Source organism: Bufo gargarizans, chromosome 3, assembly GCF_014858855.1.
Source record: "Bufo gargarizans isolate SCDJY-AF-19 chromosome 3, ASM1485885v1, whole genome shotgun sequence".
Classification (NCBI taxonomy): domain Eukaryota; kingdom Metazoa; phylum Chordata; class Amphibia; order Anura; family Bufonidae; genus Bufo; species Bufo gargarizans.
The window spans coordinates 33,585,296-34,162,011 of record NC_058082.1 but is presented as its reverse complement, the minus strand read 5'-3'; the positions used below and the strand labels follow the sequence as shown (position 1 = coordinate 34,162,011).

General features: G+C 44.4%; 1 protein-coding gene across 2 annotated transcripts; it reads right to left on the bottom strand.

Annotated features, from left to right (window-relative positions):
- Positions 1 to 187,284: 187,284 nt before the first annotated feature.
- Positions 187,285 to 538,661, bottom strand: GRM5 (glutamate metabotropic receptor 5). Of its 2 annotated transcripts, XM_044286024.1 has the most exons (9): positions 537,983 to 538,661; positions 425,447 to 425,696; positions 260,144 to 260,379; positions 228,173 to 228,419; positions 225,664 to 225,832; positions 223,478 to 223,604; positions 212,991 to 213,930; positions 207,895 to 207,948; positions 187,285 to 188,104 (listed from the first exon to the last, which is right to left on the bottom strand). In XM_044286024.1, the coding sequence occupies exons 1-9, from the start codon at positions 538,659 to 538,661 to the stop codon at positions 187,285 to 187,287; spliced, it is 3,522 nt and encodes a 1,173-aa protein (XP_044141959.1). The 2 variants fall into 2 exon arrangements, with proteins under 2 accessions (XP_044141959.1, XP_044141960.1); XM_044286025.1 differs by lacking the exon at positions 207,895 to 207,948.
- Between the last annotated feature and the right edge of the window lie 38,055 nt (positions 538,662 to 576,716).

Sequence of the window (576,716 nt, the reverse complement as noted above, 5' to 3'; positions counted from 1 at the left end):
TTTGTGTTTTAAGTTTTTTTCATGACACATTCTGACCCCCATAAGTTTTTTTATAGTTATGTCTACTGAGCTGTGTGGGGGCTCTTATTTTTTTGCGGGATGATCTGTAGTTTTTATTGATATCATTTTGGAGTGTGTGTGACTTTGTGATCACATTTTATTAAATTTTTTGGGTTGAGAAGCGATGAAAAAATGGTGAATCGGACATTTTGATATTTTTTTTCTGTTACACCATTCACCGTATATATGATAAATATTTTAATAATATGGGTGTTTTTGGTGTGGGCAATGCTCATTATGTTTATACTTTTTTTGTTTTTGTTTGTTTATGTATTTAATTTTTTATTCTAGGGATTGATTTTAAATGTTTATATTTCTTTTTAATATTTTTTAACATTTCTTCAAACTATTTTTTTATAGCCCCTATAAAAGGCTACAAGATTTCTTACAGCATGTACTGTACTTCCATAGAACTACAGTATAAGCTGAATTTGCGAATATCCTATGTTGGCCTGCCACTTGCAGGCCAACATAAGATCTGCAGCTCTAATAAACATTGGTCTGTTTAGATAGACTTAGCGTGTTAGAACGAAGGACCGATTGCTGCACGGGGGAGCCGGTTTTATAGTCATTCGCTATTTAGATGCTGTGGTCGTACATAATGTCGCAGACATGAGCCCTGGGCCTCTGCTGTTTGAAACAGCAGTGACCCACCGGCTATGGCGCCTGCTGCCTGTGTGAGCAGGTGCCATGTATAAAGACCCTCCCAGCGCCCTACATGTATGGGTTAAATATTTAAGTAAATGGGAGCAGTGCTGCAGTACCATTAATGGCCACTACTCAGTGTATGGAGCTGTGCTATTCTGAGGCCAGTTCAAACTGCTGATCAGAGGACCCCCACCAATCTAATATTTATGACCTATCATAAGCATCGTAAGTAACAAAGTCGGCCGGCACTCGCTCGTTGCGCACACTGCCAAGGGAAGGAGTGGACTACACACACGCAATATGAAAAATCCCAGCAGCTGTGTCTTCTTATGAAAATATCATCTTTAGGCCTTATGCACACGACCGTTGTTTGGGTCCGCATCCGAGCCACCGTTTTGGCGGCTTGGATGCGGACCCATTCACTTCAATGGGGCCGCAAAAGATGCGGACAGCACTCCGTGTGCTGTCCACATCCGTGGCTCCATTCCGCGGGCCCGCTAAAAAAATATAACATGTCCTATTCTTGTCCGCGCTTTGCCGGCGCCCGTTCCGTTCCGCAAATTGCGGAAGGCAACATGGGCGGCTTCCGTTTTTTGCGGGACTGCGGACCACAAAAAACGGCACGGCCGTGCGCATAAGGCCTTATTCCATCAACATAGTATGTCCCAAAACCAGGACGCATTTTGGCTAAATACCTTCATTAACGGCTGCTGGGATCTATCATAATTATCATCATTATTACAGTGCCGGAAAACCCCTTTAATACTTTTGCCACTCTGAGGGCTTGGCTTTATGTCCTCGCTCAGCACAGAAGTGGATAGAAACTACATAAAGGAACTATAGCCGCTATTTCTGGTTTATTTGCTGATATTGCAGGTCCAGTAACTCACACAGGATGTGGCACTGTTTCCTCTGAACACTCAGGGGAAGTAGTGGGACCACATGTTTTGGGACCAAAGGCAAAGGTAGTAAGACTTTCCTCTGCTGTATGGTCGTGGCTGAAACAGTACAAAAAAGACAGAAGTGTTGGACTTTTACAGTAGTACAGCATGTTAAAAAACATAAATGTGAGGTCAAGTGGTGCTCATGTTAAGTATTGGACTGCCTAGCCTCAAGCCCGGCCTGGTGGTGTGCGATAATGGGCGAAATCTCGTAGCAGCTCTGGGACTAGCTGGTTTGACGCACATCCCTTGCCTGGCGCATGTGCTGAATTTGGTGGTGCAGAGATCCCTTGAAAATTACCCCGACATGTCAAAGCTGCTGCATAAAGTGCGGGCCGTCTGTGCGCGGTTTCGGCGTTCTCACCCTGCTGCTGCTCGCCTGTCAGCGCTGCAGCGTAACTTCGGCCGTCCCGCTCACCGCCTTATATGCAACGTGCCCACAAGGTGGAACTCCACCTTGTACATGCTGGACAGACAATGCGAGCAGCAGCAGGCGATAGTGGAGTTTCAGCTGCAGCACGCACGGGTGAGTCGCTCGGCGGAACAGCACCACTTCACCACCAATGACTGGGCCTCCATGCGAGACCTGTGTTCCTTGTTGCGCTGTTTCGAGTACTCCACCAACATGGCCAGTGCCGATAACGCCGTTCTCAGCGTTACTATCCCACTTCTATGTCTCCTTGAAAAAACGCTCCTGGCGATGATGTAAGAGGATGTCGCACAGGAGGAGGAGGAGGAAGAGGGATCATTTCGTAGGGTTTCTGGCCAGTCATTCCCAAGTGGCTCCGAGGGTGGGTTCCTGCACCCACAAACCCAATGTACACAATTGTCCAGCCAGGGCACAGTTCTGGAGGATGAGGAGGTGGAGGATGAGGAGGAGGAACCATGTTCACAGCAGGGTGGCACCCAGACCAGCTCATGGCCATCACTGGTGCGTGGAAGCGGGGATACAGAGGACACAGACGATACACCTCCCACAGAGGACAGCTTTTCGTTGCCTCTGGGCAGCCTGGCACACATAAGCGATTACATGCTGCAGTGTCTCCGCAACGACCGCCGAGTTGCCCACTGTAACTGATCTCCTGGCAACCCGACTGGGTACCTATGTCGATAGATGCTCCTAGTGCTTTCCGAGGACTCCAAGCACTCCACTTGACACCGTACGCACTGCAGACCCCACGAACCGCCGAAGCTTGGTTGAGGTCTCGCCGTCTCCTACCCACCCTAGACCTACGACCAGGCTCCATTGGGTGAACCTCTCCTCAATCCAGAGAGCAGGAACAGCTCTTACAAGAGCTAGTAGTTATGCCAGGGGAGTATAGCAAATCTTCAGCGTATAGCAATCCCCCAGTGTCGATCAGTTACCCAAACACCAGCCTCAACTTGGTAAAGGGTAAAACAGGAACTCTTTATTTGAACACACAAGCATTGATTTATACACATATTCCAACAAGGTTACTACCCACAGGGTTTTGTAAAAACAGCCAATCACATGCATTTACAGTATTGAAACCTTCCCAGCAATTGTACACAAAATCCCCTTCCCTCTGTCTGTAACGCAATCAACAAAATACAATGAGCATTGTCTGTGACGCAATTAAAAGACAGAAACATGCAATGCGACAATAAACTGCAATATAGAGTACAAAATTGCATAATAATAACAAGTGCTACACTATAAGTGAGAGATACTTGGCAAATAGTTTTGTACAAAATTATTTGAGCCCGTCTGCCGAGCGTCAAGGCGATCTCTGTTAGACGGGTTCCTACGCTAAATTCTACCTGTTAGGTGCCATGACGGCTACCATACACTTCAGTGAGTGTAGGTTCCACGTTCCTGCATTGAATACTACCTGTTAGGTGCCCTGACGGCTACCATACACTTCAGGGAGTGCAGGTTACACAGCAGGCCCACTCCACAACACCACCGGCACCAAACGGCTACCAAGGATTGCAGTGAGAGTCCACAAACTATCTCACTCCTGGTGCCATGGCTTCAGTGAGTGAGGGGGAGCAGGCCTGACTATGTACGTGACGCAATTAACTAACACACTGGCATTGTCTGAGATGCAATCAACAAAATACAATTACCAAACGTAATGGGCTAACGTAATCACTCACAGACAGAAAACACACATTTTTCCCAAAACACAGACAACACCTCAAAACCCCACATATCTCCATAATGTATACATCCATGGATAGCTCTGATCTGGGTGAACAACATATCCAAAAATCACCCAGATCCAAGCAGGGGTTCCCGAATTCCATGGATGTCACATTTGGCCGGCCGCAAGCATGGCTTTCCTGCCCAAAACAGTTCCACAGATTTAAGCTGTGCGGCTGGTCTGTCTTCTCCTTCAAAGTTAGTATATGGGCCATAATCCTGAGGCAAGAGGCTGGCAAACAGGCCCCTCCAAAACCCAGTGGTGAGGTTGGTTTCGTCACACCCACATTCTAACTTGTGCTGATTACTGGGTGGCCACGCTGCTGGATCCCCGTTACAAGGACAAGGTACCGTCCTTAATTCCATCACTGGAGCGTGATCGTAAGATGCGCAAGTACAAGCGCACGCTGGTAGACGCGCTGCTGGTGGCATTTCCACCTTAGAGCAGGGGCACAGTGTAAGCACAAGGCGAAGGCAGAGGACGAGGAAAAGGTCGCCAACGCAGCTGGGGCACTGCCAGCATCTCAGAAGGCAGGGTTAGCATGGCCGAAATGTGGAAAAGCTTTGTCAGCACGCCACAACAACCAGCACCACCAGCTGATATGGAACGTCTTAGCAGGAGGCAGCATTTCACCAACATGGTGGAGCAGTATGTGTGCACACGCCTACAAGTACTGAATGACGGGTCTGCCCCCTTCAACTTCTGGGTCTCCAAATTGGGCACATGGCCTGAGCTTGCCCTTTACGCCTTGGAGGTGCTGGCCTGCCCTGCAGCCAGTGTATTATCTGAACGTGTCGGCAGGGGGGCGTGATCACAGACAAGCGCAGCCAATGTGGACAAGCTCACGTTCATTAAAATGAACCAGGCATGGATCCCTCAGGACTTGTCCGTACCTTGTGCAGAATAGACATGTATACCGGCACTAAGCAGCCATTGTTATACTGCAGCGCAATTGCTCATGTTTGTATTTTGGATATTTCACACTCTTTTGGAGTGTACCTTAATCTTACTAAATTAAATTAAAACCAAATACCTGTGTTGGCTATCTCGTCCTCCTCCACCGCCGCTTCCACCTACTCCGCTGCATCCACTGCCTCCTCAAACTCCTACTCCATATGGAACTTCACCTCATAAATTAATTAATTTATTTTTGCACGTGTTTTATTTTATATCATTTCACTACTTTGTCATTTACATTTTCGGGTGAAATTTATAAATTTTTGGGTGTATAATAAAAAAAACTAATAAAAAATTGTCAGTTACATTTTATGGCAAAATTAACAAATTTTTGGGTGTATAGTACCACTGCCATACCTAGTAGACAGGTTAAACAAAAAAAATATAAAAAATTGTCATTTACTTATTTGAGTTAAATTAACCAATTTTTGGGTGTATAGTACCACTGCTATACCTAGTAGACAGGTAAAAAATAAAATAAAAAAATGTAATTTACATTTTAGGGTGAAATTCACCAATTTTGGTGTGTATAGTACCACTGCTATACCTAGTAGAACGGTAAAAAAAATTGTCAGTTAAATTTTCTGGCGAAATAAACAAATTTTTGGGTGTATAGTACCACTGCTATACCTAGTAGACAGGTTAAAAAAATAAAAAATTGTCAGTTATATATTCTGGTGAAATTCACCAATTTTTGGGTGTGATGTACCACTCCTATACCTAGTAAACCGAAAAAATAAAAATAAATTGCCAGTTACATTTTTTGGTGAAATTCACCAATTTTGGGTGTAATATACCCCTCCTCTACCTAGTTGACAGCTTAATAAATTTCAATAATTTTTCTGTTGACATTATACAATTTTAGATGTGAATAAACACCTGCTATCCATAGGTGACGGGGAATAAAATTTAATAAATTATTCAGTAATTAATGCGTGCCACATCCTTACATTCAATGCTTAAACTTTGAAAAGTTGTCACACTTTTATGCTTTAATAATTTCTCCCATATTTCAACTCTAATTTTAAATTTGAAAAAATGGATCCTCCCTTAAATTTGGTCTCTTTTTCTAACGCTTCCTCTCCGGCCTGGAACCCTGATTCCCCTCCACCCGTAATCACCATGGTAGGCGCATAAAAGAACATCGAAAGTTGATAGAGCAGATATAAAATTGGATCGTGAACATCACGGGGACGTGCGACATGGTGGGGCCGCAAGTGTGCACACGCCTACACGAACTGATTGACAGGGGTCTGCCCCTGCAACTTCTGGGTCTCCAAATTGGGCACATGGCCTGAGCTTGCCCTTTACGCCTTGGAGGTGCTGGCCTGCCCTGCAGCCAGTGTATTGTCTGAACGTGTGTTTAGCATGACTGGAGGGGGTTATCACAGGTTATATTTCCCAATGTTTTGGGGTGTACCCTAATTTTAAAAATAAAATTTATAAACCAAAAACCAGTGTTGGCTACCTCCTCCTCCACCGCTGCTTCCACCGCCACCGCCACATCCACCGCCTCCTCAACCTCCTACTCTATATGGACCTGGTCCTCCTAGATCAAGATTATTATTTTTACCTATTTTATGTTATTTAAAGTAATTTCCCTATCCAGCACTTGCCATGCTCTTAACCACATTTTGACACCATTTGCAGCCCTCTAGCCCTTTCCATGACATTTTTACAGCCATTTTAGTGCTCAGAAGTTTGGGTCCACATTGACTTCAATGGGGTTTGGGGTCAAGTTCGGGTCCCGAACTCAAACTTTTTTCCGAAGTTTGGCCGAACCTGTCGAACCCGAACATCCAGGTGTCCGCTCAACTCTAGTCTTAATCGCAAACATGATCTTATATTACATTACTGATTCTTATTCTGTCTCTGTATATTTTTCAAAAGCACAAAAGTGTTTTTCTTTTGTATTTGCATGCTATGTCATTCAGAAGCAGTCTTTGAGGTGGAGTGTATGTTAATTGTTCACACCTGTCTTTGCTAATATCTTTCTCTATTTATGTCAGGTGAATACTTCTGTTTTTTGTCATGAGTAAGGATCCACATTTTTGTGATCCGAAATGCATAGACATGTATGTATTGTATGTTGGCTTTTAAGGCACGTATGTATTAAAGATTATCTTTGGGAAGCTGGATTTTTCTCCTGTTTGATCATTTTAACTGAGTACGACAATTCCTTCTATATGGTCATAAACTGCTGTTTCGGCACACTGCAGGGTTCAGAAGAGAAAGAGCACTATGTGCATTTGAGTCCTAGTTTGGTGATTTATACAGCACTGACCGACTATAGAGAATCTGCATTGAATAAAAAAAAAGAAAAACATGGAAATGTAACCCCATTTTAAAAACCAAACTAATCACAGAATTTACAAGGGGGTGTAGTGAGCATTTTGACCCCACAGATGTTTTACCAAAATGAATGCACAGCAGATGGTGAAAAGTAGTGTTGAGCGATGCAAGCTTAGAATGCTTCATCCGAAGTCGCTTCGTTCAAAAATTTGGAATAATACTGTACAGAGATTCGTCTCCGTACAGTATTAGAATGGATGGGCTCCGATGGGCTCCGATGAGCCAAAGCATTACTTTGTTGAATAACTTTGATAATTGATTTTTAAAGTGGAAAGCCACTTTAAAACTTGAAACCGAACTCTGCTTCGGTTCCGTCAATCAAACGAAAGGGGGAGTCTATTTAAGAGTAGGGACAACCCCTGATTTTGAACAGTTTGATTTTTCATAATTGATTTGCTCATCTGAAGCTATAACGCAGGGGGGGGGGGCACTCCAGCTGTCTTGAAACTACAACTCCCAGCATGCTCCATTCACTTCTATGGGAGTTCTGAAAACAGCCAAACAAATATGCATGCTGGGAGTCAGTTTCACCACACCTGATATTGAATAATGTATATTGTAAAGTGCCACAAGCCGATTCACATTTGTCAATTTGTCTAATTTGTAATTTTTTTTGATGCTTTTGACATTTTTGGATTCACTTACCCCCAAAAAAATGTAATATGCTTATTCAATTCAAGCTGCTTAATCACAGAACCACTATATGAGAATAAATCCCCCCCCACCCCCGTGTATTTCACAATATTGTATTGCTTCTTTAATAAGAGAGAGCCACACTAAGAACAAAAATTGCAATCAACAGGGAGGAAGTTTCAATTACAGAATAATTAGAAGTCTCTGTCATTATTATTTATGATAACAAAAACAATTGCAGCTTTTCCGTAACAATTAAAGAAGTTTATCACAGAGGCTCCATCCATGTGGAATTCTAAATCTTCCACAAACACAGACTTCACAACATTAATTTACTTCCTCGTAGCTGAAATTAATTCTGAGATTAACTTTCAACTTTTTAATTATATTTAAATTTCAAAACAATAGCTAAAATATGCTGTCTGTAATAGACACTGTTCCAAAACTTATCCTAAAATCAGGTCCAGATTTACCTTTAGTGCCTATAGGCAGCTCTTGGAAAAGGGCATCTACTAAAGGTATACATGAAAATGCTGCAGCCCAGGAGAGAGCAGGAGGGGAGGATGGGAGTGGTAGTAGCTCTTCCTGCAATAGTTATTCACAATGTCAATCCTTACACCGATGCTCCCTAGGGCCAGGGCAGTGGTAGGAGGGCTCACCCTTTCTTCCCTCAGGGCACACCCTGATGTTGGGGCTCTTACCTGGTTGTAGCTTGGGCTCTGTTGGTGTTAAAAGTGTTGTATAGGTACAAAGCAGGAAATGTAGGTGCTGTGGTTGGCATGTGTTAGAGTCAGTAAGCAGGCCTAGAAAGAAACTAAACAAATCTCTCTTTACTAAAGTGCTGGACTATGCGTCGAACGTGTGGAATGCAGGGGGCGCACTAACACAACCGGTCGTATAAGCAATTTTTCTGTTTATTCAAGGACAACTCGTTTCGGGGTACTGAAGACCCATTTATCAAGTCTGAGGCAGGACAGCAGAGCGGATGCCTACTGTTACCCGAGTGGTGGGGTGGCTCCTGCCCAAGGTGATCGGACGAATTTAGGCTGCACCAACCGTTGATTTCCTTTACTTGGCCTTCATTATGATTGCGCCCTACTGGTGCAACCACAATAGGGGAGCAAACCATTTCTTACAGTAGAAATTTGATTTGCTGAACATACTTACCCTATGAGTGCCTTTCTCTATCCATTTGCTTTACTAAAGTGTAGAATGGGAGTTGTAGCACATTCAACAATATCAAGGCACAGTTCCAAGGCAAGTCACAGTGCAGTCTCTTCCCAATAGCTGTATATAGGCAAATTACAACAATGATGATAATAGAAGTAGTAGTCCCTGATTTCCTTCTAAACATTAATGTCTCACTTAGTGTTGAGCGTGAATATTCAAATCACGAATTTTAATTGCATATACCGCTACTTCGAGAATTCGTGAATATTTAGAATAAAGTGCTATATATTCGTATTCGCGAATAGTGTTAAATATTCTAATTGTGAATTTATCGCGAATATATTACATTGTCGATTTTTTAAATCACGTAAACAATGACTGGAGATCACGAATTCTCGAATTTGCGAATTTATGGCAAACCTTCGGACAAAAATTCACGAAATATCGGGAATTTCGAATATTGCCTATGCCGCTCATCACTAGTCTTACTTCAGCAAATTACATTTATCAGGTAGAGAAAGTTAATACAAGGCACTTACTAATGTATTGTGATTGGCCATATAGCCTCCTTTGCTGACTTGATTTATATTTCAATGGCATCATACACTTCCTGTTTCCATGTTTATGACCACCCTGCAATCTAGCAGCAGTGGTCATGGTTGCACACTGTAGGAAAAGCTACTGGCTTCTCTGGTGGCCAGGGCCATGCTTCTCTGGTGGCCAGGACCATGTAAGTGCTGATAGGATGGCGTTTTTTCCTTTAGTGTGCAAGCACGGCCACCGCTGCTGGATTACAGGGTGGCCATAACATGGAAACAGGAAGTGTATAATGCGATGGAAAAATTAACCTAGCGAGCAAACAAGGCAATATGGACAATCACAATACATTAGTAAGTGCCTTGTATTAATTTTGTCTACATGATAAATGTAATTAGCTAAAGTGAGACAACTCCATTAACAGTTAAATCTTCCATAAGCAGCAAAATCTCTATATCAGCCATCAACAGTGAATACCTTGCTAGCACGCGCAGCCTTGTGATCCTGGCAGTCTATGAATGTCTTCTTCAGCTTTCCCTCAGGGATTGTTCTCTCACCAGGAATTATGTTTTTCTCCTGGAGCTGTGCTAGCATCTGCTCTGAATGGCAAGCAGAGCTAAAACTCAAGTGGCTAATGCAATACTCACTAGAAAGCTCCTCCTTCGCAGGGGAAAGCTAATTCCCTCTGCTGAGTAAGGGAATAAGTAACTAAATAGTGCCAGCTACAGACAGCTCTTGGGAATACATACTAAGCATAATACAAGGCATGAACAGATTAAATAACATCAAATCAAGAACAATTGGCAAATACCCTGTTCTTGATTACTGCAAATATCCTAACTTCATATGTAAATTATGTGCATTCCTATTTTAATCAATAGATTATGGAGCTGGGGGAACCACAGTGCTTAAGATGTGGCCTATTTTTGATGGAGTCTAAGTGGGGGATTCGCTCTTGTAGTTAGGACTAGCGGATGCAGTATAGAGGCAAAGTACACAGTTCTTGAATCAAACAGCAGTGTTTATTCACACATTGGTGTATAGCAAAATGCAGATAAGGTGTATCACAAAACGCAGGTGGCTTGGTGTGTGTTTACACACAAGGAAAGTCCATAAACAAAAGAAGTCACCTTTTCTCCTGAGTGTTAATTCACACCCTGTTAGCTGTTCATCCTCATCAAGTCCATAGGCAGCCTGTTCGCCTTAAGAGGGGCCTGAGTCCTCCAGCATGGCTCAAACCTCAAATCCCAGCACAGCCCTCAGTTCACAGCACACAGACTCCTGAGCTCCACTGTCAGAGGGAGGTAAATCCACCCACCTGGCAGTGCTGGCTGGTTTTATGCCTGGGAAAACCTGGCCTGGAACATGGGGAGTAGTCACCCACCCAGCACTTTGACTACTCCCAGTAAAATCCGTCCCAGATCAGCTATAACAGCCATGCTAAATCTTTAGGTGTCAATTAGCAATAGCTGCTGCTGACACATAAAATACCACCTCTTACTTCACCGAGGCCAGGAACCTCGGTGACACATACCTTCCATCCACGATGATTCCAGGTACCTTCTTACAAACCCCCCCCCACCCTCTTTGTTTAACCCTGAGGGGTTGAACACCTGCCTCACAGTATACCCGGGACAGGGCATCCGTGTTTCCCTGCAACCGGCCTGCCCTGTGTTCCACGGAGAACTTAAAGTTCTGTAAGGACAGGAACCACCTGACGACTCTGGCATTTCTCTCTTTGGCCTGGCTCATCCACTTAAGAGGGGAGTGGTTAGTCACCAGGCGGAACTTTCTCCCCAACAAATAGTAGTGGAGAGACTTAAGTGCCCACTTGATAGCCAGGCACTCTCTCTCCACTATGCTATACCTGGTTTCGGCTGGGGTAAATTTGCGGCTTAAAAAGACAACAGGATGCTCCTCCCCGTTGACTTCCTGAGAGAGTACAGCACCTACTTCGGAGGCATCTGTCTGTACCACAAACTCCCTATTGAAGTCTGGCGTCACCAAAACTGGTGACCCGCACAGGGCCGACTTCAGAGTGGAAAAAGCCTCTTCCGCCCGCTCATCCCAGCGAACCATCACTGATTTTCATCCCTTCAAGAGCTCTGTCAAGGGCGAGGCTATAGTGGCAAAGTGGGGAACAAATCTTATGTAATAACCTATCATTCCTAGGAAAGACTTTACTTGTTTAGTGGTTACAGGTCGGGCCAATTTTTTATCGCCTCTATTTTGTTTACTTGGGGTTTGATCTCTTCGCGCCCAATGACATACCCCAGGTATTTTGTCTCCTCTAACCCTATCACACATTTTTTTGGGTTAGCGGTTAGTACAGCTTTTCGAAGGGAGTCTACTACAGCCTGCACTTTGGGCAGTGACTTTCCCAGTCAGTACTGTGGATGACAATATCGTCCAGGTAAGCCGAAGCGTACCGACGATGTGGTCGCAGCACAATGTCCATTAGCCTTTGGAAAGTGGCGGGGGTGCCATGCAGACCAAAAGGTAACACCTTATAGTGGTACAGCCCCTTCTGTGTGATGAAGGCCGTTTTCTCTTTGGCAGCCTCCGTTAAGGGTACCTGCTTGTACCCTTCGGTGAGGTCCAAAACAGAAAAATACCGCCCATCCGTCCCATCCAGTTTGGGTATCAGTACTATAGGGCTGGCCCACTCACTTTTAGACTCCCCGGTATGGTTTCAACTGGATTTCGGCCTGAGGCTTAGTGACAATGTCATGCTGGATTATAGAAAGGCGTCCAGGGAGGTCTGAGAACACATCTGTTTTCCTGCTGACAAACTCCCAGGCCTCCTGGGTCTGCTTAGAGGAGAGGCTGTCAGCAATCTTCACTGTGGCAACCGCTTCCCTTACATCAGACTTAGGGGCCGGAACCGCTCCTTCTAGAAAACTCGGCCGCGGGCGATCATTAGTACTGTTCTTACTATCCTTCCACGGTTTGAGTAAATTCACATGGTACACCTGCTTTGGCTTCTGCCGCCCTGGCTGGTGTACCTTGTAGTTTACTTCTCCAACCTTTTCGAGTAAACTTACTGTCCACTGTCGGAACCAGAACCAAAACCCGATCTCCCAGGTTAAAGATCCGGACCCTAGCCTACCGATTATACACCTGACTTTGAGCTCGCTGAGCTGCCTCCATATGTTCCTTTACCAGCGGCAACACAGTTTTCATACGTTCCTGCATATCTGAGTGACGTATTCAACAACACTTTTATATGGTGTGGGTTGTGGGTTATTGCTCCCACTTCTCTTTGGCTATATCCAACAGACCACGTGGATGTCTGAAATATAGTAGTTCGAAGGGCAAGAACCCAGTAGAGGCCTGGGGCACTTCTCACACTGCGAACATAAGATAGAGCAGAAGGAGGTCCCAGTCCTTTGCATCCTTAGCTACTACTCGTTTTAACAGTTTTTAACATTTGATTAAACCTTTCTACTAGGCTGTCAGTTTGCGGGTGATAGACGGATATCCGTATCTCTTTTATATTCTGCAACTTACAGAGCTCCCGCATTACCTTGGACATTAAAGAAGTTCCCTGGTCAGTCATAACCTATTTGGGTATCCCCACTCGGGTAAACATCTCCATTAACTCTTTTGCTATGAGTTTGGCTGATGTATGTCGCAGTGGCACCGCCTCCGGGTACCGAATGGCGTAGTCCAGGACGACCAAAATGTGTTGGTCCCCCCTAGTGGACTTCGGTACTGGGCCTACGAGATCCAAAGCAATTCTCTCAAATGGTACCTCGATAATCGGGAGGGGCACTAAGGGACTGCGGAACAGGTGCTGGGGACTAGTGGTTTGGCAGGTCGGGCAAGACTTACAAAGTCATCCACCACTCTAAAGACACTGGGCCATTAAAACCGTTGTAGTATCCGGTCCGGTGTCTTCTGCAGTCCCAGATGACCCCCGAGAACATGTTGGTGGGCTAACTCTAACACGAGTTTTCGATAGGCCCTAGGCACCACCAACTGTTCAACAGGTTTACCCGCAGCTAGTTAACCCGATATAGCATATTCTGGTGGACCACAAAACGGGGAAACATCGACTCTCTCTCCCCTGCCCCGCCGCAACACAGCCATCTGTATCTCTGTCCTGAGTCACCTTTTCTTCTGAGTGTTAATTCACACCCTGTTAGCCGTTCAGCTTTATCAAGTCCATAGGAGGCCTGTTCACCTTTAGAGGGGTCTGAGTCCTCCAGCCCGGCTCAAACCTCAAATCCCAGCACAGCCCTCAGTTCACAGCACACAGACTCCTGGGCCCCACTGTCAGAGGGAGGTAAATCCACCCACCTGGCAGTGCTGGCTGGCTGCCTGGCAAAACCCTGCCTGGAACATGGGGAGTCACATAGTAAGAGCCGTCCCAGATCAGCTATAACAGCCATGCTAAATGTTTAGGTGTCAATTAGCAATAGCTGCTGCTGACACATAAAATACCACCTCTTACTTCACCGAGGCCAGGAACCTCGGTGACACATACCTTCCATCCATGATGATTCCAGGTACCTTCTTACAGATGTCAGACAGTCTGTACCTAAAGGCTCCTTTTAAAGGGTACCTGTGAGCAGTTTTTACTCCCCCGCTGAAGCCCTGTTATCACCTAGGGAAAGTTTCTGAACATATCCATGTGTGAAATCAGTAATACAGTGTAAAGGGTGGAAAGTGTCCTCCACTTTTAAAATGTAGACATTGTGCACAGTTGCATGTTTGTCTTATGTTTCAAGAACCAAGATGGCGGAATAGCACTTCATATAATATTATGTGACGTGGGTGAGTACAGTGTGAACCTTGCTGTGCTATGGATGCTCAGATATATGCAAACTTATAGTAAAGTTATGTGTGCCATGCTACTTCAAATGCCTTATTCACAGCAATTACCACCCCTTTAAGGGGAACTCTGTTATGTTTTCTTGCAGGAACAAGAAGAATATGATGTCCTGACATTGATAAATATGCCTTCTAGCGGGGAGAAATGACCCCTGACATCCTATTGGTGGAGGTTGAGCACAGGGCTGTGACGTATTAATGCATCCAGATGCCTGTGGTCTGAGGAGCAGACTGGACTTGAGGGACCCTGGACATGAGAGCCTCATTACAGTTTGAGATAAAGAGGTTATCCAGCCTTTTTGAATTGATGGGCTACCCTTAGGATTGGCCATCAATATTAGATTGGTGGATGTCTGGATACGAAAAGTAGGGCATTTGCATTTATAAGCCATCTTGAAGCTGTATATATATCACGATAAATGCCCATTTAGAAGAAAAAAACACTTGGGGCCACAAAGAGACAATATACTGTATGGAACAGCCACAAGGAGACGTTATACTGTATGGGGACAACCACAAGGAGACGTTATACAGTATGGGGACAGCCAGGCAGTCACAAGGAGACGTTAATTGTTATACTTTTATATGTCATTTTTCACCATTTCGGGTGTCTGTAACTAGTCAATTGACTTCTAGTAACAACAAAAACATTACAGGGTTAATTCTGTACCAGAACGAGTGGTTTAAACTTTATAGTAGGGATGTCCCGATACCATTTTTTTTAGACCGAGTACGAGTACCGATACTTTTATTTAAAGGGGTTCTGCACTTTCATTTAACTGATGATCTATCCTCTGGATAGATCATCAGCTTCTGATCGGCGGGGGTCCGACACCCGGGACCCCCGCCGATCAGCTGTTTGAGAAGGCAGCGGCGCTCCAGCGGATCACAGCGTCCTCTCAGAGGTAGGGTGCCGGGAATGCGAGTCACAGAATTCCTTCCCCCACGCTGAACTGCTGAGAGCGCCGCCGCAAGCCTCGCCTGTCATCTGATTCCGACTGTCAGTAGCATTATAGGAGCCTGCATGGAGGAGCCAGGGTAGCCTCTGCGGGCAGCAATTGGTATAGAATCATGCTGGGGCAGGCGGCCGCGGACGCAGATTTTGAAGCGGTCAACGCACATGACCGCTTCTATGACGTCACAAAATACAGCGGTAATTAGGAAACAGCGATATCGCCATATACTGAAGTTTTTCCTACAAAACGGTATACTGCTCTATAACATGCTGTCTACAGATTGGATTGCATGTTGCCACGATTGATTCGCTTTAAAACAACTCTTACCATAGATTTAAACTTTAAGGCTATCATTGTAGTGATATGTGATTGCAGCAGTAGATGTCATTTGTTGTCAGGCAGCGGTTCATACTTTCCCCTTGTTTTTTATGGTGTTTGTGATTTGTGTCTGGCCATTGTTGGGCATGCAAACTTCTGAACAGTCAAAAATAATGAGGACCAAAGGGAGTGCTATGGGAAGGTGATATGATGTTCCATTTCGGCTAGTAGACCATTGCAGATACCAATTCTATTTATCATTACTGCATCACCAAGAGTCCCCTAATGCTCACCTGACCTGCATTGTTAAACCCACATTCATTACTTCTTCTTTGTTCTTTCGAGACTCTTGTCGAAAATGAATCACATTATTATTTTCCCTGAAGTCCTGATCTGCTATTTTTGGCCAGAACACATTTCTTTCATTCGAAATAGCAGTTGCTGTAATATATACAGGGTCCAGGGGCTCGCATTTTCTTTTCTTGAGCCTATTATGTGCATGAAAGTTTAATAGCTTTATTTTGGTTTTCATAGGGATTATGTTATCTACATGTTAATTACAAAAACCTTTCACCTATTCATAAAGTTCAATTTTATATACTGTGTATACAGTTCATTTAACAAAATCCTGAAATATTCAAGTTTTTACATTGGAGCAGACACAAATAGCTGACATTTGCTGTGTGCTTCAGCATACCTTACAACTTTTTTGTGTAGACTTGGACAGGGTCAACAGAGTCATTTTATAGTTTTTAGATAGCGCAGGATAGTAATACAATACACTAAACATGCAGGTAAGATGTACCGTATGAAGATCTTTTTTCCCTCCTTGGGGTGGAGCTTTGCTCTATTTCTTCTGTAACCGGCAGTGGGTGTGGGGCTACTGTCCCAAATAACCAGTTTGATTTAACCCTTTTAATCCCTATTCAGAGATCTGGACTTCTGGACTTCAGCACAGGGAACCAGCCATGCTGCTACCTCCTGGAGTAGTCCTGGTATAGTTGGCTGCCAACCCATAGGGTATAGAGACACTGGTGTGAAGCACCAAGGACTTAGACTAAAATTGTTGTCTGAACACAGTCCAAGGTCAGGGCAGGCTGAGTACTTGCATATTCCAAAAAGCAATTCCAGGTCACAGTTCCAAGTTTGAGACAGGCGGCAAGGAGCAGAATCGGTAGACAGGCAGGGTTCGGTATAGGGATCGACCGATATTGATTTTTTAGGGCCGATACCGATAATTTGTGAACTTTCAGGCCGATAGCCGATAATTTATACCGATATTCTGGGAATTTTCATTTTTGAAAAAAAATAAAAAATTCCCACAAATCTGCTGAAAATTAATGTTTATTGTTAATGTGTATTTTTATTTTTTTGTAAATCTTTCTTTTTCATTTATATTTAATATTTTGGTGTTTTTATTTTTATTACTTTTTTTTTTTTTTTAACTAACTTTTAGCCCCCTTAGGGACTAGAACCCTTGTCCTATTCACCCTGATAGAGATCTGTCAGGGTGAATAGGAGCTCACACTGTCCCTGCTGCTCTGTGCTTTGTGCACACAGCAGCATGGAGCTTATCATGGCAGCCAGGGCTTCAATAGCGTCCTGGCTGCCATGGCAACCGATCGGAGCCCCAGCATTACACTGCTGGGGCTCCGATCGGAGGAGCAGGGGAGAGGGAATCCTGTGGGGGGCGCACTGCGACTGGGGGGAGGGGGGGGGCGCGCACCACTGCTTAATACTGGGGGGGAGGGGGGGGGCGCACTGCGCCACCAATGCTTAATACTGGGGGGGCTTGGGGGGGAGGCGCACTGCGCCACCAATGCCTAATATTGGGGGGGAGGGGGGGCGCACTGCGCCACCAATGTCTGATACTGGGGGGCTTGGGGGGGCGCACTGCGCCACCAATGAAGCTTAATCTCTAATTCATTCATATACAGGAGGCGGGAGCTGCAGGATCGCATAGTCGGCTCCCGACCTCTATGAGCTGTAGCTGCGATCCGCGGCACCTGAGGAGTTAACTATCGCAGATCGCAGCTACAGCTCATAGAGGTCGGGAGCCGGCTATGTCATTCTGCAGCTCCCGCCTCCTGTATATGAATAAATTATAGATTAAGCTTCATTGGTGGTGCAGTGGCCATAGCTCCTCCCCTCCTCCTGTCCCCTGTCCTCTCATTGGCGGCAGCGGCAGCACAGGGGGGGGAGACACTGCTCCTTCTCCCCTGTGCTGCTAAGGGGAACACGGAGAGCGCTGTCAGCAGCGCGATCTGTGTTCCCCATACACTATCGGAATATCGGCAAAATAAATGCCGATACCGATAACGTTCAAAATCCTGAATATCGGCCGATAATATCGGTAAATCCGATAATCGGTCGATCCCTAGTTCGGTACATAGGTAGTCAGACAAGAGATCACACCTCTACTGGTTACTAGCGACTAGACAGCTCCAAAGCTCAGGCACGAGGTGGATTCACAGACCAGCTCAATAGGAAGGTTGATCAGCTCCTTAATCAACAGCTGAGTTGAGAGCACAGGGAAAGGATTACCTGTTGCAGTGCTGAAGGACAGTCCACTGAGCACTAGTCCCAGTTCACATAGGGAAAGTAGAGAGACGTCTGCGCTTGTTTGGGGCAGCAAGACAGTGGCAAGCATGGATTACCAACGTGACTTCTTAGTCTACTTTCACACTCGCATTTGGTGCGGATCCGTCATGGATCTGCACAAACGCATCCGTTCAGATACAACCGCATGCATCCGTTCAGAACGGATCCGTTTGTATTATCTTTAACATAGCCAAAACGGATCCATCTTGAACACCATTGAATGGGGGACGGATCCGTTTTCTATTGTGCCATATTGTGTCACTGAAAACTGATCCGTCCCCATTGACCAACATTGTGTGTCAGGACGGATCCGTTTGGCTCAGTTTCGTCAGACGGACGCAAGCAGCGTTTTGGTGTCCTCCTCCACAGCCGAATTGAGGCTGAACGGAGCCAAACTGATGCATTCTGAGCAGATCCTTTTCCATTCAGAATGTATTAAGGGCAAAACTGATCAGTTTTGGACCACTTGTGAGAGCCCTGAACGGATCTCACAAACGGAAATCAAAACACCAGTGTGAAAGTAGCCTTACTGAAGATTGTATTAGTATTTAGACTGGTTCCTGACCAGTAACTCTCAATCACTGTGCTGTACCCCAGACCTGGCAGTATTTGCAAAGTTTGATTTGCTATCTAATGTTTATAATGTTATGTCATGTTTGCACTGTACACTACTAGGTAAGGTATGGTGGCATCAGGAATGGGGCTAAACACCCCATTCATCCCCTCATGCTAAAAGTGGGCTGGTCCTACTTCCTCTCAAGAGAGGGAAGTGTTAGCTTGGACAGTGATGAAGCAGATCATATTGCTCCTGCTCCTAGGGCCTTAAAGACCAGAGACCCAGCTTATCTGTGAGTCCAATACTCCAGAGAGACTGCAACAAAAAGAAGTACAGATATCTTCAAATCTACAGTATTTAAAGACAGCAGAGTGACCAGTAACCACAGTTACACAAACCCTGCTGCAGGTGAGGGACTACCGCTCAGACACTCATCACTTAGATCATATCCAGACCAGGCCAGCTCAAAAGCCTGCATTTCACAGTGGACACCTACAACCACAAGTGCCAGCTTACAGCTTTCAGCCAGAAGTTTAGGGGAGAGACATTAACAAGATACTATTATCATTTACTCTGTCAGCCACCATACCTAATCATTGGGGGAGAGAAATTGACCTGTATACAACGAATGTTGAATCTACCATAGCTTCTATTTAGCATTTAGTAAAGAGAGACTTTTATTCTCCTACTTCTGACCTGATTCCATATGCCACCTTTTCACTGCACCGATCCCAATGGAGCAATGGGCTGAAGAAGTACACCATGAAGCATAATCTCATCAGGGCCACTATCACTCCCATCTTCTTCACTGGCTCCTCAGGGGCTCGCAATTGCACTTTTAAACACACGCTCTTCTGCACTGTCTGTTCAGACAATTCTAAAATTAATATTGCTTCTCCAGGAAAAAAATGTAAAACCAAAATTGAAAACAAGATTATGAGAAAAGTCTTTTTTTTTTTTTTTTCATCCAGAGAAAAGTGAAGCCTTTTTTTTCCCATATCCTGTGTGATATTGACGCTCAGAATCGTGCTTTAACATTTCTTCAGGAAAATTTTAGAAAACTAAAAGTGTCCATGTTTGCTTAAAGTTGTGAGTTGTTAAAGCATAAATGTTAAAATTCCTATTGTGAACAAATTGCCTCTCAGCAATAGGTACAGACTGAGGGAACCTTCCAATATTGGGACAATGACCTACATGCAACTCAGTGGATGCCAATGGTGAAGCACTTCCAAGGTTTCTAGTTGTTTCTCTGTCCATGCAACGGTTGATGGAGCATTGACCTGTATAGTTTGCACTCTGAAGCTTTGGAAGTTTTCCCGCCAGAGAAAGATCATCATATGGCAGGCGAAACACCTTCAAGATTTCTAAACATATTCAGCTGATTTTGACTTGCAGTATCACTACAGGATAGACTGGATGAAAGGGATTCTTCATCCACATATTTTACCTGGCTGTAATTCATCTGTTCCTTGGCAATTCTTCTGTTTGACTTTTTCTGGCATGACATGTTTGACGATGTTAATGAATGGTTTGTAAAACACACCGCGCCGTGGCATGTCTCATGCTTTTCCATATTATAAAGCTTCCAAAAATTTCCGTATTGGGGACAGATGGTGATTAAACACACAGTGTTATGGAGCAAAAAAAAACAGTGGCTTGTTGTTGGGACCAAGCATCCAAAAATGATGCTTTAAAAGGGTAGAATGCCTGCCCATATGACACACAAGTGTTACTTGTCAGAAGAAACAGTGGCTTGTTAGGACCCTGCCTCATAAAATGACATGTTAATGGGGGCAGAATGCTTGCCCATATTTATACACACAAGTGATAATTGGAACACCCAATATTAACAGAACACAAATAGTTCAATATGTGTGACACTGTACATAAGCTCACCAAACATTTGAAGACACATATAATGTAAAGTCATAGTTTATTAACAGAATTTCATACAGCACATAATAAACATCATAATTAAAATAGCAGCAGTGCATGAAATGCTGTGACATAACTACTCCCCCACAGGTACACAAGATCGGTTATTTCTAAGTCTTCAAAGGATGTGCAATATACTATACTAGCTGATGACCTGGCTTTGCTCGGGTATTTATTTATTGCAATTTTATATTAAATAACAGTGACTTTTACAATGGCTGCCCCTTTAATGGTGATTGCCTCTTTACCAGTGACTTTCACAGTGACCGCCCCTTTAACAGTGACTTTCACAGTGACCACCCATTTAACAGTGACTTTCACAGTGACCGCCCCTTTAACAGTGACTTTCACAGTGACCGCCCCTTTAACAGTGACTGCCCTTTTAACAGTGACTTTCACAGTGACTGCCCCTTTAACAGTGATTTTCACCGTGAGCCCCCCTTCCTGACCAGGCCTAATTTAGCAAAACTGACATGTCTCACTTTATGTGGTAATAACTTTGGAACGCCTTTATTTATCCAAGTCATTCAGAGATTGTTTTCTCGTGACACATTGTACTTCATGATAGTCATAAATTTGAGTCAAAATATTTCACCTTTATTTATGAAAAAATCCCAAATTTACCCAAAAATTTGAAAAATTCGCAATTTTCTAAATTTCAATTTCTCTGCTTTTAAAACAGAAAGTGATACCTCTTAAAATATTTATTACTTAACATTCCCCATATGTCTACTTTATGTTGGCATCATTTTGGAAATGTCATTTTATTTTTTTTAGGACGTTAGAAGGCTTAGAAGTTTAGAAGAAATTCTTCCAATTTTTAAGAAAATTGCCAAAACCCACTTTATAAGGACCAGTTCAGGTCTGAAGTCACTTTGTGGGGCCTACATAGTGGATACCCCCATAAATGACCCCATTGTAGAAACTACACCCCTGAAGGTATTCAAAACCGATTTTACAAACTTTGTTAACCCTTTATGCGTTCCACAAGAATTAAAGGAAAATGGAGATCAAATTTTTAAATTTCACTTTTTTGGCAGATTTTCCATTTTAATCCAATTTTTTTCTTTAACACATCGATGGTTAACAGCCAAACACAACTCAATATTTATTACCCAGATTCTGCGGTTTACAGAAACACCCCACATGTGGTCATAAACTGCTGTATGGGCACACGGCAGGGCGCAGAAGAAAAGGAACTCCACATGGTTTTTAGATGCCATGTTCCATTTGAAGCCCCCTGATGCACCCTTACAGTAGAAACTCCCAAGAAGTGACCCCATTTTGGAAACTAGGGGATAAGGTGGCAGTTTTATTAGTACTATTTTTGGGTACATATGATTTTTTGATCATTCATTATAACACTTTATGGGGCAAGGTGACCAAAAAATTGGTTGTTTTAGCACAGTTTCTATTTATTTATTTTTACAGCGTTCACCTGAGGGGTTCAGTCAAGTGACATTTTTATAGAGCAGATTGTTACGGACGTGGCGATACCTAATATGTATACTTTTTCTCATTTATTAAAGTTTTACACAATAATAGCATTTTTGAAACAAAAAAATTATGTTTTAATGTGTCCATGTTCTGAGAGCTCTAGTTTTTTTTTTTTTGAGAGATTTTCTTATGTAGGGGCTCATTTTTTCCGGGATGAGGTGACGGTTTTATTGGTACCATTTTGTGGGACATACGCGTTTTTGATCACTTGGTGTTGCACCTTTTGTGATGCAAGGTGACAAAAATTGCTTGTTTTGACAGTTTTTTTTTTTTTTTTTACGGTGTTCATCTGAGGGGTTAGCTCATGTGATATTTTTATAGAGCTGTTTTTTACGGACGCGGCAATACCTAATATGTATACTTTTTTTTATTTGTTTCACTTTAACACAATAATAGCATTTTTGAAACAAAAAAATGATGTTTTAGTGTCTCCATGTTCTAAGAGCTATAATTTTTTTATTTTTTGAGAGATTTTCTTATGTAGGGGCTTATTTTTTGTGGGATGAGGTGACGGTTTTATTGGTACCATTTTGTGGGACATACGCGTTTTTGATCACTTGGTGTTGCACCTTTTGTGATGCAAGGTGACAAAAATTGCTTGTTTTGACACAGTTTTTTTTTTTTTTTACGGTGTTCATCTGAGGGGTTAGCTCATGTGATATTTTTATAGAGCTGGTTTTTACGGACGCGGCAATACCAAATATGTCTATTTTATTTTATTTTTTCTATTTTATTTTTTTATTCCTTACTTGGGGACCTTTTTTTTTTACATGTGAAACCTTTTTTTATTTTATTTTTTCAACCCTTTATTTTTTTTATTTTATTTTTTTACACTTTTCGTCCCCCATAAGGTCATACAAGACCTCTGGGGGACATTTGCTTCACTTTTTCTTTTCTTTTTCACTGTTGATTTCTCCTGTAACTGGGGCTGACATAGTAGCCCCAGTTACAGAAGAAATGCACCCCCCAGAGAGGCTGTACAGCGCAATACTGAGCTGTATAGCCTCAGAGCAGGGCTGATCGAGGTCTGTGAGAGACCTCACACAGCTCCTGCACGCTCCGGTCCCGGCGGTCACATGACCGCCGGGCCGGAACAGGAAGCGCATAGCGCTGTGTCTGCAGCGATCTAGAAGGCAGGGACACCTGGGAACTGTCCCTGCCTTATCTCTGGGTTGCCCTGCTGTCACTGACAGCGGGCAACCCGATCAGCAGCTGCACGATTAGCGTGCAGCTTCTATTTCTGAAAGGACGTTTTAAAACGTGCTTTCAGAAATAGAGGCCCACCCATAGGACGTTTATATCCTATGGGCGGACGTAAAGTGGTTAACAGGGACCGCCTGTTTAACAGTGACTTTCACAGTGACCAGCCCTTTAACAGTGACTTTCACAGTGACCTCCACAGCGCCCATCTGTTTAATAGTGGCCCCTGCCTCCCATGCATGTAGCAGTGTAGTTGTGCCGTCATATGAATATTTGAGGACCTGCGAACTGCTAAAACCTGTAATCAGTTGTTATGGCAACCTGGAGTAGGACCTGTGAGCTTCTATTGGCTGATAAGGGACATGTGACCGTGTGTATGGCAGTTCGGATTTAAGTGAGAGGCTGGCAGGCTTGTATTAGGAATATCTTGGGAACGGTGCATCCTAGAGAGCTCAGACCCCCACAAGAGTTATTTCCAGGTAGCAAGGGATGTGTACACCAAGTTTAGTTGAAATGGTTGGTTGTGTTTTTGAGTTGAGTTGAGTATGTTTACGGAACACATATATACTGTATATATATAAACACACATACACAAACATACATATGTCCTTTTTTAATATATATATAGATATAGAGTTTGACAAACATTGTCCGTAGTTTAGTTAAAGTTGCAATTAGTCATCCAAACCCTGCTAATAGCATTACATACCTCAGTAAAGGCAAACGTCATAACAATCAGAGAAGTTCCAACTGGAAATATCCCTGAGTAAACCCTAACAACTGAGACATATAATATAGAGTTCTGCAAAAATTGTTGACAGTTGTGCAAAATAGCAGGGAGAACAAATACAGACAAAAGACCTGGAGGGAACACCAACACCGACACGCGTTTCGCCTCACTTCCTCTTGGGGGCGTACCCTACCATCTAAACCACCTACTCTTTATATCCTATGTCATTGGTAAATGCCTCCTATCTTAAACCAAAGAAGGAGTCCTGATTTAAGCTGCTGCGCCACCTATACTGTCAGACATAGCCGCCAGACACCTCGCGATATTTCGCGATCACGTGATCAATCTGATCACATGACACGCCATAGCATCATGACCGGCAGTTGTAAATTATTTCTAATGCTCAAAGATGGCAGTCAAATCATGCGATTCGCGATGTTAGCATTGCAATCACATGACTTGCTATGTCAACAGGGTCAGACAGTCACATGGTATTATAGGCGCCGTTTTAGTAAAGGGCAACTTCCCAATATCACTTCCTAAGAGGATATAAATATTATATTAGCATCACATACTTGAATGGAGGATGTTTAGGGAATGGTCTTGGCAGTAATTGTACCATTTTTTTAACCATCATACCAACTATAAAGATACAAAATACATAAACTACTATTAATACCAGGGCAAATTGCCCTATCGATAAGCCTATTGGAAAAGTGATATTATTGTAATCAAAAACTAATGAGTGCTTGGATAAAATAATTCATGATATACTATAAAAATTATATATTAATTTCATATAATATGCACATAACAATCCTATCATTTGTGAATTGTAGTAATTACAATGATAAAAGTATAATAGTAAAATCAGTGATCGGATAAAAAACCCACACATGATTAAATAGATGAAAAACAAGGGAATAACACACAAAATTCATGAAGGACAAACATAAAAAACAATACATTCTGTGCTAAAGTGCAAGTGCTCAGTGCCAAAGTGACATGCAGTGAGGTGCAAAGCAGACAAATCCATGTCCCAAGTTGGGCAGTATGATCCTATATCATATATCGCTGCGTCGTTTCTGAGAGCATAAACCCCAATATTCCCCAAAGTCCCAAATCAGTATTAAATATTTGAAAATCATCCTTCTTTAGAGCGTTCTTCATTATCAAGGTAGTGTACTCCTAACTTGTCACCGATGATCCAAGGTCAATATTGCGAAAATACAGGAATACAACCAGAGGGTAAATTTCTGAAATATACCAAAATAGTTAGACGGAAGGATCCAAAATTTCTAACTGTTAAAAAAGTAATAACATAATTAAAACTACATGTTAAGAACATATATACGTCAGGTTCGAACCCTGGTCAGAGGATCACCTCAGAGTACAACTGAGGCACAAGTTAGTTTCAAGGCCATTATGCCTAGAGGAATGGGACAGAACTATTGCCCTCATTTAAGCCAGACGGTGTGACCGTATTTAAGGCAAAGATCCACTCTCTCTTTTTGGCTCAATATTTTTCACCAATTTCCTCCTCTAGGAAAGATCAGAACCCGATCTATGCCCCTAAACCACAGGAGAGATCCCTTGGAATTTTGTTTTCTCTTGAAATGTCTTGCCAAGGTCTGTAAATGTGTCAGATCCTCCTCATCTTTGGCTGATTCAATAGATAGTACATGCTCCCTAATCCGCCTCCTTAGTTGTCTCGATGTAATTCTAACATAAATTAGATTACATGGACACTTGCCCCAATAAATTACACCTACTGTAGTGCATGTTATTGGATGTTTGATTTTGTACTATCTGTCATGTGTGGCGTTCCAAAAACGTTTTGTCCTGTCCATGTTGGCACAAGCCACACATTTACCACATTCTTTTCTGCCCCAAGGGACTCCCTTCATTCCAAAGAGCCTGAGTTCTTTCTGGACATAGTTACTTTGGACCAAATGGTCCCGAAGATTTCTAGCGCTCCGGTAAATTATCGATGGATGTGGAGACACTATATGTTGTAATTGGGGATCAGTCCTCCATATCTCCCAATATTGAATTCTGTGATAATTCTTATTTCTTCAGAGTCCTCTCTCTTTGTTTCCTTGTGAAGGAGGTCACGTCTCTTTGACAACCATGCTCTCCGATATGCCCTTTTCTATACACCGTGTTCCATACCCCCTTTGTTGGAATCTAAAGCGAAGATCCTCAGCCTGTAATTCAAAAGATTCATCAGTCGAGCAGATCCTTCGAGCACGCAGGAACTGGCTGACCGGTGTGTTTCTAATCAAATTACCTGGATGGGAGGACTCCGTATGCAGTAATGCATTAACATTGTCTTTTCTATATAGGTTTGTTCCAATTCGTCCTTGTGAATCCACCTGGAAAACCACATCCAGAAATTCCATATCAGTTCAGCCCACCTTGAAGGTGAGTTTTATGTTTTTATCATTCCTGTTCAGTTCCTGGATAAACTGTCCAAACTCATCCTCCATCCACTGCCAGATGATCAGAATGTTATCAATATAACGTCCCCAATATTAGACCTTACTTGCCATTGGCAGGGGATCCGTCGGAGGTTCTCCCTCTCCCACAGCCCCAGGAACAAATTAGCATATGAGGGCGCACAAGACGATCCCATTGCAGTACCCTGGAGCTGTAGGAAGAAGGACCCCCCAAACAAAAAGAAGTTATGAGTGAGGACATATTCCAGGAGAGACAAGATAAAATCACATATCTTCTTACCCAAGTTTGTGGTGTGTAAGAAAAATTCTGTCGCCTTTAATCCATCCTGATGTCTGATGAAGGTGTAAAGTGATTTCACATCACACATAGCTAACATCAGGGAAGACCCTCTACCAATGGATGCAAGAAAAATTTCACATATTTGCAGATGGCATTGTTCAGGCCATTCACTCCTAGACTATTGGTCTTCCGGGTGGGTTCAACAAAGCCCTTGTGCACCTTTGGGAGAAAATAGAGGGTTGGGATTACTGGAAATTCAGACAAGAGATGGGAACACTGTTTAGAAGAAATAATGCCTTCCTCAACTCCATATTGGAGAATCTCCTCTAATTCTTGTTTGAATTTAGTCAGAGGATTAAAGGTCAATTTTCTATAACAATCACTCCTATTTAGCTGTCTCCGTGCCTCCTTTTCATACTTAATTATCGGCCAAATAGCAATGTTCCCACCCTTGTCTGCAGGTTTAATCACTACATCCCTCCATCTCTTTAAGTGCTCGTCTCTCCCCTTTCGTGCAATTGTCCCTTCCACCTTGGCTGGAGATCTTTGATAGTTCACCAGCTACCAGTTGGACAAAAAGTTCAACATTAGGGTAGAGGGACAATGCTGGCAATGTTGTCGACTTTGGGATCAAATTCTTGGGGAACTTACCTAGCTGTTCAGATTCATCCTGTTCCTCCAATAATGCGGTAAGTGTAGCCAGGGTTTCTTGTTCAGAGCGAGTAGTAAAATTAGGGTCCGTTCTATGACTAAAGAGTTTCTTAAAAATAAGTTGACTGTCAAAAAGATGTAAATTAGTGTTGGTCGAGCACCAAAGTGCTCGGGTGCTCGAGTAGAACACCTCGGGATACAATAGAAGTCAATGGGGGAACCTGGGCATTAAACCAGGCACCCCCTGCTCTGAAGAAGGAAGGGTGTCTGGTTCATAGTAAAAGGTCAAAAATTGATGGAAACACCACTGAAATGGTTCGTGAACAGCATTGGGAGGATGTCTGGATGCATCTTTGACTCCCAGGTCGCTGCTGGGAACGATGTTGTCCGAGTAGTACGCCACTTTTACAGACTGACAATAATACGCACCAAACCGAAGGTAAAATCGATTTTAGAGGAAAAATTGTTAGGAAACATTCTTTACTGTATATTGACTTGTATATAAAGTGCAAGTGCTGCAAAAAATTACAAGAAAGAGGCACTCCGATACACCCTTTATCAAATAAAGGAGGGTGCTTTGATGCCATGTGGCGGATCATGCTGGTGGTGATGAGGTTGCTAGTGTTCACGCCCCTGCTCATTTTGGTACAGCACAGGTTGCAAATGACAATTCTTTTATCATCCGCACTTTACTCAAAAAAGCGCCAGACTGCGGAACACCTACCTCTTGGCAAGGGAGATTGCCGGAAGGGTGTGCTCCGGAGAACAGTTGCAGGCCTGTTTGGTGTGGCCTGCCTTCTCCCTGTTGCCACCCCACTGCCTCTTCCAGCCTGTTGCGATACTGCGGATCCCTCCCCCCTTGTACTGCTGTCCTGGCTCAGCTTGGGTCAGTGACTTCATCGTCCAGCACCTCCTCTTACACTTCCTCACTCTGGTCATCCTCCTGACTTGTTGACCTAACAACAACCTCAGTTATTGACAACTGTGTCTCATCCTCATCATCTCTTGAGACACCTCTTGAGACACTAATTGCGGTTGACTTATTGGCAACTGTGTCTCATTATCATCATCTCTTGAGACACCTCTTGAGACATTAATTGCGGTTGACTTATTGGCAACTGTGTCTCATTATCATCATCCACCTTGTGTAACACTAATTTCCATTCCCCACCGTCTTCTTCTGACTGTGGATGCTCCAGAGTTTGGAAATCAGGGCACAAGATCTCCTCATGTCCCTCTTCAAGCGTGGCTTGGCGAGAGGCCCAAATTAAGGAATGGCGATGAAAACAGTTTCTCGGAATATTAGAGTGTGGGATCACTTGTTTGCCAAGACTTTCCATGGTGGGTGGAAGGAGTATCAGGGTGAGGATTCTGTTGACCAGACTTTTGGCTACTGAGACTGGACTTTGTGGAAGACAGGGTGGTGTTAAACCGAGTGGAAGCATTATCTGCTGCAATCCAACCGACCACCTGGTCGCACTGGTGTGACTTCGAGAGTGGTGTCCTGCGCCGCCCTGCAAACTGGGACATGAAGCTAGGTATCGTGGATGAGTGTGTTTCTTGTGCTCTGGCAGAAGGCACAGTTTCACCGCGCCCCGGGCCACGGACTCTGCGTGCACCATCAGTAGAAAAAAAACAAGAGAACTGAAGCTCAGACGTCCAATAATGAAAAATTTTATACTTTATTAGTTATAAAATCAATTAATAATAAATACTATAAAAAAAGGAGGGATAAGGAGCAAGAACACCATCCCAGCAATACAGAATCTGAATATATAAACGTCACAATGACATACACAATGATTTAATAGAAAGCGAGTCCTAGTACAAAAGCATCACAGCAAAATTGCTGAACAATGTAGCTACTCGATAGCAGGTAGTATCCCCAGAAGGTATTATACAATATGGCGCAGCAAAGAGCTGCTGTATACACCCACTGAAGCCGTATCCTGACTATATATGCCCTGAGTATAGATGGAGATAGCACGGACTCACCAAAAGTAACAGAGACCTGAATGCCTGGGTTGACGTTACCCCGACGCACGTTTCGGCGTACCTTCGTCAGGAGCACGGCCACTTCCCTGTCCCTTACTGCTCGCCTTGCTCATATTAAATGGTATATATGCTTGCACGTATGTCACACGTACAGTAGCGCAGGTTTTGTAAGTGTATGCGCAAATAAAGTACACAGGATGTCAGATATTTTTAGGATGCCCACACGTTAAACAGGAGGTATAGCGCAAGTAATGTCACTGTCACCACCGCCTAATAAAAAATTACACTGAATTAATGTCACTGATATTTAGGATGGGCAAATGTTATACAGGAGATGTAGCGCTGGTAATGTAACTGTCCACAGCAAACACGGTGTACAGAAAAAGTACTCTGGATGTCACAGATATTTTTAGGCTGCGCACATGTTACACAGGAGAGGTAGTGCAGATAATGTCGCTGTCTGCAGCGGCCAAACAATTGCAAGCTATTAAGCGCAGGTTGCACTAAAAATATATATTGCTGCCAGATACAACTATAGTCCTTAAAAGGACTTTTGGGTCTATAACAAGTATAAAAACTAAAATATTCCTATTTTACTCCCTACACTATCTCTTCCTTCTGCCGTCCAGCTTTCCATGACTAAGACTGAGCCGAGCACGTGTCATCGGGTGCTATATAGCACCCGATGACGCGTTCCGGCCAGCCAATCACTGTCATGCCAGCAGCCAACATGGCTACGGCATTACAGTGGATGGCAGTACTTACCTGCATGTCTATTGGCTGCATAGCAGCCAACAAACATGCGAGGAAGAAACTAGAGCATCTCGCTCGAGAACGTGCGGTATTCGGCCGAGCATCGCGATGCTCGAGCCGAACGAGTGTTTGGTCGAGCATGCTAGCCCAGCACCAATGTAAATCTTTCACTGTGGAAAAGTAATTAAAGTTACATGTTGGTGAGAAGGACAAACCCTTCCCCAATATTGACATTTGATCATATGATTAGAGAGGTTAATTATCTGTAACTGAAAGTCTGATTTATGATTATTATTCTGTCCCATTACTTTTGGTCCCTTAACAAGTGGGAGGCACATATGCAAACTGTTGTAATTCCTACACCACTACAAAAAACAAAATGGCTGCACACCGTTATATATACAAACAATAGAGCTAAGAAATGGGGGTCATTCTAGATAAAAGTGGTACAATACCGACTATAAATGAATAATGGAAGCTCTTAGCGAACATACGTGTCAGGCCCATCTACCAGGCGTCAAGGTGGCTTCCGCAGATGGGTCCCTATCACTAGATTTACTGCCTCACTTTGGACTTAATTAAGCCTACAATATTCAGGGCAGTGTAGGAACCAGCTACAAACGTACTCTGCTCAGAAGTCCCAGGTAGATGGGCATGTTCAGTCTAAAAGAGGTGCTACCCGCAATATATTGCAAGAAAATTTAGACTAGAACCTTCAGAATCACAGGTGCATATCCATGAAGCAAACATAATTACAAAAAACAAAATAGCTTCCATTATTCATTTATAGTCGGTACCACTTTTATCTAGAATGACCCCCATTTCGTAGCTCTATTGTTTGTATATATAACGGTGTGCAGCCATTTTGTTTTTTGTAATTATGTTTGCTTCATGGATATGCTTCTGTGATTCTGAGTGTTTTAGTCAAAATTTTCATATTCCTACTTCGTTCACCTGATTTGGATGTAAATACCCTCAAATTAAAGCTGACAGTCTGCAGGTAAAGAACATCTTGTTCGTTTCATTTCAAATCCATTGTGGTGGTGTATAGAGCCAAATATGTTAGAATTGTGTCGCTGTCCCAATATTTATGGACCTGACTGTACTACCTTCCTCACTGATTGACGTCATTGAGGAAATGTATGTAGAACGCATTCTTACTCCGTGCGTATTATTCCTCCAACGATAGACCTTGTTGTTCTCCATATCCTGCAGGTCATGTTGGAATTTTTTTTATCTTTACGGTTTTTATTTGTCTTTCCCAGACCAGGAAGGCATCATCCATCTCCTTCTTAAAGGGTTTCTACCATCAGATTTTGCCATATGTAGCTGACTGACACTAGCGATGTGCTAGTGTCAGCAGTACTTAACAGTCTTCTTTGTTCACTTCTGTCTGCGGCCGTTCACCTAAAAAACATACTTTTATCCATATGGTAATGAGCCTCTAGGTGCTGTGTGGGGGTCGATTTAGCACCTAGAGGCTCCGTCTACTGACCATTTTCGCCGCCCATGTAGCTCCTCTTGATTGCCATCCGATTTGCCTGCATCTGTCTAAATCCCGCACCTGCGCCGTGCGCTTCTGTATTCGGCGCAGTGAGTGAATGCCGCGCTCCTGGTGCCGGCTTCCTCACTGTAACGTAGTCGGCGCAGAGTAAACCAGAGGGTAAATTTCTGAAATATACCAAAATAATTAGACAGAAGGATCAAAAATGTATAACTGTTAAAAAGGTTATATGATATAGGATCACATTGCGCAGCTTGGGACATGGATTTGTCTGCTTTGCACCTCACTGCATGTCACTTTGGCACTGAGCACTTTACTCAAAAAAGCGCCAGACTGCGGAACACCTACCTCTTGGCAAGGGAGATTGCCGGAAGGGTGTGCTCCGGAGAACAGTTGCAGGCCTGTTTGGTGTGGCCTGCCTTCTCCCTGTTGCCACCCCACTGCCTCTTCCAGCCTGTTGCGATACTGCGGATCCCTCCCCCCTTGTACTGCTGTCCTGGCTCAGCTTGGGTCAGTGACTTCATCGTCCAGCACCTCCTCTTACACTTCCTCACTCTGGTCATCCTCCTGACTTGTTGACCTAACAACAACCTCAGTTATTGACAACTGTGTCTCATCCTCATCATCTCTTGAGACACCTCTTGAGACACTAATTGCGGTTGACTTATTGGCAACTGTGTCTCATTATCATCATCTCTTGAGACACCTCTTGAGACATTAATTGCGGTTGACTTATTGGCAACTGTGTCTCATTATCATCATCCACCTTGTGTAACACTAATTTCCATTCCCCACCGTCTTCTTCTGACTGTGGATGCTCCAGAGTTTGGAAATCAGGGCACAAGATCTCCTCATGTCCCTCTTCAAGCGTGGCTTGGCGAGAGGCCCAAATTAAGGAATGGCGATGAAAACAGTTTCTCGGAATATTAGAGTGTGGGATCACTTGTTTGCCAAGACTTTCCATGGTGGGTGGAAGGAGTATCAGGGTGAGGATTCTGTTGACCAGACTTTTGGCTACTGAGACTGGACTTTGTGGAAGACAGGGTGGTGTTAAACCGAGTGGAAGCATTATCTGCTGCAATCCAACCGACCACCTGGTCGCACTGGTGTGACTTCGAGAGTGGTGTCCTGCGCCGCCCTGCAAACTGGGACATGAAGCTAGGTATCGTGGATGAGTGTGTTTCTTGTGCTCTGGCAGAAGGCACAGTTTCACCGCGCCCCGGGCCACGGACTCTGCGTGCACCATCAGTAGAAAAAAAACAAGAGAACTGAAGCTCAGACGTCCAATAATGAAAAATTTTATACTTTATTAGTTATAAAATCAATTAATAATAAATACTATAAAAAAAGGAGGGATAAGGAGCAAGAACACCATCCCAGCAATACAGAATCTGAATATATAAACGTCACAATGACATACACAATGATTTAATAGAAAGCGAGTCCTAGTACAAAAGCATCACAGCAAAATTGCTGAACAATGTAGCTACTCGATAGCAGGTAGTATCCCCAGAAGGTATTATACAATATGGCGCAGCAAAGAGCTGCTGTATACACCCACTGAAGCCGTATCCTGACTATATATGCCCTGAGTATAGATGGAGATAGCACGGACTCACCAAAAGTAACAGAGACCTGAATGCCTGGGTTGACGTTACCCCGACGCACGTTTCGGCGTACCTTCGTCAGGAGCACGGCCACTTCCCTGTCCCTTACTGCTCGCCTTGCTCATATTAAATGGTATATATGCTTGCACGTATGTCACACGTACAGTAGCGCAGGTTTTGTAAGTGTATGCGCAAATAAAGTACACAGGATGTCAGATATTTTTAGGATGCCCACACGTTAAACAGGAGGTATAGCGCAAGTAATGTCACTGTCACCACCGCCTAATAAAAAATTACACTGAATTAATGTCACTGATATTTAGGATGGGCAAATGTTATACAGGAGATGTAGCGCTGGTAATGTAACTGTCCACAGCAAACACGGTGTACAGAAAAAGTACTCTGGATGTCACAGATATTTTTAGGCTGCGCACATGTTACACAGGAGAGGTAGTGCAGATAATGTCGCTGTCTGCAGCGGCCAAACAATTGCAAGCTATTAAGCGCAGGTTGCACTAAAAATATATATTGCTGCCAGATACAACTATAGTCCTTAAAAGGACTTTTGGGTCTATAACAAGTATAAAAACTAAAATATTCCTATTTTACTCCCTACACTATCTCTTCCTTCTGCCGTCCAGCTTTCCATGACTAAGACTGAGCCGAGCACGTGTCATCGGGTGCTATATAGCACCCGATGACGCGTTCCGGCCAGCCAATCACTGTCATGCCAGCAGCCAACATGGCTACGGCATTACAGTGGATGGCAGTACTTACCTGCATGTCTATTGGCTGCATAGCAGCCAACAAACATGCGAGGAAGAAACTAGAGCATCTCGCTCGAGAACGTGCGGTATTCGGCCGAGCATCGCGATGCTCGAGCCGAACGAGTGTTTGGTCGAGCATGCTAGCCCAGCACCAATGTAAATCTTTCACTGTGGAAAAGTAATTAAAGTTACATGTTGGTGAGAAGGACAAACCCTTCCCCAATATTGACATTTGATCATATGATTAGAGAGGTTAATTATCTGTAACTGAAAGTCTGATTTATGATTATTATTCTGTCCCATTACTTTTGGTCCCTTAACAAGTGGGAGGCACATATGCAAACTGTTGTAATTCCTACACCACTACAAAAAACAAAATGGCTGCACACCGTTATATATACAAACAATAGAGCTAAGAAATGGGGGTCATTCTAGATAAAAGTGGTACAATACCGACTATAAATGAATAATGGAAGCTCTTAGCGAACATACGTGTCAGGCCCATCTACCAGGCGTCAAGGTGGCTTCCGCAGATGGGTCCCTATCACTAGATTTACTGCCTCACTTTGGACTTAATTAAGCCTACAATATTCAGGGCAGTGTAGGAACCAGCTACAAACGTACTCTGCTCAGAAGTCCCAGGTAGATGGGCATGTTCAGTCTAAAAGAGGTGCTACCCGCAATATATTGCAAGAAAATTTAGACTAGAACCTTCAGAATCACAGGTGCATATCCATGAAGCAAACATAATTACAAAAAACAAAATAGCTTCCATTATTCATTTATAGTCGGTACCACTTTTATCTAGAATGACCCCCATTTCGTAGCTCTATTGTTTGTATATATAACGGTGTGCAGCCATTTTGTTTTTTGTAATTATGTTTGCTTCATGGATATGCTTCTGTGATTCTGAGTGTTTTAGTCAAAATTTTCATATTCCTACTTCGTTCACCTGATTTGGATGTAAATACCCTCAAATTAAAGCTGACAGTCTGCAGGTAAAGAACATCTTGTTCGTTTCATTTCAAATCCATTGTGGTGGTGTATAGAGCCAAATATGTTAGAATTGTGTCGCTGTCCCAATATTTATGGACCTGACTGTACTACCTTCCTCACTGATTGACGTCATTGAGGAAATGTATGTAGAACGCATTCTTACTCCGTGCGTATTATTCCTCCAACGATAGACCTTGTTGTTCTCCATATCCTGCAGGTCATGTTGGAATTTTTTTTATCTTTACGGTTTTTATTTGTCTTTCCCAGACCAGGAAGGCATCATCCATCTCCTTCTTAAAGGGTTTCTACCATCAGATTTTGCCATATGTAGCTGACTGACACTAGCGATGTGCTAGTGTCAGCAGTACTTAACAGTCTTCTTTGTTCACTTCTGTCTGCGGCCGTTCACCTAAAAAACATACTTTTATCCATATGGTAATGAGCCTCTAGGTGCTGTGTGGGGGTCGATTTAGCACCTAGAGGCTCCGTCTACTGACCATTTTCGCCGCCCATGTAGTTCTTCTAGCCCGCCCCGCTCCTCTTGATTGCCATCCGATTTGCCTGCATCTGTCTAAATCCCGCACCTGCGCCGTGCGCTTCTGTATTCGGCGCAGTGAGTGAATGCCGCGCTCCTGGTGCCGGCTTCCTCACTGTAACGTAGTCGGCGCAGGGTAAACCAGATGGTAAATTTCTGAAATATACCAAAATAATTAGACAGAAGGATCAAAAATGTATAACTGTTAAAAAGGTTATATGATATAGGATCACATTGCGCAGCTTGGGACATGGATTTGTCTGCTTTGCACCTCACTGCATGTCACTTTGGCACTGAGCACTTGCACTTTTGCACAGCATGTATTGTTTTTTATGTTTGTCCTTCATGAATTTTGTGCGTGTTATTCTCTTGTTTTTCATCTATTTAAACATGTTTTTTTTATCTGATCACTGATTTTACGATTATACTTTTATCATACTTTTATCATTTTAATTACTACAATTCACAAATGATAGGATTGTTATGTGCATATTATATGAAATTAATATATAATTTATATAGTATATCATGAATTATTTTATCCAAGCACTCATTAGTTTTTTATTACAATAATATCACTGTTCCAATAGGCTTATCGATAGGGCAATTTGCCCTGGTATTAATAGTAGTTTATGTATTTTGTATCTTTATAGTTGGTATGATGGTTAATAAATTGATAAAATTACTGCCAAGACCGTTCCCTAAACATCCCCCATTCAAGTATGTGATGCTAATATAATATTTATATCCTCTTAGTAAGTGATATTGGGAAGTTGCCCTTTCCTAAAATGGCGCCTATGTTACCGAGTCATGTGATCGTGATGCTAACATCGCAAATCGCGAGATTTGACGGCCATCTTTGAGCATTAGAAATACTTTACAACTGCCAGTCATGATGCTATGGCGTGTCACGTGATCAGATTGATCACGTGATTGCGAGATATCGCGAGGTGTCTGGTGGCTATATCTGATAGTATAGTTGGCGAAGCAGCTTAAATCAGGACTCCTCCTTCGGCTTTCCGGTGTGTGATATCATAATAAGGGATAGGAGGCATTTACCAATGAGATAGGGTATTGTCACGGAGCGCCGACGGCATCCCGCCTCTGTGCAGGAGCGAGGACGCGTGCAGCATCCTCGTCTCCTAGGTGATAGGTGGCGTCTCCTCAGCAAGTCACTTCCCTCCCTGTGTGTGTGTATACGCGACCGTTACAAAATAACAGGCCCTACCAAACCACCGGAAGAAGTTTCATTCTTTTAGGAGAATTGTAAACTTTATTTCATATTGCGCCCCTTCGCGTGGGCATTGTCATTTCCCGATTACAGGGTGATCCCCAGGAGTGGGCGTTCTCTTTACTGGCTGACGCCAGTTGTTTAACATCTGTAGAGGTTTTTTTCAGGCCCTGGGTACCCTGTATGATGAACCGGACAGGGCCCTGGTAGCTGAGACCGCTCCTAATGCACTGGTTCAGGGCGATCAACCCGCGGAGGAGTATTGCACCCAATTTAGAAGGTAGTGTGTTCCCTCGGGTTGGAATGAACCAGCCCTTAAGAGTCAGTTCAGGTCAGGTCTGTCCGTTAACCTGAAAGACCTTCTAGTGAGTTATCAGCTTCCAGAGACTCTAGAGGAGACGATGACCCTAGCTGTTCGACTCGACCGACAGGTTTGAGAGAGACGACAGGAACGACTCATGCTTGTCTGTGGTACAGGTTGGGGTCTTAGTAGAATCTGATATTACCCGCAGTCATTAAGGAATATATAGACTGTTTCTCATCATCGATCCCGGAGGCTCTACCACCCCATAGACCTTATGATTGCGCCATAGTATTAGTAGAGGGTTCGAGGTTTCCTAAGGGGAGCATTTATAATCTTTCTAAGCCCGAACGCAAGGCCATGGAGGATTATATTAGAGAGAGTCTCATTAAGGGGCACATTAGACCCTCTGTCTCTCCGATGGGGGCAGGGTTTTTCTTTGTTAAGAAGAAGGATGGTGGTCTCAGACCTTGTATTAATTACCGGAAATTAAATAAGATTACTATCCGGAATAGATACTCCCTCCCATTGATTCCTAACTTGTTTAACCAGGTACTAGGGGCGGCTTGGTTTTCTAAGATTGATCTGAAAGGGGCATATAACTTAATCCGAATCAAGGAGGGAAACGAATGGAAGACAGCGTTCAATACTCCGGCTGGACACTTTAAATATCTGGTTATGCCTTTTGGACTCAGCAATGCCCCAGCTGTGTTCCAAAACTTCATGAACGATATTCTCAGGGATTTCTTGGGTAAATTTGTCATTGTCTACCTTGACAAAAAAAATTTCCCCTGATTTCAGATCTCATGTGTTTCATGTTAGACAAGTGTTGGAGGTTTTGAGGAAGAATCAGTTATCTGCTAAACAAGAGAAATGTGTCTTTGGGGTACAGGAGATACTATTTTTCGGTCATGTTCTGACTCCTTACGCCTTCAAAATAGATCCTAGCAAAGTACTAGCGATTAAGGAATGGGTAAGACCATCATCCTTAAAGGCCTTACAACGTTTCCTAGGGTTTGCTAATTACTGGCGTAAATTCATAAAGAATTTTTCAGTAATTGCTAGACCATTGACCGACCTCACTAAAAGAGGGGTGGATTTGGAAGATTGGTCTACTGAGGCCTTAACTTCTTTTGAAACCCTAAAGAAGGCATTCAGTAGTGCTCCCATTCTGATCCAGCCAGATCAGGAGAGACCTTTTATTGTGAAGGTGGATGCGTCCGAGGACGGGGCAGGGGCAGTCCCTCTAGTCTTAATAACCTGAGGCCCTGCTCTTTCTTTTCCAGAAAATTTTCCCCCACGGAGAGAAACTATGACATAGGGAATCGTGAATTGCTGGCCATTAAATGGGTGTTTAGGAGTGGAGGCATTTTCTTGAAGGGGCAAAACATTGTGTCATTGTTGTCACTGATCATAAGAACCTAATGTTTCTCAAGTCTGCTAAGAGGTTAAATCCCCGTCAAGCCAGATGGGCATTGTTTTTTACACGTTTTAATTTCTCCATCACTTTCAGGCCAGGAAGTAGAAACGTGAAGGCTGACACATTGTCTCGGAGCTTCTGTGTGTTCTGTGGACAACACCCACTCCAACAGATAAATTCTTTGTCCCCGTACAGTTTCATCTCCGACTGTTGGGTGAGTGTCATGATTCTGTTTTGTGTGGACATCCTGGTATTGAGGGCACTAAGGAGCTGGTTTCTAGATCATATTGGTGGCCCACTCTAACTAGGAATGTCAAGTCCTATGTGTCGGCCTGCAAGGTTTATGCTAGGTCTAAGACCCCTAGGACTCGCCCTGCTAGTAACCGGTGACCCCTACCCATTCCCAGTAGACCCTGGTCCCATATATCAATGGACTTTATTACTGACCTGCCGCCTGCAGAGGGGAAGACTGTGGTTTGGGTAGTGGTCGATAGGTTTATCAAAATGGTTCATTTTATTCCCCTGTCTAAACTCCCGAATGCTAAGACCCTGGCGTCTATATTTGTGAAGCAGATTGTACGTTTACATGGTATTCCGGAGAATATTGAATCTGACAGGGGTGTGCAGATTGTGTCCAAGTTTTGGAGGGCTTTCTGTCAGAAATGCCAGATTTCATTGTCTTTTTCATCCGCCTATCACCCTGAGAGTAATGGGCAGACTGAACGCCTCAATCAGCCTATGGAACAATTTCTCAGGTCATATGTTGCTGATGACCAGCAATTATGGGTTAAATACCTTCCGTTGGCTGAATGTTTTCCGAATAACCGTGGTAATTGTTCTGCTGGTGTCTCCCCATTCTTTTGTAACTATGGTTTCAATCCTTGTTTTCATTCTGGGTCATCCTTCTCCTCGTCTAACCTCGAGGCGGATAAAGTCTCCTCTGAACTGTGCACAGTTTGGGCTCGGGTTCAATCGAACCTAGAAAAGGCTCAGAATACTCAGAAAATTATAGGAGACATTCTAAGGGGGTGAACTTTCAGGTTGGGGATAAGGTGTGGTTGTCCTCCAAGAATCTGTCGCTCAAAGTAGCTTCTAGAAAATTTGCTCCTCGTTTTAGATTACGGAGGTGATTAACCCGGTATCGTTTAGGTTGGAACTGCCCGAGTCATTCAACATTTATGATGTGTTTCACAAATCTCCATTTAAAAAATATATTAACCCTGTTGTACCATTGCAAGCCGCGCCTCCGCCGGTTCTTGTTAATGATTCTGTGTAGTATGTGGTGTCTAAGATTGTGGATGTCAGGAGAGTGCATAATTCTTTACAGTACCTGGTGCACTGGAAGGGCTATGGACCCGAGGAAAGGTCTTGGGTACCAGCTAGGGAGGTTCATGCCCCTAGACTGGTTAGAAAATTTCATGTAGAACATCCTGAGAAGCTGTCGCCTGAAGGGGGAGGGGTACTGTCACGGAGCGCTGACGGCATCCTGCCTCTGTGCAGGAGGTGGTAGGGGGCGGGACGGACCCGGCCGCACACGTCTCCTCAGCGCGGCCGGCGTCCTCGGTTCCCCCAGCAACCAGTGTAAGTCTGAGCACCGAGCTGGGCATTCGGTGCTCAGCTGTATGCAGCAGGGTGAGTCATGTGACGCTGGCCACGTCACATGACCCCTGCTAGTCAGTATTTAACAGGCAGCCTACTGGCCATAGGTTGCCTGTTATTTAGGTTCCACCTACAATTGTGTCTGACCTGGCGTACTTACCTCCTGCTGATATCCGATGATCCTCTGCCTGCTTCTTGTGTACTTTTGCTGCTCTCCTGGTCTTCTGACCCCGGCTTCCTCCTGACGATCCTCTGCTGACTCCTTTTGGTACTTTGCGACTCTCCTGGTATTTCAGGCCCCCGTTTCTCCTGGTTATTCTCTGCTTGCTCCATTTGTACTTCGTTGCTCTCCTGGTATTTGACTCAGTCCGTTCACGTTCTGTTGTATGTCTGGTCTGTCCTCCCTGCACTTATTCCAAGTTAGGGACTGCTGTTCAGTTGTCCCCTGTCATTAGGACTTGCGAGGCAAGTAGGCAGGGCCAGGGGTGAGGGTAGAGTACGCCCCCAAGAGGAAGCGAGGCGAAACGCACAGCAGGGTTTGTGTTCTCTCCAGGTCTTTGGTCTGTATTTGTTCTCCCTGCTATTTTGCACAACTGTCTACAATTTTTGCAGTGCTCTATATTATATGTCTCAGTTGTAAGGGTTTACTCAGGGATATTTCATTTTGGTACTTCTGATTGTTATGGCGTATGGGTACTGCCTTTACTGAGGTATGTAATACTATTAGCAGGGTTTGTATAACTAATTGCAACTTTAACTAAACTACGGACAATGTTTGTCAAATTCTATATATAGTATATTGCACATCCTTTGAAGACTTAAAAATAACTGATCTTGTGTCTGAGATTCAGGCCCAGTGGGATTATATAAAAGAGAATCTCGATAAGGTTTTCATTCGACCGTCTACTTCTCCCACAGGCGCAGGATTCTTCTTCGTGGGGAAGAAAGACGGCGGATTGAGACCCTGTATCGATTTTCGTGGCCTCAATCGAATTAGGGTAAAGAATCGGTACCCTCTTGCACTTATTGGGGACTTGTTCTCTCAGGTGGCGGGGGCTCGAGTCTTCACCAAACTCAGTTTGCGGGGTTCATATAATTTGGTACCCATTCGTAAGGGTGACGAATGGAAGACCGCATTTAACACCAGGGACGGGCATTACGAGTACCTCGTAATGCCTTTCGGTCTCTGTAATGCCCCCGTGGTCTTCCAGGAGTTCATTAATGATGTCCTCCAGGATTTCTTGGGTAGATTCATGGTCGTCTATTTAGACGGTATACTAATCTGCTCATCGAACCCGCAGACTCACCGGGATCATGTGTGTCAGGTTTTCCAGAATCGCCTATACGCCAAACTCGATAGGTGCCTGTTTGAGGTGAGAGCATTGCCCTTCCTAGGGTATATTGTCTCTGAACGAGGTTTGGCGATGGATCCACCCAAGCTCTCAGCTGTTCTGGATTGGCCTCTGCCTAACGACCTGAAGGGGTCTACAGCGTTTCTTAGGTTTCGCCAACTTCTACCACAAATTTATTAAGAACTTTTCTGCGGTGGTAGTGGCCCTCACGAACCTCACTAAGAAGGGGGCAAACACATCTAAGTGGACGAGAGAGGCTAGCGAAGCCTTTGAGATGCTGAAGCAGGCCTCCTGCTCCACTCCAATACTCATTCATTCAGACACTTCTCTACCTTTATTCCTCGAGGTTGACGCCCTTGAGGTTGGTGTGGGGGGCGGTTCTCTCCCAGTATTCTGGAAATCCTGAGAGGCTTCATCCTTGTGCCTTTTTCTCTCTGAAACTCTCACCAGCCGAATACAATTATGACATCAGCAATAGAGAGCTTCTGGGAGTTAAGTTGGCCTTTCAAGAGTGGAGACATTGGCTAGAGGGTGCAGAACATCCCATTACGGTTTACACCGACCACAAAAAGCTTGAATACATTGAAGGTGCCAAGAGGTTAAATTCTTGTCAAGCTCGTTGGGCATTATTTTACACTCGTTTTAATTTCCGGTTAACTTACAAACCGGGACCCAAAAGTGTCAAAGCAGATGCCCTCTCCCATTGTTTGCCAGAGGTCATTTCAGTACGTGACTCTGAGCCTGAACCCATTTTTCCTGCGAGGTGCTTCGTAGCTGCTTTGAACACCCCAGATATAATGGAGGATTTGTCTTCTCTTCTTCTGCCTTTGCAGGCAGAGAGCCCTCCTAACAAGCCTGAAGGTTAGTGTCACGGTGGGGGAAACCCGCACCGTATAATGGGAACTCATACTAGGCCACAAAACAGGGATAGGGAGCAGGTCACCTCCTATAGTTGCCCTAATCCTGACCCTGATCTCCTGACCGTATGAGCGCCCCCTGAAGGTCGGAGGGCTTATACACTCGAACCTGGATCCTACTGACCCTAACGGTCCCTTGCATAGGGATAGGAGACAACTGGTTCCTCAAGGAAACAGACATACCAGAGTCTCCAGCGGCCTAGTAACAGAAGGGAAAAGACCATATGCAGCAACTGGACGGCAGGTAAGTACACAGTGCAACAGAACACTAGCAACAACCAACACTTACCTGCTGCAGCTGAGATAGAAAGACGGCGCCAAACATCTACCCAGAGCTCCGTGCGAACACCAGATGCATGGAAGCTCCAGGCAGCGCTGCATACAGGCTTATGGTTTAATTACAGCAGACAGGGGGAAATATCAAACATCCATGCAGATCACAACACCAAACCGACCTGACATAAACAACTAAACCCCAACATGAACCACACCAAACAACATAACAGGTGAGGAAGGGAAAGGAGACAAGGGAGACAAATGATGTCCAACCAGGATGCCCTCACACAGGTAAGATAGACATCCAAAAAGGAGCAAAGCTCCTACAGATATGCAGGCAAACAACAAACTGACCTTCAGGCTCACAACACTGAATATGAAAAGTCAGAGGCCACACCCAGCACCACCAAGCACACATCTTAACCCTGAACACACCAGGATGGGAAGGGACACACAACTTAAAAGGGAAGTGTCAAAACATGCAAACCAACAACATGTTGCCACCAGCAACAAGCATGCACGGCAAAAGTGTCATGGTCCACTACACCAGACCATAACACAGCCGTGACAGTCGGCTCTTTGTGCCTGTAAACTTCAGGCTTAGAGTCATACAACAGTTGCATGATTCTAAGTCGGCCGGGCATCTGGGGATAAAAAAGACCATGTCCCTTTTGTAAACGTCATATCTGGTGGCCTAAGATGTTTTTTTATATCAAAGCCTACATTCAGGTATGTAGTATTTGTGCTTGATACTACAGTCGGTCCGCTCCCTCTGGTACTTTGCTTCCGCTGCCTATTCCTCCGGCCCCATGGACCCACGTGTCGATGGACTTCATAACAGTCCTGCCTAGGTCTTCCAGTTGTACGGTAATTTGGGTAGTGGTGGACCTTTTTAGTAAGATGGCCCATTTTATACCTTTTCCCAGATTGCAATTGGCTGGAGAGCTGGCAGATCTGTATGTCAAACATGTCTTCCGATATTACATGGGGCGCCAGAGGATATTGTTTCAGATAGAGGAGTCCGGTTTATCTCCCGGTTTTGGTGTTCTTTCTGCTCTCGGGTGGGGGTTAGGCTGTCATTTTCGTCTGGTTTTCACCCAGAGACCAACGGGCAGACAGAGAGAACGAACCAGACTCTGGAACAATATCTCCGGTGTTTCGTGTCAGACTGCCAGGAGGAATAGGCAGCTCACATCCCCTTTGCGGAGGTGGCTTATAACAACTCTAAACATGCTTTTACCAAGATATCTCCGTTCAGGTGCGTTGGGGGCAGGAATCCAAGAGTCTTCTCTCTGGTAGGGGCCTCCACTGACTCACTGGTGGCGGACCAATGGTTCCAGGATAGGCAAGCCATTTGGTTGTTGGCGTGACTGAATCTTTGTAGTGCGGTGGCGCAACAGAAAAGATTTGCTGATCGTCATTGCACTGCGGAGCAAGAGTTTAAGGTAGGAGAACCAGTGTGGGTCTCCACCCAGAACATTCCCTTGCGCCAACCGTCTGCCAAACTGGGGCCTAGATTCATTGGTCCATATCCCGTGACACAGAAGATCAATCGGGTGACTTACAAGGTTGCTCCTCCTCCATCGATTCGAGGAGTGAACACCTTTCATGTTTCACTGCTCAAATCAGCAGCTGAGTCAGCTCCCTTCATTCAAACTCCATCTCCGTTGGAGGTTCAAGAGGAGCCTGAATTCTAGGTTAATAAGATTTTGGACTCCCATTTTGTCCAGAGGCCCCTCCAGTTTTTAGTGGACTGGAAAGGACTTGGTCCAGAGGAGAGATGTTGGGTACCTGCCCGCCAGGTTCATGCGGATGAATTAGTGGCAGCTTTTAACCGCGAGAATTCAGGGAAAGCCCGTTTGGAGTCTTCTGAGCCGCCTCCTCGAGGGGGGTAATGTAAGACACTCTCCTGTTTCGCAGTCCACTCGTGGGACTCGGCCTGTGGAATCTTTGGTTGCGACTCCTTTGTAGGCGGATGCCGCTCTGGCGTCCATGCCGACGTGATCGCGTATCCATGCTGGGCCGCTTAAGCGTCTGCGTGCACGCTTGAGAGGAGGTTCGCAAAGGATTAAGCGGCCAAATGTACGCGCATCTTATTCGCTACGCTGGCCGCTGACGGGGAATATACCTGTACATAAACTCTAGTAGATTAGAGGGCAGGCATGAGTTAAGTGATCATGACCAGCCAAGGCCGCACAAGTGTCCGGGATTAGGATAATCATATGGCCTATGAGGAATAGACACATGGCACTTTGTGATTGGCTAGCAGGTGTTTAAGAGGTGATCTCCCTGGCTGATCAGTTCCCACTGTTGTTTTGACAACCTGGGTGTATGTTGCTGTTCACATTCTTCCAGACTACCTGTGCATGACCTCTGACTTCCTCAATCCATCTCTAGAGACTGTCTGTGGGAAACTTCTATGCGGAACAGTTTGTCTCGTGTTGGACCTCGCATCGGACCCTGGAAATGTCTTGTTCCTAGGTACTATGTTACAAGGACTATTTCTGTGCATATGAACTTTGGCCTGGTCTGGCTGTCCCTTGTGAGTTTTTCTGAACAAGTTATTATTTGAATTGATTACCTTCATATGATTACTGGTCTGGACTGTACTGCCGTCATTTAATAAATCCACCATTGTTTAAACTCTGTCTTGGTTGTTTGGGGTTCTGCACGATTGCAATGGCTTTTGTCATGAGATACCCAAGATAACACTGTGCCATGTGTTATCAGAGTAAATTTTAGCTTGGCTAAATCTGTATTTTTGGAGGAGGCTGATGTTGTAACACAGAACTGCTAGAATGAGGTTCTGCAGCAGAGCTGTATTATTAAGCACTGTGCCCCAGCCCCTCACTCCCGGATAGTTTTCCCTGATCAAAGTCCCTCAATTATTTCCTTCTATTTTTATCCCTATACTGTCCCTGTTACACTAGAATAGATGATTTCTTGTGCCTCTGTATACTGTGTAAAATCGTTTTCTGTCAGACATTACATCCACCCTTATTAACAGCTCAACACAGAATGACGCTTGCATGTTCTACACAGGCATCTCCCTGCCTACTGCCCCCCTGATTAGCTGATGATGTTTATTAGCCCCTCAGCCAGTCAGGGCAAGCCCCCCCACTTCCTCCCAGAGTCATGTGATTATTATACCCCCTTGTGGTTTGGCCTGCCAACGTATGTAGTAAAATAGAAATGTGCGCTGGATTTGTCTGAAGTGAACCAGAAAAGCTTTGAGTTCTTTTGGTGGACCAATTTTGGTGAAATTCGTAACGAAACTGATTCTTTATGAATTGATTTTCTCATCCTTACCTGTGTATCCCAGTGTATAGACATACAGTGGGACACATTTCCCACAGGATTCCATTGTATAAAAAATTAAAATAAATCTATATATATACTGCGTGCTATACTTTTTTTTTTTTTAAATACATGCAGTTTTATAGTAATCTACTACTCTATGCCATACTGTTTTTTGCCATATACTGCCAGTTATTCGAGGCTTAAATATTGATGACTTAGGCCTCTGAGTGAATCATGAATGTGTGCTGTCCGAGGTCTTCATGGACTTTAATGAACAAAAACGGACACACGAAACAAACACGGATTCTTGATGGACATATTCACCACTCACCATCTTGTCACAGATGTTACCTCGGACACAAATGTGTGTAGGAGGCCTTCTCTTCAGGATAGGTCATCAATGTCTGATCCGTGGGGATCCAACTTCTGGCACCCCGGGCTTTGGATCAGCTGTTTAATCTTGGATAACCCCATTAACGTAACTATGGGCTCACTTAGCGCATACTTTAGGACCCTTTAACGACATAAGAGCTGAGCAGAGGCCACTAACATGTTCTGAACGGTGCCTTTCAACCAGGCTCGGATTAGCAATCTGTAGAATCTATCATTTTCCCGCTCTGCTAAAACTGTAGACTGGGGTTAGAATGTTCCTATGTCTGCAGGACAAACATATGTGCTACCACGGTTGTCAGGCACTGATACAGCAGCCTACAGATAATTATTTTACCTTAGCAATTTGAAGGGGTTGTCCAGAATTAAAAAAACATGGCTGCTTTCTTCCAAAAACAGCACAGTACCTGCCCATGGGTTGCGTGTGGTATTGCAGCTCGATTCCATTGGAGTCAAAGGACAGAACTGCCATACCGTACTCAACCTGTGGACAGGGCTGATGCTATTTTTCCAAGAAAATAGCTATGTTTTTCTAATCCTGAACAACCTTATTCATAAAATATTTCTCCTGGGAAAGTGGCTACCTTGTAGTCCTAGTCCAGCCTTGTTCACAACCACTTGTGACAGCTATGACAATAAGCGTTAACAACACAGTCCCTGAATGCTATATTGCTCAGCATTGTTATGCAGAGTTAGGGATTGTACAGGTTTAGAAAAACATGTCTGCTTTCATACAATAACAGCGCCACACCGGTCTACAGGTTGTATGCGGTATTGCATCACAGCCCCATTCACTTTAGTGAAAATCATCATCAAGTATGGAGCTGTTTTTGCAAGAACGTCCCTTTTAAAGGTACAGCCACCCAGTGCGACCGTGCTGTGATCGAGTACAGCACAGCCATGCACAGGGGTGGACTGGCCATAAATACTACAGGAAAATTTCCTGGTGGACCGATGTCTTGGGGGGGGCACCCGGGCCCTCCTCACGGCCTGCCAGTCAGGTACATAAAGATCTGATGTTCTCAGCATTAATAAATACTAGGAGTAACAAGTACTTATGTTCCCGTCCAGCGGCCGCAGGTGCCCTCCTGAAATCAAATGAGTCACCGTCCTCAGGACGGCGATACAGTTGAATATTGCAGTGGCAGTACTTTGTGCTGCTGTGTGGTATTTGGTTCTGCTGGGGCAGTATTTTGTGCTGCACTACGGTATTGCAGTCCTCACCTACTTCTGAGTTCCCTGCCTACTTATGTTGCCCCCGCCTTCTGTCAATTTTGACCCGCCTACAACATAGGGCTATTCTCAATTGTTTTCCAGTGACACTAAGTTCCCAGTCCGCTCCTGGCTGTACGGGCTGCAACTAGCCCTTTTTAACCAATGAATACCGCACCGTTTGGTTGTTCTGTATTGATGGCTGCATGGCGCTGTTCTGTCATGGTTGCATCACGGCTGTGCAGTTATCGACCTCAGCATGGCCGAGTCATAGCCTTGACACAAGTACATTGTGTAGTCGTGCCTTTAGTTGATCTGTATTGTTAATGGCCGCATGGCACCTTCAATACCGCGTGGCCATTATCAATGCAGACTGACTAAACAATGCCGTCGTTAGGAGCCAGTTGCAGTGCTTAAGCCCGCACTGTACACGACCTCGGCACGACTACATAGGACCCCAACCCTCCTTCTCCTTTTCTGTAGTTGCTCAGACTATGGTCTCTTGATCACTGGAGTGCTACTGGCATCTGCACCATGAGCAGGAACAGAGTCCTTACACATAAGGGTCACACAGGGACACTGTCTGAGAAGTGTAACAGCCCTACCATCAGGATTGCTTGAACCACGCGTTTTGATCCACTCTTGTATGATATTTTTGTTAGAGATGTACTAGATTGTAAAAAATAGTCGATAGTTTCGAAACTTTTTTTCATGGCAATAAAATTGGATGCCAGTTCTATTTAAAGGGGAAACAAATGTATTAGGTAAATCAGAGTTAACCACTTAAAAGGGTGGCCAGGGTTAGAAGAACATGGTCTTTCTTGCAGACACAGAGCCACATCTCTGTCCATGAGTCTGTCTGGTATTGCAGATCATTTTGCACATTTTTGCTGAGTGCCACATAGCACCATTTTTTTTATACGGTATTGGATATGAGGCTTTGGAACTGTGGTCCCAACCTGTGGCTCTCCAACTATTGCAAAACTATAACTACACCCAGCATGCTCTGTAGATTAGCGATCTCTGACACTCCAGCTGTTTCGAAACTGCCTCATTCACTTCTATGGGAGTTATAAGAACAGCTGAGCAAGTGTGCATGCTGGGAGTTGTAGTTTTTCAGCAGCTAGAGTGCCGAAAGTTGCAAATCACTGCTGTAGACATTGGGGCATTGCTGTAGACTGTCAACCATAGTCTGGAGACCAGTTTACTTTGTAACTTCATTGTATAACAAACTAAAAAAAAAATTCTACCAAAAATGGCCAGGAAATGGAATTTGTTCAGTTTTCTACATTTGTTCCAAATGACATTTAACATTTTCAGAGATAAGACCAGTGTTTATTGGCAGATAACGGAAAAGATTTACATCTCCGCTGCTGCTGATAACTAGCTGTGGAGAGCATGGCGAGATCTTTATAGCACACTGGGTGATACATGAAATAAGTTACCAGTGAAATTGCAGTTAAATGTAGGACGCCCTGTCCTATCAGTCCCATGGATTAGAGATCTCCTAAAGTGGAGGAATATAATATAGGACTGCATGGTGTGGGTATGTCTGCAGCTCTGTGTGCAGAATCAGAATACAGATAGCAATAGGTGCCAGGATAGAGAGTGTGGCTTGGCATGTCTCCCGGATATCCTGGAAATTCCCTTTAAAGGCTAATTTCCATCTCAAAATGTGGCATAGTGCTAGGATATACAATCGCTTTATGATTGTGGGGGTCCGACCTCTGCGACCTCCGATCCTGAGAATCAATGGGCTGCACTTCTGCTTTAGTGCTACATTTGCTTCCCTGTTTTTCCCTCCACATCGTTGCCTCTGTCCACCGGATTGTTCAAGGAACTGACTAACCGATTCAAGGGTTTGGGCCCCGGCTACAGTTCTGTGCAAGTGGACAGGAGGGCAGCATGTTGGGGAAAAAGTAGATGAAGATGCAGCACTAAACCTGCACTAAAGTGCCTTCATTCTGAGGACCAGTGCGGGTCCCAGAGGTCAGACCCCTACCAAACATGAAGTGAAGGCATAAATGAGAATACTCCTTTAAATGGGTCCTCCAAGTTTTATTAAAAATAGCCAAGGAGCAGGGACTGTGTGATGGAAAAGAAAGCCTTACTCAACTTTAACCCTTTGGCAATCCCTGATATAATAGTACAGGTATGCACGTAATTTGTACTTGAAGAAAGGGTTTTCTATCTCCGAAACTGGTTGTACCACTTGCCTAATAAAACTCTGGATCTCAACCAAACCATTGGGTGGTTTTTGCTCCGTGGGACATTCTCCTTTTGCTGATAATAGTACATCAGCATGGTGTGACAGGTGTGTGGAGTGCTACATACATGGCTGCTGTGTATATAGTCGGCAGCCAGCCACAATGACAGGGATCAGAGATAACACTGATCCTTTTCACTTCACCACAATCAATAGCGACTGAGGCATCTGAGCAGTTGGACAGAGCGAGTGGGCTCCTTTTGACTTCAATCAGAGCGCCCACAGTGGAATTGCGGGGCTCCAATTAGTTGCTGTGATAGCCTGGGGCCTTGTGGAGGCTCCCACACCTTTCATAATAACCTGCCTGCTAAGCCGTGTTGACAGGCAGCCTGTAAAGATCCCATAGACTGCAATAGTATTCTATTGGAGTCTATGGTACAGGTGATCAGATGATCTCATATTCAAGTCCTCTTAACCACCTCCCGACCGCCTAACGCGCCGATGCGTCCGGGAGGTGGTTGATTTATTCCTCCTGGACGCATCGGCGCGTCATCTCGCGAGACGCGAGATTTCCTGTGAACGCGCGCACACAGGCGCGCGCGCTCACAGGAACGGAAGGTAAGCGAGTTGATCTCCAGCCTGCCAGCGGCGATCGTTCGCTGGCAGGCTGGAGATGTGATTTTTTTAACCCCTAACAGGTATATTAGACGCTGTTTTGATAACAGCGTCTAATGTACCTGCTACCTGGTCCTCTGGTGGTCCCTTTTGTTTGGATCGACCACCAGATGACACAGGCAGCTCAGTAAAGTCGCACCAAACACCACACTACACTACACCCCCCCCCGTCACTTATTAACCCCTTATGAACCCCTGATCACCCATGATCACCCCATATAAACTCCCTGATCACCCCCCTGTCATTGATCACCCCCCTGTCAGGCTCCGTTCAGACGTCCGTATGATTTTTACGGATCCACGGATACATGGATCGGATCCGCAAAACACATGCGGATGTCTGAATGGAGCCTTACAGGGGGGTTGATCAATGACAGGCGGGTGATCACCCATATAGATTCCCTGATCACCCCCTGTCATTGATCACCCCCCTGTCATTGATCACCCCCCTGTAAGGCTCCATTCAGACGTCCGTATGATTTTTACGGATCCATGGATGCATGGATCGGATCCGCAAAACACATGCGGACGTCTGAATGGAGCCTTACAGGGGGTAGATCAATGACAGACGGGTGATCACCCATATACACTCCCTGATCACCCCCTGTCATTGATCACCCCCCTGTCATTGATCACCCCCCTGTAGGGCTCCATTCAGACGTCCGCATGTGTTTTGGTATCCATGGATCCGTAAAAATCATGCGGACGTCTGAATGGAGCCTTACAGGGGGGTGATCAATGACAGAGGGGTGATCACTCATATACACTCCCTGATCACCCCCTGTCATTGATCACCCCCCTGTAAGGCTCCATTCAGACATCCGCATGTGTTTTGCGGATCCGATCCATGTATCCATGGATCCGTAAAAATCATGCAGACGTCTGAATGGAGCCTTACAGGGGGGTGATCAATGACAGAGGGGTGATCACCCATATACACTCCCTGATCACCCCCTGTCATTGATCACCCCCCTGTAAGGCTCCATTCAGACGTCCGCATGTGTTTTGCGGATCCGATCCATGTATCCATGGATCCGTAAAAATCATACGGACGTCTGAATGGAGCCTTACAGGGGGGGTGATCAGTGACAGGGGGGGTGATCACCCTGATCACCCCCTGTCATTGATCACCCCCCTGTAAGGCTCCATTCAGACGTCCGCATGTGTTTTGCGAATCCGATCCATGTATCCATGGATCCGTAAAAATCATGCGGACGTCTGAATGGAGCCTTACAGGGGGTGATCAATGACAGAGGGGTGATCACCCATATACACTCCCTGATCACCCCCTGTCATTGATCACCCCCCTGTAAGGCTCCATTCAGACGTCCGCATGTGTTTTGCGGATCCGATCCATGTATCCATGGATCCGTAAAAATCATACGGATGTCTGAATGGAGCCTTACCAGGGGGGTGATCAATGACAGGGGGGTGATCAGGGAGTCTATATGGGTGATCACCCCCCTGTCATTGATCACCCCCCTGTCATTGATCACCCCCCTGTCATTGATCACCCCCCTGTCATTGATCACCCCCTGTAAGGCTCCATTCAGACATTTTTTTGGCCCAAGTTAGCGGAAATTTTTAGTGTTTTTGTTTTTGTTTTTTCTTACTAAGTCTCATATTCCACTAACTTGTGTCAAAAAATAAAATCTCACATGAACTCACCATACCCCTCACGGAATCCAAATGCGTAAACATTTTTAGACATTTATATTCCAGACTTCTTCTCACGCTTTAGGGCCCCTAAAAAGCCAGGGCAGTATAAATACCCCACATGTGACCCCATTTCGGAAAGAAGACACCCCAAGGTATTCCGTGAGGGGCATATTGAGTCCATGAAAGATTGAAATTTTTGTCCTAAGTTAGCGGAAAGTGAGACTTTGTGAGAAAAAAACAAAAAATATCAATTTCCGCTAACTTATGCAAAAAAAAAATAATTTCTATGAACTCGCCAGGCCCCTCATTGAATACCTTGGGGTGTCTTCTTTCCAAAGTGGGGTCACATGTGGGGTATTTATACTGCCCTGGCTTTTTAGGGGCCCGAAAGTGTGAGAAGAAGTCTGGGATCCAAATGTCAAAAAATGCCCTCCTAAAAGGAATTTGGGCACCTTTGCGCATCTAGGCTGCAAAATAGTGTCACACATCTGGTATCGCCGTACTCAGGAGAAGTTGGGCAATGTGTTTTGGGGGGTCATTTTACATAAACCCATGCTGGGTGAGAGAAATATCTTGGTCAAATGCCAACTTTGTATAAAAAAATGGGAAAAGTTGTCTTTTGCCAAGATATTTCTCTCACCCAGCATGGGTATATGTAAAATGACACCCCAAAACACATTCCCCAACTTCTCCTGAGTACGGCGATACCAGATGTGTGACACTTTTTTGCAGCCAAGGTGGGCAAAGGGGCACATATTCCAAAGAGAACCTTTCGGATTTCGCAGGCCATTTTTTACAGATTTTGATTGCAAGGTACTTCTCACGCATTTGGGCCCCTAAATTGCCAGGGCAGTATAACTACGCCACAAGTGACCCCATTTTGGAAAGAAGACACCCCAAGGTGTTCCGTGAGGGGCACGGCGAGTTCCTAGAATTTTTTATTTTTTGTCACAAGTTAGCGGAAAATGATGATTTTTCATTTTTTTTCTTTTTTCCTTACAAAGTCTCATATTCCACTAACTTGCGACAAAAAAAAAAAATTCGAGGAACTCGCCGTGCCCCTCACAGAATACCTTGGGGTGTCTTCTTTCCAAAATGGGGTCACTTGTGGCGTAGTTATACTGCCCTGGCAATTTAGGGGCCCAAATGTGTGAGAAGAACTTTGCAATCAAAATGTGTAAAAAATGACCGGTGAAATCCGAAAGGTGCACTTTGGAATATGTGCCCCTTTGCCCACCTTGGCTGCAAAAAAGTGTCACACATCTGGTATCTCCGTACTCAGGAGAAGTTGGGGAATGTGTTTTGGGGTGTCATTTTACATATACCCATGCTGGGTGAGAAAAATATCTTGGTCAAATGCCAACTTTGTATAAAAAAATTAGAAAGATATTTCTCTCACCCAGCATGGGTATATGTAAAATGACACCCCAAAACACATTCCCCAACTTCTCCTGAGTACGGCGATACCAGATGTGTGACACTTTTTTGCAGCCAAGGTGGGCAAAGGGGCACATATTCCAAAGTGCACCTTTCAGATTTCACCGGTCATTTTTTACACATTTTGATTGCAAAGTTCTTCTCACACATTTGGGCCCCTAAATTGCCAGGGCAGTATAACTACCCCACAAGTGACCCCATTTTGGAAAGAAGACACCCCAAGGTATTCCGTGAGGGGCATGGCGAGTTCCTAGAATTTTATTTTTTTTGTCGCAAGTTAGTGGAATATGAGACTTTGTAAGAAAAAAATAAAAATAAAAAATCATCATCATTTTCCGCTAACTTGTGACAAAAAATAAAAAGTTCTATGAACTCACTATGCCCATCAGCGAATACCTTAGGGTGTCTACTTTCCGAAATGGGGTCATTTGTGGGGTTTTTCTACTGTTTGGGCATTGTAAAACCTCAGGAATCATGACAGGTGCTCAGAAAGTCAGAGCTGCTTCAAAAAGCGGAAATTCACATTTTTGTACCATAGTTTGTAAACGCTATAACTTTTACCTAAACCATTTTTTTTTGCCCAAACATTTTTTTTTTTATCAAAGACATGTAGAACTATAAATTTATATATGGATGTCGTTTTTTTTTGCAAAATTTTACAGCTGAAAGTGAAAAATGTCATTTTTTTGCAAAAAAATCGTTACATTTCGATTAATAACAAAAAAAGTAAAAATGTCAGCAGCAATAAAATACCACCAAATGAAAGCTCTATTAGTGAGAAGAAAAGGAGGTAAAATTCATTTGGGTGGTAAGTTGCATGACCGAGCGATAAACGGTGAAAGGAGTGTAGTGCCGAAGTGTAAAAAGTGCTCTGGTCATGAAGGGGGTTTCAGCTAGCGGGGCTGAAGTGGTTAAGGGACAAAAAATTGCAGTGAAATCATTTTTTTTTTTAAGTTAAAAAAACTAAAATAATAAAAATTCAAACGTCCCAATGTTACGTATAAAAGTAAATAAACAATTTAAAAAAAAACATAAAAGCCTTTGCCGTGTCTAAAAATGTCTGAACTATTGAAATATTAAAATATAAAAAATATTTTTATTTAAAGGTGAATGCTTTAATGGGAAAAAAATATAGAAATGCGTGATTTGACATTTTTTGGTCACTTTGTTCCTCCCCAAAAAATAAAGCATTGCAAGACTGTCCCAACATGACCTCTGATGGAGGGTCTGGTGTGACTAGCCACATCTATCAGCAGACTCCATTGAGAAACACTGAGCATGGTACTGCGCATGTGCTGGTTACCCATGCTCTGCACAGTGTTACTCAATGGAGGTCGCTGATGAACGTGTCTAGTCAGAGTCCCCTCCATCATATTGGAACAGGATCGCTATCCTTGGCGCTTTCTGTACTACACAATTGGCCGGCGTTGCACAGCAGGGGACAATGATGGAAATGCCCAGATAACAATATATTAATGCTGTGGTTACAATGCTGTTTCCAGTTTTAGTGGCCTCCCCTATAGCTACAGGGGATGTAGAGGAAGAAGTCACAGCCGAGCCCTATTCCGAAAAGCCCCTCTGCCACTAAAGACGTCACTATTATAAATGGCACATGATAGTTGGAAAACCTTTTGCAGATTTGACAATGAGGCCCAGAATCATTAAAGGGGTTGTCCCACAATATCAACTTTTTACCTACCCACGGGATTGGTGACATGTACCTGATTTAGAGAGGGACTGACCACTGGGACCCCCACTGATCATGAGTACATGGATCCCTAAGTCCCCTGAGTCAATGGGGTGAAAGTTGCGGATGCGCACTGCCCCTCTATTCAACTCCATTCAGCGCTCGTCTATCTCTGGCCGGCCCATAGAGATGAATGAAGCAGAAGTGCATGTGTGACTATCACTCCATTCACTTGGGGGGGGCTCGGAGACCTCATTCTCATGATGTTCCTTCAATAATTTGAGGACAACTCAAGGATTTGTATTTGCCAGTGGCTGATTTATTTCCTCTGAGGAGTTGATTAAATCTTCATGCTCATTCTCCCAGGCAGAGAGACAAGAGTAGTAAAAAATAAATAAATTGTAAAATATATGTGATTTTTCTATATATGCGGGAATAAGAATGTAAATAGGACACTTGCTCCATTTCCAGGATGGAGTCATTGCTGAAGAAGGCCATGAACTCATCCCGCACTGCAATAAGTACACATTTACTAAAAAGAGCTGTCACTTTAAAACTGATTTGTGTGGAAGCCAGTGAATTTCAGACACTTACGTTATGAGTCAATTTTTATCTCTTTGAGCAGTTAACGAAATAAGAACATTTTTGTCAGTCAGTAGAGGTCACATCCCAACCACAACCGTAGCAGAGACACTGCGAAAAGGTCGTATTAATCTTCTTCAGGGTTTAAAGGGGTTCTCCGCAATGGTCAATTCCTACTTATTAGAAAGCTCCCCTGACAATAAGCTGATCACAAAGTGACCCCCAGATATGACCCTCAGCAATCAGCTGTAATTTGTGGGAAAAAGTGGCAGTAAACGGTTCAGTTTACTGAAGGTGATGTGATTAAAACTCAACTTGGCCAGCAGGACAGAACCTGGATATTTATTGTTACCTGCATCTCGGTAACACTGATGTGCCAGCTTTGCTGTTCTGGTCCTCCAGCTCTGCTGCATCAGCCCTCTAGCTCTGTTACATGGGTCCTTCAGCTCTGCAAACGTCAGCATTCCTGCTACACTGGACCTTGAGCCTTGCTACATCAATCATCCAGCTCTGCTCCATCAGGCAAACAACTCTGCGACTTTGGACCTACTGTACAGCTCTGCTCGACCATATCTCCAGCTGTTACATTTGTCCTTCAGCTCATCTACAATAGTTCTGTTATTCCTTTAATTGGGTATATAAATACAAATTGTATACACTGGGCAAACTCTTTTAAAGTGAATTTGTCCTCCAGTTGGTTATATAAATTTTTTATTTTTTTTGACAGGCACATTTTTAATGCTCCTCTATTATGTTGTATGGACAGTGCTTGAATGAGTCAAACGTATTAGACTTGGTCATTTATTTATTGAGGAAAATGATATGTGAAAAAATATGTGAACCTTTAGGTGAGATTAAAGTCAGGTATTTTCAATCAATTGGATGACAGTGAGAGGGCAACCTGTTTTATTCACAGAACAGGGATCTATCAAAGTCTGATCTTCATAACACGTTTGTGGAAGTGTCTCATGGCATGAACAAAGGAGATTTCTGAGGACCTCAGAAGAAGGGTTATTGATGCTCATTGGCCTGGAAAAGGTTATAAAACCATCTCTAAGGAGTCTGGACTCCACCAATCCGCAGCAAGACAGTGTATAAATGGAGGAAATTAAAAACTATTATTACCCCCCCCCCCCCTAGGAGTGGTCGACCAACAAAGATAACTTAAAAAGCAAGTCTTGTAATTGCGCGGTCACAAAGGAACCCAATGTAACCTCTAAGCAACTAAAGGCCTTTCTCACATTAGCTAACGTTAATAAGTCCAGCATCAGTAGAACACTGAGCAACAATGGTGTGTGAGGCAAGACTGCAAGGAGAAAGCAGTTGCTCTCCAAAAAGAACATTGCTGTCCACCTTCAGTTTGCTAAAGATCACCTAGAAAAGCAAATCGAGGAAGGAAAACACTGCATTCCAGCTTAATAACATCTTCCCATCTGTGAATCATGGTGGTAGTATTATGGTTTGGGCCTGTTATGCTGTATCTGGGCCAGAATGGCTTGACATCATTGATGGATCATTGAATTCGGAATTATACCAGCAAATTCTGAAGGAAAATGTCAAGATATCTGTCAGTGAGATTGATCTGAAGAGAACATGGGTCATTGCAGCAAGACAACCCTAAGCACACATGTTCTACCAAAGAATGGTTAAAGAAGAGTTAAGTTAAAGTTTTAGAATGGCCAAGTGAAAGTACTGACCTTAATCCAACAGAAATATTGTGGAAGGACCTGAATCAAGCAGTCCATGGTGGAAACCACAAAACATAGCAGAGCTGAAGCTGTTAGGACAGAGGTATGGGCTAAAATTGCTCCAAGCTGACTTGCAGGAGTCAAGACTAATCAACAATTACCGGAAATGTTTAGTTGCAGTTGTTGCTGCAGAAGGCCGTCACACCAGATACTGAAAGAAAAGGTTCACATACTTTTGTCACTCATAGACATGTGATGATGACCAAGTCTAATATCTTTGACTTATTTGTTTGATTTGGTCATAGGTACAAAACTGCTGACAGATGCCTTTAAATTATAACACAGCATGTAGCGAGGTAGCTCCCCCTAGTGGTAGATGAGGCCAGACAGAATAATTTTTTTAACTCTTTGGGACACATTTATTAAGACCGGCATTTTAGACTCTGGTCATAATAAGCCTCTGCACTGGCGGTCGATCGTCGAAGTCATGTAGAGGCGCCGGCCTCTGCACAACTTCGGCCTATCCATTGCCTATCCTAAACCAGGCGTAGAAAGTGATGAAAGGTCCTACTGGCCCATACCCTTCCCCTCCCACCTCACACCCGCTTTTTTAGACCTGGCGTGAGCAGGGAAGAATTTGCAGATTCTGCCGCAACATGGCGTGCGACAGAATCTGCACCAGTGCCGTATATCTGTTTGTAAATTACCCCCTTTGTCTATGAAAGGGATTTGGAGCTATGTATCAGAAAAACTTACTACTGTAAATATATTTAAAGAAATTAATCCACACGGAACGTTGGACATATAAATGACCCAATGTTAAAAGTTGGAGAGTCCCTTTAAGTCCATATTAAAAGCAATCATGAAAGAATAAAATGGCAGAAGACAATTGCATTGTATAGAATGAAATGTGCATTTTTGCACAGATTTTGCATAGGAGGTGCTTCTTCTTCCATCTTTTTTATTGTCAGCAGTGCAGGGAGAAGAATATGTTAGTAACACTATGCCACGTTATTCCCTGGGTTAGCAAATTACAATGTGAACTCCTCCTCCTATTTTGTGCTTTAGACTAATGCATGGCGAAAGACAGCTGGCACATTAAGCGTTTCCCATTAGTATGTCCCAGAGGGTGCGTTTTTATGTGTACATCTGGATCATCTGCACGCTTATATTTTCACAGTTTAATGACATTATAAACACAAGCAGCGTGATTTTCAGAACATACTTTCTAACATTGGAACATCAAAGCATCTAGCGGTGCAAATGTTAGGGTGTTCATTTCATTCTATGCCCCTGTAGTGTGTCAGTTCCTCCCAAGGGGGCAGTAATGCGTTAGGCAGGGTTCACATCACCATTTTATTTTCCGTTCTTGTGATCCGTCAGAAGAACAGAAAAAGAAAACGGATTCTATAAAAAATGGATCCTGTGAACCTAGAATTACTATCCATATTGATGGTTGTACAGTCCCTGACAAAAGTCTTGTCGCTTGTGTACAAATTGACCTGAAGTGCCGCTAAAATATATTTCTAATCAAGATTTTGTTACAAGAAATGGGTCATTTTAATCCCAACAGCTTTTGTAATATTGTTTCAGTGCAAAACAAAACTGACAAAAAGTATTCTAATATTCACAGCTTGGTTAAGCCCATTGCTATTCCACTAATTAGGGCAAATAAGTAGAAGGTCACAGAAGTAAATTACCTTTAAAATATAACTTTTATTAAATACGATAATAAAATAGATATTCCCTCAAAACAAATAGTGCATATATGTGTGCAGATATAAAGAGAAATCCACCTAGATAGGCGTGATTTAGTAATCAATCAAAGGTATCTCTGACAATGATAGCTAGATACATAAAGATACATTGAGTCAATTTTGCCAAGACATAAGTGTTGTCGCCTTGTCATATGAGCTTCACCTGTGACTAATAATGGATCAATTAGGTCTCAGGTGTGTATAAAAAGAACCCCAGTACACTAGACCTTCACATCAACTTCAACTAGACCTCTGCAAACATGCCTAAGATTCACCCGGAGACTAAAGTGTTGATTATCAAGAGGCTGAAGACCAGATCCACTGCTGATGTGGCAGACACCTTCAATGTGTCTCAGCGTCAAGTTCAGAGGATAAAAAAAGATTTGAAGAGACTGGAGACGTTTTGGACAAGGCCAGCTCAGGCCGACCCCGCAAGACAACTGCTCAAGAAGACTGTTTGTTGGCTCGAAAATCCAAGGCCAGCCCATTTTCCACTGCAGCAGAGCTCCACGAGACCTGGTCACCTGAAGTCCCTGTGTCAACCAGAACAGTTTGTCGGATTCTGTCTCGAAATGGCCTCCATTGTCGAATCAGTGCCCATAAGCCAGCACTAAACAAAAGACTATCGAAAAACTGTGTGGCATTTGCCAAGGGCCACAGCCTGCTAAAAAGATGAAAGCTGGAAAAGTGGCAGAAGGTGGATTTTTCAGATGAATCTTCTGTTGAATTACACCACAGTCGCTGCAAATATTGCTAGAGACCTACTGGAACCCGCATGGAGCCGAGATTTACCCAGAAAACAGTGAAGTTTGGTGGAGGCAAAATCATGGTCTGGGGTTACATCCAGTGTGGGGGTGTGCGAGGGATCTGCAGGGTGGAAGGCAACATCAATAGTCTAAAATACCATGAAATCTTAGCTACCTCTTATATTTCCAACCATAAAAAAGGCCAAATTCTGCAGCAGGATGGTGCTTCATCGCATACTTCCATCTCCACATCAAAGTTCCTTAAGGCGAAGAAGATCAAGATGCTCCAGGATTGGCCAGCCCAGTCACCAGACATGAACATCATTGAGCATATGTGGTGTAGGGTGAAAGAGGAAGCATGGAAGACGAAACCAAAGAATATTGATGAACTCTGGGAGGCATGCAAGGCTGTTTTCTTTGCTATTCATGAATTGTATGAATCCTTGCCAAACCGCATGGATGCTGTCCTTCAAGCTCATGGAAGTCATACAAGTTATTAAATTTGGATCTCACAGCACCACTACTTAATTTGCTGACATATTTTTGGATTTGCAGTAAAGTTGTTCAATATCTGTATAGGCGACAAAACTTTTGTCTGCCAAAATTTGACCTTTCTGTCTTGATTAAATGATAAATCTTTTTTCAGTGAAACTAATTTATTTCAGTACATTAAACATCATTTGGGAGGGCTTTAGCTTTTCATATGAGCTATTTCTAACACCAATTGATTAATTAAAATTCAGGTTAATAGCAGGAGTTTCTACAAAATAGAGAAGCGACAAGACTTTTGTCAGGGACTGTATATTATAATTATACAGAGGGGCCATTAATAATGGCCCCTCTTTTATAATACATAATGGCCTCTCTGTAATTTTAGTATATATAATGGCCCCCTATGTATTATTATAGTATACAGTATAATGGCTGCTCTGTATTATAGTATATAATGGCCCCTCTGTATTATAGTATACAGTATAATGGCTGCTCTGTATTATTAGTATATAATGGCCGCTCTGTATTATAGTATATAATGGCCCCTCTGTAATATTAGGATATATAATGGCCCCTCTGTATTATTAGTATATATAATGGTCTATCTGTATTATTTGTATACAGTGGGGGAAATAATTATTTGACCCCTCACTGATTTTGTAAGTTTGTCCAATGACAAAGAAATGAAAAGTCTCAGAACAGTATCATTTCAATGGTAGGTTTATTGTAACAGTGGCAGATAGCACATCAAAAGGAAAATCGAAAAAATAACTTTAAATAAAAGATAGCAACTGATTTGCATTTCATTGAGTGAAATAAGTATTTGAACCCTCTAACAAAAAAAGACTTAATACTTGGTGGAAAAACCCTTGTTTGCAAGCACAGAGGTCAAACGTTTCTTGTAATTGATGACCAAGTTTGCGCACATTTTAGGAGGAATGTTGGTCCACTCCTCTTTGCAGATCATCTCTAAATCCCTAAGGTTTCGAGGCTGTCTCTGTGCAACTCTGAGCTTGAGCTCCCTCCATAGGTTTTCGATTGGATTAAGGTCCGGAGACTGACTAGGCCACTCCATGACCTTAATGTGCTTCTTCTTGAGCCACTCCTTTGTTGCCTTTGCTGTATGTTTTGGGTCATTGTCGTGCTGGAACACCCATCCACGACCCATTTTCAGTTTCCTGGCAGAGGGAAGGAGGTTGTCGCTCAGGATTTCACGATACATGGCTCCGTCCATTTTCCCGTTTATGCGAATAAGTTGTCCTGTGCCCTTAGCAGAAAAACACCCCCAAAGCAAAATGTTTCCACCCCCATGCTTGACGGTGGGGACGGTGTTTTGGGGGTCATAGGCAGCATTTTTCTTCCTCCAAACACAGCGAGTTGAGTTAATGCCAAAGAGCTCTATTTTGGTCTCATCAGACCACAGCACCTTCTCCCAGTCACTCTCTGAATCATTCAGGTGTTCATTGGCAAACTTCAGACGGGCCTGCACATGTGCCTTCCTGAGCAGGGGGACCTTGCGAGCCCTGCAGGATTTTAATCCATTGCGGTGTAATGTGTTTCCAATGGTTTTCTTGGTGACTGTGGTCCCTGCTAATTTGAGGTCATTAACTAACTCCTCCCGTGTAGTTCTAGGATGCTTTTTCACCTTTCTCACAACCATTGACACCCCACGAGGTGAGATCTTGCGTGGAGCCCCAGAGCGAGGTCGATTGATGGTCATTTTGTGCTCCTTCCATTTTCGAACAATCGCACCAACAGTTGTCACCTTCTCTCCCAGCTTCTTGCTAATGGTTTTGTAGCCCATTCCAGCCTTGTGCAGGTCTACAATTTTGTCTCTGACATCCTTGGACAGCTCTTTGGTCTTTCCCATGTTGGAGAGTTTGGAGTCTGCTTGATTGATTGATTCTGTGGACAGGTGTCTTTTATACAGGTGACTAGTTAAGACAGGTGTCCTTAATGAGGGTGACTAATTGAGTAGAAGTGTCTAACCACTCTGTGGGAGCCAGAACTCTTAATGGTTGGTAGGGGTTCAAATACTTATTTCACTCAATGAAATGCAAATCAGTTGCTATCTTTTATTTAAAGTTATTTTTTCGATTTTCCTTTTGATGTGCTATCTGCCACTGTTACAATAAACCTACCATTGAAATGATACTGTTCTGAGACTTTTCATTTCTTTGTCATTGGACAAACTTACAAAATCAGTGAGGGGTCAAATAATTATTTCCCCCACTGTATATAATGGCCCCTCTGTATTATTAGTATATATAATGGTCTATCTGTATTATTTGTATATATAATGGCCCCTCTGTATTATTAGGATATATAATGGCCCCTCTTTATTATTAGTATATATAATGGCCCCTCTGTATTATTATAGTATACAGAATAATGACCGCTCTGTATTATAGTATATAATGCCCCTCTGTACTATTAGGATATATAATGACCACCTCTGTATTATAGTATATAATGGCCCCTCTGTATTATTATAGTATACAGAATAATGGCCGCTCTGTATTATAGTATATAATGGCCCCTCTGTACTATTAGAATATATAATGGCCACCTCTGTATTATAATATATAATGGCTCCCTCTGTATTCTTAGGATGTATAATGGCCCCTCTGTATTATTAGTATATATAATGGCCCCTCTGTATTATTAGTATATATAATGGCCCCTCTGTATTATTAGTATATATAATGGCTCCCTCTGTATTATTAGTATATATAATGGCTCCCTCTGTATTATTATAATATAATATAATATGGCTCCCTCTGTATTCTTAGTATATACAGTGGGATGCGAACGTTTGGGCAACCTTGTTAATCGTCATGATTTTCCTGTATAAATCGTTGGTTGTTAAGATAAAAAATGTCAGTTAAATATATCATATAGGAGACACACACACAGTGATATTTGAGAAGTGAAATGAAGTTTATTGGATTTACAGAAAGTGTGCTATAATTGTTTAAACAAAATTAGGCAGGTGCATAAGTTTGGGCACCACAAAAAAGTGAAATCAATATTTAGTAGATCCTCCTTCTGCAGAAATTACAGCCTCTAAACGCTTCCTGTAGGTTCCAATGAGAGTCTGGATTCTGGTTGAAGGTATTTTGGACCATTCCTCTTTACAAAACATCTTTAGTTCATTCAGGTTTGATGGCTTCCGAGCATGGACAGCTCTCTTTAAGTCAAACCACAGATTTTCAATTATATTCAGGTCTGGGGACCGAGATGGCCATTCCAGAACGTTGTACTTGTTCCTCTGCATAAATGCCTTAGTGGATTTTGAGCAGTTTTTAGGGTCGTTGTCTTGTTGTAGATCCAGCCCCGGCACAGCTTCAGCCTTATCACTGATTCCTGGACATTGGTCTCCAGAATCTGCTGATACTGCGTGGAATCCATGCGTCCCTCAACTTTGACAAGATTCCCAGTCCCTGCACTGGCCACACAGCCCCACAGCATGATGGAACCACCACCATATTTTACTGTAGGTAGCAGGTGTTTTTCTTGGAATGCTGTGTTCTTTTTCCTCCATGCATAACGCCCCTTGTTATGGCCAAATAACTCAATTTTAGTTTCATCAGTTCACAGCACCTTATTCCAAAATGAAGCTGGCTTGTCCAAATGTGCTTTAGCCCACCTCAAGTGGCACTTTTTGTGCTGTGGGCGGAGAAAAGGCTTCCTCTGCATCACTCTTGCATACAGCATCTCCTTGTGTAAAGTGCGCCGAATGGTTGGACGATGCACAGTGACTCCATCTGCAGCAAGATGATGTTGTAGGTCTTTGGTGCTGGTCTGTGGGGTGACTCTGACTGTTCTCACCATTCGTCACTTCTGTCTATCCGAGACCCCCATGTTGCTACTCTTCAGAGAAAATTAAAAGGAGGGAAACTTACAATTGACCCCCTTAAATACTCTTTCTCATAATTGGATTCACCTGTGTATGTAGGTCAGGGGTCACTGAGCTTACCAAGCCAATTTGAGTTCCAATAATTAGTTCTAAAGGTTTTGGAATCAATAAAATGACAACAACAGTGCCCAAATGTATGCACCTGCCTAATTTTGTTTAAACAATTATAGCACACTTTCTGTAAGTCCAATAAACTTCATTTCACTTCTCAAATATCACTGTGTGTGTCTCCTATATGATATATTTTACTGACATTTTTTATCGTAACAACCAACGATTTATACAGGAAAATCATGACCATTAACAAGGTTGCCCAAACTTTCGCATCCCACTGTATAATGGTCCATGTGTATTATTAGTATATATAATGGCCCCTCTGTATTATTAGTATATATAATAGCCCCCTGTGTATAATGATAGTACAGGATTTTATTAAAGTGAGAAATCTAAAAATGTTTTCTGTGAAAAGAGACGAGAAGTGACAAGAAGGTATCTTTCAGCCAAATGAAGACGTTGAGGAAAGTCTACATCACAGGAGATGTCACTGGATGGATGAGGTATGTGCTGCTGTATTCTCCTGTATATAATAATATCCATCCACATATCTGTTTCACAGTAGTGTTGGGGGGTGGATTGAGAATATGGCCCACCCCGCGGCATCCTACCCCCAGACCAGTTCACACTGTGCATGTTCTGAATTCTGGGGCCTCACACCCATCTACTACATTACTTCTACTCAGAGAGTTATCACTGTGTTATCTGTAATGTTACATAGGACTACATTATTTGTAAAAAGGGGCGTGTCTACAAGTTGGGGGGCGCAATAAATGGCTTGTCCCGGGTGCTGGCAACCCACGCTACGCCACTGCTAGGCCGTGTGATTCAAATTAACTGAAGAGGCCCAAGCGGTCACAGAGCACCACGGCCTCTTCGTACAGCTGATCAGTGGGAATGCCAGGAGTCTGTGGATAGTCCATCAATATCAATATCCTGGAGAACCCCTTTATTCTAATGGTTTGAGGTAAATACCATAATTCCAGAGTATAGGTGCAGCACAGGAGATGACCTGGAGATGAGAACGTGTTAAGATGAAGCGTGGTGGAGAGTTTTTGTATTTATTTTTACCTATTCGTAGCTTTATCTAAAAAAGGTTAAAAAAAACAAAACTAACTTCTCACCAATATTGCCCATATAGCATGCACCTGATGAGTGTTTCAGAAACTCTCTGGAGTGTCCACAAGGACAATCTTTTCCATTCCGTTTCTGAAAGCCTATTTTTTTATAGTATAATTACAGCCCATTGTTCGGATGTGTGTTTATAGCCTCGTTGTTATCATTGGCGCTATAGTTTTTTTTTATTTCAGACATATTTCTATTTTAGCTGCTTAAATTGTTTACCCAACGGCTTTTTAAAAATTGTTCCAGCATCCGCTGAAATATGAGGCCGTGTGATCCACTAACGGAGCTGAAGGCAGCTTTTATGACACCAATATCTTGTGGCTTCAAGTGTCAAAATCAAACTATATATAAAAACATTTATGAAGCTCTTTCTCCACGGGCTTGACGGCTCTCTGTGTCACCTCTAGCTGACAGCTGATTTGTTATGTCCAAAAGTCCCTTATTTATCCTCCTGCAGTGCGGAAATGTCATGGAAAGTTACATCTGTCATCTCCAGAAAATATGTATTTTCACCAGTATAATAATAAAAGAAATAATAAAAAAATTATAATAATAAAATAGGATAAAAAATTTACAAAAGATTATTATTATAATAACAATTATTATTGTTTCTATGATCTAAGAGGATCATTTATTAAGATCTGCATTTTAGACGCCGTTTTTAATAAAACCCTATACCTGGTGTTGGATCCACCGGAGTTATGAAGAGGCGCACGACTCCTCATAACTTTGGCGAATCCAACACCGTTTCTAAATTTAAGACAGCTTCCCAGGTGTCTTACATTTAGACCATTTTCTAAGCCTGAAACAGGCATAAAAAATGATAAATGAGACGGGCCTACCACCCTGTCCCCTTCCTCGCCCACTTTTTTAGAACTGGCGTGAACGGGGAAAAGTTGCAGATTGCGAAAAATCTAATATAGACGTATTTCAGGTACATAAATGACCCCCATAGCCTTTTCCTTTTGGCTGATCGGTGGGATTTCAGGAGTCAGACCCTCACTGATATGACAGTGATGATCTACAGTAGCCTCAAAATCAGTGGTGGACTTTACAACCACACAAACCATGCTAATGCTTGGGGCCCCTTAGATCACAAGGCCTCCCTGCTGACCACATGCAGTTGGCTGGAAAAAAAAATACTGTAATCCATTTGTGCGGCCAGTTTAGCTGCACAGGAACCCAAGGAGAGGAAGACCTGACCAAGTGTAGAGCAGCTACAGAAGTGCCCAGGTTGTACTGCTGAGAGTGGAGCTTATGGGACCCATGTAGCTGATGCTCAGTGGGCTGGAGCGGAGCTTAGAAGTGTGACAGTGACAGTTGTGGAGTGCGATGGGGATAACTTTTCTTGAGAACTAATGAATACCAAATCACCCAAATCAATATAGAAGTCTGGAACGAGAGCTGTAAGAGTATAGACACATTATACATCGGTGCTTCAGTGATGGCAATTTGCAGTAATAACGCATATGGGTGCCGTTTTGGGACGCACTACAGCCATGCTTCAGTTCTGTCGCTGGTTTATTATAATTACGTTAAACCTTTCATGACCAGGGCCTTCATAACCACGGCAAAGCTTCACCTTTTGAAATTCTGCGTTCCAAATTGTATTCGTTATTTTTTTTATTGCTTCTCAGTCTGCTGCAAAATGTTTTGTCTCTTATTTTGCAGGACACATGGGGTTCTCTTATTATTTGAAATTGAGATATATTAATTTTGTAGGTCTTATTCTGGAAAAAAAAGGGTCTGAAACAGGAAGAAAATAGTTTTTCCCATTTCCTTATGCTATGTTTTAAAGGGATTATCCCATGAATTTAAAACTATTTCACTCATTAATTTGAAGGACTTTCTTCCCTTTCTGTTAGGGGACAAAAGCTCATCCAGCACCTGCATCTCCCAGGATGCATTGCAATTAGCTCTGCACATGCCCCATCCATTTCCTCCCCTGCATACAAAATAGTTCATCACACATAGCCCCAGTGATACATAGGGTATCAATGAACCCAAAAAACTCATTAATATCAAAGCTGAATATTTTTGGAAGTAGTTTTTAGTTTGTTTTTAGTTTTAGCTATTTTAGGGGGATATCTGTGTGTGCAGGTGACTATTACTGTACATAATTATTAGACAACTTAACAAAAAACAAATATATACCCATTTCAATTATTTATTTTTACCAGTGAAACCAATATAACATCTCAACATTCACAAATATACATTTCTGACATTCAAAAACAAAACAAAAACAAATCAGTGACCAATATAGCCACCTTTCTTTGCAAGGACACTCAAAAGCCTGCCATCCATGGATTCTGTCAGTCTTTTGATCTGTTCACCATCAACATTGCGTGCAGCAGCAACCACAGCCTCCCAGACACTGTTCAGAGAGGTGTACTGTTTTCCCTCCATGTAAATCTCACATTTGATGATGGACCACAGGTTCTCAATGGGGTTCAGATCAGGTGAACAAGGAGGCCATGTCATTAGATTTTCTTCTTTTATACCCTTTCTTGCCAGCCACGCTGTGGAGTACTTGGACGCGTGTGATGGAGCATTGTCCTGCATGAAAATCATGTTTTTCTTACCTTGCAGACTTCTTCCTGTACCACTGCTTGAAGAAGGTGTCTTCCAGAAACTGGCAGTAGGACTGGGAGTTGAGCTTGACTCCATCCTCAACCCGAAAAGGCCCCACAAGCTCATCTTTGATGATACCAGCCCAAACCAGTACTCCACCTCCACCTTGCTGGCGTCTGAGTCGGACTGGAGCTCTCTGCCCTTTACCAATCCAGCCACGGGCCCATCCATCTGGCCCATCAAGACTCACTCTCATTTCATCAGTCCATAAAACCTTAGAAAAATCAGTCTTGAGATATTTCTTGGCCCAGTCTTGACGTTTCAGCTTGTGTGTCTTGTTCAGTGGTGGTCGTCTTTCAGCCTTTCTTACCTTGGCCATGTCTCTGAGTATTGCACACCTTGTGCTTTTGGGCACTCCAGTGATGTTGCAGCTCTGAAATATGGCCAAACTGGTGGCAAGTGGCATCTTGGCAGCTGCACGCTTGACTTTTCTCAGTTCATGGGCAGTTATTTTGCGCCTTGGTTTTTCCACACGCTTCTTGCGACCCTGTTGACTATTTTGAATGAAACGCTTGACTGTTCGATGATCACGCTTCAGAAGCTTTGCAATTTTAAGAGTGCTGCATCCCTCTGCAAGATATCTCACTATTTTTGACTTTTCTGAGCCTGTCAAGTCCTTCTTTTGACCCATTTTGCCAAAGGAAAGGAAGTTGCCTAATAATTATGCACACCTGATATAGGGTGTTGATGTCATTAGACCACACCCCTTCTCATTACAGAGATGCACATCACCTAATATGCTTAATTGGTTGTAGGCTTTCGAGCATATACAGCTTGGAGTAAGACAACATGCATAAAGAGGATGATGTGGTCAAAATACTCATTTGCCTAATAATTCTGCACGTAGTGTATACAAGAAGACAAAGATTGTTCCATCACCAGGAGCAAAACAGTAACAATGCAGTTACATGGCAAGAATCTGCATAAATAATTATATGCTATGAGGTAGCCAAGATGATTGTCTATAAAATAATTGTAGTCTCACGTTCGAAGCTGTGGTGGATGGTGAGATATGGAGCCTGAAAGTCTCATCAGTGTAACTTTATATTTTTATAAATTTAGAAGTTGGGATGAATGAATGAAAGGTGCAGCTTCACCTGCTTCTCTATGACATCACTACTCCAGTTCCAGTACCTAGTCCTGTCGTTGCAATTGCATGGCAGTGCCATCAGACTCACCACCTAAATCAATGGGCCGCAGTTGTTGTTTTCTGTTAATGATATACAGCTCAATGTTTGCTCTATTTCAATACAATTTGGGTATATTTCACTGCTGATGTACTGAGCAGCGAGATATCTACATGGAAGCAGCAAACAGCAATATAATTCTAATTTCAAGGTTTTGAAATTGATTACAATTCCGATGCTCTCCGGCTAACGATGGCAAAAGCTAAATTGTCCTATAATTACTTATTTAAGTTCTAATTCACTCACAACAGGACAAGTACCAGGCTGTTAACAGTCTAACAAAATTAGTAGAAACTTGAAAGCATTTAACACAGTTATGACACTAATTAAGATCCAATGGCTCCATTAGCTGATTTTCTCTTATATTTTCTCTTATTACAAGCTATTTAGATATTATTTTTTGTGTAGGCATGATATGCTTCTAGCGTAGTGCTAATGCGGTCTACAGTAGAGATAAGCCAACTTCTTGAAATTAGTTTTGGGTCAGTTTCACTCGAATCAATCATCAGATTTCATTTGGGTCCAAATAACTTTGAGCCAAATTGAAAGTGTTCCAAATGCTCTAAAAAGTTGCGTAGGACAGCCTGGGCTCTCCTAGGACTGTATCCAATTCCTGTCAAGCTCTTTAACGCCATGACAGCATTAGTAATGTCAAAGTGACAGCAACATACAGTATATGCCTAGAAAAGTGTAAAAAAATTGTCCAAAAGTTATGCCTAATTGGTGGCTGATGCTAATATGAATACAGAAGTAAAAAATAAATACATTGTCAATATCCAGGACCACTGCCAGCAAACTCTTAATCTGAAACCTATTTTCCTTTGTAGTTCTAAGGCTACCCCCAAGGTGTCTACCAGAGCCTGCCACAAGACCAGTGGACTTGGCTGGTATGGTCTGAGTTTACATCTATGGAATAAGTCAGCAGAAAATAGGTGAGAATTCACAGATAGTAAACCTAATAGAGGCCAAGGAGTAACAGGAGACTAGAACAAACACAGTCAAAGCCAAGGTAGCCAATAGAACCCCAAACAGTAGACAAGGGGTTATTCCAGAAACAAGCTGAGGAGTCAAACCCTGGTGAATCAGTAGAAGCCTAATCTGTAGAGAGGGTGGCTGGCCAATAAAATGTATGCCTTATTCCCTAAACCAGAACACAAGGTCTGTCTAAACAAAACCAGGGGAGCAGAACTTTACTCAGAAAATATATTACGCAGTAGAGCAGTAGGGGGTCATGTATCAAAAACCATACAGATGAAGATACATCAAAGAAATACTGGACCTAATTTACAGTATAACCTGGCTATATGCTGCTCAGGATTGAAACTAGGGCATCCACCGGCATCACCTGTGTGAACGTCACCTGACGATGAGCGAATTTTCAAAAATTTTATTTGGCCGGTTTGCCAAATTTTTCAAAGAAATTTGGTTCGATACGAATTTATTTGTGGTGAGTCATGTTAAAAAATGGCTATTTCCTGGATGCCAAGACTGTAGAACACTGTGCCTTGCAGTAACATGCATAGGGAGTCTGCTGTGGCAGTGAAATAATACTGTGAGTCAGTATGACATGCAGATGACAGGCGTCGCTCTTAGGCTAGGTCTACACGACGACATTTGTCGCAAGACATTAAGTCACGCGACAGATAGGGCACAACAACACTTCAACATTTGTAGCGCAACATTTTGCTGCACCAATGTTGCGCGACAATTTATATAATGGCAGTCTATGGTGTCGCACTACAACATGCAACATGCTGCGACTGCGACACAACAGTCGTAGAAAAATCCATCTCGACTGTTGCGTCGCAGTCGCTGAATGTTGCATGTTGCAGTGCGACACCATAGACTGCTATTATAAAAATTGTTGCGCGACATTAGTGCAACAAAATGTCGCGCGACAAATGTCGTCGTGTAGAGCTAGCCTTAGAATCACTGCACACTTCACTTATTTGGGCAGTCATGGGGCCAAAACTGACCAAAAAACTCAAGTATGAACTCAGCCTTACAGGTCGATGTTATAACCAAGAAGAAGTGCACTCCTTTTACACCATCGTCAGCTGATTCCACATAGATGTCTACAGAACCTGTTCTTTTAAACGCTTATACAAGTAGAGCCCCCTGACCATAGTGGAGAGGGTGTCAGCAGTAAGTTTGTGTTGATGTCACTGATAATTTTGCCCTTCCTCTGATCCGTCAGAACAATAACCCCCAAAAACATCCTGTCTGTTGAGCATCCGCCTTCACTCGGTCAGCATTTGGTCAATAATCAGTATTGCAAATGCCAAAAAACTGGAGTGGATTCAAAACAGAGATGAAACATGAATGGAATATTTGCATGTCTTCTGTGTTTTGTACCCACTCCTGCTTTTGGCTTCCAAATCACAAGCCAATTCTGATGGGACCATACAGGCCTTACAACTGCTACACAGACAGGATCCGTTGTGTGTCTAATTTTTCCTTCCTTCTGACAGATCACAAGAAGGGTCAAATAAATGATGATGTCAGCCAGGCCGAAAGGCAAAATAGTGGCCCAGTCATGAAGTAGGGAGGGTGGGAACAGCATGAGAAGTCCACAGAGTGGTCCTATGACATAGTGGTGAGGTGGAAGCAGCATGAGGAGACCACAGAGTTGCCCAATGACAGAATCTGGAGGTGGCGGCAGTATCAGAAGAGGAGGCCACAGAGTGGCATATTGACAGTGTGGAGGTGGCGGCAGCATCAAGAGACCACAGAGCAGCACAATGTCAGTGTGGAGGCGGTGGCAGCAGCAGCAGCATCATGAGGAGGCCACAGAGTGGCAGAATGACAGTGTCGAGGTGGCAGCATCAGGAGACCACAGAGTGGCAAGGTGACATAGTGTGGAGGTGGCATCAGCATTAGGAGACCACAGAGTGGCAAGATGACATAGTGTGGAGGTGGCAGCAGCATCAGGAGACCACAGAGTGGCAAGATGACATAGTGTGGAGGTGGCAGCAGCATCAGGAGACCACAGAGTGGCAAGGTGACATAGTGTAGAAGTGACAGCAGCATCAGGAGACCACAGAGTGGCAAGGTGACATAGTGTGGAGGTGGCAGCAGCATCAGGAGACCACAGAGTGACCCAGTGACAGAGTGAGGAGGTGGCAGTGTAACATCCCAGTTACAAAAACTCTTTTACCCCGCTACAACCTGTCAAGTGTATTTGCATTGTCATACTGTGTAATTTAACATCACATCCTTAATAATGTGCATTTTCTAAGCCTGTTACATGTATTTTCTGTAATTTCCATGTACACCAGCAGGTGGCAGCAATGTGTCAGCAGGACCTTAGACAGTTTGGTGTTTCTAGACTGGAATAGTTTATTCCAGTTTAGCTCCACCCCTATGAGCAGAAGTGGGCTGGCCCATGTCCTGTCTCATGGGGAGGAAAGGAAGTTAGTGTTAGTGTGCCAGCCACCCCTGCAAGGAGAATGCTGTGCTGGTAGGAGCTTCCAGTTCTAGGGATCCCAACCCAGGATCTTGTCTCAGTTGAGACCAAAGACCATTCCCAGTCTCAGCCTTCAGCCTCAACTGGTGACAAGCAAGCAGCTACCTCCAGAATGCCAGGAAGAACCATTCCCTGTGAGCTAACTGTGAGTAACTATCCAGAGACCAGGAGAAGCCAAATTCCTCCTCAGCTAGTCAGTCCCATACACAGCAGAAGATAGACAAAGCAGAAGACAGATTCCTGCCATATTCTCCAGGCACATGATAGGAGCAGAAGAGATATTGATCCCTACCATACATTGCAAATACCTGCTGGGACCCAAGACTATTGCTGTATCTCGTATGGATTAATGCTGCCTCAAGTAAAGACAAGTTGAATTATAGCCCAAGTCTGGATCTCATTTACTGCTACCAAATCCCTTAATTACTCCTACTAGCAACACACTCATTTATTGCAAGTGAGCCAGGATCCAGGAGTCCAGCCGTACCAAGGTAGGAGACACCGTTGACACTATTACTACTGCTACACATAGACATTACCCCACTTTGGCTTTCCTCACCTGGTACGTGAGTTGCAACACCTTGAAGGGCCCTGAGACTGTACCCTGCTCACGCTGCAATTGGTGTCACAAACAAAAACTATAGACTTATATACCCATATCCAGACCACTGCATAATTTGGCGTCTGCCTAACCATACCACGGTCCTGCTCATTGCAGCAGCATCAGGATACCACAGACTGGCAAGCTGACATAGTGAGGAGTTGGCAGCGGCATCAGACCACAGAGTGACCCAGTGACAGAGTGGATAGGTGAGTGGCAATACAAGTACCAGCTGAAGATGATGGGTGAAAGAAGGAGCTCTTGGCATTAGATGTGTGTCATCAGGCTGATGGCAGCATCAGAATAGTAGGCAGGTAGCCAGAAGAAACCGGTCTCTTTTGTCAAAGTGTTGGTGTGGCACCATGGATCATCTAGTCTGATGCTTTAGGCATTGGTGGGTGGAAATCCTCGCTGATCCACGCCTGATTCATTTTGACAAAGGTCAGTATCTCCACATTTTGGGTGGACAGGCGAGTTCTTCTTGGGATAATTATGGCCCCCGCCGCACTAAACACTCGCTCTGATGCCACACTACTGGCCAGGCAGGACAGCTTTTCCAGGGCAAACTCTGCTAGTTGCGGCCACAAATCCAGTTGAGATGCCCAGTAGTCCAGCGGATCTTCAATGTGGGATGGCAGGGTGCTGTCCAAGTATGCCACCACCTGCTGGTTCAGGTCATGCTCCAGGTCTAGCTTCTGCTGCTGGTGAGTTGTTTCTTCACTAGGCAGGTGAAGAAAGCTTCTCATCAGCGACTCTAGACTCAAGTTGCTGCTGATGGAGCTGGAATTACTCCTACCCCCCCCCCCCCACTTTGCCACTGCAGCAATGGCAGAGGAACGTGAGCGCAGAGGGCCGCCCTGGTCAGGGGGGAGAGGATGGACGATGGGGCAAATAGCGGCCAACTCACTACATAGGATGTCTCTATAGTAGTTCAGTTTGTCCTCCCTCTCAGCGGGTGTAAAAAAGGCCCCCATTTTGTACCAGTAGCCAGGGTCCAACAAGGTGGAGAGCCAGAAGTCATCCCTCTGCCGAATGGTAACAATTCGTCTGTCACTACGCAAGCAAGTGAGCATGCATCGGGCTATTTGTGCAAGTGACTTGGAGGGACTCCCTGCCTCCATCTCCACTGCTTACTGCCACGGTGTGTCCGGGTTCCCTGCTTCGTCTTCCTCATCGCCCTGTAGCTCCTCTGGCTGCTCCTGCTCCTTCTCTCCTGTCACTTTTGTGTAAAAACCCATTTTGCTACACATCGCTTGTGCTCCAATGTCCTCCTCCTCCTCAAGTTCATCCCGCAGGGCTCATGTGGCCGTGAGATCTAGGTGCCACGTCTCCAGTTCCCTTACCAGCCAGATTTACCAGCATCTGTTCCAGGACATGAAGCAGTGGAATGACGTTGTTCATCCCGTAGTCCTGGCGACTAACAAATAACATGGCCTCCTCAAAGGGACTGAGCAAACGGCAGGTGTCACGCATGAGCTACCACTGGCTGACAAGTTACACAGAGGAGTACTCCTGTCCGCTTGGATCATCAAGAAATCGTTTATGACCTTTCTCTGTTCGTATAGTCGGTCCAACATATGGAGGGTGGAATTCCAATGGGTGGAAACGTCGCATATCAGCCTATGTTGGGGGATGCCGTTCTGCCGCTGCAGCTCAAGCAGGGTGTGCTTTGCAGTGTATGAGTGGCTGAAGTGCATGCAAAGTTTCCTGGCCATTTTTAGGATCTCTTGCAGATGGGTAGAAGACTTCAGAAATCGCTTGACAACCAGATTGAACATGTGTGCCATGCAGGACGCATGGCTCAGCCCTCTTTACGCAGTGCCGACACCATGTTTTCTTTCCGTTGTCGGTCACCATGGTTCCGATTTTGAGTTGTCGCGGAGAAAGCCAGGATTCGATATCTTGATGAAGGACATGGAGCAGTTCGTCCCCTGTGTGACTCCGTTCGCCCAGGCAAACGAGGTGCAGATCAGAGTGACACCGCTGTGCCCTGCACATGTGGTATGCTGGAGGGGCACTGTGAATTGTCCCTGCAGTGGAGGCTGAGGATACGGTGGAGGATGAGGAGGCAGAGGCGGACATTGTCGCAGGACCAACGGCCTGAGAACGTAGAGGCGGAATCGGCGTCACCTGGCCAAGTTGCTGGTGTGGCTGTGCAGGAACCACATTCACCCAGTGGGCTGTAAAGGACATGTATGGTCCCTGACTGCAGTTATAGCTTCACACGTCGGCACTGCCGTGCACTTTGGCAGACACCGACAGGCTCAAGAACTGGCCCACCTTTTGTTCTATATGTGTGTGCAGGGCTGGTACTGCGTTTTTGGCAAAGAAATTACGGTTTGGGACTCTCCACCTCGGCTCGTTACAAGCCATCAGTTGTCTGAAAGGTGCAGAGTCCACCACTTGGAGAGGGAGGGACTGCAGCACCAGCAACTTGGACAGGAGCACATTGAGCTTCTGCACTGTTGGATGAGTGCTCGCATACTGTTGTCTCTTGGCAATGGATTTGGTGATCGATTGCTGATAGAATGACTGACGAGGAGTAGGAGGATGAGCAGGAGCATCAGGACCAACAGATGATGGGAAAGACAGACCTTCAGATGAGGTGGTGGAGCCTTTACTGCCTAAAACCGTGTGCGTGCCACTGGGTGATGCAGCGGCTGCTGCAGCAGGCTGGACCACCACATCAGAGACACGGTTCTCCCAGGCACTTTATGGTGACGCTGCATATGTTGACCCACATTGGAACCCTGGCCACGCTTCACCCTCTGCCCACAGATTCTACATATGGCCATGTTCACCTTCTCCGGCTTATCAAAAAACTGCCACACCGGCGAGCAACTGATTTTACCCCCAACACTACGCACTGACTGACTGCTACCGCCGCTGCTTCCGTGAACCCGTATACCACTACTTTTCGGACAGGTAGGCTCCTGGGAAGCGTGTGGTCTACCCCGGGCACGTTTGGCTACCAACCTCCCACTGCTGCTACCCTGCTGACTCCCGACCACGCTAGCGACTTGCTTGCTCTGCCGCTGCCTCACGGGTAAGCTGCCACACTATTCTTCCGATGATGATTAAGCCCCTAATTCACCAGGCTCCCAAGTGCTAACAGCTACATCATCATTATCATCATCGAGTACTGTCCTCCTCAACGGTCTCTGGGTCAGGAGCCTCACCATTTGAAACACCAGCTCCTACGCCACTCTCCTCATCACTACTTGCCCGCCTACCAGAGCAAGCTCCACATCTTGGCTGGCCAGTAGCTGCTGACTGTCCTCTAGTAGCTTGTCCTTGCTGTATAGTGGGGCTGAGCCCACAGCATATAATACTTCTCCTGCTGAGGGAACAGAAAAGGACAGAGGCAGGTTGAGGACAGGTGAGGGCACAGAGCCTGCTCCCGGGCCATGCCAACTAAGGGTTGTGTCTGACGAACCCACCTACTCTTGGCGGGGGGTGTCTGATGTCACTTGGGACGAAGTGGATGACCGAGTCAACCATTCAAGAACCGCTAGGTTGCTGGTCAAGACACGACTGCTAGATGACACCGGGAGCTCAGGCCTCTCGCTGTGACTCCTGCTGCCATGCCCCTTTACTCTGCTGCGACCTGTGCCTGCGCCAGAAACATTTAGGCCTCTGCCACTCCCCTATGCAGGGCCTGGCACTTTTCTGTCTGACATATTGTTAGATCAAATAAATAAATAAATAGGAAATTAAAACACCCTAAAAAAGTCTGTAATTTTCTCACTTCACCAAACAACAGCAAATACTTTTTTTGTGCCACTTTAATACACGCAAAAAAGGGCTTTAGAAAATATAACTTCACTGCTGAACGGCAAATATATTTTTCTTTTTTCCATTTATACACTCCACAAAAGGCTTTAGAACATATAACTGCACCACTGAAAGGCAAATATATTTTTCTTTTGCACTAATACACGACAGAAAGGTCTTTAGAACATATAACTGCACCGCTGAACGGCAGGTAGGCCCTTATTTTTTTCCACTTACGTATACGCGACACAAAAGGCTTTACAATATATACCTGCATCGCTGAACGGCAAATATATTTTTCTTTTTTCAACTTATACACTCCACAAAAGGCTCTAGAACATATAACTGCACTGCTGAACGGCAAATAATTTTTTTTTTTGTGCCACTAATACACGCCAAAAAGGTCTGTAATTTTCGCACTTCATCACACAACGACTAAGAAGCCCTTTTTTCCCACTAATACAAGCCAAAAAATGCTTTAGAACATATAACTGCACCGCACAAGGGCAAATAAGATGTAGAAATATTTATTTGTAATAAACCCTGTTAATGGCTGTATCAAACAGCACTTGCACCTCGATAATAAGAACGGTTTGCGGGAATTACAGAGCTGTATAATGGCAATCTGGATCCCCAGTCGGTGCAGCAAGGTGTAATAGGATTGTTCCCATTACCCAGACTATAACCTGCCCTACTGAACCCTGTTCTACATAAATGCTGTGGAATGATTCCTCCCTATGCTTTCCCTACACTTTTTTTTTTTTATATTTCTTTATTTTGTTTTCTTTTCCATAATACAATTAATTCTACCAATCTTTTAATTTCATAACATTGTAATTGTAATTTAAAAAAACATTTTTTATTACCCCCCCTCCCTCCACCCCGCCTCTTTTCCCGCATGGTAGAAAAAAAAAAACGGTACCTCCTCTCTCTCTCTCCAGCTCCCCCGCAGCACCAGCGCACCTCATGCCGTCTTCACATATGGAGATCACTTTATTAACCATTTCTGCCATATTCTAGTAAATTTCAGTTTTTTCTTAGTATTTGCCAGGTGAAATTCTTCTATGACAAGTGAGGTTATGGTAATCCTCTCCCATTCCCTGACTGTGGGTACAGCACTATCTCCCCAATGTCGGAGAATGCACTTCCTTGCTTGAAACATAAGTTTGGATATTATTTCTCGATGTTGGGGGGGGGGGGGGTCGTTTTTTTCGATCACCCCCAATATACATATCTCAATTTTCTTGGGGATTTTAATCCTATGAAATTGTTCTATTCTATCGTTTACCTTTGCCCAAATCTCTTGGATTTTTATACATAACCAAAGTATATGGACGTCGTCCACCCCAACTTCCCCACATTTTGGACAACTAAAGATTTTAGGTTTGTAGCACTTCATTAGTATCCTTGGGGAATAATATAAACAATATAGTATATTGAATTGGGTAATCCTATATGAAAGGTTCTTTGAAATCCGATTTTTCTTCTTGTATAGCCGTATCCCAAAACTTTTCTCGCTGAGGGCTTATAGCATCTTTCCATTTATACATTAAGCTCTCTTCCTAGTCTTTTGCTGTAATAAGCATTGATATATTTTAGATACTAATCTTCCCCCTGGTGTCAATTTAGAGATATTTACTAACGGCTTTGGGAAAGTGTCAATTTGTATATCTTTTCCTAGCAATGCTCGTAGTGCATTATTTTATTGTAGGTAATAGAACCTCAGGTCTATATTACAGAATCCATGCTCCTTTTTAAGATTTTCATATAGTCTTGCATCCCTCTGTCTCCATACTTGCCCTAATTTATAGACTCCATGTTTCCACCATATTTTCTGTTCAATTAGCTTGAGTTCTAAGAGTTGGATATTCTCCCACAACAAAGTGTCGGCATGGAATCCGGACTGATTCCATAATGCTCTTGCCTGCCTCCAAACTCTGTCCATCAGCTGAAATAGCGGTATCTACTACCCTGTTGAGTCAGAATACCCGCTTTTATTATTTGGAAGATAGTACAGTTCTTTTAACCTAGGATTTATCCCTTCAATCATAACCTTATATCTTTGCGTATTGCTCCACGTTATCATGTTTTTTAGATGTCCAGATATAAAGTAGAGCTCCAGGTCTGGCACTGATAATCCACCCTTCTTCTCATGAAAACACAATATTTCTGCTTTTATCCTTGTTTTTTCCCCTCGCCATAACAGGTCCATTAAGAGACTGGCTAGTATTTTAAATATTTTTTGGAGAATTATTACAGGTGCGTTCCATAGAATATAATTCAGGGAGGGTAGTAGGCACATTTTTACCAAAGATATACGACCTGCCATCAAGACATATAATCTTTTTCCATACCTCAATTTTTTTCCTAATCTCTTGTATTTCAGGAATCACATTCAATTTAACATATCCATTGGGGTTTGGAGTTATTTGAATACCCAGATATTTAATGGGTTCCTCAGTGCTCTTAATTTCCAGTGGTCCTGGTGAAAATTGTTCAGAGGATCAATGGGGACGCAGGTCGATTTAGACCAGTTTATATTTAAACCCGCATGTTTGCCGTATTGATCAAATACCTGGAAAATTTTCATAAGTGATCCATGTGAGCCTACAAATAACATGATGTCATCTGCATATAGAGCAATCTTTTCTTCATATTCACCGTATCTAAACCCTACAATTTCTTTATCTTGCCTAATCATATCAGCTAACGGCTCCATGGCTATAGCAAAAAGTAGCGGGGAAAGTGGGCATCTCTGTCTCACCCCCCTACCTATGTGTATTTTATCAGAATATTCCCCATTTATTATCACTTTTGCTGTTATTTCCGTGTATAACAATCTTACCCATGAAATAAAATTGTCCCGAAGCCCATCTTCTTCAATGTTATAATTAGAAAAGGCTACTCTATCGTATCAAATGCCTTTGAGGCATCTATAGTGACAATCAGCCTTTCACCACAGTTTGTAGGTTCAAATAGCGCATAATATTATCAGTTGTAGTTTTACCTGACATAAATCCCCTCTGATCCTCATGAACAAGCCCAGGAACCACACTTTTAAGTCTAGCTGCCGGGATCCCAGCCAGTATTTTATTATCCGTGTTAATCAATGAAATATGTCGGTAGGAATCCGGCAGAGTTGGATCTTTACCTGATTTTAGAATTAATGTGATTAAGGCTTCTCTCAGTGAGTCTGGCAATTTTCCCCTCTTCATCTAGTCGTTCCACATAATCAATAATTTTGGTATTAGTATCTCTTTATATTGGGCGTAAACCTCGAACGGGATGCAATCTATTTCTGGGGTCTTATTTTTTGCAATCCTGGATAATATGTTTTCCACTTCCAAGGCCTTTAAATGGGCTTCCAAATTCCCTTGTTGGTCTATTGTTAACCTAGTAATATTTATTTCCTCCAGAAACTGTTGTATTTGCCCCACATTCTTTTTTATCCTGCTACTGTACATATCTTCAAAGTATTCTCTAATCAATTCAATTTTAGCAGCTTGTTCCGTAATTTTGTGTCCTGTTTTATCTAATAGGCTATGGATATATAAAAAAAAAATCTGCGTCGCCACCAGTGCCGCTAGTTTTTTTCCGGGTATATGGGCGTATATGTAGTTATCCCTCACATAATTTTCTTTTTGTTGTTCCGCCAATAGGAGCCACTCATCTTCCAATTTACCAACCTTCTCTATCCACTCTTAATAACAACTGTCTGTGGGGTTTTCGATAAAAATGTTTTCATATTTTTCTGCTTCTTGTTCCAAGTCCGTTATTTTTTTCTTTATTCCTTTCTTATAACTTATTGTGTATTTTATAAAAAAAATCCCTCTAATATAGGCCTTTCCGGCATCCAATACTATATTAGTTGCTGCTGCTTTCCCTACACCTTGATTAATCTTTCCCTGAACTTGTAAATCGTTTTTTTTTTAAGAAAATGAATTCTTTCCTAGCACTGTCCCTAGCGCCTGCTGACGTCTCTCTGTCCAATAAGTACACTTGTAAAATGGCAGAATCCAAGATGGCTGAGGCTATTTATAGGGCTGTGACATCACAGGGCTGGCTGGCTGCTGATTGGCTGCATGCATGGCATTGTGGGTGATCCAGCGTTCCCAGAGTTCCTTGCTCCATGTCCTCACATGTGCAGCAGCGATTTTAGGAAAAAATGTGATTCGTTGCCACTAGTGTTGATCGAGCACCAAAGTGCTCGGGTGCTGTGGCCGAACACATCGGTATGCTTGTGTGTTCTACCAAGCACCCGAGCACAATGGAAGTCAAGGTGAGAACCACAGGCACCCCCTGCTCGGAAGAGAAGAGGGTGTCTGGTTCACAAAAAAAAGGTTAGAAATTGATAGAAACCCTATCAAAATGGTTTGGAAACAGCATTGAGAGGATATCTGGATGCGTCTTGGACTCCTATTATCTATGACATACAATAAACAACCACATAAAGGCTATATGCCAAAAGCCAGGTATATGCAAGCCATCAATCTATCCATTAAACAAATGACAGGCTTATATTATGTCCAATAGGTTCACACTGCAGGTAGGTTTTCGTGGTGCTCGCGTCCTAGGATTGGCATCCCATGAAATATCAGCAAAGAAGGGCCGGCACTCACTAGCAGTTATCTTCTGTTTATTGTCACATAGTCCTGTGACGCGTTTCGACACTCGCAGGTGTCTTTGTCAAACAGTAATGAACACATTACAAACCACCTTTAAATAATCAAAACCCTCATCAAGGTGTGCATATCACATGATCATATCACATATAGACACACAATTCAAACTATTGTTGCAAACAGTTCTCATCATGGACAAGATCTTCTCCTGTTTCATTCTTAGTATACAGCGTAATTTCGCATCATTTCACCTATAGAGAAACATATATGAATATATCTCAAAAACCTGTCCATACTACCTACACAAAAATGTAATTGAAATCTGAAAAAAATCTTTAAATTAAATCGAAATCGAAAAAAATATGATTGAGAACTAATGTTTGCAATAATTGTTTGCATTATGTGTCTATATGTTTGGGGGTGTGTGTCTTATGACATCACGATCGTGTGATATGCACACCTTGATGAGGGATTTGGTTATTTAAGGGTGGTTTGTAATGTGTTCATTACTGTTTGACAAAGACACCTGCGAGTGTCGAAACGCGTCACAGCACTTTGTGACAATAAACAGAATTATTGAAGATAACTGCTAGTGAGTGCCGGCCCTTCTTTGCTGATATTTTATGGGATGCTAATTCTATGACGGGAGGACCAAGAAAACTTACCTGCCGTGCTGACCTATTAGACATAATATTTGCATTGGATTCAGGTGCGAGCACGCTTAACACATCAACGATTTTATCTACTAGACCGGCGGCTGGTCTACTATACTGTTACCCCCAACCATAAGGGTTCCATGTGTTTGGGATTACTATATCCCCCAGACCGTCTTGCACAGGACTACCCCTCCTGCGCCACACTGCATCCCATCCTGGGTTAAGCAGAATACAGGCCTTTACAGCTTGTTCCTTTTCCCCAGTGTCCAATTAGCCTAAGGTCAGAAACCTGCGGCTACACTGTTACCTCCTGCAGTCGTTCCCCTGAAGAAGTCACAGACAGAAACATGCCACGTCGGGAGACCACTGGAAGTATCATCATCCATCTATCACTGGTATATTCTTTGTAGCTCTAAAATACAGGTCCACTATAGGGACAGGCTACCGGACGGGGTCGCCTTTTCCAAGGCGAGTGCTCTGTGTAGACAGGTAGTAGCATAATAGCCCCTTCACCTTGATAGGGTTATATAGGACCATTCCTACTGTCTGATCTACCCGACTACACAGCAGAAGCACCTCTTTCCCGCCTGGCATACACCCAGTGTTTCCTGCCTCCTGTCATCAAGGAACCTCACCCATCATCTACCAAGGGTCTGGTAAGACTGTTCGCGTCTTCATTGACGGAGCAGAATTTTTTATCTAAACCAGCAGGGTACCATTAAGTTGGTCCTTTCCGTGTATGTATGTCTTTACTGTTTAGTGAGTCTTTTTAATCTGTTACTTCTAGAATACATTAAAAGTTATATTTTAAATAAGTATACTCCCCCCTTCCTCTGGATAGGGGCCCATTGCCTGCTCATCACTTTGGAGTGTTTTTCAAAGCCTGCATTGATTCAGTGCTCTGATCAATCTTTGCTTGGGAGGTCTTATGACATCAAATGTGATATGCACACTTTGATGAGGGATTTGGTTATTTAAGGGTGGTTTGTAATGTGTTCATTACTGTTTGACAAAGACACCTGCGAGTGTCGAAACGCGTCACAGGACTAGTGAGTGCCGGCCCTTCTTTGCTGAGATGTCAGACTTAGTCAGCATACCTTACAATGGCAGCCTTGGGCACTATGAGACATTCCAAACCAGCTCTCATCTGACTGAGAACCAGTAAGCCTCAAAGTTACTTCAGATCTGTTGGATGGCTTGGGTGGACCTGCGCCCCTAGATCAATATCAACAGGGAGAAAACGTTTTCTGATTGTCCAAACATAATATTCAATAACCTTTCTATACAGTTTTGTAATGTAAAAACTCATTTGCATAAACATGGGCATATGGAAAGACATGCAAATGAGCAGAATCTGCCTTGTTTTTCAGCTGAAAAACCATTTGCATGGAAAATTTGCGATCTGCACTACTCATGACCAGCACCATCTATTGGTTTTATAGTCTTATGACAAGAGTAATAGTATTATCATAAGACTATGAAACCAATAGATGGTGCTGTTCATTATGACGGGGTGGATGAAAGTGGTATGACATCGCTATGATACCCACAGTAAAATGTATCTTAGGACAGATTCTAAACCAAGCGCTGATCTCAGAAAACTTGGTCATAAAAGGCCATCAGCATACTTACTAGCCTCAGTCCTGACACCACAGGCAGGGGGACTACAGACCTTTTTATGCTTTGTGTCACTGTAGCAAGTTGTCATTTCTTTGGGGGACAACTCGTTTGATGAACTGGACGACTTTCCTGCTACCTCCAGGCAACCGAACTTCTACTGTCTTGTAAGGTATTAAGTTTTGTTTCTTTTATCCCTTTTATTTATTTAAGGGTCCATTCACACGTCCGTTTTTTCTTTCCTGATCTGTTCCGTTTTTTCAGGAACAGATCTGGACCAGATCTGGACCCATTCATTTTCAATGGGTCCTGAAAAAAATCTGACATTGTGCTGTCCGTTTTTTTTCAGGACCCATTGAAAATAAATGGGTCCAGATCTGGTCCAGATCTGTTCCTGAAAAAACGGAACAGATCAGGAAAGAAAAAACGGACGTGTGAATGGACCCTAACTGTTATTTGTGCACTGTATTTTTTTTTTTACCTTGTGATAACTATATTTTTTGTACGCACTGTCCTTTTGTTATTAAAACTTTACTTTAATAAGAACCTTCTTGTGTTTTAAATGATTTCACGACCTCAGAAGAAGTGTTACATATATTGGCATAGTAACCATGTGAATGCTAGAGAGAGTAGTGGGTTGGAGTGGGTAATTGTGAGTTACCTAGTTTAAGGCGTCTTGTCCGTTTAATATGACAAGTTGTGGCAGCTAGTATTACTTACATATAGATGTCAGATAGCTAAAGGGGGAAGATTTAAAGTAGTCCTGTGGCTCAAAGTAGCAGAGTGGGAGGTTGATGTTAAAATTTAGGTGACCCTTTAAGTTCACATCCTGAGTCTAAGTTGTGATCCTGACAGGGAGTTAATCTTGAAACAAGTCAAGGTCAATACACAGGAAAGTCTAACAGAAATGCAGCACTGTTCTGACCACAGAGAACAGGCAGTGACAAGCAGTAGGTGCCTGCCTTAAACCCCCTCCTAGCTCCGGGATTTGATGCTAAGCCAGGACCTGACTGGCCCGGCTCTCAAACTCACTGATAGAGCAATCAGCTGGAGCTTGGCTGGTCTGCTTAGCGAACCTCCTGGAATAGCCATAAGCGTGACACATGAATCATTTCAGATCTCCCCCAGAACTGATCAGAGTGGCAACTGCCAGACGGAGAGCTGCCAGTGCTGGAATGTGGCTCGGTAAGTTCCTGACAGATGCCTTCCTCTATGACTTCTTGTAAAATGGTAGCTGTCATTTTGAGCGATTCCTCCGACACTAGAATCCAAATTCTTTGGAAATCCACAATTAATTTGATCCGTTTAGAGTTGATTTGCTTTAGTCTGCAGAAATTAGACTTAGTAAAAAAAACTAAAAACTTTTCATGACTGGGGGAGAAGTTATACTATAGTCATCCATTTTGGAATCTATTTTTTGTCACCCATTTACATATGAAGCATGATCTTCTTTCTCACCTTCTATCTCTATGGCCTCCTACACACGACCGTGATGTGTTTTGTGTTTCTCAAATTGCTGTCCATGTGCAATTTTGCGGAACGGAATGGGCCGCCAATAATAGAAATGCCTATCCTTGTCTGCAAAAAGGGAAAAGAATAGGACATTGTTTTTTTGTTAGGGGAGCCACGGAACAGAGTGCTGTCCGCTTCTTTTGCAGCCCCATTGAAGTTAACGGGTCCGCATCCGAGCCGCATTTTTCAACCAAACAATGTTCGTGTGCATGAGGCCTATATCATATCTGTTAGTCCTTTGTATATTACTCGTATAGTCATTCCACTCTGTTTTCTGTTCATGTTTGGGAAGACACTTTTATGGTAGCATAAGAACCAGTGCTCGTTCATTGGGTAATCATCAGCACTTTTACGAACATTTGTTAGCGATGGTCTGGCCAACCCTCGTCCAGTGTAATACAGCAATAAGTTTTGGAGAGAAAATGACAAAATGATTTGATAAAGGAAAGATCTGCATAAAAGGCATCTTACCCAGAGAGCCAGTACCCCTCCAACTCATGATGTACAAGAATTCCGAAAGATGGAGGTTTCTGGTTATCCTGATATAGTCATATTTCAAGACTCTTTATATATTCAGACATGAACTTACAGTATCGCTACTTATAGATGGTACTAGAGAGTCACTAAGGAACCTTAGGCTGGGACTCTGTTGTTTTACAGCAGCCCAGCCTCCCGTGCAGTGGAGAGCGAGGGATCAGCTCTCATCTGAGAACCACTGTCCTGCTCCAACGGCCTGAACTTGCAGAACCATCAATCTGGGCCATTTAAGTCCTTAAATGCACCAGGCAATAGCGCCTGCAGCATGTAAGTGGTTACATAGGGAGCGAACTTCCTCTGTCTCCCATTGGCCCTCCATGAATGAGATTGCATGGCTGTTGGTAATCATACTTTCCTGGTCCCTGTTGCTGGGTGACCCAGAGGTGACCTGTCACCCATGAGTTACTTCACTAAGTCATGTGCCACATGGGTGAAAGGTCACCTCTATAACCAGTGATTGGCTGCAGCAGATATGTGAAAACTGTGTACACAGGTTGTTGATTCCCAGACACCTGGGACCTGCAGAGGCGACCGTGGAGCAATGAACCTGGAACCCAGTGGCAGTATGGCCACCACCATGCATCTGGGCACTTGGTGAGGTTTGTTAAAAAAAAAAGTTTAAAGTTGTACAACCGCCACAAGCATTGACAACCATGAGCTATTTAAAAAAGGTCTAAATTTTGTAATCTGTACCTGGCATTTGCCCAACTTGACAAGTACTTCTTCCATAATGGAGTATAATTTGTAATTTTAATGACTGTTCCACTCTCTTCCATCTATCTGCATGTTGCAGCCAGATTTAGCCTGTAAGTTATCGGCTTCATTCTTCATGTTCTCCTGTTTTTGGTTAAACTTAATTTGAAAATTAATTTAATTATTAGTGATGGATTAATGATCCAATGTAATAAGCTCCGAGAATGTCTCGAAGTCTCATATTCATCAATGAGCAGAATACTTTGAATATAATTTGACATCCAGCTGGCATATTTGGAATATATTGATCAAACTCTCAGGGTCTTAACCTTGTGCACACAATAGAGGACAGGAATAAAAAGAGTGTGCAGTGCAAGGGGATTCAAATTGCTATATGAAGGCTTTCACAGGAGTCAAATTTCTTAGACTCAAAAATGACAAATATGCCTAGTTATGTAACAATATATCCCTGAAATCTCCAAAAACGAATTGACATACCCTGTAGGATAACAGCGAGATTTGTTTCAGACTACATTGGTCTTTAAATAAAGTAATATCTGACCACATTTGAGGCAGGATATCAATAATCCTAATTTATTCACATACAACTAATATGTTGGCATAAAACTCATAAAATCTACATACATATAATATAAAACATAAATGTGTACATATGTCCAGGTAATAATATTCAGTCAGCCCTTTGACCATGTATCATCGCCAGGTCGGTGTCAATCGTAAATGTCCACGCTGAATATAATCGCCTGGTGGCGCTTGAGTCACTTATGATTGTCCGCACTAGATCACCCGTTCAGGCGTCTGCATGCAATAGGAATCACTAGTATAATATTTTCAAATAAGCCCCATAGGGCAGAGTACTTTACCCCTCTTCTGTTCCTGTGGGCTCATCCAGCAGCAGCTGCTTAAACTCAGCGGTTCGCAGGTCTCAAATGTGGCGTCCCACGTGACCCAGCTATGTCTCACGTATTACACACTGCTCTGTGAAAGGCTGGTGATGCGCTGGGTCCTAGAGTCCGGACCGTATGTTGATCTTTATATCAGATGTCGTTTCACAGGGGGTCCGAGGGGTAGGATGCCCGATGCTGTTGGCACCTCAACATTCCATAGTGGAGTCCTGTGCTGTCATAAACCGTACGCGTTTCGGGGATCAAGCCCCTTCCTCAGCGGCCCGATTTTCTCCTAGCCGGCGGAGATCTCGGCCGCTGGTGCATGTAGTCTCTTTGGCAGGCTGCGGCCTGCATTCATTGCCTCTTTCTGGGATCTCTTGGTGCCCTATGCTCTCCAGGCCTCTTAAGGGCCACTCTGCACACATCCAAATCTTTTCCCAGCCTATGGCTGGCCATCCCGGGGTATCTAAGGCACCTTCCCCATTGCAAGGTTGTCTGAGCTTTAGGTTTCTAGTGCCTAGTATACCAGCGAAGTTGTCTGATTAACCATGTGCTGAACTGCCTGATAACCAACTCTGACTCCACGCCACCTTCTCTGACCTTTGCCTGTTCTTTGTGTTGCTCCTTAGCTGCCTGACCCAGGACCTTTGGCTTGTCTTCAGGTGTCACGGACGGTGTACAGGAAACAAGACAAAGCAACATGCATATATGACTCACTGGATCCAAAGCTAAGGAACCAAAAGGGAGACCCCTGCACAAGACCTAGCACTTTCCCTGGCTCAGCCTATGCAAAGATCCCAAAGGTGGATGGTTGCATATCCACGTACCTTGACTATATAACCCCTGAACACCCTACAATAGTGAGGGGACACGACCACCGGCTCCCTACACCAGACACGGAGGGAGTCAGGGTCACCTGGGATCCAGCAAACTAAAAATAACAGATAAATGTACAGCACTTAACTTTGTAGCAGACTGGGAAACAGGATCAGCATGCACACACACTCCAGGAAGAAGTATAAGCCGCCCAGTAATGCATTATGGGGCGGAATTTAAAGGGATGCAATCAGTCCAACTACATGACAGCTGAGAGAGGCTAACGAGATGAGGAACTGAATACCACAACAAAGAAAACTCAAGGAGGAGGTTCTGAAAGGCTTCTGTCAGAGCTTCTCAGCTGTCTGGTTGTGACAGTACTCCTCCCTCTACGAGTGGACTCCGGACACTCAGAGCCCACCTTCTCAGGATGGGACCTATGGAAAGCCCTGATGAGACGAGAGGCCTTAATGTCCGTCACTGGGACCCACAGCCTCTCCTCAGGACCATAACCCTCCCAATGAACAAGGTACTGGAGAGAACCGCGGACAAGACGAGAATCCACAATCCTAGAGACCTGAAATTCAAGATTCCCATCAACCATAATCGGAGGAGGAGGCAAAGGCGAGGGTACAATGGGTTGAACATAAGGTTTCAATAAGGACTTATGAAAAACATTATGGATCTTCCAAGTCTGAGGAAGATCAAGACGGTAGGCAACAGGATTGATGAGAGACGGGATTTTGTAAGGCCCAATAAACCTAGGACCCAACTTCCAGGAGGGAACCTTCAATTTGATATTCTTGGTAGACAACCACACCAGATCACCAACATTCAGGTCCGGACCAAGCACACGTCTCTTATCTGCCACACGCTTATATCTCTCACTCATGCTCTTTAGATTATCCTGAATCTTTTGCCAAATAGATGACAAAGACGAGGAGAATCTGTCCTCATCAGGTAAACCAGAAGACCCCTCTCCCGAGAAAGTCCCAAACTGCGGATGAAACCCATATGCACCAAAAAATGGTGACTTATCAGAGGACTCCTGACGACGGTTATTTAAAGCAAACTCAGCAAGGGACAAAAAAGAACACCAATCCTCCTGATTCTCCGCCACAAAACAGCGCAGATATGTCTCCAGATTCTGATTGACGCGCTCCGTCTGGCCATTCGACTGCGGGTGGAAAGCAGAAGAGAATGACAACCGAACCCCCAAGCGAGAACAGAAAGTCTTCCAGAATCTGGAAACAAACTGCGTGCCCCTATCAGAGACTATGTCTGAAGGAATACCGTGCAATTTGACAATGTGATCAATAAATGCCTGCGCCAGCGTCTTAGCATTGGGCAAACCAGGAAAAGGGATGAAATGCACCATTTTGCTAAAACGGTCCACCACCACCAGAATCACAGTCTTCCCCGAGGAACGAGGCAGGTCCGTTATGAAGTCCATGGACAGATGTGTCCAAGGACGGGAAGGAATGGGTAAGGGGAGGAGAGGACGTGATGGCCGTGAATGAGGGACTTTGGCACGAGCGCAAGTCTCGCAGGCTGCCACAAAACCCTCAACCGACTTACGAAGCGCAGGCCACCAGAATCTCCGAGCGATGAGATCCAGTGTGGCTCTTGCCCCCGGGTGCCCAGCAAGGACCGTATCGTGGTGTTACTTAAAAATCTTGTGTCTTAAAGCGAGAGGCACAAACAACCTCCTAGGAGGACAAAGATCAGGAGCATCTGACTGGGCTGCCTGCACCTCTGCCTCCAATTCAGAAAAAAAGGAGAAGCCACCACACCTTCGGCCAAAATGGGACCCGGGTCTTCAAAATTCCTGCCTCCTGGAAAACAACGTGACAGGGCATCTGCCTTCACATTATTAACCCCAGGGCGGAACGTGACAACAAAATTCAATCTTGAAAAGAACAAAGACCATCTGGCCTGTCTCGGGTTCAGACGCTTGGCTGACTCCAAGTAGGCCAGTTTTTTATGGTCAGTAAACACGGTAATAGGGTGTCTGGCTCCCTCTAGCCAATGGCACCATTCCTCAAAAGCCAACTTGATGGCCAACAATTCCTTATCTCCCACATCGTAATTTCTCTCTGCGGAGGAGAGTTTTTTCAAGAAAAAGGCACACGGTCGCCATTTGGCAGGAGAGGAACCCTGAGACAAGACCGCACCCACACCCACCTCAGAAGCATCAACCTCAACTATGAAGGGTAAAGAAATATCAGGTTGCACCAAGATGGGAGCGGAAGCAAAACTCTCCTTGATATTAGAAAAAGCCTTACGCGCCTCTACCGACCAAGAAGAAAAATCTACCCCCTTTCTGGTCATATCAGTGAGTGGCTTAACAATAGAGGAATAATTCAAAATAAACTTCCTGTAATAATTGGCAAAGCCCAAAAAACGCATCAGCGCCTTCTGATTCTCAGGAAGCTCCCACTCAAGCACAGCGCGGACCTTCTCGGGGTCCATGCGAAAACCAGAAGCGGAGAGAAGAAACCCCAGAAATTGAATTTCTGGAACCGCAAACACACATTTTTCCAGTTTCGCATTTAATTTATTCTCCCGCAGGATGAACAAGACCTGACGTAAATGTTCCTCATGAGTTTTGAAATCAGGAGAAAAAATCAAAATGTCATCCAAATACACTAATACAAATTTTCCCATCAAATGATAAAAAATGCTGTTCACGAAATGCTGAAAAACGGCTGGGGCATTCATCAAACCAAAAGGCATAACCAAATTTTCAAAATGGGCCTCAGGGGTATTGAAGGCCGTCTTCCATTCGTCTCCTTCTCTGACCCTGACCAGGTTGTATGCCCCTCTTAGATCTAATTTGGAAAATACTTTAGCCCCAACAACCTGGTTAAACAGGTCCGGGATCGGAGGAAGCGGATAAGGGTCACGAATAGTGATACTGTTCAGCTCCCTGAAATCCAGACAAGGTCTTAAAGAACCATCTTTTTTCTTAACAAAGAAAAAACTAGCGGCAACAGGTGACTTCGAGGGTCGTATGTGTCCTTTTCTCAGACTCTCAGAGATATAAGCACGCATAGCGATCCTTTCAGGTTGGGAAAGATTGTATAAACGAGATTTAGGCAGCTTGGCGCCTGGGATGATATTAATAGGGCAATCGTACTCCCTGTGCGGAGGCAAATCCTGAACTCCACTCTCAGAGAAGACATCCGAAAATTCAGAGAGAAAAGATGGTACAGTCTTAGTAGCAACCTCAGAAACAGATGTCGTGAGGCAATTCTCTCTGCAAAAGTCACTCCAACCATTTATTTGCCTCGCTTGCCAATCAATGGTGGGGTTATGTTTAGTGAGCCAGGGTAGCCCCAACACTAGAGGAGTAGGCAAACCGCTAAGGACGAAACATGACACATCCTCAACATGAGCATCACTCACAATTAAACGGATATTGTGAACTATGCCCTTTAATAATTTCGGAGAAAGTGGAGCGGAATCAATAGCAAAAACAGGAATATCCTTTCCCAAAGTGCACACCTGGAAACCATGAGTTATTGCAAATTGATTATCAATGAGATTGACAGCTGCTCCACTATCCACAAAAATCTCACAAAAAATGCTCTTGCTCTCTAGCGCCACCCTAGCAGGCAGGACAAAACGGGAACTACAAGCAAACGGAAAACCTTCAATTTCCGCCTCAACCCTGCCAATAGTAACAGACGGAACATTTTTAAAAGATTTTTTTCTCTTTTTGTTTCTTTATTACTCCCAGAGAACTGCCTGAATCTCCTAGAGGGACAAACATTTGCCAAATGATTTATACCTCCACAACAAAAACAAACCCTCCCATGCGGGCTGAATCTTCTATTGTCAGAAGCAATCAACCCCAGCTGCATGGGCTCCTGCTCAGAAGGGGCTGACAGCAACTGAGACCCCTGCGCACAGAATGGGACCGCTGCACTGTCCTGGGACTGAGTATGACAGGAAGGAGAGATCTCTCCTCTCTCTCTAAGACGCCTGTCAATACGAACGGCCTGAGACATAGCAGAGTCCAAGGAAATAGGCCTTTCATGAAAGGCAAATGCATCTTTCAATCCCTCTGAAAGACCATGGCAAAATTGACTTCGGAGTGCAGCATCATTCCAACCAGTATCAGCTGCCCATCTCCGAAATTCTGAGCAGTATAGCTCTGCGGATTGTTTACCCTGGCATAATAGACGTAGTCTAGACTCAGCCAGAGCAATACGATCCGGATCATCATATATCTGACCCAGGGCTAAAAAGAATTCATCCACTGAACGAAGGGGCCGTGCCCCCTCCGGCAGCGAAAAGGCCCAGGACTGAGCGTTACCCCTGAGCAGCGATATAATGATCCCCACCCTCCGTTCCTCATCACAAGAGGAATGGGGAAGAATGCGAAAATGGAGTTTGGAAGCCTCTCTAAAACGCACAAAATTCTCACTACCCCTGGAAAACGTATCCGGGAGCGAGATCTTAGGCTCAGAACAAACTCCATGAACGCCAGCTGAACCGGTCACTTGAAGCTGAGAAAAAGTCCTGCGGAGATCAGCTACCTCCAATGAAAGACCCTGAAGGCGTTCAGCCAAAAGTGAAACCGGATCCATACTTGAGACGGTTTTGGCGGCTTATAATGTCACGGACTGTGTACAGGAAACAAGACAAAGCAACATGCATATATGACTCACTGGATCCAAAGCTAAGGAACCAAAAGGGAGACCCCTGCACAAGACCTAGCACTTTCCCTGGCTGCTCAGCCTATGCAAAGATCCCAAAGGTGGATGGTTGCATATCCACGTACCTTGACTATATAACCCCTGAACACCCTACAATAGTGAGGGGACACGACCACCGGCTCCCTACACCAGACACGGAGGGAGTCAGGGTCACCTGGGATCCAGCAAACAGAAAATAACAGATAAATGTACAGCACTTAACTTTGTAGCAGACTGGGAAACAGGATCAGTATGCACACACACTCCAGGAAGAAGTATAAGCCGCCCAGTAATGCATTATGGGGCGGAATTTAAAGGGATGCAATCAGTCCAATTACATGACAGCTGAGAGAGGCTAACGAGATGAGGAACTGAATACCACAACAAAGAAAACTCAAGGAGGAGGTTCTGAAAGGCTTCTGTCAGAGCTTCTCAGCTGTCTGGTTGTGACATCAGGTTACACTAGTACTCTGCCTGCTCTGACCTCGGCTATTATTCAGACTACCCTTATCGCCTGACCCCTCAGTACTGAACACTGGTGTCTTTGACCCCCTTTTTTCAGTCGTCAACAACACAGGGATTATCACAGGAGGTAGCAGCCTGGTGGCTCCCCCACAGCAAAGTCCAGAACCCTGTACAGGCGTTAAAGGGTAAATACCAGGGGACTGCCAGGTTAACGCCCTGAGAGTTAGCACACATTAAAACTGGTTGGTGATACAGTGGGTCCACACACTGCTGTACCAATATAAGTACTGTCAAAAGGAAGATTAGAGTATCAACAATTTAGACGAGCTGAAGGTCGCTATCAAAGCAACCTGGGTTTCCATAACACCTCAACAGTGCCACAGGTTAATTGCCTCTTTAAAACCCTGCATTGATCTAGCAATTCATGCAAAAGGAGCCCCGACCAAGTATTGAGGTCATATACTGGACAGACTTTTCAGGAGGTCAACATTTCTGTATTGCAAAAAAAATAAAAATAAATTAAAATTGGTCTTATATAATATTATAATTTTCTGAGATACTGACTTTTGGGATTTCATTAGCTGTAAGCCACAATCATCAACATTAAAAGAAATTAAGGCTTGAAATAGATCACTCTTGTGTGTAATAGAGCTATAGAATATATGAAAGAGCTCTGTGTATAATGGATCTATTTGATATATGAGTTTCACTTTTTGAATTGAATTACTGAAATAAATTAACTTATGCTAATTTATTGAGATGCACCTGTAGCTGTATGTGCAATATCAAATATTCCAGGGTCCTATTTGTAACTATTTTTACTCTTGGAATAAATAAAACAAACACCAGCGGCTCAACCTCTCACCTTAAATGGATAAGGTGCTCACCTAAAAAGGCCCACCCTCAGGCCAAAAGGGAAGTGAACAATATACAAAGATATAGGGGCACAATCAATTGGGAGTACTAAATCCACTAAGTGGATGTAATTTATTAAAACCCACACAATTATTAAAATCCTAAAAATGGCAACAATATATATACCATAAATGCTACAACAAACAAAACCACTGCGAATCCTATACTGGCTATATACTGGCTATACACTCCCTCTCTTTGTCCAGTATGGAGCTGCTTCTAAAGTCGTGCAGCATAAGCAGATATCAGCCAGATGGTAAATTTAACCTGCCAATATGTTATATGCAGGTCGCTGTTACACTGTAGAGGACCATTGCACTGTAGAAGACCGTATCATCAATAAGTTCAGACTCCAGGTATAATCCAATATGTGTTTCTATTATATCAATAAGCAGTCACTAATCACTTCAGAATAGCCGCAACCGCTGCGCCTTAGAGATGCACAATGAACAGATACACTCCAAACAGGAGCTGGGTCCTATCCTTCTTCACTGCGTTATAGCAGCGCTGGTTCCAGGCGGCCGCACACCAGCGGCATCCCACGTGGTGTGCTAAACCTCTACGTGGCGTCCCACGTGACCTGGTTACTCTGGAGACCGAATGGAGCTGGAGTGACGTCACTGGTAAGGGACGGCTTTTCCTGGATTCGAACGTCTCCGATTCTTTCTTTATATGGTAATATTGTCTCTACTGGATAAATGAGACATACGCTCACTCCTTACGCCAGACGCGTTTCGAGGTGCTGTACCTCTTCCTCAGTGGCCAACTGAGTGAGCGCTTCCACACTCTTTTAAAGGGGCTAATATTCCCATAATGCTCCACTTTATTCTGCATTGATGAAAATCCAGAATGGAGTAAAGTCTCTACATTGGTGTATATTCTCAAACCTTGAAGCATAATAGATCCACATAACTAAAAACTTGTGTCTTTCATAAAACGAAATAAAATGGGTAAAATGATAAAATTATAAATATATTAGAAATAGAAGAAAATAGAGCCAATTACGCAACAATATGTACTATAAGTACTGCCGCAAAGGAAACACATGCGGTACCGTTATCGATTAATTGCAACCCAACATAGCATACGCAGCATATAGGGTAGAGGGAAATATCCCACAATTTTCTCATATAGTACCCTCAATCTATAACAATCGTACACTTTCATTCCTCAAAAGACTCATGCAAGTGAATATCGAGGAACTATCGAGGGAATATCGATGAAATATCAATAAAATATCGAGGAAAAATCAAGGCTATTGATCGATGAATTATATCGAAGAATTATATTGAAGGAAAATTGTATATACTAAGGGAGCTGTCTGATAGGGAGGGGAGATCAGAATGTTGATAAACGACCAGACTCCGATGTCTCGGAACCACCAGACAACTCCCCCAAAATCATAGAAATCCAAAGACTTCCATTTCGGCATTTAAGCCCCTTGGGATAATTGTGTCAAACTCGAAGATCCTTCGAGATTCTTGTCTTGACATATGTACTATATGATTCCCACCTCTCCAAGATTCCCTGACTTTCTCAATCGCCATAAATCTTAGACCGGTGGGATCACAATTGTGCATCAATTTGAAATGTCTTGACAACGAGTGTGTATCCAAACTCTTCTTAATGTTTGACATATGCTCAGCTACCCTCTTCTTGAGAGTTCTTTTAGTTCTCCCTATATACTGCTTACTGCATTTGCATTCAAGCATGTATAAAATATAAGTAAAGTCACATGTCAAACATTACTGTATATCCCACCTGAAGGAGTTGGATGCAGACACCCCTTGAGTGGTCTTTTTAGGGAAGGCAGTAATCCTACAATTGGCGCATCTGCCACACCTAAAAAAGCCTTTTGTTGCCAACCAATTGTTTTTACTCTGAACCTCATTTTTTCTTCTTTTCACTGTAGGGGTTACTTTGCCCGCCAAATTTCCAGCTCTAGTATAGGTGATCTTTGGGGCTTTGCTTAAAACAGGACCTATCCATTTGTCATTTAATAAATGTGCACTTGGTGCACTCGTGGTGTCCACAACCAGAGGTGGTATCTCTCTATAAATTGTGCCCATCAGTCTTTTAGGGTTAGAGTAGCGTGAGTATAATGATTGCTTATTGGTGATTATTTTGGTTTTTATTTTATATTTTAATGAGGCCTCCACGCTTAGATGATATAAATTCTGTACGTCTCAGATACATTGATGGCATTTACTAAGGTTAAATGGACACGTTTTATCTCCTAATCCAGTATACCATATGTCCACAGGTCTGTAGACATTTCAGCAGATTATGTTAATCACATGTTTCCTCTCTGCAATTTAAAAAACATTTTATAGTATTATTAAAGGGGTTTTCCCATGATTAATGTACAAAATGAAAGACATCATATGGTGCATGACAATATCTTTCTAACAAAGCTAGAACCAGCCCTGTACCTCACATGGATCCAGAGATCCTCATTCATTGCTATAATTGCTCTGCTAGATTTATTTCAGTTCAGGGGGCGTATCCTTTCTCAGGAGCTTGCTACAGCTCTCTCCCTATGACAGCTCAGGGGCATGTCCTTTCTGCTTCAGCTATCTCCCTATCAAAGCTCAGAGAGTGTGTCCTTTCTGCAGCAGTTCTCTCCCCGTAACTGTCATAGCCTCTAATAGTAGATATACAGTTGGTGACATTTGAAAGATGGAATTGAGCATGTGCGACTACCTCAGCAATGTTACAGGAAAAAAAGGAAAAGAACAAAGAGCAGGCGGTGCTACAAGTACATTTTATGGATAACTAAGTGGCTATACTAAATGCTTAAATACATCTAATTACACAAGTATTCAGATCCAGGTGCTGGTTTTAAAAATATAGAATATTTTAAGTGGGAAAACCCCTTTAATAGCAAATTTCAATTCTGCCTTTTGGTATAACACACGACCCCGTACTGGTCTAGGAGGAAACAAAGAGGACTGGCCTGCAATGTCTGTAGGATTGGATGTGGTACCTACAGTAAGTTAGTAAGAGCTTTTATTGTACAAAACCATTTATAAGGCTTTGGTTAAACTAGCTGTGTGACGTCAATTTATGTTATAGATCGATGGAGCACAATTAATGCCATCAAACATGATGCAGTCTCCAACAGAGCGGTAATGTGAACAAAGCTTAAGATGCATCTGTCAGCAGTTTTGTCCCTATGACACTGGCTGACCTGTTACATGTGCACTTGGCAGCTGAAGGCATCTGTGTTGGTCCCATGCCCATATGTGCCCGCATTGCTGAGAAAGATTATGTTTTACTATATGCAAATGAGGCTCTAGGAGCAACAGGGGCGTTGTCATTACACCAAGAGGCTCTGCTCTCTCTGCAACTGCTGCACCCTCTCCACTTTGATTGACAGGGCCAGGCAGTGAAAGTTCACACCTGGTCCTGTCAATCAAAGTGCAGAGGGTGCAGCAGTTGCAGAGAGAGCAGAGCCTCTAGGTGTAATGGCAACACCCCCGTTGCTCCTAGAGACTAATTTGCATATATTAATACATCATGTTTCTCAGCAATGCAGACACATAGAGACATGGGACCAACACAGATGTCTTCAGCTGCCAAGGGCACATGTAACAGGTCAGCCGGTGTCATAGGTACAAATCTGCTGACTATGCTTCCGTCTTATTCTCTGGTCTGTTCCATCCTGATATCTGCCATCTACTGCTGCCAGTCTGTGACTATTCTCAGGACCACAGTCCACACCTCTTTGTGGAGCTTAAAGTTGAAAACCAGGGGATGCCTTAGAAACTGTTCCCCATTGGAGCGCACTGTGGAACGCACAGTTGATTACCTAACTTCCTATACATGCCGGTCACGTGGTCACTACCCGATCACGTGAGATGCCACCGGGTCACGTGGGACGCCGCATTATGACCGCAAGACCACACGGGACGCCATGGAAGGTCCGGGCGGCAGATCAATAAGCCGAACAAACGCCTACTAGTTGAGTGGTAATGTACCAACTATCATATATTGCCATACCATACATCTATTTTATATGGAATGTATCACTTGAAGATTTGATATTGACATTGTTGTTAGTGATACCAACGGAACTCTACCCCATAGGGCCACCTGGTAGTGTACCCTACATCCTATTGGGACAGTTACACAGATATCTTTTACCATTATTGGTTTTTATCTATTTTATATGCACTATATACTGTATTGCATGGTGTTTATTTTATGATACTTTTAGGGGGGAGATCTGTGGATGGCACTGTTTAGGGGGGGATCTGTGGATGGCACTGTTTAGGGGGGAGATCTGTGGATGGCACTGTTTAGGGGAGGGGGATCTCTGGATGGCACTGTTTAGGGGAGGGGGGATCTGTGGATGGCACTGTTTAGGGGAGGAGGGATCTGTGGATGGCACTGTTTAGGGGGGGGATCTGTGGATGGCACTGTTTAGGGGGGAGATCTGTGGATGGCACTGTTTAGGGGAGGGGGATCTGTGGATGACACTGTTTAGGGGGGGGATCTGTGGATGGCACTGTTTAGGGGAGGGGGATCTCTGGATGGCACTGTTTAGGGGAAGGGGGATCTGTGGATGGCACTGTTTAGGGAGGGGGATCTGTGGATGACACTGTTTAGGGGGGGATCTGTGGATGGCACTGTTTAGGGGGGATCTGCGGATGGCACTGTTTAGGGGAGGGGGGGATCTGTGGATGGCACTGTTTAGGGGGGGATCTGTGGATGGCACTGTTTAGGGGGGGTGTCTGTGGATGGCACTGTTTAAGGGGGATCTGTGGATGGCACTGTTTAGGGGGAGATCTGTGGATGGCACTGTTTAGGGGGGGATCTGTGGATGGCACTGTTTAGGGGAGGGGGATCACTGGATGGCACTGTTTAGGGGAGGGGGGATCTGTGGATGGCACTGTTTAGGGGAGGAGGGATCTGTGGATTGCACTGTTTAGGGGGGATCTGTGGATGGCACTGTTTAGGGGAGGGGGGATCTGTTGATGGAACTGTTTAGGGGAGGGGGGATCTGTGGATGGCACTGGTTAGGGGAGGAGGGATCTGTGGATGGCACTGTTTAGGGGGGATCTGTGGATGGCACTGTTTAGGGGGGATCTGTGGATGGCACTGTTTAAGGGGGATCTGTGGATGGCACTGTTTTGGGGGGAGATCTGTGGATGGCACTGTTTAGGGGGGGATCTGTGGATGGCACTGTTTAGGGGGAGATCTGTGGATGGCACTGTTTAGGGGAGGGGGGATCTGTGGATGGCACTGTTTAGGTGGGATCTGTGGATGGCACTGTTTAGGGGGGAGATCTGTGGATGGCACTGTTTAGGGGGGATCTGTGGATGGCACTGTTTAGGGGGGAGATCTGTGGATGGCACTGTTTAGGGGAGGGGGGATCTGTGGATGGCACTGTTTAGGGGGATCTGTGGATGGCACTGTTTAGGGGGGGATCTGTGGATGGCACTGTTTAGGGGGGAGATCTGTGGATGGCACTGTTTAGGGGATGGGGATCTGTGGATGGCACTGTTTAGGGGGGGATCTGTGGATGGCACTGTTTAGAGGGGGGTCTGTGGATGGCACTGTTTAGGGGGGGGATCTGTGGATGGCACTGTTTAGGGGGGAGATCTGTGGATGGCAATGTTTAGGGGAGGGGGGATCTGTGGATGGCACTGTTTAGGGGGGATCTATGGATGGCACTGTTTAGGGGGAGATCTGTGGATGGCACTGTTTAGGGGAGGGGGGTCTGTGGATGGCACTGTTCAAATTTCATGCACATTAAATGCAACAGCAGTATTTGCACTGTAAACCTCCTTTTTTATTTATATAAAGTGTGGGTGAACTTAAACTGTATGGCTATACTGTGGTTCCTGTAGACTTTGCGTGCGTAAGGTGTGGAGGGGGGGGGGCCTCCATGTCTATTTTGCTTGGGGCCCCCAAATTCCTTCAAACGGCCCTGTGCCTGACCACCATTCCATTCACTTTGGGAACTCTGGCAACTCATTCCAGCGATCGGAGGGGGTTGAACCGATACCAATCTTATAGTTATGCCCTGTCCTAAGGTTAATTTAACTTGGTGTTCCCCAGATGATAAGCTTATCACAGGGTGTCTGGCTGTTGACACCTTCAGCATTCAATTGTAATGTACATAGTTACATAGTTAATATGGTTGAAAAAATACATGTCCATCAAGTTCAACCATGGGATAGGTGGGGAAGCGAATCCCAGAAGGAATTGAGACTCAAATTTCTACACGTTTTCATAAGCATTAATGTCATTTACTTTTAAGAATTCATCTAAATCCTTTTTAAAACTGTCCACTGTTCCTGCTGTGACCACGTCCTGAGGAAGTCTATTCCACAGATTCACAGTTCTTAAAGTAAAGAAGCTTTGACGCTTCTGGAGACTGAACTTTTTCTTCTCTAGTCGGAGGCAGTGCCCCCTTGTCTTTTGAGCGCATTTTACATGGAACAGTTTTTCACTGTATGTTTTGTACGGCCCATTCATATATTTGTATAGGTTAATCATGTCCTCCCTGGGATATCTCTTCTCAAGACTAAATAAGTTCAATTAGTTTAATCTTTCTTAATAACCGAGACCCTCCATACCCCTTATCAGTTTAGTCGCTCTGCAGAGCGTCTTTTCTATGGACTGGTGCCCAGAAATGAACTGCATATTCCAGATGAGGCCGCACCAACGCTTTGTAAAGTGGTAATATTGCATCCCTGCCCCGCGAGTCCATGCCTCGTTTAATACATGACAATATCCTGGTGGCCTTAGAAGCAGCTGATTGACATTGTATGCTGTAATTTAATCTACCATCTACAAAATCCTTCTCTATAAGTGACTCTCCCAGTACTGCATCACCTAGTACATATGAAGCACAGAGATTATTACTACCAAGATGCAGAACTTTACATTTATCCACATTGAACCTCATTGGCCAAGTTGATGCCCAATCACTCAGAGTGGTCAAGTCACCTTGTAGTATATGGACATCTTCCATAGACTGTACAGTACTACATAGCTTAGTATCATCTGCAAAAATACATATGGTGCTATTAATCCCGTCCTCGATATCATTAATAAATAAATGTAATAATAGAGGGCCCAGCACTGAACCTTGGGGTCACCACTTATAACCTGGGACTATTCTGAATAGGAATCATTGACCACAACTCTCTGGACACAGTCCTTCAGACAGTTTTCAATCCAATTACAAACTATACTTTCCAAGCCTATAGACCTTACTTTACCTATTAAAGGGAACCTGTCACCAAAACACATTTTAAACTGACATCATTACCTTACAGTAGCCCCCAGTGTGTTCCTAATCCTGTTTTTCATTCCTCCACTGGTTGTTGTATACTTTATAAAAACACTCTTTTAATCTGTGTTTTTCGCCATCCTCACAGTCAGCTTGAAGTCAAGGGGACAGCGGCCTCCTTGCTTCAAGTCAAGCTAAGCCTGCCCCTTAACCGTCCTCCCTTCACTGGGATTGACATCCTGCTGTGAGGCTGGGATCGTGCAAGTCTTGCGCATGCGCGATCGCTCCTTGTCACTGCGCGATCCCGTCTCCATTTCTTGCACTCACCCAGCCGATTTCCTCTCGCTGCGAAGCGAAACCACAGATTAAAACAGCGTTTTTATAAACCATTCAACAACCAGTGGAGGAAAGAAAAACATGATTAGGAACACACTGGGGGCTACTGTAAGGTAATGATGTCAGTTTAAAATGTGTTTTGGAGGTGACAGGTTCCCTTTAAACGTGTATGAGGGACAGTATCAAAAGCCTTTGCAAAATCCAGAAACACTACATCCACGGCCACTCCTCTGTCCAGGCTACCACTCCCCTCCTCACAAAAACAGATCAGGTTAGTCTGACAACTTCTGTCCTTGGTAAACCCATGTTGGTTATCACTTATAATATTATTTATAGTCACATACTCCTGTATATAGTCCCTTAAGATTCCTTCAAACATTTTTCCCACAACAGAAGTTAAACTAACTGGTCTATAATTACCTGTGAAGGACCTAGATCCTTTTTTTTTATATGGGCACCATGTTTGCCTTGCGCCAATCACTTGGCACTGTACCAGTCCCTAGAGAATCTTTAAAAATTATAAACAGGGGCACAGCAATGACTGAACTGAGCTCTTTAAGTACTCTTGGGTGTAATCCATCTGGACCCGGAGCCTTGTTCACATTTACCTTATTTCACTTCTCTTGGACCATATCTACAGTTAGCCAATTGAGTATATCACTGGATGTACTAACAACCCAAGCACCACAGATATCAGCTCCTTTCTCTTCTTTTGTATATACAGAGTGTGGGGATTCGCTTTGGTAGGCAGGGTAAGCGGACGCAGTACAGAGGCAAAAAACAAGGTTTAAATCAAAGTTCAGTGTTTATTCACACATAGCCAGAAAACAAGCCAAAAGAAAGTGTTCAGTCTTGGTGCCTGTTCACACCACACAAAGTTCACAGTGCAAAAAGACGTCACCTGGTCAGCAGATGATTTTCACCCAGAGTCCGCAGCAGTCTTTAGTGGCCTGTTTCCCCAGCCTATGGCTCACACAAACAGATCCCTCAGTGTCTCAGACCACAGACTCCTCAGCTCCTCTGTCATGGAGGATAATCCACACCACCTGAACATGCTGGCTGGGTTTTTATATTTCAGCCAAAACCCGGCCTGGAACCGTGGGGAACAGCCACCCACCCTGCTCTTTGGCTGCTCCCAATAAGAACCGGCCCGGATTGGCTTTACAGCCATTCTGACAGCTGAAGTGTCAGACTGCACTACAGAACTGACATTTCAGGAAGAAAATCCGGTTCTTACCTCAACGAGGCCAGGAACCTCGGTGACACGTATCTTCCGTCAATGACGGCTCCTTGTTCCTTCTTACATACCTCCCCCCTTTGTTCAACCCTGAGGGGGTGAACACTTGCCAGACAGTGTACGCGGGACAGGGCATCCGCGTTTCCTTGTAACCTGCCTGCCCTGTGTTCCACGGAAAACTTAAAATTTTGCAAAGATAAGAACCACCTGGTGACTCGAGCATTCCTCTCCTTGGCCTGGCTCATCCATTTCAGGGGGGAGTGGTCGGTCACCAGACGGAACCTTCTCCCCAAAAGGTAGTAGCGGAGAGACTCGAGTGCCCACTTGATGGCCAGGCACTCTCTCTCCACTATACTGTACCTAGTCTCAGCTGGGGTGAGCTTCCGGCTGAGGAAGACAACGGGATGCTCCTCCCCGTCAATATCTTGAGATAGTACAGCACCGAGACCTACCTCTGAGGCATCGGTCTGCACTATAAACTCCCTTTTGAAGTCGGGTGTCACCAAAACCGGGGACCCACACAGGGCCGACTTCAAAGCGGAGAAAGCCTTTTCCGCCTGCTCATTCCAGTGGACCGTCACTGACTTGCGTCCCTTCAAAAGGCCTGTCAATGGTGCAGCGACTGTAGCAAAATTGGGGACAAACCTCATATAGTACCCCACCATACCCAGAAACGACTTTACTTGCCGAGTAGTGACAGGTCTGGGGCCAATTCCTAATTGCCTCAATTTTGTTCACCTGAGGTTTGATCATTCCGCGCCCAATGACATACCCCAGGTACTTGGTCTCTTCTAACCCTATTGAGCACTTTTTCGGGTTAGCGGTTAAGCCAGCTTTCCTAAGGGAGTCCACTACAGCCTGTACTTTAGGTAAGTGACTTTCCCAGTCGGTGCTATGGACAACGATATCGTCCAGGTACGCCGAAGCGTACCGACGATGTGGACGGAGTACAATGTCCATTAACCTTTGAAACGTGGCGGGAGCGCCATGTAGACCAAAGGGTAATACCTTGTACTGATACAGCCCCTCTGGCGTGACGAAAGCCGTTTTTTCTTTGGCAGCCTCCGTCAAGGGTACCTGCCAGTACCCTTTGGTGAGGTCCAACACAGAAAAATACCGGGCTTGGCCCAACTTTTCAATAAGCTCATCCACTCGGGGCATGGGATACGCGTCAAACTTGGACACCTCATTAAGTTTGCGGAAGTCATTACAGAACCGCAACGTCCCGTCTGGCTTGGGTATTAATACTATCGGACTGGCCCACTCACTTTTTGACTCCTCGATGACACCCAGCTGGAGCATTAGCTGAACTTCCTCCGTGATGGCTTGTCGCCGAGCCTCGGGTACCCGGTACGGTTTTAACCGGACTTTCGCCTGAGGCTCAGTGACAATGTCATGCCGGACTACGGACGTGCGTCCAGGGAGGTCTGAGAACACATCCGTATTCCGACTAATGAACTCCCTGGCTTCCTGAGCCTGTTTAGAGGAGAGGCTGTCAGCAATTTTCACTGTGCCGCTTCCCCTGCTTCAGACTGAGGGGCCGAAAGCGCTTCCCCTAGGAACCCTGGTCGTGGGCTGTCTTCCGTACAGGTTTCCCTTTCCTTCCACGGCTTGAGCAGATTCACATGGTACACCTGCTGCGGCTTTCGCCTCCCTGGCTGGTGTACTTTGTAATCTACCGGTCCAATTTTTTCTAGTACCTCGTAGGGCCCCTGCCACCTAGCTAGGAACTTACTATCAACAGTCGGTACCAGAACCAACACCCGATCACCCGGGTTAAAGTTTCGGACCCGAGCCTGCCGATTATAGACCCTACTCTGGGCTCGCTGCGCTGCCTCCATATGCTCCCTAACCAGAGGTAACACTGTTTCCATCCGTCCCTGCATCTGGGTGACATACTCAACTACACTTTTGTGCGGTGTGGTTTGTTGTTCCCACGCCTCTTTGGCGACGTCCAATAAACCACGAGGGTGTCTGCCGTATACCAGTTCGAAGGGCGAGAACCCGGTAGAGGCCTGGGGCACTTCTCGCACTGCGAACATGAGATAGGGCAGAAGAAGGTCCCAGTCCTTCCCATCCTTAGACACCGCTCTTTTCAACATATTTTTTAGCGTCTGGTTAAACCTCTCTACCAGGCCATCCGTTTGCGGATGATACACGGATGTCCGTAACTGTTTTATTTGGAGCAACTTACAGAGTTCCCTCATGACCTTGGACATAAACGGGGTCCCTTGGTCAGTTAGAACCTCCTTAGGCAGACCCACTCTAGAAAACATTTCCATTAACTCCTTAGCTATGAGTTTGGCTGACGTATGACGCAGGGGCACCGCCTCCGGGTACCGCGTGGCATAGTCGAGGATGACCAGGATGTGCTGGTGCCCTCTAGCTGACTTCGGTACTGGGCCTATGAGATCCATAGCGATCCGCTCGAAGGGAACCTCAATAATCGGGAGAGGGACCAGAGGACTACGGAAATGTGGCTGGGGGCTGGTTATCTGGCAGGTTGGGCAAGACTTGCAAAACTCTTCTACCTCTCTGAACACACTGGGCCAGTAAAACCGCTGTAAAATCCGGTCCTGCGTTTTCTGCTGGCCCAGGTGTCCCCCAAGAACATGTTGGTGGGCTAATTTCAACACGAGCTTGCGATATGCCTGGGGCACCACCAGCTGTTCAATATGTTCACCCCGTAGTTTATTTAACCGGTACAGCATCTCCTGTTGAACCACAAAACGGGGGAACATAGATTCGGCCCCCGGTTGTTGCGGCTCACCCTCAACTACTACCACATTTTCCCAGGCTCGAGATAGAGTCGGATCCTGGTGTTGTGCTGTACCGAAATTATCCCTAGAGACATTGAGGTCTGCCAGCTCAGGACCCGGCGGCAAATCCTCTACGTCTCCCACCATCACACTTAACGGGGTTGTCTCCCCCTCTTCCACCGAAGTGGCGGTCACCCCTACAGCTGGTCCTTCTGACTCCGGTTCCCAAGGTTCTGGCCTCCCCCCTGAGTCCGGCCACTCTGCTAGGGGTACATCTGTCTCCCGGGTAACTTTCGTATCCGGCCAGAGTGCCGGGAACCCGGGGAAGTCTCTCCCAATGATCAATTCATATGGTAGCTTTGTGGCGACGGCCACCTCATGCATCCACCTGCCGGCCACCATTGACAGAGAGACCAGGGCGGTGGGATACTCCTTTAAGTCCCCATGTATGCAGACTATGCCGACTCTTCGGCCAGTATACTCAGCCGGCCGCACCAGGGCAGCTCTTACCAGGGACACCAGGCTCCCTGAATCCAGCAGAGCCACCGCCAGAGTGCCCCCCACTTCCACCTGGCACAGGTGGCTATTGTCCATAGTCTCTGAAGTTCCTGTGGCACACAACATTCTGGCATATAATGAGTGGCGGAAGCCATAGTTGGTGTCCATGGGTTCCCCCCGATGGGGACAGTCCGCCCTTATGTGTCCAGGCTCCTGACAACGCCAGCAGACCACCGGGTTTAGGTCGGCAGGGGGTACATCCCGGGCGGGTCCAGCTGGCACCGGCCGCCGGGTCTGGGGCGGAGTTTTCCGGGGTTTGACTGGCCCCCTCCCAAAAGAACCCCCCTGTAGATTTCTGGTGGCCTCATAGCGCTCCACCAGGTCGACCATCTCCAGGGCATTATTCGGAGACACCTGGCCGATCCAGTGCTGGAGAGGGTACGGCAAAGCCCTCCAAAACACATCCGCCAACAGCCGATCCAACATAGCAGTGGGAGTCAACATGTCCGGCTGCAGCCATTTTTGCAAACGGTGCAGCAGATCATAATATTGTGGTCTAGCGGGTTCAGCCGGGTTAAATTCCCACCGATGCACCCTCTGGGCCCGGACCAATACATTCACCCCGAGTCTCGCCAGGATCTCACCTTTTACTGTCGGGTAGTCGGCCGCCTGATCATCGGGGAGATCAAACAATACTTGCTGGGGACCGGACGCTAGGAACGGAGCAACGACCTCAGCCCACTGGTCTCGGGGTAACTTTTCCCTCACGGCCACTTTTTCGAAGACCGCCAGATAGGTCTCGACGTCATCCGAGGGGGTCATCTTCGGAATCGCCGCGCGGACAGCTTTCCGGGCATCGTGGACATTCTGGGACGCTCCTGACGCCTGCAACGCCATCACATGTTGCAATAGCAGCTGGTTCGTTTCTTGTTGCTGTTTGTTAGCCTCCCGCTGCTGCAAGTTAGCCTCCACAAGGGCCTTCACGACCGCCTCCATTTTGTCAGGGGATACGGGTCGTAACCTTGCCGGCTTAATGTAGGACATGCACTTGTGCCCGGATAACAAAAAAACTTTTCGGCCTTCAGGCCTGCCTCACTGCGTTTGCCCGCATCCGACACCAAATGTGGGGATTCGCTTTGGTAGGCAGGGTAAGCGGACGCAGTACAGAGGCAAAAAACAAGGTTTAAATCAAAGTTCAGTGTTTATTCACACATAGCCAGAAAACAAGCCAAAAGAAAGTGTTCAGTCTTGGTGCCTGTTCACACCACACAAAGTTCACAGTGCAAAAAGACGTCACCTGGTCAGCAGATGATTTTCACCCAGAGTCCGCAGCAGTCTTTAGTGGCCTGTTTCCCCAGCCTATGGCTCACACAAACAGATCCCTCAGTGTCTCAGACCACAGACTCCTCAGCTCCTCTGTCATGGAGGATAATCCACACCACCTGAACATGCTGGCTGGGTTTTTATATTCCAGCCAAAACCCGGCCTGGAACCGTGGGGAACAGCCACCCACCCTGCTCTTTGGCTGCTCCCAATAAGAACCGGCCCGGATTGGCTTTACAGCCATTCTGACAGCTGAAGTGTCAGACTGCACTACAGAACTGACATTTCAGGAAGAAAATCCGGTTCTTACCTCAACGAGGCCAGGAACCTCGGTGACACGTATCTTCCGTCAATGACGGCTCCTTGTTCCTTCTTACAAGAGCTAAAAAAAACATTTAGTAACTCTGCCTTTTCCTTATCTTCAGTGACTACCCCCCCCCTTACCCCCCTTTACCATTATTTAGGGGGCCTACCTGCTCAGACCTAGGTTTTTTAGCATTTATATATTTAAAGAATTTTTGGGGATTTGTTTTGCTTTCTTTTACTACCTGCTGTTCGTTTTGTATTTTTGCAAATTTTATCTCCTTTTTACAGATTTTTATTAAAGTATAACTGTCGTATTTTTTTTTTTTTGGGGGGAGTATTGGATTGTGGTGATTAATATCTCCTTGGTGGCCCTATTCAAACTTTTCACTGTGTATTCAATTACCCCTTAATTCCACAGTTTAGTTCCCTGTACTGCCTATTTTTACCTCTGCTTAAAATCTGGTTGCTAGGCAGGTCCGTCTATGTGTTGAAGGACGGAGGACGCAGAAGCACGCAGCGTGCAAGGTCAGATTACTGACAGGCAGGGACTGTAAGTAAATGATTAAAGCCAGGTCCTCCCCAGCAGCTGATAACAGTGCCTGGGCTGTGTGCACTTCTCCCTGTCCCTGCGCTTGGCAGACGCTCCCTCACTCAGCAGAGCTGGAGAATGCAGAGTTGGAGCAGCGCAGAGCAGGGAAGGGAGATCTGCCATCTGCTCAGTGTATAAATGAAAGCAACATGTGGTAAGAGGACCCCTTTGTGCTGCAGGAGATTAACCCTTTAGGGGGGAGGGCTGTGGTTACTGACACTTTTGGGGGGGCTATTGTTACTGGCTAGTGAGGGCAGGCGGGATTAGCCTCAGGGTGAGGGCAGTGGCGGCCATCTTAAGTGAATTGTGAGATTGCAGTTTTATGCAGACTGGTTGCTAAGGGCTGAATCTTATTAAATATGAGGTAAGTCAGTCTAATAGTAACTGATTCTGGAATATCATATCATTAGTAACTAGATATATGAAAGCTGAAATTAGGGTCTAAGTGTGACAGTTATCCTTTAAGCCCTTTGTCATCGTCAAACGCTCCAGCTGACCCCACAGATTTGTATTTTTTTAAATGCTCTTTTTTTTTGTCTTTTATTGCCCTTTTTACAGTAGCTATAAGCCATTGGGGGGTTTACCGTTAGCCGTTTATACTTGTTACCTAAAGGAATACACTTTTTAGTGCAATTACTCAATGTGGATTTGAAGCTCTCCCATATATCCTCAGTATTATTTTGTGACAGTAGCTGCTCCCAGTCTATGCCCTGAAATGTATTATGTAGAGAGAATCTGAATCGCACATCCTCATTCCTATACTTCTAATATGACAACTGTGTACAATTTGCAGCATTTCTTTTGATAAAACAAGGCTATACAGCACTAGTATCAATCATTTGCTGTGCTATGCCCTGAAATGCTGCCCTCAACCCAGGGAAATTAGCCTTTTTGAAATTCAGTGTCTTTGCTCAGCTTGACAGAGTTTGCTTCTTATAGTTTAGGGGGAATATAATTATATTGTGGTCACTATTACCTAATGTTTCTCAAACAGTAACATTTCCAACAAGCTCTGCATCATTAGAGATTCCCAGATCCAACAGAGAATCACCCCTAGTGGGAGCTTCTACAAATTGGCCCATAAAGTGGTCCTGCAGCAAGTTGAGGAATCTTCTCCCCTGTGCAGTTGAGGCAGAATCATGTCCCCAGTCAATGTCTGGGAAGTTAAATCTCCCATTATGACCACTGTACCAGCCTGTGCAGCCCGCTCTATTTGGTTATACAGTTGTGTTTCTATCTCCTCTATGATGTTAGGGGTCTATAGATTACTCCAAGTAATATTTTTTCTGTGTTTATATACCTTTGAACTTCCACCCATAAGGTTTCCACATCCTCACCATTCACACCCACAATTGCCTCTTTCACACTTGTCTTCAGATCACCCCTCACATACAGGCACACACCACCACCTTCTCTATTGACCCTGTCTTTCCTAAATAGTGTAAAACCCTCAATATTAACAGCCCAGTCATGTGAAGAGTCCAACCATGTCTCAGCCACACCAACTACATCTATGTGTTCTTCTAGTACCATAGCCTCCAGTTCCCCCATTTTGCTAGCTAGACTTCTGGCATTTGTGAAAATGCATTTTAAATTACTATTACCTGTAACATGAATATCTGGGATTTTTGGGTTACCTTGGTTGATCTTTGTATGCAACATGTTCTTGTTACCAGCAGTTCCATTTTTCATAAGTATATTGTTATGCTCAGTCTTCTCCCTAGTTTCTCCGCTAACTCCAGCCCCCATTAAATCCCCACTGTCCCCTCCTATATCCCAATCTCTATCTACACTATCTACCCCCTTATTAGTATGACCTCCCACTCTCCCCCCAGATCCTAGTTTAAAAGCTCCTCCAGCCGTCTAACCATTTTCCCCCCCAGAGTAGTTGCACCCTCCCCATTATTTAGTATGTCTGAAAACACTACCTTGGAGGTCCTGGACTTGAGCTTCTCTCCTAGTTCCTTAAAATAATTTCTAAGGACCTTCCATCTTCCCCTGACTTTGTCATTGGTGGCAATGTGTACCATGACCGCCGGGTCTTCCCCAGCCCCAACCAGCATTCTGCCAATCCGATCCGCAATATGCCGAACCCGATCACCCGGAAGACAACACACTTTTCGGAAGACATTTATGGTCTCGGCGACAGATGACCCTGTCTGTCCTTCTCATAATAGAGTCCCCTACCACCAGCATCTGTCTGACCTTTGCTGCATTCCTTTTCCCATCCTTCCTGCAGTGGTCATCCTTCCGGTTGCTTGGATAAAAGCCCTGGGGCAGTGTTGCTGGCCCTTGGCTTTTATCCCTAATATAAACCAAACAGGCATATTTACTAGGGCGTTCCAGCTCAGGATTAGCCTCCCTGGAACTTTTGCCTCTACCCCTTCTTCCTACATTAACCCAACTGCTGATCTGATAGTCCTGATCTTGCCCTCCTCCTCCCACCTCCATTTCACTTACCCCATTCAATGCCTGCACAGTGAGGTCTAAGCCTCTCTCTCTTTTGCAATGCCGCTAAGTATTTCATCTGCTTATTTCGATCCAAGATCTGGGCTTTCAAATATGCAACATGATTGCATCTAGTGCAAATGTATTGACCCTGGAAAGGCTCTTCAAGGCATGCATACATTGCACAGGACACACACTTAGTAGCATTGTCCATGGAGTACATGTTTAAATGGGGATGAACAGTAAGAAAGAAAAGTAAATATAAATTAAGATTTAGACCCTGTCTGCTGTAGTTTGAGGACTAGCTAGAATTAAGCCAAAAACACACAAGAAACATCTTTCAAACCTTAGTTTCTTGCTCCTTGTCTTAAATTCTGGTTCTTTAACTCCACTTATTCAGCAGCCACTTAGAACCGCAAGCCTCAGGTAGAGCAAGCTCTGGAGAGTTCAGTGGTGCAATTAATAGCACCTGTAAGCACAAGTCACTCCCCTTAACTGAGCAGAGAAAAAAAAAAGGGCAGTACCAAATTGCAAGTACTTGAATTTCAGGGACCTCTGCTTCAAACCTCACTTAGCCACCTGCAATCACTTCCATTTATTTGGGCAGTTATGGGGCCAAAACTGACCAAATAACTCAAGTGTGAATTCAGCCTTACAGGTCAATGTTAGCGTCAAGAAGAAGCACACTCCTTTTACACCGTCGTCAGCTGATTCCACATAGATGTCTACAGAACCTGTTCTATTAAACGCTTATACAAGTAGAGCGCCCCCAACAGAGTGGAAAGGGTGTCAGCAGTAAGTTTGTGTTGATGTCACTGATTATTTTGCCCTTCCTCTGATCCGTCAGAACAATAACCCCCAAAAAACGGATCCTGTCTGTTGAGCATCCGCCTTTACACGGTCAGCATTTGGTCAGTAATCCGTCAATATTGCTAAAGCCCAAAAAAACATGGAGTGGATCCAAAACGGAGATGACACCTGAATGGAATATTTTCATGTCTTCTGTGTTTTTTACCGACTCCTGCTTTTGGCTTCCAAATCATAAGCCAATTCTGATGCAACCATCTCGTGCAGGCCTTACAGCTGTTACATAGACAGTCTCATTTTTCCTTCCTTCTGACAGATCAGAAGAAGGGTCAAATAAATGATGATGTCAGCCAGGCCGAAAGGCAAAAAAGTGGCCAGTCATAAAGTGGGGAGGGTGGGAACAGCATCAGAAGTCCACAGAGTGGCCCTATGACATAGTGGTGACATAGTGGTGAGATGGAAGCAGCATGAGTAGACCACAAAGTGGCCCAATGACATGGTGTGGAGGTGGCAGCAGCATCAGGAGGAGGCCACAGAGTGGCACAATGACAGTGTGGAGGTGGAAGCAGCATCAGGAAGCCACAGAGTGGCACTATGATAGAGTGTGGAGGTGGCGGCAGCAGCAGTATCAAAAGAGGAGGCCACAGAGTGGCACAATGACAGTTTGGAGATGGTAGCAGCAGCATCAGGATGTTACAGAGTGGCACAATGAAATAGTGTGGAGGTGGCAGTAGCATCAGGAGACCACAGAGTGGCAAGATGACATAGTGTGGAGGTGGCAGCAGCATCAGGAGACCACAGAGTGGCACAATGACTTAGTGTGGAGGTGGCAGCAGCATCAGGAGGAGGCCACAGAGTGGCACAATGACGAAGTGTGGAGGTGGCAGCAGCATTAGGAGACCACAGAGTGGCAAGGTGACATAGTGTTGAGGTAGCAGCAGTATCAGGAGACCAGAGTGGTAAGGTGACATAGTGTGGAGGTGGCATCAGCATCAGGAGACCACAGAGTGACCCGGCGACAGAGGGGGGAGGTGGGTGGCAATACCAGTACCAGCTGAAGATGGTGGGTGAAAGAAGGAGCACTTGGCATCAGATGTGTGGCATCAGGCGGGTGGCAGCATAAGAATAGTAGCTGTGGCAGGTAGCCAGAAAAAAACAGTCTCCTTTGTCAAAGTGTTGGTGTGGCTCCATGGAGGATTTAGTCTGATGCATCAGGCATTGGTGGGTGGAAATTCGGGCTGATCCACGCCTGATTCATCTTGACAAAGGTCAGTGTCTCCACATTTTAGGTGGACAGGCGAGTTCTTCTTGGGGTAACTATGGCCCCTGCCACACTAAACACTCTCTCTGATGCCACACTACTGGCCAGGCAGGACAGCTTTTCCAGGGCAAACTCTGACAGTTGCGGCCACAAATCCAGTTTAGCTGCCCAGTAGTCCAGTGGATCTTCAATGTGGGGTGGCAGGGTGCTGTCCAAGTATTCCACCACCTGCTGGTTCAGGTCCTGCTCCAAGTCTAGCTGCTGCTGCTGGTGAGTAGTTTCTTCACTAGGCGGGTGAAGAAAGCTACTCATCAGCAACTCTAGACTCAAGTTGCTGCTGATGTTGCTGGAACTGCTCCTTCCCCCCCATCCTGCCACAACAGCCATGGCAGAGTAACGTGAGCACAGATGGCCCCCCCGGTCAGGGGGGAGAGGATGGCCAATGGTGCAGATAGGCAGCGGCCAACTGACTACATAGGATGTCTCTATAGTAGTTCAGTTTGTCCTCCCTCTCAGCTGGTGTAAAAAAGGCCCCCATTTTGGACCGGTAGCGATGGTCCAACAAGGTGGAGACCCAGAAGTCATCCCTCTGCTGAATGGTGACAATTCGGCTGTCACAACCCAAGCAAGTGAGCATGCAGCGGGCCATTTATGCAAGTGACTCGGAGGGACTCCCTGCCTCCATATCCACTGCATGCTGCCAAGGTGTGTCTGGGTCCTCTGCCTCGTCTTCCTCATTTCCCTGTAGCTCCTCTGGCTGCTCCTGCTCCTCCTCTCCTGTCACCTGTGTAGAAAAACCACCCATTTTACTGCACATTGCTTGTGCTCCAATGTCCTCCTCCTCCTCCAGTTCAGCCCCCACAAGTCTCATGTGGCAGTGAGATCTAAGCGCCACGTTTCCAGTCCCTTGACGAGCCAGATTTACCAGCATCTGTTCCAGGACATGAATTTAATGTTGATAAGTGCAATATAATGCACTTGGGGCATAAAAACCCAAGAGCAGAATATAAAATCTGTGATACAGTCCTAACCTCAGTATCTGAGGAAAGGGATTTAGGGGTCATTATTTCTGAAGACTTAAAGGTAGGCAGACAATGTCATAGAGCAGCAGGAAATGCTAGCAGAATGCTTGGGTGTATAGGGAGAGGCATTACCAGTAGACAGAGGGAGGTGCTCATGCCGCTCTACAGAGCACTAGTGAGACCTCATTTGGAGTATTGTGCTCACTCCAGAAGAATATCGATACTTTGGAGAGAGTTCAGAGAAGAGCTACTAAACTGGTACATGGATTGCAGGATAAAACTTACCAGGAAAGATTAAAGGACCTTAACATGTATAGCTTGGAAGAAAGACGAGACAGAGGGGATATGATAGAAACTTTTAAATACATAAAGGGAATCAACAAGGTAAAAAGAGGAGAGAATATTTAAAAGAAGAAAAACTGCTACAAGAGGACATAGTTTTAAATTAGAGGAGCAAAGGTTTAAAAGTGACATCAGGAAGTATTACTTTACTGAGAGAGTAGTGGATGCATGGAATAGCCTTCCTGCAGAAGTGGTAGCTGCAATGACAGTGAAGCAGTTTAAGCATGCATGGGATAGGCATAAGGCCATCCTTCATATAAGATAGGGCCAGGGGCTATCCATAGTATTCAGTATATTGGGCAGACTAGATGGGCCAAATGGTTCTTATCTGCCGACACATTCTATGTTTCTATGTGTGCCATGCAGTGCGCATTGGCTCACCCCTCCTTGATGCAGCGCCGACACCATGTTCTTTCCGTTGTCGGTCACCATGGTTCCGATTTTGAGTTGTCGTGGAGAAAGTCAGGATTCGATTTCTTAATGAAGGACATTGAGCAGTTCCTGTTCTGTGTGACTCTGTTCGCCCAGGCAAACTAAGTGCAGAATAGCGTGACACCGCTGTGCCCTGCATATGTGGTATGCTGGAGGGGCACTGTGAATTGTCCCTGCAGTGGAGGCTGAGGACACGGTTTAGGATGAGGAGACAGAGGCAGCCTGCTCTTGGGCCATGCCAACTAAGGGTTGTGTCTGACAAACCCACCGACTCTTGGCTGGGGGTAATACAGTATATCAATTGGCACTGCGGTGAAGTGGAGTTGCGGTGCACGTGTCTCAGGGCCGGCGTCCCGTGTAGATAAGAAAAGAGACCAGCACTCGCTTGATTAGATAATCTTGCTGTGATTTATTGTCACATTCCGGTGACGCGTTTCGGCATACAAGCTGCCTTTGTCAAACTGTAACCAAACAGTGAAACAGCACCTATTTAAATAACCCGCCAAACCTCAGACCATGCATGGGGTAGTCATGGCAACCAATTAAACAAACAGTAAACAGAAGGAGAAGCAAAAGGGGAGGGGTAAAGGAGGGGGGGAGTTTGTTGAATAACAAAAGTCAGTGGCATAGTGAGAATCATTATAGTTCATAGAGGACTTCCATCTTACCGGTATGTAGTCATTAATTCATTTCACGTCATTAATTCAAAAGCATTTATAAAAAGCTATTTGATGCAGAGTCCCGGTTTAGTCCTCTGGGTTCCAGTGTCTGGAGACGATGAGTCCAATAAGCCTCTCTTTTAAGCAGAAGTTTGTGCCTGTCGCCGCCACGTCGCGGTTGGGGGACACTATCAATGATCTGGAAGAGTAATGGAGGAACTGTATGTCTATGAGGATGAAGGACAGGTTTTCAAAACACAAGTCCAACATACGGAAAGGAAACCTGATGTTTCCCATTCCTCACCATTTTCACTTACATAGACATACAGTTGCTCAATTACGCTTACTGATCACTGATAGTGTCCCCCAACCGCGACGTGGCGGCAACAGGCACAAACTTCTGCTGGTTGCCATGACTACCTCATGCAAGGTCTGAGGTTTGGCGGTTTATTTAAATAGGTGCAGTTTGACAAAGGCAGCTTGTATGCCGAAACGCGTCACTGGAATGTGACAATAAATCACAGCAAGATTATCTAAACAAGCGAGTGCTGGTCTCTTTTCTTCTTATCTTGGCTGGGGGTGTCTGATGTCACTTGGGACGAAGTGGATGACTGATTCAAACATTCAAGAACCGCTGGGTTGCTGGTCAAGACACGACCGCTAGATGACACCGGGAGCTCAGGCCTCTCAAAGTGACCCCTGCTGCCACGGCCCCTTACTCTGCTGCGACCTGTGCCTGCGTCAGAAACATTTAGGCATCTGCCACTCCCTTGTGCAGGGCCTGGCACCTCTTTGTCTGACATACTGTTAGATCAAATAAATAAATAAAAAGGAAATGAATACACCCCAAAACAGTCTGTAATTTTCACACTTCACCACACAACGGCTAATAAGCCCTTTTTTTCCCCACTAATACACGCCAAAAAAGGCTTTAGAACATATAACTGCACTGCTGAACGGCTAATAATATATATTTTTTGCCACTGACGCCAAAAAGGGCTTTAGAACATAACTGCACTGCTGAACGTCAAATAATATATATATTTTTGCCATTAATACACGCCAAAAAGGGCTGTAATTTTCTCACTTCACCATTACAACGGCTAATAAGTAGGGATGAGCGAACTCGAACTGTATAGTTCGGGTTCGTACCGAATTTTGGGGTGTCCGTGACACGGACCCGAACCCGGACATTTTCGTAAAAGTCCGGGTTCGGGTTCGGTGTTCGTCGCTTTCTTGGCGCTTTTGTGACGCTTTCTTGGCGCTTTTTGAAAGGCTGCAAAGCAGCCAATCAACAAGCGTCATACTACTTGCCCCAAGAGGCCATCACAGCCATGCCTACTATTGGCATGGCTGTGATTGGCCAGAGCACCATGTGACCCAGCCTCTATTTAAGCTGGAGTCACATAGCGCCGCCCGTCACTCTGCTCTGATTAGCGTAGGGAGAGGTTGCGGCTGCGACAGTAGGGCGAGATTAGGCAGATTAACTCCTCAATTGCTCACTGTTTTTAGGCTGCACAGACCGTTTGTCAGTCTCATTTTTCTGGGGTGATCGGCGGCCATTTTGTGTCTTGTGGTGCGCCAGCACAAGCTGCGACCAAGTGCATTTAACCCTCAATGGTGTGGTTGTTTTTTGGCTAAAGCCTACATCAGGGTGAAGCTGTCACACCAAGTGCATTTAACCAGCAATAGTCTGTTCATTTTTTGGCCATATACAAAATCAGGGGCAAGCTGCGCCTGTCACCAAGTGCATTTAACCCTCAATGGTGTGGTTGTTTTTTGGCTAAAGCCTACATCAGGGTGAAGCTGTCACACCAAGTGCATTTAACCAGCAATAGTCTGTTCATTTTTTGGCCATATACAAAATCAGGGGCAAGCTGCGCCTGTCACCAAGTGCATTTAACCCTCAATGGTGTGGTTGTTTTTTGGCTAAAGCCTACATCAGGGTGAAGCTGTCACACCAAGTGCATTTAACCAGCAATAGTCTGTTCATTTTTTGGCCATATACAAAATCAGGGGCAAGCTGCGCCTGTCACCAAGTGCATTTAACCCTCAATGGTGTGGTTGTTTTTTGGCTAAAGCCTACATCAGGGTGAAGCTGTCACACCAAGTGCATTTAACCAGCAATAGTCTGTTTATTTTTTGGCCATATCCCAGTCTAATTCTGTCACTAAATCCATACCGGTCACCCAGCGCCTAAATACTAGGCCTCAAATTTATATCCAGCTAAATCTGTCCCTAGTGCTGTAGCTGGGCGAGTTATTTAGTGTCCGTTCAAGCACATTTCTTGTTCTGGGTTGAAATACAATTCCCAATTTAGCAATTTCATAATTTAGTGGTTCCTGCTATATCAGAGCTATTTGAAATCTATCCCAAAAAGGGTATATAATATTGAAGGTGCACATTGGGTCATTCAGAATAACTTCACACACACCCGCTACTGTGTATTTCCAAGTCTAATTCTGTCACTAAACCCATACCTGTCACCCAGCGCCTAAATACTAGGCCTCAAATTTAAATCCCTCTAAATCTCTCGTTACCCACCGCTGTACTGTTGTTGCTGGGCAAGATATTTAGTGTCCGTCAAAGCACATTTTTTGTTCTGGGTTGAAGTACAATTCCCAATTTAGCAATTTCATAATTTAGTGGTTTCTGCTATATCAGAGCTATTTGAAATCTATCCCTAAAAGGGTATATAATATTGAAGGTGCACATATGGTCATTCAGAATAACTTCACACACACGCTTCTGTGCATTTCCAAGTCTAATTCTGTCACTAAATCCATACCGGTGACCCAGCGCCTAAATACTAGGCCTCAAATTTAAATCCCTCTAAATCTCTCGTTACCCACCGCTGTACTGTTGTTGCTGGGCAAGATATTTAGTGTCCGTCAAAGCACATTTTTTGTTCTGGGTTGAAGTACAATTCCCAATTTAGCAATTTCATAATTTAGTGGTTTCTGCTATATCAGAGCTATTTGAAATCTATCCCTAAAAGGGTATATAATATTGAAGGTGCACATAGGGTCATTCAGAATAACTTCACACACACGCTTCTGTGCATTTCCAAGTCTAATTCTGTCACTAAATCCATACCGGTGACCCAGCGCCTAAATACTAGGCCTCAAATTTAAATCCCTCTAAATCTCTCGTTACCCACCGCTGTACTGTTGTTGCTGGGCAAGATATTTAGTGTCCGTCAAAGCACATTTTTTGTTCTGGGTTGAAGTACAATTCCCAATTTAGCAATTTCATAATTTAGTGGTTTCTGCTATATCAGAGCTATTTGAAATCTATCCCTAAAAGGGTATATAATATTGAAGGTGCACATAGGGTCATTCAGAATAACTTCACACACACGCTTCTGTGCATTTCCAAGTCTAATTCTGTCACTAAATCCATACCGGTGACCCAGCGCCTAAATACTAGGCCTCAAATTTAAATCCCTCTAAATCTCTCGTTACCCACCGCTGTACTGTTGTTGCTGGGCAAGATATTTAGTGTCCGTCAAAGCACATTTTTTGTTCTGGGTTGAAGTACAATTCCCAATTTAGCAATTTCATAATTTAGTGGTTTCTGCTATATCAGAGCTATTTGAAATCTATCCCTAAAAGGGTATATAATATTGAAGGTGCACATAGGGTCATTCAGAATAACTTCACACACACGCTTCTGTGCATTTCCAAGTCTAATTCTGTCACTAAATCCATACCGGTGACCCAGCGCCTAAATACTAGGCCTCAAATTTAAATCCCTCTAAATCTCTCGTTACCGCTGTACTGTTGTTGCTGGGCAAGATATTTAGTGTCCGTCAAAGCACATTTTTTGTTCTGGGTTGAAGTACAATTCCCAATTTAGCAATTTCATAATTTAGTGGTTTCTGCTATATCAGAGCTATTTGAAATCTATCCCTAAAAGGGTATATAATATTGAAGGTGCACATAGGGTCATTCAGAATAACTTCACACACACGCTTCTGTGCATTTCCAAGTCTAATTCTGTCACTAAATCCATACCGGTGACCCAGCGCCTAAATACTAGGCCTCAAATTTAAATCCCTCTAAATCTCTCGTTACCCACCGCTGTACTGTTGTTGCTGGGCAAGATATTTAGTGTCCGTCAAAGCACATTTTTTGTTCTGGGTTGAAGTACAATTCCCAATTTAGCAATTTCATAATTTAGTGGTTTCTGCTATATCAGAGCTATTTGAAATCTATCCCTAAAAGGGTATATAATATTGAAGGTGCACATAGGGTCATTCAGAATAACTTCACACACACGCTTCTGTGCATTTCCAAGTCTAATTCTGTCACTAAATCCATACCGGTGACCCAGCGCTAGGGATGAGCGAACTCGAACTGTATAGTTCGGGTTCGTACCGAATTTTGGGGTGTCCGTGACACGGACCCGAACCCGGACATTTTCGTAAAAGTCCGGGTTCGGGTTCGGTGTTCGTCGCTTTCTTCGCGCTTTTGTGACGCTTTCTTGGCGCTTTTTGAAAGGCTGCAAAGCAGCCAATCAACAAGCGTCATACTACTTGCCCCAAGAGGCCATCACAGCCATGCCTACTATTGGCATGGCTGTGATTGGCCAGAGCACCATGTGACCCAGCCTCTATTTAAGCTGGAGTCACATAGCGCCGCCCGTCACTCTGCTCTGATTAGCGTAGGGAGAGGTTGCGGCTGCGACAGTAGGGCGAGATTAGGCAGATTAACTCCTCCAAAGGACTTGATTAACTGATCGATCTGCAGCTGTGGATCATTGAGCTGCTGATCCTCAATTGCTCACTGTTTTTAGGCTGCACAGACCGTTTGTCAGTCTCATTTTTCTGGGGTGATCGGCGGCCATTTTGTGTCTTGTGGTGCGCCAGCACAAGCTGCGACCAAGTGCATTTAACCCTCAATGGTGTGGTTGTTTTTTGGCTAAAGCCTACATCAGGGTGAAGCTGTCACACCAAGTGCATTTAACCAGCAATAGTCTGTTCATTTTTTGGCCATATACAAAATCAGGGGCAAGCTGCGCCTGTCACCAAGTGCATTTAACCCTCAATGGTGTGGTTGTTTTTTGGCTAAAGCCTACATCAGGGTGAAGCTGTCACACCAAGTGCATTTAACCAGCAATAGTCTGTTCATTTTTTGGCCATATACAAAATCAGGGGCAAGCTGCGCCTGTCACCAAGTGCATTTAACCCTCAATGGTGTGGTTGTTTTTTGGCTAAAGCCTACATCAGGGTGAAGCTGTCACACCAAGTGCATTTAACCAGCAATAGTCTGTTCATTTTTTGGCCATATACAAAATCAGGGGCAAGCTGCGCCTGTCACCAAGTGCATTTAACCCTCAATGGTGTGGTTGTTTTTTGGCTAAAGCCTACATCAGGGTGAAGCTGTCACACCAAGTGCATTTAACCAGCAATAGTCTGTTCATTTTTTGGCCATATCCCAGTCTAATTCTGTCACTAAATCCATACCGGTCACCCAGCGCCTAAATACTAGGCCTCAAATTTATATCCAGCTAAATCTGTCCCTAGTGCTGTAGCTGGGCGAGTTATTTAGTGTCCGTTCAAGCACATTTCTTGTTCTGGGTTGAAATACAATTCTCAATTTAGCAATTTCATAATTTAGTGGTTCCTGCTATATCAGAGCTCTTTGAAATCTATCCCAAAAAGGGTATATAATATTGAAGGTGCACATAGGGTCATTCAGAGTAACTTCACACACACCCGCTACTGTGTATTTCCAAGTCTAATTCTGTCACTAAATCCATACCGGTGACCCAGCGCCTAAATACTAGGCCTCAAATTTAATTCCCTCTAAATCTCTCGTTACCCACCGCTGTACTGTTGTTGCTGGGCAAGATATTTAGTGTCCGTCAAAGCACATTTTTTGTTCTGGGTTGAAGTACAATTCCCAATTTAGCAATTTCATAATTTAGTGGTTTCTGCTATATCAGAGCTATTTGAAATCTATCCCTAAAAGGGTATATAATATTGAAGGTGCACATAGGGTCATTCAGAATAACTTCACACACACGCTTCTGTGCATTTCCAAGTCTAATTCTGTCACTAAATCCATACCGGTGACCCAGCGCCTAAATACTAGGCCTCAAATTTAAATCCCTCTAAATCTCTCGTTACCCACCGGTGTACTGTTGTTGCTGGGCAAGATATTTAGTGTCCGTCAAAGCACATTTTTTGTTCTGGGTTGAAGTACAATTCCCAATTTAGCAATTTCATAATTTAGTGGTTTCTGCTATATCAGAGCTATTTGAAATCTATCCCTAAAAGGGTATATAATATTGAAGGTGCACATAGGGTCATTCAGAATAACTTCACACACACGCTTCTGTGCATTTCCAAGTCTAATTCTGTCACTAAATCCATACCGGTGACCCAGCGCCTAAATACTAGGCCTCAAATTTAAATCCCTCTAAATCTCTCGTTACCCACCACTGTACTGTTGTTGCTGGGCAAGATATTTAGTGTCCGTCAAAGCACATTTTTTGTTCTGGGTTGAAGTACAATTCCCAATTTAGCAATTTCATAATTTAGTGGTTTCTGCTATATCAGAGCTATTTGAAATCTATCCCTAAAAGGGTATATAATATTGAAGGTGCACATAGGGTCATTCAGAATAACTTCACACACACCCGCTACTGTGTATTTCCAAGTCTAATTCTGTCACTAAATCCATACCGGTGACCCAGCGCCTAAATACTAGGCCTCAAATTTAATTCCCTCTAAATCTCTCGTTACCCACCGGTGTACTGTTGTTGCTGGGCAAGATATTTAGTGTCCGTCAAAGCACATTTTTTGTTCTGGGTTGAAGTACAATTCCCAATTTAGCAATTTCATAATTTAGTGGTTTCTGCTATATCAGAGCTATTTGAAATCTATCCCTAAAAGGGTATATAATATTGAAGGTGCACATAGGGTCATTCAGAATAACTTCACACACACGCTTCTGTGCATTTCCAAGTCTAATTCTGTCACTAAATCCATACCGGTGACCCAGCGCCTAAATACTAGGCCTCAAATTTAAATCCCTCTAAATCTCTCGTTACCCACCGGTGTACTGTTGTTGCTGGGCAAGATATTTAGTGTCCGTCAAAGCACATTTTTTGTTCTGGGTTGAAGTACAATTCCCAATTTAGCAATTTCATAATTTAGTGGTTTCTGCTATATCAGAGCTATTTGAAATCTATCCCTAAAAGGGTATATAATATTGAAGGTGCACATAGGGTCATTCAGAATAACTTCACACACACGCTTCTGTGCATTTCCAAGTCTAATTCTGTCACTAAATCCATACCGGTGACCCAGCGCCTAAATACTAGGCCTCAAATTTAAATCCCTCTAAATCTCTCGTTACCCACCGGTGTACTGTTGTTGCTGGGCAAGATATTTAGTGTCCGTCAAAGCACATTTTTTGTTCTGGGTTGAAGTACAATTCCCAATTTAGCAATTTCATAATTTAGTGGTTTCTGCTATATCAGAGCTATTTGAAATCTATCCCTAAAAGGGTATATAATATTGAAGGTGCACATAGGGTCATTCAGAATAACTTCACACACACGCTTCTGTGCATTTCCAAGTCTAATTCTGTCACTAAATCCATACCGGTCACCCAGCGCCTAAATACTAGGCCTCAAATTTATATCCCGCTGAATTTGAATACAATACATTGGGCCAAATAATATATTTGTTGTTGTGGTGAACCATAACAATGAGAAAAACATCTAGTAAGGGACGCGGACGTGGACATGGTCGTGGTGGTGTTAGTGGACCCTCTGGTGCTGGGAGAGGACGTGGCCGTTCTGCCACATCCACACGTCCTAGTGTACCAACTACCTCAGGTCCCAGTAGCCGCCAGAATTTACAGCGATATATGGTGGGGCCCAATGCCGTTCTAAGGATGGTAAGGCCTGAGCAGGTACAGGCATTAGTCAATTGGGTGGCCGACAGTGGATCCAGCACGTTCACATTATCTCCCACCCAGTCTTCTGCAGAAAGCGCACAGATGGCGCCTGAAAACCAACCCCATCAGTCTGTCACATCACCCCCATGCATACCAGGGAAACTGTCTCAGCCTCAAGTTATGCAGCAGTCTCTTATGCTGTTTGAAGACTCCGCTGGCAGGGTTTCCCAAGGGCATCCACCTAGCCCTTCCCCAGCGGTGAAAGACATAGAATGCACTGACGCACAACCACTTATGTTTCCTGATGATGAGGACATGGGAATACCACCTCAGCATGTCTCTGATGATGACGAAACACAGGTGCCAACTGCTGCGTCTTTCTGCAGTGTGCAGACTGAACAGGAGGTCAGGGATCAAGACTGGGTGGAAGACGATGCAGGGGACGATGAGGTCCTAGACCCCACATGGAATGAAGGTCGTGCCACTGACTTTCACAGTTCGGAGGAAGAGGCAGTGGTGAGACCGAGCCAACAGCGTAGCAAAAGAGGGAGCAGTGGGCAAAAGCAGAACACCCGCCGCCAAGAGACTCCGCCTGCTACTGACCGCCGCCATCTGGGACCGAGCACCCCAAAGGCAGCTTCAAGGAGTTCCCTGGCATGGCACTTCTTCAAACAATGTGCTGACGACAAGACCCGAGTGGTTTGCACGCTGTGCCATCAGAGCCTGAAGCGAGGCATTAACGTTCTGAACCTGAGCACAACCTGCATGACCAGGCACCTGCATGCAAAGCATGAACTGCAGTGGAGTAAACACCTTAAAACCAAGGAAGTCACTCAGGCTCCCCCTGCTACCTCTTCTGCTGCTGCCGCCTCGGCCTATTCTGCTGCTGCCGCCTCGGCCTCTTCCTCCGCCTCTGGAGGAACGTTGGCACCTGCCGCCCAGCAAACAGGGGATGTACCACCAACACCACCACCACCACCTCCGTCACCAAGCGTCTCAACCATGTCACACGCCAGCGTTCAGCTCTCCATCTCACAAACATTTGATAGAAAGCGTAAATTCCCACCTAGCCACCCTCGATCCCTGGCCCTGAATGCCAGCATTTCTAAACTACTGGCCTATGAAATGCTGTCATTTAGGCTGGTGGACACAGACAGCTTCAAACAGCTCATGTCGCTTGCTGTCCCACAGTATGTTGTTCCCAGCCGGCACTACTTCTCCAAGAGAGCCGTGCCTTCCCTGCACAACCAAGTATCCGATAAAATCAAGTGTGCACTGCGCAACGCCATCTGTAGCAAGGTCCACCTAACCACAGATACGTGGACCAGTAAGCACGGCCAGGGACGCTATATCTCCCTAACTGCACACTGGGTAAATGTAGTGGCAGCTGGGCCCCAGGCGGAGAGCTGTTTGGCGCACGTCCTGCCGCCGCCAAGGATCGCAGGGCAACATTCTTTGCCTCCTGTTGCCACCTCCTCCTTCTCGGCTTCCTCCTCCTCTTCTTCCACCTGCTCATCCAGTCAGCCACACACCTTCACCACCAACTTCAGCACAGCCCGGGGTAAACGTCAGCAGGCCATTCTGAAACTCATATGTTTGGGGGACAGGCCCCACACCGCACAGGAGTTGTGGCGGGGTATTGAACAACAGACCGACGAGTGGTTGCTGCCGGTGAGCCTCAAGCCCGGCCTGGTGGTGTGTGATAATGGGCGAAATCTCGTTGCAGCTCTGGGACTAGCCAATTTGACGCACATCCCTTGCTTGGCGCATGTGCTGAATTTGGTGGTGCAGAAGTTCATTCACAACTACCCCGACATGTCAGAGCTGCTGCATAAAGTGCGGGCCGTCTGTTCGCGCTTCCGGCGTTCACATCCTGCCGCTGCTCGCCTGTCTGCGCTACAGCGTAACTTCGGCCTTCCCGCTCACCGCCTCATATGCGACGTGCCCACCAGGTGGAACTCCACCTTGCACATGCTGGACAGACTGTGCGAGCAGCAGCAGGCCATAGTGGAGTTTCAGCTGCAGCACGCACGGGTCAGTCGCACTACAGAACAGCACCACTTCACCACCAATGACTGGGCCTCCATGCGAGACCTGTGTGCCCTGTTGCGCTGTTTCGAGTACTCCACCAACATGGCCAGTGGCGATGACACCGTTATCAGCGTTACAATACCACTTCTATGTCTCCTTGAGAAAACACTTAGGGCGATGATGGAACAGGAGGTGGCCCAGGAGGAGGAGGAGGAGGATGAGGAAGAGGGGTCATTTTTAGCACTTTCAGGCCAGTCTCTTCGAAGTGACTCAGAGGGAGGTTTTTTGCAACAGCAGAGGCCAGGTACAAATGTGGCCAGCCAGGGCCCACTACTGGAGGACGAGGAGGACGAGGATGAGGAGGAGGTGGAGGAGGATGAGGATGAAGCATGGTCACAGCGGGGTGGCACCCAACGCAGCTCGGGTCCATCACTGGTGCGTGGCTGGGGGGAAAGGCAGGACGATGACGATACGCCTCCCACAGAGGACAGCTTGTCCTTACCCTGGGCAGCCTGGCACACATGAGCGACTACATGCTGCAGTGCCTGCGCAACGACAGCAGAGTTGCCCACATTTTAACCTGTGCGGACTACTGGGTTGCCACCCTGCTGGATCCACGCTACAAAGACAATGTGCCCACCTTACTTCCTGCACTGGAGCGTGATAGGAAGATGCGCGAGTACAAGCGCACGTTGGTAGACGCGCTACTGAGAGCATTCCCAAATGTCACAGGGGAACAAGTGGAAGCCCAAGGCCAAGGCAGAGGAGGAGCAAGAGGTCGCCAAGGCAGCTGTGTCACGGCCAGCTCCTCTGAGGGCAGGGTTAGCATGGCAGAGATGTGGAAAACTTTTGTCAACACGCCACAGCTAACTGCACCACCACCTGATACGCAACGTGTTAGCAGGAGGCAACATTTCACTAACATGGTGGAACAGTACGTGTGCACACCCCTCCACGTACTGACTGATGGTTCGGCCCCATTCAACTTCTGGGTCTCTAAATTGTCCACGTGGCCAGAGCTAGCCTTTTATGCCTTGGAGGTGCTGGCCTGCCCGGCAGCCAGCGTTTTGTCTGAACGTGTATTCAGCACGGCAGGGGGCGTCATTACAGACAAACGCAGCCGCCTGTCTACAGCCAATGTGGACAAGCTGACGTTCATAAAAATGAACCAGGCATGGATCCCACAGGACCTGTCCGTCCCTTGTCCAGATTAGACATTAACTACCTCCCCATAACCATATATTATTGCACTCCAGGGCACTTCCTCATTCAATCCTATTTTTATTTTCATTTTACCATTATATTGCGATGCTACCCAAAGTTGAATGAACCTCTCCTCTGCCTGTGTGCTAGGCCTAAATATATGCCAATGGACTGTTGCAGTGGTGGCTGACATGAAGCCTGATTCTCTGCTATGACATGCAGACTAATTCTCTGCTGACATGAAGCCAGATTGTCTGTTACGGGACCTCTCTCCTCTGCCTGGGTGCTGGGCCTAAATTTATGACCATGGACTGTTGCAGTGGTGGCTGACGTGAAGCCTGATTCTCTGCTATGACATGCAGACTGATTCTCTGCTGACATGAAGCCAGATCGTCTGTTACGGGACCTCTCTGCTCTGCCTGTGTGCTAGGCCTAAATATATGCCAATGGACTGTTGCAGTGGTGGGTGACGTGAAGCCTCATTCTCTGCTATGACATGCAGACTGATTCTCTGCTGACATGAAGCCAGATTGTCTGTTACGGGACCTCTCTGCTCTGCCTGTGTGCTAGGCCTAAATATATGCCAATGGACTGTTGCAGTGGTGGGTGACGTGAAGCCTCATTCTCTGCTATGACATGCAGACTGATTCTCTGCTGACATGAAGCCAGATCCTCTGTTACGGGAGCTCTCTCCTCTGCCTGGGTGCTGGGCCTAAATATATGCCAATGGACTGTTGCAGTGGTGGCTGACGTGAAGCCTGATTCTCTGCTATGATATGAAGACTGATTCTCTGCTGACATGAAGCCAGATTGTCTGTTACGGGACCTTTCTCCTCTGCCTGGGTTCTGGGCCTAAATTTATGAAAATTGACTCTTACAGTGGTGGGTGACGTGAAGCCTGATTCTAGGCTATGATATGAAGACTGATTCTCTGCTGACATGAAGCCAGATTGTCTGTTACGGGACCTTTCTCCTCTGCCTGGGTTCTGGGCCTAAATTTATGAAATTGACTCTTACAGTGGTGGGTGACGTGAAGCCTGATTCTCTGCTATGATATGAAGACTGATTCTCTGCTGACATGAAGCCAGATTCTCTGTTACGGGACCTCTCTCCTCTGCCTGGGTGCTGGGCCTAAATTTATGACAATGGACTGTTGCAGTGGTGGCTGACGTGAAGCCTGATTCTCTGCTATGACATGCAGACTGATTCTCTGCTGTCATGAAGCCAGATTGTCTGTTACGGGACCTCTCTGCTCTGCCTGTGTGCTAGGCCTAAATATATGCCAATGGACTGTTGCAGTGGTGGCTGACGTGAAGCCTCATTCTCTGCTATGACATGCAGACTAATTCTCTGCTGACATGAAGCCAGATTGTCTGTTACGGGACCTCTCTCCTCTGCCTGGGTGCTGGGCCTAAATTTATGACAATGGACTGTTGCAGTGGTGGCTGACGTGAAGCCTGATTCTCTGCTATGACATGCAGACTAATTCTCTGCTGACATGAAGCCAGATTGTCTGTTACGGGACCTCTCTCCTCTGCCTGGGTGCTGGGCCTAAATATATGCCAATGGACTGTTGCAGTGGTGGCTGACGTGAAGCCTCATTCTCTGCTATGACATGCAGACTAATTCTCTGCTGTCATGAAGCCAGATTGTCTGTTACGGGACCTCTCTGCTCTGCCTGTGTGCTAGGCCTAAATATATGCCAATGGACTGTTGCAGTGGTGGGTGACGTGAAGCCTCATTCTCTGCTATGACATGCAGACTGATTCTCTGCTGACATGAAGCCAGATTGTCTGTTACGGGACCTCTCTGCTCTGCCTGTGTGCTAGGCCTAAATATATGCCAATGGACTGTTGCAGTGGTGGGTGACGTGAAGCCTCATTCTCTGCTATGACATGCAGACTGATTCTCTGCTGACATGAAGCCAGATTCTCTGTTACGGGACCTCTCTCCTCTGCCTGTGTGTGTGCTGGGCCTAAATATATGCCAATGGACTGTTGCAGTGGTGGCTGACGTGAAGCCTCATTCTCTGCTATGACATGCAGACTAATTCTCTGCTGACATGAAGACAGATTCTCTGTTACGGGACCTCCCTCCTCTGCCTGGGTGCTGGGCCTAAATATATGCCAATGGACTGTTGCAGTGGTGGCTGACGTGAAGCCTCATTCTCTGCTATGACATGCAGACTGATTCTCTGCTGACATGAAGCCAGATTGTCTGTTACGGGACCTCTCTCCTCTGCCTGGGTGCTGGGTAGTGTTGAGCGCGAATATTCGAAAAGCAAATTTTTTTCGCGAATATCGCAACTTCGCGATTTCGCGAATATTTCGAATATAGTGCTATATATTCGTAAAAACGAATATTCGTTTTTTGTTTTTTTCCCCCCCCCCACAAAATTACAGTACACATATAATTGATTGTTTCCCAAAGGTCCAACAGCTCAGATCTTACTCACATTGCCTAGAAAGTGATTGAGGCGCGAATCTTCGTAAGGCGATTTTATTAGCGCACATGCGAATATCGGCACGTCCCAGAACAGAGGCAAAGGGCTTTGCATTCATACATTAGTGAATTGAGTTGCGAATCTTCGTAAGGCGATTTTATTAGCGCACATGCGAATATCTACACTTGTCCCAGAACAGAGGCAAAGGGCTTTGCATTCATACATTAGTGATTGAATTGAGCTGCGAATCTTCGTAAGGCGATTTTATTAACGCAAATGCAAATATCTACACTTGTCCCCAGAACAGAGAGGCAAAGGCCTGTGCATTCATATAGTATAGCACCATATTCGCGAATACGTAGAACTTCGTAAAATTAACGAAAATTCGTATTTTTTATTTTACTTTCCACCTTACAGATTACATTGATCTGTACTCTGTCAACTACTGTCATCACCCCCCACTGTATCTCGATTGATTCCCAAAAGTCTCACATTCCCTAGAAAGTGATTGAGGTGCGAATCTTCGTAAGGCGATTTTATTAGCGCACATGCGAATATCTACACTTGTCCCAGAACAGAGGCAAAGGGCATTGCATTCATACATTAGTGATTGAATTGAGTTGCGAATCTTCGTAAGGCGATTTCATTAGCGCACATGTGAATTTTGCATAAAATATATGTATTATGCGATGCGAAAATTCGAATTATCGCATATGCGAAATAATAACGAATTTGAATAATCGCGAATATTTTACGAATATTCTTTCGAATATTCACAAAATTTCGCGAATTCGAATATGGGACATGCCGCTCAACACTAGTGCTGGGCCTAAATTTATGACAATGGACTGTTGCAGTGGTGGGTGACGTGAAGCCTGATTCTCTGCTATGACATGCAGACTGATTCTCTGCTGACATGAAGCCAGATTGTCTGTTACGGGACCTCTCTCCTCTGCCTGGGTGCTGGGCCTAAATATATGCCAATGGACTGTTGCAGTGGTGGCTGACGTGAAGCCTCATTCTCTGCTATGACATGCAGACTAATTCTCTGCTGACATGAAGACAGATTCTCTGTTACGGGACCTCTCTCCTCTGCCTGGGTGCCGGGGCCTAAATATCTGAGAATGGACTGTTCCAGTGGTGGGTGACGGGAAGCCAGATTCTCTGCTATGGAACCTCTCTCCAATTGATTTTGGTTAATTTTTATTTATTTAATTTTTATTTTAATTAATTTCCCTATCCACATTTGTTTGCAGGGGATTTACCTACATGTTGCTGCCTTTTGCAGCCCTCTAGCTCTTTCCTGGGCTGTTTTACAGCCTTTTTAGTGCCGAAAAGTTCGGGTCCCCATTGACTTCAATGGGGTTCGGGTTCGGGACGAAGTTCGGATCGGGTTCGGATCCCGAACCCGAACATTTCCGGGATGTTCGGCCGAACTTCTCGAACCCGAACATCCAGGTGTTCGCTCAACTCTACCCAGCGCCTAAATACTAGGCCTCAAATTTAAATCCCTCTAAATCTCTCGTTACCCACCGCTGTACTGTTGTTGCTGGGCAAGATATTTAGTGTCCGTCAAAGCACATTTTTTGTTCTGGGTTGAAGTACAATTCCCAATTTAGCAATTTCATAATTTAGTGGTTTCTGCTATATCAGAGCTATTTGAAATCTATCCCTAAAAGGGTATATAATATTGAAGGTGCACATAGGGTCATTCAGAATAACTTCACACACACGCTTCTGTGCATTTCCAAGTCTAATTCTGTCACTAAATCCATACCGGTGACCCAGCGCCTAAATACTAGGCCTCAAATTTATATCCCGCTAAATCTCTCGTTACCGCTGTACTGTTGTTGCTGGGCAAGATATTTAGTGTCCGTCAAAGCACATTTTTTGTTCTGGGTTGAAGTACAATTCCCAATTTAGCAATTTCATAATTTAGTGGTTCCTGCTATATCAGAGCTATTTGAAATCTATCCCAAAAAGGGTATATAATATTGAAGGTGCACATTGGGTCATTCAGAATAACTTCACACACACCCGCTACTGTGTATTTCCAAGTCTAATTCTGTCACTAAACCCATACCTGTCACCCAGCGCCTAAATACTAGGCCTCAAATTTAAATCCCTCTAAATCTCTCGTTACCGCTGTCCTGTTGTAGCTGGGAAAGTTATTTAGTGCCCGTCAAAGCACATTTTTTGTTCTGGGTTGAAGTACAATTCCCAATTTAGCAATTTCATAATTTAGTGGTTCCTGCTATATCAGAGCTATTTGAAATCTATCCCAAAAAGGGTATATAATATTCAAGGTGCACATTGGGTCATTCAGAATAACTTCACACACACGCTTCTGTGCATTTCCAAGTCTAATTCTGTCACTAAATCCATACCGGTCACCCAGCGCCTAAATACTAGGCCTCAAATTTATATCCCGCTGAATTTGAATACAATACATTGGGCCAAATAATATATTTGTTGTTGTGGTGAACCATAACAATGAGAAAAACATCTAGTAAGGGACGCGGACGTGGACATGGTCGTGGTGGTGTTAGTGGACCCTCTGGTGCTGGGAGAGGACGTGGCCGTTCTGCCACATCCACACGTCCTAGTGTACCAACTACCTCAGGTCCCAGTAGCCGCCAGAATTTACAGCGATATATGGTGGGGCCCAATGCCGTTCTAAGGATGGTAAGGCCTGAGCAGGTACAGGCATTAGTCAATTGGGTGGCCGACAGTGGATCCAGCACGTTCACATTATCTCCCACCCAGTCTTCTGCAGAAAGCGCACAGATGGCGCCTGAAAACCAACCCCATCAGTCTGTCACATCACCCCCATGCATACCAGGGAAACTGTCTCAGCCTCAAGTTATGCAGCAGTCTCTTATGCTGTTTGAAGACTCCGCTGGCAGGGTTTCCCAAGGGCATCCACCTAGCCCTTCCCCAGCGGTGAAAGACATAGAATGCACTGACGCACAACCACTTATGTTTCCTGATGATGAGGACATGGGAATACCACCTCAGCATGTCTCTGATGATGACGAAACACAGGTGCCAACTGCTGCGTCTTTCTGCAGTGTGCAGACTGAACAGGAGGTCAGGGATCAAGACTGGGTGGAAGACGATGCAGGGGACGATGAGGTCCTAGACCCCACATGGAATGAAGGTCGTGCCACTGACTTTCACAGTTCGGAGGAAGAGGCAGTGGTGAGACCGAGCCAACAGCGTAGCAAAAGAGGGAGCAGTGGGCAAAAGCAGAACACCCGCCGCCAAGAGACTCCGCCTGCTACTGACCGCCGCCATCTGGGACCGAGCACCCCAAAGGCAGCTTCAAGGAGTTCCCTGGCATGGCACTTCTTCAAACAATGTGCTGACGACAAGACCCGAGTGGTTTGCACGCTGTGCCATCAGAGCCTGAAGCGAGGCATTAACGTTCTGAACCTGAGCACAACCTGCATGACCAGGCACCTGCATGCAAAGCATGAACTGCAGTGGAGTAAACACCTTAAAACCAAGGAAGTCACTCAGGCTCCCCCTGCTACCTCTTCTGCTGCTGCCGCCTCGGCCTATTCTGCTGCTGCCGCCTCGGCCTCTTCCTCCGCCTCTGGAGGAACGTTGGCACCTGCCGCCCAGCAAACAGGGGATGTACCACCAACACCACCACCACCACCTCCGTCACCAAGCGTCTCAACCATGTCACACGCCAGCGTTCAGCTCTCCATCTCACAAACATTTGAGAGAAAGCGTAAATTCCCACCTAGCCACCCTCGATCCCTGGCCCTGAATGCCAGCATTTCTAAACTACTGGCCTATGAAATGCTGTCATTCAGGCTGGTGGACACAGACAGCTTCAAACAGCTCATGTCGCTTGCTGTCCCACAGTATGTTGTTCCCAGCCGGCACTACTTCTCCAAGAGAGCCGTGCCTTCCCTGCACAACCAAGTATCCGATAAAATCAAGTGTGCACTGCGCAACGCCATCTGTGGCAAGGTCCACCTAACCACAGATACGTGGACCAGTAAGCACGGCCAGGGACGCTATATCTCCCTAACTGCACACTGGGTAAATGTAGTGGCAGCTGGGCCCCAGGCGGAGAGCTGTTTGGCGCACGTCCTTCCGCCGCCAAGGATCGCAGGGCAACATTCTTTGCCTCCTGTTGCCACCTCCTCCTTCTCGGCTTCCTCCTCCTCTTCTTCCACCTGCTCATCCAGTCAGCCACACACCTTCACCACCAACTTCAGCACAGCCCGGGGTAAACGTCAGCAGGCCATTCTGAAACTCATATGTTTGGGGGACAGGCCCCACACCGCACAGGAGTTGTGGCGGGGTATAGAACAACAGACCGACGAGTGGTTGCTGCCGGTGAGCCTCAAGCCCGGCCTGGTGGTGTGTGATAATGGGCGAAATCTCGTTGCAGCTCTGGGACTAGCCAATTTGACGCACATCCCTTGCTTGGCGCATGTGCTGAATTTGGTGGTGCAGAAGTTCATTCACAACTACCCCGACATGTCAGAGCTGCTGCATAAAGTGCGGGCCGTCTGTTCGCGCTTCCGGCGTTCACATCCTGCTGCTGCTCGCCTGTCTGCGCTACAGCGTAACTTCGGCCTTCCCGCTCACCGCCTCATATGCGACGTGCCCACCAGGTGGAACTCCACCTTGCACATGCTGGACAGACTGTGCGAGCAGCAGCAGGCCATAGTGGAGTTTCAGCTGCAGCACGCACGGGTCAGTCGCACTACAGAACAGCACCACTTCACCACCAATGACTGGGCCTCCATGCGAGACCTGTGTGCCCTGTTGCGCTGTTTCGAGTACTCCACCAACATGGCCAGTGGCGATGACACCGTTATCAGCGTTACAATACCACTTCTATGTCTCCTTGAGAAAACACTTAGGGCGATGATGGAAGAGGAGGTGGCCCAGGAGGAGGAGGAGGAGGAGGAGGAGGAAGAGGGGTCATTTTTAGCACTTTCAGGCCAGTCTCTTCGAAGTGACTCAGAGGGAGGTTTTTGGCAACAGCAGAGGCCAGGTACAAATGTGGCCAGCCAGGGCCCACTACTGGAGGACGAGGAGGACGAGGATGAGGAGGAGGTGGAGGAGGATGAGGATGAAGCATGGTCACAGCGGGGTGGCACCCAACGCAGCTCGGGTCCATCACTGGTGCGTGGCTGGGGGGAAAGGCAGGACGATGACGATACGCCTCCCACAGAGGACAGCTTGTCCTTATCCCTGGGCAGCCTGGCACACATGAGCGACTACATGCTGCAGTGCCTGCGCAACGACAGCAGAGTTGCCCACATTTTAACCTGTGCGGACTACTGGGTTGCCACCCTGCTGGATCCACGCTACAAAGACAATGTGCCCACCTTACTTCCTGCACTGGAGCGTGATAGGAAGATGCGCGAGTACAAGCGCACGTTGGTAGACGCGCTACTGAGAGCATTCCCAAATGTCACAGGGGAACAAGTGGAAGCCCAAGGCCAAGGCAGAGGAGGAGCAAGAGGTCGCCAAGGCAGCTGTGTCACGGCCAGCTCCTCTGAGGGCAGGGTTAGCATGGCAGAGATGTGGAAAACTTTTGTCAACACGCCACAGCTAACTGCACCACCACCTGATACGCAACGTGTTAGCAGGAGGCAACATTTCACTAACATGGTGGAACAGTACGTGTGCACACCCCTCCACGTACTGACTGATGGTTCGGCCCCATTCAACTTCTGGGTCTCTAAATTGTCCACGTGGCCAGAGCTAGCCTTTTATGCCTTGGAGGTGCTGGCCTGCCCGGCAGCCAGCGTTTTGTCTGAACGTGTATTCAGCACGGCAGGGGGCGTCATTACAGACAAACGCAGCCGCCTGTCTACAGCCAATGTGGACAAGCTGACGTTCATAAAAATGAACCAGGCATGGATCCCACAGGACCTGTCCGTCCCTTGTCCAGATTAGACATTAACTACCTCCCCATAACCATATATTATTGGACTCCAGGGCACTTCCTCATTCAATCCTATTTTTATTTTCATTTTACCATTATATTGCGAGGCTACCCAAAGTTGAATGAACCTCTCCTCTGCCTGTGTGCTAGGCCTAAATATATGCCAATGGACTGTTGCAGTGGTGGCTGACGTGAAGCCTCATTCTCTGCTATGACATGCAGACTGATTCTCTGCTGTCATGAAGCCAGATTGTCTGTTACGGGACCTCTCTGCTCTGCCTGTGTGCTAGGCCTAAATATATGCCAATGGACTGTTGCAGTGGTGGGTGACGTGAAGCCTCATTCTCTGCTATGACATGCAGACTGATTCTCTGCTGACATGAAGCCAGATTGTCTGTTACGGGACCTCTCTGCTCTGCCTGTGTGCTAGGCCTAAATATATGCCAATGGACTGTTGCAGTGGTGGGTGACGTGAAGCCTCATTCTCTGCTATGACATGCAGACTGATTCTCTGCTGACATGAAGCCAGATCCTCTTTTACGGGACCTCTCTCCTCTGCCTGGGTGCTGGGCCTAAATTTATGACAATGGACTGTTGCAGTGGTGGCTGACGTGAAGCCTGATTCTCTGCTATGACATGCAGACTGATTCTCTGCTGTCATGAAGCCAGATTGTCTGTTACGGGACCTCTCTGCTCTGCCTGTGTGCTAGGCCTAAATATATGCCAATGGACTGTTGCAGTGGTGGGTGACGTGAAGCCTGATTCTCTGCTATGATATGAAGACTGATTCTCTGCTGACATGAAGCCAGATTGTCTGTTACGGGACCTTTCTCCTCTGCCTGGGTTCTGGGCCTAAATTTATGAAAATTGACTGTTGCAGTGGTGGGTGACGTGAAGCCTGATTCTCTGCTATGATATGAAGACTGATTCTCTGCTGACATGAAGCCAGATTGTCTGTTACGGGACCTTTCTCCTCTGCCTGGGTTCTGGGCCTAAATTTATGAAAATTGACTCTTACAGTGGTGGGTGACGTGAAGCCTGATTCTCTGCTATGATATGAAGACTGATTCTCTGCTGACATGAAGCCAGATTCTCTGTTACGGGACCTCTCTCCTCTGCCTGGGTGCTGGGCCTAAATTTATGACAATGGACTGTTGCAGTGGTGGCTGACGTGAAGCCTGATTCTCTGCTATGACATGCAGACTGATTCTCTGCTGTCATGAAGCCAGATTGTCTGTTACGGGACCTCTCTGCTCTGCCTGTGTGCTAGGCCTAAATATATGCCAATGGACTGTTGCAGTGGTGGGTGACGTGAAGCCTGATTCTCTGCTATGATATGAAGACTGATTCTCTGCTGACATGAAGCCAGATTGTCTGTTACGGGACCTTTCTCCTCTGCCTGGGTTCTGGGCCTAAATTTATGAAAATTGACTCTTACAGTGGTGGGTGACGTGAAGCCTGATTCTCTGCTATGATATGAAGACTGATTCTCTGCTGACATGAAGCCAGATTCTCTGTTACGGGACCTCTCTCCTCTGCCTGGGTGCTGGGCCTAAATTTATGCCAATGGACTGTTGCAGTGGTGGCTGACGTGAAGCCTCATTCTCTGCTATGACATGCAGACTAATTCTCTGCTGACATGAAGACAGATTCTCTGTTACGGGACCTCCCTCCTCTGCCTGGGTGCTGGGCCTAAATATATGCCAATGGACTGTTGCAGTGGTGGCTGACGTGAAGCCTCATTCTCTGCTATGACATGCAGACTGATTCTCTGCTGACATGAAGCCAGATTGTCTGTTACGGGACCTCTCTCCTCTGCCTGTGTGTGTGCTGGGCCTAAATATATGCCAATGGACTGTTGCAGTGGTGGCTGACGTGAAGCCTCATTCTCTGCTATGACATGCAGACTAATTCTCTGCTGACATGAAGCCAGATTGTCTGTTACGGGACCTCTCTCCTCTGCCTGGGTGCCGGGGCCTAAATATCTGAGAATGGACTGTTCCAGTGGTGGGTGACGGGAAGCCAGATTCTCTGCTATGGGACCTCTCTCCAATTGATTTTGGTTAATTTTTATTTATTTAATTTTTATTTTAATTCATTTCCCTATCCACATTTGTTTGCAGGGGATTTACCTACATGTTGCTGCCTTTTGCAGCCCTCTAGCTCTTTCCTGGGCTGTTTTACAGCCTTTTTAGTGCCGAAAAGTTCGGGTCCCCATTGACTTCAATGGGGTTCGGGTTCGGGACGAAGTTCGGATCGGGTTCGGATCCCGAACCCGAACATTTCCGGGATGTTCGGCCGAACTTCTCGAACCCGAACATCCAGGTGTTCGCTCAACTCTACTAATAAGTCCTTTTTTCCCACTAATATAAGCCAAAAATGCTTTAGAACATATGACTGCACCGCACAAGGGCAAATAAGACATAGAAATATTTACTTGTAATAAACCTGGTTAATGGCTGAATCAAATATCACTTGCTCCCCAATAACAAGAAAGGTTTGCTGGAATTACAGAGCTGTATAATGGCAATTTGGACCCTACTGAACCCTGTTCTGCTTCAATACTGTGTAATGATTCCTCCCTATCTTTTCCCTACACTTCTAATGCTCTTTCCCTGAACTTCTATTGAGCAAAATATACATTTTCAAGTCTTTCCTAGCACTGTCCCTAGCGCCTGCTGACGTCTCTCCCTGCACTAAGTATACTGGAAAATGGCAGAATCCAAGATGGCTGAGGCTATTTATAGGGCTGTGACATCACAGGGCTGGCTGGCTGCTGATGCATGGCATTGTGGGTGATCCCTCGTTCCCAGAGTTCCTTGCTCCATGTCCTAACACCTACAGCAGCCATTTTAGGAGAAAATGCGATTCGCTACCACGAAGCGTGAGGAAATTCGGATTCGGTGCAAATCGAATTTTTCCTGAAATTCGGATTGAATTCCACTTTTGAGCCAAAATACAAATACCACACATATATTACAAAAACATTTTTATTGTGTCACATTTAAGACATACATCTAATAAATAACAATAGTAAAAGGTCAATGCAGAGAGATGCTGAGAGAGTGATACCCCCCAATCACTGGGTCCCCATGTATGTCCCACAGATATTCCATCCCTAATACATATATGTAAATAATCGCCCACCATTAACAGTGCCCAGTCTATCAATGCATGGTGTTACAGTGTATAGCCAAGTATGGGGGGGGGGGGCAGAACAACGCCGACGTACGTTTCGCCGCATTTCCTCACACCCCCCAGAGGAAGCTCGGCGAATTGTACGTTCGGGTTGTACTCCTATATGGACTGTTACTAATGACGTGCAAGACATCAAATGGATGAGGTGAGTTTTTTTTTTTTTGCACAGAGAAGAGAAGGGGCCATTACTATTACTTTGGGGCAGTACTGAGGGCATTACTATTACTGGGGGCACTTCTTGGGGCATTACAATTACAGGGGGGCACTAATGGGGGCATTACTATTACTGAGGGGAACCAATGGGGGCATTACTATTACTGGGGGGCTCTAATTGAGGCACTTTTAATTCTGGTGGGAGCTAATGGGGGCATTATTAATTCTGGGAGGCACTAATGGGGGCATTACTACTAATGGGGGAACTATTAATTCTGGGGGTCACTAATAGGGGCATTATTAAGTCTGTGGGGTGCTAATGGGGGCATTATTAATTTGGGCGGGCACTAATCGAGGCACTATTAATTCTGGGGGGCAGTAATGGAGGCATTACTATTACCAGGGCACTAATGGGGGCATTATACATTCTTTGGGGGCTAAGGGGTGCATTAATAATTCTAGGGGCACTAATGGAGGCATTAATATTATTTGGTGGCATTAATAGGGACACTATTAATACTGGGTGCCACGCTCTGTTAAGTCACACCTCCGCAAACACCCCCCCTTTGGTTAAACTAGGCCGGTGTGTTTTGCTGGGAAAGGTGGCAACCCTGAGTACTGTATATACATATAGAACCGTATAGGTTAAAATCGTGCCAGAAGGAATCTAATATATATATATATAAATACAAATATGCCAGCACCAACCAAAAAAAGAAGAGGTGGGTGCTAGCTCAAAGGGAAAAGCTTGCCCAAATATATAATGAAAAAATAGAGCAGCACTCCAAAATTGCGGTAAAAATGTGATATTTTTATTCACCCATTGGTGACGCGACGTTTTGGCTCCAACATGAAGCCTTTCTCAAGCAATGTGAACATATATATAGTGAGAGTAAGTGACAGCATCACATCAAAAGTGTTTTAACCCATGCTGGCGTGTGCAGCAATATAAATACATCAAAATATTATAATTTATCAAGAAAGCATGTGTAATAAATTCCTAGTACAATATAAAAAAAAACTATATTGTAAATATCAATACATGATTAGTATACAATCAATGTGTACATAAAGTGTTATAAAATTGCTCCCAACATTAAATGGTTAAAAACAGTTATTCCAATTCATCTGTGCGTTGGAAAAGGCAGGAACACATGATGGTGCGCGTAAGTGAAAACACATGCCAAGGCAACTTACACAACCCTATTACAGATCGACCGCTATGCACGGCGTCCCCGATCCTCCACTGCGCATGCTCCAGGCGGCGCATCATATTAGTATCACAACAACCATGCGAATGCGCAGTATTCAATATTCCTCAACAATCGCCATCTTGGAAAAGGTAAAGCACAGGCGAAGTACAACTGCAACACAGCGTCCCCACCTGTGCAAAATACCAATCAAACCATGGCGAATCTACACTGTTCACACATAAAGCACACTGTTGCTTATAGGATCATCTGTGCCCAACCAAGGCTACCGTCAGGCACCAACTGTTGAATCACATACAGGGAACCATGTGCGGGAGGAGCCGAGCCACCAGCAATTCCACACATTGTTAACCCTGTTTATCCCGCAACATTATGAGGGATCTCCTCGTCTCTTCACACTCATACTTGAAGGGGTTCTGCACTTTCATTTAACTGATGATCTATCCTCTGGATAGATCATCAGCTTCTGATCGGCGGGGGTCCGACACCCGGGACCCCCGCCGATCAGCTATTTGATAAGGCAGCGGCGCCGCAGCAGTGCCGCGGCCTTCTCACTGTTTAGCGCCGGCCCACTGACATCACGACTAGTATCAACTAGCATGGGCACGGCTAAGCTCCATTCAAGTGAACACAGCTTAGCCCCACCCACGCTAGTTGATGCTAGTCGTGGTGTCAGCGGGCTGGCGGTAAACCGTGAGAAGGCTGCGGCGCTGCTGGAGCGCCGCTGCCTTCTCAAACAGGCAGTGTCTACTTTGACACGGCCTAGATTCGGATGTTTTCCCTGTCTGGGCTGTGTCAATTGTAGGTACAGTATATGTGCAAATCTATTACATTTACTCATCAATCTACAGGTGTGAATTATTCGATTCGTTTCCACCTGACATGCATTTCGGATCATGTGATATATGTATTATCTTGTCCGTGTAATATCTTATATGTCGGGGAAACCTCTATGGATTTTAAATCTAGAATGAATAACCATTGATTAAGTATTCTACAAAAAGATTGGATTTGCCTGTTTCCAAACATTTTGCTGATCTCAATCACAAAGAAAGGGATCTCAAATGCTGGCTTATAGATTCTATAACAATGCCCAGGAGGGGGGGGGGGGGGTAATAGAGTTTTATTATTAAAGAAAAAAGAAATATGGTGGATATTTACCGCATGGTCTCAATGCAGACTTCAATTTAGGATAAGTATTTGGAAATTGGAAGTTAGCTTGCCCGGTCCAACTACATGTTCGTTTATGTCTTTATCCTGCGGTTAGGTTGTAATGTAACTACTATATTATAATATATGGAGGATATATTTATAGTAATCATTTCCTTTTTTTTTCTCTCTTCTTTTTTTCATCTCTATATAGATTGTGGTGGTGAGGGACTACATGATTGATGGATGATGTGATGCACAATCAACGCAACTTCAACCGCAGATTTATTTATTACATGCATTTTTTACTCGAGGATACGGCTGTTCAGATTCCTTAAGTATGAGTGTGATGAGATGAGGAGATCCCTCATAATGTTGCGGGATCAACAGGGTTAACAATGTGTGGAATTGCTGGTGGCTCGGCTCCTCCCGCACATGGTTCCCTGTATGTGATTCAACCGTTGGTGCCTGACGGTAGCCTTGGTTGGGCACAGATGATCCTATAAGCAACAGTGTGCTTTATGTGTGAACAGTATGGATTCGCTATGGTTTGAATGGTATTTTGCACAGGTGGGGACGCTGTGTTGCAGTTGTACTTCGCCTGTGCTTTACCTTTTCCAAGATGGGGATTGTTGAGGAATATTGAATACTGTGCATGCACATGGTTGCTATGACGCTGTTATATGACACTATTATGATGCGCCGCCTGGAGCATGCGCAGTGGAGGATCGGGGATGCCGTGCATAGCGGTCGATCTCTCTATTAGTCAGGGATTATGATCCTGAATACAGATGATAAGATGAATCGATGAGGAATTTAGTTCATGAGGAGACATGAAGTACAGAGAAGACAGACAGGACAGACTGTGGTAATGGAGACTGTAAACAATTGCTGCTGCTCATTAGCCACACCTCACCCTCCTCTCATGTCTCCTCATCATCTCCATTCCCACAGAGATTAACCTGTATTCAGGATCATGATTCCTGACAAGCAGAGCAGAGAGGAGGATTAGGCAGCTCTATGGCTCATTGTCGTGAAGGAACTTGTCCTCCTGTGTGATTAGGACAGGTTTTGTGTGTACTGATAGGACAGCGTCCATTTTATTTCTCCTAATGATTGCTCCCTAGACAAAACAAGACATTCTAAGTAATGAAAGGTACGGTATTTGTGGATATAATTATTATAAAATAATATTTAAGTATTTTAATTTTTTTAATTGCTGGAGAACCCCTTTAATAATCCGGCAGAGCACTCATACAGCCTTCTGTATCTCTTCTCTGTGTCTGACACTGATTTGTATGATCATTCAGGAAAGAGGGAGGAACACCGCCATGATGAAAGGTCCTAATGTACAGTGAAAAGAGATGAAAACTCTGATCACTGGAAGCTAAATGATATTTGATTATGTCCCCAGTGGGAGGGCCCAGAACTAGTAAGAGAATACTGTGATGAAAGTGTAGAGAAATGTAATCTTCTAACCCCTTAAAGGGGTTCTCTGGGCTTTTACTATTGATGATCTACCCTGAACATCAGATCGGCGGGGGTCTGACACCGATCAGCGGTATGAAGTGAACGGGCGAGCAGTGTACGTGTGTCGGGGTGGCAGGCGCAGCACTATGAAGTGCCTTTTGCGCTTGGCATTAGAAGAATTTTGGTATCTCTGACTTTTAGTCTAACCAGACTGTCTACTACTCTGTAATTCCTCTAGCGCCGTTCTATGGAAACAATAGGTTTAAAGAGCACACCAAATGCTTGGAATAACTTCTTTATTAACTTAAACTTTTCTTCATATATAACACTGCTGCCTCTGCAGCAGATAGTCCATGTACATAACACATGTTGAAAAGATATCACAAAATGACGGTATGATTAAGATGGTGGTTTAACTGTTCAATCTTGTCATTCAACCTAAAATGGTGGATATATTTTTATCTTCAGTATATATACTGTCACTTTAAGTTATTTAAGCACTTTATGATCTCTCTGAGAGGTATAGCTGAGATTTAACAGTTCTACTGGCTAAACTGGGTTTTCAGTTTGCAGTAACTATTTGCAGATTAGTTGAGTATGATCTGATATGGTTGTATGCAATTTGGATTGCAATATGGAATTTTAATTTGGATTGTGAAATTTTTAGTTTGCAATTTAATTTGTATGCTTGCAATTTGTAGCTTGCAATTTATATTTGCAATTGGTGGAACTCTAAGTAAACACATATATAACTGGTTCAGTATACAGTTCTAAACACAATACTAACAATAGGAAAATTATATAACAGTTTTAAATACCTATTTTGGCCTCTTGTTATCATAAAACTGGACTCTGACTGGGATTGTATGTCTGTTTAGCTCCTCTCTCTGGTGAGTAATGATTCCAGCAGCTCCTGCTAGGGGAATTCCCAGACAGGTTGTCTATGAGGCTGGCTATGAATGGTGAAAATGTATGTAGTTTAAAAAAATAAATACCTTTTAAAAAAATCTCAATTTTCTTTGCCATAACTTTTTTATATTTCCATCCATATAGCTGTATGAGGCTTGTTTTTTGCGGGACGAACTGTAGTTTTTATTGGTACCATTTCTATGGTACTTACGACTTTTTTATCACTGTTATTCAATTTTTTTTTGGGGGGGGGGGGCTGGTGACTAAAAAAATTTTGATTTGTGTGTTTTTTATTTTTTTCGGTTACGGCATTCACCGCACAGGAATTTTTGAAAATATTGAAATAGTTTCGACTTTTTCGGATGCGGCAATACCTGATATGGTATTTTTTTATAGTTTTTTATTGTTAATATACTTTTGTTTATTGTTAATATACTTTTATCTGTAAAATAGGGAAAGGTGTGGTTTAAACTTTTAATATTTTGTTGCTTTTATATATATATATTTTTTTAAAACTTTTTATTTAATAACTATTAACCCCCTTAAGAAGCTAAAACCTGTGATCTTTTGATCCCTTGTCCGATTCACCTTAATATAGATCTATTAGGGTGTATAGGACTTTACACTGTCCCTGCTGCCCTGTGCATAGTGCACACTGCAGCAGGGAGGTTACCATGGCATTCCTGGATGGCTTCACAAATGCCCGGTACCCGGTGATTTCACTGCGGGGGCTCAAATCGGAAGGCAGAGGGAACCGCAATCCTGTGCCTTGGCTCACAGGTGGCGTGATCAGCGTAGATCATGGTACCTGAGGGGTTAAATGACGGGGTTCAGCGGGATCGCCATTCCCCGTCATTGCGGCCGGGTTCTTGCTGCGCGATACAGCCAGCACCCGCCGCATATGGAGCAGGCTCACTGCAGCAGGCCGCTCTATACATTACCTCAACCACCGGGACATACTGGTACGTCATGGTGGGTGAAGGGGTTAATAAGAATAATAGTTTGTGCTTGTATGTGTAGGTGTGTATAGCAGTGCTGTGTGTGTATATGTCAGCTGAGTAGAATAGTTGTGTTTTTCAGGTGTGTATGCAGCAGTGCCGTGGGTAAGTTACTTACCTTGACCCCTCCACTTCATTAAACCACCAGGAAAGGTTTAATAAGTAGAAAATATTGTTGTCTAAACCTTGGGTTGTTATAGTCTGGAAAATATAGTATATATGTGTGCCGATAGAGGGAGACTTGACACCTAATTTTTTATATTTTGTAGAGGACACTGTGGCCCGCACTCACCAGATGGGTGGTGGGGGTTGAGGGAGCACGATGCCGCGCCACCCACCACTCACCAGTGTAACCGACAGCGGCTCCTGCTACACTCACAGTCAACACCCACATTGAAGCGCTGTACAGGAATATACAGCATGATATGGGGGGTACCAAGTGGGGGGGGGCCGAGAAGAAGCCATTTCATCCAAACTCACTCCACTGTGCCGTGCACTCAGCAGTGTAGTGGAGAGCGGCTTCCGCTATACTAACCTGAGTGTTTGGCTCAGCTCCTCCTGCTTCACTCACTAACCTGTGGCCGACCTCTCCTGCTGCATTCAGTGCCCACATGGAAGCGCTGTTCAGGGATGTACAGTGTGAGGTGGTACAAAGTCAGGGGAGGGCGGCTACTGCTCCATATAGCGCCCACATCACACCGCCGTACAGGAATGTAAAGTGTGATGTGGGTGCTAGCAAGCACAAGGGTGGCCATACTTAATGGCTTCTGTGCCAAGCGGTTCCTGCTGCGGGAAGCTATGAAAGTAGGCCAGCTGTGAATCAGGCAAAGAGACCTCCACGTTGGTTTGTCCTGGGTATTTTGCATATTGGAAATATCATTTCTAATTCCACTAAGTAATTTTCGTGGATAATTCTATATTCTAGAGATTGCAGTCATTGTTCTGGAACAAGAACTCTGCCCTTAAGTGGATTTTCCATTACAGTCACCGTCCTCAGATGGCTATCTACTAGTGTCTACTAGGCTATCTACTAGTATTACATATTTCTCATATTGATCGACACGTACCGAATTAGATGACAAATAAAAAGGGAAAGATCTGTAACTCCGCTCAGCCTACAGAAACTGGGGACTGTAATTAAGTCCTATAGAAACAAAAATGTCATCTGGTTGAGAAGCTTTTTGACATATGGTGGTCACAGATGGATGGTGCTAGCCACGGCTCCCATCCCTTGCAGGTCTGCGCCAGATATATGTCAAAATGGCCTAAGAGAATTGAATAAAACATTATTGTGAGATTCTGTTATACCATGTAGCTGTCAGCAAGAAAGCAGCAGCGTATCATTATAGACTGCCCTTTAGCCAAAGAATTTTTATTGAAAAATCATCCGTGACAGCGCAATCAGGAGTTAAAGGAATGTTCCACTCCAGAATAAAAATCAGCAGATGGATGTGACACCTGTCCTAAACCCAATAATTTTTCTAATCTTTTATTTCGACTGACTGCTTAGGGGGAAATTAAACCCCAGGAAATTAGGGGAATTCATTCTTAAAAGTTAAAAAAAAAAGAAAGAAAACACAATGAAAGAAAATCTCAATCAAATTTTCAATCTTGATGGATGCCAATCTCGTCTTTTTTTGTTAGACATGATGCGCCTGGTGTAACTGGCCAGCTAAGACCTGTCCTAGGTTGCTAATATAGCTTATATGTTTATACAGCTAAACCTGCCAATAACCTTAATACAAATCCTATGTTTGTGTGTTAAAGACAAGGGCAGAGTTATTTACAATGACTTCATGTTTGGATGTCATATAACTGTTATATATTGTGTTCACAGAAGCAGAAAAGATAATATGCCTTTAAGATTAATTATATAATGTAAGGTAAGCTCAATGACACAGCAGAAACAACAGAAAGCATAGAGTTAAACTGTTGTTGCTGGGCAGGAGTCTAGACCAATCACAGCCAGCCTCGCACATAGCAGGAGTTTTGACCAATCACAGCCAGCCTAACACACAGCCTGTGTGGGAAATTCCCCTAGTAGGAGCTGCTAGAATCCTTACACCAGAGGAGAGAAGCTGAATAGACATTCACTCCACTAAGAGATGTGTTTTATGGAAGCAGAGAGGCCAAAATAGGTATTTAAAACAGTTATATAATGTTCCTACTGTTAATATAGTGATTAGAACTGTATACTAAACCAGTTATATGTGTTTACTTACAGTTCCACCAATTGCAAACTACAAATACCATACAAACAATTGCAAACATTTAAATGCCATATTGCAATCCAAATTGCATACAACCATACCAGATCATACTCAACCAATCTGCAAATAGTTACTGCTAACTGCATATTGCAAATTGCGACCAAATTCAGCAAGTGAACTATTAGTTAGACCTCAGATATACCTCTCAGAGAGATCATAAAGTGCTTAAATAACTTGAAGTGAGAGTACAGATACTCAAGAGAGAAATATATCCACTATTTTATATTGAATGACAAGATTGAACAGTTGAACCACCATCTTATGCATACCGCCATTTTGTGATATCTTTTCAACACGTGTTATGTACATGGACTATCTGCTGCGGAGACGGCAGTGTTATATATGAAGAAAAGTTTAAGTTAATAAAGAAGTTATTTCAAGCATTTGATGTGCTCTTTAAACTGCCACACCTGGGGTCCTGTGCATGCACCGTCTTCTATCATTTTCGCTGCCTGCACAGTGAGCCCAGCTGCAATGTACTTTCCTTTATAAGCTCATGTCACAGGCACCAACTCCTGGGTGCGGATGCGCCAGGGAACACTCTCGCACATAGATGTCACTCACAGGACTAGGAGTCGGCTCCTGTGCAGTAAGCTTCTGAAACCACTGAAGCTGGGCACCAAAAACTAGAGGACGGCAAATGCGTGGGATCTCGCCTGATGACAAAAGGCAGAGGCCTCCATCAAGAGTGAAGAGGCAGGAAGGGGGAGAGGCAAGCTTGACTTGGAGCATCAAAACCAATGCTTCCTTAAAGGGGTTTTCCCACAAAAAATATTCTACAGTTTTCAAACCAGCACCTGGGTCTGAATACTTTTTTAATTGCATGTAATTAAAAATTTAGCATAGCTGCTGAGTTATTTAATAACATTTATCTGTATAGCTCTACCTGCTGTTTATTTCTTCTTATTTCTTTGACCCGCTCACTGAGAAGGCGCACATGCTCAGTTTTATCCTTCAACTGCCTCCTGAGCTGTGATAGGGATAGCATGGACACGCCCCCTGAGCTGTGATAGGGAGAGCATGGACATGCCCCCCTAGCTATAGCAGAAAAGACACTCCCCCGAGCTGCCAGCTTGATATAAATCTAGCAGAGCAATGAATGGGGAGATCTCTGGATCCATGTGAGGTACAGGGCTGGTTCTAGCTTTGATAGAAAGAGATTGTCATGTACTATATGATGTCTGATTTTAATTTTTTACATTAGTCTTTGGATAACCCCTTTAACTGCAAGCAGCACATTTACATAGGTTGAGTGGGGGGAATAAAGTTGTTTTGCAGAAAATGTATCCATCAGATGAAATAGCCGAATAAATAATTTAGGACAGGGGGAATACAGCTATGAGGTACTGCAGGTGGTTGAGGGGTCCGTATGGTGTTGACAGGTTCCAGTGGATACATGGATGGGCTGCTGAAACGTCACATAATTCAGTGCCTTCTATTTCTCTGTTATATGGATTGCTAAGTACAAGGGCATACATACCATAGAAGCAGAAGATGTACATTTTATGTGGCCCTTGGAAAGAGAGGGTGAAAACACAGGTGGTCCCATTCCTTTTGCTACTGGTTGACTAGAACTTTTGCAAGAATTCGCCTTTCTAGAAGAACTGCATTGTTAACATTAAAGAAGGGAAAAGAATTGTCCCAAGGGTCATTGAAATGATGTAGTGAGGGACAAAACCAAAATATGAACAATTTTTTATCTTTACTCAGGAGCCCTGTCTCCTGTGTATGCCAGTTGGCATGGTCATTTTTAGATGTTCAATTGTTCATGGATCGCTGAAGAAAGAAATTGTCTTTCAACATCTTCCCTCGATGTGGTCCACTTCACACCCTTTATGTATAACGTATTATTACAGTACTTTCATTTTCAATTTTTTATTTTTTTTGCATAGTTCTACTTTGCTTCACTTACTTATAGTTATTGAATTTTGATATCTTAGATAGCAGGAGCTCACCTGTTGAGCTCTTTTTCTTTGCAGTATCCCTGAATGAAGAACAACGTTTAAAGGGAGTTTGTCAGACGTTTTGACTATGTTAAATTGTTGACAGCACTAGGTAGGGGCTGGGGAGAGCAGTACAAACATATCTTTTGTGGATTTTTTTCTCATCAGGAGTAGTTAGAACATGATGGTTTTTTTCTGCTAGATTCTGCTCCTGCAAGTGCCCAGGAGGCAGAGCTTCACTGTGATGTGTTCTGCAAATTGAGCTGCTTCAGAGGCCCTCCCATCTAAGCGATAGATGTACCAGCCAACCAGGAGACCCCCACAGCTGTCATTAAAAGTAGAGGGGAGGGAATGTGAAGCAGCGCAATATAGGAAGCAAGTCAAAGTGAAACTTTGCCTCTTGGTCACTAGCAGGAGCAGAATCTTTCAGAATAAAACGTCATATTCACACTACTGGTGAGAAAAGCTCCACAAAATGTTTATTTGTACCTCTCCTCCCAGCGCCTACATAGTGCTGTCAGCAGTTTAGCATGGTCAAAACTTCTGACAGACAACCTTTAAACTTTGTTATTAGTTCATCAGGTGAATTCCCTTTAAAAGTCTGTCATGTAGCAAATCTGTAGAACCCTGTTACTTATAGAGTTATTTCAACATATGTTAGCGGTTGCTTTTCAGGCAACTTGGTACGGTATGCAGTTAGCAAACTTTTCCTGATTTCAGATTTGGCTCTAATGGGTGTTCCCCTCCATACTGCAAACTTCACTAGGTCTTTTGACTACCACATCTTTGTTCCTTTATTGCTTTGTCCTGCTTTTCCCTTCTGCAGCCACAGCCCGCATGTGACTTCCTCTTACCTCTGTACACACTGATGCTACAGATATATGTGATCTTCCTACCTTCCAATCTTTGTACATGTCATCTCCTCTGTCTCCTACTTGGAAGACTCTACTATGTCTTTGAGACCATCTATTCTCTCCCTGCGTGGTCTTACCCTTTCCTTCTTCTACACTTCTCTGGTATGTTCAACCTCCTCCTTAACCATTCCCATGTAGGCAGGGGCAGACATACCATACGTATAACTGTTGCACCTGGGCCCACCACGTAAGTGGGTGCACTGTTTCTTTAAAAGTAGATTTCTAATGCCTTTTAAAGGGCATTTAAAGGACTAAGCCAATGAGTTCCACAGCTCGTGATTATAGGTGAATTGTTAATGAAAACTTAAAAGGGTTGTCCGATGTATTTGAGAAGAAGCCTAAAGCCACTAAAAGTGATAAGTTGAATAATAATAAAAATAAGCTAAACAGCTCACTCTTCATTAATGCAGCAGTAGAGGAGGTCAGTTCACAAATCTTCAATCACTGCACGAAGAGCCCTGGGACTCGGGTCACTTGAGTAAGATCCATAAAAGTAAAATCAAACTCCAAAAATATAACAATTGTAACTTTTATTTCTTCATATTTAAAATGGCAAATGCAGGACATAAATTATCACAGTTCTGGTAGATATAGACATCAGATGTCAGGTAGTCACTAGTGTAACTTAATTATAATGTAATCACAGAGTACCTTTGACAGTGTAAAACGTAACCTTTACTGATGATCATTAAAACTCACCCAATGTGTGCTCATAAAAAGCAATTAACAATGAGGCTGGGCAGGACAAGGAAATGAAAAATATCTAACCCTCACACCTGCCCTATAAAACGACAAGCCCTGTCTAGCAAAAATGGAATGGCCACCCCGATAGAGGCGAACCCGTGTCAGGAACCTCCTAATAGGCCCTATATGTCCCTGACCAGGAATAGATACCGCCACCCGAGAAGAGACCTAGTGTGACTACAGTCGAACAGTAATGTCATTGGTCAATGCATGTATCAGAAAATAATAAAATTACAACATAGATAAATAATCGCACATAATACATATATGCTCTCAAATAAACCAGTGGCGTCCAAATATGATCACCAGTGGGAAAAAAGAAGCACATGCCATATGTTCCAGGAATGCAAACTTTGTCCCGACGCGTTTCTCTGAACCGTTCTCTGGTGTCAGTTCATCAGGGGACCACATATAACAAAAACACTCCACAAATCAAACAGTACAGAAATGGAGGCAATAATATGTGTGTGAATCAAATTAAACTATTGTGATAATGCCCATATGATAATGGTAATTCTGATGCCCAAAAAGAGTAACAATTCCCACACATTTCGGACCAAATATATTGCATCTGCATCACACACCCAATGTCCACAATGCAGATACTAATAAGACCCTTTTAAAGTATAGCGCAGACCAGTTAGATACTGATAGTGTGAATATGGCTTTATAAGTAAAATTGGAATAACAGGAAAGGCTAATCAAAGTAACTATTGATGTACCATAGGAGAGAGGGTGAAATTATGGTATTATACTTCCCTTAATCCCAACTGAAATGCCAGGCCTAGAGAGGGTATGATAATTAGGTCATTCTGAGTCAGCACAGGAACATTGGTGATGCAGTGATGGTTATCTAGATGGAAAGGCCGGTCTCTGTCCATACCTACATGCAGTCAGTGTCGCTCTAAATACCCACATGCCGAAAACCGGAAGTCACGTGACCGGAAGTCAGCGGTTAAATCATAGATTTACTGATAACACAGGAGGAAGGACAAAGAAACATTGGGCATAGAATTTATGGTACAGATAGCAAAGCCACTATACCATACAAGAGGATTTTTTGACTATTAAAAAGTTATATTTTACCATAAACAAGTGTCACTTCATACCAGCTAATAAGACGGGGGATAGGAGGTAAAATAGGGGGAAGGTTACTATCCCACATATTATAAGGGTGCACCATTTGAATATAAGTAGCACCCTACCTCACCCATGGATAAAAAATAACAACAGACGGACTAGTCCAAAAAAGTCATTATTTAACCCCTTCCCCACACATGACGTAATAGTACATCATAGCGGCAGGTGCGTTCCCGCATTTTGACGTACTATTACGTCATGGTGAACGAGCATGGAGACACTAAAACATCATTTTTTTGGTTTCAAAAATGCAGTTATTGTGTTTAAGTGAAATAAATAAAAAAAAGTATACAAGTATACATATTAGGTATTTCCGCGTCCGTAACAACCAGCTCTATAAAAATATCACATGACTTAACCCCTCAGGTGAACACAGCAAAACAAAAAACTGTGCCAAAAAAAGCTATTTTGTCACCTTACACCACAAAAATTGTAACACCAAGCGATCAAAAAGGTGTATGCCCCTCAAAATAGTACCAATATAAACGTCACCTCATCCTGCAAAAAATGAGAACCTACCTAAGACTCTCAGACAATGGAGACACTAAAATATGACTTTTTTTGCTTAAAAAATGCTATTATTGTGTTAAAGTGAAATAAATAAAAAAGTTGATATGTTAGATATCGCCGTGTTCATAACAACCTGCTCTATAAAAATATCACATGATCTAACTCCTCAAGTTAACACCGTATTTAAAAAAAAACAAAAACTGTGCCAATAAAGCTATTTTTTGTCACCCAACATCATTTAAAGTGCAACACCAAGCGATCAAAAAGGCGTATGCCCGCCAAAATAGAACCAATTAAACCGTAATCTCATCCTGAAAAAATTGAGCCCCTAGCTAAGACAATCAGTCAAGAAATAAAAAAATCTATGGCTCTCAGACTATGGAGACACTAAAACATGTTTCAAAAATGCTATTATTGTGTAAAACTTAAATAAATAAGAAAAAGTATGCATATTAGGTATTGCCACGTCTGTAACGACCTGCTCTATAAAAATATCACCCCTCAGGTGAACGCTCTAAAAATAAATAAATAAAAACTGTGCAAAACAACCAATTTTTCACTTTGCCTCATAACGTGTAATAATGATTGATCCAAAAATCATATGTAAGCAAAAATGGTACCAATAAAAACGTGAACTCTTCCTGCAAAAAATGAGCCCCTGCACAAGACAATAGGCAGAAAATAAATAAATAAATGGTGTTCAGAAAATGGAGACACAAAACCCTTTTTTTTTTTTTTATGCTTTAATATGTAAAACTGAAACAAACAAATAAAGTAGAAATATTTGATATCACCGCGTCCGTAAAAACCTGCTCTATAAAAATAGCACATGATCTACCCTGTCAGATGAACATTGTAAAAAATTAAAAATAAAAACAGTGCCAAAACAGCCATACTTAATATAGAGCGATTAAAAATCATATTTACCCCAAAATAGTACCAATAAAACTGTCACCTTATCCCCTAGTTTCCAAAATGGGTTCACTTTTGGGAGTTTCTACTGTAGGAGTGCATCAGGGGGGCTTCAAATGGGACATGATGTCTAAAAACGAGTCCAGCAAAATCTGCCTTCCAAAAACCATGCGGCAGTCCTTTCATTCTGCGCCCTGCTGTGTGCCCTTGCATCAGTTTATGACCATATGTGGGGTGTTTCTGTAAACCTCAGAATCAGGGTAATAAATGTTGATTTTTGCTTGGCTGTTAGCCCACGATGTGTTAAAGAAAAAAATGGATAACCTGCCAAAAAAGTGAAATTTTGAAATTTCATCTACATTTTCCTTTAATTCTTGTGGAACACCTAAAGGGTTAACAAAGTTTGTAAAATAAGTTTTGAGTAACCTGAGGGGTGTAGTTTCTACAATTGGTTAAATCATGGGGGGTTTCTATTATGTAAGCCCCACAAAGTGACTTCAGATCTGAACTGGTCCTTTAAAAGTGGGTTTTGGAAATTTTCTTAAAATTCTAAGCCTTCTAACATCCCCAAAAAATAAAATGACATTTGCAAAATGATGCAAACATAAAGTAGACACGTGGGGAATGTTAAGTAATAAATATTTTATGAGGTATCACTTTCTGTTTTAAAAGCAGAGAAATTGAAATTTAGAAAATTGCAAAGTTTTCAAAATTTTTGGTAAATTTGTGATTTCTATATACCTGTTTCCACAAAATACTGATTGAGGGGTGCGATATACCTGCTTTCACAAAATACTGATTGAGGGGTGCGATATACCTGCTTCCACAAAATACTGATTAAGGGGTTTGATATTCCTGCTTCCACAAAATACTGATGGAGGGGTGCGATACACCTGCTTACACCAAATATTGATTCAGGTGTTCTAGATACCTGTTTCCACAAAATACTGATTGAGGGGTGGGATATACCTTCTTCCACAAAATACTGATTAAGGGGTTCTATATGCCTGCTTCCACAAAATACTGATTGAGGGGTGCGATATACTTGCTTCCACAAAATACTGATTGAGGGGTGCGATATACCTGCTTCCACAAAATACTGATTAAGGTGTTTGATATACCTGCTTCCACAAAATACCGATTGAGGGGTGATCCACCTTCTTCCGCCAAATATTGATTCAGGTGTTCTATATACCTGTTTCCACAAAATACTGATTGAAAGGTGCGATATACCTGCTTCCGCAAAATACTGATTGAGAGGTGCAATATATGTGCTTCCACCAAATATTGATTAAGGGGTTTGATATATCTGCTTCCACAAAATACAGATTGAGGTGTGCAATATACATGCTTCCATAAAATACTGATTAAGGAGTTTGATATACCCGCTTCCACAAAATACAGATTATGGGGTGCGATATACCTGCTTCCACAAAATACTGATTAAGGGGTTTTAATATATCTGCTTCCACAAAATACTGATTGAGGGGTGCGATATACCTGCTTTCACCAAATATTGATTCAGGTGTTCTATATACCTGTTTCCACAAAATACTTATTGAGGGGTGGGATATACCTGCTTCTACAAAATACTGATTAAGGGGTTCTATATACTGTACCTGCCTCCACCAAATACTGATTGAGGGGTGGGATATACCCGCTTCCACCAAATATCGACTGAGGCCTGCGATATACCTGCTTCCACAAAATACTGATTGAGGGGTTTGATATACCTGCTTCCACAAAATACAGATTGAAGTGTGCATTATACCTGCTTCAACCAAATATTGATTCAGGTGTTCTATATGCCTGTTTCCACAAAATGCTTATTGAGGGGTGGGATATACCTGTTTCTACAAAATACTGATTAAGGGGTTCTATATACCTGCTTCCACAAAATACTGATTTAGTGGTTTGATATACCTGCTTCCACAAAATACTGATTGAGGGGTGCCATATACCTGCTTCCACCAAATATTGATTCAGGTGTTCTATATACCTGTTTCCACAAAATACTGATTGAGGGGTGCGATATACCTGCTTCAAAAAAATACTGATTAAGGAGTTCTATATACCTGCTTCCATAAAATACTGATTGAGTGTGCGATATACCAGCTTCCACCAAGTACTGATTGAGGCCTGTGATATACCTGCTTCCACAAATACTGCTCTTCTTTAAGGACTTTGGCAGAAAATGACATGCAGAGGAAGAGGCAGGCCATTCCGCAGGGTTGGTAGGGGTTGGGCAGGTGCAATAGGCAAAAGCCTAAGTGGGAAGTTGGAGAAGGTGCGAGCGATTACATCAAAGAACGCACCAGAGTTGGTTGAGTGGCTCACTCAGCCTTCCGCTTCTGCACCCTGCTCATCCTCTTTATCTGCACCCTCCTCACTCTCTGCTGTGTGCACCCCCAAAGACACCATCACCACCACCACCATAGCCCCTCCACTCGAGTAAGAGGAATTATTTTCCAATCCATTCCCAGACCTTACGATGCACAGCCATTCTTGGCATCGGATGAGGAAGAGGAGGTAGCAACGGCCGCCACCCAACGGTCTGACGATCAGCCCAAGGAGGGTGGTCCCCGCTGTTGCTGCCTATTCCGAGATCTCTAGTCAGTGGTGGTGAAGGTGACGATGATGACGTGTCGATGGACGTCACGTGGGTGCCCACAAGGAAGGAAGAGGTGGGAAGTTCAGAGGGAGAGACGGAGCAGCAGATAGGGAAGAGAAGGAGGAGAAGCAGGCAGAACTCTCAGTGCACAGGAGGCAAAAAACAGGCAAATTTATCTGGAACGAGCCATCCACCATGCACGGTCACATCTTGCGCTCCCAGGATGCCGTCACATGGCTCCGCGGTGTGGGCTTTTTTTAACGTGTCATCTGCTGACAATACTGTTGCCATCTGCAGCCTGTGCTGTCAACGCATAAGTTGCGGTAAGCCCAACACTCACCTAGGGACGACCGCCTTAAGAAGGCACCTCGCCTCTCATCCCCGAGCGCAGTGAGAGCAACGCTGTCAGAACCCACAAAGCCACACTCCCAGCGCTCCACGTCCTGCCTCTTTTTCTCTCTCTTCCCATTTGTCCTCCACTCCACCTTCCACCGTGCCGTCATCGTGTCCTTCTGGCATAAGGCAGGTTTCCGTGGCCACATTCAGCGGCAATAGAATAAATCTCTGGCACAGCGTTGGTGCCAAGATACATCTGACCACAGACACGTGGTCTAGCAAACACGGGCAGAAAAGGTACATAACTTTTACTGCCCACTGGGTGAACCTTATGACGGCCGTAAAGCATGTAACCCGTGGCACCTGTGTGGAATTGGTGTTACCGCCATGGATTGCATGCAGGCCTGCCTCTTCTTCTCCTCGTCCTACTCCATCCTCCGTCTCCTCCTCGGCTGACTTCTCCTTTTCCACTGCTACCGCCTCTTCCGCTGCACCCCCCAAGTTCCCCAGAACCTATTAGATGTGCCAGGTGAGACGTTGCCATGCTGCGGCTGTTGTGTCTGGAAGCCAAGAGCCACACCTGTCCTGCACTGCTTTCAGCTCTGTGGTCACAGGTTGATCAGTGGCTAACCCCGCTCAATTTGACAGTTGGTAAAGTGGTAAGGGACAATGGGGCCAATCTGCTGAGCACCCTGAAACAGGGAAAATTGACACACGTGCCATGCATGGCACACATCCTGAACTTAGTCGTGCAGCGATTCATTGCCAAATACCCCGGGGTCCTGGATGTCTTGCGCAGGCCAGGCAAATCTCTGGCCATTTTAGAAGATCTTACACGGCCATGGCTCGCCTTGCTGACGTTCAGCGGCAACACCACCTGCCCGTCAGACGTCTGATTTGTGACAGCCCGACGCGCTGGAATTCCACCTTGTATATGCTTGATAGGCTTCTCCAGTAGCAACATGCCGTTGACGACTACCTGTACGAACTCTGCAGCAGGACAGGTTCTGGTGAGCTTGGTTTCTTTTCACCACGCCAGTGGCTGCTCATGCGCGATGTATGCAGACTTCTGCGGCCATTTGATAAGATCACCAAACTGGTCAGTCGCACGGTCGCAGCCAGGACCACCATCAGTGACATCGTACCTTACACCTTCTTTATGAAGTGTGCATTGCATCATGTCATTGATCAAGCTGTCGAGGAGCAGGAGCTGGAAGATGAGGAAGTCGCAATGCTAAATGAATTGCCAGGGGGCTACTCCATCTGAGACAAGTCAGCAGGAGTCTGAAGAGGAGTCAGAGAAGGATGGTGACTGGGGGGAGGAGGAGGAGCAAGAAGAGCAGGCTTTGAGGGGGACTTTAAACTTTTCGGGGATCCCTGGTGTTGTCCGTGGCTGGGGGGATGAGACCGAGGACGACATTCTCCTGGCCGATTAGCAGGAGCCAGGGCGCTCCGCCGCTTCCGATTTAGTGTAAAAGGGGGCCTACATGCTCCAGTGTTTGAAGAGGGAACCTCGTATAAAGGGCAAGGACCCGTACTGGGTGGCAACGTACTTAAACCCCCGGTACAAACACAAAATGGCGGATATGTTACCAGCATCACAGAGAGCTGTCAGAATACAGCATTTCCAGGCCTTGCTGCGAGAGATGCTGCATTCTGCTGTTGCAGGCACTGGCAGAGGAATTTCCACCCACAGCGAAACAGGTGCGGGTTATAATCCTACCGTGCCTGCAAGAAGAGGGCAGTTTGAAGATGTGTTGGTCACTTCGGATATGAGATCATTCTTGCAGCCAACCCATCGAGAGCCGCCCTCCGGATCCAGCCTCAGGGAACACCTAGACTGACAGGTGTCCAACTACATCGGGTTAACGGCCGATGTGGATGCTCTAAGAAGCGAGGAACCCGTGGACTACTGGGTGTGTAGGCTTGACCTGTGGCCAGACCTGGCACAATTTGCCATGGAACTCTTGGCTTGCCTCTCGTCGAGTGTCCTGTCCGAAAGTAAGTTCAGTGCTGCAGGGGGGATCGTGACCGATAAGCGCACTCGCCTAGCTCATGTCAGTATGGACTACCTCACATTTCAAAAAATTTATGAGACATGGATCTCGGAGGAATTCAACACCTGTGACGACCACGTGTAATTGAATTTCCTCATGTTAGCCCACAAATGTCCGCCACCACCCAAAACAAAGAATGGTCCTTGTCTTATGTACGGATGGAGTAGAGTTAACACTCCTGTTTTCTGAGATTTCTGAGTTGTGTTATCTAATCTAAGCAACCACCTTCAATTGCTTTTCAATTGCTTTTCTCTCAAGATAACGCGATGAGTTAAGAAATTTGAGTTAAGAGCTGGAGTGCTAACCCTGCTACATCTGTATATACAGCGGCATAAAAGGCCTTTTCTGTCTGGTGAATGCCTAATTTTTGGGGCCTCTACTCCAGTGGCCTACAGTAACATTTTTATCCAGTGACCGCCTAATGTACCTCCAGACACATAATCACTAGTTCTTTTCTGTCAGGTGAGTGCCTAATTTTGGGGCCTGTACTGGCCTACAGTAAAATTTTTAGCCGGTGACCGCCTATTGTACCTCCAGCCACATCATCACAAGTTCTTTTCTGTCAGGTAAATGCCTAATTTTTGGGGATTATACTGGCCTGCAGTAAAATTGTTATCCACTGACTATCTAATATACCTCCAGCCACATAATCATTTGTTCTTTTCTGTCAGGTGAATGCATAATTTTGGGGGCCTGTACCTCACATTTCTAAACATGAATGAGGCATGGATCTCAGAGGAATTCAACACCTGTGACGACCACGTTTAATTGAATTTCCTCATGCCAGCCCACACATATTCGCCACCACCCAGAACAAAGAATGGTCCCTGTCTTATGTAAATACAGCGGCATAAAAGGCCTTTTCTGTCCGGTGAATGCCTAATGTTTGGGGCCTGTACTCCACTGGCCTGCAGTAAAATTGTTATCCAATGACCGTCTAATATACCTCCAGCCACATAATCTTCAATTGATCTTTTCTGTACGGTGAATGCCTAATTGTTGGGGCTTCTGAGGAATTCAACACCTATGACGACCAAGTGTTATCGAATTTCACCTATTATCATTTGGGGTTTATTCAAGAGGGGGGATTTTTAGTTCTTTTAAAAATATGTATTTGACATGTATTTGTACTGGCCTACAGTAAAATTGTTATCCAATGACCGTCTAATATACCTCCAGCCACACAATCACTTGATCTTTTCTGTACGGTGAATGCATAATTTTTGGGGCCTGTAATCTAACTGGCCTACAGTAAAATTGTTATACGTTGATCGCCTAATCTACCTCCAGCCACATAATCACTTGTTTTTTTCTGTCCAGTGAATGCATAATTTTGGGTGCCTGTACTCCACTGGCCTACAGTACAATTGTTATCCACTGACTGCCTAATTCAACTCCAGCCACATAATCACTTGTTCTTTTCTGTCTGGTGAATGCCTAATGTTTCTGACCTGTACTTACTGCCCTGCAGTAAAATTGTTATCCACTGACCGCCTAATATACCTCCAGCCACATAATCACTTGTTCTTTTCTGTCCAGTGAATGCATAATTTTGGGGGCCTGTACGCCACTGGCCTACAGTACAATTGTTATCCACTGACCGTCTAATATACCTGCAGCCACATAATCACCTGTTCTTTTCTGTCTGGTGAATGCCTAATGTTTCTGACCTGTACTTACTGCCCTGCAGTAAAATTGTTATCCACTGACCGCCTAATATACCTCCAGCCACATAATGTCATGGCTGTTTAAGGGTAACCAGAGCATACACAGTAAGAAGAGCTACTGACCGGACCCAAACTAGGGAAGAGAAAGGGTGACCCCTGTCAGACCCTCAACACTCTCCCTATGCTGCTAAAGCACATGCCCGGATCCAAATGGTGGAACGAGGCATGCCCGCGTACCTTAGACTGATGAGCCCTGTAACCCCTACAATAGTGGAAGGGGCACGGCCACCGATGCCCTGCTCAGAATATGGAGGGAACCGTGGCCACCTCAGATCCAGTCAGGAAATCACCAGGTACACAACAAAGTCTGCACACTTAGCTGATGTAGCTGCAGCCGCAGAGAAGACGGATCCAAGGGCCGCTGGCAGTATCCGGAGTGCTTGCAGCAGCAGAACACAGGTCCAGAGAACTAGTAGCTTAAGAAGTGGAGATACTCAAGGCAGAGCTACAACTGAAAAGAGAAATATAATCCACGCCCTGCAATAGGAGGAGGGGTGATTTAAAGGCAGGGAAATCAAACGCAGGAGAGACAGCTGGGAGTAAAGACCTCATCACAGGGGCGGAGAAACAGAACAGTGAGAACACCTCCAAACTCTAAGTGACATCATCACAGGGGTGGAGACACAGAGCTGTGAGAACGTCTCAAAGCTCTGGTAGTGACACATAATCACTTGTTCTTTTCTGTCCAGTGAATGCATAATTTTGGGGGCCTGTACGCCACTGGCCTACAGTACAATTGTTATCCACTGACTGCCTAATATACCTGCAGCCACATAATCACCTGTTCTTTTCTGTCCGGTGAATGCCTAATGTTTGGGGCCTGTACTCCACTGGCCTACAGTAAAATTGTTATCCACTGACCGTCTAATATACCTCCAGACACATAATCCCTTGTTCTTTTTTGTCCAGTAAATGCCAAATTTTTGGGGCCTGTACTCCACTGGCCTGCAGTAAAATTGTTATCCACTGACTGCCTAATATACCTCCAGCCACATAATCACTTGTTATTTTCTGTCAGGTGAATGCATAATTTTTGGGGCCCGTACTCCCATGGCCTAAAATAAAATTTCTCTAGGGTCCAGCAGGGCACATTTTTGAGAGTTTCCCTTTAAGACGCATAAAAATGGCCCCTGATTAAAATTCATATTTTTTGTGGGAATTTTTGCCATTGATCCCCCTCTGGTATGTCACTGTCCATGTTGTGGGACTATTGGTGCACTTATAGTAAGTATTGGTGGCTAGAAATATGACCTGCAGGTTTTTCGGGTTCGCCTGCCATTAAAGTGAATGGGGCCCGCAGCAAACATTTGATCGCGAACACGCATTCGCGTAACGTCCCGGCCGATGTTCATCCATCACTTATGACCATTATGCTTAAAAGTCACATGTCTGGAGATTGGTTTATCACGTTTGTTTCTCACATCTCCCACATGTTCCAAAATCCGTCTCTTAGATGCGTGGCATGTTTTGCCTACATACATCAAATTGCACGTACATTTGCAGAGATATATCACACCCTCGGTGTTGCAGTTACCAAAAGAGCGGGTATGGTATACCCTATGTCCACCAGAATCTGAAAACTGAGACCCTCTATCAATAAATTGCCAAGTTTTACAATGGCCGCAATTAAAGGTACTAGTCTGTCTATTGGTCAGCGATGTCTCTTTTTTGTGAGTCTCAAAGTGGCTGTGAATCAAGGTATCTCTTAAGTTGTGCCCACGTCTATACGTAATTGCTGGAAAATCTGGAATGAATCCTGAGATGTCTAGATCAGTTTTCAGAAGTGACCAATATTTACCAAGTACATTTCTCACTTCACTTCAAAAGTTCCAATAATACATATAGTTTTATCATCTTGTTTTCTGCTTTTGGGGGTTAAAGGCTTGGTTCTGTTGCATTTCTGTGCAAATTCCCATGCCTGATTTAGTACTTTTCTCGTGTTCTTTCCTCAAAATCTCTGATATAGAATGGTACCCTCTTTCTCAAAATCCTCATCCCTCGTGTACTTCCTCCGTATTCTGAGGAACTGTCCCTTTGGGATTCCCTTCTTTAATGTGGTCGGGGTCTGGACCTGACTGCAGTTCGTTGTCGTAACCGACTTGAGTAGGAAAATGCTCCCATTCTATGGCGTCTGGCACATTGGAGAGGCGTTCTGTTCACGGATGAGTCACGGTTTTCACTGTTCAGGGCAGATGGCAGACAGAGTGTGTGGCGTCGTGTGGGTGAGCGGTTTGCTGACGTCAACGTTGTGGATCGAGTAGCCCATGGTAGCGGTGGGGTTATGGTATGGGCAGGCGTATGTTATGGACAACGAACACAGGTGCATTTTATTGATGGCATTTAGAATGCACAGATATACCGTGACGAGATCCTGAGGCCTATTGTTGTGCTGTTCATCCACGACCATCACCTCATGTTGCAGCATGATAATGCACGGCCCCATATTGCAAGGATCTGTACATTATTCCTGGAAGCTGAAAACATCCCAGTTCTTGCATGGCCAGCATACTCACCGGACATTTCACCCATTGAGCATGTTTGGGATGCTCTGGATCGGCGTATACGACAACGTGTTCCAGTTCCTGCCAATATTCTGCAACTTCGCACAGCTATTGAAGAGGAGCGGACCAACATTCCACAGGCCACAATCAACAACCTGATCAACTCTATGCCACGGAGATGTGCTGCACTGCGTGAGGCAAATGGTGGTCACACCAGATACTGACTGGTTTTCTGACCCCCCCTTCGGCTCATCAGAGCCAATACATTCTAATACTGTACGGAGCGCTCGCTCCGTACAGTATTGGAAAGAAATTTTATGCAAATCAACTTCGGATGTTTCATCCAAAGTCGATTCTCTCATCTGTAGCTATAACCTGTAATATTATATCACTCCAGAAAAGGTTATCTGTCAGCAGTTTTTTACCTATGACACTAACTGACCTGTTACATGTGCTCTTGGCAGCTGAAGGCATCTGTGTTGATCTCATGTTCATCTGTGCCTGCATTGTTGAGAAAAATAAGTTTTAATATATGCAAATGTGCCTCTAGGAGCAACGGGGGCGTTGTCATTACACCGAGAAGCTCTACTCTCTCTGCTACCTTTGTGTCCTCTGCATGTTGATTGACAGGGTCAGGCAGTGAAAACATTATCACTTCTGTCTGGACCTGTCAGTCAAAGTGGAGAAGTTGTAGAGCGCAGAGTCTCTAGGTGTAATGGCAACGCCCCCATTGCTCCTAGAGGCTCATTTGCAGTTATGAATTTACTTTGTGGGGCTTACATAGTAGAAACCAACCATAAATGACCCCATTTTAGAAACGACACCCCTCAAGTTATTCATGGCTGTTTTGGCACGGTTTTTATTTTTAGTTTTTTGCAATGTTCATCTGGCAGGTTAGATCATGTGCTAATTTTATAGAGAATGTCAAATATGTCAACTTTTTTGTTTGTTTCAGTTTTACATAATAAAGCATTTTTTGTGGGATGAGATGTAAGGTTACAAAAAATAGCTTTTTTGGCACAGTTTTATTTATTTATTTATTTATTTTTACGGTGTTTATCTGACAGGGTAGATTATGTCATATATTTATGGAGCCGGTCGTTACGGACCCGGCAATACCTAAATATGTGTGTGTTTTCTTTTTTGTTTCTATTTTTTTATTATAAAATCAGGGGAAAGGAGCGTTTTTTTTTATTTTTTTTTACTTGAAACTCAATTTTTTATTATTAACACTTTATTTATTTAGTTTTTTACTTTTTTTTTACTTTTTTACTTTATTTCTATCCCACTCTGGGACTTCAGCTTTTGGGGGTCTGGTACCCTCTGCAATTCATTACAATACCTCTGTATTGTAATGCATTGCCTGTTAGTGTATTACACTGAGTAATACACTGACAGGTTGCCTAAGAGACCCAGCCTGGTGCTGTATCTCTTTGGCTTCCATAGAAGGCAGGTCCCGAAGCCTCTGCAAGGCATCGGTCCGCCTTCTCACCTATCGGGTCCCCGTGACAGCAGTGCAGGGCCCTGATGGAAATCATCACCCGCCACAAACACTTTCTATGCTGCGGTCAGCCGCGACATAGAAAGAGTTAATCCACCAGAATTTGCTTTTACAGGATACAGCAGGGGCCCGGTTATCAGTGACTGACAGTCCCCTGCACTGATTGTAATAATATGTCAAATTGCGAGAAGCCACCTCCCGCTATGATGTACGATTATGACATATATCAGAAAGGGGTTACCTCTAGTTTGCCAACGGAAAATAATCAAGACGTGATTGCAACATGCAATATATAGATGATACTGGACTTTATATTTATGGATCTTACCAGAGTAATAAGATAAAAAAAATCTGTCCCATATCTTCATGGCATGCTTCATGTGCATTACCTCATTGCTGTAATTGCACTGTTAGCTGATTTAAAGGGTTTGTGTCATAAACCACTTTTCACTCTATAGTTTATTTTCATCAAGTACTCTAGCTCCCATTCATCCTTGGTAAAGATGAGTGAACCACTCGAGATTCAGTTCAGTTCAGGTTCAACCAATTTTTTTAAGTTCGTTTTAGACTCGAATCGCTTCGGATTCAGACCAAGTCAAAGTTGCTCCAACTTTTTACGGAAAACACATTTTTTTGTTTATTCTTTAAGAATTTTAATTTTATTTTTCCCTGCATGTGGAAAGGGTACGGTACAGATATAAAGGCATGTGGGCGCAATAGTGGCAGAAGCAGCATAGCATGCGACATACAAGGCAGTCGGCTTTCTAGTATGGGTAGTAGTAGTAATAGTGGTAGTAGTGGCAGATGCTTTGCATTAATAGCGGTGGCAGTAGGGGATTAGCAGGGAGAGGCAGGCAGGCAGCAGCACAGTGGAGGCAGCAGCAGCTGCACGGAAGATGATGTTCGGCAGCCCGCTGGAGTGGCATGATGGCGGCTGTGGCATGATAGAGGCAGCAGCAGCTGTACAGAACATGATAGTCAACAATCCACAGCAGTGGCATGATGGCGGCGGTGGCATGATGATGGCAGAAGCATCAGTACATAACATGATGGTCAGCAGGCTGAAGCAGTGGCATGATGGCAGTGGCAGCAAGATAGAGGCAGCACCAGCCGTACAGAACATGATGGCAGCTGTGGCATGATGGAGGTAGGAAGGCAGCAACAGTGGCAAGATGGGGCACTGCCGGCAAAGCCAGATCTATTAGTCGGAATCAGCTGGAGGAGTGTGAAAACCCTCCCGAATCCAGGCTTGGTTAATTTTGACAAACGTGATGCTGAAAACCCTCTCTGAGATGACACTCGAGGCTGGGCAAGAAAGAAGATAGCGTACTGTACCAGTTCCAGAAATCCATGGGGTCAGGGAACAGGCTATGTGCCATAGATTAGGTAGGTCTGAACCTGGGCATTGAGTTGGGAGCTGTCAGCTTGCTGACTGGCCTCAACATGACGTGGTACGTATAAAAACTGCTCCATCATGTTGAGGAGACTGAAATGGCTGCTACTGCTGCTTGTGGCAGCGGGTGGGGGGTGACTGCGGGGAGCAGATATGGGCCTCCCTTTCAGCAAGACAGCAAGTGTTTCCTGGTAATAATGTAATTTGGCTTCACAGGGGGTTACCCTTGGCTCCACAGCACAGTGTCAGACTCTGAAGTCGCCTCCACTGCATCCTGCTGAGAGGAGGAGTGAGCCATCCAATCCACAATTTCTTCCTCTTTCTCCTCAACGATGATACGCTTTCTGAAGTAGTATACTACTAATACTGCTACTTCTGGTGCTGCTACTACACACATTCTGGAATGTGTGGAGACAGAAATAAATGGAAACGTATTTAGACCTAAGTTTATTATCACTCACAGATAAAGTAGTGTGCTACCATTTGTATTGGTGTAGTAATCACATATATGCTGGTTTCAATAAATCTAACAACCTCAAAAAATAAATTGGAACTGTGTGGAAACAGAAATACAGGTGAAACTTGAAAAATGTTAATATCATGTAAAAGTTAATTTATTTCAGTAATACAACTTAAAATTAGAATATTGTGAAAAGGTTCAATATTCTAGGCTCAAAGTGTCACGCTCTAGTCAGCTAATTAATCCATACCCCCTAAACAAAGGGTACCTGAGATTTTTCATAAGCGGTAAGCCATAATCATCCAAATTATAACAAATAAAGGCTTGAAATATCTCGCTTTGCATGTAATGAGTCTCATATATTAGTTTCACCTTTTAAGTTGCATTACTGAAATAAATGAACTTTGCACAATATTAAAATTTTTCAAGTTTCACCTGTCAATGGGAACAGATTTAGGCCTAAATTCGTTATCACCCACAGATAATATTGTGCACTACTCTGTGTATTGGTGTAGTAATCACATACTGTATATGCTAGTTTGAATATATTCAACAACCTCTCCAAAAAAACAGTCACCATGTGGAGATAGAAATGAACGGAAACGGATTTAGACCTAAGATCGTTATCGCTCACTGATAACTTGATGTGCTACCCTGTGTATTGATGCATTGATCACCTATAATTAAATGAAACAACCCCCCCCCAAAAAAATTATTCCAACATGTGAAAACCTGACGCTTAATATGACTCTATCACTCACTCACAGATTATTTGGTGCACTTCCATGTGTATTGGTGTACTGATCACCTAAATGCTGGTTTAATTAAATTGAACAACCCCCCAGAAAAATTAAATTCCAACCATGTGGTGAAAGAAATAAACGGAAATGGATGACTGAGGCTTGACGCTTAATATGACGTTACCACTCACAATTTATTTGGTGCACTACCTTGTGTATTGGTGTACTGATAACCTATATGCTAGTTTAATTAACTTTAACAACTCCCAAAAATAAAATAAAATTGCAACCATGTGGAGAAATAAATGGAAATGGAAATGGATGATTGAGGCCTGATGCTTAATATCATGTTATCACTTACCGATAATTTGGTGCACTGCCCTGTGTATTAGTGTACTGATCACCTATATGCTGGGTTAATTAAATTGAACCACCCCCAAAACATACAACTCCAACTGTGTGGAGAAATAAATAAACGGAAATGGATGACTTGAGGCTTGATGCTTAATATGACATTATCACTCACAGGTGATTTGGTGCACTACCCTGTGTATTGGTGTACTGATCACCTACTGTATATGCTGGTTTGAATACATTCAATAACCCTCCAAAAAATTGGAACCATGTAGAGATAGAAATAAAAGGAAATGTATGATTGAGGTTTGATGCTTAATATGACTGACACCAGTCCCCTGTTGTGCCTGGGGTGAGAAGGTCGCAGCAGGTGTCTACTCGCTCGGTTTCAAGAGATCACTCCATGACCTAGTGGTGGTAATGGATTCAGGTCCAGGTTTCCCTGCTTAGGTTTGAGATCCTTTTTGTCTCATTTAGGAATCTGTAGCTTTTCTTTTCAGCTGTTCTCTGTCAGCTCTCGGCTACTATATATTCTTCCTTTCCGCTTCCCTTGATGCCAGTTATAGACCTTCTTTCCAGATCTTCTATTCTGACCCCTGGTGGAGTTGGAGTTGCTGTGGAGGTGTTGGGACTGGAGCTGTTGGATCTCTGGTTCACTCCTCTTGTTGTCTCCTGTTTGTTGTCTCCCTTTGGGGATTGTGTTTGTGTTGTTTGTCCTTTCCCTGTTGTTACCCTAGGTATCAGTGGTGAGGACTAGTGCTCCCACCGCCCTATTCACTACCTAGGGCTTATTTCAGGGTAAGCCAGGGACGAGATAGTGATTGGCGTACGGTTTAGCAGCCCGTCTAGGGACTTCAGGGCAGCCAGGTGCCAGTGCTACGTTAGTTAGGGGTCACCACTCCTCCCTCTCCCTAGTAAAAGGGTACTCCCCTTCCCTTTCCTCTGCACCGCAGGTCTGTTACCCGCCATATTAGACGTAATAATGACGTTATCACTCACAGGTAATTTGATGTTATCATATTAAAAATGCTCCATGTAACTGGGTTTATAACAGACGCAACTTGTGCTAATGTCCATCAATTGTTAGAGAAAAATCCATCATTATGTCCTATCTATCTATCCAGCCATCCATAACCAGCCTTTAACTAACACTGCAGATACAGAATAGGAGTTGTTATTGAAGGGAAGGAAAAGCGCTGTGAGCATGTGCGTCCTGTATTACAAGTCTCCACTACAGGGCGTAACCAACAGCAATTGAAAATCGAAACTGATTTGCCAGAAGGTGCAATGGTAAGCTAATAACTTTAGAATAAGGCAATTTTGATAAATAGTATTTGGAGAAAGTGATATAACAGCAATATCTTTTGGGCAGATACACTAATATAAATATATTAGTGGCACAACCCCCTTAATATTGCAGGCACTGGCGGATTCCACCGTGAGAATATAGTGAGAGAGTGGGCGCCGCTCCGTTCGTCCGCTGGGTCCCCGTTACCTTATCCCGCACTGTATGGTAATTGCTACTATCAGAACACCAGGGAGGAGAAAAAAAACTCCCAGGCTGTGAGCTCTGCACAGCGTTTGGACAGCACTACAGCCAGGGAGAAGGAACGCCCAGGGAGAAACAGGACAGACTCCTCCCTGGTGTTCCGATTGTAGCAATTACCATATAGCGTGGGAAAAGGTAACGGGGCCACAGCAGGTGAACGGAGCGGCACCCAGGGATAATAGTAAGTGCAGTGAGATCCCTGGGCGCCGCGCTACATATAAAGAGTTATCTTACAATGTTCGGACCCATGAAAGGTCCTCTTTAATACATTTTTCAGGGCCCCTTCACATACACTGGTGCGGCGGTGCTGGCGATATTGGTGGCCCACCTTGTTCCTTCCCCGTGCCTCTTACTGCCAGCCAGCCAGAATCAAGCTGGTACAAGCCAGCGCCATTCTAATTAGGCCCGTCCACCAAGTTCCTGGCCAGGAAATTGGAAGTCCGGAACAGAGGAGCGCCGCGCGTTAGTCGGGACAGGGACGGGACCTCACGGGTTGCGGACAACGGTGGCAGTGCCAGTGACAGTCTGACAGACTGTGCCCCTCCCGAGACCAGGCTCTGGATCCGCCATTGATTGCAGGCTCCCTGTAGGCGGGCTCTGATGTCATCAGCTCCTCCCCTGTGTATGGAGGCAGCCATTTTCTTGTAAGCCACTTGTTCTGTTCAACCCTGGCAAAAAAATTATATTTTCACCTACTGTTTTGTACATGACTTAAATATTTCACCTTGGAATAAACTTCTTTTAGATCCATCAGAATAACTACTGGCATGACTCCAATGGAAACAGTAGGAGATTAAATAGTGAATATAGTATATTTTCTATTGTATCATTTTCATGGCTTTTGGCTCCTTTTTCAGACAATCCCTTTTATAAGGTACTTTATGATGAAATACTGGAAACCAAGGGGCCCCTGCTGTGTGGTATCTCTTGCAGACTAAACATTAAGTAAAGCAGATAGATGACATGAGCTGCTGGTAGCAGTGTGCTGTTGCCAATTGTATCAGAAGCCTCAGCACAGCCATCTATGTGAAGGAGTGGCAGAGAGTCTGCAGCAAATAAGTGGTGGGAATTTTTTAATGAATGAAAAATTCATATTTACCTGCTCCCTGCCACTCTGTTTCGGTTTCCATGGTACCTGGCAAGTTTATGTGATCTTGTGGTCCCGGTCTTGAAAACATACGACCAATGACGGTGACATGTCCCCAAGCACCATGAGACAGAAACGTCATCAAGGAGGCCAGTCATTGGTATGCAGAAGTTTACAGGATAATGGCCGGAAGACCGCAGAAGACAGCCAGCAACCCAGGGAGACGGAATAGTGGTAGGGAGCAGGAGGGTATGGTTTTTAACAGGTACAGGTTTGAAATGTAAAAAAATGACAAGCAGAAAACCCCTTTAAAGGGGTTGTCTGAGTTGTATAAACATTTGGACAACCCCTGTAAATGGCCTAAATAATGAATAAATAAATACCTGTTTTCTTCTCTTCTTCTTTCAGCGGACCTCCCACTGTTGATGTCATCTTCTTGACTGCAGCAGTGATGTTCAGTGCAACAGGTCACTGCTTCAGCCAATCGTTTGCTTCTGTCCACTGGACCCTTTTGTTGAAGCCAGGGATTGGCTGCAGCAGTGACCTGTGTGCACAGAATGTCACCACTGCAGGCAGAAAAACAAAGAGCAGTGGTGAGGATCGGAGCGCATTGCAGAAAGTGGGTAAGTATACATTCAAATGTTATTTTAGGTACTTTACAGGGGTTGCCTGACTTTTTATATAACTAGGAATATAAGCTGCTTATAAGTAATAAGATAGATGTGGGCAAAACAACCTTTCAACCAACAGCTGGACTTCCCCCCATAAACATGCATGTTTTCTGCTGGTGTCACTTATATATTGTATTAGGGAAAAGAAGGGTTCCTTGTGCTATTAAAGGGGTTGTTAAAGAATGGGGGGCAGTGTTGGCAACCCCCCCCCCTTATTTTGTCGGACCTGTAATGAAAGGATTACTTACCAGCTTCTCTGTGACTGCTCCTCGCTCCTTCTCCTCCAGGGCTGCAATGCTCTGTTGGGCTCCTTTTATGTTAACATCTGATTTGCCAAACAAATTAAAGGTATAAGGGTATACGTCCCTATTCCAATGCCCCCCCCCCCCTCATTCTTGCACAACTACTTTAAGATGTCTGGGTTCAGTTCGACTGGATGCATACCGTATACTGTATAAAAGATTACTGTCCTTTGAAAATAATTAAGAAAAGCTCAAATTTTATCACATATTTTTAATAATGTTCAAAAAAGTACCTGACACCATAAACACCAGTATAACATAAAATGAACTGGGGAAAAAAAACAAGCATTGTATTGAAGTTTTATCTTTTTCTTTCAAAATAAATTACATTTTTGACAGATACAAAGCTAAAGAAATCGATCGATTTGTACATCTTATAAAAAAAATAGTCATCATCATCAATTAACATCAGAATAAAACGGTACATTCTCTAGGTTGTCAAAAGCAGCAGCAAAATGAAAAAAATAACTAATATTCACAAATTTTTATTAGCATTTTTTAATACAGTGGTTATATGCAAAGAAATGACAAGCACTTTCAGCCCACATAAATGTTATAGATTTGGCACCATGGATCTAGACATCGATATGGGACAGGAGGATTAATTTTCCTATGGCGATTTACATGGTACAGGATATATTGTTCATGTTTGGTAGGTGGGTCATTCACGTGTACAGTATATGATAGTATTATTACTTCTTACGGACGACACAGACACCTTAAATACACACTCCATTACTTCAAAAATACTCTTTTTTTTTCTTGACTAATGAGCATCATTTCCAACCATGAAAAGTTTTGGACAATTGATAGGTCAAGCTCATTGATAGACAGACATTGAATATTCATAATATTAGGTAAGCGACATTTACCAGGCAGGCAAAAATAACTGCTTCAATCGGTACACTGAACTATTTTATAAAGATAAAAATCACAGCAGTTTTTTTTTTTTGTTGTTGTTAAAATGTGCATTTGTAGTTCATGGCATGCCCTTCTTTGTAGTCCCATTTTACGGTTATTTTGGCATTAAAATTGAGCAGCGAGGAGAGGTTTGAACAGCTTCTTATGTTGAAGTATTACAGAAGTATTGGTCATTTTAGTTTAGGCCTCAGGAGGAAGACATTTAAAGAGAACCTGGAGCAGGACAAGACTCCAAAACATAATGGCTCCCGGAAGTGACCATTGGATGGCTTGAGTGAAGCTCTTGGGCAATATCTGTAGGAGTACCCCTACTAACCCAGGTAACATTTAAAATATTAATGTCTTCTAATTTAGAGTTGGGGCCTGAGTGTGGCTGCTACATTTGCACCTTCTATAACTACACTCCTGATCACAAGCGCCACATTTGACAAGCTTATTAACATATCTATTTCATTGCTCCACCGCTTAGTTTAGAAGGCATTGTTTTGGGTTGTAAAACACACCCAACTCATAGTCCCACAAAATTTTAAATCAACTAGGTTATTTTCACCTGTACCCTAGAGAGGAACTTCTTGCTGACTTTTAATAGCCATACTAATATAAATACAATGAAACATCTTGAATAGATTAACTGAATAAAACATCTTGAATAGATTAATCAGAGATGACAACCCTTGACCTAGAGCAGAATTTTCTAATGTATGCCATCGTATGGTAGAGAGGACCTTCTTGGGGACCTCTTATAGATACTACTTTATACAAAACGGCTCGAAAAGATCAATTGTTGGAAAAGATTACCCTTGATCTACGGCAGAATTTTCCAACATGTATGGTAGAGAAGAACTTCTTGGTGACTTCTAATAATCATAGTAATATACATACAATGAAACGTCTTAAAAAGATGAATAGTTGGAGAAGACTACCCTCGATCTAGAGCTGGATTTTCCAATGTGTCATTGTATGGTGGAGGAGAACTTCTTGGCGACTTTTAATACTCATAGTATATAGATACAAGAAACATGTAGAAAAGATCAATTGTTGGAGAAGACTTCCCTTGATCTAAAGCAGAATTTTCTATCATGTGTCATTGTATGGTAGAGAAGGACTTTCTGGTGACTTTTAATAGCCATGGTAATATACAGTAGATACAATGAAACGTCTAGAAAAGATCAACTGTTGGAGAAGACTACCCTTGATCTAGAGCATCATTTTTCATCATGTGTCATTTTATGGTAGAGATGAATTTCTTGATGACTTCTAATAGCCATAATAATATAGATACAATTAAACATCACAAAAACTCTACCGTAGCTCTAGAGCAGAATTTCCTATAATGGACTTTCAATGTAAATTCGACTTCTGCTTTTACAATTTTGGTGGATGTCTCAAAATGTTTTCACTCTGCTCTGTAGATGTTACCTACCAGGGGAATCATATTGGAGGAATATGGAGGTAATATTAGTTGCCATGGACATCAATGGTGAGTGTTCACCCTTACCGTGAATTTACATGAACCTTGATATAACTTGGATTACACAACGGATGTATATTTTAAAAACGAATGTAAGGATTTAAATTTTTTTGCTCTTTTTAGGAACATGTAGGAAATATATCTACAATTATCAAAAATCTTTTTTTTTTTACAATTTTCGACCAATTGTATGTAAGAAAATAGTGTGGTAATATGACTGATAATGCACTGGTTCAGTCTGACTGTGCTACAGTATCTGTCGTGCCAAGTGTCTGTTTTATGATTCTAACTCTGGTGCCAAGTGCCATATCATGGTTATCATAATCCTGGTGTCAAGTATCAGCAATGCTGCTTCTCTGGTAATTGGAGCTGCCAACTGCTGAGAAGCCATGGGCTTTTGGCCCTGGCGATTGCATCTGGTTTTGTGTAATTCACACATAAATATTGTACTTACACTGGATGTATGTATTTGGTGCCCTTTGTATGACAGTTAAACGATAATCTATCATGATGACAAACATGATGTATTAGCCTTACGGGGTATAATTATGTCACATGATGACAATGGGAGGCAACATCATGTCATCTTGTATCTGTTATAATCAGAACATTTTTTTTTTTGCAATTTGGGAACCTTGGGCCCAATTCTAATCCTAAAGCTCCTTAAAGGGGTTGTCCGCTTTTTACTATTGATAACCTATCCTCGGAAAGGTCATCAATATCAGATCGTGGGGGTCTGACTCCCGGTAACCCCGCCGATCATCTATTTGAAGAGAAGGCAGCGCTCATACGAGCACTGCCTCCTCTGCACTGTTTACCGGCTTGCCTCCACAATTGCAGTGGTGAGCAGGTGTAAAACAAGTATGGTGTGCCGATTCACTTCTATAGGACGGCTCTGTAGTATTCACTACATAGCTGTCCCATAGAAGTGAATGGGGACACCATACTTGTAATTACACTGCTCACCACTGCAATTGCTGCGGCCAGCAGGTAAACAGAACAGAGAAGGCAGTGCTCATATAAGCGCTGCCTTCTCTTCAAACAGCTGGTCAGCGAGGGTGCCGATCAATAGTAAAAAGTGAGCAACCCCCTTTAAAACCCAATGATCTGCTAGCTATAGATACATCACAATTTCAGCTTTTTGTTTGAAAGAATAACCTGTGCGTCTAATGTTTTGTTTCATAGTACCAAATTTTTGGGCAAAATGTAGATTCTACTGAGAATTTGTAATAATATGTGTCACGTTGCAACTGATATGATGATGTAATAACAAAAACTCTATAACTACTACTAATAATATTGCAAAACATACAAAAACATTTTGGAAAACATTAAGAAACATTTGCAAAATTTTTCAATTTAGATTTTACCATGTGTTTCATTTTGCAAACAAAATGATGATGTAATAATAAAAATACTGTAACTACCACTAATAATATTTTTTAAAAATCAGAAAATTTTTTGAAAAAATTGCTAAGTTTTGATTACAGCTAACATGTTCTTGTGCAACTTTAAAGAAAAGCTCACCTGTTCCACTTTTAACATCAATATTTATTTGTAATTAAAAAAATATTTATTTTTACTTTTTTTTTTTTTTTTTTTTATCCAGTTAATCATGGTCTCCAATCTGTCTTCAATCCTCTCCCACAGACATGGATGGGGGGGATGTATCAAAGAATGGGGGACAGTTTTCTTGCCTACACTTAAAATGGATTTTTTTATTTTTAAAAGTGGAGCTCCACGGCTGAACAATTTTACTATAATTTACACTGGTGGCATAGCTGGCGTTGATTTAATTCTCTGCTACTTCAACTGCCGGAAGATGTGCCAAATGTATGAAATCTTTCTTAATAAATTTGGTGCTTCCAGAGCACTTCTTGATAAGACTGAAGCATGAAACATCATGTTTAAAAATTGACCAATACCAAGCAACTGTACTACTGGTATATGCTGCATATAGCAATGGAATTAGATATAAAAAATGGAACAAAAGGGAACAGATGTTACAGGGATATCCAGCTAATATGTCCTATGAGTAAAAAACTGCATAAAAAGAACTGTTAACCCTCACATACACAGTATATGGAAATGTGTGCTTTACACAAATAGTTCTATGAACACCACTATTCCAAATTCAGAAGAATAGCACCAAGCCAATAACATGAAATAGATATACATCAGACAGCAATCAAACACTGGCTGTAGCAGGAATTTGAATTCATCATCAATTAAAAGAATGTAAAAAAATAACCATTTTAGAAATGTCTGATAATCTTTTTCTCTGAAGTATGGTCATTATTTCGCTCTTATATAGTTATTGCTCATCTGTCTTCCAAAGATACATGAACATTTGATATTGGTTAACTTCTAAAATAGATCTATAATTTATATTTTTAATTAAAGGGGTTGTCTGAGATTTTGCTATTGATGGTCTATCCTACTGACTGACAGTCTCAGCAATCATCAGGGGAAACAAAATAGTCGCTGTCCCATTAGTTCACACAAAACCTGTCCTGATATCACACGAGGACAAGTTACTTTACAAAACTGAGGTAAAGAGCTGCCTCTTCCTCCTCATCTCTACTTGTCAGGCTCTATGATCCTGAATATAGATGATAAGAACTTTAGCTGCATCTCTTGGGAATTTAGTTCATGAGGAGACATGAAGTACAGAGCGGACGGACAGGACAATTACTCTGTGGTAATGGAGACTGTAAACATTAGACACACCTTGCCCTCCTCTATTGTCTCCTCATCATCTCCATTCCCACAGAGATTCACCTGTATTCAGGATCATGGTTCCTGACAAGCAGAGCAGAGAGGAGGATTAGGCAGCTCTATGGCTCATTGTGGTGAAGGAACTTGTCCTCCTGTGTGATTAGGACAGGTTTTGTGTGTACTGATAGGACGGCGGCCATTTTATTTCTCCTAATGATTCCTCCCTATACAAAGCAAGCCATTCTAAGTAATGAAAGGTATTTGTGAATATATTTATTATAAAATAATATTTAAGTATTTTCTTTTTTTTTATTCCCGAAAGAAACACCTTTAATATCAATCTTTTACCCAATGTTTTGTTTTATACCAATATAGTCGTAATTAATATAAACATAACTGTTTCGTCATTATAACAATTTACAAAGCAGCCATATAGGAAATAAGGGGAAATTACAGTGTCCAGAGGGAAATAAACAAGGGTAGGAAGGAAGGAGTGACAGGAGGGTGGAAAGGTAAAAATGAAGGATAGGAAAGAAGGGAAACAGTGAGAAAGGAATGAAGGGAGAGAGTGTAGGAAAGGAGAGAAAGAAGAATGGGGAAGTTAAGAAATAATGGAATGAAGGGTGGGTAGGAAAAATAATAGATGAAGGAGAAGAAAGAAAGGACAATAGGAAGGATGGAGGCAAGCGCACACGTATAAGACTTCATAGTCAAGGTTAAACTACCTTTTACAAAAAGGTAATGGAAAGATGGTAGAAAAGAAGAAGGGAAGACAAGAGGGTGTGAAAGGAGAAATGAAGGATAGGAAATAAGGAATGGTGCGAAAGGGTGAAAAAATTATTAAAGGAAGGGAGAGATGGAGGAAGGGAGGTAATGGAAGAATTGAGAGATGGAGGGTGGGAAAATGGCTAGATAAGAGTAAACTATTTTTTATAAAGAAGTAAAGAAAAAAATGGTAGGATGGAACAAAGGATGGAAGGAGGGCAGGAAGGAAAGACTGGAGAGTTGGTGGTTAAGAAAAAAATGATGGAGTGGGGGTGGAATGGAAGGGAGAGATGAAGGATGGATGTTAAAGGGGTTGGCTGCTTTCTACTTCTGATTATCTAGATCATCAATAATAAAATCGGCGGGGGTCTGACTTCCGGCATCCCCGCCGATCAGCTTTTTTAGCGCTGCCTTCTCTGCTCTGTTTACCTGCTCGCCGCAGCAATTGCAGTAATAGGCAGGTGTAATTACAAGTATGGCGTCCCCATTCACTTCTATGGGACGGTTCCATCTGTTCAAGTGAATACTACAAAGCCGTCCCACAGATGTGAATGGGGACGCCATACTTGTTATTACACTGCTCACCACTGCAATTGCTGCAGTGAGCAGGTAATCAGAGGAGAGAAAGCAGCACTTATATGAGCACTGCCTTCTCTTCAAACAGCTGATCGGCGGGGATGTCAGGAGTCAGCCCCCCACAGATCTGATATCGATGACCTATCCTAAGTATAGGTCATCAATTGTAAAAAGCGGACAACCCCTTTAAGGGAAGAACCAGTGTAGCTTTCATCAATCTGTCACTTTCTAGCAAGTATTTGTGAAAGAGACAACATTTGAGATAAAATAATAAAATGTATAAATGACATGAAATATAAAACTGAGATGGAGAATACAGAAACAGAAGAGATTGTTTTTTCTATATTTTGAAACTTTAATGCGGCTTGGGAGCTAAAAAAAAAAAGTCTACAGGCCTCCAGCATTAGTATTCACTCTCATCAGATTGTCCCGAAGGGTGCTCAGTCTACAAAATCCAAAATCGCAATACATTTATATATTCTTATAAGGCCCACAACCAATTTTTACATTTTTTATACTGCTTTATTACAACATACCAGTATTTCCCTATATAACCATTATTGCTTAAATTCTGTGTTTCTTCACTTTACAACTCACTGCCATATAACTGCTCCCCGATTTCAAAATTATTTTGTCATTATGTGATATATTCAATGTGTCCGTCCCGTTGGGATTTAAGCGATTGTACAGCATTTGAACAATATGGCATCTCTCTTCCAGAATCAGCTGTCTATGGATTGTGTCTGGCATTGCAGCTCAGCTCCAGTGCAGTGAATGAGGCTGAGCTGCCATACCACACTTATCAATTCCCCTACCTTGATGGGCATAGAACCTCCTGCTAAAATGTACCCTTTTTTTCTTTTCATACAAATAATGACACTGACAAACGGAACTACATCTTACAATATAATGTGAAATGTATTCACTATAATACAATATATTTTTTTTATCTTCCTTTCATTATTTTATATGCTTCTGGAATGTATGATAAAATATAAATTCACAGTATTTCAGTGTACTTCTTGCCCCCGTATGAAAATAAAGGTAGCCTTTTGTGTGAAGAAACCATATTCTTAAGAATGTACAATTAGCATAGGACTCGGTTTCCTTGGGCCAACCAGATGAGACAATTCTGAGGGCCCACCAACGATCTATATAGAACATGTACATGTCCAATTTTTATTAAATATTTTTCTTGAAAAACAACGTAATACAAGCAATCAGGCCCCTAGCCCAACTGCCCCCCTTAGCAGCCTCCCCCCCTGACCCCCCGCCCCCCCACTGCAGGTCTGCCCTATGGAGATTGTCCATAGTAACGTTTCTGTTACGGGCTCTCTATTAAAGTTCGGATTCATTTCCTGTCTCTTGACTCCATGTGGTTCTTCGATCGTGTCTTCTGCTGTTCACCGGTGTCACACACAATTAGACTCTCATCACATTCCCATGCACTCATCGTGTACTATTTCCGGCTAGCAGACCATCTCCTATCTCTCATCAAATCCTGCCTAGCTGCCACCTTTGCTCGTCATTTCTACTACAAGCCCTATCATCTCTACAGGCCCTGTCAGAGTCTCACGCCTTAACCTCCTCACCCTGCAGACATGTCTCCTGTTACTGATTGCCCTATTAAACCGAAAGGGCGTTAAGTAATATTGTAATGTGTCATCCCTGAGTTCCATATCTCCTCAAATTTTTAATGGGGCCTCTCTTCTGGTATATGAATCTCTCCAACTGTATCAAATTATGGACCTTATCTACAAGTACCTGCACCTTTGGGGGGTTTGAAGCCATCCAATAGTATGCAATAAGTTTCCTTGCCGGCTACTTTCCTCCCTGGTGTCACGGGCAGTGTCTTCACACAACCCATAATACATATCAGTGCTGACGGATCTAATTTTATGAGGAACACTGTGGTCAATACTCCCACAACGTCTGCCCAGAAGAGTCTTAGCTGTGGACAGTTCCATATGAGGTGTATTAAATCAGCATTTGGCACCCCACATATTAGACACAAGTCATCTTCTCGATATCCTATTTCCTTCATCACTATCGGGGTTCTATATACTTTAAGGAGCAAATATAATTGAGAGACCCTGTGAGCCTCACTTACTGGCACTTTAGGGAAATCCTGTAACACTTCCTCCCACATCTGCTCGGTCAAGTCTGCAACGTCTAGCTTCCATTTCTCATATAGCTGCATGGGATGTTTCTTATATTGCATTTCCATAAGACTTCTATAATGGAGTGAGATGAGTGTCTCCATGCGTGGCAGCAAGGTCTATGATGGTGTGGTTTTTCGCTGCAGGTGTTATAGCAGCCGGTTTCTCTTAGGACTGTCTTACTTGCAGGTATAAATAAAAGAATGTCTTAGGTAGGCTAAATTCCTGTTGTAGTTGAGTAAATGCCTTGAGAGTACCATTAGCAAATAGTTGGGTGATACATCTGAGCCCGTTTACCTCCTATGCCTGCACATTTGACACTTTATCTAGTTCCCGATAAATACAGTTAGGCCATATTGGGGTATGTTCTGTATACCCTGTAAATCAAGCCAGTTCTCTAGCCTTCCACCATACTCCATGTATGGTACGCAATAGCTGATATTGACTACCCCGTGTATAGAAAGTTCCATCCTCCAGGGCTGACATTAGGCGTTTGCCATTGAGGAGATGCCGTACAATCCGTCCAGTCGTGTTGACCTTATCCCCATCTCCCCATCCCCTAAGATGTTGTAGTTGGGCCGCCAAAATAATATATCCATGGATCTGGTACCGAGAGTCCAACCTGCTTTTTCAGCCTATGCAGCGTTGTGAGTTTTATACGCAGGATTCCCCTCTTCCAGCTGATATCCCTGAAGATCGCATTTATTTTATAGAAAAATTAGAGTGGTATCGAAATCGGGGCATTATACAATACATAGAGAAGCGGGGGCATGGGAATAATTTTTAATAGATTTGTGCGGCCGACTAGACTGAGGGGCAATCGGGTCCAGGCCTATACCTTGCGTCTGAATTTATCCAGCAAAGGGACAAGATTAAACTCCCCAAAGTCCTGGGCCCTGGCCGACACCTGAATTCCCAGGTATTTAAAAGATGTGACTACCTGTAGCCCTGCGGTGGGGTTAACATCACTGTTTGTACTATTAGACAATGGCACCAATCGCTAACCACTGATGAAGGGGTCATTCTTCTAAACCCCGAAACGCGTATGGGACCATCCCCCTGCATTGAAACACCAATATCTACCTGAGGAGGAGTGGAAGTTGACGTTTTACAAACATCTATTCACGCGAACAACGCATGCTGCACGGAGAATAACCACTATCCATTGCGGGTCCACGTGCACTACTATCGTTGGCGCAATATTACCTGGCAAGAAACAGCCCTTGAGACCGGAGCTCCCAATTACACAAGAAGCACACTGCGTCGAGGGCAAGGAAATCCACTGAAGTCCTCCCGGTAAGATCGTGTCAGTTTTATGTGGAATATTTTAAGAGAGTCAGCGATCGCATTATCTAAATGATACAGCGGGACGCCGCTGTCTCAGATAAGTGAGCGGGATGCCGCTCTGAATATTGTCAGCGCTTGATTGTGCTATTGACCGGAGAGTACCTGGTACATTGACTTAGAGTTTTAGAGGACATCTGGCTGTATTTTAATCACATTAATATATCTTTTAACATTGTGGACGATTTAACATGACGAGCATCCCATCAAAGTTATTAGGAATTATTGGAGGTTATTTATTGATGGCCTATTGATGAAGACTCTTTTTAGGAACACTACGTTTTGAGATCTATTGTACGTCTAATCATTCTGCATATTATTGCTGTTTCTGATTTTGCTACATCATTGTACTATAGATCAATTGGATATTTATAAATTTTATATATGCATTTTATTAATAAACCCTACGTTTCTCAATACTTTAGAGAGTGCCCCACTATTACTTATTTACAATGGCATCAATACCGACTTTGTCCAGTTAATGACCAAGCCAGGCAGCTTACCAAAGTGGTTTATTATCGACATGGCCTCTGGAAGAGAAGAAGCCTGTTCATCCGAAAACAGTAGTAGATCATCTGTGTATAAGGCAACCTTTTTGGATAAGGACCCATATTGGAAGCCTCATACTGTGCAAAGGAAAGGAGTCTGAGAGTCTTCCATTCACCCGTATTCGGACCGTAGGACAGGCATAGAGCAGTATCCATTTAATAAACTCAGGTCCAAAACCCATCTTTCCCATCACTGTCCACAGGTATCGCCATTCCACGCTGTCAAATGCTTTGGCCGTATCAAGGGATGCAACCACCGCATTTAAGGTGTGGACCTGGCTAGTCTGAATATTTAAATATAATCGCTGGATATTTTCTGCTGTGGACATGTTCGGCATAAAGCCAGCCTGATCAGTGTGAATAAGTGACGTTACTACCGAGTTTAAGCGATTTTGCTAATATTTTAACATCTACCTGGAGTAGGGATATGGGTCTATAGGACTCCGCTGCTAGGACGTCTTTACCTGGTTTGGGGAGCACCACCACTATGCCTTCATTCATGGATGTTGGTAATCTACCCTGCTTTTTGGCCTCATTATAAACCTCTAGTAAATGGGGTAAAAGGATTGAGGAATAGGTTTTATATATCTCTGTTGGCAATCCATCTTCCCCGGGGCCTTATTATTAGACATACTACCCACCGCCTCCTCCATTTCTTTTAGAGTAATGGGGGCATCTAGCATATTTCTCAGTTCCGTAGTAAGGGTATGAAGTCTCAGTAGGTCGAGAAACGCCTGGGTCTCCACTTCAGATGCAGAAGTTTTAGATTTATACAGGGAGGAATAAAACAAGTGCATAATCTCAAGTACCTTTTCAGGAGCTGTACAGAGTTCTCCTTCAGGGTTGCGGAGAGTAGCTATATAGGCTTATTGTTGCTGAGCCTTAGAAACCGTAGCCAGTAATCTACCAGCCTTTCTCCTCCCTCATAATAGGTCTGTTTCTGAAAGAAATGTTTATTTCTTGCGTTCAGTAGCAAGCGTTCATTCAGCCTCTGTTGTGCTCCTCGCCATTCTTCCTTTTGTTCAATAGATGGGTTTACAATATACCTGGCTCCAGCCCCCTCTACATCTAGTAGGAGACCTTTTACTTTGGCCTTAGTGTTGTTTCTTTTTTTGTTTACCTCTGCAATTAGTACCCCCCGTAGGAAAGAATTTATAGTGTCCCAAACTACGAGCTGGGGTGCCGAGGGGACATTATGCATAAAGAACTCCTTCAGTTTGTCTCCTATACCCGCCACATCCGCCAACACATTAAGCCAGTATGGGTTACATTTTCACACCATTCATCTCTGCAATACAGGATGAAGGAAGTTTGCCGTGACAAGCACGGGGGAATGGTCTGATATTCTACGGAGAAGATATTGTATGTCCTGAATTAGTTGTCCCACCGCGGTGTTGCCCAGTATTAAGTCTATCCTGGATAGTAACCCAAAACTAAGTACTAGAGTAGCAGGAGTATTGTTTTATCTGCAGGTTCCTCAACCTCCAATAATCCAGCAGGAGGGCTTCCTGCAATAATCTCCCAAATGGGGTAATTTCCCCAGATGCTGGTTGGATATTAGGACAGAATCTATCTAAAGCCAGGTGAATTACATTGTTAAAGTCCCCAAGTAACCAGTGGTGAATATGGCGGCAGGATATTGATGCCTACTTTAATACAGGGGATCGTAAATATTTTGCCTTGCAGACATATATATTACCCCAACTCATCTATCTTTTTAGATATACATTCAAATGCTATGTTCCTATGGATAAGGACACTTACTCCTCTTGCATAGGCAGAGTAGGTGGCATGATAGCAGTGCCTGCCCACTGGGGAGCGAGTAAGTGGATCTGGTCCTCCATTAAATGTGTTTCTTGAAGGCAACATATCAGAGGTTGGTATTGTTTCATACAATCCATAATAGCCCTCCTTTTATTGGCTTCCTTTAACCTCCCGACATTCCAGCTCAAAAGCCTCAGCGAACTAGCCATATACATCCCATAGTAACAGAAATGAACCCCTCATGTAACGCCACAGAGTCAGTGGCAGGTATACATCGTGCTCTCGGGTTATAGCACGAACCCTTATTCTACTTCTCAAAACCTCATATCTAATAGTTGCAGTCCCCCAGGTTGTAAACCAATAATGTCCCTAAACTGTGCCTCTAGAAAGGCAATTTAAAGTGCTGATCTTCCCAGCAGGCACCTAGTTGTAGGTCTGTGGGACCAAATAGTATCTGCTGGAAGAGTCAGCTAAGACTGTTTAGCTAGCCCACCAGTAAAAGGGTGGCATTACTTATACAGATGTCAGCAAAACAATATTAAAAACAGAACGATGCTTATATATAGCCACGATTAATGAAGCCGTCTACTCCTTGGCTACCTGCATGTCTCTCGGCAAGCCTTTGAACAAGCCATCCATTCCCTATAAACTCCCTACTGCAGTCTGTTATATCCATACTCTCCCTTTACATAACCCTGCCAGCATACCATGTTAACCCTACAGAACAACCCTCCCACGCAATCATGCCCACATACACTCAGTCTCATTGTGTGTGATCATGATACTTGCACTTGGATTTGAGTCTGTTTATTTAATCCTCCCCGTTCCTGTCTTCTCATAACTGGCGCTCATGCCGATCCAGCTATCTCATTGCCTCTTTTGATTCTTCAAACAAGCTGGTGGAACCTAGGGCAACCACCCTAAGTTTTGCTAGGTACAGCATGGAATATGGGATGTTGAGCGCCACCAAGCGTTGCTTTACATCCAGAAATCTCTTCTGTACCTCTAGGGAATAATCGGGAAAGAGCAACACCTTGTGACCATTGATGGAGAGTTCAGGCAAGTCTCTAGCTTTTCTAAAAATAATGTCTCGATCTCTATAGTGTAATATCTTCATTAGCACAAGCGGTGGTGGCATGCCCGGGGTTAATGGGAGAGTTGGGACTCTGTGGGCTCTTTCAACAGCAAACAGTGGGTTCAAAGTCTCCACTCCAAACTTTTCCTTCAGCCATGCTTCAAAGAATTCCGTGGGGTTCGCCCACTCTACCTTCTCTGGCACCCCTACAATCCGCACATTGTTCTGGCGTAGCCGGTTTTCTAAGTCATCTTGCTTGGCTGCCACTGAGTCCAACCTTCGTGCATGTTCCAAAACATCTCTTTTGAGTGGTTGCATGGCGTCCTCCACATCCCCCATACTTCCAGGGCTGTTGTGCGTTCAGTGAGTTTCTTTAAGTCGTGTCTAACAATGGTAATGTCCTCTTTTATTGCTCCCACCTGTACTGTAAGAGTGTTCAACGATTTGCAACATTTGGCGATAGCATGCATTACATATTTAAGGGTTGGCTCCTCTGAGCCCGATTCCTGGGCCCCCGAATCCACTTCTGCGCCACGTGTCTGCAAGACGCTGTATCTATTGGGGCTACATATGGCCTCTGCTCTGGCAACTACTGCCTCATTATCTGAGTCCAGGCCTGACTCATCTTGTGGAGGCATCTGCTTCTTGTGAGCTCCTTTTGCAGCTAGTGTTGAAGTCGAGTGGGCATATTTTTGCAACTTTGCCGCAACCTCTCGTTGCACCACCACTGCGCGGCCGATGCGCCCAGGAGATGCCGCTCCGGCGCCATCTTGGATGTCTTTATCAGCACCTTTTGTCTCCTTTTTCTTAGTCATGGCGAGGAGGTAGGAGGTATTGTTCCTGCCAGGTACCAGAGGGATCCTTAAGAGGTCAGGAGCAGAGTAAGTACTTTTGCAGCTAGGGGATTTAGAAATTTTAGGATAAATAGCCGAGAGTGCACAGGAGCTCAGCAGACAAGCGGCCGCTCACATCCCTGGCTAGCCACACCCCATACATGTCCAATTTTAATTGGATTGTAATCCTTGTTGCTATCATTTCACACATAGGACATATCATTAATATGATCTAATAGGTTATTTGTAAATCGATCCAAAAGTAATTGACCCTAATGGCAAGTGGTTGGCACCATACGGAGTTGTTGGAACTTTTGAGGCCCATCACTATTTGAGAACCTGGGCCCTCCGGAGGAGCCCATGATGTGCCAGCCTGACCCCATCTATAATATCAGTTTAGGATCAAGTGATATCACTTAGGAATGAGTCATATCATGCCTCAGCCATAGGGCCAGGCGCTAAAAACATTTTTTTTTAAATAAAATTTCGCCCATTTTGATTCAGACCACAAAATGGCTACCTTGATTTTGATATATATATATAATTTAAAGGGGTTGTCCGGGATTTTAAGAAACCCGTCAAAGTACATTAAATGGTATAACATAAAAAATAACCAATCCTTACCCGTTAAATCCCTTGCCACTTCAGCACCACTGCTCCAGTGATCCTTGCCGATCCTGCAACAATGAAGTCATATTTCATTCAGATGACCACTGCAGGAAGTCACTGGCATACATGCATCACTGCTAAGGTGAGTGATTGGTTGAAGAGGTCACATGACTGATGTATATGACATAATTTCTACACGACCAGAGGGGACCACCAGAGAGGTGGGAAATGTAAAGGGGTTGTGCCAGGTTTGCAAGTTACCCCGTATCCACAGGATAGGTGATAACTAACTGATCGCCAAGGGTCTGTCCACTGGGACCTCCATCAATTCTGAAAACAGAAGTCCCATTCCCCCAATCTTATGGAGTGGTAGGTCGAGCCTGCGCCCTGCTGCTTCATTCATTCTTTATGGGACCGAGCTCTGTACTCAACTATCTCTGGCAGTCCCATAGAGAATGAATGAAGTGGCAGAGTGCATGTCCGACCTGTCTCTCAATCTGATTGGCGGAAACAGGACTCCTGTACTCGGGATGAGTGGTGGTTGAACAAATAGTAATCAGCTATCCTTATGCAAGTTTCTTAAAACCCTGGACAACCCTACAGAATTACTATGCTTAGAAACTTCCATTTTCTTTATATAATTCTCTAAATTCTTTCTTTCATAGACACCATTCCTGGCACAATCTTCTGGATATCTGCTCTGTAAGTTTACATTCCACTTTAAGGCTATTTTCATTGTCATCACCCGCAATTAAACAATAAAACACTATCCTTAACATTATTGTATTTGGCACCTGAGGATAGTTGTCTGAAAATGGATATTTCTTTAGGATATATGTGAGTATATATATTTTTTACATATGCATTTTTTTAAATTGCTCTGAAATGATAACAAAGTTCTCTTTAAATATACAATAAAAAATAATATCCTATTAATGTATGATACCAAATGTGTTTGTTATGTTTTTCATATCTTGGGGACCAAAAATCCCAGGTTTAAGGAAATGTAATCCTTACTTTGTATTGCTTTGAAATCCAAATTCGGTCACAGTTCAAGGTTAAAATAATATACAAATAGCCATGCCACATAAAACCATGGCTTATTACAGTAAATGTATTCAAGGCTTTGACACAATTTATTAAAAGATATGCCAATGACATATCATGTTCGTTTTATGTTTATTTGAATAGCACTGAATTTGTTTTTGCTTTTTTTTTTCATCAATTTTTTTACATGCAAAAAAGCAATGAAACACAAAAAATTTTCATCAATAAAAAAATGATTAGAAAAAAAAGCATTCGACACATAGGGATGCAAGAACACAATAATTATTCGGCTATAAAGATTATATTCACCAAAACAACTCACCCTTAGGAGGAAAATTACAAAACAGTACTCCAAAAAAATATTTTTTTTGCTACTTTAGTATTGTCGGCAACACGGTGAAAAAAGACAATAGAATTCATCATTAATAAACTCCAGTCCTATGGTTTCAGAACCAATTAAAGATTAATGAATCAAGAATATTTACAAAAACAAAAAAGAAAACGTTATTGACAAGTTGCGTGTTGTGCCCTACGTAGTACATAGTCATTGCTACTGCAGAGAGTCAGCTTTTCATGATGGGTATCAAATATTTGATACGGATCGAGATGCTCTGAGAGTTTATTGGATGCAATTTTTTTGTGTTATAGTTTCTTCATACAAAATTGCCTGCCATTTTGGTCCCAGATTTTGAGTCTTTTAGAAAATGTACATTCATGTTTGGTCTTCTAATCTTGATAAAAGATCAAGGTTCACCTCTGGGAAGAGAATCAAAAGCAAAACAAGACAATATATTTTACAGTTGCTTACAATCCACTCTGTTCAAAAAAGTTTTTGTTTTTCAACTTTAACATTAAATCAAAGCACTTATAATAATCTCCTACCCTCTATTTTCAACTCCTGACCAGCCCTCAACGGTCCTCAAATGTTTCTTAAAGACCATGTTTTAAGGCCACTCTATTAACAACTGCTCTGCATGGGAAGATGGGACCTTTGATCTTATACTGCCTTTAAGAAGCAACAGCTGCCTGCGCAAACAAGGTCTGTGAAACTCTCCCTCTATCCTGTATGATATTCGACTAGTATAATTTACATTCACAACGAGGAAGAACTTTGAGAGTAGTCTCTCAAGATCATGTTGTCATACTTAGGTGATGATGGGGTACAAAGAGCTGATTCTGAAACTGGGGAACTAGGGGAAGTGCTTTCTGAGTCAATGGAGTCTCTAAAAGGAGAAGGAGGTGTTAATGCCACCAACTCCTCAACATCTTGCTTTACTACTGGTGCTTCTGAAGTGCTATCTTTGACGCTGTCAGAAGAGGACTTTCTGGCAGTAAGTGACCCACCGTTAAATTCAATTGCTGGGGCTGGCTGGATCTCTGCAAAGGTGGTCATAGCTGTGGGAAGTTGGATCTCCCTTGGAATCAGGTAGGAAGAACATAAAGGGGTGGGCACCAATGTTCCTTGGGCGTTAGAAGAAAGCATCATGGAGTTCAGCTCACTGATATTAGCGGTGAATCGGGTCACAACATTACTGATTTGGTCCATTAAGGAACCTTGAGAAGAACCGCTTCGTTGGGCAGTATCTGAATGAAAAGACGGGATGTCATCATCGGTCCGGGTTACAGAAGTTGCTCTCTGGCTTACAGTGCTGATTGGAGAAGGTGTCTGTGGTCTGTACTGTACTGGATAATGCTCCTCAACTTCAGAAACATCATACAGCATTTTGGCACTGGAATCAGGAAAGGAAGTGCTAATATATCTGTTCTCTGTGCTGCTTTTAGAGAAGGGCTTAATGACAGCTGTCTGGTTTGTACTATCCTTTTTCTTGACATGGACAGAAAGCCTCTGCCATAGATGGTGACCCCGACTGCTCTTCTCGTTTTGTGCCCAAGTAACGGATTTTCCATTAGAGCTGAAATAAATTAAAAAATTACATAAGAATGGAGAAATCACATGTTGCATTACATTTTGTCTTTTTGTTGACAACAAGCTCTCTTGGAAAATTACTATTGTATGTATTTTGCTATAAACTTTTGGTAAAACTGCATATTAGACCAACAACTAAATTCCTCATAATTAGCAAAACTGTAAAGGGCTAACTGTACAGTTTGTACTGAGTTAAGTAGAATCTATGTACTGTACATTGCTCCTAGGTGTCCATAATTGGTAAAATGACCACCTTCGATTTTTTGCTATTTGTAATACTGTTGTTTATATGGGTTGGTTGGGCCATTGGATCCATTAGGAACCAGGGCCCAGATGCAACAACTATATCTGCACCCCCTCTAGCTATGTCCCTATACATGTGTTACTATGATGTAATACAGTCTTAGCAATCACCAAACTGACAATTAAAGGGGCTCTGCACTTAGTTTAAACTGATGATCTATCCTCTGGATAGATCATCAGCATCTGATCGGCGGGGGTCCGACACCCGGGACCCCTGCCGATCAGTTGTTTGAGAAGGCAGCAGCGATCCAGCAGCGCCGCGGCCTTCTCACTGTTTAACGCTGGCCCAGTGACGTCACGACTAGTATCACTGGCCTGGGTGCGGCTAAGCTCCGTTCCCTTGAATGGAGCTTAGCCCCGCCCAGGCCAGTTGACACAAGTCGTGACGTCACTCGGCCAGCGGGAAACAGTGAGAAGGTCGCGGCGATGCTGGAGCGCTGCTGCCTTCTTAAACAGATTATCGGCGGGGGTCCCGGGTGTCGAACCCCCGCCGATCAGATGCTGATGATCTATCCAGAGGATAGATCATCAGTTTAAACAAAGTGCAGAACCCCTTTAAGGCTTTAGATATAAAACCTTCAGTACAGGGGTTCTGAACTTGCAAGCTAGCCAGAATGTGGGACAATGGAAGTCATACTGACGATGTATCGTATCTTGAATTGTCACCAGGAAAGAGGAGTCAATTAGTGTACAATGAAATGAGTAGACAATGGAAAAGTCAGGATTTGCATACAATTGTTGCCAGAAGAAGGAACAATGTTAGGGCCAAGGGACATTCCCTGTGACCAGGAATCATAACCAGAAAAGATCAGAAGGCAGACAAAAGAACCGTACGAATTGCCTGGACCAGAATATGAAACATAGGTCAGGAATTTCAGGACAGTTGTCCCAATACCAGAAGAGCAAAGGATAATGTATTAGATAGTAAGGAGTGTCATGCCGCCTGTCACCAAGTAGCACTAGTTGCCAAGGATGTATCTGTGAAGACCAGCATGTGTCTGCACTAGTGTTGGGCGAGCATGCTCGTCAAAACACAAATTTTACTCGAGCATAGCGATGCTCGACACATCCCTGTGTTAGGCCGAATATCGCGTGTGCTCGAGTGCGATGCTCAAGTCTCTTCCCCACACGTTTGTTGGCTGCTATACAGCCAATAAATGTGCAGGAAAGTACTGCCATTTACTGTAATGCCGTAGCCATGTTGGCTACTGGCATTACAGTGATTGGCTGGCCGGAACGCGTCATGACACGTGTTCGGCTCAGTCTTAGTAAGGGAAAGCTGGAGAGCAGAAGGGAGAGCTAGTGTAGGGAGTGAAATAGGAATATTTAAGTTTTTATACTTGTTATAGACCCAAAAGTCATTTTAAGGACTATTGTTGTGTGTGGCAGCAATATATAATTTTAGCGCAGCCTGCGCTAAATAGCTTGCAATTGTTTGGCTGCTGCAGAAAGCAACATTATCTGCGCTACATCTCCTGTCTATCGTGTGCGCAGCCTAAAAATATATGTGACATCTAGTGTACTTTTAACGTAGACGGTGTCCGCTACGGATAGTTACATTACCTGCGCTACATCTCCTGTATAACGTTTGCGTAGCCGAAATATCAGTGACATTCAGTGTAATTTTTTTTGCCGCTGGTGACAGCGACATTATCTGTGCTACATCTCTTGTGTGACGTGTGCGCAGCCTAAGCATATCTGTGACATCCAGTGTACTTTTTATGTAGACGGTGTCCGCTACGGACAGTTACATTACCTGCGCTACAGCTCCTGCATAACGTTTGTGCAACCTAAATATCAGTGACATTCATTCAGTGTAATTTTTTATTAGGCGGTGGTGACAGCGACATTACTTGCACTATACCTCCTGTTTAACGTGTGCGCATCCCAAAAATGTCTGACATTCTGTGTACGTCTCGCATACTTGCAAGCATATATACCATTTAATATGCGCAAGGCGAGCAGTAAGGGACGGGGAAGTGGCCGTGCTGCTGATGGTGCACGCAGAGGCCGTGGCCCTGGGCCCGGTGAAACTGTGCCTGCTGCCAGAGCACAAGAAACACACTTATCCACGATACCTAGCTTCATGTCCCAGTTTGCAGGGCGGCGCAGGACACCACTCTCGAAGTCACACCAGTTTGACCAGGTGGTCGGTTGGATTGCAGCAGATAATGCTTCCAGTCAGTTAAGCACCATCCTGTCTTCCACAAAGTCCAGTCTCAGTAGCCAAGAGTCTGATACTCCTTCCTCCCACCATGGAGAGTCTTGGCAAACAAGTGATCCCACACTTGGATATTCCGAGGAGCTCTTTTTATCGCCATTCCTTGATTTGGGCCTCTAGACAAGCCTGCTTGACCAAGGACATGAGGAGATCGTGTGCACTGATTCCTAAACTCTTGAGCATACACAGTCACAAGAAGATGACAGTGGGGAACGGAAATTAGTGTTTCACGAGGTGGATGATGATGATGAGACACAGTTGCCAATAAGTCAACCTGAATTAGTGTCTCAAGAGGTTCATCATGAGGATGAGACACAGTTGTCAATAACTGAGGTTGTTGTTAGGTCAACAAGTCAGGAGGATAACCAGAGTGAGGAAGTGGAAGAGGAGGTGGTGGACGCTAAAGTCACTGACCCAACCTGGGAAGGTGGCAAGCCGAGCGAGGACAGCGGTACAGAAGGGGAGGGATCCGCAGTACCGCAACAGGCTGGAAGAGGCAGTGCGGTGGCAAAAGGAAGAAGGCAGGCCACACCAAACTGGCCCGCAACTGTTCCCCGAAGTCTGGTGCTTTTTTTGAGCAAAGTACAGACAAATGAATTGTCATTTGCAACCTGCCATGCTGAGTGACCGTGACGTGGTGCATGATGGGCTCTGATATTTTCCTGACAGGAATATATTGGCAAAAGTCTCAGCTATTAATATCTGCATTTATGACTAGCCAGTATAGTGGCATATCCGTTTGGTGCATTTTTTCTGTGATTTACATTTGCAACCTGTGCTGTACCAACATGAGCAGGGGCGTGAACACTAGCAACCTCACCACCACCAGCATGATCCGCCACATGGCATCAAAGCACCCTAATAGGTGGACCGAATGCCTGGATCCACAACCAGTGTCTGCGGGTCACACCACTGCATCCTCTCCCCCTGTGTTACGTGCTGGCCAATCTCATGTTCAAGACGCAATCCCAGATGCCTCCCGCTATGCACCTGGACCTTTGCAAGCACCATTAGCTAGCACATCCACTTCTGTGTCCCAGCACAGCGTACAGATGTCTATACCCCAGGCCTTTGAACAAAAGCACAAATACCCAGCCACCTACCCACAGACCATAGCACCTTTCCAAATTGCTGGCCCTGGAAATGTTGCCATTTAGCCTTGTGGACACTGAGGCTTTCCGCAGCCTGATGGCGGTGGCTTTCCCGTGGTACTCTGTCCCCAGCTACCAATATTTTTAAACTAGCATGTGTCCCGTAACATCATCTGTGCCCTGACCAACGCAGTTATTGGAAAGGTCCACTTAACGACTGACACATGGACAAGTGCTTTTGGCCAGGGACGCTATATTTCCCTAACGGCACACTGGGTGAACGTTGTGGAGGCCGGGAGCGAGTCGTACCCTGGGATGGCACAGGTGCTACCGACGCCAAGGATTGCGGGCCCTACTTTCATCAGGGTTTCCGCCGCCACCTACCTTAGTGTCTGAAATCCCCCTACTCCTCCTCCACCTCCTCCTTCACTTCCACCTCTGAATTATCATATTGCAGCACCAGTCAGCCATCAATCAGTAGCTGGAAGCAGTGTAGCACTGCAGTGGGGAAGTGGCAACAGGCCGTGCTTAAACTGATCTGCTTAGGTGACAAACAGCACACCGCCGCAGAGCTGTGGCAGGGGATAAGGCACCAGACTGAGCTGTGGCTCTCACCACTCAACCTACAATCAGGTATGGTTGTGTCTGATAATGGCTGTAACTTGGTGGCAGCTTTGGAGCTCGGCAAGCTCACACACATACCATGCCTAGCCCATGTGTTCAACCTAGTGGTTCAGCGGTTTCTCAAAACCTACCCCAATTTGCCTGAGCTATTTTTGAAGGTGCGCCACATGTGTGCCCATTTCCACAAGTCATCAACAACTTCTGCCGGTCTGGCAACGCTGCAGCAGCGCTTGCAATTGTCAGCTCACCGACTGTTGTGCAACGTAAGCACATGCTGGAACTCGACGTTCCATATGTTGGCCAGGCTTTGTGAGCAGCAGAGGGCAGTAGTGGAATACCCGCTGCAACATGGTCACTTGCCTTTCCAGTCAGCATCCACTCTTCACAAGCGACGAGTGGGCATTGATGTCTGACCTCTGTGAGGTTTTACGCAACTTGAGGAATCAACACAGATGGTGAGCGGCGATAACGCTATTAGTAACGAAACCATCCCACTTCTGTGTCTACTCAAACACTCGCTGCTCACAATTAAGGCGGACACTTTGCATGTGGAAGAGGTGGAAATGGGGGAAGAAAGAACATAGGGTGATAGCCAGACCACCCTCAGTTCGTCTTCTCAGCACGAATTGGATGATGATGATGATAATGAGGAGGAGGAGCAGGAGACGGTTGCCTCCGCTACAGAGGGTAGTACCTATGGAAGTTTTATTACATTTGTTAAGCGTGGATGGGTAGAAGAGGAGGAAGAGGATGAAGAGATTGAGAGTCATCCTCCTGATGAGGACAGCAAAGTCTTGTCTGTTGGGACTCTGGCACACATGGCTGACTTTATGTTAGGCTGCCTTTCCCGTGACACTTGCGTTGTACACATTTTGGCCAACACCGATTACTGGTTGTTCACCCTTCTCGACCCCCGCTACAACGAGAACTTCTTATCTCTCATTCCTGTGGTGGAGAGGACGAACAAAATGGTGCAATAACAGAAGGTTCTTGTGGAAAAATTGCTCCAAAAATTTCCAGCAGACAATGCTGGCTGCAGAATACTTAGTTCCTTGGCCAACCGAGAAGGGGAGATGAGGGGAACACACAGCAGTTCCAATAGAGGCAGGGCAACACTCTCCAAGGCCTAGGACAGTTTTATGACACCCCGCCAGCACCCTCAACCTGATGTGCGGCCTAGTGTCACAAGGAGGGAAATATTTTGGAAGATGGTGAAGGAGTACGTAGCAGACCGTGTCAGCGTCCTCAGTGATCCCTGTGTGTCGTACAACTATTGGGTGTCCAAGCTGGACACGTGGCATGAACTGGCGCTCTACGCCTTGGAGGTGCTGGCATGCCCCGCTGCCAGAATTTTGTCAGAGAGTATATTTAGTGCTGCTGGGGGCATAATAACCGATAAGCGCATCCACCTGTCAACTGAAAATGCTGACCGGTTGACTCATAAAAATGAACAAGGGCCTGGATTGCCCCTGACTTCTTTACTCCACCAGAGGAAAGCAGCTAAACATAAAGGCACTCTAAATGTGGCTTTTATGGTGTATTGAATACACTGTATTCCTATGCACTCCTTCCACCACTAAAAAGGGCATATAGTTCAATCTCCCTTTTCTCGTCCTCCTCCTCCTCCATCATATCAACATGCTGCCCTCGCTCCAAATGTTTTAGAGGGTCATATTAGAAGCAGGCCCCCACCCATAAAGTTTTTGAGGGTCACCAGTAGGTCCTCACTCATAATGTTTTTGAGGGTCACCAGCAGGCCCTCAACCATAATGTTTTAGAGGATCACCCTCACCCCTACATTTTTAGATGGTCAGCTTGGCAGCAGGCCCTCGCCCACAAAAGTTTTTAGATGGTCAGCTCGGCAGCAGGTCCTCGCCCATAATGTTTTAGATGGTCTGCTCAGCAGCAGGCCCTCACTAGTGATAAGCGACAGGGGCTATATTCGAATTTGCAATATTTCACGAATATTTTGTAGAATATTTGTCATATATTTGGGAGTTTCGAGAATTAGAGATTATTTTATTGAATGCAAAAAATCGGCAATGTAAAAATCGCTGTAATGCGAATTCGTAATGCGAAATTCAGGCGTAGGTCACTTTGGCTACATTTTTCAAGCTGGTATAAGTTTCCTGAGACTGGAGAAAATGGTTGGCACGGCAGAACATTAGAATAGCTTTATATGCAGATAGAGTCAAGTGCTCCAATATATTAGAGATTGCGCTACTCGGCAGTGATTAGAATATTTTTTCGCACTTACATGCAACTTCACATTTTAGCAGGTCTGACTACAGATTACTGATTGGTGCACTAAGTATTGTTGTGAACTTGACATTGCTTCCTTCTCATTGGTCCACAAGCAAGATGCAGAGTGGAATTATGTGTTCAGATGGAAAAAAATGCTGAATATTCGATATAACACATACAATGCTGTCTTGACACCTTTTTCTGGGAGGTTATTATCACCTACTGACTCCAATTAGGATAATGGAATCAACACTTTTGACCCCATGCTGGGTATAATGACCTCTGACCCCATGCTGGGTATAATTACCAGATGTTGATTCAGTTACATATTTATTCCCAGAGAATTCTTGTACAGTCACTCAGAATTGAGAAAGCTTGTTGAAAGAACGAGTGAAACGTTTTCAAGAAATATACAGTACATCCAGTTGCCTTGAGTTATTCTTTACAGATATACCATGACCTGGCTAAGTGAGAACCTTCACAGACAACGAATATATAGCACTATATTCAAAATATTAGCAAATTCTCAAAGTGGCGATATTCGCGCCAAAAATTTGCTATTTGAATATTCATGCTCAACACTAGCCCTCGCCCACAATTTTTTTTTAGATGGTCAGCTCTGCAGCAGGTCCTCGCCCACAAAATTTTTTAGATGGTCAGCTCAGCAGCAGGCCCTCACCACTAATGTTTTAGAGGGTCACCTGCAGGCCATCAATCCTAATTTTTCGAGGGTGTATATGATGCCCTCCTTTATGTGTAATAAAGGGTGTAATGGAGTGCCAGTTCCTTGTAATTTTTGGCAGCCCTTTCCCTTAGTGCATAGGCTTTATGAGTGTAGGGGTCCCACTACCTGAACAATTGTACCACTATGTGAATGAGGCCCAACTTTATGTAATATACAGGTTGTATCGGAGTGCCTCTTCCTTGTAATTTTTGGCAACACTTGCACTTTATATACAAGTAAATATACAGGAAAGAATGTTTCCTAACAACTTTTGCTCTAAAATCGATTTTATTTAGGTTTCGTGCGTATTATTGTCAGTCTGTAAAAGTGGCATACTACTCGGACAACATTGTTCCCAGCAATGACCTTGGAGTCCAAGATGCATCCAGACATCCTCCCCATGCTGTTCCCGAACCATTTCAGTGGTGTTTTCATCAATTTCTGACCTTTTCCTATGAACCAGACACCCTCCCCTCTTCAGAGCAGAGGGTGCCTGGTTTAATGCTCGGGTTCTCCCATTGACTTCCATTGTGCTCGGGTGCTCGGCACCAATGTTTGAGCAAGGAGCAATAAGTAGGGAGTAAGGGTACTACTCCTTGTGGCCCTTGTCTTGACAGGTTTATCAGAGAACCTAGCATGTACCTTTTGGATAACATGCAGAGCAAAGACATCTCCTTGGAAATCCAGGTCTTAGAAGAGCATTCATTAAGATATATATGAGTTCAGAATCTAATTCACCAAATTCTGCTCGAGAATGTAAGACTGGAGATGAACTTGATACTGGTATACATGTTGACATTTAAAAAAGCCCATCAAACAATGGGGTCAACGTAAACAAGAGAACTTTTCTTTGTGGATGACCATACTTCATACCCTCATTATAGAGCAGTTCCAGGTAATTATTTGCCAATTGCATTTGTGTCCTTACGAGATCATTCAGCCTCTTTTGAGTGCTCCAGAAAAGCATAATCACAACTTGGAAAGAAGTTTCGAGGAAGGCCAAAGTTTCTTAAGTAATCAATAACAAAAAGCCTTTCTGCTGACACCCCAATGACCATTATGGCAGCAAATCTCTTATAAAGTTCATGGTTAAATTTGACACATGGGCAACACATAATTGGGATAGGATGGATGAGGCTGGCTTCTGCTTGACTTGTAGATATGGTGGACATTAAGCATCTAACAATCATGCCTCCAACCTGACCACTATAAAATAGGAAAAAATCAGCTTTTATACTTGGATGACCTGTCAGCAATGAGATACCTAGAACATTTCATGAAGGTTATAAAACACCAATGAATTCCCAACCAAGACCCGGGGAATTGAAGTCAAGTTTGGCATGAAAGCAGATATAGGCGAGTCAATTTACTGTGTCTTCCGTAGAATGAATTGTGAAGAGATTAGATAGTGTATCTGGCAAATGTTTCTTCAGATCCCTGAAGAGCAATGGTCAGGTTTCAAAACTGATTATCTGCCCTTAGACAGAATAAATATCATGGAAGATTTCATTAACATTCTAAAAATAAAAATGGAAAATTAGCTTGAATGTTTAAAGCTATAATGACTTATCTAGAGCATTTTGCTCATCTTACTGTGATGGAAGGTGTACAGGAAACAAGACAATGCAAAATGAATATATGACTCACTGGATCCAAAACTAAGGAACAAAAGGGAGACCCATGCATAAGACCTGGCACTCTCCCTGACTGCTCAGCCTATGCGAAAATTCCAATGGTGGATGATCGCATATCCACGTACCTCAACTATATACCACCTGAACACCCTACAATAGTGAGGGGACACGACCACCGGCTCCCTACACTAGACACGGAGGAAGTCAGGGTCACCTGGGATCCAGCAAACAGAAAATCACAAATAAATGTACAGCACTTATCTTGTAGAAGACTGAAAAATAGGATCAGCATGCACACACACTCCAGGAAGTTGTATAAGCCGCACACTAATGCATTATGGGGAGGAATTCAAAGGGATGCAATCAGTCCAACTACATGACAGCTGAGAGAGGCTAACGAGATGAGGAACTGAAATTCAAAACAAAGAAAACTCAAGGAGGAGGTTCTGAAAGGCTTCTGTCAGAGCTTCTCAGCTGTCTGGTTGTGACAGTACCCCTCCCTCTACGAGTGGACTCTGGACACTCAGAGCCCACCTTCTCAGGATGGGACCTATGGAAAGCCCTGATGAGACGAGTGGCCTTAATGTCCGTCACTGGGACCCACATCCTCTCCTCAGGACCATAACCCTCCCAATGAACGAGGTACTGGAGAGAACCGCAGACAAGACAAGAATCCACAATCCTAGAGACCTGAAATTCAAGATTCCCATCAACCATAATCGGAGGAGGAGGCAAAGGCGAGGGTACAATGGGTTGAACATAAGGTTTCAATAAGGACTTATGAAAAACATTATGGATCTTCCAAGTCTGAGGAAGAACAAGACGGTAGGCAACAGGATTGATGACAGACAGGATTTTGTAAGGCCCAATAAACCTAGGACCCAACTTCCAGGAGGGAACCTTCAATTTGATATTCTTGGTAGACAACCACACCAGATCACCAACATTCAGGTCCGGACCAGGCACACGTCTCTTATCTGCCACACGCTTATATCTCTCACTCATGCTCTTTAGATTATCCTGAATCTTTTGCAAAATAGAAGACAAAGACGAGGAGAATCTGTCCTCATCAGGTAAACCAGAAGACCCCTCTCCCGAGAAAGTCCCAAACTGCGGATGAAACCCATATGCACCAAAAAATGGTGACTTATCAGAGGACTCCTGACGACGGTTATTTAAAGCAAACTCAGCAAGGGACAAAAAAGAACACCAATCCTCCTGATTCTCCGCCACAAAACAGCGCAGATATGTCTCCAGATTCTGATTGATGCGCTCTGTCTGGCCATTCGACTGCGGGTGGAAAGCAGAAGAGAATGACAACCGAACCCCCAAGCGAGAACAGAAAGCCTTCCAGAATCTAGAAACAAACTGCGTGCCCCTATCAGAGACTATGTCTGAAGGAATACCGTGCAATTTGACAATGTGATCAACAAATGCCTGCGCCAGCGTCTTAGCATTGGGCAAACCAGGAAAAGGGATGAAATGCACCATTTTGCTAAAACGGTCCACCACCACCAGAATCACAGTCTTCCCCGAGGAACGAGGCAGGTCCGTGATAAAGTCCATGGACAGATGTGTCCAAGGACGGGAAGGAATGGGTAAGGGAAGGAGAGGACCTGATGGCCGTGAATGAGGGACTTTGGCACGAGCGCAAGTCTCGCAGGCTGCCACAAAACCCTCAACCGACTTACGAAGCGCAGGCCACCAGAATCTCCGAGCGATGAGATCCAGTGTGGCTCTTACCCCCGGGTGCCCAGCAAGGACCGTATCGTGGTGTTCCTTAAAAATCTTGTGTCTTAAAGCGAGAGGCACAAACAACCTCCCAGGAGGACAAAGATCAGGAGCCTCTGACTGGGCTGCCTGCACCTCTGCCTCCAATTCAGGAAAAAGAGCAGAGACCACCACACCTTCAGCCAAAATGGGACCCGGGTCTTCAAAATTCCCGCCTCCCGGAAAACAACGTGACAGGGCATCTGCCTTCACATTCTTAACTCCAGGGCGGAACGTGACAACAAAATTAAACCTAGAAAAGAACAACGACCATCTGGCCTGTCTCGGGTTCAGACGCTTGGCTGACTCCAAGTAGGCCAGATTTTTATGGTCAGTAAATACGGTAATAGGGTGTCTGGCTCCCTCTAGCCAATGGCGCCATTCCTCAAAAGCCAACTTGATGGCCAACAATTCCCTATCTCCCACATCGTAATTTCTCTCTGCGGAGGAGAGTTTTCTTGAGAAAAAGGCACACGGTCGCCAATTGGCAGGAGAGGAACCCTGAGACAAGACCGCCCCCACACCCACCTCAGAAGCATCAACCTCAACTATGAAGGGTAACGAAACATCAGGTTGCACCAAGATGGGAGCGGAAGCAAAACTCTCCTTGATATCAGAAAAATCCTTACGCGCCTCTACTGACCAAGAAGAAAAATCTACCCCCTTTCTGGTCATATCAGTGAGTGGTTTAACAATAGAGAATAATTCAAAATGAACTTCCTGTAATAATTGGCAAAGCCCAAAAAACGCATCAGCGCCTTTTGATTCTCAGGAAGCTCCCACTCAAGCACAGCGCGGACCTTCTCTGGGTCCATGCGAAAACCAGACGCGGAGAGAAGAAACCCCAGAAATTGAATTTCTGGAACCGCAAACACACATTTTTCCAGTTTCGCATATAATTTATTCTCCCGCAGGATGAGCAAGACCTGACGTAAATGTTCCTTATGAGTTTTGAAATCGGGAGAAAAAATCAAAATGTCATCCAAATACACCTAATACAAATTTTCCACATCAAATGATAAAAAATGCTGTTCACGAAATGCTGGAAAACGGCTGGGGCATTCATCAAACCAAAAGGCATAACCAAGTTCTCAAAATGGCCCTCAGGGGTATTGAAGGCCGTCTTCCATTCGTCCCCTTCTCTGACCCTGACCAGGTTGTATGCCCCTCTTAAATCTAATTTAGGAAAAGACTTTAGCCCCAACAATCTGGTTAAACAGGTCCGGGATCAGAGGAAGCGGATAAGGGTCACGAATTAGTGATACTGTTCAGCTCCCTGAAATCCAGACAAGGTCTTAAAGAACCATCTTTTTTCTTAACAAAGAAAAAACCAGCGGCAACAGGTGACTTCGAGGGTCGTATGTGTCCCTTTCTCAGACTCTCAGAGATATAAGCACGCATAGCGATCCTCTTCAGGTTGGGAAAGATTGTATAAACGAGATTTAGGCAGCTTGGCGTCTGGGATGAGATTAATAGGGCAATCGTACTCCCTGTGCGGGGGCAAATCCTGAACTCCACTCTCAGAGAAGACATCTGAAAATTCAGAGAGAAAAGATGGTATAGTCTTAGTAGCAACCTCAGAAACAGATGTCGTGAGGCAATTCTCTCTGCAAAAGTCACTCCAACCATTTATTTGCTTCGCTTGCCAATCAATGGTGGGGTTATGCTTAGTGAGCCAGGGCAGCCCCAACACCAGCGGGGTGGGCAAACCGCTAAGGACGAAACATGACACATCCTCAACATGAGCATCACTCACAATTAAACGGATATTGTGAACTATGCCCTTTAATGATTTCTGAGAAAGTGGAGCGGAATCGATAGCAAATACAGGAATATCCTTTCTCAAAGCGCACACCTGGAAACCATGAGTTATCGCAAAGTGATTATCAATGAGATTGACCGCTGCTCCACTATCCACAAAAATCTCACAAAAAATGTTCTTGCTCTCTAGCGCCACCCTAGCCGGCAGGACAAAACGGGAACTACAAGCAAACGGAAAATCTTCAATCTCCGCCTCAATCCTGCCAATAGTAACAGACGGAACATTTTTCAAAGATTTTTTCCTCTTTGTTTCTTTATTATACCCAGAGAACTGCCTGAATCTCCTAGAGGGACAAATATTTGCCAAATGATTAATACCTCCACAACAAAAACAAACCCTCCCATGCGAGCTGAATCTTCTATTGTCAGAAGCAATCAACCCCAGCTGCATGGGCTCCTGCTCAGAAGGGGCTGACAGCGACTGAGACCCCTGCGCAGAGAATGGGACCGCTGCACAGTCCTGAGACCGAGTATGACAGGAAGGAGAGATCTCTCCTCTCTCTCTAAGACGCCTGTCAATACGAACGGCCTGAGACATAGCAGAGTCCAAAGAAATAGGCCTTTCATGAAAGGCAAATGCATCTTTCAATCCCTCTGAAAGACCATGGCAAAATTGACTTCGGAGTGCAGCATCATTCCAACCAGTATCAGCTGCCCAACTCCGAAATTCTGAGCAGTATATTTCTGCGGATTGTTTACCCTGGCATAGGAGACGTAGTCTAGACTCCGCCAGAGCAATACGATCCGGATCATCATATATCTGACCCAGGGCTAAAAAGAATTCATCCACTGAACGGAGGGACCGTGCCCCCTCCGGCAGCGAAAAGGCCCAGGACTGAGCGTTACCCCTGAGCAGCGATATAATGATCCCCACCCTCCGTTCCTCATCACCAGAAGAATGGGGAAGAAGGCGAAAATGGAGTTTGCAAGCCTCTCTAAAACGCACAAAATTCTCACTACCCCCGGAGAACGTATCCGGGAGCGAGATCTTAGGCTCAGAACAAGCTCCATGAACGCAAGCTGAACCGGTCACTTGAAGCTGAGAAAAAGTCTTACGGAGGTCAGCTACCTCCAATGAAAGACCCTGGAAGCGTTCAGCCAAAAGTGAAACCGGATCCATGCTTAAGACGGTTTTGGCGGCTTATAATGTCACGGAATGTGTACAGGTAACAAGGCAAAACAACATGCATAAATGTCTCGCTGGATCCAAAAGCTAAGGAACAAAAGGGAGACCCCTGTAGAAGACCTGGCACTTTCCCTGGCTGCTCAGCCTATGCATAGATCCGAATGGTGGAGGTATGCATATCCACGAACCTTGACTATAAAGCCCTGAGCACCCTACAATAGTGAGGGGACACGACCACCGGCTCCCTACACCAGACACGGAGGGAGTCAGGGTCACCTGGGATCCAGCAAACAGAAAATAACAGATAACAGTGTAACACTTAACTTTGTGGAGGAGAGGAGAACCAGATGGGCAAGCACACATACTCCAGGAAGAAATATAAGCCGCCCAGAAAAGCATTCTGGGGAAGAATTTAAAGGGAAACAATTAGTCCAACACATAACAGCTGAGAGACGCTAATGAGAGGAGGAGCTGAATACCACAACACAGAACTCAAGGAGGAGGTTCTGAAAGGCCTCTGTCAGAGCTTCTCAGCTGTCTGGTTGTGACAGATGTTTTCTAATGACTTTGCGTGTGTCTGGTCCTCATTTCTACACTTCAGCTTGTGAGTATGAGTTGATGAGAGCTCTGAAGCACATGGACACACTTATCTCAGCTGTCATCTGCACATAATATAGAGCTTTGCAGTGCTGATGTAGGCAGAGACCGGAGTTTACATTCTCTCACAGGCCATCCTGCAGTGTTATTAGGAGGGCGGATTCCATGTCCAGGAATCTGTCAGTGGCCATTTTAAATCTTTCCCCTAGAAAAAATGAGCCATTAATAAATAAATGTAATTAGGAGTTTATTTATAACAGCATGTTTTTTCAGTATTTTCATTTTTATCTTTCCTGGAGAACCCCTTTAATCACTTGGCATAGCAATACCAAGGCTGTGTCCACCATATGGTGTTGTTCAGCTGTTGTGTCTTTATCATTTTTAATAAAATTACTAAGCAGCAACCTGGAAAAAAGGTAACAGACTTCGGCTAGATAAAAAGTATAATGTTCAAGATTCCATCCAGAAATGGGATAGAAAAGTTCATGAAACTTTGAAGCATGGCAGATCCAATCACAGAGATACCATGCAGTGTTTTAGTAGAGATACAGACAAAGCAGTAAGTCAAAATTTTTTGCCAAAGCACCAAAATGTATTTCAATCCTTATTTTTTAAGTGGAGAGTGGAAGACATTCATGTGATGATGTCTGAATCATTGATGTCTGAACAGGTTAGTCTTTTATCCATAGTAAAGACCCAGATTAAGGAATTGTAAGCGGGTGAAATCCCATATTACCTTAGTTTACCTCTACCTTATGTAAAAAATTGTATACACTATATGTATGCATATGCAAATAAAAAAAATATAAGTTTGCATGCAATGTTAATCGCTTCTACGGGATACCCCTGCGCTGTTTAAAAAGAGCTGCAGGGCAGGAAATGAGTTAATGTGTGGCTGAGGCCATGTGTAGTGCCTGGAGAGTCTGCATAGCTTAAACAGCAGACTGTAGGACCAAAGAGAAGGCTCAAGCATGTTAAAGCAGATGATGCTGCCAGACCTGCTGTAAGACTAAGAGGAGGTAACCACTAAAGCACACCAATGGTTGCAAAAGAGAATGAGAACCAGGAACACGTATAGTGGAGGTGAGATCTATAGTCCTCAAGACTAAAAACTCTGTTTTGCTGGAATTAAAGGGGTAATTCCTATTTGGACATTTATGGCATATTCAAGGGATATGTCAGTCCCACCTCTGAGACTCGCTATTCACCGCAATGGAACTTCCGAAAATAGACTTTATATTCAGATACCTGATTTTATAGCAAAATTACATTAATTTTTTTAAGTCTTTGTTTTAATGCAGAAAATGGTTGAAGCTGCAGAGGCAGAACAATCTGGTTCTTCAAAGCCCTCTAGAACTGAGCTTCTCATTCTTTTTGTACCAGGGCCTCACCAGCAAGAACATAGCGAACCTAGACCTGAACACTGATCCTAGCCCATGCCAAAATCTTTAACAATTACTTCAATGTACTTTGAAATTGGCTTCATGAATCAAGTCGGTCATCAAAATAAGCACGCAAAGTCATTTATATTGTCAAACCAGAGATTGGTGCAAGTTCAGAAAGATCTCTGAAGAATGTAGTAACTTCTGTCAAAATTGTATCTCAACCATGCAGCTAAAGGCTCATGGGCCCTGGTGCAAGAGTTAGGCTTGGGCCCCCCTTCCCTCAGTGTCTTCCTTTACAGCACAAGGGTCTTTGGGCCCCCTCAGACTCCTGGGCCCGGTAGCGACTGCTATCTCTGCACCCCCTGTAGCTACGCCCCTGCAACCATTAATTAGACTGTGACTCAATTTAAGAAGCTCTAGAAAGTGGCTTAGAGGTGAAGATGACTACAGATAGCTTTAACTCCCATTGTAATATAGTTCTTTCCAAAAGAGAACCAGGTAACCTTGTAAGTACCTTAAATTGTATCTATCTCTAACAGGCCTAACGGGCTACTGTCAGGCCAAGGTGAAGAAGACAGGTGCAGACATGGCAGTGAAGGCACTGGTGGAGCTTAGGAATCAGAGCGACTGGCAGAAGTATAGGCGGCTTCTGGAGAACATCTCAATGAACATCACAAGTCTGGAAAAACTGGTAATTCTGCTTATATTCAAACACTAGCTGGAATTGTGGTTGTCCAAATCTTGCACATCCAGCAGTATTGGAACTACAGAAAGATTCACAGGCTGGTAAAGACCTAGGTATTGAATCGATTCTGCTACACAGGCTAGATGGAGGAGCGGAATCTAAGGAAATTCCAGTTTGGCTTTGCTGCATCAGGACATTTGAACAGAGCAACTAGAGTTAGGTCATGGGAAGGAACACGTAAGCTCATCCAATGAATGCCTGAATGAGGCAGGTTTATATATCCTTCTGGTTTCCAAAGATGTAGCCATGAAGAATAGAGGGCAACAGACACTGGTTTCAGAACAAGGAAAGTTGAGCAATAGCTTAATATAGGTAGTATGTATGTAGCTTGTAGTGCAATAGCCCAAGTCTCCCCCTATTGGTTGAAATATTACCAATGGAAATAATACTTTTTGCTACACAGTGTTAGGTAGTTTGATGCCTGCTACTGTACAAAATAATAGTTAAAAGGGATTTTTTTGTGATTTTCAATTAGAATAGGCCATCATTATATGATCGTGGAGGTCTGAACCCTACCAATCAGCGAAATGAAGAGGCATACCCTTTCATTGTATATCCATGCACAGTGAGACACAAACAAGTGCCTAGGACTGCGTTTCAGCCTTGTCCACTTGAATGGGCTGAGCTATAGTATCAAGCAAAGACACACTACAATGTATGAAGCTGATACACCCCCATGATCATACACTGGCTGTCTATTCTAAGGAAAGGCCATCAGCTGAAAAGCCTAGCAACCCTTCCAAGGCTCATCAGTACAGTTTAGAGGAACAGTCTTCTTAAAGCAGAAGGCATGGACATATATCTATGATAACAGAAAATGGATTCACTTATGGAGCTGTAAATCAGTCCTTGTTATCCATTTCCGAGTATAAATCAAGTTCTTCTTATATTACCAATAAGGACACCACCACTAGTACTATGGAACTAATAGGATCTAACTATTTACTACAATTGCACTGGAAGGGAAAAATCGGTTGTGGGGATAGGAACAAGATTACATGACATACAATTCTAGAATCCTACTGCTTCATACAATTTACTTACCATAAGAAACCCATACTTGAAAGGAAAGGACAAAAACACAATTTAACATATAATTTCAGATAAATAACAGATAAAAATAAAATAAAATCCTATGTAAAGAGGAAATGTGACGGCCATTGTTTTGCAGACAGACAATGCACGAGAGAGACGTTTTATGTATCATTTTCAAGTGTTTGAGCGTCATATGATATTTTATTACTTCTATTGAATAATTTTTCCCCTAGAGAACCCATTAAAAAGAACCAGTCACCTCTCCTGACATGTCTGTTCTATTAGATACTTGAGGTGACGGAGGTGACAAGTTCTCTTTAAAGGATATCTGTCACTTACATGGAGCGATGGCTGTCATTGAAATTTTGAGGCAAGAGTAAATGTCATCTTTAAATGAATCATTAGTAATAAAACATAAGGTATTTTTCTTCTTAGGTGTCACGAGTAGTAGTGAATACAGCAGCACTGTTGGAACAAAAACTATACTTACTTATATTTATAGGGGTTATCCACTTTATGCAATACATTTTCATTCCAAAAAAATAAACTTATTGTAGGGTTTCCTGCTGCTTGGAGGTCTAACAATCAGTTATGTAATGTATGGACAGTTTATGTAATGCATGGAAGTGCAGAGGTCCACTGAAGGTAGAGAAAGAAGCTCTTTGTGGCTGCTGCCTTTTTCAGATAATCGATGAAGGTGCTGAATAAGAGCAGTCTAGAAAACCCATTTTGGTACACCCTAATAGGGAGTTATTAGAAGGTAGTTTTGTCTTCAAGTCAAGATCCTCATCTTTTGTCCGTAGTGTAGAGTGGTTATAAAGAGTGTCTCTCACCATGAAGGACCTGTTCTGTCCTGCATCACGAAGATGGCTCATATCTGTGATTGGCAACTGTGTAAAGTGTCATTTCGCATAAGGTGGCACTGCATGGAAGCTGAATACTTACTAATACTGTGAGTTTTCTAAAGCGGAGAACCAAAGACTGCTAGTCCACCTCCCTTTCATGTCCGCACATCTACCGTATGACCCATAATTGGTGGGATGTGCAAAATGGTGTGAGGTTTCCATAATTGGTACTTTCACTGGTGACATATGTTGTCTCAAATTTGTTCACAAGAATCATACAAACTGTTTTTGAAGATGGTCAGGGTTAAAAGGGGGATCTTATTGCTGCTACCATACATCAGATATCTCCACGGCCGCATCTGCCATGAGGCAAGATGCTCGTCTTGCCTCATGGCAGATGCAGCCCTGGAGACATCCAATGGCAAACTGCCTCTAAGGGGGCATCCGTTCACGGGAGAGAATGGGAGCTTATGGCTTCCATCCCTACTGTTCCGTCTCATAGGCCAGAGGCGGGGTTTGAAAATCTGAGTCCTTGTCCCGGGTGCAGGAAAGCCTAGATACACCTCTGTGCTAGGGTGTGTGATAAAAATCGCCCTAATAACCTAATATTGTAAATGAGGGAAGCAAGCAATATAAGTTTTTCAGATGAGAGAACAATTTTTATAATATTTAATTGACTACATCAATTTTCCCTTGAAGAACAATTCCATTGAGAGAGAAAACAAATCCTTCTACTTTTTCTGATGTTTTATAGTCTGATATTTTTTTGTCCATGGGGGCAATATTATGGTACAATTAACAATGATGTTGATGTCTTAAGTCAAAATGTACATTTTGTATATTTCTCAGCAGAGGGCGATCATGAGCACAGGAGATGCTCCTCCCATGGTAAAAACTATTGGAAATTCGGAGGCATAATAGATGGACCAATAAGATTTAGCGAAACCAAGATTTTCATATTGGTGACCTATCCTCAGGCCATCAGGCCAGGTCATCAATATCTAATTGATGGCGGTTTGACTCCTGGTACCCCAAAAAGATCAGCTGTGGCGTTCGAATGGGCCTCTTCCTAGGCTAGTGACACCACGTTCATCGGTCACAAGGCCTATGTGCTGGTCAGTCCTATTAAAGTAAATGGGCTTGAACTGCAATACCAAGCACAGCCACTATACAAGGGACGACACTGTGCTTGGTATGCTGTGAGGAGGCTGCAGACTTTTCCGGAGCACCATGGCCTCTTCAAACAGTTGATTGTGGGGGTGCCAAGAGTCAGACCCGACCGATCAGATATTGATGACCTATCCTGAGTATAGACTATCAATATCAAAATCCCAGATACCCCTATAATATTTCTCCAAAAAGTTTACTAAGATAGCTCTGCCCTCCTGCTCACCACAGATCTTTTACATTCCAGTAAATTTCTGCAGCCAAATAGTTTGGTCCAGCAGGAAAATGCTGCTTTTATACACAAAGTTATCACGTCTGAGACAACATAGAAAATACAGACGTACACAACAGATAAAGCAGAAGCATATAGGCAGAGATGTTTTTGTTGTTTGACCCTGTCCAGCGCTACGCAACAGAGATTAGAGTGTTAAAATAAATTCTTACATTCCGATTGGTTGCTGACAATAGGTGTGAGTAGGCCCAGGAGTAAATGAAATGCTAGAATAAAGAAAGTTTGATGGGTTAATAAGTAAAATAAAAAAATAATGTATATAAAAAGCTACAAAGTTCTCAACCATGGAGAAATTACATTATCTTATTAGTTCTTAAAGTGGGTTTCTGGGAAATAACGTTGGTGGCCTATTCTTGATTGCCCATCAGTATGTAATCAGTGGGCTTCACCTTTTGAGACCGCTACCTATTCAGTGTAGTACAGTAAGAGACAAAACTTTGCTCTTGGCCATAAGGGCATGTCTGGTACTGCTGCAAAGCCCTAAGGTTTAGGTCCAGGACACTGGACATTTTGTCCAGTTATTTTGTTGACTAGTGGGTGTCTAAATCCCAGGACCTCCACCGATCACACTTTGATGGCCTATCATCAGGTTAAGTCATCGATGTTGTTTCCCGGAAAGCCCCTTTAAATCATATTAATCAATTCACTAAACATGTCACAGTGCCATAATTGTATTGAACAACTGGTTTCATCAGTCAAGGTGATTGCTAGAAAAAGTATGCAAAAGTTTACACTTTGTAAATAGATAAACCCTCTTTTGTCTGAAGTGATCGAAGCTCGATAGAGGATAAAAGGTATATTAGCCCATTCCTCAGCTTACTACAAATACTACTATTTTGGGGGGATATTTAGCTCATGCAACATTTGCTCATGCAACATTCTTCAGATCACATTTCAAAAATACATCTTTTCTTTTTGAATATGAACTTTTGCTTATATGAGCCAACAATGGTTAGGATTTACTCTTGTTTCTTACATCAGAGGTTATATCATTAACCCCAAATTACAGATAAGTTTCTTATTAAAAAAAGAAGATGACTCAACATTCAACTTCAGGGCTTCTTTGAAGATTGCAAACTGGCTAGGCGCCAACTTGGCAAATCATGCTTCTGAATTTTGATCTCCATATATAATTCGGTCTTACTTTACCAGAACATGAGTTTTCATGTTCGAGAAAGATGGTTTCATCCATTGTACCCTTCTATGACCTATATTTGACTACTTCCTTATACAGTACCAGTACAATACTTTCAAAAAGTTGGGGTGCTACTTCTTCTACCTACAGCTATACCACTGTTCTATTATTTTTTTTGCTTGTCTGAAGGCCTATAGATTCTGTTGTTTCACTGATCTTTGTTTCTACCCAAGAGGGAGGTGATCCAGTGTTGAATATCTATCATTTATAAACTGACTGTGGCTCATTTCAAATTTTTTGCAATTAAAAAAAGTCTTCTTAGAATTTGTATAAATGGTTTTAATAAACCATATTCTAATTAGTAAAGACAATTTAGAAAAAAGATAGTTTGATTTATTTTTTGTTAGAGCAGACACAAGCCAACACTTGTCAAGAGGTCATTATTTTAGAGGTTCACATACTTTTTTTTTGCATTCACAGGGATCATTAACTGATTAAACCAATTGTGCAAGAGATATTGTAGCACGGTTTGTTAAAACTGTCATGATAGTAATGAAAATGAGACAACCTTCTGGGAGCTCTGCATGCAAAAATGGATAACACCAAGGTGTTTGTACACTCTTCTCATGCTGTCCTTTCCTATTCTGACACCTGGCTTATTACAGTCTAGTTAATTAACTATTAAGATGACTCTAAGGTCTATGAAGGTTGCCTGCAAACATTTATTACCTTCATAGGTACCACTGGGATCTCCCTCAATCACGAGAACAGGGGTCCAGAAGTCCCCTGTGGGAATTTAGCAATGGTCACACCTGCACTCTACCGTTCTTTCTACGCAGGGGACTCGGGGGGGTTCGTGGACCAATCCCTTTAAGTCTAGCACTCATTCTCAACCCCAAAAAATGTATCTGCCTATTTAAAATTTAATTTAATGAACCTATATATTTTATATTTTAATAGTTACTTTTTAACTATTCGAGAACTAGAGTATACATTTTACAATATTTTCGCAGAGCTAACCCATTGAGGCCAATAAATGGTTAAGGTTCTGCCCTATACATCTGCATCTCTTTTCAGGGACAGTTGCTATTTGACTTTTACCAGCCACTAGCACAATACTAGACTTGGGTTCTTTAACAAATCATTATAAAGGATAATGCATTACTGGATAATGGAAAGTGGGGCGGCTCACCAACAGCCTGCCTTTTCTTTCTAGCTGGGTTTTGCATGGCAGAGAGAGACACTAGGACTTCCACTACCACTTCCTTAGTGATGCCATACAAGTTTAGAGCTGGAATACACCTATAAAGATTGCTGTGTATTCACACTGGTCCTGGGCCCCTGGGCACTGACTTAATGCCCAAATGGTGACACTAGATCTGCATCTATTTTCCTAAAATTGGTTCAATGTATTGTACTTATATTGTTCATTTAGGCAGAACTTGTCACTATGACAGACCTATGCAGACATCAGTATAATATCCTAATACAGTTAAAGGGTTAAAATAAAAAAGTAAAAATCAGACATGACTATCTGTTTTTTTAACAAAACTAGAACCAGTCCTGTACCTCACATAGATCCAGAGATCTCCCCATTCATTGTTCCTGTTACTCTACTAGATTCAATTCAAACTGACAGATCATGGTGTATGTTCTTTCTCAGGGGGCATGTACTTTCTGCTGCAGCTCTCTTCCTATCACTGCTTTTAACAGTCAATATGACTGGTGACAGTTGAAGGATGGAACTGAGCATGTGCATCCACCTCAGTGAGGTGGACATAGAAATAAGGAGCAGAACAAACAGCAGGTGGGGCTATACAGATAGATTTTATTAAATAACTCAGTGGCTATACTACATTACAATTTCATGTAATTGTAATGTAATTCTTCAGATCAAGGTGCTGCTTTGAAAAATAAAGAGTATGTTTTCGGGTATAATAATGGCAATAAACTTCCCCCCAAAGGGCACTACCTTTTGAGAGCTGCTAACTAGCTTAGAGGGATCATGTGATACATAATGTGACACTGACTAGAATACATGTCAACCACCCAGGACAGTCCCACAAACTGGGTGTCACGGACGTTCCTGTGACAGGTGCCAGGAGATCAGCGAGACTGGCAACACATGGTTTGATCTGAAAGATTCCTTGTGGATCAATTGGTGTCTGATGTTTCTGGTGATGGCCACACCCCTTGCCTCAGGTGTTGCTTATGTGGTCATTTATCCTTCCCTATTTATTGTGGCTTCTCGAACCATGCTGTGCTGTTTATAGCTTCAGTCTTGTTTTGGATTGCTGGTGTTTGGATCTTGGTGGAGTTCCTGTGCTTCCATTGCTATTTGAAGTTAAGTGTCTTCTTTCCCTTTTGTTTATTGTTTGGGTTATCTTGTGTTGCTCTTTTCCCTGTCATTTGTGTTTAGGCCTGAGGGAGACTCCTGTTCATCCTACCGTTTGGAGGAACAGGTTGTCTCTTGTCCTGACATTAATACCAGGGTCCTACAGGGTGAATTAGGACTTTAGGTTCCTGTGTATGAACTCCCCTACCTCTGGGGTCAGTTCGTATTGGCAGTCAGTCAAAACTTTGATTAGGGTTTCTCTAGGAGGTGACCTCCTCCTTTCCCTAGTGTCCAGGCCTTTTCCCCTCACCCCTTTCCCTCCTACTTTCGGTGTGGGTTTCCCTCCCACACCGAAACGTGACAATGGGATGATATGGGGCGAGGTTTGTGCTCATGGACCTCCAAATAGGCTGTTTAGGGGGCCTTCCTGTGGGATGGAGCTAAAATGTCCTAATTATTGATATTTTATGCTGGCGAGTATTCACTACTATTACTTTATAATGGTGTCTCACTGCATAGTTGTCCATCATACTGAGAGGTTCTCCTTAAATATCCAAATCTCTTTTTACAGATTAGCGCAACCGAAAATGTTATACATATGTAAAACTTTTTTAATAATTATGGCAGATCATGGCAGAACATAAAATGGATAGGAGGTTATGGCTTATTGGAAGAAGACTTACATCGGGTACGGGTGGTCTGATGATGGAGATGCGAAGACTGAAAAAAACAAAGAACAAACTACTGTAAAGACGTGAGATGAGGGTGTAAAGAGGGAAGACAAGAACAATGGTACAAATAATAGGAGGTAAAAAAACATGGAGATTACGACAATATCTTATGTCATTACTTCTGGGCCAGACTGATTCTTTACGATTTTCACACTATTCTGTAGGATGGTTTCCTCGAAAAGAACCATGTGGTAGAAAAATTCCATTGTGCTGAATTGCAACCAACAATTTTCCAATTTCCAGATTAAATTTAATGATGGCCACAGATGCCCAATGCGCCTCCACTATTGTGAATGGCAGAGGTGTAACTTGAAGATCTTGAGCCCGATGCAAAGTCTATAACAAGACCCACCACCTACCATGTGCCATTTAAAATACTTGTGGCTTCTTATATAGTAGAAGAGCCTCTAGGACCACACAGGCACCAAGACCACAGTGCCACTATTACCTCTGCACCCCTATAGCTACGCCCCTGGTGAATGGAAGAAAAGGAAGCAGCTGAGTGTGTCTGCTACTATAGACTATAAGTCTGATACTGAGAGTGAACAGGCATGAGCAGCCACCTCTCCACTGCACATAGGGAACATGGGATGTTGAGTGGAATATGAGGCATTCAGGTGGAGTCAGGTCACATAGGAGTGCCTACAATGCCCGTAATGCACAGTGCCCCCATTTTCAAAGCTTTCATGAAAGTAGCATTGGAGTGGTATAATAAGTATTATTATTATGTTATAGCATTGTAAGACATGCATGGGGTTGTGTGAGATTCAAAAACAGGGTCTTTAAAAAATAAATATAGCAGCACTCTTGTTTGCTGGTCAAGTCTGTTAGAGCAGCTACAAACCAAGACACAGCCTATGGGCAAAAATTATAGACCTGTTTGTCTAATCTTAGACAACCCCTTTAAGTCTTGCAACAACTATAATATTACTAAAAAAACATAAGTGTTGACAGCAGTGATAATATAAAAAATGCACCATCTCAGAATTGAGAAAAATTTTCCTCCGTACCACAACTGCAAAGAAAGTTTTGATTTTGAAACTTTACCTTAATGTTTCTCCAGAAGACCCTCTCCGTTTCCATAAATTGACCAAACTGCTGGACCGACTGGCAGCTGAAGAAGACTTTCCATCCCCAACATGCATTCGGACCACCGTGGAGGTAGTGAATGCGCTGCGGACATTTCTTTCCGGTTTAGCAAGGATGATATACACCTTAGGCACAAACATACAACCGAGCGCTACTGTGGCACTTAAGCTCACTGAGAAGCACATGGTGATAATTTTGTAGTTGCTACCAAAATATATTGGCACAAAGGCTAACCATATGATGCAGGTGGTATACATGGTAAAAGCGATGTACTTTGCCTCGTTAAAGTTGGCCGGCACATTTCTGGTCTTGAATGCATAAAAGGTACAGCTCAAGATTAACAGTCCATTGTAGCCAAGTGGCGTCACCACACCAATATTGTTGGTGTTGCAAATCAAGTAGACTTCTCGAATGCTTGGGTAATCAAACATGATATCCGGAGGCTGCATGATAAACAGAGCAATGATGATTCCTAACTGGATGCAGATTAGGAGGAAAGCAATGACCAGTTGTGCGCAGGCACTCATGAATCGAGGCTTTTTGGTACAGATCTTCTTCTTGCTACCAGCCAAGATCCGGGCAATGCGGTTGGTTTTGGTCACAAGAGCCGAATAGCTCATAGCTGGGGAAAGGCCAATACCAATTCTTTGCAGGTAACAGTAAATCCGTTGAGGTTTCGCAATGAGGCAGAACGTGCACAGGTAGCCTAAGCAGATGCCGGCCAGAATGATGTAGCACAGTTCTCTGCTCGATGACTTCACTACAGGAGTATCTCGATACAAGATGAATATTGCTGTGACGAACATGGTGGCAAGAAGACCAAGACATGCGAAGACTACAGCTGCTATTGGCTCAGGGTCACTCCACCGGAGGTATTCTACAGGGATATGGATACATCCTATAAGGCAAAGGTTCAAAAATTTGTTAGAAGCACATCACTAACATCTCATGTAGTTTCAATGCTAAAAGCAAAAAATTTTACTCAAACTGTCATCGAAACCCAGTTCTTGCCTGCTATATGACATCTCATTATCTTTGTAGGAGAAAGCCATAGCCAGTCACATTACCACAGGAGAACATGCTGGAGAGTATATGTAGTATTACATGTAGTAATACTATCTATAGGGTATTAAATGTAATACATAACCAGCTTATGTCACCATGTCCGGGAGTCCATGTGCTCTTTAAAGGGTATGCACTCTACAGTAACCGATTCTATATTTCTGGAAGAAACTTTGCAAATAGTCGAATGAAAAATATTCTAAAATTTTAAAAACCAGCACCTGGATCTAAAAAAATAAATAAATGTGTAATTGGATGTAATTAATTATTTAGCAGAGCCACGAGTTATTCAATAAAATGTATCTGTATAGCGCCACCTGTTGTTTGCTCTTTTCCTTATTTCTCTGTCCACCTTGCTGAGGTGGTCGCACATGCTCAGTTCCATTCTTCTCATACTGTTAGTGTGACAGTTACAGGAAGAGAGATGCAGTGGAAAGGACACACCCTCTGATACCGGACATACCCTCTGAGCTGCCAGCCTGAAATAAATCTGGCAGAACGATTGGAGCAAGAAATTAGGAGATCTCTGGATCCATGTTAGGTACAGGGCTGGTTCTAGTTTTGTTAGAAAGAAGTTGTCATGTTCTGTATGATGTCTGATTTTTATTTATTACATTAGTCATGGGATAACCCCTTGAACTAAAGACATTCTATCATTTTGTGGCTTTGTGTAGTCCGATCCCTTAGTCATGTGTTACTCCTTTCCATCTACCCCTTTTCAGGGGTTAGGACTACACGGCCACAGTATTTGATTGTTGCATCTCAACATAATGACACATTAAGTCAGCATCAGAGCTGTATACACAAAACGGTGAGAGATTTCTAACCAAGACTCAATGCAAAGTTGCTTCATTTGCTTATTTTAGATGCATCTGAGCAGTATAAAGTACACACCACCGTAATTCTTGTTTGGATAGAAGCACTAGGGATGGGTTCACATCACGTTTTATGCCTCCATTTGACGTATACGTTCGGAAAAAAAAAAGGATACAAAATTCAAGCAAACCACGTTCTTGTATCCTGCAGAGTCCAGTAAAAAAAAAAGTATACTTTTTTTTACAATGGAACTCTACGGTGAACAGATGCCACTGTATGGCATCAGTCTTAGGCATCCGTTTTTTGTATACATTAAACAGATGGGAAAAATGTTGGGAAGACATGCTGTATAAGAAAGGAAATACTGTTTTGTGGCTGTTATGTCTGCTGGTTTATGAGACTGCAGGGGACTAGGAAGGGTTAATGGTTTATATCGGTGCGGTAGCGAAACATTGTCTCCTAGCAACAGTGGGATATTATATGGAGATAAGTCGCCTTTCATCACGCTGCATTCCTGCTGATTAGAAATGATTTCCTGGAGAAAACCCTATCACCTAGAGAAGAAAATGAGGGCAGAAAACAAATTCCTTAATACGGTGGGCTAATATACTGCATGGCGGAGGGGGAGGACGTCTGCTGGCTCGCGCTCGCATCGGTGCGTTGCTCTCCCTGATCTGTCAGATTATTGTAATCAGCTTTGTAGTAAAATGATTTTTGTAATGAGAAAGTTTTTGGATATAACTGATAAAAACATACAGGCATTCTTGTTATCCCCTGCTAGAGATATAAAGGTAGCGCACATTTCGGGATCCTGGTATCTGCTGAGCGCTGTTTTCCATTATGTAGGTCAGAGATAAGTTTACCTGATATACAGCTCCAAATCCTCTGCACAGACACAGAGTTAAAGGAATTTTCCAGGCTCTTGCTATTAGTGACCTATGCTCAGGATAGTCATTAATACCCAATTGGCGAGCTCTTCTCTGCAGCCTTTAGCGCTGGAACAGGAAGAACAGCGCCGTTCAAAGTGTAGTGGCCGCGCTGGGTTACTACAAATTAGCTCCCATTCACTTCAATGGGATATGAGCTGCAGAGACGCAGCGCGGCCACAACACTTTGAGCGGCGCTGTTCTTTCTGTTCTATTCAGAGTTCTAGTTTCAGCGTTGGAGGCGGCAGGGAACAGCTGATCAGTGGGGATACAGGGCTTGGACCCTGATTGATTGGATATTAATGACCTATCCTTAGGATAGGCCATTAATATTAGGAGCCTGGAAAACCTTTTTAAAAAGAATCTGTCAGCAGTTTTGACCATGCTAAACTCCTGGTAGCACTAGGTAGGGGCTGGGGAGAGCAGGACAAACATAACTTTATTGAGCTTTTATCATCTAAAGTAGTGAATGTATGAACTTTCCTTCTGCCAGATGCTGCTTCTTAAAGGGATTGCCCACTCCATTAACTCCAATGGGGTCCGTTGCTGTTCCGGCCACAACCTGGCAAATATGCCAAGTATCTAATGGACAGAAACTGGTGCACACAGCGGTTTTTGTCTGGCCAATTTACGGCATTCTACGTCGGAACAGCCTGCCGGGTGGCTGTACCGCACATGTGAATATAGCCTAAGAAGAAGAACAGTTCATATTCTCACTACTCCTGATAATAAAAACTTCACAAAACATTGAGTTTATCCTGGTCTACCCAGCTCCTACCTAGTGCTGTCAGCAGTTTAGACGTTGGCGTTGCCATTACACCTAGAGGCTCTCTCCGCACCATCTCCACTTTGATTGACATCATCACACCTGGCCCTATCAATACAAGGGGGAGAGGGCCTGACAGTTGCAGAGAGAGCAGGGCCTCTAGGTGTAATGACGACATCCCCGTTGCTCCTAGATTTGCATATATTAAAACATACATTTTTTTCAGTAATGTGAACACATATGAACATGGGACCAACACTTCAGCTGCCAAGTACACATGTAACAGGTCAGCCAGTGTCATAGGTACAGAACTGCTGACAGTAATTTTACTGAGTGGTCACATTTTCTGTCGGGAGGAACCAGGAAGTGGAGACGGGTGGCGGAAACAGGAGGATCGGTAGGGTTAGTATTATTATTTTTTATTATATATTTTGTAATTCTGCCTCTTTTTTTATAGTTTTTTTTCTTGGCCAGAAGACTGCTTTTAAAGGGGTGAGTCAGGGAATTTGCCGTCTCTGTCATGGACACCAATGTACTTGGAAACCCCATGTTAAAAATCAGCATTTATGAAAAGCTATCCTTGGAGCCCCTCCAACTAATGGGAGACATGAAAATGGGGTCAACTAAGGTAGACAGTCCCTTTAAGTGAGTACTACACGACCTTCACATATATTAATTTGAGAGAGACTCATCGTGTCAGGCATCCATCATTGGCTCGGAACAATTTCACACTTTTCGGTATATATTACCGCAATGGATGCCTGACACGATGAGTCTGTCTGAAATTAATATGACCACCCTACATCTCAAAGAGAAGACAGATGTTTGGGGATTTAATTGAGAATAATAACTTGTAACCCATTGTGAATATCTAAAAAAAAAATAGAAAAAAAAATGCAGCATTGATTTGTCCTTTGTGAAGAATAATTTAAGGTGCCTTTTATAATCCGGGAAGCTGCGTTGAGAAGCCGCACATAACCGCGCAGCATGGAACGAGCCAGCTAAAATTAATACTGAATCAATATCCAGCCGGGGGTTGAGGAATAAATCAAATGTGGCTTGTAGAGCTTGTAATAAAATATACACGCTGGACGCGCCGAGCCCGTGCTGAAATTTTATTAAGGAATGTAAAAGCAATCCGGAAGATCGGTGCCGAACGGAAGCACGGAACCCCACGGAAGCACCACGGAGCTTTCATATCATATATATCAACAGGTCACTGCTATTCAAATGGAATATCCCAGGACAAGGAGCAGTTTCGGACTGAGGCTCCTCGCGTCCACCAGAGAGATACTGAAGATCAGTCTTTATCACATCATCATCCTTTTTGCCATCATTTTTCTCACGGGTCATATTGTATCATCATTAAGGGGGTTTTCCCAAGAAAAATATTCTACATTTTTCAAACCAGCGCCTGGATCTGAATTCTTTTGTAATTGAATGTAATTAAAAATTTTGCATAGCCACTGAGCTATTGATCTGTACAGCGCCACCTGCTGTTTGATCTTTTTCTAAATTCTCTGTCCAGCTTACTGAGATTGACACACATGCTCAGTTCTGTCCTTCAATTGCCCCCTGAGGATAGGTCATCAATATTAAAAGCCCAGGGAACCACTTTAACATGTTTGCTTATAATTTTTTTTTTTTTATTGTTGTAATGTTGTTTTAATATCATGTTTTTAATATATATATAGTTATCATATGAGAAAACCATATGCAGCAAATATGAGAAAAATGATTCCTGTTGTTGCCCCTGGTGGCCTAAACTACAAAGCATATCAAATTTACAGTAAGTGATGGGGCAGGGAGCTGAAGTTCTGCAACTTTGAAACATTTATTTTTCAGCTCCTCAGCACTGCAAAAATCTCTGCTTGCTCACATTGAATGGAAAAATTCTGTATTATATACAAGAAATAGTGAGACCTAATGGGAATAATGGGAGTAATCTGAGTGATATACAGACTGAAAGCACATCAAACTCAAAGCCTCAATAGGTGCACATTAGATAACCATAGTGCCACCAGGGATGTCATAAAATACCTGCGCCTCTTGGATTATCACCAGTTTTAAACTAATCTAACCTGTCGAAGTGGAATTAGATCCGAATTTCAGGGAAAATTCACTTAGCCGTGAAGCCGAATTTCCACTTGCTTCGATGTAGCAAATCCATTTTACCTGAATGGCGGTAAAAAAATAAATAAAAGAATCATACTTACCTCATCCATTTGAGCGTGAAGAGCCGGCCGCCACCATCTTAATTGAAGATCCCGTGCCGAATCCCATGCGCGGTGACGTATGATCTTCAAGCAAGATGGTGGTGGACAGATCTTCACGATGGGCAAGTATGATTTAACTATTTTTATTTTTTATTTTCACTGTAATATTGCTGTCAGATGCTGCGATCAACTATGAACGCGGCATCTGAGGGGTACAATGATGGGGGGGCGGCGCAATCACCACTCCCTGTCATTGCACCCACTACTTACAAAGAAATGCGCTTAGTGATGAAGTAATTCGTCACAAAGCGATTTTTTTTTTTATTCGACGAAGCAGCTGAATCAAATTTTCCAGTACTTCGCTCATCACTAATTATCACACTTTCCTCTGATTTACATGCATATTCTCTCTCTCTTCATGCTTGCTGAATGGTCGGGGTCTTCCCTACTGCTCCCCCGCCCTTCTCCCACTGATGATGTTGCACTAAAAGCCAGGGGCGGACTGAGAATGTAAAGTGGCCTTGGAAAAACGCCTAAAAGTGTCCCCACATTGTAGGCGGGTCATAACTGAGAGAAGGAGGTGCAACACAAGTAGGCAAGGCCAACAGATGTAGACAGGACAGCAATTCCATAGTGCAGCACAAAAACCTGCCACCCTCGCCAATGTATTCCACTGTATCACCATCCTGAGGAGTTCAGGAGGGCACCTACGGCTCCTGGCCAGGTACATAAGTAAGGTACCTGATGCTCCTAGCATTAATTAGTGCTAAGAACATCAGATTGTTACGTTCCTGGAACTGACCGAACACTGACTGTGTGAATAAGGTCTTATACCAGTTTTCTCCACTGCAGGCTCCATCTCTAATTGCCGGTAATTGTCATTTTTTTCCTCAGCTAGGGGCACAGACCAGCTGCCATCATGTCATCCCATATGCAGCACACAGAGGAGATCCTGCTCCTCTATCTGTAAATCTATCTGTCAGTATGGAGCACAATATGCAACAGTACTGAGCAGTGTAGCTGCAAATCCAGCTTTGGGGCGAGCTAGAAAAGTTACTAAAGCCAGCAGCAGCATCTCTCTGTGTCTGCGCCTCTGTCTCCCACCAGCAGCTCACTCCTCCTTACCCTGCCCCTCTTTATAGATATCTATGTGCAAAATGTAACCTCATCCGTCAGTGAGCTGATAATCTACGCATCTCATCCCTCAAAACAGATTTAGCTGTGAATTGAGGATGGAGGATCAGTTCAGGAGGCAGGGAAAAGAGATGAGAAGTAAAGACAGAGGCATTTTCTTATTTTTTATTATTATTATTATAAAATATATATTTCAAAGTGTGTTATATTCACTTGAACTATTGACTCATGCAAAGTTTTTGAACATTGAGTGAGAAGTGTCAGCTTCATCTCCACCCACCCCCTCGTTTCTCCTGTAAATCTTTTATAGTCTAATTTTACACTAGATGGATTTTTTTGGTGACTGAGACGGTTTCTGATCCCAAAAGCAGAGAAAGGGAAACTACAGACTGCTGAACGGAAAGGTGAGGAAGATGGCCCTTTTATGTTACCAAGTATTCACATGTACTAGTGATTTTTACAAAGAAAGTTATAATTATAGCGCGACGTTAAGGAAAAGAAATTGAGCAGAATTCATTTAATGTATGAATATTCAATGCTGTATCCATATGAATGTACTCTACATGAGAGTAAATGGTAATTACAGCAGTGACAGCTTACGTGTCTAACGTTTTGTAGTAAGACTGTTCATTGTTATCTAAGATGATGATGTCAAACCCCGGACGGTGGTTCTCCTGTCTCATCTCACCTTCTCCGTTCATTCAGCAGGTCAGTCGTGTCAGTGTTATCTCATTAACAATCCACATTACAATGTAAATGGAGCTGCGGTACTAGTATGTGACATGTGCTTTCATCTTCTCCTATTGTGCTTATTTCACAAACTATATAACCTTTCTCTGTCTTTTCAAATGCAAAATGAAGGCAGAGGCAGCGCGTAAATCTCACAAAGTGAATATCTGCTCTTCTGATACAGAGCTCCAAATCCCTTGCTTGCATAAAGCATTGAAGGAATTGTGCAGTGGTTGGATATTGATCACCTATCCTCAGGGTAGGTCATCAGATTGGCAGGGGTCCGACACCCAGCACACCCGCTGATCAGCTGTTAACCAGTTCACCATCCAGGCCGCATCGGCGTGCAGTGTAATTACACCTTGCTCTCCCATTAACTTAAATGAAAGAGGTCAGTGTAATTACACAATGTCACCACTATGGTCTAGAACACGAGCAGGTTAAATAGGTAATCGGTGGAGGTGAAGGGCATTGGACCCACTAATATTAATGACCTACAGGGGCGTAGCTGTAGGGGGTGCAGAGGTAGCAGTCGCTACCGGGCCCAGGAGCCTGAGGGGCCCAAAGACCCTTGTGTCGCATAAGAAGACACTGGTATTATTGCATGCTGGTCAAGTTACACCTCTGGCTGGAGAGAAGGGGTGTGTCACGGACGTTCCCGCGACAGGTGGCAGGAGATCGTTGAGACTGGACACACGTGGTTAGATCTGACAGGTTTTCCTTGTGGCTCAATAGGCATCTGTGTCATTTCTGGTAATGGCCACACCCCTTGTGTCCAGGTGTTGCTTATGTGGTCATTTAACCTTCCTTAATTATAGTTCCTTCTCCCACTATGCTGTGCGGTTTATAGCTTTAGTTTAGTTTCAGTTGTGGATTGCTGGTGTGTGGATCTCGGCGGAGTTCCTGGTGCTTCCATAGCCCCTTTGAAGTTAAGTCTTTCCTTTCCCTTATTGTATTTTGTTTGGGTTCTGTGTGTTGCATTTCCCTATTGTTTGTATTTGGCCTGAAGGAGACTCCTGTTCGTCCTTCCTTTTGGAGGAACAGGTAGTCTCGTCCCTGCCATTAGTACCAGGGTCCTATATGGCTAGATAGGACTCTAGGTATTCCTGCATATGAACACACCTATTCATACTGGTAGTCAGTCAGGATTTTGGTTAGGATATTACTAGGAGGTGTCCATCTTCCTTCCCTAGTTTTCAGGCCTGATTCCCTGTTCCCCCCTTCCCTCGTATGCTCGGTGTGGTGTTTCCCTCCCACACCGAAGCGTGACAGGGTGAGGTCAAGAATTTGGCATGGGGGGGGGCCATTTCAATTTTTGCCTCAAGCAACACAAAGGCAATGTGTTTTCCTGCCTCTGGCCAAAAAGCACGGAGGGAAGTGGGGTCCAAGCTGAACTCTTGCACCAGGGCCCATGAGCCTTTAGCTATGCCCCGGATGACCTATCAATATCTAAACACTGCAGAATCTCTTTAAAGAAGCACTCCAGCAATAAAATTCCTATGCAATGCAGCATATACTGTTATCAAAGACTAATGTAGAAGCTCTTGTGTATACCCGTTTTAGTTGATGTATCATTTTTTGGTTGTCTGCCATCTTGATTTCTTTTTCCCCTCAGATATGATTCCCCTAATAAAGCCTACTTTTTAGAGACCAAGGGTTTGGAGGTTAATCAGACTAAGGGCACTAGTGATAGATCAATGATATAATTGCCACCCCCTAACTTACACTGCAGAGTCTCAGCATATTCCGCTCCATATATTCAGCTTCACCCTGCCTCCCCTGCCCACCTATTTATGATAGGTTTCTCCCTCTCCAACAACTATTTAGTTGTCCCCCAAATTTGTGGTGCTTTTGTTTGGAGGAGCTCAAGCATTCTTGCTGTCAGGCAGGACTATCACTAAGGACCATAGTGGTTATTATCAGTTCAGCTGTGTCCTTCCTTACCCTTCCCTTTGGCACAACATAACCTGAGATTTGTTGGGGGCGAGATCAACAGCTTTTTTTTATTTATTTTTTATGGTTTTGCGATACTCTGACATGAGGTGTTTATGCTATATGGTCCAACAAGACCAAAGGACTGAGTGTAGAAAAATACATAGTCTGGCTAATACCATACAAGGAGTACTTTAAAGTGTATATATTTACCACCAAGTCCTACATTATGTGCATGTTAATGATATATATATATATCTTTATAGCAGCCACAGCTGTATATTCTAATGCAGACCACCAAATCTGCCAAGTAGCCAGCCGAGTTCAATTATTGCAGTCTGACTGCCTGAAGCAACCACTAGGGGGAGCTGACAAGCTCACTGCATACTGTTTATATTTATTTATTTATTTTATTCCACAGCACTTTACAGACATTAGCATCAAGCTGTCCCCAATTGGGGTCACAATCTAAGCTCCCTATCAGTATGTCTTTGGAGTGCGGGAGGAAACCGTAGAAAACCCACGCAAACACGGGGAGAACATACAAACTCTATGCAGATGTTGTCCTTTCTCAGATTGCATACAGTATGCATAAAAAGGGTTGCCCACAATTTATTATTTTTTAAACTTCCACCCCACCCCATAGGACCTGTGAAGGAGACTATAAGTTCTGGCTCCACAGGTTCTACCCTGTCTTCATCATAGGACCTTGATGGTGGGCATGTTAAGTGGACTGGGAGCAATTCTTATTCAGAACCAGTGTTTCCATCAATTTTGATGTGCCCTGAAACACTTTACTTTCCACTTACAATGATATCTGATCCAAAGTGGACATTCCCTTAATCATGATGATATGAGACTTACCTGTGAGATCATCAGTAGGCCAGGAGCCCAGCTCACAAGCTTTGCAGGTGTATTCATCAAAAACAATCTCATTTTCTTTACAGGGGGTGCAGGTCCAGCAGCAGCTCACCTCTCCTTTCCGAATTACCTGAAAGCGAGATTGGCACGAGACAGGGAATCAGCATTTGAGGCTGGGCTCCAAAAATTATATCAAGACATTTTGATATGAATTTAAAGCGTAAAAAAGCTGAAATACTTTATGAATCACGGTCTGAATGTGGTAGACATGAGATGATAGATAGATATAAGAGAGATATGAGATAGATAAATAGATATGAGATAGATAGATAGATACAGTGGGATGCGAAAGTTTGGGCAACCTTGTTAATCGTCATGATTTTCCTGTATAAATCGTTGGTTGTTACGATAAAAAATGTCAGTTAAATATATCATATAGGAGACACACAGTGATATTTCAGAAGTCAAATGAAGTTTATTGGATTTACGGAAAGTGTGCTATAATTGTTTAAACAAAATTAGGCAGGTGCATAAATTTGGGCGCTGTTGTTGTCATTTTATTGATTCCAAAACCTTTAGAACTAATTATTGGAACGCAAATTGGCTTGGTAAGCTCAGTGACCCCTGACCTACTTACACAGGTGAATCCAATTATGAGAAAGAGTATTTAAGGGGGTCAATTGTAAGTTTTCCTCCTCTTTTACTTTTCTCTGAAGAGTATCAACATGGGGGTCTCAAAACAACTCTCAAATGACCTGAAGACAAAGATTGTCCACCATCATGGTTTAGGGGAAGGATACAGAAAGCTGTCTCAGAGATTTCCGCTGTCTGTTTCCACAGTTAGGAACATATTGAGGAAATGGAAGACCACAGGCTCAGTTCAAGTTAAGGCTCGAAGTGGCAGACCAAGAAAAATCTCGGATAGACAGAAGCGACGAATGGTGAGAACAGTCAGAGTCAACCCACAGACCAGCACCAAATACCTACAACATCATCTTGCTGCAGATGGAGTCACTGTGCATCGTTCAACCATTCGGCGCACTTTACACAAGGAGATGCTGTATGCGAGAGTGATGCAGAGGAAGCCTTTTCTCCACCCACAGCACAAAAAGTGCCGCTTGAGGTGGACTAAAGCACATTTGGACAAGCCAGCTTCTGAATGACCTAAAGATGTTTTGCAAAGAGGAATGGTCCAAAATGCCTTCAACCAGAATCCAGACTCTCATTGGAACCTACAGGAAGCGTTTAGAGGCTGCAATTTCTGCAAAAGGAGGATCTACTAAATATGATTTCATTTCTTTTTTGTGGTGGCCAAATTTATGCACCTACCTAATTTTGTTTAAACAATTATAGCACACTTTCTGTAAATCCAATAAACTTCATTTCACTTCTCAAATATCACTGTGTGTGTCTCCTATATGATATATTTAACTGACATGTTTTATTGTAACAACCAACGATTTAAACAGGAAAATCATGATGATTAACAAGGTTGCCCAAACTTTCGCATCCCACTGTAGATAGATATAAGATAGATAGATAGATATGAGATAGATAAATAGATATGAGATAGATAGATAGATAGATAGATATGAGATAGATAGATAGATATGAGATAGATAGATAGATACTGTAGATAGATATGAGAGATAGATAGATAGATAGATAGATAGATAGATATGAGATAGATAGATAATGTAGATAGATATGAGATAGATAGATAGATAGATAGATATGAGATAGATAGATAGATAGATAGATAGATAGATAGATATGAGATAGATAGATAGATATGAGATAGATAGATAGATAGATAGATAGATAGATAGATATGAGATAGATAGATAGATAGATATGAGATAGATAGATAGATAGATGATAGATATGAGATAGATAGATATGAGATAGATAGATAGATAGATAACAAATAGATAGATAGATAGATAGATGATAGATATGAGATAGACAGATAGATAGATGATAGATAGATAAATAGATATGAGATAGATAGATGATAGATAGATATAAGATAGACAGACAGATAGATAAATAGATAGATAATAGACATGGGAGAATTAAAAGTGTCAAAAAGTCTGAAGGAAAATATGTAACTTGTGAATCTCTCAGGTTGTGTGTTCCTGTAGGGAATTTGCCTCAGATTTACGTCAAATCCCTGAAGTCGCCGTTACCTTTATTTGTCCTTTTGCGCACGGTTCGCTGCAGACTGATCTAATGACAGAATTCTTATTGGACCAGATTTCGTCATCGTCCATCTTTAGTTCTCCATTGTCCCAGCTTCCAACATTGATGTAATCAAAGTAATCTTTACCCATTTTCTTAAAATTCATGATTTCGTACCTAAAGAAATATCTCTATTAAAGGTCAATCTCTGTAGGACTGAAGGTCCCGAACCTACATATTCAACCGCTGCTCCAAAAACTATGGGGGGTAATTTAGGAACAGATATACGTCACACTTGTGGCGTAGATCTGGCGCAGATTCTGTTGCACGCCATGTTGCGGCAGAATCTGCGACCTCTAGCCCGCTTACGCCAGGTCTAAAAAAGGGGGTGGGGATGGGCCGGCAGTCCCGTCTCATTCGTCATGTTCTATGCCTGGTTTAGGCATAGAAAATGGTCTAAATGTAAGACAGCAAGGAAGCCATCACCTCTTCATAACTCCAGCGGATCCACCGCCAGCGCAGGGGTTTAATAAGATCGGTGTCTAAAACGCTGTTCTTAATAAATGTCCCCCTATATCTTTACTTTAAAGATTTCCACAGGCTTTAAAAATCTGCTCATGCTCATAACAGGTGTAAATTTGGTTTTCTGGTGTGAGGACTGCCAGGAGATTCTCCTAATTTATTGAGGCCTCTGCCCCTACACTTGGCACGTCCTACTCCAGCCGAATTTTGTTTATTAAGACTGGTGTACGAAACACCAGTCAATAAATTCCCCACAATGGGTTGATGGAGGATTCACATAAAACAGAAGTAACGTGAAAACTGTACAATTCTAATACATTTTGAGTGCACAAACGAATAATACCACTATACAGTGCCCTTGTTATAGCTCATCCGCTATATTGTGGCCAAATAATACCAACATACTGTAGCAAAATAACAGTGCAATGCAGTATCCTAGTAATATAATGATATAGAGGACAAATAGCAGTCAAATTAAAGGGGTTGTCCGGGATTTTAATATTGATGACTTATCCTCAGGGTAGGTGATCAATATCAGATCGGCCCAATAATAGAATAATATAGAGGCTATCTAGATGTCAATATCAGATCGGTGGGGTCAGACACCCGGCACCCCTGCCGATCAGCTGTATGAGGAGACTGAGCGTGCAGTGCACACGTGCCGTCTCCCTTCTCTCTTCCTGTCTGCTGCTGCTTTGCCATAGACATAGCAGCAGGAATAGAGACGCCACATGCGCACGGCGCGCAGTCTCCTCATACAGCTGATCGGCAGGGGTGCCGGGTGTCTGACCCCACCGATCTGATATTGATGACCTATCCCCAGGATAGGTGATCTATTTTAAAAGCCCGGAGAACCCCTTTAATTTGACAGCTATTTGGCCTCTATATCAATATATTATTGGGCCGATCTATACTTGATGACCTGAAAAAAAAAAAGCCGTAAAGTCGTGGCCACTAGGGCTCTCACTTCCACCTAACTTGCCGTCCACTGCCTGCAGTCTGGCCAGATCTGTTCCTAGTAACAGAGACACAGAAGAAGGTTTATAGGAAATGGGGGCATGTCAGAGCTAGCTGAGATCCTGAGCCTGATTAAAGAACTTCTTCCAAACTGCTTCTGAAGAGCAGAGACGGTCCTGTGTGTCTTCTGTAAGTGTGATTTAAACACACATAGTGGGAAGTAAAGTGAGTTCACTGCATACAGTGCTGGCAGATTCCGCAGAAGGGGGATGTATCCTGCTTGTCAGAGAAATGCATCTAGCTGTGCAAGTGAAACAGGGAATAATATGGCTGAGGAAGACATTAGGGAAGCCCCCCAAAAAACTGTTCCTGTTATGATTCTACAATGAAGCACTGCCATTATGCAAACCTTTTTTGAAAACTCTGGTACACATTAATATTTACACCATAAATATACAGTATATGAAAGGTAACTTAACCGAAGCAATATAAATATTGTGCTTCACCGTGTAAAAGACTGAAATACATATCTTTTATCAGAGTAAAAATATCACCACTTAACGTGCACCCGTTAACGCATTTATACCAGTTATACTGCCTGGTAGGGTTGATCCTGCTGATTAAAATGATACCCGTTTTGTGAAAATTGGTTGTAGCATTCCCAAGAAAATACTTTTTATTCTTTATGTAAATTAGGGCTTCACAGCAAGAAAGGGCGGGGACTAAACCGTTTCTGTACCTCAGCTTTCCAGGGCAGGCTACGCCTCTCAGGCCTCTGAAGCCTTTATCAGGCATTGAGAATAACATGATTTTTTCTGGGGAATGCCAAAACTGATTTTCATGGTAATCAGCAATATCAACCCTGTCATGCAGTCTACCTGGTTTTATAGGGTTGACCCTGCTGATGGTGCACTTTAAGGAAGTATAGATGGATTTCAATAAAATATTTATAAATAAAGGGACTGCAGAAGGTTAGAAAAACATGGCTTCTGGCAACCATGTTTAATCCTGTACAAACCTTTTACATGTACAACGTACCTTCCAGGTGAGTCTCCATTTTCATCAAACATGATCATGTCACCGGCTACACCTGTGAAATTCGCTTTCATGATGAAGTCCAGAAGCTTCTGTCCATCTATCGGCTTCATAGCGTCGCAGAGGCCGGCATACCCAGGACACAGAGACATCTGCATACTGTGCAGGCCATAGGCCATGGCGTATATGGCATTAATAACAAATCCCATTTTGGAATCCTGAGTGTACTGATACGATAAAGACAGTCGAGCTGGAAAATAAAGCAACATGAAGCCAGTTAGGGCAAGTACTAGTTATGGTTGACTACATGCAGGCTTCTGGGAGTCTGTCAGCAGTTCTGAATGTGAAAGACAGCTCTAGTAAGTGGCTGTAGAGAACAGGATAGGTATACCCTTTGTGGAACTTTTATTATCAGGAGTAGTGAGAACATGAACTTTTATTCTGCAAGGTTCTGCCCCTGCAAGTGCCCAGGAGGCAAAACTACACTGAGGTGCTCTCTGCATCGAGCTGCTTTACAATGTCTGCCTTCTGCTCTGAGTGACAGCAAAAGCCTCCAACCAGGAGATTGCTACAGCTGTCACTCCGAGCCAAGGGGCTTTGAAGAAGCTCAATACAGAGAGCAGAGAGGACTTCAAAGTGATGCTTAATCTCCAGTGCACGTGCAGGAGCAGAGTCTGGCAGAATAAAACTTCATATTCACACTACTTATGATAATAAAATCCCCACAAAAGGTATGTTTGTACTGCTCTGTCCAGCAGCGACATAGTGCTATCAGCAGCTTTGCACAGTGAAGACTGCTGACAGACTCCCATTGATGCTTGATAGTACCAGGTGCTCCAGAAATAGAGACACCATTTGAAGATCCTCTCTGCTGTGGTGAATTTATGGATGGGCAGAATTAGTGTTGAGCGAAGTTATGAAAACTTCGATTCAGCTGCTTCGCTGAATTGCACAAAGAAATTCGCTTCATGACGAATCACTTTGTCACAACGCACATTTCTTTGTAAGTGGTGGGCGCAATGACGTGGAATGGAGATTGTGCTGTCCCCGTCATTGAACCCCTCAGGTGGTGCGTTCATCACTGATTGTCGCATCCGATGTAAAAATGGAGGCCTTTCAAGGGTTTAATAAAAATACTCACCTTATCCTTTTGAGCGAGAAGAGACAGCCCCATCTTGATTTAACATCCTACGCAAAATTTCACGCAGTGTGTGATGACATCATCACGCTGGCCCTCAACGTGTACGAGATTTCGCTCAGGATCTTCAATAAAGATGGCCGCAGCGAATGGAAAAATCATTTGTTACCACAAGGCACGAGAAAATTTGGCTTTGCGGTGAATAGAATTTTCCTTGAAATTGGCATCGAAGTCCACTTCAGGTACTTTCATTCACTCAACCCTAGTCAGAATGATTCATTCAGAATTCAATTAAATTGTTGTTGCTTTAACAGTATTCATGAAAAAGTAGAGGTTCCTCACCGATGTTTCAGGTTTCAAGTTTAATGTGGAATATTAGGATATGCTACCAATGTCAGATAGGCGCAGGTCTCACCTCTAGGACATACACCTCTAGAACGGGGCCCCCAAAGCCAACGAAGGCGCACCACGCATGTGCAGCATGCTTTCCATTCCCTTCTGTGGAAGTTCCGAAAAGAGTCGAGTGAGCATGCTCAGCTATTTCTGGAACTCTCATAGAAGTGAATGGAGAGTACACTGCGCAAGCGTGGCCACCTCTATGGGAGTTCTTGAAATACAGTAACCGAACCCAAGCGAGATGCGTATCCCAGTGAACGGAGGGTGGCCATGCTTGTGCAGTATGCCTTCGTTCACTTTGGAGGCCCCGTTCTAGAGATAGCTGCATCTCTCTGACATTGGTGGCATAGCCTACCGATAGGCCATTAATGTGTGACATGGACTACTTGCTACTAGCTCCGTAAAAAGGCACATTAATGGTCATTAAGGGGATAATGTGGTCCTCAGATGAGGGACTCTTCTTTATTAACTTTAAAAAAAAAGTTTTTTCAAAACTAGACAAGCCCTTTAAGTTTAGCCATAGAGCGCAACAACATGGAGCTCCTAGGGTAACACACCAATGCTGTACTGTCCATATTCCACATCGTATGTCATCCTCACCTCCTCTGAATGTTTTTGTGATTCACCGGCTTAATATGCTTTACAGCAGGAACATCATCTGTATTCTCCACTCTATGGATGGCAGCGTTTACAAGGGTTTTCATTCATTTATCCGTTACATGCCAGATTTTCACAGCGGGAAACAAGTTATGACTCAAAATTGTATTTTTCATAGTCAACACTCGAGTGCTCTATTTCAGCTGTAATACTGTTTTCAACTTTTTAGACACGACCTAATAGGTCTAGCAGGAAGGCTCTTAAAGGGCCGTAACATTAATTGAGTGATACATAGATATGTTTCAGAGTTTTTCTTAATGACTAAAATGAAGGGTCTGCCATGCCTGGGCTGCACTTCATTCTGAAGATATTCCATTTCAAAGCTAGGTTTGCTTGCAGAATATATGAGCGAGATTGAGTAGAGAGAGGCATTGCTGCACTGACATCTGTGGAAAGGATTTGCTGCTAGTAGTGGTGAAAAGTGGTACTGCAAGTAACAGAAGTAAGTTGGAATGATGTGAGGAACCCTCCCACAGAAATTACTCTATGTCTTGTATTTCCATTACAAAATCTAAGTCCGGAAAGTGCCTTTAACCCTTTCCCAACTGCCACTGTACATGTAGCGCGGTCCAGAGCTGCCAGGTTTCCACTGTAAACAGCAGACACACGGGGCTAATGTCTGCAATTGGCAATGACACCAATCACAGACATTTAACCCTTCATATTCTGTAATCAAGGCATCTGAGAGCGGAAAACTCGGGAGCGCTGTGTTCCCGGGGCTTGAATGGCTCCCTGCGATTGGGAGAGCCGTTGTTTTACCCTGAAAGCCCAGGTCTCACCAATGAAATCAGGGCTTTTAGAGCTGTAGTTCCTATGGAGCCCTGCAGGTGGCAGGGCTCCATGATAACATAGCAAATCTGCAATTAATCGCTTTAGCAATTTAATGCAATGTATTGTACAACCAATCTAATGATTGCTTATTATAGTCATCTAGGGTGATTTAAAAAAAGTTACAAAATTAAAAAGTAAAAAATATGTATATATTCTCCATAATAAAATAAACAATTAAAGGAAACCTGTCACCTTGAACATGGTGTTTGAGCTGCAGGCAACGTTATAGATCAGGAGGAGCTGAGCAGATTGATGTATAGTTTTATAGGGAAAGATTCAGTAAAACGTGTAATTTATCCATTTATCTCATTCTGGGCTTTGATGTCAGGGAGGCGGAGCTATCAGTGATTGACAGCCTTCCCTCTGACTGTGTATACATAGATAGCTGTCAATCACTGATAGCTCCGCCTCCCTGACATCAAAGCCCAGAATGAGCAGGAACTGAAATGAATGAAATACAAGGTGTATTGAATCTTTTCCCATAAATCTATATATCAATCTGCTCAGCTCCTCTTGCTCTATCTGCTCTATAACATGCTCTATTAGCTGCCTGTATATTGCATTGCATTTTCAAGGTGACAGGTTCCCTTTAACCCTTTAATGATCGGGAAAATGTCAATTTTTCACTCCCAGCCCTCCCAAAGCCATAACTTTTTAACTTTTTTTATTCACATAACCATATAAGGGCTTGTTTTTTTGCAAGACAAGATGCACTTTCTAATGGCACCACACACGATTGCATAAAATATGGTTGTAAGCGGGAAAAAATTCCAAATGTGGTAGAATTTTTAAAAAAGCCATTCCGCCAGTTTTATGGGAGTGTTTTTCACATAATTTCCTATGCGGTAAAACTGACCTGTTACTTTTATTCTCCAGGTCAGTATGGTCATGTAGTTTTGTCTTGCGTTTCAATACTGAAATTTTTTTTGGGGGTGTGCATGACTTTTTGATCGCACTTTATTTTTTTTTTGTGGGAGGTGAAGACCAAAAAATGGCAAATTGCCCATTTTAATTTTTTTTTCCGTTTCACCATTTGACGTATGGGCAAAATATTTTTTTATTTTAATAGTACAGGTGTTTTCAAAAGTGATGATGCCCATGATGTGTATTTTTTTTATTGTTTACATATTTTTATTAATATTTTAGGAAAAGGGGGTGATTTGAATTTTTAGAATTTGTTTCTATTTTAAAAAACATTTTTTACACAATTTTTTTTTATAGTTCCCATAGGGAACTATAACAAGCAATCATCAGATTGCTTGTCTCATAGACTCTAATGCAGGCATCCTCAAACTGTGTCCCTCCAGCTGTTGCAAAACTACAACTCCCAGCATGCCCGAACAGCCTACAGGTATCAGCCTAAAGCAGGGCATGGTGGGAGTTGTAGTTTTACAACAGCTGGAGGGCCGCAGTTTGAGGCTGCCTGCTCGAATGCATTAGCATTGGAGTCAATGAAAATTTAGCTTTATTCCTATGGAGCCCTGCCAGAAGCAGAGGCTCCATAGAAACTAATATGCAGAAGCCTCCTGTCACAGCATCCAGATGCCATGGTCACATTTGACCACGACATCTGAAGGGTTAAAATTCAGCAACCGGGTATGAAAAAGCAGACACCCGGCTGCTGACGTCAATTTATGTTGGGCAGTCAGGAAAGGGTTAAAAAATAAACATAATAGGCATTGCTGAATCCCAAAATGCCAGAATTATTAAAATATAAAAAGGTATTTATCCTGTATGGCGAATAGCCGTAACAGATAAGAAAACTGGCCCATTCACAATTTTTTGCCATTTCACCTACCCAAATTTTTTTAATAAAAAGTGATCAAAAAGTCCTACACATTGCAAAATAGTATCAATAAAAATCACAGATTCTCCTGCAAAAAATGAGCCCTAACACAGCTCCGTAGACATAACTATAAAAAAGTCATGGGGGTCAGAATATGTTGATGAAGGGAAGAAAATTTAAAAAAGTTAATTTTTTTTTTCAGTACTAAGTCACAAGAAAAACTATACAAATGTGGTATCACTGTAATCGTATTGACCCGAAGAATGAAGGTAACAGGTCAGTTTTACCGCACAGGGAACGCTGTAAAAACAAAACCCATAAAACATTGGCTTTTTTTTTTTTCAATTTCATTCCATTTGCAGTTTTTTCTAGCTCCCCCTACAATGTATACAATATTAATTGGTGCTATTAGAAAGTACAACTTGTCCGCCAAAAAAACACCCCCTCGTACAGCTATGTGGACGAACAAATAAAAAAATAAAAATTATGGATCAAGGAAGGCAGGGGGTTAAAAATGGAACCGCAAAAATGAACTAAAAACAAAAATATTTTGGTGCTGCCTAATTATCATTGCGTTGATCCCGTGATTTAAAGGCACAGCACACAAGAAGGATTTTTACTTGTTCACTTTGTTGCCGTATATTTACTGTATATTGGCAATTAATTAGACCCGCGGGTTTCCGTACAGAGGCTTTTCAAGGCCAAATTGTCCATCAGTTCTTTCCAGAAGGTATTCCAGGGCGGTATATTCCCAGCAAGATACATTTATCATCTCCTATTGTTCTGTATCTTAGAAAATTGAGGAGCAATAAGTCAGACTGTGGATAAACCGCAGTTCCTTTCATTAGTGCTCGTAATTCTTGGCTGCTCCTCCGTGTTCAATAAGTTTCTTTATTCTCACCGGAGATACTCATTCTCGCAGCTATAAGCGGATGCTCGCTGCTGATATTTTTTTTTTATTGCTGGTTTCATTTATTTTCAAAGAAAAATATCATCATAACTGAACACAACATCGAAAAAGTTACCGAGTCTTATCGAGCCCTATTAGCATAGTGGAAACACAGTGCCGAATGTATCGAAAGAGAATTTATCCTCTAAAAATAAATACAGAAAGTGAGCCCTTTTTCCCAGTGTTTTCCTACCTGGACAGAATGTGACCTATAATTTCTAGGACAGATTACAGTGGGCATGCTGTAGTGGGCATGCTCTGTTACGTGTGCAGTAGTCAAAGTATATGGAGAGGGAGACAGAACTGAACTGTCTCTACATTCTGTTCCCAATGGTGTGATCCTTTGTCATGCGTATGATGCTCTATGTGTGATCCTGTTTAATCCTGCCCCCTCCTAGGGTACGCAGAAAGAGCTGAAAAAGGCAGTAAAGGTCAGCCTATTATCAGGGCCTTACATTCGGAAAGTCTTCAGACCCTATTATTATTTTTTCACATTTTGTTATGTTGCTCCTTGTGCTGAAATAAAAAAAAATTTCAATTACTTTTTCTCCATAATTCTGCACTCAATACCCCATAATGATAAAGTGAAAAGAAATTTAAAAAATTGGGGCAAAATTATTAAAAAGGAAAAAACTAACAATATGCTTGGACATAAGTATTCAGACCTATGGCTATGACACTTGACATTCAGCTCTGGGGTCTCCTGTTTCTCGTGATCATCCTTGATTGGAGTCACCTGTGGTAAATTCAGTGGATTGGACATGATTTGGAAAGACACAGCCCTGTCTATAGAAAGTCTCACAGCTGAGAATGCTTATCAAAGCAAAAACCAATAAGGAGGAAAGAACTGCCTGTAGAGCTCAGAGACAGGATTGTGTGGAGGCACAGATCTGGAAAACAGTACAAAAACATTTCTTCTGCACTGAAAGTTCCCAAGAGCACAGTGGTGTCCATAATTCTTAAAAGGAAGAAGAGGAGAGTTTGAGAGGATCTGCAGAGAAGAATGGTAGAAAATCCCCAAATCTTGGTGTGCAAACCTTCTGGCATCATCCCCAAGAAGACTGGAGGCTGTAATCGTTGCCAAAGGGGCTTTCTCATTTTGGGGGACTGAGTGCAGAATGATAGGGCGATTTGTACCTATGACACTGGCTGACCTGTTACATGTACGCGTGGCAGCTGAAGGCATCTGTGTTGGTCCCATGTTCATATGTGCCCGCATATGTGCCCTCTAGAAGCAACGGGGGCGTTACAATTACACCTAGAGGCTCTGCTCTCTCTGCAATTGCTGAACCCTCTGCACTTTGATTGACAGGACCAGGCATGATGACTGGAGGGAAGCGGCGGGGGAAGGTGCGTGTGGTGCCATGTATCTTCAGGGAATGGTACTCTGTCACAGTTCCCTGCACGGCAGGTGGCCAAGAGCAACTGCTGTGCCAGGAATAAGTCGAATGGACCCTGACTCCTCTGTTTTTGTGAGGTTGGATCCCACCGATCTTAATGTTATGACATATCCTAGTGCATGGTCAGCAACCTCCGGCACTCCAGGTGTTGTGAAACTACATCTCCCATCATGCACACTTGCTTGGCTGTTCTCTGAACTCCCACAGAATTGAAAGGAGCATTCTGGGAGTTGTATTTTCACAACAGCTGGAGTGCTGAAGGTTGCCGATCCCCGTACTAGTGATAGATGGGGTAAAACTAGAAATAAATCCTATGTCCACTTTCAAAGAAATCGCCACCTTATAATCAGTTAGGTTCGAATATGGTAACTTCCCAATGAACAGGGTCAGTATGTAGAGGCGTGCCTCATGGATTCACAGTTATCAATGTATTCATGCATTTCCAGGTGAAATAAGAGAAGAAATGCACAATGCAGAAAGATGCTCCAAAACTGTGGGGATGCAAGTGTTTACACAAGATTCCTGGGGGCGGGGCATGACACAGGAATTATTTCTTGGGTTTCATGCTCCACCCCCTAGGCATAAACCAGTGCATCATCGAACATAAAATAAAAATAATTCTAGATGGACATTCACGCTGTGAAGTCATACCATTAGAGGTGTCCCAATATATTTTTCCCTTAACATCGTATTACTGTCCCTTTAAATATTTGATTTGACGATAATGACAAGCTTTGGTACACGACTCGAATTATCTTCTATGATTATCTGGCCTAGCCATCCAGTACTAATGGATTTAACACTATAGTGACTGGCCGGGAAGCTACAGGACGAAAAATACAAATATATAGCTACAATTATCGACTGACAGAGGTAATTGGTTGCCGTTTTTTACAAAAGGAAAAAAAAAAAAGTTTCTGGCAGATTCTCGTCTGTCCCTGGAGGACTCGGCCTGACAGCCCTGAAATGAAGATAATTGGATGTAACTTAGACGAGAGCTGCAAATCAAAATAGACATGATTAAAATAACCCCTTTATATGTGAGGTGCTGTAGAAAGCCTGAGGTCTCCTGGCAATCAGACTCCAATCTAAAATATGCAAATATATAGGCCAAGTACCTGCAGAAATATGCAAGGCCCCATATCCACCCAATTTTTAAGGGGATATGTCCAGTTTGTAACAATATAGCATAATATTATAGACTAGTCAGTGGGGTCTGATCTCTAGGGCACCAAGCACTACACTACAACACTGCTCCAGTCATGGGCTGTGCGCTCTTAGCTAATTAGATGGATCTACCCAATACTACTCCTCACCCCTACGGTATGGGTCTCACTCAGACATTGAAGGAGATACTATAGACTGCAGCTGCATCCACCTCCTCCCCCTGTCTAGTATTTACAGTTTTACTCTAGATGGACGCTTTGTGTTGGCTGCAAGAATGATCTCATATCCGAAGTGAGAAACACATCTTCAAACCGCCCTATTTTTGCAGGCGCGGTAGGATGGGTACCCACACCTGTTTTGCTGTGGGTGGAAATTCCTCTGCCAGTACCCGCAACAGCAGAATGCAGCATCTCTTGCAGCAAGGCCTGGAAATGCTGCATTCTGCCAGCCCTCTGTGATGCTGGTAACACGTCCGCCATTTTGTGTTTGTACCGGGGGTCTAAGTACCTTGCCACCCAGTACAGGTCCTTGACCTTTAAGCTTTTTATACGGGGGTCGCTCTTCAAACACTGCAGCATGAAGTGGACTAAGTTTTAAGAGGTGGAGCGCCATGGCTCCTGCTCATCGCCCAAGAGAATGTCATCCTCGGTCTCCTCCCCCCAGTCCCGGACCACACCAGGGATCCCTGAAAAGTTTAAAGCCTGCTCTTCTTGCTACTCCTCCTCCTCCTCTCCCCAGGACACCATCCTCCTCTGACTCCTCTTCAAACTCCTGCTGACTTGTCTCAGATGGAGTACCGCCCCTGGGAATTTATTGAGCATTGCTACTTCCTCATCTTCCAGCTCCTGCTCCTCGATGGCTTGATCAATGACATGACACAATGCACGCTCCATAAAGAAGGCGTAAGGTACAATGTCACTGATGGTGCCCTGGCTGCGATTGACTAGTTTGGTGATCTCATCAAATGGCCGCAGAAGTCTGCATGTGTCGCGCATGAGCAACCACTATCGCGGTGAAAAGAAACCAAGCTCCCCAGAACCTGTCCTGCCGCAGAATTCGTACAGGTATTTGTAACGGCACGTTTCTGCTGGAGCAGCCTATCAAGCATATACAAGGTGGAGTTCTAGCACGTCGGGCAGTCACAAATGAGACGTCTGATGGGCAAGTGGTGTCGCTGCTGAACGTCAGCAAGGCGAGCCATAGCCGTGTAAGATCTTTTAAAATGGCCAGAGATTTTCCTGGCCTGCTGCAAAATGTCCTGGACCCGGGGGCATTTGGAAACGAATCGCTGCACGACTAAGTTCAGGACGTGTGCCATGTAATTTTGCCCTGTTTCAGCGCGCTCAGCAGATTGGCACTGTTGTCGCACACCACTTTACCAACTGTCAAATTGAGCAGGGTTAGACACTGATCGGCCTGTGACCGCAGAGCTGAAAGCAGTGCAGGACCAAGTGTGGCTCTTGGCTTTCAGGCACAACAGCCGCAGCCCAGCATGGCAACGTCTCACCTGGCACGTGAAATAGCTTCTGGGGAGCTTGGGGGGGGGGGGGAGTGCAGGGGAAGAGGTGGTAGCAATGGTAAAGGAAGATTCAGCCGAGGAGAAGAAGGAGGATGGAGTAAGAGGAGGAGAAGAAGAGGCAGGCCTGCATGCAATCCGTGGCGGTAACACCAAATCCACACTGGTGCCACGGGTTACATGCTTGATGGCCTTCAGAAGGTTCACCCACTGGGCAGTAAAATTTATGTACCTTCCCTGCCCATGTTTTCTAGACCACGTGTCTGTGGTCAGATGTATCTTGGCACAGACACGGTGTGCCAGAGATATATTAACTTGCCACTGAACATGGCCATATAGTTCAGGGATGTCCTTCTGGGAGAAATATTTCCTTCCAGGGACCTTCAATTGTGTTGTGCCAATGGCCACAAATTTTCTAAAGGCCTCCGAGTTCACCAATTTATATGGCAGTAGTTGGCGCGCTAACAGTTCCGATAAGCCAGCGGTCAGCCGTTGGGCAAGACGATTATCAGGCGTCATAATTTTTTTACGCTCGAACATTTGGGCCACGGAAGCCTTCCTTGTGCCAGATGAATGCGACGACGGCACGGTGAAAGGTGGAGTGGAGGACAAATGAGAGGAGAAGTAGAAGAGGCAGGACGTGGAGCGCTGGGAGTGTGGTTTTGTGGGTTCTGACGGCGTTGCTCCCACTGGGCTCGGTGATGGGAGGCCAGGTGCCTTCTTAAGGCGTTCATCCCTAGGTGAGTGTTGGGCATACCACGACTTATGCGTTGACAGCACAGGCTGCAGATGGCATGCAGATGGCACTATTGTCTGCAGCTGACATGTTAAAAAAGTCCACACTGCGGAGCCATGTGCCGACATCCTGGGAGCACAACATGTGACTGTGCATGGTGGATGGCTCGCTCCAGATACATTTGCAGTCTACTTTTTGCCTCCTGTGCACTGCGAGGTCTGCCTGCATCTACTTCTCCTCCCTATCTGCTGCTCCGTCTCTCCCTCTGAACTCCCCTCCTCTTCCTCTCTTGTGGGCACCCACGTGACGTCCATCGACACGTCATCATTGTCACCTTTACCACCACTGACATTAGAGATCTTAGAGTAGGCAGCAACAGCGGAGACCACCCTCCCTGGGCTGATCTGGGTACTGTCATGAGACCACTGGTTGGCGGCCGTTGCTACCTTCTCTTCCTCATCCGATGCCAAGAATGGCTGCGCATCGGTAAGGTGTGGGAATGGATGGGAAAATAATTCCTCTGACGTGAGTGAAGGGGCTATTTTGGTGGTGGTGGTGGCGTCTTTGGGGGTGCACACAGCAGAGAGTGAGGAGGGTGCAGATACAGAGGATGAGGAGGGTGCAGAAGCAGAAGGCTGAGTGAGCCACTCAACCAACTCTGGTGCGTCCTTTGACATAATCGCACGCACCTTCAACAACTTCCCACTTAGGCTCTGGCCTGGTGCACCTGCCCGACCCCTATCACCCCTGTGGAATGGCCTGCCTCTTCCTCTGTCTGTCATTTTCAAAATGACCCTGTGCCAAAGTTCCTAGAGAAGATCAGTATTTGTGGAAGCGGATATATGGCAGGCCTCAATCAGTTGTTAGTTGAAGCTGGTATATCACCCTCAAGCAGTAATTTTGTGGACGCAGGTGTATGGAGAACCTCTATCAAAATTTTTGGAAGCTAATAGATCGCAACCTTCAATCAGTATTTTCTGGAAGCATACAAATGCACTATAATATACTTTCTATGTTAGAAAGTATATTATAAGTATATCACACCCCTCTGTATATCACACCGATCGATAGCACAACGTTACCAGTCCTTAAAACGACTTTTGTGGCCCTATTAGCTAGTGTTTTGGTGTCCCTAAGTTCCTAACAGCCTGTCCCTGCTCCAAAATGCAACCTCTCCCTACAGCGGTAAAACAAATAATGTAAAATGGCTGCCAGATAGGATTCTGTTATAGGGTTGGGGGTGTGTCCATGTGCTGAAACATTCCAATTGGCTGTCCTGTCCCACCTGATGGATGTGTCATGGGTCAAAGTTCGGCACAATGCAAAAGAATATGGCGCGCGCGGACATCGCCATAATTTCTCATGTTAGGCGGATCGCGAATGCGCAAAGTTCGCCGCCAACCGACCGCTGGGCGAACTGCAAGGCCATCACTATTTATGGATATGCTACATGCATTGAACGGGGGAACATCTGCGGGAAGGTGATGAAGATGCCACTTTTCACTGATAGGTCAATAAAACAAAGCAAGTATGCTAACTGCAGTGAATTTCTCTTTCTATGATCATTCAGTGGGTGATGTCAGATCAGTGCTGTGTCTCAGCCAATCAGATGCTCCCCCTCCCTGCTGTTTGACTTCACTATAACTATCAGGGGATTGCATTCCCTCCTCTCCTCTCTTTACAAAAAGGCAAAATGTTGCACCCCCCTCCTCTCCTCTCTTTACAATAAGGCAGAATGTTGCACCCCCCTCCTCTCCTCTCTTTACAATAAGGCAAAATGTTGCACCCCCCTCCTCTCCTCTCTTTACAATAAGGCAGAATGTTGCACCCCCCTCCTCTCCTCTCTTTACAATAAGGCAGAATGTTGCACCCCCCTCCTCTCCTCTCTTTACAATAAGGCAAAATGTTGCAACCCCCTCCTATCCCCAATTTACAATAAGGCAGAATGTTGCAACCCCCTCCTATCCCCTCTTTACAATAAGGCAAAACGTGGCATCCATCTCCTCTTCTCTCTTTACAATAAGGCAGAATGTTGCATCCATCTCCTCTCCCCTCTTTACAATAAGGCAGAATGTTGCACCCCCCTCCTCTCCTCTCTTTACAAAAAGGCAAAATGTTGCATCCCCCTCCTCTCCTCTCTTTACAAAAAGGCAAAATGTTGCATCCCCCTCCTCTCCTCTCTTTACAAAAAGGCAAAATGTTGCACCCCCCTCCTCTCCTCTCCTTACAATAAGGCAGAATGTTGCACCCCCCTCCTCTCCTCTCTTTACAATAAGGCAAAATGTTGCACCCCCCTCCTCTCCTCTCTTTACAATAAGGCAGAATGTTGCACCCCCCTCCTCTCCTCTCTTTACAATAAGGCAGAATGTTGCACCCCCCTCCTCTCCTCTCTTTACAATAAGGCAAAATGTTGCAACCCCCTCCTATCCCCAATTTACAATAAGGCAGAATGTTGCAACCCCCTCCTATCCCCTCTTTACAATAAGGCAAAACGTGGCATCCATCTCCTCTTCTCTCTTTACAATAAGGCAGAATGTTGCATCCATCTCCTCTCCCCTCTTTACAATAAGGCAGAATGTTGCACCCCCCTCCTCTCCTCTCTTTACAAAAAGGCAAAATGTTGCATCCCCCTCCTCTCCTCTCTTTACAAAAAGACAAAATGTTGCATCCCCCTCCTCTCCTCTCTTTACAATAAGGCAGAATGTTGCACCCCCCTCCTCTCCTCTCTTTACAATAAGGCAGAATGTTGCACCCCCCTCCTCTCCTCTCTTTACAATAAGGCAAAATGTTGCAACCCCCTCCTATCCCCAATTTACAATAAGGCAGAATGTTGCAACCCCCTCCTATCCCCTCTTTACAATAAGGCAAAACGTGGCATCCATCTCCTCTTCTCTCTTTACAATAAGGCAGAATGTTGCATCCATCTCCTCTCCCCTCTTTACAATAAGGCAGAATGTTGCAGCCCCCTCCTCTCCTCTCTTTACAAAAAGGCAAAATGTTGCATCCCCCTCCTCTCCTCTCTTTACAAAAAGGCAAAATGTTGCATCCCCCTCCTCTCCTCTCTTTACAATGAGGCAGAATGTTGCACCCCCCTCCTCTCCTCTCTTTACAATAAGGCAGAATGTTGCACCCCCCTCCTCTCCTCTCTTTACAATAAGGCAAAATGTTGCATCCCCCTCCTCTCCTCTCTTTACAATAAGGCAGAATGTTGCACCCCCCTCCTCTCCTCTCTTTACAATAAGGCAAAATGCTGAATCCCCCTCCTCTCCTCTCTTTACAATAAGGCAGAATGTTGCACCCCCCTCCTCTCCTCTCTTTACAATAAGGCAAAATGTTGCAACCCCCTCCTATCCCCAATTTACAATAAGGCAAAATGTTGCATCCCCCTCCTCTCCTCTCTTTACAATAAGGCAAAACGTAGCATCCATCTCCTCTCCCCTTTTTACAATAAGTCAGAATGTTGAATCCCCCTCCTCTCCCCAATTTACAATAAGGCAGAATGTTGCAACCCCCTCCTCTCCTCTCTTTACAATAAGGCAAAACGTAGCATCCATCTCCTCTCCCCTTTTTACAATAAGTCAGAATGTTGAATCCCCCTCATCTCCCCTTTTTAGAATAAGGCAGAATGTAGCACCCCCTCCTCTCTTTACAATAAGACAGAATTTGCACCTCCTTCTCTTCTTTTTACAGTTGTACACTAGATGGATTCTTTGCAGACTAAGAAGGATTGTGATTAGTGTTGAGTGAACCCGAACTATAAAGTTTGGGTCCGTGCCGACTTTTGCGAGTTCGGGTATCCGGACCCGAACCCGAACTTGGCTTGAAAAGTTCGGGTTCGAGTTCGGTGTTTGGGCATTTAATAAAGCTTTTGAAAGGCTGCAAGGCAGCCAATTAACAAGCTTTTAAAATGTGGGCACTTAGAAGCCATCACAGCCATGCCTAGTAATGGCATGACTGTGATTGGCTGGTGCATCATGTGACCCAGCCTCTATAAAAGCTGGATCACGTGTAGCACCGCCCATCAGCTCTGAGTAGTGCAGGGACAGGAAGCAGGCAGCTGAAGTGAGGGAGAGTGTTAGGAATCTGGCTATTTGTTTTGTGGGTGAACTATAATGATTTTTTATGGGTGCAATACACCAGCTTTGTACCCCTGACACAGAAATATAATAATGAATCTGGCTGTTAATTCTGTGGGTGACCTATAGTGTTATTTTGTGCGTGCAATGTACCATTTTTGTACCCCTGACACAAAAATATAATAGTTAATCTGTCTGTTAGTTTGATGGGTGACATATTCCCATTTTTGGTGTGAGATACACGTGCACTTTATATGTGACAGGGAAATGAATATAGTTAATCTCACTGTTAGTTCGTCCAGTGACATATTCCCATTTTTGGTGTGAAGTACACCTGCACTGCAGTACGTTACAGGGAAATTAGTCTTACCGGTAATTCCGTTTCCATGAGATCACCACGGCGGCATGCAAGGAGATTGACCTCTGACCTCTGTAGGGGCAGGAACAGAGAAAAGTTTATATCCTCCCCCCCTCCCACCACCAACACCAGTGTTTCTAAAATCACACAGAGCAAAAAAAGGTGGTGAATCACACAAGAACAAAAATAGGAAGCTATTACCTCATACCCACCGGGAGGACCTCCCGAAAGTAACAAATAAACTAATGAAAGGGTGGGAATAATGTGCCGTTGTGGTGATCTCATGGAAACTGAATTACCGGTAAGACTAATTCCGTTTTTTTCATAGCATCACCACGACTGCATACAAGGAGATATACAAAATATATATCAAGGGGAGACAACTGCCTGAAGGACTTTCCTTTCAAAAGACAAGTCTGTTTCTTTGGAAAAATCAAGTCTATAGTGTTTCACAAATGTATACACACTTGACCATGTAGCTGCTCTGCAGATGTCTTCGAGGGATGCACCTGCCCTCTCAGCTTGAGAAGAGGACATGGCCCTGGTTTAATGGGCCCTCAGGTTGTCAGCACAAGGATTGTTCTGAATCTCATAGCAAAGAGAAATAGTATTCTTGATCCATCTGGCTAAAGAAGATTTGGATATTTTTTGGCCCTTGTTTTTCCCTGCAAATTGAATTAGCAGACTGTCGGATTTCCTGAAATCCTTGGTAGATCCAATGTAATTCAGGGCAGAACATCTGACATCCAGGGAATTAAAAACAAATTCCTTACTATTTGAGTGATTTTCACAGAATGAAGGCAGGATGATTTCTTGACTACGATGAAAATCGGATACTACCTTTGGAAGGAAGCCCGGATCTAACTTAAGGATTATTCTATCGTCCATAACACGTAGGTAAGGTTCTCTGATGGAAATTGCCTGTATCTCATCTAATCTATGGGCGGATGTGATTGCTATTAGAAAAGCTGGTTTTAGTGATACAAACTTTATAGAACAATTGTCCATAGGCTCAAAGGGAGGTAGAGTCAGTTCTGAGAGTACAATATTTAGATCCCAGGAGGGGACTCGAGATCTCACAGTCGGCCGAAGTCTGGAGGCTGCTCTCATGAAACTTTTTATCCAACGATGGTTTGCGATATCCTGATCAAAGAAACAGCCAAGTTGTCAGTGCTGACACCTGAACCTTAAGAGTGGACGGTCTTAGTCCTAGATCAAGCCCTTGTTGTTTTTTTTGAATGTTTGGTTTCTCTAAATTCGGGGATGTTTCACGTGACCAGGAACAATTTTTTTTTCCATATTTTCAGGTACATTGCCGAGGTTACTTTTTTCCTCGAAGCTCTAAGTGTATTTATCACTTTGTCCCAAAGACCCTGGAACCTCAGTACTTGGATTTCAGGATCTAGGCTGTTAGTTTCAGCAACTGAAGATTGGGATATAGAACTGGTCCCTGATGCAGAAGATCCCCCCTGAGAGGGAGAGGCCAAGGTTCCGACATGGAGAGCTTTTTGATGAAGGAAAACCAGCTTCTCTTTGGCCAAAAAGGGGTTATCAGAATTAATGTTGTTTTGTCTTGACATACAGTATTTTTTGAATCACTCTTGGGATTAATGGGAAAGGAGGAAAAGCGTAGCAGAGACTCCAATTCCATCTTAGAAAGAATGCATCTAACACCCAGGGATTGTCACTGGGGTTTAGGGAACAGAATTTTTCCACTTTTGTATTTCCTTTGGAGGAGAAGAGATCCACTTCGGGCACTCCCCATTTGTTTACTATTATCTGAAAAACTTCTATGTTCAGGGACCATTCTGTCTAATTTTTTGTGACTGAGGAAGTCCGCCTCTAGGTTTAAAGCTCCTTTAAGATGGATTGCTGAAATGGAGCCTACATTGTGCTCTGCCCAATCGAAGATCTCGGATGACAGTGACAGAAGAGCATCTGATCTTGTCCCTCCCTGATGCGAGAGGTAAGTAATAGCCATTGTGTTGTCTGAGAAGACTTTTATGTGGTAACCTTGCAGGTTCTTTTCTGCTATTTTTAGGGTTTCCCAGACTGCTCTCAGTTCTCTGAATTTCTACGACTGAGAAGTGACTGATTGGGACCAGGATCCCTGGTACAAGAGGTCTCCCACTTTTGCTCCCCACCCCGACTGACTTGCGTCTGTCACAATCTGTATGTAAGGAGTCTTTTTCCACAGTACACCCCTGGAAAGATTTGTTGATTCTGTCCACCAGTTTAGGGACTTTTTTATCAACAGGGTCATAAAAAGTGTGCGGTCCAATGATATCTGCTGTCTGTTCCAGACTCTGAGGATCCAAGCCTGTAGGGTTCGGAAATGACTCTGACTCCAGTGTACCAATGGTATGCAAGAAGTTAGTAGGCCCAAAAGACTCATGGCTTCTCTTATTAAGCACGTCTTCTTTCTCTGAAAAGCCCTGATTGTTTGCTGTAGTGATACCATCTTGTCCTGGGTAAGATATGTGGATTGAACATGGGAATCTAGGATCATCCCCAGAAACCGTGTTCTTGTGGAATGTTTGAAGTTGGATTTTTTTATGTTTACTATCCACCCCAATCTGCTCAGTACTGATAGTAAGGTGTTTAAGTCGTTTTCGGTTTGGTGAGGGTTGTCGCCAATCAGGAGAAAATCGTCCAAGTAGGGGATTATCGTCAACCCCTCCTTCCTCAAGAATGCCACCATTTCCACTATCAACTTGGTGAAAATCCTTGGAGCGGAGGCAATTCCAAATGGAAGGGCTGTGAACTGATAATGATGAACTAGACCTCTGTTGTCTTTGATGGCAAATCGCAGGAATTTTTTGGATCTGACATGGATTGGAACATGATAATAGGCGTCCTTCAAGTACACCATACACATCAAGGCATCCTTCCCTATCAATGGTATTGTGGACGCTAAGGACTTCATTCTGAATTCTTTGTAAGTGATACATTTGTTTAGAGACTTTAGGTTTATAATTGTACGGAAAGAGCCCTCCCTCTTTTTTACCAGAAAGAGATTTGTGTAGAAACCCTTTCTCTGCTCTGGGGAAGGAACTTGGACTATGACATTCATCTTTAAAAGAAACTGTACTCCCTGCCAGATCTTTTCCTGGGACCAGGTTGATATGAATCTGTTTGGGTTTTTGAAGAGAATTCGATCTTGTATCCCAATCCTACAATTTCCTTGGTCCAGGGATTCTGGGAGATCGATTCGCCGGACGTAAGGAAATTTAACAATCTCCCCCCCACATCGACAGTCATTGTTTTTCGACAAGTTTCGTATGAGAGGAGGGGGGGCAACCCCTTACTCTACCATCCTTGGGGTAGCTCCAGCACCCCGACTTTCCTTTTCCCCTATACAACCTGTCTTGACTTGTGGAGGAATGAAAGGGGTACCTACACTTATAGGTTCTGTCTTCGGGAAAAACCCTTTTTCTTGTCTGAGGCCTTCTCTAAGATCCTGTCCAGTACTGGACCAAAGACGTATTCTCTCGAAAATGGAATGTAGCAGAGCTTAATTTTTGATGTTTTGTCACCTGACCAACACTTCATCCAGAGTGCTCTACGGGCCGCATTGAAGAGACCTGAGTCTCTGGCTGAGAACCTCACTGATTCGGCCGAAGCATCTGCTAGAAAAGCTGTGGCTGATTTTAGAAGTGCTATAGAATTTAAAATTTCCTCTCTTGATGTTTTATTCCTAATATGATCCTCCAGCTCGTTTAGCCAAAGGAACATAGACCTGGCCACAGATGTTGCCGCAATGTTAGACTTAAGGTTGAACATTGCTGCTTCCCATGATTTTCGCAATAGACTGTCGGCCTTCCTGTCCATAGAATCTCTTAACTGGGAGGCATCCTCGAAGGGTAATGATGTTTTTTTATTCACTTTTGCCATCTGTACGTCAATTTTAGGAATCTCATTGAAGATCTTAGATTCCACCGGATCAAATAGTAGACAATACCCCCAAGCGTTTTTCAGGGTCCGACCACTCCTCTAAAACCATATCCTTTATATACTCGTTGATAGGGAATACGCAAGTTTTTTTGACTCGTAGACCTCCAAACATTTCATCTTGAATGGAGTGAGATTTCTGCATCTCCTCTACCCACATAGTAGATCTGACTGCTTTCAGCAGATCTGGCATATTGTCCATAGAAAAATTAAATCTCATCTTCCCCAGTTTTAAAAGAGGAAGCATCATCAACAAGGTCCTCAGAATCTGAGGATGAAGGAGATCTATCAACTTTTTCCTTTTGGGAGGAGGAGGATCCCCAGAAGTAGTGAGACAAGGAGGATTTTACTTCTTCCTGTATCATCATTCTAAATTCTTCCCTTAGTAAGGGAGTTTCTTCACGAACGATACTAGTAATGCAGACTTTGCACAATTTTTTGGGGTAATTATCCTGAAGTTACAAGAAATGCATCTGAGCGGCTTTGAGGCACTTAGTATAAATAGGAATCTACCCCTTTTTATAATATAACGTGGTTTAAGGAGAGGGGGATCAAGCTAATCCCCAAACCAACACACTTTATGAAAAGTCAATAAGTAATTTTCCCAATGGGAACTTACAGATGGCGGCAATGGAGCATCCGGCTCCTTAGTAGAACGCGGCTCTGGTCCCGACATGGTGTAGGATGAGTCGGCTGGGTCACTGTTTCAGCCCCCTTTTTGTCGACCAGAATGCCTGCATGCCACCCCGCGTCACTCCATTCGCAGGAAGTGACGTCATCATCATGGGCACAAAGCGGTGGGGGATTTAAACCTTTCTCTGTTCCTGCCCCTACAGAGGTCAGAAGTCAATCTCCTTGTATGCGGTCGTGGTGATGTTATGGAAATTAATATAGGTAATCTGTCTGTTAGTTTGGCCGGTGACATATACCCATTTTTGGTGTGAGATACACGTGCACTTTATACGTGACAGGCAAATTAATATAGTTCATCTGACTGTTAGTTCATCCGGTGACATATACCCATTTTTGCTGTGAGATACACGTAAAGGGCATATGTAACAGGGAAACTAATATACTTAATCTGTCTGTTAGTTCGCTCGGTGACATATACCCATTTTTGGTGTGAGGTACATCAGTACTGCATACATGACAGGAAAATTAACAGTAAATCTGTCTGTTAGTTCGGTGGATGACCTCAAAGAATGAGGAGAGCATCAAATAAGGCACATGACCCTGGTCGTGGTTCTGCTGGTGCTGGTGAGGCTCCTGTTGCAGGGAGAGGACATGGTCGATCTGTGACAGCTACACTCCCAAATGAAACACCTTCCTAAGGGTGCATGTAGGCGACAGGACGTTCAGCGTCATTCTGTAGGCCCGAATTCCAGTGTACGAATGGTGAGGCCAGAACAAGTAGAATTGGATGGCTGACAGTTCCTTTACATTGTCTCCCACCCGGTCCCCTGCTGACACCGCAGAGTTGGCACCTGCAGCCCATGAGCATCCATCTTCCACCTCACCCCCTTGCAAATCAACCAAGCAGTCTGAGCTCCAAGTCATGCAGCAGTCTCTTATGCTTTTTGATGTCTATGCTAGGGGCGTTTCGTGGGCCATCCACCTAGACCTGCCCCAGAAGTGGAAGAGATTGAGTGCACCGATGCCCAGCCACTTATGTTTCAGGATGTGAAAATGGGAAGACCATGGCAGCACGTCTCTGATGATGATGACGAAACACAGGTGCCAACTGATGCGGTTTTCTGCCGTGTGCAGACCAGCAAAGAGGGCAGGGGTGAAGAGTGGGTGGAAGATGATGTGGAGGATGATGAGCTACTAGACCCCACATGGAATCAAGGTCATGCGAATGACATGTGCAGTTCGGAGGCAGAGGTGGTGGTCACTCAGCGCCAATCACACAGCAACAGAGGGTGCAGGCTGGCCGTCCCCTAGCCAGTATGCCTGCTACTGCTCACTGCACCAAGGGACTAAGCACACCAAAGCCAGCTCCAAGGAGTTCCCTGGCATGTCAGTTCTTCAGACAATGTGCTGACAACAAGACACGAGTGGTTTGCACGCTGTGCAATCAGAGCCTGAAGTGAGGCATAAATGTTCTAAACCTGAGCACCACATGCATGACCAAGAATCTAAATGCAAAGCACGAGCTGCAGTGGAGTACACACCTCAAAAACCACGAAAGATCTCAGGCTCCTCCTGCTCCCTCTTCTGCTGCAGTCTCGGCCTCTTCCTCCCCCTCTGGAGTGACAGTGCACCTGCCACCCGGCAAACAGAGGATGTGGCAGCAACACCACCACCTCTACCACCGTCACCCAGCATGACCAAACTGTCCCATGGAAGCATTCAGCTGTCCATCCCCCAAATACTGGAGAGAAAGAGGCAGTACCCCCCTACCCACCCGCTATCCCTGGCCCTGAATGCTAGCATTTCAAAATTCCTAGTCTTTGAAATGCTCTCGTTATGTCTAGGCGAGACAGAGACTTTTAAAAACCTTATGGCGGTGGTTGTCCCACAGTACGTGGTTCCCAGCCACCACTAATTTTCCAGGTGAACCATCCCTGCCCTGCACAACCAAGTGGCGAACGAAATCAGGCGAGCACTGCGCAACGCCATCTGTGGCAAGGTACACATAACCACCGATACGTGAACCAGGAAGCACCTCCCTAACTGCACATTGGGTAAATGCAGTGGCGGCTGGGCCTGAGGTTGACAGCAGTTTGGCGTATGTCCTACTGCCGCCGAGGATTGCAGGACATTTCTCGTTGCCTCCTGTTATCTCCTACTTCCGCTTACTCCTCTACTGCTACTGCTTCCTCATCCAGGTCAGCATAACACTTTCACCACCAACTTCAGCACAGCCAGGGGGAAAGACAGCAGGCAGTTATAAAACTCATCTGTGCAGGATGCTGTGGACAGGCATGGAACAATAGACCGATGAGTGGTTGGTGTCGCTGAGCCTCAAGCCTGGCCTGGTGGTGTGCGATAACGAGCGAAATCTCATAGCAGCTCTGGGGCTAGGTGGTTTGACGCACATCCCTTGCCTAGCGTATGTGCTGAATTTGGTGGTGCACAAAAAATTACCCCAATATGTTAGAGCTGCTGCAGAAAGGCCATCAGTGTGCGCTTTCAGCGTTCTCACCCTGCTGCTTGCCTGTCTGCGCTGCAGCATAACTTCGGCCTTCCCGCTCACCGCCTCATATGCAACGTACCCACAAGGTGGAACTCTGCCTTGCACATTCTGGAGAGACTGTGCGAGCAGCAGCAGGCGATAGTGGAGTTTCAGCTGCAGCACGCACGGGTGAGTCGCTCTGTGGAACAGCACCACTTCACCACCAACGAGTGGGCCTCCATGTGTGCCTTGTTGCGCTTTTTCAAGTACTCCACCAACATGGCTAGTGTCGATGATGCAATCCTCAGCATTACTATTCCACTTTTATGGGATAATTTCCATGGTTATCAGGCCAGTCATTCACAAGTGGCTTGGAGGGTGGGTTCCTGCACCAACAGAGGCCAGGTACACAACTGTCCAGCCAGGGCACAGTTCTGCAGGATGATGAGGAGGAGGATGATGATGAGGAGGAGCCATGTTCACAGCAGGGTGGCACCCAAAGCAGCTCATGGGCATCAATGGAGCGTGGCTGGGGGGATACAGAGGACACAGGTGATACACCTCCCACAGAGGACAGCTAGTCATTGCCTCTGGGCAGCCTGGCACACATGAATGACTACAGTACTGATTACTGGGTGGCAACCCTGCTGGATCCCCGCTACAAGGACAATGTGCTGTCCTTAATTCCGTCACTAGAATGTGATTGGAAGATGCACGAGTACAAGCGCACACTGGTAGACGCGCTGCTGAAGGCATTCACACCTGACAGCGGGGGCTCATTGGAAGCACAAGGCAGAGGAGGAGGAGGAAGAAGTTGCCAATGCAGCAGGGGCACCTTCAGCACCTCAAAAGGGAGGGTTAGCATGGCTGAAATGTGGAAACCCTTTGTCACCACGCCACAACAATCAGCACCACTAACTGATACGGAATGTCTTAGCAGGAGGCAGCATTTCAGCAACATGGTAGAACAGTACATGTGCACATGTCTACACGTACTGACTGATGGGTCTGCCCCATTCAATTTCTGGGTCTCCATATTGGGCACATGTAAACAGACTAGGCCCCAAAGCTAGGGAGGAGGGAATGGTAATCTCCTAACAATCCCTAAGCCTCTCCCTGACTGCTGACAGTATGAGCTGACCAGTAGGAGTCCTGATGGTGAACAAACTCATATGCTGGAACCTAAGCACTGCTGACACTGAAGCAAACTCTAACTTAGAGAGTGGTGAATGAGACTGCCAGTACCTTCCACCGTGAAGGGACCAGCGTCTCCCTGAGACCTAGAAGCAACACACGCACAAAGGAGAAAACAGGAGGACTTAGCTTGAGAAGAGCAGGAAGCAGAAGATCCACAAACAACCTGTATAGAACTCCAGAAGGAAATTATCAACTGCAAAGTCTGTAGTAAGAGGCAGACTTAAATAGAGCCTCTTAAACAGCTAACGAGCAGAACCTGTGGAGAGGGTGGGATCCAGCCCACAACAACAAACAGAAGGGAAACACAGAAAGACCTGTCAGATAGACTCATGTGCTGCAAGTCTATCCGATCTTCTCAGATCTCTCTGACCCCTAGAACATCACCACAAATGTAGGAATCCCCATTAAAACACATAAACAGAAAAAACAGTGAGAAACCAAGAGGGTCGGCAGGTAAGAACCCAGAGACAGGAATCCCACCTGGATAACAAGCTCTGGGACAAATAGCACTTACATGCCGCAGCAGCGGGAAGAAAGACGCTCACTGTCTAAACTTTTGGCTCACCCCTCCAGGAAACCATGGAGCCCACTTCCGCAGGATGGTGATCAATGCTGTTCCCCCTCCGAGGAACACAGAAGCCCCCTCACTGGAGGCACAACACCCAGGGGAACGCCTTGCATACATGCCGGACATAAAACACCAACTGACCAGACATGTAACAACAACAAGACGAGACACCACACCCTGAACATAAACCAACACCAAACAACCACACAGGTAAGGTAGGATAGAATGGGAAGACAAACTATGTTCAAAAAGGTGGCCCTCAAGCTAGACAGATGGAAAGGTCTAGGGTGGCAGCATAACTCCAGCTCCACCAGAAGCTGAAGTCAACTCTGACCTCAGGCTCCAAACACCAGTACTAAAAGAGCCAAGAGGCCTCCACCTTGCTCATACCTTAATCCTATACACACCAGAAATAGGAAGGGAACCAGACTTAAAGGGAAAGTGTCAAAACATGCTACAAGCTACACGTTGCCACCAGGCAACAAGCATGCATGGCAAAAGTGTCACGGTCCACTACCACCAGACCATGACACAGCAGTGACAGTTTACCTGTCTACATTCTAGTGGTGGTGCAGTGTAATTATATCTGTTTCTCCCATTCAAGTACATGGGAGAGAAAGTTTTAATTACACTGCACCACCACTAGAATATAAACATTGAAAAGGAAGCAGTGCTTGCATGAGTGTCCTGGCCCCTTCAAAAAACTGAGCAGCAGGTGTGCTGAGAGTCATCACCCTATAAATCTAATATTGGTGACGTATCCTCAGGATAGGTAATCAATATCATAAAACATGAATACCCCTTTAACGGAAGCAAAGAAAGCAGTACACTGGAAATTTCCCTTTCTTCCCACAATGGGCAAGGTCCAAAGAAATTCCTGAGACAAGGGAATGCTGCAATTGTAACACATGAAGATGCTGCTGTAACATCTAACTCCAACAGAGGTCATTATATACTTGGTCAGGATGGCCAGACAGGAAGTGGGCAGGGAACACTGCTCCAGTGTGTGCATGTGTATGCATACACTGGAACAATGTTCTCTGCCCAGAGATAATGGATCCTAATTCTATACATAATGCATGCTCCACTAGTAACACACAAAGATGCTGCTGCGGCATCTGACTCCAGCAGAGGTCACAAGAAGCTTGGTCAGGATAGCCAGGGACAGAGAGCCAGCCTAGGCAGGAAGTGTATTGTCTGAGCATGTGTTTAGTGCAAGGATGTGGAGCGAGGGACCTTAAAGGGGTATTCCCATCACAGACAATGGGGGCATATCGCTAGGATATGCCCCTATTGTCTCATAGGTGTGGGTCTGATAGGTGCACCTTGCACCTACAATGAGAAAGGAGCGGGAAAATGAACGGAGGGTGCACTGCGCATGTGCATCCACACTCCATTCATTCCTATGGGGCTGCCGAAAAAAGCCGAGCTGGCTCGGCTATTTCCGTCTGCCCACGGTGCGCTCCCATTCACTTCCATGGGAGCAGCTGGAAGCAGCGCTTTGTGGTGGACAGACCCTCGAAAATCCAGGGTCCTCCATGCCACAGCTCTCCCCGCTTCATTCTCATTGTAGGTGTGGGTCCTAGAGGTGGGACCAGCACATATCAGACAATGGGGGCATATCCTAGCGATATGCCCCCATTGTCTGTGATGGGAATACCCATTTAAATGTATAACTCTGCATGTTATAAATTGTATAATTACTGCACCATCTCACTTTTGTCAGTAGATGGCAGCAAACGATAAGATGAAGAAAGTCTACATTGGAGCTGCCTATCAGAGGAATTCTATAACCTGTTTAGTTTGCAAAGTTGGTAAATAGCTAATTTATGGGCTGTTTTGGACCCTTACAAGTGTGATAGCAAACTGAATATGCAGGTTTGACACTGCACTTAGCAAATGACTTATTGCATCACACTCCTCCTTGTGTAAGGGGAGGAGGTTCCTCTGAAGCAGGTAAACTGCTCAAAACCAGAAGGAAAGAGGTCTGCTGAATCTGGAAGAGAATGGATCAGCTCACGGTGGAGACTGGCGACAGCACGAAGGGGAGGTTTGCAGCGACAACACCAGGAGTGTCGTGTCTGAAGGATCCAGTTCTGGAGTGGACCAGGAAATAAGAAAAAGCACCAAGAACTTGCTCAAGGAACTGTAAGTGCGGCTTTGCCATGTCACATTGAACCACACTGTTGAAGTGGCATTTGGACATACAATAACTCTCCAAGTACAGTTACATTGCGGTGTACAGGCTGCAAGCTAATGCATAGCCCTAAGGGACTCATACGCTGACACCTTCCTATCCCTCTGGCTGCTCATAGGGTGTTATATCCTGGGAGCTGGAGTAAGGATTAAAGTTACAAGAGACAGACATATTTTCCCTGTGGATTACAAATAGTATTGCACAATACTTAGGGTGCACCCCAACGAGGAACCCGTCCAGGAACATACAAGTGCAGCTAGGCTGCTTAATGGACTTTGGGAAAAACATCACAGTTACTGGTTTATTGTTAGACAGTGTTACATTTACTGTTGGTTTATTCTCTGTTACCAATCTGTTTTATATAGTCTCAGCTTCTTGTTCACTACATTGTTCAGTAAACTCAACTGCTGGGAAAGAACCGTTGTCTGTGTCTGTGTGGCATCGTGTACCTGTGGTCCCAGCTCTTGGCTTTCTTTCATTAGCACGGCTGGGTGGGTAATCACAGACAAGCGCCGCCGCCTGTCCACAGCCAATGTAAAACGAACCAGGCATGGATCCCACAGGATTTGTCCGTACCTTGTGCTGAGTAGACAAGTATACCGGCCGCACCCAGCCATTGTTATACTTCAGCGCACGTTCTCTTTGCATTCTCTTTTCTATTTCCCAAATTTATAAAAATAAATAAAGGAAAAAAAACAAAAAAAACTGTGTTGGCTATCTCCTCCTCCTCCACCGCTGCTTCCACATACACCATGTCCACTACCTCCTCAACCTCTTACTCCATGTCACGGTAAGTGGGGAAACAGGAACACCAAGTAAATAAACAGCACCAGGTAAACAGACTAGGCCCCAAAGCTAGGGAGGAGGGCATGGTAACCTCCTAACAATCCCTGAGCCTCTCCCTGACTGCTGACAGTATGAGCTGACCAGTAGGAGTCCTGATGGTGAACAAACTCATATGCTGGAACCTAAGCACTGCTGACACTGAAGCAAACTCTAACTTAGAGAGCGGTGAATGAGACTGCCAGTACCTTCCACCGTGAAGGGACCAGCGTCTCCCTGAGACCTAGAAGCAACACACACAAAAAGGAGAAAACAGGAGGACTTAGCTTGAGACGAGCGGGAAGCAGAAGATCCACAAACAACCTGTATAGAACTCCAGAAGGAAAATATCAACCGCAAAGTCTGTAGTAAGAGGCGGACTTAAATAGAGCCTCTTAAACAGCTAACGAGCAGAACCTGTGGAGAGGGTGTGATCCAGCCCTACAACAACAAACAGAAGGGAAACACAGAAAGACCTGTCAGATAGACTCATGTGCTGCAAGTCTATCCGATCTTCTCAGATCTCTCTGACCCCTAGAACATCACCACAAATGTAGGAATCCCCATTAAAACACATAAACAGAAAAAACATGTGAGAAACCAAGAGGGTCGGCAGGTAAGAACCCAGAGACAGGAATTCCCACCTAGATAACAAGCTCTGGGACAAATAGCACTTACATGCCGCAGCAGCGGAAAGAAAGATGCTCACTGTCTAGAGTTTTGGCTCACCCCTCCAGGAAACCATGGAGCCCACTTCCGCAGGATGGTGATCAATGCTGTTCCCCCTCCTGAGGAACACAGAAGCCCCCTCACTGGAGGCACAACACCCAGGGGAACGCCTTGCATACATGCCGGACATAAAACACCAACTGACCAGACATGTAACAACAACAAGACGAGACACCACACCCTGAACATAAACCAACACCAAACAACCACACAGGTAAGGTAGGGGAACAAGAAGGATAGAATGGGAAGACAAACTATGTTCAAAAAGGTGGCCCTCAAGCTAGACAGATGGAAAGGTCTAGGGATAGCAGCATAACTCCAGCTCCACCAGAAGCTGAAGTCAACTCTGACCTCAGGCTCCAAACACCAGTACTAAAAGAGCCAAGAGGCCTCCACCTTGCTCACACCTTAACCCTATACACACCAGAAATAGGAAGGGAACCAGACTTAAAGGGAAAGTGTCAAAACATGCTACAAACTACACGTTGCCACCAGCAACAAGCATGCATGGCAAAAGTGTCACGGTCCACTACCACCAGACCATGACACAGCCGTGACAGTTTACCTGTCTACATTCTAGTGGTGGTGCAGTGTAATGATATCTGTTTCTCCCATTCAAGTACATGGGAGAGAAAGTTTTAATTACACTGCACCACCACTAGAATATAAACATTGAAAAGGAAGCAGTGCTTGCATGAGTGTCATGGCCCCTTCAACCAACTGAGCAGCAGGGGTGCTGGGAGTCATCACCCTATAAATCTGATATTGGTGACGTATCCTCAGGATAGGTCATCAATATCATAAAACATGAATACCCCTTTAACGGAAGCAAAGAAAGCAGTACATGGAAATTTCCCTTTCTTCCCACAATGGGCAAGGTCCAAAGAAATTCCTGAGACAAGGGATGCTGCAATTGTAACACATAAAGATGCTGCTGTAACATCTAACTCCAACAGAGGTCGTTATATGCTTGGTCAGGATGGCCAGACAGGAAGTGGGCAGGGAACACTGCTCCAGTGGGTCCATGTGTATGCATACACTGGAACAATGTTCTCTGCCCAGAGATAATGGATGCTAATTCTATACATAATGGATGCTCCACTAGTAACACATGAAGATGCTGCTGCGGCATCTAACTCCAGCATAGGTCACAAGAAGCTTGGTCAGGATAGCCAGGGACAGAGAGCCAGCCTAGGCATGAAGTGAGCAGGGAGCACAGCTCCAGTGTGTGCACGTGTGTAGAGAACTGGTAGTGCCACACCGGCAATAAGGCGAGGTGAGGAGATCGCCTCAGGCGGCGCGTCCCTGGATAAGTAAGGGACAGCGGAGGCAGGGCAGTGGGAGATGAGCGCTTTCATTCTGTCCAACTGTATTGCCGTCCTTAGGACAGCGATAACGTTGGATCCTGCAGCAGGCAGGGGAGAGGGGTCTCCCTTTCCAGCAGGCACTTGGAAAAAAGGGGAACCTGGAGAATACAAGGGGTAATTACCATATTATTCTGAAGTTGTCCTCAGCTCCGTCAGGAGTGACTGTGTCGGCATTATATTATCCAGATTGCCTATGTGGCCCTATATACAGGCTGTTCTATATATATATATATATGGTATATACAAGTGACATCTAGCCTGGAACAACTGTCCGAATTTCTCAGTCCTCCTCAGTAATAAAAGACTTAATCGCAACCCAGTACCCCACCACCACCACCACCACCGTTCCTTACACAGTTAAAAAACCAAAATGGCTCCAGAAATAAAGCAATTCCCTACAATGTAATTAATAGCGGCAGAACTGAGGAGAAGTGCTACATGTGAACACAGCCAAAAACTACAGATCTATACGTTCACCCTAATTATCACTACTGAAATTAAACTTGTGGTAAGCGATTATGATTTACTGCTAAAATCCCCAGAGCAGAACATTTCCTCCATTTTTTAATACCTTGGTAATAAACAGCTCTGGAAATGAAATCTTGGGTTTCTCAAGTGTAAGATTTAAAAGCAGAGATGATATTTCTTGTCACCAATGGAAGACAGTCGACAATTTTATGACTCGAACAAAGTTTATTTCCTGTGGCAGCCATAAAATATAATCCTAAAGGGTGACGATAATAAAATGAAAGCAGAGTCCCTGAATAATATCGTCTTCACATATTCATGATGAATTTCTAGTATTTCTGCACAGTTCTGCAGCATTACTTATCTCTACGGAAAGGGCATCTGTCAGCAGTTCTGTGCCTATCGACACCGCCTGACCTGTTACATGTGCACTTGGAAGCTGAAGGCATCTGTGTTGGTCCCACATTCATATGTGTCCGCATTGCTGAGAAAAATTAATGTTTTAATTTATGCAAATGAGCCTCTAGGAGCAAAGGGGGCGTTACCATTACTCCTAGAGACTGTGCTCTCTCTGCATCTGCTGCGCCCCCTGCACTTTGATTGACAGGGCCAGGCAGTGAAAAGTCATCACATCTGCCTGGTCCTGTCAATCAAAGTGCAGGGGGCGCAGCAGATGCAGAGAGAGCACAAGTCTCTAGGAGTAATGGTAACGCCCCCTTTGCTCCTAGAGGCTCATTTGCATATATTAAAACATCACTTTTCTCAGCAATACGGGCACATATAAACATGGGACCAGCACAGACGTCCTTCAGCTGCCGATCGCACATGTAACAGGGTCAGCCAGTGTCATAGGTACAAAACTGCTGACAGATGCCCTTTAAGCATTTGCTATGTGCACATTATTGCAGCTAGAGATGAGTAAAGTAAGCAAATATTCGATTTGGCTGCTTTCGCCAAATTTTACAAAAAATTCAGTTTGTGATTAATTTCTTCATCACAAAGCGCATTTCTTTGTAAGTAGTGGGCGCAATAACATGGAGCGACGATTGCGTTACCCCCCCCCCCCCATCATTGTACTCCTCAGATGCTGCATTCATAACTGATTGCGGCATCTGAAAGTAATAATACAGTATAAAATAAAATAAAAATACATTATATGATACTTTCGTCATCCATTTGCTTGCAACGTGCCAGCCGCCACCATCTTGATTAAGATCTGGGGCAAAATGTTGCGCGGCCCGTGATAATGTCAGCTGGATTTCGTGCAAGGTATTCAATCAAGATGGTGGCACCCGGCCCGTCGCAAGCAAATGAAGGTAAGTATGAGGTTTTATTTGTTTGTTTTTTACATCATTTCAAGAAAAATTGATTCACTACCATGAAGAACTAGAACATTTTGGGGACTTCGATTTGCTCAACACTAATTGCAGCATTATTTATTTGTACTGATTTGTGGCATTAGGGTACTTTCACACTAGCGTTGTAGAATCCGGCAGGCAGTTCCGTTTCAAACGAATAATTTTTTTCCCCGTATCAGTTAGACTTATTTACTGAAATACCGGATCCGTCTTTCCGGTATCATCCGGAATTACAGGTCCGGTATTTCAATTTTTCAAAGCTAGAAGGAACTGCGCATGCGCAGTCTGGAAAACTGACTGATGCGGCAATTTCCGGAACACTGGGTACCGGATCCGGCATTACAATTTTCCATTTCGATGGAAATTAATGTGCAAGTGCGGTAAAGTTCCGGAATTTGGGCCGGACAAAATACCGCAGTCAATTACCGTACAAGGGACGGAATGGAAGACATCCTGATGCATACTGAACGGATTGCTTTTCATTCAGAATGCATTGGGACAAAACTGAAGCGTTTTTTTTCCCCGGTATTAAGACCCTTTACCGGATTTCAATACCGGAAAAGCATAACGCTAGTGTGAAAGTACCCTTATTTCGGTGTACTGTTAGTCTTCCAACATTATTTATTTTTCTAATTTGTGACCTTAGTTCTATTGACAGTATTAGATCTATATGTATTTGCATTGATTTGCGCCATTTGTTACATATACAGTTCTACAGTATTATTTTTTTGTACTGATGGCATTATTTATGTGTACCTTATTACAGAATTATTTGTACTGATTTCTACCATTAGTTATATACAGTATTACAGCATTATTCATTTGTATTGATTTGTGGCATTATTTATGTGCACAGTATTACAGCATCGCTTATTTGTACTGATTTGTAGCCTTAGTTATATGTGTTGTGTTACAATAGTATGGCTTTGTGGTATTAGTTGTGTGTACAGTATTACAGCTTTATTTACTTTTACTAATTTGTGGCATTAGTTATACTGACCGTCATAAAGGAATATTTTAAAGAATGTTTATGAAAAACAGAAAATCATTTTACGGCTATACTGAACATGGATTCTGCTTTTCCTCACATAGCCTTTGCACTCCCGTCTCCCTCCTGTGTGAATTCCTCTGTGTACAAGGAGACATTATGTAATGACCCGTTTATGGAAGGACAGATCGATGCACTCACAGCTGCAGGTCTTGTTGAAGATTTGGTTGTCCTGTGAATATCCTTTCAATTTGCACTTGAACTTGTTTTGCCAAAACTCCTGGAACCAGGGATTGCGGAGATTGGTTTCTGGCCGTAGCTGCAGGTAATAATCGTCAAACCATTTCACATCAGGAGACTGCAGTTTGATGGTTATTCCTCCGGCAGCCTCTCGCTGATAGCTGTCTGTCACATCGTACCTGTCGGCCCAGCCGTCACTGCGGAGATAAAGAACGCGATAAATCCTCATACAAAAAAATAACCGGCATCCTTATCTGCTTAACATTTTTATAATAGCTACTTTATAAATCCCCACATATCCCTCATTGTTCCCTTCAACCATAAAGCTAATACATAAAGCTAATATATGAAAAATACAAAAAAGTGATTGAAGGTCTATTTAAAGGATAACGGTCATATTTATTTAAAATTTTTTTGCTATAGTGTAGGGCAAGTGATAGGTAACAATTTTGCAATAGACTTTATTTAGCCAAAACGTTTATTTTTGGTAGAAAACTGGGGCTGAAATGGCCCTTAGCAGCACTCTTCAAAAGAGCGTTGCTAAAGGCCATCCGTCTCCGATTAGAAAAGACCGTGCTTCCCTGGGAGACAGAAGGCTGGGCACAGGAGTCTTAGGAGTTAAAATTACATTTATATTCCCCCTTTCAATGCAATCTAATGCTCCGCTACATTCACTGACCTGCGATCCCTGTGATAATAATTCATGAAGCAGCCGCCGGAAGTAGAAGCGCTGTGCGCAGTAAGCCGGCGGCTGCTTCATTCTTTTCTAATCGGAGACGGATGGCCTTTAGCAACGCTCTTTTGAAGAGTGCTGCTAAGGGCCATTTCTTCCCCAGTTTTCTACAAAAAATAAACGTTTTGGCTAAATAAAGTCTATTGCAAAATTGTTACCTATCACTTGCCCTACACTTTAGCAACAAAAAAATAAAAAAAATATGACTACTTTATACGGGTAGATCACTTCCATGTGGTATGGACATAGGCGACTGGTTTGTTACAGTGTATTAGACCTGAATAAGTGTTTCTATTCATTGACAGCAAGCTGTCAGTTTTACTTTGATGTTCAAAAGGGTTTTTCAGGAGTACAATATGGATGGTCTATCTTCAGGATAGGTCATCATGATTTGATGGGTGGGGGTCCGACTTCCGGCATCACCGATAATCAGCTACTTGAAAAGGTTGCAGCTCTCTGGTGAGCGTGGCGGCCTTCTCGCAGCTTACCAAGCACAGCGCCATATTATGTGTAGTAGCTGTGCTTGGTGTTGCAGCTCAACCCATTCACTTGTATGCGAGTGAGCTGCGCCTAGGCGATGTTACTGACGAACGTGACATCAATGGCCTACAAAAAGGCAGAGGTGCTCACTGGTGTCTTGAAACAATCCGCAACAGACCGCAACAATCTGATATTGATGACCTAGCCTGTTTACTCCTATGCAGGGCTTACATAGAATTATGGCTGCACCCATTCGCTTAGCTGACCAGCCAAGGTGTCAGAATCAGACCCCCACGCAACAGTTATGGGACCAGTGGTGGACTGGTAGGGCGATAGTACTGAATTCCTTTCCCTTCTTTCCATAATATTGAAGCTGCAGCTACCTACGATCACCACTAGGGGGAATTCTTTGCTATAGGACCTTATAATTATTGTACACACTGCTAACACTGTCGTCAGTAGGAGATTGTTTTTGATGGATTCCTCCTTTACTATTTCCAACCTATTAGAAAATGTACTCTTGAATTATTCCAGCACTGGGCAGCAGGGTCCACTTTCCCTGAAGGGGTCTTTGAGGGCAAGAGTGTTGCTCAGCAATATTCTCCGCCAGCATTTTGGCAACACGAGGCCTCCTTTTGCAAAATACATTTCTGTATATATTGCATCTCAAAGGCAATACAAAATTAAATATTTTGCGGACAGGAGTTTAGCTTCACATGACCAACCAGTACTTTAACATTAATGTGCGTAAAAAAAAAAATACAGCTCTTCCACACTGAGGATGTGCTGGCAAGCTGGGATGGAGACTGGGGTTCCCTGTCTTAATGGTTAGTGGGGACCCAGTGGTCAGACTACCATTAATGTAATATAATAGATAATACATGGATAACCCCATCAATAAACCAAGCTAAGCTGCTTACCATTCATAATTATATGATTTCCCATTATTCATATAGCCCCAGCATATTCCAAAATGTGGCACACACTAATCAGGAAACTCTATGTACATCCAATTGTAGTTAGCTCCCCCTAGTGGTGGTTGCAAACAGCAGGAATTATTTCATCTAGCAAGTCCTAAAACACATCACTCCGTTCTATAGATATGTATTGACTAATGTATGGCATTAATCAGCAGAAATTTGGATCTAAACACAGAATTATCCATTAACTTTTATAAAGATAGAGTCCCGTTGGTGAGACCCAGTCTGAAGTCTTCCCTTTGGTTGCTCTTGGAACACCTTTGTGCATGCTCAACAGCCACTCCATAGAGCTCTACTCAACAGCAGACAGAAAGAGATGGAAACTGAGATTCCCTGTTCTAGAAATAGGTGAGGTCTCAGTAGTTAGACTTCCACTGATCAAATATTGCAAGGAACCCCCCACAACACAAGGTTAACAAACAAACTGCATGCAGATTTTGGACCTGGTTGGATTTGAACCTAAGACCCCAGGACTAACCACTATTTTCATATTGTCATTATTCACATCAGTTCCTGTCCCCACTGGGAATCACAATCTAAAATTCTGAGTGGCATGTGGTAGGAGTCAGGTGGAAAACCACATAAACACAGGGAAAACCTGCAAATGTTGCCCTCAGGGTACCTTCATACAACCAGAACCAGGCAGGGAGTTAAAAAAATAAAATACTCACCTCGCCACAGGCAGTGCTAGGAACATTTGTATAGGCAGCAGGACCAGACGCTCCCAGTGTTGCGACGTCACATGTTCAACCTTGGGAGTGTCTGGTCCTGTTTCTACCAGTGTGGAGTGAGTGTTCTCGGGACTGCCTGTGGCAGGGTGAGAATTTTATTGTATTTTAATTTTTTTATTTGCTGCCAATATCGTGAGTGGGGGGTTGTGGGTGTCTGGGGGCATTATATATACTGGGGCATTTTATATAATTTAGGCACTATGGGGAATTTTATCTACAGGGTGCGATATGGGGCATTTTATATACACAGGCATTTTAGGGGGGAATTATATCTACTGAGGGGACTGTGGGGAGCACTATATATACTGGAGCCACTATAAGGGCCATTATAGACACTGGGGGCACTAAAGGGGACCATTATTGACATTGGGACAATACAGGAGGGTCATTTTAGGCACTGTGGGCACTAAAGATGGGGCATTATAGACACTGTGGGCACTACAGGGGGGCATTATAGGCACTAGGGGGATACAGAGGGCCATTATAGACCCTGGGAGCACTACAGGCATTATAGATACTAGAGGAAATATGGTGGGCATTATTTATTTATATTGGCAGCACTATGGGGGGCATAATATATACTGAGGGCAATGCAGGAGTTGTGGTTTTGAAAAAAAAGGCCACTGAAATTCATAAATTTTTGACAGCCATTAAAGAATGGATGCAAAACGGCTGTCAAAAATAAATGGACGGCCAGAAAATGGATGCAAAATGGCCACGATAAACTGACATTGTGTCTTTTTTAATGGCCATTTTTCACTGTCCTGTAAATGTAGCCTTAGTCAAATCCGAACGCAGGGCCCTAGCAGTGCAAGGCAGCAAAACGCTCTCCTCATTTTCGGAGTTTGATCCAATCTATGATACACATTTTTTTATTTTCATCTCTCCTAGGAATTCCTAAGAAAATTAGATTACTGTAGACAAATTTTGGGTCACTAGGATTAAACCCATTACAGCATTGAATGGGCCAGGCATTCCAATATCCCGGTGATAAGCAGGTGTTCTCTGTATGGAGCAGCTGTCAAACATTATCCATAATACGATCTAATTGGAGCAGAGACGTTTATTATGTTCTCCTGCAATAATTATAATATAACACAATTAGTCACCGAGCGAAAGAGAAACGGGCACATAATGTAACATGCCATACAACCCAGGAGGAGTTAAAGGTTTGTACCACATATAGGTCATGCTTAGAGATGAGCGAATTTCTCAGAAATTCTATTCAGCCGGTTCGCCAAATTTTTCTAAAAAATTTGGTTCGATCCGAATTTATTTGTGGCAAATCGCACAAATACCCCCCCCCCCCCGATAGAGTGGAGAGGGTGTCAGTAGAAAGTTTGTGTTGATGTCACTGATTATTTTGTCCTTCCTCTGATCCCAAAAAACAGATCCTGCCTGTGGAGCATCCGCCGCCTTCACTCGGTCAGCATTTGGTCAATAATTCATCAGTATTGCTAAAGCCCAACAAAAACAGGAGTGGATCCAAAACAGAGGTGACACGTGAATGGAATATTTGCATGTCTTCTGTGTTTTGTACCTACTCCTGCTTTTGGCTACCAAATCATAAGCCAATTCTGATGCAAAATAGGGACCATGTCATGCAGGCCTTACAGCTGTTACATAGACAGAATCCATTGTGCATCTCATTTTCCTTCCTTCTGACAGATCAGAAGAAGGGTCAAATAAATGATGATGTCAGCCAGGCCGAAAGGCAAAATGGTGGCCCAGTCATGAAGTGGGTAGGGTGGGAACAGCATGAGAAGTCCACAGAGTGGCCCTATGACATAGTGGTGAGGTGGAAGCAGCATGAGGAGCCCACAGAGTATCCTAATGACAGAGTCTGGAGTTGGCAGCAGCATTAGGAGGAGGCCACAAAGTGGCACAATGACAGTCTGGTGGTGGCGTCAGCATCAGGAGGCCACAGAGTGGCACAATGACAGAGTGTGGAGCAGGCAGCAACAGCAGCACCAGGAGGAGGCCATAGGGTGGCACAATGACAGTGTGGAGGTAGCAGCAGCATCAGGAGACCACAGAGTGGCAAGGTGACATAGTGTGGAGGTGGCAGCAGCATCAGGAGGCCTCAGAGTGGCAAGGTGACATAGTGTGGAGGTGGCAGCAGCATCAGGAGGCCTCAGAGTGGCAAGGTGACATAGTGTGGAGGTGGCAGCAGCATCAGGAGACCACAGAGTGGCAAGGTGACATAGTGTGGAGGTGGCAGCAGCATCAGGAGACCACAGAGTAGCAAGGTGACATAGTCTGGAGGTGGCAGCATCAGGAGATCACAGGGTGGCTAGCTGACATAGTGTGGAGGTGGCAGCAGCATCAGGAGACCTCAGAGTGGCTAGGTGACATAGTGTGGAGGTGGCAGATGCATCAGGAGACCACAGAGTGGCTAGGTGACATAGTGTGGAGGTGGCAGACGCATCAGGAGACCACAGAGTGGTAAGGTGACATAGTATGGAAGAGGCAGCAGCAGCAGGAGACCACAGGGTGGCTAGGTGACATAGTGTGGAGGTGGCAGCAGCATCAGGAGACCACAGTGTGGCAAGGTGACATAGTGTGGAGGTGGCAGCAGCATCAGGAGACCACAGAGTGGCAAGGTGAAATAGTGTGGAGCTGGCAGCATCAGAAGACCACAGAGTGGCAAGGTGACATAGTGTGGAGGTGGCAGCAGCATCAGGAGACCACAGAGTGACCCAGTGACAGAGTGGGGAGTTAGGTGGTAATACCAGTAGCAGCTGAAGATGGTGGGTGAAAGAAGGAGCACTTGGCATCAGATGTGTGGCATCAGGCAGGTTGCAGCATCTGAATAGTAGCTCAGGCAGGTAGCCAGAAGAAAATGGTCTCTTTTGTCACAGTGTTGGTGTTGCACCATGGATGATCTAGTCTGATGCATCAGGCATTGGTGGGTGGAAATCCTGGCTGATCCACGCCTGACTCATTTTGACAAAGGTCAGTCTCTCCACAGATTGAGTGGACAGGCGAGTTCTTCTTGGGGTAACTATGGCCCCCGCCGCACTAAGCACCCGCTCTAATGCCACACTACTGGCTGGGAAGGACAGCTTTTCCAGGGGAAACTCTGCCAGTTGCGGCCACAAATCCAGTTTGGCTGCCCAGTAGTCCAGCGGATCTTCAATGTGGGGTGGCAGGGTTCTGTCCAAGTATGCCACCACATGCTGGTTCAGGTCCTGCTCCAGGTCTAGCTGCTGCTGAGTAGTTTCTTCCCTAGGCGGGTGAAGAAAGCTGCTCATCAGCGACTAAGTTGCTGCTGATGGAGATGGAACTGCTCTTACCCTCCCACCCTGCCACAGCAGCCATGGCAGAAGAACGTGAGTGCAGATGACCCCCCAGTCAGACCTGTAAGCGGATGGACGATGGCGCAGATAGGCAGCGGCTAACTGACTACATAGGATGTCTCTATAGTAGTTCAGATTGTCCTCCCTCTCAGCTGGTGTAAAAAAGGCCCCCATTTTGGACCGGTAGCGAGGGTCCAACAAGGTGGAGAGCCAAAAGTCATCCCTCTGCCGAATGGTGACAATTCAGCTGTTACTACGCAAGCAAGTGAGAATGCATCGGGCCATTTGTCCAAGTGACTTGAAGGGACTCCCTGCTTCCATCTCCACTGCATACTGCCATGGTGTGTCTGGGTCCTCTGCCTCATCTTCCACATTGCCCTATAGCTCCTCTTGCTGCTCCTGATCTTGCTCTCCTGTCACCTGTGTAGAAAAGCCACCCATTTCGCTACACATTGCTTGTGCTCCAACATCCTCCTCCAGTTCAGCCCCCACAGGGCTCATGTAGCCATGAAATCTAGGTACCACGTCTCCAGTCCCCTGACCAGCCAGATTTACCAGCATCTGTTCTAGGACATGAAGCAGTGGAATGATGTTGTTCATCCCGTAGTCCTGGCGACTGACAAATAACGTGGCCACCTCAAAGGGCCTGAGCAAACGGCAGGTGTAGGGGGGTACTCCTGTCCGCTTGGATCATCAAGAAATTGTTTATGGCCTTTTTCTGTTCATATAGTCTGTTGGGGGATGCCATTCTGTCGTTGCAGCTCAAGGAGGGTGTCCGTTGCGGTGTACCAGTGGCTGAAGTGCATGCAAAGTTTTCTGGCCATTTTTAGGATGTCTTGCAGATGGGTGGAAGACTTCAGGAACCGTTTGACAAACAGATTGAACTTGTGTGCCATGCAGGGCACATGGTTCAGCCCTCCTTGAAGCAGCGCTGACACCATGTTCTTCCCATTGTCGGTCACCATGGTTCCGATTTTTAGTTGTCGCTGAGAAAGCCAGGATTCGATTTCTTGGTGAAGGACACGGAGCAGTTTTTCCCCTGTGTTACTCCGTTCGCCCAGGCAAACGAGGTGCAGAACAGCGTGACACCGCCGTGCCCTGCACATGTGGTATGCTGGGGAGGCACTGTGAATTGTCCCTGGGGTGGAGGCCAATGACACGGTGGAGGATGAGGAGGCAGAGGCGGACACTGTCGGAGGACCAACAGCGTGAGAACGTGTAGGCGGAAGCGGCGTCACCTGGCCAAGTTTCTGGTGTGGCTGTGCAGGAACTACATTCACCCAGTCGGCCGTAAAGGACATGTATTGTCCCTGACTGTAGTTACAGCTCCACATGTCGGCACTGCCTTGAACTTTGGCAGACACCTACAGGCTCAAGGACTGGCCTACCTTCTGTTCTACATACGTGTGCAGGGCTGGTACTGCCTTTTTGGCAAAGAAATGACGGCTTGGGGCTCTCCACCACAGCTCGGCACAAGCGATCAGTTCTCTGAAAGGTGCAGAGTCCACCACTTGGAAAGGGAAGGACTGCAGCACCAGAAACTTGGCCAGGAGAACATTCAGCTTCTGTGCCGTTGGATGAGTGCACGCATACTGTTGTTCCTTGGCAATTGCTTCGGTGATCAATTGCTGACAGAATGACTGACGAGGAGTAGGAGGAGGAGCAGGAGCATCAGAACCAGCAAAGGATGGAAAGGACAGACAGCTCCTTTCGGCTGAGGTGGTGGAGCCTTGACTGCCTGAAATCGGGTGCGTGGCACTGGGTGATGCAGCAGGCTGAACCACCACATCGGAGCCACAGTTCTCCCAGGCCACTTTATGGTGACGCTGCATATGTTGAAACAGGGCCGTGGTGCCAACATTGGCACCCAGGCCACACTTCACCTTCTGCCCACAGATTCTACAAATGGCCATGTTCACCTCCTCCGGCGCCTTAACAAAAATCTGCCACACCGCCGAGTAGGTAATTTAACCCCCAACACTCCGCACTGACTGCTACCGCCGCTGCCTCCATGAACCCCTGCACCACTTCTTTCCGGGCAGGTAGGCTCCTGCGAAGCGGGTGGTCTACTCCGGGCACGCTTGGCTTCTGACCTCCCACTGCTGCCACCCTGCTGACTCCCGGCCACAATAGCGACTTGCTGGCTCTGCCGCTGCCTCGCAGGCAAGCTGCCACCCTCTTCTCCCAATGATAATGAAGCCCCTAATTCAACCAGGTCCCAAGTGCGATCAGCTACATCATCATCATTGAGTACTGCATGAAACTGGTGCCTCCCCCCGTGGCCCTCTCAATATAACGCGCCCCAGGTGTAGGAAATGCTGAGTGGTAGGTTGCGGCCTAAATTGTCTCTTTATGTGTGTCACGGTGCTCTAAGCTGGATACAGCTGGACCCCAGGTTTTGGCTCCGAAGCAATAAATAGGGGGATTAATTGAGGGATTTGAAGAAATAACTTGAGTCCAGACCTTGAGATGAAGTTCAATGGCAACATTACTTGAATAAACATTTTTCCAAACAGTTTCAGGCTTTGTCTTGGTTCCAGCAGGCTTTAGAATTAAACTGGCAGGCAAACTCAAATCTGCTATATTTTTCTCTCACTCTGCTGTACTGACAAACTCACTTGGTGTCTTTGTTTCCACTTTATGCCGCACTTCACTCTTGTGTTCAGCCAAAAAGTAGGTTAAAATCCTGGCAGCTCCAACATGGAGTCTTAACCAGAACAAACCAGAACTGCCCCACCTCCTTCTGGTAGCAAGCCGCACTGGCTCACTTCTGCCCAAAGGGGCTGGGGGGTGGGATGGTAAGTTCCATTCTCTCTAAGAATAGCTCTGCAATTTACGCTGCCACCTGCTGGTGAACCAGGCACATTACATGTAATAAACAGTTACATAACAAGATTATAAATGCACATTGTGGAGGACCTGGAAAGACATACATAAGATGACATTATATTAGCCCATTAGAGATAGTAGCAGGGTGCAATAGTGGTAACACCACTCTGGAGTGTTACCAGGGCCAGATCCAGGTTCATGTGGGCCCTTGGACGATAAATCTCAGTGGGCCCCCTTGTGGCATTTGTCAAATGTCACCACGGCATCTGAGAGTGTTAAAAAATTGAAGCGCAGGCTTCCTGCTCAGACGCGCCTTCCCCCAGTGGAGATCAGGGAAAGCACCCTGTTCTAAAAATGAGCCGCAGCCTGTACTAGGCTTCCAGGCTCATTGTTTGCATATCCCAGTTCAGGCCACTAGGTGGCAGCATTAAACTGTGATATAGTTATTTCTATAGAGAATATAGAGCAATTTCCATTATTCTGTATAAGTTGCAATCTGATGAAAAGTAATTTAAATAGGATTTTTCCTATTACCCATGCTGTAAACTCCCCTATTGAACCCTTTTCTGCTTCAATACTGTGGAATGATTCCTCCCTATCCTTTCCCTACACTTCTATTGAGCAAAATATAAGTTTTCAAGTCTTTCCTAGCACTGTCCCTAGGCACCTGCTGACGTCTCTCCCTGCACTAAGTACATTGGAAAATGGCTGAATCCAAGATGGCTGGGGCTATTTATAGTGCTGTGACATCACAGGGATGGCTGGCTGCTGATTGGCTGAATGCATGGCATTGTGGGTGATCCCTTGTTCCCAGAGTTCCTTGCTCCATGTCCTAACGTGCAGCAGCCATTTTAGATTTGTTACTACGAAACGTGAGCAAATTCGGATTCGGTGCGAATCAAATTTTTCCTAAAATCTGGATTGAATTCCACTTCATCAAGTTCGATTCACTCATCTCTAGTCATGCTGTATCTAGCTCAAGGATATGGTCTCTCTTTAACTGCAGGGGAGGGGGCTTGGTATGAATGTGTGCCTTCTCCTTAAAGGGGTTCTACGGGAACTAAGAAAAAGAAAATACTTAAATATTACTTTATTATAAATATATTTCCAAATACCTTTCCTTAGTTATAATGGCTTGTATTGTCTGGGGAGCAATCATCAGGGGAAACAAAATGGCCGTCGTCCTATTACTACACACAAAACCTGTCCTAATCACACAGCAGAACAGTTTACTTCAAGACATTATGCTAAAGGATTGCCTCATCCTCCTCTCTGCTCTGCTTGTCAGGGATTATGATCATGAATACAGTTTAATATGATCTTCAGCTGAATCTCTGTAGGGATGGAGTTCATGAGGAGACATGAAGTACAAAGAGCACTTGTATACAGTCTCCATTACCACAGCCCCACATTACCACAGTTTGTCCTGTCCATCCACTCACTTCTTCATGTCTCCTCATAAACTCCCTCCCTACAGAGATTCAGCTTAAGATCTCATCATCTGTATTCAGGATCATAATCCCTGACAAGCAGAGCAAAGAGGTGGATGTGTGATTAGGCCAGATTTTGTGTGCAGTAATTTTGTTTCTCCTAATGATTGCTCCCTAGACAAAATGATCCATTATAACAAATGAAAGGTATTTGGGAATATATTTAAAATAAAGTAATATTTAAGTATTTTCATTTTCTAAATTCTCGGAGAACCCCTTTAAAGACATTACATCAATGTGTATCCATTGATGTCCTCCAGACCTATGAGGAGCATTCGGAGCTATAGCTAGGAAATGGCGCTCTCCTTGGTTCCCTTCCCTATTATATCAATGAGTTGATGTCAACTCAGCTATATTCACTAATGTCATGTATAAGCAGTGGTATTCACACACTGTACTGATTTTAGGTTGTTACCTATCACCCTCTAATTCTATACAACCTGCTCGAGTCTACAACCTCACACCAGGTCCTAAAGTAGCTTATATTTCCACTTCAATTGCGTGAGAAGCTCCACCTGTTAAAGTGTGAGGACGGACTGTGTTGCATTGCTCCCGCCTGTGGTCAGGAAGGGTGTTATCTGAGGTCACATCCTGTGGAGCTAATTTAAAGACTATGATAGAGTAAGTAGCATTGATGCGAATGAAAGATGGTGGTCTATGGTTTTTGATTCTCTGATGATTCCTGTAGAAATGGTGACCACAATGTTTCCCGAAGCCTTACAGTGTAGATCCCACCACACAGCTCTCCATTTCTCAGCTTTCTGGAGTATTTTGAGTTTGGGATGTGGTTAAAGTACACCTATGGTTACAAACAAAATATAATCCCAATTGCTCCTTAGGCATCCAAAAAAATGTTGTGTGCAACCTGCTTATCTTTGGTCTTGTTGCATATACTCTCTCTCTCTCTTCATGCTTGCTTAGTGGGTGGGCTCTTCCTGGTATAATGTCAGAGCTGTTGAGTGATCTGAGCCAATCCAATATCTCTATCCTGATGCTCCTCCTCCTCACTGAATGAGACTCACATGGACAGTTGTAGAGAGAAACTGCAGCTACATCTCCCTCCTCTCTCCTCTATTTACTTTTTTACCCTAGATGGATTTTTTTGGTGACCAAGGAGGATTCTGAACATTTTTACAGGAGAACTACAGGCTGCTGGAAGATAAGAAAGATGCCACTTTCCCCAGGTTTGTTATGTTACAAAGGTTCATCTCTTCACATTTACCACTGATTTGTGTGTAAAAGCTTATTAACAGTTGTGCTTTAACCTTTTTAGTTTTTGAGTGGCGCGTTCACACTGCCTGATATAAACCTCTCCAAGGTGCAGGTTATTTAGTGTGAATTTCAGTGCAGGCTTGGATTGCTCTTTTCATGCATTAGTAATCCTTTTAAGGTTCTGTAGCGTCTTTCACGTTGCTTTTAAGCCATAGCCTGGCAGCCTCGCTGTTCTGAAGTTTCAGCACGCGGCGTGTTTCTTTGATCTTATCAATATGACATTAATTATGGGGCTCGTGGAATTGGCTTGCAGCGTATTCATTGACTTAGTAGAAGTTTTCTGAAAAGTTCTTCTCAGATTGTGAATTGACTCATTTAATCACCTTTTTATCGAAACCTACGGCAAAATTCATGCAAGCATCTTCTACAGGAACTTTCTGTTATTTGCATAACGGACGAGAACTGAGGCTGAAATAAGGATCTGCATTAAAGAGGTTGACAACCCTCTGTTCATGAAACCCACTTGGATATATGGACATCATAGAGCAGTGCTGCCCAATTAGGACACCCCCTCTAGGCACCAGATGAGAGAGTCTCTTATACTGTCCAGGTAAGACATGTGAATGGCCGCCATATAATAGTACATTTGTCTGGCCAGACAACACTTTCCGAAATGTGATGTCTCCTGGGGGGGCGGAGAACCAGACCCTGCCTCTGATGAGTCAACCCCTTTAAAGTATTTCAGCCTTCATTGCTTTACATGAGGAAAATATAGCTACTTAATAGGATGTTTGAACGCTGCTCCAGATCAGAGACCTCAGGTTCCTTCATATGCCCCTATACGGCATGTAGATAATACTGACCTCAACAGGTACAGTCATGTGCCCTCCTGAAATCTGCGTCCCATTGCTAGGCAACTGGACTCTTTCTCCTCTCCTACTCTAACTCCAGTTTCTGCTGTGGCCTTGCTGGATGTGGCCACTGTACTCCTGCTCTAGCTGCTCAGCAGTCTCAGTTGCTAAGGCAGTCAGCACCCAAAAATGACTTCAGTCTGGCAGGGGATTGACCTGCCATGCATTGGTTGATGATAGTGGTTCATAATCTCTCCTAGCTTTTATTCCTTGTGCTATTGGTTTGTGACTCCTGATTGACCTTGTTTCTGGAGATTGCCTCTGCCTTGCCCTCTTGATTGTTGGTCTAGTATTTACTGTCCTACTCCTGGCTTTGACCTTCCTGCCTTGTCCTCTGGCCTATCACATCCAGGCAGTTGTCTTGCTGATGACCCTTCTTCCTGTTCCTAACTATGCTACAACTACATCAGTGCTACTGGGGGATCGCAAACTGAGAATCTTCCTGCAGTCCAAACCTTGTGTGGGTTAAGTGTGAAGATCAGAAAAGCCTTCAGACTCCAAACCCCTGTCTAGCCAGCTTAGATAATTCATGTCTCTGATCCCATACCAATAGAAACCAGTTTCAAAGATGTGGGGGTTTTTGCAAATGTTTTGGTTCAAAATTCTGTGCATGTTAAAATTTTGGCTACAGGCAGTCATCACTAGGGGGAGCTTAGGAGCTTGCAGCATACAGTTTTATCATAGAGTTCTAAGTATAAAAAGTATGCAGTAAGCTCTTGAGCTCCTTCTAGTGGTGGCTGCAGGCAACCAGAATTATATCAATTTACCTCTATGTCCATGCATTGGAGCTCTGTTTAAGAAAGGTATATGTAAATGTTACACTGACATTTGCACCAAAAAATGACACAATGTTAAAAAGTGGACATTCACATTAAGCATCCAGGACATGCACACAGGGCAGTCGTGAGACAACCTATAATCTATGACTAAGCATACTATAGCCCAGCAAATATAATAATCTAAAAGCCACCGAACCCATCCAGGTTATACTGGATTTTCTTAGTTTTATATATTTTCAGTATGAATATCCGTCATACCCATTTTACCTTCTATTATGGTACACGCATCCTTTATTCTGCAACACGCATCCCGTGTTATTAAGGTTAATGAATGCACTCATTAGGCCGTAGCCCAGTCTATTATGCTTTGCAAAATCTGTTCCCAGCCTACATGATTATTCTAAAAACTGCTGTTATGCCCACGCGTAATCGTTCCTTTGCCAAATCTCTGACTAATAGTATTTTATGGGTTATTTTCGGCCCGGGCTTCTCTTATAGACGCAGTCATCATTATTCTTGAGGATTGAGGCTCCTGTAATACTTTAATGGATGTTGATGGTTAGTAAACAATATTAAAACATCCTTGAGCGGCGGCAAAAGCTACATGTCATCTGTGCCGGAGGGATAAACCAGATATTGGGGCATTTCTGTAAAGAACTGAAGGATCAGCGTCCATCAGTGCAGAGATTTGGATCTGACCTTACCAATTCCCTGCAGCTCCGCCATTTAACAGGCTCCGATGCTCCGGTGTCAATATAACATGTGACCACTGCAGCCAATCACTGGCCACAGCGGTGACCTCTGTGGTATCTACACATTACCTTTACAGCTATTGGCTGCTGCAGTCCAATGTCACTTCATCAGTAGAGCCTGGTAAACAGAGACTGGCGGAGCACCAGGATCGGGAGTAGTAGGGGATTGGTAAGGTGACTATTACTCCTTTTGTTTTTATAACATTGCAAGATGTTTGTACAAAAAAAATCATGGGTCTGATGACCCCTTTAATATGGGGCTTGCACCTGCAACCCACTGAACCTCTATTTACGGGGCTGGCATGCAGGGTAGAGCTGGCACTAAAAGCCTAATCGTTTCAAATTTAGGGAGATGTGGATCAGCACTGTCACTCTTTCCTCTCATTCCCCTAGGACTGATGTGGCTTGACATTATTTTTGACAAAAAATTGCATTCAATTATTTTCTTATCTCATGACATGCTAGCTAAACCCTTGACCGACAGCAACCACTGGGCGGCCACATATTGCATGAGCAACTCCCAACAGAGTATCACAAAATCATGTTTTTAGATTTTTTTCCAAACCCGGTTATTTCGAATCCTTAAATGGTGGGATATGTGGTGCCGAGAGGAGATGTAAAGAAGGGCACTTCTTGGACGTGGACCCTTTGCTCTCCAGCAGCTCATCATGGAGCACCCCCTTTTTGTCTCTGTATCAATCCACCAGTAATTCATTAGCTCAGTCCCTTAATCTACTGAACGGCACGGGGCTGCTTTTAAGGTGGCAGCGTGCCCCCACTTACCCACTAGGCCTATGAGCAGCTGCACAGCTTGCACATATGGTATACCTCCCCCATCTCTCTGGCTCCTGAAGGTTATTAGCGAGATATAGATAAGAATGTAAAACCTCTGTCATCCCTTTATCCAATGGTAAATTACAAATATAACATACATCACATGCTACTAGCAGCCGGTCACAATGGTGGACACGTTGCCCGGCCATGTTCGTATAGCAGCCTGCAAACAGTGGGTCCGCAATGTACGGGCACCGGCCATGTGCACCCCGCATCATGGATGCAGACCCATTCACTTGAATGGGCTCTTAATTTGGAAGGTCCAGTGCGGAACAGAGGCACGGAACCCCATGGAAGCACTCTGTTTGTGCCTCCGCACCGCAAAAAAGCAGTGCATGCAATACTTTTTTGCATTGCGGACGGATCACAGACTTATTTAATTGGAGTGGGTCTGGATCTATCTGCGGAATCCGCACGGATGTTGCCCGTGCATTGAAGACTGCAAATTGCAGTCCCCAGTGCACAGAACGGCCAACCAGCGGCCGTGTGCATGAGGCCTTAGATATTATGTGTACAAAGGCCGAAATAACGGCGTAGACTTTACTCTTAGATGACTATAGCTTTTTCATAAGCCAACAAACCATAAGGCAAAGCTGATATGGAATGAGACATGTACAGTACAATGTAAGAGAGATTTAAACACTGGGGGGTCCATCGGAATCGCACAGGATGAGGTGCGTTATCCTGAAGGATAAGTATACAGTACATTATTTTCCTTCATTAAATACATAGGGGGGAATTAATCATGGACACGCATTTTACAGCAGTCTATGATATTCCCTGTGCTGCCGGAGACGACGCTCACACTTCACCACAACTTCATTTGTCTGTGCACCAGAAATGAATTCTATCCCAGCCCCAAGACAGCGTAGATTTCAGTCTTTTTTACGGCAGAAAACTGTCGTAAAAGAAGATAAATATGCAGGGGCTGCTGTGCCCAACCCACCCCACTCTCACCAGGTCCCCTTTTCAGGAAAGTGGTGAAGTTGGCAGAGAAACATCACTTTGCGCAAGTGGCGCTAAAAAAGTCAGAAACATGGTGTCAGAAAACTGGCGTGGAGGGAATGATAAGTTCCCCCCATAATGTCTACTGTTTTGCAAGCTAGAAGCAATCAAATAAATCTCACATGTAAAGAATATTGATTTTATCACATCTACATAAATCTATGAAGCTTCTAAGTAGACTACAAGCAATCAATGGGATGTCAAATAAAGATGGACTTTTCAATTAAAATAAAAACATCCAAAAACATAGACCGGCAAGTATCTCTCCAGGCTCCTGCATAGACATGCATTCTGGTCTTGGCAGAGCATGAGTATGTCCTGAACAAGGAGAGTAGTAAAGCTGCTGCTAGACATCTCTGACCATACTGTTGGTTGAAATTGTTGAAAAGTTGAAATTCATCTACTGTCGGGAGACAGTTGTGAGGCCACCATAAAGATGGTCAACCATTCCTGCAAAATTAGAAGGTTTGGCTGGTATTTGTCTGAAGTGCATGGCAAGCTTTAGTGGCACTATCCTTATTATCCTGTTTTTCCTCTGAGCTGCCCAGTAGCTCATTTAGTCTTTCTTTTGGTGGTGGTGCAGAACCTTGCCTTCAGATACTTTACTAGTTGGCGTGTTTCAAGACTCTATGTTTGTACAACACTTAATAAAGGGGTTTTCTGGGAGTTAAATATTGATGACCTATCCTCAGGATAGGTTATCAATATCAGATCAGTGGAGGTCCAACTCCCAACTCCCCCCGCAAATCAGCTGGTGTGCAGACGAGTTTTACAGCCCATTCATAGTGGTCTGAAGCATGGCGCTGCACATTTTATAGAGTCTATCCTCAATATTGCAACTCAGTCCCATTGACTTAAATGGGAGGGGAAAATTAAGGTTTAGCTTAGTAGTCATTACTTCTACCCTATTTAGTCTTACCCCACCCTTCTGACTGTGTGGTAAGATAGCTTCATTTTGGTTATGGAAGAGCTGGTGTGTTGTCCTCTCTGGAGTTCCTGCTCGTCCATTTCACTACAGAAGTTAAGTGTTGTGTTTGTTTTTTGTTTTCCCTTCCATGTTGGTTGTTACTAGGCCTCAGGGAGACGCTTGTTTCTTCATCTGGAAAGGAACGGGTTGTCTCAGCCCTGCCAATATCCTTGGTATGGGCATTCCTACCTTCAAGGGGTGCCCATACAGTTAGGAGTCAGGGCCAGGAATAGGGTTTAATAGGTGCTGACCTTTTCCTTTCCCTAGTGTTGAGGCCTAGTGGCTTTCCCTTTCCCTCCTGGTTGTCAGTGTGGTGTTTCCTCCTATACCTCAACCGTGACCGTGACCAATGGAGGTGCCATCACAGGCAAAGGAATAGGAAGGCTTCACTTGGCCCTTTCATACAGCTAATCAACATGGGTACTGCCTCCAGCAGTGAAAAATAGTCATAAACTTGCCCATAATCTAATGATAATGATCACTGTGCTAATTCTGCTCCATTCTACACTGCAAAGCTTTGGAAACAATATAGAATTTTATGATGATATATATTTTTTATTTATAAGAACAGGTTCTCTTTCTCTATCATATATCAGAGATCACAAGCTGTCCACGACCTCCTGTCCCAATTTTTTTCTCTATTTGCCAATCTGTTTGTTCACCCAGGAGACCATTCCTGCTAATGTTATGACAAAAGTGAGATTGGTTGAATTTGCTTCCTGACATTTCATTCGCTGTATAATTAGGGTCCGGCTGATAGAGCTACAGGTTACTTACATTTCAGTCTGTTTATGTCAAGCTGTAGGAAACAAAGTGCTGACGGTTCCCAGAATACGCTCAAGTTCTTTGGCTTAAAGCTCATTGCCACGCTGAGTCTATTGTTTGAGACTGTTACAAGGTAGCACGACCCTCGACTAGAGGCGATTAAAAATAAGTCTAAATGTGCTCTAACCCTATGGGATTTTTCTGTGACTCTACAATAAAGCTCCCAAATAAAAGAATGGAAGTAAAATAACCCAAAATGTGTTAATTTATGGAACATTTTGTTACAATGTATCCAATATTTATATAATACCAACGAAATCCGCAACATTGTACAAGAAGCATTATAAAGGTCTTCGTTTTTTTTCTCATGGCTTGCTTATATTTGCTGCCCACCAAAGAAATTGGGGAGGAATATACTATATGATCACTTTGCCTATTGGCCGTTGGGAAGCAGAGGGCCACAGTACAGTTCTGCACAGGGGCCCTTTATGTCTACCTCTGCCCTAAGGACAGTTCCCTAAGGAGACACATATAGACAAATAGGGCCAGTTACATAGGAAAACACACATACATGGATAAGATATGTTATCAATGTCAGATAGGTGCTGGTCCTATGTCTGGGAACCACTTCTATCTCCAAAATGGGACCCCTGAAGTGAACAGAGAGCAGCCGTGCATAGACATCCCCACCATCGTCCACCGCTATGGGAGTCCCAGAAATAGCTAAACAGTCGCTCAGCTATTTCCGGTAGTCCCAAACCAGTGAATGGAGAGGCGGGCGTTCACCACTATGATACTTCCGAAAATAGGTGAGTGCGTTTGCTCAGCTATTTTCGGCACTCCCATAGCAGTGAATGGACACACAGGCGCGGTGCGCTCTCCTTCACTTTGGGGGCCCCGCTCTGGAGATAGAAGCAGGTCTCAAAGGTGGGACCTGAACCAAGCCGACATTGATTGTGTATCCTAGTGAAATGCCATCAATGTCTGAGATGGTCACACCCCTTTAAGCAGATTTTATGTGAAAGGAAAAATCTTATTCACTGTATTACAAAACTGGAACTTTCCCATTTATATTAGTATTTAAATGTTTCACTAGTCTCATTATCTCTGCTTGCTGTCATTGAATAAGGACCTTATTATTTACATCCGGAGGTTGGAAACCTGCACAGAAAATGACGATAATGTTCTAGTTCATTAAGGGAATGCATGATGTTTTATTAATTAATAGAACACTGACACCTAGTGGTAAGTTGCTGAGAAAATGTGAAATGTAGAATAAAAAAAAAAAAGAAAGGCAAGCAAAGCAGGAACACTTTAGAATTTAGCATTTAGAAAATATATTGCATTTACTTATTTCTAAGACTTTGCTCCTAGTAAATCTACTGCTATTTTTAATAACAATAATAATATTACATAAAACTACATTATGCATAAAAAATAACACCTATGCTTCAAATAAATATAGCAACCAGGGGATCTGATACACTGCACCAACAAACGCCCACCCCAAACCTAAAGCATATAATATTAATATATATATATATATATATATATATATATATATGAATCCGTGGATCCGTCAGAGGCCTGCTCTGAATGCTCGATCTGTAGCCCTTACCTGTGAACTTCTGGCAGCTCCTAAAAGCTCATTATAGCTTAAAGGGGTTCTGCAGTTTGTTTAAACTGATTATCTATCCTCTGGATAGATCATCAGCATCTGATCGGTGGGGGTTCGACACCCGAGACCCTCGCCGATCAGCTGTTTGAGAAGGCAGCAGCGTTCCAGTAGTGCCGCGGCCTTCTCACTGTTTATTGCAGGCCCAGTGACGTCACAACTAGTATCAACTGGCCTGGGCGGGCTAAGCTCCATTCAAGTGAACAGAGCTTAGCCCTGCCCAGGCCATTGGATTCTAGTCGTGACGTCACTGGGCCTGCGGTAAACAGTGAGAAGGCCGAGGCACTACTGCCAGCGCCGCTGCCTTCTTAAACAGCTGATTGGCAGAGGTCCCGGGGGTTGGACCACCACCGATCAGATGCTAAAGACAACTGTCTGTAGATGCACAGAATTTGAAACTTGTAGAGGCAAAAACTGTTGAAATTTTTTAACAAAGACCATTTGCAAAAATTCTTTTAGCCTAAAATGAGTAAAAATACAATGATTAAAAAATGGCTCCAAAGGTCTCCATACTGTAGCTTTAAAATATATTATACTTTATGTAACGGCACCGTTTCAGCAGACAAGGGGCTAAAATCCGTTCAGGCGATATGCCCCTTTCCGAGCGACAGGCACAGCTACTGCAGAACACCAACCTCCCGAACTGGATACAAAATAGCACTCCAAACTGGAACCTCGCGAATAGCTGTCAGTCAGACGAACAGGAAAAGCATATCAGTCAGCTTACACTCCTGGCAATCAGTCTCCAACAGCATACAGGGAATCCCCCCAATAACGAGACAAGGCTCCGTGATTGAGGGTCAAGCAGTGCTCTGATGTGCTGGCACACCCAGCCTGGTTTTTATTACAGTTTTGCAAATACAGAACAGATACAACATATCCCCACAATGCATCATGGTTTCCTCCCCTCTGTCCCGGAGACGACCGAAGACAATCCAATTATCTCTCAGGACAAAGGGGAGATCGCCAATACACATGTGGAGACAACAGCACAGACATCACCATTTAAACACACAATGGCACACCCCCACAGCAAACACAGACATTTAACATATCCCCAGATAGCTCAAGTCTGAGTGCATATCATTAGGTGAATGGCACTCAGAATACACGAATACAATAATATTAGCTATCTGGGTGCCCTCACATAACATACAATTTTATAAAACATATCACAGGAACCCCAAAACATGCAATAACCCCATAACCAATATATCCTCGGAACCGGGGGATCTTGGTGAACCACATGTCCAAAATTCACCCACATCCGTTCAGTAGTTTGGAAGATACAGTTACACTGAAAATATACAAGTTATACCAAAAATAGTCACTAATAAATGTGTCCCCTGTTTGGTAGTTTCAAACTACTGAATGATGTCTCTGTGCACCAAATACAGGCAAGATAGCACCGTGTGGAAAGTCAGAACAGTGTCTGTGAGGTAAAATGGCCGCTATCTATTGTTCTCACCATGTGCTTCATCCAAGCAAGTAAGGCAAAGGATGCAATCCAGGGACAGAGGGCTCCGTCCCAAGTGCCTTAAGACCCAATTACTTATGGGGCCATAATCCCAGGGCAGGAGGCTGGTAAACAGCCCCCTCCAAAACACCGTGGCGAGGTTGGTTTCGCCACACATCTCCCCCCCCCAGGGAAGACTAACCAGATACCTGACCTCACGCCGGTCGGTACCTGAGTTAGTCTGGCAGCCCACCCACAACCCAATACTGGACCTGCTGAATTTAGTAGACTGTCTCTGTCCAGTGAATCCACCAAGATTATATTTGTAGCTGGTACTCCCGATCTCTGAGTTGCTCCCTGGATTGGAGTGGAGGTTGCTTTGTGGGCAGGGATCAGCGGTACTCTGCCCTGGTGCCAGCGCTACCATGGAAGAAGCCTGGTTGGAGTCTGGTTGTTGGAGGGGGAAACCGACTGTCTCCCCTTTGGCTAAACTGCCCTGTTGCTGGGGGACAGGAACAACTGTCCCTACCCCCTGTGCTGTAAGTGCAGAGACCACGGTCCCATCTGCACAGTTGTGGGGCTTACTGTCTCCCCCTGGTGCGTTAAGCTGCCGCTGGGGAGAGGGGGTAACGTGCTCCTCTCCCATACATACTTCCAGCCGCTGGGGAGGGTGACCGACCGCCTCCGCTCCCAATACAGTGTCCTGCTGCTGGGGAAAGGAGACTGGGCTCTCTATCCCTGTAGGACACTCTGCCGCTGGGGGACAGGACCGACTGTCTCTGCCCCCTGTAACTCCGTCTGCCGCTGGGGAATGGAGACTCGGCTCCCAATTCCCAAAAAATCATGCTGCTGCTGGGGGGCAGGAACAACTACCTCTGCTCCCTGTAACTCAGCCTGAAGCTGGGGAGGGAGGACGTTGCTCTCCCTCTCCCTGCACTATCACTCTGCTGCTGGGGGATGAAGACTAGGCTCCCAATTCCCTGCAGGACCGGCGGAGAGACCCCGGTCCCATCTCTACCGGCCACCTGGGGTCCTTCCCAGTAACACTCTACAATATCTGCCCAGCTGAATGGGTCTGGATCTGGGTCTGTCACCTTACCGTCCTGCTGAGCCTTCTCAATGGAGTGGAAGAGATCTCGGTAGTCCTGCTCCAGTTCCCACTCCAGGGTTGCTAGGTGAGCCAGGTCTTTCTCTACTTCATGGGGGTCATCCCACTCATGCCTAGCCTCCCTCTCATAGAAAATGTCCTGAAGTCTGGACTGTGCAGGGCTCCCGAAGTCAGGCTCTGCAAAGGACTCCCATAACAAGCCAGGACCATCAAACTCCTCTCCCTCTGGCTTGTCATGCTCAGCTGTCCAGGGTATAAACTGTGCCACATACCACCAAAGCGCCTGGTATGCATCCTCCAGCCATAGCTCCTGCCATACCCGGTGCTGTAGTTCTATCACCCATTCCTCCAGGGGCTGCTCTCCCAGGAAGGACATCCGCAGGGCCACTTGCTTCTGCAACCGCTGCTCTTCACTGGGGAGACTCTCACCTCGCTGGTATTGTACATTATCCAGGGCCTGGTACCAGATGCCTTTCCTTAATGCATCCCGGCCATCCAGGTCCTCCTCCTCGTATAACACTGCTGGTTCCATCCTGGTGCTTTTAGGGTCGCTGTACTGGGACATGCGTTGCCCTTAAATTGTAGAATCCAAAGAAATGGTGTCTCCTGTAGCTGTCCTTCTGGCTGTAGGAACGATCCCGCTGCTTGCCACCAATGTAACGGCACCGTTTCAGCAGACAAGGGGTTAAGATCCGTTTAGGCGATATGCCCCTTTCCGAGAGACAGGCACAGCTACTGCAGAACACCAACCTCCCGAACTGGATACAAAATAGCACTCCAAACTGGAACCTCGCGAATAGCTGTCAGCAGACGAACAGGAAAAGCGTATCAGTCAGCTTACACTCCTGGCAATCAGTCTCCAACAGCATACAGGGAATCCCCCCAATAACGAGACAAGGCTCCGTGTTGAGGGTCAAGCAGTGCTCTGATGTGCTGGCACACCCAGCCTGGTTTTTATTACAGTTTTGCAAATACAGAACAGATACAACATATCCCCACAATGCATCATGGTTTCCTCCCCTCTGTCCCGGAGACGACCGAAGACAATCCAATTATCTCTCAGGACAAAGGGGAGATCGCCAATACACATGTGGAGACAACAGCACAGACATCACCATTTAAACACACAATGGCACACCCCCACAGCAAACACAGACATTTAACATATCCCCAGATAGCTCAAGTCTGAGTGCATATCATTAGGTGAATGGCACTCAGAATACACGAATACAATAATATTAGCTATCTGGGTGCCCTCACATAACATACAATTTTATAAAACATATCACAGGAACCCCAAAACATGCAATAACCCCATAACCAATATATCCTCGGAACCGGGGGATCTTGGTGAACCACATGTCCAAAATTCACCCACATCCGTTCAGTAGTTTGGAAGATACAGTTACACTGAAAATATACAAGTTATACCAAAAATAGTCACTAATAAATGTGTCCCCTGTTTGGTAGTTTCAAACTACTGAATGATGTCTCTGTGCACCAAATACAGGCAAGATAGCACCGTGTGGAAAGTCAGAACAGTGTCTGTGAGGTAAAATGGCCGCTATCTATTGTTCTCACCATGTGCTTCATCCAAGCAAGTAAGGCAAAGGATGCAATCCAGGGACAGAGGGCTCCGTCCCAAGTGCCTTAAGACCCAATTACTTATGGGGCCATAATCCCAGGGCAGGAGGCTGGTAAACAGCCCCCTCCAAAACACCGTGGCGAGGTTGGTTTCGCCACACTTTAGCTTTAGGATGGATCTCACCAGCTCGTGACTTAAGAGGAAGTAAACAACAAGAAGCAGCATTCAATTTTATTACATGACGCGGAGGCTCCTATTGCTATCTCTTTCTTTACTTAAGCAGCAAAGAACAACCATCAATCAAAATGATAACCATGGTAACAAACCCCTCCCCACGGGCCCTGCATAATAGTCCTGGTCTCCACTTCTTTCTTTGCTGCTCTTCTCACAGATAAGTAGACTGTGTTTTACTCGTTTACATCTGTGGGATTGATATATACAGTTTATATATTTTTATCTTTGTGTGCTTGAGGGACCTCCTCTTCGCTCTGGGGAATATATTTTTATATATATATTTTGTCCCTTAGTGGTTTTGGGATAGTTTTGCCCCGGTTTTATCCTCCTGCACCGTTTTTTCCCCTTCATTTACCCCCTTATGGTTTATCCCTGTCTTATCTCCCTTAGGCTTTCTTGCCTCGGAGCCCACCTCCTTCTCCTACCTTCGCTTCACTTTGTCTGGTCCGCATTTCGACTTCTTCTGGGGCGGCCGAAGTCTCGCGAGATTTCGGCCGCCATTTCCTCCCTTCTCCTTCACCTGCTGTGACTTCGCGCTTCTTCCCCGCTCTGCGCGCGCGGCGAGATCTCGCGGTAATTCGCGAGATCTCGGCCGTCTCCTTCACAGAGCTCCGGATCTTCCCTACGCCTGTCTGCTTCCTGTTACCTACCGTTCGGCTGCGGTCTAAGGATAGCCTGCTCATTTTTCTCCCAGATAAGCCCTGCCTCTGCCCCATTGTTGTTCTACCTTCCCTAGGGGTTTTGTCTATCTGGATCCCATTTTAACACTTGCTGGCTCATAAGGTAGTTTGGGGAAAATGTCTAAGGATAGTCTGCGTGGGAATCACACTGTCCCTGAGGTCATGGAGGAGACTCCTCATGGCCAGGAATCAGGTGCCACTTCCAGTGACGCACAATCTCTGGCGATTCAGCGCTCTGTAGCTGCAGCGATTCAAGCTGCTTTGGAATCTTCGGCGGCAATTTTAGATCCTTCGAGTGAACCACTCTTCGACCCGGATGCACTCCATCATCCGAGGTCGGTGGAGTGGCTCCTGTCCTCCCATGTAGCCAGATACTTAGATGCCCGTGTTCGTCAACCTCTTACCAAAGAGGCGCGAAATAAGCTTAAGGCTGAGTACCCCAGACCCATTGTTCCCAACAAGGTCTGTGAGACGCCCGTAGTTGACCCAAAAATTTGTCCGTTTTTATCTAAATCGGGCTGGACTCCTAGGAAAGGCCTTGAATCGGCCTTAAAGTCCTGTCAGGACAAACTGTTGGACCTTTTGGGCTCACTGACTAAGATTTTTGAACTGGCAGAGTCTGCCAGAACCCAGAATATGCTGGTGGATCCGGAGGAGCTCCGGGGATGGGTACAACGTGCCGTGTGTATCACGGGCAACATAAAAACCTCGCTCTCTATCGAGAGACATAAGGCAATCCTCTTCAAGATTGAGCCTAAGCTTTCAAATTTGGCCCTAACAGAGGCAGGTAAAGAGGCCCAGCGGTTACTTTTTGGAGATTCCTTCATAAAGGATCTGTCTCGCTTTGTGGGAGCCTTCACCATCCTGGATAAGGCCCAGACGTCCATGAGGCGAGTCTTCCAGGGACGGGTCTCTAACAGGGCCAGCAGCTCTAGGGGCCACCTGTCCGGCCGATCGTCTTACCAGACCCGTGGATCGGGTTAAGGCTCCTTCTCTTATAGACCCTCCAACCAGGAATTCCGACAGCCTTTTTTCCCGCCCGCAGTTCTTCATGGTGATCCCGTGGAGCCAGAGGATCTTCTTACAGACGCCCTTTCGGTAAGTCGGATCCCATTCTTCGGTTCCTTGGGTGGGGGGCAGGTTCCGTCTTTTTTCCCATGTCTGGTCAACCATCACTACCGACCCATGGGTCCTATCTACCGTCCAAGGGTTCCACATAGAGCTGGTTTGTTCCCAGGTCCAAATCCCTGCCCCACATCCAGTGGTTCTCTTTACCCCAAAGCGCCTATTGTTACACCAGGAGTTGACAGCGCTGTTTCAGAAGGGCGCCATATAACGGGCTCCCTCTTCGTCCAGGGGCATCATCAGCAGTATGTTCCTAGTGGCCAAAAAAGGAGGCCAGATGCGACCCGTGATCAACCTCCGGGCAGTAAACGCCTTCGTGCAATATCGACATTTCAAGATGGAGGGCATTCACCTCCTCAGAGATATGCTCCTCCACAGAGATTGGATGGTCAAGCTAGACCTGAAAGATGCCTACCTGACGATACCAGTTTCCGAGTCATCCAGGGATCTCCTTAGTTTCCGCTGGAACATGGAGGTGTGGAGATTCACATGTCTACCCTTCGGGCTCTCTTCAGCCCCTTGGTGCTTCACCAAGCTTTTGCGCCTAGTCATATCATGTCTCCGCAGTCGGGGGATTCCCCTGATTATTTATCTGGACGATATCCTCATCATGGCCCAAAGTCCTGCCGTCCTGCTTACTCATCCTGCAGTGGTCGATGGATCTGTTTTCTTGGTTAGGTTTCCTCCTCAACCTGGAGAAGTCGTCTCTTACTCCTGCCCAATCCATCGAATTCTTAGGCTTCACTATCAATTCCACGGAGACCCTCAGCCTCCTGCTCTCTAAGGTTTGTGCCATCCGCAAGGAGCTTCTCCACACCCTCTCCCTTCCTCAGGTCTCCTTATGACACCTAGCCCGCATTATAGGGCTCCTTTTATCGTCCATCCAGGCAGTTTTTCCAGCACCGCTGCACTATGGAGGCATGCAGCGCCTCAAGATTGCCCACCTTCAGGCGGGGGCATCTTATGCGGATTTGATCACCTTGGACATGGACACCAGAGATGAATTGACATGGTGAATCCACAACTTGGAGGCTTGGAACAGGAAAGCGATCTTTGGCCCTCGTCTGGATTTCACGATAGAGTCGGACGCCAGCCTTCTGGGATGGTGAGCTTACTTCAACAGTGTGACCACCGGGGGACGCTGGTCCGAGGAGGAGTCCGGTCTTCACATCAACGCCTTGGAGCTGCTAGCAGGTTCATTTGCAGTTCGCAGTTTCACGAACGGCTTAGCCAAGGCTTGCATCAGACTGCGGATGGACAACATCTCGGCGGTTCGTTACGTCAATGCCATGGGAGGCACACACTCTGTCCCACTTGGCTCGAGACTTCTGGACGTTTTGTCTGGCCAGAGAGATCACCGTGATGGCGGAGTATCTACCGGGTCTCCACAATACCCACGCGGACTGGAGTTCGTGTTTTCTGTCAGACTCCAGTGATTGGAAGTTAGACAGCACAGTTTTCTCATCCATATCTTCTCATTGGGGCCCATTCCATTTGGACCTCTTTGCGTCCCGTTTAAACGCCCAACTTCCGCGGTTCTACAGCTGGCGTCTGGATCCAGACGCGGAGGCGGTCGATGCGTTTCTTCAGGACTGGTCCGGCCACCTCACATACGCTTTCCCTACATTTGCTATGATTCCCCGAATTTTGGCTCAGGTCCGCCGTCAGGGGGCGGATCTCGTCCTCATAGTCCCGTTCTGGACTACCCAATCGTGGTTTCCCCAGCTTCTGGAGTGCCTGATCCAATGCCCTCTACTTCTACCAGTCTTCCCGGACCTCCTATTGGATCCGTCAGGTCTAGGACACCCTCTCGTTCTCGAAGACTCCCTACAACTCCTGGCTTGCAGAATTTCAGGGAACCTTGGGACGTCGCTGGAATTTCGGAGTCAGCTAGACGCCTATTGGACGAGGCATGGGCTCCTGGAACCAGACGGTCTTATCGGGCAGCCTGGAAATATTGGGCTAGTTGGTGCCTGGCTAGGCACCTGGATCCCGTTTCAGCTCCTGTAACTGAGATTCTCCAATTTCTAACATCACTCTTCGATGAGGGTAAGGCGTACCGCACGATCAACCTGTACCATTCTGCCATTTCCGCCTCTCACGAGGGATTTGAGGGGTGCCCGGCGGGTCAACACCCTCTGGTATGCCGTCTTCTCAGAGGTTACCGCCTTTCTCGTCCTCCCAGACCTCGTTTCTCCTCTACCTGGGATGTCTCCTCTGTACTGTCCTTGTTATCCTCGTGGCCATCTAATGCAGACCTTTCTCTTCATCAGCTTTCTGCTAAGTTGGTCTCTCTGTTTTGCTTAATCTCTTGCAAGAGAGTCTTAGATGTCCGCGCTCTGGATCATGACGCTCGCTCTTTTACTCCTGAGGGTGTCGTGTTTAACATCACGCGGCGCACCAAGACCTCTCTTATCCTAGTTTCCCGAATGTTCCGGCACTCTGCCCAGTAGCCTGTCTCCGAGAATATGAGGTTCGTACAGATTTCATGGCTACCCTGCCTGTCCTCATCTTTTTCTGTCATACCGCAGACCCTTTAATCCTGTCACCACAGTCACTGGCCCGTTGGGTAAAGTGGATTATGTCTTTGGCGTGAGTGGATACTTCGGTTTTCACTGCACATTCCGCTAGAGGAGCTTCAGCGACCTCCATGGCCGTGGCAGGGGCGCGTTTGGAGGACATTATGAGACTGGCAGATTGGTCATGTGTATCTACATTTCGGGAGTTTTATTTCCGGCCTACAGTTCACGTTTTTTCCTCTGTGGTAAGTCAGTTTTAAACTCGCAATACGAGCCTCCGTGTCATGTAATAAAATTGCATGATTTTCCTAACTTGTGACGTAAAGTCATGATTTTATTAAGGACACGGAGGCGAGTATTGCCCCTTCCCTTATTTCTACGCCCCCTAGTTTTGGGATATTGGCTTCAGTTGTTATCTATGTATTTTGTTTTGTGCTAATGCATTGTTATTTTACTGCATGCACTCGGCTATGGACTGCTGAATTGTTAACATTCATTCCAAGGACGTTTCCTACCTTTTTTCTTTGTTCTCTTTTTTCACAGGAATGAGCATGCCGGTTTCCACCTGCTTACTGTGGTGATTTGGTTTGATTCTCCAGCATCGTTCTTCAGTTGAGGAGTTATCGTTCCGTTAAAGTTATATCTCGGATACTGGGACTGTAGTGTTTTGTTCTCACGTTCGGAGTTCCAGAAGAATGTCATCATCAAAGAAAGAGGAGGAGTTTACAGAGACCAGGACTATTATGCAGGGCCCGTGGGGAGGGGTTTGTTACCATGGTTATCATTTTGATTGATATGGTTGTTCTTTGCTGCTATGATTTTAAGTAAAGAAAGAGATAGCAATACTCGCCTCCGTGTCCTTAATAAAATCATGACTTTACGTCACAAGTTAGGAAAATCATGCAATTATTTCATTTATTTCACCATTTGGAATTTGTTTCGACCAAAAAGTTACAAATCCATGAAGTAATATGGGATGTGAACTGCAGTGGTGCTGCTATTCCCCTGCTGACTTACACCTCATGTACATGTACAAAACCTTAATACAGCACCTATAGAAGTCTATAGGGCCATACTGTACCTTCATATGCCTCCATATTCCATTGGATGCTGAATTGAAGTTTCTAGGGCAAAGGACATATGGAGTACCGTATGAGTCATAGTGGCCAAGATTTTTTGTTTTTTTCTAGGGATACCTCGGGCATTGATTATTGGGTGTAGCATGCCATGGGACAAAATTTGCCAGAATATACAGTTTAAAAAAAAAAAATTCTCTGCACTATAAGGGGTTTGCAGGGAGGACAGTATAGGAGGAGGGGGTTCGCACTATATTGATCTCAGATGCTATTTGTTGCCAAAGGTATCGGTTTTATAAATCATTTCAATCATCAACTGTTGCTCCACCTGTAGTATACCACGACCTGATTCAGAACCTCACCCAAGCTCCACAATTATATCCACATAATCCACTCAGTCGGATTAGTCTTGTTTAAAAGGTTATTGGTGAGGTATAGATGATACTCACTCTTTTGAAGCTTTGCTTGTATTTTTCAGTCCTTTTATTTTTCATATAAATAAATCGCTTATAATGCATAGTAATCCTGAGAGCGCTGAACTGATTGCTACCCCATGCTGCGCGACATTTCGGGGGTCACGCCCCCTTAATCATGCGCGCTTGTACGTTGTAACCGTGCGCTTTAAATACAATCTCTTTCCATCATCATTTCACATTTACACATATTCATTAATAGCTTCCGTTTTCACAGACGTACATAAAATATTTATGTTGCATTTAAAACCAGTTACTGAGATACTGAGCATGGAAATACCTTAAAGTTGCAGATTTCATTTAACCCTTTAGGATATAGTGTCTTCATTTTCATTATCCATCTAGTCTCATATTGTAGCAATCTCTGTTTATTTTCTGTAGTACCTTCATTAATGCAATCCAACACTAGCCATTTTAAATTTATATTCGTTTAATCATACCTTTATTTCTCTTCTTGTCTGTCCGATGTACCGTAAACTACATGGACAACGAATGCCATAAACAACATTTTTTGTCATACATGGCGAAAAATGGCGCATTGGGATTTTATATCCCTGTCTTGGGTGATATATCGAATCTCCATATTTCAAAATCTACTACGTTCAAAGCTTTAGTGGATGGTGATACATGGAGCCTGAAAGTCAAAAGTTCAAAACATTGTTACCTTTTTTGCTCGTCAGTTTAGCTATTACCTCTATCCCAGAACAGACCTTACAATTCAGACCCCTGATCAAGCCCTATAATTCAGACTCCAGACCTGACCTCAATATTCAAACCTCATTATGGATCATTTAAAAAATTTGTAGGATGGTGTAACGAGCCCCTGCTCGCTCTATTCTGCTCTCACGGCACTCCCTGATGTGACCACAATATCTGCTGGTTCCGCCGTCGATGATCCGGCCTCAAACGACCGCTCGTGTCGTTTTAATTCTCACAGAACTAACACCAGTCAGGCTGTATGTGAGTTCAAACTGACAATTCTTTTTTGAATGCATCACATATATTTATATTGACAGTTGGAACACCTCTTTCAATTGGTAAATTGTAAAACCCCCTCTGATTGGCTATGCAAATGAGGTAAGCAGGGATTAGTTCAAGAGCTTGGCTGGGAGGCAGATGGGTGTGGCCATTGTCACAGAGATTCAAACCATGACATTACCCCCCCTCCCGGGAAACAGTCCAACAGCCACAGTGGGACCCTCACCGGGTCAACTCGAGGATGTTGGAAAAGTAGTCTTAAGATTCCAGGTCCGTTTGCTGGGATAATCCATCCGCATTCCCGTTTTGAGGCCCTGGCCGATATTGTATGGTGAAATTGTAGGGTTGCAAAGCCAGGCTCCACCTTAGTAATCGGCTATTCTCTCCTGCCATCCGGTTTAGCCATATCAAGGGATTGTGGTCTGTCATGACGGTAAAAGAGCGTCCATAGACTTAGGGCTGCAATTTCTTTAAAGCCCAGACTAAAAGACTAAAGCCAAACATTCTTTTTCCACGGCAGCATATCCAACTTCACAGGGTAACAACTTGCGGCTGAGATACGCCACCGGGTGCTCCTTCCCGTCGTCGCCAACTTGACTTAGTACGGCTCCCAGTCCGAACATGGAGGCGTCTGTATGTACGACAAAGCGTTTGTTAGGATCGGGTTCCGCCAGTATGGGAGCTTGTGTTAGGGTGGTTTTCAACAGTTGAAATGCTGTTTCACACTCCGGGGACCACAGGACCTGTCTAGGGAGATTCTTTTTGGTCAGGTCCGTCAGTGGTTTGGCTATGTCACTATAGTGGGGTACAAACTTTCTGTAGTACCCGGCTGTCCCTAAAAATGCAAGTACCTGGGCCTTGGTTCTGGGAACTGTCCAGTTTAGGAGGGCCTCGATTTTTGCAGGCTCCGGCCTCTGCTTCCCACATCCCACTCTATGTCCCAAATATTGTACCTCAGACATCCCGATATTACACTTGTCTGGCTTCAGGGTCAGGCCTGCAACTCTGATTCTGTCTAGTACTATGCCCAGGTGTCTGAGATGCTCCTCCCATGTCTGGCTATAGATTGCGATGTCATCAAGATATGCGCATGCAAAATCCTGCAGACCACCGAGGAGTTGATCTATCATTCATTGGAAGGTAGCCGGAGCATTTTTCATCCCGAATGGCATTACCCAGAACTGGCAAAGGCTAAACGGGGTGATGAAGGCCGACTTTGGAATGGCGTCCGCCTCCAGGGGAATCTGCCAGTAGCCCTTGCACAGGTCAATAGTCGTCAAATAATGTCCCTGAGCTATTTTGTCCAACAATTCGTCCACTCGGGGCATGGGGTAGGCGTCTGTCACAGTACAGTCATTCAGTCGCCTATAGTCCACACAAAATCGGGTCGTGCTATCTCGTTTTGAGACTAATACTACAGGGGCTTGCTGATGGTTCGATCACCCCAGACTCAAGCATCTCCCTAATCTCTGCTCTCATCCCTTCTTGCACAGCTCCGGGAATCCTATAGGCTGATTGTCTCAGGGGCTTCTGCCCGAGGGTCTCCACCTTGTGCACTGCCAAGTGAGTGTATCCAGGGAGTGTTGAGAACATCTATTTCCGGTCCTGGAGTAATTCCCTGACCTGTTCTTGTTCCTGGGGTCCTAACCCATCTCCTAACTGAACATCTTCCACCCCCCTAGAACAGTTACTGACTGCAGGAAGCTCCAGCATCGGCAGGTATTCAGAGTCCCCAATGGCAGGAGCGCATATGGCGGCTACTGCCTCAGCCCTCTCGTGATAGGCCTTCATCATATTGATGTGGAATGTCCTCTTAATTCTGCACAGTTGGCGACCACGTAGGTGGTGTCGCACAGTTGTTTTACCACCTGGTAGGGGCCCTGCCAGGAGGCCTGTAATTTATTTAGCTTCAAGGGTTTTAGTACTAGGACCTTCTGTCCGACACAAAAAGTGCGATTCCGAGCATATCGATCATACCAAACTTTCTGCTGACTCTGGGCTGATTGCATATTCTCATGGACTAGCTCGATAAGTTCCCGCAGTCCATCCCTGAGTTCCAAGACGTAACTAAGGTTGGGGAGGCCTTCCGGATCCTCTCCCCCTTCCCACTGGGCCCTCACTAAGTCGTAGGGTCCCCTAACCCTTCGCCCATACAACAGCTCAAATGGTGAAAACCCTGTGGACTCTTGAGGTACCTCCCTGTAGGCGAACAGTAGGTGGGGAAGATATTTCTCCCAATCCTTCCTACTCTCCACGAAGGCCCGAAGTAGCTGTTTTAGGGTCCCGTTAAATCTCTCGCACAGACCGTTCGTTTGGGGGTGGTAGGGTGCGCTCTGGAGGGTTTTAATTCCACAGAGGCGCCAGAGCTGCTGGGTCAGCTCGGCGGTGAACTGATTTCCTTGATCAGACAATATCTCCTGGGGAAATCCTACCCTAGTAAATACCCGCAGTAAGGCATCAGCTACCGTGTCAGCCTGGATATTGGATAGGGGAATAGCTTCCGGGTAGCGGGTGGCGTAATCCACCACTGTAAGAATATACTTCTTCCCAGTGGCACTGGAGCGGGCCAGTGGGCCAATAATGTCTACTGCTATCCAGCTAAAGGGTTCCCTAACTATCGGCATGGGGTGCAGAGAGGCTTTTGGATGATCCCCCGCCTTTCCTACCCTCTGGCAAGTCTCACAGGTCAGGCAGTATTCTCGTACCTCTGCATGTAACCTAGGCCAGAAGAAAGCACGAGACAACCGACTCCGGGTCTTAGCTATCCCTAAATGTCCGGCCAAGGGGATATCGTGAGCCAGCCTCAATAGCTCCTGTCTGTACTTCTGGGGTACGACTAGCTGTTTGTGGGGGCCCTCGCGCTTCCCGTTGCCCACCCCTTCAGTGTAACGATAAAGATGCCCTCCCTCCCACTCTATTCTGTCTTCCCCTAATCCCCCTGGATCCTTGCCCGTCCTGTCCCGATAGCACGCTAAAGAAGGGTCTCTCCGGGTTTCTTGCCTAACGTCTGAAGGAGAATCCCAGGACATGAGGTTGTCAAGTCGGGGTAACGTGGGAGGATTTGGTCTTACCTGGGTCCCCATAGGAGTGAAGTTGCCTTGTAGGTGGCTTTGTTGTCAGGTGGTCACGGCCCCGGCAGTCTCTGGTGCAAATGAAGAAGTCAAATGCCCCAAGTCATTCCCCAAAAGTACTTCCGCGGGTAACTCACGGAGTATCCCTACTCGCACTTGTCGCTTCCCTGAGCCCCAATCCAGGTGAACTCTGGCAGTGGATAAACGCAGCACCTTGCCCCCTGCTACCCTGACTGCCACAGGCTGGCCGGTTCGGGCTGACTGAGGAACCATGTGAGGCTGAATAAGGGAAATCGTTGCCCCGGAATCACGAAGTCCCTGGGCCGGCTGCCCATTAACCCATACCGCCTGACGATGGTGTTGCCGATTATCTTCAGCTGCCGCCTGGACGGGATCAGCCTCGAACAGCTCACCAAACTCTTCCTGAACATCTAGAGGGTTGGCCTCGTTCTGGAGGCAATAAGTCGTCGACCTGAATAACTGGGCAGTCTCTTGGTACCTCGGGGATCGGTTAGGGCAATAACGCTGCAGATGATCCGTCTGATTACATGTATAGCACTTAGGCCCGGTAGAAGGTTTTGATCGGGCTAAGGGTCTAGAGGCAGCCCACTGAGATACTGGAGTTGGGCTCGAGGTTGGTACACTGGGCCGCGGTAGTGGATAGCGCGGGCCTCCAATGGATCTCCGAGAGTCCAGATATTCATCAGCCAAAGTTGCTGCTTGCTGTACCGTCTGTGGCCGCTTATCTCGCACCCAATCCCGTACTATCGGAGGCGTGTGGTCAAAGAACTGCTCTAAGAGAACTAGCTGGGTGATGTCCTCTATGGTATGAGCATGGCTTCCCTGGAACCAGCCCTTGAGGTTCCGCTGCAGACAATGTACCCACTCCACGAGATTCTGTTTCCGGGATTCTCGAAACTTAATCCGGCTGCCTGCAGGGGTAATGGCAAATCGGGCTAGCAGGGCTTCTTTTACCCGGTTATAATCCATGGCGTCCTCATTCTCCATGGCCCTATACGCATCCGCAGATTTGCCAGTTAGGTTACTTGCCAGTAAGGTGACCTGATCTTGGGATGGCACTTTATGTATCTGGCACAGTCTCTCAAAGTCCTGGAGGAACTCTTCTATTTCCTCCTCTCCTTCCTTAAATAATTTGAATGCGCGAAAGGGCAACTTACGGACAGGTGCTGTATCTCTAGGTGCTGTCTCTGATCGCCGTATTTCCGCCATTCTCCACTCATGTTGTCGCTCCAATTCTCTCTCTTGTCGCTCTAGTTCTCTCTCTTGCCGCTCATCCTGCAGCTGGATGTCTCTGATGGCATTCCTTATGGCGGTCTCGGGTGGGTTGGCACCATATAATGCCAACCGCTCTCTAACTCATTGCTGAAACAAGGCTTCCACGGACCGAGGTCCAGCATCACCATCCCTCAGGCTCTGATCCATCTCAGCTAACTCACTGATCAAGGTTGCCTTGTTCTTTGTCCCAGCGATCCCTCCTCGGCTCTCAAGTAAATCTTTCATCGTGTCTCTCCTGCAGGCTGCGTAGCTGGTCATTCCTAGTTGTGATTTGGAGTGTCCCAGTAACGTGCTCGCTCTATTCTGCTCTCACGGCACTCCCTGATGTGACCACAATATCTGCTGGTTCCGCCGTTGATGATCCGGCCTCAAACGACCGCTCGTGTCGTTTTAATTCTCACAGAACTAACACCAGTGAGGCTGTATGTGAGTTCAAACTGACAAAATCTTTATTAAATGCATCACATATATTTATATTGACAGTTGGAACACCTCTTTCAATTGGTAAATTGTAAAACCCCCTCTGATTGGCTATGCAAATGAGGTAAGCAAGGATTAGTTCAAGAGCTTGGCTGGGAGGCAGATGGGTGTGGCCATTGTCACAGAGAGATTCAAACCATGACAGATGGTATTCAGGAAAAATATTTTTCCAGATTTCCCTTAAAAGTAACAACAGTCATGACAAATAGAGATGAGCGAAAGTCCACTTATGAAATTCGTTCACACTTCGTTTGGTGGTAAAAGGTGAATTGCGTTATGGATTCTATTACCACGGACCATAACGCAATTTTATGACGGAACGCCTTTAGAAGCATTCTGTTATTCATTCCGTCATAATAGAAGTCTATGGGCTGCAAAACGGATCCTTCCCGTTTCCGTTATGCAGGAGAGGACTCAGGATCAGGACTCAGGATCAGGAGAGGACTCCCCTGCATAACCAAAACGGGACAGATCTGTTATGCAGCCCATAGACTTCTATTATGACGGAATAAATAACGGTTATGCATTCCGTCATAGGATATGGTCTGTGGTAACGGAATCCATAACGCAATTCACCTTTTACCACCAAAGTGTGAACGAATTTCATAATATGAAATTCGCTCATCTCTACTGACAAATTCAGGAGTGTAGGAGGTTATGAATAGTTCAGAACCATAGTCTATCTGTATATATGGAACTCCTCTGCCATTAGCAGGGTACGTTCACACGCAGCAAAACAACAAAGGGTGGACATACCTTAAGAGTTTGGTAAGGCCTGATTTGGTGAGGTGCTCAATGAATTTAGGTTTTTACATTTAAAAATAATAATAAAAAACACAATGAATAATATTAACCACCTCCCGACCGCTGTACGCGTATATGCGTCCGGGAGGTGGTTGCTTTATTCCTCCTGGACGCATATACGCGTCCTCTCGCGAGACGCGAGATTTCCTGTGAACGCGCGCGCACAGGCGCGCGCGCTCACAGGAACGGAAGGTAAGCGAGTGGATCTCCAGCCTGCCAGCGGCGATCGTTCGCTGGCAGGCTGGAGATCCGAATTTTTTAACCCCTAACAGGTATATTAGACGCTGTTTTCATAACAGCGTCTAATATACCTGGTCCTCTGGTGGTCCCTTTTGTTAGGATCGACCACCAGAGGACTCAGGTAGGTCAGTACAGTCCCACCAAACACCACACTACACCACCCCCCCCCCGTCACTTATTAACCCCTGATCACCCATGATCACCCCATATAAACTCCCTGATCACCCCCCTGTCATTGATCACCGCCCTGTCATTGATCACCCCCCTGTCAGGCTCCGTTCAGACGTCCGTATGATTTTTACGGATCCACGGATACATGAATCGGATCCGCAAAAAGCATACGGACGTCTGAATGGAGCCTTACAGGGGGGTGATCAATGACAGGCGGGTGATCACCCATATACACTCCCTGATCACCCCCTGTCATTGATCACCCCCCTGTCATTGATCACCCCCCTGTAAGGCTCCATTCAGACGTCCGCATGATTTTTACGGATCCGATCCATGTATCCATGGATCCGTAAAAATCATGCGGACTTCTGAATGGAGCCTTACAGGGGGGGTGATCAGTGACAGGGGGGTGATCACCCATATACACTCCCTGACCACCCCCCTGTCATTGATAACCCCCCTGTAAGGCTCCATTCAGACGTCCGCATGCGTTCTGTGGATCCGATCCATGTATCCATGGATCCGTAAAAAATCATGCGGATGTCTGAATGGAGCCTTACAGGGGGGGGTGATCAGTGACAGGGGGGTGATCACCCTGATCATCCCCTGTCATTGATAACCCCCCTGTAAGGCTCCATTCAGACGTCCGCATGCGTTTTGTGGATCCGATCCATGTATCCATGGATCCGTAAAAAATCATGCGGATGTCTGAATGGAGCCTTACAGGGGGGGGTGATCAGTGACAGGGGGGTGATCACCCTGATTACCCTGATCACCCCCTGTCATTGATAACCCCCCTGTAAGGCTCCATTCAGACGTCCGCATGGGTTCTGTGGATCCGATCCATGTATCCATGGATCCGTAAAAAATCATGCGGATGTCTGAATGGAGCCTTACAGGGGGGGTGATCAGTGACAGGGGGGTGATCACCCTGATCATCCCCTGTCATTGATAACCCCCCTGTAAGGCTCCATTCAGACGTCCGCATGCGTTTTGTGGATCCGATCCATGTATCCATGGATCCGTAAAAATCATGCGGACGTCTGAATGGAGCCTTACAGGGGGGGTGATCAGTGACAGGGGGGTGATCACCCTGATCACCCCCTGTCATTGATAACCCCCCTGTAAGGCTCCATTCAGACGTCCGCATGCGTTCTGTGGATCCGATCCATGTATCCATGGATCCGTAAAAAATCATGCGGATGTCTGAATGGAGCCTTACAGGGAGGGTGATCAGTGACAGGGGGGTGATCACCCTGATTACCCTGATCACCCCCTGTCATTGATAACCCCCCTGTAAGGCTCCATTCAGACGTCCGCATGCGTTCTGTGGATCCGATCCATGTATCCATGGATCCGTAAAAAATCATGCGGATGTCTGAATGGAGCCTTACAGGGGGGGTGATCAGTGACAGGGGGGTGATCACCCTGATTACCCTGATCACCCCCTGTAAGGCTCCATTCAGACGTCCGCATGCGTTCTGTGGATCCGATCCATGGATCCATAAAAAATCATGCGGATGTCTGAATGGAGCCTTACAGGGGGGGTGATCAATGACAGGGGGTGATCAGGGAGTCTATATGGGTGATCACCCCCCTGTCATTGATCACCCCCCTGTCATTGATCACCCCCCCCCCCCTGGTAAGGCTCCATTCAGACATTTTTTTTGGCACAAGTTAGCGGAAATTTTTTGTTTGTTTTTGTTTTTTCTTACTAAGTCTCATATTCCACTAACTATGTCAAAAAATAGAATCTCACATGAACTCGCCATACCCCTCACGGAATCCAAATGCGTAAACATTTTTAGACATTTATATTCCAGACTTCTTCTCACGCTTTAGGGCCCCTAAAAAGCCAGGGCAGTATAAATACCCCACATGTGACCCCATTTCGGAAAGAAGACACCCCAAGGTATTCCGTGAGGGGCATATTGAGTCCATGAAAGATTGAAATTTTTGTCCTAAGTTAGCGGAAAGTGAGACTTTGTGAGAAAAAAACAAAAAAAAATCAATATCCGCTAACTTATGCAAAAAAAAAAAAATTCTAGGAACTCGCCATGCCCCTCATTGAATACCTTTGGGTGTCTTCTTTCCAAAGTGGGGTCACATGTGGGGTATTTATACTGCCCTGGCTTTTTAGGGGCCCGAAAGTGTGAGAAGAAGTCTGGGATCCAAATGTCTAAAAATGCCCTCCTAAAAGGAATTTGGGCCCCTTTGCGCATCTAGGCTGCAAAAAAGTGTCACACATCTGGTATCGCCGTACTCAGGAGAAGTTGGGGAATGTGTTTTGGGGTGTCATTTTACATATACCCATGCTGGGTGAGAAAAATATCTTGGTCAAATGCCAACTTTGTATAAAAAAATGGGAAAAGTTGTCTTTTGCCAAGATATTTCTCTCACCCAGCATGGGTATATGTAAAATGGCACTCCAAAACACATTCCCCAACTTCTCCTGAGTACGGCAATACCAGATGTGTGACACTTTTTTTGCAGCCAAGGTGGGCAAAGGGGCACCTTTCGGATTTCGCAGGCCATTTTTTACACATTTTGATTGCAAGGTACTTCTTACACATTTGGGCCCCTAAATTGCCAGGGCAGTATAACTACTCCACAAGTGACCCCATTTTGGAAAGAAGACACCCCAAGGTATTCCGTGGGGGGCACAGCGAGTTCCTAGAATTTTTTATTTTTTGTCACAATTTAGCGGAAAATGATGATTTTTCTTTTTTTTTCTTTTTTCCTTACAAAGTCTCATATTCCACTAACTTGCGACAAAAAATAAAAAATTCTAGGAACTCACCATGCCCCTCACGGAATACCTTGGGGTGTCTTCTTTCCAAAATGGGGTCACTTGTGGGGTAGTTATACTGCCCTGGCAATTTAGGGGCCCAAATGTGTGAGAAGAACTTTGCAATCAAAATGTGTAAAAAATGCCCTGCAAAATCCGAAAGGTGCACTTTGGAATATGTGCCCCTTTGCCCACCTTGGCAGCAAAAAAGTGTCACACATGTGGTATCGCCGTACTCAGGAGAAGTTGGGCAATGTGTTTTGGGGTGTCATTTTACATATACCCATGCTGGGTGAGAAAAATATCTTGGTCAAATGCCAACTTTGTATAAAAAAATGGGAAAAGTTGTCTTTTGCAAAGATATTTCTCTCACCCAGCATGGGTATATGTAAAATGACACCCCAAATCACATTCCCCAACTTCTCCTGAGTACGGCGATACCAGATGTGTCACACTTTTTTGCTGCCAAGGTGGGCAAAGGGGCACATATTCCAAAGTGCACCTTTCGGATTTCACAGGCTATTTTTTACAGATTTTGATTGCAAAGTACTTCTCACACATTTGGGCCCCTAAATTGCCAGGGCAGTATAACTACGCCACAAGTGACCCCATTTTGGAAAGAAGACACCCCAAGGTATTCCGTGAGGGGCATGGCGAGTTCCTAGAATTTTTTTTTTTTTGTCGCAAGTTAGTGGAATATGAGACTTTGTAAGAAAAAAAAAAAAAATCAACATCATTTTCCGCTAACTTGTGACAAAAAATAAAAAGTTCTATGAACTCACTATGCCCATCAGCGAATACCTTAGGGTGTCTACTTTCCGAAATGGGGTCATTTGTGGGGGTTTTCTACTGTTTGGGCATTGTAGAACCTCAGGAAACATGACAGGTGCTCAGAAAGTCAGAGCTGTTTCAAAAAGCGGAAATTCACATTTTTGTACCATAGTTTGTAAATGCTATAACTTTTACCCAAACCTTTTTTTTTTTGCCCAAACATTTTTTTTTTATCAAAGACATGTAGAACAATAAATTTGGCGAAAAATTTATATATGGATGTCGTTTTTTTTGCAAAATTTTACAGCTGAAAGTGAAAAATGTCATTTTTTTGCAAAAAAATCGTTACATTTTGATTAATAACAAAAAAAGTAAAAATGCCAGCAGCAATGAAATACCACCAAATGAAAGCTCTATTAGTGAGAAGAAAAGGAGGTAAAATTCATTTGGGTGGTAAGTTGCATGACCGAGCGATAAACGGTGAAAGGAGTGTAGTGCCGAAGTGTAAAAAGTGCTCTGGTCATGAAGGGGGTTTCACCTAGCGGGGCTGAAGTGGTTAATAAATTGCATAAGAAATGATTTAAAAAATTGTAAAATTAAATAGTTGCAAAACAAAAATGATAGAATATTCTTACAATGTATCTACAATAATTTGTTTTCTATGATGAATCCCCTTTAAATGAAAGTTCTACCACTGAGAGATTTTCTTTAGATTACAGCGTTCATGTGGATGATTCATTTTTTCCAGTTTTGCTAAATTGAGCAATTAATGACCAATTTACGTATGTGTAGTGAGTTTGACTCTAGACCTCTAATAGTCCTCAGTTAAGGCAAATACCAGTATTCTAATTATCTGTCAGTGGGAAAATATCTGCCTGGCATCACAAAAATTCCATCAATTATTAAAATATTTTTGTAACTTTTTGTTTGATTTCCTTTTACATTTTTTTTCCCATCGTAATTTTTTCCTTTTTTTCAACCCAATTACAGGCTCCTATTTTGAAATACCAGTAGATATCACACCTAAGATTGTATTTTTTCTGCGGCGGCAGACAGATCAGGAATTGTTCATATAGTTGCCATGCCAACTAACTGCTGCAATCAAGGAGATGCGCTGAATGTTCTGTTATTGGACCAAAGGACAGAAAGATTTACCGCTAGTATATTTATGTGCATTCACACTGCTTTTTTATTACTTATTTTATGTTCTTTCAAATAGATTTTTTTTTATTCTGTCACCAAAGGAGATTTAGCCAAGGTCAGAAAGGATTGGCATGTACGTCAATCACTCGAGGAGGAACATACAAATAAACAATCAGGAGGCGCCGGGAGTTTAGTGTCTAGAGAGCGAAAATAAACTCACATGTAAATCTAGTAGTGATGGGCAGCATAGGCAATATTCGTTTTCGCGATATTATGCAAATTTTTGGCCTAATATTCGCCATAAATTCATAAATTCTAGAATTCGTGATCTCCAGTCATTATTTTCTTGATTGCAAAAATCGGCAATGTAATATGCGCGTATTGCGCGTGCAATACAGGCGTGGGTCACTTTTGCTAAATTTTTCAAGCTTCTAGAAGTTTCCTGAGACTGGAGAAAATGCACAGTACAGTAATTCCTATCACACTACCTAACACCCTGCACTGGAACCTGTCAGCTACACTATATCAGGATCTAACCTACACTGACTATCTCCCACTAACTATCTGTAATATATATATATATGAGCTAACTAACTGTCTAATGTAAATGCATAAGGAACAGGATCCAGATGAAAGCACAGAGCACAGCAATGACACTGCTCTCTCTCTCAGAACTGAAAGAAAAACTGCAGAAAATGGCTGCTGGGGAGGTTCTTATATAGTAAGGGGCAGGCAGCTTTCCTATTGGTTGCTAGGGATGTTGCTAAGCTCAGACATTGCAGCCTTCTCATTGGCCCACAAGCAAGAAGTAGGAGGTTACTGATGAAAAAAATCTAGAATATTCGCGATTACAAAGATATAGCACTATATTCTACATTTTTGCGAATTTGCAAAGTGCTGATATTCGCGATACAAATTTGCAATTAGAATATTTACTATCAACAATAAAATCTAGATTGATTTTAAAAAAAAATCAGTTGATACATTAAAATAGGCAACGGACTACTCATATAAGACACAAGTATAATCTATATAGTGGCAGTATTATAGAAATGATATTCTTGTATATAGGAGCAGTATTATAGAAATGATATTCTTGTATATAGGAGCAGTATTATAGTAGTTATATTCTTGTACATAGGAGCAGTATTATAGTAGTTATATTCTTGTACATAGGAGAAGTATTATAGTAGTTATATTCTTGTATATAGGAGGCAGTATTATAGTAGTTATATTCTTGTACATAGAAGCAGTATTATAGTAGTTATATTCTTGCACATAGGAGCAGTATTATAGCAGTTATATTCTTGTACATAGGAGCAGTATTATAGTAGTTATGTTCTTGTACATAGGAGCAGTATTATAGTAGTTATATTCTTGTATATAGGAGCAGTATAATAGTAGTTATATTCTTGTACATAGGAGCAGTATTATAGTAGTTATATTCTTGTATATAGGAGGCAGTATTATAGTAGTTATATTCTTGTACATAGGAGGCAGTATTATAGTAGTTATATTCTTGTACATAGGAGGCAGTATTATAGTAGTTATATTCTTGTACATAGGAGGCAGTATTATAGTAGTTATATTCTTGTACATAGGAGGCAGTATTATAGTAGTTATATTCTTGTACATAGGAGCAGTATTATGGTAGTTATATTCTTGTATATAGGAGCAGTATTATAGTAGTTATATTCTTGTACATAGGAGCAGTATTATAGTAGTTATATTCTTGTACATAGGAGCAGTATTATAGTAGTTATATTCTTGTATATAGGAGGCAGTATTATAGTAGTTATATTCTTGTACATAGGAGGCAGTATTATAGTAGTTATATTCTTGTACATAGGAGGCAGTATTATAGTAGTTATATTATTGTACATAGGAGGCAGTATTATAGTAGTTATATTCTTGTACATAGGAGGCAGTATTATAGTAGTTACAGTCATGTGAAAAAATTAGGACACCCTTTGAAAGCATGTGGTTTTTTGTAACATTTTTAATAAAAGGTTATTTCATCTCCGTTTCAACAATACAGAGAGATTAAAGTAATCCGACTAAACAAAGAAAACTGAAGAAAAGTCTTTTCAAGATCTTCTGTAAATGTCATTCTACAAAAATGCCTATTCTAACTGAGGAAAAAGATAGGACACCCTTGCCCCTAATAGCGAGTGTTACCTCCTTTGGCTGAAATAACTGCAGTGAGACGGTTCTTGTAGCCATCTACCAGTCTTCGACATCGGTCTGAGGAAATTTTACCCCACTCCTCAATGCAGAACTTTTTCAGCTGTGAGATGTTTGAGGGGTTTCTTGCACGTACAGCCCTTTTCAAGTCACCCCACAGCATCTCAATGGGATTCAAATCTGGACTTTGACTTGGCCATTCCAGGACTCTCCATTTCTTCTTTTTCAGCCAATCTTTGGTTGATTTACTAGTATGTTTTGGGTCATTGTCATGTTGCATGGTCCAGTTCCGCTTCAGCTTTAATTTTCTAACTGATGGTCTCACATGTTCTTCAAGCACCTTCTGATACACAGTAGAATTCATCGTGGATTCTATGATGGTGAGCTGACCAGGTCCTGCTGCAGCAAAGCAGCCCCAAACCATGACACTTCCACCTCCATGCTTCACAGTTGGTATGAGGTTCTTTTCTTGGAATGCTGTGTTTGGTTTACGCCAAACATGTCCTCTGCTGTTGTGTCCAAATAATTCAATTTTGGACTCATCTGTCCAAAGAACATTATTCCAGAAGTCCTGGTCTTTGTCAACTTTATCTCTGGCAAATGTCAGTCTGGCCTCGATGTTTCTCTTGGAAAGCAAAGGTTTCCTCCTTGCACACCTCCCATGCAAGTTAAACTTGTACAGTCTCTTTCTGATTGTAGAGGCATGTACTTCTACATCAACAGTAGCCAGAGCCTGCTGTAGTTCTCGAGATGACACTTTAGGGTTTTTGGAGACCTCTTTTAGCATCTTGCGGTCTGCTCTTGGGGTGAACTTGCTGGGGCGACCAGTCCTGGGCATGTTGGCAGTTGTTTTGAAAGCCCTCCACTTGTAGACTATCTTCCGGACAGTGGAATGGCTGATTTCAAAATCTTTTGAGATCTTTTTAAATTCCTTTCCCAGACTCATAGGCTGCTACAATCTTTTTTCTGAAGTCCTCTGACAGCTCTTTTGCTCTCACCATGGTGCTCACTCTCACTTCAACAGTCAGGAGCACACCAAACTAAATGTCTGAGTTTAAAATAGGGCAAGCCTCATTCAACATGCAGAGTAACGATCTACTAATTATGTGCACCTGGTGTGATATACCTGTGTGAGATCTGAGCCAATTTAAGAGGGAATACATGTGAGGGTGTCCTATCTTTTTCCTCAGTTAGAATAGGCATTTTTGTAGAATGACATTTACAGAAGATCTTGAAAAGACTTTTCTTCAGTTTTCTTTGTTTAGTTGGATTACTTTAATCTCTCTGTATTGTTGAAACGGAGATGAAATAACCTTTTATTAAAAATGTTACAAAAAACCACATGCTTTCAAAGGGTGTCCTAATTTTTTCACATGACTGTATATTCTTGTACATAGGAGCAGTATTATGGTAGTTATATTCTTGTACATAGAAGGCAGTATTATAGTAGTTATATTCTTGTACATAGAAGGCAGTATTATAGTAGTAATATGCTTGTATATAGGAGCAGTATTATAGTAGTTATATTCTTGTACATAGGAGGAAGTATTATAGTAGTTATATTCTTGTACATAGGAGCAGTATTATAGTATTATATTCTTGTACATAGGAGCAGTATTATAGTAGTTATATTCTTGTAGATAGGAGCAGTATTATAGTAGTTATATTCTTGTACATAGGAGCAGTATTATAGTAGTTATATTCTTGTACATAGGAGCAGTATTATAGTAGTTATATTATCTTACATAGGAGCAGTATTATAGTAGTTATATCCTTGTACATAGGAGGCAGTATTATAGTAGTTATATTCTTGTACATAGGAGCAGTATTATAGTAGTTATATTCTTGTACATAGGAGCAGTATTATAGTAGTTATATTCTTGTACATAGGAGCAGTATTATAGTAGTTATATTCTTGTACATAGGAGCAGTATTATAGTAGTTATATTCTTGTACATAGGAGCAGTATTATAGTAGTTATATTCTTGTACATAGGAGCAGTATTATAGTAGTTATATTCCTGTACATAGAAGTATTATAGTAGTTATATTCTTGTACATAGGAGCAGTATTATAGTAGTTTTCCTGGACGTCCTACAGCAACACAATAACAAATGGGATGTTAGTCCCCTAGGTACAACCGAAGAGACAGCTTTATTAGCAATAACACTTAAAGGGAACCTGTCACCTCTACTATGCTACCCTCACTGAGCGTTTATAAATGTTCATTGTGTTACCCTAAACATATAAATTACACTTTTAATTTCATTTGCAGACAAATTCAATAAGTATTATGCATTTTTGTACTTCCCGACTTTTATGCAAATTAACATAAGAGAGTCAGATCTTACTTGTTTGACCAAAGAAGAGTCATATTTTCAAGCTCTGACTCATCTCAGGGTAATTTGCATATGTATCAAATAGTGTTTTTTACACAATAAAAGCACACAGAGCTATGGGGACTGGGTATTGTGGATGTGCTAGCGGCCATCTAGCAACCCATGTCCTCAGCTCTATACCCCAAATCCAGGTGACAGGTTCCCTTTAAATAGTCAATTACTCAATTATTCCTGCTATAAAGGTTAGACTCATTGAACCAGACATTGTATTTAGTTTTTCTCTTTAGGTACTGAGGAGACAAGGACTCTGGGTGCTTTGCATCTGGTTTTTTCAAACTTTTTCCAGGTTGTATACGTGGGGTGTTCCCTGTCCCTCGGCCTGAAGGTGTACCAAGTGGATATATGGAAACCTTGGTTACACAATATAGCTGTGGCTGTTTTATATTCCAGTTTTACTGGTAAAATACCGGACTGTAAACCTGGCACAAGCGTGCGAAAGAGGAGGCGGTATGGATCAGCTGGACCTCTGCTCGTGATCTGGCGCATGCATAGTACGGCCAGAAGAGCTGGAGCCGTGCGCAGAGAGATAGCGCACGTCACTGGAGTTTCCAAGGCTATAATCCTCTGGCACGCTTTACCGCTAACACGCTCTGCCATCCCCTCTGCTTACTGAGGCAAGTAAGGTGCATTACTGTGATGTTTGTTTTCTACCACAAGTGCTGCCTATGCCCTTTCCTGCCTGCACCTCTTACTAGATACCTGGTTCTCACATCTGTGTTTTCTTGCACAGATGTCTTCTCCTAATGAAGCCAGCAGGGAAAGAAAGAGCAAAAACAGACACAGACTATGTTTAACCACTTCACATCCGCCCATAGGATATAAATGTCCTATGGGTGGATGTTTATCTCTGAATGGACGTTCTGGAACGTCCATTCAGAGATGGCAGCTGCACGCTAATCGTGCAGCTGCCGAGCAGGTGGCCCGCTGTCAGTGACAGCAGAGCAACCCAGATAGAAGGCAGGAACAGTTCCCAGGTGCCCCTGCCTTCTAGATCGCTGCATACACAGCACTCAGCAAGCGCTGTGTATACAGATCAGGAAGCACTATGCGCTTCCTGTCCCGGCCCGGTGGTCATGTGACCGCCGGGGCCGGGAGAGTGCAGGAGCTGCAGGGTCTTCTTCAGACCTCGATCAGCCCTGCACTGAGGCTTTACAGCGTTGTATTCTGCTGTACAGCCTATTTGGGGGGTGTATTTCCTCTGTAACTGGGGTTACTATGTCAGCCCCCGTTACAGGAGAAATCAATGGTGGAAAAAAAAAAGTGAAGGTAAATGTCCCCCAGAGGTCTTGTATGACCTTATGGGGGACGCAAAGTTTAAAATAAAAAAAAAAAAAAATAAAACAATAAAGTGTTTACATATTTTTTTTAAAAAGGATTCACATATAAAAAATTTAATTCCCCAACTAAGTAATTAAAAAAAAATGTTAAAAATATAAGAAAATAAATAAAATAGACATATTTGGTATTGCCGCGTCTGTAACGACCGGCTCTATAAATATATCACATGATCCACCCCATATGATAAACACCATAAAAAAAAACTGTTTAAAAAAAAAGCTATTTTTTCTCACCTATCATCACAAAACCAGTGCAACACCAAGTGATCAAAAAGGCATATGTCCCACAAAATGATTCCAATAAAACTGTCACCTCATCCTGAAAAAAATTAGCCCCAACGTAAGAAAATCGCTCACAAAATAAAATAAAAATAGCTCTCAAAACTTGGAGACATTAAAGCATCATTTTTTTGTTTTAAAAATGCTATTATTGTGTTGTTATAAGTGAAATAAATAAAGAAAAAGTATACATATTAGGTATCACCGCATCCGTAACAACCATCTCTATAAAAATATCACATGACCTAACCCCTCAGGTGAACACCTTAAAAAAAAACTGTGCCAAAAAAAGCAATTTTTTCTCACCTTACATCACAAAAATTGCAACAGCAAGCAATCCAAAAAGGCAAAGGTGCCCCAAAAAAGTACCAATTAAACAGTCACCTCATCCTGCTAAAAATTAGACCTTACCTACAGTAAGACAATTGGTTAAAAAGTAAAAAAAACTATGACTCTCAGACATTAAAATATGTTTTTTTCTTCAAAACTGCTATTATTGTGTTAAAGTGAAATAAATAAAAAGTAGACATATTAGGTATCGCCGCATTTGTAAAAACCAGCTCTATAAAAACATCACATGACCTAACCCCTCAGGTGAACACCATAAAAAAATAAAATAAAAAGAGTGCCAATAGAAATTAATTTTTTGTCACCTAACATCACATAAAGTGCAACACCAACCAAACAAAAAGACGTATGCCCCCCCAAATAGTAGCAATCAAACAGTCACCTCATCCTGCATAAAATGAGATCCTAACTTAGACAATCGGTCAAAAAAGCTATGGCTCTCAGACTATTGAGACACTAAAACATAATTTCTTTGGTTTTAAAAATGCTATTATTGTGTAAAACTTAAACAAATAAGAAAAAGTATACATATTAGGTATTGCCACGTCTGTAACGATCTGATCTATAAAAATGTCACATGATCTAACCCCTCACATGAACGCTGTAAAAATAAATAAATAAAAACTGTGCTAAAACAACCAATTTTTTGGTCACCGAAGCCCCATAAAGTGTTTAATTACACAAAGAGGATATTCCCTAGAGTTCAGAATGTTTCCTGCAGATCGATTTTTCCTCACCAGGACACAAGATCCAGTTTTTCCTAAATTAATTCAAGAATTTGTAGAAAAGGGGGCTCTGGAAGATGTTCCAAAATGGCAAAGAGGAAAAGGAGTCTACTCAAAAGTGCTTGCAGTCCCGAAGTACCTCTTGAAACGGAAATTCAAGATAGAGACGATCCGGACAGTAATAGACCTTCTACAAAAAGAAGACTACCTAGCAACGATAGACCTGAGACGCCTGCCTGCATATACCTATACTCCCCAAACATCGGAAGTATTTGAGAGTGGTGTGACGTTCAACCAAAGGGACAAGACACCTTCAGTTTACATGTCTCCCCTTTGGAATATCGTCTGCAATTCGTGTATTTACAAAGATTACAGTGGTCCTATCAGCAGCCCTCAGACTGAGGGGAATCTCAGTAATACCATATTTAGACGACTGGCTGATAAGAGCATCCTCCAGGGATCAGCTGATGAAAGACCTGCAAGCAACCACTTCTTTGATACAATAACACAGGTTCCTAATAAATCACAGAAAGGCCAACCTGGATCCGACACAAACAATTACTTTTTTAGGTTTTGTGATAGATTCTTGCAAAATCCACATCAGATTATCCATTCCAAGGATACAAAAGATTATCCAGGAAATTTCTCTTCTCATTGCTCATCCAAAGATGTCTGTCAGGAATGCCATGAGAGTTTTGGGTCTCTTGATCTCATAGACACTGTTCCTTGGGCCAAAACTCATATCAGATCCCTACAAAACAATATCCTGTCAGTATGGAACAAGTCACAAAACACTCTGGACAAAGCTCTACTCATTTCTCCAGCCACTCGTCAAGATCTAAATTGGTGGCTCATGTCATCTCGCCTTACCAGTGGGAAGAGTCTGATTCCTCAAGCACAGAAGATCCTCACCACGGATGCCTCCTCTTAGGGTTGGGGTGCCCATGTAGAGGACATGTGGATACAAAAGAGATGGGTTCCAGAGGATATGCTTTGCCATTTTGGAACATCCTATATATTAAGAATCTTTAGATACTTTTCAGCTACTCTGCAATTTTATTGCCATCCTTTTTAGCAGGTATTATTTGTTATATGTGTGAGCAAAGTCTGATTTTATTTCAATCAAGATAAGGTATGTTTGATTTCACTTGGTTGATTATAGATACAGAGCGATATATAATTGGTATACCAGTATTTATTGTAACATTTAATGGTGTGTTTTTTAGCATTTTAATTCGTACTGTGATAGGAATAAATGAGTATCCACATGAGCCCAGATGAATGAGTGCCTTACACTATCATTTATTACTTACCAATATCCAATCCTAGACAGGGTGGGTCTATCTGTATAGGGCACCTTATCCAGATCGACCTTTACCTATTTTTGTATTTTGTTTATAATTCTTTGGTTATTCTTTAGACATTCTCATTCCATTCATGGTTTATTCACTTAACTTCGCTCCGAGCCCAGGAGCTTTTTAAAGCAATCTATGATTTCCTCCATATTACTAACATCTGTGTCAGATAATTTAAGCCTTGGTATCCGTCAAGTTCAGCTGTTCTCAGATACAACAGCTAGTTATATATCCACTCCAGAATGACCTGACATTTGGGATTATAAATTGCTACTTACTACTTTACGGATGTTCGAAAACCACACTTAAATGGCTCACTTCACGCCGAGCAACTGCAAATCAAAGCTCTCCAGAGGGAAACAATTTGATGGCAGCCATGCAGGCTGTCGTATTTTTTCTCTGGATGACATAAAATTACTGTGATCTATCCTGGACCTATCCTGGTCCGTTTGGCCATTGTATACAAAGTAATAAAGAGATAAAAATATTGCCCAAAATGGAAAATTGTGATGTTCCAATTACCTGCCATGCAACTTGGATATAGAGTTTCAGGCACCGCTCTGATGCCCGAAAAGTTTGTTCCTCCCTTGAAGACTTTACATGTAAATATGTGCTCATGCACACGGCTGTTGGTCGGCCGTTCCGTGCATTGGGGACTGCAATCTGCGGTCCCCAATGCACTAGGTAACATCCATGCGGATTCCACACACGGATCCAGACATATTCAACTAGAATGGGTCCGTGATCCGTCCGCAATGCAAAAAAATAGAAAATGTTCTCGGAGGCACGGAGAGAAACCCCATGGAAGCACTCCTTGGTGCTTCCATGAGGTTTCGTGCCTCCTTTCTGCACTGGATCTCCCAGATTGCGGACCCATTTAAGTGAGTGGGTTTGCATCCGTGATGCAGGGGGCACACGGCTGGTGCCAGCATATCGCGGACCCACTGTCTGCGGGTCGCAATACGGGCACGGCCGGGCAATGGCCTTGTGCATGAGCCCTAATAGTGCTCCCCTCAGTGGCAAATAGTGCCCAAAGGGCAGAAGCCTTCTTCTCTCTCATTGATCCTTCACATTCTACAGAGATTAACTAGTTAAAAGGGTATTCTGTTTGCTAAAAGTTATCTCCTATCTACAGAGTAGGTGATAACTATTAGATCGGTGGGGGTACTACCACTGGAACCCCCACTTATCACAAGATCAGTGACCCCATACTCCTCAGAGCCCCCTGAAACAAACAGAGTAGAGGGTCAGGTATGCAAAATGAAGCTCTATCCATCTCTATGGGAGTTTCAGAAAGAGCTGAGCGCTGAACTCAGACAGGGGTTAACTTTTAACAACTAACGAAGAAGGGTTAATAGTAATACCCATGGTTTAGAAATGAACCATTATTATTATTGCTGGTTAACAATTGATGGGATTATCTGTGGTGGTCTAAGTAAGTAAAGAGGTTAATGGGCACCTCCCTGGTGGTGATGGGTAATAAAGGGTTAATACGTAAACTTCACTTTTAGGTTTTAAATTCTGTGCTGTATAATTTCACAATATATCTTTATTTGAGCCATAATGCTTTTTTTTTTCTCCTTCCCCTTCACGTTCATACAATAAAATTCTAAAAGTTCTTCAGCTGACAGCGACCACTAGGGGGAGCTCACTGCTTACTATAGGAACTGTATAAATGTGGATTGGGGGAGCTTCCCCTTGTGGTGGCTGCAGTAAGACAGGGTATTGTGATTTCATGCCTTTAACTTGTGCTGTGGGCTTATTTTTGTGTTCTGGAGGCGGTTATGCTATTGTGGTAATGGAACGAAGCATCAACCAATGGGAACAAAGGAGGTGGAAACCCAACGTGTCGCCTTTGCTGATATGACGTGACATTGTAATATTGCCACATTGTTGAATGGCTCGGTAAAGGGACAAATAGATGGATGTGTATTTTAAAAGGCACCTAGCAAAAGTTATTTTAATATTTTATTTAATTTTTGTATTTTTTTAAAAAAAATTGTCATGTTTTGCTATTTTATGTGTATTTTTTTATGTTTTAAAAAAAAAATTGTAAAGTATTTCTACATTTTTGGAGCCTCCTATTCATCAGAGTGCACATTGTTCTCATTCTGATGTGGCACAGGACATCACATGCCCGGTCACGCCGTCTGCTCGTGACCCCTGCAAGAGCAGATCTTATACCGAGCACAAAGCCTCTCTGACGGTGTCTGCATTACATTCCTGGAGAGTTAAGTAGACCGTAATAAGGCTCTATTATACTCTAAGGTTTGAGACTCATGAGCCACATTCTGCTCACTTTCAAGAGCTATTCCAGTTTACTTTTTTTTTTTTAAAGGGGGTTTTCCAAGTGTTTACTACTGATGACCTACCCTCAGGTTAGGTCTTTAGTATCTGATTGGTTGGGCTTTGACACCTGGCAACCCTACCGATCAGCTTTTTGAAGAGACTGTGATGCTCCAGTAAGCGTCGTGGCCTCCTTACAGCTTACCAAGCACAGCGCCATCCATTAAACAGTGGCTGTGCTTGGTATTGCAGCTCAGCCCTATTCACTTGAATGGGACTGAGCTGCACCTGGGCCACCTGACCGATGAACAAGATGAATGCTGCGGCAGCTGATCAGCTGGGGTGCAAGGTGTCGGACCCCCCACTGATCAGATGCTCGGAAAACCCTTTAATAAAATAGTGAACCAAATAATGTTCTACTATGTATTAAAATACTGCTCATATACCCTTCTTATACAGAGCAGTCGACCGCCACCATTTTCAAGATCTCTGCATGCTGTTTGCAAATGGACACACTCTTGTTTACACTCAGACGCTGAAAACCTTTGCATACCTAAAACGTCTCACAGTTGAGGGTATGCTGCTGTTGTTTCCAGTCTAGACAATCCTCTTGGATTTGCCTCCAGTGTTCCAAATATACTTTCACACTAGCGTTGTTCGGATATGGCAGGCAGTTCCGGCAAGGAAAGGAAGACATCCTGATGCATACTGAACAGATTGCTTTCCATTCAGAATGCATTAGGACAAAACTGATGCATTTTTTGCGGTATTGAGACCTTTTACCGGATTTCAATACCGGAAAAGAATAACACTAGTGTGAAAGTACCCTAAGACAGCTCTCACCTTTGTTTCTTTCACGGAAGCATGGGCCCAGTCCGGACGTGACTGTGTACAAACGCAATCCAAAGAGAAAACTTGTGGTCCAGCTTCCCATAAACACTTGCAGCTTTATTAATAACAATAAGAAACTTTCATTCATAGTAACATAGTAACATAGTACATAAGGCCGAAAAAAGCCCTCTGTCCATCCAGTTTGGCCTGTTATCCTGCAAGTTGATCCAGAGGAAGGCAGAAAAAAACTGTGAGGTAGAAACCAATTTTCCCCACTTTAGGGGAATAAAAAATTCCTTCCCGACTCCAATCAGGCAATCAGAATAACTCCCTGGATCAGCGACCCCTCTCTAGTAGCTATAGCCTGTAATATTATTACCCTCCAGAAATACATCCAGGCCCCTCTTGAATTCCTTTATTCTACTCCCCATCACCACCTCCTCAGGCAGAGAGTTCCATAGTCTCACTGCTCTTACCGTAAAGAATCCTCTTCCCCTCGTCACAGTCTCAGTTTTGGGGATAAATAGATGATGGGAGTGATCTCTGTACTGACCCCTGATATATTTATACATAGTAATTAAATCTCTCCTCAGTCGCTTTTTTTCCAAAGTGGATAATGTTGATAATCTTTCAGGGTACTGTAGTCCACCCATTCCAGTTATTACTTTAGTTGCCCTCCTCTGGACCCTCTCCAGCTCTGCTATGTCTGCCTTGTTCACAGGAGCCCAGAACTGCACACAGTACTCCATGTGTGGTCTGACTAGTGATGTGTAAAGTGGTAGGACTATGTTCTCATCACGGGCATCTATGCCCCTTTTGATGCAATCCATTATCTTATTGGCCTTGGCAGCAGCTGCCTGACACTGGTTTCTACAGCTTAGTTTGCTGTTTATTAAAATTCCTAGGCCGTTTTCCATGTTAGTGTTACGCAGTGTTTTACCATTTAGTATGTACGGGTGACTTGCATTATTCCTTCCCATGTGCATAAGGGTCACACTAGCGGCAGGGGACTCTGGCAGGCTGTTTCCGGCGGGTGAACAGCCTCTCAGTTCCGTCCTGCCGCTAGTTCACGGATACCGGCTGTCTGCATTCAGTATTTTGCAGAACAGCCAGCCCCTAATAGACCCGTCCTATCCTTGTGTGTAATGTGGACAATAATAGGACAAATTCTATTTTTTTGCGGAAAGGATGTACAGAAACAGCATGCACACGGAGTCATTTAAATTTTTTTGGCCCCTATGCGGAAACATTCACTTCAATGGGGCCGCCCAAAAAAAGCCGGAAACGGCTCTGTGTGCATTCCGTTTCCGTATGTCCGTTCTGCAAAAAAATATGAATTTGTCCCATTGTTCTATTAGGGGCCGGCCGTTCAGAACGGACACAGAAAAAAAAAAAATGCATTCGTGTGCATGAGCCTTAATAGTGAATGGGGCCGGACAGTATCTCGGCAGTGCACGGTAGAGCTCGGTATTCAGCCTGCCAGATCTGTTTTAATGCAGATGTGAAACAGGTCTAACAGATTGACTTCGGTCTTAGCTCTGCCATATGTATGTATGTAGGATGAATGCACTGACCTTTCACATCATGTGCTCCTAGACATGTGCTTCAATCGCTTTGCCCTCAAGCCAGCCTGTGGTTGAATGCTGATAGATACATGGTGCTCAGTAGTGGTTCTGCAGCAGAGGCATTGTCTACTTAAGGCATATAAGGTCTTTTTTTTTTTAGCTTATTAGAGTATACAGCAACCAGATAAATGTGCCTGATGGAGACCAGAAAAATGGCGTCAGGGCTTTCTATAAGCCTTTTTAGCATTGAGTTCAATGCACAGGAAGAATGCATTAAGCTGTGGAGCTCCCTCTAGTGGTGACACTGTATAAACAGGATGCAGTAAGCTCTGGAGCTCCCTCTAGTGGTGACATTGTATAAACAGGATGCAGTAAGCTCTGGAGCTCCCTCTAGTGGTGACACTGCATAAAGAGGATGCAGTAAGCTATGGAGCTCTTTCTAGGGGTGACACTGTATAAACAGGATGCAGTCAGCTTTGAAACTTTCTCTAGTGATGACATTGTAAATACAGGATGCAGTAGGCTCTAGCCCTCCATCTAGTGGTGACAGTGTAAATATAGGATGCGGTAAGCTCTGAATCTCCCTCTAGAGATGAATATGTATAAACTGGATGCAATAGACTGGAGCTCCCTCTAGCGATGACATTGTAAATACAAGATGCAGTAAGCTCTGGAGCTCCCTCTAGTGGTAATAATGTATAAACAGGATGCAGTAGACTTTGGAGCTCCCTTTAGTGGTGACAAGGTGAGTACCGCTTGCATTAAGGTCTGGAGCTCATTCAAATGGTGACATCGTAAATACAGGATGCAGTAAACTCTGGAGCTCCCTCTAGTGGTGACACTGTATAAACAGGATGCAGTCAGTTCTGGAGCTCTCTCTAGTGATAACATTGTAAATACAGGATGCAAAAGGCCCTGGGCCCCCTCTAGTAATGGCTTTGCAAGTACAGGATGCAGTAGGCTCTGAAGCCCCCTCTAGTGATTACATTATAAATACAGGATGCAGTAAGCTCCTTCTTGTGGTGAGAATGTAAAAACAGGGTGCAGTAGGCTCTACCACTCCTTCTTATGGTGACAATATAGGATGTGGTAAGCTCTGAAACTCCCTGTAGAGATAAATATGTATAAACAGTAGTGATGGCATTGTAATGCAGGATGCAGTAAGCTCTGGAGCTCCCTCTAGTGCTGACATTGTAAATACAGGATGCAGTAGTATCTGGAGCTCCCTCCAGAGGTGACAATGTATAAACAGGATGTAATCAGCTTTGGAAATCCCTCTAGTGGTGACAATGTAAATACAGTATGCAGTAAGCTCTGGAGCTCCCTCTAGTGGTGACAATGTAAATACAGGATGCAGTCAGCACCAGAGCTGCCCCTTGTTTTGACAATTTAAATACAGAATGCAATAAGCTCTGGAGCTACTTCTAGTGGTGACGTTGCATAAATAGGATGCAGTCAGCTGTAGAGATTCCTCTAGTGGTGACTGCAGGCATCCATCATTTTATCCTTTAGTTCTATGTCTATGCAGGGGTTTTGGAGCTCTTAGAACTATCTGAAAAATGAAGCTTGACTAATATAAAGATACATAAAAAAATGAATGGGCACATCCTGTTGGTCTAAATTAAAAAAAAATGTATAGGAATCACATTACTACAAGCACTAGCGACGGAGCACTTCCCAAATGTGACAGTGAAAGGGAGAGAACCGGCCTAAAATCCAATTTGTGTCAATTCTACAGTTGCAAGAAAAAGTATGTGAACCCTTTGGAACGATATGGATTTCTGCACAAATTGGTCATAAAATGTGATCTGATCTTCATCTAAGTCACAACAATAGACAATCACAGTCTGCTTAACCTAATAACACACAAAGAGTTAAATGTTAACATGTTTTTATTGAACACACCATGTAAACATTCACAGTGCAGGTGGAAAAAGTATGTGAACCCTTGGATTTAATAACTGGTTGAACCTCCTTTGGGAGCAATAACTTCAACCAAACGTTTCCTGTAGTTGCAGATAAGACGTGCACAACGGTCAGGAGTAATTCCAGACCATTCCCCTTTACAGAACTGTTTCAGTTCAGCAATATTCTTGGGATGTCTGGTGTGAATCGCTTTCTTGAGGTCATGCCACAGCATCTCAATCGGGTTGAGGTCAAGACTCTGACTGGGCCACTCCAGAAGCCGTATTTTCTTCTGTTTCAGCCATTCTGTTGTCGATTTACTTCTATACTTTTGATCGTTGTCCTGTTTCAACACCCATCTTCTGTTGCGCATCAGCTGGTGGACAGATGGCCTTAAGTTCTCCTGCAAAATGTCTTGATAAACTTGGGAATTATTTTTTCCTTCGATGATCGCAATCCGTCCAGGCCCCGTCGCAGCAAAGCAGCCCCAAACCATGATGCCCCCACCACCATACTTCACAGTTGGGATGAGGTTTTGATGTTTCTGTGCTGTGCCTCTTTTTCTCCACACATAGTGTTGTGTGTTTCTTCCAAACAACTCAACTTTGGTTTCATCTGTCCACAGAATATTTTGCCATTACTGCTGTGGAACATCCAGGAGCCTTCAAACGGAACTCACAAGCGGAACCCCCGAACACAAGTGTGAAAGTAGCCTTAGTGTTTTACGTATAGTAGATTCGCGAACAGGGATGTTAGCATATGCCAGAGACTTTTGTAAGTCTTTAGCTGACACTCTAGGATTCTTCTTCACCTCATTGAGCAGTCTGCGCTGTGCTCTTGCAGTCATCTTTACAGGATGGCCACTCCTAGGGAGAGTAGCAGCAGTGCTGAACTTTCTCCATTTATAGACAATTTGTCTTACCGTGGACTGATGAACTGCAAGGCTTTTGGAGATACTTTTATAACCCTTTCCAGCTTTATGCAAGTCAACAATTCTTAATCATAGGACTTCTGAGAGCTCTTTTGCACAAAGCATCATTCACATCAGGCAATGCTTCTTGTGAAAAGCAAACCCAGAACTGGTGTGTGGTTTTTATAGGGCAGGGCAGCTGTAACCAACACCTCCAATCTCATCTCATTGATTGGACTCCAGTTGCCTGACACCTCACTCCAATTAGCTCTTGGAGATGTCATTAGTCTAGGGGTTCACATACTTTTTTCACCTGCACTGTGAATGTTTACATGGTGTGTTCAATAAAAACATGGTAACATTTAATTCTTTGTGTGTTATTAGGTTAAGCAGACTGTGATTGTCTATTGTTATGACTTAGATGAAGATCAGATCACATTTTATGACCAATTTGTGCAGAAATCCATATCATTCCAAAGGGTTCACATACTTTTTCTTGCAACTGTATCTTGTTCACTCATCACTCAACATATATTGCTAGTGTCCTCCAGGATGAGAGCCATAAAGTGGATGATTCCAGACTGTATGATGGAATATTCGATAAAGGCCATTGTGAGATACAATAAACTGCAAAAACTTGAGCCTGGAAGAAATGCAAGTTCTAATATAGTCCTGACACCAGGGGCATCGCTAGGGCTTTTTATCCGGGGCCAGGGCCTCGAATCAAACTGCCACTGCCCCGAACCTCGGGACTCGAGAGACTGGTGGTGATTGGCTGCAGTGCTACACACTGCGATATTACATCTATTAAGGCAGCTACTCGGCTTACATCAGCTGCGGCATGACATCTGATTCCTGGGCTGGCTCACTCACACAGCCGGGTGCCGGCGGCGCCAGCTGCGCTAAGTACGGCAGCGGCGACTGCAGTGGATCTTCTAACCTGATTGGCTGCTGGCTCCTCCTCAATTCTCCTCTTACTAGTTATGCTGTAGGTGCACAGGAAGTCAGGCTGGCCCGGCTGCTCCTCGCTGTCTTATCAGTACTTGGCTGGCAGAAAGTGAGGCTCAGCTCAGCAATAGCCTGAGACAGAGTGCAAGCTGTGCAGCCTTGGCTTTTATTAAAAGTTTTTAGGGACCCACAAGAACAACAGCAGCAGGAATATAGCGGTGTGTTGTGTTGGCAAAACTCAGTAACACAGCAGAGCAGGCTCCTGGACAGGCAGTGTGACTAAAGCTCCCAGTCATAAAGAGGCAGTGTCCCAAGGCCTGAGTGTGTCAGGAAACTATCAGGCAGAAAGAAGTTCCCTGGGCTAGAGGGAGTGATGTTATTTACATGGGACTGTATATTGGAGGGGGCTCTAGATAGAGAGGGATGTTATTTACATGGGACTGTATATTGGAGGGGGCTGGAGAGATGGTGTGATGTTATTTACATGGGACTGTATGGTGGAGGCAGGAATATAACTACAGGGGGCACTGCAAATCCAGGGGACATTATAGGCATTCCTATTACTACTGGGGGCTCTATAGGAGGGACTTGATCCGCCTTATTTCTACTAAGAGCACTATGGGGGCCCTATTACTACTGAGGGGTCTGTAGAGAGCCTTATTTTTACTGGGGGCTCTGTGAGGGTATTATTAATACTGGAGGGCTCTTCTACTAAAGGGGGCACTCTTGGGGAGCGTTATCCCTGTTGGGGGCACTGTAGGGGGCAGTATTACTAATGAGGGCATTCTAGAAGAGAATTACTATTGGTGGGAATATGAGAAGCACTATTACTATGGGGGCACTGATATTTCTTCAGGATAGTATTTGGGGGTATTGGGGAGCACAGCGAGCAGCAGGATAACACTGAGGGGACTCCAGGTTGGGGGATGATGACAGAAAAGTGATGAAGCTAAGATGTCTGTGTGTCACACTCTGCAGAGACGAGGCGACTGAAAGAAGTTGTACGGACCAAATGGAGAAGACGATGACAGAGAAGATCTACATCGGAGGGGACGTCACCTGGAGGCACTGGATGTGACAGGTATGTGCTGATGTATAGCAAATACAGCAAAATACGGTGTGGGGGGAGGGGGACGGACTTAGAGAATTGGGCCATATTCATTGGGGCTTGGGCCCCAGATCTTTTTCGACCCTAGCAAAGCTCCTGCCTGACACAAAAAAATGCCATCTAAAATAATAAGAGTTCTACAACACAGCAGCAAAAGTCCACTTTAGGCCTCATGCACACCACCGCACACGGTCCGCATCCGATCTGCATTTTTTGCGGATTAAATGCGGACCCATTCATTCAAAAAATGTGGACAGCACACAGATGTCATCCATATGCCGTCCGCATCTGTGTGGCTCTGCCTAAAATAATAGAACATGTCCTATTTTTTTTTCTGTTTTGCATTTAAACAATGGGGGCCCGCGAAAAATGTGGGATGCACCCACATGACTGCATCCATATTTTGTGGATCTGCAAAATGGACACGTCATTTGCAGGAGGCCTTAGGTTTAGGCTTCTCACACACGACCCTAATTTTGGTCCGTGTCTGATCTGCATTTATTGCAGATCACAGACAGACCCATTCATATCTATGGATCCGCAAAGGAATGGACAACACACGGATATCATCAAATTTTAGAACCTATCCTATTCTTGTCTGTTTTGAGGAAAACAGTGGTTCCCATGAAAATTGTAAAGGACAGTATACTGTATATATATATATGTATATACTAAAGAGGACAGTATACTGTGTATATATATATATATATATATACTACAGAGGACAGTATACTGTATATATATGTATATATACACATATATATATATATATATATATTACATAATACAGAGGAGAGTATACTGTATATACACTCACCTAAAGAATTATTAGGAACACCATACTAATACGGTGTTGGACCCCCTTTTGCCTTCAGAACTGCCTTAATTCTACATGGCATTGATTCTACAAGGTGCTGATAGCATTCTTTAGAAATGTTGGCCCATATTGATAGGATAGCATCTTGCAGCTGATGGAGGTTTGAGGGATGCACATCCAGGGCACGAAGCTCCCGTTCCAACACATCCCAAAGATGCTCTATTGGGTTGAGATCTGGTGACTGTGGGGCCATTTTAGTACATTGAACTCATTGTCATTTTCAAGAAACCATTTTTCCAGTCTTCAACAGTCCAATTTTGGTGAGCTTGTGCAAATTGTAGCCTCTTTTTCCTATTTGTAGTGGAGATGAGTGGTACCCGGTGGGGTCTTCTGCTGTTGTAGCCCATCCGCCTCAAGGTTGTGCGTGTTGTGGCTTCACAAATGCTTTGCTGCAGACCTCGGTTGTAACGAGTGGTTATTTCAGTCAACGTTGCTCTTCTATCAGCTTGAATCAGTCGGCCCATTCTCCTCTGACCTCTAGCATCAACAAGGCTTTTTCGCCCACAGGACGGCCGCATACTGGATGTTTTTCCCTTTTCACACTATTCTTTGTAAACCCTGGAAATGGTTGTGCGTGAAAATCCCAGTAACTGAGCAGATTGTGAAATACTCAGACCGGCCCGTCTGGCACCAACAACCATGCCACGCTCAAAATTGCTTAAATCACCTTTCTTTCCCATTCTGACATTCAGTTTGGAGTTCAGGAGATTGTCTTGACCAGGACCACAACCCTACATGCATTGAAGCAACTGCCATGTGATTGGTTGACTAGATAATCGCATTAATGAGAAATAGAACAGGTGTTCCGAATAATTCTTTAGGTGAGTGTATATACTACAGAGGACAGTATACTGCTACAGATGGATGTGGATAGATTGAAGTCTTGGGCAGAGAAGTGGCAGATGTAAGGTTATGCACATTGGAAGGAATAATGCAAGTCACCCGCACATACTAAAAGGTAAAACACTGGGTAATGGAATGACCTAGGAATTTTAGTGAACAGCAAACTAAGCTGTAGAAACCAGTGCCAGGCAGCTGCTGCCAAGGCCAATAAGATAATGGGTTGCATCAAAAAGGGCAAAGATGCCCGTGATGAGAACACAGTCCTACCACTTTACAAATCACTAGTCAGACCACACATGGAGACTGTGTACAGTTCTGGGCTCCTGTGAACAAGGCAGACATAGCAGAGCTGGAGAGGGTCCAGAGGAGGGCAACTAAAGTAATAACTGGAATGGGGCAACTACATTACCCTGAAAGATTATCAGCATTAGGGTTATTCATTTTAGAAAAAAGATGACTGAGGGGAGGTCTAATTACTATGTATAAATATATCAGGGGACAGTACAGAGATCACTCCCATCATCTATTTATCCCCAGGACTGTGACTGTGACGAGGGGACATCCTCTGCGTCTGGAGGAAAGAAGGTTTGTACACAAACATAGAAGAGGATTCTTTACGGTAAGAGCAGTGAGACTATGGAGCTCTCTGCCTGAGGAGGTGGTGATGGTGAGTACAATAAAGGAATTCAAGAGGGGCCTGGATGTATTTCTGGAGCGTAATAATATTACAGGCTATAGCTACTAGAGAGGGGTCGCTGATCCAGGGAGTTATTCTGATTGCCTGAGTCGGAAGGAATTCAGAGGGTGTCTTGCCTTCCTCTGGATCAACTTGCAGGATAACAGGCTGAACTGGATGGTCTTTTTTCAACTTTCTAAACTGTTACTATGTGTGTAGAAGGCCTTATGCAGGTGAGATCCTGGATGCAGTGTGTCGGTGCAATGAGACTGTTGGGTGATTACCAGGGGCCGGAGCTGTAGGTGGTGCAGCGGTAGCAGTCACACTTAAGTCCTGTCGCTTGAGGGGTCCCAACGATTGATTGGCTATTCCTCTATTTCATTATAATATGGCCAGTTTTACCAATGGATCATCATGCAATAAGAATACCTGAGCGACGTTTACATATCTTTTTGCAGGGTTCCAACTGGGATGGATTCATGTGAGTAACTGACAGTATGACATTGTCCTCACTGTTTTCTGTAACAATACAAACAATTGAAAATTTGTATTCTGAAGTCGCTCTGAGATATGTCAGGCTCACAGATATTCCTTATGTCAGCTGTCCTCCCGAAACAACACAATATAATTAAAAGCCCCCCTCCCTCTCCAGAAGAGTATTCAGAGCTGGTTTTGCTATTTGTTTTCTTCCAAATCATTAGTTGCAAAAAACTATAAAAAAAACAACCAAACAAAAAAACAACAACAACAGTTGTATTAAATTGAATACACAGTTAAAATAATCACACAATTTTATATTTGTCCTATAAGAACAGGCAAAACATAAAAACTAGTGTTGAGTGAATCGAAGCATCCGAAGTGGAATTTGATCCTAAGTTTAGGAAACTTTTTATTTGCCACAAACCCGAATTTCCTTGTGCTTCGTGGCAACAATTTTTTATTTTTTTTCTAAAATGGTGGCTGCCCGTGTTACACAGTGAAAGTAAGAAGCCCTGGAATGTGAAATCACCCATAATGCTGTGTTACCCAGCCCCTGTGATGTCACAGCCTCATAAAAGCCTCATCTCATCCGCCATTTCACTGCGATCTGAGCTTAGGGAGAGATGTGCCAAGCGCTCATGTGCTAGGGACAGTGTTTCTGAAAGTATTGAAAATATTGGAGAGGGACAGTGCTGGAACAGTGCAGGGACAGTGCAGGGACAGTGCAGGGACAGTGCAGGGACAGTGCAGGGACAGTGCAGGGACAGTGCAGGGAGATCATAGGGAGAGTTTTTTGAGACTATAGGGAGAACATAAGGAGACTGCAGGTTAAGTGAAATTGCCGTGTGTATCTTGCTCAACTGCTGCAACATTTATAGTTAATCTATTATTTTACTGATAGATCTTTACTAGAGGTACAGAATATCACACTGTGGATTTCTTTAAGCACGCCACTCAAGTTATCAATTTGTGTAAATACAACTGTCTGCTTAACAAATGATGGAATATGCAATCGAAATTAGGATTTTGTGAACGTCTAAAGGGTCATTGTTGATACTACACCAAGAAACAACTCATTCGTCACTCAATCGTGCCAATGATCTACTCGGGTCTAACTTTAGTTTAACTTCCAAGCCTTCACATTGAGATTAGGCCACTAAGAGGGATGAATATGACTAGGCAGAGTGGTTTGGATTATACCTGATTCATCACGATTCGTAACAAATTAATTCAGAACCGATCAAATTTCTTGTCGAAGTTCGGCAACCCGGCCAAATCGAATTTTTCAAAACTTCTCTTATCTCTAATAAAAATCACTATATTGTATCCTGTATAAGTTATGCATTTTTGTGTATGTAGTAATATGGAACATGCTGGTATAAGCTGGATACCTCCTGTATATAATTATACACTCAGGGGCGTAACTAGAAGTGACTGGGCCCCACAGCAAATATTTGTAAGGGCCCCCCTCAGCGCGCTTCGCACCTCCCTCCTCCTGTGTAAACCCCACTCCTTTGGCACAGTGTAGCGGTATACTGTATATTGTGTGGCACAGTATAGAGGTATACTGTATATTGTGTGGCACAGTGTAGCGGTATACTGTATATTGTGTGGCACAGTGTAGAGGTATATTGTGAGGCACAGTGTAGCGGTATACTGTATATTGTGTGGCACAGTGTTGAGGTATATTGTGAGGCACAGTGTAGCGGTATACTGTATATTGTGTGGCACAGTGTAGCGGTATATTGTGAGGCACAGTGTAGAGGTATACTGTATATTGTGTGGCACAGTGTAGCGGTATACTGTATATTGTGTGGCACAGTGTAGCGGTATACTGTATATTGTGTGGCACAGTAGCAGTATACTGTATATTGTGAGGCACAGTGTAGAGGTATACTGTATATTGTGGGGCACAGTAGAGGTATACTGTACATTGTGGGGCACAGTGTAGCGGTATACTGTATATTGTGGGGCACAGTGTAGCAGTATACTGTACATTGTGGGGCACAGTATAGAGGTATACTGTACATTGTGGGGCACAGTATAGAGGTATACTGTACATTGTGGGGCACAGTGTAGCGGTATACTGTATATTGTGGGGCACAGTGTAGGCTATATGTGCATAACATAAACATACTCCACATGAACACTTACAGTTACTTGGCTCGGCCCTTGGGGATCTCGGACGCCACTTCCACACTTTGGCCGGGGGCTCGGCGGAGCTGATGTTGTGTTTTATCCTAATGAGAAAGATTTTATAATAAGGATTTGGAGAAGGGGCAGAGGGATAGCAGAGCAGGGAGAGGCTGGTGCTGCTACTAGGGGGTCATACCATGGGGCAGTAATAAAACCCACCATAATGCCCCCCCCCCCAGTAGTAATAATTCTCCTTATAATGTGACAGTGCAAAAAATACACCCTTGTAATGCCCCCAGTTGAGCTAATGTCCCCATAGTGCCCCCATAATGTGCCAGTATAAAATACCCCTATATAGTGCCCCCAGTAAATTCCCCCATAGTGCTCCTCTCCCCCCTTCCTGCTAGTGCCCCCTCAAAATGTACCAGTATAAAATGCCCCATATATAGTGCCCCAGTAGATGCCCCTCAGTGTCCGGCCTCTGATAGGCTGCCAGCCTAGTGTCCCCCATAATGCCCCCCAATAATGTGCCAGTATCAAGTGCCTCTCCCCCCCCCCACATGTCCCAGTATCATAGTGCCATCTCCCCCCATGTGCCAGTATCAAGTGCCTCTCTCCTTCCCACCCCCCATGTGCCAGTATCAAGTGCCTCTCTCTTCCCCCCATGTGCCAGTATCATAGTGCCATCTCCCCCGCAAAAAAGTGCCAGTATTAAGTGCCTCTCCCCCCATGTGCCAGTATCATAGTGCCAACCCCCCCCCCCCCACATGCCAGTATCAAGTGCCTCTCTCCTCCCCCCCATGTCCCAGTATCATAGTGCCATCTCCCCCCCCCCACTAAAAAGTGCCAATATCAAGTGCCTCTCTCCCTCCCCCCTCCCCATGTGCCAGTATCAGGTGCCAACCCCCCCTCTCCCCTCCAGGTGCCAGTATCAGGTGCCTTCCCCCCCCCCATGTCCCAGTATCATAGTGCCATCTTCCCCCCCCCCCCACCACCACCACAAAAAAAGTGCCAGTATCAAGTGCCTCTCTCCCTCCCCCCCCCATGCCAGTATCAGGTGCCTCTCTCCCCCCCCCCCCCCATGCCAGTATCAGGTGCCAACCCCACTCCCCCCCATGTGCCAGTATCAGGTGCCTTCCGCTCCCCCCATGGCAGTAACAGTCGGGTATAAAAAAAAAAAATAATAAACACTTCTACTTACCTCCATGTCAGCGATGCGATGCAGCCTCTTCCTGTGTCCCGCCTTGTATTGTGTCCCGCCCTGTATGTCCTTATATGGACTCAGTGCTTGTATTTCAGAAAAGAGTCTGCTGGGATTCGAACCCACGACCTTCTGCTTCAGAGGCAGAACAGCTAACCACTAGACCATAGGAGCTGCCTTGATGCTGACTGAAAAAATATGAGACTTCTACTGTTATAGCTGGCTAAGTGTACATCTATACACATGGCAGCTGCTCATATATAGAGATGTAGCAGAGCTGAATGTGCTGAGACAGCTGTCATATACAGATATAGCAGTATCTCAGATATATCTCTATATGACAGCTGTTCCAGCACACTCAGCTCTGCTATATCTCTATATATGATAGCTGTCATGTGTATAGATGTAGCAGAGCTGGGTGTGTTTAGGCATCTGTCATGTGTATAGATGTAGTAGAGCTGGGTTTGCTGGGGCAACTGTCATATATAGAGATATAGCAGAGCTGAGCGTGCTGGGACAGCTGTCATATAGATATATAGCAGTGCTGGTGTGTTGGGGGCAGCTGTCATGTGTATAGATGTAGCAGAGCTGGCTGTGTTTCGGCAGCTGTCATGTGTATAGATGTAGTAGAGCTGGGTGTGTTTGGGCATCTGTCATGTATAGATGTAGTAGAGCTGGGTTTGCTGGGGCAGCTGTCATATATAGAGATATAGCAGAGCTGAGTGTGCTGGTGCAGCTGTCATGTGTATAGATGTAGCAGAGCTGGGTGTGTTTAGGCATCTGTCATGTGTATAGATGTAGTAGAGCTGGGTTTGCTGGGGCAGCTGTCATATATAGAGATATAGCAGAGCTGAGTGTGCTGGGACAGCTGTCATATAGATATATAGCAGTGCCTGGTATGTTGGGGGCAGCTGTCATGTGTATAGATGTAGCAGAGCTGGCTGTGTTTTGGCAGCTGTCATGTGTATAGATGTAGTAGAGCTGGGTTTGCTGGGGCAGCTGTCATATATAGAGATATAGCAGAGCTGAGTGTGCAGGGACAGCTGTCATATACAGATATAGCAGTGCTAGGTGTGTTTTGGCAGCTGTCATGTGTATAGATGTATTTTTTTTTTTTTTTTTTACAGTCAGTTGTAATGCAGCCTTTATGGCTGTGAGGGTAAATGCTTTGCCACTGATTCACTAATAGATTGGAGGTTGTGGGTTCGAATCCCAGACCAGGAGACTTTAGCAGACAGTAAAATTAGATCACACTAGCGGCTGCTGTGAAGGGGCCCTGAACACGATATTTAACTAACATGAAAATGAACACGATATTTAAGCCGGGGCGCCGGGCCCCCTTGGCAGCCCGGGCCCCGAAGCAGCTGCTTCCCCTGCTTCCCCGGTAGTTACGCCACTGTATACACTCACCTAAAGAATTATTAGGAACACCTGTTTAATTTCTCATTAATGCGATTATCTAGTCAACCAATCACATGGCAGTTGCTTCAATGCATGTAGGGTTGTGGTCCTGGTCAAGACAATCTCCTGAACTCCAAACTGAATGTCAGAATGGGAAAGAAAGGTGGGCTACAACAGCAGAAGACCCCACTGGGTACCACTCATCTCCACTACAAATAGGAAAAAGAGGCTACAATTTGCACAAGCTCACCAAAATTGGACTGTTGAAGACTGGAGTCTGAATTTGGCATAAACAGAATAAGAACATGTATCCATCATGCCTTTTACCACTGTGCAGGCTGGTGGTGGTGGTGTAATGGTGTGGGGGATGTTTTCTGGGCACACTTTAGGCCCCTTAGTGCCAATTGGTTATCGTTTAAATGCCACGGGCTACCTGAGCATTGTTTCTGACCCATGTCCATCCCTTCATGACCACCATGTACCCATCCTCTGATGGCTACTTCCAGCAGGATAATGCACCATGTCACAAAGCACGAATCATTTCAAATTGGTTTCTTGAACATGACAATGAGTTCACTGTACTAAAATGGCCCCCACAGTCACCAGATCTCAACCCAATAGAGCATCTTTGGGATGTGGTGGAACAGGAGCTTCGTGCCCTGGATGTGCATCCCTCAAATCTCCATCAACTGCAAGATGCTATCCTATCAATATGGGCCAACATTTCTGAAGAATGCTATCAGCACCTTGTTGAATCAATGCCACGTAGAATTAAGGCAGTTCTGAAGGCAAAATGGGGTCCAACACCGTATTAGTATGGTGTTCCTAATAATTCTTTAGGTGAGTGTATATGCATACAGGGTGGGCCATTTATATGGATACACCTTAATAAAATGGGAATGGTTGGTGATATTAACTTCCTGTTTGTGGCACATTAGTATATGTGAGGGGGGAAACTTTTCAAGATGGGTGGTGACCATGGCGGCCATTTTGAAGTCGGCCATTTTGAATCTAATTTTAGTTTTTTCAATAGGAAGAGGGTCATGTGACACATCAAACTTATTGGGAATTTCACAAGAAAAACAATGGTGTGCTTGGTTTTAACGTAACTCTATTCTTTCATGAGTTATTTACAAGTTTCTGACCACTTATAAAATGTGTTCAATGTGCTGCCCATTGTGTTGGATTGTCAATGCAACCCTCTTCTCCCACTCTTCACACACTGATAGCAACACTGCAGGAGAAATGCTAGCACAGGCCTTCCAGTATCCGTAGTTTCAGCATATGCTGTGAAGATACGAGATGTGCAGCACCTGAAACTACGGATACTGGAAGGCCTGTGCTAGCATTTCTCCTGCGGTGTTGCTATCAGTGTGTGAAGAGTGGGAGAAGAGGGTTGCATTGACAATCCAACACAATGGGCAGCACATTGAACACATTTTATAAGTGGTCAGAAACTTGTAAATAACTCATGAAAGAATAAAGTTACGTTAACCAAGCACACCATTGTTTTTCTTGTGAAATTCCCAATAAGTTTGATGTGTCACATGACCCTCTTCCTATTGAAAAAACAAAAGTTGGATTCAAAATGGCCGACTTCAAAATGGCCGCCATGGTCACCACCCATCTTGAATAGTTTCCCCCCTCACATATACTAATGTGCCACAAACAGGAAGTTAATATCACCAACCATTCCCATTTTATTAAGGTGTATCCATATAAATGGCCCACCCTGTAGTTGGTATAAACATAGTAACATAGTTTATAAGGATGAAAAAAGACATCTGTCCATCCAGTCCGGCCTGTTATCCAACAAGTTGATCCAGAGGAAGGCAAAAAAAATAACTGAGACAGAAGCCAATTTTCCCCACCTAAGGGGAAAAAAAATTCCTTCCTGAATTCTAATCGGGCAATCAGAATAACTCCCTGGATCAACGACCCCTCTCTAGTAACTATTACCTGTAATATTATTACCCTCCATAAATACATCCAGGCCCCTCTTGAACTCTTTTAGTGAACTCATCATCACCACCTTCTCAGGCGGAGAGTTCCATAGTCTCACTGCTCTTACCGTAAAGAATCCTCTTCTATGTTTGTGTACAAACCTTCTTTCCTCCAGACGCAGAGGATGTCCCCTCGTCACAGTCACCGTCCTGGGGATAAATAGATGATGGGAGTGATCTCTGTACTGACCCCTGATATATTTATACATAGTAATTAGATCTCCCCTCAGTCATCTTTTTTCTAAAATGAATAACCCTAATTTTGATAATCTTTCAGGGTACTGTAGTTGCCCCATTCCAGTTATTACTTTAGTTGCCCTCCTCTGGACCCTCTCCAGCTCTGCTATGTCTGCCTTGTTCACAGGAGCCCAGAACTGTACACAGTACTCCATGTGTGGTCTAACTAGTGATTTGTAAAGTGGTAGGACTATGTTCTCATCACGGGCATCTATGCCCTTTTTGATGAAACCCATTATCTTATTGGCCTTGGCAGCAGCTGCCTGACACTGTTTTTTTACAGCTTAGTTTGCTGTTCACTAAAATTCATAGGTCCTTTTCCTAGGTCAGTGTTACCGAGTGTTTTACCATTTAGTATGTACGGGTGAATTGCATTATTCCTTCTCATGTGCATAACCTTACATTTGTCAGTGTTAACCCTCATCTGTCACTTATCTGCCCAAGCCTCCAATCTATCCAGATCCATCTGTAGCTGTATACTGTCCTCTTCTGTGTTAATTACTTTATACATTTTTGTGTCATCTGCAAAAATTTATATTTTACTGTGCAAGCCTTCTACAAGATCATTAATACATATATAAGAAATACATCTTCTTGTATATAGTGATATATAGACCATGCTGGTATAACCTGGGTATCCCCTGCCTGCATATAATTATATATGTACAGCTGGTATATGGAGCATGCTGGTATAACCTGGGTATCTCCTGTATATAATTATATATGTACAGCTGGTATAAGTTATACATCTTCTTGTATATAGTGATATGGACCATGCTGGTATAACCTGGGCATCTCCTGTATATAATTATATATGTACAGCTGGTATAAGTTATACATCTTCTTGTATATAGTCATATGGACCATGCTGATATACCATATTTTTCGCTCCATAAGATGCCCCCCCCCCCCCCAAATGTGCATCTTATGGGGTGAATACTAATGTGCGCTTCCATTATGGAAGCGCTCATTAGTACCGGAGGACCAGGAAGTGGTGAAGGCTCTGTACTCACTGCTATCTGGTCCTTTGCTGTCGGCTGTGCAGTGGCCGTGCACAGCGTGAGGGCGCTCTATGACCTCATGCTGTGCGCGCCAGTTCACAGCACAGCCAGCGGCAGGATGAAGAGGATCGCGCTGAAGGAGAGGAGCAGCAGAGTCCGGAGTGGGAAAGGTAAGTGCTTTTTTATTTTATTCCATATGAGGCTCATGAGGTCTAATATAGGGCTTCTATTTGCTGATATAACATGGCTTGGGGCTAGTTACAGGCAATGGGGCTTGATATAACGCTGCTGGGGGATGGTGACAGGCAATGGGGGCTGATATAACACTGCTGGGGGCTGGTGACAGGCAATGGGGGCTGGTGAGAGGCAATGGGGGCTGATATGAGGCTGCTGGGGGCTAATAAGAGGCAATGGGGGCTGAAGAGAGGCAATGGGGCTGGTGAGAGGCAAAGGGGCTAAAGAGAGGCTGCTGGGGGCTGATGAAAGGCATATGGGGGGCTGATGAGAGGCATGGGGCTCTTATCTGAGGTCTGATTGGGTGTCATTCACATTAGGGTCTGAGTTGAGGTCTGATTGGGGGTTTGATCTGAGGTCTTATTAACATTGGGGGTCTTATTTGGGTTGTCAGCTGAGGTCTGATTAACACTGGGGGTCTGATTGGTGGTCTGACCAGAGGTCTAATGAAAAAATTTTTTTTTCTTATTGTCCTCCTCTAAAACCTAGGTGTGTCTTATGGGCCGGTGCGTCTTATAGGGCGAAAAATACGGTAACCTGGGATAACCCGTCATAACTTGTGCACCAATATACAAATGGTGTAAATTAAACCAGTTTATCTTTTACCCAGACTAGTGCCTTTTATAGATAGAGCCGGGGCTAGAAACTAGATGGCTATGCAGTAGATAAGAATTTATCAGGGAAGGATAATAACATTTATGGGGCCTCATTATTTACCTCTCGGGGGATCCTCCCTGTTGTCTAGTCATGGAAATGTTAATGCAGAGATTATTTACTGATGAGCGCACACATCTGTTTGTGTTATTCCCAGCAGACATGCTGGTCGGATCTACGCTTCACGCAGATTCACGAGCTATGTTACCTGCTCATGTAAACTGCACCATGACCAGAACATTCATACACTAAGTAACAGCCTGGATCGGCAGGGACGTCTGAATACGGTACTGTAATGGTCAGACATGGTCAAGTCTATCATAGCATATGGTATTTAGTACCGCGTATGCCATGCTGGGATTGTGGTTGGCACTTTGGTACTGAAACACTGTGGCTACAGGTTCTAATAAAGGGAGGGTGACATCTGTATGTAGATGACATTTTGTCCCCAAGCCCATATGAGTTGCTGTGAAACACTAAAGTGCTATATAGAAAAGCATAATCTGCTATATAAAAGATATATAAGACCATCCATGTGATACAGTCACAGCAGATGCCAAACTATCGTCTGGCACCTGTCATCGTTTACCTAAAGGGGATTTCTAGAACTTAAAGGGGTTATCTCATCTGGGCATTGCTAGGATATGCCATAGATGCCTGATAGATGGGGGTCCCACAACTATCTTCAGAATGGGATTCCCAAAGTGAGCGGAGAGAAGCTACCCATTCGCGGCCTCATTCCATATATGTCTATGGAACTGCTGAAAATAGCTGGCTCGGCTATCTCCCGATGTCCCATAGAAGTGAATGGAGCAGTGGCCACGCTTGATCAGTGTGCTCTCTATTCTTTCTATGGGAATCCCGAAAATAAATAGCCAAGCGTGCTCGCTGCGCTTTCATTCGTTGTTTTTTTGTTGTTGTTTTTTTTTTTGGGGGGGGGGGGGGGTTTAGAGTTAGGCATGTGCCCCAACTCTGAGACCTGAAACTATCTCACTTTGATCCTAGTAGAGAGGAGCGAACCAGTCAAGATTTGTTTCGTCGAATTTCTGAAAAAGTTTGGTTTGGACCTGAATCGATTCAAACCGAAGTTGCTCCAATTGCCCTGAAAGTTAGTATATAACCCCCCCCCCCCCCCCCCCCCCCAGCTTCCAAGGACTTAAAACTTGTTATCTCTTTTCGTTAATTTTTTAGGATTTTTTTTTCCCCTCCCAACCTCTGGAACAAAATGACAGCAATAGTAAATGATGTCTGAGTGACACTGACATACATAGCTGTGGGTAAACGCACATTTGACGGTGTTATAATACAGCGTGTTATAAAAATACACTGTGCCGGCACATATGTTTTCATATGCTTTTTCATATTGCAAAGCTTTCAAAAATTGTCCCTTTCAGGGGCAGATGATGTTTAAACACACACAGTGTTATGGGATTAAAAAAAGGGTCTTTGGGGAACATGATTGGTTGGCAAGTGGCATGGTGCAGGCCGTACAGAACGTGATAATAGGCAGACAGACAGAAATGGAGCACCACCAGTAAGGCGAGATGGACGAGGTCTATACATCGGATGATGTTTTGGACACTGGCGGAGGACAACTTGGTTCATTTGGGTGTCCCCCCGCCCCCTGCAGAGCTGAAAACCCCCTCAGATGACACTGGAGGCTGGGCAAGAAAGAAGATAGAGAGCCTGCTGTGCCAGTTCAGGCCAGTGTTCCAGTCTGCTTGCCCAGAAATCCATGGGGTCAGGGAACTGGGTATGCGACAGAGACTGACCATAGTTTAGCTAGGCCTGAACCTTGGCGTTGAGGCGGGAGCTGTCAGCTTTCTGACTGGCCTCAGCCAGACGTGGCATGTGGAAAAACTGCAGGGAACATGTTATTTTGCCCAGTTTCAGAGCAGCCACGATGTAGCGCCTATTGTCGCTGACCAGCTTGCCCAGTTGGAGTCAATGGAGTGACAGCCAGCAGAATTTTTGCTGTTTGATGTACTTGAGCAACTGCTCGCCTGTGTGGCTACTCTCTCCCAGGCCGATCAGCTCCAACACGGAGTAGCAATGCTTGACCTGACACATGAGATAGGACGTAGTCCGAGTGACCATGTGTCCTGCTGCTGGGGATGGGACCGTGTCCATAGAGGAGGAGGTGGAGGAGGCAGTTAAGTGCCTGCTGTGGGAGCTAGCCCCATGATATGGTGGGAAGTGGTCAAAAGGACCTGGCCATGTTTCTGAGGTGCTGGCTGTCGCAAAAAAACATTGACCAGAGTGGGCCATGAAAGACATGTACTGTCCCTGGACTGTCCACCGTGGAGTGCAGCTTAATACACAGCAAGAATCGCAAGGAGTTGCCCGCATTCTCTGCAACGTGAGAGTAAAAGACTTTACTACAATGGAATTACAGCGACTGCACCACCAGAAACGTGGCCAGGTTGGGGTTCAGCTTGTAGAGGATCTGCAAGAAGGAGGAGCTACAAGAAGAAGAAGCAGGAGGAATGCTGTGACCCCTGGCTCCATGGCACAGTGTGGGACTCTAAAGTCACCTCCACGTCATCCTGCCGGATTGAGAGGAGGAGTAAGCCATCCAATCCATAAGCTTATCCTCTTTCTTCTCAACTATAAAGTTGCGTCTTTCCGAAGCCAGCAGAGACAGCTTCAGCCTACTACTAATACTACTAATACTTGTGGCCGGATAGTTGGTACCTTTGGACCTATTTTGAGCCTCTCAGATAATATTGTGCACAACCCTGTTTATTTGTGTAGCAATCACATATTTATGCTGATAGTTTAAATATAATCAACGACCCCCTCCCAAAAAAAATAAAAAAATTTGATTAGAAACATGTGAATATAAGGAAACTAAAAATACTTAAGGGGAGTCTGTCACCTCCATATGTCACCTCCATATGGCCATATACATGGCTCTGTAGCACACCTATACAGGATTGTAATGGTACCTTTGTCTTTGTCTTTAGACTTGCACAGTTTAATTCATATGCAAATTAGCACTCGCAAGTTCAGTGTGTAGGTGCCCAGGCTGCTCTGCCTTCTTTTCACTTTACTCCTCCCCAGTCTCTGCCTTTGCCCGCCCTCCAAGTCCGGACCTATCGATGAGGCAAGAGACTTGGCGGGCGGGCAAAGCTAGAGGCTGGGGAGGAGTAAAGTGAAAAGAAGGCAGAGCAGCCTGGGCACTTACACACTGAACGCCGCCCCTGGACACTTGCGAGTGCTTATTTGCATATGAATTAAACTTCGTTTTTCCTGCTGGTGCAAGTCTAAAGAAAAGAACAAGGGTACCGTTACAATCCTGTATAGGTGTGCTACAGAGCCATGTAAGCACTGTATATGGCCATATGGAGGTGACAGACTCCCTTTAAACAGACGATTGAGGTATGATGCTCAATTTCAACTTAACACACATAGGTAGATTGCTGCCACACCGAGTAACGTCACTCACTTACGTCACGCGCCTGCTCCACCTGCTTCATTCATAAAGTGGGAGGAGCAGGCGCGTGATGTGAGTGACGTTACACCACCGCCCGCTCTGTCTGTTACCGGAGCTTAATTGTACGGTAGTAAACAGGATAGCGCTGCTTTAAAGTTAAAGTTACTTGAGGTTAAGAATTACTGTTTAGATATGTATACAGGGAGTGCAGAATTATTAGGCAAATGAGTATTTTGACCACATCATCCTCTTTATGCATGTTGTCTTACTCCAAGCTGTATAGGCTCGAAAGCCTACTACCAATTAAGCATATTAGGTGATGTGCATCTCTGTAATGAGAAGGGGTGTGGTCTAATGACATCAACACCCTATATCAGGTGTGCATAATTATTAGGCAACTTCCTTTCCTTTGGCAAAATGGGTCAAAAGAAGGACTTGACAGGCTCATAAAAGTCAAAAATAGTGAGATATCTTGCAGAGGGATGGAGCACTCTTAAAATTGCAAAGCTTCTGAAGCGTGATCATCGAACAATCAAGCGTTTCATTCAAAATAGTCAACAGGGTCGCAAGAAGCGTGTGGAAAAACCAAGGCGCAAAATAACTGCCCATGAACTGAGAAAAGTCAAGCGTGCAGCTGCCAAGATGCCACTTGCCACCAGTTTGGCCATATTTTAGAGCTGCAACATCACTGGAGTGCCCAAAAGCACAAGGTGTGCAATACTCAGAGACATGGCCAAGGTAAGAAAGGCTGAAAGACGACCACCACTGAACAAGACACACAAGCTGAAACGTCGAGACTGGGCCAAGAAATATCTCAAGACTGATTTTTCTAAGGTTTTATGGACTGATGAAATGAGAGTGAGTCTTGATGGGCCAGATGGATGGGCCCGTGGCTGGATTGGTAAAGGGCAGAGAGCTCCAGTCCGACTCAGACGCCAGCAAGGTGGAGGTGGAGTACTGGCTTGGGCTGGTATCATCAAAGATGAGCTTGTGGGGCCTTTTCGGGTTGAGGATGGAGTCAAGCTCAACTCCCAGTCCTATTGCCAGTTTATGGAAGACACCTTCTTCAAGCAGTGGTACAGGAAGAAGTCTGCATCCTTCAAGAAAAACATGATTTTCATGCAGGACAATGCTCCATCACACACGTCCAAGTACTCCACAGCGTGGCTGGCAAGAAAGGGTATAAAAGAAGAAAATCTAATGACATGGCCTCCTTGTTCACCTGATCTGAACCCCATTGAGAACCTGTGGTCCATCATCAAATGTGAGATTTACAAGGAGGGAAAACAGTACACCTCTCTGAACTGTGTCTGGGAGGCTGTGGTTGCTGCTGCACGCAATGTTGATAGTGAACAGATCAAAACACTGACAGAATCCATGGATGGCAGGCTTTTGAGTGTCCGTGCAAAGAAAGGTGGCTATATTGGTCACTGATTTGTTTTTGTTTTGTTTTTGAATGTCAGAAATGTATATTTGTGAATGTTGAGATGTTATATTGGTTTCACTGGTAAAAATAAATAATTGAAATGGGTATATATTTGTTTTTTGTTAAGTTGCCTAATAATTATGCACAGTAATAGTCACCTGCACACACAGATATCCCCCTAAAATAGCTAAAACTAAAAACAAACTAAAAACTACTTCCAAAAATATTCAGCTTTGATATTAATGAGTTTTTTGGGTTCATTGAGAACATGGTTGTTGTTCAATAATAAAATTAATCCTCAATAATACAACTTGCCTAATAATTCTGCACTCCCTGTACTGCTGTGAGTGGCGGGGCCCGGTGTATTGGGGGACACTGTTATGGGGGGGGAGATCTGTGGATGACACATATATAGGGAATGTGAATATACGCAAACTGAAAATACTTAAACAGACGATTGAGGCATGACGCTCAATTTCAACTTAACACACAGGTAGATTGCTGCCACACTGTAGGCACTGGTTTAGTAATCAGGTACATATCTGTGGGTGGCACTGTTATGGGGGATCTGTGGATGGCACTGTTATGGGGGATATGTGGATGGCACTGTTATGGGGGATCTGTGGATGGCAATGTTATGGGGATCTGTGGATGGCCCTGTTATGGGGAGGGGTGGCACTGGTTTGGGGAGGGGGATATGTGGATGACACTGTTATGGGGAGGGGATTCTGTGGATGACACTGTTATGGGGGGATCTGTGGATGACACTGTTATGGGGGGATCTGTGGATGCTATTTATGTGTCATCCACAGATACCCCCCAAAGCAGTGTCATGCCATCCACAGATGCCCACATACCAGTGCCATCCACAGATCCCCCTTAACAGTGCCATCCACAGATCCCCCTTAACAGTGCCATGAGCAGATCCCCATAGCAGTGTCATGCCATCCACAGATGCCCCCATAACAGTGCCATCCACAGATCCCCATAACAGTGTCAGCCACAGACCCCCATAACAGTGCGTCATTCACAGATGCCCCATAATAGTGTCATCAATAGACCACCATTAGTTCAAAACCCACCAAAAGCACACCTTTTGGTTCAAAATATATTTTTTCTTATTTTCCTCCTTAAAAACCTAGTTATGTCTTATGGGCAAGTGCGTCTTATAGGGCGAAAAATACGGTAGGTATATATATATATATATATATATATACAGTACAGACCAAAAGTTTGGACACACCTTCTTATTCAAAGAGTTTTCTTTATTTTCATGACTATAGAAATTGTAGATTCACACTGAAGGCATCAAAACTATGAATTAACACATGTGGAATTATATACATAACAAAAAAGTGTGAAACAACTGAAAATATGTCATATTCTAGGTTCTTCAAAATAGCCACCTTTTGCTTTGATTACTGCTTTGCACACTCTTGGCATTCTCTTGATGAGCTTCAAGAGGTAGTCACCTGAAATGGTCTTCCAACAGTCTTGAAGGAGTTCCCAGAGATGCTTAGAACTTGTTGGCCCTTTTGCCTTCACTCTGCGGTCCAGCTCACCCCAAACCATCTCGATTGGGTTCAGGTACGGTGACTGTGGAGGCCAGGTCATCTGGCGCAGCACCCCATCACTCTCCTTCATGGTCAAATAGCCCTTACACAGCCTGGAGGTGTGTTTGGGGTCATTGTCCTGTTGAAAAATAAATGATGGTCCAACTAAATGCAAACCGGATGGAATAGCATGCCGCTGCAAGATGCTGTGGTAGCCATGCTGGTTCAGTATGCCTTCAATTTTGAATAAATCCCCAACAGTGTCACCAGCAAAGCAACCCCACACCATCACACCTCCTCCTCCATGCTTCACGGTGGGAACCAGGCATGTAGAGTCCATCCGTTCACCTTTTCTGCGTCGCACAAAGACACGGTGGTTGGAACCAAAGATCTCAAATTTGGACTCATCAGACCAAAGCACAGATTTCTACTGGTCTAATGTCCATTCCTTGTGTTCTTTGGCCCAAACAAGTTTCTTCTGCTTGTTGCCTGTCCTTAGCAGTAGTTTCCTAGCAGATATTTTACCATGAAGGCCTGATTCACACAGTCTCCTCTTAACAGTTGTTCTAGAGATGTGTCTGCTGCTAGAACTCTGTGTGGCATTGCCCTGGTCTCTAATCTGAGCTGCTGTTAACCTGCGATTTCTGAGGCTGGTGACTCGTATGAACTTATCCTCCGCAGCAGAGGTGACTCGTGGTCTTCCTTTCCTGGGGTGGTCCGCATGTGAGCCAGTTTCTTTGTAGCGCTTGATGGTTTTTGTGACTGCACTTGGGGACACTTTCAAAGTTTTCCCAATTTTTGGGACTGACTGACCTTCATTTCTTAAAGTAATGATGGTCACTCGTTTTTCTTTACTTAGCTGCTTTTTTCTTTCCATAATACAAATTCTAACAGTCTATTCAGTAGGACTATCAGCTGTGTATCCACCTGACTTCTCCACAACGCAACTGATGGTCCCAACCCCATTTATAAGGCAAGACATGGCACTTATTAAACCTGACAGGGCACACCTGTGAAGTGAAAACCATTTCAGGTGACTACCGCTTGAAGCTCATCAAGAGAATGCCAAGAGTGTTCAAAGCAGTAATCAAAGCAAAAGGTGGCTACTTTGAAGAACTTTTTTGTTCTGTATATAATTCCACATGTGTTAATTCATAATTTTGATGCCTTCAGTGTGAATCTACAATTTTCCTAGTCATGAAAATAAAGAAAACTCTTTGAATGAGAAGGTGTGTCCAAACTTTTGGTCTGTACTGTATATATATATATATATATATATATATATATATATATCTTAATTATAGTGAACTCCACAAAAAAAGGATTTATGTGCAAATGGGGAACAAAATGAAAGTAGCTGCTTTTGAGGTGCATCTGCATTTCTGATAGCAGGCAAAGCCACAGGTCCTTCTCCTCTCTTCCTGTCTGTCAGCTGCCATGTCAGTCCATGAATTGCACCGAGCTGAAAGTGCCAGGAACTGATGTCCGATGGTAACCATCATTGTGCTGGTCAACAGCGGTACCAGAAATTGGACCCTCATCGACACATGACTATATGGTCAAAATGTCACATTGTTTCACTGCAGATTTTAGTACTTTTGCAATATGGCTTTTGGCCATGAGGCTAGGAACTGTTACATGTTTTTTTAGTTGCATTGAAAACCATGGCAATTTGCTGTAAAACCTTGTGTGATTTGGTCCATGCACATCTCACAGAGCATTGAGGGTCTGACATTGTTTAGCACAAACTGCCACGCTCACAGCCAACCTAAAGGTTTTTATGGAAATTGGCTCCTCCTGCCCAAGAATTTATCGGACCTTCTCGTAAATCATCTTCTGTTGCTATCACAGCAATTAGCACTTTCATGGTCGACTGGAAGTTCTATTAGAGTGTAATAGAAAAAAAAAGGCAGATTTTGTAACAATTTTCTATCCAAAAATATCATTGTTATAAGATTAATGATCCTACGGGACTTTAGGTCTATGCCCAGTTTTCTTTAGAAAGGAAGATCGTCCAAAGGAACCTTACAGAAGCTGAAGGAGAAAATACACATCACTCATGGGCAGCTCTCTGATAGGGACTGAATCCAGGGACCTAATGCACAGTATTAAAGGAATTTTCCCTTTAATTGAATTGTCAATCGGACATGTCATAAGGTCATTGGGGGGGGGGGGGAGCTGTTATAGCCAGCAACGTGAAGAGTGAATGTATCTGTTACTGATGGAGAACATGACACATTTCCAATCATATAACCGATTAAAACAATGAAAGCTATGAAAACCAATCAGAGCTGTCACGAAATCCAAATGGCGGTTCCCTACTGACCATTACCCGCTTCAAGACCAAGCCCATTTTCATTTTTGCATTTTCTTTCCACATTCTAAGAGCCATAAAATTTTTAATTTTCCATTCACATAACCCTATGAGGGCTTATTTTTTGTAAGTTTTTAATGGCACCATTTAGTTTATGATGTCTTGTATTGGAAAACAAAAAAAATTAAAATATTTGTGGGGTTAAATTGAAATAAAACAAAATTCCAAAAGATTTTTTACGTTTTGACATTATATTGTTTTCTGTGTAGTAAAAATTACATGACGTCCTTATTCTGCGAGTCAATGCAGTTACAGATTCATAAAGTTTTTCTTTCTGTTTTACTACTTTTAACCCCTTAAGGACTTAGGGCGTACCGGTACGCCCTGTTTCCCGAGTCCTTAAGGACTCATGACGTACCGGTACGTCCTAAGTTTAAATCGCGATTGCGGCGCGGCGGGGGTTAATTGCAAAAGGATGACTCCCCCGTTGTGGCGATTGCCGCAAACCGCAGGTCAATTCATACCTGCGGTTTGCGGCTTTTACCTTATCCGGCTGTTGCGGGTGGCGGTGCCATCGGGTCCCCATGCGGCTGTAGGGGGGACCCTATTGCATGGAAGGCAGCGCGATGTCTAAGGAAGGGACGAGCCTGTGAGATCCAGCCCCCTGGATCTCACAGGCCGGAAGCTGTATGAGTAATACTTGCAGGATAACAGGCCGAACTGGATGGACAGATGTCTTTTTTCGGCCTCAGGCCTCATGCACACGACCGTTGTGTGCATCTGTGTCCGTTGTTCTGTTTTCCGTGATTTTCTGCGGACCTATTGACTTTCAATGGGTGCGTTGAAAACTCGGAAAATGCACCGTTTGTCATCCGCGTCCGTGATCCGTGTTTCCTGTCCGTCAAAAAAATATGACCTGTCCTATTTTTTTGATGGACAACGGTTCGCGGACCCATTCAAGTCAATGGGTGCGTGAAAAAACATGGAGGCACACAACATTGTCATCCGCGTCCGTGATCCGTGTCCGTTTTTTTTCTATCATTTTCAAGGCAAACTTGACTTAGATTTTTTTTTCACTTTTCTGGTCTGGTGATCCTCCAAAAATCAAGGAAGACAAACGGAAGAAAAAATTGACACGGATCACGGAACAACGGAACCCCGTTTTGCGGACCGTGAAAAAATACTGTCGTGTGCATGAGGCCTTATGTACTATGTTACTATGTTACTATGTTAATACACACAGTATTACTTATACAGCCAATGCATTCCAATACAGAAGTATTGGAATGCATTGTAAAAGGGATTAGACCCCCAAAAGTTGAAGTCCCAAAGTGGAACAAAAAATTAAGTAAAAAAAAAGTTGAAAAAATAAAGTTTTCACCCCAAAAAATTAAAAGTTTCAAGTAAAAATAAACAAAAACGTAATTTTCCCCAAATAAAGTAAAAAAAAAAATGGTAAAAAATAGGGGGAAAAAAAAGTATACATATTAGGTATCACCGTGTCCGTATCGATCGGCTCTATAAAAATATCACATGACCTAACCCCTCAGATGAACACCATAAAAAATAAAAACTGTGCTAAATAAACCATTTTTTTGTAACCTTACATCACAAAAAGTACAACAGCAAGCGATCAAAAAGGCGTTTGCCCACCAAAATAGTACCAATATAACCGTCACCTCATCCCACAAAAAAGTGAGCCCCCACCTCAGACAATCGCCCAAAAAATAAAAAAAATATGGCTCTCAGACTATGGAAACACTAAAACATGATATATATTTTTTTTTTATGAAATCATTGTGTAAAACTTACATAAATAAAAAGAAAGTATACATATTAGGTATCGCCGCATCCGTGACAACCTGGTCTATAAAAATATTACATGATCTAACCTGTCAGATGAATTTTGTAAATAACAAAAAATAAAAACGGTGCCAAAACAGCTATTTCTTGTTACCTTGCCTCACAAAAAGTGTAATATAGAGCAACCAAAAATCATATGTACCCTAAACCAGTACCAACAAAACTGCCACTCTATCCCGTAGTTTCTAAAATGGGGTCACTTTTTTGGAGTTTCTACTCTAGGGGTGCTTCAAATGGGACATGGTGTCCAAAAACCAGTCGAGCAAAATCTGCCTTCCAAAAACCGTATGGCATTCCTTTCCTTCTGCGCCCTGCTGTGTTCCCGTACAGCGGTTTACAACCACATATGAGGTGTTTCTGTAAACTACAGAATCGGGGCCATAAATATAGTGTTTTGTTTGGCTGTTAATCCTCGATTTGTTACTGGGAAAAATGGATTAAAATGGAAAATTTGCCAAAAAATTGAAATTCAGAAATTTCATCTCCATTTGCCAATAACTCTTGTGGAACACCTAGAGGGTTAAAGACGTTTGTAAAATCAGTTTTGAATACCTTGAGGGGTGTCGTTTCTTAGATGGGGTCACTTTTATGGAGTTTCTACTCTAGGGGTGCATCAGGGGGGCTTCAAATGGGACATGGTGTCAAAAAAACCAGTCCAGCAAAACCTGCCTTCCAAAAACCGTATGGCATTTCTTTCCGTCTGTGCCCTGCCGTGTGCCTGTACAGCGGTTTACGACCACATATGGGGGGTTTCTGTAAACTACACAATCAGGGCCATAAATATTGAGTTTTGTTTGGCTGTTAACCCTTGCTTTGTAACTGGAAAAAAATATTAAAATGGAAAATCTGCCAAAAAAGTGAAATTTTGAAATTGTATCTCTATTTTCCATGAATTCTTGTGGAACACCTACAGGGTTAACAATGTTGGTTAAATTAATTTTGAATACCTTGAGGGGTGTAGTTTCTTAGATGGGGGTCACTTTTATGGAGTTTCTACTCTAGGAGTGCATCAGGGGGGCTTCAAATGGGACATGGTGTCAAAAAAAACAGTTCAGCAAAACCTGCCTTCCAAAAACCATATGGCATTCCTTTCCTTCTGCGCCCTGCAGTGTGCCCATACAGCGGTTTACGACCATATATGTGGTGTCTCTGTAAACTACAGAATCAGGGCCATAAATATTGAGTTTGGTTTGGCTGTTAACCCTTGCTTTGTAACTGGAAAAAAATTATTCAAATGGAAAATCTGCCAAAAAAGTGAAATTTTTTAATTGTATCTCTATTTTCCATTAATTCTTGTGGAACACCTAAAGGGTTAACAGCATTTGTAAAATCAGTTTTGAATACCTTGAGGGGTGTAGTTTCTAGAATGGGGTGGTTTCTATTATGTAAGCCTCGCAAAGTGACTTCCGACCTGAACTGGTCCCTAATTGGGTTTTTGAAAATTTCTGAAAAATTTCAAGATTTGCTTCTAAACGTCTAAGGCTACTTTCACACCTGCGTTCAGGTGTCCGCTCGTGAGCTCCGTTTGAAGGGGCTCACGAGCGGCCCTGAACGCAGCCGTCTGGCCATAATGCATTCTCAGTGGAGGCGGATCCACTGAGAATGCATCCGTCTGCCAGCGCTCAGCCTCCGCTCCGCTCAGTGAGCGGACACCTGAACGCTGCAAGCAGCGTTCGGGTGTCCGCCTGGCCGTGCGGAGGCGAGCGGATCCGTTCCAACTTACAATGTAAGTCAATGGGGACGGATCCGCTTGAAGATGACACCATATGGCTCAATCTTCAAGCGGATCCGTCCCCCATTGACTTTCAATGTAAAGTCTGAACGGATCCGCTCAGGCTACTTTCACACTTAGAAAATCTTTCTAAGTTCTAATGCAGACGGATCCGTTCTGAACGGAGCCACCGTCTGCATTAATATGAGCGGATCCGTTCAGAACGGATCCGATCGAACGCTAGTGTGAAAGTAGCCTAAGCCTTGTAACATCCCCAAAAAATAAAATATCATTCCCAAAATGATCCAAACATGAAGTAGACATATGGGGAATTTAAAGTAATAACTATTTTTCGAGGTATTACTATGTATCATAAAAGTAGAGAAATTGAAACTTGGAAATTTGAAATTTTTTACAAATTTTTGGTAAATATGGTATTTTTTTTATTAAAAAAAAAGATTTTTTTTTACTTCATTTTACCAGTGTCATGAAGTACAATATATGACGAAAAAACAATCTCAGAATGGCCTGGATAAGTCAAAGCGTTTTAAAGTTATCAACACTTAAAGTGACACTGGTCAGATTTGCAAAAAATTGCCAAGTCCTTAAAGGGAACCTGTCATGTGGATATTTGATTATAATCTAACTAATTATATACAATCATTAACTACTAAAAAGTGCCTTAGATGTATTCAGTTACTGGTGTGACAGATGGTTACCTCATAATATACACACAAAGATGCTGCATGCTAATGAACTGATTTGAGTCCAGCGTGATGTCAGTGAGTCCGGCGTTTTTTAATTCAGAGCTATAGCCACTCCCCTGCCCACCTGCTGCTGATTCATATGGAAAAAAACTGTCATTCAGCAGCAGGTGGGCGGAGAGAGTCAGGAGCTCATGAATATTCATGACTCATCATTATCAGCTGGAGCTTTTCAATACAAGATGTTGGCAGATTGACTGGGTCAATTAAAGAAAGTGACCCAGCATTTTGCTAATCGAATCAGTCACTTATTTATGTTGCCCTTAGTTAGGACACCATAAAACTGGTGACAAATTCCCTTTTAGGTGAAATAGGGCTGAGTCCTTAAGGTCCCTTTCACACAGGCGAGTATTCCGCGCGGGTGCAATGCGTGATGTGAACGCATTGCACCCGCACTGAATCCTCACCCATTCATTACTATGGGGCTGTGCACACTAGCGGTGATTTTCACGCATCACTTGTGCGTTACGTGAAAATCGCAGCATGCTCTATATTCAGCGTTTTTCACGAAACGCAGGCCCCATAGAAATGAATGGGGTTGCGTGAAAATCGCAAGCATTCGCAAGCAAGTGCGGATGTGATGCGATTTTCACGCACGTGCGTTGCGTGAAAATCGCAGCATATTCTATATTGTGCGTTTTCCACGCAATGCAGGCCCCATAGAAGTGAATGGGGCTGCGTGAAAATCGCAAGCATCTAAAAGCAAGTGCGGATGCGGTGCGATTTTCACGCACAGTTGCTAGGAGACGATCGGGATGGAGACCCGATCATTTTATTATTTTCCCTTATATCATGGTTATAAGGGAAAATAGTAGCATTTTGAATACAGAATGCATAGTACAATAGCGCTGGAGGGGTTAAAAAAAATAAACATTTTTTTAACTCACCTTAATACACTTGCTCACGCAGCCGGCATCTCTTCTGTCTCTTTCTTTGCTGATTGCAGTCAAAGGACCTGTGGTGACGTCACTCCGGTCATCACATGATCCATCACATGATCCATCACCATGGTAAAAGATCATGTGTCGGACCATGTGATGACCGAAGTGACGTCACCACAGGTCCTTTGACTGCAATTAGCAAAGAAAGAGACAGAAGAGATGCCGGCTGCTCGAGCAAGTGTATTAAGGTGAGTTAAAAAAATGTTTATTTTTTTTAACCCCTCCAGCGCTATTGTACTATGCATTCTGTATTCAGAATGCTATTATTTTCCCTTATAACCATGTTATAAGGGAAAATAATACAATCTACAGAACACCGAACCCAAACCTGAACTTATGTGAAGAAGTTCGGGTTTGGGTACCAAACATGCCGATTTTTCTCACGCGCGTGCAAAACGCACGCGCACCTTTTCCCGCAATGCCCATGTGAAAGAGGCCTTAGGGGGTTAAGAAAATAAAAACCTTTTTTAAAAAATCTAAATTTTTTTGCATCACAATTTTCTGACAGCCATATCTTTTTTATATTTCCATTTATGGAGCTGTATGAGGGCTTGTTTTTGCAGAACAAACTGTAGTTTTTATTGGTATTATTTTTGTGGTATATCCATCTTTGTGATCACTGTTATTAAATTTTTTGGGGGGTACAAGATGACAAAAAAAAATTTCATTTTCCCCCCACTTTTAATATTTTCGTTTTTTCTTAGATTTTTTAAAATGTTTTTTTTTTACTTTTTACATGATGTTTTAATATATGCAAATTAGTCTCTAGGAGCAATGGGGGCGTTACCGTTACTCCTAGAGGATCTGCTTTCTGCAAATGCCGGTCCATCTCCACTTTGATTGACAAAGTCAGGCAGGGATAACGTCATCATGGCTTGCACTGTAAATCAAAGTGGAGATGGCACGGCATTGTAGAGAGAGCGGAGCCACTAGGTGTAATGGCAACGCCCCCGTTGCTCCTAGAGGCTCATTTGCATATCTTAAAACATCATTTTTCTCAGAAATGCGGACACATATGAACATGGGGCCAACACAGATGCCTTCAGCTGCCAAGCGCACATGTAACCGCTGACAGATGCCCTTTAACCCTTTTTCAACCTTGGATTTTGTGAGAAATCCATCTGCAACAAAAACAGGGTTTTAAAATTCCCGTCATATTCCTTATTGACTCAGCTAAAATACTTTAAAACCATTATGCCATGATAGAGAGCGATAAAGTTTCTTTACCAAGTTTTATGTAATTTTTAAAAAAATTTGGGACCCTGATGCTCCTAGTCTACACTTCGCCAGTAGACTTCCGTTTGTGTGGTATGCGGTTTTCCAGAAAATCCTTGAAACAACCAGCTTTGATCATGGCTGTTCCTCCAAGTCATGCTCCTCATTGCCCGCCAAGTATACTTGTGTATTGTACTAGTATCCACCCAGTACTGCCTGGAACTCCAAGTATATCACGCCCAGTACACCAAGGTGCAGGCAAGAAAACCGATACTTGTGACTTGTTTGGCATGTATACGAAAAGGCACAATAAGTTACATTATAAAAGGTCTAAGTAAAGCTTCTGACCGCGCAGGCGCTGTCACAAATTAAGGCGCATGCCCAATGTGACCATATACGTGATGTCTGCTATGATGCCTCCTATACTGGGTGAGGCTGTCCTGAAGGGAAATTCACAAGCTGAATAAGTGAATTATGATTTTTCCCTCCTAGAGTTCTGCGGACATATGACCAAGCTTAGGACTCCTGGAACGGTGATGAATTGGAAGAGTTAGTCCATCTGCAGCTGACGGCAGTAGTGAATCAAATACAGGAAACGCCTGGAAAACCTCATTAACCTTTAACCTGTGATGTGGAGGCTGTAGCACTTTTCCATGTCTGAACATGGCCTTAGGATGTGACGGATTGATGAAGCACTATGCATTTTATTTTATGGAGAACCCCTTTCCTAATGCATCTATGGAGTGGCCCTTTAAGGATTACACTTGACACCCTCTTGAAATCTCAAAATAGCAGCAAATCTGTTCTAATGACTGAAATGGCTGTACGTTTGTGATCTGCCCTTGCAATGTGTAATTGTTAGTTACGGTAGTTAGCAAAACGACAATGTTTTTTGTTTCCTTCGAGCTTACCCAATTAAGCATTAAAAATGGATTCTATATAGCAAGCTCGAAACAGCTAAGAAGCCTGCATCAAAGACTGAAGCGAGTTCATAGACTTTCACAACGAGCAAATTACCATGATTTCGGGGATGCACTTGAAACAATAATAATGTATCACAGGATTAGCCACGTTGAAGTAGAAGACAAATGAATGAGAAATAGGTTGCAGGATTTATTTCAAAACACTGCAAGATATATATAAAATAAATGATTCCCTTTTTCTGTTGCAGGTCCCGAAACCAATGATTTTCCTTTGAATCTTGATCCAGCATAAAATACACCCAACAATGTACTTAAGACGTCTTTGCTGTAGACTATGGTTTTGCTAAGTTAAAGCCAGCATTTTATAAAGCTGGTTATATAAAGACCTAGAGTTGGCTTGCAAGGGCCATCAAGAGAACTTGTAGGCCCACCTGGATGACAAATGTATTGGTGTCAATAATAAACCCCACTTGAAGAGTATTATTTTATGCTCAATGGCAATTTTTGTTATGTTTGGACAGTCGCAACAGAAGACCACAAGATGTTTCAGTAGGTACAGGGTCAAAACATGGTCCATTAAGTCCATTAGGCAACCCTATAAGAAATTGCTAACTGGCTTTAGGGATTGGGTTCTTCCACGTAGATTACGTGATTTCATGATACTCTGTCAGGAGTTGTTTATGCTATAGGTGGCCTATGTTATGTGAATTGAAGCCTGTAGAGATTTTTGCTAGCATGTCTTAATGTACTGAAAATGGAATCCTTATAATGTTCAGAAAGGTAAGGATGTACACATCTGTATGATCAATGTCAGCTTTTCTCAAGGTTGGACTGTTCCACTAGAGGATCACAAGATCTACAATGTCCTGAGGACCTTCCAGATCAAGAGCCAAAAGGTTCAACAGCAGATAACCCATTATAAGCTCCAAATAAGAACAGTTCTCTATTTCTTTTAGAACTTTCTATATTTTGAGTTGTTCTACAAATAAACAATTAGATTTTATTGATGATGAAGCCTGAAGCTGATATTGGAGAGATTACTTTATGCTCCACTAGTAGCTCTCGGTAGGGTTATATTCTTCTACTAGAAACCCACAAGATCCTCGAGTACAGGTTTTGACACCACAATTGGGGTTGTTTCCAAAACAGTCCATGAAGTACAGCCAGGAACATCCTCATCTTATACTACCAATAGAAGCAGATCTGTTGTGTTTTATGGGTTCTCTCTTTTTTGGGTTGTTATACCCAGAACCTATTAGACTTTTTGATGTTGTACCATGATAAATGATACGATTCTATACTAATGGGATTTATCATGGATTTCACAAAAATTCCTCTTCCAAACAAATCCGAAGTATTGTCCTATTCACTTTGGACGAATCATGCAAAACGACGTCCCCCAATTTAATTTTTAATTCAGCACACTAGTGAGGAAAACTGGGCAGGGAGGATGTAGAGGTAAGATGACATGACTCCAGGCGGTACTCTGGTGGGCAGGCTTGCCTATAATGCTTTGCAGTCAGCCTGGTAGCCAATCAGGAGGGAGGCTGTCTTTCTCTAAAGCAGTCTTCGTGAGCTCAGACACTGATGTGACAGGACATGTCTGTCCTATCTGCAGTAGATACACAAAAAAACAGCCATCTTAGGGTCTTGAAGGGACAGTGTAAGGATTGTGAAGAAAATATAGTTAGATAGATTGAATAACTAGGTAGTCAGTCAGGTTTTCACATTAGGGATAGCATAGGGACAGTGTAACTGTGTATCTTACAGTGAGTGCAGCTGGAACTTTTTATAACTTCATATGTTGCACTGGACAAGACATGACACATGAGGTTTTAAAGAAAAAGTACTCTTTTTATTCTGTGCATGCACATGCGCTAGCCTTTTTGTCCAAAAACCTGTTGCAAAGTTTCTATAGTTTCATAAGAGTGCAATGGGCATATTTCCCATCGTCATCAGCAGCATATATATTGCTGCATACGTTGTGCAATTGTGCCTTTTTTATTTAAAAACCTGTTGCATATTTTAGTGTGCCAATAACAATGTATATTTTGGTTGCAGTCAGTTAAGTTAAATTAATTAAAATTACGTTATAAGTTGCCCCCTTTAAGGCATCATTTTTGGGCTGCTTGTTCAGAATAGCCCACAGTTTTTCCCAATACCACTGTATGTGTATAAAAACTGGCAGGCATCTGCCCCTAAAAGATCCTTCAGTGGGCACAGGTTCTGACACAATAATGAAGGTCTATTCAGAACAAGAAATAATAGATTGAGCAGCAAACCTTATCATAAACTGTTTAAGGGGCAGTTCTCTAACCTTTAGGGATTCCTACAGATTGAGTTGATCTACGCAAACTCTGGTAGACTTGATAACTCTGTTCTTCTCTCTACTCGCAAAATTTTCCATTGGGGACAGGTTTTGACACAACATGGCTAGTCCAGAAAAAGGTCTATGAAGCCCTGAAATAAACAACCTCTTCTTAAATTGCTAAAAGAGCAAAAATGTCGACTTTATGACAGCAAATAACGTAGATCTACAGTTTTACAGTGACCAAACACTACAGGTAGATATTAATTGGTCCATCACTTGTTAAAAATAAGAAAGAAGCTTCACTCAACTCCACAGATCCCCCATAGCTGCCATTCTGACACCGCTCCGGTCTCTGCGGCTCTGCACTTCCTGTCCCTTGAAAGTCAGAAACAGAAAGGCCCACTAAGCCAACCAGTGGTGGAGGCATTTTTTGTTAATTTGCTTTGCGGACCTTTCCTAACATTTCTGGATTTGTCCACATTAATTGCAAAGTAGCAAGAACCGGAGCAGTGTCGGAAGGATATTTGCAGATGATCGGTGTAGTTGAGTAAAGCTTCTTTGTTGCCAGATTTGTGAAAAGGAACAACCCTTTAAAGAGGTCTCATGCCAACTAGGGTATTGAATGTCATAGAGTTGGGTGTCACTATACAGCCACTGCATGTATGTCACTATATAATACCAAATATTCCTGTAATGGGCACTGCTGGCAATGCTTCACTTGTTTGTTGGTGGTTTCAGGTGTCAAACCTATGGTCCCTTCAGAGGATCCAATATCAAAGGAGTTCTAACACCATGAAAGGGTTTGCTTTGTACCTATGCAACTGGCTAACCTGTTAGGCTGGTTTCATACGAGCGTTGCGGGAAAATGTGCGGGTGCGTTGCGGGAACACGCACAATTTTTCCACGCGAGTGCAAAACATTGTAATGCCTTTTGCACTCGCGTGAGAAAAATCGCGCATGTTTGGTACCCGAACTTCTTCACAGAAGTCCGGGCTTGGGATCGGTGTTCTGTAGATTGTATTATTTTCCCTTATAACATGGTTATAAGGGAAAATAGCATTCTGAATACAGAATGCATAGTACAATAGTGCTGGAGGGGTTAAAAAAGTAAAAAAAAATGTAACTCACCTTAATCCACTTGATCGCGCAGCCGGCATCTCTTCTGTCTTCTTTCTTTGCTGTGTGCAGTAACAGGACCTGTGGTGACGTCACTCCGGTCATCACATGATCCATCACATGATCTTTTACCATGGTGATGGATCATGTGATGGACCATGTGATGACCATAGTGACGTCACCACAGGTCCTGTTACTGCACACATCTAAGATGAAGACAGAAGGAGATGCCGGCTGCGCGATCAAGTGGATTAAGGTGAGTTTAATTATTTTTTATTATTATTATTTATTGTATTCAGAATGCTATTATTTTCCCTTATAACCATGTTATAAGGGAAAATAATAATGATCGGGTCTCCATCCCGATCGTCTCCTAGCAACCGTGCGTGAAAATCGCACCGCATCCGCACTTGCTTGCGGATGCTTGCGATTTTCACGCAACCCCATTCATTTCTATGGGGCCTGCGTTACGTGAAAAACGCTGAATATAGAGCACGCTGCGATTTTCACGCAACGCACAAGTGATGCGTGAAAATCACCGCTCATGTGCACAGCCCCATAGAAATGAATGGGTCGGGATTCAGTGCGGGTGCAATGCGTTCAACTCACGCATCGCATCCACGTGGAATTCTCGCCCGTGTGAAAGGGCCCTTACATGTCCGATTGGCGGCTGAAGTAATCTTTGTTGGTCTGATGTTCATATGTGCCCGCATTGCTGAGAAAAATGATGTTTTAATATATGCAAATGAGTCTCTAGGAGCAACGGGGGCATTGCCGTTACACCTAGAGGCTTTGCTCTCTCTGCAACTGCTGCACCCTCTCCACTTTGATTTAGAGGGCCAAGCAGGCCTGATGACATTTCCACTGCCTGGCCCTGTCAATCAACGTGGAGAGGGTGTAGCAGTTGGAGAGAGAGCAAAGCCTCTAGGTGTAGCTGCAATGCCCCTGTTGCTCCTACAGGCTCATTTGCATATATTAAAACATCAATTTTCTCAGCAATGCGGGCCTCCTTGGACAGTTTAATTTTTGCAATGGATTTAGTTAGGATTTTTTTTTTTGCATAGATCAACTAGAAGGTATACACTCATCTCTTAATTAAAAACAAAAGAAGGAAGGTATATGGAAGAAGATAATGAACTAGCTGACTGCCTCAATGAATACTTCTGTTCAGTTTTTACAAAGGAAAATGAAGAAGAAGGACCTCAGTTAGGAAAGAAGACTAATGAATCTTTTGATGCATATGTCTTTACAGAGGAAGAGGTTCTAAGTCAACTGTCTAAAATTAATACAAATAAGTCACAGGGGCCGGATGGGATACACCCAAAGCTATTAAAAGAGCTCAGCAGTGAACTAGCAAAACCATTAACAGATTTATTTAACCAATCACTGGTAACAGGAGTCGTCCCAGAAGATTGGAAATTAGCAAATGTGCCCATTCACAAGAAAGGTAGTAGGGAGGAATCGGGCAACTATATGCCAGTAAGCCTGACATCAATAGTGGGGAAATTAATAGAAACTATACTTAAGGAGAGGATTGTGGAACATCTAAAATCCCATGGATTGAAAGATCAAAAACAGCATGGGTTTACTTCAGGGAGATCATGTCAAACTAATCTTATTGATTTTTTTGATTGGGTGACTAAAATAATAGATGGCGGAGGTGCAGTAGACATCGCTTATCTAGACTTTAGTAAGGCTTTTGACACTGTCCCACATAGAAGGCTTATCAATAAAGTGCAGTCATTGGGCTTGGACTCCCATATTGTTGAATGGATTAGGCAGTGGCTGAGGGACAGGCAACAGAGGGTTGTAGTCAATGGAGTATATTCAGACCAAGGTCTTGTTACCAGTGGGGTACCTCAGGGATCTGTTCTGGGACCCATATTGTTTAATATCTTTATCAGCGGAATTGCAGAAGGCCTCAATGGTAAGGTGTATCTTTTTGCTGATGACACAAAGATTTGTAACAGGGTTGATGTTCCTGGAGGGATACACCAAATGGAAAAGGGCTTAGGAAAACTAGAGGAATGGTCAAAAATCTGGCAACTAAAATTTAATGTTGATAAGTGCAAGATAATGCACCTGGGACGTAAAAACCCAAGAGCAGTGATACAGTCCTAACCTCAGTATCTGAGGAAAGGGATTTAGGGGTCATTATTTCAGAAGACTTAAAGGTAGGCAGACAATGTCATAGAGCAGCAGGAAATGCTAGCAGAATGCTGGGGTGTATAGGGAGAGGCATTACCAGTAGAAAGAGGGAGGCGCTCAGGCCGCTCTACAGAGCACTAGTGAGACCTCATTTGGAGTATTGTGCTCAGTACTGGAGACCATATCTCCAGAAGAATATTGATACTTTGGAGAGCGTTCAGAGAAGAGCTACTAAACTAGTACAAGGATTGCAGGATAAAACTTACCAGGAAAGATTAAAGGACCTTAACATCTATAGCTTGGAAGACAGACGAGACAGAGGGGATATGATAGAAACTTTTAAATACATAAAGGCAATCAACAAGGTAAAAGAGGAGAGAATATTTAAAAGAAGAAAAACTGCTACAAGAGGACATAGTTTTAAATTAGAGGGGCAAAGGTTTAAAAGTGATATCAGGAAGTATTACTTTACTGAGAGAGTAGTGGATGCATGGAATAGCCTTCCTGCAGAAGTGGTAGCTGCAAATACAGTGGAGGAGTTTAAGCATGCATGGGATAGGCATAAGGCCATCCTTCATATAAGATAGGGCCAGGGGCTATCCATAGTATTCAGTATATTGGGCAGAGTAGATGGGCCAAATGGTTCTTATCTGCCGACACATTCTATGTTTCTATGTTTCTCTTGCCTGTTTTCCATGCATCACTGCCAACCCCGCAGCTCTGCATTCCACAGACCTAGCATCATTTTGTGCATGAGCACAGATGACTGGTGATGGCCCAAGCACCAGAACTTAAAAGTCTAATGAAAGTCAAGATGCTCATTTCATTTGATGCTGAACTATTTCGTTCTGAAATACAATTAACTTTCATGAGGATCCACATCATTACTCTCATACTTAGAAAAATAAATTGATGCTGCCAGGCATACTTTAGACATTCTGAAATAAACAGTGACGTAACCCCTCCATCCAGTGATCATCTGCTTCAATTTCGAGGCATCTATCATTACAAGACTGCCAAATATACCTAAGCCAGTGGAATGAGAACAAGAGCTGAAGTCATGTCCAAAATACTTTAGTATATACTGTGAGCTTTATCAGACATGGACAAATGTAGCATGTAACAAATTGTCATACTGGCTGCCATTGCACTTTTTAGCTGGAGCACTGTAGAGTTTTATACTACACACACCTGGATTAGAATCCTTAGTGATTTGTATTGCTTATGGGTATGTTTTGATTTAACAGCACACCGTATGGCGAGTAGGGGTATTGCATGTAAATTATCAATGGTGTGAAGGAGTGTTGGAGAATTATATCCCTTTTGACAGACCAATTAAAGTAGGTAATGGATCTTCAAAATAGGTAGAATTGAAGGCATTGAGAACCAAAGGCCTTGTAGTAAGGACAAAAATTAGACCTCTTTAAGGTGCTTCTGGATACCATCAGCCTGCTAAAGTAAGACCTAGTGTCCCATCCCATTACATTTCCAACTACCTTGATAGCTAATGTTGCGGTATCCCTCAGAAGGTTTGCGCCATTTATTTATTCTGTGGTAGGTAACCACTTACTTGGAGGGCCTGCTACACTGTAAGTATGACTGTACATAGAATCGTATAGCTTTAGGATAATGGTACTGTACATACAGCAATTGAATTTGTTGTATGTCGAAAGGACAGCTGGGAGGAGAAACTGTAGAGAAAATGGGTATAGACTTGTGTAGTACTCCAGGCGATACTACTATTCCTACACCCTGCTACTGTCTTTATTGGCTAACATTAAGGTCATCTGTGTATTTATTCCATGTTCCTTACACTGTGCATTAATAATATTACTTTGTAACTGTTATTTGTTGTATTTCATGTACTGTGCCTGGTTCACCAGCAGGTGGCAGTGTATCTGGCAGAGGGATATCTTTAGTTAGAATGGAACTTACCGTTCCATTCTCCCCCTTTTTGGAAGAAGTGGGCTAGTCCTGTTGATAGTCAGTTGAGTCTGTTTGTGAGAGTCGAGTCTTGTGTTGGAAGCAGATGAGTCAATTCATGGTGCACTGAGGGGAATGGCGGCCCGCCATGCAGCAGGGGTCTCCCAAGGGAAGCAGCTCATAGAGCACATGACTCCTTACAGATACAGAGTATTACTAGGGGGTCAACAGCCAAAGTCATCCTGCTCAAAACGTACCAGAACAGTCATAAAGTCCAGCTACCAGACAGAAGCCAGATTCTAGCACAGCAGAGAAAGATAGAGCAAAGTATTCAAGTTTGCCTGCCAGTTTACCCAAGACCTGCTGGAACCAAGTGAAAGACCGAATATTGTCTGGATGCAAGTTTATTCAAGTAAAGCTGTTGAACTTTCACCAAGTCTGGACTTGACTTATTCTCCACCTCCTACAACTCTCCCCTTTATTGCTTCAGAGCCTAACCCAGGGAAGCGATGGTATCCAGGTAGGAGCACCGTGACACACACAGAAGCTATTAAGGCCGCACCATACTACTCAGCATTCCTATAAACCTGGGACATGATTTACCCTGGGGGTGGCATGTTGCACTTGTCCCTAGATACATGGTTCGGTGGGATACTATATCTCCTTATGGAGATTACCTAATTGGCGTGGGGAGTCTTATTGGCCAGGCAACTTGACTTTGGCGTTCTGGGAAGAGGGTATGCAATTGAGCCTTTATCAAGCTCTGCCTCTAAGGCCACCAGGTGTAAGGTAGCCTAGATATTTAGTAACATGCAACTTTATGCGACCTTTGGAATTCAAAATGGTTCATATGGCAAAAAAATTGCAAGAGACCACTGTTTCCTGCAGACTGGTAGATCTGTTATTTTGCTCATTGACCTGATAAGGCTGGGTTCACACAAGGTGGTAATGTGCTGCATAACGATTAGTCCCCAGACCATGTGACCATGGGCCTTCACCATTACTCGATGACCTGCCGGAATGTACAGCTCTGTTTCATTGCAATTTTGTTCTTTTAATTATATTATTATATCATCCTGTTTTATTATACTCTTCTGATGGTGGTTATGCCATTTTAATTCTGCAGTCCCTTTTTCCACATTTCTCTGTTGAAAGATACAATAACCTCGCTTGCCCTGAGCTTCATTATCCGACTTCAGCTCTCCAGAATCTGCTCCAGTTACGTCCATTGATTTCATGATTATTTATATCAAAAGACAACAGTAAAGTCTCTAATCTTTGTAAGCCGACCAGAGCGATCACTACTTTGGGTTCCTTTTCTGGCTAGAACCACATTTCTGAAAATAACTAAGAGGCTTATTCCAACAATAGCTACATAATTGCTTTAATTAACTTTGTTCCTAATATTACTCATATATTTATATTTTTTCCGTCCTTGAAGGGCCTTTTAGACTTTTATTTTAGCCTCAAGTTGTTTCTCATGTTACCTCTGATATTGTTGTTAGATTTAAAAGGAATGACTCATGAGAAAATGGCATGCTATATCAATCAGGTTATAATTCCTAACAAAAAGTGTAATACATTTTTGTAAAGAATCCTGAAATATTGCACTTTTCAGCTTTGCTGTGTATACTGGGGCAGAGTCATCTCAGCAAGTGTTTAACAAGTTGGTGATCTTTTCATGTAGATTATATCTATTTGTAAGCTAAGAGCTGTCAAATTCTGTTCAAAGTTGGACATGAGAAGCTAATTTTTTTTGCCCAAATCACATTTCACAGATTTTCCAAAAGTTTAATGATTCCCTATCCATAATATCCAATGTGAGGAAGGATTTCTCTATTATTCCCTGATAAGTCTGTTAATATATCTGTGGGGATACATCCTAACATTGGTGACCACCATCTCATAGCCCTACAGACCAAATGTCAAGAAGAACTGGAAGTTAGAGTTGTGCCACAGTGGGAGAACGGGAAGTAATGGAGACTACTGCCTTACATGACTCCAGTACTCACCTGTGCTGCTCTGTACCTGGCCCTCTGGCCACATCAGCCAAATGGCACTGCTCACTAATGACTTCACTTGGACTACTAGTGTCTTTGTGTTTATCTGATATTTGCTTTATTACTGCACTTCTACCTGGTATGTTACACCTTAAGGGTGTATTTACACCTGCCGATTTTGGGGCAGATGGTCGCTAACGACCTGTTTGTATGAGCACTGTTTAGCGATCATCTTGCAGAGTACTACTGCCGCACATTGCCCGATGAACGAGCAAACACTTGTTCATCAGGCAGTTGTGATTTTTAAACACAATTAAAAATCATTATTTGCCAGCGGCAGATTGTGGTGTCTAATTACGATCTGCCGCCCGCAAACCACTACACATAGCAGCGGCCTCCTCCGCTAGCTACAGTAGCAGGCGATTGACAGGAGGCTAAGCTTTCCTCCCGACAATTGCTTGCTTAATCAACCTGTGTAATACAGGCTTTAGCTGCTGACTTATCCCAACAACTGCAATATCTAAAACTTGGTCATCTATCCTTGGGACCATTATCCAGGGAGTACTCTACAGCAGAAAACCACACTACTGGTGGTTAAGAGTGAAGACAAGGCACCCTTTGACTTTGCAACTCACCATTCCCATGTAGTATTGAGGATCCACAACTACACCCCAGGTTAGCCTGAACCAATCAACATGTGGTATAGAAGGTCCTCTACTACACTTCAGGTTAGCCTGCATCAATCCACTTGTGGTAGAGATGGTCCATTACTGCACCCCAGGTACCAACACTCATCCACTACTGGTTTAGAGTCCACTACTGCACTTCAGGACCAATCCATTAGTAGTACAGATGATCCACTACTGTACCCCAGGTTAGCAACACCCATCCACTAGTGGTATAGAGGGCCCACTACTGTCTGTACCCCATGTTAGCCAGCACCAATCCACTGATGGCACAGAAGGTCAACTACTGCCCCCCTAGATTAACAACACCCATTCATTTGTGTTATACAGGGTTGATAACTGCACCCAAATGCAATTTACATGTGGTATAGAGTGTCCACTAATGCACTTCAGGTTAACCCCCATCCACTAGTGTTTTAGAAGGTTCACTACTGCATCCAAGGACAAATTCACTAGTATTATAGAGGGTCCATTAGTGTACCCCAATGTTATACAGAGTAGTACTGCACCCTTAGACCAATCCACATATGGTATACAGTGTCCTCTACTGCACTCCATGCTAGCCTGCACCTTATCACCATTTTTATAGAGGGTCCACTACTATCTCTACCCCAGGCTACCCAGCACCAATCCACTATTGCTATATAAAGTCCACTAATGAACCCTGGGTTACCAACATCCATCCATGCTAGTGGAATAGAGGGTCCACTTCTGCACCCCAAGTTACCAACACCTTTCCACTATTGGTATAGAGGGTCAACTATTGCACCCCATGCTACCAACGCCCATACACTAGTGGTATAGAGGGTCCCCTACTGCACTCCAGGTTAGCCTGCACCCAACCACTAGTGGTATAGAGGGTTTGTTACTGCAACCCATGCTGACAATGCCCATCCACTAGTGGTATAGAGAGTCCACTACTGCGCCCCATGCTACCAACGCCCATCCACTAGTGGAATAGATGGTCTACTACTGCACCCCATGCTACCAACGCCCATCCACTGGTGGTATAGAGGGTCCACTACTGCACCCCATGCTACCAACGCCCATCCACTGGTGGTATAGAGGGTCCACTACTGCAACCCATGCTACCATGCCATTCCACTAGTGGAATATATGGTCCACTACTGCACCCCATGTTACCCATATCCATCCATTAGTGGTATAGATGGTCCACTACTGCACCCCATGCTACCATGCCCATCCACTAGTGGTATAGAGAGTCCACTACTGCACCCCATGTTACCCATACCCATCCACTAGTTGTATAGAGGGTCCACTACTGCACCCCATGCTACCATGCCCATCCACTAGTGGTATAGAGGGTCCACTACTGCACCCCATGTTACCCATACGCATCCACTAGTGGTATAGAGGGTCCACTACTGCACCCCATGTTACCCATACGCATCCACTAGTGGTATAGAGGGTCCACTACTGCACCCCATGTTACCCATACGCATCCACTAGTGGTATAGAGGGTCCACTACTGCACCCCAGGTTAGTGCACCCATTTACTAGAGCTATAGATTGTCAACTATTTGTCTTCGTAACAATAAGCTATTACAGGAGATTTCCTACCATAAAACACAAAGCCCCTAATGATTTCCAGAAGAAGAGACTGACATTTGAAATGTAGAAACACATTTACGGTAGGGGTTTCTTAATGGAATAATCCATGCAAATTAGAGCAATTTAAATGCATAGCCGTAGCAATTCAGTGTTGTAATGCCTGAGATAACCGAGTGATTATACCGAGCGGACGATAACATAGACAGACACATTGCAGACAATATAATTGAGCTTTGACGCAGTCTGTTAATTCACATCTTAGGGCTGTTATTTTTTTGTCTGCATAAAGCTTAAATGTGCGTTTTATCACCCATTAATATTTGTTTTGTTCCTGAGAAATAGCAATTTATTTATCTGCCCATTATTTCTGAGCTTGTTAACAATGCCACAATCAGAAGATCTGTAAGAAAGGCTCAGGGAATCGTTTTAACCCCTTTAAGCCCGGGTTAATTTGCATATTTCCGTTTCTTTTTCTTCCCCACCTTCCATAACTTTTTCACTTTTCCGATCACACAGCCTTATTAACGGGGTTTTGTCACTTCAGCAAGTGGCATTTATCATGTAAAGAAAGTTAAAGGGGTTATTGAGCCCCAAAAATGCCCCCCCCCCCAAATACTCGGCCCCTCACACAGATCGTACTTACCTCGCTCCCCGGCACCAGCATCGCTTCTAATGCCCGCATGGTTCCCGCTGCATTTCCCCATCGTGCGGATCAAATATCTGGACACAGGTGACGTTAGGCGCCTGCTATTGGCTGCTCCCCCTGTCGCCGGATGTTTTGATCCACGCGACCGCGAGATGCAGCGGCGGCCATGCGGGCATCAGAAGCGACGCGGGTGCTAAGGAGCAAGGTAAGTACAATCTGTGTGAGGGGCTTGGGCATTTTTCAGGTTGGATAACCCCTTTAGTACAAGCCACTTACTAATGTATTGTTATTACCCATATTGTTTCTTTTGCTGGCTGGATTCATTTTTCCATCCTGGTTTCCATGGTTACGACCACTCTGTAATCCATCAGTGGTGGCCATGCTTGCACACTGTAGGAAAAAATGTCGACCTCTCTGGTGACCGGGCCGTGAGAGCACACATTTTTTTCTAGTATGCAAGCACGGCCACCGCTGCTGGATTACAGGGTAGTCGTAACCATGGAAATAAGCTGTGTATAAAGGAGGCAATATGGACAATCACAATACATTAGTAAGTGCCTTGTATTAACTTGCTCTACAAGATAAATGCTATTTGCTGAAGTGAGACAGCCTCTTTAAGGTTTTGTTTTGAGAGGCAAGTTCTATTCTTAATGGTACAATTTAATTTATCACAGCTTGTATTGAAAAAAAAATGAAAAACAAAACAAAACATTTCCACCATGGTTTTTCAGGTTTTGTTTTTATGGTGTTCACTGTAACCTAAAAATGACATGACAAGCATATTCTGCAGGTCAGAAAAAATTTATAAAGTTTTTATTTTGTTATACTACTTTAAAAAAATGTAAACCTTTGCAAAAATAAAAATTTTCTTTGCATCGTCATATTCTGACACTTTTTCATATTTCTATCTACAGAGCTGTATGTAAGCAGATTTTTTTAGGGGCGAGCTGTGGTTTTTATTGGTACCATTTTGGAGTACATCTAACTTTTTTTATCACTTTTCATTCCATTTTTTTTTTTGGGGGGGGGACAAAGTGAACAAACAATGGCAAAATCCGTAATTTACATTATTTATTTCCGTCATAGCATTCACCACACAGGAAAAATATTTTTAGATTTTAATAGTTCAGATATTTCTAATGTGGCACCTATTATGTTAAAGTTTTTTATTGTTTACTTTTTGTCTAAAATTGGGAAAGGGGGTGATTTTAATTTTTTATATTTTTTAAAACATTTTTTTTAGTTTTTTTCCAATGTCATTTTTAGTTCCCTTAGAGGACTTACACATGTGATCTAACTGTTTGCACCATAAACTGCAATAAAATACTTAGCAGGCTTAGCTTTGCAGGCAGCTCACTATGACAGGCCTGGGAGCCTTCACAAGGCACCAGGTTGTCATTGAGATCAGGTTCTGGCTGTAATTCACAGCTAGCACCTGCCATGTATGGAGCGAGATCACTTGATACACCTCTTGATACACCTCTCGCGTCTTCGTGAAGAAGTATTATGTCAGGGAGTGAGAAGGGGTTGAAGTCACTAAAAAGGATATTCAAGTTTAGAAAACCATGACTGTTTTCTTCCAGAACCAGCGTCACATCTCTCCTTTGGTAGTGTCTGGTAGTGCAACTTCAGCTCCATTAAAGTGAATGGGACTAAGCTGCAATATCATACGCAACCTGTGGACACATGTGGCACTGTTTTTGGTCTTAAGTCCTCTAGTATTCCTAAATAGGACTGTTTTATTAAGTGTAGTTGTCATGGACAGGCCAACAGATTTGGCTTAGGGATCAACTGGGGGCAGAGTCTAAGGCAGATGTCCTCAACTTTTGTACCTTGCAAGCCACCCTGAAATTTATGTTATGGTCATGAGCCACCAAGAATGAAAAAGGGGCATATTAAATGTGGAGGAACAAGAAATCATAAATCTGCAATGATTTGCTGATAGAAGTTAGTCACCAGTATTAAAGGGTTGGTCTGACCCCAATGTAATTTTAGCTATGGCTGAAATATGTTTTGCCTGAAGAAAAAAAGCCTCTTACCTAGTCCCCTGCACTCTGTTCCTGCGCAGAGGGTCCCATCTTGCTTCCGATCAACTATGGACTGGATGCATGGCATCAAGTGGACCATTTCATATATTTACTGGTCCCAGCGGTGACATGTCCCCAAGAGGTATGTGACCAATGAGGCCAGTGAATGGCTGGTGTGGTCCACATGATGAGAAATGGGATGTCATACTTCCAAAAGTCCATAGTGAGCCAGAAGCAGCAGTGGACACCACCCTTGGCACCAGAATAGAGTATCAGTGACTAGGTAAGTGGCTTTGTTACATTAGGCAGAGCAGGTTTTCGGCCATATCTACAATTGTGGTGGGAGTCAGACAACCCCTCTAAGCTGTTCAAATTGGTCCTCTTTGGTGGTAACTTAGGACATATCTGCCATACTGTAAATTGCCAGTCCATGTGGTCACAACTCATAACTTCTATGGTGAGCCACACAGCAGGAGGTCACAATCCACATGTGATTCTCGAGCCACTGGTTGGTGACCACTGGTCTTAGGGTTCATTCATCACTTTTAAATACTCTATGGAGGCATGGACTACTCAAAAGAATGAACCTAAAAGGAATCCCCAGGTTGTCTTACTGGAGAAATCTCCAAGACATACAGCTATCAGCTTAACAAATAGGGATTTCTGAAGTTCAGTACCTGAACTGATAAAAGAAAAGATGAAAAACTCTCAGGTCAAAGCTGGTGGAGTTTATGCAAATATGGCAAGACAGGCAACAGTCAGGGTCTGTCTATCAGTTATCATAGTCAGGAAACAAGTTGGGTCAATCCAAATAGCAAATAAAGCCTCTTCACAATAATCACACACACACAAGGAACCTTGTTGCTTGCTCAGGCCAGGATTACAGAAGTGTCCTTCCTTACGTTGCCTCTCAGCTAAAAATGTCCTGATATGTGTGTCATGAGATGACCAGCTTCTCAAAACATGACTGTGTCAAAAGATGTCTATCCTATATGTGCGGCCACCCAGTAGTTGTGGTGTGGGTCGCAGCCTTTCAAGGGTCACAATATTGTACTGAATTGGTTTCATGAGAAGTTGGTGCCCTTGACCAATTTACAGCTAGGGTAATGGTGGACATGTGAATGTCATGAACATCTGGCAGCTGATAAGTGCCTGGTCCTTTATGAAGTGATATGTCAAGCTTGTACGCTTTGCTATGGAGATGTTTGCAGCAACCTCATTAAGACAGGGACATCTCCCGCAATGAAATTAATACTGCCAACATTCCCTCGATAGATAGGATGGCTCTGTACAGAACATTCCGTTTGGAGGAGGATTAACAACCCAAATCTAAAATGGACCATACCTTAGGAAATGAAGTTACAACAGCAGCCAGAGTCTGGGAAGTATGTCATTTACAGTAAGAGGAAGTGTGGCTACACTGGTCATCAGTTTTGAATCAAAGGGGTTTTCTTCATTAAGCTTGTTTTCCAATTCCCTTTCCTCACTTATAAGTTAGTTACTGCATGAGTTCCTTTATTCTAGTTCAGAACATTGTATTAGGAGCATCCATATTTTTTGCTCTTGTACCATTTTCTCAGACAATGGGTCAAGATTGCCTTTTTTTTGACTGGTGAAGAACTTAAAAAGTTATTTGAACCAATGGGAACTCTTCTTCTTAGGTTTCCACACCTTTGCTCTGGACAAGTTGGTGATGGATTTCATGACCTTTTGATTCAAGACATCATTGGCCGATATTTTTTCCCCTCTTGATGATCCAGAGAAGCTAAGTAAAAGACTTGTTCAAGTTTCTGGTCATGGACATGATCTGCAACATTGAGGAAGTCACCAGCAACACCCTAGGACTTGTGAATACAACATAGGATGGCCAGAAGACCAACTGTGCCCTTGTTCCCATAGCCATTCTGTCATGGTAATGCTGTGGAGGTCTGTACAGTACTTGGTAAAGGTACAAGTGGTTCAGGGGGTATGTGGGCCATAAGCAATGAGAACTTCACCTTCATGGACTTTATACACTCAATGAGTCAATGAATCCCAAATGTAATTTTTCAGTGTAAATTAATGGGAAATAATAGGCTTTCTGTTGAAATTGCCTCCATTAATCCATTTTCCAGTGGATTAGCCTGAAATTAACATGCACCTCATTATGTATGATCTTGATTAATAGCTTTACAAATCACTTTTTGTAACATAACAGGGAGTTTTCTGCTTAAATTAAATACATTTAAAAACTCATAGATAAAACAAATCTATGTAAGTGAGAATGTTACGGTAGAGCAGGGGCTTTGCTAGGTTAAAACATTCAGAACCTGGGCCCCTGATGTTTTGTCCCAGGCCCCGAATTTTCTGCCTGACAGCTAGATACAACTGTAAGTCCTAAGGACGGCAATACAATTGAATTTAATGCACTGAAAGAGCTGAAGGACCTGTGATGACATCACAGGTCATGTGACCAGTAAAACAGGCAGTGGTTGAGAAGGACCTGTGTGATGTCACCATCATGTAACCAGTGCAGGAGAGGACGGCAGTGAAGAGGAGAAGACCTGGGGGAAGAAGCTGTGGTGATGTCTTCTACATGAGGAGAGGTAAGTGAAGGGAGAGGCAGAGTGCAGCGTCCCACTACGTGTGTGTGGGCACTGCTTAAAAACACTTTTTTATATTATTACAAGCACTAGGTTGTCATGTATAATTTTGCATTTGTGTAACTGCAAAATCCCTGTTAACAGGCCTATTAGGTGCAATTTATACATCCCACCACTAGATGGGGATAGAGCTTAGGTCTTATATATACCTAGGTCAGGCCTAGTTAGAGAGGTGTTGAGACCAGGAGGGAGTAGAGAGTAGTTGAAACTAGGATGTAGTTCCGAAGTGAGCAGATCTGAGGTAGTCAGATCAAGTTAGTGGGAGGAAAGATAGAGTGAAGACTGGCCCGGCAGCACCTCAACACTGTGCTGCCGGGCCACGGAGGCTATCTGCTAACCGTGAGTAAACTGATGAACTGTGTGTTATACCATTTGACCCCTCATCGGTCTACTGTGAACCTCACGTGTTCCCCCTGCAACTGGCTGGCTGCAAAAGCAATGCTGGGAGTTTTGGTTATTTAACTGGGACTGTATGTTAGGGCTGAAGGGAGGGATGTTCCTTCCTATATGAAATTTCCATCCTTCCCTTCTTTTTTCCCCTACCTCATTCCCTCTTTCCCTCCCATCCTACATTCCTTCCCTTTTTCCCAACTTTCATCCCTCCTTCCACCCTCTCTCCCTTTCTTTCTTCCCTTCTTTCCTTCTGTTATTTATTTCCGCCCAGGCTACCTGCCCTTCACCCTCTGTTTCTTTCTTCCTTCTTGCCATTCTTCCCTCCCACGCTCTGTTTATTCCTATTGACCCCTACTTTCTTATTTCCCAATCTGTTACTTATTTCCATCATATACTTTCTTCCTTCTAGCTCTTCTTTCCTTCCTTCCTGCTGCTTTTCCATCCCATCCTGTTATTTCCTATTGACCCTTACTTTTCTTTCTTTATTTCTTCTCTCCCACTCCCTGCTACTTCTTTCCATAATCGATTATTTCCTTTATTCTTTCCTTCCTTCTATCCATTCCTTCCATCCTTATTTCTAAACATTCTTGTGGTGACAATGGAAGGGTGCTCCTTTACTCCTTTAGTACATCACATTCAGCGTTTCCCAATCCTGAAATGGCTGATAACAGTGGAGAGCAGCATTACATTTATGCGCCACAAGCTCAGATGGACTTTACATTAACTCTGGAAATATTGTAAAACTACAGTCTTATTAATTATAGGAATATAATGATGTGAGATATCCGAGGTCTACTGTATGCTTAACAGATCAAATCCTGATGTCTAGTTTAGAGAGAATGTATTCCCCTGGTGTCAGATCTGCAAGAGAACCTCCAGAAGAATTTATGAAAAGCCTATAAGAACATTAACAGATTAGTGTGAAGTTTCAGCTTGTGTCTTGAGTAACATCTCAGTAGCTGGATCTGTCATATTACATAACCAAAAATGTCTTGATAACTGTCAAGATTTATTAATGGTTTTATGCAGAATAGTGCTGGAGACGGGCATAAAAGAGAAGGAAAACCTGGATGGACACATGGCATTATTTGCTAAGCGTTAAAGACTATGGGGGTAATTTATCAAACAGAAATATGCCTAAATAAGGCATATTTCTAGCGCAGATTGCAGCGCAGAGGATATTTGTGCCACAATCTGCGACTTCTCCTTGTTCACGCCAGTCTGAAAAAAGGGGTGTGGTGTGGGCATGCAGGCCCATGTCAGTTATCATTTTCTATGCCTGATTTAGGCATAGAAAATAGTCTAAATGTGAGACAGCAAGGAAGCTGTCTTCTTTACAAGTGGCAGAGGATCCGCCGAGGCCGGCTCCTCTACATAACTTCTCCGGTCCACCGCCAGTGCAGTGCTTTATTAAGACCGGCATCTGAAACACAAGTCTTAATAAATGACCCCCTATGTTCATCTTTGGGGGCAATATTTATGATTGCATTTTACTCATTTTGGGCTAAAAATAATGTTTTCAATTAGGTTTTATTAAAAATGTTCAGTGATGAGCAGCATAGGCAATATAAAAATTTGCAATATTTCATGAATTTTTCACCAAAAATTCAAATTTCATTACCTATAATAAGCAGACAATCACACAATGGCTATATGCCAAAAGCCAGGTATGTGCAAGCCAACAACCTACTCATGAGACAGGTACAGTCAGCATACCTTGCAATGGCAACCTTGTGCACTATGAAACATTAAAGACCAGCTCTCTATCCACACAGACTTGAGAACCAGTGAGCCTCAAAGTTGCTTGACTTTTGTTGGATGGCTTGGGGGACCTGCGCACCTAGATCATTATTATTAGGGTGACAAAAATTGAAAATGTTTTTTTGGATGCCAGCTAACTCTTCTCTTACTGCTTAGGAGGGCTGCATAAAAAAAATTCTGTTTTCCAATTGTCCTAACATTTATATTCAATAACCTTTCTATACAGTTTTTCATGTAAACTCATTTACCTAAACATGGGCATATGGGAAAGACATGCAAATTAGCAGAACCTGCCTTGGTTTTCAACTGAAATACTATTTGCATTTCTTTCCCATATACCCATGTTTATGCAAATTAGTTTACATGACAAAACTGTATAGAAAGGTTATTGAATATAAATGTTAGGACAATTAGAAAACTGATAATTATTAAGCAGCCCTCCTAAGCAGTGAGAGAAGAGTTAGCTGGCATCCCAATTTTTTTTTTTACAATTTTTGTCACCCTAATGATAATGATCTAGGTGCGCAGGTCCCCCAAGCCATCCAACTAAAATTAAGCAACTTTGAGGCTTACTGGCTTTCAGTCAGATGAGAGCTGGTCTTGATTGTCTCATTGCACACAAGGTTGCCATTGTAAGGTATGCTAACTGTACCTGTCTCATGGATAGGTTGTTGGCTTGCACATCCCTGGCTTTTGGCATAGAGCCTTTGTGTGATTGTCTGTTTATAGGTAATGATTTATTTAAAAAATAATATAGCATCTATAAAAAGAAAAAAAAATCTAGATTACAAAGATGGCTCATTTGAAGCTCTTATCCGATCTCATAAACACTTTAACCACTTCACATCCGAGACATTTGCCCCCTTCATGACCAGGCCTAATTTTGCAAATCTGAAATATCTCACTTTATGTGGTAATAACTGTGGAACGCTTTTATTTATCCAAGCTATTCAGAGATTGTTTTCTCGTGACACATTCTATTTCATGATAGTCATAAATTTGAGTCAATATATTTAACCTTTATTTATGAAAAAATCCCAAATTTACCAAATATTTTCTATTTTCTATTTCTCTGCTTTTGAAACATAAAGTAATACCTCATAAAATATTTATTACTTAACATTCCCCATATGTCTACTTTATGTTGCCATCATTTTGGAAATGTCATTTTAGTTTTTTAGGACGTTAGAAGGCTTAGAATTTTAGAAGCAATTTTTTAAATTTTTTAGAAAATTGCCAAAACCCACTTTTCAAGGACCAGTTCAGGTCTGAAGTCACTTTGTTGGGCTTACATAGTGGATACCCCCATAAATGACCCCATTGTAGAAACTACACCCCTCAATCACATTTTAAAATTTCACTTTTTTGGCAGATTTTCTATTTTAATCCATTTTTTTTCTTTAACACATCGAGGGTTAACAGCCAAACAAAACTCATTATTTATTACCCTGATTCTGCGGTTTACAGAAACACCCCACATGTGGTCGTAAACTGATGTAAGGGCGCACGGCAGGGAGCAGAAGAAAAAGAGCGCTGCATGGTTTTTGGAAGGCAGATTTTGCTGAACTGGTTTTTAGATGCAATGTCCCATTTGAAGCCCCCCTAATGCACCCTTACAGTAGAAACTCCCCAAAAGTGACCCCATTTTGGAAAACTAGGGGATAAGGTGCCAGTTCTATTGGTACTATTTTTTGGTACATATGATTTTTTGATCATTCATTATAACACTTTTTGGGGCAAGGTGACCAACAAATTGGTTGTTTTAGCACAGTTTTTATTTATTTATTTTTACAGCGTTCACCTGAGGTCATGTGATATTTTTATAGAGCTGGTTGTTACGGATGCAATTTTGTTGGACATTCGCCTTTTTGATTACTTGGTGTTGCACTTTTTGTGATGTAAGGTGACAAAAATGGCTTTTTTTGACACAGTTTTTATTTCTTACGGTGTTCACCCGAGGGGTTAGGTCATGTGATATTTTTATAGAGCTGGTTGTTACGGATGTGGCGATACCTAATATGTATACTTTTTATTTATTTATTTAACCCCTCCAGCGCTATTTTACTATGCATTCTGTATTCAGGGTACCAAACATGCGCGATTTTTCTCACGCGAGTGCAAAACGAATTACGATGTTTTGCACTCGCGCGGAAAAATTGCGTGTGTTCCCGCAACGCACCCGCACATTTTCCCGCAACGCCCGTCTGAAAGAGGCCTAAGGGTTGCCCTGCTGTCACTGACAGTGGGCAACCCGATCTGCAGCTGCACGATTAGCGTGCAGCTGCAATCTCTATATGGATATTCCAGAACGTCCATTCAGAGATTAAACGACCGCCCAAGGACGTTTATTGTCAATGGGTGGTCGGAAAGCGGTTAATTAAGCCATATATTTATCAGTTTGACTGAATCCTGGACGATTTCAGGATACTGTAGGCTTAGGCTACTTTCACACTGGTGTTTTGGATTCCGTTTGTGAGATTCGTTCAGGGCTCTCACACGCGGTCCAAAACGAATCAGTTTTGCCCTAATGCATTCTGAATAGATAAGGATCCGCTTAGAATACATCAGTTTGCCTCCATTTTGCTCTGGAGGCGAACACTTAAAGGTTCCTTGAAGCGTTTTGGTGTCCGCCTAACGATGCAGAGGAAAACTCTATATAACTACTACAAATGTTCCTGACTCATTTGAGGCAGAAAAAGGAAGAGTAAAAAACATGGACTCCCACCAAAGGTCATGTCTGATCTGGACACTCTGTTTGTACTAGAAAGTTCACGCAAATGCTATCTGATCATTGAGGATCCCAACGATCAGCTGTAACCTGTACGAAAAAACTGTAACCAAGTGTTCAATTTCCCTGCAGCACCACCACAGGAGCAATCAGGTATTACATGGCACTCAATGAAATAAATAGGTTGTCTTGTCTTTGGACATATGAACATGCTGAGTCCTCCAGGGAGAGAGATGATCTTTCTAGCTACTATGGCTGACTCATGTAAGTCGCAGATTATATATCTTTCAGAATAGACCAATAGGGTATTTAACAACAAATATCCCAATGTAGATGAATCCTTTAAATGGGTTGAGTTGGATCAGACCCTCGAGAATGCAGTCACGTGATGCTCCCCATCTGAAAATCCTGCTTCTGTTGATGTCATGTCATTTACTAGATTTTTTGGGCCTGGTCTATGGATGGGACATCACTTCCTCTGACCCACGACGGAAGTGACAGAAACCTGGTAAAGGATGTGACATCAACGGATGTAGGGTTTTCAGAAGTGGAGCGTCACATGACTGGGCTCCGATCCACGCAACTTTGGAACAGTAAGTATATGACAAACTTTCTCCTACGGACATGTTCAATGTCTTTAAGGTGGGTTTGTGGGACCTTCTGGGCTAGTTAAGTAATTTTATGGTAATTCAACCCGTTGCTGAAGTAAAGGACAATAGCCATGCCCCCTCCCCCCCCCCCCCCCCCGAGCAGCGGGGTGCGCCACATTACTAGATTCTATTCAAGATGACATATTTATTAATGATTAGAAGTTTAGAATAATTCTCGCTTACTTGCAAAAGATTCATCTGATAAACCATTAGATGTACAGTACCCTCCAGATAATAGCGACTGCATTTAATATTGTAATTAATTCAGCAGTAAGGAATAATCTCCGTCCATCTTCTCTGGATACGTTTTGTTCCAATTAGAAAAAATGTTTCCCATGAATAAATTCCTGAATCTATCTATCTGTCTGTCTATCTGTCTATTTAATAAATCTATCTACCTATCTCATTATCTATCTATCTCATATCTATCTATATATCTATCTATCTATCTATCTATCTCATATCTATCTATCTATCTATCTATCTATCTCCTATCTATCTATCTATCTATCTATCTATCTATCTCATATCTATCTATCTATCTATATATCTATCTATCTATCTATCTATCTCATATCTATCTATCTATCTATCTATCTATCTCCTATCTATCTATCTATCTATCTATCTATCTATCTCATATCTATCTATCTATCTATCTATCTATCTATCTATCTTCTATCTATCTATCCTGCCATCCAGCACTATCTTCGGACAATATACTCATTATACATCGTTCCTTTAAGAATGATACTTTCCGCTAGACCGCGCAATTCTGTCTGAAGACGCCGCCAGACCCTGCCGGTCCGCTCACACTTCAGGAGTTTAGTTGCTCTTTTGTTTAGATGAATAAAGAAAAAAAGGGCAGCGATTAAGTGATCCATATTAATAAGCAGAATGTAAATTGCATATATAAATCCTGAGATATCACGCTGCTCAGTGGGGCACGCTGTCTCTCATCGTGTTTATTACTCTTCCTCAGAAAATACTTAATATGGAGGCTGGAGATACAAACACAAGAAATCTGCATTCAGCTTCTGATTCCGACACTAATGGGAACAAACAGGGCACAATGCTGCGATGGCAGAAGGTCCTGCCCCGGGAGAGATGGGGGAGAATAACAATCTTCATTGGATACAAGTCTCTGCAAATTCTTTTATTTGGATTTTTTTCTTCCCCTTTCTTGCTGCGCTCTAATGTGTCTTTTCTGCATGAACGCTCTCATTGTTACCGCTAACTGTATTGTTAATATGCCGCTGCAGCCGACAGCTTGTATCAGTGTTCGCGGCCTCATGATGTCATGTCAACCTCTCTTAAAGCGAACACGCCACCGCTAATGTTTAATATAATAAACTATAAAACCCCTACATACAATAATCATGAATTTGTCCTATGTGGTGCTGGACTAATTTAAAGGGGTATTACTATCTCAGACATTGTTGGCATACTGCAAAGATAGGCCAGTCAGATAGGAGCAGGTACCACCTCTGGGATCTGCCCCTATCTTCAGAACAGGACCCCTGAAGTCGAAAATTTCCCAAGTGTGCTCTTATAGCAATGAATGGAGAGAATGCTGTGCATGCGTAGTGTGTTTTCCATCACTTCGAGGCATGACCATCCTTAGGGGTGTGCGACCTGTGTGACTGCACAGGACTCCTGAAGAAGACTTCATATGATCCCCTTTGCCGGGTGTCACCCGGTCAATTCACATGGTTTTCAGGTGCCCCAGCACAGAGCACGGATATAATTGAGCAGTTTTTTCAGGGCTGGGACGAGAGGCAGCTGAGGTGTGTATTAGGAGATTCTGCTGCAGCTGAGGTGTGTATTAGGAGATTCTGCTGCAGTTGAGGTGTAAATTGTGAGGTGTTGCAGCAGCTGAGGTGTGTATTAGGAGATTCTGCTGCAGTTGAGGTGTAAATTGTGAGGTGCTGCAGCAGCTGAGGTGTGTATTAGGAGGTTCTGCAGCTAAGGTGCATATTAGGATGTTGTGCAGCAGATGAGGTGTGTATTAGGAGGTTCTGCAGCAGCTGAGACTTGTATTACGAGGTTCTGCAGTAGCTGACTAGCTGAGATGTGTATTTTGAGGTTCTGCCGAACATCATGATACAAACTTCAGCTGCTGCAGAACCTTATAATACACACCTCACCTAATTTATTTGTAACTTTTATTTATTTTTTTTACTTTTTACTCAGTATCTTTAGCCCCCCTTAGGGGGCTATAACCTGCAATCTTCTGATGCCTTGTCCCATAGAAAAGTATTATGGTCTATGAGAATTTAATTGCCTGCCTGTGAAGCTGTGGCTCATGCATGGCTTTAAAAGCAGTTAACCATGAAAGCCCTGAAAACCTTCAGTGCATGGGATGTCTCTGCTGAGGCCAGTGATTGGCTGCAGTGGTGACCTGTGTGCACAGAGCGTTACCACTGCATCCAGAAAAACAAATAGCAGTGGTGAGGACCACAGCGCAACGCTGGAAGAAGCAGAGGTGAAAACAGATGAATATCCATTCATTTTTTTCATCACTTACAGGGGTTGTCTGAGTTTTTACGGTATATAACTCGAGCAACTAAGGGGGCAGCACTACTGATTGGTGGCACTATGGGTACAATCTATTGTGTGGGGGCACTAAGGGGGCATAACTACTGTGTGGGATAACTAAAGGGGTATTCTGCTGTGAAGGGGCACAACTAATGTGTTGGGGTACTGTATGTTGCAATTTATTGTGAATGGGCACTAAGGGGGAATTATACTGTGAAGAGGACACTAAGGGGCAGAGACGGACTGGCTACAGATACTACAGGGAAACTTCCCGGTGGGCCGAGGCCCAGGAGGCCACCTGAGTCATCCTCACAGCCAGCCAGTGGCTGTATTTGGGGATGTATTTTGTGCTGCTGGTGGCAGTGTTTTGTAATGCATTGTGGTATTTGGCTCAGTTGAGGTGGTATAATGTGTCACAATATGGTATTGCTGGTCATGCCTATTTGTGTTGGCCCTGCCTTCTGTTAATTTGGACCCACCTGCAAAATGGGGCTACTTTTAGTTTTTTCCAGGGCCACTTAAAGTTCCCAGTCCATTCTTGCTAAGGGGGCATAACTATGGGGGCACTAACAGGGCATTCCTACAGAGCATGAGCCACTATAAGGGGGGGAAAAAAGCATGAGGCACTTTGGGGGTCACAGAGCATGAGACACTATAGGGAGCACAGAGTATGAGGCACTATAGAGGGCACAGAGCATGAGGCACTATAATGGGGCACAGAGCATGAGGAACTATAATGGGGCACAGAGCATGAGGCACTATAGAGGGCACAGAGCATCAGGCATAGTTGTCAACCTGATGAAGGGGATCTGAACTCCCCGAAACACGTTGTTTTTACTTGTGCACATTTTTAACGGAATAAAGATACCTTTCTAGATCCAAGACTGTCTGAATTGGGTTTGGAGCGCCAGAGCAGGATTTTATTTTTTCCTTTTATTTATAGGGGTGTAGAACACTGTGCCTTGCAGTAACACACATAGGGAGTCTGTGGTAATGAAATAATACTGTGAGTCAGTATGACATGTAGAATCACTGCATACTTCACTTATTTGTGCATTCACTGGACCAAAACTGACCAAATAATTCAAGTATGAACTCAGCCTTACAGGTCGATGTTAGCATCAAGAAGAAGCGCACTCCTTTTACACCGTCGTGATTCCACATAGATTTCTACAGAACCCATTGTATTAAAACGCTTATACAAGTAGAGCCCCCCCGACAGAGTGGAGAGGGTGTCAGCAGTAAGTTTGTGTTGACGTCACTGATTATTTTGCCCTTCCTCTGATCCGTCAGAACAATAACCCACAAAAACGGATTCTGTCTGTGGAGCATCCGCCTTCACTCGATCAGCATTTGGTCAGTAATCCATCAGTATTGCTAAAGCCAAAAAACAGGAGTGGATCCAAAACAGAGATGAAACGTGAATGGAATATTTGCATGTCTTCTGTGTTTTGTACTCACTTCTGCTTTTGGCTACCAAATCATAAGCCAATTCTGATTGGACCATACAGGCCTTACAGCTGCTACACAGACAGGATCCGTTGTGCGTCTCATTTTTCCTTCCTTCTGACAGATCAGAAGAAGGGTCAAATAAATTATATCAGCCAAGCCAAAAAGGCTAAATAGTCGCCCAGTCATGAAGTGGGGAGGGTGGGAACAGCATCAGGAGGCCACAGAGTGGCACAATGACAGAGTGTGGAGGTGGCGGCAGCATTAGGAGGCCACAGAGCAGCACAGTGACAGAGTGTGGAGGTGGCAGCAGCAAGAGGAAACCACAGAATGGCAAGGTGACAGTGTGGAGGTGGCGGCAGCATTAGGAGGCCACAGAGCAGCACAGTGACAGAGTGTGGAGGTGGCAGCAGCAAGAGGAAACCACAGAATGGCAAGGTAACAGTGTGGAGGTGGCGGCAGTATCGGGAGACCAAAGAGTAGCAAGGTGACATAGTGTGGAGGTGGCGGCAGCATCAGGAGGCCACAGAGTGGCAAGGTGACTTATTGTGGAGGTTGCAGCAGCATCAGGAGACAGCAGAGTGGCAAGGTGACAGTGTGGAGGTGGCAGCAGAAGCATGAGGAGGCTACAGAGTGGCAAGGTGACATAGTGTTGAGGTAGCAGCAGCAGCATCAGGACACCACAGAGTGGCAAGGTGACATATTGTGGAGGTAGCAGCAGCATCAGGAGACCACAGAGTGACCCAGTGACAGAGTGTGGAGGTGGGTGACAATGACAGTACCAGCTGACGATGGTGGATGTAGGAAGGAGGACTTTGCTTCTGATGTGTGGCATAAGGGGGGTGGCAGCATCAGAATAGTAGCTGAGGCAGGTACCGGTCTCTTTTGTCAAAGTGTTAATGTGGCACCATGGATGATCTAGTCTGATGCATCAGGCATTGGTGGGTAGAAATCCTGATGCATGCCTGATTTATTTTGACAATGGTCAGTATCTCCACATTTAGGGTAGACAGGTGAGTTCTCCTTGGGGTTACTATTGCCCCCTAAACACCCACTCTGGGCACACTACTGGCTGGGCAGGACAGCTTTTCCATGGCAAACTCGGCCAGTTGCGGCCACAAATCAATCCAGTTTGGCTGTCCAGTAGTCCTGCGGATCTTCAATGACGGCTGGCAGGGTGCACTCCAATTATGCCACCACCTGCTGGTTCAGGTTCTAATCTATGTCTATCTGCTGGTGAGTAGTTTTTTCACTAGGCGGGTGTTAAAAGCTGCTCATCAGTGACTCTAGACTCTGCTGCTGATGGATCTGGTACTGCTCCTGCCACCCCACCCCAACTCAGCAGCCATGGCGGAGAAACGTGAGCGCAGAAAGACCCCCCCGGTCAGACCTGGGAGAGGATGGACAATGGCGCAGATAGGTAGCGGCCAACTGACTACATAGGATGTCTCTATAGTAGTTCAGTTTGTCCTCCCTCTCAGCGGGAGTAAAAAAGGCCCTTATTTTGGACCGGTAGCGAGTGTCCAACAAGGTGGAGAGCCAGAAGTCATCCCTCTGTCGAATGGTGACAATTTGGCTGTCACTACACAAGCAAGTGAGCATGCAGCGGGCCATTTGCGTAAGTGACTCAGAGGGACTCCCTGCCTCCATCTACAGTGCATACTGCCACGGTGTGCCTGGGTCATCAGCCTAGTCTTCCTCATCTCCCTCTTGCTCCTCCAGCTGCTCCTGCTCCTCCTCTCCTGTCTCCTGTGTAGAAAAACTACCCATTTCGCTACACATTGCTTGTGCTCCAATGTCCTCCTCCTCCTTCAGTTTAGCCCCCACAGGGCTCATGTGGCCATGAGATCTAGGCGCCACATCTTCCGTCCCCTGACCAGCCAGATTTACCATCATCTGTTCCAGGACATGAAGCAGTGGAATGACGTTGTTCATCCCGTAGTCCTGGCGACTGACAAATAACGTGGTCTCCTCAAAGGGCCTGAGCCAACAGCAGGTGTCATGCATGAGCTGCCATTGGCTGACATCGAAGTTCGAATAAAATCTTTCCTGAAATTCTGATCGAATTCCACTTCCTCAGCTTCGATTCGCTCATCTCTATTCACCACACAATGGCAAATACTTTTTTTGTGCCACTAATACATGCAAAAAAGGGCTTTAGAACATATAACGGCAAATATATTTTTCTTTTTCCTCTTACAAGGGCGTTGCTAGGTCAAAACATTCGGGGCCTGGGCCCCTGATGTTTTGCCCCAGACCCCGAATGTCTTGCCTGCATGTTATAAATAACTGTATTGCCGTCCTCAGGACAGCAATACAATTGAATCTAATGCACTGCAAGAGCTGAAGGACCTGTCATGACTTCAAAGGTCATGTGATCAGTTCTAAATGCAGTAGCTGAAAAGGACCTGGGATGATGTCACCATCATGTGACCAGTGCAGGAGAGGACGGCTCATCAGTGAAGAGAAGCCCTGGGAAGAGGCTGAGGTGAGATTTGCTACATAAGGAGAGGTAAGTGAAGATTACTCAGTTTGAGAGTGTCACGGCTGTTTGAGAGTAACAAGAGCATACACAGTAAAAAGAGCTACTGACCGGACCCAAACTAGGGAAGAAAAAGGGTGACCCCTGTCAGACCCTCAAAGCTCTCCCTATGCTGCTAAAGCACATGCCCGGATCCAAATGGTGGAACGAGGCATGCCCACGTACCTAAGACTGATGACCACTGTAACCCCTACAATAGTGGAAGGGGCACGGCCACCGATGCCCTGCTCAGTATATGGAGGGAACCGTGGCCACCTCAGATCCAGTCAGAAAATAACCAGGTACACAACAATGTCTGCACACTTAGCTGAAGGAGCTGCAGCCGCAGAGAAGACGGATCCAAGGACAGCTGGCAATATCCGGAGTGCTTGCTGCAGCAGAACACAGGTCCAGTGAACTGATAGCTTACAAGTGAAGATACTCAAGCCAGAGCTACAACTGAAATGAGAAATATAATCCACGCCCTACAATAGGAGGAGGGGTGATTTAAAGGCAGGGAAATCAAACGCAGGAGGAACAGCTGGGAGTAAAGACCTCATCACAGGGGCGGAGAAACAGAGCAGTGACATCATCACAGGGGTGGAGAAACAGAGCTATGAGAACGTCTCAAAGATCTGGTAGTGACAGTACCCCCCCCCCCCCTCTACGGGTGGACTCCGGACACCCAGGACCCACCTTCTCAGGATGAGCCCTATGAAATGCCCTTATGAGGCGAGTGGCTTTAATGTCCGACACCGGAACCCACATCCTCTCCTCAGGACCATAACCCTTCCAATGAACGAGGTACTGAAGAGAACCGCGGACAATGCGAGAGTCCACAATTCTGGAAACCTCAAACTCCAGATTGCCATCAACCAAAATCGGAGGAGGAGGCAAAGAGGAGGGTACCGTGGGCTGGACATATGGTTTTAAGAGCGATCTGTGAAATACATTATGTATCTTCCAAACCCGTGGAAGATCAAGACCGAAGGCAACAGGATTGATGACTGACAAAATTTTATAAGATCCAATAAACTTGGGACCCAATTTCCAGGAGGGAACCTTCAGTTTAATATTTCTTGTAGACAACCACACCAGATCACCCACATTCAGGTCCGGACCAGGCACACGTCTCTTATCAGTCACACGCTTATACTTCTCACTCATCTTTCTAAGATTACTCTGAATCTTTTGCCAAATGGTAGACAAAGACGAGGAAAATCTCTCCTCCTCAGGTAAACCAGAAAGAGCCCCTCCCGAGAATGTCCCAAACTGCGGATGGAACCCATATGCACCAAAGAATGGTGACTTATCAGAAGATTCCTGACGACGGTTGTTCAAAGCAAACTCAGCAAGAGGGAGAAATGAACACCAATCCTCCTGGTTCTCTGCCACAAAACAGCGCAAATATGTCTCCAGATTCTGATTGAGGCGCTCAGTCTGACCATTCGACTGCGGCTGAAAAGCAGAAGAGAAGGACAGCCGAACCCCCAGGCGAGAACAGAAAGTCTTCCAGAACCTGGACACAAACTGCGTGCCTCTATCGGAAACAATATCAGAGGGAATGCCGTGCAATTTAACAATATGGTCGACAAAAGCTTGCGCCAACGTTTTAGCATTGGGTAAACCAGGGAAAGGAACGAAATGAGCCATCTTGCTAAAATGGTCCACGACCACCAGGATCACCGACTTCCCCGAGGAACGAGGAAGATCCGTGATAAAGTCCATGGACAGGTGTGTCCAAGGACGGGAAGGTATGGGTAACGGGAGAAGGGAACCTGAAGGTCGTGAACGAGGGACCTTAGCGCGAGCGCACGTCTCACAAGCAGCCACAAAACCCTCCACCGACTTACGAAGAGCCGGCCACCAAAATCTCCGAGCAATGAGATCTACCGTGGCTCTACTCCCGGGGTGACCAGCAAGAACCGTATCATGATGCTCCTTGAAGAGTTTGTGACGTAGCTCAGGAGGCACGAACAACTTCCCGGAAGGACAACGGGCAGGTGCCTCAGTCTGGGCAGCCTGGACCTCGGCCTCCAAATCGAAATATAGAGCAGAAACAACTACCCCCTCCGCCAAAATGGGACCCGAGTCCTCGGAGTTTCCTCCTCCCGGAAAACAGCGAGAGAGAGCATCAGCCTTCACATTTTTGATCCCAGGGCGGAATGTAACGACAAAATTGAATCTGGAGAAGAACAGAGACCATCTGGCCTGTCTCGGATTCATACGCCTGGCCGACTCCAAGTATGCCAGATTCTTATGGTCGGTAAAAACGGTGGTAGGGTGCCTGGCCCCCTCCAACCAATGGCGCCATTCCTCGAAAGCCAACAACTCCCTATCTCCCACATCATAGTTTCTCTCTGCCGGGGAGAGTTTTTTTTAGAGAAAAAGGCACAGGGTCGCCATTTGGCAGGAGAAGGGCCCTGGGACAAAACTGCACCCACACCCACCTCGGAAGCATCCACCTCAACAATAAAAGGTAAGGAAACATCGGGATGCACCAAGATGGGAGCAGACGGAAAACTCTCTTTAATCTTCGAAAAGGCTGCAAGCGCCTCCTCCGACCAAGAGGAAAAATCCGCCCCCTTTTTTGTCATGTCAGTAAGGGGTTTGACAACAGAGGAATAATTCAAAATGAACTTTCTGTAGTAGTTAGCAAAACCCAGAAAGCACATCAATGCCTTCTGATTCTCAGGAAGTTCCCACTCAAGTACAGCACGGACCTTCTCCGGATCCATGCGAAAACCAGAAGCAGAGAGGAGAAAACCCAGAAATTGAATCTCCGATACCATAAAAAGACATTTCTCCAACTTGGCATACAATCTATTTTCCCGCAGTATCTGCAGAACCTGAAAAAGATGATCCTGATGGGTCTGAACATCAGGGGAAAAAATCTAAATATCATCAAGATACACCAATACAAATTTCCCCATTAAATGGTAGAAAATACTATTAACAAAATGCTGACAGACGGCCGGAGCATTCATCAGGCCGAAAGGCATAACGAGATTCTCGAAATGCCCGTTAGGGGTATTAAAGGCCGTTTTCCATTCATCCCCCTCTCTGACCCTGACCAGGTTGTACGCGCCTCTCAAATCCAATTTGGAAAACACCTTGGCCCCAACAATTTGGTTGAAGAGGTCCGGGATCAGAGGAAGGGGATAGGGATCGCGAATCGTGATACGGTTCAGCTCCCTAAAATCTAAGCAAGGTCTCAGAGAGCCATCTTTTTTTTTAACAAAAAAAAACCCCGCGGCAACAGGTGACTTTGAGGGACGAATATGCCCCTTATCGAGACTCTCGGAGATATAGGTTCGCATTGCGATTCTTTCCGGTTGTGAGAGATTGTAGAGGCGGGCTTTTGGCAGCTTGGCGCCGGGAATGAGGTTAATGGGACAGTCAAACTCCGGTGAGGAGGTAGCTGCTGAACACCGCTCTCGGAAAACACGTCCGAGAAATCAGAGAGAAATGATGGCACCGTTTTAGTAGACACCTCTGCAAAAATCGCTGTGAGACAGTTCTCTCTACAAAAGTCACTCCACTCATTTATTTGCCTTCCTTGCCAATCAATAGTGGGGTTATGTCTAGTGAGCCAGGGTAACCCCAAAACTAGAGAAGAAGGCAATCCGTTAAGGACAAAACAAGATATATCCTCCACATGAGTGTCACCTACAGCTAGCTGGATATTGTGAACAATGCCCTTCAGAGATCTCTGCGAGAGTGGAGCAGAATCAATAGCAAAAACAGGTATATCCTTTTCTAATGTGCAAACCTGAAAACCATGCATGGCTACAAATTGAGTGTCAATAAGATTGACGGCCGCTCCACTATCGACAAAAATCTCACAAGAAATGACTTTGCTCTCTAGCGCCACCCTGGCAGACAGGAGAAAACGGGAACTGCAGGTCAGAGGAAAAGCATCAATTCCTACATCAACTTTGCCCAAAGTAGCAGATGAAGCAGAATTTGATGATTTACCTTTTGAGGTTTTTCTCTTATTATCGCTCTTAGTACAGTTCAGGAATCTCCTAGACGGACAAACATTTGCCAAATGACCTATGCCCCCACAACAAAAACACACTATATTCTGAGGAGTAAATCCTCTTTTATAAGGGGCAAGTCGACCTAGCTGCATGGGCTCCTCCTCAGAGGGGAGCGAGACAGGATGAGGCCCCTGCACACTGAATGAGTCCGCACCATTGCCCCTAGACTGACAATGGCTGGACAGAGAGGTCTCGTTTCTTTCTCTTAGACGCCTGTCAAGGCGTACCGCCAATGACATGGCAGACTCTAAGGACGTTGGTCTCTCATGGAAAGCAAACGCATCTTTCAATCTCTCTGAGAGACCATGACAGAACTGACTCCGGAGTGCAGCATCATTCCAACCTGAATCAGCTGCCCATCTCCGAAATTCAGAACAATAAAGCTCCGCAGACAGTTTGTTCTGGCATAAAACACGTAAGTTCGATTCGGCCAGAGCAACACGATCCGGGTCATCATATATCTGCCCCAGGGCCACAAAAAATCTTTCCACAGATCGAAGGGAGGGATCCCCTGATGGCAGCGAAAAAGCCCAAGTCTGAGCATTACCCCTGAGCAGGGAGATGACAATCCTCACCCTCTGTTCCTCATTACCAGAGGAGTGGGGACACAAGCAAAAATGGAGTTTGCATGCCTCTCTGAAGCGAACAAAATTCTCACTGCCCCCGGAGAACGTTTCCGGAAGTGAGACCTTTGGCTCGCAACAGACTCCATGAGCCGGAGCAGAGCCCAATGCTTGTAGCTGAGTCATAGATTGACGGAGATCCGCTACTTCCAAAGATAGACCCTGCATGCGGTCAATCAGGCCAGAAAGCGGATCCATGTCAAAAAGGACGGTTTTGGTGGATTATAATGTCACGGCTGTTTGAGAGTAACAAGAGCATACACAGTAAAAAGAGCTACTGACCGGACCCAAACTAGGGAAGAAAAAGGGTGACCCCTGTCAGACCCTCAAAGCTCTCCCTATGCTGCTAAAGCACATGCCCGGATCCATATGGTGGAACGAGGCATGCCCGCGTACCTAAGACTGATGACCACTGTAACCCCTACAATAGTGGAAGGGGCACGGCCACCGGTGCCCTGCTCAGTATATGGAGAGAACCGTGGCCACCTCAGATCCAGTCAGAAAATAACCAGGTACACAACAATGTCTGCACACTTAGCTGAAGGAGCTGCAGCCGCAGAGAAGATGGATCCAAGGACAGCTGGCAATATCCGGAGTGCTTGCTGCAGCAGAACACAGGTCCAGTGAACTGATAGCTTACAAGTGAAGATACTCAAGCCAGAGCTACAACTGAAATGAGAAATATAATCCACGCCCTACAATAGGAGGAGGGGTGATTTAAAGGCAGGGAAATCAAACGCAGGAGGAACAGCTGAGAGTAAAGACCTCATCACAGGGGCGGAGAAACAGAGCAGTGACATCATCACAGGGGTGGAGAAACAGAGCTATGAGAACGTCTCAAAGCTCTGGTAGTGACAGAGAGGCAGAACAATGTTGGGAGTTGTAGTTATATAAAGGGGTTCTGCAGTTTTTTTAAACTGATGATCTATCCTCTAGATAGATCATCAGAATCTGATCAGTGGGGGCTCCGACACCCGGGACCTCTGCCGATCCGCTGTTTGAGAAGGCAGCGGAGCTGGCAGTAGCGCCGCAACCTTCTCGCCGTTTACCGCAGGCCCAGTGACGTCACGACTAGTATCAATGGCCTTTGCGGGGCTAAGCTCTGTTCACTTGAATGGAGCTTAGCTCGGCCCAGGCCATTGGATACTAGTAGTGACATCACTGGGCCTGCGGTAAACAGCGAGTAGGCCACGGCACTACTGCCAGCGCCGCTGCCTTCTCAAACAGCTGATCGGCAGGGGTCCCGGGTGTCGGACCCCAGCTGATAGGATGCTGATGATCTATCCAGAGGGAAAAAAATGCATAACCCCTTTAACTGGGACTGTATGTTAGGGCTGAAGGGAGATAAGTTATTTACATGGGACAGTGAGGTGGAGTGATGTTAATTACATGGGACTTAAATTTGGAAGTGGCTGGGGTAGGGTGACATTATTTACATGGGATTGATTGTTAAGGGGTAATGTTATTTACATGGGACTGCATGTTGGAGGTGGCTGGGGAGAGGGGGTGATTTTATTTACATTGGAGTGTATGTTAAAGGTGGCTGGAGAGGGGGTGATGTTATTTACGTGGGACTGTATGTTGGAAGGGGCAGGAGAGATGGTGTGATGTTATTTACATGGGACTGTATTTTGGAGGGTCTGTAGATAGAGAGGGATGTTATTTACATGGGACTGTATATTGGAGGGGCTAGAGAGATGATGTGCTGGTATTTATATTGGACTCTATGGCGGAGGGAGGGAAATAGTGTTATTTACATGGAACTGTATGGCGGAGGTGCTGAGGAATTATAATTTCTGAGGACACTAAACGGAGGAAAATAACTACAGGGGGAACTGCAGATGAAATTCTAAATATTGGGGGCACTTCAGGGCGAGCATTATTACAGTAGGGGGCGATATAACTACAGGGGGCACTGTGGGGGCACTTCAAATCCAGGGGACATTAGGCGTTCTTATTACTACTGGGGGCTCTATAGGAGAGATATGCATTATTTCTACTTAGAGCACTATGGGGGCCTTATTACTACTTAGGGATCTGTAGAGAGCTTTATTACCACTGGGGGAATAATAGGGGGCATTATCACTGTTGGGTCCAGTAGGGGGCAGTATTACTAATGAGAGCATTCTAGAAGGGATTTACTATTGGTGGGACTTTGAGGAGTACTGTTACTATGGGGGCACTCATTTTTCTTCAGGATAGTATTTGGGGGTACAGAAAAGTAAGGAAGCTAAGATGTCTGTGCGTCACACTCTGCAGAGACGAGGCGGCTGAGAGAAGTGTCCGGACCGAATGGAGAAGATGATGACAGAGAAGATCTACATCAGAGGAGACGTCACCTGGAGGCCCTTGATGTGAGAATGTGAGAGGTACGTGATGCTGTAAAATGCTTTCAGTGCTAGTGTTTGCAGGGGGCGGGGGGATGCGGTTGTTCAACTTAGAGAATTGGGCCATATGCATTGGTGCTTGGGCCCTGGATCTTTTGAGACCCTAGCAACACCCCTGTCTTCCTATACACTCCACAAAAGGCTTTAGAACATATAACTGTATAACTGCACCGCTGAACGGCAAATAGGCCCTTATTTTCTTCAACTTATGCATGACACAAAAGGCTTTAGAACATATAACTGCACCGCTGAACGGCAAAAAAGCCCTTATTTTTTTCCACTTATGCATGACACAAAAGGCTTTAGAACATATAACTGCACCGCCGAACGGCAAATAGGCCCCTATTTTTTTCCACTTATAAACTCCACAAAAGGTTTTAGAAGATATAACTGCACCACTGAACGGCAAATATATTTTTCTTTTGACACTTCTAAAGCCCTTTTTGTCGTGTATAAGTGTCAAAAGAAAAATATATTTGCCGTTCAGCGGTGCAGTTATATCTTCTAAAGCCCTTTTTGTCGTGTATTAGTGGCAAAAGAAAAATATATTTGCCGTTCAGCGGTGCAGCTATATGTTCTAAAGCCGTTTTTGTCGTGTATAACATATAACTGCACCGCTGAACGGCAAATATATTTTTCTTTTGCCACTAATACACACTAAAAAGGGCTGTCATTTTCGCACTTCACCACACAACGGCTAATAAGCCCTTTTTTCCCACTAATACAAGCCAAAAAAATGCTTTCGAACATATAACTGCACCGAACAAGGGCAAATAAGAAATATTACCTTGTAATAAACCCTGTTAATGGCTGTGTCAAATAGCACTTGCACCCCAATAACAAGAACGGTTTGCTGGAATTACAGAGCTGTATAATGGTAATTTGGATCCCCAGTCAGTGCAGCAAGGTGTAATAGGATTGTTCCTATTACCCAGTCTGTAACCTCCCCTACTGAACCCTATTCTACATAAATGCTGTGGAATGATTCCTCCCTATCCTTTCCCTACACCTTGAATAATTTTTCCCAGAACTTTCCTAGCACTGTCCCTAGCGCCTGCTGACGTCTCTCCCTGCACTAAGTACACTGGAAAATGACAGAATCCAAGATGGCTGAGGCTATTTATAGGGCTGTGACATCACAGGGCTGGCTGGCTGCTGATTGGCTGCATGCATGGCATTATGGGTGATCCCACGTTCCCAGAGTTCCTTCCTTCATGTCCTCACACGTGCAGCAGCCATTTTAGGAAAAAAATGCGATTCATTACCATGAAGCCTGAGGAAATTCAGATTCGCTGCTAATCCCAAAAAATTCTGAAATTCAGATCGAATTCTACTTTGTCAACTTCGATTTGCTCATCCATGCTTTCTTTGGGCTGCTGCACTAGGTTCAAACAGTGCCTTCTGAAATCTTCAAGTACCAGACCCTGCGATTACACCAATGTCAAATATCTTAAGTGTATACTTGTATTTGTGCCAAAAAATGAGGCTGATTTAGAGAATGATACTAATTATATTCTTCTTCATGCGCCCTTCTTGGGAATCCTAAAATATATCTCAAGGCCAAGAACCGTCCAGAGGTTCTGATTATTTGCCAAAGATTCTTACTTTTATGACTTCTATGACTTTTATTCTGGCTTCAAAAAGTCCCATTCGTATGGAAGTTGGGCCTAGTAGAGCAGTGAAGGGGTTATGGCATTTCCTTCGTTATACTGATTATGGGGGTTTTAGACCTGGGACCTTTATTAATCGTACACTGATGGCCTCTCCGAAGGATATTATATCATTATATCCCACTGAGGAACAATGGATAAGTTACGTTTGAAGCTGATGTGAAGCTCCACAGGACTTGGCTTGGCTTCACGTCTCCCACACAAACAGTTTTTGTCTAAACCTAAATATTTATGGCTGTCCTCAATGAAGACGAGATCATACAAGCCTCCCGGGAATCCCGCTTGATATCTATTTAGACGTTTCATTGTCCTGATACCGGCTGTCATGACAGAAGGCCTTCAGGTGCAGTTTTTGCGAGTCATGAGTTCATCCCATGATACATTTTTGTTCGGAGACATGTGATGTCAAAGACGAATTCAGACCAAAATAGACAGGACGAGTGAGCGGTAAAATGATCTTTATTGGCTGGCCAGTTTGTCATCCGATTCCTAAAATTAAAGCTGACACACTTTTGCTGTTAGCGTTGTTTCCACTGCATTTGAGAAGTGAACTCAAGTAAATTATCTTTTTGGCAGCGAGGCCTCATGTGTTTCTATCCTTTGTAATATGGTCTCACTCTATAAAACAATGGTTGGAAGCTGCCTCATATTATCGTTGCTGACAAATAGAGATGAGTGAATCGAAGCTGACGAAGTGGAATTCGATCCGAATTTCAGGAAAAATTGGATTTGCACTAAACCCGAATTTCCTTGCGATTCGTGGTTTTTCCTAAAATGGCTGCTGCATGTGTTAGGACATGGAAAAAAGAACTCTGGGAAGGCAGGATCACCCATAATGCCATGCATGCAGCAAATCAGCAGCCAGACAGCCCTATGATGTCACAGCCCTATAAATAGCATCAGCCATCTTGGATTCTGCCATTTTCCAGTGCACTTAGTGCAGGGAGAGACGTCAGCAGACGCTTGGGACAGTGCTAGGAAAGACTTAATTGCGCTAAAAAAACGATTTACAAGTGCAGGGAAAGATTATTTAAGATGTAGGGAAAGGATAGGGAGGAATCATTCCACTGAAAAGGGTTCAGTAGGGAAGGTTACAGGCTGGGTAGTAGGAACAATCCTATTACACCTTGCTGCACTGACTGCGGATCCTATTTGCCATTATATATACAGCTCTGTAATTCCAGCAAACCGTTCTTGTCATTGGGGTTAACAGGGTTTATTACAAGGAAATATTTATTTGTCTTATTTACCCTTGTGCGGTGCAGTTATATGTTCTAAAGCATTTTTTGGCTTGTATTATTGGGGAAAAAATTGCTTATTAGCTGTTGAGCGATGAAGAGCTCAAATTACAGTCCTTTTTGTTGTGTATTAGTGGCAAAAGTAAAATATATTTGCCGTTCAGCGGTGCAGTTATCTGTTTTAAAGCCTTTTTTGGCGTGTATTAGTGGAAAAAGAAAAAATATACCGTATTTGCCGGTCAGCGGTGCAGTTATATGTTCTAAAGCCTTTTGTGTCGTGTATAAGTGGAAAAAAATAAGGGCTATTTGCCATTCAGCGGTGCTGTTATATGTTCTAAAGCCCTTTTTGGTGTGTATTAGTGACGTAAAAAAGTATTTGCCGTTGTGTGGTGAAGTGAGAAAATCACAGCCCTTTTTGGTGTGTACAGGGAGTGCAGAATTATTAGGCAAATGAGTATTTTGACCACATCATCCTCTTTATGCATGTTGTCTTACTCCAAGCTGTATAGGCTCGAAAGCCTACTACCAATTAAGCATATTAGGTGATGTGCATCTCTGTAATGAGAAGGGGTGTGGTCTAATGACATCAACACCCTATATCAGGTGTGCATAATTATTAGGCAACTTCCTTTCCTTTGGCAAAATGGGTCAAAAGAAGGACTTGACAGGCTCAGAAAAGTCAAAAATAGTGAGATATCTTGCAGAGGGATGCAGCACTCTTAAAATTGCAAAGCTTCTGAAGCGTGATCATCGAGCAATCAAGCATTTCATTCAAAATAGTCAACAGGGTCGCAAGAAGCGTGTGGAAAAACCAAGGCGCAAAATAACTGCCCATGAACTGAGAAAAGTCAAGCGTGCAGCTGCCAAGATGCCACTTGCCACCAGTTTGGCCATATTTCAGAGCTGCAACATCACTGGAGTGCCCAAAAGCACAAGGTGTGCAATACTCAGAGACATGGCCAAGGTAAGAAAGGCTGAAAGACGACCACCACTGAACAAGACACACAAGCTGAAACGTCAAGACTGGGCCAAGAAATATCTCAAGACTGATTTTTCTAAGGTTTTATGGACTGATGAAATGAGAGTGAGTCTTGATGGGCCAGATGGATGGGCCCGTGGCTGGATTGGTAAAGGGCAGAGAGCTCCAGTCCGACTCAGACGCCAGCAAGGTGGAGGTGGAGTACTGGTTTGGGCTGGTATCATCAAAGATGAGCTTGTGGGGCCTTTTCGGGTTGAGGATGGAGTCAAGCTCAACTCCCAGTCCTACTGCCAGTTTCTGGAAGACACCTTCTTCAAGCAGTGGTACAGGAAGAAGTCTGCATCCTTCAAGAAAAACATTATTTTCATGCAGGACAATGCTCCATCACACGCATCCAAGTACTCCAAAGCGTGGCTGGCAAGAAAGGGTATAAAAGAAGAAAATCTAATGACATGGCCTCCTTGTTCACCTGATCTGAACCCCATTGAGAACCTGTGGTCCATCATCAAATGTGAGATTTACAAGGAGGGAAAACAGTACACCTCTCTGAACAGTGTCTGGGAGGCTGTGGTTGCTGCTGCACGCAATGTTGATGGTGAACAGATCAAAACACTGACAGAATCCATGGATGGCAGGCTTTTGAGTGTCCTTGTGTCACGGCCATGCCCATGACCGTGACTCCTTGACCGCATGCGGTTGCCTGCGGTTTTCTATGGGTATTCAACCATGGGTGAGGGCCGCTGGTGTGTGGCCTCGCTTGTGGTTGCCGCAGGCAACTAGCGTGGTATTTTGCAGCAGAGCAGCCTGAGCGTCGCTAGGCAGCTTGCTGCCCTGGCATGCGGTCTCACACCTGACTCCCTTTTTGTTAGGTGTGTGTGTTGTGTGCACCGTGTATTATGTTTTGTGTGCACTTCCCCTTTATGTGTGTTTTCCCTTCTGTGTGCTGGAAGGGTTAACTCCCTTCCCAGTGTGTCTGATGTCACTGGGTGTGGTTGACCGGTGGGTGTGGCCTTTTGGCCTATATAGCCTGAGTCTCTTGCAGGCTTCAGTAGGTTGCTTCAGCCCTGCTAGCTGGAGCAGCCTCCTGTGTATTTGATCTGCCTGTGAGAGCCACCACTGTGGTCATATGTTTAAGTTTATGTTTAAGTTTATTTCCTTTGATGTGTTGTTTGATGTCCCATCTTTCCTTGTGTTTTAGTGCAGCTATGGATCTGGGTCCCTGTGTGTGAATGCGTGGTGATCTTCAGCATGCCAGCACAGGGATCCAGTCAGCTAGGCTGAGACAGGTAGGTGTGGAACTGTGTGGGTTCACCTGTCTTATCCATAGACCTGTTTATGTCCCCTTTCTTCATGCTGCTTGGCCAGTGAGACTCCTGCTCCTCCGTGTCTAGGAGGAGTGGGTTGTCTTACTCTGTCTCTAGTTCAGGGCCGACTTGAGGGCTCATGCAGACAGGAAACAGGGTCAGCGTTAGGGATGCATTAGGAGGTGACCTGCTCCCTAATTCTGTGGTCCTGGCCTAGTAGCGACCGGACATCTTATATCATCGCACGGCTGAGGATTTCCCCCATCCTCAGCCGTGACACCTTGCAAAGAAAGGTGGCTATATTGGTCACTGATTTGTTTTTGTTTTGTTTTTGAATGTCAGAAATGTATATTTGTGAATGTTGAGATGTTATATTGGTTTCACTGGTAAAAATAAATAATTGAAATGGGTATATATTTGTTTTTTGTTAAGTTGCCTAATAATTATGCACAGTAATAGTCACCTGCACACACAGATATCCCCCTAAAATAGCTAAAACTAAAAACAAACTAAAAACTACTTCCAAAAATATTCAGCTTTGATATTAATGAGTTTTTTGGGTTCATTGAGAACATGGTTGTTGTTCAATAATAAAATTAATCCTCAAAAATACAACTTGCCTAATAATTCTGCACTCCCTGTATTAGTGGTAAAAAAAAAAAGGGCTGATTAGCCGTTGTGTGCTAAAGTGAGAAAATTGCAGAGTTTTTTGGGGTTGTTTTAATTTCCTTTTATTTATTTATTTGATCTAACAGTATGTGAGACAGAGAGGTGCCTGGTCCTGCACAGGGGAGTGGCACAGGCCTAAATGTTTCTGGCGCGCAGAAACAGAGGCAGAGGTCGCAGCAAAGTAAGGGGCCGTGGCAGCAGGAGTCGCAGCGAGAGGCCTGAGCTCCTGGTGTCAGCTAGTGGTCGTGTCTTGACCAGCAACCCAGCAGTTCTTGAATGGTTGACTTGGTCATCTCTGTTTTGGATCCACTCCTTTTTGTTTTGGCATTAGCAATACTGATGGATTACAGTACATTAGCAATACAGATGAGCGAATCGAAGCTGACAAAGTGGAATTCGTTTAGAATTTAAGGAAAAGTTTGATTCACAACAAATGCAAATATCCTCGTGCTTCGTGTTAACGAATCGCATTTTTCATAAAATGTCAGCTACACGTGTTAGGACTGAGGACATGGGGCAAGGAACTCTGGGAAGGTAGGATCACCCAGATTGACATGCCTGCATGCTGCCAATCAGCAGCCAGCCAGCCCTGTGATGTCACAGCCTTATAAATACGGCAGCCATTTTAGATTCTGTCATTTTCCAGCGTTCAGAGTGCAGGGACAGACGTGTCAAGGTGCTAGGGACAGCAATTGGAAAAACCTCATTGTAGAAAAAAAAAGACAGAGAAAACGATTTATAAGTGCAGGGAAAGGATAGGGAGGAATCATTTCACAGCATCTTAGTGCAGGGAGAGACGTCAGAAGGCGCTAGGGACAGTGATATGTAAGTGATTTGCAAGTGCAGGGAAAGATTATTTGGGGATCCAAATAGCCATTATACAGCTCTGTAATTCTAGCTATTTGTAGTTGGGGTGCAGGTGCGATGTTGAAAAGGCTTTAGTGGCTTATATCTTAGTTTCTTTAGTATCTTATATCAGTACTACAAGAAAAATATATACGCATTTCACTTCTGCAGCTATTTCTGGTGAAAGCGTATAAGGGCGTATTTTATAAAAAAAAATAAAAAAATATGTGCATTGCACTGTTACAGTTAATCCTGGTGAAAGCGTATAGGGGCGTATTTCAGTACTACAAGAAAAATATATACGCACTTATAAGGGCGTATTACAGTAAAAAAATAAAAATATATACGCACTGCACTGTTGCAGTTATTTCTGGTGAAAGCGTATAGGGGCGTATTTCAGTACTACACGAAAGATATATCCGCACTTCACTCTTTAAGTTTTTTCTGGTCAAAGCATATAGTGGCCTCTTTCAGTCCAACAAGATAAATATATTCTCAGTTCACTTCTGCAGTTATTTCTGTTGAAAGTGTATAGGGGCGTATTACAGTACTACAAGAAATATATATACGCACTTCACTCTTTAAAGGGTTTCTGTCATCAGACATTCTGTTATGTAGCTGACTGACATTAGCGATGTGTTAATCTCAGCAGTACATAACAGTGTAATTTATAATTGTGTCCCTGCCGCCGGTCTCCTAAAAAATACACTTTTTAATAATAATAAATGTGCTAATGAGCCTCTACACTGTTATGTATTGCTGACATTAGCACATCGCTAGTGTCAGTCAGCTACATAACAGAATTTCTGATGACAGAAACCCTTAAAGTTTTTCCTGGTCAAAGCGTATAGTGGCATATTTCATTCCAACAAGATAAATATATTCTCAGTTCACTTCTGCAGTTATTTCTGTTGAAAGCGCATAGGGGCGTATTACAGTAAAAAAAGAAAAATATATACGCACTTCACTGGTGCACTTATTTGTGGCAAAAGCGTTCAGTAGCGTATTTCAGTACAGAAAGAAAAATATATACGCACTTCACTGGTGCATTTATTTCTGCTGAAAGCATTTACTGGCCTATTTCAGCACAAAAAGAAAAATATATTCTCAGTTCACGTCGGCGGTTATATGTGTTGAAAGCATGGCTGGGAGTCAGCAGGGTGGCAGCAGTAGTAGGTTGGTAGCCAAACATGCCCGGGGAGGAGCCCCTGCTTTGCAGCAGCCTACCTACCCGGGAAGTAGTGGTGCAGGGGTTCACGGAAGTAGCTGCGGTAGCAGTCAGTCAGTGTGGCGGTTGTATGTGGTAAAATCTTTATTGAAGTATTTTGGTCGCAGTTATATGTGGTAAAATCTTTTGTGACGTATTTTGGTGGAAAAACAAATCTTATTCAGGGTTCAGCGCTGTAGTAATATGCGGTAAAATCTTTAGTAAAGTATCTTGAACTTCGCGACACTTCCGGGCTCAAAGCTATCTTGACGCTTTGTCTTGTCATTGTCTGTAGCTACTAGAGGCCTGTTCATACCAGGCAGGTTCTTGGCAATAACCAAAGACAATTACCTCTCCCAACTGGTTCAGGACCCGACTAGAGGGACGGCCACACTGCACTTAGTATTAACCAATAGACCTGACAGAACAACAGATGTGCAGGTCGGGGGGACACCTGGGAAATAGTGACCATAAAGTAATAACCTTCCAATTATCATTCAAAAGAGTGTTTTTTTCAGGGAGGAACAAAAATACCAAACTTCAAAAAAGCTAAATTTAGTCAACTAAGAGAGGACATAGGCCTAACTAACTGGGACAGTCTTCAAAAATAAAAAATATAGCCACAAAATGGGATATTTTTAAAAGCATCCTAAAATCGAATTGTGAGAGGTACATACCGTATGGGAATAAAAGGTTAAGGAACAAAAAAAAAACGATGTGGATAAATAGAACTGTAAAGAAAGCAATAAATGACAAAAAGAAAGCATTTAAAGAGGACCTTTCACTACAATAAAAAATCTAAACTAAGTATACAGACATGGAGAGCGGCACCCAGGGATCTCAGTGCACTTACTATTATCCCTGGGCGCCGCTCCTTTCTCCCGGTATAGGCTCCGGTATCTTGAGATTTTCGGCTCAACTGGGAGGAGCCTGCCGGCGTCTCCTTCTCCCAGGCTGTAGCGCTGGTCAATCGAAGTGCTCAGATCATAGCCTGAGAGGTTTTATTTTTCTCTCAGGCTATGAGCTGAGCGCTGCGATTGGCCAGCACTCCAGCTTGGGAGAAGGAGATGCCGTCAGGCTCCTCCCAGTTGAGCCAAAAATCTGAAGAAACCGGAGCCTATACCGGGAGAACGGAGCGGCGCCCAGGGATAATAGTAAGTGCAGGGAGATCCCTGGGCTCCGTTCTCCATGTTTGTATGCTTAGTTTAGATTTTTTATTGTAGTAAAAGGTCCTCTTTAAATCACTAAAACAGGAGGGTAGCGAGGAAGCACTGGAAAAATATAAGGAAAAAATAGAATATGTAAAAAACTAATAAAAGCAGCCAAACTAGAGACCGAGCGATTAATTGCCAAAGAGAGCAAAACTAATCCTAAAATGTTCTCAGTTATATAAATGGTAAAAAGTATAAATCTGAAGGTGTCGGCTCTTTAAAGAGTAATGAGGGGGCAGTCGCAGAGAGCGACGAGGAGAAAACAAAGCTGTAAAATATTTTTTTCTCCACTGCATTCACTGAGGAAAATAAACTGTCAGATGAAATGAAGAATGTAAAAGTTAATTCCCTATTAAAAGTGTCCTGTCTGACCCAGGAAGAAGTACAGCGGTGTCTTAAAAAGATTAAAATGGACAAATCGCCAGGATCGGATGGCATACACCCCCATATCCTAAGAGAATTAAGTCATTTCATAGCCAGACCCCTATTTCTGATATTCAAGGACTCTATACTGACAGGGAGTGTTCCACAGGATTGGCGCATAGGAAATGTGGTGCCAATATTCAAAAAGGGTCCAAAAACAGAGCCTGGAAACTATAGGCCGGTAAGTTTAACATCTGTCGTGGGTAAACTGTTTGAAGGTTTTATAAGAGATGCTATCTTGGAGGATCTCAATGAAAATAAGCAAATAACGCCATATCAGCATGGCTTCATCGGGATCGGTCATGTCAAACTAATTTAATCAGTTTCTCTGAGGAGGTAAGTTCTAGACTTGACAGCGGCAAAACAATGGATGTCGTATAGCTGGACTTCTCCAAAGCATTTGACACTGTACAGCATAAAAGGTTAGTATATAAAATGAGAATGCTCGGACTGGGAGAAAACGTCTGTATGTGGGTAAGTAACTGGCTGAGTGATAGAAAACAGAGGGTGGTTATTAACGGTAAATACTCAGATTGGGTCACTGTCACTAGTGGAGTACCTCAGGGGTTAGTATTGGGCCCTATTCTCTTCAATATATTTATTAATGATCTTGTAGAAGGCTTGCACAGTAAAATATCAATTTTCGCAGATGACACTAAACTGTGTAAAGTAATTAACACTGAAGAGGACAGTATAATGCTACAGAGGGATCTTGATAGATTGGAAGCTTGGGCAGAGAAGTGGCAGATGAGGTTTACTGACAAATGTAAGGTTATGCACATGGGAAGGAATAATGCAAGTCACCAGTACATACTAAATGGTAAAACAATGGGTAACACTGACATGGAAAAAGAACCTAGGAATTTTAGTGACAGCAAACTAAGCAGTAAAAACCAGTGTCAGGCAGCTGCTGCCAAGGCCAATAAGATAAAGGGTTGCATCAAAAGGGGCATAGATGCCCGTGATGAGAACATAGTCCTACCACTTTACAAATCACTAGTCAGACCACACATGGAGGACTGTGTACAGTTCTGGGCTCCTGTGAACAAGGCAAACATAGCAGAGCTGAAGAGGGTTCAGAGGAGGGCAACTAAAGTAATTACGGGAATGAAGGAATTACAGTACCCTGAAAGATTATCAAAATTAGGGTTATTAACCTTAGAAAAAAGACGACTGAGGGGAGATTTAATTACTATGTATAAATATATCAGGGGTCAGTACAGAAATCTCTTCCATTATCTATTTATCCCCAGGACTGTGACAAGGGGACATCATCTGCATCTGCAGGAAAGAAGGTTTGTACACAAACATAGAAGAGGATTCTTTACGGTAAGAGCAGTGAGACTATGGAACCCTCTGCCTGAGGAGGTGGTGATGGTGAGTACAATAAAAGAGATCAAGAGGGGCCTGGATGTATTTCTGGAGTGTAATAATATTATAGGCTATAGCTACTAGAGAGAGGTCGTTGATCCAGGGAGTTATCTGATTGCCTAATTGGAGTCGGGAAGGAATTCTTTTCCCCTTAAGTGGGGAAAATTGGCTTCTACCTCACATATTTTTTTTGTCTTCCTCTGGATCAACTTGCAGGATAACAGGCCGCACTGGATGGACAAATGTCTTTGTTCGGCCTTATATACTATGTTACTAGGATCGACACTCATGCTGCTGCTGCCACCTTCACACTGTGTCATTGTGCCACTATGTGGCCTACTCATGCTGCTGCCACCTCCAAACTCTGTCGTTGTGCCACTCGGTGGCCTCCTCATACTGTTTCCACCTCCAGACCCTGTCATTGGGCCACTCTGTGGTCTCCTCATGCTGCTTCCACTTCACCACTATGTCATAGGGCCACTCTGTGGTCTTCTCATGCTGTTCCCTCCCTTCCCCACTTCATGACTGGGTCACTATTTTGCCTTTCGGCCAGGCTGACATCATCATTTATTTGACACTTCTGATCTGTCAGAAGGAAGGAAAAATGAGAGGCACAACGGATCCTGTCTGTGTAGCTGCTTTAAGGCCTGTATGGTCCCATCAGAATTGGCTTATAAATTGGTAGCCAAAAGCAGGAGTAGGTAGAAAACACAGAGGACATGGAAATATTCGGTTCACGTGTCATCTCTGTTTTAGATCCACTCCTGTTTTTTTTGGCATTAGCAATACTGATGGATTACTGACCAAATGCTGATCGAGTGAAGGCGGATGCTCCACAGACAGGATCCGTTTTTTGGGGGAGTTATTGTTCTGGCGGATCAGAGGAAGGGCAAAATAATCAGTGACGTCAACACAAACTTACTGCTGACACCCTCTCCACTCTGTCAGGGGGCTCTACTTGTATAAGCGTTTAATAGAACAGGTTCTGTAGACATCTATGTGGAATCAGCTGACGACGGTGTAAAAGGAGTGCGGCATGCTCTTCTTCTTGAAGCTAAGATCGACCTGTAAGGCTGAGTTCACTCTTGAGTTATTTGGTCAGTTTTGTTCCTGTGACTGTTCTAATAAGTGAAGTGTGCAGTGATTCTAAGAGAGACGCCTGTCGTCTGTATGTCATACTGACTATGCATGTTACTGCAAGGCACAGTGTTCTACACCACTATAAAGGCTCTCTGCAGCCAGGAAATAGCCGTATTTTAACACGAATATATTCAGAAAGAACAGAATTTTTTTTTTTAAATTTGGCCTACCGGCGAATCAAATTTTTTACTAAATTCGCTCATCTCTGCCAACAAAGTTAATTTCCACAAAAATTAAACCTGGATATAATCGTCTGTTCACCCCTTAATTTTAATTTTTTAATTTTAGATTTTTTCTATCCAGATTCCGAGAGCTATAACTTTTTTTTTTTTGCGTTCACCTAGCCATATGTGGGCTTATTTTTGGTGCCAGCATTTAATGGCAGAATTTATTTTAACATGTCTTGTATTGGTAAACGGAAAAAACATTATTTGCGGGGTAAAACTGAAAAAAAAAATATATTGTCAAGGATTTTTGGGGTTTTTGTTTACTGAGCTCTAAAATGACAGGATGTTTTTATTCTGCAATTCAATACCAAATCTGTATTTTTATTACTTGAAAAAAAAAAACCTTTGAAAAAAATACAAATTTTCTTTGCATCTCCATTTTCTGACAGTCTTAACTTTTTAAAATTTCCATCTACAGAGCTGTGTGAGGTCTTGTTTTTTGTTGGTTGAACATTTTTGGGGTACATACAATTTTTTGATCACTGTTACTAAATTTTTGGGGGGACAAGGTGGCAAAAAAAAGGCAAATCGCATGTTTTTTTTGTTTTTTTTTCATTATGGCGTTCAATGCAAAGGAAATATATGTTTATATATTAATAGTTCCAACATTTTCAGGCACGACGATGCCCGCTATGTTTATATTTTTATTATTTACTTTTATATTTTAAATTGAGAAAGGGGGGTGTTGTGAATTTATAATATTTTTATATTTTTAAAAGTTTGACTTTTTTTTTTTTTACTTTTAAGTCAATAACTTTTAGCCCCCTTAGTGGGCTGCAGTATAACCTGCAATCTTCTGATTGCTTGTCCTAGGGATTTTTATTGCCTTCCTGTGAAGCTGTGCCTTCTGCACGGCTTTACAGGTATTTAATCACGACAGCCCTGAGAACTTTCAGAAAGCCCCAGGTTATCATGTTAACTGATCAGTGTCCCCTTCCTCTACCTAACCTCACAGATGCTGTGATCGCTATTGACCACAGTATCTGAGGAGTTAAATAACCAGTTTCAATGTCAGCAGCCTTCTCTGTACAAGCTCTTGCACATAATGCTGTACATGTACAGCATTATGCATTAAGTGATTAGAGGTATTCCGGGAAAATACATTTTCTGTGGCTTTAATTAACTCTGGACTACTTACTTAGGCCTCCTGCACACAACCTTTTTTTTTTTTTTCGTTTACGGGCCTGTTTTTTTTTGCGTTCTGTAAACGATCTGTATTTGGAACCATTCATTTCAATGGTTCTGCAAAAAAAAAGGAATGTACTCCGTATGCATTCCGTTTCCGTATTTCCGTTTTTCCGTTCCATTGAAAGATAGATCATGTCCTATTATTGCCCGCAAATCACATTCTGTGGCCCCATTCAAGTGAATGGGTCCGCAAAACAAAATGAAACACATACGGAACGTACTCCGTATGTCTTCCGTATCCGTTCCGTTTTTGCGGAAACATCTATTGAATATGTTATGCCCAGCCCAATTTTTTCTATGTAATTACTGTATACTGTATATGCCAGGGCTGGCCAACCTGAGGCTCTCCAGCTGTTGCAAAACTACAACTCCCAGCATGCCCAGACTGCCTACACTTATCAGCCTACAGCAGGGCATGGTGGGAGTTGTAGTTTTACAACAGATGGAGAGCTGCAGGTTGGCCAGCCCTGGTATATGCCATATGGAAAAACAGAACGGAAAAACAGAACGGAAACAAATAACGGAACAACGGATTGGTGAAAAATGGACAGCAAAACACTGAAAAAGCTATACGGTCATGTGTAAGAGGCCTTACAGATGGATGTTGTGCCCTTCTACCATTTTCACTGCTGGCCTCATGACCACAGAACTGTGTTCCTGAGGTTGGGTAGGTCCTCTTCAGACACATAGTCTGAAGCCTTGCCTCTGTTCTTCTCCATCCATGCAACACAGCCTAAATGCCACTGAAGCCGTAAGGCATTGGTGCATGCGTTGTATGCATCTAGCGCATGCACCTGACATGAGGAGATAGCAAAGAGGGGCATGTGGGGTCACTGGGGTGTGTTTAGCCAAGTGACATAGGGAAGAGGTCGTCGTTATCACTGACTACTAATGAACTGCAGTGCTGACGTGGTCACATGCCTGGCGGTAAAAGCTGCAGAGCGACGAATTGGGCAGATGCAGTGTACATCTACTGTAAGAAGTCCACAGAAACCATTTTTACCCAGAAACCTCCTTTATCTTAACACATAAGGTAACCTTCCTGTTATGATAACACCCTTTGGAAACTGCCATCTGTGATATTTGTATATGTACAGATGGTACTAAGCCTGTGATCACACTGCAGCTGGGGGTTCCATTTGTTTCCTCCCGCCAGACAATTTCATCAGATTTTATGGCAAGATTAGCATATAGTGTATAGCACTATATTTGCTGTTAAAATAATGGAAACTACTACTAAATCCACAGGACTGGAGCTACAGCAATGGTGTCAGCATGGCCTTAAAGGTCGGACAGATTTATGGACATTTTTAACTATCCACACTGGTGTGCTGTACCTGTTGAAAAACTGTAACTCCTTGGCTTCCCATTGTTCATTCCACGTTCCTGGTTCCCTTTACCGACCTTCTGGTCTCCAGCCTGTCTCCACTGCACCCAATTACTGGTCTCAGCAGTGATGAGTCCCCAAGCAGCACATGATCCATGGGCTGCAGAGGCCAGTTACTGGCTGCGGTGGAGCACATAGCCCCATCATCTAGAGGTTTACAGGTCGGGGACCGAAACACCAGTGAAGGGAGGCGGAGTGGAGCGACGAGGAGCAGGTGAGTATGGATTTTTTTTCCAACAGGTAAAGCATGCTGCCATTGAAGATGTGACAGCACAAGGGACCCACCATTTTAGTAGATATACTGTATTTTGCATTTACAATGGGCAGCACAGTGGCTCAGTGGTTAGCACTGGTGCCTTGCAGCACTGAGGTCCTAGGTCCAAGGACAACATCTGCATGCAGTTTGTATGTTCTCCCCGTGTTTGCGTGGGTTTCCTCCGGGTTCTCCGGTTTCCTCCCACACTCCAAAGACATCTGATAGGGAACTTAGCTTGTGAGCCCCACTGGGGAGACCAAGAAATGACAATGTCCGTAAAGCGCTGCAGAATATTCCGCGATATATAAGCGAGTATAATAAATAATCTAATAATCTGGAATCTGCAAAATAATGCATTATTCAGTTCTAAACAGCGGAATATCTGTAAACCCTACCACAGTCCTGATGTGAATGCCCCAACTGTGATAGAACTGCCCTTTTTTGTGCAATTTTGCCTACACCCCACCCCATCACAGGGCCTGCTAGCAGGTACCAAAGAAATTTCTAGTTCCAGTTGACTCTAATCCTGGCGGCACACCGGAACGCAGGCTATCGGTACATTTTACTTAGCGATCAGTAGACTACTAACAATGAGTTTTTACTGCAGTCGGCTGCTGAACGGGAAAATCAAGAAATGCTACTAGGGTAAAGGTAATGGAGTTTTCCATACAATGCCCATTTATATTCATATATATGACTATGGAGAAGCACGTCCATAGAAGCCAGCGCTATTATTAAAGATGATGACCTCTCAGTATCTTTTATAGCTACTAAAAGCCTTCGTGGACAGCTTTGTAAAAAGGCCAAATTATTCAAAAACTGGAATAAAACTGTAATTTCTATACATGTCACGTTAAAACTGCTTAAACCAGATGACTTTCAAAAGAGACACAGCATTTAATTTCCCATATAATGACTCACAGCCCCGGCAGCGGCGGAATATTTCCCCACCGGACTTACTACCCATATAAATACATTACTATCCCAGAGTTATAATAAATGCAGTATAAAAAGATCTATCCTTTACTCAAGCAAGTTCCTTGAATTTTAAATATGGTTCAAAGAAAAAGTACCTGGATTTTTTCATTGACTACTGATAAAATGTGGTCTGGTTGCTATCTATGTAACCAGTATAGGACACTGCATGCCACCAAGGACCACTCCTAGCAAAGATCTTGCTTTATTTAAGATATGCAGAACACAACTAATTTTGGGGATAACACTTCCTCTTCATCAGGTCAAATGCATATGCAATTGTATGCATTTGGCCTGTTGAATGGGAAGTCTTATCTCCGAAACGCGTTGTGTTCTTCAGATATTCAATAAAGCAAGATTTTCTTCCTTATTACATGCTGGAAGTGATCATTTGTGCCATGCACTGTCCTATACTGGTTACTTAATCTCTGGAGAAGATGTGGCACCTCTTCTTGAAGGCACCTTCAATGCAGATGCAGCTACTCCATTATATGCCTACAATAGACGTGTGCCTATTCTAGCACAACGTACTAAGGTGAGTGTCCAACTGGGCATCATAGCCTACTCTGACGCTGTTTCAGACGTACTTACCCTATATTGGGGTCTGTGTTTCTCATGTTATCTAAGTCACAATTCTAGGCAAACACAATCTAACTAAACTACTGTACAGTTGCATCGTTCCTGTCCATTGTGGAGCACAGTAAGTAAATATCAGCACAACAGGAAGCAAAAGTAAGTAATCCTCTGTGCTAAGGAGATAAGATTTAAAGTATGGGCTTCACATTGGATTTTATCATTAAACAAAGGCACATAAGGCCTGGTTACTAACAACTTTGTTTTCAAGAAAGATTGGTTAGTGTGAACCATGTCTAAATTCAAACAACTTTAAGGGGGCTGGTTATAAAGATGCATAGAGCAAGAAAAGGCTTAAAAGGCATTAAAGGAAAGTTGCTACTCTCCCTGTTAAGATCACCCCAGTACCACAAGAGGCAATCCTGAAAGAAATCTGAAAGAAGCCAAGGAACAGTATAAGACCTAGAGAAGACCTTAAACCTCTGTTGGGCTTTTCAAAGCATGGCATTCATGGATGAATTGTACAAATGGAATACCAGGAATTTTTTAAAATATTTTTAGAAATTTTTTGTAAATGAATATCAGGTAAAAGTTTTTTTTGGGTGTAATATTGAAGTCTAGTCTCTGGATGAGCCATCAATATTCTAATGGTACTGATCTGATTCCTGACACTGTAGGCCAATCTTATTCACTTGAAAGGGACTTCAAAGCCCCATAAAAAAATTCTAGCAATTCTTTTTTTCTCGGTTCAAGACTTTTATAGAAAAATGTTTTGTTTTGTTTTGTTTTAATTATATTATCTATCCCATAGAGTGAACTGAACATAATAGAAAATACACAAAAATACATAAAAACAAAGACAGAACTGCCATTTTATGTTACCTAAGCTCCCAAAACACATACTAAAAAGCCATTAAAAAGTCCATGAAATTGGCACCAATGAAAGCTCATCATACAAAAAATAAGTCCTCACATAGGATTGTGTTCCCTGCACCTATAAATCATGTATATCATAACTGAGTGTATTTGCCCAGCAGCAGATTACCATACTTTCCTTACAAAATCAAATAAACCTGTCATTCTAGATATTAATCAAGGGCTTTGTTTTTCAAGGGCATCATGGTGTTAAGAAGCGCTATCAATTTACTTACAAAAGAAAAACAAATGCTCATATTTTCCAAACTGTAAAAAACTGCAAAAAATAAAAACAATTAAAATTTACACATATTCAAAAAAAGTTGCAAATAAACATAAAACATGTAAAACATCACAAACTGGAAAAATAAAATACAGATTGAAATGTTTAAACTAGTCACGGTAATTTCAGGAAAATCCTGGCAAACACTTTCTCTTAATTTACGCCTTGATACAGTATCTAGCTCCTTAGTTGCTGATACTACTTAGCACCTTTGATTAAAGATGTGGCAAGGATGCGAAAAAATGAACAGCTGTTAAGCTTAATTATTTTAAATGAATGGACTTTTTTCTTTCAACTTTTGAAGTAATTATCTAATAATACCCGTTGCTGAGAGAGGGAACTGTCATTAGGGTCTGATCATGAGAAGTGTTTGCGAGGCACAGCTGAGGTCACAGATGAAATCTGAAAGAAAGGGGTGGAGGTAAGAAAGAAAGGAAGGGAAATAAGGAAGGCTGGAAGGAAGGACAGGAGGATGGGAAAGGGGATGAAAGTCAGGAAGAAAGAGGAAGGAATGAAAGGAAAGGGAGGAAGGAAGGATTGATTCAATGGAATGAAAGGAAGGAAGGATTGAGTCAAGGGGATGAAAGGCTGAAGAAAGAGGATAGAATGAAAGGAAATGGAGGAAGGAAGGAAGGAAGGAAGGATATATATTTAATGGAATGAAAGGAAGAAAGGATTCAGTCAAGGGGATAAAAGGAAGGAAGGATTGAGTCAAGGGGATGAAAGGCTGAAGAAAGAGGAAAAAATGAAAGGAAACGGAGGAAGGAAGGATTGATTCAAGGGAATGAAAGGAAGGAAGGATTGATTCAAGGGAATGAAAGGAAGGAGGAATTGATTCAAGAGAATATAGGAAGTAAGGAAGGATTGATTCAAGGGAATGAAAGGAAGTAAGTAAGGAAGGATTGATTCAAGGGTTTGAAAGGAAGGAAGGATTGATTCTAGGGAATGAAAGGAAGGAAGGATTGATTCAAGGGAATGAAAGGAAGTAAGAAATGGACAGATTGGAAATTAAAGCAAGCAAGGAAGGAAAGTCTGAAAATAGAGAATAAAGTATGAAATTAAGGAAAGTAATGTAGGTAAAGTGGAGGGAAGAGAACAAAGGAAAAAAGAAGGAAGGAAGGAAAGAAAGAAGAAAGGAAAAGGTAAGAAGAAAGTATTTTAGGAAAAGAAGGAAGAAAAAGAAGGGAGGAAGGATAAATGGTGAGCAGGAAGAAGAAGAAAAGGAAGCAGATAGGTAAGGGTTGTATTACACTCCCTAATGTTCAGGCAGTGACAGCTTGATGCAAGACAATACATCCATAAGCGCTCATTTGCCCCAGCTCGTTTGCAGTCTTTACTCCCTCATTCAGGTCTATTAATTATCAGCAGCACATCCCTGAATACACAGGAACATGTGCTGCCGATAATCAGGGCTCCTGATGAAGGACACTCATCTGCTGACAAGCAGCTCATCATCTGCTTGATTATACTCACCAATTATCACAAATTATTGTTCCTAATAATTGGCTCAAAAATTGTGCAGTCTGATAGGGCCCTAAGAAAGGCTTTCTGGGCACTGTTGCATAAAACAGGGCTGTAATGGTTAAGCCTCATTCAAGCGAATGGGTGTTAGTATTAAACTGGCCATTGACATGAGATATTTATCTGCAGACCAAGGGGGAATACTATGCTCGAAAGAGGCACCAAAAAATGGCATACAGAATGGAATGGGCTTTTTGAACACGGCTTTGATTTCATTGATACTTGGCTGACGACGCTTAACAGCTACCATGGAGATGAGGGCAGAAGATGGGAAGGGAGACTTGGCAATACTCATGGATGGGTTTCCCCAGTAATATTATAACATTTCCCTACTTAAACACAATATGAAGCTAACCATGAAAAAATGAAGTAAAATTAAGACATGATACTAAATTTACTACAAATGATCAACATTTCAAGTCATTAATATTGTACCAACTAAAGAGCATTTTATGGACAACACAACCCACAAATCAATAAAAAATATTCCAAAATGATGTAAAGGAGAGATGTTCATTTCACTGCTAGTGATGAATGCAGCCAATGTGTGTATGTGCCAGGATGAGCAGTGGGTGTTAAAACTCAGTCATCGGGAAACCAAAGGAACCTCAAGTAAGGTTTAGAGGTTTTAGTTATTTTATCCACGTTATCAGGTGCCTTCAGCTTTAACCTCTGGAGGAAGAACTGCTATCAATTCCAACTTGAAAAGGAAAGATGTGCAGAGCAGATTGCTGCCTGCCAGCACAGTAATGGTTCGGGGAAGGATAAAATATTTGGTCCATTTCCAATTGTCTATAGCTTTTATTAAGAGGTTTGATGCCGACTCCTTCTCCTATCGTAACGAGCTGTTTCTATAAGAAGGTTTTTCTTTATAGTTTGGAAGATAGGCTATACAGGAAACTAAAAATAATTTCAATTAATGGGTTGCAAAACATATGAAGCTTTTCTTATAGAAAATTCAAGGAAGTTAGGGCACGATCAAAAAATTCCTTTATATAAAATGAGCAGGGGGCGTAGCTATAGGGGGTGCAGAGGTAGCAGTTGCTACCGGGCCCAGGAGCCTGAGGGGGCCCAAAGACCATTGTGCCACATAAGAAGACACGGTATTATAGAAAGTGCATGCAGGTCAAGTTACACTTCTGGCTGGAGGGAAGGGGTTAGGTCAAGAATTTGGCAGGCGTGGGGGCGCTGTTTCAATTTTTGCTTCAGGCAGCACGAATGCTAAGTGCTTCCCTGCCCCTGGCCACAAAGTACTGGGGGGCCCCAAGCTAAACTCTTGCACCAGGGCCCATGAGCCATTAGCTACTCCCCTGAAACTGAGATATTTTATTTTCTGAAGCATCTTTTATTTACTAAACGGTATCTATACTTTTTTATTGCTCTCTTGCATATTTAATAAAAAATTAAGCAACTTTATATGTATAATTAATTATAAAATAGCCTACTATTTGGTGTATACAGATCCAATGAACAATCTCTGTATAGTCTCGTCCTGCAGTCATATGTTTGGTCAGTGCTGTGTCTACTGAACAGATTTGACTTGAGTCTACTCCTAAGGGCGTTATCTAAGAGGCCCTCTTGTATTCACTCTTTAACCCCTATACAGGGATCTGGAATCCGCTGCAGGGGAACCATCAGGCTGCTACCTCCTGGAGTATTCTCTGTTCAGTAGACTGCTGACACAAAGGGGTCAAAAGACACTGGTGTGAAACACCGAGGGATCTGTCAAATATACAGTCAGGAACAAGCCAAGGTCAGGGCAGGCAGAATTTGTGCAATCTAAAGTTAGTCCAAGAGGCAGGGCAGGCAGCTCAGGGTCACTACCAAGATTAGGTCTGGCAGAGAAGGGTCATTTCCAGAGTTGGTTCATAGGAGAGTGAACAAGACAAATGGCATACCTTTGCAGGCAACTAGACTACTAGAACCTATAGCTCAGGCATCCTCCCAGAAGTGAAGATGCCTTAAATACTCAGGGGCCAGGAAGCTCTCTTGTACAGGAGGAAAGGGATCTGGACAACTGGAGGCCTGCATCAGGAGTTTGGGTGAATGCATGGAGATATCAATGGGCACAGACCACCGGCATAACAGCCAATCCCTCTGTCCCTCTTCCTGCTAGCTTACAGACAGAGGGAGAAAATGGTATGCAGTACTACATGCCTTGAAGATCTGTAAGCATGGAGATAAATAGGTCTGCGTAGGAGCTGCCAACAGATATTCATGAAATCTTCATAGAATTTAGGATTGGGTTTGCATAAAGGTGTAGAACATTTAGCTGAGCTCTGAAGTTTTGCTATGGGGTCCAAGGATTTACAAATGCTGCAGTGCCAGTAATATTGTGTATGGTCATTAGGATCGGCATCATTGATTGTGACCCCAAATTGGGACTACGGTATCCACTAAATCAGGGACTATTGCAAACTGTGACACCTGTCACCATGGTCAACCCCATTAAACCAGGAATACTGCCTAGGTGGTTTGATCTTGCTGATTTAAATTGCTAGTTGTCTTGTAAAAATCGGTTGTGATGCAGACAAGAAAAAAAATAAAGGCTTGTATTCTTCATGAAACGAAGAGGTGGCATCTAGTCCCTTGGTGCTCTGCAGCTCTTCAGCCTGCCAGTGCTGGCCATACCATTAATTTACGTAAAGAATAAAAGTGTTTTTTTTTTTCTCAGGAAGGCCACAGCCAATTGTAACAAAACAAGTATCATTTTAATCAGCAGGATCAACCCTACTAGGCACTATGTCCGGATCTATAGAGTTGATCCAGCTGACAGATGCTCTTTAAAACCATTAAGTTCATTTTGTGAGGTTTTGATATGGAAACAGTTGACATTTACTGAAAACACATCGTGAGCACTTGCCCTGTATAACGATCTTTGGCTAATTCCTTCGAAATGTCCAAGGAGTAAAGTATATTTAATAGAAACGAATGACGTCTGACTTAAGATTTTCCTCCAGATTAGAGTTGTGGTGAAGATGAATGTCGCCGTTCTTACACAATCTCCACACTAGATCTTTATATTTCAGCTGAAGTGGACAATAAGTAATTGAATATCTTTCCCGCTGTGCACACAAGATTAGACCCATTAATTTTAATGACTAAACAACAAATAAAGAGGCATAAATACATTTTTATATGCGGGTATGAAATTTATCGCCTGCTAGAACCGGGCTTCTCAGCGTTCCTAAGTAGAGAGGAGCAAATTGAATTTACACAAATCAAATTCGCTATAAACTTCTCCAAAAATTAGAGTTTCGGTAAATTCAAACCTTTTGGAATCCATCCTGCACGAATCACCCAAATTAACGGCCACCATTTTATGGGTCAGAAAAACCATAAAGTATGCATCTGCCACCAAAAAGAGACAGTTTTTAACCGCTTTCAGACATCCATCGTACATTTATTGTAGATATCGGGTCTCTAAAGATGGCGCCCGCTCCAGAGTGAAGCGGGTGCCATAGCTGCCGAATGCCTTCTGCTTCACAAACCAAACGTCCAAGGCAAATGGACGTTGGTTGAAGAAATTTAAGGGGTCATTTATGAAACAGAAATTGTGCCACAATCTGTGACTTTTCCACACTTATGCCAGGTCTAAAAAAGTGGGCATGGTGTGGGCCAAGGTACCCCTTGGAACTGAACCCGAGTTCGGGAAATGTTTTTTTTTACAGTAGAAATTGATTTATGAAGCTATTATGGGAAGTCTTGCGAGACTTCGCGAAGTAATAACTTTGGCTCATAGGAGCCAATACATTCTAATACGTACTGAGCGCTTGCTCCGTACAGTATTCAAACAAAGCATTATGCGAAGCGACTTCGGATGTTTCATCCAAAGTCGATTCGCTCATCCCTAATTATAGGCATCGCTGAATCTGAAAATGCCTGTTCTATTAAAATATAAATGTATTTATTCTATATGGCAAATGGCGAAACAGAAAAAAAAAAGAAAAAACTCAAAATGGCTGATTTGTTTTTTTTTTGTCGCTTCACCTCTCCCAATTTTTTTTATAAAAAGTGATTATAAAGTCATACATCCCCCCAAAATGTTATCAATAAAAACTACAGCTCATTCCCAAAAAATGAACCCTCACACAGCTCTGCAGACATAACTATAAAAAGTTATGGGGTCAGAAAATGGCAAAGAAAAGAGTTAAAGAAATTTATTTTTTCCGAAAGTTTAAAAAAAAAATTAAAATACAAGGAAAACTACGGTATATAAATGTGGTGTCGCTGTAATCATACTGCCCTAGAGAATGAAGGGCTTGGGTTTGTATTGTTGTATTTTATATGTTATTTGGCTGTAACTTCCAGTGAGGATATGTTTGTTAAAGGTTGGCTAGGGAAAGGGCTAACCACTCTGTTCCTCCTCACTTGGGCTGGTCCTGCTTCCTGCCAGGATGGGGAGTTCCTGAGCAACCAGAGATAGGAGAGGAAGCACATCACAGAGCTCCTGCTCCTGTTAGAGGATCTCCAGAGAGATCAACATTATTGTGCATTAAGTAAATTCGTGAGAAGTCAGACAGCAGAGTGACCAGCTAACACTACCATTAAAGACACTGCTATGAGGTGAGGGACTATAGCTAAGACACCCATTACCCAGAATACTACTAGGCCAGTACAACACAAGTGATTAATTCCAGACAACCTGCCCCAGAGAATTGCACTTGGAAATTGATGCCAATGAATGTACTGTACCTGACATTAAATTTTTCACTAAGTAAAAAAACTGTTCTACATTTACTTTTGGCCTCATTCTTCAAAACTACCATTCCATTGCACTAATCCCCAGGGAGAAACGGCTTGATGGACTACACCGTGACACAACACTTCCTCAGGACCACTACCACTCTCATCCTCTGGACTGGCTCCTCAAGGGCTCACTGCATGGGCACCGATGGAGCATTCTACAGAGGTCTGATTACAAGAAAGGACATCCTTGGAGGCAGACCAAGTGGATGTTAGGAGGCCCTTGGAGAGACTGAGTCCAGTCCTTGTTGGATCCATCCCCTTTGGGTACTGAGAATTTCATTGTAAGTAAGCAAGAGGGCGGAGAATGGTCATAAGGGTCATGGATAGAGGCTGGAATGGAAAGAAAAAATACTAGGCCCTTCCATCATGGATGGAAATAAGATGATAGTTTAGGTATAAACAAAAATGACTGGGCCTTCTAAGCAGTAAAATGTTCTGGTCTTTTTTTGATAACCATGTACTAGGAAATGCAGTGACTAATTCTGCCTGAGCAGACTGTGGAATATTTCGGAGTCATGTCAGGAGAATCTGCTAGGTCTGTAATAATGACTGCTATTATGTGTTTTTGTGTCCCGGTGTTGACATCAGTGCACACTTGGTAGAACGGAAATGGTAAATGTGTTTAATGTAAAATTGTCCTTGTAATTGTCAGGTGTCAAAATGGCCGAGTCTACGACGTGTTCTTAGACTGTCACACGGCAGCTTGAAAATTTATCAAAACCCTGTTATAGGAAACCCTACTGTGTGTGAATTACCATGAAATCTTCTAGAACTGTCACTGCCATATATTAAAGCGGTTGTCTGACAACACCTTTCTCAGATCATTTTCTGTAAGGCAACTGGCTCCAGCAGGAGCTCTCCCCCGTTGTTCTGCCTAAAATAGGACACCAGATGGGCTAGGCGCCTCCCTGCCATATGCCTGTAATCAGCAAGAAAATGCCGGCGTTCCCTGTAAGATTTCTACAAGACGGCTTGTGCCTTCTTTACTTTTTTTGATAGCTTTCCTGTTCCCTTTAAGACTCCGGGCATACAGCATATGAATTCTTCAACCACGATTTGATCCTTACTGTTAACGTTCAGCTGGGTTCATTCAGGCGATCTACAGTATTTTCTCCGACTTAACATTTATTACAGTAGGAAGCAAATTAGCTTTTTCTCTTTTTATTTGGTTACTATTCTTTCAGCAGGTTTGGATGACTTGATCAGGTTTCCATGCCAAGCAGAAGATTCTTGTATGATAGTCAATGCTGCAAGGACACACAAACAGTAGACCACTGCAAGGGAAATGGGATGGACTGGAGTCGGGCGTCAAACAAGCATCGCATTGTCATAAAACACATATAAAGACTAATTTAGAAGGGCTGTCTCACTTAAGTAAATGGCATTTATCATGTAGAGGAAGTTGATACAAGGCACTTACTAATGTATTGTGATTGTCCATATTGCCTTCGGTGCTGGCTGGATTCATTTTTCCATCACATTATACACGGCTTATATCCAGGGGTTATGGCCACCGTTGCAGCGCCAGTTCCAGGTGGCTAACACAGGAGCTGTTGCGCATGTATTCCCTAAGAGCACTTCCACATTCCCGGCCACCAGAGAGGCCAGCACTTTTTCCTACAGTCTGCAAGCACGACCACCACTGCTGGATTACAGGGTGGTCGTAACCCCTGGATACGAGCAGTGTACAATATGATGGAAAAATGAATCCAGCCAGCAAAGGAAGCAATATGGAAAATCACAATACATTAGTAAGTGCCTATTATTAACTATATCTACATGATGCCATTTGCTGAAGTGAGACTACCCCTTTGAGCCCTTCCTGCCGTAGCAAAGTTCTCTTTTTTTCATTTCCATTTTTTACTTCCTGCCTTCCAGGACGCATAAACTTTTTTTTCGCGACAATTTGTTCTTTTTATTGGCATAATTTAATATTGTATATGATGTATTGGTAAGGTAAGAAACACTTTTAAAAAAAAAATATTTTTATTTAATCTATGGAACTGCTCATTTTTTGCTGATCTGTAGTTCTATAATTGATACCATTTTGGGGTGTGTATGACTTTTTGATCCCTTTTTATTCAATTTTATTTGGGAGGTAAAGCGACCAAAAAAGGACAAATTAACCATTTTCATGTTTTTTTCATTATGCCGTTCACTGTAGGGGGTAAATACTTTTATATTTTAAAAGTACTAGCATTTTGGGACTCGGAGATACCAATGATCTTTATTTTTTTATTGTTTATTTTTAAAAAGGGGAAAGGAGGTCATTTGAATTTTTTTTCTTTTTTATATTTTTAAAAACTTTTTTTTGACATTTATATTTAGTCTCCCTAGGGGACTTTAACATGTGATCATCTGATTGCTTTTTTACCATAGACTGCAATGATTTATGACTGCAGTTTATGGGACAATCACTATGTTCCTATCCAGCTCTGGGGCAGCCAATAGCAGGCTGCAAAGGGAATAAGCCTCCCTAGCGTCACCCATGAGGGAAGATGTAGTGGCGGCAATGTGGGGATCAAAAGCGATGCCGGTGACGGGGAGCGGGGCATGTGTAGTCTTTATGAGGTGCGGCATTGGTGGGGGGGGGGGGGTCATTATAGGGATTGGATAACCCCTTTAACCTACAATAGACTTCTTATTTGCATTTTCAATGTATACCGATAAGTTTCATATATTACATGTATATTTTAGAATGATTGAGTCAGGGCTAGTGTTATGGCAATAACTGGTGGGGTAACAGTTTTATTTTTTTGGAGGGGGAGTTATTTTATGTATTTTTCTTTTTTTTTAACTTTTTTTTTCTATGTTCACAGTATACTTTTCTACTATAAGTACTCCTATAAACATTTAATTTTTTTTAAACCAATGTGTGGATGGCTTTTTTTAATTAGTCATTTTTCCCTGTAGATAAGGAGATGGAAATATACCTGGAAAAAGACTAAAATCCTCAACTACATTGAATTAGAAAAACAACCGTGATTAGGCATTCCGGTGATCATGTGACCAGTTACATGACTGCCGGGAGGTCACTAAAGAGGACAATCAGGTTAAATATATCCTTAGGGGTTACATCTTTTATTCTAAAATATCCCAAATTCTGGGGTATTGTGGCCTATTTGTAGTCACTGCCCACTTATCAGCAGTTACTATGGAGACCTTCTCTAAGAGAGGGTTCATTATTTTGCAGCTGCCCTGTGGTAGAATTAGGCATCTCCTTGGCCGGTATGTCAGTATATTCGGGGTCACTTATCAACTGGTGTAAAGTAGAACGGCCCATAGCAACCAATCAGATTCCTCCTTTCATTTTCCAAAGGACCTATGCAAAATGAAAGGTGGAATCTGATTGGTTGCTATGGACAACTAAGCCAGTTCTACTTTACACCAGTTTAATAACTGACCCCCATTTGTTCTTTACTTTTTGTAATTTGATCCATTCCTCTGTAAAGTCCACAAAGATCTATCATCCCAGGTCCAGCTTTGGGGCGTATCCTGGGCTCCACTTACTTTGCGCCATTCATAATGTATGGCATTGGGACCTGAGTGCGTTTGCACAGCTGCCGGCAGTCCTGAATTTGAAAGGACTGTTCCTAATTTTCAGAGACAGTCCCTATAAAATTGGCGCTGGTTATGTTAGCTCCACCCCTAAAAGGACGGCTCCACAATGTCTGGGTGCATTCCAAAGGGCGGGGTCTATTTGTCTCTAATTTACCAAATACAATATTTGTCAGTATGCTACTCCTGGCTCACCACACCCTATAGTGACACTCATGTGCCTATAAACAGGACAGAATACAGTACAGTATACAGATATGCTCCCTATATCAAATGCATAAAAAACACAGAAATTACAAGCGTGGCTTCGAAATAATACATGGAGAGAAAAAATACGATAATCTGATTGGTTTCTGCAGATTTGGGACACTTATACATTTACATAATATGAGAAATGACAAGTTAAACTTCAATAAAAAATACAATTTAGGCTGAATCTTTGATTTTCTGTAGCATACAACATTTTCCGCAATTGTTGCCGTAAAATTGACATTTTGTAAACGCAAAGGAATAAAACTGAAACAGAATAAATTGCCCAATTGTCTAAAAAGTGCTTTAAGAAAACAGATTAGAGACGCGAGCGCTCCATCAGGGGCCGTCGACTCTGCTCCTTGAGATTACTGTAAACATTCGCAGTGTTAAATCCATTTCCAATAGATTTGTTTTCTTCACAGACGTACGGCGGTAACTCGAGTGAATTGTCTAGGTGCAGGGAATTATTCCCCACTTAAGGGCATTACTAAAGTGCAAATCCAAATTGAACCATTTGAATCTCCACTAAAATTGAAATAAATTTCCAAATACTTTGCTGTGTTGTTTTAGACTTGATCTTGAGTTATTTCATGTCGCTTGCTTTAGTCACCTCCATGTTGCTGACTGCCTTTGGAAAGAGACAAGAGTCTAGCTCCACCCCCTAGCAGACATGTGACCTAACTGCTTAGCTCTAGCTAATACTAAAGACGAGTTAAAAACACAGCGCCATCTAGTGCTCGGAGGCAGATTACAGAATTTAGCATTACAGCATGGTGCTGTTTTGTTACTGTGAAGCAGTGGCGTAGCATGGGGGGCGGTTGCCCTGGGCGCTAAACTGCAAGGGGGCGCCCAGCTATTGCATACAATGCCATTCGCTCTCACAGGCAGCAGCGTGCTGAGTGCATCCCGCCAGGCTTCGGTCAATGAGAGCACCAAGCGCGCGCATTCATCAGGGCTTTGTTTTAGGGCTCATGCACACAAACGTATTTTCTTTCCGTGTCTGATCCAATTTTTTGGCGGACCGTATGCGGAACCATTCACTTTAATGGGTCCCCAAAAAAACTGAAGTTAATCCGTGTGCATTTCGTTTCCATATGTCTGTAATTCCGTTCCGCAAAAAAAATAGAACATGTCCTATTATTGTCTGCATTACGGACAAGGATAGGACTGTTCTATTAGGGGCCAGCTGTTCCGTTCTGCAAAATACGGAATGCACACGGACGTCATCCGTATTTTTTGCAGATCCGTTTTTTGCAGACCGCAAAATACATGCGGTCGTGTGCATGAGGCCTTAGGCTGTGCTGCTGCCTCCATCTCAAGGCCTGAACCAGCCTGCTGAGAGCAAAAGCAGCCAACAGCAGGCCAAGTTGGTCCAGCACTGCATTTGCAGGGGGGTACCTAGCAGGCTGTAGGATGGAGGTGGAGCAGACAAGTAGCTGGTTACTGTGTGGCTAGCATCATTCCCAGGAGCACTGTTTAGTAGGCACTAGACTTTGGGGCACTGGATAGCTGCCAATATCCCTGGTAAGCACTGAATGACTGGCACTGTTCTTGAGCATGAAGTAGAGCTTGCACTATAGGACTTGGCTAACTATTAGGGTCCATTCACACGTCCGTATGTGTTTTGCGGATCCGCAGCAATGTGTGTTCTGCATTTTGCTGACCGCACATCGCAGGCACTCTCATAGAAAATGCCTTTTCTTGTCCGCAATTACGGACAAGAATAGGATACGTTCTATTTTTTTGAAGTGCGGATCCAGGAGTACGGATCCGCAAATGTGGACAGCACATTCCGGCACCAATGAAAATGAATGGGTCCGAACCTGTTCCGCAAAATTGGGGAATGGATGTGGACCCATTTTGCGGACATGTGAATGGACCCTTATATTGCTGCAACTATGTCTGTGGGGCTCTGTGTGGTGAATGCTATTCCTGGGGGCCCTGTATGACACTATTCCTATGAGCACTCATTTTTTGGCACAACCAGTCGCTCTGTCACAGGGTTTGGGGATCCCATTCTCATGATTGGTTGATATCCCAGTGGTAGGACCCCCACCAATTTTATTTTCCGTGGGGCCCAGTCATTTCTAGTTATGCCACTGAAAAGGGGGTAAGGATAAAAATCACTGCATCATTTGTATTTTCTGCCTGGGTCTGTGTGGGTTTCCAGTGGTGTACGGTTTCCCAAAAACAATGGCTTCCTGTGAAATGGGTCAAAAAGGGGTTGTCTGACTAGAGACTCCACTAGGGTAGGTCGTCAGAATAAAGTGAGTCCTGCCCTATTCTGGCTTTTTCAGAGGATGCATTGTCGGCCCATTATAGTCAACAGCTGATCCATGTAGAAGAGAGGATCCATCAGGACCCATAGTTGCACAAGGACCTTTGTAAAACAAACAAAAAAAAACGTTTCCAGTTTGTAATTGATTGGAGATAAACTACTAAGGATTAGATATGTGGCTACACGGATTATCCTACAAAAGTATTACAATGTCATGAATAGTGTGTTTCAAATTACGGTAAGTATTACTGTAATTCGTGTTGAGCGAAGCATCAGAAGTGGAATTCGGTCCGAACTTTAGGGAAACTTTTATTCTAATCGAAGCTGCTTCCTTGCGCTTCGTGGTAATTAGTGTTGATCGAGCATGTGCTCGAGCGCAATGCTTGAGTCTCCTCCCCGCACATTTCTTGGCTGCTATGCAGGGAGGTACTGGCACGCACTGTAATGCCGTAGCCATGTTGGCTACTGGCATTACAGTAATTGGCTGTCCAGAATGCGTCAATGACACGTGTTTGGCTCCGTCTGAGTTAGGGAGAGATAAGCATTGGAAGATTTTTATTACAAAAACTTTTCAAAGACCCAAAAGTCCTTTTAAGGACTATTGGATGTGACAGCAGCAATATATATTTTTAGCGCATCCTGCGCTAAAAAGCGTCTAATAGGCCGCTGCGGAAAGTTAAATTATCTGCGCCACATCTCCTGTGTAAAGTGTGCGCATCCCTAAATTATCAGTGACATCCAGTGTACAGTGACAGACGGTGTCCGCTGCGGACAGTGACATTAGCTGCGCCACATCTGCAGTGTAACGTGTGTACCTAAAATTTGTATCTGTGACATACAGTGTGCTTTTTACGTAGACGCTTTGGACAGTGACATTACTTGTGGTACCTCTCCTGCATAACGTTTCCTCATCCCAAATACCTGTGACATTCCGTGTAATTTTTTATTAGCCGCTGGTGACAGCATTGACATTATCTGCGAGATATCTCCTGTGTGACGTTTCCACATACCAAATTTTTTTTTGTGCATAAACTTCCAAATCCTACGCTACTGTACGTGTGACATACTTTTTAGGATATATCACATTTAAAATTAGGAAGGTGAGCAGTAAGGGATGGGGAAGTGGCCGTGATGCTGATGGTGCACGCAGAGGCCGTAGCCCTAGGCGCGTTAAAACTGTGCCTGCTGCCAGAGCACAAGAAAAACAGTCATCCACGATACCTAGCTTCATGTCCCAGTTTGCAGGGCGGCGCAGGACACCACTCTTGAAGTCAGACCAGTGCGACCAGGTGGTCTGTAGGATTGCAGCAGATAATGCTTCCAGTAGGTTAAGCACCACCCTGTGTTCCACCAAGTCCAGTTTTGATACTCCTTCTTTCCACCATGGAGAGTATGGCCAATCAAGTAATCTTACACTCGGATTTTCCGAGGACCTCTTTTCCTCGCCATTCCTTGATTTGGCCCTCTCGCCAAGCATGCTTGAAGAGGGACAGATCTTGTGCCCTGATTCCCAAACTCTTGAGCATCCACAGTCACAAGAAGATGACGGTGGGGAACAGCAATTACTGTTTAATGAGGTGGATGATGATGAGACACAGTTGCCAATAACTTAACAGCAATTACTGTCTTAAGAGGTTGAGGAAGAGGATAAGATACAGTTGTCAATCACTGAGGTTGTGGTTAGGTCAACAAGTCAGGAGGATGAGCAGAGTGAGGAAGTGGAAGAGGAGGTGGTGGACGATGAAGTCACTGACCTAACCTGGGAAGGTGGAAAGCCGAGCGAGGACAGCAGTACAGAGGGGGCGGGATCTGCAGCACCGCAACAGGCTAGAAGAGGCAGTGGGGTGGCAAAAGGGAGAAGGCGGGCCACACCAAACAGGCCCGCAACTGTTCCATGGAGCACCCCCTTGCGGAAATCTCCCTTGCCAAGGAGTAGGTGTTCCGCAGTATGGTGCTTTTTTGAGGAAAGTGCGGACGACAAAAGAATTGTAATTTGTAACCTGTGCCATACAAAAATGAGTAGGGGCGTGAAAGCTAGCAACCTCACCACCACCAGCATGATCCGCCACATGGCATCAAAGCACCCTAATAGGTGGGCCGAACGTATGGGTCCACAATCTGTGTCTGCGGGTCACACCACTGCCTCCTCTTCCCCTGTGTTACGTGCTGGCCAATTCCCTGTCCTAGAAGCAGGCCCGGATGCCTCCCGCACTGCAAATGGACCTTCGCAAGCACCATCAGCTACCACATCTACTTTTGTGTCCCAGTGCAGCGTACGAATGTCCTTACCCCAGGCATTTGTGCAAATACCCAGCCACCCACCCACAGGCCATAGCACTAAATTCGCAGCTTTCCAAAAAACTGGCCATGGAAATGTTGCCATTTAGGCTTTTGGACGCTGTGGCCTTCCACAGCCTGATGTCGGCGGACATCTTGCATTACGCAGTCTCCAGCCACCACTATTTTTTAAGGTGTGCCATGCCGCCTTACACCAACATGTGTCCCGTAACATCACACGTGCCCTGACCAATGCAGTTACTAGGAAGGTCCACTTAACCACGGACACATGGACAAGTGTATTCAGCCAGGGACGCTACATTTCCCTGATCGCACACTGGGTAATTGTTGTGGAGGCCGGGAGCGAGTCGTTCAGCCAGCACCTACATTAGTGGCTCCAACCCCCACTTCTCCTCCTCTGCCACCTCCTCCACTTCCACCTCCGAATTATCCACGTGCAGCAGCAGTCATTTATCAGTTGGTAGCTGGAAGCAGTGTAGCACTGCAGTGGGGAAGCGGCAACAGGCTGTGCTGAAGCTGATATTCTTAGGTGACAAACAGCACACCGCCGCAGAGCTGTGGCAGGGGATAAGAGACCAGACTGAGCTGTGGCTCTCGCCACTCAACCTAGAACCAGGCATGGTTGTGTCTGATAATGGCCGTAACTTGGTGGCGGCTTTGGAGCTCGACAAGCTCAGACACATCCCATGCCTAGCCCACGTCTTAAAAAACTTAGTGGTTCAGCGGTTTCTCAAAACCTACACCAATTTGCCTGAGCTACTAGTGAAGGTGCGCCGCGTGTATGCACATTTCCGCAAGTCATCGACAGCTTCAGCGTGAGCACACGTGAGCACGCGCTGGAACTCGACGTTCCACATGTTGGCCAGGCTTTGTGAGCAGCAGAGGGCAGTAGTGGAATACCAGCTGTAACATGGGCGTCGCCTTTCCAGTCAGCTTTCGCTATTCACAAGTGAGGAGTGGGCATAGATGTCTTACCTCTGTGAGGTTTTAAGAGACTTTGAGGAATCAACACAGATGGTGAGCGACGATAACACTATTATCATCGTCACCATCCCACTTCTGTGTCTACTCAAACGCTCGCTGCTCACAGTTAAGGACAACGCTTTGTGTGTCGAAGAGGTGGAAATGGGGGAAGATATTACACAGGCTGATAGCCAGACCACCCTCAGATCGTCTTCTCCGCGCGAATTGGATGATGAGGAGCAGGAGACGGTTGCCTCCGCTACAGAGGGTAGTACCCATGGAAGTTTAATTCCATCTGTTCAGCATGGGTGGGCAGAAGAGGAGTAAGAGGATGAGGAGATTGAGAGTGATCCTCCTAAAGACAACAGCGAAGTCTTCCTGTTGCTACTCTGACACACATGACTGACTTCATGTTAGGCTGCCTTTCCCGCGACCCACGCGTTATACGCATTTTAGAAAACACGGATTACTGGGTGTTCACCCTTCTCGACCCCTGCTACAAAGAGAACTTCTCATCTGTCATTCCTCTGGTGGAGAGGACAAGCAAAATGGTGCAATACCAGAAGATCCTTGTTGAAAAATTGCTCCAAAAATTTCCATCTGACAACGCTGGCGGCAGAGTCCGTAGTTCCTTGGCCAACCAAGGAGGGGAGACAAGGGGAACACACAGAAGTTCCAACAGAGGCAGGGCAACACTCTCTAAAGCTTGGGACAGTTTCATGACACCCCGTCAGCACTATCACCCTGATGCGTGGCCTAGTGTCACAAGGAGGAAAAAAATTTGGAAGATGGTGAAGGAGTACATAGCAGACCGTGTCAGCGGTCTCAATGATCCCTCAGTGCCTTACAGCTACTGGGTTTCCAAGCATGAACTGGCGCTCTACGCCTTGGAGGTGCTGGCCTGCCCTGCCACCAGCGTTTTGTCTGAGCGTGTAATTAGTGCTGCTGGTGGCATAATAACAGATCGCCTGTTAACTGAAAATGCTGACAGGTTGAGCTGATAAACATAAAGGCACTTTAAATGTGTTGTTTATAATGTACTGAATACACTGTATTCCCATGCACTCCTTCCACCACAAACAAGGGCATATGGTTGAATCCTCCTTTTCCTCTTCCATCATATCAACATGCTTATTCGTCGCATATAATGCCCTCACATATATGCTCTTCGCATATAATGTTTTACAGGGTCAGCTCACCTGCAGGCCCTCAACTACAATGTTTTACAGGGTCAGCTCACCAGCAGGCCTTCACCTATAATCTTTTACAGGGTCAGCTCACCTGAATGCCCTCGCATATATTTTTTTAGAGGGTCAGCTCACCAGCAGGCCCTCACCAACAATGTTTTACAGGGTCAACCAGCAGGCCCTCGCATATAATCTTTTAGAGGGTCAGCTCACTAGCAGGCCCTCCCGCACCTAAAATCTTTTACAGGGTCAGCTCACCTGCTGGCCTGCACCTAATTATACCTAATAGGTAATTTGCGCGAATGCTGCCTTTGTAGTCACTATGGTTTGCGCTGAAAATCACATCAAAAGTTGATAGGGCAGACATCCGAATGGATAATCACCATCATGGGAACGTGCGATCGGCCCCAGGTTATCTAGAGTCACCAAAGCGGCAGCAGGCCCTCGCCCATAATGTTTTAGATGGTTAGATCAGCAGGCCCTTGCTCCAAATGTTTTTGAGGGTCACCAGCAGGCCATCAATCATAATTTTTCAAGGCTGTGTATGATGCCCTCTTTTATGTGTAACAAAGGGTGTATTGGAGCGCCGGTTCCTTGTAAAAGTGGTGTACTACTAAAACAACATTGTTCCCAGCAGCGACCTGGGAGTCCAAGATGCATCCAGACATCCTCCCCATGCTGGTCCAGAACCATTTTGGTGGTGTTTCTATCAATTTCTGACCTTTTCCTATGAACCAGGCACCCTCCCCTCCTCAGGGGGTGCCTGGTTTAATGCTCGGGTTCTCCCATTGACTTCCATTATACTCGGGTGCTCGGTAGAGCCCCGAGCATCCTGATGTGTTCGGCCAGAGCACTTGAGCACTTTGGTGCTCGATCAACACTTGTGGTAACGAATCATTTTTCCTAAAATGGCGGCTGGAGTTGTCTTAGAAAGAACGCTGGGAGAGAGCGGTGACATCATCACGCTCAGCGCAGGTCCTTCTGCAGGTCTTTTTCAATCAAGAGAGTCATATTACACTAGCATGTTACTGTTTTTAACGGTGTTAGACGGGTACACTTCTGTCTAAACCGCCATTAAAAACTGTCCCATTGATTGATTGGCTGAATGGGGTTTTAACATAGCGATTCATGACAAATTGATTCGTAACAACTCAAATTTCTTGTGAAACTGTCGAATCGAATTTTTTTAAACTTCACTCATCTCTAATTGTAATATTATAATAACCATGAAATAATTTTTTTTAATTTTTTTTGTACATTAAATTTTCCTCTTTGGTGCGCCCTCTGCTGTTTTATCCTTCTGTATCCAGTGTTGGACTAATATGCTTAAGCCTCAGTAGCTCCCCTCCCCATTGCTGGCAAAGGGATCCCATAGAGAAGCAGCCTGGACTTCATTCATTCATTCATTCATTCATTCATTCATTCATTCATTCATTCATTCATTCATTCATTCATTCATTCATTCATTCATTCATTCATTCACTGCTAAATCCATATAAATACATGGCTATATCTCTTCTAGACAGTGGAGAAGAAAATTGTGGAGGCACTACTCACCGTTTGTATCTCTGGGGCCATATGTGTCGGACTAATTTCTATACAGGGAAGGAAATGTTAATAGGACCTAATTGCAATGCATCTTGGGTGATGCAGGTGCTTGATTAGCCACTTCCCACCTACAGAAAGGGAAGCAATTCCAAACATGCGGGATAAACCCTTTACATTAATGCTCCTTTGGATTTAATCTGCTATTCGATATCACCAAAACATTTCCGAAAAAGTTTAAAAAAATATTTTCTGCAGGTGGTAATTTTTCTCAGATGTGGCCTTCCCCTTTAAAGAGCCGTACACTGTTGGATGAACCTAAGGCAGAATTACGGTATTCACTTAATGTGCTCCAAGGCAACGTGACTACTTACAGCATAATCTCATTGGCTCTAATGACATCAAGTTTTAACGCGATTCTCCTGTTTGTTGATACTGTTGGGTAAAATGGAATTTAGATTGAATAATTACCCATGGGGATCTCTAGGAAACCAGGCACAGAGGCGGAGAGCCGTCTCCCGTCCAAAAACTCTGGATATTTTCATGTAATCGGATCATTTGTAGAGCAGTTAGAATACATCAGTGATCCCCGTCACGTGCAAAACCACAACTCCCAACATGTCCTAAGCTTTAAAGGGGTTATCTCATAATGAATGCAAAACATTTTGAATCAGACACTGCTCCAATTGCTCTGCTAGATTGATTTCAATCTGGCAGCTCAGCGGACGTGTACCTTCTCAAAGGACATGTCTTCAGCTCTCACCCTGTAATGGTCACAGCTTCGAATAGTCTTAACCTGAAAGCAGCCTTCCACAGTTTTTATGTATACAGAGTGTCCTGTAATTAAATTTCAAGGAACGCTCCCATCTGACAACCCCTTCTAGCATTGAGGACCTTCTGGCATTCAACTTATACTTGAGGGTCTAGCAACAGAAACAACCAGCTATCAGCTGTAATTGAGGGAATGCGGCGGGTAGCTGCACAATTTTTCTGCAGCGGCCACTGCAGGAGATATGAGGTATTACATGGCGGCTATTAGAACACATAGACGTATTACAAGGGCATGCTCTCTGGTTAACGGAAGGAGATCCCCAGCAAGAGGCTCCCTTTTATGATGTCCATATGCCCTAACAGGACAACCCTTTCATAACCCAAAGTGTTAAAGAGATTTTCGGGGATTTTCATATAAATGGCCTATCCTGAGATCGGCGGGAGTTTGACTCTTGACACCCACATTGATCAGCTGTTTTCAGGAAGCCACGGCACTCACAAGGGCTTTGGCCTTCTCCCAGCTCACCAAGCACAGCGCCATCCATTGTATAGTGGCTGTGCTTGAGGACTGAGCTGCGCCTAGGCCATGTGACCGATGATCATGACGTCACATGGCCTAGGAAGAGGTCTATGCCCTCACGGAGCACCATGGCCTCTTTGTACAGCTGATCGGCGGGGTCGCTGGGTGTCGGACCCCCGCTATTCTAATGTCTCACTTCAGCAAAAGACATTTACTATATAGAGGAACTTAATACAAGGCACTTACTAATGTTTTGTGATTGTCCATATTGCTTCCTTTCCTGGCTGACATCCTCCACCGTATGCAAAATATTTTTTGCTGGGGATAGTCGTTTGCTGCGGTCCACATGCGGTGGGGCTGCTCCCCCAATGAAAAACACGCTACAGTGTTAGGGGTTGAGCAGCTCCCCCAGATTTGCCACTATATTTCTGTGTTTTTGTCTTGTTTTATATGTAGTGTATGTGCCTTCACCTGGCATTCAAACACTCTTTGCACCTGGTAGCCTCCATCACATGGTCAGATATGGGTGTGGCTTACAGTCTGGCTTTGTTCACATTGCACTAGTTGTCCTGCTAGGCGGTTGTGTGGAAGCCTGGCTGTGAGCTGGATTACATCACCCTCAGACCTTGTTCACACCATAGGTAGCGTAGTGGTAGGACCCCTTGCTGAGAACCGTGACGTGGTGCTTGGGGCTCCGATATCTTCCTGACAGGAATATATTGGCAAAAGTCTCAGCTTTTAATATCTGCATTGATGACTAGCCAGTATAGTCAGTGGCATATCCGTGTGGTGCATTTTTTCTGTGATTTATGATTATATTTTCATCCGCACAATGCTCCGTTTTGTGTAGGATGCCTTTGTGGTGCATGTGGACCGCGCCGACATCCTCCACCGTATGCAAAATATTTTTTGCTGGGGATAGTCGTTTGCTGCGGTCCACATGCGGTGGGGCTGCTCCCCCAATGAAAAACACGCTACAGTGTTAGGGGTTGAGCAGCTCCCCCAGATTTGCCACTATATTTCTGTGTTTTTGTCTCCTTTCCTGGCTGGATTCATTTTTCCATCGTCATTTTTACGACCACCCTGAAATCCATCTCAGCGGTGGTCATGCTTGTACACTGTATGAAAAAACATCGGCCTCTCTGTTGGCCGGGACCGTGGGAATGCACATAGGCTAGTGCTTTTTCCTATAGTGTGCAAGCACGACCATCAACGCTGGACTGCAGGGTGGTCTGTAACCATGGAAACGAGCAGTGTATAATGTGATGGAAAAAAATGAATCCAGCCAGCAAAGGAAGCAATATGGACAATCACAATACATTAGTAAGTGCCTTGTAACAACTTTCTCTACATGATAAACGCTATTTGCCAAAGTGAGACAACCCCCTTTAAATTCCCAGAAAACCCCTTTAAGGGGGTAACAGTTTAAAGCATGCTGTAGCTTTATGTAAGGTTGGTTACTCATTTGGTTTTTATATCACTATTATTTTGCTAGCTAGGGTTATGCAAGAAGGGGCGTCCCAAAAAATCGAAAAAAGCGCACTTAGGATCTGCAATTACCAATGCCAAGCAGAGCTATTAATGATTCTCAGGACAGAGCCACATCTAAATATAGTCACCGCCTTGACAGTGGAAGACAAACCAGCTACAAAGAGCTTACCATCTAATTAGGCAGCAGGAATAACTAATAAGCCACCGAGTCACTCAGTCAATTAAGCGTAAATAATGCTTCATGATGTATAACATTTGCCAGTCAATCACGTTCATTTGCGACTCTGAACATTAATCAGAATGTGCCTCTATATTTATCATGGCACGTAGAAAAATGCAGGCACACATCTGACCTCAATGCCTCACACCACAAAGGAAGACTAGCTGGCTTAGTAATTAATATTCCGTTTCTCCCATTTTTTTATGTATTCTCTTTTTGGAAGCTCAATGCAAATGTAAATACCTGCACTTTGTATTCTTACCACTAGGTAGCACTGTTGAGATGTTGTGCTACAAGTTTTCGATGACTCTCTTTCGTGGTTTCTGAGATGGTTCTGTTGAACAGCGCACCATGTGGTTTGGCAGGGTACTGCATGTAATATTTATCAATCGCTAAAGGATATGTATATTTTGGCATTAATTTACCAAATTTTACAGCTCTGCAAGTGATCTTAATTTTATTATCTTCTACCATTTTGTGAATAGAACTTCAGAGCAGATCTGTGCTTTCCAGGTTACAGGCTGCAAACGAGGGATACCTGATCTGTTGTCTGATCTATATTAAACGGACCATACGCTTTATAACGTAAATGTTGACCGAGCCATGTAATGTGCATGGGGCCTCGCAACTTGAATCCAAATTGAAGATCCTTTTTCATGGGGAGATCATCTTCTACCACGGCAGCCTGGCCGTAGCTTTCTCCCCCTTCCCAATTCAGGACACATCCATGCACAGACTAGGCAATAGACATGTGTATGGGAGGTCGGGAGAGAAAGCTGTCCACAAATGAGCATATGGCTGACAGCTACTGTATCTAATTTGTATGGCTATCTAAAAGAGTGGACGGGGAGGGGGGCAGTACCATAAACCATATAGACTCTAATCATGGTAGGTCTGCATCAGAGCTGTATACATAAAACAGTAGGGTATTCTTCAATCCAAATAGGTTGCTAAAGTGTTCATACCCTTTTTTAGGAACTGATCCATAAGTTCATGGTGGTGGCTTGTATCAATGAGGCAAGAAAGTTTTGGTGGTACCAGTTTTCTGTTCAGAAACGAAAAGTGAGGTTGAGCTGAAGCTCCTGAGGAAGAGGTCCAGAGAGAGCCGTAGGGACACCTCCAGTCACTGTAGACTGAGCAGAGCAGAACCCCTAATTTGGATTAGAACTGATCCACAGCAACGGTGGGTCTGTTGGTGTGGTACTCCAAGGTGAAAAGCCGCTATCTTACCACATCTACGTTTGTACGGTTATAAATTGAACAGTTCCTGCTGAACTACAGTGCACCTGGAAGCTTCTGTCAGTGAGGTCCTACGGCGTTGGTGGTACTAAATGGTCATAACTACCGAACAAGAAAAAAAGGGCCACAAGTATGACCCCAGCACAGTTGATATTTGCCTATATGAAATTGATGTGATTTATTCTTGGTTGAATGGTCCCAATTTTTTAGCAGGACATCTGCAAGAATTCTCACATGGTAGGAATTCAAAAGATAGAGAGATCACCTGCAACTTTTACGCTCATGGGGAAAAGTTGTTGCGGTGCCTTAGATTGAACCCAGTAAACAACCCCCTCCACCCCCACAATTTTTTTTTTATAATCACCTATCATATTAGATACGTGCTGTACATAGCATAGAGGCAGTTGTCAAAGGAGAGAGGTCAAATCCTGGTGGCCCCGTCTACTTTGCTACTAAGTGGTAAGAATTCATACGGGATGCCCCTCCACATAGTACATGCATAGTAGCAAACATAGGGATGGGAAAATGACAGAAGGTTCATGGTAAGAAGGTAGAGTGAGGGGGAAAAAAACCCATTTTGATCTTTGCTATGGACCCCTCTCCGTCCAAGGACACCAGTGGACACAATTCCAAAGCAGTTAATACATCCTATTTTTGAAGCCAAAACTTGATAATAGATGATGTCCTGAAGTGAAACCTCTGATTGTCAGCTCCAGAAACCCTATTGTAAGACCAATAACCTACCTGCCTAGGAGAAGGAACTCTCCAGTTATGCCCCAAGGAAGACTACAGTTGAAAATGGAGAGTGCTGACCAAGTCCTAGTTGACCCCATACAGGACTCCTCTCCCCCGAGGCAATGCATAGTAGCAAACATCGGGATAAGAAAATGGCTAAAGGGTCATGTAAAGAAGGTAGAGGGAGAAAAAACTGAGTTTTCTGGTAAAACTAACATAATAATGGGGGTCTGATTTTAATTTTTGCTATGGGGCTCCTCTCTTCTAGGACACCAGTGAACACAATTCCAAAGCAGTTAAATATATTCTATTTCTGAAGCCAAAGTTTAATAATAGATGATATCCTGAAGCGGAACCTCTGCATGTCAGCTCCCGAAACCCAATTGTAAGACCAATAACCTACCTGCCTAGAAGAAGGAACTCCCCAACTATGCCCTGACGCCTCATTGCCATTAAAAGTCCTCGGACTGTCATTCCTTCGCAGAAGCAAACCACGACTCTGGCCTTGGGAAGATTACTCTGCAATTTTTTTAACAATTTATCAAAGTTCTGTTCTCCAGCGTTACTGTAAATCTTGTAGGAGTGAGCGATGCAGACCCCATCCTTGGCAGACATGTCCTTAAAAGCTTCCATGCCTCTTTCTCCATAGTTACCTGGAAAAAGGAAAATGAAGTTATTAGGTGTCATGCTCAAGAAAGAATCTGTTGTGATTCGAAACGTCTCAGATGTTTGGTGAATAAAGCTTACACTTTTGCTGCAAGAAGAGTGCTGCGGTTCTTCTATTTACGGTAATTAGGTGTCACCTATCATACAATTTATTTTAACAGCATTATTTGAGAATGGACTCAGTACAGAAAAGATAGATCCTAGTACAAGGGTAGAAAAACATAGCTGCATTCTTCGAAAAGCAGTGCCACATCTAACCACAGGTTATGTGTTTTATTCACATCAATGGAGTTGACCTTCATTACTCAAAACAAAGTGTGGACAGTTGTAGAGCTGATTCTGGAAGGAAACACACCAAAACAGCTTTTAAATGCAAAAGTAGGACCATGCTCCTCTAGGTCAAGTTCAAAGTGTAGTAACTCCAGACCTGGGGCTTCTATATTGTATATAGTTTTTTATATATTGCATTGTATTTTATATTGTATTGTTATGTCATTTTGTATGTGTTATATGATTGTATGCACCAGTGGGGATATGGATGGCTAACCAACCTGTTCTTCCTTTCTTGGTAAGAGTGGGGTTATCTCACTTCCTGCTGGTGGGGAGGTGGGTTTCTGTTGAGGTACAGACTGGAGAGGAAGCACACACCTGAGCTCCTGCTCCAGACTTTCTAGAGAAATCAACCTTATCCTAAGCCTGAAGTGAATCCTTGAGAGGACAGTCACTAAGTGAAAAGCTATATGCAGTATTTGAAAACGATGCTGTGAGGTGAGGGACTACGGCTAAGATACCCATCACCCAGAACATTACTAGGCCAGTACGACCTAAGTGCTAGATCGCAGCCATCCAACCTGCCTCCATAATCCTTACTGGTGCCAGAGAAGATTTGCACTTAAAATCTGTTGCTACTGAATTAAGTTTATTTGAAGTTCTACGTTGCACTTAATAAAAAAAAAATTGTCATGCTTGATCTTGGTCTCATTCTTAAATACGACATTTCCACTGCCCCGACCCCAGAAAGCAAGGGCCTGAAGCAGTACCCTATGACACAAAACTTCAACAGGGCCACTACTACTGCCATCCTCTGCACCAGCTCCTCTGGCTCGCTGCAAAAGGACAGCTGCGATTGCCATTGAGTGTCTTGACCATACGGCATGCAATGAATGGAGCAATATGCACACTACAGCAATTCAGACAAGAGACTCAGGGACCTTCCTTCTCAGGATTACTAGGAGTCCGACCACTGTGGATAGGTGATAAATGCTGTTCATAGGATAACCACTTTAAAGGGAGTCTATCCCATGCTTGGAAGAGCAGTACAAAGATACATTTTGTGGAGCTATTATGTATTATCAGGAGTAGTGTGAATATGAACTTTTATTCTGCCAGGTTCTGCTCCTACAAGTGCCCAGGGCCAGACTTCGCTGTTAATGCTCTATGCATTGAGCTGCAACACAGACCACCCACTTGGCTCTGAGTGACAGCTATAGTGTTCTGGTTGGATACTACAGTTGTCACTCAAAGGTAGAGGTTGTTAGAGCACTTCACAGTGAAGCTCCACACAGGGCACTTGCAGGAGCAGAACCTGGCAGAACATAGTTTCATATTCACACTGCTCCTGATAAGAAAAGCTCCATAAAAGGTATGTCACTCGTCACTGCTTCAATGACAGCGGTGGAAAATAAGGTGTCTTTTTTTAATTTGCATGTTGGTCCGCATGGGGGGCATTATAAGGTCTGGGAGATTATAGGGGGTCACTTCACAGTCTGGAGGCATTACAGAGGGGAAGATTAAGGACTTAGGGCACTAAAGGGTGCTGTATAAAGATGTGACAGTACATGGGGCACTATAAGGACTGTGGATACTACAGGAGGGCACTGTATGGACTGCTCGCACTACAAGGTGGTACTAAAATGAATATGGGCACTACAGGGGGTGGGTTAAGGATTGTTGGCACTACAGGGTGCTGTTTAAAGACTGTTGGCAATACAGGGGGCAGTGTAAGAACTGGGGGGACTACAGGGGGGCATTATAACTACTGGGGACAATACAGGGGGCACTATAAGTACTGTGGGCACTGTAGGCAGCACTATAAGGACTATAGGCACTACAATGGGCAGTTTAAAGACTATGGGTACACCAGGGGGCACTATTAGGTCTGTCTGGGGGCACTATGCAAGGCAGTTTAATGACTGGGGGCACTACAGGGGGCACTATAAGAACTGTGGGCACTATGGGAGGTACTATACGGTTTGGGGCACTAGAAGGTCTGGAGGCACTACAGGGGGAAGTTTAAGGAATGTGGGCACTACATGGAGGCACTATGAGGTATGGGGGTTACTGTAACATGTGTGGCACTACAGGGGGGACTGTAAAGACTGGGGGCACTATAGGGGACATTATAACTACTGAGGGCACTATCAAGGGGACTTAATACTACTTGAAGCTCTATAGGGGTGTCTTATTAATATGAGGGGTGCTATAGAGTTGCCTTATTACTACTGGGTGCACTATTGTGGGCATTAATTTTTGGGATAATATTGGAGCACTACTAATGGGCACACTTGGGAAGTATTATCATTATTGGGGCACTGTTACTACTGAAGGCACTCTGGGAGAGAATTATTGCTATTGGTGGGATTTCTATATTACTATAGAGGGGACTATCTGCATGGCAGTATAATTTGTGCAGTATAGTATTTGGGGACATTGGGGAGCACAGTGGGCAGAGTATTGGGGTAGCAGCAGGATGACAATGTGGTGGCACCAGGGTCGGGAGGATAATGATAGAAAAGTGAGGAACCTAAGAGGTCAATGCGTCAAACTCTGCAGAGATGAGACGCGGTTGAAAGAAGTTGTATGGACCGAATGGAGAAGATGATGAAAGAGAACATCTACACCAGAGTAGACGTCACCTGGGAGGCTCTGGATGTGAGAGGTATGTGCTCCTGGATAGTCCTGTATGTCTGATAGCGTCCATGCAGTGTCTTGAGGTGGGGGGAGACGACTTAGAGAATTGGGTCATATGCATTGGGGCTTGGTCCCCGGATCTTTTGAGACCCTAGCAATGCCCCTGCAGTGGATGCATGCTTTATATCTAGGTTACCGCCATGTATAGTGAGGTATGATAGACGCAGCTAAACATAACTCTTCATAGAAATGCTGAACACATCCAGAAATAATAAGCAAAAACAAAGCATTAAAACTGCAAAATCTCGTTCTCTGCACATACCCCATAGGAAGACAATCAAGTTACACACTTCTTCTAAATGATGCTCGCCTGGAGCCAAAACAGAATAGGATTCAAGCAGTTTTATATATTGGAGTGTGCCGAGATAAATTACTGTTTAGTGATAGCAACCTGTTTGGCCTCTGGAGATGTCTCAAAGCCGAGCGGTTTAAGCGATGATATCACCAAGTTGTAATTCAGGTTTTATGTCGGGATAACATTAATCTATATTACACTGCTTGAGGTTTATGTAAGGTGTACGATAAATAAGCGCAGATTTAAAGCCTATTAAAGGGGTTTCCGGGTACTTAGATATAGATGACCTAACCTCAGGATAGGTCATCAATATTAGATCAGTGGCGATCCAACACCTCCACTGGTCAGCTGTTTTGGGCAGCCGCTGGCGCTGGAAACTGTACCGTGGACGGGGCAGGAAGCAGAAGGCTTTGCAGACTGTGCAGTTTCCGATCCTGGCGTATTGCAGCCCAGCTCCCATTCACTTGAATAGGATCTGAGCGGCAGTACCCTGGCATCACTACTACACGGTGGATGCCACCACATTCCATCTAATGTAGAGTGTCCAGCATTGGCGGCTGCCTGTGACAGCTGATTGGTGGGGGTGCTGTGTGTCACACAACCACTGATCTAATACTGATGACCTAAGTACTGGAAAACCCCTTTAAATTAAAGGGTATATCCAGATTTTGCAGTTTCTGTATATTAAAATATAGAAACGGTTGAGTAACTTTGCAAATACATGACTTATATGAGTTACAGACTGTATTATATAAACTGTTTCAAGACCAGGTGATTTTCCATTTTTTTAGTTTTTGTTTTTTACTCCCAGCTCTCCCAAAGCCATAACTTCTTAAGCTTTTTTATTCACCCTATGAGCCGTATGAGGGATTGTGTTTTGTAGGACAAGGTGCACTTTCTAATCATTTATGGTTGCATACAATGTGGTATGAAGTGAGAAAAATAAAAATAAAAATTTAAATCACCATTTTGCCACCATTTTGAAAGTTTTATTTTTCATTTTTTTATACCATTTCTTAGACTGTAAAACTGACCTGTTACTTTTATTCTCCAGGTCAGTACGATGGGAACAATACCACATATGTATAGTTTTATCTTGTGTAACACTATAAAAAATATGAAAAAAAAACGATTTTTTTCTTTTTGGCATTTTCTGACAATCATAACGTTAGTTTTATTTTTATGTGTATGGACCTGGATGAGGAATCATTTTTTGCGGGGCGATCTGTGCTTTTCACTGATATCATTCTGGGGCGTGTACGACTTTTTAATCACTTTTAATTCACTTTTTTGTGAGAGGTGAAGCAACCCAAAAACGGTGACGCGGCCATTTTGACTTTTTTTTCCATTTTTCCATATGGGATAAATATATGGGATATATAGTACGGGCATTTTCGCATGCGGCGATGCCTATGATGTTTATTTTTTAAATTGTTTATGCATTTTTATTTTGGGGAAAGAGGGTGATTTGAATTTTTATATTTTTTAAAATGTTTTGAAAAACTTTTTTTTAGCACTTTTTAATAGTTCCCCTAGGGAAGTATAACAAGCATTCATTAGACAGCTTTTTTTCATAGACTCTAATTCATTGGAGTTTATGAAACTTACACTATGTTCCTATGGAGACCTGCTGGAGTCAGGCTCTCCATAGGAACTAACGCACAGCAGCCTCGTACCACTCCTGAGTATGGAGGCTGACGCAAACTATATCCGTCTCCCTCCAGATCCTCGCTGGGAGAATCCTCGCATGCGCTCTTGGTATTTAACCTCCCAGATGCCGTGGTCACATTTGGCCATGGCATCTAAGGGGTTAAATGTATGCGATCAACATTATCGTCGATCGCATACATTAATCCCGGGTGACTGCTGTTTAAAGCCATTTTTGACTATTTTTATCTCATGTATAACTATTTTATTTGACTATTTTTTCTGTCATGTATAACGGAACCAAACAGAACCTCTTAAAGGGGTTGTCCGGGTTCAGAGCAGAACCCAGACATATCCCCATCTTCACCCCCTCCGGCCCCCCTGATATGAGCATTGGAGCATTTCATGCTCCGATGCTCTCCCTCCCTTGCATTGTATCATCACAGGGCAAGGTCTGTTTGTTTATATTATTACACTGCTAGGCGGAGGCTTCTGCCCAGCAGTGTTTCCGGTGACATCACTGGCTCTGATGGGCGGGCTTTAGTGCTGCCCTAGCCGTTTTACAGGCTAGGACAGCACTAAAGCCTGCGAACTAGTGCTGGTGAAGTCACTAGTGCTGGTGAAGCCTCGCCTGGCAGTTCCTATGAAGAACCCGGTATGTCACCGGATCTCCTAAAAAAAAGCCTTTGCCCTGCGCAATTCAGCACAGGCCAAGGAAGAGCATCGGAGCATGAAATGCTCCGATGCTCATATCAGGGGGGCTGGAGGGGTGAAGATGGGGATATATCCGGTTCAAAGCTTCCATTTTGCATTCTGCCCTAAAATTCCGTTATAACCCTGTTATAACGGAACCTATAACGGAATTCCATAACGCCAATGCGAATCTGCCCCCGCCCTCCATGCACCTCATTCTGCAATGATTTGAAGATCTTACAAAGCATATACTACAAAAATTGTTGCTCTGAGAACAGAACAATAATCCGATGTGTTCGCACTGTACGCCGCAAACAAACGAATATATCACATGCCGCGGAAAGGAAATGCATTCCTGGTGTTGGAAAAGCAGTATATCACATATTGTACCAGTTTCCTTTGAAAACACTTCTTGGTAAGTGATGTATTAGCAGGAAAGTACATTATAGCGGCTCTGCCTGTTTTCTAGACACTTTACAAGGAGTGTTATCACAAAAGGGATAATGGGAGTTATTTATCAAGCAGGAGCGAGGACTCCGCCGAGGATTGTCAGGACACATAGATCAAACCGCCCTATTCATGTCTTATGTTTCAATTATAGCGTGGGCTACAAAAAATAAAATAAAAAAAAAACTCATCCAAGCCTTGGGTTAAAATGATGGTCCAGTCTGCTAGTTAATTGCCAGATATGCAATTCCTTAATATAATGTGATAGAGCCAGTCCAGCATGTAAAGGGTAGAATGATGATAGGTGATAAAATAGCATGAACCCCACTCCCACTGAAAACTCAACCATATGTACTGCGTCTTTATTATTACAGGGAACGTGTCATTAGAAAATCAAGTTTTCATGTTGAACGTATATTTTGTTAGATTTTGGGTGATTTTTATATTTTTTTATTATTTACAAATTTTCCATGTTACCGGCTATAGTAAAAAAAAATAAACTCCTACAATTGTGCAGTTTTAATGCTATCCACAATGCCTAAGATAGAATAAAACATTGGGGGTCATTAATTAAACAGAAATACACCTATATTAGGCGTATTTCTGGTGCAGATTGCAGCGCAAAAGTCCTTTGCACCGCAATTTGCGACTTCTTCCCCGTTCACAAAAGGTCTAAAAAGTGGCCATGGCGGGGAAGGGGACGGGCCGGCATTCTGTACGCCTGTCTTAAATTTAGAAGTGGTGGTGGATACGCTGAAGTTATGGAAGTTATGGAGAGGCCGACGTCTCTACATAAGTTTGGCGGATCCACCGGCAGCTATGGGCCTTTATTAAGACCGGCATCTAAAACGTTGGTATTAATAAATGTGCCCCTTTGTGCTTAGATATGCTTCACAGCAGCCACAGACACAAGAGACTGGAGGGGACCTCACAGACTTCTATACGAGAGTGTTGTGGGCATGCTCTGTGCAAAGGTAATTATGCAGGGAGGGGCAGTAGGTAGGCTATGGTCATCATTTATCTATTTATCTATCCTATCTATCTATCTATCTGTCTATTTATCTCATATCTATCTATTTATTATCTATCTATCTAGGTATTGCCTGTTATTTTAATCCTGCCTGCAATGATAATTATGATTGAGTGAACCGGGTTCAGATTGCTGTATCCAAACCCGATTCTTTTTAAAAGTTTGCTAATAATATGGGCTCTGTCTTACCGTAAAATGTATGTCCTCCACGGAGGTCTATTCGAAGTTTCAGCAAATGTCATGAAACTTACTTTGCCTCGCTTTTATCACGTCAGTTAGTTTATTGGCAAAAAATACTGTATCAAAATGAAAAGCACAACTCTGCTTCGCTAATGAGGCACGAAGCCAGTTCGGCTTAGTATTTTGATACTGTAATTTTTGGCAATAAACGAACTGACGTGATAGAAGCGAGACGAAGTAAGTGTCGCAATATTTGCTGAAACTTCGGATAGACCTCCGTGGAGGACATACATTTTACAGTAAGACAGAGCCCATATTATTAGCAAACTTTTTAAAAGAATCGGGTTTGGATACGGCAATCCGAACCCGATTCACTCAACCCTAATGATAATGACTGCTGAAAAGTGATCTGTACAGAACATGTACAGTACAAGTGACATATACTATTAGGCCTAGTGGTCAGTGCGAATGCTGAAGGATTTTAAGATTTTCTTTTTAAACACAGATAGTGACATGGAAAATTGAAAAAAAAAAAAAAACATCCAAAATTCTAAAAAAATATGATCATAAAACATAAAAATGTGATTTAAACATTAGGTAATATTCTGATGACACATTTCCTTAACATTAAAGGGTTATTCCATCATAGACATTTATGGCCTATGCACTGGACATAAATGTCCCTGTTATGGGCAGTAGATGTGGACCCATCTACTGGCTTAGGGCTAACTCTAAGGGCATTATCCTGGCAGTCCTTCGGTATTCACCCTTTAAACGCCTATACAGGAATCTGGACTTCGCTGCGGAAGAACCACCAGACCATTACCTCTTGAGATAGTCCCTGGTGTGGTTGGTTGCTGACCCATGGGGTCAGAGATACCAGTGTGAAGCACGAAATGATCAGGCAGGCAATGCACAAGCCTACTAGAGACTAGTAAATCTAAAGCTCAGATACCCTCCCACTGGGGAAGGTGCCTTAAATACCCTGGGGCAGACAGTGATTAGCTAGAGAAGAATTTGGATGTACTCATTGCCCTTTAGCTAAGAGTAAGTGCAGCCCTAAGGACATGCCTGGAGGCCTTCAGAAGAGCACACATGCCCTCCTACTCGCCTCATCCATTTTAGTGACTCTCTCCATTCATTTCTATGGGTGGGGCCCTACTGTTTCCGTAACTTGCGTAGAAGTGATTGGAGAAAGCCACACAAATGTGGAACCTCTGCATTTATTTGTTCATGAGACCAGTTTTGGTTGCAATGATATATATGTGTTCTACTGCACTCAGAATAAAACATTATAGCTGCAGGCCAGGGGGATGATGACAGAGCATCAGTTCTGGATTGGAAGGGACCTGAGAAGGTAAGATTTTTATTATTATTTTGACTGTCTCCCACCAGCCTGGAAGAACCAAAAACAGAACCCAAGAAAATCCCTTTAAGTCTGAGCTCAGATTCAAGTTGACTTTGGTTGAAAGATCTGAATAATGGGCTCTGGTGTGCCATATCCTACACATTGGCAGTCCCTGATGCGACAACCACATCAACTGATAGACCAGGATAGGTTAAAATGCAGATCCAAAGAGTGAGATAGGGATGTAAACCACACTAAAGACTGAGAATTTCTGTGCCATGCTCCACCCATCTGGATCTAGAAAAGATCTGTTCACATCTCACCTAATAATTTCCAGAGTTCTGCTCTATAACAGGTAGTGCCAGATCCATCAGATGACCAAATGGCACCAAAACCAGATGGACCCTACTAACCAGAATGTTTTCCGTCATAGTGTCCTCAGCTATTTTGTCCGCCATTTTTGATGAAATATGTGACGGAGGCTCTTGGAGCCTCTAACGAGGATGTGAGAACATTCTAGCACACAGTATATGTTTTGTCTGCAGTGTTCCTTTAATTATGAAACCTGTTATTAGGCAAGAGACCTTTGGCAGCTAATAAAAATATGTTGCCGGAATTAGGTCGCCTTTGGAAATAATCAATATTTTACACCGCAAGTGACTTTAAGCCGTCCAAATACACATGATCGATTTTGCTCCTGGACAAACTGCAGGGCTGTATTTTTAGAAAGCCTCGGTAATTAATAATCAAAAGTCTGGAAGAAGAAAAATTAACGTTTTGGCCAAAGTAAAAGTATAGCACGATCAGAGAGAATGCATACATGAAGCAGGACAACTATGACATATGCCATCTGGAGATATCCATGAAGGTTGAAACGGAGAGCCCAATTTGTGATTTGGAGACCCAAATAAAAATCTAAACTGACTCTCCACAGGATTTATTGATGAGCCATTGGCGGTAGTTTATGATTTGTAATGGAAAGTGGCTCTTCGACCATTCATCGACTTGCTAAAATGTTTTGGAGTACCGATGAGTTATACTTACCTGCTCCTGTTTTTACTTCGCAGTACATGGTCATGGTCACATGCATCTCTCCAGCCAATCACTGGCTTCAGCGGTGATGTGGCCACAAGGAGTTGTGTCACTGCTGGAACCAGTCATTGACTGGAGTGGTGTATGTGACTATGGCCATGCACTGCCAGGTGTAAAAGTGCAGGAACCGGAAGATGGGGGCCAGGGCGGCATGAAGCAGGTAAGTATGAATCTTCTAGTTCAGGGGCCACGCTGCAGGAACTTGTTAAAAGGTAATTTTTACATGAAAAGTGGCGACATTTCCTTCCATCCTGCCTCCTATTCATAAATCATCAATTTCCTTCACTGCAGAGGATGGCACTCACTGGTTATTACCTCCTCCTACCAGTTACAGGCATCATGCAATAACCAGTAAGCATTTTCCCTTACTAGTGGGGAAAGCGCTTATTGGTTAACACTTTAATAACCTGCTGAATGCTGCTGAACAGATACTTTTTTTGTGATTTTGCACACGTGGTGGTTCGAACGGTTGTAACTTTTTTTACGTGTTGGGACTACTAAAATCATTTTTTAAACAATTTTTCACTTGACACATAGGGCTTTATAATTAATTTTTTTGTTTTATTTTTGGGGGAAACTGTACAAAACTTTTTTTAATTTTTTATTTTTTTTTCAAACCATAGCTCCTTATTCTTTAAATATGCAAACTGACACCAAAATAAATTATTATAATTAGCTCCCTATTTTGTGTCAGACGTTTTGTTATATAATACGTATAGTTTTATGTGAACGGGGTGATAATGGCTACAGTTTTGGATGGTGTGGGTGTTTTTTCTTTTATGTATTTTATAATTTTTTATCTTTAAATTAATTTTTATTATATTTCTGCTACAAATAATATCCCCCAAGAGGTCACAAAAAGACCTTTGGAGACACTGACACTTTTAGTAAATTTTTTCCTTTTTATTTTTTACTTTTATTTGTATTTGATTAATATTTTATTGTATTTTTTTATATAATTGGTTTATTACTTATTATTTAAATATATTTTTGCCACATAATATGTTCCCCAAGAGGTCATAAAAAGTTGGGTGACAATAAACACTATTTTGCACTTTTTATTTTTTTATTTTATTTTTATTTTATTTAATTTTTTAATTTTTAATTTTTTTTAGATATTTTTGCCACATAATGTGCCCCCAAAGGGATCATAAAAAGACTTTTAGGGGACAGTGAACATTCTTTTATTTTGCATTTTTTTCTTTAATTTTTTTTTTTAATTTTTTTGTTTTGATAATTTTAAATTTTTTTGCCACATACACTGCTTCTGCCTTCTTCTCGGGTCTTGTGTTTTCACTAACAGCTGAGGACTCATCCTGCTCCTGCTACAGTGCGGGAGCAGGAGCTGTAATGCTCCATCATGTGGCTACGGGCATAAACACAGCTGATCGCACAATCATCTGTGTTTCTGTCCAGGATGATGGGGGCCGCAAACCTTGGCTCTGGGGGCCACATGCGGGCTGCAGGCTGCGGGTTGTGCACCCTTGATAGTGGTATCCCTCTTCCTTTAGCTTAGAGCATCAAGAGGTGATCCTAAGATGTCTCTGGAACGTCAATTGTATTCTTGTAGACATCGTTGCACCATAGGACGGCCATCAATAACTGATTGGTAGGGGTCTAAATATTGGCACACTAAGCTCAGTTCCCTTTTTTGTTGGATAATGTTGTAGTCTATATTTCCTGGCTGGTAAAGGGGCTGTTCCACTGTATAGGTCTTCAATATTAGATTAGTGGTGGCCTGACAGCCAGGACTCCTATTGAACCTCAGTTTGCAGCACTCACCAGGTCGGCAAACATAACAGTGGATGAGGTCGAAAGGAGAAGGCTCCTTCTATTGTGTAGGGGCCATGTCAGGGTACTGCAGCTCAGCTCCCATCCTCCTGAATCCACTATTTCTGGTGACTGCTGCTGAAAACAACTGGTTGTTGGGGGTCTTTGGTATTGGACCTTCACTAACCTGATATCGATGACACACGGAAGGATAAGTCATCAATATCTAAAAAGCTGGACAACCCCTTTAAACGTGGTTTAAACCTTCCATCAGGGTCTGAGTGTAATTTTTCTATTTCCCTAATGTTATACACAAACATGCTTTTTGCATCCTTCAGTGACCAATTTTACTGGTTTGTCATTTTACCACTGCTTGTTCCTTCCTCCCCTTCGAGATGGATCCTAGCCCATGCTTTTTGTCTGGATGAGTGGTTGAGTCTCTTCACTGTTGTTTTCCGCAGTTACAAAGGTTGAAAAAAGAGAGGCGTCCATTAAGTCCAACCTTTCTGGCATTAAAGAGGTTATTCCATAGGTAATGTACAAAATGAAAATCCGACATCATATACTACATGACAATCTCTTTCTAACAAAGCTAGAACCAGCCCTGCACCTCACATGGATCCAGAGATCTCCACATTCATTGTTCTGCTAGATTTATATCAAGCTGGCAGCTCGCGGGGAGTGTCTTTTCTGCTGCAGCTCAGAGGGCGTGTCCATGCTCTCCCTATCACAGCTCAGGGGGCGTGTCCATGCTCTCCCTATCACAGCTCAGAGGGCGTGTCCATGCTCTCCCTATCACAGCTCAGAAGCCAGTTAAAGGATGAAACTGAGTATGTGCGGCCACCTGAGTGAGCAGGACAAAGAAATAGTAAAAAATAACCAACAGCAGGTGGCGATATACATATTCAATATTTTATTGAATAAGTCAGCGGCTATGCAAAATCTTTAATTACGTGCAATTACAAAAGTATTCAGATCCAGGCGCGGGTAGTCCATAGATGTACTGTACTGATTGTACTGATGTCTGAATCCCCTTTCCTCCATATGTAATGACTGTCCCCTGGTCCTTTGTAAAATCCTTGGAATGAATAAATCATGCTCCGATTCTTTGTACTGACCACACATGTACTGTATTTATACATGTAAATTAAATCACCTCTAAGGCATCTTTTCTTTTGCAGCTGAAGAATACACATTTTTTAATCCTCTCATCATTCTATCCCATTTAATTATCTGGTCTGGTCTCTGAACCCTTTCCAGCTCTCCTATATTCTTTATAACACGTGGAGCACTAAACTGAATTTGGTCTTTTTTTTAATAAATAAAAATGAAATATTTGGACTCAAATTTAAAACTGTCAACAAGTACACTATGTGACGAGAAAACAATCTCAGAATGGCCTGGATAAGTAAAAGCGTTTTAAAGTTATCACCAAATAAAGTGACACATGTCAGATATGCAAAAAAATGGCCTGGTCCTTAAAAGTGAAAAATGGCAGGGTCCTGAAGGGGTTAAGAGCAGACCTCACATCTCTAGCTGATATACAGCCTGAGATAGAGCAGGCTGAAGTAGCCCCCCTCACCTGGCTCTTATTTCAGCCAGCTTGGATGAAGAGGGCGGCAGGGAAGGACCCCAAGGGGGACATAACATGGACTTTCTGACTGCCACATATGGGAGGGAGGGTCTTTTTTCCAGCTTGCCCATCTAATCACCTCTCTTCACCTAATTAGGCTATTTGACGCCACAATCCGGACATTTACCAGCGTCCAGATCACGGTGCTAAATAAGTTGCATACTGTTGCAAAACAAAATATTGTAAAAAAAAATATCACCCTAAGCCAGTTTTATGTCATAAAAAAATTGCAAACATGGTGTTTGTGATTTTTTTAAATGCCATTATGACTTTCTAAAGAGGGGACGTGGCACAGGTGGGAGGGGGCGTGGCCAGAGGGCCCAGCTCAGTTAGCTTCATTTACGCCAGTTTTCAAACAGAAATGTATGGCAGCTGCAAGCTACCATAGATATCAGTTGAGGCACACGGACTGCCGGAGGATGAACCTAATTTATGATGAGGCCTACGCTTCGCTTCGCCATAAATTAGGCGCATACTCCGGCAGCACAGGGGATATCAAGTCCGGTCATGATTAATCTACCCTATAGTTTTATAGTGCAAAGGTAGTAGAACATAAAAAAAGGATACATATGTCATATTGCGATAATCATACTGTAGTGTCCCACTGGGTAAATGTGGGCACTACACAAGGGTCAATTGGGCCACATGGTTCTCCTACTCCTGAGGGGCAGTGGCAGTGTATTTAACAGTCCATTTTAATGTATTTTTACATGTGTTGCCGTGTATTTTCCCTGTGATGTGTGTAGCAGGCCTATTAGCGTGTCGTTCCTCCTCCTAGACATTAGAGGGAGATAGGGAGCCACTAGTATAAATAGTTAGGTCCTGTGCAGGGAAAGAGTCTGTGTAGTCAGGAGTCTGTGTAGAGACAGAAGTGAGAGTGCACCTTAGCCAGAGAGAAGCTGAGGGCCTCCTCCTGACATGCAGCTAGACAGCCCAGTCTTCTAGTTGCCACCAGGAGGCTAGTGGATGCAGTCCGGCCTGCCTGAGGATATTGAGCCAGAGTTAGCTCGGAAGAGTCACCAGGGGAAGAGTTTACCTCCTGAGAGAAACCTGCAGTTCCCATAACCAGAGAGCAGAGCAGAGCAGAAGAGTATTACAGCCAACCTGAGAGGAGCTGAAGGGCAGAAGGATTATTTACCTAAAGCAAGGTATATACCTGAGGGTTTTCTACCAAGGATAAAGCCAGCATTAGGGCATACGGGTCTTGGGATCAAGACAGACAGGAGTTCTGAGGAATAGTGCACAAGATTTCTGAGGAAAAGGTGCAGCCTGTTCTGTAAGTGTTTTTACCCTCTGAGTATCTTGCAAAGAACATTGTACCTGCCATTGATGTAAAAGCCTGCTTATGATTGCTGCTGCCATGTGGACTGAATCTAGACTGTACAAAGTTAACTGTTTCCAGTAAAGGAAGTTTTGGTTCACCACAACAACGTGTTCCTCCATTATTCCTATCATCAAATCGGTGTGCCACCGTTACAGGCACTGGCGTCACAAATCTTAAAGGGACCTTGCACCTGGCACATTAAACACCTGCAACATCCAGGGCACCTCATCCACCATCAGGCCTGGTCCCTATACACTGAGAGTGCCCCAGAGGTCTCCTGTGCCAGCCTCTCCATCACTGCTGTACGCCTGCCCAGGGTCTTCCAAAAAACTGTGAGTAACCCAGAGCAACCCTCGTTTGCCTAAGTAACCGTGACCTCACCATCGCAATACCCTGCAGGTCTGCGTACTGCAATACTAACTCACAGAAAATAGGTAACAATATCTATGCGGAACTAGCATTAAATATTTTCTTCCAATTTCTTTTATCTAAAGCCTAGGTTATTGCCTAACAAATATGATATACAAATTTTTGCAATTTAAAGTGAAAGTGAGGGTAGTCACACTGACAGAGGCATAAGCGACAAAGGGAGGGGGAAAAGAGGCCAGGGACCATGATGACATCATCATACAAGCTTCTTAGTAGGTAAGGAGTCCAGGAGTCCAAACAGCAGACAATGAGATAACAGTGTGTTGCATCCAACAACGATTGTGCTGACATGGTCAAGGCCAGACTGGCCCAATGCCCAGGGGGCTACCAAGCCCTCCTCTCTGCTGCTGGTCGGGTACATAATAAGCTCTCAGCGGTAATTAACACTGAGAATCGGGAACTCATGTACCCATCCAGTAACCGCACATGTCCTCCTGAATTTAACTGCCGTGACCCATATCTCACCTCCTAAGCCCCCTGCTCCATATCTTAATCAGAGACAACTGGAGGAGGAGGACAGAAAATGCCACCTATTGATGGCCACCACAGAGGGACAGCTTTAGGGCAGTATTTTGTGCTGTACTGTGGTATATGTTTTTGCTGAGCCCGCCTACTTGCGTTACCCTGCCTTCAGTTTGTACTGGGCTACAACATGGGGCCACTTTTCAGTTTTATTCCAGGGCCACTTTAAGTTGGATACATCGTAACAATGACTATCCCTTTCTGCTAAACGGACAAGAATAGGACATGTTCTATCTTTTTTGCGGGGCTATGGAACGGACATACCTGTGCGGACATTTTTTGCGGACCCATTGAAATGAATAGGTCTGCATCCTATTTGCAAAAAAAAAAACTAAAGCTGAACGGACACGGAAACAATATACGTTCGTGTGCATGAGGCCTTACATTAAGGAGAGGCTCCCTGTGTCATGCTCCACCCCCTCAGCCCCAACACTAGACATACCATAACAGAGCGTGTTAGTTTGCCTGCAGTGTTTTGGACATTGTAGTCCTCACAGTAAAGTCCTAGCTGATGTTCTCCAAGACGTGTACCAGACCAGTCGTGCATTCTCAGGGAAGATTCTTGGAATGGTCTTGTCCTTTAATAATATTTTGCTCTGTTAACACCAGCAACATATTCAATGTTATTAACGGATAAGAAGCATATGTTCTCAGATAGTCCCTTTGCTGGATGCTTCGCTTTAAACATCATATTTCGTTCCAACTCAGATGTGTTCTTAGTTTCTCTCCTACACAAATGGCAATTATGCATTGTACGCCCACACGACCAATTTAAGCAAAAAAAAAAAAACGGCACTTTATGCGCTAATACTTAAAATAATAGCTCGGCTGGTAATCTTGTTTCATTACCTAAAATTCTAGCTTTTCGAATAATACATCTAAAGAACCCAACCAAAACAAGCCCAGAGCTGCTGAATATTTACATAGACAACAGAGAGACCACCGTGTACACAATTTTTCAGAAGAATCCAAGTTCATAGAGTAGAAATCTACTAACGGCACATCCGTTGTGGGTGACGGGGAAGGACACGTGACATTTGAGTAGGGGAAAATGCATTAGTGATGCACAGCAGGGTGCAGAGAGGAGCTGTGTATAGTGCTGGAGGGATATGCTGGTGGTGCAGTGGGTTGGCCTGTTTTTTGGAAGGCAGAAGGTCAACCTTATGTTAGATGCTGCCCTCTGCAGTACTTTCTACACAGTTGAGTCCCATTACTCTGACCACTTCCTACTTTTGATGTTGGCATTGTGTAGCTCATGAAGGAAGTCAAGTGTGCTGAGCTGGTTCGGTGGGTATATAAGGTGGGTGATAGGCTGTCTGCACACATATCCCTCTTTGTTGTCATTGGTAAAAGGGGTCATTGATCAGAGTTGCAAAAAGGGCAAGTTTTGGCTTTCAGGCAATGGGTGGCGGTGTTTCTGAAACTGCTCAGTGTGAACTGTTCCCGTGCTGCTGTGGTGAAAGTTTATGGTGAGTGGACAAATGGCAGCATTGTGAATAAGTGACGTGAAAACTGCAGAGCAGCACATGCCATTTATGTGAGATGGGACTGTCGGCTATGAAGATGCTCAAGGGCGGACTAAAAGACTACAGTGGAGCAGCTCACAACCAAAATGAAGCAGAGGTACCAGACGTGTCTCTGACACAACAGTTAAGCGAACCCTATATGGGGCTCTGAAGCAGACGGATGGTCACTGCACCTCTGCTAACGAAGGTGCATCAGCAACAAAGGCTTCAGCTTTCACAGCAGTATCTGAATTGTACCTCTGCTGATTGGCAAAGGGTTGCCTTCTCTGATGAGTCACTTTTTATGCATCATAGAATGGATGGACATTGGCGAGAAACATCAGAGAACAAACACCCTGCAACCATTGCTGGAAGAACACAAGCTGGTGGTGGCAGCATTATGGTCTGGAGAATGTTTTTGTGGCATTCTCTGTGCCCCCTTATCCATGTAGAAGGCACTTGCCACTGATCTGGGTATGAATCCAGCCTTGCAGATCACATACACCCATGCATTCTGATTGTCTTCCCTGGGGCATATGGGATCTTCCAGCAAGACAATGCGACATGTCACATGGCTTTGGTTGGAAGAGCATGACCAAGACTTTCAAGTACTACCCTGGTCCTCTAATTCCCCAGACTTGAACCCAGTTGAGCATCTGTGGGACCACCTTGATGGCCGTGTTTGCTTTATGGATCCTCCCCCGCACTGCCTCCAGAAGCTGTGGGATGCTCTGCAGTCAGCATGGCTATAGATACCTGTGACCATCTACCAGGACCTTACTGTGTCACCCCCAGCCCCTCTAGCTGCTGTCCATGCTGCACATGCTGGTTACTCTGGATATTTGCTGGTGGTGAGAATAATGAGACTTGACCTTGTATTATTATGTGGTTTAGCACTGGGACACTACTAGTGGATAAATGGTTAATATTTTGTGCAAGTACAGTCGTCGGGCGCACGGCGAGGGGTCCCTTAAAGTACACGTTTTTCGTGACACCAGTTGCAGTGAAGCAACAAGGGCACAGGGCCCCTTTTTAGTGATACTATGGATGGTACCCAGGTGTAGGAATGTCAGAGTGGTGTAGGGTAGCGTACAATGTCCCTTAATGTCGGTGCACTTGACGGTGCTCCGAAAGCAGAAAAATAGGGGGAACAATGGAGGGATTTGAAGAAATAGCTTGAGTCCAGACCTTATAATGAAGTTGATAACAGCTTTACTTTCATTAAACATTTCTCCAAACAGTTTCAGGCTTGGGCTTGGTTCCCAGCAGGCTTTGGCATTATCTGTGGTAGGCAAACTCCTCTCTGTACGTCTTTTGCTTCTGCTCTGCTGTGCTGACAGGATAGCTGTATAACTTATCTTTCTCTAGGTGCTGCAACTTCTCTCTTGTAGTCTGACTCTGAATTCTGCTATACCAGGGAGTCTCTCTCTCCTGGCTCCTGAGTCTCTAAGTCTCTAAGTTTCTGCCTCCATATCCAGCTGAGCTGAAGGTGCTCCAGCCTGGGCAAGGCATGTCCAACAGGGACGTGCACCTGCTGCACACCCTTCCTGATGGCCTATCCTCCCACTGATAAGCCGTTTCAAAGGGGTTCTGGTACTGGAAGTCGGTGCCGGAAATTCACAGATCCGGACATTGGTTGGTGGACTGAGCTGGCTATTGCAGTGCGGCTCCCATTAAAATTAATTCTGCCGTAACTATTTCCATCCACTACACAATGGACAGAGCTGTGTAGTTCGGTGCAGACTTTTGGAAACAGCTGATCGGCAGGGGTAAAAAAATCCTTGCTAATCAGACATTGATGGCCTATCCTGAGGATATCATTAAAGGGGTATTCTCATCTGAGACAATGGGGGCATATCGGTAGGATGTACCCCCCCATATCACTAGGATAACCCGCACCTATATTGAGAGCAGAGCTGGCAAAGTGGTGGCAGAGGACTCCGGTCCAGCCACCACCAAGCTTTCTCCCCATAGAAGTGAATAGAAGCACACCGCGCATGCACAGCCATCGCTCCCATTCACTTCTATGGGCCTGACGGAGATAGCCGAGCCAGCACTCGGCTATTTTTGGCAGACCCATCGAAATGAATGGAGGGTGACTGCACATGCACAGTGCGCCCTCCGCCATTTTCGGGGCTCCAAATAGGAGATAGGTGCGGGACCCGCAACTATCAGATAATGGGGGCATAGCCTAGTGATATGCCCCCATTGTCTCAGATCATAAAACCCATTTAAGTCAATAACTGCATCCTGTACAGCCCCTTTAAGATGCTTGCGTGCTCTGGGAAAGTAAATCAGATCATTGCAGTGTCCTTCTCAAAACACCTAGCACCCTCTGCAGCCTTGCCCTCCCTTGGCGTCCCCCTCTCAGTCCAGTGCACAGTATATAGTTAATGTACATAATATACATCTACAGATATACATACTGTTCAGCGTATTAATAAGTACCTTTTCCCTTTGACAGGTGCCCTTCCCACAGGATCCCATGTAGGCACGTACCTACTATGTTCTCTATGCTGCAGACAGCCCACTATGCAATGCAAACTGTAATTTTCCTAAAATGTCCTAAACAATCAGATTTGTTCCATTTCTCATGTCTGAATATTCTCAGATTCAGAGATCCCATCTGCCCAGTGTTGAGTCATATGAAATAATTTGTCTTTTTTAACCCTCGTAGAGGTATATGCTGATTTCACTGCGATTATATTCCCTTTCAAAGTCTCTTGCAGCTCTGAGGTTTCATCACTTTTTTTCCCGAGATGTTACACACATCGGTAACTGTGGAAAAACCTAATGAACATTACCAGTCATAAGCGAGATTAACATCAAGCGTGCACATCAATATTGCTACGGAAATTAGGTGGAAAATGATGAATACCTATACGGTGAGGATCACTCCCATCTCGCACACATTTCATATTATCATTACAGGGGTTTTCTGGGATCAGCATATTGCAGCTTTTAAGCATGGGACAAAGCTGCAATACCCTACACCTAGTGGATGATTATAATTAGGGTTGAGCGAATCGAAGTGGACTTCCATCCGAATCTCATGGAAAATTTGATTCACCGGGAAGCCGAATTTTGTCAGGCTTCGCGGTACAGAATAAATTTTCCTTGAAATGGCGTTAAAAAAAAAATACTCACCTTTGAGCTCAAATGGATAAGATGTGTGTTCTTTTTTTTCCCCGACTGATTAACCCCTGAAAATCCTTCATTTTTAATCTCAGATACCACGATCAGCGATTAACATGGCATCTGAGGGGTTCAATGACAGGGGGCGGCTCAATCGCCGTTCCCCGTCATTGAACCCACTACTTACAAAGAAATACGCTTCGTGACAAATGGAAATTTCTTTGTGAAATTCCACAAAGCAGCCCAATCGAATTTTTCTAAACTTTGGATAACACGAATTATAATATTGACTCAAACTACCCAAAAACTATGTTATGCAAATTGTAGTTTTATGGCAGGTTTTGGCATGCGTTGCTGCAAAAACTGTTGTTTTGTCACGGTTTTTGCAGGAAACAGTGGCAAGAGAATGCAACGAAACAGCTTTGTTAAAAGTGCTGCAGGATTTGCAGAAGGACCTGCAAATGGCCACATGACCAGGCCTTTGAAGGTCTTCAAGCTAAAGAAGAGAGCGGCAAGAAGGCAGAAGAGATGGTGCTGTGTATGGGGTCTGGTCTTGGGTCTACATTACTTTAAGAGGTCTGCATTTAAGGGGTCTGAGGTGTGTTAACTTTTTTAAGGGGGTGTTCTTTTGATTTGTATTTAGCGTGTCTGACTTTATTTCAGGGACCTGCTCCTGGTCTGTATTTAATGGCTCTGAGGCCTATATTAGTTTAGGGAGTCGGCCCTGGATCTGTATTTAGGGGTTGTGACTGGATTAGGGGATTATATTTATTTTGGGAGCCTATTCTAACTCTGATTCTGTGATCTGCCCTGCACATTTCCCCTACAGTGGCCACTACAGGTGAAATAAAGTATTACATGCACCACTTGAATATATGGGAAACTATATAATAAGAGTACGCTGAAGCCCACCAAGTCCACCACAGTGGGAGACCCACACCCCACCTTCTGTATGAACCAGGTTACCCATATGGAAGGCAGTGGCAGGTTTTAGTTTTATCATGAATATCACAAGTTTTATTTTTTCAGTGATTATGATACCGTCCCCTTCAGTGCCTTCTGCTACAGCCACGTGCTTTAAGCCCCAATGATGATCGGTAATTATACGGTCAACTAGACGCAGGCAATACAGAGGCTGAAAGCGGAAATGAGGTGTCATTGTATATCCAATGGGTTATTATAAAAGGAGAGCCAACAATGAGAACAGATTGACGAGAGGATAATGAATGTGAATTTGTAACGAAAGCCTCATTCAACTGCAAGATAAATGGCTGAAACAAGACGAATATCATATAATTATTGGAAAACCAAGATAGGCAACAAAGATAAAGGCACAGTATCAAATAAAAGACTTTCACATGTTCAGCATCTACTGAAGATCAGGAGATGTTTCATGACTCAGAAGATAGGCCCATCCTTTATTTAACAGAAGCTGCTTAAAAGGGGCAATTAAAAACTCAACGAGAGCAGTAATTAATCACATTTGGGTTGGGGAGAAGTTCTGCTTGTTCTTCAGAAGTAATCAAGACTTATTAGATTTATTCTAAGATTTATTCTAAGACTTATTAGAATTCTATTCTATGTCAATTGGATTTTTTTTTTTTTTTAAGTTACTTAGATTTATTTACTGAGTTCAGTGTCACACCAGAAGAAAAAACTTGAGTGGCCCAAACCCTATATCTTCAATAGAGTCCAAAAGTCTAATAGGTTTTGAATCAAATAGACCCTAGTGGCAGGTGATTGGCTCCAAAAGAAGCTAAAAAATTTTTTGTGGGGCCCACCATGTTATCAGAGCCTGGGCCCACAGGAGGATTCTTTGGTACTCTAGTGGTCCAGTCTGACCCAGACTAAGTTTCCTCAAGGAGTTCATGCACCTTCAACAACTGTTGACCAAATGCTTGTTCGGCCAACGCCTATTCCTCCTCATTTATCCAATCATGGAGGGTCAAGGGGGGGGGGGGGATGAAAACTCTAGCTGGTCTTCCCTGAAAACAAAGAATTGGGCATGTTGACATTGAGCATACCTGATACCTCTTTTCCCCCAACACCATCTGTTGGGATCCTCCATATGCATAAGACAGTAGGCCGATTCCACCAAAATCGGTGTGTTCAGTCAACTTTGCTCTTAATTGCAAGGTCACCTTTAGGCATCATGCACATGGTCATATTAGATTTCAGGTCTGTTATAAGCAGATCCGTGAAAAATAAATAGCTTCTGGTATACATTATCTTTTACTTTCTCACTCCCATCAAGATAAGGGACTATTTCCATCTGCATATATGGACAGGAAAAGAACCTGTGCTGAGATTTGTGGATGCGTGGAGAACATGGATGTGTGCAGGCCTGATACTGTGTGTTGTCCATGACCATTTGGGACAGAGTGATGCTAATGTCATGTAAAGTGTCAATGTCAGTGTAAAGTGCTGCAGAATATAGCATCCCTATATAAGTGAGCAAAGTAAAAAAAAATATAGAAAAAAAGTGGATATTACAATGAAGAACAATACAGTCATGTGCATAAGCCCTTAGGTATAACATCTTCTCCAAACTTCTTTGTAGGACTTATGGTATGGATTTAGCAGAGCTTACTTTTATAATACACTGTTTGAGACGGCATCACCTATGAACCATGACAACTTTTTCAGGGAACAAAAGCACAACAGTGGAGAACCACGTATGGCTGAGTTTGACAGGTGCAAGCTTAAGCAATGGAGGGGTTTAGTTTTAGTAAATTGAAGAGGGGCTATGTGGAGATTGGGCAGGTGGACGAGAGCACAGGAGAAAGGTGAAATTCTTTTCGTTCCTGCCTGAGGCCATAAAATTGTAATCCAATAAAAAATAAAATTAACAATAATAATAAATATAAAAATAGTTGTAAGCAAATACAAATGCATTATTAAAAAACTAACTTAAGAAAATATGTGTATATTTTCTATATATTTTCTCATAAGACGAGGATATATAAATCCATTATAATTAGAAATTAGCAAACTTTTCAAAAATCCGATTCGGCTGGTTCGCCAAATTTTTTCAAAAAATTTGGTTAAAAAACAGCTATTTCCTGGCTGCAGAGAGCCTTTATAGTGGTGTAGAACACTGTGCCTTGCAATAACATTTCCTGGGGAGTCTGCTGTGGTAGTGAAATAATACTGTGAGTCAGTATCAGTATGACAAGCAGATGCTTCGCTCTTAGAATCACTGCACAGTTCACTTATTTGGGCAGTCATGGGGCCAAAACTGACCAAATAACTCAAGTATGAACTCAGCCTTCCAGGTCGATGTTAGCGACAAGAAGAAGCGCACTCCTTTTACACCGTCGTCAGCTGATTCCACATAGATGTCTATAGAACCTGTTCTATTAAACATTTATACAAGTAGAGCCCCCCCCCGACAGAGTGGAGAGGGTGTCAGCAGTAAGTTTGTGTTGACGTCACTGATTAGTTTGCCCTTTCTCTGGTCGGTTAGAACAATAACCCCAAAAAATCTAATCCTGTCTGTGGAGCATCCGCCTTCACTCGGCCAGCATTTGGTCAGTAATCCATCAGTATTGCTAATGTAAAAAAAAAACAGGAGTGGATCCAAAACAGAGATGACACGTAAATTTAATATTTGCATTTCTTCTGTGTTTTGTACCCACTCCTGCTTTTGGCTACCAAATCACAAGCCAATTCTGATCATACAGGCCTTACAGCTGCTACACAGACAGATCAGAAGAAGGGTCAAATAATTGATGATGTCATCCAGGCCAAAAGGAAAAATAGTGGCCCAGTCATGAAGTGGGGAGGGTGGGAACAGCATGAGAAGGCCACAGAGTGGCTCTGTAACAAAGTCTGGAGGTGGTAGCAGCATCAGGAGGAGGCCACAGAGTGGCACAATGACAGAGTGTGGAGGTGGCAGCAGAAGCAGCATCAGGAGGAGGCCACAGAATGGTTCAATGACAGTGTGGATATGGCAGCAGCATAAGGAGGCCACAGAGTGGCAAGGTGACATAGTGTGGAGATGGAAGCAGCATCAGAATACAGCAGAGTGGCAAGGTGACAGTGTGGATGTGGCAGCAGCATCAGGAGACCACAGAGTGACACGGTAACAGAGTGGGGAGGTGGGTGGCAGTACCAGTACCAGCTGAAGATGCAGGGTGAAAGAAGGAGCACTTGGCATCAGATGTGTGGCATCAGCATCAGAATATTAGCTGAGGCAGGTAGCCAGAAGAAACCGGTCTCTTGTGTCAAAGTGTTGGTGTGGCACCATGGATGATCTAGTCTGATGCATCAGGCATTGATGGGTGGAAATCCTGGCTGATCCATGCCTGATTTATCTTGACAAAGGTCAGTCTCCACATTTTGGGTGGACAGACGAGTTCTTCATGTGGTAACTATGGCCCTCGCCGCACTAAACACCCACTCTGATGCCACACTACTGGCCAGGCAGGACAGCTTTTCCATGGCAAACTCGGCCAGTTGCGGCCACAAATCCAGTTTGGCTGCCCAGTAGTCCAGCAGATCTTCAATGTGGGGTGGCAGCGTGCTGTCCAAGTATGCCACCACCTGCTGGTTTAGGTCCTGCTCCAGGTCTAGCTGCTGCTGCTGGTGAGTAGTTTCTTCACTAAGCGGGTAAATAAAGCTGCTCATCAGCGACTCTAGACTCAAGTTGCTGTTGATGGAGCAGCAACTTGCCATGGCAGAGGAACGTAAGCGTAGAACGCCCCCCCCCCCCCCCCCCCCCGGTCAGACCTGCGAGAGGATGGACGATGGCGCAGATAGGCAGTGGCCAACTGATTACATAGGATTTCTCTATAGTAGTTCAGTTTGTCCTCCCTATCAGCGGGTGTAAAAAAGGCCCTTATTTTGAACCAGTAGCGAGGATTCAACAAGGTGGAGAGCCAGAAGTCATCCCTCTGCCGAATGGTGACAATTTGTCTGTCACTACGCAAGCAAGTGAACATGCATCGGGCCATTTGTGCAAGTGATTCGGAGGGACTCCCTGCCTCCATCTCCACTGCATACTGCCACGGTGTGTTTGGGTCCTCAGCTTCGTCTTCCTCATCACCCTGTAGCTCCTCTGGCTGCTCCTACTCCTCCTCTCCTGTCACCTGTGTACAAAAACCACCCATTTCGCTACACATTGCTTGTGCTCCAATGTCCTCCTCCTCCAGTTCAGCCCCCACAGGGCTCATGTGGCCGTGAGATCTAGGCGCCACTTCTCCAGTCCCCTGACCAGCCAGATTTACCAGCATCTGTTCCAGGACATAAGGCAGTGCAATGACATTGTTCATCCTGTAGTCCTGGCGACTGACAAATAATGTGGCCTCCTCAAAGGGCCTGAGAAAACGGCAGGTGTCACGCATGAGCTGCCACTGGCTGACATCGAAGTTACACAGGGAAGTACTCCTGTCCGCTTGGATCATCAAGAAACCGTTTATGGCCTGTCTCTGTTCGCATAGTCAGTCCAACATATGGAGGGTGGAATTCCAACGGGTGGAAACGTTGCATATCAGCTTATGTTTGGGGATGCCATTCTGCCGCTGCAGCTCAAGGATGGTGGGCTTTGAGGTACAAGTGGCTAAAGTGCATGCAAAGTTTCCTGACAATTTTTAGGATGTCTTGCAGATGGGTGGAAGACTTCAGGAACCGCTTGACAACCAGATTGAACACATGTGCCATGCACCTCTGCATGGCTCAGCCCTCCTTGACGCAGCGCCGACACCATGTTCTTCCCTTTGTCGGTCACCATGGTTCCGATTTTCAGTTGTCGAGGAGAAAGTCAGGATTCGATTTCTTGATGGAGGACACAGAGCATTTCCTTCCCTGTGTGACTCAGTTCGCCCAGGGAAACAAGGTGTAGAACAGCATGACACCACCGTGCCTTGCACATGTGGTATGCTGGAGGAGCACTGTGAATTGTCCCTGCAGTGGAGGCTGAGGATACGGTGGAGGATGAGGAGGCATAGGCGGACATTGTCGCAGGACCAACAGCGTGACAACGTGGAGGTGAAAGCGGTGTCACCTGGCCAAGTTGGTGGTGTGGCTGTGTAGGAACCACATTTACCCAGTGGGCCGTAAAGGACATGTATGGTCCCTGACCGTAGTTACAGCTCCACACGTCAGCGCTGCCGTGCACTTTGGCAGACACCGACAGGCTCAAGGACTGGCCCACCTTCTGTTCTACATGTGTGTGCAGGGCTGGTACTGCCTTTTTGGAAAAGAAATGACGGCTTGGGACTCTCCACCTCGGCTCGGCACAAGCCATCAGTTCTCTGAAAGGTGGAGAGTCCAACACTTGAAAAGGGAGGAACTGCAGCACCAGCAACTTGGCCAGGAGCACATTCAGCTTCTGCGCTGTTGGATGAGTGCACGCATACTGTTGTCTCTTGGCAATTGTTTCGGTGATCGATTGCTGATGGAATGACTGACGAGGAGGAGGAGGAGGAGCCGGAGCATCAGACCAGCAGAGACAGCTCCCTTTCGGCTGAGGTGGTGGAGCCCTGACTGCCTGAAATCGGATGCGTGCCACTGGGTGATGCAGCGGTTGCTGTGGCAGGCTGGACCACCACATTGGAGCCACGGTTCTCTTAGGCCACTTTATGGTGCATTTTTTGACGCAGGGCCGTCGTGCCAACATTGTCACCCTGGCCACACTTCACCTTCTGCTCAGAGACTCTACATATGGCCATGTTCACCTCCTTCGACAGCTTAACAAAAAACTGCCACACCTCCGAGTATGTGATTTTACCCCCAACACTCCGCACTGACTGACTGCTACCGCCTCTGCTTCTGTGAACCCGTGCACCACTACTTTCCAAGCATGTAGGCTCCTGCGAAGCGGGTGGTCTACCCCGGGCAGGTTCGGCTACCGACCTCCCACTGCTGCCGGCCCTGCTGGCTCCCGGCAATGCTTGCGACTTGCTGGCTCCGCCTCTGTCTCACGGGAAAGCTGCCACACTCTTCTCCTGATGATGAAGCCTCTTCGTCACCCGGCTCCCAAGTGCAATCAGCTACATTGTCATCATCGAGTATTGTCTGCACATCACTGATGTCCTCCTCAACCGTCTCTGGGTCAGGAGCCTGACCGATCGCACCACCAGCTCCCACTCCACTCTCCTCATCACTACTTGCCCGCCTACCGGAGGAAGTGGCGGATGTCTCCTCCACATCTTGGCTTGCCAGTAGCTGCTGATTGCCCTCTAGTAGCTCATCCTCGCTGTATAGTGGCACTGAGCCCACAGCATATAATACTTATCTGACTAAAGGAACAGAAAAGGACAGAGGCAGGCTGAGGACAGGTTAGGGCCTACTCAGGGCCATGCCAACTAAGGGTTGTGCCTGACGAACCCACCGACTCTTGGCTGGGGGTGTCTGATGTCACTTGGGACGAAGTGGATGACCGAGTCAACCATTCAAGAACCGCTGGGTTTTTGTACAAGACATGACTGCTAGATGACACCGGAAGCTCAGGCCTCTCGCTGCGACTCCTGCTGCCACGACCCCTCACTCTGCTGCTACCTGTGCCTGCGCCGGAAACATTTAGGCCTCTGCGACTCTCCTGTGCAGGGCCTGGCACTTCTCTGTCTGACATACTGTTAGATCAAATAAATAAATAAAAAGGAAATTAAAATACCCCCAAAAAACTCTGTAATTTTCTCACTTTAGCATACAACGGCTAATAATCCCTCCCCCCCCCCCCCCCCACTAATACACACAAAAAAGGGCTTTAGAATATATTACTGCACCTCTGAACGGCAAATATATTTTTCTTTTGCCACTAATACACAATAAAAAGGGCTGTAATTTTCGCTAATAAGCCCTTTTTTTCTCCACTAATACAAGCCAAAAATGCTTTAGAACATATAACTGCACCGCACAAGGGCAAATAAGTAATATTTCCTTGTAATTAATGCCTGTTTCAAACAGCATTCGCACCCCGATAACAAGAACGGTTTGCTGGAATTACAGAGCTGTATAATGGCAATTTGGATCCCCAGTCAGTGCATCAAGGTGTAATAGGATCGTTCCTATTCCCCAGGCTGTAACCTCCCCTACTGAACCCTGTTCAACATAAATGCTGTGGAATGATTCCTCCCTATCCTTTCCCTACACCGTGAGTAATCTTTCCCTGAACTTGTAAATGTTTTTTTTAGCACAATAAAGTTTTTTCCTAGAACTGTCCCTAGCGCCTGCTGACATCTCTCCCTGCACTATGTACACTGGAATTATTAATCAATGTCGGTCACAAAATACACATAGATCTACATATACTATATAATGATCCTATGTGAAAGAAATACCCTAAAATAACATACCCACTAGTTTTTGCGTATGTATACATTTCTGATTACTGTTTGATCCTAGGTTATGGATGGTTATTCCCTCCATGCCTATAGAGATATGCACTTGCACTTTGATATGGTCTGGATGTGACTTTTGTATACATTTTTGTACCTATTGTGTACTCTAGCCAACTTGGTCTTTCTTTACTATCCTCCACCTATTTGTACATTGTGTTATGTCCCCTCAGGTGTAGTCCACTTTTTTATACCATGTATTACATTTTTGTATTTCATGTTAATTATTTAATAAAGTACATTTATATTTTGTTATAAAACCCGTTTAGTCTCAGTTTATCTTTGGTCTGCGTGTATTTATGTGCACTGGAAAATGGCAGAATCCAAGATGGCTGCGACTATTTATAGAGCTGTGACATCACAGGGCTGGCTGGCTGCTGATTGGCTGCATGCTTGACATTATGGGTGATCCCGCATTCCCAGAGTTCCTTGCTCCATGGCCTCACACGTGCAGCAGCCATTTTAGGAAAAAATGCAATCATGAAGCATGAGGAAATTCAGATTCAGTGCGAATAGAATTATAATTCCACTTTGTCAACTTCGATTCGCTCATTTCTAATTATAATGGATAATAATGTAATGTAAAAGTAATAAAAAGAGAAGAAAAAAAAACAATCATTAAAAAAATATGCTGAACTACTGTTGACATGTTGTATTTTTAAAGTGAACCTGTCACCTCTAAAAAACCATCCCAAGCCGCCAGCAGTATCTGACAGCAGCCAGCAGCTGACGATAATTTTCTTCCTGTAGACCGATGCGGCTAAAGCTCAGAAATCGTTCTTTTATCCGCTGCCGGTGCGCTTCTCTAGTCATGCTTGAATTTAAGGTGGCAGCGGCCTGTTGCTTTAAGTCACAGTAACCACGCCCCCTGCCCTGCCCCTTCGCTGTGACTGACAGCCGGCAGTTCAGCTGGCTTTGCCAAACTCTCTGCATAAGCGCTGTCAGTCACAGCGAAGGGGCAGGGAAGGGGCGTGGTTATCTTGACTTGAAGCAAGGAGGCCGCTGCCCCCTTAAATTCAAGCATGACTAGAGAAGATCGCCGGCAGGGGATAAAAGAACGTTTTCTGAGCTTTAGCCGCATGGTTTTTGGAGGTGACAGGTTCCCTTTAAGGCAATAAAATATTAATGTATTAAAGGGCGCCTGTCAGCAGATTTGTACCAATGAAACTGGCTGACTTTCCAGAGCCAGGCAGTGATCACACCTGGCCCTGTCAATCAAAGTGCAGAGGGCACAGCAGTTGCAGAGAGAGCAGAGCCTTTAGGTGTAATGGCAATGCCCCCATTGCTACTAGAAGCTCATTAGCATATATTAACACCATTTTCTATGCAATCTGGGCACATATGTACATGGGACCAACACAGATGTCTTCAGCTGCCAAGCGCACATGTAACAGGTCAGCCAGTGTCATAGGTACAAAACTGCTGACAGATGCCCTTTAAGCAGAACCCAGTGCTGTGTTGTATTTTGTCTCTTACCCCATGAGCACATACAGTTGCCATGCAGCATTTTTAAGTCCATAATTAGCAAATACAACTGCCATGAGATATATCCATTAATGTAAAACGGCACATAAATAGGATGAAGCCCATACAGTTGTCATGTTTCATTTTTAAAGGGTTTTTCCAATTGGAAAAAATGAGTAGAGGCATTCTCAGAGGGGATTAAAAAATTCCTCACCGATCCCTCACTTCTACCGCTCCCATACTGCCTCGTCTGGACATACCTGCCCAGCCAATCACTGACTGAGGCGGGTCATTACTGTGGCCAGTGATTGGCTGGGTGGGCTCTTCCAGGCATTTCCTGTTTAAGATAGGACCACAAAAGGGTAGCAATAGGGGCCTGGGTAGCATAAGAACAGGAGGAAACAGTGAGTATCAGTATTTTAATTTTTTACCCCCCCCCCCTCTGCCACACACTTTTCAAGTGTAAAACCCCTGTCAGACCATAACCTATAATATCCATTATTACAACCCCCTTCCCCCTCTCATTAAAAAAATGAAATACAGCAAAAACAGTTGCAGGGGACTGCATTCAGGGATGGACTGGGAACTAAACGTGGCCCTGGAAAAAACTAAGTGGCCCCTTGTTGTAGGCGGGTCCACATTTACTAAAGGCAGGACAACAGAATTAGGCAGGGTCCAGCAATACTGTAGTGCAGCACAACATACTGCCTCAGCAGAACCAAATACCACAGTGCAGCACAACATAATTCCTCAGCAGAACCAAATTGTCACAACCAGACAGCTGAGAAGCTCTGACAGAGGCCTTTCAGAACCTCCTCCTTGAGTTCTGTGTTGTGGTATTCAGCTCCTCCTCTCATTAGCCTCTCTCAGCTGTTATGTGTTGGACTAATTGTTTCCCTTTAAATTCTTCCCCAGAATGCTTTTCTGGGCGGCTTATATTTCTTCCTGGAGTATGTGTGCATGCCCATCTGGTTCTCCTCTCCTCTACAAAGTTAAGTGTTATACTGTTATCTGTTATTTTCTGTTTGCTGGATCCCAGGTGACCCTGACTCCCTCCGTGTCTGGTGTAGGGAGCCGGTGGTCGTGTCCCCTCACTATTGCAGGGTGCTCAGGGATTATATAGTCAAGGTACGTGGATATGCATACCTCCACCATTCGGATCTATGCATAGGCTGAGCAGCCAGGGAAAGTCCCAGGTCTTCTACAGGGGTCCCCCTTTTGTTCCTTAGCTTCTGGATCCAGCGAGTCATTTATGCATGTTGTTTTGCCTTGTTTCCTGTACACCGTCCGTGACATTATAAGCAGCCATAACCGTCTCAAGCATGGATCCGGTTTCACTTTTGGCTGAACGCCTTCAGGGTCTTTCATTGGAGGTAGCTGATCTCCGCAGGACTTTTTCTCAGCTTCAAGTGACCGGTTCAGCTGGCGTTCATGGAGTTTGTTCTGAGCCTAAGATCTCGCTCCCGGATACGTTCTCCGGGGGTAGTGAGAATTTTGTGCGTTTTAGAGAGGCTTGCAAACTCCATTTTCGCCTTCTTCCCCATTCTTCTGGTGATGAGGAACGGAGGGTGGGGATCATTATATCGCTGCTCAGGGGTAACGCTCAGTCCTGGGCCTTTTCGCTGCCGGAGGGGGCACGGCCCCTCCGTTCAGTGGATGAATTATTTTTAGCCCTGGGTCAGATATATGATGATCCGGATCGTATTGCTCTGGCGGAGTCTAGACTACGTCTCCTATGCCAGGGTAAACAATCCGCAGAAATATACTGCTCAGAATTTCGGAGTTGGGCAGCTGATACTGGTTGGAATGATGCTGCACTCCGAAGTCAATTTTGCCATGGTCTTTCAGAGGGATTGAAAGATGCATTTGCCTTTCATGAAAGGCCTATTTCTTTGGACTCTGCTATGTCTCAGGCCGTTCGTATTGACAGGCGTCTTAGAGAGAGAGGAGAGATCTCTCCTTCCTGTCATACTCGGTCCCAGGACTGTGCAGCGGTCCCATTCTCTGCGCAGGGGTCTCAGTCGCTGTCAGCCCCTTCTGAGCAGGAGCCCATGCAGCTGGGGTTGATTGCTTCTGACAATAGAAGATTCAGCCCGCATGGGAGGGTTTGTTTTTGTTGTGGAGGTATTAATCATTTGGCAAATATTTGTCCCTCTAGGAGATTCAGGCAGTTCTCTGGGTATAATAAAGAAACCAGAGGAAAAAATCTTTGAAAAATGTTCCGTCTGTTACTATTGGCAGGATTGAGGTGGAGATTGAAGATTTTCCGTTTGCTTGTAGTTCCCGTTTTGTCCTGCCGGCTAGGGTGGCGCTAGAGAGCAAGAACATTTTTTGGGAGATTTTTGTGGATAGTGGAGCAGCGGTCAATCTCATTGATAATCACTTTGCGATAACTCATGGTTTCCAGGTGTGCACTTTGAGAAAGGATATTCCTGTATTTGCTATCGATTCCGCTCCACTTTCTCAGAAATCATTAAAGGGCATAGTTCACAATATCCGTTTAATTGTGAGTGATGCTCATGTTGAGGATGTGTCATGTTTCGTCCTTAGCGGTTTGCCCACCCCTCTGGTGTTGGGGCTGCCCTGGCTCACTAAGCATAACCCCACCATTGATTGGCAAGCGAAGCAAATAAATGGTTGGAGTGACTTTTGCAGAGAGAATTGCCTCATGACATCTGTTTCTGAGGTTGCTACTAAGACTGTACCATCTTTTCTCTCTGAATTTTCGGATGTCTTCTCTGAGAGTGGAGTTCAGGATTTGCCCCCGCACAGGGAGTACGATTGCCCTATTAATCTCATCCCAGACGCCAAGCTGCCTAAATCTCGTTTATACAATCTTTCCCAACCTGAGAGGATCGCTATGCGTGCTTATATCTCTGAGAGTCTGAGAAAGGGACACATACGACCCTCGAAGTCACCTGTTGCCGCTGGTTTTTTCTTTGTTAAGAAAAAAGATGGTTCTTTAAGACCTTGTCTGGATTTCAGGGAGCTGAACAATATCACAATTTGTGACCCTTATCCGCTTCCTCTGATCCCGGACCTATTTAACCAGGTTGTTGGGGCTAAAGTCTTTTCCAAATTAGATTTAAGAGGGGCATACAACCTGGTCAGGGTCAGAGAAGGGGACGAATGGAAGACGGCCTTCAATACCCCTGAGGGCCATTTTGAAAACTTGGTTATGCCTTTTGGTTTGATGAATGCCCCAGCCGTTTTCCAGCATTTCGTGAACAGCATTTTTTATCATTTGATGGGAAAATTTGTATTGGTGTATTTGGATGACATTTTGATTTTTTCTCCCGATTTCAAAACTCATAAGGAACATTTACGTCAGGTCTTGCTCGTCCTGCGGGAGAATAAATTATATGCGAAACTGGAAAAATGTGTGTTTGCGGTTCCAGAAATTCAATTTCTGGGGTTTCTTCTCTCCGCTTCTGGTTTTCGCATGGACCCCGAGAAGGTCCGTGCTTTGCTTGAGTGGGAGCTTCCTGAGAATCAAAAGGCGCTGATGCGTTTTTTGGGCTTTGCCAATTATTACAGGAAGTTCATCTTGAATTATTCTTCTATTGTTAAACCACTCACTGATATGACCAGAGAGGGGGTAGATTTTTCTTCTTGGTCAGTAGAGGCGCGTAAGGCTTTTTCTGATATCAAGGAGAGTTTTGCTTCCGCTCCCATCTTGGTGCAACCTGATGTTTCGTTACCCTTCATAGTTGAGGTTGATGCTTCTGAGGTGGGTGTGGGGGCGGTCTTGTCTCAGGGTTCCTCTCCTGCCAATTGGCGACCGTGTGCCTTTTTCTCAAGAAAACTCTCCTCCGCAGAGAGAAATTACGATGTGGGAGATAGGGAATTGTTGGCCATCAAGTTGGCTTTTGAGGAATGGCGCCATTGGCTAGAGGGAGCCAGACACCCTATTACCGTATTTACTGACCATAAAAATCTGGCCTACTTGGAGTCAGCCAAGCGTCTGAACCCGAGACAGGCCAGATGGTCGTTGTTCTTTTCTAGGTTTAATTTTGTTGTCACGTTCCGCCCTGGAGTTAAGAATGTGAAGGCAGATGCCCTGTCACGTTGTTTTCCGGGAGGCGGGAATTTTGAAGACCCGGGTCCCATTTTGGCTGAAGGTGTGGTGGTCTCTGCTCTTTTTCCTGAATTGGAGGCAGAGGTGCAGGCAGCCCAGTCAGAGGCTCCTGATCTTTGTCCTCCTGGGAGGTTGTTTGTGCCTCTCGCTTTAAGACACAAGATTTTTAAAGAACACCACGATACGGTCCTTGCTGGGCACCCGGGGGTAAGAGCCACACTGGATCTCATCGCTCGGAGATTCTGGTGGCCTGCGCTTCGTAAGTCGGTTGAGGGTTTTGTGGCAGCCTGCGAGACTTGCACTCGTGCCAAAGTCCCTCATTCACGGCCATCAGGTCCTCTCCTTCCCTTACCCATTTCTTCCCGTCCTTGGACACATCTGTCCATGGACTTTATCACGGACCTGCCTCGTTCCTCGGGGAAGACTGTGATTCTGGTGGTGGTGGACCGTTTTAGCAAAATGGTGCATTTCATCCCTTTTCCTGGTTTGCCCAATGCTAAGACGCTGGCGCAGGCATTTGTTGATCACATTGTCAAATTGCACGGTATTCCTTCAGACATAGTCTCTGATAGGGGCACGCAGTTTGTTTCCAGATTCTGGAAGGCTTTCTGTTCTCGCTTGGGGGTTCGGTTGTCATTCTCTTCTGCTTTCCACCCGCAGTCGAATGGCCAGACAGAGCGCGTCAATCAGAATCTGGAGACATATCTGCGTTGTTTTGTGGCGGAGAATCAAGAGGATTGGTGTTCTTTTTTGTCCCTTGCTGAGTTTGCTTTAAATAACCGTCGTCAGGAGTCCTCTGATAAGTCACCATTTTTTGGTGCATATGGGTTTCATCCACAGTTTGGGACTTTCTCGGGAGAGGGGTCTTCTGGTTTACCTGATGAGGACAGATTCTCCTCGTCTTTGTCATCTATTTGGCAAAAGATTCAAGATAATCTAAAGAGCATGAGTGAGAGATATAAGCGTGTGGCTGATAAGAGACGTGTGCTTGGTCCGGACCTGAATGTTGGTGATCTGGTGTGGTTGTCTACCAAGAATATCAAATTGAAGGTTCCCTCCTGGAAGTTGGGTCCTAGGTTTATTGGGCCTTACAAAATCCTGTCTGTCATCAATCCTGTTGCATACCGTCTTGATCTTCCTCAGACTTGGAAGATCCATAATGTTTTTCATAAGTCCTTATTGAAACCTTATGTTCAACCCATTGTACCCTCGCTTTTGCCTCCTCCTCCGATTATGGTTGATGGGAATCTTGAATTTCAGGTCTCTAGGATTGTGGATTCTCGTCTTGTCCGCGGTTCTCTTCAGTACCTTGTTCACTGGGAGGGGTATGGTCCTGAGGAGAGGATGTGGGTCTCAGTGACGGACATTAAAGCCTCTCGTCTCATCAAGGCTTTCCATAGGTCCCATCCTGAGAAGGTGGGTTCTGAGTGTCCGGAGTCCACTCGTAGAGGGAGGGGTACTGTCACAACCAGACAGCTGAGAAGCTCTGACAGAGGCCTTTCAGAACCTCCTCCTTGAGTTCTGTGGTGTGGTATTCAGCTCCTCCTCTCATTAGCCTCTCTCAGCTGTTATGTGTTGGACTAATTGTTTCCCTTTAAATTCTTCCCCAGAATGCTTTTCTGGGCGGCTTATATTTCTTCCTGGAGTATGTGTGCATGCCCATCTGGTTCTCCTCTCCTCTACAAAGTTAAGTGTTATACTGTTATCTGTTATTTTCTGTTTGCTGGATCCCAGGTGACCCTGACTCCCTCCGTGTCTGGTGTAGGGAGCCGGTGGTCGTGTCCCCTCACTATTGCAGGGTGCTCAGGGATTATATAGTCAAGGTACGTGGATATGCATACCTCCACCATTCGGATCTATGCATAGGCTGAGCAGCCAGGGAAAGTCCCAGGTCTTCTACAGGGGTCCCCCTTTTGTTCCTTAGCTTCTGGATCCAGCGAGTCATTTATGCATGTTGTTTTGCCTTGTTTCCTGTACACCGTCCGTGACATTATAAGCCGCCATAACCGTCTCAAGCATGGATCCAGTTTCACTTTTGGCTGAACGCCTTCAGGGTCTTTCATTGGAGGTAGCTGATCTCCGCAGGACTTTTTCTCAGCTTCAAGTGACCGGTTCAGCTGGCGTTCATGGAGTTTGTTCTGAGCCTAAGATCTCGCTCCCGGATACGTTCTCCGGGGGTAGTGAGAATTTTGTGCGTTTTAGAGAGGCTTGCAAACTCCATTTTCGCCTTCTTCCCCATTCTTCTGGTGATGAGGAACGGAGGGTGGGGATCATTATATCGCTGCTCAGGGGTAACGCTCAGTCCTGGGCCTTTTCGCTGCCGGAGGGGGCACGGCCCCTCCGTTCAGTGGATGAATTCTTTTTAGCCCTGGGTCAGATATATGATGATCCGGATCGTATTGCTCTGGCGGAGTCTAGACTACATCTCCTATGCCAGGGTAAACAATCCGCAGAAATATACTGCTCAGAATTTCGGAGTTGGGCAGCTGATACTGGTTGGAATGATGCTGCACTCCGAAGTCAATTTTGCCATGGTCTTTCAGAGGGATTGAAAGATGCATTTGCCTTTCATGAAAGGCCTATTTCTTTGGACTCTGCTATGTCTCAGGCCGTTCGTATTGACAGGCGTCTTAGAGAGAGAGGAGAGATCTCTCCTTCCTGTCATACTCGGTCCCAGGACTGTGCAGCGGTCCCATTCTCTGCGCAGGGGTCTCAGTCGCTGTCAGCCCCTTCTGAGCAGGAGCCCATGCAGCTGGGGTTGATTGCTTCTGACAATAGAAGATTCAGCTCGCATGGGAGTGTTTGTTTTTGTTGTGGAGGTATTAATCATTTGGCAAATATTTGTCCCTCTAGGAGATTCAGGCAGTTCTCTGGGTATAATAAAGAAACCAGAGGAAAAAATCTTTGAAAAATGTTCCGTCTGTTACTATTGGCAGGATTGAGGCGGAGATTGAAGATTTTCCGTTTGCTTGTAGTTCCCGTTTTGTCCTGCCGGCTAGGGTGGCGCTAGAGAGCAAGAACATTTTTTGTGAGATTTTTGTGGATAGTGGAGCAGCGGTCAATCTCATTGATAATCACTTTGCGATAACTCATGGTTTCCAGGTGTGCGCTTTGAGAAAGGATATTCCTGTATTTGCTATCGATTCCGCTCCACTTTCTCAGAAATCATTAAAGGGCATAGTTCACAATATCCGTTTAATTGTGAGTGATGCTCATGTTGAGGATGTGTCATGTTTCGTCCTTAGCGGTTTGCCCACCCCTCTGGTGTTGGGGCTGCCCTGGCTCACTAAGCATAACCCCACCATTGATTGGAAAGCGAAGCAAATAAATGGTTGGAGTGACTTTTGCAGAGAGAATTGCCTCATGACATCTGTTTCTGAGGTTGCTACTAAGACTGTACCATCTTTTCTCTCTGAATTTTCGGATGTCTTCTCTGAGAGTGGAGTTCAGGATTTGCCCCCGCACAGGGAGTACGATTGCCCTATTAATCTCATCCCAGACGCCAAGCTGCCTAAATCTCGTTTATACAATCTTTCCCAACCTGAGAGGATCGCTATGCGTGCTTATATCTCTGAGAGTCTGAGAAAGGGACACATACGACCCTCGAAGTCACCTGTTGCCGCTGGTTTTTTCTTTGTTAAGAAAAAAGATGGTTCTTTAAGACCTTGTCTGGATTTCAGGGAGCTGAACAATATCACAATTTGTGACCCTTATCCGCTTCCTCTGATCCCGGACCTATTTAACCAGGTTGTTGGGGCTAAAGTCTTTTCCAAATTAGATTTAAGAGGGGCATACAACCTGGTCAGGGTCAGAGAAGGGGACGAATGGAAGACGGCCTTCAATACCCCTGAGGGCCATTTTGAAAACTTGGTTATGCCTTTTGGTTTGATGAATGCCCCAGCCGTTTTCCAGCATTTCGTGAACAGCATTTTTTATCATTTGATGGGAAAATTTGTATTGGTGTATTTGGATGACATTTTGATTTTTTCTCCCGATTTCAAAACTCATAAGGAACATTTACGTCAGGTCTTGCTCGTCCTGCGGGAGAATAAATTATATGCGAAACTGGAAAAATGTGTGTTTGCGGTTCCAGAAATTCAATTTCTGGGGTTTCTTCTCTCCGCTTCTGGTTTTCGCATGGACCCCGAGAAGGTCCGTGCTGTGCTTGAGTGGGAGCTTCCTGAGAATCAAAAGGCGCTGATGCGTTTTTTGGGCTTTGCCAATTATTACAGGAAGTTCATCTTGAATTATTCTTCTATTGTTAAACCACTCACTGATATGACCAGAAAGGGGGTAGATTTTTCTTCTTGGTCAGTAGAGGCGCGTAAGGCTTTTTCTGATATCAAGGAGAGTTTTGCTTCCGCTCCCATCTTGGTGCAACCTGATGTTTCGTTACCCTTCATAGTTGAGGTTGATGCTTCTGAGGTGGGTGTGGGGGCGGTCTTGTCTCAGGGTTCCTCTCCTGCCAATTGGCGACCGTGTGCCTTTTTCTCAAGAAAACTCTCCTCCGCAGAGAGAAATTACGATGTGGGAGATAGGGAATTGTTGGCCATCAAGTTGGCTTTTGAGGAATGGCGCCATTGGCTAGAGGGAGCCAGACACCCTATTACCGTATTTACTGACCATAAAAATCTGGCCTACTTGGAGTCAGCCAAGCGTCTGAACCCGAGACAGGCCAGATGGTCGTTGTTCTTTTCTAGGTTTAATTTTGTTGTCACGTTCCGCCCTGGAGTTAAGAATGTGAAGGCAGATGCCCTGTCACGTTGTTTTCCGGGAGGCGGGAATTTTGAAGACCCGGGTCCCATTTTGGCTGAAGGTGTGGTGGTCTCTGCTCTTTTTCCTGAATTGGAGGCAGAGGTGCAGGCAGCCCAGTCAGAGGCTCCTGATCTTTGTCCTCCTGGGAGGTTGTTTGTGCCTCTCGCTTTAAGACACAAGATTTTTAAAGAACACCACGATACGGTCCTTGCTGGGCACCCGGGGGTAAGAGCCACACTGGATCTCATCGCTCGGAGATTCTGGTGGCCTGCGCTTCGTAAGTCGGTTGAGGGTTTTGTGGCAGCCTGCGAGACTTGCGCTCGTGCCAAAGTCCCTCATTCACGGCCATCAGGTCCTCTCCTTCCCTTACCCATTCCTTCCCGTCCTTGGACACATCTGTCCATGGACTTTATCACGGACCTGCCTCGTTCCTCGGGGAAGACTGTGATTCTGGTGGTGGTGGACCGTTTTAGCAAAATGGTGCATTTCATCCCTTTTCCTGGTTTGCCCAATGCTAAGACGCTGGCGCAGGCATTTGTTGATCACATTGTCAAATTGCACGGTATTCCTTCAGACATAGTCTCTGATAGGGGCACGCAGTTTGTTTCCAGATTCTGGAAGGCTTTCTGTTCTCGCTTGGGGGTTCGGTTGTCATTCTCTTCTGCTTTCCACCCGCAGTCGAATGGCCAGACAGAGCGCGTCAATCAGAATCTGGAGACATATCTGCGTTGTTTTGTGGCGGAGAATCAAGAGGATTGGTGTTCTTTTTTGTCCCTTGCTGAGTTTGCTTTAAATAACCGTCGTCAGGAGTCCTCTGATAAGTCACCATTTTTTGGTGCATATGGGTTTCATCCACAGTTTGGGACTTTCTCGGGAGAGGGGTCTTCTGGTTTACCTGATGAGGACAGATTCTCCTCGTCTTTGTCATCTATTTGGCAAAAGATTCAAGATAATCTAAAGAGCATGAGTGAGAGATATAAGCGTGTGGCTGATAAGAGACGTGTGCTTGGTCCGGACCTGAATGTTGGTGATCTGGTGTGGTTGTCTACCAAGAATATCAAATTGAAGGTTCCCTCCTGGAAGTTGGGTCCTAGGTTTATTGGGCCTTACAAAATCCTGTCTGTCATCAATCCTGTTGCATACCGTCTTGATCTTCCTCAGACTTGGAAGATCTATAATGTTTTTCATAAGTCCTTATTGAAACCTTATGTTCAACCCATTGTACCCTCGCTTTTGCCTCCTCCTCCGATTATGGTTGATGGGAATCTTGAATTTCAGGTCTCTAGGATTGTGGATTCTCGTCTTGTCCGCGGTTCTCTTCAGTACCTTGTTCACTGGGAGGGGTATGGTCCTGAGGAGAGGATGTGGGTCTCAGTGACGGACATTAAAGCCTCTCGTCTCATCAAGGCTTTCCATAGGTCCCATCCTGAGAAGGTGGGTTCTGAGTGTCCGGAGTCCACTCGTAGAGGGAGGGGTACTGTCACAACCAGACAGCTGAGAAGCTCTGACAGAGGCCTTTCAGAACCTCCTCCTTGAGTTCTGTGGTGTGGTATTCAGCTCCTCCTCTCATTAGCCTCTCTCAGCTGTTATGTGTTGGACTAATTGTTTCCCTTTAAATTCTTCCCCAGAATGCTTTTCTGGGCGGCTTATATTTCTTCCTGGAGTATGTGTGCATGCCCATCTGGTTCTCCTCTCCTCTACAAAGTTAAGTGTTATACTGTTATCTGTTATTTTCTGTTTGCTGGATCCCAGGTGACCCTGACTCCCTCCGTGTCTGGTGTAGGGAGCCGGTGGTCGTGTCCCCTCACTATTGCAGGGTGCTCAGGGATTATATAGTCAAGGTATGTGGATATGCATACCTCCACCATTCGGATCTATGCATAGGCTGAGCAGCCAGGGAAAGTCCCAGGTCTTCTACAGGGGTCCCCCTTTTGTTCCTTAGCTTCTGGATCCAGCGAGTCATTTATGCATGTTGTTTTGCCTTGTTTCCTGTACACCGTCCGTGACACAAATACCACAGTGCAGCACTACATGATTCCTCAGCAGAACCAAATACCACAGTGCAGCACAACATACTTCCACCCGCCCGAAAGTATAAAGCTGTGGCTGAAGCTCCTACATAAATTAATGCTAAGAGCATCAGATCTTTATGTACCTGGCTGGTGGCCAAGAGAAGGGATTAAGCGGCCCCCTGGGCATCGGCCCACCAGGAAATTTCCCTGTAGTTTCTATGGCCAATCTGCCCATTACTGCATTGATCAAAGGGGCTCTTACTGGTCACAGTGATGGTCTGACTGACACAGTTTAGAGATATTGTCTGTCCTGCTAAAAGTCTCAAGTGGAAGTTAAAGAGCGAGCGCAGGAAGTAGAAAACATAGAAGGACTTTCAAAAAAATAGACCCATTTCATGTAAAAAAACAAAAACAAAAAAAACAACAAATGACACAGAATATTCACATATTTGATATTAATATGTGATAAATGATGCTTTTGCTCCTCTAAATAAAAAAATCTACAAATGTTGAAATACTAAGGCTGCAGATACTGATACAATAAAAATTTCAGGTATTATTTCTATGAAATCTAGAAAGGTTCCTGAGATTTATGGGTGTCAGGCCCTTTGAACATCAAGTTCCAGTCATTTTTAACATTTTCCAATAGATAAATACCATATATATATATATATATTTTTTTTTTATTGTTTTTTTGCCCATCATTGGCTGGGTTACAGTGGAGGCAATCTGCATAATATCGCTTCTCTGTCTGAGATCAAAGGAGTAAAGTCTATGGGGTCTGAATGACAAAATTTCAGCTCTTCCCATAATTGCTTAAAGTTGGAAAAATTCAAGCGTGGAAAATGAAAAATACATATCAAAGAAAGTGTTTAAAGGGTTTCATGTATATTATCTGACAGCAGAGCTTGTTATCCTTTATGGAATTGGTAAAATAGAGAGATTCACGAGACTTTTTGCCGAGATGACTGAAAGGACTGTGTTTAAATGTGAAATTGTCCTCTTTGAAGGGAGAGCGGCGATGCATATTTCAGGAGCAGCGCTCTGCAGACTACACGGCTGCTTTGTAGGTTTTTATAGGGGTAAATGTATAGCACACCCAAACAAGTGCAGGAAATCTATTCTGAATTATGTTTCCATAAGGTCTTAACAGGGTAAATTCAGACATAAGGTAATTCTATGCTACTTCCAAATCTCCTACACATCTGCATGTCCTACCTGTTGATCGTGATGCAGATTTGAATTTGGATTTTCCCAAAAATTGCCTATTTGCAGAAATGAGTGAAATCCATGGGAATTCCAGAACAATTAAAATCCACACCACTTTCTACATAAGCTGTGTCCAGTTGGTTAACTCTGTCAATTCCATACATAGTCATGCTAGGAATATACATGGCATAAAATGACATAACATTAAAGGGGTTATCCCACGAATGATGCAAAAAGAAATAAGAATCAGACATCATATAGTACATGAAAGTATATTTCTAACAAACTTAGAACCAGCCCTGTGCCTCACATGGATCCAGAGTTCTCCCCATTCCCCAATTCCCCAGAGTTCTCCCCATTCCCCAATTCCCCAGAGTTCTCCCCAATAAGGAAAAGAACAAACCGCAGGTCACACTATACAGATACATTTTATTAAACAGCTCAATGGCTATACAGAATTTTTAATTAGATGCAATTAAAAAAGTGTTCAGATCCAGGTGCTGGTTTAAAAAGCACAGAATATTGTTCGTCAGACAACCCCTTTAAGTTACACAGCAAAGAGAATGTTTTGCCAGAAAATAACCATAGAGATGGCCTTGCGGTTCGCCCAGCAGTCATTTAACGGCGAACTTTGCGCCTTCGCTATTTGCCGAACATGCGAACATATGGCGATGTCCGCCGGCGCCATATTCTTTTGTATTGCGCCCAACTTTGACCTATGACACGTCTATCAGCTGGGACAGGATAGCCAATTGAGCAGTTTTAGCACATGGATACTCCCCCACCCTATAAAAGAACCCGATCTGGCAGCCATTTTACATTCTGTGTTTTGCCAGTGTAGGGAGAGGTTGCTTTGTGGAGCAGGGACAGGCTGTTAGGGAAACCAAATGCTAGCTAATAGGGCAACAAAAGTTCCTTTAAGGACTGGTATAGTGTGCTATCGATAGGTGTGATATACTGAGGGGTGTAATATACTGATAATATACTTTCTAACATAGAAAGTATATTATAGTGCATTTGTATTGTGCAGCAGTTGTGTGCGGTTCTGCTGCAATACCGCAACTATATAGAGGGACAAACGATATTGGAACAACTAATTGCAATGGGTGTGATATACCTGTTGCCCCCCAAAAAACTGATTGAGGGATGTGATATACTTATAATATCCTTTCTAACATAGAAAGTATATAGTGCATTTGTATTGTGCAACTGTTGTGTGCGGTTCTGCTGCGATACCTCAGCTATATAGAGGGACAAGAGCTATTGGAACAACTATTTGCAATGGGTGTGATATACCTGTTGCCCCCCAAAAAACAGATTGAGGGGTGTGATATACATTCTTCCACAAAATACTGGTTGAGGGCTGCAATATACCTGTTGCCCCAAATAAACAGGGCGGTGTGATATAACTGTTGTGGCCCAAAAAATAATTGAGGGTTGTGATATACCTGCTTCCACAAAATACTAATTAAGGGGTTTAATATACCTTCTTCCACCAAATATTGATTGATGGTTGTGATATACCTGTTTCCACAAAATACCGATTAAGGGGTTCGATATACCTGTTTCCACCAAATATTGATTGAGACCTGCAAGATACCTGCTTCCACAAAATACTGATTATGGGGTTCGATATACCTGTTTCCACCAAATATTGATTGAGGCCTGCGATATACCTGCTTCCACAAAATACTGATTATGGGGTTCGATATACCTGTTTCCACCAAATATTGATTGAGGCCTGCGATATACCTGCTTCCACAAAATACTGATTAAGGGGTTCGATATACCTGTTTCCACCAAATATTGATTGAGACCTGCAAGATACCTGCTTCCACAAAATACTGATTAAGGGTTTGATATACCTGTTTCCACCAAATATTGATTCAAGCCTGTGATATACCTGCTTCTACAAAATACTGATTAAGAGGTTTGATATACCTGCTTCCACAAAATACTGAATGAGGGCTGAAATATTCCTGCTTCCACAAAATACTGATTAAGGGGTTCGATATACCTGTTTCCACCAAATATTAAATGAGGCCTGGGAGATGCCTGCTTCCACAAAATACTGATTAAGGGAATCGATATGCCTGTTTCCACCAAATATTGATTGGGGCCTGCGATATACCTGCTTCTACAAAATACTCATTAAGGGGTTTGATATACCTGCCTGCACAAAATAGTGATTGAGGGCTGCGATATACCTACTTCCACAAAATACTGAGTAAGGGGTTTAATATACCTGATTTCATAAAATACTGATTGAGGGCTGCGATATACCTGCTTCCACAAAATACTGATTGAGGCCTGCAATATACCTGTTTCCACCAAAAATTGATTGAGGCCTGCGATATACCTGCTTCTACAAAATACTCATTAAGGTGTTTGATATAGCTGCCTCCACAAAATAGTGATTGAGGGCTGCGATATACCTGCTTCCACAAAATTCTGATTAAGGGGTTCGATATACCTGTTTCCACCAAATATTGATTGAAGCTTGCAATATAACTTCTTCCACAAAATACTGATTGAAGGGGTTTGATATACCTGTTTCCATATTGGTTGAAGCCTGCGATATACCTGCTTCCACAAAATACTAATTAAGGGGTTTGATATAAGTGCTTCCACAAAATACTGATTGAGGGTTGTTATATACCTGATTCCACAAAATACTGATTAAGGGGTTCGATATACCTGTTTCCACCAAATATTGATTGAGGCCTGGGAGATACTTGCTTCCACAAAATACTGATTAAAAGGTTCAATATACCTGTTTCCACCAAATATTGATTGAGGCCTGCGATATACCTGCTTCCACAAAATACTTATTGAGGGCTGCGATATACCTGCTTCCACAAAATACTGATTGAAGGGGTTCGATATACCTGTTTCCATATTGGTTGAAGCCTGCGATATACCTGATTCCACAAAATACTGATTAAGGGGTTCGATATACCAGTTTCCACCAAATATTGATTGAGGCCTGGGAGATACCTGCTTCCACAAAATACTGATTATAAGGTTCAATATACCTGTTTCCACCAAATATTGATTGCGGCCTGCGATATACCTGCTTCCACAAAATACTGATTGAGGGCTGCGATATACCTGTTTCTACAAAATACTGATGAAGGGGTTCGATATACCTGTTTCCACCAAATATTGATTGAGGCCTGGGAGATACCTGCTTCCACAAAATACTGATTATGGGGTTCGATATATCTTTTTCCACCAAATATTAAATGAGGCCTGCGATATACCTGCTTCCACAAAATACTGATTGAAGGGGTTCAATATACCTGTTTCCATATTGGTTGAAGCCTGCGATATACCTGATTCCACAAAATACTGATCAAGGGGTTTGATATACAGTACAGACCAAAAGTTTGAACACACCTTCTCATTCAAAGAGTTTTCTTTATTTTCATGACTATGAAAATGGTAGATTCACACTGAAGTCATCAAAACTATGAATTAACACATGTGGAATTATATACATAACAAAAAAGTGTGAAACAACTGAAAATATGTCATATTCTAGGTTCTTCAAAGTAACCACCTTTTGCTTTGATTACTGCTTTGCACACTCTTTGCATTCTCTTGATGAGCTTCAAGAGGTAGTCACCTGAAATGGTCTTCCAACAAACAGTCTTGAAGGAGTTCCCAGAGATGCTTAGCACTTGTTGGCCCTTTTGCCTTCACTCTGCGGTCCAGCTCACCCCAAACCATCTCGATTGGGTTCAGGTCCGGTGACTGTGGAGGCCAGGTCATCTGGCGCAGCACCCCATCACTCTCCTTCATGGTCAAATAGCCCTTACACAGCCTGGAGGTGTGTTTGGGGTCATTGTCCTGTTGAAAAATAAATGATGGTCCAACTAAACGCAAACCGGATGGAATAGCATGCCGCTGCAAGATGCTGTGGTAGCCATGCTGGTTCAGTATGCCTTCAATTTTGAATAAATCCCCAACAGTGTCACCAGCAAAGCACCCCCACACCATCACACCTCCTCCTCCATGCTTCACAGTGGGAACCAAGCATGTAGAGTCCATCCGTTCACCTTTTCTGCATCGCACAAAGACACGGTGGTTGGAACCAAAGATCTCAAATTTGGACTCATCAGACCAAAGCACAGATTTCCACTGGTCTAATGTCTATTCCTTGTGTTCTTTAGCCCAAACAAGTCTCTTCTGCTTGTTGCCTGCCCTTAGCAGTGGTTTCCTAGCAGATATTCTACCATGAAGGCCTGATTCACACAGTCTCCTCTTAACAGTTGTTCTAAAGAATATGTCTGCTGCTAGAACTCTGTGTGGCATTGACCTGGTCTCTAATCTGAGCTGCTGTTAACCTGCGATTTCTGAGGCTGGTGACTCGGATGAACTTATCCTCCGCAGCAGAGGTGACTCTTGGTCTTCCTTTCCTGGGGCGGTCCGCATGTGAGCCAGTTTCTTTGTAGCGCTTGATGGTTTTTGTGACTGCACTTGGGGACACTTTAAAGTTTTCCCAATTTTTCGGACTGACTGACCTTCATTTCTTAAAGTAATGATGGCCACTCGTTTTTCTTTACTTAGCTGCTTTTTTCTTGCCATAATACAAATTCTAACAGTCTATTCAGTAGGACTATCAGCTGTGTATCCACCTGACTTCTCCACAATGCAACTGATGGTCCCAACCCCATTTATAAGGCAAGAAATCCCACTTATTAAACCTGACAGGGCACACCTGTGAAGTGAAAACCATTTCAGGTGACTACCTCTTGAAGTTCATCAAGAGAATGCCAAGAGTGTGCAAAGCAGTAATCAAAGCAAAAGGTGGCTACTTTGAAGAACCTAGAATATGACATATTTTCAGTTGTTTCACAATTTTTTGTTATGTATATAATCCCACACAGGTTAATTCATAGTTTTGATGCCTTCAGTGTGAATCTACAATTTTCATAGTCATGAAAATAAAGAAAACTCTTTAAATGGGAAGGTGTGTCCAAACTTTTGGTCTGTACTGTACCTGCTGCCACAAAATACTGATTGAGGGCTGTGATATGCCTGCTTCCACAAAATACTGATTAAGGGGTTTGATATACCTGCTTCCACAAAATATTGATCGAGGGCTGCGATATACCTGCTTCCACAAATTTCTGATTAAGGGCTTCAATATACCTGTTTCCACCAAATATGGATTGAAGCCTGAGATATACCTGCTTCAACAAAATACTGATTAAGGGGTTTGCTATATCAGCTTCCACAAAACACTGATTGAGGGCTGCAATATACCTGCTTTCAAAAAATACTGATTAAGGGGTTCGATATACCTGTTTCTACCAAATATTGATTGAGGCCTACGATATACCAGCTTCCGCAAATAATGCTCTTCTCTAGGGACTTAGGCACAGGGTCATTTTGAAAATGACAGGCAGAGGTAGAGGCAGGCCATTCCGCAGGGATGGTAAGGGTCGGGCAGGTGCACCAGGCCGGAGCCTAAGTGGGAAGTTGGAGAAGACGTGTGCGATTACTTCAAAAGGTGCAACAGAGTTGGTTGAGTGGCTCACTCACCCTTCTGCTTCTGCACCGTTCTCATCCTCTGTATCTGCACCCTCTTCACTCTCTGCTGTGAGCACCCCCAAATACACAGTACCACACCTTAGCCCCTCCACTCAAGTCAGAGGAATTATTTTCCCATCCATTCCCAGACCTTACTGATGCGCAGCCATTCTTGACATTGGATGAGGAAGAGGAGGTAGCAACGGCCGCCACCCAGCGGTCTGACGATAGTACCCAGATCAGCCCAAGGAGGGAGGTCCCCGCTGTTGCTGCCTACACCGAGATCTCAAATGTCAGTGGTGGTGAAGTTGACGATGAGGACGTGTTGATGGACATCACATGGGTGCCCACAAGAGAGGAAGAGGAGGGGAGGGGAGTTCAGAGAGAGAGATGGAGCCGCCGAGGGGGAGGAGAAGTAGGCAGAGCTCGCAGGGCACAGGAGGCAAAAAGCAGACTGCAAATGTATCTGGGGAGAGCCATCCACCATGCATGGTCACTTCTGGCGCGTGTCAGCTGCTGACAATAGTGTTGGTTGTCATCTGCAGCCTGTGATGTCAAAGCATAAATCGCAGTAAGCCAAACACTCTCCTAGGGACGACCGCCTTAAGAAGGCACCTGGCTTCCCATCATTGAGCCCAGTGGGAGAAACGCCGTCAGAACTTACAAAACCACACTCCCGGCGCTCCACGTCCTGCCTCTTCTCCTTCTCCTCTCTCCTCCCATTTTTCCTCCACTCCACCTTCCACCATGCCGTTGTCTCGTTCATCTGGCAGAAGGCAGGCTTTCGTGGCCCAAATGTTCGAGTGTAAAAAGTTGATGATGCCGGATAACCCTCTTGCCCAACGGCTGACCGCTGGCTTGTCGGAACTGCTAGCCCAACTACTACTGCCATATAAACTGGTGGACGTGGAGGCCTTTAGAAAATTTGTGGCCATTGGCACACGGCAATGGAAGGTCCCCGGAAGGAAATATTTCTACCAGAAAAGCATCCCAGAGCTACAGTATATGGCCACGTTCAGCGGCAAGTGAATATATCTTTGGCACACAGTGTCTAAGCCAAGATACATCTGACCACAGACACGTGGTCTAGCAAACTCGGGCAGGTTAGGTACATAACTTTTACTGCCCACTGGGTGAACCTTCTGACGGCCATCAAGCATTTAACCCGTGGCTCCTGTGTAGATTTGATGTTACAGCTAAGGATTGCATGCAGGCCTTCCTCTTCTTCTCCTCCTCCTACTTCTCCTTTTCCACTGCTACCGCCTCTTTAACCGCGCTCCCCAGGACCTATTCAACGTCCCAGGTGAGACATTGCCATGCAGGTTCTGCGGCTGTTGTGCCCGGATGCCAAGAGCCACACCGATCCTGCACTGCTTTCAGCTCTGCGGTCACAGGCCAATCAGTGGCTAACCCCCCTCAATTTGACAGTTGGTAAAGTGGTGTGCGACAACGGTGCAAATCTGCTAAACACACGGAAACAGGGCAAAATGACACACGTACCGTGCATGGCACACGTCCTGAACTTATTAGTGCAGCGATTCATTACCAAATACCCCGGGGTCCAGGACTCTTGCGGCAGGCCAGGAAAATATCTGGCCATTTTAGAAGATCTTACACGGCCATGGCTCGCCTTGCTGACATTCAAGCGGTGACACCACTTGCCCGTCATAAGGACTGATTTGTGACAGTCCTGACGCGCTGGAACTCCACCTTGTATATGCTTGATAGGCTGCTCCAGCAGCAACGTGCCAGTTAACGACTACCTGTACAAACTCTGCAGCAGGACAGGTTCTGGGGAGCTTGGTTTCTTTTCACAGCTCCAGTGGCTGCTCATGCGCGATGCATGCAGATTTCTGCGGCCATTTGATGAGATCACCAAACTGGTCAGTCTCAGCCAGGGTGCCATCAGTGACATCGTACCTTACGCCTTCATTCTGGAGCTTAGCATTGCGTTGTGTCATTGATCAAGCCATCGAGGAGCAGGAGCTGGAAGACAAGGAAGTCGCAATGCTGAATGAATTCCCTGGGGGGGCTACTCCATCTGAGACAAGTGATCTGAGAGGAGGATGGTGGCTGGGGGGAGGAGGAGCAGGAGCAAGAAGAGCAGGGGGACTTTGAACTTTTTTCGGATCCCTGGTGTTGTCCGTGGCTGGGGGGAGCAGACCGAGGACGACATTCTCCTGGGCGATGAGCAGGAGCTAGGGCGCTCCCCGCTTCCAATTTAATATAATGCAAATGGGGGCCTTCATGCTCCAGTGTATGAATAGGGACCACCGTATAAAAAGCATAAAGGGCAAGGACCAGTACTGGGTAGCAACGTACTTAGACCCCCGGTACAAACACAAAATGGCAGACATGTTACCAGCATCACAGAGGGCTGTCAAAATGCAGCATTTCCAGGCCTTGCTGCGAGATATTCTGCTGTTGTGGGCGCTGGCAGAGGAATTTCCACCCACAGCGAAACAGGTACCAATCCTACCGTGCCTGAAAGAAGAGGGTGGTTTGAAAATGTGTTGGTCAGTTCGGATATGAAATAATTCTTGCAGCCAACCCATCAATAGCCGCCGTCCGGATCCAGCCTCAGGGAACGCCTAGACCGGCAGGTGTCCGACTGCATCAGGTTAACGGCCGATGTGGACGCTTTGAGAAGTGAGGAAGACCTGTACAACTAGGTGTGCAGGCTTGACCTGGAACTGTTGGCTTGCCCCTAGTCGAGTGCCCTTTCTGAAAAGGGCGTTTAGCGCAGCAGGGGGGATCGTGACCAATAAGCGACCTCGCCTATCTAACGACAGTTTGGACTACCTCACATTTCTAAAAATGAATGAGGCATGGATCTCGGAGGAATTCAACACCTGTGATGACCGTGTGTAATTGAATTTCCTCATGCCAGCCCACACATATCCGCCACCACCCCGAACAATGAATGGTCCTTGTCTTATGTTTATACAGCAGCATAAAAAGCCTTTTCTGTCAGGTGAATGCCTAATTTTTGGGGCCTCTACTCCAGTGGCCTACAGTAAAATTTTCATCCAGTGACCGCCTAATGTCCTTCCAGCCACATCATCACAAGTTCTTTTCTGTCAGGTGAATGCCTAATTTTTGGGGCCTGTACTGGCCTACAGTCAAATTTTTAGCCAGTGACCGCCTAATGTACCTCCAGCCACATAATCACAAGTTCTTTTCTGTCAGATGAATGCCTAATTTTTAGGGCCTGTACTCCAGTGGCCTACAGTAAACTTTTTATCCAGTGCCCGCTAAATGTACCTCCAGCCAGGAGTGCTGCTATGAGCACTTCCATCAATACAGATGTAAGCACTCATTGCTGTCATTTCCCTTACTCAATACCCCTCTGTTGGGCCCTCTGAGTCACATAAGGCCGGCTGCTGCAGAGCTCAGACACGCCCCCTCTTCACTCCGTTCAGCAGAGCAGCAGATTACTTTACCAGCTTTAGACACAGAGTTTGTCAGTGAGTCTGCACTGTGACTGTCTCTTCTCTGCTGCTGGATGCTGCTTCATGCTATTTAGTTGTTTTACTGCTTCATTAAACAGTTTGCCTCCATGACACCTGCCACACCCATATCCTATCCTATCTCATCCTCATGGATCCTCTTGTGTCTCCTTTCCTCCCTCGTGTATCCAGAGCTCCTGTTCCACCCTCCTATCTCCTGTTGCTGCCCTGCACAGACCTCCTGCCACTACTTCTTGTATGAATCCCCCTCAGATGCCCTTCCACCTACTTGCTGTGTTCACCCCTCCTGTCCATCCACTCCTCTGCCTCTCATTATAGTGGCATCTGAACCGCATTAACCATAAGGACCTTCTAACATCACAGGGTCATGTGACTGTGCCCCCCACCCCGTACTGTTCCACCCACCCATACTGTGCCCCCTTATATCCTGAATTGTGCCCTCTTACCACACCCTGTACAGTGCCCCTAGTCATTCCTTGTACTGTGCCCTCTTATACCCTTTTATCCGGTCACTGTATGGCGGTGTTATCCGGTCACTGTACAGGGGTGTTATCCAATCACTGTATGGCGGTGGTATCCAATAACTGTATGGCCATAACTGTATCCCTTTCCCTGCCCATACCACCTCTTTTAGACTTGGCATGAGCAGGAGCTAAGGACCTTTGCGCCACAATCTGTGTCAGAAATACGCCTAATATAGACATATTTCTAAATAATAAATGACCCCCTAATTGAATTATTATTCAGGGGTAGAGCTAATATCTTTATATTATATAGATTCTAGTGTATTATACTGTGCCCTGTATTTCCCAGTAGATAAATGATCCTTGGGAAACACAGTCCTCACCCCTGACCACCAGGACCAGGTAGCGCTCTGTCAGTACATGGCGGCCTCCCCTCTCTGCCCCGCTGTGTACTGGGGCTTATTCTGACACTAAGGCTGGGTTCACCTCCCATTTTTGCCATCCAATTAATTTATACCAAAAATGTATGCATTAACAGATGCGTCAGACTGATGCTGTACAGTGTCGTCCGTTCACCATACAGTTCCATTGTAAGAAAAACATATACGTTAACGTATGCATTTTTTTACTGGACTCTGCAGGATACAAAAACATGAAGTGCTTCACATTTGTACACATCAAACCGATAGGAAAAACATGATGTGAACTCACTGGGGGTGGGGGGCGTACTAAAATATTCTGTGGGGCCCAGTCAGTTCTAGCTACATCACTGCACAGTCCTCCAGGCCCGGCCCAGCAGTGACATCATGACGTGTGTCTCACTGCTGCAGCGGGCCTGAGGAGAGAAGGACCTGCGGTTAGTGAACGACAGGACCGTCAGCGTGGTGCTCAAGTCAGTGTATTTAAATGTAATTTGGCATCTATTTCAGAAATGTTTCTGCTGGGATTCAAACTCCTAAGCTTGTACATTAGAGGCAAGGACCTGTGCCATAGTAGTTTCTGATTTAGTGAGTATTCGCAGAAGACTTATTTTATATTTCTGTGCAGGTTAAGGGGATTATGTCACCAGGATTTACCCTACAGAGATATTCATATGTGTCTATCAGTCTCCTTGTTTTGTATTAATTGATCCCACTCTTACTGCTCTGTGTGTCTTTTATTCGTCAAAAAAGCGATTTTATTGCTATGTAAATTACCTTGATAAGGAGCCCAAGGGGTTGTCCCACGATCTGTTGGAACCCGGCCGCGCCCATCGTTCCAGAGCCCAGCACCGCCTACCAGTTAATTTATTCACTGCACTTGCCCTGACGTCATTCCTTCCAAGAGTCTTATTCTCGCGCAGGCGCTGTGTACACAGTAGTCTGCGCCCGTGCAGACTACTGGCACAGGCTTCGTCGATCCAATTGGGCAAGCGCCGACTCCCTGTGCACGTGAGATTACGGCACTTGGAAGGAATGACGTCAGGGCAAGTGCAGTGAATCATCACCGTCGGCTGCCGGGTCCTGTTACGCGTGCTTCCGGGTCCTGCCCCTGCTTGTTGCCAGAGAGACGAGGACGCTGACCATGTTCGACAGCAACGCCGGCTGCCTGTTACAATATAAGTTTTTAGCCCTAATATATTTACATATATTATTATATATTTAGAATATATAATATATTATAATATATGAACATTTATTATGGCTAAAAACATCTGTAGTAGTTTCCCACATATTATGCATTCATATATATCAGAAGTATGATTTTATCTACCGTATTTTTCGCCCTATAAGATGCACTTTTTTCCCCCCAAGAGTGGGGAGAAAATGGCAGTGCGTCTTATTTGGCGAATGCTGCCATTTACACTGATACACCGTATATATAAATGTAATCTTTATTTATGAAATGTTTCTGCCGAGATTCAAACTCCTAAGCTTGTAGATTAGAGGTAAGGACATTAACTACTACACTATACAGATAAATATAAAATAAGTCTTCTGCTGAATAGGAATACTCACAAAATCAGAAACTTCTATGAGGTTTTTCTGACACAGTTTAGTATTCAGCTTTATAGCTGAGTGGATAAGGTCCTTGCTCTAATGTACAAGCTTGGGAGTTTGAATCCCAGCAGAAACATTTCAAAAATTTGATTTAAATACACTGGGGTGTCCCCAAGCACTGAATCCATATATGGATATAGCTATATATGGAGTCAGAGCAGGGACTCCTAAGCCGAACTAGATTCCTGACACCCTCCCCTCTTCAGAGCAGGGGGTGCCTGGGGTTCTCCCATTGACTTACATTGTGCTCGGGTGCTCGCACTTTGGTGCTCGCTCAACACTATATGTGAAGGGGCTACTTGGGGGGGTCATTATACTGTGAGAGCCCCTTACACAGTATAATGACCCCCCCAGTGCCCCTATTTAGTACAATGATCCTCTATTCAGTATGATGACCACCAGAGGCCCCATTCAATATAATGACCCCCAGTGATCACCATACAGTATGGCCTTCCTATTCGAATATTCACGCTCATCCCTACTTGAAATAAACACAAACCACAACACAAAACCCCTAGAGCCTCCCAGCGGAATCTCATAACCAGGTATAATTCAAGACATATGGCTATTAGGCAAATACTAATCAAACATTATACATTGTATGTTTATTGTCTATGATGCTTTATCTATTTATTGTTACTTTATTATATATCCATTTAATATTTCCTCTATACACCTACATGCCCCAGCAATATATTATACAGTAGTCACATATGTAATATTCTATTAGCAATATAATTGTGGCACGCACCCCCCCCCCCTTCTCTTTTTGTTCCCTTTACCAGAGGCACACGTGCGCTAGTGATAGGCGACTCTACGCCTTTGCGTTTCACTTCTGCGTTCCGCGTGCAACCGGAAGTGAAAGCACTTTAACCTTTGCGTTCCATCTGTGCGTTCCACAGAAGCGAAAACCGGAAGTATCGTCTCTCCGGTCTCTGGTGAGGTCACAAGATTCCTCCCCCACCCAGATATCTATTTAACCCGAAGGGGAATGTACTGCCACACCCTAGGAATAACAAAGTTCTATGCTACTTGCACAATCTAGGAAATAGTTTCCACTGTGGAACGCATATGTTCTGAGATCGGAAGAGACATTTTTTTATTCCCCCCCTCGTGCACCAATTAGCTGGGAATACAATAAGGTTGCCACCTTTTCTTCAAGCTAAACCCGCACACGGGTGGGACGCATCGGGACCGGAAGTTGCGTTCCACAGGCTGGAAGTGGGTCCAGCTGTGGAGTGCAAGCTGTAACTGAGGAACGGGCCAAGCAGACAGGATATCAAAGAGGACAGTAGGGTAAAAGGAAACACAAGGAGGAACAATAGTAAAAGAAAAAATTTAAAGGAGGGAGGGAGTGTCTGAAGACAGCGCTGCCCTGCGCTACCATCACAGCTGATTGCCCGCAGTGACAGCTGATCGTCCCCGCTGCTGACACCTCATCGGCCGCCACCGCTGACTGACACCCGACACCGCCACTCACAGACCAGCAAGTCTGCAGTTTGAATCCTGTGCCCGGGTCTGAGAAAGGCTTGTACCTGGGCACAGGATTACAAACCCGGACTATCCGGGTCATTCCCGTACGGGGGGCAACCCTAGAATACAAGCTCTCAATACACATATACTGTATATAAAGCCTACAGACAAGACACACCCATATACTCTGATGATTTTATTACAAACCGGATTCCCAAAAAGTTGGGACACTATACAAATCGTGAATAAAAATGATGTGGAGGTGCCAACTTCTAATATTTTATTCAGAATAGAACATAAATCACGGAACAAAAGTTTAAACTGAGAAAATGTACCATTTTAAGGGAAAAATATGTTGAATCAGAATTTCATGGTGTCAACAAATCCCCCAAAAGTTGGGACAAGGCCATTTTCACCACTGTGTGGCATCTCCCCTTCTTCTTACAACACTCAACAGACGTCTGGGGACCGAGGAGACCAGTTTCTCAAGTTTAGAAATAGGAATGCTCTCCCATTCTTGTCTAATACAGGCCTCTAACTGTTCAATCGTCTTGGGCCTTCTTTGTTGCACCTTCCTCTTTATGATGCGCCAAATGTTCTCTATAGGTGAAAGATCTGGACTGCAGACTGGCCATTTCAGTACCCGGATCCTTCTCCTACGCAGCCATGATGTTGTGATTGATGCAGAATGTGGTCTGGCATTATCTTGTTGAAAAATGCAGGGTCTTCCCTGAAAGAGATGACGTCTGGATGGGAGCATATGTTGTTCTAGAACCTGAATATATTTTTCTGCATTGATGGTGCCTTTCCAGACATGCAAGCTGCCCATGCCACACGCACTCATGCAACCCCATACCATCAGAGATGCAGGCTTCTGAACTGAGCGTTGATAACAACTTGGGTTGTCCTTGTCCTCTTTGGTCCGGATGACATGGCGTCCCAGATTTCCAAAAAGAACTTCGAATCGTGACTCGTCTGACCACAGAACAGTCTTCCATTTTGCCACACTCCATTTTAAATGATCCCTGGCCCAGTGAAAACGCCTGAGCTTGTGGATCTTGCTTAGAAATGGCTTCTTCTTTGCACTGTAGAGTTTCAGCTGGCAACGGCGGATGGCACGGTGGATTGTGTTCACTGACAATGGTTTCTGGAAGTATTCCTGAGCCCATTCTGTGATTTCCTTTACAGTAGCATTCCTGTTTGTGGTGCAGTGTCGTTTAAGGGCCCGGAGATCACGGGCATCCAGTATGGTTTTACGGCCTTGACCCTTACGCACAGAGATTGTTCCAGATTCTCTGAATCTTCGGATGATGTTATGCACAGTTGATGATGATAGATGCAAAGTCTTTGCAATTCTTCGCTGGGTAACACCTTTCTGATATTGCTCCACTATCTTTCTGCGCAACATTGTGGGAATTGGTGATCCTCTACCCATCTTGGCTTCTGAGAGACACTGCCACTCTGAGAAGCTCTTTTTATACCCAATCATGTTGCCAATTGACCTAATTAGTGTTAATTGGTCTTCCAGCTCTTCGTTATGCTCAAATTTACTTTTTCCAGCCTCTTATTGCTACTTGTCCCAACTTTTTGGGGATTTGTTGACACCGTGAAAATTTGAATCAACATATTTTTCCTTTAAAATGATACATTTACTCGGATTAAACGTTTGATCTGTCATCTACGTTCTATTACAAATAAAATATTGACATTTGCCATCTCCACATCATTGCATTCAGTTTTTATTCACAATTTGTTTAGTGTCCCAACTTTTTTGGAATCCGGTTTGTAGTTTTATATGTATTTTGGTTGCTCCTGAAGAAGGGGGTATGTGGTAACACCCCCGAAACGCGTTGATCCTATCTGTGATACCAATAAAAGGAAATTGACAGAAGTACCATCGGTGGCGACCGCCGTGTTTTCCTAAGATTCTACAAGCGATCCAGGCCGGGGGTTAAGTCTATGGGTGTCTTGAGTTTATCCCATGGAATAACTCCCCAGTGAAGTGAGTCAATAGGTTACATTTTTTATAACTTTAATAACTTTTAGATATTTTGATCTTATTTTATTGGATCGCCTTCTTTGTACTCTAGGTGACAACATATTTTATCGCTATATTTACATATATCTCACTATTCTCACTCTCTATCTCCACTTCAATTACTCAACATAGCGGGAACTAGGGTGGCGCCTTCTCTGTGGCTGTGCTTTTCTTTTTTACTTTCTCCTATGTATCCATATATGTAGTAGTTCCATCTACATATAAAGCCACTACCGGCAGCCTCCCACCTTTTCTTCATCCTTTGGTGATAGTCCCTCCTCCCTTTGGCGCTCTGTGGTTTTTCCAAGATCTTTTGGACCTCCATCCAAAGAGCTCTTTGACTAACACTCTTTTTTTGGATTTTTTTTCCCTCCTCTTTCTTACAGTGATGGGCAGGAGGCAGGGAAAGGGGTGGGGGTATCAGTCTAATCAGACTCATCTTCCCTCAAAGCACTATCGTGCTCTGCTAGGTTCGCCAACCAAAATCACCTGTGCAACTCATATAACAGGTTGATCAGTGTGAAATATGTTCAGTGTGAACAAAAATGTAGCAAAAAAAAAAAAAGTTTATAAATTATAAAGCCATTCAAATATTACCAAAAATATTCTTAGCCAGCTGTCAATGAAAAAAGAAAAAAAAAAAAAAAGATATGGCCGCTAAAACATAAAGGGGGAAAAACATAAATAAAAATAGCAGGTCATTAAGTTTTTTGAGAGTGGAGGACCACTTAAAGAAACAATGAGACAATCCCAGCCATCCTTATCTCCCTCTTTTCTTAGGGTGGCTGCACACGGTGCAGATTTATGTGCAGAAAATCTGCATTAAATCTGCACCTAATCTGCACAAAAAAGTACATAAATCATCACTATTTATTGTGTTTTTGGTGCACATTTACGTATGTGGATTTTCCGCAGATCTCACCATTCCATTGAAAAGGGTGAAATCCACACAAATAAGACACAACAACAATTGGCATGCTGAAGATTCCAAAATCCGTACAGAAAAGTGAACATGAGATTTCTCCTTTCTCCTACACTTTGCGGGTACTGTATTATGCTGTTTTTTTCTGAACAAAATCTGCATAATCCATATCGTGTGTAGCCACTTAAAGGGGTTGTCTCTCACTTCAGCAAATGGCATTTATCATGTAGAGAAAGTTAATATAAGGCACTTACTAATGCATTGTGATTGTCCATATTGCCTCCTTTGCTGGCTGGATTCATTTTTCCATCATATGATACATTGCTCGTTTCTATGCTTATGACCACCCTGCAATCCAGCAGTAGTGGTCGTGCTTGCTCACTATGAGAACGGACTGTGTTAAGTAGAGGCAGTCAACATGTCAGATAGCCGTGAATGTTAGTGTGTCACCCCTGAGGACTGTGGTCATGTGTGTGTGTGTGTGTGTGTGACACGTGGCGAGGATCCACGGCCTGTGCTCGCACCCATGAAGAGTGCACATCACATAAAGACTACCCAACATCAAGCAGCAAATAGCCATCTCGATCACTGTCCCTAGTGTGAGACTCATGCGCTGATGACACCATCCTCCACCCAACCAAGCAGAGTATCTCCTCTTCCAGGTGGAAGATGACCTTATCAGCACATGCGCAGTAGTCATCTACACTGCACATGCACCAATAGTGTACAGTATGGTGCAGGCGGGAGATTACTGTCAATCAAGGGGACAGTGGAGTGGCTCTAAGTGAAGAGTGGAAGGACTTTTGTGATCCAAGGGGCTCTTTCCCTTCGAATTTATATATTAATGAAAAGGTTTTTTTCTCAGGAAAGGGACAATGGAGGAACATAAATGCGGTATTGTTGTACTCAGCAGGATTAATCCTGTGTAGTGTAGAGGTAGCAGTCGCTACCGGGCCCAGGAGCCTGAGGGGGCCTAAAGACCCTTGTGCCACATAAGAAGACACTGGTATTATTCAAAGTCCATGCTGGTCAAGTTACACCTCTGGCTGGAGGGAAGGGGTTAGGTCAATAATTTGGCATGGTGGTGGTGGTGGTGGGGGGGATGTGCCGTTTCAATTTTTGTCTCATGCAGCACGAAGACTATGAGCTTCCCTGCCCAGAAAAGCACTAAGGGGAGGGGGGCCCAAGCTGAACTCTTGCACCAAGGTCCATGAGCCATTAGCTACGCTCTTGGTTGCCAGATATTATGCTGATCCTGCTGACAGAAGCTCTTTAAAGGTGTTGTCCAAGAAAATTTAAAATATTGGACAGGTCCTAAAATAACTTAAAATATCCCCCCCAAAAATTATACTCAAACTTATATTTCTTCTACTTCTCTTGTGGGTTCTGTTCTCCGGCAGCTGTCTATTTACAAAATGCAGCAGAGATGTGCCTGGATAAGGCATGTGACCATGTCACGGATGGTGTTGCAGAAAACTAGAAGATACAAATAAAGATCCGACTGACTTGATCCCAAACTAAGGAACATAAGGGTGAGCCCTATAAAAGCCCTAGAGCTCTCCCTGACTGCTCAGCCCATGCAAAGATCTTTATGATAGATAATTACATGCCCTCGTACCTAGACTGTGTGACACTTGAAAACCCTATAATAGTGAGGGGACACGACCACCGGCTCCCTACACTTAATACGGAGGGAGTCAGGGTCACCTAGGATCAAGCCAACAGGAAAACACAAATAAAGGAACAGACTTATCTGAGTAACCAGCAGTTGCAGCATCTAGCAGTGAGCACAATCCAGGAAGTTGTATAAACCGCAAAGTGATGCAGTATGGGAGGGGATATAAAGGGATGCAATCAGTGCAACTAGATGACAGTTGAGAGAGGGAAACGAGATGACAAAACGAAACCAAAACAAAAGAACCTCAAGCAAGAGGTACTGAAGAACGTCTGCCAGAGCTTCTCAGAGATCTGGCGGTGACAGACCGCTGCAGCCAATCTCTGTCCTCAGTGCTCTACCACTGAGGACAGCGATTGGCTGCAGTGGTCACGTGACAGTTGTTAATCAGAAGGAGGTTAACCTTTGCACTTTTTGCAGCTCTTTTATAAGACGTTTCAGGAACATAGAGAAAGCCCTGTGTCGTTTAGTTCAAGCTTTAGTGCCGCTTTAAGAAGGAGTCATGCTGAGTAACACGTTCCACGTTAATTCCTCCTTTCTTCCTAGTTGAAGCTATGACACCATAAAATGTGCGCAATTAAACAATCTCATCTCACAATAATAAAACCTGAACACTCCATTACGAATCAAAGCCAGTTAATTGAAAAAAATATAAAAATCAAGGCAAATAACATGAAAATATACAAATCAAAGCACATTAACCGGGAAGACTTTCATCGTCAGACACAACAACTGACATTCACAGCCTGAAATCCGTGTTCTTCACACATAATTAATACCGCTGGTTGTCACCACAAACATTCATAGCCGTTCCCATTATATAAAGGTGAGTGGGGCGTGATAAGAAAACATGGTAAGTTTTATGACTAACACATGAAGCTGTAATAATCTGCATATTACAGAATATAATGTTTTATCATAATAATTAGAGATGAGCGAATTTCATATTTTGAACTTCGTTCACGCTTCGTTTGGTGGTAAAAGCAGAATGGCGTTATGGATTCCGTTACCACGGACCATAACGCAATTCTATGACGGAATGCGTTTAGAGGCATTCCGTTATTCATTCCATCATAATAGAAGTCTATGGACTGCATAACGGATCTGTCCCGTTTCCGTTATACAGGGGAGCCTTCTCCTGCATAATGGAAACGGGCGGATCCGTTTTGCAGCCCATAGACTTCTATTATGACGGAATGAATAACGGAATGCCTCTAAAGGCATTCCGTTATGCATTCCATCATAGAATTGCGTCATGGTCCGTGGTAACGGAATCCATAACGCCATTCTGCTTTTACCACCAAACGAAGCGTGAACGAATTTCATAACATGAAATTCGCTCATCTCTAATAATAATAAATATATAATAAATAAATATATAGTAAAAAATAAATAAAATAAAAATATGAATAAAAAAAATAGTTCTAATAGTTAAAGGGTTTTGCAGAGATTCTATATATATATATATATATATATATATATATATATATTTTAAAGGGGCAAGAAAACGTTAAAGGGCTTGTTCACTCCTGGGGACCCACTGTGGCCAGAACGGCGGAGGGAATCATACTGATCAGATATCAGATCCCTGATGCTGGGTCATGGTTCCTTTGCTACAGCTCTCAGGTCTCTCCGTGTCAACATCTGTGCGGGTCACATGTCTGGCAGCAGCAGTGAGGTATCTCCCATGCCTCATGTAATCCAGTGACTTGACGCATGGGAGACATGTCGGTGCTGCAGCCTGTCAACGTCAACCCAGCTGCAGGGATCGGGATCAGGTAAGTATTATTTCCTCCACAGGTCTAGGTGGGGTGGGGTGCGGGGGAATCTGTCAAAAGGCCCCGAGAGGTGAACAATTCCTTTAAAAATAAAAATAATCATTACTGTTCCTCACCATCTCCGATCCCCGCTGATCTCAGCCTCCTGGGCTCATGCACACAAATTTTTTCCATGTCTGTTTTGGGGGTTTTTGTGGCCCGTATGCAGAACTATTCACTTCAATGGGTCCGTTAAAAAAAAAAACTGAAATGACTCCATGTGCGTTCCGTGCCCGTATGTCCACATGGCCGTTCCACAAAGTAGAGAGAACATTGTCCTATTCTTGTCCGTTTTGCAGACAAGGATAGGCATTGTTACAATGGATCCACAGAAAAAAAATGATGCAATACAGACATCACATGGACGTCATCCGTATTTTTTGCAGATCTGTGTTTTGCAGATCGCAAAATACATACGATCGTGTGCATGAGCCCTAACACACAGGAAATGGCTGGAAAAGCCCGCTCAGCCGATCACTGGCTGCAGTGGTTTTTGATGTCGTTTTTTAAGCCAAAGCCAAAAGTAGGTCTAACGGGAAGGAGAAGGAAAGTCTTTCCTTTATATTTCCCGTTCCTGCTCCATCCTCTTCTGACTTTGGCTAAAAAAACAGACAAAAAGCTGCATGCAAAACCACCCGTTTTTCCCCCCCAAAAAATGCTGTATTTGAAATCAGATTTCCTTTTGGACATCCTATCCGGACGTAGCCTGAGGGCATTTTTTCTTTAAGAAAAATAATTTACGCGTTGCAACGTTCTCCCGACACCTGACACGGTGGAGGAGGAGTGAGTGGGCGTCAAATCTATTGTTCTGCTTCTAAGGAAACATGTACAATCCAGTGATCTCATCTGACAGAGGATAGCGAAATGCAAGGTTTGTTGTAATAGAGTAATTTCTGCACATTCTCCCAAACATTTCAGTTTCGTATAGATGTAGCAGATCTCAGTTGGCATGAAGCAGGGTGTAGGCAAAACGCTACAATTGTACGCCGTCACGTGGAGTCCCCACAGCTGTCCACCGCATCACTGGTGCACCCTGTGCCCCTGCCCTGGTTCGCCTGGTTGTATTAGCTTACAGGGAAGCACCCACAATCATACTCTTTCCCCCTCTTTTAGGGGTGCAGCTAGGGTTGCCACCTTTTCTTCAATCCAAACCCAAACACTTTAGCACCTCGCGGCAACTTTTTGGTAAAGTATGTACCTTAACTATCAGGAAGGCGGGCGGTGGACCATGACCCATCTCCTAGCTTCCTGCTTTCCCGTGAAGACGGCATTTAAGTGAAATAACACTGGCTTCAGAGGCAACCTAGCTTCCTGACCAATCAAGAAGAGGGGCGGCGAGTCATAATTTCAATCCACTTTGTGATTGGCTAGGATGCCGTTTTCACTTTTTGGTAGGCAGCGTACCTTCCTGACCAATCAGGAGGCCAGGATAAGAGTCATGACATACTGCCCAGCTTGCTGATTGGTTAGGAAGCCAGGCTGCCTAGCAACAAGTGAAGCAGGCTTCCTAGCCAATCAGAAAGCCAGGAGGCAGATGATAACCCACCTCCCGGCACAGGGCCTGCTCCCTGGAATGTTGGCACTATGGCGCTGCGTCAACATATGCAGTGTTGCCATACAGTGCCCTGGGAGAACCGTGGCTCCGATGTGGTGGTCCAGAATGCCACAGCAACCGCTGCATCACCCACTGGCAATCACCCGGCTTCTGGCAGTCAATGCTCCACCACCTCAGCCGAAGGTAGCTGTCTGTCCCTCGCATCATCTACTGGTCCTGATGCTCCTGCTCCTCCTACTCCTCGTTACGCATTCCGTCAGCAATCGATCACCGAAGCGACAGCAGTATGCGTGCACGCATCCATCGACGCAGAAGCTCAATGTGCTCCTGTCCAAGTTGCTAGTGCTGCAGTCCCTCCCTTTCCAAGTGGTGGACTCTGCACCTTTCAGAGAACTGATGGCTTGTGCTGAGCTGAGGTGGAGAGTCCCAAGCCTGCACGAATATGTAGAACAGAAGGTGGGCCAGTCCTTGAGCATATTGGTGTCTGCCAAAGTGCACCTCAGCTCCGACGTGTGGAGCTGTAACTATGGTCAGGGACAGTACATGTCCTTTACGGCCGACTGGATGAATGTGGTTCCTGCACAGCCACACCAGCAACTTGGCCAGGTCACGGCGCTTCCGCCTCCACATTCTCACGCCATTGGTCCTGCAACAATGTCCGCCTCTGCCTCCTCATCCTTCACAGTGTCTTTAGCCTCCACTGCAGGGACAAGTCACAGTGCCCCTCCAGCATACCACATGTGCAGGGCACTGTCATGGGGGGATCTGTGGATGGCACTGTAATGGGGGCTCTGTGGATGGCACTGTAATGGGGGCTCTGTGGATGGCACTGTTATGGGGGCTCTGTGGATGGCACTGTAATGGGGGCTCTGTGGATGGCACTGTAATGGGGGCTCTGTGGATGGCACTGTAATGGGGGCTCTGTGGATGGCACTGTTGTGGGGATCTGTGGATGACACTGTTGTGGGGGGGGGATCTGTGGGTGACACATATATAGCACCTTATTACACCGGGCCCCGCTCACTGTAATACTAATATTCATATGTGAACAACTTGAAATCCTCTGCGATCCTCTCCCTCTGAGCTCTATTACTCACAAACTCAGTAGCAGGCTGGGCGGTAGCGCAACTCACTGACGTCACGCGCCTGCTTCTCCTACTTCATTCATAAAGTGGGAGGAACAGGCGCGTGACGTCAGTGAGTTGCGCTGCCGCCCGGCCTGCTACTGAGTTTGTGAGTACAGAGAGGGAGAGGATCGCAGAGGATTTCAAGTTGTTCACATATGAATATTAGTATTACAGTGAGCGGGGCCCGGTGTTATGTTATTCTGCAGTGGGCCCCCATCCCGGCTGGGCCCTCGGACCATGTCCGAAGTGCCCGTCCGGTCAGTCCGCCCCTGGCTGCTTCCACCTCACCACTATGTCATAGGACCACTCTGTGGACTTCTCATGCTGTTCCCACCCTCCAAACTTCATGACTGGGCCACTATTTTTGCTTTCGGCCTGCCTGACATCATCATTTATTTGACACTTCTTCTGATCTGTCAGAAGGAAGGAAAAATTAGACGCACAACGGATCCTGTCTGTGTAACAGCTGTAAGGCCTGCATGGTCCCATCAGAATTGGGTTATAAATTGGTAGCCAAAAGCAGGAGTGGGTAGAAAACAGAGGACATGGAAATATTCGGTTCACGTGTCATCTCTGTTTTGGATCCACTCCTGTTTTTTTGGCATTAGCAATACTGATGGATTACTGTCCAAATGCTGATCGAGTGAAGGCGGATGCTCAACAGACAGGATCTGTTTTTTGTGAGTTATTGTTCTGACGGATCAGAGGAAGGGCAAAATAATCAGTGATGTCAACACAAACTTACTGCTGACACCCTCTCCACTCTGTCGGGGGGCATTACTTGTACAAATCCCGCACCTGCACCTCATTAGGCGCAGGCACTCTGAGAGAAGGACGCTCGCTTCCTCAGCACTTCCTCAGTGCACCTGCGCCGATGATGTCACCCAAAAGAGAAGACGTCATCGGCGCAGGCGCACTGAGGAAGTGCTGAGGAAGCGAGCGTCCTTCTCTCAGAGCGCCTGCGCCGAATGAGGTGCAGGCATGGGATTTGAATTGCAGACAGGGCCAGCCGGAGGAGGAGAGCACTCGCTGGCCCTGTCAATCAGCAGGAGGAGGGGGCGTTTTTTTGAAAGGAGGATGCGGCGGCTACCAGCAAGTAGACGCCCTACTTGCTGGTAGAGAGGTAATTTACATATTATAAAAGTGCCGTTTTTAAAGAAACTAGCCAACAGAAAAGGGTAAGAGCACTATATATAGAAAAATCGCAGTATAAGGATTTTAATTAGCTAAAAAATATGACTTTTGGGGGGTGACAGAAGCCCTTTAATAGAACAGGTTCTGTAGACATCTATGTGGAATCAGCTGGCGACAGTGTAAAAGGACTGCGCTTCTTCTTGACGTTAACATCGACCTGTAAGGCTGAGTTGATACTTCAGTTATTTGGTCAGTTTTGGCCCCGTGACTGCCCAAATAAGTGAAGTGAGCAGTGATTCTAAGAGCAACTCCTGTCATCTGCATGTCATACTGACTCACAGTATTATTTCACTACCACAGCAGACTCCCTATGCGTGTTACTGCAAGGCACAGTGTTCTACACCCCTATAAAGGCTCTCTGCAGCCCGGAAATAGCTGTTTTTTTAACGTAATTTGGCGCAAATAAATTCGGAACAAACCAAATTTTTCTGAAAAAGTAGGCGAACCGCCCGAATCGAATTTTTTAAAAATTCGCTTATCTGTACCCCAAAACATTGGGAAATAGAAAAGAGAATGCAAAGAGAAAGTGCGCTGGAGTATAACAATGGCTGGGTATGGCCGGTATACTAGTCTACTCAGCACAAGGTACGGACAAGTCCTGTGGGATCCATTCCTGGTTCATTTTAATGAACATGAGCTTGTCCACGTTGGCTGTTGACAGACGGCTGCGCTTGTCTCTGATAACGCCCCCTGCCGTGCTAGTTGTGCAGGGACTGCAGCATGTAGTCGCTCATGTGTGCCAGGCTGCCCAGAGGCAGCAACAAGCTGTCCTCTGTGGGAGGTGTATCTTCTGTGTCCTCTGTATCCCCCCAGCCACGCACCAGTGATGCCCATGTTGCTTTGGGTGCCACCCTACTGTGAACAAGGTTCCTCCTCCTCATCATCCTCATCCTCGAGAAATGTGTCCTGGCTGGACAGTTGTGTACCTGACCTCTGTTGATGCAGGAACCCACCATCCGATCCACTTGTGAAATGACTGGCCTGATAACAGTGGAAATGATCCCTCTTCCTCCTGTGCCACATCCACTTGCATCATCGCCCGAAGCATTTTTTAAGGAGACATAGAAGTGGGATAGTAACGCTGATAACGGCGTCATCGGAACTAGCCATGTTGGTGGACTACTCGAAACAGCGCAACGCGGCACACATGTCCCGCATGGAGGCCCACTCGTTGGTGGTGAAGTGGTGCTGTTCCGTAGAGTGCGTGCTGCAGCTGAAACTCCACTATCGCCTGCTGCTGCTCGCACAGTCTGTCCAGCATGTGCAAGGTGGAGTTCCAACTTGCGGGTACGTCACATATGAGGTGGTGAGTGGGAAGGCCGAAGTTACACTTCAGCTCAGACAGGCGAGCAGCAGCAGGGTGAGAACGCCGAAAGCGCGCACAGACGGCCTGCACTTTCTGCAGCAGCTCTGACACATCGGGGTACATTTTCAGAAACCTCTGCACCACCAAATTCAGCACATGCGCCAAGCAAGGGATGTGCGTCAAACCGGCTAGGCCCAAAGCTGCTACAAGATTTTGTCCGTTATCGCACACCACCAGGCCGGGCTTGAGGCTCACCGGCAGCAACCACTCGTCGGTCTGTTGTTCCATGCCCGTCCACAGCTCCTGCGCGGTGTGGGTTTTTCCCCCCAAACAAATGAGTTTCAAAACAGCCTGCTGTCGTTTCCCCCTGGCTATGCTGAAGTTGGTGGTGAAGGTGTTACGCTGACCGGATGAAGAGGCGGTACAGGAGGAAGCGGAGTAGGAGAAGGAGGCAACGAGAAACGTCCTGCAATCCTCGGTGGCGGTAGGACATGCACCAAACTACTATCCGCCTCAGGCCTAGCTGCCACTGCATTTACCCAGTGTGCAGTTAGGGAGATATAACGTCCCTGCCCGTGCTTACTGGTCCACGTATCGGTGGTTATGTGGACCTTGCCACAGATGGCGTTGCGCACTGCACACCTGATTTTGTCCACCACTTGGTTGTGCAGGGCAGGGATGGCTCGCCTGGAAAAGTAGTGGCGGCTGGGAACCATGTACTGTGGGACAGCCACGACATAAGGTTTGTAAAGGTCACCGTCTCCACCAGATGGAATGACAGCATTTCAAAAGCCAGGACTTTTGAAATGCTGGCATTCAGGGCCAGGGATCGCTGGTGGGTAGGGGGGTGCTTCCTCTTTTGCTCCAGTGTTTGGGGGATGGACAGCTGAACGCTTCCATGGGACAGCGTGGAAATGCTTGGTGATGGTGGTGGAGGTAGTGGTGTTGCCGCCACATCCTCTGTTTGCTGGGTGGCAGGTGCCACTGTCACTCCAGAGGGGGAGGAAGAGGCCGAGACTGCAGCAGAAGAGGGACCAGGAGGAGCCTGAGATCTTTCTTGGATTTTGAGGTGTTTACTCCACTGCAGCTCGTGCTTTGCATTTAGATGCCTGGTCATGCAGGTTGTGCTCAGGTTTAGAACATTTATGCCTCACTTAAGGCTCCGATTGCACAGCGTGCAAACCACTCGCGTCTTGTCGTGGGTACATGTCACCCATTAAACTGATGTATTAACTATATTAATTTCCCTGTCACGGATGCAGTGCAGGTGTACCTCACACCAAAAAAAGGGAATATGTCACCCATTGAATTAACAGACGGATTAACTATATTAATTTCCCTGTCACGGATGCAGTGCAGGTGTACCTCAAAAAAAAAAAAAGGTATATGTCAAACATTGAACTAAGACGGATTAAGAATATTAATTTCCTTGTTACGGATGCAGTGCAGGTGTACCTCACACAAAAAATGGGTACATGTCACTCATTGAACTAACAGACGGATTAACCATATTAATTTCCCTGCAAACAATGGACTAAAAATAGTGGACAGCTCAACCAGAATAGAGCCTGACCTGCTATAAACCAATAGCCAATACAAAAATTATATATAACAATGGTCGGCTCACAAGCAGTTCAAATAACATTTATTTATAACCACAAATTAACTAAAATGGCAAACATACCGTTAATGAAATCAATAAAAGTAAAAAAAAAATGTATGTGTCACCCACCAAACAGACAGATGAACTATTGTATTTCTGTAGACCCCACCAAAAAAATAGAACAACCTCCATATACTGTATAGTCAAAAAAATTACATCTTTATTAAATACACAAGTTAAAAGGAAATACATAAAATAGCAGCAAGTAGAAACCCAAGTGAGGACAGGGAGGAAACTGCAGAGTCAATCAGCCATCATAGGTACATGGAAAGCAAGAAATAAGTCCATAAAGCCCAGAAAAAACAATCAGAAAGACCCAGGGCATGAAAGCCACTAAAAGGTAATGACCAAAAGATACATAGTGGGCAGAAAATAGGAAAAAACAATATCACTGATAGCACGTCGACTCTGCAGCCACCTTCACCCACGTGATCCAGCTTGTATAGAGGCTGGGTCACATGATGCACCAGCCAATCACAGCCATGCCATTACTAGGCATGGCTGTGATGGCTTCTAAGTGCCCACAGCTTAAAAGCTTGTTAAATGGCTGCCCTGTAGTCTGTCAACAAGCTTTATTAAATGCCCAAACACCAAAATCGAACCCAAATTTTTGATGCAAAGTTCGGGTTCGGGCCCAGGTTCGCTCAACATAAATTTTTAATCCTTTAAATTAGGATTTTGATATTGACTCCATTTCTTTAAGGTAGGTCATTGATATCAGATTAGGGCGTATGACTCTTGACACCCTCACCAAGCTGCTAGTGTATGTGTTCATCACTATATGGATCTAAGGATAAGTAGTAGCCACTCCTCTGATGACACGAGCAGTCGGTATTCTTGCATTATGCATATCAATAGTGACAGTGATACGGTAAATGAATAATCAGATTGACCTCGTTGTGTAGAAGTCGAGGATAAACAGGTCACAGGAGCGAAGGAGCTTAAATCCCCAGAAGGCAACCAATATCCACCTGATTATCCCTGGAGCAGATCTTGTAAGATTATGAAGAACAGATTTATAGCCATGAAATCATGCTGCTCAGTGAAGCGATAGACTCTCACATTTACATATTGTCAGTCCGGTGTATATGGTTACGCCGAGCGCTCGCTGACACTCAGCCAAAAGAAACTTCTCAAGCCTCGAGACGAAAAATTAGGCAATTTTTTTTTCATTTAGGAAGACAATCAAAAAGTCCAGGCTTCCTCTCAATAATCCTACTGATGGCTATCAGTGCTCCTCTGTTCAGCCTGCTCTTAAAGGGTTTGTCCAATTAGCACCACCTTTGTCCACAGGTTATGTCTGGTATTGCAGTATTTAAAGGGACAGGCCAATCTCTAATGACATTTAAGAAATTCGATGTGTGCTTCTGTAGTGTCCCACTAGATGAATGTGGGCACTACACAAGGGTCAATTGGGCCATGTGGTTCTCCTACTCCTGAGGGACAGTGGCAGTGTATTTTACAGTCCATTTTTAATGTATTTTTATATGTATTTATGTGTATTTTCCCTGTGATGTGTATAGCAGGCCTATTATGGTGTAGTTCTTCCTCCTAGGCAGTAGAGGGAGCTAGGGAACCCCTAATATATATATAGTCGGGTCCTGTCCAGGGAAAGGAGTGTAGAGTCAGAAGTAGTGTGGACTTTAGCTAGGCAACAGCTGAAGGGAGCTTCTGACATGCAGCTAGACAGCCCAGTCTTCTAGTTGCCACCAGGAGGCTAGTGAGAGTAGACCAGCCTGCCTGAGGATATTGAGCCTGAGTTAGCTCAGAAGATTGTCATCGGGAGAAGGGTTTACCTCCTGAGAAACTAAGTTCCCATAACCAAGCAGAGCAGAGCCAGTACTCCAGCCAGACAAGAGAGCTGAAGGGCAGAAGGATTTCATCTAAAGCAAGGATATATACCTGAGGAAGTTTCTACCAAGGATAAAGCCAGCATTAGGGCATACGGGCCTTGGCATAAAGACAGCCAGGAGGTCTGAGGAATAGTGCACAGTATTTCTGAGGAAAAGTGCAGCCTGGTCTGTAAGTGTTTTTACCGTCTGTGTATCTTGCAAGAACATTGTGCCTGCCATATATATAAAGCCTGCTTATATCTGCTGCTGTCATATGGAACTTTACCAAAGACTGTATAAAGTTAACTGTTCTCAGTAAAATGAAGTTTTGGTTCACCACCACAACGTGTTCCTCACTTATTACCACTATCAACTGGTGTGCCACCGTTACAGGCACTGGCATCACGAATCTTAAAGGGACCTTGCCCCCGGCACATTAAACATCTGCAACATCCAGGGCACCTCACCCAACATCAGGCCTGGTCCCTATACACCGAGAGTGCCCCAGAGGTCTCCTGTGCCAGCCTCTCCATCACTGCTGTACGCCTGCCCAGGGTCCTCCAAGAAACTGTGAGTAACCCAGAGCAACCCTTGTTTGCCTAAGTAACCGTGACCTCACAATCACAATACCCTGCAGGTCTGCGTACTGCACTTCCATATGAAGCTGCAAAATGAATCATGGTTTACCCTGGCAGACATGATGAAATGTAGTGCCCTGGAGCAGGGAGTACTTTGACATTTGGACATTTTTGGACCTTTGCCTATTTCCCCTATGCAAAGTTAAAACTTCTCACTTTATTTCACCTAAAAGAGTTAACTTGCACTGTGTAAGGGTACTTTCACACTTGCGTTGTGAGGCTCTGTCAAGCAGTTCCGTCGCCGGATCCGTCTGACAAATGCATTGGAATACCGGATCCGTCTCTCCGGTGTCATCTGGAAAAACGGATCCGGTATTTATTATTTTCACATGGAAAACCGGATGCGTCAATGCAGAACTAATACATTTCAATGGAAATTAATACCGGATCTAGCATTCCGGCAAGTGTTCCGGAATTTGGGCTGGAAAAAATACTGTAGCATGCTGCAGTATTTTCTCCGGCCAAATACCGTAAGAGTGACTGAACTGAAGACATCCTGATGCATACTGAACGGAATGCTCTCCATTCAGAATGCATTAGGAGTAAACTGCTCATTTTTTTTCCGGTATTAAGCCCCTAGGACGGAACTCAATACCGGAAAAGAATAAAGCTAGTGTGAAAGTAGCCTTACTGTGTAACTGCATTTTATATTTATATGTTATATATCACATATATTTATATATGTGATATATATATCCTGTTCATTATCACTGTATTTACAGGGCTCTGTGGAAAGGGTTAATAAATACTGAGAGACTGTTAGGGCTTTGATTGAGAAGCTGGTAATTTTCCACAGCTGCCATAGGGTTTAAAGAAGACCATGTTTTGGAGGGAAGAACCCAGACTTGTTAACCATCAGACAGCAGACAGCCTGGTTTTAGCTATGTCTGTGAAGGCTCTCATTTATCCAGGTCATGGTATATCTGTAAAGAATAAATCAAGGCAACTGGACTTACTGTAGATTTCTTGAAAACATTTCACTTGTTCTTCCAACGAGCTTTCTCAATTCTGAGTGACTGTACAATAATTCTCTGGGAATAAATATATAACTGAATCAACATCTGGTAATTATACCCAGCATTGGGTCAGAGGTCATTATACCCAGCGTGGGGTCAAAGGTGTTGATTCCATTATCCTAATTGGAGTCAGTAGGTGATAATAACCTCCCAGAAAAAGGTGTCAAGACAGCATTGTAAGTGGCAGACAATAGATGTCTAACCCCCCCGCCTCTATTCAAGCTTGGTTTCTCCATTTTTACGTAGATGGCCTCCTTCACACCTCGTTTGTACCAATCGGCCTCCTTATCCAAAACACGTACTTGACTGTCTTCAAAGGTGTGACCTGGTTTTAGCTATGTTGCTATGTCTGGAAACTTGTTTTTGTCTGGAAAACCTGCTGTGTTATTGCCATTGAGTATCATTGAAGCTCTAATGTATGTCTATACGAGATGGGAGCTGAAATAATGTATCTGTTTGTGCTGTGTTTCTCCACTCCACCCCTCCCACTGGAAGGTTCTAGTCTAGCAAAAACTGTATATAACGAGAGCAGTTAGAGGCCCTAGTGTGCTGCAGTTAGGTAACAGTGCTTGGAAGAGGAGACTTTGCCAGACTACTGAGTGACCAGAAGAAGACGCTGAGATGGGTATACACTGTCACAGACCCTGGATCACCAGCCTTGGACCAGGGTACCAGCCTTCTGAAGAGAAAGAGGTACAGCTAGCTCAGGCCTTTCCTCAGCATCAAACCCTTCTTCTGCCAGGGAGGAACTGGAGAAGACAGCCCATGCCTCGCCAGTATTGTTTTGTACCTGAATTCCTCCAGTAAAGAAGCACCCTGGTTTACTGCAGACCCTGACTCTCCGGACTTATTTCCCATTGGGGTGCACCACGCCTTACCATCCTTTCCAGAGAGCAGCAACACTTAGTGACACCTCGACGATGTCCGGGGGACCCAGTCGGTCAAGATGGCGGTGATCAAGTGATTCACCCATGTGGATGCCTTCTTGGCTGCCTCCTCTTCTGCGCCAAAGTCTTTAGCACATATGCATATACAGGAGATTATGCTGCACCCGTATTTGAACATTTTCAGAGCTCGCACAGAAGAGGTGGCAGCCAGAGAAGTGGTCAAATGGGTAAATCATGTGACTGGGTAGCAATCGGTGAAGCGGGGATCACACGGCTGGTGCCCGCATATAGCTGACCCGCTGTTTGTGGACCGCAATACGGCCACGGTCAGGCAACAGCCGTGTGCATGACGCCTTAGTATGAAGTTCACTCCTTATTAAAGGTGTTCCACAGGCTTTTAATACTGATAAACTATCCTCAGGATAGGTCATCAATATCAGATCGGCGGGGGTCCGACACCCGGGACCCCCACTAATCAGCTCTATGAAGGGACTGAGTGCTGTCTCTCTTCTCTCTTCCTGCTATGTCTACTGTGGGCGCCTTCCCTTCGTTCAGATGATCGGCAGGGAGATCCTGGTGTCAGACCCCCGCCGATCTGATATTGATGACCTATCCTGAGGATAGGTCATCAATATTAAAAGCCCAGAGACCCTTTAATTTTAGCTCTCCAGGGAGCCAATGTGTCAATAATTCAATGTATGCCAGCTATAAGAGGGCATGGATTTCAATACCTGGTGTAAATTATAGTAAATCTGTCAGCCCATGAGGCGACGCCCCTGCAACTAAGACATTTTTGAAAAGTCGCAAACTATGGCACAAAGATATTAATATTCAACTTTTTACTGCCACAGCAATGGCGTAAAACAGTTAAAGGGATTTTCCGAGACTTAAATACTGATGACCTGACCCCCGTTTGAGAAAGCAGTGGCGCTTGCAGTAGTAAGAGCATCGTAGTTCACAAAGAACTTATCACAGTTCACCAATGACAGACTCAACTCTGCTACATCTCTATGACATAATTGGGAAGGAAGTAATTAAAATCAATCTGGCAGGATTGAATGAGAAAAATGGGTCATGTCATGCAAAAAATAAATGCCCATTCCAATCCTCCGGTAACCAAGGCTTCCGAGAAGAATGGGAGAAGCGGGCGCTCGTAAGGACACAAGCTCCTCGCTGAACAGTGTCCAGCTTACAGAAGATGAAAAGATTACTCGTCGGCCAAAACTCTGTGACTGTCCTTTTGGCTGCAGAAATATTTGCCAAGTCTAGCACTGGCGGGATCAGCGAGAAGTGACACCCAGAGAGGAAGGATATGTCAATGTCAAGAAGCCGCTGACAAAGCCTACGTCCTTCATTAATTCTCTGGCTTATATAATCTATGCAAATCTCCTCAATGCTCCTCTTAATGCAATCCCGAAATTTCCATGCAGTGGAGTCCGAAACAAGCCGTGACTAAGAATATAAAACATCGGGCCTCATTTATCAAGTCTTTTTGTTGCCCATGGCAACCAATCGGAAATGAGCTTTCATCTTTCCAGAGCTGATTAAGAAATGAAAGCTTAGCCATGATTGATTGCTATAGGCACCCATAGCAACCAGATGCAGAATCTTTTTTTTTTTTTTTTTTATAAATCTTTATTAGTATTGTAGGAGAGTCCCCGGAATAATAATGGACGGACGATACGTGCCACCAGAGGTCCTGGCCTCGGTGGAGTAAGAACCGGATCATTGCGGTTACAGCGGAGAATGCTGCTGGCGCAGCGTGTCCGGGCCGGTTCTTACTGGGAACAGGTAAAGAGTGGGGGGGTGCCTGTTCCCCACGATCAGCCCAGGTTTTTGGTGGAGCTGGGGCTCTAAAGAACCCAGCCTGCTGATGATGGGGGTGGGGTGTGTCTTGCTGTGCTGGAGATTTCCACAGACAGAGTCAGTGCTGGTGAAGGAGAGTCTGGGCGCAGCACACATTGAAGGATAGCCTGGGACCTGTGGTGCTACGAGCCGAAGGGGCTCTGGCCTGAGGGAGACAAAGGCAGGTAGCTTACAAGCCTGCAGAACTGCTGTGGTCTGTCCAAACCAAGGTGACTCAAACCTGCTGTTTATTTTCTATGGAAGGACTTTTGTTCTATGCACTATGTGGATATGCCCCTGTGTGGTCTGCACATTGCCTGTTATGCCTTTGGTGTGAATAAAGTCACAGTGTATCACAAAGACTGTCTGTGATTGCCTCAATACTGCCGCCGCTACCGTAGCCTACCACGAGCACATCCCCACAATTGGTGGCTTGGAGCGGGCATTCCTGCAGTGAGGCAGGCCTGAGGCAAAAGTTGTGTTGGACTGCATGTCATATATCAGGCCTGCAAGCTTTATGGTTCCTGACAAGATGGAGGAGGCCATTAAGCACCTGATTCAGAGTAATGTACAGCAGCAACAGGCATTGCAGGCTCAGAGGGAAAGTAATGAGCTACAGCAAAAAAAGACATGAGGAGGCTATGTGTGCACAGCAGCAAACAAACAATCTCCTAATGCAGCAGCTGGTAGCCATGCAAGAGTCAGTGCGAACATCCCTGCAAGGAGTTTCAACTGCGACAACCCCGACTGTGTCTACCGCCAGGGACAAAGTCCGATCCGCCCTGAGGAAAATGGGTCCGGGAGATGATATAGAGGCATTCCTGATGGTGTTCGAAAGAACCGCGGAGCAAGAGAGGCTGCCGTTGGAGCAGTGGGCCGAGGTGGTGGCGCCTTTTCTGGTGGGGGACGCACGAAAGGCCTATTTTGACCTCAGCTGCGATGAGGCCAAGGACTATGAGAGGCTAAAAGCTGAGGTGTTGGCCACGTTGGGGGTAAACACCTATGTGCGAGCGCACAGGGTGTATCAGTGGGTGTTTGCCGAGTCCCGACCCGCCCGGTCACAAGCCTATGACTTACTTCACCTAGTAAAAAAATGGCTTCAGCCTGAAATATTGAGCACTTCTCAGATGGTTGAAAGGGTCGTGGTCGACAGGTTCGTGGGTACCCTCCCGAGAGCCATACAGCGCTGGGTGGGACAAGGCGATCCAGGCAACCTGGAACAACTGGTTAGCCTGGTGGAGAGGTATATGGCCACTCAGGATTTGGTGCGGGACTCAGCGGTACTACCGAAGTCACGTCAGCCCCCGTTGCCGACCCGGGATCCTGAAAAAGGGATCCCACCACATAAGGAGGGGAGTGGATCTCCAGTCTGTGGGAGGAATACCCTGGGGAGGAGGGAGGCTGCGAGGATCAGATGTTGGCATTGTCAGGACTGGGGACATGTGGCATCCAACTGCCCTAGGGCATCCGAACCCATGGACTGCGGGTTCGCTCGCCGGTCCTCTTTTTATGCCCAACCGGTGTATATAGCTGACCCCCTGCTGGCGGCGGACACCCCTCCGGTGTGTGATGTCGTTGTTAATGGACACTCCGTGCAGGCCCTGCTGGACTCTGGGAGCCTGGTAACTCTGGTCCATGAGTCGCTGGTAATGGAAAAACTCCCAGAAAGGCGAACCCTTACCATTGTCTGTATACATGGGGATCGCAGGGAGTATCCCACCACTAAGGTTACCCTGGCAGTGTGTGGAAAGGAGGTACCACATGTCGTCGGGGTGGGGAGACGGCTCCCTTATGCCGCAATATTGGGGAGGGACTTTCCCCTGTTCTGGACTTTGTGGAGGAACGGGTTGCCTACCTGTGGGGAAGGAAAATGTCCAGGTCCCGAGCCCGAGGACCCCGAGGCAGGGGCCCCAGCTGTAGGGGTCACCGTAGAGGAGGTAGAGTGTAACCCTGACCAGTTTCCCCTAGAAGTATTGGCGGGTGAGACAGTAGAAAGTTTGTCCATCCTGGATCTGGAGGTACCCCGAGAAACCTTCGGGACCGCACAGCTCCAGGATTCGACGTTATTGCGGGCTAGAGAAGGTGTGTCGGTGATTAATGGTGTTGCCCAGCGTCCCGGCGCCGATACCGTATTTCCTCACCTGGCCTATAACCAGGACCTGTTATATAGGGTAGACAAGGTGAGGCAGGAGGTGGTGGAACAACTGGTGGTGCCCCAGCCTTACCGGCGAATGGTCTTGGATTTAGCGCATGCGCATGTGTTGGGTGGTCATCTGGGGGTTAAGAAAACGCTGGAGCGAATTCTACAACGGTTCTATTGGCCTGGGATATATGAGGAAGTCCGGAGGTTCTGTCAGTCCTGTCCAGTGTGTCAGCTGACTAGCCCCCAACCTCAGTATCGCAGTCCACTGGTACCTATGCCCATTATAGAGGTGCCCTTCGAAAGGATCGCCATGGATCTGGTAGGCCCCATTATTAAGTCAGCCCAAGGTCACCAACACATCCTGGTAGTGTTAGACTATGCCACTCGCTATCCAGAGGCGGTCCCATTGCGCCATACGTCGGCCAAGGTAATAGCTAAAGAGCTCATGAGTATGTTTGCCCGGGTGGGGATACCAAAGGAGATTCTGACGGACCAGGGGACACCCTTTATGTCCAAAATAACAAAGGAATTGTGTAAGCTATTAAATATTAAACACCTGCACACGTCCGTCTACCATCCCCAAACCGATGGGTTAGTAGAACGGTTTAATAAGACCCTGAAGTCCATGCTAAAAAGAGTCGTGGCTAAGGACGGGAGAGATTGGGACTTACTGTTGCCCTATGTTTTGTTTGCGGTACGGGAGGTGCCCCAGGCGTCCACGGGGTTCTCGCCCTTTGAGTTGTTATATGGGCGACATCCCCGTGGGCTACTGGATATCGCTAAGGAAGCATGGGAGCAACAGCCTACGCCTCATAAAAGTGTGATAGAGCACATAGGAAAAATGCAGGACCGAATAGGGGTCGTGTTGCCGATCGTCCGTGAGCACATGGAAGCGGCACAACTGGCCCAGAGTCGGGGTATATAACCGAACCGCCCGGGTAAGGACATTTCACCCGGGTGACCGAGTTCTTGTACTCGTGCCCACGGTCGAGAGTAAATTCTTGGCCCGGTGGCAAGGACCCTATGAAGTTAAGGAGAAGGTGGGCCCAGTTGATTACAGGATATACCAGCCAGGGAGGCGGAAGCCCGAACAGGTATATCATGTGAATCTACTAAAACCTTGGAGAGACAGAGAGAATTTGTTTGCAGACAGCCCGCCCTCTGTCGGGACGTCAGGGAGTGACCCGGGGTCACCAGGTGTTCCGGAGAACGCCGCTGGGGTGACGATAGGGGACAGACTGTCGACCAAACAAGCACAAGAGGTGAAAGAATTTGTTAGTCGGAATAGGGACGTATTCTCTGACCTTCCTGGACGTACCACCTTGATCGAGCATGACATTGTCACCGAGCCCCGGGTGAAAGTCCGCCTAAGACCATACCGAGTACCGGAGGCTCGGCGACAGGCCATTTCGCAGGAGGTAAGATCGATGCTACGTCTAGGGGTCATAGAAGAGTCAAAGAGCGAGTGGGCTAGCCCGATTGTCCTTATTCCCAAACCGGATGGTTCATTACGGTTCTGTAATGATTTTAGGAAATTGAATGAGGTATCAAAATTTGACGCCTATCCCATGCCTCGGGTAGACGAGTTGATAGAGCGGCTGGGAAAAGCCCGGTATTTTTCGATCCTAGATCTCACGAAGGGCTACTGGCAGGTACCTCTGACGGAGGCGGCAAAGGAGAAGACGGCCTTTGTCACCCCGGAGGGGCTTTTTCAGTATAGGGTGTTGCCTTTTGGGTTGCATGGCGCTCCGGCTACGTTCCAGCGTCTGATGGATGTCGTCCTCAAACCCCATCACCAGTATACCTTCGTGTTTAGCCCAGACTGGGAGGGTCATTTGTCAAAACTTCAGGCAGTGATAGATTCTCTAAGAAAGGCGGGGTTAACTGCCAACCCAAAAAAATGCTCGGTGGGACTAGAGGAAGCTCGCTATTTGGGGTATGTGATTGGACGCGGAGTCATTAGGCCCCAAGTGAATAAAGTTGAAGCAATCCGGAATTGGCCCAGGCCTCGTACGTCCAAGCAAGTACGGTCATTTTTGGGCCTGTTTGGGTACTACATGAGGTTCATTCCCCATTTTGCCACCTTGGCAGCCCCGTTAACCGGCCTCTTGAAGGGTAGAAAGTCGGTGATGGTTCGCTGGGGGGAGAAGGAGGAGGAGGCGTTCTCCCGTTTGAAGTCGGCCCTATGTGAGTCCCCAGTTCTGGTGACGCCCGACTTCAAGCGGGAGTTTGTAGTTCAAACAGATGCCTCAGGAGTAGGACTAGGGGCTGTGCTTTCCCAAGAGCTCAACGGGGAAGAGCACCCCGTGGTTTTTCTAAGCCGCAAGCTTACCCCAGCAGAAACCCGGTATAGCATTGTGGAGAGAGAGTGCCTCGCCATCAAGTGGGCACTCGAGTCTCTCAGATATTACCTTCTGGGGAGAAGGTTCCGTCTGGTGACCGACCACTCCCCTCTCCAGTGGATGAGTCGGGCTAAGGAGGGGAGCGCTCGGGTTACCAGGTGGTTCTTGTCCCTCCAGAACTTTAAGTTCACTGTTGAGCACAGGGCCGGCCGCTTACAGGGGAACGCAGATGCCCTGTCCCGGGTACACTGCTGTGCATGTGTTCACCCCCTCAGGCTTGAACAGTATGTTCAAGCCCTCAGAGGTGAACAAAGGGGGGGGGATATGTAGGAGAGTCCCCGGAATAATAATGGACGGACGATACGTGCCACCAGAGGTCCTGGCCTCGGTGGAGTAAGAACCGGATCATTACGGTTACAGCGGAGAATGCTGCTGGCGCAGCGTGTCCGGGCCGGTTCTTACTGGGAACAGGTAAAGAGTGGGGGGGTGCCTGTTCCCCACGGCCAGCCCAGGTTTTTGGTGGAGCTGGGGCTTTAAAGAACCCAGCCTGCTGATGATGGGGGTGGGGTGTGTCTTGCTGTGCTGGAGATTTCCACAGACAGAGTCAGTGCTGGTGAAGGAGAGTCTGGGCGCAGTACACATTGAAGGATAGCCTGGGACCTGTGGTGCTACGAGCCGAAGGGGCTCTGGCCTGAGGGAGACAAAGGCAGGTAGCTTACAAGCCTGCAGAACTGCTGTGGTCTGTCCAAACCAAGGTGACTCAAACCTGCTGTTTATTTTCTATGGAAGGACTTTTGTTTTATGCACTATGTGAATATGCCCCTGTGTGGTCTGCACATTGCCTGTTATGCCTTTGGTGTGAATAAAGTCACGGTGTATCACAAAGACTGTCTATGATTGCCTCAATACTGCCGCCGCTACCGTAGCCTACCACGAGCACATCCCCACAGTATATTCACACTATAAATAACAAGCATAAGATGCATAATATAAAGGATATAAAAAACCCTATGTAACTATATAATGTAATTATACTATGTCCACCTGACAAAACCATAGTTTCTAAATGTTCCTAATTTGGCGGGACTGTCCTTGATTTGTGAGAGACAGTTATGGCAAATTTGTGATGTTCTGAGCTGAAAATGGGCGGGGCTAACACAAACCCTCCCCATAAGTTGGTGTTCCCAGTTGGGGGTGCAGTGTTCCCAGGAGCATGGCTTATATGCCCGATCTTTTCCATGTCTTGGGCTTGGGCGGGGAAATTTATGGCATCCATGGGCTGGCAGGTGGAGGAGGCCTCCCATCTTTCCCGATGTCCTGTCCATATTAAAAGCTTGGCGTAAGTGACACAAAATTCAAAAAACGCCACATATTTTGTTCAAAATGCGTGGGCAAAAATGTACTCCAGAAAAAGTATGTTGTGTGCTTTGGATAAATTTAAGATTAACATAATGGATGTACTAGGAACGTATAGCATAGTGCAGGGCTATTGATTCTTTGACTCTGCTCCCTCAATGGCACGAGAGGCAGACGGCGGGCTTCTTGTTCTCTGCTTTCCATCCACAGACCAATGGGCAGACGGAACGGTTAAATCAGGCAGGGGAGCTTTTTCTAAGGTGCTATGTATCACATAACCAACTCTTATGGGTGAGATCCCTCCCGTTGGCAGAATTCGCCATCAACAATCGAGTTAATTCTTCCACGGGGGTGTCTTCTTTTTTTTTGTAACAGTGGTTTGCATCCTCGCTTTAGTTCTAATCCCTCCGTATCCTCACTCAACCCGCAGGCAGATTCTTTTACCACTAGATTGTGCACAGTCTGGGCACAGGTTCAAACGAACCTGGAAAAGGCCCAGGAAACCCAGTGTAAACATGCCAATAAGAGACGTTCCAAGGGGGTCAATTTTGTACTCAGCGATGAGGTGTGGTTGTCGACTAAGAATCGTGCTTTGAAACAGTGTTCTAGGAAATTCTCGCCGCATTTGATTGGACCATACAATATTATGGAGGTTATTAACCCAGTGTCTTTTAGACTTAAGGTACCTCACTCCCTTCGTATACATGATGTGTTTTATAGGTCGTTACTTAAGAGATATGTGTCACTAGTGGTTCCGGGTAAAGAACCTCCTCCACCTGTGGAGGTTGAGGGTCAGGAGGAATGAATTATTTCTAAAATAATAGATGTCAGAAAGGTTAGAAATTCCTTTCAATACCTGGTCCACTGGAAAGGTTTTGGACCTGAGGAGAGGTCCTGGATACCTATGTCTAGGATGCATGCTTCCAGGTTAATTGCTAAATTTCACCGGGAACACCCTGAGTAACCCTGTCCGCAATTGTTGGGTCCGGAGGCCCCTCGTGGAAGGGGGGGTACTGTCACGAGAGGCAGACGGCGGGCAGACAGCACATTCAAGTCGTCTGGCTGCGCTCTCCTGTCTGCGGCGTCCCGATTGTCATGGTGACGGGGGAGGCGGGACGTTCGGCCGCACTCCTCCTGCAGGATCGGCCAACGCTCCCCGTCACCATGGGGATCAGCTGGGGCTGAGCGCCGAGCTAGGCACTTAACGCTCGACTACTGTCAGGGAGGAGGGATCATGTGACGTTGGCCACGTCACATGACCCCTTCCCTCCTCTATTTAAACAGGCAACCTGCTGGCCACAGGTTGCCTGTGATTTTTCTCCCTTAGGCAGTGTATTGTTATTATTAGCTGACCTCTGGTATTGACTCTTGATCTGCTTCCTGACACCTCTTCTGCCTGCTCCCTGGACCTTGACGCTACCTCCCGGATTTTGACCTCGGCTTGCTTTTGGATTTTGTCTTTGCCTCTTCCCTGGTACTGACGTGACCTTCCGGATTTTGACCTCAGCTCGCTCTTGGATTTTGTCTCTGTCTCCTCCCTTGTACTGACGTGACTTCCTGGACTGACCTCGGCTAGTTGACCCACCTTGCCCTTTTGTTTTTGAAGGTACCTTGTTTGTTCTACCTCTCTGTCCGCTCGAGTACTACTTCTCGTTGGCTGTCCGCTTCCCTGCTGTCTCTATCTCTCTGCTTGCACGTACGCAGGTCAGGGACCATCGCCCAGTTGCGCCCGTCACCTAGGGTGGGTGGTGCAAGTAGGCAGGGACAGGGGACCGGGTGGCAGCTCAGGCGGTGCACTTCCGCTCTATCTTGCTAGCCGTGACACTACCCTATGACACTCAAATGCAGGTTTCCAAGGCTCTCTGTGGTCCCTTCCTGTCCTCCGGGCCACTGAATGCACTGAGCACATAATACTCCAATACTGTCTGTTGCGTTTTCGGTAATTCTTTTTGTTTTCCGGTCAAAATATAGGCTAAAATATAGAATAGCACTCTTCTCAGTACTATCTGTATTATGTGCAGACTATATGCAGGGGGGCAGGCGGAACAGGAAGTCGGCAATGTGAAGCTTCAGCTAATAGCTGCAGAGCAGGAAGTGACATCAGAAAAAGAGAGTTGTCATTTTGGCAACTTTTATATTAAATTCTGGTAAGTTTTTATCATTTCATGCAGCGCTAAGGATCTTCAGTGCACTGATATCCTTGGAAACTTGAATCTGGGTGGTCAGAGTGAAAGAATTAATGCCCTGGCATTAAATGTGGCCAAAGGTTCACTTTAAATCACCGACAACTCCTTAAACTGAGTCTGTCATCAGGAAATTAATTGTCAAATCATGTAGGGCTAGCTCCACTGACTGTAATGGTACCTTTCACTTAGCGATCTCATGCTTCATTCTGGAGAAAAAGTACTTCTAATCCATATGCAAATGAATGATTAAGTGCACTGAGAGTGGGTCCAAGTCACTTGTTCCTCCTGCTTCATCTGCCAGCCCCTCCCTCTCCTTCTTGATTGACCAAGGCCAGGGGAGAGGACTATGTAGGAATTTGGACTTGCCAAACAAGAAGGAGAGAGAAGAGAAGGGCTGGCCACGGAAGAAGGAGGAACAAGGGAATAGGATGTCTTTTTTTTTTACTCTATTTGTTTATATAATTGGAAATCATGCAATTTTCTAATATACATGTATTTTAAATTCTGCATATATACCTTTCCTTTATCAGGCGATTGACACTTATATGCAGTAGACTGGTATAGCCAATGTATCGGTCCTATGTAATGTTTCCATGGACTAAGTCAGGGATGGCCAACCTGTGGCTTTCCAGCTGTTGCCAGCATTCCCAGACAACAACCAGCATGCCCAGACAGCCTACAGCTATCAGCCTACAGCAGGGCATGGTGGGAATTGTTGTTTTACAATAGCTGGATAGCCACAGGTTGGCCAGTTCTGGACTAAGTGAAACATGGCATTAGTCATGTGACACCCATCACATATATAATTCCTGACTTTAATTAAACAGCTGTGTTACGTGACATACGTGTGCGGGGTCAGCACACAGGATACATTCATGTGATAAGTAAATAGGACTAGTGGTGGAATTATTGGGGTCAATTATCAAACTGGTGTAAAGTAGAACTGGCTTAGTTACCCATAGCAACCAGATTCAACCTTTCATTTTCCAAAGGAGCTGTCAAAAATGAACGGTGGAATCTGATTAGTTCTACTTTACACTAGTTTGATAAATGACCCCATATGTTTTGTTTTTTTATTGTGGTTATTACAGTAACTACAACACTTAACTACATATATTTAAATGGCTGCCTGTCTGTAGGTGATTTGTTTAATGGCTACCCGTCTCTAGGTGATGTCATGTTGTAAATAAAGCTAAGTGAAAAAAAAAACTACTCCACAGATCTGTTTCTACACAGACTCTGACAGGCATGATGAAGAGACACTGCAAGTAGTAATACAGTAAATACTGTACATACTATACATGTTCTGCTCCACAGTACCCTACTATTTATAGATACCTGGATGGTTAACTGAAAGCCAGGGTCACATGATACTTGTGAGGGTCACATGACGGCTCACATGACTGACACAATGTTTAGTCTCATCCAGCAATCCTATGGATTCATTTTACAAGACTAAAATGGGCCATACCATTTTATGTCTTCAGGTAGAGGCTACTTTGTGGATGCAATCAAGGTCTGCAAGATTTTTTTTTAAATCAATGTATATTAGAAAATAAATAAATGTAATCATTAAAACAGGAATACCTCTTTGAAGGGAACCTGTCACCAGTTTTATGGTGTCCTAACTAAGGGCAACATAAATAAGTGACTAATTCTCTTAGCAAAAGGCTGGGTCACTTTTTTTATTTGCCAACATCATGTATTGATAATTGATAACAGCTGATAATGATGAGTCATGAATATTCATGAGCTCCTGACTCTCCCCACCCACCTGCTGCTGAATGACAGTTATTTTCCATATGAATCAGCAGCAAGTGGGCAGGGGAGTGGCTATAGCTCTGAATTAAATATACGCTGGACTCAATGACATCACGCTGGACTCAAATCAGCTCATTAGCATGCGGCATGTGGCATCTTTGTGTGTGTATTATGAGGTAACCATCTGTCACACCAGTAAGTGAATACATCTAAGGTACTTTTTTAGCAGTTAATGATTGTATATAATTAGTTAGATTATAATCAAATATCCACATGACAGGTTCCCTTTAACTGCTTATTTGCATATGGATTAAAAGTATGTTTTCTTCAGAATAAAGCAATGGACTGCTAAGTAAAAGGGATCATTACATTCAGCTGTGCTAGACCTACAAGACATGGTGACTGGTTTATCAGTGAAATTCCTGCTGACAGTCTCCCTTTAATTTGATATAGAACTATATCTGAAAAAATTCTTGCTATCAAGTTACTCTCCCTGTGTGGTCATATGGTAACAAATAGTCTGCTAATAGTAGGCCACTCAGAGAACACCTGGTATAGAAGCCGACATCGCCTGCACCCTCTGCTCGTGTTGTGAGGCTATACATATACTTCCACTATCTAATCCATCGTCACTATTAAATCTGCTCTCACAACCCAACGTGTTTAATCAGCCTGTTATCATTTACTGGTCTGCAGGAGTCACGATTACAGTAACCATTCGTAGGAGGAAATTGTGACCTACGGTACATTTCATTCTTCCTTCCTTTCATATTTGGCACTTAGTAATCTGAATTGAAAAGGCTGAAAGAGCAGCCAAAACATTGCTTCCCGGTCATTGGTGTTTCCATGGTACGAGAAATAAAGCCTGTTCCTTGTGTTTGTAGCTTTTGAAGAAAGGATAAAGTAATGAGCTTAATATTTCAAGGGCAAACATGATGTCTTAAGGAGATTTTCTTCATTCGCTTCCGAACATTTATGATCATTATGGAATACGTACACATTAAAAACTCAACTAGGTAATTACTGCTACGGCCACCAGCTAGCCATGCTGATGGTGGAGGTGGTGTGTGTTTGTGTCTAAGGGGGCTTAAAGACCACACCACAACAGAAGACAACTGTATTGTAAATGGCACGTGGTAGGTAGGGTGGCCACATGCTTAACCCCAAAAAGGAGGACATCATAGGCCATGCCCCCAACTCCACTAATCCATGACCCCTCTCCCAGTAATGGTGCCCGGTAAGAAAAAAAAGAAGGTGAGACCTTAAGGTAAGCTACCTGCTGGCCTGTAGTGCTTCCATCACCTTCAATCAGTCACTGAGTGACATGTCAGTCGGCTGTAGTGACTGACTGGTGGTGAGAGAAGGCCTCAGTCAGTTTATAGCTGTAGCACATGCTCAGACAACAAAATGCTACAGTTTCAGCATGATGCCACTGAAATGGAGGACACCCAAGCATCCATATAGGCCTTGCCCAGAAGGAGGACATGGAGCCAGGAAACTTAGCTGTTCTGCCTAAAGCTGGACATTTGGACAACCCTAATGGTAAGAGTGGGCTCAGTTACAGATTTTGCATTGGGACCCAGAATTTTCAAGTTACAACTTGGCAATAATATGTTGGTTCTGACTCCTGGAACACTCTTGAGGCAGGATAGTTGACATTAGGTGCCTCGAGGGTGGTAACCAGACATGTCAAAGGTCAGATCATAATGTTATGACCCATTTAAGAAAATAAAACCATTGTTGTAGGACAGTCCCTACAATTGCCAAGTTGCTGTTGCTCAGTAGTCAATTAAAACTCTGTTGAAGAAGGGTGATCCAAAGCTAAAGGGGGAACAGTGTCGATCCACTACTTCCATAAAGGCTAAATCTGCTCTAGATCTAGGGACAATCGCTTTCCTCCAGCAGCTGTGAAACTATACAATCATACAGATTTTGGCCAGGGAACCAATACTCATGCACATATCTTCAAGCACTTGAACCTCATTCATGGGAAATTTTAAGCCTTTCCCTTGATCCACAAAGGAATGACCATAAAACCTAAGAGAAATGTTCCTTTTGGGGTATATTGGGATACACTCTGCCCCTTTGAAACATGTTTTGGTAAAACCTGAAAGGTCAAGCGGAATACTTGTAGATTTATACTCATGATGACCTTATGTCAAGAGGTGTTCTGTTTTCAATTTGCTATAGACAGCTCCTTTCTCTGAAGCATAACCTGTAGCTCTTGGGTCGCAATGCGAAATCTGTAACAGCGTACCTCACCTACAGTCAATGCGTTTGTAGCTAGTGAGAGAGCAATTTGGGACCTGGACACTGTCCCTTCTAGGCTGAGCAATATAGAACTATATCAAATAAATATTATCTACAGAACCTAATAATTAGCTACAAAGCAGTCATATATACTGGAAAACATAGCATCCATGAACATACTACTAATCGACATCCAGGTCTAATGCAGTGAAGGTTGTTGTCTACATTGCTAGTGATCAAAGGCAGTGACGGGGTAAATGTCAGTATCTTGGTGTTTTAGGGCTGTGAAGGGATTATTATAAATATTCCTGGTGGTCTGGGGCAGTGAAGGGTTTGATATCAGTATACCTGGTTAACTAGGACAACCAGGGGGTTAATTACAGTATCACTTGTGATCTTAGGCAGTGACAGGGTTACCGCAGAGATCCCTGGTGGTCCAGTGCAGTCAAATGTTAAATATAAGATGCCTGGTGTAAGAGTAAATGCTGCATACCTGGTGTTCAGTGGTTATTCACCTTTCTAGGCATTATTCCAACTGTGAAAAGAGTTTGCACACCAGTATTTCAACTTCATGTTTCCTTTTTGCATTGATCATAGAGATGAGTTCAGGGAGGGGATACAGAGAACTGTGCAGCTGTGACTGTGTGGCTGCACAGTTCTCACTGTAATCAAACAGAGACATTCTGGAATCCTTTGTCTGATCACTATAGGGAATAGCTCAGGGGGTCTAGGTGAAAGCAGATTTTCCTTGAATACGGACAGCTTCAGAGTGGTCTACTAGAGGGTGCTCTGCCTACAATGTGCCATTTACAGTCAGGTCCATAAATATTGGGACATCGACATAATTCTAAGATTTTTTGCTCTATACACCACCACAAGGGATTTGAAATAAAACAAACAAGATGTGCTCTAACTGCAGACTGTCAGCTTTAATTTTAGGGTATTTACATCCAAATCAGGTGAACGGTGGAGGAATTACAACAGTTTGCATATGTGCCTCCAACTTGTTAAGGGACCAAAAGTAATGGGACAATCAGTTTCTCAGCTGCTCCATGGCCAGGTGTGTGTTATTCCCTCATTATCCCAATTACAATGAGCAGATAAAAGGTCCAGAGTTAATTTCAAGTGTGCTATTTGCATTTGGAATCTGTTGCTGTCAACTCTCAAGATGAGATCCAAAGAGCTGTCACTATCAGTGAAGCAAGCCATCATTAGGCTGAAAAAAACACAACAAACCCATCAGAGAGATAGCAAAAACATTAGGCGTGGCCAAAACAGCTGTTTGGAACATTCTTAAAAAAAAGGAACGCACTGGTGAGCTCAGCAACACCAAAAGACCCGGAAGACCACGGAAAACAACTGTGGTGGATGACCAAAGAATTCTTTCTCTGGTGAAGAAAACAGCCTTCACAACAGTTGGCCAGATCCAGAACACTCTCCAGGAGGTAGGTGTATGTGTGTCAAAGTCAACAATCAAGAGAAGACTTCACCAGAGTGAATACAGAGGGTTCACCACAAGATGGAAACCATTGGTGAGCCTCAACAGCAGGAAGACCAGATTAGAGTTTGCCAAACGACATCTAAAAAAGCCTTCACAGTTCTTGAACAACATCCTATGGACAGATGAGACCAAGATCAACTTGTACCAGAGTGATGGGAAGTGAAGAGTATGGAGAAGGAAAGGAACTGCTCATGATCCTAAGCATACCACCTCATTAGTGAAGCATGGTGGTGGTAGTGTCATGGCGTGGGCATGTATGGCTGCCAATAGAACTGGTTCTCTTCTATTTAATGATGATGTGACTGCTGACAAAAGCAGCAGGATGAATTCTGAAGTGTTTCGGGCAATATTATCTGCTCATATTCAGCCCAATGCTTCAGAACTCATTGGACAGCGTGTCACAGTGCAGATGGACAATGACCCAAAGCATACTGCAAAAGCAACCAACGAGTTTTTTAAGGGAAAGAAGTGGAATTGTATGCAATGGCCAAGTCAATCACCTAACCTGAATCCGATTGAGCATGCATTTCACTTGCTGAAGACAAAACTGAAGGGAAAATGCCTCAAGAACAAGCAGGAACTGAAGACAGTTGCAGTAGAGGCCTGGCAGAGCATCACCAGGGATGAAACCCAGCGTCTGGTGATGTCTATGCGTTCCTAACTTCAGGCTGTAATTGACTGCATAGGATTTGCAACCAAGTATTAAAAAGTGAAAGTTTGATTTATGATTATTATTCTGTCCCATTACTTTTGGTCCCCTAACAAGTGGGAGGCACATATGAAAACTGTTGTAGTTCCTACACCGTTCACCTGATTTGGATGTAAATATCCTCAAATTAAAACTGACAGTTTGCAGGTAAAGCACATCTAGTTAGTTTTATTTCAAATCCATTGTTGTGGTGTATAGAGCCAAAAATCTTAGAATTGTGTTGATGGCCCAATATTTATGGACCTGACTGTATAATACTAGTATGTAGTATAGAGGGACAATTGGGCTGTCTCAGGTGCACCTTCTACACCTGTACCCCGGCTACCTTTCTAGCCTCTACTGCCCTATTATCCACATGACCCATCAAGTGAGTTACAATTAACCACACAACACAAATGTGTGAGATTGCAGATAATCTATCCAAATTAGTTGGTAAAAGCTTCAGGAAGCCCAATATATCTGAGTCATTTGGATATTTCCTCAAACAGTCAATAGTAAAAACCAAAGACAATGACTTAAAGGGAACCTGTCATCAACTTTATGGTGACCTCACTGGGGGCAGCATAAAATAGTGACAGAAATGCTGATGTCAGCGGTGTGTCACACATCAGCTAAAAGTAAGTGGTTGCTGCGAACCAACATCACAATCATTGCAGCCCAGGCCTGGAAAAGAGTCAAATCTACTTGAGAAGAGTCCTGGTTATTCATAATCTCCTGCACTCTCGCTCATCTGCTGATGGTTGGCAGTTCTCTCCTAGAGAGAAAGAGAGAAAACTAGGTAAAAGACTGTCAGTCATCAGCAGGAGATCAGAAGAGCAGGAAGTCATGAATAACCAGGACTCTTCTCAGGTGGCCGGGACTCTTTTCCAGGTCCAGTCTGCAAAGATTGTGATCTTGGTTCTTGGCAACCACTTTCTTTTAGCTTATAAATGACGGACTGCTGAAATCAACTCACCTGTCTCTACTCTATGCCGTCGTTAGTAGGGGCAGCATAAAGTTGATGACAGGTTCCCTTTAACATGGTGTAGTCAGCTGCAGTAAAATTCTGTATACCATTCAATTCATTTTCAGGAAGAAGAAAAGTCACTGTAACTACAAATTTTGTCTACAAAATATTGTTTGCCTTCTGATTTTATTTTTTTTTTTCGGAAGAAAATCCAGTGTGTAATCATAGCAACAGCCTCAGTTGCCATGCCAAAAAATACTGCTCGCATTATAATAATAAAAGATTATCCCGCGCTGCTGTAATCTATTATTGGGATTGATTTAGTGGATTTATAGTTTGGAACTAGAGAACTGAGTATTTTTTTTTTCGTAGCTAGGCTATTTTTGATTTTGTACAATAATATAGTTGAGAGAGAAGCGTGTAGTATATCATCACTGCAGTAAGATAGCAACTCTATAAACATCAGGACATGCTGAATAGATGGTTCCCCAATTATACAGGGAGAAAGCCACAATCAAAAGGCTTGAGCTACAATATGAACAATTATGGGGTGAAGAACTGTATATATGGATAGATAGACATTAGAAAGACAGGCAGAAGGGTAGATAGATAGATAGATAGACGGATAAAAAGATAGATATGAGATAAATTACATTTATAGCATAGATATAATTGAGATTCAGATCAATTGATAGATACGATGCAGATAAATAGATGATGAGATTGATGGAGATAAGGAGATGATAGATAGATAGATACACAATTAGATACATATATAAATAGATATGAGATAAATAAATAGTAGATATACGAGTTAGATAACTACAAGATGCGTAGACGGGCAGGTAGATAGATCTAGTCCTATAGCCTAATTGCAATCTTTGCAATCAGAAAATCCCTTCGACTTTGTATAAGTGAACTTAATGGAGAAATAAATAGAGACACCTGGCATCTATTATCACCTAATATGCATTTCAGTTTCTTGAAAACAGACTCTGATCCTAAATCTTCTGAAATGTGTATACAGAAAACAGCTCTCATGTGTATAGAGGATCTGTCAGCTCTCCTGTGTGGTGTAGTATAGAGGATCTGTCAGCTCTCCTGTGTGGTGTAGTATAGAGGATCTGTCAGCTCTCCTGTGTGGTGTAGTATAGAAGATCTGTCAGCTCTCCTGTGTGATGTAGTATAGAGGATCTGTCAGCTCTCCTGTGCGGTGTAGTATAGAGGATCTGTCAGCTCTCCTGTGTGGTGTAGTATGGATGATCTGTCAGCTCTCCTGTGTGGTGTAGTATAGAGGATCTGTCAGCTCTCCTGTGTGGTGTAGTATAGAGGATCTGTCGGCTCTCCTGTGTGGTGTAGTATAGAGGATCTGTCGGCTCTCCTGTGTGGTGTAGTATAGAGGATCTGTCGGCTCTCCTGTGTGGTGTAGTATAGAGTATCTGTCAGCTCTCCTGTGCGGTGTAGTATAGAGGATCTGTCGGCTCTCCTGCGCGGTGTAGTATAGAGGATCTGTCAGCTCTCCTGTGTGGTGTAGTATAGAGGATCTGTCAGCTCTCCTGTGTGGTGTAGTATAGAGGACCTGTCAGCTCTCCTGTGAGGTGTAGTATAGAGGACCTGTCAGCTCTGCTGTGCGGTGTAGTATAGAGGATCTGTCAGCTCTCCTGTGTGGTGTAGTATAGAGGATCTGTCAGCTCTCCTGTGTGGTGTAGTATAGAGGATCTGTCGGCTCTCCTGTGTGGTGTAGTATAGAGGATCTGTCTGCTCTCCTGTGTGTAGTATAGAGGATCTGTCAGCTCTCCTGTGCGGTGTAGTATAGAGGATCTGTCAGCTTTCCTGTGTGATGTCGTATAGAGGATCTGTCAGCTCTCCTGTGTGGTGTAGTATAGAGGATCTGTCAGCTCTCCTGTGAGGTGTAGTATAGAGGACCTGTCAGCTCTGCTGTGCGGTGTAGTATAGAGGATCTGTCAGCTCTCCTGTGTGGTGTAGTATAGAGGATCTGTCAGCTCTCCTGTGTGGTGTAGTATAGAGGATCTGTCAGCTCTCCTGTGTAGTGTAGTATAGAGGATCTGTCAGCTCTCCTGTGTGGTGTAGTATAGAGGATCTGTCAGCTCTCCTGTGTGGTGTAGTATAGAGGATCTGTTGGCTCTCCTGTGTGGTGTAGTATAGAGGATCTGTCAGCTCTCCTGTGTGGTGTAGTATAGAGGATCTGTCGGCTCTCCTGTGTGGTGTAGTATAAAGGATCTGTCAGCTCTCCTGTGTGGTGTAGTATAGAGGATCTGTCAGCTCTCCTGTGTGGTGTAGTATAGAGGATCTGTCAGCTCTCCTGTGTGGTGTAGTATAGAGGATCTGTCAGCTCTCCTGTGTGATGTAGTATAGAGGATCTGTCAGCTCTCCTGTGTGGTGTAGTATAGAGGATCTGTCAGCTATCCTGTGTTGTGTAGTATAGAGGATCTGTCAGCTCTCCTGTGTGGTGTAGTATAGAGGATCTGTCAGCTCTCCTGTGAGGTGTAGTATAGAGGACCTGTCAGCTCTGCTGTGCGGTGTAGTATAGAGGATCTGTCAGCTCTCCTGTGTGGTGTAGTATAGAGGATCTGTCAGCTCTCCTGTGTGGTGTAGTATAGAGGATCTGTCAGCTCTCCTGTGTAGTGTAGTATAGAGGATCTGTCAGCTCTCCTGTGTGGTGTAGTATAGAGGATCTGTCAGCTCTCCTGTGTGGTGTAGTATAGAGGATCTGTCGGCTCTCCTGTGTGGTGTAGTATAGAGGATCTGTCAGCTCTCCTGTGTGGTGTAGTATAGAGGATCTGTCGGCTCTCCTGTGTGGTGTAGTATAAAGGATCTGTCAGCTCTCCTGTGTGGTGTAGTATAGAGGATCTGTCAGCTCTCCTGTGTGGTGTAGTATAGAGGATCTGTCAGCTCTCCTGTGTGGTGTAGTATAGAGGATCTGTTGGCTCTCCTGTGTGGTGTAGTATAGAGGATCTGTCAGCTCTCCTGTGTGGTGTAGTATAGAGGATCTGTCGGCTCTCCTGTGTGGTGTAGTATAAAGGATCTGTCGGCTCTCCTGTGTGGTGTAGTATAGAGGATCTGTCAGCTCTCCTGTGTGGTGTAGTATAGAGGATCTGTCAGCTCTCCTGTGTGATGTAGTATAGAGGATCTGTCAGCTCTCCTGTGTGGTGTAGTATAGAGGATCTGTCAGCTCTCCTGTGTGGTGTAGTATAGAGGATCTGTCAGCTCTCCTGTGCGGTGTAGTATAGAGGATCTGTCCGCTCTCCTGTGTGGTGTAGTATAGAGGATCTGTCAGCTATCCTGTGTTGTGTAGTATAGAGGATCTGTCAGCTCTCCTGTGTGGTGTAGTATAGAGGATCTGTCGGCTCTCCTGTGTGGTGTAGTATAGAGGATCTGTCAGCTAGCCTGTGTTGTGTAGTATAGAGGATAATGGTACGGGGTTTCTTTCAGGGGTCGGCCTCGGCCCCTTAGCTCCAGTATGGGGAAATCTTAATGCTTTACCATACCAAGACAATTTGGAGAATTGTATGCTTCCAACTTTATAGAAATAGTTTGAAGAGGGCTTTATTCTGTTCCTGCATGACCGTGTCCCAGTGCACAAATCAAGGTCCATATAGGCATGGTTGGGGGAGTTTGGTATGGAAGATCTTCACCTGACCTCGCCCTGATCCAAAACCTTGGGGATAGACTAGAACAGAGATTTTGAGGCAGGTCCTCTCCTCCAACATCAGTGTCTGACACTTACTGGTGTCCCAGTACTTTTGTCCATACTGTAAGGTGTATATTGATCAGTTGACCGCTTGTGGGTCCTTATCAGAAAAGACCTACCTCCTACTCTGTACTAGAAAGTGGTATGCAATATAGTAACCACTAAAGGCGGGTTCACATCGGCCTTTTAATTATCTCTGCCCTGCTCTATAGAAGGCACAGAACAACCAAAGTATGGGAAGCAGTTTTGGTCAAATGATGGAAACAAGTACAGCCTGACCAATCCAATTGTCTATAGTGGTGTTTGTCGGCTTCCATCTGGAAGGATTGCTCCGCTATTTTGTCTGATATTTTTAACAAAATTTGCAACAGACGCACCTAACAGAGCCTCCAACATAGAAGTGAATGCTTCATACCACAAGTATTTCTTGAAGACACATAAGGAATCCAGGAGAAAGAACATCAGTGATATGGCTGTGTGCATGATGTTATAACTTGTATGGACTAGAGCCACAAAGTATGAGCTTACAAGGAGTCTTCATCTTAAGTAGAGAACTTTGATGACCTCATAATATATAAATGCTTGTGGAAGATAAATCACCTGCCACAATTTCCAGCCTTTGTTGTCTAGATGAGTTTTACTGGGGCACAAAATGCACGTATGATAGATATAGATGAGACGTGCAGAGAGGTTACCAAAGGTAATGGATGTGTTTCTAGAGCAGAAAGGATCAAAACAAAGCAAAGATATGACAACGGCAGAATTCCCATAGAGGATCAGCTCGGAAAATTGGATTTTAGAGCTGTTCTTATGTGGAAGAACCAGACGCTCATTACTTCATAAAGGGAGTTTACTTAAAAGAAAAAAAAAAGAAAAAAACATTTCCTCTAAAATAAATAACATTTCCTAGTAGATATAAAACCTAGGTCCACATGCGGTAGAAAAATTCCACCATGGACCTTGACACAAATTTATTTGCGGACTGTGCTCTAGATTCACTATGAATTTCCGGGATACAGATATTGATGACTAGAGGTGAGGGAATCAATTCTAAACAAATTAGATTTGACTTGAATTTGGTAAAAAATTTGAGTTGTGTCCGAATCAGAATTTTCAGTGATTCAGTTCTTTGGTAAGCGAGGGAGAGGGATAGAGAAAAAAAGTGAGACATTAGAGAGAATTTTTTTTTAGGAGACCTCAGTCTGTCATATACAAGTTCTTAGGCTAATAGGAGCACTTTTGATTGGAGTAGAGACAATTCGGACCCGAATCAAATAGGTTGACTGATTTGGCCGAATTGAACCCCAATTAGGGATGAGCGAACTCGAACTGTATAGTTCGGGTTCGTACCGAATTTTGGGGTGTCCGTGACACGGACCCGAACCCGGACATTTTCGTAAAAGTCCGGGTTCGGGTTCGGTGTTCGTCGCTTTCTTCGCGCTTTTGTGACGCTTTCTTGGCGCTTTTTGAAAGGCTGCAAAGCAGCCAATCAACAAGCGTCATACTACTTGCCCCAAGAGGCCATCACAGCCATGCCTACTATTGGCATGGCTGTGATTGGCCAGAGCACCATGTGACCCAGCCTCTATTTAAGCTGGAGTCACATAGCGCCGCCCGTCACTCTGCTCTGATTAGCGTAGGGAGAGGTTGCGGCTGCGACAGTAGGGCGAGATTAGGCAGATTAACTCCTCCAAAGGACTTGATTAACTGATCGATCTGCAGCTGTGGATCATTGAGCTGCTGATCCTCAATTGCTCACTGTTTTTAGGCTGCCCAGACCGTTTGTCAGTCACATTTTTCTGGGGTGATCGGCGGCCATTTTGTGTCTTGTGGTGCGCCAGCACAAGCTGCGACCAAGTGCATTTAACCCTCAATGGTGTGGTTGTTTTTTGGCTAAAGCCTACATCAGGGTGAAGCTGTCACACCAAGTGCATTTAACCAGCAATAGTCTGTTTATTTTTTGGCCATATACTACATCAGGGGCAAGCTGCGCCCGTCACCAAGTGCATTTAACCCTCAGTAGTGTGGTTGGTCAAGCTATCACACCAAGTGCATTTAACCAGCAATAGTCTGTTCATTTTTTGGCCATATACTAAATCAGGGGCAAGCTGCGCCCGTCACCAAGTGCATTTAACCAGCAATAGTCTGTTCATTTTTTGGCCATATACTACATCAGGGGCAAGCTGCGCCCGTCACCAAGTGCATTTAACCCTCAGTAGTGTGGTTGGTCAAGCTGTGACACCAAGTGCATTTAACCAGCAATAGTCTGTTCATTTTTTGGCCATATACTACATCAGGGGCAAGCTGCGCCCATCACCAAGTGCATTTAACCAGCAATAGTGTGGTTATTTTTTGGCCATATCCCAGTCTAATTCTGTCACTAAATCCATACCGGTCACCCAGCGCCTAAATACTAGGCCTCAAATTTATATCCCGCTAAATCTCTCGTTACCGCTGTCCTGTTGTGGCTGGGAAAGTTATTTAGTGTCCGTCAAAGCACATTTTTTGTTCTGGGTTGAAATACAATTCCCAATTTAGCAATTTAAAAATTTAGTGGTTTCTGCTGTATCAGAGCTATTTGAAATCTATCCCTAAAAGGGTATATAATATTCAAGGTGCACATAGGGTCATTCAGAATAACTTCACACACCCGCTACTGTGCATTTCCAAGTCTAATTCTGTCACTAAACCCATACCTGTCACCCAGCGCCTAAATACTAGGCCTCAAATTCATATCCAGCTAAATCTGTCGTTAGTGCTGTAGCTGGGCGAGTTATTTAGTGTCCGTTCAAGCACATTTCTTGTTCTGGGTTGAAATACAATTCCCAATTTAGCAATTTCATAATTTAGTGGTTTCTGCTATATCAGAGCTATTTGAAATCTATCCCTAAAAGGGTAGATCATATTGAAGGTGCACATAGGGACATTCAGAATAACTTCACACACCCGCTACTGTGCATTTCCAAGTCTAATTCTGTCACTAAACCCATACCTGTCACCCAGCGCCTAAATACTAGGCCTCAAATTTATATCCAGCTAAATCTGTCCTTAGTGCTGTAGCTGGGCGAGTTATTTAGTGTCCGTTCAAGCACATTTCTTGTTCTGGGTTGAAATACAATTCCCAATTTAGCAATTTCATAATTTAGTGGTTTCTGCTATATCAGAGCTATTTGAAATCTATCCCTAAAAGGGTAGATCATATTGAAGGTGCACATAGGGACATTCAGAATAACTTCACACACCCGCTACTGTGCATTTCCAAGTCTAATTCTGTCACTAAACCCATACCTGTCACCCAGCGCCTAAATACTAGGCCTCAAATTTATATCCAGCTAAATCTGTCCTTAGTGCTGTAGCTGGGCGAGTTATTTAGTGTCCGTTCAAGCACATTTCTTGTTCTGGGTTGAAATACAATTCCCAATTTAGCAATTTCATAATTTAGTGGTTTCTGCTATATCAGAGCTATTTGAAATCTATCCCTAAAAGGGTATATAATATTCAAGGTGCACATTGGGTCATTCAGAATAACTTCACACACACCCGCTACTGTGTATTTCTAAGTCTAATTCTGTCACTAAACCCATACCTGTCACCCAGCGCCTAAATACTAGGCCTCAAATTTATATCCTGCTAAATCTCTCGTTAACGCTGTCCTGTTGTGGCTGGGAAAGTTATTTAGTGTCCGTCAAAGCACATTTTTTGTTCTGGGTTGAAATACAATTCCCAATTTAGCAATTTCATAATTTAGTGGTTTCTGCTATATCAGAGCTATTTGAAATCTATCCCTAAAAGGGTATATAATATTCAAGGTGCACATTGGGTCATTCAGAATAACTTCACACACACCCGCTACTGTGTATTTCTAAGTCTAATTCTGTCACTAAACCCATACCTGTCACCCAGCGCCTAAATACTAGGCCTCAAATTTATATCCTGCTAAATCTCTCGTTAACGCTGTCCTGTTGTGGCTGGGAAAGTTATTTAGTGTCCGTCAAAGCACATTTTTTGTTCTGGGTTGAAATACAATTCCCAATTTAGCAATTTCATAATTTAGTGGTTTCTGCTATATCAGAGCTATTTGAAATCTATCCCTAAAAGGGTATATAATATTCAAGGTGCACATTGGGTCATTCAGAATAACTTCACACACACCCGCTACTGTGTATTTCTAAGTCTAATTCTGTCACTAAACCCATACCTGTCACCCAGCGCCTAAATACTAGGCCTCAAATTTATATCCTGCTAAATCTCTCGTTAACGCTGTCCTGTTGTGGCTGGGAAAGTTATTTAGTGTCCGTCAAAGCACATTTTTTGTTCTGGGTTGAAATACAATTCCCAATTTAGCAATTTCATAATTTAGTGGTTTCTGCTATATCAGAGCTATTTGAAATCTATCCCTAAAAGGGTATATAATATTCAAGGTGCACATTGGGTCATTCAGAATAACTTCACACACACACGCTTCTGTGCATTTCCAAGTCTAATTCTGTCACTAAATCCATACCGGTCACCCAGCGCCTAAATACTAGGCCTCAAATTTATATCCTGCTAAATCTCTCGTTAACGCTGTCCTGTTGTGGCTGGGAAAGTTATTTAGTGTCCGTCAAAGCACATTTTTTGTTCTGGGTTGAAATACAATTCCCAATTTAGCAATTTCATAATTTAGTGGTTTCTGCTATATCAGAGCTATTTGAAATCTATCCCTAAAAGGGTATATAATATTCAAGGTGCACATTGGGTCATTCAGAATAACTTCACACACACCCGCTACTGTGTATTTCCAAGTCTAATTCTGGCACTAAATCCATACCGGTCACCCAGCGCCTAAATACTAGGCCTCAAATTTATATCCCGCTGAATTTGAATACAATACATTGGGCCAAATAATATATTTGTTGTTGTGGTGAACCATAACAATGAGAAAAACATCTAGTAAGGGACGCGGACGTGGACATGGTCGTGGTGGTGTTAGTGGACCCTCTGGTGCTGGGAGAGGACGTGGCCGTTCTGCCACATCCACACGTCCTAGTGTACCAACTACCTCAGGTCCCAGTAGCCGCCAGAATTTACAGCGATATATGGTGGGGCCCAATGCCGTTCTAAGGATGGTAAGGCCTGAGCAGGTACAGGCATTAGTCAATTGGGTGGCCGACAGTGGATCCAGCACGTTCACATTATCTCCCACCCAGTCTTCTGCAGAAAGCGCACAGATGGCGCCTGAAAACCAACCCCATCAGTCTGTCACATCACCCCCATGCATACCAGGGAAACTGTCTCAGCCTCAAGTTATGCAGCAGTCTCTTATGCTGTTTGAAGACTCCGCTGGCAGGGTTTCCCAAGGGCATCCACCTAGCCCTTCCCCAGCGGTGAAAGACATAGAATGCACTGACGCACAACCACTTATGTTTCCTGATGATGAGGACATGGGAATACCACCTCAGCATGTCTCTGATGATGACGAAACACAGGTGCCAACTGCTGCGTCTTTCTGCAGTGTGCAGACTGAACAGGAGGTCAGGGATCAAGACTGGGTGGAAGACGATGCAGGGGACGATGAGGTCCTAGACCCCACATGGAATGAAGGTCGTGCCACTGACTTTCACAGTTCGGAGGAAGAGGCAGTGGTGAGACCGAGCCAACAGCGTAGCAAAAGAGGGAGCAGTGGGCAAAAGCAGAACACCCGCCGCCAAGAGACTCCGCCTGCTACTGACCGCCGCCATCTGGGACCGAGCACCCCAAAGGCAGCTTCAAGGAGTTCCCTGGCATGGCACTTCTTCAAACAATGTGCTGACGACAAGACCCGAGTGGTTTGCACGCTGTGCCATCAGAGCCTGAAGCGAGGCATTAACGTTCTGAACCTGAGCACAACCTGCATGACCAGGCACCTGCATGCAAAGCATGAACTGCAGTGGAGTAAACACCTTAAAACCAAGGAAGTCACTCAGGCTCCCCCTGCTACCTCTTCTGCTGCTGCCGCCTCGGCCTATTCTGCTGCTGCCGCCTCGGCCTCTTCCTCCGCCTCTGGAGGAACGTTGGCACCTGCCGCCCAGCAAACAGGGGATGTACCACCAACACCACCACCACCTCCGTCACCAAGCGTCTCAACCATGTCACACGCCAGCGTTCAGCTCTCCATCTCACAAACATTTGATAGAAAGCGTAAATTCCCACCTAGCCACCCTCGATCCCTGGCCCTGAATGCCAGCATTTCTAAACTACTGGCCTATGAAATGCTGTCATTTAGGCTGGTGGACACAGACAGCTTCAAACAGCTCATGTCGCTTGCTGTCCCACAGTATGTTGTTCCCAGCCGGCACTACTTCTCCAAGAGAGCCGTGCCTTCCCTGCACAACCAAGTATCCGATAAAATCAAGTGTGCACTGCGCAACGCCATCTGTAGCAAGGTCCACCTAACCACAGATACGTGGACCAGTAAGCACGGCCAGGGACGCTATATCTCCCTAACTGCACACTGGGTAAATGTAGTGGCAGCTGGGCCCCAGGCGGAGAGCTGTTTGGCGCACGTTCTTCCGCCGCCAAGGATCGCAGGGCAACATTCTTTGCCTCCTGTTGCCACCTCCTCCTTCTCGGCTTCCTCCTCCTCTTCTTCCACCTGCTCATCCAGTCAGCCACACACCTTCACCACCAACTTCAGCACAGCCCGGGGTAAACGTCAGCAGGCCATTCTGAAACTCATATGTTTGGGGGACAGGCCCCACACCGCACAGGAGTTGTGGCGGGGTATTGAACAACAGACCGACGAGTGGTTGCTGCCGGTGAGCCTCAAGCCCGGCCTGGTGGTGTGTGATAATGGGCGAAATCTCGTTGCAGCTCTGGGACTAGCCAATTTGACGCACATCCCTTGCTTGGCGCATGTGCTGAATTTGGTGGTGCAGAAGTTCATTCACAACTACCCCGACATGTCAGAGCTGCTGCATAAAGTGCGGGCCGTCTGTTCGCGCTTCCGGCGTTCACATCCTGCTGCTGCTCGCCTGTCTGCGCTACAGCGTAACTTCGGCCTTCCCGCTCACCGCCTCATATGCGACGTGCCCACCAGGTGGAACTCCACCTTGCACATGCTGGACAGACTGTGCGAGCAGCAGCAGGCCATAGTGGAGTTTCAGCTGCAGCACGCACGGGTCAGTCGCACTACAAAACAGCACCACTTCACCACCAATGACTGGGCCTCCATGCGAGACCTGTGTGCCCTGTTGCGCTGTTTCGAGTACTCCACCAACATGGCCAGTGGCGATGACACCGTTATCAGCGTTACAATACCACTTCTATGTCTCCTTGAGAAAACACTTAGGGCGATGATGGAAGAGGAGGTGGCCCAGGAGGAGGAGGAGGAGGAGGAAGAGGGGTCATTTTTAGCACTTTCAGGCCAGTCTCTTCGAAGTGACTCAGAGGGAGGTTTTTGGCAACAGCAGAGGCCAGGTACAAATGTGGCCAGCCAGGGCCCACTACTGGAGGACGAGGAGGACGAGGATGAGGAGGAGGTGGAGGAGGATGAGGATGAAGCATGGTCACAGCGGGGTGGCACCCAACGCAGCTCGGGTCCATCACTGGTGCGTGGCTGGGGGGAAAGGCAGGACGATGACGATACGCCTCCCACAGAGGACAGCTTGTCCTTACCCCTGGGCAGCCTGGCACACATGAGCGACTACATGCTGCAGTGCCTGCGCAACGACAGCAGAGTTGCCCACATTTTAACCTGTGCGGACTACTGGGTTGCCACCCTGCTGGATCCACGCTACAAAGACAATGTGCCCACCTTACTTCCTGCACTGGAGCGTGATAGGAAGATGCGCGAGTACAAGCGCACGTTGGTAGACGCGCTACTGAGAGCATTCCCAAATGTCACAGGGGAACAAGTGGAAGCCCAAGGCCAAGGCAGAGGAGGAGCAAGAGGTCGCCAAGGCAGCTGTGTCACGGCCAGCTCCTCTGAGGGCAGGGTTAGCATGGCAGAGATGTGGAAAACTTTTGTCAACACGCCACAGCTAACTGCACCACCACCTGATACGCAACGTGTTAGCAGGAGGCAACATTTCACTAACATGGTGGAACAGTACGTGTGCACACCCCTCCACGTACTGACTGATGGTTCGGCCCCATTCAACTTCTGGGTCTCTAAATTGTCCACGTGGCCAGAGCTAGCCTTTTATGCCTTGGAGGTGCTGGCCTGCCCGGCAGCCAGCGTTTTGTCTGAACGTGTATTCAGCACGGCAGGGGGCGTCATTACAGACAAACGCAGCCGCCTGTCTACAGCCAATGTGGACAAGCTGACGTTCATAAAAATGAACCAGGCATGGATCCCACAGGACCTGTCCGTCCCTTGTCCAGATTAGACATTAACTACCTCCCCATAACCATATATTATTGGACTCCAGGGCACTTCCTCATTCAATCCTATTTTTATTTTCATTTTACCATTATATTGCGAGGCTACCCAAAGTTGAATGAACCTCTCCTCTGCCTGTGTGCTAGGCCTAAATATATGCCAATGGACTGTTGCAGTGGTGGCTGACATGAAGCCTGATTCTCTGCTATGACATGCAGACTAATTCTCTGCTGACATGAAGCCAGATTGTCTGTTACGGGACCTCTCTCCTCTGCCTGGGTGCTGGGCCTAAATTTATGACAATGGACTGTTGCAGTGGTGGCTGACGTGAAGCCTGATTCTCTGCTATGACATGCAGACTGATTCTCTGCTGACATGAAGACAGATTCTCTGTTACGGGACCTCTCTCCTCTGCCTGTGTGTGTGCTGGGCCTAAATATATGCCAATGGACTGTTGCAGTGGTGGCTGACGTGAAGCCTCATTCTCTGCTATGACATGCAGACTGATTCTCTGCTGACATGAAGCCAGATTCTCTGTTACGGGACCTCTCTCCTCTGCCTGTGTGTGTGCTGGGCCTAAATATATGCCAATGGACTGTTGCAGTGGTGGCTGACGTGAAGCCTCATTCTCTGCTATGACATGCAGACTAATTCTCTGCTGACATGAAGACAGATTCTCTGTTACGGGACCTCTCTCCTCTGCCTGTGTGTGTGCTGGGCCTAAATATATGCCAATGGACTGTTGCAGTGGTGGCTGACGTGAAGCCTCATTCTCTGCTATGACATGCAGACTGATTCTCTGCTGACATGAAGCCAGATTCTCTGTTACGGGACCTCTCTCCTCTGCCTGTGTGTGTGCTGGGCCTAAATATATGCCAATGGACTGTTGCAGTGGTGGCTGACGTGAAGCCTCATTCTCTGCTATGACATGCAGACTGATTCTCTGCTGACATGAAGCCAGATTCTCTGTTACGGGACCTCTCTCCTCTGCCTGTGTGTGTGCTGGGCCTAAATATATGCCAATGGACTGTTGCAGTGGTGGCTGACGTGAAGCCTCATTCTCTGCTATGACATGCAGACTAATTCTCTGCTGACATGAAGACAGATTCTCTGTTACGGGACCTCTCTCCTCTGCCTGTGTGTGTGCTGGGCCTAAATATATGCCAATGGACTGTTGCAGTGGTGGCTGACGTGAAGCCTCATTCTCTGCTATGACATGCAGACTGATTCTCTGCTGACATGAAGCCAGATTCTCTGTTACGGGACCTCTCTCCTCTGCCTGTGTGTGTGCTGGGCCTAAATATATGCCAATGGACTGTTGCAGTGGTGGCTGACGTGAAGCCTCATTCTCTGCTATGACATGCAGACTGATTCTCTGCTGACATGAAGCCAGATTCTCTGTTACGGGACCTCTCTCCTCTGCCTGTGTGTGTGCTGGGCCTAAATATATGCCAATGGACTGTTGCAGTGGTGGCTGACGTGAAGCCTCATTCTCTGCTATGACATGCAGACTAATTCTCTGCTGACATGAAGACAGATTCTCTGTTACGGGACCTCCCTCCTCTGCCTGGGTGCTGGGCCTAAATATATGCCAATGGACTGTTGCAGTGGTAGCTGACGTGAAGCCTCATTCTCTGCTATGACATGCAGACTAATTCTCTGCTGACATGAAGACAGATTCTCTGTTACGGGACCTCTCTCCTCTGCCTGGGTGCCGGGGCCTAAATATCTGAGAATGGACTGTTCCAGTGGTGGGTGACGGGAAGCCAGATTCTCTGCTATGGAACCTCTCTCCAATTGATTTTGGTTAATTTTTATTTATTTAATTTTTATTTTAATTCATTTCCCTATCCACATTTGTTTGCAGGGGATTTACCTACATGTTGCTGCCTTTTGCAGCCCTCTAGCTCTTTCCTGGGCTGTTTTACAGCCTTTTTAGTGCCGAAAAGTTCGGGTCCCCATTGACTTCAATGGGGTTCGGGTTCGGGACGAAGTTCGGATCGGGTTCGGATCCCGAACCCGAACATTTCCGGGATGTTCGGCCGAACTTCTCGAACCCGAACATCCAGGTGTTCGCTCAACTCTAACCCCAATTAAATTTTGAGTCATTCGCTTATCTATATTGATGGCTGTGACGAAACCAACCTCGCCACTGGGTTTTGGAGGGGCCTGTTTGCCAGCCTCTTGCCCCAGGATTATGGCCCATATACTAACTTTGAAGAAGAAGACAGACCAGCCGCACAGATTAAATCTGTGGAACTGTTTTGGGCAGGAAAGCCATGCTTGCGGCCGGCCAAATGTGACTTCCATGGAATTCGGGAACCCCTGCTCAGATCCGGGTGATTTTTGGATATGTTGTTCACCCAGATCAGAGCTATCCATGGATGTATACATTATGGGGATATGTGGGGTTTTGGGGTGTTTTCTGTGTTTTGGGAAAAAATTTGTGTTTTCTGTCTGTGAGTGATTAAGTTAGCCCATTACGTTTGGTAATTGTATTTTGTTGATTGCGTCTCAGACAATGCCAGTGTGTTAGTTAATAGCGTCTCAGACAATGCCAGTGTGTTAGTTAATAGCGTCTCAGACAATGCCAGTGTGTTAGTTAATTGCGTCACAGACAATGCTCATTGTATTTTGTTGATTGCTTTACAGACAGAGGGAAGGGGATTTTGTGTACAATTGCTGGGAAGGTGTCAATACTGTAAATGCATGTTTTTACAAAACCCTGTGGGTGGTAACCTTGTTGGAAGATGTGTATAAATCAATGCTGTGTGTTCAAATAAAGAGTTCCTGTTTTACCCTTCATCATGTTGAGGCTGGTGTTTGGGTAACTGATCGACACTGGGGATTGCTATACGCAGAAGATTTGCTATACTCCCCGGGCTATACTATTAGCTCTTGTAAGAGCTGTTCCTGCTCTCTGGATTTAGGAGAAGTTCACCCACTGGAGCCTGGAGCCTTGTCGTAGGTCCAGGGTGGGTAGGAGACGGTGAGACCTCAACCAAGCTTCGGCGGTTCGTGGGTTCTGCAACGCTTACGGTGTCAAGTGGAGTGCTTGGAGTCCTCGGGAAGCACTAGGAGCATCCATCGACGGAGGTACCTGGTCGGGGTGCCAGGAGATCCATTACAATGGCCTAGAAGCAGAAGGCTCCGTACACTGTGTAGTTCCTGTGGCCTGTATACTGAAGTTCAGCTGATCGGTGGGGGTGCTGAGAATAAGTAATCAATATCTCTAGCCTGGAGAAACCCTTTAAGAAGAAGTGTCACGCTCCGGACTCGCAGCGTGATTATGCAGCAGCTCCCGTCCTGACCTCCCAGCACTGAAGGGGCCGCATAGCATTATATTGATTTATGATGCTATGTAACCCTTAGAGTTCTGGAATGTATTGGATCACTGACAGCATTATGCCAGCAAAATGGGTACACTATGAGCGGCATGGAAGGACCTTTCCGTTTGGGAGGCAGCAGGACCTGACACTCCCAGCATTGTGATGCCACATAATCACACTGGGAGCATCAAGCTCTGCTGTCTCCAGTGCGGCACAAGTGTTCCTGCGCGTGGCTGTGGTGAAATGAGTAATTTTTTTTTTTTTTTTAGTACTAGTAGGTTGGGGCGGTGGGGCATTATTTATATTGGGGGCACTATGGGGCCATTATATGTCCTGTGGGTACTACAGAGCGGTAATATCTTTACTGGGAGCAATACTGGGCCCTTTATATCAGTGTTTCCCAACCAGCGTGCCTCCAGCTGTTGCAAAACTACAACTCCCAGCATGCCTGAACAGCCTTTGGCTGTGCAGGCATGCTGGGAGTTGTAGTTTTGCAACAGCTGGAGGCACACTGGTTGGGAAACACTGCTTTATATGTCCTGGAGATACTACAGACAGGCTTTTTTATACTGTGGGCACTATGGGGGCCATTATATGTCCTGCGGGTACTACAGACGGGCATTATCTTTCCTGGGGGAACTATAGGGGCCATTATATGTTCTTGAGGTACTATAAACAGGCATTATTTACTTATGTAGCAGAGTTAGCAGTCACCGTTAACTAGATGTGATAATTTACCAAGTGTGTGTGTTAACACTGCTACATCTGTATAATGGGCGGAACTATGTCGGCCAATAGATATTCTAGGGGTAGTACAGACGGACATTATTTATACTGGCGTGACTATGTTGGCCATCAGATGTCCTGGCGGTAGTACAGACGGACATTATTTATACTGGCGTGACTATGTTGGCCATCAGATGTCCTGGCGGTAGTACAGATGGGCATTATTTATACTGGGGGGACTACGATGGGCATTACATGTTCTGCGGGAATTATATATACTGAGGGAACTGAGGGGGGGCATCTTTTTTAACTGCCTTTTTTTCCTAGTGACGTGAGTTGGGCAGCACACGGCACAGGTTACCCGATGTATATATATATTTTACTGCAGGTAGGGGAGGGGTACAAGGTTTTTATGATGGTTCCAGATGGTAAACACATTCTGGAAGAGCTTCCGACATTGTTTTATATCTGGGAGTCGTCCACTGGAAATAGAAGGCTCAGCTCTGGCTAATAAATAATCTAAAATCATAAAACTTAATTAAAGAGACATCATTGCCAAACGTTGTACCCTCGCCATAGCATGTTTGGAATATCTGAGATTAACCTTTTCAATGCCAAAATGTCACTCATTCGATATGTACTGCTGACAGAGCACATTTGATCAAAGATGATCAGCGGCAATGCTTAGGTGCCCCCAATCTCCCTGGATTTATTTATTTTTATTTTTGTTTTTTGGAAGCTAATTATTGATGGTCTATAATCAGGATAGGTCACCAATATTACACTGATGGGGTAGGACGCTGAGCCTTCTGCTGATCTGCTGGTGGAAAGGGCTTTTGATGCTCAGGTGAGAGCCCCAACCCCTTTCTCTGCAGCAATGTCACATTGAAGACCTTCATGTAAATGGGAATGAGTGAGATTGTATGGGGACCCACTGTAGCTGGCACTGACAAGTCTCATGATTCCTACCCTTAATTAGTCACCTACTTTCCATCAGTCACCCACCCATCATTACTGACCCGTTTCTTAGCAATGTCCTTCTCTTCAACTCCTCCTCTACCTGGCTGTTCCTCAGGGGCGGTTCCACTTCTATGAATATTGTTAACAGGAAGCTTAGCCAAGGCAGCTTGGTTGTGGCTGTAGATTACACACGAGATGTATTGTGAAACATATGCTGGCTGGTAACGGAGGCTATGGCTGACATTTGAGAGATTGTGACTGGCACAGAGGGGGTGGCACTACAAAGGGGACACACTGTGGTCGAAAGTTAATGGGGGAGCATGCTGTAGCTGGCACTGACAAGTCTCAGAATTCCCACCCACAATTGATCACCTACTCACAATCAGTCACCCACCCATCATCCCTGACCCATTTCTTGGCAATGTCCTTCTCCTAAACTCCTCCTCTACCTGGCTGTTCCTCAGGGGCAGTTCTACTTCTATCAATATTAGCTTAGCCAAGGCAGCTTGTTTGATAAATTACAATTTCCCAGCTGCTAAAATAAAATGTTCTGCACTAGTTGGGACAAGGGTAGTTGGCAAGACATGTGCACTAGATGTTGATTTCCAGGAGAGATACTGTACCTACAAGTCACCCAGTGATCCCATTTAGATACAGAGGTAGGGCCACAAACCAAATCTTTGGCCCAGGTGGATGAAAGCCTACAGCCTTAGGCAGGATATATAAATGGAGAAGTTGTATTCTTTTATACGGCCATTGAGCATGTAAGTGACCTCTAATATTCGTATAATTTACAGTCCTGGCACTATATCCTAATATATGTATAATATATATGTAAATATAGAAAGTCTACAGGTAAGTTCTTTTCCATGGTTTGCTCAATACCGTAATTAGTAACACCGAAGATTTTGTTGTCATGGAAACAACGTTGCCCCCACCGCACAACATTGCTGTATCTTCCGTATATTCCATAGAAACTCCCACGATGCTCACACTGCGAACGAAATGCTGTAGGTAAGCCGAGTGGAAATCGTCAAAGCCATTGTTACATCTAACAATGCATCATAATGGAGGTTAATTCCAGGAAAAAGACATTATGCTGGCATCCTGCGGTATAAATTAAAGGGCAAAATCCATTCACAAAACTTACTCAGACCCATAGGGGGCAGTATTACTACTAAAGATACTCTACTTTCCAGGCTTAAAGGAGAAAGAAGATTTGACGACCGATTTACCTAAAACAGGTTGCGTCTCCATCTCCGCTTCCTCCTACATAGTGCTATAGTCAACAGGGGGCGACAATGAGCCTAGAGAGAAAGCGCCTCCCGCAGAGAAGGAAGGAAATATTTATAGATAATGGGGGTAATATGTGAAATAAAAAAGCCAAATAGTGAAAGCTTTACCATTTACTAAAAGGCCGTCGATGCACCACCATCCGCTTTATTGCCTACCAGGCACAGCGCCATCCTGTTAGTAGTGCCTGGGTCTGGTATTGCAGCCCAGTCAGTGCCATTCCCTTTGACCTGTAATACCATCCCCCTCTTCTTCTATTTAATACACTTTCTGTGGGCTTCTCTAACAATGGGTCAGAATAAGAACTGTACCCAGTTCAGATTCGGCCATTTACCCCCCAACATGACCAGACAGGTTTGTTTTTTTTAGTTTGTAGCAAAAGCAGTAACTCTTCATTTGGTTACTAAAATAATTTTTGCTTGTTTATTTCAGTGATATACGGGGCTTTCATTTTTATGCCATTTTTATTTTAATGTTTTTTTTGTTTTTATTTGTTATCCCTGGGAAAATGTAAAAAAAATGATGTCTTTTTATTTTTTAATAACTGAAACGGCAACTTTGGCTGGGGGTTAGGGTTAGAAGCTGCGGTGTGGGCTAGTGGTGGCATTCTTCTTAGTATTTATTTTGTATTGCCTTTAATTATTATTATTTTTTTTTTTTTTTTATACTTTGTGTCCCTATATAGTCAATACAAGACCTCTGTGGGGCATATACTTCATACTGTACATATGTTTTTTTAATTGCTGATTTCTTCAGTGGTACTGACACATTAGCCTTGTGGTATGACCTGCAGAGCTGTCCTTGGTCTGCTAAGACCCAGCAGCTCTTGCTTGTGCCCCGGATGTTTTGTCCAGAGCCCTGAATGTAGTGGCCGCTGGCTACATAACTGTATTGCTGTATGGCAATAGAGTTGAATTACCAGTGGGGCTGGGGACACTACAGAGGAGCATTATAAGTACTGGGGGCACTACAGGGGGCATTATAAGTATTGTAGGCACTAAAGAGGTACACTGTATGCACTGGGGCACTACAAGGGGCATTACATCTACTGAGATACTACAGGGGGCATTATACCTAAAGGGGCACTACAGGGGGCATTATACCTACTGGACCCTACAGGGTGCATTATAGCTGCTTGGTGCACTACAAGGGAACTTATTCTTACTGGGTAAGCTATAGTAGGGCATTATAACTACTAGTGACACTATGAGGGAAGGCGTTATAACTATTAAGGCCTCTTTGGGGGGCACTCTAGGGGACCACTATAACTACTGGGACACTACATGGGGCATTAGAACAACTGGGAGCGCAATAGGAGGGATTATAATTACTGGGGGCACTACAGGGGGCCACTATAACTGCCGGAACACTACAGGGTCCATTATAACAACTGTGAGTGCAATAGGAGAAATTATAACTACTGGGGGCACTACAGGGGGACACTATAATTGCCGGAACACTACAGGGTCTATTATAACAACTGTGAGCGCAATAGGAGAAATTATAACTACTGGGGGAACTACAGGGGGACACTATAACTGCCGGAACACTACAGGATGCATTACAACTACTGGGTGCACTATAGGAAGCATGATAACTACTGGGGGCACAACAGGGAGCATTATAACTTTTGGGGTCACTATAGGGGCATCATAACTATAGGGGCCTCTACAAGAGGGCCTTATTACTACTGGGGGTTTTATTATTTTTGGGCATAATAAGGAGGGCCCTACTACTAACAAAGGCGCTCTCTGGGAGCACCATCACTCTAAGCGGCACTATTACTAATAAGGGCACACTAGGAGATAATCATTACTATTGTTGGGACTTTTTGTAGAACTTTGCGGACTATCTGTATGGCGCTGTTATTTTTCCAGTATAATGTTTGTCGGCATTGGGGAGCACAGCGTGCACAGTACTGGGGGTAGCTGTAGCAATACACTGTTGGGGCACCAGGAGGAGCAGAATGATAGAAAAATGAGGACTCTAATATGTCTGTGTGGAAAACTCTGCAGAGATGAGACATGGCTGAAAGAAGTCTTCATGGCGGTCTGGGCTGAATGGAGAAGATAAAGAAAGAGAATGTCTACATGAGAGTACACATTATAAGATGTAAGAGGTATGTGGTGCTGTATTCTCCTGTATGTATGGCAGTACTGAATGCAATGTCCATCCTAATATGCCTTTAGCTCGAGGGGTGGGGGGTTGGATTTAAAGTTTAACACATATGGATTGTGGCTTGGGCCCCAAATCTTTTGAGACCTTAGCAACGCCCCTGCATTGAGTATTGTTTACCAAGACATTTGCAAAATGAAAGGGCCCAACTTTAAATTCAGAAGATCCTGGCACTGGTTCTAGAAACTCCCAGTAATGAGCTGCAGTTGTCAGGGAACGCAGCAACTACCAGGGCTTTTAGGGGTGTTGATCTTTGTAGTTACAAAGGATGCTTTGGCCACCCCTATTATACTACTGTATGTATGAAGCTTTGATTTGGTCACTGTATGTTGGTTTTATTTCCACACCATATGAGGATATTTACTTAAAAGTATGCACTGAATGGTGTGGTTGTCTGCACACAGTATGACCTTACAACCTTTGGGGGTGGGGTGCGGGGGTTTAAAAAAGGTACAAGGTATCACCCAAGGGAAGTCCAGCCCTGGAAGCTGCCTATACATTAATCATGCTAAAGCGAAATATGTTTTTTGATAGTTGTTCTCCACTTTTGATACACTGAATGGCATGGTTGTAACTTCTGGCATGTCAGGAGATTTTATGTTTTTTTGGGGGTCAATATCCTAGAGTCTAGACCCCCAACAATTGCTAAAACAGGGAAGATGGGTTCAGATGCACCCTTTTGCCTCTGATTGGCTGTTTGACTCTCCTTTGAGAGACAGCACACATGCATGCACTCCCATAGACATTCTATGTGCCGGCACACCACTCTCCAGATAGCAGAGCAGTGTACAAGTTCATGGAGTTTCTACAGTATGAGCCGGTACACCGCTCTCCAGATAGCAGAGCGGTAAACAAGTCTATGGACTTTCTATGTGCTGGTACACTACTCTCCAGATAGCAGAGCGGTATGCAAGCTCATGGAGTTTCTATGTGCCGGTACACCGCTCTCCAGATAGCAGAGCAGTATACAAGCTCATAGAGTTTCTATGTGCCGATACACCGCTCTCCAGATAGCAGAGCGGTAAACAAGTCTATGGACTTTCTATGTGCTGGTACACTACTCTCCAGATAGCAGAGTGGTATGCAAGCTCATGGAGTTTCTATGTGCCGGTACACCGCTCTCCAGATAGCAGAGCAGTATACAAGCTCATGGAGTTTCTATGTGCTGGTACACCGCTCTCCAGATAGCAGAGCAGTATACAAGCTCATGGACTTTCTATGTGCCGCTACACCGCTCTCCAGATAGCAGAGCAGTGTACAAGCTCATGGAGTTTCTATGTGCCGGTACACCGCTCTCCAGATAGCAGAGCAGTATACAAGCTCATGGACTTTCTATGTGCCGGTACACCGCTCTCCAGATAGCAGAGCAGTGTACAAGCTCATGGAGTTTCTATGTGCCGGTACACCGCTCTCCAGATAGCAGGGCAGTATTCAAGCATATGGACTTTCTATGAGCCGGTACACCACTCTCCAGATAGCAGAGCATTATACAAGCTCATGGAGTTTCTATGTGCCGGTACACCGCTCTCCAGATAGCAGAGCAGTATACAAGCTCATGGAGTTTCTATGTGCCGATACACCGCTCTCCAGATAGCAGGGCAGTATTCAAGCATATGGACTTTCTATGAGCCGGTACACCACTCTCCAGATAGCAGAGCATTATACAAGCTCATGGAGTTTCTATGTGCCGGTACACCGCTCTCCAGATAGCAGAACAGTATACAATCTCATAGAGATAATATGAGCCGGTACACTGCTCTCCAGATAGCAGAACAGTATACAAGCTCATGGACTTTCTATGAGCCAGTACACCACTCTACAGGGAGCAGGGTGGAATATGGAGAGTCAATCAGTGACTGCAATTTCATTGATCAAAAATACCAAAAGCTGGAGAAATCCTAGGACATCTTTCTAAATTTGGAAGTCATTCCATGTAGATTAGTTCTTCTAATTTCTAACTGCAATTTAAAGATCCTGGACCCCACTGGAAAATCTGTAAAAGGCGCCATTTAGAATACTGATGCATTATTATGAGGTAGGTGGCCTCCTTAGGAGCCTGAGTCCAAGTGCAAATGCTACCCTATGGCTCAGCCCCTGCTTTTATGTTTATTATATAATGTATAGTTTGAGATAACCCGCTCCTCTGTTGCCTTACAGAATCTCTTACCTTCGGTGTGCACTGCAGACACATAAGTCCAGTTGTACCTTTTGACAATATCCACCATGGCTCTTGCTTGTTGCGCATCCGAAGGTACCACTCTCATGAAATACTTGTACAGGGTTTTGTCACTGAGGTCCATGCTTGTTGCCGAATAAGCAATTTGAGGTATATTAAAAAGCTGCAATAAATTCTGCACTTGAATAGCTACAGAGCTGGAGCCAGGTCCAATAACTCCAACGATGGGCTTTTTTGAGTGGACAGAAGACGAGGAACCATCAACACAACGAACTAAACCTTCTTCTTCTTCAGATGAAATAAGAGAGTCTCTTATGAACTCAATACTTTGTTCCAATGCCACCGCAGAATGCCAGCAGGAATCACGGATCTCACATCCAAGAGTTATGTTTGGCAACAGATTGGGGTCTGCGTTGATTCTGTCGAGGGTGTGCAGCATGGCTTCCACTCTCTGGATGCCATACTGTTCCCGAACCTCTCCACATTTTCTTTCGTGAACCTTCTCAACAGTTGGCTGGTGGTGAACAGAAAACAGTGCTCCGATAATAATGTCCCCCGGCATATAGGTCACCACTCTTCTTTCATTGGTTTGTGCCAACACCATAAACCCAACATTTCCAACACCATCTTCCTTTAAGAGCAGAAGAACCAACCAAACGTACGGGAACATTTTAGGTCACAATTTAGGCTGGAGATGAAAACATTATGAAAGCAAAACAATTTCAGTGCTGTTAGGCTTCTACTCCTGGTTTGGGTTTCCCTCCATGCACTATATCCCACCATTCAAGGCTTGTCCATGGATGACTGTAGACCTTCCGTGAAGACCTTCACAAGCAACCTGAATTGTCATTACCTAAAAAATAAGCAAAAGATGAGAAATCAGCATGCTTGCAAAAGCACCTTCATCATACCAAACTATAATCCAATCCATTGAGAGAAATTATTAGAAAACCTTTCAGATACGGAACCTGAGGGTCTGCTCTATGCAGCCCAGGAGAAGGTCACAGCTGGTTAAACATAAAATAATCATATTTAGAATCCCTTGTATGTTGCTTCTATTCATAGAGAAAAATGCAAAGGTCATTGTTTGGTTTGACTAAATGTTTGCACCACCCCTCCCCCCAACAATGCTCCAGATAGAAAAAAATATTATTGTATATAACCTACATCTTCTGAAAAGTGGCCTACTTATCTTATACTACTTCTTTTATCATCCAGAGCTGCATTCACATTTCTGTAGGCTTCAAAGAAGAAATCACCCAACGTTCGTCGCTGGTTTATTGTTTGCAGAAAAGCTGTAAAGCGAACGGTTGGAGACAAGTGATTTACAAATAAAATGGAGGCTCCCATAAGTCAAGTTTTTTTTTTACGAAGAATGAGATATTTGTGTTCTTCTAGGCATAGAGGCCTAGTATGTGTCATGAGATCCATATGATTTTGTACTGATGCTGAGTTAAATCCTGTATTATACTCCAGAGCTGCACTCACTATTCTGCTGGTGCAGTCACTGTGTACATACATTACATTACTTATCCTGTACTGATCCTGAGTTACATCCTGTATTATACTCCAGAGCTGCACTCACTATTCTGCTGGTGGAGTCACTGTGTATATACATTACTTCTCCTGTACTGATCCCGAGTTACATCCTGTATTATACTCCAGAGCTGCACTCACTATTCTGCTGGTGGAGTCACTGTGTACATACATTACATTACTTATCCTGTACTGATCCTGAGTTACATCCTTTATTATACTCCAGAGCTGCACTCACTATTCTGCTGGTGAAGTCACTGTGTACATACATTACATTACTTATCCTGTACTGATCCTGAGTTACATCCTGTATTATACTCCAGAGCTGCACTCACTATTCTGCTGGTGAAGTCACTATTCTGCTGGTGGAGTCACTGTGTATATACATTACTTCTCCTGTACTGATCCTGAGTTCAAGGCCGGCATCAGCACCTAGCATACCCGGGCAGGTGCTGGGGCCCACAGCTCCTGCTAGAGGCCAGAAGTAATGAGCACTTCCATCAATACAAATGGAATTGCTCATTACTGGAGCGCAGGAAGCTGGGTCCTGTCATTCACCGTTCAGCTTCCAGTGCTCTTCCCCTCCCTCAGGCCGGCAATACTCTGAATGGTGAAGCAGTAAGACTTCTCCCCGCTCCAAGATTCAGCCTGCAGGCACGGATCACGCTGCCGGACTGTGTGGGCGGAGCCTGCATCCCAGTCATCTGCATAAGCTCCGCCCACACAGTGCTGCAGAGCGATCTGTGCCTGCAGGGAAGAGAGGACTGTGAGCTTCAGAAACGGGACAAGGCAAGTAGTTACTGTGTTTTTTTGTTTTTAATACAGAGGGGTCACAGAGGACTTTATTACTATGGAGGGGGCACAGAGGGCATTATTACTATGGAGAGGGCACAGAAGGCATTACTACTCTGGAGGGGGCACAGAGGGCATTACTGATGTGAAGGGGTGCACAATGGGCATTTATACTATGGAGGGGGCACAGAGCCAGAGGGCATTGCTACAATGAAGGGGGCACAATGGGGATTATTACTGTGAAGGGGGCACAGTGGGCATTATTACTGTGAAAGGGGAACAGATAGGGCATTACAACTGTGAGAGGGCACAATGTGGGCATAACTACTGTGAGGGGGCACACATCTGTACAAACCTACTGTGAAGATTCTACAATGAGGGCAATACTACTGTGAGGGAGTAAATTTTTTTTTTAAGTATTAGGCCCCTTTCACACGGGCGAGTATTCCGCGCGGGTGCAATGCATGAGGTGAACGCATTGCACCCGCACTGAATCCGAACCCATTAATTTCTATGGGGCTGTGCACACGAGCGGTGATTTTCACGCATCACTTGTGCGTGAAAATCGCAGCATGCTTCTCTTTGTGCGTTTTTCACGTAACGCAGGCCCCATAGAAATGAATGGGGTTGCGTGAAAATCGCAAGCAAGTGCAGATGCGGTGCGATTTTCACGCACTGTTGCTAGATGACGATCGGGATGGAGACCCGATCATTATTTTCCCTTATAACATGGTTATAAGGGAAAATAATAGCATTCTGAATACAGAATGCATAGTACAATAAGGCTGGAGGGGTTAAAAAAAAATAAAAAATAATGTAACTCGCCTTAATCCACTTGTTCGCGCTGCCCGGCATCTCTTCTGTCTTCTTTTGTGAAGAATAGGACCTCTGATGACGTCACTACGTTCATCACATGGTCCGTCACATGACCCATCACCATAGTGATGGATCATGTGACGGACCATGTGATGAGCGTAGTGCCGTTATCAAAGGTCCTATTCCTCACAGAACAAGACAGAAGAGATGTCGGGCAGCGCGAACAAGTGGATTAAGGCGAGTTACATTATTTTTTATTTTTTTTTAACCCCTCCAGCCTTATTGTACTATGCATTCTGTATTCAGAATGCTATTATTTTCCCTTATAACCATGTTATAAGGGGAAATAATAAAATCTACACTACAACTAACCCAAACCTGAACTTATGTGAAGAAGTTCGGGTCTGGGTACCACATTCAGTTTTTTATCACGGGCGTGCAAAACACATTGCACCCGCACGATAAAAACTGAACATCGGAACGCAATCACAGTCAAAACTGACTGAAATTGCGTTCCTACTCGCGCGGGTTTGCCTCAATGCACCGGGACGCATCCGGACCTAATCCGGACACGCTGGTCTGCAAGGGGCCTTAGGGGGAAGGGGTGCCAGAGAAAGGACACGCCCCGGGTGCCAAACACCGTAGGCAATCCACTGAAGCAGGGAACTATTTGCTCCCCGCTCCACCATTAAGCCACCAGTGCTCCACAGCAGCAGCATGATGTCCTCACACATGGTCGTGCTGATGTGTGTAGGAGGAGAAGCAGGGCAGGCTCAGAATCAGCCTCTGCTCATCCTACACAGCAGCGCGATGTGTCACAGTATCCTGCTGCTGCTGATGGGGAGCGCAGATCATGGGAGGAGCCAGGTGACTGAGGCGAGGAGGATTTATTGTTTGTTTTTTCACTTCCTGTGAAGGGGGCACATCTGGGCATAACCTTTGTGAGGGGGAGGCTGGGCACATATCTTGGCATATCCACCATAAGAGGGCATATCCAGCAAAAATACTAGTGTGAAAGTAGTCTATCCTGTACTGATTCTGAGTTACATCCTGTATTATAGTCCAGAGCTGCACTCACTATTCTGCTGGTGCAGTCACTGTGTACATACATTACATTACTTATCCTGTACTGATCCTGAGTTACATCATGTATTATACTCCAGAGCTGCACTCACTATTCTGCTGGTGCAGTCACTGTGTACATACATTACATTACTTATCCTGTACTGATCCTGAGTTACATCCTGTATTATAGTCCAGAGCTGCACTCACTATTCTGCTGGGGCAGTCACTGTGTACATACATTACATTACTTATCCTGTACTGATCCTGAGTTACATCATGTATTATACTCCAGAGCTGCACTCACTATTCTGCTGGTGCAGTCACTGTGTACATACATTACATTACTTATCCTGTACAGATCCTGAGTTACATCCTGTATTATACTCCAGAGCTGCACTCACTATTCTGCTCTTGGAATCACTGTGTACATACATTGCATTACTTATCTTGTACTGAGGGGGGAAAAGTGGTCCCCTAAACTTCACTCCACCTCTGTCCCTGCCTACTTGCACGGCCCGTCCTAACCGACGGCGAACCACTTGGCGGCAGTCCCTTGCTTAAATATGTGCAGGGGACTAAGAAGGTAAGAGGTATACTGTAACAGAGTCAGGCAAGCCAAAGTCAAAGCCAGGAGGTAACGCGGGTACACAAGGAGCAAAACAATAACGAGGTCAAAACACAATCCGGAGTCAGAAGCCAAGAGGTCACGTCAAATCCAAAGAGATCACAAGATCGAGGTCAAACACACAGAGTACACGATATACACAATGCTGGTGAGGGTAGCAAGACCAATCACAGGCAACCTGTGGCCAGCAGGTTACCTGTTTAAATAGGTCCTCCTGATGGGTCATCTGATGTGGCAGCGTCACATGACCCGTCCTCCGCAACTCAGAACAGCTAAGCACCTTCTCATCAATATCGGCGCTCAGTTCCCCACGTGCTCGGTGTCTAGGGGATGGAGGATGCCAGCCACGCTGAGAAAGCGTGTGCGCCCGGTCCTCCCCACCCTCTGGTTGCTATGGAGATGAGGACGCTGGCGCTGCAGAGGGGAAGCGCGTCGCCGGCTCCCCGTTACAGTACCCCGGACCCATATTCACTGGAGGCGGTTTTTCCGGGTGAGCTAAATGGAATCTCATCACCAACCTTGTAGCATGCATTTTACCCGCTGGTACCCAAGATCTTTCCTCGAGACCAAACCCCTTCCAGTGAACTAAATATTGCAAAGAATTACGAACCTTTCTCACATCAATAATCCTAGAAACCTCGAATTCTAGTTGTCCAGAAACCTCCACTGGCGGCAGAGGTTCCTGTGCAGGAGATACAGGAGACAAATACTTCTTGAGTAAAGCTTTGTGAAAAACCTTATGGATGTGAAATAAGTCAGGTAACCGTATCTTAAAAGACACTGGATTAATGATATCAATGATTTCATAAGGACCAATAAATCGAGGTGCAAATTTACCCGAAGGTACTTTCAGAGATAAATTCCTGGTAGATAACCACACCTTATCTCCCAACCCGAAATCTACCCCTCGAGAGCGCCTCTTGTCAGCATTTATTTTTTGAACCTCTTGGTCTTTTTTCAGGTTCAACTGAACCTGGGCCCAGACTGTGCACAGTTCCTTACCCACTAGATCGGCTTCTGAGAGGAAGACGGCGAAAATGAGTTAAAACGCGGATGAAACCCAAGATTACAAAAAAAAAGGAGACATACCAGTAGACGAGTTTACCTGATTATTAATGGCAAATTCAGCCAAGTACAAATGTTTCATCCAAAGATGTTGGTTGTCGGAGACATAACACCTCAAATACTGTTCAAGAGACTGATTAAGACGTTCAGTTTGATCGTTGGTTTCCGGGTGAAAGGCCGAAGAAAAAGACAGAGAGATATAAAATTTATGACAAAGGGCCCTCCAAAACTTTGAGACGAATTGAATGCCTCTGTCCGAATGTATTACATGATCTACAAACAGGGAAGCTAGAGTCTTAGCATTAGGTAATTTTTCCAGAGGAACGAAATGAACCATTTAGCAAAATCTGTCAATGATTACCCACACAACTGATTTACCCTCCGAAACCAGTAGGTCAGTGACAAAATCCATGGAGATATAAGACCACGGTCTACTAGGGATGGGCAGCGGTCGTAACTCACCCATAGGAGTCTTGGACCTGGCTCAAACTCTACAGGAGGATACATATGACTGGATATCTCTAGACAAAGAGGGCCACCAGTAAAACCTGGATACTAGTTCCTTGGTGGCATTAATACCTGGATGCCCACTGAAACCAGAATTCTGGCACTCACCTAGCAGCCGGAGACGCAAATGACCAGGGACAAACAACTTATCTTTAGGGAATTGTACTGGAGCCAAGTGTTGTGCAGCAGTGATCTCGGTCGTCAAATCGGAGGAGACCGAAGCCACAATAATACCTGCCGGCAAAATAGGTTCCGGTGGAGTATCAGGAAACTGAAAGGCACAAAAACTGCGGGATAGGGCATCAGCTATAAATTCGATCGAAATATGATCAGTAATTACTGTAACCTGATGTTAAGCCCCCTCCAAAAAATGGCGCCATTCCTCTAAAGCCCATTTAAAAGCAATAACTCTCGATTACCAATGTCATAATTTCTCTCGGTAGAAGAGAATTTAGGAGACAAGAAAGCACAAGGTCTCAGGTTAGTGAGAGTTGATGACCCCTGGGAGACTACTGCCCCAACTCCATCCTCGGAAGTATCAACCTCCACCACAAAAGGCTGCTCTTGGTCAGGTTAAATTAATACTGGGGCGTTAACGAAACACCTCTTGAGTGTTTCAAAAGCCTTTATGGCCTCTGGTAACCAATTCACTAGATCAGCTCCCTTCTTAGTTAGGTCCGTCAGAGGCTTGGCAATAATAGAAAAGTTCTTAATAAATTTCTGGTAATAATTTGCGAAACCCAAGAAGCGTTGTAACGCTTTAAGAGAGGAAGGTCTCACCAAGCCCAAAATGCCCTGTACCTTCCTTGGATCCATCTTAAAGGATTGGGGTGTGAGAATATATTCTAAAAATGAAATTTCCTGTACTCCAAAAACACACTTCTCACCCTTCACGAACAATCGGTTCTGCTGAAGAACCTCCGGTACTTGTCTATTATGATCCACATAAGAATTCCAGTTAGGCGAATAAATCAGGATGTCATCTAAATAACAATTCAGAATTTTCCAATACATTTTCAAAGATGTCATTCACAAAATTTTGGAAAACCGCCGGAGCGTTACTCAACCCAAACGGCATCACCAAATATTCATAATGACCCTTTGGGGTATTAAAGGCCGTTTTCCACTCATCCCCCTCCTTAATTCGGATAAGATTATAGGCCCCCCTGAGATCAAGTTTAGTGGATCAGTGAGCTCCAAGAATTTGGTTAAACAGGTCTGGAATCAACGGCAACTGGTACTGATTCTTAATAGTAATCTTATTCAACTCTTTATAATCAATACAAGGTCTCAATCCATGTTCTTCTTAGCAAGAAAGAAAACCCCCGCCCCCATTGGAGACACTGAGGGTCTAATACTGTATGTCCTTTTTGTAGAATCTCCTTCAAGTAGCCCCTCATAGACTTCCGTTCCGGACCTGACAAATTATAAATATGACCCCTAGGGTATTTAGATCCCAGAACAAGGTCGATGGCACAGTCATAAGGTCTATGAGGGGGAAGGAAATCAGCCTCGGACATAGAAAAAACATGAGCAAAGTCACTAATTTAGGTGGTAAGAGCGTTTGACTCTACAGAGACTCGAGCCTGAATTACAGGTAGACAACATGCATCACATTTCACTCCCCGCTTCTCTAATTCACCCGTGGACCAGTTGATGACTGGATTATGAACCTGGAGCCAAGGTATACCCAGAACTACCTCCACGGGGACATTTTTTAGAATAAAAAAAGAAGTACACTCCATATGACAGACGCCCACAGTCAAGGTTACTTCCGGAGTACAATATTCTACTGTCCCGCCCACTAATGGCGTGGAATCGATAACAATGATATGGAAAGGGTTAGCAAGGGACAACATGGGCACACCAAGGAAAATAACAAAGTTATGGTCAATAAAATTAGCGGCAGACCCAGAATCCACAAATGCCTTTCCAAAGCCCTTACAGGAGCCAAAAGAAACAACCACACTTTCTCTTTAACCACCTTGGGAAATACCTTATCCTTCTGGGCGTCAGGATGTGGAGATCTCCCAGAAGGAGGAACTTTAGGACATTGTCACAACCAGTGGTCCGATTCTCCGCAGTAGAAGCAGGAACCCTTTTGACGTCTCAGATCCCTCCTGGTCATTCCAAGCTGCATGGGCTCTTCTGGATGATTCTCCAATTGGACTCTTGAGGGTGAGGGGTCGGGTGTGACCACCACCAGTGGAGGCGTCAGTTGTTCTCTTTGTCTTTCCCTAAATCGTCGGTCCAGTCTAACAGCTAGAGCCATAGTCTGTTCTAAAGTGTCAGGGAGAGAGTAACTAACCAATATATATTTCAAGTCTTCTGAGAGCCCCAACCGATACTGACATCTAAGCGCTGGATCATTCCAACCAGAGGAAACGCACCATTTACAGAATTTGGTGCAATATTCCTCCACGGGTCTGTCTCCCTGACTAAGGGAAATTAATTGAATATCAGCTACGGCCGCCTTATCAGGTTCATCGTAAAGTGCACTTAAGACCTGAAAAAACGCTTCAACATTAGCTAGATAAGGGGATACTGTGGGGAGAGAGTAAGCCCATTCTTGCGGGTCTCCCTGCAACTGTCACAACCCTTGGTTAGGTCGTGACTCTGTGTCTTCACATGCGGTTGCCTTTGGCAACGTGGTTTGCATGTGAGACACTTTTCTTTGGATGTGGTGTTTCCCCATTTTGGTATGCACGGGGTTAAGGTGTGTCTGGTAGGTGTGGTGGGTGTGACCTCAGGCCTCCTTATATGTTAGTGTGGTGGTGCCTGAAGGTCAGTTTGATTTTGGTTGTCAGCTTGGTGTGGAGCTCTGCTCCTGGGCTGTTTGTGATTATGTCTGAGTGAGTCACCCTTATTTATTATTCTGTTTCCTTTGCTGTGTCTGTTGTCCCCTCCGGTGTGTTTCTGTCATTCCTCCCCCCACCTGGTGTATGTAGTTATGGTGTGGGTTTTGCTTGGAGGTTTGATTGTGGTGTGTGACGGCTCCAGAAGGGGCGTGCTTTCCCGGAGGGGTTAAGCGAAGGCAAGACTGGGTTTCCCAGCCTGGAGCCTCCGTCCATCTCGGCTGCGGCAGGTAAGTGTAGATAGCATTGTTATGTTGCTGTGTGACTTACCTGCCGTACTGCTTCACCCATAGCCTTGCATCCTGTCAGCTACTGGGCCTCTGGAGATGCCTGTCATCCGTGTCGTGGATGCACAGGTATTCTCTGCCCTGTCATCAGGCCTAGGGCGTAGAAGGGATAGCAGGGTCCTAGGTTGGTGAGCATGAGCCCCCTTACTTTCTGAGGCGGCTCATGCACTAGGAGTCTAGGGAGAGCTCAGGGTTACATTAGGAGGTGACCTGCTTCCTGTTCTCTGCTATCTGGCGTTGCAGCCACTGACATTGCACGGTGGGGGGTTATCCCCATTCCCCGCCGTGACAGCAACAAAGAGACAACAATGCCTACCCTTTGTTGTTCAGAGCCCGAGGAATGTGGACGTAAACGAATATAAAGCATGCAGCTTTCGTCAAATGTCCAGAAATATTTTTTATCCCCTGAAAAACGGTCAGGCAGTTTGACATGAGGTTCAAGATTTTGAGGGGAGGAAATTGCTACAGGTGGTTGTTGATGCAATTCCTGCTGTTGAAGCCTCTCTGCCAAATCCTGTACCATTTGAGCGAGACTATGTACCTGATCTGTAAGGACTCGCATAGGGTCCATGGTTTAGGTAAGGCCTTTGATTTTGTCACGACAGAGGGGGGAAAAGTGGTGCCCTAAACTTCACCCCACCTCTGTCCCTGCCTACTTGCACGGCCCGTCCTAACCGACGGCGTACAACTTGGCGGCAGTCCCTCGCTTAGATAAGTGCAGGGGCCTAAGAAGGTAAGAGGTATACCGTAACAGAGTCAGGCAAGCCAAAGTCAAAGCCAGGAGGTAACGCGGGTACACAAGGAACAAAACAATAGTGAGGTCAAAACACACAGAGTACACGATAGACACAATGCTGGTGAGGGTAGCAAGACCAATCACAGGCAACCTGTGGCCAGCAGGTTACCTGTTTAAATAGGTCCTCCTGATGGGTCATGTGACATGGCCAGCGTCACATGACCCGTCCCCCGCAACTCAGAACAGCTGAGCGCTGACTCATCAATATCGGCGCTCAGTTCCCCACGTGCTCATTGTCTAGGGGATGGAGGACGCCGGCCACGCCGAGGAAGCGTGTGCGCCCGGGTCCTCCCCGCCCTCTGGTTGCTATGGAGATGAGGACGCCGGCCGTGTCCTTGCTCCTCTTCACTAGTGGGATGCCGGCAGCGCTGCAGAAGGGAAGAGCGTCGCCGGCTCCCCTTTACACCTGTATTATACTCCAGAGCTGCACTCACTATTCTGCTGAGGGAGATACATAAATCTTACTACCAAATGTCTTTATTTGCACCAGAATTTGTGGTTCATTAAATATTTTAAGCCTATGCTCCACAATTTTCGTCATGCTGTTTTGTTGCAGTCTTATGCTGGGTTCACATCACATTTTTGTCCTGCATTTACATATACGTTGGAAAAAAAAAGGTGCAAAAACAATACATAAAATAAGACAAAAATTATCTGCGTTAGGTTTTTGTGCATCTTGTAATTAAAAAGAAAAAAAAAGCTGAAGCGGCTCCGGGGTGGTACATGATACAACATTAGTGATAAGCTAATTACATCATGTGGTAAAGAGTTATAGCGCTTTATTTCTGAAAGTCTTGCGGTTTTGTATACATCACATTATTTAGCGCCACTTATTAGCTTTCTCTAGGCGCTTGCGGGTGAAAATAAATCATCATTCAGAGATCGTGTGAAATTAGGCCGAGTGTGGAAGTTAATTTTTAATTATGTTTTTAAAACACACTCAGAAAGGTTATTAGCAACTTCAATGATTTTTATAAAAAAAATTGCCACACAGAATGGGTAACGTGATTAGCATTTCATGAGGAGTATTTGGCTACACAGTAATGTAATGTATGTACACAGTGACTGCACCAGCAGAATAGTGAGTGCAGCTCTGGAGTATGATACAGGATGTAACTCAGGATCAGTACAGGATAAGTAATGTATGTACACAGGGACCCCACCAGCAGAATAGTGAGTGCAGCTCTGGAGTATAATATAGGATGCAACTCAGGATCAGTACAGGATAAGTAATGTAATGTATGTACGCAGTGACTGCACCAGCAGAATAGTGAGTGCAGCTCTGGAGTATAATACAGAATGTAACTCAGGATCAGTACAGGATAAGTAATGTATGTACACAGGGACCCCACCAGCAGAATAGTGAGTGCAGCTCTGGAGTATAATATAGGATGCAACTCAGGATCAGTACAGGATAAGTAATGTAATGTATGTACACAGTGACTGCATCGGCAGAATAGTGAGTGCAGCTCTGGAGTATAATACAGGATGTAACTCAGGATCAGTACAGGATAAGCAATGTAATGTATGTACACAGTGACTCCACCAGCAGAATAGTGAGTGCAGCTCTGGAGTATAATACAGGATGTAACTCAGGATCTGTACAGGATAAGTAATGTAATGTATGTACACAGTGACTGCACCAGCAGAATAGTGAGTGCAGCTCTGGAGTATAATACAAGATGTAACCCAGGATCAGTACAGGATAAGTAATGTAATGTAGTACACAGTGACTGCACCAGCAGAATAGTGAGTGCAGCTCTGGAGTATAATACAGGATGTAACTCAGGATCAGTACAGGATAAGTAATGTAATGTATGTACACAGTGACTGCACCAGCAGAATAGTGAGTGCAGCTCTGGGGTATAATACAGGATGTAACTCAGGATCAGTACAGGATAAGTAATGTAATGTATGTACACAGTGACTCCACCAGCAGAATAGTGAGTGCAGCTCTGGATTATAATACAGGATGTAACTCAGGATCAGCACAGGATAAGTAATGTAATGTACAAGGGAACAAATCTTTATTTTTATTTTTTTGCAGATTATAAACTGTAGACAGATGGTAAAAGGGGATATATATTCTAAATACAAAGAAATAAAGTAGATATATGGATACACCTGTCATTAGGCAATTTAATCTATCAGACCTCAGGCACACGGAAGAGAATGTAGCATTTTTAAATGCGGAAACCATAGATAAGTCTTTCTACAATTATAATGAGTTACACCAGGTGAAAACAGACAGATAGATAGATAGACAGACAGACAGATAGAAAGATAGATAGACAGATAGACAGATAGATAGATAGATACATAGATAGATAGATATCAGATAGATACATAGATAGATACATAGATAGATGGACCATTGAGCATGCACACTACTATTTCATTCATAGTCTATGTGGCTGATGGAGACAGTGAAGCACATCATCACCAGTCATAGAATAAAGGCTTGTAATAGTAATGTTCCCCTGTAGGGGTCACTATTTGCTGGAGGTGCAGCTTGTACAGTGAAGGGTTTGTCTATGATGAGGAGAGTAAGGAAGCTTTCTTCCACTAACAGCGCCTCACCTGTCCAGGGGTTGTGTCTGGTATTACAGTTTATCTCCATCCCATTTATGTCAATGGGGCTGAGCCGCAATACCAGACACAGCCTGCGGACTGGGGTGGCGCTGTCTGTGGAAGGCAGCAGCGATGTGTTTATTTCTGCACATACTCAAACTTCCTGCAGTTTTCTGCACCTCAGAGGAGAAACCTTCTTTTTGAAGGTCACAATATTGAAACTGGATTGTGGCATCACCTGATATCCCTTGTGACTTTAGAGGGGCACTCCACAAAGGACGACCCCAACTTGTCAGAAGGATTCCGCATTGATAAACACATCACAATGTGCCCTCCTGATGTGACTCTCGCGATCAGCTGTAGAGATACCTGGCGGTATGTGTTCAGTCTGCCTGCAGCGCCACCGCAGGAGAGATTCAGTACTGCACAATGTCCATTCATATGAAAGAGATCCCTGTGTAATGCCGGACAGGGCGCGTCCTCCGGAGCAAGAGACGCTCTGTAACTGCTCTCCACTGAACCTTCCTCGGGGGGACCTTCCTCTATAAACTCAGGATGTTTGGATGTGGGAAAGACGGGTGTGAGCACCTGAGGTCGCAGTGATATGGACGGCACTGCTCCTCACCCAGCTTTCCTAGGGACAGATTTAACTGGGACACAATACATTTAGGCCTCTCGCACACAAACATTTTTTTTTTCAGTTTCCCTTCCGTTTTTTTGTGCTCCGTATACGGACCGTATAGGGAACCATTCATTTCAATGGATTCGCAAAAAAAAACGGAAGGTACTCCGCCTTCCATTTCCATATATCCGTTTTTCCTTTCCGTTCAAATATAGAACATGTCCTATTATTGTCCGCATAACGGACAAGGATAGGACTGTCCTATCAGGGGCCAGCTGTTCAGATCCGCAAAAAACAAAATGCACATGGACGTCATACTTATTTTTTGCGGATCCGTTTTTTGCGGACCGCAAAATACTGAAAAAGCCATACTGTCGTGTGCAAGAGGCCTTACAAGATGGAAATTGGAAGCAAATTGTCCACAGATTCGCATCGCCCCACAGTAAGGCCTCATTCACACGACCGTGCGTTTTTTTTGCGGTCCGCAAACCGCGGATCCGCAAAAAACTGAAGCCGTCCGTGTGCCTTCCTCAATTTACGGAATGGAACGGGCAGCCCATTGTAGAAATGCCTATTCTTGTCCGCAAAACAGCTCAGATGCGAACCACAAAAGCGGTCATGTGCATGAGGCCTTAGGGCTTGTTCACACGGCCGTATGTATGCAAAAAACGGATCCGCAAAAAATACGGATGGCATTCCATATTTTGCGGAATGAAACAGCTGGCCCCTGATAGAACAGTACTATCCTCGTTCGTGATGCAGACAATAATAGGACATGTTCAATTATTTTTGCAGAGCGGACATACGGAAACGGAATGCACACGGAGTAACTTCCGTTTTTTTTTGCGGACCCATTGAAATGAATGGTCCGCAAAAAAAAAAACGGAACGGACACGGAAAGAAAATACGTTCGTGTGCATGAGCCCTTAGTACCATGCTATGTGAGAGGAACCTATAGCTCTGCTTATCCTCAGACATCTGGTTCACGAATAGAATGCCAGAACTACAGTGAAGACTGACACATTGTTAAAAAATATTTTTTTTCCAATACAAAACAAACTGGATATGCCATGTGAGTTTGATTGGCTATCCCCTCCCTGGTGGTGCAGATGCTGGTGGTCTTATATCACCATGGCTTCCCTATTAAAGGGAATCCCCAGGGAGGACTATGAGGGCAGAAGACAGGGAGAGCGTGCACAGGGTCAATCAGGAGCGAGTAAAGGCCACATGTAGCTGAAATGTTATTAACCTGTGAACACAACCGATTACATTTCTACCCATACCTCCTGTATAATACAGATGCAGCAGAGCCGGGGAGGCTTCACTCACTGCGTTAATATCGTGCGGTAGACAACCCACAGATATCACAATACATTGAGCCAGATGGCAAAGTCAGCTCTGCTTCATCTGTACATAGTTAACTATACCTTGCTTAATACAGATGTAGCAGAGCTGAATGTGTCATTTACCTCATTCTCACCCAGTTAATATCATTGTGCCAAAAGACAAATTCAGTTCAGCGATATCTGCGAGCTGTCCGTCCGCGACGTATTATATGTGTTAATAGGCAGAATTGTAGCAGTGCTGAGCTTGTCAAGGCAACAGAGCTGAGTATGTCATGGCACATCTCATTAGGCTATACCAGTGCGGTTTTACACAGGACTGCAGAAGCATTACTCAGTGAGTAGTCACTAGGCACAAAAGAGTAGAGATCAACAACAAGCTCAGCACTACTACATTCGCTGGCAAATTGTTGATAACGCCTGTTAAGACATAGTATAACAATTTGTTGTGCCAGGTTACAAACTCCTCTCTACTACCTACATTATGTTTATGTGCTTTTTTAAGCATCATCAGGTCTACATGTGGTTTTATATCGCACCACTAGTAGCCTATCATAGTTTTACAAGTCGCTGTGCCAAATGACAAACTCCACTCTGCTAACTCGGTTTTATGTGCTTCCTTTAAACATCATGAGTTTCAGTATTTCAGTAGGTCTACTTGCAGTCCTCTGCCACCTGAACGGTAACCCATGATGGTTTTACAATTTGTTGTGCCAAATGACAAACACCACTCCACTACCTCTGTTTTATGTGTATTTATCGAGCATCATGAGTTAAAATATTGCAGTTCTATACCAAACCAGTGGTGACCTATCATCCAGTGTCGGGCTGGGGTTCCTGGTACTCTGGTACTCTGGTGGTCTGGTACTCTGGTACGCCAGTCCGACACTACTATCATGGTTTCAACGATCAAATGTGCCAAAGACAAACTCCACTCTGCTATCTCCATTCTACGTGCTTTTTTGGGCATGAGTTAAGATATTTCAGTAGAACTGCTTGCAGTCCTTCACCACACCAATGTTAACCTAAGGCTTTACAAGTCCTTGTGCCAAATAACAAACTCCACTCTGCTACCTCTGTTTTATGTGTTGTTTTTTTTGCACACTGTGAGTTAAGACCGCACCAATGGTAACCTATCATGGTTATACAGTTTGCTGTGCCAACTAAACTCAGCTCTGCTATTTCTCTCTACGAATTGTGGTACAATCTACCCGTTCCTCAGAAATAGCATGGTTTTACAACTCCTTGTGCCTAATGACAAACTCCACTTTGCTATCTCTGTTCTATGTGCTTTTTGGGCATCATGAGTTAAGGCGGGTATATGCCCAACCTGCGGCCCTCCAGCTGTTATATAACTACAGCTCCCACCATGCCCTGCTGTAGGCTGTCTGGGAATGCTGGGAGTTGTAGTTTTGCAACAGCTGGAGGGCGGCAGGTTGGGCATCCCTGTGTTAAGGTATTTCAGTAGGTTAAGGGTCCATTCACACGTCCGTAATTTTGGTCCGCATTCGTTCCGCAATTTGTGGACCCATTCACTTTCAATGGGGCTGGAACATTATCGGGATCCGCATCCGTTTTTTTTGGGATCCGCAATTCCGTTCCTGAAAAAAATAGAACACGTTCTATTCTTGTCCGCAATTGCGGACCAGAAAATGCATTTTCTATTATATTGTCTGTGATGTGCGGTCCGCAAATTGCAGATCGCACATTGCAGGTGTCCGTGTTTTGCAAATCCGCAAAACACTTACGAACGTGTGAATGGACCCTTAGGCCTCTTTTACACGACCATTATTTTTTTTCGTTTACGGGCCGTTTTTTTGCGTTCCGTATAGGGAACCATTCATTTCAATGGTTCTGCAAAAATAACGGAATGTACTCCGTATGCGTTCCGTTTTCGTTTTTCCGTTCCGTTGAAAGATAGAACATGTCCTATTATTGCCCGCAAATCACGTTCCGTGGCTCCATTCAAGTCAATGGCTCCGCAAAAAAAGCGGAACACATACGGAATGTACTCCGTATGTCTTCCGTATCCTTTCCGTTTTTTTGCGGAACCATCCAATGAAAATGTTATGCCCAGCCCAATTTTTTCTATGTAATTACTGTATACTGTATATGCCATACGGAAAAAGAGAACGGAAAAACGGAACGGAAACACAACGGAAACACGGACCTCAAAATACTGAAAAAGCCATACGGTCGTGTGAAAGAGGCATCATCCGCAGTCCCATACCACACCACTGGTAGCCTATCATGGTTTTACAATCCATTGTGCCGAATGACAAACTCAGCTCTGCTACTTCTGTCTACAAATTGTGCTGCAATCCACTTGAAATACCATGGCTTCACAATCCGTTGTGCCAACTGACAAACTCCTGTTTAGTTAAGACATTTCAGTAGGTCTACCCGCAGTCCCATACCACACCACTGGTAACCTATCATGGTTTTACAATTCCTTGTGCCAAATGACAAACTCCACTCTGCTACCTCTGTCCTGTGTTCTTTTTTTCATCCATTCTGAGTCGAGCTATTGCAGAAGGTCTACTTGCAGTTCTATACCAAACCACTGGTAGCCTAGCAGGATTTTACAATCACTTGTGCCGAATGACAAACTCAGCCCTGCTACTTCTGTCTATGAATATTGGCACAATCCACCCGCCTGCGTGACGCTGCATCCACCATCCTGATAAATGACCATATACAGCCTTAATGCCTTTAAAAACATTCTGCTGGTCGGAGGCGAGTGCACGTTATGCTACACGGCGGCGCATTATAATACCGCTGATCCCACACATCATCTGTTAGAAATATTCCTGTCTATTGGTTCTTGCAAAACCAATAAGAAGATATTAACCCACATTTCCATCGCTCCGGCTGCTTACTTTGAAATGTTTTTTGAGATGACACGCTGCGTAGCAGCATTATCCGACAACGCGGTGTGTGTCGGAATGATGCTCCCTGCTCATCGTGCCGTTAATAGCACTGCAGTGTTATGATGAGACCCCCCCCTCCTGCAGCTTCCCAGCAAATTCAATAAAAATCCATTGTTATTGTCCATTGTTAGCATCATTTATTCTGATATCACACTTGGCGGCTTTACATTTGACTACGCAGCCCTTAGCACATAAACACGGTGGTTTCACATTGGACTGCTCGGCTGTTGGTACATAATGTTCCTACAAGCCCTGCGGAAAGAAATTCAAAGAAAAGACACTGAATTTGGATAGATTCGGATGCAGCAGTGCTGAGTTTGTCATCGGTCACTGTGCATAGGGCGCCAGGTAAATCTTACTGTATTAGTTCACACAAGTCAGGGGCATGCAAAACAAATAGTTAAACCACAAACACCTTGCTACACAATGAACATGACTAACTCGGCTCTGCTACATTTTTATAATAGGCGTGCGCAAGTGAAATACTTAAAAAGCAGCCCAAACACTGGTTATGACGGGCAAAGTGCTGGCGTGATATTAATCGAATGCGCAAAGACCAGCGGGATGACAAACTTAGCTCTGCTATATCTTTATAGTAATTGTACACAATAGGAAAAAGATCAATACAGGACCCAAACAGGGAACACCGGGCCAAAGCGGCAGCATTTGTACTGTATTATATCAAGTCATGTCCCAGTGCATCAAAGAAACCGCCAAAGGACAAACTTAGCTCTGCTACATCTGAGTATGACATGTGCACCACTGGGGAAAGATTTTATGCCCACCTGAACACCCAAACATGAAGATGGTGATCGTGCTGACTTATTATAATTCTGTCGTCAGACGGCAGAAAAGAAATAGTCGACAGACAAATTCAGCTCTGCTACATCTCAATAGCTTCTTATCTGTTTCGAATTTTGACCTTGAATTTTTATTTTTTTTCTCTGTGCCCATAATAATAATAATAGTAGTGAGTCATTTTCGGATGCGCCGGTTACACCGAGTCCAATCCCAGAATCCATCTTTCAGACATAAATCACACTTCGCTTTTCCACCATTGCTGTGACATTTGTATTCAGGACATGCTCCATCATGAAGACGGCTTCTAAGCAGGCGAGCCGCAGATGTAGCAGAATGCAGTTTGTCAGGACGGAATGAATGCCATCAGCCATGCCGTTTACAGGTGAAGCAGGTGACAGGTTGTCAGATTTCGCAGAGCTGAGTTTGTCGCCGTCATAACTGTGCGTTTTTTTTATCTTATTTAGGTTTGCAGGTAAACCTACTGCATCATCACAGCTCAACGAGTTATCCGAGATGTGGCTCAATGACAAACTCACCTCTGCTGCATTTGTAATTAAAGCTCTTTGTCGCCCCCCCCCCCCCCCTCAGTCTTGGTCCCAATAAAAGATTGTCACAAAGCAGCCCAACTCTGCTACATCTGTAAATTATTTCCTACATACTGCTCATCAATATATAGCACCAGCATATTCTGCAGAACCTATACCCACGTCCAACCCTGTCCCCGAGGGCTTGCAATCTAAAAAGTACTGGCACCCCTCACCAGCAGGGACATGAAGGAGACATACTGAGAAGGAGCAACCCCCAAGAAAGGACACTAGAGGAATGCACGGTAGGATGAACTTCTCCAAGGAGCTGTCCAAGGTGCTGGACCACAAGGCTGCCGCATACTGGAGGTAAGTAAGGACAATCCTACAGAAGAAGAAGAAGACCATGCACATGGATTGAGAAGGCATCTGATGAGGCATTGCTCAAGTGCCCCACACTAGGTCAACCATGAAGCATCCTCCACATTTATCCCATCAATTGATCTCAAGCCCCATTGATATCTATTGCCCTTGCAGCACAATGGATCCTATAGATATATGCTACCCATGGACCTCCACTGCCTAAAGACTGGCCAGGAACTGGTCAGGAACCTTACAGAAATGTACAGTACCTTGAAGAAGGAGAGAGCAGCTCTGAGGGGGACCACAGTTCCTTGTATCCTCCACCTCTTGGCTCAGATGCAGTTGAACATCCCCATGGATAAGACTCCTAGGGTCTGAGGACCCATGTACCCCCTGCTGTATCCTCTAGTCAGATGCACCAGACTTGTGGGGGGGAGGAGGAGATAGCTGAGGGGGCTTCTCACCACACTTCCACTGCACACTGATCTCGACTAAAGCAAGTCAAATGCTAGCACCTGCTTCCCTCCTCTCAGTGCTGCATCCTCCAGATCACCAATGTTCTGCTGCTCCTGCTGCTGCTTGGGATGCAGAACATGATGGGTCTTCTCATACAGGTGCTCGGAAAAAGAGGTCCCAGGTGAAATCCCAGATCATGTTTTCTGACAAGTGTTCCAATTCCTCATGGCTGAGCTGCTGGTGGATGTACTCCTACACTCATCCTCCCAGCCACTGCCTCCATCTCCTAACTCTTTCTGTGCCAGAGGAAATCTGGGGCTGTCATCCCTCAATAAGGAAAGGGCCACCACCGGGCGACAGAATAATAAGGGGACTGTCACACTAGCGTTATTCTTCTCCGGCGCTGAGTTCCGTCCTAGGGGCTCAATACCGGGAAAGAACTGATCAGTTATATCCTAATGCATTCTGAATGGAGAGTAATCCGTTCAGGATGCATCAGGATGTCTTCAGTTCAGTCACTGAACGGCGTTTTGGACGGAGGAACTGCGGTATTATCTCCATCCAAAATTCCGGATCAGTTGCCGGAATGCCGGACCTGGCATTTATTTACATTAAAAAGTATTAGTGCCAGATCCAGCATTAAAAATACCGCAATGCTGGATTCATCCTTCCGGTCTGCGCATGCGCAGAGCGGTAAAAATGTGAAAAGGAAATAGAAACGGATCCGTCTACAAATGCTGCCCATTTGCATGCAGATTGCCGGATCACTCTGCCGCAAGTGTGAAAGTAGCCTAAATGTGTAATAAATAATAATAATTAGAAATAGTCTAATAATAACAAACTGTGTATATTAATAAATATGTAACAATTAATATTATAATAAGTAATAATAACAACACACTTTAATTATTATTATTATTATTAGTATCTAAATAATATATAAAATAATAATAATAATATAATAATAATTATTAAAGCAACTCAGAAAAAACACTACTAGTAAAATATGATAGAAAGAAAGAATAACTAGAAATAAATAATGCAGTCTAATAATAGATAGATATGAGATAGATAGATAGATAGATAGATAGATGATAGATAGATAGATAGATAGGTATGAGATAGATAGATAGATAGAGAGATAGATAGAGAGATAGATAGATAGATAGATAGATAGATAAGGTATTTTCTCAGTAATACTTTTACGGTTCACAGGATAGAGAGAAGCGTCTGATTGCTGGGGGGGGGGGGGGGGGGGGTCTGAGCATTGAGGCTCCTTGTTATCATTAAACTGGGGGTCCCAGATCCCCCTATGAGAATAGCGTGATGGTCACTCCTGTGGGTCCAGCGCTTGGAGCAGTGTTCACACACGTGCACCATCGCTCCGTTCTCATATGGCAATCTGATTGTTAGAGGTCCCAGGCACCAGACCCTCTGCAGACACTTAGGCCCTTGTTTATCCAGACCAGGGTGTGTGACGCCGGTCTTTATGGGCCCCTGCGCTGCTGGAGGAGGCACAGGGTTAGTTATAAATGAAGAGCCTCCTCCGGCAGTCCCTGCACCAGACTGAAGTAGCTCTAATTTCTGGTGTAAATGAGGATGAATGTGTAGAGGCTGATAGCCCCGCCCACAGCCCACCCTCGACACGCCCCCTTCCCAGACACTGGCAGTTGCAACTACATCTAGTCATAATATCGCCAAATCCGTGGGGTAGGGGGATGATAAATTTCCCTTATTCCCTATCCTGCAGATACAGACGTGGACAAAATTGTTGGTACCCTTTGGTCAATGAAAGAAAAAGTCACAATGGTCACAGAAATAACTTTAATCTGACAAAAGTAATAATAAATTAAAATTCTATAAATGTTAACCAATGAAAGTCAGACATTGTTTTTCAACCATGCTTCAACAGAATTATGTAAAAAAATAAACTCATGAAACAGGCATGGACAAAAATGATGGTACCCCTAACTTAATATTTTGTTGCGCAACCTTTTGAGGCAATCACTGCAATCAAACGCTTCCTGTAACTGTCAATGAGACATCTGCACCTCTCAGCAGGTATTTTGGCCCACTCCTCATGAGCAAACTGCTCCAGTTGTGTCCGGTTTGAAGGGTGCCTTTTCCAGACTGCATGTTTCAGCTCCTTCCAAAGATGCTCAATAGGATTGAGGTCAGGGCTCATAGAAGGCCACTTTAGAATAGTCCAATTTTTTCCTCTTAGCCATTCTTGGGTGTTTTTAGCGGTGTGTTTTGGGTCATTGTCCTGTTGCAAGACCCATGACCTGCGACTGAGACCAAGCTTTCTGACACTGGCTAGTACATTTCTCTCTAGAATTCCTTGATAGTCTTGAGATTTCATTGTACCCTGCACAGATTCAAGACACCCTGTGCCAGACGCAGCAAAGCAGCCCCAGAACATAACAGAGCCTCCTCCATGTTTCACAGTAGGGACAGTGTTCTTTTCTTGATATGCTTCATTTTTTCGTCTGTGAACATACAGCTGATGTGCCTTGGCAAAAACTTCGATTTTTGTCTCATCTGTCCACAGGACATTCTCCCAGAAGCTTTGTGGCTTGTCAACATGTAGTTTGGCATATTCCAGTCTTGCTTTTTTATGATTCGTTTTCAACAATGGTGTCCTCCTTGGTCGTCTCCCATGTAGTCCACTTTGGCTCAAACAACGACGGATGGTGCGATCTGACACTGATGTTCCTTGAGCATGAAGTTCACCTTGAATCTCTTTAGAAGTCTTTCTAGGCTCTTTTGTTACCATTCGGATTATCCGTCTCTTAGATTTGTCATCAATTTTCCTCCTGCGGCCACGTCCAGGGAGGTTGGCTACAGTCCCATGGATCTTAAACTTATGAATAATATGTGCAACTGTACTCACAGGAACATCTAGTTGCTTGGAGATGGTCTTATAGCCTTTACCTTTAACATGCTTGTCTATAATTTTCTTTCTGATCTCTTGAGACAGCTCTTTCCTTTGCTTCCTCTGGTCCATGTCGAGTGTGGTACACACCATATCACCAAACAACACAGTGATTACCTGGAGCCATATATATAGGCCCAATGGCTGATTACAAGGTTGTAGACACCTGTGATGCTAATTAGTGGACACACCTTGAATTAACATGTCCCTTTGGTCACATTATGTTCTGTGTTTTCTAGGGGTACCATCATTTTTGTCCATGCCTGTTTCATGAGTTTATTTTTTTACATACAGACGTGGACAAAATTGTTGGTACCCTTTGGTCAATGAAAGAAAAAGTCACAATGGTCACAGAAATAACTTTAATCTGACAAAAGTAATAATAAATTAAAATTCTATAAATGTTAACCAATGAAAGTCAGACATTGTTTTTCAACCATGCTTCAACAGAATTATGTAAAAAAATAAACTCATGAAACAGGCATGGACAAAAATGATGGTACCCCTAACTTAATATTTTGTTGCGCAACCTTTTGAGGCAATCACTGCAATCAAACGCTTCCTGTAACTGTCAATGAGACATCTGCACCTCTCAGCAGGTATTTTGGCCCACTCCTCATGAGCAAACTGCTCCAGTTGTGTCCGGTTTGAAGGGTGCCTTTTCCAGACTGCATGTTTCAGCTCCTTCCAAAGATGCTCAATAGGATTGAGGTCAGGGCTCATAGAAGGCCACTTTAGAATAGTCCAATTTTTTCCTCTTAGCCATTCTTGGGTGTTTTTAGCGGTGTGTTTTGGGTCATTGTCCTGTTGCAAGACCCATGACCTGCGACTGAGACCAAGCTTTCTGACACTGGCTAGTACATTTCTCTCTAGAATTCCTTGATAGTCTTGAGATTTCATTGTACCCTGCACAGATTCAAGACACCCTGTGCCAGACGCAGCAAAGCAGCCCCAGAACATAACAGAGCCTCCTCCATGTTTCACAGTAGGGACAGTGTTCTTTTCTTGATATGCTTCATTTTTTCGTCTGTGAACATACAGCTGATGTGCCTTGGCAAAAACTTTGATTTTTGTCTCATCTGTCCACAGGACATTCTCCCAGAAGCTTTGTGGCTTGTCAACATGTAGTTTGGCATATTCCAGTCTTGCTTTTTTATGATTCGTTTTCAACAATGGTGTCCTCCTTGGTCGTCTCCCATGTAGTCCACTTTGGCTCAAACAACGACGGATGGTGCGATCTGACACTGATGTTCCTTGAGCATGAAGTTCACCTTGAATCTCTTTAGAAGTCTTTCTAGGCTCTTTTGTTACCATTCGGATTATCCGCCTCTTAGATTTGTCATCAATTTTCCTCCTGCGGCCACGTCCAGGGAGGTTGGCTACAGTCCCATGGATCTTAAACTTATGAATAATATGTGCAACTGTACTCACAGGAACATCTAGTTGCTTGGAGATGGTCTTATAGCCTTTACCTTTAACATGCTTGTCTATAATTTTCTTTCTGATCTCTTGAGACAGCTCTTTCCTTTGCTTCCTCTGGTCCATGTCGAGTGTGGTACACACCATATCACCAAACAACACAGTGATTACCTGGAGCCATATATATAGGCCCAATGGCTGATTACAAGGTTGTAGACACCTGTGATGCTAATTAGTGGACACACCTTGAATTAACATGTCCCTTTGGTCACATTATGTTCTGTGTTTTCTAGGGGTACCATCATTTTTGTCCATGCCTGTTTCATGAGTTTATTTTTTTACATAATTCTGTTGAAGCATGGTTGAAAAACAATGTCTGACTTTCATTGGTTAACATTTATAGAATTTTAATTTATTATTACTTTTGTCAGATTAAAGTTATTTCTGTGACCATTGTGACTTTTTCTTTCATTGACCAAAGGGTACCAACAATTTTGTCCACGTCTGTAAATATTTAGAGGGAAAATCCTCTTTTTAATATAAAAGCCATGAAAATAACCAGAAATCTAAGTGGGCTACTAAAAAGATGAAAGATGATATAGTGGATGAAAATCAATATCTGTAAGGAACTCATGATGGCAGATGTAGAAGTGGAGTTTATCCTTTGTCATAATTCATTCCTGACATCATACTCTGCAGTTTTACATGGGACTGCAGGGAAAACTACAGCATTTTAGCTTAGATAGAAAATCTGGAAAAAAAACACCCGAAGAGTTATAGGGGTTGTCTCACCTCAGACATGGTGGCATTTCGCTAGGATGGTTGTGGGTCCCACCTCTGGGACCGGCATCTGTGTCTAGAATGGGACCTTCAAAGTGAACCGAGAAAACAGCTGCGCATACGCGGACGCCCTCCATTCATTACTATGAGAGTTCCGAAAATAACCGGGTGAGCACTGGCTCAGCTATTTCCTTCGGTCCCATATTGGAGAATGGAGCGGCTGCTGCGCTTACGCTGTGTGGTCTCCATTTATTTCTATGAGACTTCTGAAGCTAGCCGAGCGCGCTCATTTGACTCTTTTTAGAACTCCCATAGAAGTCAATGGAGAGCATGCTGCGCATGTGCGGTGCACTCTCTTCCACTTTGGGGGCCCCGTCCACATCCCAGAGGCGGAGCTTAGCAGATTGATATATAGTTTTTTGGGGAAAATATTCAGTATAACTTGTATTTTCTTCATCTATTCTCTGCACTTCCCGGTGCCTAGGAGTCCAGGAGGTGGTTCTTGCCAGTGATTAGGACCGCCCACTGGACTCCTTAGCATAGAAAGAGCAGGGATATAAATGTATAAAATGCAAGTTCTACTGAACCTTTTCCCATAATACAATATATCAGTCTGCTCAGCTCCTCCTGCTCCATAACCTGCTGCCCACAGATCGGGCTGTACGTACAACGTGATAGGTTTCCTTTCATAGAAATACTATGGGCGATTTGGAATATATTTTAGTTCATGGGGAGCTCCTAAAAGGGGTTTTCCAGCAGGAAAAGAAACTAGTGGCAGCTGGCTCAGAGTAGGTTAAAATAAACAAAAGAACCAGTACCTCCCCGATTCCTGCTTTTCCTGTTCTGACACAGGCTGGTTTCTCACTGGTCTGTACTCTACACACAGGAAATGCCTGGAATCCCCACCCCCTGGCTCAGCCAATCACTGGCCTCAGCCCTGACCGACCTCAGACAGTGATTGGCTGAGTGGGCATTTCCTGTTAGTTGAGACAGCATGGGGAAGAGGAGATCAGCAGGAACCCGGGCAGAGGCAGAATGGGAGGTATCTTTTTTTTTTAAACCTAGTTTCATCCTGCTGTCACCAATTTGTTTCCCCACTGGAAAATCCCTTTAAGTGAAAGGGGTTGTCCCACAAAAAATATTCAGCAGTTTTTAAATCACCACCTGAATCAAATTATTAAAAAAGTAATTAAAAATTTGGTAAAGCCACTGAGTTATTCAATAAAATGTATCTGTATAGTGCCACCTGCTGTTTGTTTATTTTCTTATTTCTTTGTCCTGCTCACTGAGATGGCCGCACATGCTCAGTTTCATCCTTCAACTGCCTCCTGAGCTGTGATAGGGAGAGCTGAGACACGCCTCCTGAGCTGTGATAGGGAGAGCTGAGACACGCCCCCTGAGCTGAGATAGGGAGAGCATGGACACGCCCCCTGAGCTGTCTAATAGTCATCACCGATTCTATAAATAAGAGATAACTTCATGTAACCGGAATGCCCCTTTAAGTTATCTGTCCCTGTGATTGGACAATAATGAGTGTGGCGTACCCTGGAACAGAAGGTGTCTGCAAATGTTCTTTAATATACTGTTATGTATTGCAACCAGGATAGCTCAGTACGGTATGAATGGCACACCCAGGGTTAACACTCCTGGCTTAGCCCTTTGCATGAGGTTTGGTGGGGATCCAAGACCTGCCCTCAGCTCAATGAGTGAGTCTTAGGGCTCGTTCACACGAACGTGTGCTGCCCGTTGCCGGATCCAAAATACACAGGCACCGTTCCGTGTGCATTCCGCATCTCGGATACGGACCCATTCGCTTCAATGGGTCCACAAATTCGTAGATGCTGAACGGAAGCTCTACGGAGTGCTTCCTGGCGTTCCGTTCCGTGTCTCCGCACCGCAAAAAGATTGAACATGCTCTATCTTTTTACGGAACAGAGAGAGATCGCGGACCCATTCAAGTGAATGGGTCCACGATCTCCATGCGGCTGCCCCACGGATGGTGCCCGTGCATTGCGGTCTGCAATTTGCGGTCCACAGCACGGGCATGGGCTTCACACGTTCGTCTGAACGAGCCCTTAGGAAGAGTTCAGTGAGAGAGGAAGCTGCGCTTTATGCTCCCTCTTCTCAGGCCCAGAAAGCTCCAGAGACTAACAGATCTCTGTATGAATTACTGCAAGATCTACAGAAAGAGAGGAAGATAAAGGAGACTTTGGAATCTGCATGGCCAAGCATAGGAGTCAGCAAGGTAACCTGCTACTGCAGCTCTTCAGACTGTGCTGCTGTGAGGGACACCGTTAAGACACCCTTCACACTTGGACACGTCCTGGCCAGACGTGCCTTCAAAAACTCTGTGGATATTACAGACATTATTGCATCAGTACTGTAGTTTTGTCTCCCATGGATTCTACTGAGAGAGACTTTAGTAAGATAGTGTACAAACAGGTCCATAACGCCCATCCATGCCCAAATCCATACACTGCTACCTGGGAAATAACTACTCTGTGCACAGCTGGAACTGTGACTGCTATAGTTGGATGTACTACTACTCCCATTTTGCATTACAGTAAACAGATGTTTATTCTTCTACCTCTGGCCTGTTTTTCTCACTCCATTGCACTGGCCTTTGCACTTTACACTCCCTGCACCCATCCAAACACTTTAACATCACAGCCACCCCAACTACTATCATGCAGGAGCCCCAGAATCAGGGTGTGCCCTGCTGGAAGAAAGGGCGCCCCCTCCTTTCACTGCACGGCACCAGGGGGGGGGGGCAACCACCATGATTGACTGTGACAGCCACTTCTCTGAGGGGGAGAGAGGGATCGGGAGAAAGAGAGGGGGGAAGATACAAACAGAGAGAGAGAGTGGAAGGGTAAGTGTGTGAGAGAGAGAGGGAAAGGGTAAGTGTGTGTGTGTGAGAGAGAGAGAGAGGGAAAGGGTAAGTGTGTGTGAGAGAGAGAGGGAGAGGGAAAGGGTAAGTGTGTGTGAGAGAGAGAGAGAGAGAGAGAGAGAGGGGGAGGGTAAGTGTGTGTGAGAGAGAGAGAGGGAAAGGGTAAGTGTGTGTGTGTGTGAGAGAGAGAGAGAGAGGAGAGAGAGAGGGAAGGGTAAGTGTGTGTGAGAGAGAGAGAGAGATGGAAAGGGTAAGTGTGTGTGTGAGAGAGAGAGGGAAAGGGTAAGTGTGTGTGAGAGAGAGAGGGAAAGGGTAAGTGTGTGTGAGAGAGAGAGGAGAGGGAAAGGGTACGTGTGTGTGTGGTGTGTGTGTGAGAGAGAGAGAGAGGGAAGGGTAAGTGTGTGTGAGAGAGAGAGAGAGAGAGAAAGGTAAAGGGTAAGTGTGTGTGAGAGAGAGAGAGAGAGAGAGGGAAAGGGTAAGTGTGGTGAGAGAGAGAGAGGGAGAGGGAAAGGGTAAGTGTGTGAGAGAGAGAGAGAGAGAGAGAGAGGGTAAGTGTGTGTGAGAGAGAGAGAGAGAGAGGGAAAGGGTAAGTGTTGAGAGAGAGAGAGAGGGGGGGAAGGGTAAGTGTGTGTGTGAGAGAGAGAGAGAGAGAGAGAGAGAGGGAAAGGGTAAGTGTGTGGGTGAGAGAGAGAGAGAGAGAGAGAGAGAGAGGGAAAGGGTAAGTGTGTGTGTGAGAGGAGAGAGAGAGAGAGAGGGGGGGGGGGGGGAAGGGTAAGTGTGTGTGTGAGAGAGAGAGAGGGAAAGGGTAAGTGTGTGTGTGAGAGAGAGAGAGAGAGGGAAAGGGTAAGTGTGTGTGAGAGAGAGAGAGGGAAAGGGTAAGTGTGTGAGAGAGAGAGAGAGAGAGAGAGAGAGAGGGAAAGGGTAAGTGTGTGTGTGTGTGAGAGAGAGAGAGAGAGGGAAAGGGTAAGTGTGTGTGTGTGGGAGAGAGAGAGAGAGAGAGAGAGGGGGGAAAAGGGTAAGTGTGTGAGAGAGAGAGAGAGAGAGAAAGGGTAAGTGTGTGTGTGAGAGAGAGGGAAAGGGTAAGTGTGTGTGAGAGAGAGGGAGAGACGGGGATGGGAAGAGGTAGAGAGAAGTGGGAAGGAGAGAGGGATGGATTAGGAGAGAGCGAGAGAGAGGTAGGGAGAAGGAGAGAGGGATGAGGAGGGACAGAGGTGAGAGGTAGAGAGAGGAAGAAAGAAGGAGAGAGATAGAGAGCACAAGTCTATGGACCCTTTGAGCCAGCAGTAGCATAGTAAGGGGCGATGTAGTTTAGGAACAAAGTTGCAGGTTGGCGACATCATGTCTTTCCCTTGTAAGTCCAACAACCTCTGTCTCTTCAGGGAGTGAAGAACTACAAGTCCCTGAACACAAGATGCACTTAGTCAAGGACAGCGACGATCCTTCCATCCGTCCTCTCTCTATAGACTCACTTTCTTAAAGGTGCGCACGCCGACCTACCCCTAAACCTCTATCCCACACGTCCCACTCATGTCAATGGCTGTGCGCCCTGACAGCCTGCAGATGGCGCTGCTCTTAAGTGCACAGCTCTCTGCAAGGTCATAAGGAGGTGAAAGTGCACATTAGATCAAGGGCTTGCCTTCCACTTGACAGGGGAATGGGTTAAGAGCAGGTACCGTACCTTTGCATCCGGCGCCCAGGACACGTCCACCCGAGAGACCAGCTGTACCATCCATCTCTTGTGTGAATATTGAGCAGTCCATGACAGCTGTGACACTGCAGGAGCCGGGGTCCCTGGGGGTGAATGGATCTCCTGTCCTCCAGCACAAGGTGTCTGTGACTTCTGCTCCCCCCTAATTGCCTGCTCTGTACTGTAAGACCATGATAATGTGATGATCTAATGCACCACAAATTGGAGGGAGAGTGGCAGGGGATGGATTGGATAAACGGTGCCTGGGGAGCTTCTGATCTTCCCGGGAGATGAAGCAGGGATTTGTCCACAGTGTCTCCTTAATCCTGTTGCAGATTTCCAGTCATTGCTTTGTATGGGGGAGAGATGGGACTTTTATTCCATGCACCGGGCGGCATAACCAGAGATCATGCAGAGGACGGGGAGTGGAACGGGCAGAGAATAATGCAAGTGCCATTGATCCCTGGCTGCAGCGCGCACATGAAGAGACATTGATTTGTTCATCCCCTCGTATCTCTCTATCTCCTCTGCATGTGCCAGCTGCTTGTGCCAGCTGGATCTCTCGGATTAAAGACTAGAACAATATACCAGAGGCTGGCCTTGGCACTTGGCGAAATAATTCCTGTTATTAACCTTCCTATTCCGACGACTGACAAAATAACAGGATCCGGGTCATACTGCATCCAGTGGAGGGCTACCCTCATTTAAAGGGGGTCCTATGGTTTGATATAAATGGGGCCCTGATAGCCATGGTTTGGTACCCACTTCATTTTATCGCTGCGGGGTGCCCAGTCAAAACACTAGGGAATGTGGAGGTTCGAGCTTCAACCGGGCCCCCTTCGGTAGTAATAGGTGGTGCATTCCTAATGGCGACCCAGGTTCACACTTAAAAGGGGTTGGCCAGACTTGCGGAAGGAAGCGTGCGTGCTTACTCCCTGCCTCTGGGTTCTGCTTCCCACAGCCGATCTCCACATGTTGTCATCCTGTTTGCCGCAGGTCACATGGACGTGGCTGGCCAAGTGACATGTCCCCCATGCTTCACGTGACCCACGTCAAACAGAATGTTGACACGTGGAGACCAAAAAGAGCCAGAACCTACTGGCAGGGAGCAGGTAAGTATGCTTCCCTCCGCAGGGCCGACCATGTGTGTGCAGGGAAGGTCTGGCAGAAAGGTTCCACCAAGGTGAACAACACCTTTAAGGCAAGTTTCAGATATTACAAGCATACATGAGCCCATATTATGTCCAGATGTCCTGGCCGACCAAGGGTCTACTGACCACAACTTCCAGTGCTATAGTTCCCTATGATGTGAGTTCAGGCAAGTAGAGCCTGGACACCTCATCTACGCTCATGTGAAAGTAGCCTTAGGCTGGCCTCTGAACATGCCTACAGGAGGGGTACCCATATTTACCTGCCTGGTATACACTGATGATCGGCCATTACACAATCACCTACCTAATATTCCGTACCACATAGCTACCCAGTCCCATACACAACAAGCAGCAATGACCTGTGTGATTTGACACCTTTCTATCACAGCCAGCAGGATCTGCTTCATAGGGTGGCTCTTCTGTGGGATCGGAGCAGTCAGGCTAGGCTTTGAACCCCACACACATCTGTAAGCCATGAGCGCCCATGACCCTGATGCTAGTTCATTAGTTGTCCTTCCTTGAATCACATTTGTAGGTTCTAATCACTACCTACCCCACAAGACTTGGGGAGACCTAGTCATCTACACAGTCAAGTCCCATCATTATGATCATGAGCTAATATCCAGAGTAACCGCCAGGTGCAACACGAACAGCATCTAGACGGGCTGTAGGTCCTGGTAGGTTGTCACAGGTCTCTGGAGCGAACACAACCATAAAGGTGGTCCCACAGATGCTCAATTGGGTTCAAGTTTGGGAAATTAGGGGGCCAGGGTAGTACTTGAAAGTCTTGGTCATGCTCTTCCAACTAATGTCAGACATTTCTAGCCGTGTGACATGTTGCATTGTCTTGCTGGAAGATCCCACCCATCCCAGGGAAGACAATCAGCATGTTTGGATGTATGTGATCTGCAAGGATGGATTCATACCCAGATCAGTTGAGACTGACTTCCACATGGATAAGTGGGCACAGAGAATGCCACGAAAAACTTCCCCAGACCATACAGTAACGCTGCCACCACCAGCTTGTGTTCTTCCAGCAGTGGTTGCAGGGTGTTTGTTCTCTGATGTTTCTCGTCTGACACTCAAAGGTCCATCCGTTCTATGAAGCAGAAAATGTGACTCATCGGAGAAGACAACCCTTTGCCAATCAGCAGAGGTCCAATTTCGAAACTGCTGCAAAATGGAAGCCTTTTCTGCCGATGCCACTTCATTAGCAGAGGTGCAGTGACCATCCGCCTGCTCCGGAGCCCCATACACAGTAGGGTTCGCTGAACTGTTGTGTTAGACACACGTCTGGTAGCCCCTTGGTTCATTTCGGGGGTGAGCTGCTTGACTGTAGCCTGTTGGCCTGTCCTTACGCACCTTCGTAGCCAACGTTCACCTCTCACATCAACGGCACAGTTTCCATGTCGCTTATTCACACTGGTGCCATTTGTCCACTCGCCATACACTTTCACCACAGCAGCAGAGAACAGTTCACACGGCGCAGTATCAGAAATACCACCACTCATTACCCGAAAGCCAATTATCACCCTTTTTACAGCTCTGATAAATCGCCCCTTTTATCCATGACAGCAACGAGGGATATGTGTGCAGAAAGCCTATCACCCACCTTATATACCCACCGAGCCCGCTCAGCACACGGGATTTCCTTCATGAGCTACTGTACGTGCCGGTGACATCGAAAATGGTTAGAACAATGGGACTCGACCTAGTAGACATCACAATTTGACCGTTGTCAGAATCGCTCGCATCCTTCCGCTTGCCCATATTTCCTGCTTCCAACACATCAATTTCAAACATTGACTGTGTATATATATATATATATATATATATATATACCCCTTAACAGCCGCCATTGTCACCGGATTATCTATGTTATTCACTTAACCAGCAGTCAACGTTATGGCTATGCGGTATATGTCCATGGCTCTCTATGGATATATATAAGGTATCGGCAGGGTAGAGGTAGCTAAGCACCCCCTGCTGCTACAGGTTCTTCAATCTGATATAAGTACCACACGTGGTGCTCACAGTACAGATGTAGCAGAGTTGAATTTGCTGTTGACCTGTTTTAAATGTGCACCATCAGTGTCTATAGGTGGAGTAGATTTGCCTGCAGGACTTAGGGCTCATGCACACGACTGTATGTATTTTGGGGTCCGCAAAAAATACGGATGACGTCCGTGTGCATTCCGTATTTTTCAGAACGGAACAGCCGGCCACTAATAGAACAGTCCTATCCTTGTCCGTAATGTGGACAATAATAGGACATGTTCTATTTTTTTGCGGAACAGAAATACGGACATACGGAAACGGAATGCACACCGAGTAACTTCCGTTTTTTTTTTTGCGGACCCATTGAACTGAATGGTTCCGCATACAGTCCGCAAAAAAAAAAAACGGAACGGACATGGAAAGAAAATACGTTCGTGTGCATGAGGCCTTAGGGGGGAGATTTAGCAAAACTGTGGCAAAGGAAAACTGTCACAGTTGCCCATAGTAACCAATCAGATTCCACCTTTCATTTTCCAAGGGAGCTGAGGTGGAATCTTCGGAAAGTGAAATCTGATTGGTTGCTATGGGCAACTAATCCAGTTTTCCTTTGCAGCAGTTTTGATAAATCACTGCTGCATGGAGTAAATTAGCTGTGAGAAGCATTAGGTATGTACAGCCCCAGATGTAGCCAAGAATGTTGCTATTCACTGACAGCAAGTAAAGATCTAAACAAGGAGTACATTGGGAACCTATTTCTCGATGAGCAGTTTCAGGAGGCTCATGTTGCAGCTTACGGATCACATTTTATTAAAAATCATTTTTAATGCCGTCAGACATGTTCCAGCACTCGGTTAAGTGGGTGGATGCCTTCCATCATCGCCCGTGACTATAAAGCCATAATTGCAGTAAAGACTGACACAGTATGGATCAGAACATCATTACTGCCATTATTACATCTTAGTGACACATACATAGACGCACTACATGCTGCAGAATACATACTCGAGCATTCGTATGAATTGTGTGGAGTTTAATCCTTCTTTTAGGTCACATCTAGGTCAATGATGCTGGTAAATAAAGCAACTTTTTAGATGTGCTAGCACGGTGTTGCCATAGTAACACATAGCACACTAAAAACAGACGTTTTAGCGTAAAACCACATTTCTACATCTCTATTCAATGTGATGACAGCACTCATACTGTTATTATGTAAGGGGTCACATATTACCGATACCTCATAGACTACAGCATTGGGCGCATACAAGAAACTATATTATGTGATACGGAGGGACTGACCCCCCCAAAAACTGGGTTACTATAGGTGCAAAGGTTATACTGAGTTAATGTTCCTGTGAGTACTGTTTGCAATGCCTATTTACAGAGAAAGCATGTGAGTCCTGCTTCTAGTGCCCAGTTATAAAGAAAGCCTGTGAGCCCTGCTTCTAATACACAGTTATAGAGAAAGCCTGTGAGTCCTGCTTCTAATGCCCAGTTATAGAGAAAGCCTGTGAGTCCTTCTTCTAATGCACAGTTATAGAGAAAGCCTGTGAGTCCTTCTTCTAATGCACAGTTATAGAGAAAGCCTGTGAGTCCTTCTTCTAATACACAGTTATAGAGAAAGCCTGTGAGTCCTGCTTCTAATGCACAGTTATAGAGAAAGCCTGTGAGTCCTTCTTCTAATGCACAGTTATAGAGAAAGCCTGTGAGTCCTTCTTCTAATGCACAGTTATAGAGAAAGCCTGTGAGTCCTTCTTCTAATACACAGTTATAGAGAAAGCCTGTGAGTCCTGCTTCTAATGCCCAGTTATAGACAAAGCCTGTGAGTCCTGCTTCTAATGCCCAGTTATAGAGAAAGCATGAGAGTTCTGTTTCTAATACTCAGTTATTGAGAAAGCCTGTGAGTCCTTCTTCTAATGCACAGTTATAGAGAAAGCCTGTGAGTCCTTCTTCTAATGCACAGTTATAGAGAAAGCCTGTGAGTCCTTCTTCTAATGCACAGTTATAGAGAAAGCCTGTGAGTCCTTCTTCTAATGCACAGTTATAGAGAAAGCCTGTGAGTCCTTCTTCTAATGCACAGTTATAGAGAAAGCCTGTGAGTCCTTCTTCTAATGCACAGTTATAGAGAAAGCCTGTGAGTCCTGATTCTAATGCCCAGTTATAGAGAAAGCCTGTGAGTCCTGCTTCTAATGCACAGTTATTGAGAAAGCCTGTGAGTCCTGCCTCTAATGCCCAGTTATAGAGAAAGTCTGTAAGTCCTGCTACTAATGACCAGTTACAGAGAAGCCTTACGAGTTCTGTTTCCAATGTCCAGTTATAGAGAAAGCTTGTGAGTCCTGCTTCCAGTGCCTGGTTATAAAAAAAAAAAGCCTGTGAGTCCTGCTTCCAGTGCCTGTTTTTTTTTTTTTTTTTTAAAGCCTTTGAGTCCTGCTTCTAATGCCCAATTATAGAGAAAGCATGAGAGTTCTGTTTCTAATGCCCAGATATGAAGAAGGCCTCCTTCTAACACATGAAGCCTGTTAATCCCATCTTCCCACTCCACTCCTAAAGAAAGCCTTTGAGGCCTGCAAACTCACTCTTAGGCCCCCTGCACACGATCAGGATTGCGTGCGGATTTTGCGCGCGGATTTGCGTGCAGAAAATCCGCACCGTAGGTCATGTACATTGTATTCCATGAGAATTTGATATTCTCAATGCACACGATGCAGATTTTTTCCGCGCGGATTTTGACCTGCGGTGCGGATTTTAAAATCCGCGACATGTCAATTATTTATTTTCTTCATTCACTTAGTGAAATCCGCGTGCGGAAAATTCGCACCAAATCCGCACCAATTAATGCGGATTGACCGCACAGATTTGCCTGCGAACACCTGCGGATTTCAGTGCGGATTCTCCGCACATGAATCCTGAATGTGTGCATGTACCCTAACGCTGGGTTCACACCTGAGCGTTTTACAGCGCGTTCCTACGCGCTGTAAAACGCACAACAGGCAAGAACCAATGATTCCCTATGGGAAGGGTTCACACCTGGGCGTTTTACAGCGCGTACGATCGCGCTGTAAAACGCCCGACGCTCAAAAAAGTACAGGAGCTTTTTTTGGCGCGTTTGACGCGCGTTTGGGCCATAGACTCTTTGGACAACACTGCTGTCAATCACCCAAACGCGCGTCAAACGCGCGTTCACTATTAAAAAAAACGCGCATAAAACGCGCGACAAAAACGCGCATAGAAACGCGCATTTGAGAAACGCCTAAGTGTGAACCCAGCGTTAGAGTCCTGCCTTCCTGACTACTCAAAGAATCGTACATAGGCAGTTTCTGGGGCCTTTTTAAGTACTACTGCCACCTACTTCTGCGGTTCTGTCGCTGGTTTTTCTCTGTCGTAGCCAGAGTGGTAACATAAAGTTATACATTTATTGTACAGCTTGTCATAGTCGAAATGATACCAAATGTGTATATTTTTTCACGTATATTAGAACTCCAGCATCGTCCATTAAAATTCTTGCTTTATTCTGGAACGACATTTAAAGCACCATGGCGTACATTAAGAAAGCAGGAGACTTGCCACTCATGCGTTTCAAACCCTTTGGGGTTCTTATTCATAGCAAAATAACATTGTAACAAACAGTGGTATATGCTGGATCCTGACAGCGGAAGGGAGTGAAAGAACGCCTCCCCTCAGTGCGGCTCCCATCAAAGGCAACACATTGGGAAAGTATGGACAAGGATAAACAAAATAGCAGATTATACATCAAAACACAATTTATATGAACATTTTAATTGGGTTGAGTCCCCACTATATGCTCTAATATTCTTATATTCAATTTACGAATTGTTACAGCCCACATATTGTTAAAGGTACAGTACTAATGTGGCCATGAGTTTTATGCGTGGCTCCCCACACTAGGATGGGCATGGCAATCAGGTGGACACAGTCTTAACTTTATTTGCCTCATGTAACAAGCTTACAGTTCTAACATTATTATACAGGTAACAGGCTTAGTGGTTACAGTCTTTCAATGAGCAGAACATAGGCAATATGATAACTTTCTCTTTATGTGGCAACAGACAATTATAACTCTGTTCCTTTAAGACAACACAATTTACTCTCCCATTGACTTGCATTGCATTCAGCTGTCTGGGTGTTAACACTCGGGCGCTGGTCTCTACAGCAATGAAGATGGCTGTATCTGCAGTAAGGCTAGGGCTACACACGGCGAGACTGGTTGCGGCCAGGATCGGTGAGTAGCGGTGAACCCATAGAAATAGATGGGATGGCCAGGGCAGACACAACAAATCCAGCTGTGTTGGATTTCTGGCAACTGCCACTGCCATCCCATTCATTTCTATGGGTTCACCGCTACTCACCGTTCCTGGCCGCGACACATGACCAGTGTCGCCGTGTAGCCCTAGCCTTAATCACTGAAGCTTTATCTACAGGCGGTGCGGAACAACACAATGGGGCACATTATCTTAGCATTATAGTGTTTGCGCCTTTTTAGTATAATAATTTTTTTAGTCAGTCTCATTTTTTAGCCACATTTACTACTGAAATTGCACCCGTTTTTGAGGTGTTTGCGCCTTGATTTTTTTTAGAGTAATTCAGAAGTTTCAAACTTTTGCGACTTTTTTTCCGATCTATTTACTGTATGTAACTTATTTTTTTTTTACAAATTGCGGGCCGCAATGCACGAACACCGACCGTGGGGCAGCCACAGCGGATCGCGGACCCATTCACTTTAATGGGTCCGCGACCTGGCCGTTCCGCAAAAAGATAGGACATGTTCTAACTTTTTGCGTGACGGAAGTACGGGACGAAACCCCACGGAAGCACTCTGTAGTGCTTCCGTAGGGTTCCGTTCCGTGCTTCCGTTCCGCACCATTCCGCATCTCCGGATTTGCGGACCCATTAAAGTGAAAGGGTCCGCATCCGTGATGCGGAATGCCCACGGAACGGTGCCCGTGTATTGTGGATCTGCAAATGCGGTCCGCAATACGCCAAGGGGCAGCACATGTTTGTGTGCAGGAGGCCTAAAATTGTTGCAAAAACTGTCTCATTTCTACTCCACTGCAGGGCTGGTGTAGTTTTCTTCGTCTGTTTTCAGTGTAAAAGTGCAACTTTTTGGGCATTAAAAGTCGCACTTTTCCGGGAGACATGCCACTTTTCTCCACACAGATGCAACTTTTTTATGCGCAAATAAATTAGACCAGTCTAAGTGAATCTGAACCTGTCTAACTGAAAAAAACAACCACCAGTGGTCAGACTACTAACAATACGCCGAGTCTAAACCGTCAACTGTGTGCGACTTTTAAGAAATTCTGAGCAAGACATACACCTTTATAATTTTATGGCCAAAAACAGACAAGCTTGATAAATGTCCTCCAATCTGCCCCATCTGTAATAGGTGCTCCCCGATTACACCGAGCATACTCATCAATTGCTAAAAGTCCTTCCACACGACAAGCAGTATCGTACTCCATCTCTCAGGCAGTGTTTAATTACAAGCTGCCGGTTGGCTGGCCTTGGTTACAGGTCTGTCTCTTATACAGGCCTTGGCAGCTTCCAGGATGCATGGACTAGGTGGCATCTCTCTACCCTTCAGCTCCAATCTCAGTACTTCAGTGGTATCCAGCTTCAGTTGCTCTAGATCAGGCATACTCAACCTGCGGCCCTCCAGCTGTTGTAAAACTACAATTCCCACAATGCCCTGCTGTAGACTGATAGCTGTAGGCCTGTAAGTAGTACAGTGTATTATGGAAGGAATCTGAGGATTGCATCCCAAAGAATATTAATAAGTTAAAAAAAAATCCAAGTACGAATCGAGTAACTCGACACAAAAAAATCCTTGATGCAAAGTTTTTGCATCGAGGATTCGTTTGTGTCATGTGACCACAGAGCGGGAGTGAAGCACTTG

What these genes read in the sequence shown, in the direction of transcription:
- GRM5 (XM_044286024.1), bottom strand. Translation starts at nt 538,661, where the DNA reads ATGTTCCCGTACGTTTGGTTGGTTCTTCTGCTCTTAAAGGAAGATGGT. An exon ending in GTCTGCAGTGCACACCGAAG is followed by an intron (nt 425,697 to 537,982) that starts GTAAGAGATTCT and finishes TCCTTTTTCCAG; the next exon opens with GTAACTATGGAGAAAGAGGC. An exon ending in GAGTTCCTTCTTCTAGGCAG is followed by an intron (nt 260,380 to 425,446) that starts GTAGGTTATTGG and finishes TTATCTCCGCAG; the next exon opens with TGACGGCTGGGCCGACAGGT.